Here is a 504,866-nt window from a genome sequence, read left to right as displayed (position 1 = left end):
GGATTTGGGGTGAAATTAGCGGGGGTAGAAAAGATCAAGGTTTTGGATGGGGGAAGATAAGAGATGGTGGTGAACAGCTGTTTTAAAGACCTGGAGGGTGGAGTGGGATTGAAGAGAGTGAGGGAGTTTGTTCCAGAGGCAGGAGAAAAGGGAATGAAGAAGTGAAGGTGAGCAGAAAGTCTTGATTTTGGCAGTTTAACCATAAGAGGGTTGCAGGCAGATCTTGTGTGACCTGTAGGAATATTTGGGGGACAGAGTCCAGAGAGAGCTGGGGGGGGGGGGGGGGGCAAGGCCAGAGAGGAGTCGGTAGAAGACGGAAAGACCACCAACCTGCCTGCGGTGAGTGAGTGAAAGGCCCTTGGAGTTAGCTTCATCGTGGGAGATTCCAATGATTCTGAACGCTTTGGTTTCAACAGCGTGAAGACGAGCAAGGTGTGAGGCAGGAGCACCAGACCAGAGGGGAGAACAGTATTCCATAGAGCTGCGGATGAAAGCCTTGTATGTGGTGAGGAGCTCAGGTGTGCCAAGGGAGGACTTCGCACGACGGAGAATGCCCCGTCGGCGACTGGCTTTGGAGGCCAGCTTGGAAATGTGGTTTTCCCCAGGAAAGATCATGACAGATAGTGAGACCCAAAAGATTGAGTGACAGAACTTATTGGAGAGGATTATTGAGAAAGTAGATTGGAGGGTTGTCCAGACGGTCTTTTTGAAGAGACAAAGTGAGAGTGTGAGATTTGTCAGGATTGAAAGACATGTTCCACTTGTTTGCCCAGTCTGTGATTTTTTCCAGGTCTGCAGAGAGTGAGGAGGCTGCAGACTGCCGATCTGAGGGATGAGGAATGGAGCGACAGAGAGTAGAGTCGTCAGCAAAGAGATAGAGAGGATTTTCAAGAGAGTCAGAGAGATCATTGATGAAGAACAGAAAAAGCACAGGGCCCAGAACACTGCCTTGGGGAACTCCAGCCTGAACAGGAAGAGGAGATGAGAGAAACCCATTCAGGGCCACACGTTGACTACGACTAGAGAGGAAGTCTGCCAGCCATGCGTGGAGATTTCCATGGATACCAAAGGAGGAGAGTTTGGTGAGCAGAACGGGGTGCCAGACCGTATCGAAGGCATGTGAAATGTCAAGGGAGACAGCTCTAATTTCCTGTTTGGCGTTGAGGACCTCCATCCATTGTTGAGAAAGCAGAAGCAGCATGTCCAGAGTAGAGTGTCCAGGTCTGAAACCAAATTGATGGTCAGAGATCAAGCCATTGGAGAAGAGGAAAGATTTAATATCTGAAGCATTGATGGATTCCATGACTTTGCTGATCATTGGGAGAAGGCTGATTGGTCTGTAGTTGCTAGGATCTGTTTTTGCACCTTTTTGTGCAAAGCGGTGATGTTGGCTGATTTCCAAGCAGATGGCAGATGACATTGAGCAAAAGAGAGGGTGAAGAGAACAGAGAGAGGGAGTGAAAGAGCAACCTTATGACCTTTTGACAAAATTATTTATTTGTTTTCTCCATATTATCATAATAAAGCTTTGTTGAAAATTTGATTACAAAATTCAAATGGTAAATTGAAATTTGAGGTCAATTGGATACAAATTGATGATTTTATGTGATGCTGACCTTTAACCTTTTGACAAAATTGTTAATTTGCCTTCTCTGTATTATCATAATAAAGCTTTGGTCCAAAATCTACCCTTCAATCCCAGAACCCCCAATAACATGCCTACACCCTTAGTTGTGTCCGAAGATCATTCGATAAGACAGGGAGATATATAGAGAGAGATCTGAATAATTCCTTAAACTTGCACTACACTTTGAAACACTGGAGACAGACAAACATTGAAATGATCACTTGAACAACAACTCTTAAAACCAAGGCAGACAATCCAAACAACAACTACTCAATCTTAAGGCAAACTAATATGAACACGAATATTCAACAATTACAATGTGAATGGGAATGTTCTCACTGGAGGTGCGAACTCACACCAGTTATGATTCTCTTTCAAGAGATCATAGTTGTTTTGTGTGATTTGATGTGATATAACAAACATTTTCGAGGTAAACTACCTCTTCGCACGCATGTCCCAGAGTATAGAGATTGCAAATTTCTTTAATTCTGTTTATTCTCTTATTATGGGCTGGTAGGATGGACTAGCACACACACCTGTAAGCCTTGTCACCTGGGTTCAAATTCCGACCCAGCTATAAACTGTCATCGCGGTGTTTGCCTTTCTACCACCAACGACGAAGTAAAGCAGTGGCTTTCAACCTTTCACTGATGGCACCCTAAACCTATATTTTATTTTGTGGCACCCCTATTCAATTTCCTATTTGTACAGTTGCCGCAGGAACATTGCAGGTTCCACGAGATAAATTATTGGATAAAATACATAATTTCACGAGTGTTTTTGTGGGCTTTTGTTACCACTAATGGATTACAGAGACAACTGAAGATCGGCAAAGCGTGCAATTGGCCTGTCAAAAAGATGTTACATCACTGTTAAAACTTCCAAGCTACATATTCCGCATCCTTTGATGGTCTGCCCACTGATTTGCTAATACATAGTCCGTCGGTCCATCCGCCTAAATATCCAATCAAAAACCGCAGTTCGGCTGTTTAGTATATAAATATCATGACGATAATCCTGGATGAGCCCATGGGTGGTGGAGGCCACTGGGTACGTGCCCCGGTTGCCCTTGAGTACATCCATCCATGCTCAGCTGTTTCTACTCTTTGTTTAAATCTGCGGTTGATCTGAATGGAGATTGCCTGACCTGTGAAAGTCACTTCTCCCTCTCAAATGGAATATCTTAAGCTCTTTAGACCTGCTTACTCTTTCAATCTGCTTCCTGTCTCTGCTCAGTGTGTGAGTATTGCAATCAACGTGTCTGTCTTTTGTCTGTTTGTCGGCACAATAATTCGACAATTTGAGCAGCTAGAAGCGCCAAATTTGGCACAGAGCTTGTACTTAAAATACTTTCAGCACAGATTACAGTTACACATGATTTATAATCAGAAATCATGATCTTGAAAAGATTAGGAGAATGTCAAAATGTTATATTATACTCGTAGTTGAGTTGCAGGTTTTATTATATAGACCCAATGATTTGGCAAAAATGTATTGAAAGACAATAAGCAGGATTTATGCAAAGAAACAGTAGTGTTTTATTTTATTGCTGAAGTTCACAGTTATGGCAGACATAAGGGAATCAAGACAGCATGCAATGATTATATTTTCATAAAGGGAAATTCGAGTTTTTGGCATGACCTCAAAAGACTGGGATGATGAGAGCAAAAACATATTGTTTCAGTTATAGATGGCATGAAGGATGGAATACATCTAACCCTAACTCTACCACTTGCACTCTTCCCATGCATTCTTCCTTCTATCATCTGTTTGGTTAAATGTAGCAGCAAACTTGCAGATTCGGTCAAGTTGACATATGCAATGAATATTGTCAGACGGTCCGCTAACGCAGGTACTGTGGGCCAGAGGCCTCAGACCTCCGCGAATGACCGAAACAATAATGAATTAGCTCTACTGTGTTTGGAATTACCAATACCATTTACGATCCCCAAGGATCACCAAAATGCAAGCCAAAACGAGCGGTTGTTCACGTGGGGAGGTAACAAAACAAACAGGAAGATGTTCCTCAGCAAATGAATGGTTCATTATAAAGGAAATACGGGGGATAAGGAAGGACAGGATGATAGTAAATAACTGAACAGAACAGGTGGTCGACAGACACAGATGAGGACAGGTTGGGAGTATGCAAATGTATATACAAGAAGAACTATTCTCCGCTATGGTGCCAAAATATTCAACCAGACAATGGGGATATCAGGTGAGGACTTTAGGCAAGCACAAACTTGTCTCTGCTGTATCACGACCCGTGGTCGTGGATGTTGTGCAGGCTGGTAATGGTGACAGCACGGTGAAATGCGGCTCAGGGAGCAATGGTGACGAGGGAGGCCGGGAGACTAGGGAGGTGGACAAGCAGAGATAGGGATGTGGTGTCCTCTATACCAAAAGCTCAACTGCAATCAGCCATGTGCATTCGCAGACATGGCCTTTATCACCTCCAGAAGTGCCCTCATGCACAGCGCATCCCTCTCATTGGCTCCCTGCTGGTGTGGGTGGCACCATCTTTCGGGCCATCCCACCATATGGAGCGGCCCCTCCTAAAAGTGATCTGCCCCTCTCCAGACTCCACATCTCACCTCACCACCGTGGTCTACAGTCCTTTGGCCAAACGGCCCGTGATGTCTCATTAAAAGAGCATAGTGCTTTTCTGTGTGACTTTTTCCCAGATCCTCGACTTGGCCTCAACTGTACACGAGGTTTTTACAGCATACAATGTTATTCTCTTCTGCTCTATTCTTTACAATCACCGCCTCCTCGGTGCACATTTTCTAAGAGACTTACCTTCTGCTGGATCCCAAATACAAGAGTAATTCTAACTCACTTGAACACATGGTCCATAAAATTTTACCACGATCAACAAAATTGTGAAACAAAATGTGAAAAAGTCGAGTGGTGTGAATACTTTTTGAAGGCACTGTGTATATACAGGGTGAGCCAATGGAATGTGATGGTTTTCAGAAACCAGCTGCAGTGAAAGGCACGTTGTGGTCGGGGAAACCTTGTGTGTCATGTGATCTGAAAGTTATGCAGTTTCTCCTGTCAGTGTAGCAAGAGACAGTATGGAGAACTGGTCGGTGCCACAATGCGTGTTCGCAGTAAGGGCAGTTTTATGGCGCAGCACATAGGGCAAAGCCATCTCGAAGTGTTTGTCCATCCATCCGTATGTATGTCCGTATGTACAGTCATGTGAAAAAGTAAGTACACCCCATGTAAAGTTTTGACTTTTTCAACATATTTCAACACACAGCTATTTGATCTTACATTACAATAATATTGTTACAGACGTGGCTTAGATGTTAGTTTACCGAGCGGTTTTGGTATGACCACGTCTGCACAAGTTACCGATTATACTCGACGTTGACGAAGCCGCGCCACGCTGGCTCGATAAGAAAAAGAAGACACCCGGCTGGGTTATAAAATGACGACACCAGGGATACGGTTCTCAAGACCTCCGGAGGAGATTATATTCGTTACGGAAGGTCAAATTACAGGGACGAGAGGTACAACATAGAAAGACAAGCACTTAGACACAATCTTATATTATTCCCCAACAGACGACAGGCAAACGGGACAACGGCTGACTCACACGGGGGTTGATGGAAAGGACAGGCGGGTAGCGATGGCTCCAGGTGCACCTGTGCTCAAAGGTTAGAATCGACCCGGTCCGGTCCAGAGATGCGGGAGGTTTCACAGCGCTCGGAGGGGACGTTCTTTCACAGGCGGGCCTTTCTCTCTCAGCGCTCGCAGGTCCTTCTTTCTCCAGCTCGGGGCGCATCTGTCTCACATCCGGTCCGGCGCGGGGCCGCGTATATCCGGCGGGGAGTGACACGCCCTCGGCTCGTTAGCGCCGCCCCAGATGGAATCGGCACGTTGCTTCTCATTGGGTGCGTGCGGGGGGGTTTACCAGGCTCCGCCCTTGACGAGGAGCTGACAAGGAGCCCCTTCGTGGTAACCCCGTGGAGCGCGTGGTCAATGGCGCTAATCGAGCCGGTGTGAGGACGCATCCTCCCCCGCTCCGCCGCCATCTCCTCTGTTGTTGTTGTAATTGTTGGGGAAGAAGATGGAAGGAGGTATGGGAAAGGTCCTAAACTCACTACTGATGCCATATAATCACATTCTGGTGCAACGAAGAGTCATAATTAATGGAAACGAGGCCTTAACTGACATAGACTAAGAATAACTAGGAAGATGTCCGAAAGTTGTCTACGTGTGGTGCGGTGGACCTGGGCACGACATTTAATGGGGGAATAAGGGGAAGGTCGGCTCTACTGATTGTTATTTACATGCAATGGGACTAGGGAATGGGGGATTGGGGAAAGTTGGGGAGTATTGGAGAAAATAGGGGAATATTTACAAGCGGATATGGAGGCCAAATTCCATATTCGCAACATTGCACCCTTCTCTACCCTCGGGGCGTCCCGACCCGATAAATTTTTACCTACTTTAGTGTGGCACGCAATGTAGTTCCCTCTACTATTAACTCTACCCTGAGTGCGACAGTTTTACAGATATTCACAAATGAGTAAATATGTCCCCCTGCGACGTTGCACCCTTCTCCTCACAGAAACACACCCACAGGATAACCGAATCCGGAAAGAATTCGCAAACTAAACATACAGCCGGTAGGGAGCATTATTTACAAGATTACGCTGATATCTACACTACGATCCAGGACCTGTCTTTGGAGGAACACATGCAGATGTTATGCATAGAGAGAGCGCGCTTGCCAGCATCGATACACCAACCCACGAGTGCTCTGTGGCCGACGGCCTTTAATAACGTGCAGAGCACCCTTCCCGAGCATCAAAAGCACCACCCCACCACCAATCGGTGCAGTCACCATTGTTCATTGGAATAAAAATAAATTCGACAACCCCTAACCCTGCAGGTGTCTCTTGCTCTTCTTGTGGTGCACTTGGTGTTAACTAAAAGTGGTTCACCTGTATGGCATAGGTGCCACGTTGACCCATAGGTCCATCCCCGGGTGGTGCTTGGCCGCAAACGAACTGCGGTCCATTGTGGGTGGCCACAAACATTGCGGTCCATATGGTGTATCGATCCCGGCAGCAAACAGCGAAAGTGCAGGCCCACAACTGCGCAGCCAGCACCTCTCTCTCTCCTCTCTCTCTACCCCAAAGCCAGATCCTCGGAGGTGGGAGACAAAAGAAGCAGACAAGTGAGTAAGGTGGTAAGGGCGCAAAAGTGCACGCAATGTAAGGTGATGCACACTGGGGGCACATGGGAACCAGGTGAGACAGGTACGTTCCTATCGTACGCCCCCCCCCCCCACCAGGTAACCTACATGGCCCCTCCCTTACCCCTTACTGTATCCACAAAACACAACACTACCCATAAACATCTACTTTACAAATCAACAAACATCCCTACTGTCTTCCCCGTTCCTCCCATATACCAAATTCGTCTTCTCTCCCTCCTAACCAATCAAATTTGCCATTTTCAACTCTCATCAAAATTTGCCATCTCCAACTCAACATCATAATTTGCCATTACCAATTCATCATCAGTCCCTCCTAGGGAGGGAGAGATGGAATCACCCCAATGTCTCATCCACGTCGTGATGCGTCTCACAAATCCACACAGCGATTCATCTCCTGCAACAAAACAAAGAAAACACAGGTGTGGAGTCATCATCATCACCACAGGTAAGTGGCTGCGTATGGTGCGACAGGTTCATCAATCCTAACTATCTCCTAAATGACTTTAACAACTTTACACTACCCGGGGTCTTTCTCCGGCCAAACCATTGGCCCTCTTACACTATGGGTTCTAAAAACCAATTCCCATTGGCCAAACTGTGGTGCTCTTCAATTTGGGGTCTCACTCCCCCGATTCATCTCCCGGTGCCCTCGTACAATTTCTGGGCTGCGACGTGTACCTCTCCCAGTGGGTCTACCCACCTGCACACCTCCACCACTGCAGTTGCCTCCGAGCTTACCTGCTCCTTACCCTAACCTAACTAACTGGGGCAGGCCCTCTGGCGCTCTCCCCACTCGGTGCCCTCTCTGGCACTGGGCTACCCGGGTCCGTCCTCCGGATCCTCGGGCCCCATCCACAACTCTACCGGCTCCCAGAGCCCACCTGCGGCCTCACCTGGCCGACATCCTCACAGTGGTGGAGTGCCCAACCAACTACACGCACTAACAGGCTACACGCCCAGCCATTTCCACAACACTAATGCACCTATTCACAACACCATTCTGCAACCGCACCACAAGTGCCAATATCCAACCACAATTTACCTGTACCCTCTACCTAACACTTACACTACCCGCCCCGGGTACTCGTGAAAGGGGGTCCACTCTTCCCCCATCCACACCTTCGCACCATGCACACCACTCCGTACCACTTACTCCAACTCTCTCCACACACCTGTACTTGCACACCTGTGCTCTCACACCTGGTGCCACCTGCACCCTTCTCTCCCCAAGCGCATTCGCGCTGATCCACAACACTCACTACTCATACACTGCTCCACACACCTGTCCAGTTGCACACCTGTGCAATCACACCTGTTCACTTCTCACACACACGGCATCATCTCAGCTAACTACTCCCTTCTGAAACTTGCGCTTCCCAGTCGGCCCTTTAAACTATTGCGCTCCCACGTCATTATCATCCACACTAATCTACCTGCGTCCCCACTACAGGTATCAGTCACTAACTAAACTTAACGTTACCTAAGGTCATCTTCTCTAGATCCCTATCAATATAACCTAACCCACCCGGGCTAGTTTTCACTGCCATACACCCCATAAACTATTGCTCCTTTGCCCCCCTCATGGGAAGGGTGGCAGGGATGCCATCCCACCACATCGGGGGTCTCTCACTACCAATTTTGCACATCAAATTTCAACAAATCAAAAATTTGCCAATCACTACCCATCATCTGCCAATCACTACTGCCAATCCCTTGCCAATCATCAAATTTTGTTTTTCTCTAATTTTGGGTCCAAAACACTAACCTCATCACCCAGTCTACTCACTACTGCCTCTCGGTGCGCCAATTCACTTCTAAAGCTCGGCTTTGTAAAGCCAAGCCATGAATGCGGGTTGTTCTGTGCCAGCGGCTGGATGCGTCCGGCACTCGGTGCAGGGATGGGGGCTTACCCGGGCCGAGATCCCACGCACCATCTCGGCACGGAGCCATCCAATGCCCCGATCTCGACCTGCCGGCACGTCTCACCAAAAAGTGGTCGCCATGACGACCCTTTCTATCGGGCTGCCAGCTCCGCCTAGTGGAGCCTGGACGCGGCCGTTCAAAGCGAGGCCCGGCACGCACCGAGGGCCTGCTTCGGCTAAAAGTCGCTCTAACCTCTAACCGGTGTAACGTCGATGCTTCACCTGGACGCTTACACCCCGCAGCCCGTTCCTTGCTCACACATCCAGCCGTGCCCATGCTCCTCGTACCTTTCCTTACACACCCAGGTACACTCATTCCACTCACAGCCTTGGTCACACACCTGACCACCGAACACTTTGGCACACATTCGTTCGTAGCACACCTCACCAATACACCTCTTCGCACCCCCTCCTCGGTCACCTCCTCTGTGACAATCACAGGTGTGCTCTCATTCGCACACCCAACCACGTGCCTCACGACCAATTCCAGCGTGCATTCCCAACCACGCTCTCCCATTCCAGGTGTGCATCCTTCCATCCCAGGTGTACATCCTCGCTCACCTGTCACAACCAACTCACGCTCCGTGCCACTCAAACTACTCTCACCTCCACTCTTGACAACGCACTCACCCTTACTCTTGACAGCACACTCTTTCCCCATGCACCTGTCCGTCACACACCTTTCTCGCGCACACTCTCCCGTTACACCCTCTGTAACACTCACCACAGGTGGACACTCTTCCTTACTTCTGACAGCGCACTTTTTCCTCACACACCCCAGAGTCGGACTTTCTCGCACACCTCCTTTTTCGCACACCAGACCTGTCGCACACTTCACCAACGGCCTCTCACGAACACCCGGGTCCATCTCGACCCCCAAGCTTCTTAAATCCCCTGGCGCATCATACGCACGACCATATTGGTCACCACTTACACCGGGTCCTCTTCCTCTTCGCTTCTCCTCCATCACCTGCGAATCCCTCATCCGGTTAATGAGCACATCACGATCCAAACACAGACTTTGGACCAATTCTTTTATCTCCTCTTTTATCTCCTTGTTATCCCCTCTCCGTCGCTTCTTAATTTCGCTCACCCCTTCTTCCACTTCTTCTAATTTGTGCCTCACCTCTTTTATTCCCCGGTACGTCTCCTCAAGCTCGTCCTCCAAGGCTACCTTGACCGTTTCCATGTGCGTCCTCACCTGCCGGTCCTTCGTCTCCATTACCTCTATCACCTCGTCCAACCTCGTTGTCAGTCCCTCACGTACCATCTGACATTCCCTCTTCGTCGCTACCAAGTCATCTTTTAGTTCTTTCTGTGTCGCTTTTAACCCTCCTAATACCGCAGTGTTCCTTTGAACCTGCTCCGTTAGTTCTTTTTGTCCCTCCGTCAGCTGTTCCACCTCCTGCGTCAGGACCTCTATGCCCCCTTGTAACTTTACCGTCCCCTTTCTCACCTCCTTCTCCATGTGCTCCTTACAGTGCCTCACCTCCTCGCGCACTCCTGGGACCCTTTCGCCCAACCCGCGGTCTCTGTCCCTCTGCTCCCTTTCCTTCCTATCGGCCCTCATTCCGTTTATTGTTGCTTCGATTTGCTCACTCTGAGCATCCATCCGGTTCCCCAACCGCTCACCCAATCGCTCAATTTGGCTCCCCATACTCATCTGTACAGCTGCCTGTAGCTGCGCAATGAGGGCCTGTATGTCAATCGGCTGCATGTTAAAGCCCGTTGATACAGCGGGCTCGGCTACCGCGCGCTCTTGCGAGGCGCCATTTTGCGTGCCTGCTACCCTCGCTGTTTCGCTCTCCTCATGTCCCTCATGTCCCTCAATTTGGTCCTGGACCGACCCTGCTTCACTCTCCCCTACCGGACCCCAGCCGTCTTGATCCGCCATGGCGCGACTTTCAAAATTCGAGTTTCGTAACACAAATTCGAAATTTCGCCGTTATAATTTCGTCGAGCGCAGTAACCGCGGGACCGCGCTCCGGATCGATTTGGTCGAGCGCCGTACGCGCTCCGGCTCGATTTTCCCTCCCAAAATTTGGGCCTAACTAATTTAGTCCCGGGTCCGAATCTCACTCCTCGACACCAATTGTTACTCTAATAGTACAATTGGTGTTCCAAAATTTGGGCTAAATAAATTTAGTCCCAGGTTCGAATCCAACTCCTGACAACCAATTGTTACAGACGTGGCTTAGATGTTAGTTTACCGAGCGGTTTTGGTATGACCACGTCTGCACAAGTTACCGATTATACTCGACGTTGACGAAGCCGCGCCACGCTGGCTCGATAAGAAAAAGAAGACACCCGGCTGGGTTATAAAATGACGACACCAGGGATACGGTTCTCAAGACCTCCGGAGGAGATTATATTCGTTACGGAAGGTCAGATTACAGGGACGAGAGGTACAACATAGAAAGACAAGCACTTAGACACAATCTTATATTATTCCCCAACAGACGACAGGCAAACGGGACAACGGCTGACTCACACGGGGGTTGATGGAAAGGACAGGCGGGTAGCGATGGCTCCAGGTGCACCTGTGCTCAAAGGTTAGAATCGACCCGGTCCGGTCCAGAGATGCGGGAGGTTTCACAGCGCTCGGAGGGGACGTTCTTTCACAGGCGGGCCTTTCTCTCTCAGCGCTCGCAGGTCCTTCTTTCTCCAGCTCGGGGCGCATCTGTCTCACATCCGGTCCGGCGCGGGGCCGCGTATATCCGGCGGGGAGTGACACGCCCTCGGCTCGTTAGCGCCGCCCCAGATGGAATCGGCACGTTGCTTCTCATTGGGTGCGTGCGGGGGGGTTTACCAGGCTCCGCCCTTGACGAGGAGCTGACAAGGAGCCCCTTCGTGGTAACCCCGTGGAGCGCGTGGTCAATGGCGCTAATCGAGCCGGTGTGAGGACGCATCCTCCCCCGCTCCGCCGCCATCTCCTCTGTTGTTGTTGTAATTGTTGGGGAAGAAGATGGAATGAGGTATGGGAAAGGTCCTAAACTCACTACTGATGCCATATAATCACATTCTGGTGCAACGAAGAGTCATAATTAATGGAAACGAGGCCTTAACTGACATAGACTAAGAATAACTAGGAAGATGTCCGAAAGTTGTCTACGTGTGGTGCGGTGGACCTGGGCACGACATTTAATGGGGGAATAAGGGGAAGGTCGGCTCTACTGATTGTTATTTACATGCAATGGGACTAGGGAATGGGGGATTGGGGAAAGTTGGGGAGTATTGGAGAAAATAGGGGAATATTTACAAGCGGATATGGAGGCCAAATTCCATATTCGCAACAATATTGATAGATAAAGGTGATACAATATAACAAATATCATGAAACATTTACATTTTGTAGTCCATTGTATAATTTAAATAAACATAAATGCAAATTTCGCACGTGGAAAAAGTAAGTACATCCTTGGCTCTAAAAGGTGGTATTGCCCCCTTTGGCAGAAACAACCTCAAGTAGGTGTTTCTTATTACTGTCTACCAGTCTCTGACAGCTACTGGGAGAATTTTTTGCCCACTCCTCCATGCAGAATTCTTTCAGCTGTGCGATGTTTGAGGGGTTTCTTGCATGCACAGCTCGTTTCAAATCCCCCCACAACATCTCGATGGGATTTAGATCCGGGCTTTGACTTGGCCATTCCAGAACCCTCCATTTCTTTCTTTTCAGCCATTCCTTGGTGGATTTACTGGTATGTTTAGGGTCATTGTCATGTTGCAAGGTCCACCTTCGGTTGAGCTTCACTTTCCGACAGATGGCCTCACATTATCCTCAAGCACCCTCTGGTACAATGAAGAATTCATAGTGGATTCTATGATGGTGAGCTGCCCAGGCTGCTGCCCATGCAGCAAAGCTGCCCCAAACCATAATATTTCCACCACCATGCTTTGCAGTTGGTATCAGGTTCTTGTGGTAAAATGCTGTCTTTGGTTTTCGCCAAACATGTCTTCTGGTACTGTGGCCAAATAGCTCTACCTTTGACTCATCTGTCCAGAGCACATTGTTCCAGAAGTTCTGGTCTTTGCCTCGGTGTTCATTGGCAAAATTCAGTCTTGCCCTGATGTTCTTTCTGGACAGCAAAGGTTTCCTCCTGGCACACCTCCCATTTATATCAAATTTGTGCAGCCTCTTTCTAATGGTAGACTCGTGCACTTTGACATCAACAGTGGCAAGAGCTACCTGTCGGTCCCTTGATGACATTCTGGGGTTCTTAGAGACTTCTTTCAGCATCTTGCGGTCTGCTCTCCGGCTGAACTTGCTGGGGTGGCCTGGCCTGAACAAGTTGGCAGTTGTTTGGAATCTTCTCCACTTGTAGATGATCTTCCGGACAGTCGAATGATTGATTTCAAATTGTTTGGAGATCTTTTTAAATCCCTTCCCAGACGCGAGGCATCTATAACCTTCTTTCTGAAGGCCTCAGAGAGCTCTTTTGATCTAGGCATGGTGACACCGCACACTTCAACAACAAAGAGCAAACCAAACTAAATGTCTGAGGTCTAAATAAGACAGGTTCCCCCAAGATCCTCTCTAACGATGTTCTAATCATTTGCACCTGAGCTGGTGCACCTCATTCTAATTTTTGGTATTTCAAGTAGTGATAAATGTAACGGTGTACTTACTTTTTCCACATGCGAAATTTGCATTTATGTTTATTTAAATTATACAATGGACTACAAAATGTAAATGTTTCATGATATTTGTTATATTATATCACCTTTATCTGTCAATATTGTTGAAATGAAGATCAAATAGCTGTATGTTGAAATATGTTGAAAAAGTCAAAACTTTACATGGGGTGCACTTACCTTTTCATGTGACTGTATATATTGTGGGAGACTTCAAGCATAAAGGGATAGGGGGAAGAATGAGGACCAATCGACATCACCAAACTCTTGGTATCTACCATTGAGATGCTTTGCCAATCCTTTATTGCAGCCAATTTCAGTTGTTTGTTTTGGGAGTTTCTGACTTTAGTCCCCTCTTCAGCAAATTAAATGTATGTTCCATTGGATTTAAATCAGGAGATTGATTTGGCCAGTCTCAAACCTTCCACTTTTTTCCCTGATGAACTCCTTGGTTGTGTTGGCAGAGTGTTTTGTGTCATTGACTTTCTGTCGGGTGAAGCACCAGCCAATGGGTTTGGAGGCATTTTCTTGTACCGTGGCAGACAAAATGTTTCTGTACACTTCCAAATTAATTCTGCTGTTGCCATCATTAGTTACATCATCAATAAAGAGGAGTGAGCCAGTTCCAGAGGCAGCTATGCAAGCCCAACCCATGACACTACCTCCATCATGCTTCACAGATGAGGTATTATGCTTTGGATCATATTCAGTTAACTTTCTTCACACTTTCACCTTTCCATTGCTTCGGTAAAGGTTTATCTTGATCGAATCTGTCCATAAAACTTTGTTCCAGAACTCTACTGGCTCATCTCTGTACTTCTTGGCAAATTCTAATCTGGCCTTTCTATTTTTGGTGCTGATGAGAGGTTTTCATTTGGTGGTGTAGCCTTTGAAATTCTGTTGTGAAAGTCTTCTGTGAACAGTAGACTGTGATACTTTCACCCCTCCACATCTGGAGGTTGTTGGTGACGTCACTGACAGTTGTTTTAGGGTTTCTTTTCACAACTCTCACGATTGCAGTTGTTTTCCTTGGCTGACCTGGCCATTGTCTATTGTTAAGTACACTTGTGGTTTCTTTCTTTTTCAAGATATTCCAAATTATATTTGCTATTCCCAATTTTGTGCTATAGTTCTAATTTAATTATTCTGTTCTTTCAGCTTCGAAATTGCTTGCTTTTCTTTCATAGACAGTTCGCTGGTCTTCATGTTGGTTTATGCATCCTGCTGCCAAAGGCAGACTCCCAAGGGAAAAGCATAGGGAAACTAGACATTTGCAGCTCTTTTACAGACTTGGCATTTAATATGGAATATTTTTTTTTTCTTGACTTGGGTTTACTTTCTTAACTCAGTATATCAATCTGGTGAGTTTCTTTTACACTTTGGTGATTTCTTTGTTAAAAGAACCATGTCACTGATTGTCTGTCGCAGCAAGAAGTCAACAACAGGATTATATCACAGGTGGCGTGGCAAAATGTACGGACAGGTGCATTTGATGATTGGCTTCACAGTCGGGTATACAAGTGTTGTTGCGTTCTGTATTAGTGGAAAACAACTGCTGCACATCTCCAAAAGTTATTGCCGCTTCCTCTGGAGATGGTCCGTCAACTCGACAATGCTGTTTGTCATGGAGTGGTGGCTTTACGAAATTACGGCATGAAACAGCGTGCCATTGCTCAGCAGTATGGCATCACTCAAGGTCAGGTGTCAAAGATCCTGAAACGAAATGCTCAGAGGGGTGTCCCTACTCCAATACCGAGGCCAGGACGTCCCCGCAGAACCACAAGGAGGGATGATCGCCAGCTGTACCGGTCAGTCCGCAATGGCCGTACCAAGTCAGCTAATCGGCTTAGGGCTGAGTGGCAGCAACTGACAAATGTGCCTGTATCCAGAAGGCTAGTCAACCAACGACTGGTTCAAGCAGGCTATCGTGCCAGGCGTCCCCTGAGAAAGCCACGCCCGACCAGACAATACCGCCAGCGCCGATTGCAGTGGGCCAGAGAGCACCGTCAATGACAGCCAGGACACTGGAATCACGTGATCTTCAGTGACGAGTCTAGATTTCTGGTCTATCATCAAGATGGCCGCGTCCAAGTGCGCAGACAAGTGCATGAAGCCTACAACAAAGATTGTATAGTGCCAAGAGTCCAAGCTGGAGGTGGTGGGGTGACCGTTTGGGCTGCTTTTCATGCAGGGGGCAAAACTGACCTGGTTGTTCTGAATGGAAACCTGAACCAGTTCAAGTACAGGGCCATTCTGGAAGAAACATTGCTTCCATTTGCTCGTGCAGCCTTTTGTTACGTGGTCCTCCCGGTAACTACCTGGTCTCGGTGACCCCCGGACCGTGGGAGGCACCCCGCCAGAAAGATATATGATTTATACGCTTTCGTAACGCAATCAATATGAATTCCAGTCAATAAGAAACCCCCACACCAAGGATCCGGAGTAATCAATAATATATTCCCCCAAGGAATCAACAACCATCAACAATCAACAATCAATCACTAAGATGTAAACTTATCTACAATAGCTCTAAGATGGCCATCTTATACATTCCTCATGTGAGCCCCACTCCCGACTCGCTCCATGGTCAATGTCTCTCACAATGTCTCCGTACTCCTGTAGTTCGATCTCCGCACGTGGGCGGTTGAACAGACCCTTCCTGACGTGCTTCCACCGTGCACGTCCCGTACCGGGGACAGCTGCTGCAGCGCACACCTCCTTGCCACGCAACGGGGCAAAACCAAGCGCGGCTTGCAACACGCGCGAGGCCCAAGGTGCGACCCGTACGCGTCCTTGTAGACGGGGAGGCGAACTGTGCCGGACGCTGGGTTCCGTGCACGAACCCACGGCGACTTGACGTGTAAAGGGGTAATTACCCCGCCCAGGTAACTCCTCTCGCCAGACGGGCTGTCAAACGCAGCATTCCCCACGCTGCTCAATATCGATCCCGCTCTTCTCGGCGCTGGGCGAGGAAGAGGAAGAAGATCGCCGCTTCTCCCGAACCTCGTGTCTTTTCTTCTTCCGTTTCCGGTCTCCTTTTCCCCAGAAGGGCTCCTGACCCTTTAATCACAACAACCTTTAATCGACTACACATTAATAAGCAAAGACCTGAATAGTAATTCACATAAATTCACATAAATTCACATAAATCCGTAACACTTTCGAGGAAACTTTGTCTTCCAAGATGACAATGCACGGCCTCATCATGCTCGCATGATCCAACATTTTCTTGCTGACCGTGGTGTAGAGCATATGGAGTGGCCTGCCATGTCCCCGGATATGAATCCGATAGAGAACTTGTGGGCAGAATTAACGCGTCAAATCGACCACTTGGACCAGCAGCCGACCTCTGTGCGTGAATTGCAGCAGGCTATTGTCACTGCATGGCAAGCGATTCCTGTCCAAACCTTGGCAAATCTCGTGAACAGCATGCCTCAACGTGTACGTGCTCTCCTGAATGCTCGTGGGGGTTACACGAAGTACTGAACTGTAATTTTACTGTCCGTAATCCCAGTCGTAATTTAACGTTTGTTTTTGTTGAATTTTTTTTTGGCTTATGTGCAAAATAAAGAGATACTTCTGGAAAACGTACAGAAGTTTAACACAGTACTGTCCGTGAATTGAGTTCGATATCAGTTTACATCACTTTCAAGGATCAATTTATTTGTTTCGAAATGTCAAATGTGGTTTTTGTTTCTTTTAAAGGTCACATTAACAAAATCTCGAATAATTTCAACATAATTCAAATGAACTTTTGGTTCTAAGACATCTTGAAAAGTAAGTTCACCCCACAAAAAAAAAAATTCCATATTAAATGCCAAGTCTGTATGTGTAAACAATCAATGCAACAATAAACACCTGAGCACCGAGAAACACCTGTCAGTCATTTGTTCCAATACTTACGCTTACCTAAAATGAGGGCGAGGTGGGGGTGTGGGGGGGGATGGGGGGACTGAACATGAACAGTTATTGTTCTACAACGGTAAAATATATTTGTATACATCGAGATACCATGAAATAAAATCTGACCTTCTGTACTCTTGTGTCATATTCATCTTTTGATCTCAAACCCAAATTTCTTGAGTAAACAGCAATAATAGCAAATTTGACTTCACTGTTCCAATACTTATGGAGGGCATTGTATTTCAGTTCTGGTTCTTATTTATTCAAATCTGGCATTATAAGGAGAACTTGTTGAATGCAGTTTAACTTTGGTGCTCTTAATGTACACTGTCATTTTATTGTTGAATATTTATTTTCTTCTGTCCAAACAGACATTGGTCCAGTTACAGTAACCACGGATCCAGAGAAGTTCCAAGAGAAATTAAAGGAACTCTATGTCCAGGTAGCACACTGAGCATGGATTTACATATTGTAAATTACTGCATATCCGCATGAAACATTCACATTGTGTTTTATTTTCCCTTTACCTCAATTTCATGGAGGAGGTTGTACATAAATGATGTGCAATACAAACACAAAAGGAAACATCAAAGTGTTTACATATTGTTACAGCTATGGGTTTTGGGTCTACTACGAGGGAGATCCTTGGTTCCCCTCAAACTTACTGTGCCAGAGGCCACCAAACACAAACAACCTTGTACCACTGTGGGTTGCTAGGCAACCACGAGCACCATTTGGTCTACCACATGTTCCCAGGGTCCTCCGTCTGAGCACTGTTTACCTGCACCACGTGTCTTTCCATTTGGGGGACGCACCCTCGGCTATGCACCATGAAAGCTTACCGCTGATGATGCATGCTGGACTGAATGAGCTAATTAATTGGGGAATTATAACCTCCTTGTCTAACCTAATATGCGAACAGCGCTGGATCAATTGGGATATGATGACTAAGGACAGATGAAAATGAAGTTCAACAATAAGGGTTTATTATTACAAGTGGGGTCATGCAGGGTAGGAGTAGGGGGGACTCAAGGACTTTAATGTACCCAAGCAATCAAATTAATCTAAAAGGGGGGGAATTCAATCAAAATGTACAGGCAATCACAGCAATTAAGTATGCAGCGATATACATACAGAGCAAAGAAAAATGGACAAAATGCAGAACTTAACCTATGCCTTACCTACCAGCTATTCACAACATGGATACCCAATCAGATCATCGGCGGAGGGAGATAGAACAGAAAGTGGAGAAAAAGAACGAGGGTCACGGCCTCTTTCTTACTGGGACAAAGCAGTCATGCTTCCGTGACTCAAACGTTCAAAGAGAGGGGTCGAGAGGAGAAATACTGGAGGTGTCTAGGATGGGTGACTGTAAAGAGTGCGGTGTGGTGTGTGAAATGCGGGTGGTGCAAGGGAAACTGTGAAGGTGCATTATCAGTGGTTGTCACTCTGGAGGAGACGGGCTGCGGCAACGCCGCCAATCAACATGCTCTGTGAGTCGGCATTCAAGGAAGAACAATAAAATAAAGATAGCTGAAAAAGAATGCATGAGATAAATCACCTACTGTGTGAGAACTAAATGTGTAAGCATGACTTAGTCTGGCCCTAATCGGTGCGCTCACTCTGTCCGTCCCAAGGCTTGCCTCCCAGTTTGACCCGCCAACGTGTGTACAAACCACTTGCCCCGATCGTTCTCTCTTGAAGCACCACGAAGCCCAACAGAGCCAGCACAGGACCAAAGCCAAAACCAACACGCAGGATCAGAACCAAAACCAACGCCTGCTGAGTATCTGCCTTCCATCTCTTTTATAATCACTCAGCGAGGGCGTGGCCTACAAATGGATCAATAATTTTCTTGGCGTAACAACACCTGCTGATTGGAGCATCCCCGCTTAGCCCCGTCCTCGCCAGACCTCTGTGTCGAATTTGGTCCAGTCATTCTCCAAACCGCGGTACGCGACAGAGTTCCTTGATTAAGATGGGCCAGTGTCTCATGACGCTCACAGGAGCAGGGGGAGGGTGAGGGGTAGAAATTGTGGGAGCGCTTAATTAGTTGTAGAGGGAGAGAGCGGAGCGATTATGTATCCACAGGATGCTAATGGCCAATTAGCACCTGCTTTTTCAGAGGAACGTGGTGTACAGAGAATGAAGACTATTAATTGCGCTGCTTTCTGCAACCTTCCCTGCGCTTCTAAGCTTTGGCACGCATCCGTGGTGTACGTAGATGAGGTGATGATGTAGGAGGAAGGAGCACAGTTCGTGTGAGGTTGAGGAAACGTCCTGGGTAGCGGGTTGTGGTGTTTTTGGGTCGTGGACAAATGAACGGTGTGTTTAATGTCTTAATGTCATGTAAACTTAATGTGAAAATGAAAATGAAACCACAATAAAGCTTAACTAAAAATGTGTTTACTAAAAGCTAAGTGTTGTGGCCTTATTGTGTATCTAAAGAGAAGATTTAAAGACGGGGAGGACGATTGGCAGTTTGGATTTGGCGCGTGATTCAAATGCCTTTTGGCGCGCTATGGCGACTACTCGGACATGAACCCCGGAGCTATTAAACTAAACCACGATGAGCATACGTAGCAATTACCCCTAGGAAATGGGGATAAAAACCTCTCTAACCCTCACCAACGCATTGTATCACATTATATCCTGCTACACAAGGGAAAGGGACTATTCTGGTCTTATATTATGGAAATAACTACACTGGGGGACCTGTATGTTGGGTGCCATTGCTTTCGGGGTCGGTTCACAGAACTTCAAAAATACATCATGCAAACATTACATTAGTACAATGGACAAATGAACACAGTATATGGGATATGGGATTTGATTCCCAGCACCATGAATTGCTTTAGTACAAAGACTAAAAAGGCTGACTTGTTGTTTCAATTTGGATCTTTATCATTTTCAACTGCCAAGCTTAGCAAGATCTCATAAACTCTCTGTACTGTACTGTCTTATATCTTTCACTTACCCATAAAAGCTGTCTGATGGAAATTTAATGATATCCTTATATTGTCGATGCAGGTTGTTATTATTCATCCAGTCGAATTAAAACAAAAGTTTATAAATTTAAATAAAATCTTTATGTTATTAGTCTCTCCCTGTGAATTTACTGCACCCACTCGGACTGGCATTATCACTGATGGAAATGGAATTGTTGCATTCATAAGTAATTATTCATCAGATGTGATATGATCAAATAAATCCAACAGATCTTTGGGAATGTGTATAGCTCCATATTTTATTTTTGCGTTAATCTAAATATGCAATGTACAACAATTGTCGTCTCATCGTATCCAAAGTTGGTATTTTATAACAGTGTTGGCTTAACGGTTAAGGAGGTAGGCTTGAGATCTTAGTGGCCCTGAGTTTGAGCCCCTGTTGTGCTGATGAAAAAGCAAAACACAAGTGTTGGAAATTTCACCTCCGACACTGGTGTTTGCTTAACCTTTACAGACAGGCCCCAGCCAAGTAAAAACTGCCAAGAATTTCTTTTTTTTCTTTCTTTTTTTTCCTGCTAAGTTTCCTCAGTGGTTCCGTCATCCTTAGCCTATGCCTTTTCAATCTATCTAAAGACCCACCTGGATTTGGCCTCAAATCCAAAATAGCCGCCAATACGCAATGAAGCTCACATTTTAATGTTTGGAAATCGATTTTCTAACCACAAAATATGACTTTTTCTGGTCGCATTTTAGGGACATGCATCATTAGTTGATTTTGGAATGATTTGCATTTGGCCTCAAATCCAATATGGCGGCTAAAATCCAAAATGGCCACCAAACTCTACTGAATTTCATTCTGTATACATTTTCTGACTGGAAAATTTATTTTTGCTAATGAAATTTTACGTTTTGCTTGTGAAAATCGAGGATTTAAATAGTATATTGGTTGGTCTTGTGCGTTATTGTGTCTGTTTGTCTGTCTGTCTGCTTGTCTCTCTGTCTGTATGTGTTGCCAGCAGTTCACAATTTTCAACCAATCTTCACGAAACGCACCAAATGGTAGAGTTGGCCATAAGCACCGCCAAAACTGCTAAAATCCCACTACGCAAGGGAACCCGTTGATACCGTGAAACCGCCAAAATCAAGACTCTGCTCACCTTCACTCTTTCATTCCTCTTTTCTCCCACCTCTGGAATAAACTCCCTCACTCTCTTCAATCCCACTCCTCCCTCCAGGTCTTCAAAACAGCTGTTCACCACCATCTCCTATCTTCCCCCATCCAAAACCTTAATCTTTTCTACCCCCGTTATAACACCCCAAATCCAAATCCTGACTTGTCTGCAATAGAAGCTAAACCAAGAGTAACAGGCCCAGAAACTCCAGCATGATTTTTTTCTATGCAGTCAATGCTCATGGAAGAGCTGGAACTCAAAACAGATCAGGACGCAACATAACAAAAGGAACAGCACAAAGACGAGGGGGAAATGCCAACAGAAGGGCCGAGGGACAAAATAGATGGAGACGGAAAACAAGGGATGAGGGATAAGGGATGGGGGAGAATGCAGAGGATGAATAAGATCGATACAAAAGCAAACTCTCAGGAAGTGAAGGGGGGCAGCCAGTCCAGAGGGAAGAGCAGTATTCCATTAAGTTGTGGATGAAGGCTTTGTCGATTTCAGGTGTGCCAAGGAAAAGCTTTGCACAATGGAGGATGCTCAGTCAGTGGATGGCTTTGGCGGCCAATTTGGAGATGTGGTTTCGCAGTACACCTCCATCATGGTAAAAGTATAATAAGGCCAAGCAGCTGTCGGAAACCTTGCAATGGCATCATCGGACTCCACGCATGGGAGTGATGTCACTGGATATGGGCAAAGTTCACCGAAAAAGAGGAAGAGGACTACAAAAAGGATGTGAATCTTTCGTGATGGATGGCTGCTTTCCGCCAGTTATGACTGGTTCATGAAAGATACTGACAATCACCATGCAGTTTACTGCATGGTATTCTCAGAGTTCCTCCATTTTGCTTGGCAACTTATCCGATATCAAGCAGCATGTTCCAGGAAGTGTGGACAAGGCTAAACCGATAGCAACCACAAAAAAGCCAAGAGATCAAAGCATTCCTCACAGTAAAAGACTTCTCAGAAGGAGAAAAGCTAAGGATAATAAACATTATAAAGAAGCTTGGTAATTATTTAGTTTTTGACAGAAATGTGGTCTGATTCTCATTTTCTCACCAAGTCTGTAAAATTTATTTCCAGCATTTAAAAAACTTTTAGTGCAAGTTTACTTTTTTTAAACATGCCGTTTCCAAAAAGAAACTCAGGAAAAATGTGAAGTATGGTATTCTGTGTTTCGTCAAAAGCAAAAAACGAACTTCAAGTTGTAATTTCGAGGCTAGTGGAGGAGTTAGGCCATATAACGGATCAGTGAGCAACAGAAGAAAATGAACAGCAGATGGAGAGGGGGGAAACACAACTGGGTTGAGGGATAAAATAGAGAAAGACTTCAAAAATAAGGGCTGGGAGGAAAAATGAGAACCAGGGGAGGACACAGGGGGTGCACAAGACGGATACAGAAGCACACTCAGGAAGGAAAACAGGAAAGTTGGAAAGAGGTGGACTTGAGGAGAGTTAACAGGAGTATAAAAGATAATGGTTTTGGATGAGAGATGATCTGAGATTGTGATGACAAGCTGCCTTGAAAACCTGGAGAGAAGAATGAGATTGAAGAGAATGTGTAAGTTGATTCCACAACCGGGAGAAAAGAGGAACGAATAAGTGAAGGTGAGCAGTGATACTGGATTTTTGGAGTTTCACCAGAAGGGGTTTATGGCAGACATTGTATGTCCTGCAGAATCCAGGGAGGAAGGCAGCCGGGGGTTGGGGGGGTTAAGCGGGGGGGGGGGGGGGGGGAGGGGAGAGGGAGGTTGGGGGTGGTGGTACAAAGCACGGAAAGGAAAGAGCAGATGGTACAAGACTATATAGAGGATGTGGTGGAGAACAGAGAGACCACCAACCTGTCTCCGATGTGAAAGTGATTGGCCCATAGACTCAGCTTCATCACAGGAGATTCCAATGATCCTGAAAGTCTTGGTTTCCACGAGGCAGGGTCTGGGGTAGGGGGCCCAGACCACAAGGCAGAGCAGTGCTCTCATCAAGTTGTGGGTGATGGCCTTGTCGGGGGATGTGAGTTCAGGTAAGCCAAGCAAGTACTTTGCATGATGGAGGATGCCCAGTCGGCAACTCGGCTTTGGAGGCCAACTCTAAGAAAGTGCTTTGTTAACTAATATGGTTTGCCCAAGAAAGATCTTGGCTGATAGTGAGTCCCGAGAGCTTCTTCTTTTTTTGTATGCAGAATCGAGGCTCGTGTAAGAGCAAACACATTGAACATGAAAACATGCACAGACACATAAAACATACAATGAAGGGAGCGGGAGACAAAGGGGGGGGGAGAAACACACAAGCACAACAACAGTACAGAACAGGGACGTCGGTAGATCTGTGGAAGGGGGAGGGCTGGGGAAGAGGGAGGGGTACACGGTATAAAGCAAATCAACACTACTAGGAATTTCAGGAAAGAAGTTGGGGATTGAAAGAGGCGGATTTGGGGTGTTTTAAGGTGTGTAGAAAAGATCAAGGTTTTGGATGGGGGAAGACAAGAGATGGTGGTGAACTGTAATTCAAGAGGATTGTTATTAAAGTAGAAGGGGGGGGGGGGTGGGGGGTTGCCAGATGATTTTTTCAGAGAGAGACAGTGAGTGTGTAGGTTTTCTCAGAATTGAAAGAGATGTTCCAATTATTTGATCACCTCGTGATTATATCAAGGTCTACAGAGACGGAAGAAGCTGCCGCCTGCCTATCTGAAGGATGGGGCATGTTTTTTCGGAGGGTGGAGTCATCAGCAAAGAGATGAAGAGGATTTTCCAGAGAGTTGGACAGATCGTTGATAAAGATTAGTAATAGGACTGGGCCCAGACCACTGCGTTGGGGCAACTCCAGCCTTGACAGGGAGAGGAGATGAAAGGATGTTCCACTTTGTGTTGGACAAAGGGCAAAAAGCAGGGCTGAGGGACAAAATAGCCTGTTCATAGCACTTCATCCCATTTTGTTGAGAGTATTTTTACCCTCGCCAGAGGAGAGGGTATTGTATCTGGGTCCGTTTGTTTGTATGTTTGTATGTTTGTCTGTTTGTCAGCACAGAGCGAGTATGCTTTTCTCTGTAACCATTGGTCTGATTGCCAAAACATTTTCACCATAGGAGCGCCTTCTCCTGCAGAACTTTATTTTATTGCTAATTATGACGTCATAGGTCATGGTCTGGTATGGGCGCCATCTTGGAAAAACCGAAAAACTTTTCACCTAAATATCTCTGAAACCGCTCCACGGGACGGACAAAATGAAATATGGTTCATTGTCAAGTACTCCCCATGGGGAACAACATATATTCTTGATGATGTCATCGGTGTCTTCATTATGACGTCATAATTAGACAAGTAAAACGCTTAATCCGATCAGTTTGAAATTTATTGTGCATGATCTTCACAAAAATTGAATGGGAGAATTAAATTAATGACGTCATCAGTAAAGTGGTTCGGCAGCCATATTTGGTAGCACATAAATCGATATCATCAATAAACCACACAAACACAGCGGCTGACAAACACCACACAAACTACAAACGCATCCTGGCGAGGGTCTGCAATCTCTGATTGCTCTTTCTCGTTTATTACTTGCAAAATCGAAGATTTTTCAAGTTTATTGGTCGGTTGACTTTATTATTCTGTCTGTTTCTTTGTCTGATTGTTTGTCACTCACCTGCAGGTCACATTCTAAACCGATCGTCATGAAACTTTACCAAATTGTAGAGGGTAGTCACAACTGAGAAGCCTATTGATTTAGAGGTCGAAGGTCATATTGAGGTCAAATTTCAAAAAAATCGCATTTTTCATCTGAGTGATTTGAAAGTTTAACTGTATTTGCATATTGAGTCACTGAATTGGGAAAATAACTATTTTTGAGGTCAAACGGTCAAAAGTCAACTCAAGGTCAAACTTCTAAAATAATCAATTTTCATCTGAAAAATCGTCAATTTTCATCCGATTAACCTGAAAATGAAGCAACAATTGCATGCTGCATCACAGAAATAGGAAACCAACTATTTTTGAGGTCAAAAGTTCAAAGGTCAACTCAAGGTCAAACTTCTAAAATCATCATTTTTCATCTGAAAAAATCGTCAATTTTCCTCTTATTATCCTGAGCATTGATTGAGATTGTTTGAAATGGACAAGTTGAAGTATCCATGGCAAATTTTTTTTTGAGGTGTGGGGTGGATTTTGCAAGTATCGTGCTCTACACAATGACTTTCTTGTTTGTTTGTTCATTTGATTGCATTTATTTGTTTGCTTATTTGATTGTATTTATTTATTTGTTTGCTTATTTGATTGTATTTATTTATTTGTTTGCTTATTAGATTGTATTTATTTATTTGTTTGTTCATTTTTATCTGATACTTCACTTGATTTCACTTAGTTTAGTTGTGTTTTGTGTGCAATGCATTCTTCTTTTTTATAGTATGGCGCACACAATTTTATAGTATGGTCCACCTTATGCGCACAATAAAATGAATAAATTTACTGTTTCACACAGGAATCAATCAATCAGACAGAAATCAATCAGACTCACCATAACAAACTGTCATTTGATAAATACTGTTGTCTCTTATCAAGGTTAGCAGTGTAAATCGCCATGTAGACTGCTGTCCTTCTAACAGCCGCACTGCTTGCCTGATCTTAGGGTGGTGGTGATTGTCCTGAGATGAGTGTCGGAGCCATCAAGATAGCACTCAACATCTCTTTGCCTGATCCTTTATTTACGTGTTCACGGATGCTCGCTCTAAGGACTACATGGCAGCACCTGAGGTTCTGCAACTTATTCAGAAAAAACAGTCCCAGGTACGACTCTCAGTTACTAGATGTTTATTCCATGTCCATTCCTTTTCTGAGACATAAAATGCAGGGGGTGAGGTGTCTGTAGTGCAGAATGTTGTTAATGTGTTGCCGTTGTTAACAGATCGTGTTTGTGTTAACGGGGGACTGCGGTGATCGCACACACCTGGGCTACAAGGTATATGAGGAAATCGCTTCCACGAGTTCAGGGCAGATCTTTCATCTTGACAAAACGCAAGTTAACGAGGTGAGTGCCAATTTGTCTTTTACAGGCTTTTGTTGTTTCCTGTACTTGGAACTGGATGGTAAAATTATGGATCATTAACTGTCCATCGAACAAAACAATGCACACATTATTAATTTATCAATGTGATTTGAACCTCATGGGTCACATGATGAAACAGAGCATAATGACATCTGGGATAAATATGCAAATATTATATTAAAGACAGGCTCGTTTGCAAGAAGAAGTTGAAAGAAAGTGTGTGCCCATTCTAATAAAATGAAGATTATCAAGAAAGGTTGAATCAAAGAACAATTTTTAAATTGTTTTAAATTCGGAGGAAGAGCTTGCATTCTATTGAAAAGCAAGTATGTAAGAATAGAATAAAAGATATATGACACTGATTATATTTTTCTTAATAGAACTAGAACGGCACTCGGTAGAGCGCAGACCTCCGCCAGGCTGAACAATTTGTTTTGTATCCCACTGATAGGCAGGATCTGGATTCAAACCTGAACCAAAATCTAATCGGCTACTTCTTGTCACCTAACCAACTCGTCCACCAAGTTTAGTCATAATTCGTACACAACTCTTTGAAATATCATCCTACTTAACGTTTTTGGCCCTATTACTCAATGGTGAAGAATCAATAAGTAAATGAAAGAATTCTCGTATCTGGATCCGGATTCTGAACTGCACCAAAATCCAATTGATTCGTCCTTGTGACACACCCAACCGGTCCACCGAGTTTCGTCCGAATCCGTCCATAACTTTTTGAGATATCATGCTATATATCGGTTTTAGCCCTATTACTCAATGGTGAAGAATCATTTAAAAATCACTTTGATTCGGATTTGAATCTTCACCAAAATCGAATCTGTTCTTCCTTATCACACACCCAACCTCTCCACCAAGTTGCGTTCAAATCCATCCTCAGGTTTTTGAGATATCATGCTATATATAGTTGTTTGTCCAATCTCTCAATGGTGAAGAATGACTTATAACATTCTCGGATCCAAATCCAGATTGGAATATTCACCAAAATCTAATCATTTAGTCCTTGTCACATACACTACCTCTCCACCAAATTTCGTCCGAATCCGTCCAAAACTTTTTGAGAAAAACAAACAACCAGACAAGGGTGAAGACATAACCTCAATCCACCTTCGGTGGCAGAGGTAAATATTATAGTAATATTTCAGTTAGTACCAATTTGTAGAGATTCTGGATCTGCACTGTTTGGGAGGTCGGCGGTTCAGTTCAACCCTGGCTGTCACATGGAAATTTAAAAAACGGGATGTGTTACTTCCTTGCTTGACGTTCAGCATTTAGAGGACTAGGGCATGCCCGTACTATATATATGCCCGTACTATATATCTATCTAAAATTATATCCCCCCCCTCTATTTACATGAAATGGTTTGGTTCATTCGCAACGCCAAAGCGAACGGCGAACGGCTTGCGAGTACAGTGACAATCCCCCCCCTCTATTTACATGAAATGGTTTCGTCCATTCGCAACGACCACAGAACCCCCCCCCTCTATTTACATGGAATGGTTTGGTCCATTCGCAACGCCGGCACACGCGATCGTTCGCTGCTCTCTGATTGGTTGAATCGTTTTTTGGACATAGCTCGGTAAGTAATTGTCCGATTAATATGAAACCTTGAAAAGGCACATCCTCGGGTCCCCAGCAATATACCTGGCAAGTTAAAAGTATATCGGACCCGTGGTTGTCGAGAAACAGCGGTCACAGACAGACAAACGTACAAACGTACAGACAGAGATTACTGGAATTATAGATAGATAAAGCAGAGACAAACCATGTGAGTTGGCACCCATGGGAGTTATGTTGGTGGAGGGGATTTACAAGGGAACGAAGGGAAGAGGTTTGGTTTGTCCTGGGATGTCGGAGGAGTTCACCATGAACATCGGTTTGAGGCAGGAACGCTCCCAGCACACTCATGTTTATCATGGTGATGGAGCTGGTAAGCAGGAAGGTAAACATGAAGGGTAGTATAGGGAGGATATTGTATGCTGATGATCTGGCTGCTGTTGTGGAGAGTAAGTGCGAGATGCAGAAGGTACTGGGGTAGTGGAAGGAAGCATTCTGGAAGCATGGATTGAAGATGAGTATGGAGAAGATAGGGTAATGTGGGTCGGGCAGCAGAAAAAGGAAATTAATATCAGGTGTGAGAGGAAGGAGATAAGGCAGAGAAATCGATTTGAGTGTCTGGGGGGAGCAGTGACCGGGAAATGGTAGTTTGGAGGCAGAGGTGTGGAAGAGGATACAAATCGGTGTGAATGCACGGAGGAGGGTGGAAGGATTGATGGCAGATCAAAACATATCAAGGAAAGTGAAAGAGATGTTTCCGATGTCTTGTGTAATGTCAGCCTACCTTTACAGTCTCAAAACGGCGGCACTGACAGAGTGACAACAGAGTTTGCAGGTCTGAAATAACAATTGGGTTAGGAGAATAGCTGGAGTCAAGAGGGTGGATCGAAGGAGGATGGATGAACTGAGGGAGGAGATTGGTGTGCAGATGAGATGACGGGGAGGTGAAAGCCTGCTGAAGTGGGCTAGACAATTGGTGCAGATGGAGAAAGAGAGCATGGAAAAGAAAGGTGATAGGTTGAGGGAGCAAGGTCCTAGGAAAATAAGTAGGCTGTGGCTAAGATGGGAAGATTGTGTAAGGAGGGATATCAATAAGGTATCATGGTTGGAGAGTGGGGAAAGTTGGCTGAGGACAAAGGTAGTGGAGTAGTATCATGTTCAAGACTGGGCAGAGGCTTGGTACTATTCAGCTTCATCCCTTACAAAGGAAAGAGAGGAAGAAGAATCTTAAGTGTTCACCCCAGACTGATAGATTGCTGGGCAAAAAAAAAAAAAAAAAACCAGGCCATCATCAAACTCATAGGGGCTACAGACAGCACCAACCTCCAAAATGAATAGCACAAGACAACCATTTATGCTCACATGTGCACGCACACACACACACACACACACACACATACACACACACACACACACACACACACACACACACACACACACACACACACGTGCTTGTGCGTGCATGCACGTTCGGTAAGGGTGACTGCTTACGAGTATGAGATATGATTTGGGTTATGATCAGGTATTGTTTCTAATGACAACAAAACCATTCTGTACTGGGCTGATGTATACAATCGGTTGCATTATTGAGAAAAACAAAATCCATATTTAAGGTGCTCTGAAATATTGAAAATGATGGTTGTGTGAAACATCTGACAACAAGGAAATGTACACAAATTGTCCGTCTTTGCATTCTCCAGGTACTTATGTGGGTCGAGGAGGCCGTTCAGTCCTCCAAAGTTCATCTCCTCTCTACAGACCATTCAGAAAGTGGTTGGAGAAGTTGGAAGATCCCGTTTGACTCTAGTTTAAAGGAGGTGATCGTTTCCTTAAGTGGGCCTGCTCCACGTATCGAGATCCAGGACCCAAATGGTGATGTTCCACCTCGGTTTTGGCAGTCATTTTCTGAATAGTTAGTCATCTTTGTGTGTTTACCTTGGTGTGATTGTCCTGCAGGTGAAGTATTGAGTGAAGATTCTGGACTAAGTGAGCTGTTAACCATCCCAAACTCTGCTCAAATACTCAGCATCAAAGAGCCCAAGGCAGGCATTTGGACAATAAAGGTTAGCTATTCAACCCATGTGGTGCCAAGATTATTGAGCTTATTGTCCAGAGTGGAGTGGCATGAAAGTCGCTTCACCTTCCCCAATAAAGCATTTGTTATTAAACTCTTCTAATATACATACATGTTTTATGTGGCAGTACTTACCATATTTAACGAGCTATTGTACCTGTATGCTCTCCATCATTCTCCTGAGACAGTGTTGCTGCATACCACAGTGGGGGAGAGTGAAGGGGAATACATATAAATATATATATATAATTTTTTTTTTAAAGAAAAATGTGCATCCAACCAAAAAGTAACTACTTCTACTCTGCTAATTTAATAAATATGCAAGCGCAGACCCGGTCCGTTTTGAGTCTTTCAGGGTTGGGAGTATACCTTTGCTATACCCATTATTGAGCAAGACCTTTTAAGTGTGCACATGTTTGCAGTGGCAAAGTGAATGGGTACAGCAATAATAGGTATGGCAAAGGGATACTCCCTACCCTGAAAGAACCAAAATGGTGCTGCGCTACTACCCGGGATTTTCTGAAAGATTGGCGAGATAGTACGCAGCACACGGATTGGTGTAGCCGACAAGCCTCTATGCTGGATCTGTAATATCATTTCAAAACTGAAGGACTCAATATAAACTGGTGACAAATCAGGAGTAGTTTACTATTCATCATGCAGAGACTGCGACCAATTATACATTGGTGAAACTGGAAGGAATTTGAAAGAAAGGCAAGATGAACATGATAGAGCAGTTCGGCTGGGAAAGGTGACACAGTCACCATAGCATGTCATTGTCTGCAATCTGGCCACAAATTTTACTTACATGGGACCTGTGTCCTAGACATGACATCCAACAGATGACGGATTGATTCTGGAAGCATGGCATATCAAGAGCCGGGAGGTGGTTTAACCGGGGAGACTGTGGACATACCCACACAATACACACCCATCCACCTCTGATACAAATGGCAAACAGTGGATTATTAACAGACTGTTAATTTTAGTAATAAACAAGCAAGTGCAGACCCGGTCTCAGGTGACATTTCACTCGCTTCTCAGAGATGGAGTAATGGAATAATAAAAAAGAGCAGAGCAGCAGCTAGTTAAGGTGAGAAAAACAACAGCGCTCGGTCCCTAAAACCACACCCACGTATACATAACACCCAATGGAAACTACACCAATCGCGCAACCCACACGCCACCATGTCCAACCCAGAGAAGAACCCAGCCATCTTTGTGCCCCAGAAACACAAAAACAAGAACAAGCACACACACACTCACCCCCATACATACAGTACAATACCAGATGCCTACCATTCCTCTATCATGTGTTACATTTCATATTCATGCTTTCTCTTGGTAATGTCCAGCAAGTTGGGTTTTGGATTGCCTTTCAAGTTTGCTTTCTTCGTTCTCACATCCATATTGTATTTGATGATCTGTTGTGATTTTTACATGGACTGCCAATCCTATAGTTATTGTTTGGCATACTTGATTCAACTCCAACAGGCCACCATCTGGCATGTCAGCTCGTATAATTTTTGTGAATCACTATTTTTTGTTTTTGAGTTGTCCGTCTGTCCATCTGTGCGTGCGTGTTGTTACAGCGATAACTGTTATAACTTTTATATAACTTTGTTATAACTTTGTTACAGCGATAACTTGCGAACCGCTGAAGGGATTTTTGACTAAACTTGACATAACTCTGGCCTTTAATATTGAGATGAATCGATTAATTTTGTGTTCAAAAGGTCAAAGACCTAAGGTAAAATCTACTTTGATTTAAAATCTGTTTTTCCGCAATAACTTATGGGATCTTTAAAAAAAAAAATTGTATACATAGTCGAGGCTCATGGAAGAGCGACTAAAGTGAACAGATCAGAACCTAACATTCAAAAAATAATGTAAAACACACACACATGTGATGGACAAACTTGATACAGAAGGAAACTCCAAGGAGGGTGACTGGAAAATTGGAATGAGGAGGGATTTGGAGGGTTAAAGAGAGTAGAAAAGTTAATGGTTTAGGATTGGGGACGATCTGAGATGGTGGGGAACAGCTGTCTTGAAGACCTGGAGGGAAGAATTACATTGAAGTGGATGCAGAAGTTGATTCCACAGGTGGGAAAAAGAGGAACAAATGATTGGAGGTGGGCAGTGACCCTGGATTTAGGTAGTTTCACCACAATGGGTTGATGGTGGACCGTGTGAGCCTTGCAGAAACCTGGAGGGGATGGGGGAGAGGAGCGGGACAAAGCACAAAAAGAGCAGATGGTACAAGACCAGAAAGGAGGTGGTAGATTACAGAGAGAGCACGAACCTGTCTGTGATGGCAAAGTGGTAGACTCAGCTTCAGCATGGAAGATTCCAATGATCTTTGAAGGCCTTGGTTTCCATGGCATCAAGATAAGAGGAAGGGGAGCCATACCAGAGGAAAGAGCAGTACTCCATCAAGCTGCAGATGGAAGACCTTGTAGGTGGATCGGAGTTCAAGTGTGCCAAGGAAGGACTTTGTACGATGGAGGATGCCCAGTCAGCGGCTGGCTTTGGAGGTCAACTTTGAAATGTGGTTTGCCCAAGAAAGATGATTGCTGATTGTGAGACCCAGGAGTCTGAATGACTGAAGATTTTAAAAAGGATTCCTTCCTTCCTCAATATGATTTTTAAGAAAGTAGATTATCCAGCTTGTTATTTTGTGGATAAGCTGGGAGCTTCCTTCTCTGTTACACAGCCTGTTTTCTGATTGTGTCCAATGCACGATACCACCATTGATTTGACCAGTGGCAATGTGAGCAGGTTCATAGCTTTTATTTTGTTTCATCTGGGTGTACTACATACATCTGCATCTACGTCTCTCTGTACATCTTTGTCTGCCATCAGGTTGAAAGTGCTGGTCGACACTCGATACGCATTACAGGCCTGAGCACAATTGATTTCAAGGCTGGATTTTCACGGAAGCCAACTCTGAATTTCAATTCGACGACTAGTCATCCTATCCTTGGTGAGCCATTCTACTTTGTGCAAAACAAGTTGCACCGAAAAGAAAAAATTCTGCTCAACTTCTTTAACAATATCACTTTTGTCATCTATAATTATCATATTATTAATGTACAGCATATTATTTTGTGATGCTATGAAATATTAGCATCTACCATGTAATACTGTTTATACATTATTGTCCCCCGTCGCACCGCGGAGCGAAAGGGGGACTATGGTTTTCACCTCCGTCCGTGCGTGCGTCCGTGCGGGCGTGCGTGCGTAAGCGAAGGACCGAATTCTAATTTGGTGTGTGGGTGCAACCCACGTCAAAATCCAAGATGGCCGCCGCCATGTATGTCTGACGCCATGTATGTCTGAACCTTGAGCGGAATATCTTGAAAAATAAGCGAAGTACCAAATTCTAATCTGGTGTGTGGATGTATCTAGGCATAAGGAAGAACGCTATTGAAAATTGAGTCGCCACGTCAAAATCCAAGATGGCCGCCGCCATGTATGTCTGAACCTTGAGCGGAATATCTTGAAAAATAAATGAACTACGAACTTCTAATCTGGTGTGTGGGTGTATACGCATAAGGACGAACGCTATTGAAAATTGGGTCGCCACGTCAAAATCCAAGATGGCCGCCTTGCGTCTTCCACTTTGTCAACTCACATCACTTCACCGAAGGGGGACCTAGGCATAACGCTTGTTTAGTTTGAAATCAACTCGTCCGAGTCCCTGCAACCTCACTTTGCTCAAAATCAAAGTCGTCAAACTTTTAGACATTAGCAATAATTATTCACTAAAATAATTATGTTTCAATGGGCCAATATATTGTACACTACTCCTTTCCTATGCCATCTCCAGGCGCTGCATAACGTCATTGCCGGTCACCGAAGGGGGCTCGGCAATGACGCACGCTGAAAGGGAGTACTCAGTTTTTACTCCGGTTTCTTGTTTTCTTTCTTTCTTGTTTTCTTGGTTGTCCCGGGCGATATCTCAGCCATCCTTTAAGCTAGGAAGCTGAAATTTCGGCACAACAGTGAGCAAGTAGTTTGTCAAAAAAATGTATTTTTTGTTTTTTGATTAATCAATTAATTGATGAGTTATTTAATTATTAGCAATTAATTAAGTACTTATACATTTCCTTTCTCTTCTGACCATTATCTCAGGCACCTTTTGTTAGGAAGCTGATATTTGGACATGCCAATGACAAAGTGATTTGGCTGCAAAGGCTATTTTTGATTTATTGATTAATCAATTAATCAATTAATTGATTAATTATTTAATTATTCGATGAATGACTAAATTTTTTTTTTTATAAGTTACAGATTCTGATGAAATGGTGGTGGTTTATGTGTTCTATTAGCGAATTGATTAATTATTTAAATTTTTATGATTATTCTTCATTTATTTTCATTATTAATTATTTATTTATTTTATTTCTCCTCTCTGCAATATCTCAGGCACCTTTTGAGCTAGGAAGCTGATATTTGGACATGACAATGACCAAGTGATTTGGCTGTAAAGGGTAATTTTGATTTATTGATTGATTAATTAATTAATCGATTAATTATTTAATTATGCAATGATTAATTTTTTTAAAGTTATAGTTTTGGATGAAATGTTGGTGGTTTATGAATTATATTAGCCAATTGATGAACTATTAAATTTTTTTATGATTATTATTTATTTATTTTAATTATTAATCATTTATTTATTTTCTTTCTCATCTGGCCAATATCTCAGGCACCTTTTGAGCTAGGAAGCTGATATTTGGACATGACAATGACCAAGTGATTTGTATGTATAGGGTATTGTACACCGCTCCTTTCCTATGCCATCTCCAGGCATTGCAAATCGTCATTGCCGGGCACCAAAGGGGGCTCGGCAGTGACGCACGCTGAAAGAGAGTACTCAGTTTTCACTCTGGTTTCTTTCTTGTTTGTTGTACACCGCTCCTTTCCTATGCCATCTCCAGGCATTGCAAATCGTCATTGCCGGGCACCAAAGGGGGCTCGGCAGTGACGCACGCTGAAAGAGAGTACTCAGTTTTCACTCTGGTTTCTTTCTTGTTTGTTTGTTGTACACCGCTCCTTTCCTATGCCATCTCCAGGCATTGCAAATCGTCATTGCCGGGCACCAAAGGGGGCTCGGCAGTGACGCACGCTGAAAGAGAGTACTCAGTTTTCACTCTGGTTTCTTGTTTGTTTGTTTTCTTGTTTGTTTGTTTTCTTTCTTGGTTGTCCGGACGATATCTCAGCCATCCTTTGAGCTAGGAAGCTGAAATTTCGGCACAGTAGTGAGCAAGTCCTTTGTCAAATACGGTATTTTTTGTTTTTTGAATAATCAATTAATTGAGGAGTTATTTAATTATTAGCGTTTAATTAAGTACTTATTTAATTAATTAAATTTCATTTATCTTCTGACCATTATTAACTCAGGCACCTTTTGAGTTAGGAAGCTGATATTTGGACATGCCAATGACCAGGTGATTTGGCTGCAAAGGATATTTTTGATTTATTAATTAATCAATTAATCGATTAATTATTTAATTATTCGATTAATGACAAAAAAATTTTTTTTTTTAAAGTTACAGATTCTGATGAAATAGTGGTAGTTTATGTGTTCTCTGACCAAATTGATTAATAATTTAATTTTTTTATGATTATTATTTATTTATTTTCATTATTAATCATTTATTTATTTTCTTTCTCATTTGGCCAATATCTCAGGCACCTTTTGAGCTGGGAAGCTAATATTTGGACATGAGTGACCAAGTGATGTGGCTATCAAGGATATTTTTGATTTATTGATTAATCATTTCATCTATTAAGTATTTATTGATTAATCGATTAATTATTTATTGAGTAATCAATTAATTATTTAATTTTTTATAAATGACTTATTTTTGATTTATTGATTAATCATTTCATCTATTAATTATTTATTGATTAATCGATTAATTATTTATTGAGTAATCAATTAATTATTTAATTTTTTATAAATGACTTATTTAATTAAATTTCTAAAAGATACATCTTCGGATGAAGCACTAGTGGTTTAGTTATGCGATTAGCCAATTGATTATGAAAATATTTTGTGATAATCTTTTATTGATTTTAATTATACAATTAATCAATCAATTAGTGTACACCTCTCCCTCCCAATGCAGCCTTAATGAGCTGCACTGCGGTATTGCCGGGCGCCGGAGGCGCCCCGGCAATGCCGCGCTGCAGCATATTTAATTATTTGGCATGGGGCGGTGTACTTTGAATGTATGTGTACTTGTTGTACACCGCTCCTTTCCTATGCCATCTCCAGGCATTGCAAATCGTCATTGCCGGGCACCAAAGGGGGCTCTGCAGTGACGCACGCTGAAAGAGAGTACTCAGTTTTCACTCTGGTTGTTTGTTTTCTTGGTTGTCCGGGCGATATCTCAGCCATCCTTTGAGCTAGGAAGCTGAAATTTCGGCACAGTAGTGAGCAAGTCCTTTGTCAAATACGGTATTTTTTGTTTTTTGAATAATCAATTAATTGAGGAGTTATTTAATTATTAGCGTTTAATTAAGTACTTATTTAATTAATTAAATTTCATTTCTCTTCTGACCATTATTAACTCAGGCACCTTTTCAGTTAGGAAGCTGATATTTGGACATGCCAATGACCAGGTGATTTGGCTGCAAAGGATATTTTTGATTTATTAATTAATCAATTAATCGATTAATTATTTAATTATTCGATTAATGACAAAAAAAATTTTTTTTTTTAAGTTACAGATTCTGATGAAATAGTGGTAGTTTATGTGTTCTCTGACCAAATTGATTAATAATTTAATTTTTTTATGATTATTATTTATTTATTTTCATTATTAATCATTTATTTATTTTCTTTCTCATTTGGCCAATATCTCAGGCACCTTTTGAGCTGGGAAGCTAATATTTGGACATGACAGTGACCAAGTGATGTGGCTATCAAGGATATTTTTGGTTAATTGATTAATCATTTAATCGATTCATTATTTATTGATTAATCGATGAATTACTTATTAATTAATCAATCAATTATTTAATTTTTTATAAATGACTTATTTAATTAAATTTCTAAAAGATACATCTTCGGATGAAGCACTAGTGGTTTAGTTATGCGATTAGCCAATTGATTATGAAAATATTTTGTGATAATCTTTTATTGATTTTAATTATACAATTAATCAATCAATTAGTGTACACCTCTCCCTCCCAATGCAGCCTCAATGAGCTGCACTGCGGTATTGCCGGGCGCCGGAGGCGCCCCGGCAATGCCGCGCTGCAGCATATTTAATTATTTGGCATGGGGCGGTGTACTTTGAATGTATCTGTACTTGTTGTACACCGCTCCTTTCCTATGCCATCTCCAGGCATTGCAAATCGTCATTGCCGGGCACCAAAGGGGGCTCGGCAGTGACGCACGCTGAAAGAGAGTACTCAGTTTTCACTCTGGTTTCTTGTTTGTTTTCTTGTTTGTTTTCTTGCTTGTTTGTTTGTTTTCTTGGTTGTCCGGACGATATCTCAGCCATCCTTTGAGCTAGGAAGCTGAAATTTCGGCACAGTAGTGAGCAAGTCCTTTGTCAAATACGGTATTTTTTGTTTTTTGAATAATCAATTAATTGAGGAGTTATTTAATTATTAGCGTTTAATTAAGTACTTATTTAATTAATTAAATTTCATTTCTCTTCTGACCATTATTAACTCAGGCACCTTTTGAGTTAGGAAGCTGATATTTGGACATGCCAATGACCAGGTGATTTGGCTGCAAAGGATATTTTTGATTTATTAATTAATCAATTAATCGATTAATTATTTAATTATTCGATTAATGACAAAAATTTTTTTTTTTTTTAAGTTACAGATTCTGATGAAATAGTGGTAGTTTATGTGTTCTCTGACCAAATTGATTAATAATTTAATTTTTTTATGATTATTATTTATTTATTTTCATTATTAATCATTTATTTATTTTCTTTCTCATTTGGCCAATATCTCAGGCACCTTTTGAGCTGGGAAGCTAATATTTGGACATGAGTGACCAAGTGATGTGGCTATCAAGGATATTTTTGATTTATTGATTAATCATTTCATCTATTAAGTATTTATTGATTAATCGATTAATTATTTATTGAGTAATCAATTAATTATTTAATTTTTTATAAATGACTTATTTAATTAAATTTCTAAAAGATACATCTTCGGATGAAGCACTACTGGTTTAGTTATGCGATTAGCCAATTGATTATGAAAATATTTTGTGATAATCTTTTATTGATTTTAATTATACAATTAATCAATCAATTAGTGTACACCTCTCCCTCCCAATGCAGCCTCAATGAGCTGCACTGCGGTATTGCCGGGCGCCGGAGGCGCCCCGGCAATGCCGCGCTGCAGCATATTTAATTATTTGGCGTGGGGCGGTGTACTTTGAATGTATGTGTACTTGTTGTACACCGCTCCTTTCCTATGCCATCTCCAGGCATTGCAAATCGTCATTGCTGGGCACCAAATGGGGCTCGGCAGTGACGCACGCTGAAAGAGAGTACTCAGTTTTCACTCTGGTTTCTTTCTTGTTTGTTTGTTTTCTTGTTTGTTTGTCCGGGCGATATCTCAGCCATCCTTTGAGCTAGGAAGCTGAAATTTCGGCACAGTAGTGAGCAAGTCCTTTGTCAAATACGGTATTTTTTGTTTTTTGAATAATCAATTAATTGAGGAGTTATTTAATTATTAGCGTTTAATTAAGTACTTATTTAATTAATTAAATTTCATTTCTCTTCTGACCATTATTAACTCAGGCACCTTTTGAGTTAGGAAGCTGATATTTGGACATGCCAATGACCAGGTGATTTGGCTGCAAAGGATATTTTTGATTTATTAATTAATCAATTAATCGATTAATTATTTAATTATTCGATTAATGACAAAAAAAAATTTTTTTTTAAGTTACAGATTCTGATGAAATAGTGGTAGTTTATGTGTTCTCTGACCAAATTGGTTAATAATTTAATTTTTTTATGATTATTATTTATTTATTTTCATTATTAATCATTTATTTATTTTCTTTCTCATTTGGCCAATATCTCAGGCACCTTTTGAGCTGGGAAGCTAATATTTGGACATGAGTGACCAAGTGATGTGGCTATCAAGGATATTTTTGTACACCGCTCCTTTCCTATGCCATCTCCAGGCATTGCAAATCGTCATTGCCGGGCACCAAAGGGGGCTCGGCAGTGACGCACGCTGAAAGAGAGTACTCAGTTTTCACTCTGGTTTCTTGTTTTCTTGTTTGTTTGTTTTCTTGGTTGTCCGGACGATATCTCAGCCATCCTTTGAGCTAGGAAGCTGAAATTTCGGCACAGTAGTGAGCAAGTCCTTTGTCAAATACGGTATTTTTTGTTTTTTGAATAATCAATTAATTGAGGAGTTATTTAATTATTAGCGTTTAATTAAGTACTTATTTAATTAATTAAATTTCATTTATCTTCTGACCATTATTAACTCAGGCACCTTTTGAGTTAGGAAGCTGATATTTGGACATGCCAATGACCAGGTGATTTGGCTGCAAAGGATATTTTTGATTTATTAATTAATCAATTAATCGATTAATTATTTAATTATTCGATTAATGACAAAAAAATTTTTTTTTTTTAAGTTACAGATTCTGATGAAATAGTGGTAGTTTATGTGTTCTCTGACCAAATTGATTAATAATTTAATTTTTTTATGATTATTATTTATTTATTTTCATTATTAATCATTTATTTATTTTCTTTCTCATTTGGCCAATATCTCAGGCACCTTTTGAGCTGGGAAGCTAATATTTGGACATGAGTGACCAAGTGATGTGGCTATCAAGGATATTTTTGATTTATTGATTAATCATTTCATCTATTAAGTATTTATTGATTAATCGATTAATTATTTATTTGTTTGTTTGTTTTCTTTCTTGGTTGTCCGGACGATATCTCAGCCATCCTTTGAGCTAGGAAGCTGAAATTTCGGCACAGTCGTGAGCAAGTCCTTTGTCAAATACGGTATTTTTTGTTTTTTGAATAATCAATTAATTGAGGAGTTATTTAATTATTAGCGTTTAATTAAGTACTTATTTAATTAATTAAATTTCATTTCTCTTCTGACCATTATTAACTCAGGCACCTTTTGAGTTAGGAAGCTGATATTTGGACATGCCAATGACCAGGTGATTTGGCTGCAAAGGATATTTTTGATTTATTAATTAATCAATTAATCGATTAATTATTTAATTATTCGATTAATGACCCCAAAAAAATTTTTTTTTAAGTTACAGATTCTGATGAAATAGTGGTAGTTTATGTGTTCTCTGACCAAATTGATTACCAATTTAATTTTTTTATGATTATTATTTATTTATTTTCATTATTAATCATTTATTTATTTTCTTTCTCATTTGGCCAATATCTCAGGCACCTTTTGAGCTGGGAAGCTAATATTTGGACATAAGTGACCAAGTGATGTGGCTATCAAGGATATTTTTGATTTATTGATTAATCATTTCATCTATTAATTATTTATTGATTAATCGATTAATTATTTATTGAGTAATCAATTAATTATTTAATTTTTTATAAATGACTTATTTAATTAAATTTCTAAAAGATACATCTTCGGATGAAGCACTAGTGGTTTAGTTATGCGATTAGCCAATTGATTATGAAAATATTTTGTGATAATCTTTTATTGATTTTAATTATACAATTAATCAATCAATTAGTGTACACTTCTCCCTCCCAATGCAGCCTTAATGAGCTGCACTGCGGTATTGCCGGGCGCCGGAGGCGCCCCGGCAATGCCGCGCTGCAGCATATTTAATTATTTGGCATGGGGCGGTGTACTTTGAATGTATGTGTACTTGTTTATTTATTGATTAATCATTTCATCTATTAAGTATTTATTGATTAATCGATTAATTATTTATTGAGTAATCAATTAATTATTTAATTTTTTATAAATGACTTATTTAATTAAATTTCTAAAAGATACATCTTTGGATGAAGCACTACTGGTTTAGTTATGCGATTAGCCAATTGATTATGAAAATATTTTGTGATAATCTTTTATTGATTTTAATTAAACAATTAATCAATCAATTAGTGTACACCTCTCCCTCCCAATGCAGCCTTAATGAGCTGCACTGCGGTATTGCCGGGCGCCGGAGGCGCCCCGGCAATGCCGCGCTGCAGCATATTTAATTATTTGGCATGGGGCGGTGTACTTTGAATGTATGTGTACTTGTTTGTTTTCTTTCTTGGTTGTCCGGGCGATATCTCAGCCATCCTTTGAGCTAGGAAGCTGAAATTTCGGCACAGTAGTGAGCAAGTCCTTTGTCAAATACGGTATTTTTTGTTTTTTGAATAATCAATTAATTGAGGAGTTATTTAATTATTAGCGTTTAATTAAGTACTTATTTAATTAATTAAATTTCATTTATCTTCTGGCCATTATTAACTCAGGCACCTTTTGAGTTAGGAAGCTGATATTTGGACATGCCAATGACCAGGTGATTTGGCTGCAAAGGATATTTTTGATTTATTAATTAATCAATTAATCGATTAATTATTTAATTATTCGATTAATGACAAAAATTTTTTTTTTTTTTAAGTTACAGATTCTGATGAAATAGTGGTAGTTTATGTGTTCTCTGACCAAATTGATTAATAATTTAATTTTTTTATGATTATTATTTATTTATTTTCATTATTAATCATTTATTTATTTTCTTTCTCATTTGGCCAATATCTCAGGCACCTTTTGAGCTGGGAAGCTAATATTTGGACATGAGTGACCAAGTGATGTGGCTATCAAGGATATTTTTGATTTATTGATTAATCATTTCATCTATTAAGTATTTATTGATTAATCGATTAATTATTTATTGAGTAATCAATTAATTATTTAATTTTTTATAAATGACTTATTTAATTAAATTTCTAAAAGATACATCTTCGGATGAAGCACTACTGGTTTAGTTATGCGATTAGCCAATTGATTATGAAAATATTTTGTGATAATCTTTTATTGATTTTAATTATACAATTAATCAATCAATTAGTGTACACCTCTCCCTCCCAATGCAGCCTCAATGAGCTGCACTGCGGTATTGCCGGGCGCCGGAGGCGCCCCGGCAATGCCGCGCTGCAGCATATTTAATTATTTGGCATGGGGCGGTGTACTTTGAATGTATGTGTACTTGTTGTACACCGCTCCTTTCCTATGCCATCTCCAGGCATTGCAAATCGTCATTGCCGGGCACCAAAGGGGGCTCGGCAGTGACGCACGCTGAAAGAGAGTACTCAGTTTTCACTCTGGTTGTTTGTTTTCTTGGTTGTCCGGGCGATATCTCAGCCATCCTTTGAGCTAGGAAGCTGAAATTTCGGCACAGTAGTGAGCAAGTCCTTTGTCAAATACGGTATTTTTTGTTTTTTGAATAATCAATTAATTGAGGAGTTATTTAATTATTAGCGTTTAATTAAGTACTTATTTAATTAATTAAATTTCATTTCTCTTCTGACCATTATTAACTCAGGCACCTTTTGAGTTAGGAAGCTGATATTTGGACATGCCAATGACCAGGTGATTTGGCTGCAAAGGATATTTTTGATTTATTAATTAATCAATTAATCGATTAATTATTTAATTATTCGATTAATGACAAAAAAAATTTTTTTTTTAAAGTTACAGATTCTGATGAAATAGTGGTAGTTTATGTGTTCTCTGACCAAATTGATTAATAATTTAATTTTTTTATGATTATTATTTATTTATTTTCATTATTAATCATTTATTTATTTTCTTTCTCATTTGGCCAATATCTCAGGCACCTTTTGAGCTGGAAAGCTAATATTTGGACATGAGTGACCAAGTGATGTGGCTATCAAGGATATTTTTGATTTATTGATTAATCATTTCATCTATTAATTATTTATTGATTAATCGATTAATTATTTATTGAGTAATCAATTAATTATTTAATTTTTTATAAATGACTTATTTAATTAAATTTCTAAAAGATACATCTTCGGATGAAGCACTAGTGGTTTAGTTATGCGATTAGCCAATTGATTATGAAAATATTTTGTGATAATCTTTTATTGATTTTAATTATACAATTAATCAATCAATTAGTGTACACCCCTCCCTCCCAATGCAGCCTTAATGAGCTGCACTGCGGTATTGCCGGGCGCCAGAGGCGCCCCGGCAATGCCGCGCTGCAGCATATTTAATTATTTGGCATGGGGCGGTGTACTTTGAATGTATGTGTACTTGTTTGTTTTCTTGTTTGTTTGTTTTCTTTCTTGGTTGTCCGGACGATATCTCAGCCATCCTTTGAGCTAGGAAGCTGAAATTTCGGCACAGTAGTGAGCAAGTCCTTTGTCAAATACGGTATTTTTTGTTTTTTGAATAATCAATTAATTGAGGAGTTATTTAATTATTAGCGTTTAATTAAGTACTTATTTAATTAATTAAATTTCATTTCTCTTCTGACCATTATTAACTCAGGCACCTTTTGAGTTAGGAAGCTGATATTTGGACATGCCAATGACCAGGTGATTTGGCTGCAAAGGATATTTTTGATTTATTAATTAATCAATTAATCGATTAATTATTTAATTATTCGATTAATGACAAAAAAATTTTTTTTTTTAAAGTTACAGATTCTGATGAAATAGTGGTAGTTTATGTGTTCTCTGACCAAATTGATTAATAATTTAATTTTTTTATGATTATTATTTATTTATTTTCATTATTAATCATTTATTTATTTTCTTTCTCATTTGGCCAATATCTCAGGCACCTTTTGAGCTGGGAAGCTAATATTTGGACATGAGTGACCAAGTGATGTGGCTATCAAGGATATTTTTGATTTATTGATTAATCATTTCATCTATTAAGTATTTATTGATTAATCGATTAATTATTTATTGAGTAATCAATTAATTATTTAATTTTTTATAAATGACTTATTTTTGATTTATTGATTAATCATTTCATCTATTAATTATTTATTGATTAATCGATTAATTATTTATTGAGTAATCAATTAATTATTTAATTTTTTATAAATGACTTATTTAATTAAATTTCTAAAAGATACATCTTCGGATGAAGCACTAGTGGTTTAGTTATGCGATTAGCCAATTGATTATGAAAATATTTTGTGATAATCTTTTATTGATTTTAATTATACAATTAATCAATCAATTAGTGTACACCTCTCCCTCCCAATGCAGCCTTAATGAGCTGCACTGCGGTATTGCCGGGCGCCGGAGGCGCCCCGGCAATGCCGCGCTGCAGCATATTTAATTATTTGGCATGGGGCGGTGTACTTTGAATGTATGTGTACTTGTCTTTTATTGATTTTAATTATACAATTAATCAATCAATTAGTGTACACCTCTCCCTCCCAATGCAGCCTTAATGAGCTGCACTGCGGTATTGCCGGGCGCCGGAGGCGCCCCGGCAATGCCGCGCTGCAGCATATTTAATTATTTGGCATGGGGCGGTGTACTTTGAATGTATGTGTACTTGTTGTACACCGCTCCTTTCCTATGCCATCTCCAGGCATTGCAAATCGTCATTGCCGGGCACCAAAGGGGGCTCGGCAGTGACGCACGCTGAAAGAGAGTACTCAGTTTTCACTCTGGTTGTTTGTTTTCTTGGTTGTCCGGGCGATATCTCAGCCATCCTTTGAGCTAGGAAGCTGAAATTTCGGCACAGTAGTGAGCAAGTCCTTTGTCAAATACGGTATTTTTTGTTTTTTGAATAATCAATTAATTGAGGAGTTATTTAATTATTAGCGTTTAATTAAGTACTTATTTAATTAATTAAATTTCATTTCTCTTCTGACCATTATTAACTCAGGCACCTTTTGAGTTAGGAAGCTGATATTTGGACATGCCAATGACCAGGTGATTTGGCTGCAAAGGATATTTTTGATTTATTAATTAATCAATTAATCGATTAATTATTTAATTATTCGATTAATGACAAAAAAAATTTTTTTTTTAAAGTTACAGATTCTGATGAAATAGTGGTAGTTTATGTGTTCTCTGACCAAATTGATTAATAATTTAATTTTTTTATGATTATTATTTATTTATTTTCATTATTAATCATTTATTTATTTTCTTTCTCATTTGGCCAATATCTCAGGCACCTTTTGAGCTGGAAAGCTAATATTTGGACATGAGTGACCAAGTGATGTGGCTATCAAGGATATTTTTGATTTATTGATTAATCATTTCATCTATTAATTATTTATTGATTAATCGATTAATTATTTATTGAGTAATCAATTAATTATTTAATTTTTTATAAATGACTTATTTAATTAAATTTCTAAAAGATACATCTTCGGATGAAGCACTAGTGGTTTAGTTATGCGATTAGCCAATTGATTATGAAAATATTTTGTGATAATCTTTTATTGATTTTAATTATACAATTAATCAATCAATTAGTGTACACCCCTCCCTCCCAATGCAGCCTTAATGAGCTGCACTGCGGTATTGCCGGGCGCCAGAGGCGCCCCGGCAATGCCGCGCTGCAGCATATTTAATTATTTGGCATGGGGCGGTGTACTTTGAATGTATGTGTACTTGTTTGTTTTCTTGTTTGTTTGTTTTCTTTCTTGGTTGTCCGGACGATATCTCAGCCATCCTTTGAGCTAGGAAGCTGAAATTTCGGCACAGTAGTGAGCAAGTCCTTTGTCAAATACGGTATTTTTTGTTTTTTGAATAATCAATTAATTGAGGAGTTATTTAATTATTAGCGTTTAATTAAGTACTTATTTAATTAATTAAATTTCATTTCTCTTCTGACCATTATTAACTCAGGCACCTTTTGAGTTAGGAAGCTGATATTTGGACATGCCAATGACCAGGTGATTTGGCTGCAAAGGATATTTTTGATTTATTAATTAATCAATTAATCGATTAATTATTTAATTATTCGATTAATGACAAAAAAATTTTTTTTTTTAAAGTTACAGATTCTGATGAAATAGTGGTAGTTTATGTGTTCTCTGACCAAATTGATTAATAATTTAATTTTTTTATGATTATTATTTATTTATTTTCATTATTAATCATTTATTTATTTTCTTTCTCATTTGGCCAATATCTCAGGCACCTTTTGAGCTGGGAAGCTAATATTTGGACATGAGTGACCAAGTGATGTGGCTATCAAGGATATTTTTGATTTATTGATTAATCATTTCATCTATTAAGTATTTATTGATTAATCGATTAATTATTTATTGAGTAATCAATTAATTATTTAATTTTTTATAAATGACTTATTTTTGATTTATTGATTAATCATTTCATCTATTAATTATTTATTGATTAATCGATTAATTATTTATTGAGTAATCAATTAATTATTTAATTTTTTATAAATGACTTATTTAATTAAATTTCTAAAAGATACATCTTCGGATGAAGCACTAGTGGTTTAGTTATGCGATTAGCCAATTGATTATGAAAATATTTTGTGATAATCTTTTATTGATTTTAATTATACAATTAATCAATCAATTAGTGTACACCTCTCCCTCCCAATGCAGCCTTAATGAGCTGCACTGCGGTATTGCCGGGCGCCGGAGGCGCCCCGGCAATGCCGCGCTGCAGCATATTTAATTATTTGGCATGGGGCGGTGTACTTTGAATGTATGTGTACTTGTCTTTTATTGATTTTAATTATACAATTAATCAATCAATTAGTGTACACCTCTCCCTCCCAATGCAGCCTTAATGAGCTGCACTGCGGTATTGCCGGGCGCCGGAGGCGCCCCGGCAATGCCGCGCTGCAGCATATTTAATTATTTGGCATGGGGCGGTGTACTTTGAATGTATGTGTACTTGTTGTACACCGCTCCTTTCCTATGCCATCTCCAGGCATTGCAAATCGTCATTGCCGGGCACCAAAGGGGGCTCGGCAGTGACGCACGCTGAAAGAGAGTACTCAGTTTTCACTCTGGTTGTTTGTTTTCTTGGTTGTCCGGGCGATATCTCAGCCATCCTTTGAGCTAGGAAGCTGAAATTTCGGCACAGTAGTGAGCAAGTCCTTTGTCAAATACGGTATTTTTTGTTTTTTGAATAATCAATTAATTGAGGAGTTATTTAATTATTAGCGTTTAATTAAGTACTTATTTAATTAATTAAATTTCATTTCTCTTCTGACCATTATTAACTCAGGCACCTTTTGAGTTAGGAAGCTGATATTTGGACATGCCAATGACCAGGTGATTTGGCTGCAAAGGATATTTTTGATTTATTAATTAATCAATTAATCGATTAATTATTTAATTATTCGATTAATGACAAAAAAATTTTTTTTTTTAAAGTTACAGATTCTGATGAAATAGTGGTAGTTTATGTGTTCTCTGACCAAATTGATTAATAATTTAATTTTTTTATGATTATTATTTATTTATTTTCATTATTAATCATTTATTTATTTTCTTTCTCATTTGGCCAATATCTCAGGCACCTTTTGAGCTGGGAAGCTAATATTTGGACATGAGTGACCAAGTGATGTGGCTATCAAGGATATTTTTGATTTATTGATTAATCATTTCATCTATTAATTATTTATTGATTAATCGATTAATTATTTATTGAGTAATCAATTAATTATTTAATTTTTTATAAATGACTTATTTAATTAAATTTCTAAAAGATACATCTTCGGATGAAGCACTAGTGGTTTAGTTATGCGATTAGCCAATTGATTATGAAAATATTTTGTGATAATCTTTTATTGATTTTAATTATACAATTAATCAATCAATTAGTGTACACGTCTCCCTCCCAATGCAGCCTCAATGAGCTGCACTGCGGTATTGCCGGGCGCCTGAGGCGCCCCGGCAATGCCGCGCTGCAGCATATTTAATTATTTGGCATGGGGCGGTGTACTTTGAATGTATGTGTACTTGTTTTCTTGTTTGTTTGTTTTCTTTCTTGGTTGTCCGGACGATATCTCAGCCATCCTTTGAGCTAGGAAGCTGAAATTTCGGCACAGTAGTGAGCAAGTCCTTTGTCAAATACGGTATTTTTTGTTTTTTGAATAATCAATTAATTGAGGAGTTATTTAATTATTAGCGTTTAATTAAGTACTTATTTAATTAATTAAATTTCATTTATCTTCTGACCATTATTAACTCAGGCACCTTTTGAGTTAGGAAGCTGATATTTGGACATGCCAATGACCAGGTGATTTGGCTGCAAAGGATATTTTTGATTTATTAATTAATCAATTAATCGATTAATTATTTAATTATTCGATTAATGACAAAAAAAATTTTTTTTTTTAAGTTACAGATTCTGATGAAATAGTGGTAGTTTATGTGTTCTCTGACCAAATTGATTAATAATTTAATTTTTTTATGATTATTATTTATTTATTTTCATTATTAATCATTTATTTATTTTCTTTCTCATTTGGCCAATATCTCAGGCACCTTTTGAGCTGGGAAGCTAATATTTGGACATGAGTGACCAAGTGATGTGGCTATCAAGGATATTTTTGATTTATTGATTAATCATTTCATCTATTAAGTATTTATTGATTAATCGATTAATTATTTATTGAGTAATCAATTAATTATTTAATTTTTTATAAATGACTTATTTAATTAAATTTCTAAAAGATACATCTTCGGATGAAGCACTACTGGTTTAGTTATGCGATTAGCCAATTGATTATGAAAATATTTTGTGATAATCTTTTATTGATTTTAATTATACAATTAATCAATCAATTAGTGTACACCTCTCCCTCCCAATGCAGCCTCAATGAGCTGCACTGCGGTATTGCCGGGCGCCGGAGGCGCCCCGGCAATGCCGCGCTGCAGCATATTTAATTATTTGGCATGGGGCGGTGTACTTTGAATGTATGTGTACTTGTTTTTGATTTATTGATTAATCAATTAATCGATTAATTATTTATTGATTAATAAATTAATTATTTATATTTTTAATTAATGACTTATTTCATTGAATTTCTAAAAGCTACATCTTCGGATGAAGCACAAGTGGTTTAGTTATGCTATTAGCCAATTGATTAAGAAAATATTTTATGACAATCTTTTATTGATTTTAATTATGCAATTAATCAATCAAATATTGTGCACCTCTCCATCCAAATACAGTCTCTATGAGCTGCACGGCAGTATTGCCGGGTGCCATCGGCGCCCCGGCAATGTCGCGCTGGAAACGATTTTAATTATTTGGCATGGGGGCGGTGTACTTTGAATGTATCTGTACTTGTCTAAATAATAATTATAATAATAACTACAAATGGCAAAAACCCATGAGTTTAAAGTGATCTTTTAAAGATCTCAAATCTTTTAAATTTGAGAATGGCTGTAGTGATCTAATTCAAACTTGGTACAGATATGTATCATGATGTAAAGATTAAGATTCGATTTTGGGGTCAATAGGTCAAAGGGCAAATGTCAAAGTCTGCAATAGGTCTATAACTTGAGAATGGCTAAAGGGATCTAATTGAAACTTGGTACAGATATGTATAATGATGTAAAGATTACACTGATTAAATGTTGGGGTCAAGAGGTCAAAGGTCAGATGTCATGTCAGGTAAAATGTGATAACTTGAGAACAGCTGAATGGATTTAAATCAAACTTTGTACAAGTATTATAAGGATGTAATAATGTGGGCGGAGGCATATCGGTCGACGTCATGACGTCGAAGAGTGCCATTCTCATTAACTTCAATCTACTGTGTCATGAAGATTGGCATGCTATGATCCATCTGTTGCTTTTTTAACTTTAATCTACTGATTAATGAACATTGGCATGGTATGATCCATCTGTTGCTTTTTTAACTTTAATCTCCTGTGTTGCTGAGATTGGCACAGTAAGATGCCTGACGTAGCACTTCTGGTGACTTCACTCGCGCTTACAGATCCTCTCACTCCATCCTCTCATCTTGTTTTTTCGACATGAGCTCCATCACCTCATTTTACTCTTCAACACAACACCGCTCCATCTTCTCATCTTGCTCTTTAACATGACATCACTCCATCCTCATGTCTTGTCCGTCCTTTTTCGACACCGCTCTATCCAATCATCTTCTGCTTCAATATGACACCGCTCCATCTTCTCATTTTGGTCTTAAACATTACACCGCTCCATTCTATCATCTTCCTCTTCAACATGACACTATTCCATCCTCTCATCTTGCCCTTTTATACATACATTTCAGTTATATAGGAAAAAACTTATTTAATCTCTTAATGTTCAATAAAGTGAAATGTTTGCTTTTAATTGAAAACTATCATTTGTTGAATGTTATAAATAGGAAGAGGAAGAGGGAGATGGAAAGCTGAGTAATATCTGTATTATGTTATTTTTCCCAGAAATCATTATAGCTACACAAGAAAAGCCAAGATTTGCTAGTCTCAGCACACAGTTTTTCCATGAGGAAAGAACTGCAATGTATGCCTTTTGAAGGACAAAAAACAGAGTGGATTATTGCAATATGTGATAGGATATGGGGTTGATTGTACAGAACCCAAATTGGCTGTATTACAACATGTGGAAAAAAGTCAAGGGGTGTGAATACTTTCTGAAGGCACTGCATATCTTAGGGCATTGACTTGTTGATCCCCCTCAAGTGTCTAGTTTTTATTACCTACGCCACCAAAGATGGATGGAGGTTATGTTTTCAACCCTGTCTGTCTGTCTGTCTGTCTGTTTGTTTGTTTGTCCGTTTGTGAACAAAATATCTCAAAAAGTTGTGGACGGATTCGGAAGAAATTTGGCAGAGATGTAGCGTATGTGGCAAGGACGAAATGATTAGATTAGGTGAAGGTTTCGGCTACTAGAATTTTTAAAGTGATTCTTCACCACTGAGTGATATGGCCAACCAGGCGGAGGTGTATCTGTTTTAATTATTAGACTCTCTACTGAGTGCCGTTCTAGTTTGCTCAAGTGTTTGTTTAATTATCATTATTGTTTGTTTGATGTGGAAACATTGATACATAATTCTTCCTTCGTAGAGTATTAACATTTCGTAGAATATCAAGGATAATTTTGAAATAATAATTCTTACAAGAAAGCTCTGATGATCGAACCATAAAATGGACTTAGATTTTTCGCTTCTTCAATACCAGTCGAGATTTCCATTTTTATAATGCCTTCCCGTACACAGGAATTCCAACATTTGTTCTTCTAAACAGCTCTGGCCTTTTCCCCCACGGACATTTTGACAAGCTGGAACTCCTCAGCACCACAGGAACCACCCTAAAAACGTTGCCAATCAAGCGATATCCCCATCGCATCCCAGGCAGCATTTGGAATGTCACAGAGTTTGTGCCACCATCTGAAAGGTTCTTCCTGAAGGCGTCGGGATATGACGAGGATGGTTTTCGCTTACAAAGAGTTTCCACCGTTTCATTCTCAAGCATCTTGCCTGGTAAGCAAGTGTAATTATCGGTGCTTTAATGTCCATTCTCATAACATCACCGGCTGTGTTTGTCTGTCTAAATAAGTAATGTCCAGTGTTGTCTAACATCAGTCTGCATGTGCGTGCTTGATTTGTGTAGAGCCTTACACCAGGAAATAAATAAATAAATAAAACGTGTAGAAACTTGGCGAAATTCCCAAGAAGCTTTAAATTGTTAGTGTTAGCTCTGGCCTCATAAGAGCTTTGTCGGCCTGCTTAAAATGCCTTGCCTTGGAACAGACCTGCAATGGTTTCTGCATGAAAAAAAAAATAATAATAATAAAAAAATAACACCTTTATCCTTCTTATCCTTGGTTTATCCTTGGTTTCTGCATGATTAGGCACTCCAAATTTATTTTTTCACTTTCCTCACTCACATCATTGAATTTCTGATCTTCACACCGACGAGATGCTTTATACATCGCTTTTGTCAGTGCTATAGTTTTCAAATATATATATGGATGAGACAATACATCAAATGTTTTTTCCAAGTTGCAAAATGCTTCAACTTTATTTCCATTTGTCATAATTTCATTATTGGGATGGTAAACAAACAGAATACAGAGAAACAGCGTGAAACACAACAAATTGTGCCATTCGATCCTCTTCGTCTTCTTCTTCTTCAAGGCGTTGCGGAGAAACTCAGTTACTAATGAGATTGGCAAAACATCAACATAAACTTTTATTTTATTATTCCCTCCTTTTTTGGCGAAATACACTGCCCAGATCTTCTTCAAACTCAGCGAGAAACTTTTTCTTCTTCAAACTCGGAAAACATCAGAGAAACTCAGCTACTGAGAATTCTTATTCGTCATCAAACCTGGAAAGCATTATGGAGAAACCCAGACACTGATAATATTCTTCTTCTTCAAACTCGGAAAACTTTAGAAACTCAGCTACTGAGAATTCTTATTCGTCATCAAACCTGGAAAGCATTATGGAGAAACCCAGACACTGATAATATTCTTCTTCTTCAAAATCGGAAAACTTTAGAGAGAAACCCAGCCACTGATAATATTCTTCTTCTTCAAACTCGGAAAACTTTAGAAACTCAGCTACTGAGAATTCTTATTCGTCATCAAACCTGGAAAGCATTATGGAGAAACCCAGACACTGATAATATTCTTCTTCTTCAAACTCAGAAAGCATTATCTCCGTCACCGAAGGTGGATGGAGGTTATGTTTTCACCCATGTCTGTCTGTCTGTTTGGCTATGAACAAGATATCTCAAAAAGTTGTGGGTGGATTGAAACGAAATTTGGCAGAGAGATAGTGTATGTGACAAGGACGAAATGATTAGATTTTGGTGAAGATCCGGATTCGGATCCAGCTAGTAGAATTTTTAAGTGATTCTTTCACCATTGGGAGATAGTGCCAAAACCGGCCAAAACCGGCATATCATATAGCAGAATATCTCAAAAAGTTATGGACGGATTTGGACGAAATTTGGTGGAGAGGTTGTGTGTGTGATAAGGACTAATTTATTCGATTTTGGTGAAGATCTGAATTTGGATTCGGATACGAGAATTTATTTAATTTATAAGTGATTCCTCACCATTGAGAGATCGGGCGAAAAGCGATATATAACATTGTGGAGCTGTGCTCCCACGTCGAACTCCAACAATATGGACGCGACAACGAGCTGAGTTTCACAGAGCTGTTTATTCCGAGCTCGGCACGAATGCACTGAAAATGGCTACCCCGAGCGGCAATATATATTTCAAATTCAAACAGTAAGCCACGCCTCTCAACGGGGCGTGGTATGCAATCCGAGTGACCGCCCGCTGATTACGTCACCGGCCGGTACAAGAGAATTGTGTCCGGTAACTGCTGCATGCGCCCCTCCAGAATTCACTTGTACAGGGAGAGTCAGTTTGTGGGGGGCCTTAATGACCCGGCCGAAACGACCCCTGGCGATTCGTGTGGGGGTGGGAGGCGGCTTGGCGGCGGATGGTTGGGCGGGGGGCTTGGTCGACGGGGGACGGCCCCGCCGTGGAGGAAGGGCCAACCATGGAGGTTGGTCGAGGTCCAAATGGGCCGGCTTGAGGCGGTCCACGGAGATATGGTCCGGTTTGCCGCCAATGTAGGTGACGAACGACTTGTCGCCCCTCCTCAAGACCCGAAAAGGCCCATCGTACGGTGGCCGGAGCGGTCCCCGGTGCGCGTCATTGCGCACAAAAACGTACTCCACTGTGCGAAGCACTGGGGGGACATGGGGTTGAGGACAGCCATGATGAGACGTGGGCACCGGGGCAAATCTCCTGGCGGCCTCCTGGAGGACCGAGTGTTGGCGAGCCGCGGACCAGGGGCCAGTAGCGTCGGGGATGAACTCCCCCGGCACGCGCAGTGGTTGGCCATAGACCAGCTCGGCGGTAGAAGCCTGGAGGTCTTCTTTAGGGGCCGTCCGGAGGCCCAATAGCACCCACGGGAGCCTGTCAGCCCAACTGTCGTCCTGGAGGCTGGCCCTGAGAGCGGCCTTCATTGAGCGGTGGAACCTCTCGCACAAGCCGTTGGCCTGGGGGTGGTAGGCCGTGGTGCGGTGAAGTTTGACCCCCAAGGCCTGAGCGACCGCACCCCAAAGCTCAGGTGAACTGTGGGCCTCTGTCAGAGGAGATGTCCGAGGGGGCACCGAAACGGGTGACCCAGGTGCCGATGAAGGCCTGCGCCACGTCGGCGGACGTCGTTGACGTCAGCGGAACGGCCTCCGGCCACCTGGTGGTCCTGTCCACCATCGTGAGGAGATGGGTGAAGCCCCGCGAGGGGAGAAGGAGTCCCACCAGGTCCATATTGACGTGGTCGACACGCCGTGCGGGCACGTCGAATGGTGCCAACGGGGCCTGGGTGTGCCGGTGGACCTTCGCACGCTGGCAGGCGACACAGGCGTTGGTCCAGTCGCGGACGTCCTTCCGGAGCCCATGCCAGACGAATTTCGCTGCCATGAGCTTTTGCGACGCTTTCCGGCCCGGGTGGGAAAGGCCATGGATGGCGTCAAAAACGAGCCATTGCCATCCAGCGGGCACAATGGGACGAGGTTGGCCCAGGGAAACGTCGCACAGGAGAACTGTGCCTGTGTCCTTGAAGGGGACGTCGACGGCAGCCACGCCAAACTGGCATTTCGCCGGGTTGATGATGAGGCCGTGCTGGCTGAGGCGCTCAAAATGCGTGCGCAGGTGAAGGAGGTGCTCCGCCCAGGAAGTGCTGGCGATGAGAATGTCATCCAGGTAGACGAACAGAAAGGTGAGCTCGCGCAGCACACTGTCCATCAGCCGCTGGAAGGCCTGGGCCGCGTTCTTAAGGCCGAACGGCATTCGGAGGAACTCGAAGAGGCCAAAGGGTGTAATTACAGCCGTCTTCGGAACGTCGGCCGGCCGGACAGGTACCTGGTGGTAGCCCCGAATAAGATCGACCTTGGAGAAGATCACCCGCCCCGCCAAACGGGCAGAAAAGTCCTGGATATGCGGTATCGGGTACCGGTTGGGGGTGGTGGCGTCGTTGAGGCGGCGATAATCACCGCACGGTCGCCATCCGCCACCCGGTTTGGGTACGATGTGCAGTGACGAGGCCCACGCGCTGTTCGAGCGCCGCACAATGCCCAACCGCTCCAGCGCGTCGAATTCTGCCTTTGCCACGGCGAGTTTGGCAGGGTCGAGGTGACGAGCCCTGGCGTAGACTGGTGGACCAGTGGTTGGGATGTGGTGTTCGACGCCGTGTTTGAGGGCGACGGCCGAAAACGTCGGCCGCGTGAGGGCGGGGAACTCAGCGAGGAGGCGGGTGAAGTCGTCCGCGGCCGGGAGCGCGCAGGCTGGCTTGGTTGGTGCGGAGCCGCTCAACGAACAAGCGAGAGAGCTGAAGGTCTCTGCGTTGATGAGCCAACGACGTTTTACGTCAACCAAAAGTCCATGGGCGCAAAGAAAATCCGCACCCAACAAAGACATGGGTACGTTCGCCGTGACGAAATCCCACTAGAAACGCTGGCCCCCGAAGCAGAGTGCGACGCTGCGTGAACCGAAGGTGCGGATAGAGGAGCCGTTTGCTGCGACCAAGGCGGGGCCGCAAAGCGCGGCCTGCTTGTCCTGCCCCGAGGCAGGTATAATGCTCACCTGAGCTCCCGTATCACACAGGAAACGTCGCCCGGACGCGGTGTCCGTAATGAACAAAAGGCTGCCAGAATGGCCGACGCTCATGGCAGGAAGCGAGCGCCGGCCTGGTCGTTTCCCGACTCGCCAAAAGTGCACGGTGGGCAACACGTTCTGGCCTTCTGCCCGAACCTGGCGTGGTAGTAGCACATGGTCCGCCCCGGTGGTGGCTGCGGCGCCGGTCGTGGCGAGGGCGTTGCCTCGGCCGGACCAGGGTTCCAGGCGGCCGCTCCGAAGTGCCACCCGGCTGAGAAAAATTTGTCGGCTTCCTTAGCCAGGGCGCGAGGGTCCTTGATTGTAGAGTTAGCCAAAGCTAAGCGTACCTGCCCGGGTAGTTGTCGGAGAAACAGCTCGTGAAAGAGGAAATTTGGGCGGTGTTCGCCGAGCAGGGAGAGCATGTGGTCCATGCGCTCGGATGGTCGAGCCTCCCCGAGCTCAGGCAGATCGAGCAGCTGTCGCGCGCGTTCGGCCTCAGTGAGGTCAAACGTACCGAGGAGTAGTCGTTTGAGTGCGCCGTACTTGTCGGCGGTCGGCGGGCTCCATAGAAGGCTCAAGACCCGGGAGGCGGTGGCGGCGTTCAGCGTGGAGACCACATGGTGGAAGCGAGTCTCGTCCACCGTGATGTGCCGCAGAGCGAACTGGGACTCCGCTTGGGCAAACCAGACGGCCGCGTGCGATTCCCAGAAGCCAGGGAGTTTCAAAGCAACGGTCGACTCCATTGCCGTGTTCGTAAAAGAGGTCACCAATGTGGAGCTGTGTTCCCACGTCAAACTCCAACAATATGGACGCGACAACGAGCTGAGTTTCACAGAGCTGTTTCACAGAGCTCGGCACGAATGCACTGAAAATGGCTACCCGGAGCGGCAATATATATTTCAAATTCAAACAGTAAGCCACGCCTCTCAACGGGGCATGGTATGCAATCCGAGTGACCGCCCGCTGATTACGTCACCGGCCGGTACAAGATAATTGTGTCCGGTAACCGCTACAACATGATATTTTAAAAAATTATGGACGGGTTATGAATAAACATGGTGGACGAGTTGGTTAGGTGACAAGAACAAGCCGATTCGATTTTGGTTCAGATCCGAATCCAGATCCGGCCTATCAGTGGGATACAAAAAATCAACTGCCTGGTGGAGGTATGCGCTCTACCGAGTGCCGTTCTAGTACTAGGGTATATTGCTGTTTATACAGGTGTTTCAAAAAGACTGATACAACTTTGATATCCTGCCATTTCTTTGTTTTGTGTCCTATAGTGTTTTCCTTTTCAGGGTTTGGTGGTGTTATCGTGGTATGTGTTCACTGGGATTTCGAGCTCCGTAGCTCAACTATGCCATTGACAGTGGAGCAGAAGACAAAAGTGGTGGCTCTGTGGTATGGAACTAAATCATACGTAGACACCTGCCGGAGGTTCTGTGAGGAATACGGCCTCAGAACACGTGATGGACCCACAAATTGTGCCAGTCAACGTATTGTGAAACGTTTTGAGCACAAGGGTACAGTGCACAACCAGAGCAAGGGCAACAGTGGCAGGCCAGCATCAGTTACCAAGAGCCAAGCCAACATTGACGCCGTGCGGGATTCTGCAGTGGACAGTCCAAAGAAGTCCCACCGCTGGCACTCCCAAGAGCTGGGCATCAAACCAACATCAGTCTGGCATATCTTCACTAAGGAACTGAAGCTTTCCCAATACATCATCTCTATTAGGCATAAATCGAGTCAAGATGACATGAGAAGGATACTTGATATGTGCAATTGGCTCAGTGACAGGATGGAGCGGTACCCAAACTGGATCAACCTGATGTGGCACAGTGATGAAGCCCATTTCCACTTGAACGGTGCCATCAACAACCACAACATATTTTCTGGTTGGCAGAACCACCTGAGACCTACAGGAAAGTTGGACAGAACTTTGGAGTCAGAATCAATGCCTGTCTGAACAGGGGCACACATCGAGAACGTCAATTTCAAGGATTTTGCGTAAATGCCTATTTCAGACCTTGAGCTCTCACTAACTCTAGCAGTGACATACTGCAATAGCAATCAGTGATAGAAAATACCATATCATAAGCTTTCAAGAAATGTTTGGTTCACATTCCTGAGGTTTCTGTTTCTTTGTAAATATACGTTTGAAGTTGTATCACTCTTTTTGAAACATCCTGTATGTTCTGGTGTTCAAATACCTTCTAAAAGAACAAGTAAAAAATATCTCTGAGGAATTTTCCTGGCCTCCCAACTAATTAATTACGTTTTTTATGTTCTTGTACATATTATGGAGGAGGTATGACAGCCTTTCCTGCATAAAAAAAAAAAAAAAATGCTTTGGTATAATAATCACTGATTTCTTTAAAATTTGCAGATTTCCCTTTATATGTTGACAGTTATTTAGTACACAAGACGCGATCCTCGCAAAATAATATTTTGATTATATACTTTAATTAGTCCATGAGAAGCCATGGTGGAAAATCGCATCATATAATTAAAAGCATAAAATCGCTCCAAGCTCCAAATTTGAAAATTATAGCACCTACAAAAGCGATGTATTCAGCGATTCGTAGGTATGAAGAACAAACATTCGATGATGTGAATGAGGAAAGTGAAAAAATAAATTATGAGCACTAAAATGGTGCAGAAACAGTTGTGGCCTGTTCCAAGGCAAGGCGTTAAATCTTCAGGCCATTCTGAGGGATAGTAGGTTGACCAAGGATAAAGCCTGTTTTTGTTTTAATTTAATAAGGCTGTCAATAATCTTCAAAAGGCGTGGTTTCAATTTATCCAAACACACAGTTTTCATTCCGGCACTTTCGGGCAGCTAGGTTTCATGGTTTTGTAGTTTTTTTTTTTGTATACAAGATCGAGGCTCGTGGAAGAGCTAACATTAATCGCACAAAAAGTCAAAAAGTCAGTTATGGAGGAAACACGCACACCTCCCCCCCACACCTCCCCCTCCCACACACACACACACACACACACACACACACACACACACACACACACACACACACACACACACACACACACACACACACACACACACACACACACACACACAGTCTTTCATTCTTATAGATAAACATGGTACTTCTTGTGAATACGCATGGTACTTATTGTAAGTAAATATTGCCTTTGTAAGCTTGCGAAGCAGTTTCATTAATATACACATGTTATGCAGACTCGTTTGTGATGATTGAAAGTTGAGACCATGAAGCACCTTTTCCACCACAGATGTCCCCAGAGTGTCCATGCCTGAACGAGTAATGGGCTTCTACCTGCGTACATCAATCGTGCCTTGCTCTGTGTACAGTTTGGTTCCTTTCACTGTGCAATATGTCAGAAATGGGAAGAACCTCGGTGTTGAGCAAACATTTGAGTAAGCTTCACATTTTTCCAGATCATGAGTTTCCTCTATGTTTTTTATGACAGGAAAGTTATTGGAAAGATAATCCAAAGAGAGAAAAAAGGGCACCCATGTCGAATTAAGCGGTGCAGTTCGGCACTGTGTGTGCAGTTCATGCAAGTTTCAGGACTTCCTAATGCTGACATCTTTAGAATTACCCTTTATAACCCTTTATAATTACCCTTTAGATCCCATTATAATTACCCTTTAGAACGTTTTAGAATTACCCTTCAGAAGCCATTCAAATTACCCTTTAGAACCATTTAGAACCCTTTAGAATTACCCTTTTGAACTCTTTAGAATTACCCTTTAGAATCCTTTAGAATTACCTTTTAGAACCCTTTAGAATTGCCCTTTAGAACCCTTTAGAATTGCCCTTTAGAATTACCCTTTAGAACCCGTTAGAACCATTTATAATTACCCTTTAGAATTACCCTTTGGAACCCATTAGAATTAGCCTTTAGAACCCTCTAGAATTACACTTAGAACCCTTTACAATTGAACACGGTGGATTAGAAAGGTTCTTCTTCCTTATTTTTGATGGAGGGATGGAAGGAAGGACAAAGCTAAATATTGAAGCGGCTTTACCGCTGAAAAAACACCGAATCAGTACCATGTGGATGGTATGGGGGTGTGAGAAGATTGCATATGTTGATGGAAAGAGATGGGATTTGTGGATGTTTGGAGAGGGGTTATGTGAATGTGAGGAGATGGGTTAGTTGGACTGAGGAGTTGGGTTACATGGACATGAGATGGGGTTTGTGGACATAAGGAGAGAGACAATGCAAATGTTCCTCAATCCATCATTTTCTAAACCATGAGAATGGTTGGAATGCTTACATGTGGAATAATCAGGACTCAGGATGGCTGAGATCAGGAGATCTGGGAAGCTAGTTCACATCTCCAAATCTGGAGAATAGCTTTCCAAAAAATGCTTTCGCAACATTTCCATACGTAGCCCTGCTTCTCGCTTCATGTCTCGTAGGGTTTGACCAGTTCATTTCAGGGAGGAGCTTTTGCTCCATATTGAAAGGGCCTACAAGCCGATATTGGTTGCAGTAGAATTCTATAGCGATACAGGGAGTTGTAGCTCTGCTAAGCTCATGCCTAATAGGTGAAGCTTATACAACTGTTTGGCCAGAAAATAATTTTTTTTAATTTAAATTGTTCCTGGATGCTCCCCAGAACTGTTTTGTGTACCACAGATAGGTTAATGTGTGGCAGGCATTTTCCTGTTGGTCAGGATGCATGCAGCAATACCTGGTGTGGCACTTTCTTCCTGGTACCCACAACAATGATGTGGTCTGATCTCGACTTAATGTCTTCCAGGGTTTGACCAGTAGACTCTGGGGAGGAGCTTCTGCTACACGCCGACAAGGGTCATGGAGACCTATTGCTATTGAGGAGTGGTCCAACTGTTTGTCCATGCATTCTGACCTTTCGAGGTTAGGATGTGGATGTGTGTGTTTGATTGACCATGTACTTCAGCCTTTGGGATGATGTGGATGTGTATGCTCATGGGACAGTCTTGTTTGACTTTGTATACTTTGGCCGTGGGGTCAATGTGCGCGTTCCAAGCTTTTAAAATGTTTTTTTAAAACCTTTTTTTGTATAAAAAAGGCCTCCCTTATAAGGCGACGGGCAACAAGTCCGAACCACATGTCTGTTGATGTTTCCTCTCTGGGATGGACTGCTCTATAAAATTGAGAATGAAATTTTCTTCCCGTATTGGCTGCAATACAATTATACGGAGATGTAGAGGGCTGTACCCCCGTTAAGCTCATGCCTAAAAGCTTAGCCAGAAGATGTGGAACCTATGCAACTGTTTAGCCAAAAGAGCATTCTTTAATTATACATATAAATATATATATATAATATATATGACTTATTCTACTTCTTTAATTGCCTGATTATTCCCTCAATCTCCTGGGGTTGGCCGGGGAAAACCTACGAACCCGCTAATCTGACTTTGACTAAGGTTGGGGCAGAAATTTGGCCATTGTGCCGGCGTTAGCTCAGCTACTCTTAATGAAGGACAACGTAGGATCTTTACTGTCCACCGACTAATGCCAGCAGACAGGATGCCCGTTTCGGGGTTTGGGACTTATAGTCACATTTTACATTACGCAGAGGGTCCCTGCTCGTAAGCTGAATAATAATTATTGTTTTATGACTTAACCGATTTGCACAAACTCCATCTTTATATTTTGCTACTTCAACCACACTCTCTTTTTCAGGCAATCTTCGGAGGCCTACTTGGAAGTTGTGGCTGCATCTGCTGTTGATGAAGGCCTCTATGAATGTTTAGCCACGAGTTCCTCGGGTGTGGGGAAAGCTCAGACATATTTGGACATTTCTGGTCAGTTCCACAATATCAGCATCAGGGATGTTTCTGAATAAACAGGTTCTTTGTTATATTTACTTTTCTCTGGTTCTTGAATAAAATCGTGGTTTCAGTTTTTAAGAGACTGCATTCCATTGAAAATTGCTCAATTCGTTTCTTAGATTTATGTGCAGGATGTCTTAAGATGGAGTGTTTATTGCCTGTTTTCCTGATTTTGGGCCTATTGCACCTGAGTCATTCCTATCATTCAGTCATTCCGGTCACGTGGTTCGGCTGCCATCTTGGAAAAACCGAAAAACTTTGCACCTCTATATCTCCGAAAGCGCTGCACAGAAAAAAATTTAGACATGGCTCATTGTAAAGAAATCTCCATGGGGAATAACACGTTAACTAGAACGCCACCCAGTAGAGCGCATACTCCCGCCGTAGGTGGCTGCTGCTGAGCCCTACCTTCCAATGGTAAAAAAATCCTTCAAAAAATTCCTGGATCCGGAATAATATCCTGAGCTTCACCAAAAACTAATCAATTCTTCCTTATCCCAAGGGCAATCATCCCACCAACTTTCATTCAAATCCGTTCAGAACTTTTCCAGATATCTCACAAACATACGAACACACATAAGCACACACACACACACACACACACACACACACACACACACACACACACACACACACACACACACGGACGGACGGACACGATCGAATGCATTACTCCCTGGCGGGAGTAACTGGATGGTATTCCTAGAATACTTACCCTGCGCAGTCAACTTGTTGCGAGCCAACTCTTCTGTTTTTGCACATTTTATTTCTTTGATCCAATATGGCTGCCAGACCACGTGAGCGATGACATCATAAATTTATATTCTCTAATATAATTGTTGCATAGATCATGCTCAATACATTTCAAACTGATTAGACTAAGCGTTGTCTGTGTCAAATTATGACGCCATAATTATGGCACCAATGACGTCATCATTAACAACACCTATTCCCCATAATATGGAGTTCTTTACAATGAGCTATGTTTCAATTTTTTCCATGCAGTGGTTTTGGAGATATAGAGGTGCAACATTTTTCGGTTTTTCAAGATGGCGCCTGTACCACATGACCTATGACATCATGATTATCATTAAAATATTCTAAAGGAGGAGGCACTACTATGGTGAACATTTCGTGTCCATCAGACCAACAGTTGCTGAAATTTTTAAAATAAAGATCGCATGGATAAGTGTTGTATTTGTCGAATTATGACGTCATAACGAAGGCACCGATGACATCATCATTAACATATCTTATTCCCCATGGGGAGTAGTTGACAATGAGGCAGGTCTCAATTTTTTCCATTGAGTGGTTTCAGAGATATAGAGGTGTAAAATTTTTCAAAGATGGCGCCTGTACCACGTGACCTATGACATTCATAATAATCATTAAAATATTCTACAGGAGGAGGCCCTCCTATGGTGAAAATTTGCTGTCAATCGGACAAACGGTTGCAGAGAAAATGAATATTTAAAATGCAGACACGGCACACATACGCAATGAATGCTTAACCCTGTTTTCGCTTCGCGAGCGCAGGGTAATGATTATTTCATAGGTGCCTCCATTATGACGTCATAATTCGACAAGTACAAAACTTCATCCGATCAAGATGAAATTTATTAAGCGTCACGTGGGGATAAATTGGTGGAGAAAAAAAAAGAAGACCTTTGTAACACAAAAACCTTAAAAACCATTAAAAACATGTCCTGGCAGAGGGTCTGCAATCTCTGATTGCTCTTTCTTGTTTCTATTTGTTTTTGTTCTGTCTCTCTTACTTGGCCTACTTTCTTGCAATCCTCAGAACCACCACCAATCATCTCTCGTCCGAAAAGCATCACAGTGCTGCAGGGTGCGCAGGCCCTCCTTGACTGCACGGTCATCAGTAGCTCTCCGTATAACCTATCGTGGGTCATGGCCGTGGATATCCAAAGAGAACCAACTAGATGGAATTGGCCTACTGAACTCGACCCTCGTGCACAAATTCTCACAAATCAATCTCTGGAGATCACTGGAGTGCAGCTGACAGATGCTGGACAGTATGTATGCATTGCTATGAATGAAGGAGGTGCGTCGAGGGCGTCATTGTGGCTACATGTTATTGGTGAGTGAGTGGCACATCTTGGATTCTTAGATGGTTGTGTATATGTACCATATTGTGTATTGCTTGTAGTTGTATTATATCAGAGAGTGCGGTAGTACTCTCTATGTAGGGATGGCACGGAAAAAAACGTCGGTCCGATCTGCTACATGCAAAACTAAAATTGGATTATCTTCTTTAAAAACTCGCTTAGGCTACATCTGAGAGCCTACCTGGTCTGTTCAGCTGATTGTCGAGGTAGGGATCCCTTTTCAGTTCTCCAGACCAAGGCAAAAGCAAAATAAAGCGAAAAAACGGGATCGCTCAAACCCAGGATTTCATCTTCTTAGTTCTTGTTCATGATAATCTTCTTCAGACGGCATATTTCCGAGCTGCCTCTATCAATGGCAATGATTCTGCTACCATTCGATAGGGTTTTACTTCCTGCAACATCCTCTGGTATTATAATTCTCGTGGCTTTAAAGGATTCCACGAAAAGTCCAGAAAACGACATTCCTATGTAAAAGATAGGACTGGGGTAGGCGTCGCTTATGACTGTTGATCACTTGATGGGGGCGGAGCCACGAGACACATTTGCCTCAGTGTCGGCGTTATGCGCGATAATGTTATGTTGGATCAAATAATATCTGCAGAAATATCATGTCTCGGGAAATGCCTTGTTTTTCATTGTTACATTTATGAAAATAAAATATTAGCGAGGTACCAGTACTATAGTCTATACATACACCGCACACGGGACACGTGATCACGATCCCTCCAGTCGTGGGTCAAGGCAAAAGAAAACCACGTGATCAATAACCATCTCGAGTCACGGTTTCTCGGCGCCAGATTCGTTACAAAGGCGCATCATGGATGGCGTCGTATAAACAGCCTTGTGGCGGGCACATTGATCAATAATTCCGTGCCCCAGTGGGTGGCGCGAGCATCCGGGCGTGGAACTGAGATACATGCCCTGCCTTTCGGCCGATCGGCCACGCCCGGGGGCAAGGCGTGGCCACGGGACATATATGCAGGCTCGAAGGTCGAGCCCGCCGAGTGCTGATGTGCGAGCTTGTAATAAAGTGCTTTCGTTTGTACCATGCGTTGTGGCCTACCTTTTTGGCAAACGAGTTGTGTGTGCACAGCACCACACTGGTGACCCTGACTGGTTCAGCCGTCGCTGACCCCCGAACGCGCCATGGCTACCAACGCCGTCGCCGTCAAACTCCCGGAGTTCTGGGAAGTGCAAGCCGATGTTTGGTTTGTGCAGGCCGAAGCTCAATTCCAACTCCGGGGCATCACGGCGGATGAGACCATTTACTACCATGTGGTCGCCGCCCTCGGGCCCGGCACTGCCGCCCGCGTCGTGTCCATCCTTCGGCGCCCGCCGGGCGACCACAAGTACGCGGTGCTCAAACGTCTCCTCCTCGCCACGTTTGGGCTCACGGATGTCGAACGCGCCGACCGCCTCTTGGACCTTCCCGCCCTCGGCGACACCTGACCGTCCGTTCGGATGGATTTTATGCTGTCCCTTCTCGGAGACCAGTGCCCGGATTTCCTGTTCCGAGCACTTTTCCTCCACCAGCTACCTGTACAGGTGCGCCTCGCGCTGGCCGGTTCAAAAACAACGGAACCCCGCGCCCTGGCCGGAGAGGCGGATAAATTTTTCGCGGCCTGCGACACGCGGTCGGTGTACAGTGCTGCCGTAGTGGATCCCGGTGCGGCGGCTAAAGCGCCCCCTGCTTCCCTCGTGGCCGCTGCTACGCCCCGCCCACTACCGCCGCCGCCACCACCACCGCCGCCGGCACGGCCGACGCGGCCGCCACCGCCGCAAACCTGGTGCTACTATCACGCCAGGTTCGGATGCAAGGCTAGAACGTGCTGCCCACCGTGTTCTTTTGACGGGTCGGGAAACGACCGGGCCGGCGCTCACTTGCGGCCATGAGCGTCGGCCATTCCGGCAGCCTCCTGTTCATCATGGACATCTCGTCTGGTCGTCGTTTTCTGTGCGACACGGGAGCGCAGGTAAGCGTCCTCCCTGCCTCTGCGTCCGACAAGCAAGCCGCGGGCCGGGGCTGCGCTTTGCTTGCCGCCAACGGAACACCCATCCGCACATTCGGGAAGCGTTGCCTCTCACTGCGGTTCGGAGGGCAGCGCTTCCAATGGTCGTTAGTCACCGCCAGCGTGCCAATGGCCCTGCTCGGTGCGGACTTCCTTTGTGCGCATGGGCTGTTGGTGGACGTTAAGCGTCGACGTCTCGTCCAGGCCGAAACCTTCAGCTCACTCACTTGTTCGCTGAGCGGCTCGTTGAGCGGCTTGCTGAGTGGTTCCGTCCCGGCGAGGTTAGTCTGTACGCTTCCGGCAGCGGACGAGTTTACCAGCCTCCTCGCCAGTTTCCCGGCACTCACGCAGCCCACCTTTTCAGCAGTGGCCGTCAAACACGGGGTGGAGCACCATATCCCCACCGTCGGCCCACCGGTCGACGCCCGGGCACGCCGCTTCGACCCCACGAAGCTCGCCGTGGCGAAAGCAGAGTTCGCCACACTGGAATGGCTGGGCATCGTACGACGCTCCAACAGTGCATGGGGCTCTCCTCTGCACATTGTGCCCAAGCCCGGCGGCGGATAGCCGCCGTGCGGTGACTACCGCCGGCTCAACGATGCCACCACCCCCGACCGCTACCCGGTCCCGCATATTCAAGACTTTTCCGCCCGGTTGGCAAACACGACCGTTTTCTCCAAGGTGGACCTCATCCGGGGCTACCACCAGGTCCCCGTACAACCGGACGACGTCCCAAAGACGGCCGTCATCACCCCTTTCGGCCTCTTTGAGTTCCTGCGGATGCCTTTTGGGTTGAAGAATGCGGCCCAGGCGTTCCAGCGGCTCATGGACAGCGTCTTGCACGACTTACCTTTCATCTACGTCTACCTGGACGACATCCTAGTCGCGAGCGTGTCCCGGGAGGAGCACCTGCTCCACCTCCGCACGCTCTTCGAATGCCTGGGCCAGCATGGCCTGATCATCAACCCCGCGAAGTGCCATTTCGGCATCACCGCCATCGACTTCTTGGGGCACCGCATCACCAGGCACGGGGCCATCCCTTTACTGGCCAAGGTGGAGGCCGTCAGGAGTTTCCCGTGCCCCCGCACGATCAAGGGGCTCCAGGAATTCCTGGGCATGGTGAATTTTTACTACCGCTTCGTGCCCCACGTCGCCCAGCTCCTGCGCCCCCTGCACGAGGCCGTCCTGGGGAAGCCGGGCAAAGGTGACATCGCCTGGATGGAGCCGATGGCCGTGGTGTTTGCGGGTGCAAAGCTGGCCTTGGCCAACGCCACCATGCTGGCGCACCTGGCGCCCAATGCACCAATCGCCCTCACCACCGACGCGTCGGACTACGCGGTGGGCGCGGTGCACGAGCAGTGGGTGCGTGGTGCTTGGCAGCCGCTGGCGTTTTTTAGCTGGCAGCTTCGCCCACACGAACGCCGCTACAGCACCTTCGACCGTGAGCTGCTCGGGCTCCACCTGGCGGTCCGACACTTCCGCCATCTGCTCGAGGGCCGCCCGTTCACGGCTTTCGTCGATCACAAGCCCCTTGTGTTCGCGATGGCCAAGGTCGCCGAGCCATGGTCGGCCCGGCAGCAACGTCACCTCTCTGCCATGTCCGAGTACACGACGGACATCCGTCACGTCATGGGTAAAGACAACCCGGTGGCGGATTGCCTTTCCCGGTCCGTCACACACGCGGTCCACCTCGGGATCGACTATGCCTGGATGGCGGAGGACCGGACCGCCGACCCCGACATCCAGGCCTTGCGGACTGCCGTCACGGGCCTCCGCGTCACCGAGGTGCCGTTCGACGTCGCAGGCATGGCCCTCTTATGCGACGTCTCCCTCGGCCGGCCTCGCCCCGTCGTGCCCACTGGCTGGCAGCGCCCGGTTTTCGACGCCATCCACGGCCTGTCCCACCCGGACACGAAGGCCTCCCAAAAGCTCGTCACGGCGAAGTTCGTCTGGCATGGCCTCAGGAAGAACGTCCGTGACTGGGCCAGGATGTGCCTCGCGTGCCAGCGCGCAAAGGTCCACCGCCACACCCAGCCCCCGTTGGCCCCGTTTACGGTGCCCGAGCATCGGTTCGACCACGTCCACGTCGACTTGGTGGGACCTCTGCCCCCCTCGCGGGGGTTCACCCACCTCCTCACCATGGTGGACCGCACCACCCGGTGGCCGTAGGCCGTGCCATTGGCGGCGACGGCTGCGGCTAATGTCACGCAAGCCTTCATCGCCACATGGGTTGCCCGGTTCAGTGCCCCCTCGGACATCTCGTCCGACCGCGGCCCCCAGTTCACCTCGGAGCTTTGGGGAGCGGTGGCGCAAGGGCTCGGCGTCAAACTGCACCGCACCACGGCCTACCACCCACAGGCCAACGGCCTGTGTGAGCGCTTTCATCGCTCAATGAAGGCCGTGCTCCGGGCCAGCCTCCGCGACGGCAGCTGGGCCGACAGGCTCCCCTGGGTCCTGCTGGGCCTCAGGACGGCGCCCAAGGACGACCTGCGCGCGTCCTCAGCGGAGCTGGTCTTCGGACAACCGCTGCGGATGCCGGGCGAATTTATCCCCGTCTCCACGGCTCCTTGGTCCGCGGCGCAACAACGCTCCACCCTGCAGGAGACCGCCAGGAGGTTCGCCCCGGTGCCGACGGCACACCACGGTTGCCCGTCCTCCCACGTCGCCCCGGAGCTTCGCACGGCGGAGTACGTTTTCGTCCGGCACGACGCCCACCGGGCACCGCTGCGGCCCCCGTACGACGGGCCCTTCCGCGTGCTGGAGACCGGGGACAAACATTTCACCGTGGACATTGGCGGTGCCCCGGATCGTATCTCCCTGGATCGCCTCAAGCCGGCCCACCTCGATCTGGACCACCCCCCGCAAGCAGCTCTGCCTCCGCGTCGAGGCCGCCTCCCGGCGGTCAGACCCCCGGCACCCCCCAGCCCCACCGTTCCGCTACCCCCCAGCCCTGCACGCATCGCCAGAGGGCGTTTTGGCCGGGTCATCCGGCTTCCCCACAAGCTCACCCTTCAGGTGCGTGGGCGTGTGTGGCGGGCACATTGATCAATAATAATTCTGCGCACCAGTGGGTGGCGCGAGCGTCCGGGCGTGGAACTGAGATACATGCCCCGCCTTTCGGCCGATCGGCCACGCCCGGGGGCAAGGCGTGGCCTCGGGACATATATGCGGGCTCGAAGGTCGAGCCCGCCGAGTGCTGATGTGCGAGCTTGTAATAAAGTGCTTTCGTTTGTACCACGCGTTGTGGCCTACCTTTTTGGCAAACGAGTTGTGTGTGCACAGCACCACAGCCGGAACAAGGAATCCACGGGAATTGAATCTACTAGAAATGGATGTGTGTGTGTGTGTGTGTGTGTGTGTGTGTGTGTGTGTGTGTGTGTGTGTGTGTGTGTGTGTGTGTGTGTGTGTGTGTGTGTGTGTGTGTGTGTGTGTGTCATACTATTTGACGTCAATTAATTAAGTACTATTCAAATGTACCTTTTAACCCTTTAGACTGCTGAGACCCCTTAGGGCTTAGACCTTGGAAGACCCTTTAACACAGATGACCCAGGTGACATTTAAGATCCTAACTTACTTACTTACTGCGTCGAGCTAGCTCGGCATTCCATGACACGTTTCTTCCATTCATCTCTGTCACTCATGGCATTAGGTAGTTCGTTAACCAGACACCCAGTATCATTTGTAAGCTGATCGATATATGTTTTCGCAGGTCTCCCTGGTGCCTGTTTGCCGTGAGTTGGTAACCAAAGTAAAACATCGCTTGCGAGCTCGTCTTTGTTTCTCCAGCAGTGCCCAGCAAATCTTAATCTACGTTGACGTATGGTTACACTGATTGGTGGGATTTTTGCATACAATTCATATTTTGTGGGGTGCTCTTTCCATGAGATGTTAAGGGCTGCTCTGAGCATGCGAGTGCATGCACCATCCAGGGCCTTTTCTAGTGACGATGTCAAGGTCCATGTAATTGCCCCATATACAAGAACTGATTCAACAGCTGCTCTAAAGAAGTTTCGTTTCAGCTTTATTGGAAGCGCAGATTTCCAAATTTTGCCTAGACTGTTTAAAGCTCCCAAAGCCTTTCCAAGTCTGATGTCGACATCTCTTTTTGTGGAGGCGATGTTGCTTCCCAGGTATGTGAATTCGTCAACCTTTTTGATGTTTTCACCATTGAGTGATTTTATGTCTACAACTTGATCTTGATGAAGACTGATGTACTCTGTCTTCGAGGCATTTATGTAGAGACCAATTTGGCTGGCTACTTCTTCAATCTTGTGTAGTAGTGTCGCTGCATCATTGTTATAGTCTGTTGTAACCGCAAGATCATCTGCATAATCTGCATCTGTAATCTTCTTGGATGGGTATCGCCGACTTTTCCGTTTACTTAGGGTAAATCCAAGTTCATTGTTGGTGTCTATTGCTTTGCGTAGCACATAATCGAGACATATTATGAATAAGTAGGGAGCGAGGGTATCACCCTGTAAAACTCCTGCCATGATGTCAAAACAGTCTGTATCGCCGTCAGGTGATCGGACTATTGCATGCGAGTTCTTATACAGCATCACGATGGCATTAACTGTCTCCTGAGGTATCCCGAATGCTAGCAGTATCTCCTTCATCTTACCTCGATGGATGGAGTCGAAAGCTTTCGAGAAATCAATAAATAGGAAAACAGCAGGAAGATTTTAGCTTTAACGCCTTCAAGAAGACGTCTAATAGTAAGGATTTGCCCGGAGGTCGATCTACTAGTACGAAAGCCATTTTGATTTTCTTCGCAGAACTGGTTCTATACGCGGTCTGATTCTGTTTAATAACATCAGGTTGTATATTTTGGCCGCTATTGATGTTAGAGTGATTCCTCGATAGTTTTTTGTAAGCCCTAGGTCGCCTTTTTTCTGGAAAGGCAATATACATCCTTCTGTCCATCTATCTATTGGATTTTGATGGTATACCGCATTACACAAATTCAGTAAAATCTCATCGAATTCACCTAGTTTCCAAATCTCGGCTGGAATGTCATCGAGACCACAGGCTTTCCCGTTTTGAATGTTTTTAAGAGCTTTATGGAGTTCATCTATGGTGAAGGGACCTTTTTTGATGTCGAGTTCATCTGAAATCACAGGAGTTATTACTTCATCCTTGATTGTAGGTGGCTTCCCTAATAAGCTTTGGAAATGCTCTTGCCAGAGTTTCAATCGTTCTTCTTGGCTGGATGCTTTTAGTTTGGATTTGTTTACGCATTTCCGTCCGCTTATCTCGTTTACAGTTTTCCAGGCCACAGCAGATTGCTTGTTACTCGTAGCATTATTTATCATATCAATTTTTCTCTGGAGATAGTCAATCTGTTCTCTCTCATAAGAATCGGTAAGTGCAGTTCGTGCTTCGTTGTAATTCCTGATGTTTTCCATTGAAGGTGCAGAGTTTTTAATTTCTGACATTTTGTGTAGCTCTTTGCGTTTCTGGCATATTTCCTCTGTTTCCCATGGGATCCGACTTTTCCTCTTTGGTTTCAAAGGAATGGTACCAGAAGCAGACTCTCTGCAGGCTGTCTCAAAATTGGCAAATGTTTTATTCGGCGAGTTTGTTGTATTTTGTTCCTGAAGAGCAGCAAATCTATTTTTCAATATTAAGACCCAAATGACCCAAAAGTCCACAAGGACCAAAAAAGTCCTTGATGACCCAAAAGTTCCCGATGACCCAAATCACACAAAAGACCTTGATGAACCAAAAGTTATTGATGACCCAAAAGACCCAGATGCCCCCAAAAGTCCCTGAGGACCCAAAAGACCCTCGAAGACCCAAAACACCCAGATGATCCAAAAGTCCTTGATGACCCAAAATACCCAGATCATCCAAAAGTCCACGATGACCCAAAAGTCCCCAAGGACCCAAAAGTCATTGATGACCCAAAATACCCTGATGACCCAAAAGTCCCCGAAGAGCCAAAAGTTCCCGAAGATCCAAAAGCCCTCAAAAGACCCAGATAACCAAAAAGTCCCGATGAACCAAAAGTACCCAAAAAACCAGGATGATCCAAAAGTCCAGGAGGACCAAAAAGACCCAGATGACCCTGATGACTGAAAAGTTCCCGAAGATCCAAAAGTCCCCAATTAAAATTTGGTCTAATGGACCAACGGGCCCCCTAGTTTAATAAGTTTTGAACTGACATTTAGTGATCCTTTCATCTTTGTTTTGGCAAACTGCATCGCCTGGAGTGGTCAATGGTTAATTAATTAATGTTTAAATATAAAGATCCTAGTTTCCTTATGTCTATGCCCTCTTACCGATGGCTACTGGGATTGGGGATTTGGGAGAGGAACATGGAAGCAGGGGGTGCGGGAGAGGGGGGAGAGAGGGACGAAGGGGGAAGAGGGAAAACTGTTATTAATTTTTTTTTTTTTTAATGCCAGACACCCTCAATACACCACTGGTGAGCACGTCTATAAAGTTTGTGCTGCAACATTTGTAAATCAGTAGTAGAACATCATCTACTCAAATATTACAATAATTATTCAGACGATGTATTTCTCAGCTGGACCTCTCTCAATGGCAATGACTGAAGTTTTACTTGGTGCAGAATCCTTTGTAATAATTTGTTTCTCCACTTTATTTCTCCGGTTCAATATTTACAGATACTCTCTGAGAGCATGTTCTCTCGTGCTCAACAGAGGCCATCGTAGTTTGGCAAGGCCACGTCCTTCCCCACGCCGACTCGATCAACCCTGAACCTTGCTATGCGCATGCACAGATAAGAAAGCATGTCACATCTACAGTGTGCTTGACTAACGTCTTTCTGATGACTTATAGTGACTGTATTTTTGTCTGGCGAGAATCTACTCAAGTATTACCGAGGTCTTCTGATTTCTCAGAACCAGGATTTGGATACTTCAGAAAAATAGTTATATCTCGTCTTGATGAAGTTCTTCACTGAAGTTAATTTTACAAAACTATTATCAAAGAGTGTGCTGGCACTGTCAACTCTACGTACTAACGTAGGGATGACGTGGATAAAAAATGTCGGCCCCACCCACTGATACGAAACAAAAGTTGGAGTACCTCTTCATACTCTCATAGTAGTTTATCGAGGACACTTGCAGTTCGAGTGCATAATAAGTTTTATTGACACCAAGTAAACAAAACAGTAAAAACCACGAGTGGCTTTCACTTCCGGCCGTGTATAAATAAATTCTTCTCGAGAGGCTCCACCCCTCCTTTCTGCCCCCACCCTATTGGTTAGAAGGAAACCACACCAGTTATTTTGGCATTTCTAAGTGCAGGTCCTTTTGTGGCATGAGGCTGGATTACATTACAATCCAGTGGCTGGATTACAAAGAGACATTACTCTTTGAGAAACGAGCAATCAGACAGAGCTGCAAGATACAGTCAGGGATACGTAAGACAATATAGGAACACATGTGCAGTGTTTGACTTTGCTGACTAGGATATCTTCGTACTTTTTCTCCAAGATTGGGTATCCTCTGAGTACCATATACCATTGTATTATTCCACATTGCAAAAAATTACAGAAACAAGTGAATACAAAAATTTATGCTAAATTAAAAAGGCAATGTAGGGATGACAAAGTCTAAAAAATTTCCTAAACAAGATAGGGATGATGTTGGTTTAGAGAGTAGCTAACAGTACCGACGGGAGTTGTGGGAGATATGTTGAAGGCAGCGGGAAATTGGGGTGTGAAGACAATGACAGAGATGTGCAATCTGGTGGTGAAAGAAGGCTGCATTCCAGTGGATTGGGACCTGAGTACCCTCGTCACTCTATACAAGGGGAAAGGTGACCCTCTGGACTGTGGCTCGTATCGAGCGATAAAGATATTGGAGCATGGAATGAAGGTATTGGAAAGGGTGTTGGAGAGGATAAGGAAGAAAGTGAAGATTGACGAAATGCAGTTTGGATTTATGCCAGGAAGAGGAACGACAGACGCGCTTTTTATTGTGAGGCAGTTGCAGGAGAAGTACATGGAGAAGAGGGAAAAGTTGTTTCTTGGGTTTCTTGATCTGGAGAAAGCATTCAATAGGGTTCCACGTGAAGTAGTGACATGGGCATTGAGGAAGTTAGGAGTGGAGGAATGGTTGGTCAGAGTAGTGATGGCAATGTACAAAAGAGCGCGCACAGCTGTAAGGATGAAGGACGGGATCAGTGGTGCGTTTGAGGTGAAGGTGGGAGTGCATCAGGGGTCGGTACTAGGTCCACTACTATTTGTAGCTGTGATGGAGGTGCTGGCTCGGAACGTAATGGAGGGTTTACCGTGGGAGTTGTTGTATGCAGATGATCTGGTGTTGATTGCAGAAAGTATGGATGGACTGAAGGATAAGATGAACAAGTGGAAGGAATGTATGGAGACAAAAGATCTGAAGGTGAATATCAGAAAAACGATGGTGATGGCAAGTGGTAAAGCATGTGGTGAGGTGGAAAGAACTGGGAAGTGGCCGTGTGCTGTGTGCAGGAAGGGTGTCGGAGTGAACTCCATTCAATGTGCAATGTGTGCTGAGTGGGTTCATCAAAAATGTAGTGATTCGAGAGGGTCATTAACCAGTTTGGCAGCTACATTCAAGTGTAAGGTGTGCGCAGACGGAGCTGCAGATTGAGGAAATGTTGAGTTGGATCTTGTAGACAGCGTGAAGCTGGAAGGTGTCAAAACATTTTGTTACTTAGGAGACATGCTGAATGGAGAAGGTGGATCAGACTCGGCAATGGTTGCTGGAGTGAGATGTGCATGGAAGAAGTTTCGGGAACTGAGTGGCATGCTGACGAGGAGGGGAGTGTCGTTGAAGCTGAAGGGAAAGGTGTATGCTGCATGTGTGAGAAGTGTTATGATTTATGGGAGCGAGACATGGGCAATGAACGTAGAGCAGCAACGAAGGCTGGAAAGGGTGTAAATGCGAAATGGTTCGGTGGATGTGTGGAGTATCTTTGAAAGAGAGGAAGACAAATGATGAATTGCGAAAGATGATGGGAATAGAGCCTGTGATGGATGCTGTGAAGAGAAACAGTTTGAGATGGTTTGGTCATGTGTTGAGGAAGGAAGTAGAGGACGGGGAAGACCGAGAAAGACATGGCTAAAGATGGTTGAAGAAGAAATGCGGGCAAGGGGGTTAACAAGGGGAGATGCAGAAAATAGGGCAAAATGGAGAAGATTGTCATTGGGACCGCAAGGCTAACCCCCGCTCTTGCAGGGAAAATGGCCTTAAAATGCCTGTTGTTGTTGTTGTTTGTTGTTGAAGTGTGCGGCGTCACCATGCCTAGATCAAAAGAGCTCTCTGAGGCCTTCAGAAAGAAGGTTATAGATGCCTATGAGTCTGGGAAGGGATTTAAAAAGATCTCCAAACAATTTGAAATCAATCATTCGACTGTCCGGAAGATCATCTACAAGTGGAGAAGATTCCAAACAACTGCGAACTTGTTCAGGCCAGGCCGCCCCAGCAAGTTCAGCCCAAGAGCAGACCGCAAGATGCTGAAAGAAGTCTCAAAGAACCCCAGAATATCATCCCGGGACCTACAGGTAGCTCTTGCCACTGTTGATGTCAAAGTGCACAAGTCTACCATTCAAAAGAGGCTGCACAAATTTGATCTACATGGGAGGTGTGCCAGGAGGAAACCTTTGCTGTCCAGAAAGAACATCAGGGCAAGACTAAAGTTTGCCAATGAACACCTCAGCAAAGACCAACACTTCTGGAACAATGTGCTCTGGACAGATGAGTCAAAGGTAGAGCTATTTGGCCACAGTACCAGAAGACATGTTTGGCGAAAACCAAAGACAGCATTTGACCACAAGAACCTGATACCAACTGTAAAGCCTGGTGATGGAAATATTATGGTTTGGGGCAGCTTTGCTGCATCAGGGCCTGGGCAGCTCACCATCATAGAGTCCACTATGAATTCTTCATTGTACCAGAGGATGCTTGATGATAATGTGAGGCCATCTGTCGGAAAGTTGAAGCTCAACCGAAGGTGGACTTTGCAACATGACAATGACCCTAAACATACCAGTAAATCCAAAAAGGAATGGCTGAAAAGAAAGAAATGGAGGGTTCTGGAATGGCCAAGTCAAAGCCGGGATCTAAATCCCATCAAGATGTTGTGGGGGGATTTGAAACAAGCTGTGCATTGTTACGTGCTCCTCCCCAAACCCCGGTCACGGTGTACCTCCAAGCCCCGAGAATAGTCATGGCAGAAAGATGTGTTATACTGTATGTCCAAGATCAATGGTGAAACCACACCAATTGTTACCAACAAACAAGTTTTGTATTAAGATCACACAAGAATAACAGTACAACAACAATAGTAATCAATTGTACAACCAATATATTTTTCTTATGATGGTACCATCAGGTTCGTACAATATAACCCACTGTGCTCCAAGTGAGCAAAAAGAATAACACTCCCCAATGTCTCTATTCCAGCATCAAGCCAAAGTCGATCCGCTTCAGTGTTCGTCAGAACGATGTCCAATCGAGACCAGAATCCCGTTCGGATGACAGTCACAGTCCCGCTGCCAAAGCTGCGCAAAGGTGCCCTCAAGCCGACTGGGAAATCACACCCTCGGGTATGGACGTTCCACGGCTCCAAATCGGCGAACCGCAGATTTCCCACTCAAAAGCCACGTTACACACGCACACCAGATTAACGTCTGAATGTGGTGAAAATGGTTGAAGCGAAGTGAAAAACCTTGAGCGATGCGCAAATCCTGCACGAGGTAAAAATGGCCGACGGCCCGTTCTCGTGGCGTAACGGCACTCTGATGATTCTCTCCGGAATCAACTGCAAAACCTGTCACGCAGGTTTATCTGTCACAGCGATAACAACTCTGTTGCAGGAATCCCTTTCCTGGGAAACCCGAAGTTCACTCGTGACCTCCGTTCACCAACGTTCGCTCAGGACCTTGAAGCAGCTCGGCTTCTTGTCCGACTCCCTCGCTACGCCTTCTCTTCCTCCTCTTCCTCTCCGTCGTCGTCCGGTTCCGGTTTCATTTAAAACATTAACTTTTTTACCTTTTGAAAATAGTTATCTCTATTTCCCTCAAACGACAACAATAATAGTACATGGAATCAAAAATGTTTACAGTGGATGAAAACCACAACAACGGAAGTGACGAATCCGTAACAGCATGCAAGAAACCCCTCAAACATCGCACAGCTGAAAGAATTCTGCATGGAAGAGTTGGCAAAAATTTCTCCCAGTCGATGTCAGAGACTGGTAGACAGTTATAAGAAACGCCTATTTGAGGTTGTTTCTGCCAGAGGGGGCAATACCACCTATTAGAGCCAAGGGTGTACTTACTTTTTCCACATGCAAAATTTGCATTTATGTTTATTTAAATTATACAATGGACTACAAAATGTAAATGTTTCATGATATTTGTTATATTATATCACCTTTATCTATCAATATTGTTGAAATGAAGATCAAATAGCTGTATGTTGAAATCTGTTGAAAAAGTCAAAACTTTACATGGGGTGTACTTCCTTTTTCACGTGACTGTATGTTGGTATTACTCAGGGTCAGGTCATGGGCACAAACCGATTTATAAATTTTCACCTGCACATGTGTTACATTGCAAGTCGTTTACTAGCCCCTGCTGCAGACGGTTTAGATTAACTAGACAGCATTCGGTAGAGCGCATCCCTCTACCATGAGGCTGAATGGTTAGCTCACCTGGAACGAAGTTCAGGGTAGCTTATGCGATGGCACGTCGTCAGTCCGTCCGTAAACACTTGAAACTTCTTTTCGGAAACCGCTGATGGGATTGCGACCAAATTTGGCACAAATGATATTTGTTGTGTCGTGACGAAAGCTTGTTCACGGCATTAAAAAAATCGGGGTCTAAGGGGATTTACCGGGGGTCAAGGTGGATCCAGGTTTGACCCCCCCAAATAGGAATTTGATTTTTTTTTTCTCTGAAACTACACACACTATTTCGATGAAACTTGACAACAAACGTTATCGCCCACGATGTACCAACGTTTGTTCGCTGCATTAAAAAAAATCTGCCCCTTTAGGGATGTATGGGGTGCTTGCCCCCCAAAATAGGAATTTTCTTTCTTCTCAGAAACTACACACGCAGTTTTGATGAAACTTCACCACAACCTTAATCACCCGCAATGTACCAATGTTTGTTCGAGGCATTAGAAAAATTGGGGTCTTAGGAGGTATACGGGGTTGGGGGAGGGGGGGTTGACCCCCAAAATAGGTATTTTTTAAATTTCCTTTGTTTGTTTAAAGTCTTTTGATTATGTTAGTATGATTCTACGTGCTGCCCTGTCTTCTAGCAACCATTGAAATTGGTTTAAAATACCCTTAGTCGGTGCAGTATACTGTTTATTCTACCAGGTGAGCGTCAGGGGTATTTTCCCTATGTTTTATGTTTAGCATTCCACTGAGAGGCCGGATCTGGATCCGGACCTGAACCAAAATCGAATCGGCTTGTTCTTGTCACCAATCAACTCATCCACCTAGTTTTGTCATCTGTTCAGAACCTTTTGAGATATCATGCTATGTATCGTTTTTAACCCTATCACTCAATGGTGAAGAATCACTTAAAAAAATTATCTGATCCGTATTCGAATCTGCACCAAAATGGAAGCAATTCCCCCTTGTCACAGACCCAACATGTCCACCAAGTTTCGTCCGAATCCGTCCATAACCTTTTGGGGTATCCTTTTCACAGACAGACAGACAAACAGACAGGGGTGAAAACATAACCTCCAACCAACTGCAGATAACTAGCTGCATTGTCTTTTATACATTTAAGCATTTTTATTGGTCAAATAAGTATTAACAGATGCTTGTATATGAAGGTGTTATTTCCCATACAATCAGTTTAAGGCAATAATGGAAAAGTACATTTTGAGGCCAGAAATGATGCCTGTATGTAGGATGAGGATCTGCTTCTCTGTGGAGTGAAGCCTTGACATGGCATGGCCAGAACTGTGTTTTTAGTTTCCACAACGTTGTGTTTTTTCCATTCTTGCATACTGAACTTCTGAAAGAAGATGTTTTTTTGTTACGCATTATCCACTTGGCATTATGAAGCGATGTTTCCTTTTACATCACCCTTTGTACCCATAACCATTCACTCAAGAATGCATGGTCAGTCACAGTCTGTTTGGTGATATAACACAGCACATTGTAAAGTGTTGGCGTTTTGAAATGTTCTGCCTTTGAATGTCTTTCTTGCATTTTCAGATAAACTTTGAATGATTTGCTTTGCTATGTCTCTGCATGCACAGTGATTCCCAGCGCGATTGTCTTTCCTGAGAACCAGACATTCACTGAGGGAGAGGAGGCTCGCATCGCATGCGTCGCATCTGGCCACCCAAGACCGCAAATCATCTGGACCCACGATGAGATCTTCCTCACTGGCAGTGAAAGGTGCCGAGTGGTTTTAAAACACCGAGACAGATTGAGTATTTCAAGGGTCGTCAACTGTGTTCTCAAGACGGGTGTCTTTCTGTCATTACTTGTTACAGACATGACGTCACTGAAGATGGGACTCTTGTCATTCGCAACATGCAGGCTCAAGATGCAGGGAGGTATAGCTGTTTAGCACGCAACATTGCCGGCATGGCCAAGCAAACAGCAATGCTAACATATACAGGTAAAACTTGTTTGAATGCAAAATTCAAGCAAGATGTCTTACTTGGTTACAAATGGAGCCCTCTCTAGTTTGACACTGTATTTGTAAAATGTCCTCTTTAACATGTGAAACGTTTTCACCAACTATGAGCCAATTTGTTTTATGAAACTAAATACGAAATAAACCAACGGTGTTCTTTACTTCTTTTTGCTTGTACTGCCATCACAGAGAAACCCACCGTGGTTGTACCTGCCAAGGAGATTTTGGTGGCGAGTGGTGAAACCTCAGTATTGCAGTGCCACGCAACAGGGGTACCTCAACCCAAAGTTACTTGGTTCAAAGGTTTGACTTATGGTGTCTTACAGCTTTTAAGGCTGGTTTGATAAGGAAATGGCTGGAGCGGATTCTTTCGAACATTCCCCTCTTGTGGAAGTTGGTCAAAAACACTGAAATTCATATCAGGTACGTGGATTATTATGTGGCTTTCCTCCCTCTCTAGGGGACTTGAGCCTGGAAGGCATTCCTTTTCTATCAATTGATGAGTGGAGTGGCACGCTACAAATCGAGGGTACACAGGAGATGGATGCCGGACAGTACACATGCGTTGCCAGCAATGACGCAGGCTCGAGCAGGGGAACTGCCCTTTTACGTGTTGGATGTAAGTGGAGAATGCACTGTTGGCAAAACAGTTGGACAACATGAATTCCGCAACTTGCTCAGGAAGGAGCTGTGATCATGCTGTCTCATTGCAGAAATTATCCCAATGTCAACAGAATATTGGAAACACTAGACTTGTTTTTCCAATGTTCTGTTCCCACAGCAGCTCATGTAATGTAACCCCCCCTACCCCACCCACCAAGTTTGCAGCCAAACAAGTCAACTTACTCTGTGCTGTGGAGCATCGAGTGAAACAAAAACATTTGGTCACAAACAAGTTCTATGTAAGGTTTCAGTGTCTCAAGCAAGTTCTATGTAAGGTTTTAGTGTCTGATTGAAAGTGCATGCATTGTAGTATGCAGCGCCTGGGTACATGTCCCAGTGGTATATCTGCAAAAGCCTCGATCTCTATTCCCCTGAACTTTCTCTTTCTGCTTTCATCTTCCCACATCTTCCTTACAATGGACCCTTTTATGGTTTGATGTCATTATTTCATTGCTGCTGGTTTTTTTTCCAACTACCGTGTACTCTCCTACTTTATACCCACAGCCGCTCCAGTATTCTTCCAGGCTCCCAGCAACACGCAAGTTCAGATCGGCCTCAATGTGACACTCCCATGTCTCGCATTTGGATCGCCCGATCCCAAGGTGGCATGGAAAAGGATAAATGGAGTGCCTATCTTTCATCGGGCAGGGGCCACGAGTCACTCCTCTCAACTTAGGGATGGCAGTCTTTACATAGCAGGTCTGATTACCTATTTACTCCACATGGTACAACTTGCCATTGTTATTTAATTATTAGCATGCATGACTCATCGTATTGTTATTTTCACATGATGTTATTTTCATAATTTTATTGTTATTAACATCAACACATGGGAAGAAGATGTGAGAGCAGTATTTATTTTTTGCCACGCCCCTTGGGGCCCTAGGGCAGGGTCAAAATATCAAATAGCAAAAATGCAATTAAGCGCACATTTTAAAACGTTTTTTTAAATAAAGCTTGGTATAACATTGACCGATTTTTTTTGGGGGGGGGGAAGGATGTATGAAATATGTAACGATTTTTTGGATTCGACGCCCAGTTCATGCCCCACAGGGTGGGGACTTGGGGTCACAGGGGGTCAATACAACGTTTTTTAACTTGAAATTTTATATTGAGTCATTCCTGGTGGAACTTTTTGCCATCTTTCAACTTTGCTTTAGGTGGGGAGTGTGGGGATTTGTGATGGCATGCCATCGACTTCTCTCTAGTTTATAACTTGCAATTCAAATTTTGTAACTTAATTGACATGTCATTGCCTGACTGTGAACATATGTACAGTTCCTTCAGAAAGTATTCACACCTCTTGATTTTTCACATTTTGTTGTGTTTCAGCCTGAATTTAAAATGTATTAAACAAACATTTTTTGTCACCAATCTACACAAAATACCCCATAATGACAAAGTAAAAACATGTTTTTCGATTTTTTTTTTTTACAAATTTATTGAAAATGAAATACAGACACAGCTAATATACCTACAGTCACGTGAAAAAGTAAGTACACCCCATGTAAAGTTTTGACTTTTTCAACATATTTCAACATACAGCTATTTGATCTTCATTTCAACAATATTGATAGATAAAGGTGATATAATATAACAAATATCATGAAACATTTACATTTTGTAGTCCATTGTATAATTTAAATAAACATAAATGCAAATTTCACATGTGGAAAAAGTAAGTACACCCTTGGCTCTAATAGGTGGTATTGCCCCCTTTGGCAGAAATAACCTCAAGTAGGCGTTTCTTATAACTGTCGACCAGTCTCTGACATCGACTGGGAGAAATTTTTGCCCTCTCCTCCATGCAGAATTCTTTCAGCTGTGCGATGTTTGAGGGGTTTCTTGCATGCACAGCTCGTTTCAAATCCCCCCACATCATCTCGATGGGTTTTCGATCCGGGCTTTGACTTGGCCATTCCAGAACCCTCCATTTCTTTCTTTTCAGCCATTCCTTGGTGGATTTACTGGTATGCTTAGGGTCATTGTCATGTTGCAAGGTCCACCCTTGGTTGAGCTTCAACTTTCCGACAGATGGCCGCACATTATCCTCAAGCACCCTCTGGTACAATGAAGAATTCATAGTGGATTCTATGATGGTGAGCTGCCCAGGCCTTGATGCAGCAAAGCTGCCCCAAACCATAATATTTCCACCACCATGCTTTACAGTTGGTATCAGGTTCTTGTGGCTGTCTTTGGTTTTCGCCAAACATGTCTTCTGGTACTGTGGCCAAATAGCTCTACCTTTGACTCATCTGTCCAGAGCACATTGTTCCAGAAGTGCTGTTCTTTGCCTACGTGTTCATTGGCAAACTTTAGTTTTGTCCTGACGTTCTTTCTGGACAGCAAAGGTTTCCTCCTGGCACACCTCCCATGTAGATCAAATTTGTGCAGCCTCTTTCTGATGGTAGACTCATGCACTTTGACATCAACAGTGGCAAGAGCTACCTGTAGGTCCCGTGATGACATTCTGGGGTTCTTAGAGACTTCTTTCAGCATTTTGCGTTCTGCTCTCGGGTTGAACTTGCTGGGGTGGCCTGGCCTGAACAAGTTGGCAGTTGTTTGGAATCTCCTCCACTTGTAGATGATCTTCTGGACAGTCGAATGATTGATTTCAAATTGTTTGGAGATCTTTTTAAATCCCTTCCCAGACTCGTAGGCATCTATAACCTTCTTTCTGAAGGCCTCAGAGAGCTCTTTTGATCTAGGCATGGTGACGCCGCACACTTCAACAACAAAGAGCAAACCAAACTAAATGTCTGAGGTTTAAATAAGACAGGTTCCTCCTAGATCCTCTCTAACGATGTTCTAATCATTTGCACCTGAGCTGGTGCACCTGATTCTAATTTTAGGTGTTTGAAGTAGTGATAAATGTAGGGTTGTACTTACTTTTTCCACATGCAAAATTTGCTTTTATGTGTATTTAAATTATACAATGGACTACAAAATGTAAATGTTTCATGATATTTGTTATATTATATCACCTTTATCTGTCAATATTGCTGAAATTAAGATCAAATAGCTGTATGTTGAAATATGTTGAAAAAGTCAAAACTTTACATGGGGTGTACTTACTTTTTCACGTGACTTTAAGTATTCAGCCCCCCCCCCCCCCCCCGAGTCAACACTTTTTAGAAGCAAAGCCTTAGGAAGCGATTACAGCTTCGACTCATCTTGGTATGTCTGAATCAGGATTGCACATCTGGATTTGGGGAGTTTCGCCCATTCGTCCTTTCAGATTTGCTCAAGCTCTGTCAAGTTGGATGAGGAGCGTCGGTGAACAGCAATCTTCAAGCCATTCGACATATTCTCAATGGGATTCAAGTCTGGGCTTTGGCTGGGCCACTTAAGGCCTTTTATGTTCTTGCCCTGAAGCCATTTCAATGTTGCTTTGGCTGTATGCTTTGGGTCATTGTCATGGTGGACCATAAATCTAAGGTCTTTTGCACTCTGAAGCAGGTTCTCCTCAAGGATTTGCCTTTATTTGGCTCCATTTATTGTTCCCTCTATCCTTAAAAGTCTCCCCATCGCTACCGCTGAAAAGCATTCCCATAGCATGATGTTGCCACCACTATGCTTCACAGTAGGAATGGTGTTATATGGGTGATGAGCTGTGCTCTGTTTCCGCCAGACGTAGCGCATTGCATTCGGAACAAAGAGTAAGATTTTCGTCTCATCAGACCACATAATCTTTCCTTATATGCTTTCAGAGTCTTTCATGTGCCTTTTTACAAACTCCAGGCATCCTGCCATATGCCATTTTTCTCAGTAGTGGCTTCAATCTGACCACTCTCCCATAAAGCCTAGATTTGTGAAGTGCTGCAGAGAATGTTGTCCTTCCGGTAGGTTCTCACATCTCATCCAAGGAACTCTGTAGTTCTGTCAGAGTGGTCATTGGGTTATTGGTCACCTCCCTGACCAAGGTCCTTTTTGCCCGGTTGCTCAGTATGGTCGGATGGCCAGCTCTAGGAAGGGTCTGGGTAGTTCCATATTATTTCCATTTCCTAATGATGGAGCTCATTGTGCTCTTGGGAACCTTCAACACTCCAGAAATTATTTTATACCCTTCCCCTGATCTATGCTTCCTCACAATTCTATCTCGGAATTCTAGGGATAATTCCTTGGGCATCATGGTGAAGTTTCTGCTCTGACATGCACTGTCAACTGTGGGACCTTATGGTGAAAGATGTGTTTCTTTCCAAATCATGTCCAATCAATTGAATTGGCCATAGGTGGACTCCAATCAAGTTGTAGAGACATCTCAAGGACGATTAAAGGAAAATGGATGCACCTGAGCTCAATTTGTTGTATCATAGCAAAGGGGTTGAATACTTATTAACTCAAGACAGTTCCACTTTTCATTTATAATAATTTGGTAAAAAAATTCTAAAAAACAAAATTACACTTTGACATTATATGTGGTATTTTGTGTAGATTGGTGACAAAATTTGAAAGTGAATCCATTTTAAATTCAGGCTGTAAAACAACGAAATGTAAAAAAGTCAAGGGGTGTGAATACTTTCTGAAGGCACTGTACTCGAGTGTGAGCATATTTGTGTTTCTATGTCTATTTCTATGTCTACTTCTAGATTGTCTGGTCTGTGTACTGCATGTGGCTGTGCTGCATGTCTGAGCATCTCTGTGCAGCATGTCTCTGTGGTGTGTGTGTGTTTTAATGTACAGTCAGACCCCAACATTCGCAGTCCCAACCTTTGCGGGTTCCACATATTCACGGTTGATAAACTGTGACCTGCTTCTACATTTTCGGCCCCCTGTCCCGCATATTTGCAGTTTTTCGCTGGCACAATTTTTTTTTATATGAGCCGCAAGCATAACAGTTCTAAAACATATCTTCCACCAGCCATGCACAAAGCAACTGGACATACACAAAAAACACATCTTACATGAGCCGCGAGCATGACCGACATCTACATTCGCAGCCCTGTGTTTTGCGTTTTTCATGGCTTTTCGCGGCCACATAAAATAGTTTAGCCACACTATAAGCAAGCTTTGCAGGATATCTCACCATTCACACTGTGAACATTGCTTTGAGGGACGTCCCACCATTAGCACTGTGAACATAGCTTCGCGGGATATCCCACCATTCACACTGTGAACATTGCATCGCAGGATATTCCACCATTCACACTGTAAACATTGTGCTGTGGGATATCCCACCATTCACACTGTGAACAGCTTCGCAGGATATCCCACCATTCACACTGTGAACAGCTTCGTGGGATATCCCACCATTCACACTGTGAACATAGCTTCGTGGGATATCCCACCATTCACACAGTAAACATTGCGCTGTGGGATATCCCACCATTCACACAGTGAACAGCTTCGTGGGATATCCCACCATTCACACAGTGAACAGCTTCGTGGGATATCCCACCATTCACACTGTGCACATAGCTTTGTGGGACATCCCACAATTCACACTGTAAACATTGTGCTGTGGGATATCCCACCATTCACACTGTGAACAGCTTCGCAGGATATCCCACCATTCACACTGTGAACAGCTTCATGGGATATCCCACCATTCACAGTGTGAACAGCTTTGCAGGATATCCTACCATTTACACTGTGAACATTGCTTCGTGGGATATCCCACCAATTGCTTGCATAACACTTCATCCCCAATCAGTTACTGTACAGAATGAAAATACTCTACCACATATATTAGTGCAATTAGCTGTCCCACTTTTCCCCATTGAAACAATGTCCCAACATTTGCAGATTTTCCTCAACATTCGTGGAATTTTCCTCAACATTCACACGATTTTCCTCAACTTTCGTGGAATTTTCCTCAACATTCACACGATTTTCCTCTGCATTCGTGGGATTTTCTGCGAATCAGGAACCCCCGAGAACCTATCCCCCATTTACCATTGAAACAATGCCCCCACATTTGCGGTTCCGACATTTGTGGCATTTTCCAGGACCGTATCCCCTGTGAATGTCGGGGTCCGACTGTATTAAAATATAATGGAATGTGTGATGGGAGTTGTAACTATGTGATAATACATTAAAGTAACCATTAATGATGGAAGAAAAGATCATGATTTTTGGGTGAGCGTCTGAGATGGTGGAATTGAGATTGAAGAGAATGTGGAAGTTGGTTCCACAAGTAGAGAAAAAAGGGGAATGGATGAGTGAAGGTGAGCAGAGATTCTGGATTTTGGGAGTGTTACCAGAAGAGGGTTGCATGTGGACCGCATGCATCCTGCAGATACCCGGGGGAAGGGTGGATGCGAGAGCAGAGGAACAAAGCAAGGAGAGGGCAAAGAGTGAGGAGGTGCAAGAAGACAGAGAGACAGAGATAGGTCCATAGACTCAGATTCATTTCAGAGGATTCCAATGATGTTGAAGACCTTGGTTTATATAACGTCAAGCTGAACAAGATATGAGGCAGGGGAACCAGCCCAGAGGGGAGAGAAATATTCCATGAAGCTGCGGATGAAAGCATTGTAGGTGGACAGTTCAGGTGTGCCAAGGAAGGACTGCATGACGGAGGATGTCCAGTCGGTGACTGGCTTTGGAGGCTAACTTTGAAATGTGGTTTGTCCAAGAAAGATCATGGCTGAGAGTGAGACTCATGAGTTTAAGTGATTGTTGAGAACCATCTAAGGTCACAAACAAACGCTCACAGGCTTGAGATATATCCAGAGAGATAGCCCTAACCTCTTGTTTGTGGTTAAGGGCATCCATTCCCTGCTGTGTGAGAGGTAGTACAATATCTTAGGTGGAATAGCCATGCTGACAGAAAAATTAGTTGTCAGAGATGAGGAAGTTAGATAGAAGTCTCAGGTTATTCTGCAATGATGGACTCCATAGATTATGATGGGGAAAAAGCTGATAGGTCTGTAGTTAAGAGGGAATCTGTTTTGGAATCTTTACATGGATATGAGTGATGTTTCCAACTTTCTAAGATGGAGAAAGTTTCCCATCCAAAAAGGACTTGTGAAAGAGAGAAGAGGCATATCCTTGTAAACGAAGAAGCACGTAGCAATGCAGCTCAGCATGTCAGGATACAATAATGTGCAGAACATTGCAAGAGATGTCTTGGCAATTGTGTGGTAGAAATTGCCGAAGCATCACTGCACCAATATAAACCTCGACTTCCTATCCGAAGTATGAAGTCCATAGAATCACCATGAATTCTGCAATGGGAATCCAAGCCACACCTTCCAAGACAGAAGCATCTATCCTGAAGCAGTATTTTAAGACGCATTTCTCTATCTCAATAGCAATTAAGGTAGAGACTTTCACAATTACTAGAAGCGGTACTACATTAAGCGCTCATACATTGCGATTTACTCAATAAAGTCTCACCAAAGACATCCATAGCATCATTAAATAAAGATGATGGGCCATCCTCCTGAAAGTTGATCTCTTTTAAAGATCATTGGAAAGTAAAGTATTTTTTCAGGTTTGAGACACTGTTTCAACTTTACTATGTTTGATTTATATTACTATTGTTCTGTATTTTGATTTGATTACCTGTTGAGCCCTGCACATACCTACACAATATAATCTCTGTGCTAGTCCTAGGGTTATGGATCTGTGTACTAATTTGTGTCATCATCCCCAATATCTCTTGTCATCTCCAATTATGACCCATGATCTATATTTCCCGCCATTAACCGTTATTACCCTGTGCACACCAAGCAAAAAGTGGGGTTAAGGAATTGGTTCAATTTGCCTGTCTGTCTGTCTACAAACATCAGTTTATGATCAAGCAACAACTTATTTAATTTGAATGTTATATTTTGAACACGAATTAAAACATGAATCGGAAAAGGAACCTTTAGTTTAGCAGTACTTTGGTTCTGAATTCGTCCCGATCGTGCATGCGCAGAGAGGAGCGAGATAGCTTTTCCTCTGTCTACCTGTCTGGCAGTAAAACATAATTGTAAATCATTCCAAACAGGAAACTTACTGTTTTTAAGGACGTCATAAAGAACACAAAGAACAGGCGCGAATAACTAATGTAACATCTTAAATAAGGTGGTGTAAAAGATGCTGCAGCAACGGTGGTAAACTTACAAAAACTTTTTTTAAAACTTTTTTTTTTTTACAAACTTTACAATGTTAATTTTATTTCAATTGAATTATATATTTTAACACTAGAACACAAATCGCCTTTTTGGCACTTTCAAAACCCTTCCGTTTAGCAGTACTTGGACAAAATATTACGGCATTTTACGTCATCACAACCAATCAAATTTGTCGGTCACTGCCCCGGCCCATGTCCTTGTTTCTCAAGACTGCGTCAGGTCAGGTGTTCTATAAACTCTCTATTTACTTGATAATATCATTTTTTCCTGCCCTTCTCTATTTCCGTTTTTCATTTACTTGTAAAGGAAAGATTTGAGCTGATTTCCTTCATTTTGTCATACCATTAGCACTGTTTTTTGTAGATAATGTGACCAGGTATAATGGACAGCGTACGTACATGTGTGTGCTTGCACATGCAGGAGTGTCGGTGGATGATGGAGCGACCTATGTCTGTGAAGCGAAAAACCATTTTGGTCGAATACAGGGTCAGGCCAACTTGACCATCGTTGGCTTGGGTATGTGTCATTGTTTTTGAACTTGTTAAAACTCCATTCTGTTTGTACCACAACCATGTACAAAATGTGTAAATCAGGCTCATCAAACCAAACATGAGCTTGTGTTTAAGAGTTTCTCAGCATATGACTTTTATTTGATTGAAAATGACTTGCATGATGTCTAACCGTTGCTTTTTGTAATTCTGTATTATTCTTTCACTCTTTAAATTCGCACTGCAGTGCGTCCGCACATTGCTCCCGGTCCCTTGGCTGTGAACGTGCTGAAGGGGCAAATCCTAACGCTTCCCTGTGTGTTCCTTGTGGGAAATCCTTTACCGGAACGTATGTGGCTCCACAATGGCAGACAGGTATTTCATTCATTTTCATTCCTACAGAGCCTCTGCTTATGGCTACATTGACTGTTATATAGTATCAGATACCATTACCATTGTGTAAATTTTCCCTAGATCTATTTCCTGTGTTTGTGTCAGCACTGTAATCCTAATACAATTGCATTTGTAATTATTGTGTAATCCTAATGTAATCCCAATACCTCCTGTCCTGGCACACCTGACTGTTTCGAACATTTACTTCACAAAATAAGTCTCCCCTATTTCCTGCACTGTACCCCGATGACATTATGCATGCATATCTTATTTATTGCTTATCATCGACAGCTTGATGGAAGCAGTCATGTGCACGTGCGCAGTGATGGCAGTCTGTATGTGCAGCACGCTTCATTGCACCATGCCGGAAACTATACGTGTACCGGTACTAATGCAGCTGGGACCACAAATATGACAGTCACTGTCATTGTAGCAGGTAACTATCTGATCAATGGTACCCATATTTTACATGCGAAGGAGTGTTGATAATTGATGGTCTCTCTCTTTTTTTTCCTTTCCTTCTCTCTATCTCTATCTGTCTCTCTGTCTCTCTCTCTGTCTCTCTCCCTCTGTCTCTCTCCCTCTGTCTCTCTATCTCTCTCTTCTATCTCGCCCTCTCTCTCTCTCCCCCTCTTTCTCTCTCTGTCTCTCTCTCTCTGTATCTATCTCTCTCTCTCTCTCTCTCTGTCTCTGTCTCTCTCTCTCTCTGTCTCTCTCTGTCTCTTCTATCTCTCCCTCTCTCTCTCTCTGTCTCTCTCTCTCTCTCTCTCTCTCTCTCTCTCTCTCTCTCTCTCTCTCTCTCTCTCTCTCTCTCTCCTCTCCTCCCACTTTGCACAGCTGCCGCTCGCTTAGCACGCACGTGCGAGCGCCAGGTCTGTTGCTCAGTCACTGGCGGTACGTGCTGTGGCTCTTGTTGCTTTTTCCTTTCTTCCTACCTTTTGGTCCTTTCTGCTGTCCGAGTGTCGGTGTCCCTTTCTATCGTCTTGTCTACTGAGCGAGAGAGGGAGAGACAGCGCGGTTAAAGTTATCCACTTTAGGTGGTTAACGGGATTTATTTATTTATTTCCCAGTTATTGTTGTTGTTTTTTTTTCCATTTATTTAGGCTTTATAAACCTTTGTACCATTTATTGGTTATTTTTTTTCGTTTAGTTACTTCAAATGGCTAGCAAGAATAGTCGAAGTAATGCCGGTCGTGACGCCGATGAGGGGTTAACAGATGAACACGGCATGTGTTTTGTCCCACCGGAAGATGTCTCGCTGGAGGAGACGCTCCTCGCAATCGGAGGATTGATCGGTTGTGAGAACATCCGGGCAGCGTCCCGAATGCACCACAAGGTGGTTGTTTTCGTTTCACGTGTCCGTTTCGCGCGCATCGTCGTGCAGAACGGACTCACCTTGGGTAATGACCAGTTTGTTCCGGTTTCGCCATGGAACACTCCGGCCTCGAAGGTAATACTATCAAACGTTCTACCGACGCTGTCTAATGAGGAGATTCTTCAGAAGCTCGGTCAGTACGGTACTGTGGTGTCGAGAATTATCCAAGCCTCCATTCGCACCACAGACGGGAAGCTTAAGCATATCGAAACGTTTAGACGGTTTTGTTATGTTGTTTTGAAGGATGGTTTGACGCAATTGAATGTCTCTCTTGCGTTTTTAAGTCGTCAAAACGTGAGCACAGGATTTTTGCGGCAACGGAGAGGTTGATTTGTTGCGGGTGTGGTGTACATGGACACACCAGGCAGTATTGTCCTGATGGGGAGAAAACGTATGCCTCAGCAGCCGGACCAGCCCCACCCGTGACCATTACGGAGGATTCTATAGATGTTTCGCCTTCAGTGCGGGAATCTACATCGGACCATCAAGGTACGGCTAAGAGTGGTGCTGATGAGACCCATACGGATGTGCTTCGTGTAAGCGATGAGTCATCCAGTACAGCTGGCCATCGTGCAACCGATGAGTCAGCAAATGTAAGGGAGAAGCCTCTACCTGTAGAGGGAATGATTTGCGAGGAGCAGCAGATTGTAGATGCGGCGTCTCGGAAAAATTTGAAACGGTCACTTGTAAGTGCGAGGAATGAGGACAAAGGTGTTAAAGTGTTGGTGGTGCAGACAGGAAGCAGTTTAAACGATTCAGACAGTCCTTCACATGAAGATCAGCAAGGTGGTGAAACTATGGCTGACATGATACCACCTGCTCAGGATGAAGGGGAACTTTTTCCTGAAAGTTGTAAATCAACCTGCGAAACCGAACAGCCTACTGATGACCATATCAATTCTAATGGGGAATGCAAAATACCCATTACTACTAATAACGACTCCTCCCCCCCCCCCCCCCCATTGCAATGATGCATGAGGATAAAGAGGATGAAGAACCTAAGGTAGATGTGGATGGAACAGGTGTTTCTGTATAGGTTCAGGAGGAACTCGTTACTAGCGTCACGGAGGGAATTCTAACTACAGAGACACTGATCGGCCATGAGGAACCAGTGGCAATGGTTGACAGGCCCCCCCCCCCCCCCCCCTCAGGAGGAAGAGCAGCCTTTGGAGATCCCAAAAGAAAATATTGTCAGATTTTTGAAGGAAACTTTCAGACAAAGGCATGTACGAATTAAGGATCATTTTCCTAATATCCAGGCCTTCCTTGCAGCCGCAAAACCTTTGCTGCAAAAGAGTGAGCATGTGGAAATCTCCGAACCTGAATTTCAGCGGCTGAGGAAATCCATCACGAAGGCAAACAAGGAATTAATTGAGGAAGAGGACCTCACCCCCCAGAAGAATCAACCATGGAACTAAATGTTGTATCCTTAAATATAAATGGGGGTCGTGCCCTCTTACGGAGGTGCAAACCATTCAAGCGGTTGGAAAAGAAAAGGCTGACATTATTCTCTTACAAGAGACCCATGCTACTAGTGCTCAAGTAGCCGATTGGGGGAAACTTTTTAAAGGGCAATGGTGGCTAAGTGGGTTCCCTACACCTCGGGCCGGTGTTGCCATTTGCCTAAGTCACAAGATTTGTGCTCAACAGGTTTCATTTAAAGAAATCTATAAAGGGCATTTGATCTCCATAGATTTTCTTTATAATACCCAAAAGATTATAGTAGTGAATGTTTATGCACCTTGTGACCCAATGGAGAGGAAAATTTTATTTTCCACTCTGTGGGATTTTGTAAAAACTCTGGACCCAACAGCCTTTATCTGTATCGTGGGAGATTTTAATTGCACAATTTGTCCGTCGATTGATAGGAATGGTCATGAGCCTCATGTTGCCTCTACGAAAGCTCTAGAGGACACCATCAACATCTTTCGGTTTAAGGATGTGTGGAGATCACAACACCCACTCTCACGCTGTTATACATGGTGTAGATGCAATGATGGTATTATGTCAATGGCAAGGCTGGACAGATTCTATGTGAACAAGCCAATGTTGAATGTGGTGTCTGTCTCCAAAATTTTACCAACTGGATTCACAGACCACAGTTTAATCTCAATGTCCTTTAAGTTACCCTTTCCACCCGGTGGTAGTGCTTACTGGTCGTTTAATACTCGTCTCTTACATGACAAGGAATTTAATGAGGCCTTTCACGTCGTGTGGGAGAAAATTCGCTCCTCCAGACCTGAGTATGATAGTCTTCGGCTGTGGTGGGACATTGCAAAATCCCAAATTAAGAATTTCTGTCAACAATATAGTGCATACACCACCAAAATCCAATCAATATCAATCGATCAGTTAAAATCTGAAATTATATCTTTAGAACAGAATGTTGACGAGGTTGGGAGAGGTGCACGTGACCAACTAATATGGGCAAAGAAAGCAGTGCTGGAGGAAGCGGTACGGCAACAGGCGATGGGTGCCTTGGTCCGAATGTAAATGAGCTATTTAACTCTGGACATGCCAAACTTTTGAGTTCTTTTAGTTAGAGTCTTCCCTCAAAAGGTCACAACAAAACTTTTGGACATGCCAAACAAAGAGTTCTTTAAGTTAGAGTCTTCCCTCAAAAGGTCACAACAAATTCATACTTTACTCACTCCCAATGGGTCACTGGTGACCTCCCAGCAGGCGATCAGGTGTACTCTGAAAGGGTTCTATTCTAACTTGTATTCTCCTCAGAACGTGGATAATGAGGTGATACGAGAGTTAACTGCTGGGCTTCCGAGTGTCGAGGAGGATGAGCGATGCATGCTCGATTCCCCAATTTCGGCTGATGAACTTGAAGCAGCTGTGCGGAGCCTGAAAGATGGGAAAGCTTCTGGAATAGATGGCCTGCCCACAGAATTCTACAAGACCTTCTGGGCCCTTGTGGGACCTGACTTACTCGATGTACTCGATGAAAGCATACGTGTCGGAGAACTTCCAATGTCTTGTAGACGAGCAGTCGTTTGTTCGCTACCAAAAGCTGGGAATCTTCAACTGATTGATAACTGGCGACCTGTCTCCTTATTGTGTGTTGATTACAAGATTTTCTCTAAAGTACTTGCTAATCGTATGAAGACTGTGATCAGTTCAGTTATACACCCGGACCAGACCTACTGTGTGCCTGGAAAATCTATTTATGATAATATTTTTTTGGTAAGAGATATTATTTCATGCAATAATTTCCTGCGTGACGATTTTGGATTGCTGTTTCTTGACCAAACTAAGGCCTTCGATCGTGTTGACCACAAGTACCTTTTTTCTGTCCTGAAAGGAATGGGGTTTGGTGAAACTTTCACCTCTTATGTGAAACTCCTGTATACTAATACTCAATGTATGATGAAGATCAACAATAGGTTATGCTCTCCCTTTCCTTTCCAACGGGGTATTCGCCAAGGTTGCCCCCTCTCTGGGCTTTTATATATAGTCGCCCTTGAACCACTCCTTCGGTCTATTAGACAGCAAATACCTCAGGGAATGAGAAGTATAGAAGGAGCAGAATTTGTGCAGACGGCTTATGCTGATGATGTCTGTGTTTTGATTAGAAGCTCCAATGATGTCTCTGCTTTACAACGTTGTATGCGAGATTTCTCTGCAGCCTCTTCCGGTGGGATCAATTGGAATAAAAGTACAGCATTATGGTGTGGCAAAGGCAATCTCTCTTGTGTATCACCACCCTCACTCCCACACAACCTGGTCTGGAGAACGGACGGGGTTAAATATCTTGGAGTGCATATCGGTAATCGTGAAACAGAAATGAAAAATTGGGAAGGAGTGTTGGAACAAATTATGCACAGATTGAAAGCATGGGAAGGACTGCTGAGGTCCATCTCCTATCGAGGCCGTACCCTTGTCATAAACAATCTGGTTGCAACAAAATTATGGCACAGAATTATTGCTTTACAGCCATCAAACCAACTAATTATGGCTACTGAGCGAATGCTAGTAAACTTCTTTTGGAGTGGCTACCATTGGCTGAGGCCTGAGATATTGTACTACCCCCGGAAGGAAGGTGGCCAGGGCATTGTTGATATCTCTGGTCGGGTTGTGGCCTTTCGGCTGCAGTCTCTGCAGAGACTACTGTTCGCTGAACAGCTGCCCTGGCGGCCCTTTGCATTTTTTCTGTTACAACAGGCTGGTAGACTGAGATATGATCGGCAGCTTCTTCTGATAGACCTCGAGCATATAAATTTTGCCTCTCTTCCGAGATTCTATCAGAGTTTATTGGACACTTGGAAAAGGTTTGACGTCCACCGCTTCCATGAGGGCTATAATTGTCGAATGTTCCTTCAAGAACCCCTTTTCTTCAATAACTTTTTTCCTGGTATCCCTCATAGCCATGCCCTGATTAAAAAGTTTATCCAAGGAGGGATTAACAAAGTATGTGATCTGAGAGATTCATCTGGAGTTAAGTGGAAACCTGCTGGTTTGGTGGCAACCTCAGTTGGATCTCGGTCTGTCCGACTTGTAGACCAAGTTGTACGTATAGTCATTAGAAAATTTAGACAGCTAAACATCGGCTGGGAAGGTGTTGGTAACATTGAGGACTTTCGGTTAGGTTTCCCTGAAATCAAAGTGCTCCTTTCGTCTTCTCTTCAGCCGGAGATTGAACATACCCCCCCTTTTCATCTTGTAACTAAGATTGGAATCCGTGATCTCTCTCGACAAAATAAGAATGTACCCCTCTCTGGGAGAACACGAGTAGCTTTGTGGTCAGAGCGGTTAGGGTCGGGGTCTCTGTCTACCCCCCTTTGGCCTCACATGTACACCTTACCAATACATGGTGTGTTAGCGGACATACAATGGAGGTTAGCACACTGGGTGCTTCCCTCCAATATTTTTGTTCACCGTATTAACAGCTCACTGCCGGAAACTTGTCCTTTCTGTGATCAGAAGGAGGATTTGTTTCATGCTTATGTACAGTGTCGTAGACTGACATCGCTTTTCTTGTTCCTTGAATATCTTTTTCACCAACTGTCCTTCCCTTTCAATATGCATATGTTTATATTTGGTGTGTCTTTCAGGCCCACATGTAGAGATGTGGGTGTTCTTCTCAATTTTTTGGTTGCTGTTGCAAAATATGCGATATATAAATCTCGGAAAATTAAAATAGATAACGGCTATGGCTCTGATGCTATTTCTATTTTTAAAGGGTTTGTCTCAACACGACTCAAGCTAGAATTTGATTTCTTTGTCAGTAATGGAAACGTCCAACTTTTTGAGAGAAAGTGGTGTATTGGCAATGTTCTGTGCGCAGTCGATGATTCAAAAGTGGTAATTACTTTATAATTCCTGATTGATTTGACTTTTTTTCTTTGGAACTGATTGCTTGCATATATGTTTCTTCCTGTGTCCTTGAATACATTTCTCTCTCTCTCTCTTAGTTTTTCGCTTAATTTGCTCCTGATGTATTTATAGCTCTTGCATGAGCATTTCCTTTAAAATTGGTTGTGGTTTTGTTTGTGTCTTCCCCTTTGGTTTGTAAAATATATATTTTTGAAAAATTCGCTGGTTTCTTTTAAATACCCTTTGCTCTTTTGTGGTGTCTTCATGATCCTTATGCAATTTCTTTAAACTGGTTGCTTTGTTTTTTTTTACAACTGCTTTGTGAAATGTGTTTTTTTACAACTGCTTGTGAAATGGCTTTACATTGTTTATAATAAAAGGACACAAAAGTCAAGTCTCTCTCTCTCTCTCTCTCTCTCTCTGTCTGTCTCTTCTATCTCTCCCTCTCTCTCTCTGTCTCTTCTATCTCTCCCTCCCTCTCTCTGTCTCTCTCCCTCTCTCTCTCTCTCTCTATCTGTATCTGTCTCTTCTATCTTTCTCTCTCTCTCTCTCTCTCTCTCTCTCTCTCTCTCTCTGTCTGTATCTCTCTCTGTCTCTCTCTGTCTCTTCTATCTCTCCCTCTCTGTCTCTGTCTCTCTGTCTCTCTCTGTCTCTCTCCCTCTCTCTGTCTCTCTCTATCTGTCTCTTCTATCTCTCCCTCTCTCTCTCCCCCTGTCTCGCCCCTTCTCTCTCTATCTCCCACCCTGTTGCCCTCTCTCCCTCTCGCCCTTTATTTTTCTTTCTTACCCTTTATCTTCTCCCCCCCCCCCCCCTCTTTCTCGCTCTCTTTCAATTTCCCCCTGCCTCCTGCCCCTTTTCCTTTTTCAAATTCCCCTTTTTCTCTTTCCTTCCCCAACACCTTTCTTTCTCTGCCCCCTCTCTTTCTCTCTTGTCCACCGTTATTTCTTGCTTTCTGCCCCTCCCCCTTTTAAATTTTCCTTTATCCCTCTCTTCCCCACACCTTCCTTCTCTCTCTCTTTCTCGTTAGTTCTATGGAAATAGGGACTCCATCGAGTATTATGTGTACCAGTTAGACTGTTAGAGGCACATTCCGGTGGCTCAAGGTGCGAAAGGTGAGGTTGATCCTCAAAGCTTCTGGTCTGTCATAGAGGTTCAGAGTTCAGATATAAGCAAGAAAGAGTAACTGAGTCTGGATGGAGTATATGTATATGAAGGGTGGTTGAGGTGCATTTTGGATCGAATGGGTGGAATAGATAGACAGCTGGTGGAAAATTGTGCTGGTCATGTTGGCAGACACAGAGTTATGGGCGAGCTTGCTGCTCTTGCTTGGAGAGAATTTGCTGAGCTCTGAATAGTTCCTCCATTTCTGGGCTGTGTCCAACCTTGTTGGGCCTACACTTCGGGTTCAAATTCACTGCACTCTAAGACTTGCATCTTGCATGCACACCCCTACCCGACCGCTCACAGTGTGTTGTACTGGCACTTTATATGCCAGGTATGTCTCCATGGCTAGTCTTGCCTCCCTCTTTTGCAGTCTTTGCAGGTATATGTTCTGTGTCAAGATGGGAATGTTCCCAAGTTTCTGAGAAACTCGCTTAACCACGATTTTTGTGGAACTTCCACACACAACTCAATGCAAAATCAGACAGAATTTCTGAAATTTCGGAATTCTCGTCTCGTGCGTGCGTGCGTGTGTGCGTGCGTGCGTGCGTAAGCGAAGGACCGCATTCGAATTTGGTGTGTGGGTGCAACCCACGTCAAAATCCAGGATGGCCGCCACCATGTATGTCTGATGCCATGTATGTCTGAACCTTGTGAGCTGAATATCTTGAAAAATAAGCGAAGTACCAACTTCTAATCTGGTGTGTGGGTGTATCTAGGCACAAGGAAGAACGCTGTTGAAAATTGGGTCGCCACGTCAAAATCCAAGATGGCCGCCGCCATGTATGTCTGAACCTTGCGAGATGAATAACTTGAAAAATAAGCGAAGTACCAACTTCTAATTTGGTGTATGGGTGTATCTCGGCATACGGAAGAACGCTGTTGAAAATTGGGTCGCCACGTCAAAATCCAAAATGGCCGCCACCATATATATTTCTGAACCTTGTGAGCGAAATATCTTGAAAAATAAGCGAAGTACCAACTTCTAATCTGGTGTGTGGGTGTATCTAGGCATAAGGAAGAACCCTATTGAAAATTGGGTCGCCACGTCAAAATCCAAGATGGCCGCCGCCATGTATGTCTGAACCTTGTGAGTGGAATATCTTGAAAAATAAGCGAAGTACCAACTTCTAATCTGGTGTGTGGGTGTATCTCGGCATAAGGAAGAACGCGATTGAAAATTGGGTCGCCACGTCAAAATCTAAGATGGCCGCCTTGCGTCTTCCACTTTGTCAACTCGCATCACTTCACCGACGGGGGACCTAGGCGTATCGCTTGTTGTCCCCCGTCGCTCAACGGAGCAAAAGGGGGACTATGGCTTTCCCCTTCGTCCGTGTGTCCGTCCGTGCATGCGTGCGGGCGTGCGTGTGTGCGTGCGTGCTTGCGGCGTGCGTGCGTGTGGGTGTGCGTAAGCGAAGGACCGCATTCGAATTTGGTGTGTGGGTGCAACCCACGTCAAAATCCAAGATGGCCGCCGCCATGTATGTCTGATGCCATGGATGTCTGAACCTTGTAACCTGCATATCTTGAAAAATAAGCGAAGTACCAACTTCTAATCTGGTGTGTGGGAGTATCTAGGCATAAGGAAGAACGCTATTGAAAATTGGGTCGCCACGTCAAAATCCAAGATGGCCACCGCCATGTATGTCTGAACCTTGTGAGATGAATATCTTGAAAAATAAGCGAAGTACCAACTTCTAATTTGGTGTGTGGGTGTATCTCGCCATAAGGAAGAACGCGATTGAAAATTGGGTTGCCACGTCAAAATCCAAGATGGCCGCCACCATATATATGTCTGAACCTTGTGAGCGAAATATCTCGAAAAATAAGCGAAGTACCAACTTCTAATCTGGTGTGTTGGTGTATCTAGGCACACGGAAGAACGCTGTTTTATATTGGGTCGCCACGTCAAAATCCAAGTTGGCCGCCGCCATGTATGTCTGAATCTTATGAGAAGAATATCTTGAAAGATAAGCGAAGTACCAACTTCTAATTTGGTGTGTGGGTGTATCTCGGCATAAGGAAGACCGCTATTGTAAAGTGGGTCGCCACATCAAAATCCAGGACGGCCGCCACGATTAACATGTCTGAACCTTGTGAGCGAAATATCTTGAAAAATAAGCGAAGTACCTTCTGGTGTGTGGGTGTATCTAGGCATAAGGAAGAACGCTATTGAAAATTGGGTCGCCACGTCAAAATCCAAGATGGCCGCCTTCATGTTTGTCTGACCCTTGTGAGCCAAATATCATATCATAGCATGTTTTCTGCGTGTTCCACTTTGTCAACTCACATCACTTCCCGGAACGGGGGACCTAGGCGTAACGCTTGTTACTCTTGTTTTCTTATGTAATCAGAATTTGAATGCGTCATTGCCCAGGCCTAGATTCTTCCCAACTCGCCTAGAATGTGAAGCACCATCGACTAATGCTGATGGAGGTCGTTAAGTAGGGAAATCCGCTTGGCATGACCTGCAACTAGTTTGAAGTGAGCCTCGGTCCATCAGACCTCTCTGAAGTGGAGGACAGCCCCCCTCCAGCCTCCAAACCCCCCGCCCCCACTCCCCAGCTCGTGATGGTAGAATAACCTTGTATCATCTGTCGTTCTGCGCTCTTTGTGGAGCCGAGACCTTGTGTGCAAAAATATCCTAGTTTGTTGTCAAAGCAAGGCCACTGAACAAAAAGCATTTGTTCATGACCAGCTTCACAATTCCCTCATAATTTAAAAAAGATTGCCTGATGACAATTTGTTATTTCTTTACTTGCCCTATTATATGTACTTGCCATGGATGTGTAATCACACCGCTGTATAATCACATGATGCATAATCACATAGATTTGTAATGACAGGATGTATAATCACAGGATGTATAATCACAGGACGTATAATCACAGGATGTATAATCACAGGACGTATAATCACAGGATGTATAATCACAGGGGTGTGTAATAACATGGTGTGTAATCACACAGCTGTATAATCACATGATGCATAATCACATAGATTTGTAATGACAGGATGTATAATCACAGGATGTATAATCCCATGATGTATAATCACAGGATGTATAATCACAGGATGTATAATCACAGAATCTATAATCACATGGGTGTGTAATAACATGGTGTGTAATCACACAGCTGTATAATCACGAGATGTATAATCACATAGGTTTGTAATGACAGGATGTATAATCACAGGATGTATGATCACAGGATGTATAATCACAGGATGTATAATCACAGGATGTATAATCACATGGGTGTGTAATAACATGGTGTGTAATCACACAGCTGTATAATCACGAGATGTATAATCACATAGGTTTGTAATGACAGGATGTATAATCACAGGATGTATAATCACAGGATGTATAATCACAGGATGTATAATCACAGGATGTATAATCACAGGATGTATGATCACAGGATGTATAATCACAGGATGTATAATCACAGGATGTATAATCACATGGGTGTGTAATAACATGGTGTGCAATCACACAGCTGTATAATCACGAGATGTATAATCACATAGGTTTGTAATGACAGGATATATAATCACAGGATGTATGATCACAGGATGTATAATCACTTGGGTGTGTAATAACATGGTGTGTAATCACACAGCTGTATAATCACATGATGCATAATCACATAGATTTGTAATGACAGGATGTATAATCACAGGATGTATAATCACAGGATGTATAATCACATGGGTGTGTAATCACACAGCAGTATAATCACAGGATGTATAATCACATGGGTGTGTAATCACAAGATGTATAATCACACAGCAGTATAATCACTTGGGTGTGTAACCACACAGCAGTATAATCAGAGGATGTATAATCACATGGGTGTGTAATCACACAGCAGTATAATCACATGGGTGTGTAACCATACAGCAGTATAATCACTTGGGTGTGTAACCACACAGCAGTATAATCACTTGGGTGTGTAATCACACAGCAGTATAATCAGAGGATGTATAATCACATGGGTGTGTAACCACACAGCAGTATAATCACTTGGGTGTGTAATCACACAACAGTATAATCACTTGGGTGTGTAACCATACAGCAGTATTATCACTTGGGTGTGTAATCACACAACAGTATAATCAGAGGATGTATAATCACTTGGGTGTGTAATCACACAGCAGTATAATCAGAGGATGTATAATCACTTGGGTGTATAATCACACAGCAGTATAATAACTTGGGTGTGTAACCATACAGCAGTATAATCACTTGGGTCTGTAACCACACAGCAGTATAATCACTTGGGTGTGTAACCACACAGCAGTATAATCACTTGGGTGTGTAATCAGTAATCACACAGCAGTATAATCAGAGGATGTATAATCACTTGGGTGTGTAATCACACAGCAGTATAATCACATGGGTGTGTAATCACACAGCAGTATAATCACTTGTGTGTGTAATCACACAGCAGTATAATCACATGGGTGTGCAATCACACAGCAGTATAATCAGAGGATGTATAATCACTTGGGTGTGTAACCATACAGCAGTATAATCACTTGGGTCTGTAACCACACAGCAGTATAATCACTTGGGTGTGTAACCACACAGCAGTATAATCACTTGGGTGTGTAATCACACAGCAGTATAATCAGAGGATGTATAATCACTTGGGTGTGTAATCACACAGCAGTATAATCACATGGGTGTGTAATCACACAGCAGTATAATCACTTGGGTGTGTAACCACACACAGTATAATCACATGGGTGTGCAATCACACAGCAGTATAATCAGAGGATGTATAATCACTTGGGCGTGTAATCACACAGCAGTATAATCACATGGGTGTGTAATCACACAGCAGTATAATCACATGGGTGTGTAACCACACAGCAGTATAATCACATGGGTGTGTAACCACACAGCAGTATAATCACATGGGTGTGTAACCACACAGCAGTATAATCACATGGGTGTGTAATCACACAGGAGTATAATCAGAGAATGTATAATCACTTGGGTGTGTAATCACAAAGCAGTATAATCAGAGAATGTATAATCACGGGTGTGTAATCACACAGCGTATAATCACATGGGTGTGTAACCACACAGCAGTATAATCACTTGGGTGTGTAATCACACAGCAGTATAATCACTTGGGTGTGTAGCCAGACAGCAGTATAATCACATGGGTGTGTAGCCATACAGCAGTATAATCACATGGGTGTGTTACTGTGTAACCACACAGCAGTATAATCACATGGGTGTGTAACCACGCAGCAGTATAATCACATGGGTGTGTAACCACACAGCAGTATAATCACTTGGGTGTGTAATCACACAGCAGTATAATCACTTGTGTGTGTAATCACACAGCAGTATAATCACATGGGTGTGCAATCACACAGCAGTATAATCAGAGGATGTATAATCACTTGGGTGTGTAATCACACAGCAGTATAATCAGAGGATGTATAATCACTTGGGTGTGTAACCATACAGCAGTATAATCACTTGGGTCTGTAACCACACAGCAGTATAATCACTTGGGTGTGTAACCACACAGCAGTATAATCACTTGGGTGTGTAATCACACAGCAGTATAATCAGAGGATGTATAATCACTTGGGTGTGTAATCACACAGCAGTATAATCACATGGGTGTGTAATCACACAGCAGTATAATCACTTGGGTGTGTAACCACACACAGTATAATCACATGGGTGTGCAAACACACAGCAGTATAATCAGAGGATGTATAATCACTTGGGCGTGTAATCACACAGCAGTATAATCACATGGGTGTGTAATCACACAGCAGTATAATCACATGGGTGTGTAACCACACAGCAGTATAATCACATGGGTGTGTAACCACGCAGCAGTATAATCACATGGGTGTGTAACCACACAGCAGTATAATCACATGGGTGTGTAATCACACAGGAGTATAATCAGAGAATGTATAATCACTTGGGTGTGTAATCACAAAGCAGTATAATCAGAGAATGTATAATCACGGGTGTGTAATCACACAGCGTATAATCACATGGGTGTGTAACCACACAGCAGTATAATCACTTGGGTGTGTAATCACACAGCAGTATAATCACTTGGGTGTGTAGCCAGACAGCAGTATAATCACATGGGTGTGTAACCATACAGCAGTATAATCACATGGGTGTGTTACTGTGTAACCACACAGCAGTATAATCACATGGGTGTGTAACCACGCAGCAGTATAATCACATGGGTGTGAAACCACACAGCAGTATAATCACTTGGGTGTGTAATCACACAGCAGTATAATCACATGGGTGTGTAACCACACAGCAGTATAATCACATGGGTGTGTAACCACGCAGCAGTATAATCACTTGGGTGTGTAATCACTCATCAGTATAATCACATGGGTGTGTAACCACACAGCAGTATAATCACATGGGTGTGTAACCACACAGCAGTATAATCACTTGGGTGTGTAATCACACAGCAGTATAATCACATGGGTGTGTAACCACGCAGCAGTATAATCACTTGGGTGTGTAATCACTCATCAGTATAATCACATGGGTGTGTAACCACACAGCAGTATAATCACTTGGGTGTGTAATCACACAGCAGTATAATCACATGGGTGTGTAACCACGCAGCAGTATAATCACGTGGGTGTGTAATCAGGCAGCAGTATAATCACATGGGTGTGTAACCACGCAGCAGTATAATCACTTGGGTGTGTAATCACTCATCAGTATAATCACATGGGTGTGTAACCACGCAGCAGTATAATCACTTGGGTGTGTAATCACACAGCAGTATAATCACATGGGTGTGCAACCACACAGCAGTATAATCACATGGGTGTGTAACCACGCAGCAGTATAATCACTTGGGTGTGTAATCACTCATTAGTATAATCACATGGGTGTGTAACCACACAGCAGTATAATCACATGGGTGTGTAACCACACAGCAGTATAATCACTTGGGTGTGTAATCACACAGCAGTATAATCACATGGGTGTGTAACCACACAGCAGTATAATCACATGGGTGTGTAACCACGCAGCAGTATAATCACTTGGGTGTGTAATCACTCATCAGTATAATCACATGGGTGTGTAACCACGCAGCAGTATAATCACTTGGGTGTGTAATCACACAGCAGTATAATCACATGGGTGTGTAACCACGCAGCAGTATAATCACTTGGGTGTGTAATCACGCAGCAGTATAATCACATGGGTGTGTAACCACGCAGCAGTATAATCACTTGGGTGTGTAATCACACAGCAGTATTAATCACTTGGGTGTGTAGCCAGACAGCAGTATAATCACATGGGTGTGTAACCATACAGCAGTATAATCACATGGGTGTGTTACCGTGTAACCACACAGCAGTATAATCACATGGGTGTGTAACCACGCAGCAGTATAATCACATGGGTGTGTAACTACACAGCAGTATAATCACTTGGGTGTGTAATCACACAGCAGTATAATCACATGGGTGTGTAACCACACAGCAGTATAATCACATGGGTGTGTAACCACGCAGCAGTATAATCACTTGGGTGTGTAATCACTCATCAGTATAATCACATGGGTGTGTAACCACGCAGCAGTATAATCACTTGGGTGTGTAATCACACAGCAGTATAATCACATGGGTGTGTAACCACACAGCAGTATAATCACTTGGGTGTGTAATCACCGCACATCGGATTTTTGTGTGAAAAAATAAAAAATATTTTTTCACATAAAACGGCTTTTTTGCGCGCAAAAAAATTATTTTGCTATTTTCAGAGAAAAAAAGAATTTCGCACTTTTTCGGGAAAAATAAAATAAAATGCCCTTTTTGGTCGAAAATGTCTGGCAACGCTAAAAAAAATTAGGGAATTTTTCGAAATTTTAAACTGCGATCGAAATTTTAAACTGCGATCGAAATTTTTAACTGCGATCGATCTCAAAAACAAAACGTTGCGTCCACTTGCGTGCGCTGCGTCCCCAGCGTGTACAGCAGTGAGGCGGTGTACTTCAGTGAGAGAGTGTACACAAAGTGTGAACAAGTCTCCTATCAAGATGAGTGCTGCTCTTCGTGACAAGTGGCTGAAGGAATTCAACGCTGGCGGCGGTGGGGCCACCTTCAAGTACGTGTCGAGTGACACGGCTTTCTGTCGAGCTTGTGAAAAGACTTTCCGGGCGAAGCAGAAGTCTGAGTTGGCCCAACATGTCCGAGGAGACCGCCACAAGAGCAACTTGGATTTGAAGAAGAAGAGGACGGTCACGCAAGCCACCATGGAGGACTTTGGTGGCGGAAAGAGGCACAAGTGCGACGTCGTGGCTCAGGAGCTGTGCCAGGCCATGCTGGCCGCTGGCATCCCATGGTCGAAATTGGAAAACCCTGCCCTCCGGTCGTTCCTGGAGAAGCACATCACTCTCCAGATCCCTGATGAAAGCTGGATTCGAAAGCACTACCTCGACAAGTGCTACGACGAGGCCTTGGCGGGGATCCGTGCCGACCTCGGACAGCAGCCCATCTGGCTGTCCATTGACGTGACGACCGATTCGGCAGGTCGATATGTGGCCAACATCATCGCGGGACGCTTGTCCAAGGAGGGGTACTTTCGTCCCCACCTCGTCCAGTGCATGTTTCTGGAGAAAACCAACTCCGGGGAGATCGTGCGTGCAGTCAATGACACGCTGCGCTATCTTTGGCCTGATTTCAAGCCGGAGTGCCTCAAGGTCCTCGTCAGCGACGCCGCGGCCTATATGATCAAGGCCGGCCATGCCCTGAAGGAACTCTTCCCGGACTTGCTGCATGGGACTTGCGTTGCCCACGCGTTCCACCGTGTCTGCGAGACAGTCCGAGAAATGTTCAAGGACGTCAACGACCTGATTGCCATGACGAAGAAGGTGTTCGTCAAAGCCCCGTCGCGTGTTGTCTTTTGGAAGGAGCAGCAGCCCAATCTTTCTCTCCCCCCGGAGCCCATTCCGACTCGGTGGGGGACGTGGATCGACGCCGCGGTGTTTTACGCCGAGCACTTCGAGGCCGTCAAGGACATTGTGGACCAGCTGAACGATGACGACGCGATAGCAATCCTGAGTGCCAAGGACCTGTTCGGAAAGGCGGACATCAAGCTCAGTTTGGTCTTCTTAAAAGCCCACGTGTCGTTCATCCCGAAGATCCTTAAGCAGCTGGAGGAGGCCGGCATGGAGCTGGCCAAGGCCTTCCAGCTCCTTGATCAGGCCAAGGAGGAGCTTGAAAAGATCCGAGGCTGCCGTAAGGAGATCCTGCTCACCAAGTTCAAGGCGGTGCTGCAGCGCAATCCCGACATTGGTGTGCTGAGGACAGTGGCTTTGATCCTGGATGGAGATCAGCACGGATCTGAGGTTGGTGTGCCGGCTGGAGTCAAGCTTGCTGACATCCCCCTCTAGAGGTACTGCCCCATCGTCAGCGTCGACGTGGAAAGGTCCTTCTCCGTCTACAGAAACGTCCTCACCGACCGCCGACACCGCCTCACCAAGGAGAACATTACCAAGATAATGATTTCAAACACCTACTTTAACCGTTCCTAAAAGGGTCTTGTCAATTTCTTCTAGTCCTCTACTTATCAAACAATGCGGTTGCAATAAAGGTACCTGAACGTCATTTTTTAACTGTTTACTAGCCCAGAGTGCTTAATGTTGTGCAGGAAAAAGCTTACCATTTTTTGTTCTTTTTTTGACTGATTTCTGAAAAACTTGGTAATAATAAAAAATGAATAAAACGGGGGAAAAAAATATTTCGGGATTTTTTCACATAAAAAAAAAAAAATCCGCTTTTCAAAACATAAAAGGCCTATTTTCTTAACATAAAAATCCGTAGTCTAGCTAATCACACAGCAGTATAATCACATGGGTGTGTAATCACTCATCAGTATAATCACTTGGGTGTGTAACCACACAGCAGTATAATCACATGGGTGTGTAACCACACAGCAGTATAATCACATGGGTGTGTAATCACTCATCAGTATAATCACATGGGTGTGTAACCATACAGCAGTATAATCACATGGGTGTGTAACCACACATTAGTATAATCACATGGGTGTGTAACCATACAGCAGTATAATCACTTGGGTGTGTAATCACACAGCAGTATAATCACTTTTGTGTGTAATCACACAGCAGTATAATCACTTGGGTGTGTAATCACACAGCAGTATAATCACATGGGTGTGTAATCACACAGCAGTATAATCACATGGGTGTGTAACCATACAGCAGTATAATCACATGGGTGTGTAACCACACATTAGTATAATCACATGGGTGTGTAACCATACAGCAGTATAATCACTTGGGTGTGTAATCACACAGCAGTATAATCACTTTTGTGTGTAATCACACAGCAGTATAATCACTTGGGTGTGTAATCACACAGCAGTATAATCACTTGGGTGTGTAACCACACAGCAGTATAATCACTTGGGTGTGTAATCACACAGCAGTATAATCACTTGGGTGTGTAATCACACAGCAGTATAATCACTTGGGTGTGTAATCACACAGCAGTATAATCACTTGGGTGTGTAATCACACAGCAGTATAATCACTTGGGTGTGTAATCACACAGCAGTATAATCACTTGGGTGTGTAATCACACAGCAGTATAATCACATGGGTGTGTAATCACAAAGCAGTATAATCACATGAGTGTGGAATCACTTGGGTGTGTAAACACATAGCAGTGTAATCACAAGGTAATGTGTAATCACACGGTAGTGTATAATCTGAGGGTAGTGTGTAATCACAGTTAGTGTGTAATCACAGGGCAGTGGTAGTGTGTAATAACACTGCTGTTGGTAGTTTGTGTTTGTAATAAAGTAATTTTGTTTCATTGCTTCTTTCTCATGTACCTACTTTGTCAACCTGTAATAGGTTGATTTGTTGTTGATTGCAAAGCTATTATCTCACATTTTGTTCACCTTAATCAAAACGACTTGTCCTATTTGCCCCCTTTTCCCTTCGCCCCACTCTCAGTACCTCCTACGATCCATTCCCTACCTGGCACACTCAGCACGTTTGAGGGAGTGCCCATCACCCTACCATGCCAGGCTCATGGAATCCCCAAACCGTCCATTGAGTGGCACAAGGTGTGTGGGCACGAGGAGGAGTGCGCTTTCCCCCTTTAACACTGATCACGTGACACCATTCTGACCTTCACCATTTTTTCTTGTGTGTTTATGGTGATGTCTCTAAATGTAATCATGACTCTAGTCGATCAATGAGTATGCTAGGGGATGTTCGATATTTAAAATAAACGTGTTGTTAATTCACTCAAAGGTGACCTTCATGAGCGCAACAGGAAATGAATGTTGATTTTGTTAATCATTATACTCGTGTTTATTTCTGTGGAGTCAAATGAACATTGCATATGGATCTCGAACGGCACTCGGGAGAGCGCAGACCCCCACCAGGCTGAACAGTTTATATTTTGTATCCCAATGATGGGCCGGATCTGGATCTGGACCTGAAACAAAATCTAATCGACTTGTTCTTGTCACGGAACCAACTCATCCACCAAGTTTAGTCATAACTCGTCCATAATTTTTTTTAACATCATGTTATTTATCGCTTTTTGCCCGATCTCTCAATGGTGAAAAATCTATTAAAAATTAAATAATTCTCATATCTGAATCCATATTCAGATCTTCACCAAAATCGAATGAATTAGTCCTCGTCACACGTACAACCTCTCCACAAAGTTTCGTCCAAATACATCCATAACTTTTTGAGATATCCTGCTTTGTATCGTTTTTGGCCCTATCTCCCAATGGTGAAGAATCACTTTAAAAATTCTACTAACCGGATCCAAATCCGGATCTTTATCAAAATCTAATAATTTCGTCCTTGTCACATACACTACCTCTCTGCCAAATCTCGTCTGAATCCGTCCACAACTTTTTGAGATATCTTGTTCACAGACAGACAGACAAACAAACAAACAAGAAGACGTCATGCGGAACACGATACTTGCAAAATCTGCCCCCGCCCCAAAAAGTTTCCAATTGATACAGCAAACTGTCCATTTTATCAAGATTAAAATTTACGATGTTGATCAAAGCTCGGGTCAACAGGATGAAAAGTGACGATTTTTCAGATGATAATGATGATTTTAGCAGTTTGACCTTGAGTTGACCTTTTACCTCAAAAACAGTTGGTTTCCCAATTCAGTGACAGTATGCAAATGCTGTTTCAACCTCAAGTCAATCGGATGAAAATGGATGGGTTTTCAGATGAAAATTTATGATTTTGGAAGTTTGACCTAGAGTTGCCCTCTGACCTTTTGACCTCAAAAATAGTTGGCTTCCTTATTTAGTGACTCAATGTGCAAATGCTGTTCAATTTCCAAGTCAATGGGATGAAAATTGATGGGTTTTCATATGAAAATTTATTATTTTGGAAGTTTGACCTAGAGTTGACCTTTGACCTTTTGACCTCAAAAATAGTTGGTTTCCTTATTTAGTGACTCAATGTGCAAATGCTGTTCAATTGTCAAGTCAATGGGATGAAAATTGATGGGTTTTCAGATGAAAATTTATGATTTTGAGAATTTGACCTTGAGTTGACCTTTGACCTTTTGGCCTCAAAAATAGTTCATTTCCCAATTTAGTGAGTCGATATGCAAATGCTATTCAATTTTCAAGTCAATCGGATTTAAAATGGCGATTTTAGAAATTCGACCTCCTGATGACCTTTGACCTAAAAAAATCTATAGGCTTCTCAATTGGGACGACCTATACAACTTGGTGAAGTTCCGTGACGATCGGTTTAGAATTGTGACCTGTAGGCCGGTGACAAACAAACAAGCAGACAAAGGCAGACAAAGGCAGACAAACAGACAGAACCACAAACGCAACCGACCAATATACTTGAAAAATCTTAGATTTTGCAAGTAACAAACAGACAGACAGGGGTGAAAACATAACCTCCATCCACTTTCGTTGGCGGAGGTAACTAGAACGGTACTCGGAAGAGAGCAAACCTCTGTTAGGCTGAACAGTTTGTTTTGTATTCCACTCATATACCATAGATCCGGATTCGGAACTGAAACAAAATCTTATCAGCTTGTTCTTGTCATTTACCCAACTCATCCACCTAGTTTTGTCATAACTCATCCTTAACTTTTCGAGATATCGTATAGTACTATTGAACATTTTTGGTTTGGATCTGGATTTGAATCTTCACCAATAACAAATCGATTCGTCATTGTCAAACACCCAACATGTCCACCAAATTTCGGCCGAATCTGGCCATAACATTTTGAGATATCCTGTTCACAGACAGACAACCACAGATGGACAAACAGGCAGACAGGGGTGAAAACATAACCTCCCTCAAATTGGGTGGCAGAGGTAATTTAATTTGGAGAAGATAATGGCCATTCATGTACTAAAGACATATTGGCATTACCTGAATTACCAGTAAAAAAGCACAATTTGACTTTCACCTTTTCATATGTTTAACCATTTAGGATGTTTTTTTTAGGTTGGGAAGTAACCCCTTTAAGATGTTTTGGATCAGTAGTTCACCCTTTAGGTTTAGGATAATTGAGGGTCAGTAATTATACCCTTTCGGATATTTTGGGTCCGTAAGTTTTTTGGGTCCATAGGATGTTTTTTGTATATACAGTATAGTCGAGGGTCGTGGAAGAGCTAGTACTAGTACACTGAATGGACCAGGATGCAACAGGGCAAAGGGAATAGTAGAAAGAGGTGGGAGGGGTGGGGGTACACCAAAAGCAGAGTTGAAGGCCAAGGTAGAAGGAGACTTGGACAAACAATGGATGTGGGTAGCTATGGTGGGCAGGAGAGGATGCAGGTGGTGGACAAGATGGATACAGAAGGAAACACTCAGGAGGGAAAACTGGAAATTTGGAAGAAGCGATTGGGGTGCGGTGGGGAGGGTGTGGGGTGGGTGGAGGTGTCAACGAGGGTAGAAAAGATGATGTTTTGTTTTGGAGATTATCTGATATGGTGGTGAACAGATGTGTTGAAGACCTTGTGGGTCGTTAATTAACCCTTTAGGATGTTTTGAGTCGGTAATTAACTCCTTAGGATGTTTGGTGTCAGTAATGACCCCCTTTAAGGTGTTCTGGGGTCAGCAATTGGCCATTTAAAACAACAGATTAAACCTTTTGTTCAGCCTCAAGTGGAAGTCTCATGAAAAAGGGTAATGGAGGAAAGGAAACAAGAATGACTTTTACAATATAGTTTTCATTTTACTTACCCTGCTTATTAGTCCCCTACCGGTGTACACCGGAGGGGGCTATAGGTTTGCACGCCGTCCCTCCGCCTGTCAGTCCGTCAGTCTGTCAGTCTGTCAGTCCGTCAGTCTGTCACGCAAAGAACAGTTTTCCGGACTTTTTTTTCTAAACGCTTAATGCTAATGATTTCAAACTTGGCACATGGTTTCGTCATGATAAGTTACAGATCAAGTTCGAACTTCACGACGTTTCGATCATTTTTGACAAAGTTATGGCACTTTGAACTTTGGGAATTCTGATAATTCTGATGATCCTTAACTCAGTGCCATTTTAAGTTTTAATTTCCTTTTAAAAAGATTTTCTCTGCATTAATTGGACCGATTGAGATCAAATTTTCACCGTAGGGGGGACTCAGTCTGTAGTATATTTTAATGGTAATTATGACGTCACAGGTGACGTGGTTCGGCCGCCATATTGTTTTTCGTGAAAACACGAAAACCCCCTTTTTCTCTGCAACGCCTGAACAGATCGAGGCCAAACTTTGCAGGCAGGATCGCGCACCCATGACGAACAAAAAAGTCATAGAGCATGACGTCATGCGTCACATGGTTTCAGAGTTATGACGTTTTTAAGCATGAACCTTTAAAACCGAGCTCCTCCCTCATTTTTGATCCAATAAAGGGGAAACTTCACAGATCTGTTCAGCGTGTCAGTCTACTAAAATGTCCTTTTGGAATTTGCGATAGGGCACGTGGTTTGGCAGATATCGTTAATTGAACGAAAATATTTTTTAAAAATGGATATCTCTTGTTTATTCTAGAGTTCTCCTCAAGCCGCACCGCGCGGTTTATTCTAGAGCCTCTAAAGGTGGTTTATTCTAGTTTATTCTAGAGTTCTCCTCAAGCCGCACCTCAAGCCGCACCCTCAGCCTCATCTCGCGAACGTCAACAGCGCGACACAGCGCGCGCTTTCGGGAGGGGCGGAGCCAAGCCGAGAAACATATATATATACACATCGATCATTGATCGTGAACCGGAAAATATAAAAAATTACTGATATTTAGCGACTCGAAAGGTTCTTTATCAACAACGTATTTTCTCGTGCTTCTGCTGACCTGTCTGCAAGGTGTATAAATCGAAGTCCCGAGTGCGAATCACAGGTGAGCCTGTCCTGAGGTAATTAGCGATTGGGAACGATTCAGAACCTGTGGGTAAATAACCCTTGGTAATTTCCCCAACGGTTTTCCGGATGACAGACTGCCGGTAGGGGACACGTATTGCAGCGCAATACTCAGAATGCTTGTTCTAACAGCACTTGCTTTTGGATGGCATGCAGATTGAAGAGTCTGAATCGCATCGGATCAAATGGGATTTAATGGCAAATGGAGACCTGTTCCTAAACAAGCCTGAGGAGGAGGATTCGGGCACATACATATGTACAGCGAGCAACTCAGCCGGAACAATTCAGCATGAAGTGCATCTGTTGGTATATGGTACGTCTCTTCTCTGGGATTATTTTTGAGCCAAATGCATGGACACACACACACACACACACACACACACACACACACACACACACACACACACACACACACACACACACACACACACACACCACTGAAATTGATGAATGATTTGTGAAGAAAAAAACTCATTAAAAACTTGCAAAACGTGTAATGGGATGGAATTCCAAAATTCTGACTAAAGCAACCAGATGCTCTCCACAATTACTATGCTCGAGCATTCAATGTACTTATCCAAAAGGAAAAGGTAATGAATGAGTAGCTTACAGAAGGTAACACCTTCCTCATCCCAAAATCTGAAAAATCCCAATTACCTCACAAATATTGACTAATAACATGTCTACCAACAACATCCAAACGTCTGATGGGAATCATCACATAAATGATGTACCACCACCTGACATAACAAAGTAGGCCTCGAGGTAGAACACCAAAGGGATGTAAGAGAGGCAACAGAGCAATAGACTCCTACTAAACAAGGCCACATTCGAAAACTAAAAATAGAAGAATCAAATTGTCCATAGCCTGGATAGACTATAAAAAAGTTTTTGATAGTGTCATGATATTCATGGATGATAAAATGCATGCACTTGTACAAGATAAACCCCCATATAATCAAACTGATTGAGAAAGCAATGGAGCTCTGGAATACCACGTTGATATTACAGCACTTGGAAGAACCACCTTTAGAGGCCATTTTTTCCCCGCAGAGCAGGGGTTGGCCTTTTCGGGCACTATGGTCCCCTTTTTGAAGCAATGTTTTATGGCTGGATGCCCTTCCTGCCGCCAACCCTGTTAGTCGCCTCTTGTGACACACAGCGAATTACCAGTGAACTGGTACTCAATTTGCCGACCTTGGAGGGATGACAGGCTGAGTCAACCCCCCTGGCGTTAATTCAGCGATTGACAGGGATTCGAACCCAGGATCCCAAGCCGACACCCTAACCGCGAAGCCAACACCAGGCTACAGCACTTGGAAGGAAAGATCGAAATACCAGGAGTGAATATACGACGTGGGATCTTCCAGGGAGCCAACCTCAGTTATGACTTATGAGCAAGGATATGGAGACACACTAACATGCAATAGGAGGATGCCCAAAGAAACAGGAAAGGTGACACTTCCACTGTATATGGATGACTTCAAGCTCTTCTCACCAGACGATGGAAAATCGGCAGATCAACTGAAATTAGTGAAATGGTACTTGTGAAATGGTGTGTAATTAGTGAAAAGGTGTGTATTTTCACGATGAAATTAGTGAAATGGTACTCAGCCGACATCCAAATTGAATTTGGTGTATATAAATGTGCCAAGTACAAATTCCGTGGAGTAGAAGAAGGCCACCAAATGTGTCACAAACAAATGTGCAAAACAATTTCCAAAGAATACCGGCATAGAACGAGACTGATCTTGAAAGCATACCTCTCATCATATATCATATCATATTTCTCCAAATCCAGCACAGGGATGTCAGGTCACCCATTCCTTCCTGTCAAATGCAGACAGCCACAACTGTTGTGCCTGTGTATTGTGGTCTACGACAAGCAGATGTACCCAGTTTTGTGGAGGTGGTCTCAGGGCCATTTCCAGTCTGGGCTGGGGTTGATTCCTCTGCGAACGTCGACACTTAATTTGAGGGCAATTTGTGTGGGTGTATTGTCTGGCAATCTCCAAACGTATGCAAAACGGGAGTGGCACCTATGCGAAATGGTATTGCAGATGCCATCGAGACCGGTGCTTTGTGATATTGTCTTGTTCGTGACAAAGTCAAACCATTGGAATCCAAGGATGCGATGCTGACGCCTCATATGGAATCCCTGAAGCTTTCGCCTGTCCTCTATGAGCAACGTCAAGATTTCAGACCCATAATGGAGCACTGGCAATATAAAGGTGGTGTATACTCTTGAGTTTTGTTGATAGATTAAGTTGTTTATTCCACCACACACGATTCAGCTGGTCAAAGGTTGACTAGGTGAGACCCATACGTCGGTGAATGTCAGGTGAGGAGTAGCCCGTGGAGTCAATACCTCTCCCAAGAAACAAAATCAAAGCCATAAACCAACTGACAGTACAAGTATTCCAATACCGTTGCAGAATAACAAACTGGCCACAATCAGAAATCAACAAACTTGATATAAAAACAAGGAAATGCCTCACTATCTCCAAAATGTTCACCAAAAATCAATGCATCCCAGGAATGTACCCAGGAGCTAGATGCACCCCAGAAGCTCGGTAAGAGGTAGTGGCCTAATGATGCTCAACAAAGTGCACAGAGTAACAACTGTAGGATTGGCTGAGTACGTGAAAAGTTCAACAAATTACAAAATCGAATTTGTATGCAAACACTGACACAGCAAGCCAGAAAAGGTATCGCTGACCCGCCATGCAAAAAAAATAATTCCAAAGACAGGTGCGAATAGAAGATATCACACATGGAGCTGAATCAGGAGTGAACCAGCTGCGATAACAAGCTGCGACAACGAGCTGCGATAACATTGCTGATTGCTAAGGGAACACACCCTGTACACGGTAAACAGCTTGAAATTTGATGTGGTGTGCTTTACACAGATGATTAAAGTGTGTATTTTCACGATGATTAATTTATACCTTGTTTATTCTACAGTGCCCCCAAAAATAAAAGGTCCTGGACCAGCCAGAGAGATGGAGGTAACAGTGGTCGTTGGGCAGGTAGTAAACCTACCTTGTGAAGTAGAGAGCTTCCCGCCACCAGTCATTGCTTGGACCAAGGATGCACGAAGTATCTCTGCACTGTCAACGAGGTATTGTGTGTGTGTGTGTGTGTGTGTGTGTGTGTGTGTGTGTGTGTGTGTGTGTGTGTGTGTGTGTGTGTGTGTGTGTGTGTGTGTGTGTGTACACCTATCCGAAAGCACCCGTAAAAGATGAACAGCGCGATTGGGAAAAACACATTTAATGCGCTATTAACAAGACCAAAAGTCTCACAGCGGCGGATCCAGGCTTGTAAAATATTATAAACCACAAACACATATTATGAGCTTTTCAAACAGTCGGTAATGCTGTTTATCATACTAAAATACACCACTTGTGTCTGTCTGATGAATTTTGATGCCAATATATTCTGTCGTTACATATCCAATCTCAACCAAACTTGACAGGATGACGAAGGGTTACATAATGAAGATTGTAGCACATTCGTTTGCCCTCCTCCCCAAGGGGGTTTTCTCCCCCGAGCGGGTTTTCCCCGCCATTGCCGTCAATGGGTTGCGTGTTGAGGTGTATAGCCATATTGAGTTAGCCTTATCGTGGCGTTTTTCCAAGGCCGCTTCGAAAAACAAAATTAACGCTAATAGCATAATATTCATGTTATTACAAAACAATATTAATACCAATAATATCCCACCTCCCCAAGGGGTTTTTCCGGCGAGTCAACGTATATAAATAGCTTATCATGGCGTTTTCGTGGGAGCAACAGCCTCTACCAGAAGTAATGAACATTAATGAACAGTAATGAATATTATGAACCACTAACACGTATGATTAGCTTTTTAAACAATCGCTAATGCTCTTTATAACACTAAATGAAGAAATTTGGAGGAATCCCGACATGCATGAGATGTTTTACTTGCAGAACTGAGCGAAGATCTACTGTACTCTCTGTACCCCATAAGTGTTAGGTTAATAACATGACCCTTCCTGGCGCTAACGTGGTGTTTTTCGTAGTGAACTTTTGAAACTCGCTCCTTCTGTTTAACACGAAACTGAAAGGGAGAAGCTCGTGGTGTGCTCATTTACCAAGCAGCTAGCTAGCACTTGCCAAGCCAGCCGTTCCTAACGGTTTTGAATGGAGTGCTTGCTCGAATGCTTAAACAACTTGGTGCTCTCTCCACACAAAACTTGGTAAATGGACACACACCCAATGTTTTTGAGACCCGACCATAGATCGACTGTAATCTATATACCCCAAAGATGAATGGCCTTTCCTGCCACTCCTGGAGTGAGCGGGTATACTTGTAAATTAAAATGTCGGTCGGTGCAGTCATGTAGAAGATGATATTGTTACGGACCGCGGATAAGATGTTAGTTTGCCGAGCGGATGGCGCCGCAGCCCGAACCGTTTTTACAATGACTAGACCCGATTCTGAACGTTGGCCAAATCGTGCCACAGATATTCAATGAGGAAAAGACAAAGACGACGCGGAGGTGAAGAAGAAGAAGACAAAAAAAGGTTTGAAATACGAATATGATTTATTTCTATTTACAGGACCAAATAAACCAAGGAAGAAGGCAAGATAATAAAATAAAGACAGAAAGAGGGACGGACCAGAAGGACACAGTGAAAATTCTAGCTTACCTATTACAGTCTTAATTAATACCCTGGACAGAACAAACAAAAGACGGACTCACACGAATGGGGAATTTGCAGGCAGGAATGGAAGGACTGGAATGGTTTGGGACGGCAGAGAAGGGGAGGAAGGCACGGAGCTGGCTGGAGCTTGATCCCTCACGGGACGTCGGGCTGGACCTCGATGGCCGCCGATGCCACCGATCCTGTGGTGTGCGCGGGGTAACGGGTCGGAGCTGCCTGGTGGAGCCAACGCTGCTGGTGGGGGGTCTGGCGTGACGGGTTCTCTCTCCCTCTCTCACAAACTCCAGGACTCTCTTTAGGCTTGTCTGTGATCTGATCTCCTCCCTCCTCGACTCTCCCGGGGGCGTCTCCCGCGGGTTATATAAGCCCCCCACTTGACCCTTTTGCGAACCTCCCCCAAACGTTCTCTCTCCGCCCTCTAAAGCCAACCCCTCGTTCTGGGTTGGTCGGCAAGGGCTGGTTCACTCCTCCCCTCTATGACGAGGTGGAGACACGCCTTTCTTCCCCGACCTTACCTCGTGGCTAATGGTGGTTTTGGGGCGATTCGAGCTCGCCCCAGCCAAAGGGCAGCAATGGCGAATGAAGAAAACCGCCCAAATGCAGTTGGCAATTGCAGCAAACCTGGCAAACCTGGCACTTTGAAGATGCCATGTCGGAGGGATCTACCTTATTTAATGCAGTGCAATGAGTGTCAAATTAATGGAAGACAAGGCCTTACCCAACTACACAGAATAAGGAAATAACTGTCAACAAGGAGGAAATCTATTATTGGCTACGTGGGTGCTTGTGAAATAACTACGGGCACGACCTTTGACCTTTATACAACAACAAATGGAGGAAGGAGGGTGATATTTTACCACAACCTTTTACAACAACATTTTACCACAAAAAAAACACCATTCTCATATCCACAACAATATATTTTAACTTCCAGTAACATTGCAGTCACTACAAAGGGATTAATGTTATGATTAGATTTACAATAATATTAACGTTACGTTGTGGCGGACACGATGGCTCGCTGGCGCGGTGACGTAATTCCGCGCACCAGTGGGTGTCGGCCACGCCCCAGGTGAGGCGTGGCCTCCAGATATACACGCGGGCTCGCAGCCCGGAACACGGCGGTGCTGATGAGTGAGCAACCAATAAAGAGCTCGACTTAACCCAAAGCGTTGTGGCCTACCTTTGTTTAACGTGTGTGCCCAGCACCACACTGGTGACCCCCACTGGTTCAGCCGTTGCTGTACCCCGAACGCGCCATGGCCATCAACGCTGTCGCGATCAAGCTCCCGGAGTTCTGGGAAGCGCAGGCCGACACCTGGTTTCTATAGGCCGAGGCCAAATTCCAGCTCCGGGCGTCACGGCGGACGACACGAGGTACCTTTACGTAGTCGCTGCCCTTGGATCCGGCACGGCTGCCCGAGTCGTGTCCTTCCTCAGGCACCCGCCGGATGAGGGCAAGTACGCAGTGCTCAAGCGACTTCTCCTCGACACGTTTGGCCTCACAGAGGCCGACCGCGCTGACCGTCTTTTGGGCCTTCCCGTCCTCGGCGACACACGACCGTCCGCCCGCATGGATTACATGCTGTCCCTGCTCGGCGACGGCCACGTGGATTTCCTTTTCCGTGCTCTCTTCCTCTGCCAGCTGCCTGTACAGGTACGGCTCACGCTGGCCGGTTCGACCATTACGGAACCGCGCGCCCTGGCCAGGGAGGCGGACAAGTTTTTCGTGACGCATGGCCGGCATATAGCACGGCCGTCGTGGATCCCGGCGCCGTGCATGGCGCGAGTGGTTCGGACCGCCACGTGGCATGGCGTTCGGATCCTCCCGAACACGGCGCAGGTTTGGCGGATCCGCGCGTGGCCGCCGCCACGCCCCGCCCACCACCGTCGTCACAACCGGCGCGACAACCACCACCAGGCCGGACCTGGTGCCACTACCATACCAGGTTCGGCCACAAGGCCAGGTCCTGCCACCCGCCTTGTACTTTTGGCAGGTCGGGAAATGGCCAGGCCGGCGCTCGCTTCCTGCCATGAGCGTCGGCCATACTGGCAGCCTTCTGTTCATAACAGACACCTCCTCGGGTCGTCGCTTCCTGTGTGACACGGGAGCGCAGGTGAGCGTCTTCCCTGCCTCCGCGTCCGACAAGCAAACTGGGGGCTGTGGCCCCGCTTTGCTTGCCGCCAACGGCACACCCATCCGCACGTTCGGGAAGCGTTGTCTCTCGCTACGGTTCAGGAGGCAGCGCTTTCAGTGGACGTTCATTACCGCTAGTGTCCCCATGGGCCTACTCGGAGCGGACTTCCTCTGTGCGCATGGGCTGTTGGTGGACGTGAGGCACAGACGCCTTGTCCAAGCCGAAACCTTCAGCTCGCTTGCTTGCGCGCTGAGCAGTTCGTTGAGCAGCTCCCTGGGCGGCTCACCGAGCGGCTCGCCAAGCAGCTTGCTGAGCAGTTCGGTCCCGGCGAGGTTGGTCTGCACGCTTCCGGCAGCGGACGAGTTCACCCACCTCCTCGCCAGTTTCCCGGCCCTCACGCGGCCCACCTTCTTGGCGGTGGCCGTCAAGCATGGGGTGGAGCATCACATCCCCACCGTCGGGCCACCGGTCTACGCCCGGGCGCGCCGCCTCGACCCGGCGAAGCTCGCCCGTGGCGCAGGAGGAGTTCGCCACGCTGGAGCGACTGGGCATCATCCGGCGCTCCAACAGCGCATGGGCATCGCCGCTGCACATTGTGCCCAAGCCCGGCGGCGGGTGGCGGCCGTGCGGAGACTACCGCCGCCTCAACGATGCTACCACCCCCGACCGCTACCCGGTCCCTCACATCCAGGACTTTTCCGCCCGGTTGGCGAAAATGTCCCTCTTCTCCAAGGTGGACCTCAGCCGCGGATACCACCAGGTCCACGTCAGGCCGGAGGACATACCGAAGACGGCCGTCATCACACCATTCGGCCTCTTCGAGTTTTTGCGGATGCCCTTCGGGTTGAAGAATGCGGCCCAGGCGCTCCAGCGGCTGATGGACAGCATCTTTCGTGACTTGGACTTCGTGTACGTCTACCTGGACGACATCCTCGTCGCAAGCGCGTCCCGTGAGGAGCACCTCCGCCATCTCCGCACGCTCTTCGAACGCCTGGGCCGGCATGGCCTGATCATCAACCCCGCCAAGTGCCGGTTCGGCGTCACCGAAATCGACTTTTTGGGGCACCGCGTCACCAGGCACGGGGCCATCCCCTTACCGACCAAGGTGGAGGCGGTCAGGGGTTTTCCGCGCCCCCGCACGATCAAGGGGCTCCAGGAGTTCCTGGGCATGGTGAACTTTTATCACCGTTTCCTGCCCCGCATCGCCCAGCTCCTGCGCCCCCTGCACGAGGCCCTCCGGGGGAAGCCGGGCAAAGGCGACGTTGCCTGGACCGAGCCGATGGACGCGGCGTTCGCGGGCGCGTAGCTCGCCTTGGCTAATGCCACCATGCTCACGCACCCGGCGCCCGATGCACCGATCGCCCTCACCACCGATGCGTCAGACTACGCGGTGGGCGCGGTGCACGAGCAATGGGTGAAGGGAGCTTGGCAGCCGTTGGCGTTTTTTAGCCGGCAGCTCCACCCGCACGAACGGCGGTACAGTACCTTCGACCGCGAGCTGCTCGGGATCCACCTGGCGGTCCGGCACTTCCACCATCTGCTCGAGGGCCGCCCGTTCGCGGCCTTCGTCGACCACAAGCCCCTGGTTTTCACGATGACCAAGGTCGCCGAGCCGTGGTCGGCCCGTCAGCAGCGTCACCTCTCGGCCGTGTCCGAGTATACGACGGACATCCGGCACGTCGCGGGGAAGGACAACCCAGTGGCGGATTGCCTTTCCCGGTCCGTCGTCCACACGGTCCACTTCGGGATCGACTATGCCCGGATTGCGGCGGACCAGTCCGCCGACCCCGCCATCCAGGCTTTTCGGACCGCCGTCACAGGCCTCCGCATCACCGAGGTGCCGTTCGACGGCGCGGGCACGGCCCTCTTGTGTGACGTCTGCCTCGGCCGGCCTCGCCCCATCGTGCCCGCTGGCTGGCAGTGCCGGGTTTTTGACGCCATCCACGGCCTGGCCCACCCGGGCACGAAGGCCGCCCAAAAGCTGATCGCCGACTAGTTCGTCTGGCATGGCCTCCGGAAGGCCGTCCGCGATTGGGCCAGGACGTGCCTCGCGTGCCAGCGTGCGAAAGTCCACCGCCACACCCAGGCCCCGTTGGCCCTGTTTACTGTGCCCGAACGTCGGTTCGACCACGGTCACGTGGACTTGGTGGGACCTCTGCCCCCCTCGCGGGGTTTCACCCACGTCCTCACCATGGTGGACCGCACCACCCGGTGGCTGGAGGCCATGCCTTTGGCAGCAACGACGGCGGCGGACGTCACGCATGCGTTCATCGCCACTTGGGTTGCCCGGTTCGGCGCCCCCTCGGACATCTCGTCCGACCGCGGCCCCCAGTTCACCTCGGAGCTCTGGGGGGCGGTAGCGCGGGGGCTCGGCGTCCAGCTGCACCGCACCACGGCCTACCACCCCCAGGCCAACGGCCTGTGCGAGCGCTTCCATCGCGCCATGAAGGCCGCGCTCCGGGCCAGCCTCCGCGACGGCGGCTGGGTCGACAAGCTCCCCTGGGTCCTGCTGGGCCTCAGGACGGCGCCCAAGGACGACCTACGCGCATCCGCGGCGGAGTTGGTCTTCGGACAACCGCTGCGGGTGCCGGGCGAGTTCCTCCCAAACTCCACGGCACCATGGTCCGCGGCGCAGCAGCGCTCCGCCCTGCAGGAGACCACCTGGAGGTTCGCCCCGGTGCCGACGGCGCACCACGGCTGCCCGCCAACGCACGTCGCCCCGGAGCTTCGCACGGCGGAGTACGTATTCATCCGCCATGACGCCCACCGGACACCGCTGCGGCCCCCGTATGACGGGCCCTTCCGCGTGCTGGAGACCGGGGCGAAGCATTTCACCCTGGACATCGGCGGTACTCCTGACCGCGTCTCCGTGGACCGCTTCAAGCCGGCCCACCTCGACTTGGACCACCCCCCGCAAGTGGCTCTGCCCCCGCGTCGGGGCCGCCCCCCGGCGGGCGGACCCCCGGCGTCGCCCAACCCCGCCATCACGCCACCCCCCTGCCCTGCACCCATCCCAGATGCCGCCAGCGGCATCCCAGATGGCATCCCGGCATCCCAGCCGCCGCCAGCCGCCATAGGGCGCTTCGGCCGGGTCATCCGGTTGCCCCGTAAACTGACCCTTCAAGTGCGCGGGAATTCTGGGGGGGCGCGTGTGGCGGACACGATGGCTCGCTGGCGCGGTGACGTAATTCCGCGCACCAGTGGGTGTCGGCGACGCCCCAGGTGAGGCGTGGCCTCCAGATATACACGCGGGCTCGCAGCCCGGAACACGGCAGTGCTGACGAGTGAACAACCAATAAAGAGCTCGACTTAACCCAAAGCGTTGTGGCCTACCTTTGTTTAACGTGTGTGCCCAGCACCACAACGTTATCATTATTTCGAAAATTATATTACTATAAAAAAAACCGAGGAGAATTCCTTACTTCCTCGGTTATTAATATTAGTGCCGAACACCGCTTAGATTAATTGATCATGAACCATACACCGCTTCAATCAATTAACCTTCCATTCATGACATTGGGATTGAAGTATTATGGTTATATTTACTATATTATTATTTTTACTTTTACGAAAACGATACTACTGAAACGATACACTACTGTATTAAGAAACCTGGGCTTAATTTGTCTGAAGCGGTTCGAAGATGAAGCATAACACCCAAGGAGGTATTGGAGGTCAAGGAGATCTTATGGTAGTTGGAGGGATCAGATGAGTCACTCTTCTTCAGGCAGATGAAGGCATACTTCCAGGAGGTAGTTAAATACTCATGCAGTAGGAGAGGCTGAAAAGTTTGGAGAAAATAGGAGCAACTTCAGGAGTACAGCATTGGAGGACAACAGCAGGAATGTTATTTGGACCATTTATTGGCTTTGTTGGTGACAAGGTAGAGCAGGGTCTGGGGAACTTTGTGAGTGGAAACTTTGATGACAAGCATAAGGGAAGGACATTTTATGACAGGTAGAGGGAGTGTGATTGTACTATTGTGTTATTGTGCCCTATTGTTATTGTAGGATTGTAATATTGTACCATTGTGGTATTATTGAGTCCAATACAAGTTTCAATAAATTGTGCTTTGCAGAACAAGCAAAAACCTTACTACACTACAACCTGCATTTAACCATATTCAGATTGGATTAGAAGACTCAGGCCTACCACGGAAACATTTCCCAGATTGTAAAAGTTTATAATTGCAAAAAGCTGGACTTGCGAGTCAGTGAAGCTGACATTTACAAACAAGTAAGTCCAACCTTTTTGAAATTATAAACTTTTACTGTTTTAATTTGACTCGTTGAATAACAACAACCTGCATCGATTTATTGTCCAGATTGTTACCAAACCTCCCAAAGGAAAAGTCTGCATATAGAATTTTTGGCAAACCTTCAGATCTTTTTAATGTGTACAAATAAATCCGATAATGATTTCCTTTTGCATGACATTTCCATAAGTTCACATTTCAAGGCTCCCACGGGCCTTCACACCATTGAGCATTCTCTTTTTGTTGTGCAATGTGTTTTGGTGCAGATGTTGGGACACAATTGCCACATTTCACACCTTAGTTTTTTTCCCTACTTATTATGTAAATGGAGGTTTCTACTTCAATATCTCTACCTTTCAGCATCCTTTGACATCCCTTTTCGTCCACCGCCATTGCTACAATTTGCCTATCACTGTCCTGTAGTGCTCTCGCTCACTGAAACTTCCTCTATTTCATGAGCTTTTTCTTTACTACAATGTTCACCACTCCTTGTAAACTTAAAACATTCCTTCCCTTAAATTCCTTCTCACATATTCTTTTTGCTATTGGGTCTGGATAAACTTGGCCCCATTACCATGGATATGACGTGAGCCTCAACCTTGTACTCGATCAGGGGACAGTGCCAGTAACACCTGCATGTGGCACACAGACCAATAATAGCAGTTTGGGGTCATTTGGGGAAATGTCACACACAATTGCTTTCCCGACATTCCTGGAATGTTGTCATTTAAAGAATAATTATCGAGGAGAGTGGGCAGTGGTCGTCAGGAGGTGAAACAGTGGTCGTCAGGAGGTGAAGATGTAACATTTCTCTGTTGTTCTGTAAACCCTGAGATTGGAGCATTTTGTTGTTAAAATGACATAATATTGAATCGAATGTAGCACAGATCATCAACAACAACAACAACAACATGCATTTTAAAGGCCATTTTCCCTACTAGAGCGGGGGTTAGCCTTGCGGTCCCCATGACAATCTTCTCCATTTTGCCATATTTTCTGCATCTCTCCTTGTTAACCCCCTTGCCCGCATTTCTTCTTCCACCATCTTTAGCCAAGTCTTTCTCGGTCTTCCCCGTCCTCTACTTCCTTCTACATTCATTTCCATCACTCTTCTCAACCAGTCACTTTCATCCTTCCTCAACACATGACCAAACCATCTCAACCTGTTCCTCTTCACAGCATCAATCACAGGCTCTATTCCCATAATCTTTCGCAATTCATGATTTGTCTTCCTCTCTCTCAACGATACTCCGCACATCCGTCGAACCATTCGCATTTCCACCCTTTCCAACCTTCGTTGCTGCTCTACGTTCATTACCCATGTCTCGCTCCCATAAATCATAACACTTCTCACACATGCAGCATACACCTTTCCCTTCAGCTTCAACGACACTCCCCTCATCATCAGCATGCCACTCAGTTCCCGAAACTTCTTCCATGCACATCTCACTCTCGCAACCGTTGCCGAGTCTGATCCACCTTCTCCATTCAGCATGTCTCCGAGATAGCAAAATATTTTCACACCTTCCAGCTTCACGCCGTCTCCAAGATCCAACTCAACATTTCCTCCATCTGCAGCTCCCTCTGTGCACACCTTACATTTGAATGTAGCTGCCACACTGGTTAATGACCCTCTCAGACCACACCATTTTTGATGAACCCACTCAGCGCACATTGTACATTGAATGGAGTTCACTCCGACACCCTTCCTACACACAGCACAGGGCCACTTCCCAGTTCTTTCCACCTCACCACATGCTTTACCACTTGCCATCACCTTCGTCTTTTCGATATTCACCTTCAGACCTTTTGTCTCCATACATTCCTTCCACTTGTTCATCTTCTCCTTCAGTCCATCCATACTTTCCGCAAACACCACCAGATCATCTGCATACAACAACTCCCACGGTAAACCCTCCTTTACGTTCTGAGCCAGCACCTCCATCACAGCTACAAATAGTAGTGGACTTAGTACCGACCCCTGATGCACTCCCACCTTCACCTCAAACTCACCACTGTTCCCGTCCTTCGTCCTTACAGCTGTGCGTGCTCTTTTGTACATTGCCATCACTACTCTGATCAACCATTCCTCCACTCCTAATTCCTCAATGCCCATGTCAATACTTTGCGTGGAACCCTATCGAATGCTTTCTCCAGATCAACAAACCCAAGAAACAACTTCTTCCTCTTCTCCATGTACTTCTCCTGCAACTGCCTCACAATGAAAAGCGCGTCTGTCGTTCCTCTTCCTGGCATGAATCCAAACTGCATTTCGTCGATCTTCACTTTCTTCCTTATCCTCCTCTCCAACACCCTTTCCAATACCTTCATTCCATGCTCCAATAACTTTATCGCTTTACGCTTTATCGCTTTACGAGCCACACTCCAGAGGGTCACCTTTCCCCTTGTATAGAGGGATGAGGGTACTCAGTTCCCAAGCCACTGGAATGCGGCCTTCTTTCACCACCAGATTACAGATCTCTGTCATTCTCTTCACACCCCAACTTCCTGCTGCCTTCAACATATCTCCCACAACTCCCGTTGGCCCTCCCGCTTTTCTATCCTTCATTGCTTTTATCACTTCCTCAACTTCCATCTCAGTTATCTTCTCTGCCAGTCCTAAAACTGGGTTACTCTCTATGTTGCCATCCCATTCATTCTCTGTATTCAACAGCATTTCCATATATCTTTTCCATCTTCCTTTAATTCCATCTGTGTCGACAACGATTTGTCCCACTTCATCCTTCAAGCAACTCACCCCCATCACATCACACCTCTCTTTCGCTATCTGCTTTGCAATCCTGAATACTGCTTTCTGACCCTCTTCCAAATCCAAGCGTTCTCCGAACATTTTCCTACATGCCTCCTGCGCCTTTGCTACCTCTTTCTTTGCAGCCTTCCTGGCTGCCTTATAACTTTCATGCTCTGCTGTTTCTGCTCCCGTACCCTTCGCCTTCTGCCACTCCTTGAACTTCTTCCTCTTCTCGTCAATCCTCTTTCCAACTTCATCATCCCACCACCATGTTTCCGAGTGCCTCGGTGGTCCTTTTGTCCATCCACATACCTCACCAACGGCTCCCAACAGACTAGCTTTCTTTGACATCCAACCACTTTCAAGCTCAACCACATCATCCTCGACCCTACTCAGCCTCTCTTTTAATGCCTCCCTTACTGTCATCTCTTTCAACCTCCACATTCATTCTCGGTTGGTACTTCACCCGCCGAGCTCTCCTCGCACCTTTCACCCTTATGTCGCAGACAACCAAGTGGTGCTGTGAAACAGCCTCCTCCCCCGGGATCACCTTTGTGTCCCGGAGGTGCCCCCTATCTCGCCTATGCACCATCAAATAGTCAACGGTTGTCGTCGACCCACCTGACGTGTATGTAACAAGCTTATTATCCTCTTTCTGGAACGGAGTATTACAAATCAACAAATCAGCTCCATCAGTAAACTCCAAAATCCTTTCACCTTCTCCATTTCTCACACCATATCCGTAACCCCCTTGAACTCCGTCAAAACCATCCATACTCCTTCCCACATACCACAACAACTTCCTCATCTTTCACGTTTTCCATCAGCTTCTCTATCGCACACCAGAACTTGCCCTTCTCTTCATCGCTTCGACCAACCTGCGGAGCATATCCCGAGATGACGTTCACCAAGAGCTTTCCAATCATCATTTTCACCATCATCAACCTCTCACTCACTCTAGTCACGCTCACCACACTGTCTACAAACTCCTCAGAAAACAGGACACCAACACCATTCACGCCCTCTGGGCACCCTTGCCACACAAACTTGTATTTCTGTCCCTGCCTACCCTTCACCATTCTCACACCACTTCCCTTCCATCTCGTCTCTTGCACACAACATATGTCCACTCTTCTTCTGACCAATACTTCCACCACTTCTCCTGATCTCCCTGTCATTGTCCCTACATTCCATGTCCCAACCCTCAGAAACCGATCTCCACTTCGGGCTGTACCCTGCCCATATGTAGTTGTAATTGTAATTGTCATGGTTCTCGTTTTGAGGCAATGTTTGTATGGCCGGATGCCCTTCCTGACGCCAACCCTCTTAGTCGTCTCTTACGACACGCAGGGATACGGTGTACCTATTCTAATCCAGGGTACACACTGGGATAGCACAGATCATCGATAATCCATATCTCAATACTACTGTACTACTACTGTAATGCTACTACTCCACATGCCCAGCTAAGGGGCATAGCGACCCCCTTGAAGGTTGACCCTTTTGCACTTCGTTCCCTTAGGACAGGGGCAACAAGAGGTTAGGACAGAAATTTTGGATTTTTTGGCGAGGGTGTTGTTAGGATTAGTGTTAGGTTAGGAAATAGCTCGCTTTCTCTATGAGAAAGACGTCATGGGATCTTTAACGTCCACCTACCAATGTTGACAGATGGTGTCCATGAACTTGCCAGTTTAACATCCATCCGAGCAAGGGTGGCACAAACATTGATGGATCACCCTTCCTGTGAAACAATGGGATGACAGTTTAAAGTTGGGATGAGATTCAAACCCAGGTTAGACAGCTGAGAGGTGAGTGTGCGTACCTCTAGGGTCTAGGCCATCAAACCATATTTCAGCCTCCCTCTATAGAATAGGGGGAGGCTTATGGCTGTTGTAGGGTTTGTTTATACATTTAGTGCCCACAATTTTTAATGGTACATCAGTTTCTTAGACTCCTAGAAGTCCGAAACCACAATTTCGGGTTTTTGGTTTGTTTGGTTTTCTTCTCCCTTTTGTTTTCTGCCAATGTCCAAGCTGTATCTCACATTTTTTGATATGCACTTGAAAAAAATATGCATTTTTTGTCATCACTCAATTTTGCCAATGCGGAATCTCGAAGACCACTTGGCCATCCATCCATTATGCCCTTGCATCATAATAGTGGGCCTATACTGGAGTTGGTGCATCTCATACAGAAGTTGATTTGTATCCTTGACCTAATATTTACCTCTGCCGGTGGATGGAGGTTATGTTTTCACCCCTGGATGTTACTTGGCATAAACATTTTTTTGATAAGTACGTTGATCACTCCGGTTTGTGTGTGTGTTTGTGTGTTTGTCTGTCCGTTCACTTATACTTGCCTACAGGTCACAATTTTAAATCGATCTTCACGAAACTTCAGCAAATGGTAGAATTCGTGTTCCGACAAAATCATATATATTTTTGAGGTCAAAAGGTCAACATAGGCCAAAGGTCAACCACTTTTTTTCAAATTGTTAAAATCCTCAAATTTCATCCGATTGACTTGATATTTGAATATAATTTACATATCAGCTAACTGAATTCAACCAGCAACTATTTTTGAGATCAGCGTAGGCTAAAAGGTCAACATAAGCCAAATGTCAACCACTTTTTTCGAATTTCTAAAATTCTAAATTTTCGTCCGATTCACTTAAAATATGAAAAGGATTTACATATCGGCGAACTGAATTCAACAACCAACTATTTTTGAGATCAGCATAGGCCAAAAGTTCAACATAGGCCAAAGGTCAACAACCATAAAAAATTTCTAAAATCCTCAATTTTCATCAGATTGACTTGAAATTTGAATGGGATATACATATCAGTTAACTTAATTCAACCAACAACTATTTTTGAGCTCAACATAGGTCACAAGGTCAACAGGCCAAAGGTCAACCACTTCTTTCAAAAGTCTAAAATCCTCAATTTTCATCCGATTGACTTGAAATTTGAATACGATTTTCATATCAGTTAACTGAATTCAACCACCCACTATTTTTGAGATCAACATAGGTCATAACGTCAACATAAGGCCAAAGGTCAACCACTTTTTTGAGATTTCTAAAATCCTCAATTTTCATCCGATTGAGCTGAAATTTGAAAAGGATTGTCATATCACCGAATTGAATTCAACCACCAACTATTTTTGAGATCAACATAGGTCACAAGTTCAACATAGGCCTAAGGTCAACCACTTTTTTTTCAAGTTCCTAAAATCCTCAATTTTCATCCGATTGACTTGAAATATGAAGCCTGGTGTTGGCTTAGCGGTTAGGGTGCTAGCTTGGGATCCGAGGATCCTGAGTTTGAATCCTGGTCGATCGCTGAATTAACGCCAGGGTGGTTGACTCAGCCTGTCATCCTTCCGAGGTCGGCAAATTGAGTACCAGCTTGCTGGGATGAATGATCCGGTGTGTACCCAGATTTAGCATAGGTACACCGTATCCCTGAGCATCGTAAGAGGCGACTAAGGGTTGGCGTCAGGAAGGTCATCCGGCCATAAAAACATTGCTTCAAACAGGGCCCCATGAGGTCATGGGGCCTGCAAGGCCAACCCCCACTCCAGCGGGGAAAAATGGCCTTAAAACGATCATTCATTCATTATTATTGACTTGAAATATGAATCGGATTTTCAGATCGGCGAGCTGAATTGAACCACCAACTATTTTTGAGATCAGCATAGGCCAAATGGTCAACCACTTTCTTCGAATTTCTAAAATCCTTAATTTTCATCTGATTGACCTGAAATTTGAATGGGATTTTCATATCAGCTAACTGAATTCAACCATCAACTATTTTTGAGATCAACATTGGCCAAAAGGCAGAATTTCTAAAATTGTTAATTTTCATCCAATTAACTTAAAATTTGAAGACAATTTGCATATCAGGTCACTGAATTCAACCACCATTATTTTATTTTTTTTAGGACAAAAGGATGCTCTACTGAGTGCCATTCCACTTTGTTCTCTTTTGCCAAGTGTCGCTTTATGAGTGATTTTTCATTTGTTTGTCTGTCTGTCTCTGAAAAAGATATCTCAAAAAGTTGAGGATGGATTCAGACGAACTTTGGCAGAGAAGTAGTGTATGTGACACGGACGAAATTATTAGATTTTGGTGAAGATCCGGATTCGTATCCGGCTTGTAGAATTTTACAAGTGATTCTTCACCATTGGGAGATAGGGCCAAAAATGATACATAGCATGCTATCTCAAAAAGTTATGGACGGATTTGGACGAAACGTCGTTGAGAGATTGGATGTGTAACAAGGAAGCATTGATTCAATTTTGGTGAAGATCTGAATATGGATTCGGATACGAGAATTATTTAATTGTCAAGTGATTCTTCACCATTGAGTGATCAGGCTAAAACTGATGCATAGCACGATGTCTCAAAAAGTTATGGACAGATTTGGATGAAACTTGGTGGACAGGTTGGGTCTATAAAAAGGACAAAACGATTCGATTTTGGTGAAGATCTGAATATAGATTGGGATATGAGAATTATTTAATTCTTAAGTGATTCTTCACCATTGAGACATCGGGCGAAAAGGATATATATAACATGATATTTTTAAAAAAGTTATAGACGAGTTATGACTAAACATGGTGGATGAGTTGGTTAGGTGACAAGAACAAGTCGATTAGATTTTAGTTCAGGTCTGAATCCAGATCTGGCCTATCAGTGGGATACAAAGCATAAACTGTTCAGCCTGGCGGAGGTATGCGCTCTACCGAGTGCCGTTCTAGTTTCAGGTTGTGACCTAATTAACTAAATACAAACACATTTTTAATCATCACTTCAATAATCTTCCTCTGATGTTCATGACGTTGATTTTTATGTATGGATTTTAAATTGGGACATTCCTTAATTTATACTCTATCCCTAAATGTTGAAGGTCAATGTCATATGGTGGTCCAAAAAATATAGCCATAATTGGATCGCGGGCTTACCTTTGGCGATCGCTTTGTGATCGCACACATCCAGTTCAAATATGATGTTATTCAGTTAATGAGATGGCATGCATGTGATGGATCACGCTTGATGTGAATGAGGGTTTCTTGTTTCAGACACGTCATCCTGGCTTCTGGTACCATGATGATACAGAACACCAGAGTGGAGGATGCTGGCTCGTACCTTTGTGTTGCAACAAACATAGCAGGAAACTTCAGTCAAGTATTTCATCTGTCTGTCCTTGGTACATCCATCCATCATACATGCACTTTACACATACATAAATCACACATATATATATTTTAGACAAACTTAAAGAAAACATGCTTTTAGGTAAATCTTTTCCAAATCTCCATAAAACCCAATGGAAATGTATGTTGCAAAGGACTTGGATTAACTCCATACATATCTTTCCTTCAAGGATAATAATAGAAAAGATTGAAACATATTGTCATGTCCCCGGGGTTAAGACCCCTGGGTGACCGAACTTCGAAACGAGCTTTAACTCTGAGGCGTATGCCCGAACTTGGCGGGATTTCTTCTGGCGCGCGCGGAGCAGGGACGGAAGCCTTACCTGGGACGGACGGCTGACACGGGGTTGTATTCCTCGTCCCACAAACAAAGAAACAAGACACACAAGTAAAATTCAACAAATATAAATTTATTTACAGTAATGTAAAAGACAACGAAAGGTGAGGTAAACTAAAATTCCTAGGTTGAGGATCCTCCACTCCGACTCATATACAGACGAAGGAATGATAAAATAAAATAATATAATGCTGGTCGTGCAGCCATTTAGCTCTGGTCGCAACGCAGGGCTTGGTGGTTGTCGCCTCAAACCACCATGCGGGAAACGCACAAATGGTGTGGAGTCGCTTTTTCGTCGCACCCCGACCATGAGGTAATCGGTGCAGGCTTACCTGGGACCTACTTCGCTAACACAGCTCCGATGATCTCTTCGGTACACACAGACGAGCGCCCATCGTCCTGCCACACAAAACAACCAAGTGACCGCCGCGATCAAGACCAGGACAAGAGCAAAAGGCAAATGCAGCCATTCTCTTGAAAGCCAGCACACCAGAGAGAATGTGACCGCCTCCAACGAACGCCAGGACAAAGGGAGACCAAGATGGTGAGATAGCTTCTTCTTGCTCTCGAATGTTCGACCCTGATGTCACACTCTGTCCAATCACCGAGCGCTACTCCATCATCCATCACTCCGACTATCACAAAGCTCGGGGCGTGGTATCCCCGTCACGAGTCGTTGGGGGGCGGAGTCTAGTCTCTGTTCGGGAATGTTCGGATGACGTCGGGGTTTACTTGTCGATCGGCAAATGTCTGGTTTTACTGTTGCTAGCCCTGACGGTGTTGGTTGTGAATGGAGCGTTTGTGGCATGGCTTTTAATTGTAATGAAGACGGAGGGAAGAACACAGGGGGCAAAGCACACACTGAGGTTTATTAATCTTACGCCCTAGAACTAGATAACACAAGAGCCACGCCCCTTATGGCGACATGCAAACACTCTTAACCTGAACATTTACTCTGCTTATGTACACTAGATGGCTTATTGTTCTTCGCGTCACACGGTCCATACTAAAACCTACACATTCCTGACTTTCCTGAGGTATTCTTGCCTACCCCCACAAACATAACAATATTAATCTATCTCATGTCCCCATCTGAGTACTTCCCTCTTAAACATTTTAATCCTACGTTTAAATCCCATCAACTATGCTGACTAGTCATTGTCTACTTATGTCTTTGTAATTAACTTACAGTTAAACTGTTGTCCTTGTCCCAAATGTAATATATTATAATTGATATGTACAAGCTCCTCCGTCTGTACTGAGCAAGCCAGGAAATAGGGCATGGCCCCAAGGGGGGGGGGGGGGGGGGTTCACCTTTGGTGAAAAATTCCTGTCAATCGGACCAACGGTTGCAGAGAAAATCATATTTATTCTGTGCAAACAAACAAACAAACTGACAGACAGACAGACAGACAAACAAACGGACTCAAATGCAATACCCTCTCCTCAGGTGAGGGTAACCAGCAGCTGCAGGTAGGGCTTCATGGTGTTTTCAGGCTTGCGCCAACTCGTATTGTGAGAGGACTTCTCCATACCACTCTCTCTCCAACAACGTCACAGCCTTGAGGTCCTGAAGTCTCCCGGCTCTCTATCTCTTTTGATTTACCCAAAGTGGTGGAATTTGGTTAACCAGCCAAACAGGGTCATCTTGGGAATGTGATGGTTCGACATCCAAGCCACATGACCGAACCCCTCCAGTTGGTGCTTGGTCACATTGGTTGTTATATTCTCCAGGTCTCCCCAGAGATCCTTGGTCTTCTTAGAAGTGATATGATGTTCCCACTGCTGCTGGCTGATGATACTGAGGATGGTGCAGATACCCCGGTCGTGAAAGGTATTGAGCCTCTTGAGATGTCTGCGTAGAGGTGTCAGCATTCGGCACCGTTCAGTAATACTGAGAGTACACACACTTGGGTGTACCTGTCACTTCGTGTTGATGTTCAAATGCCTGTCCTTTGAAACAGCAGAGCGCAGGCACCCACAAGTCTTGGATGCACTTGCTATGCATCTGTCCACCTCATCATCTATCTTACTGTTGGATGTGATGATGAAGTCAAAGTATGTGCATTGTGCATCCCTCGACATAGAGTGCCTTCAGAAAGTATTCACACCCCTTTACTTTTTCACATTTTGTTGAGTTACAGCCCAAATTAAAAATGTGTTAAATTGGGATTTTTTTTGTCACTGATCGACACATAATACCCCATAATGCAAAGTGGATTTTTTTTTTTGTTAGAAATTTTTACTAAATAATTTAAAATGAAATACAGAAAGATCTCATTTACATAATTATTCAACCCCAAGTCAATACTGCGTAGAAGCGCCTTTGGCAGTGATTACAGCTTGGAGTCTCTTGGGTATGTCAGCTTTGCACATCTTCATTTTGGGAGTTTGTCCCATTCTTTCTTGAAGATTTGCTCTTTCTTGAAGTCTTTTCATAGATTCTAAATAAGATTCAAGTCTGGGGTTTGGCTGGGCCACTGAAGGGTTTTCATGTTCTTGTTCTGAAGCCATTCCAGTGTTGCTATGGCTGTATGCTTGGGGTCATTGTCCTGTTGGAATTTAATGCTTCGCCACGGTCTAAGGTCTTTTGCACTCTGAAGCAGGTTCTTCTCAAAGATTTGCCTGAATTTGGCTGCATTCATTGTTCCTTTTATACTTACAAGTCTCCCAGTCCCTGTCACTGAAAAGCATCCCCATAGCATGATGCGGCTACCACCATGCTTCACGGTAAGGATGGTGTTAGATATGGGTGATAAGCTGTGCTTGGTTTCCGCCAGATGTAGCACAACAAGCACAACAGTAGGGAACAGGGACATCAGGAGATCTGTGGAAGGGTGTGGGCTGGGGGGAGAGGGGGCAGGGGAGGGAAGGAGTACATGGTATAAAACAAATTGACACTACTAGGAATTTCAGGAATGAAGTCGGAGATTGAAAGAGGTGGATTTGGGGTGTATTAACGGGGGTAGAAAAGATCAAGGTTTTGGATGGGGGAAGATAAGAGATTGTGGTGAACAGCTGTTTTGAAGACTTGGAGAGAGGAGTGGGATTGAAGAGAGTGTGGGAGTTTGTTCCAGAGGTGGGGAAAAAGAGGAATAAAAGAGTGAAGGTGAGCAGAGAGTCTTGATTTTGGCAGTTTCACAAGAAGAGGGTTGCTGGCAGTTATTGTGCGACGTGCGTCCTGCAGAAATATTTGGGGGACACAGTACAGACAGAACTGCCGAAGCTAGGCCAGAGAGGAGTGGGTATAAGACAGACCATCAACCTGCCTGCCGTGAGATAATGAAAGGCCCTCAGAATCAGCTTCATCGCGGGAGATACCAATGGTCCTGAAAGCTTTGGTTTGTACAGCGTGAAGCCGAGCTAGGCTCTTTCATTAACCTGCCTTTTTGTAAACTCTAGGCGTGCTGTCATGTGCATTGTTCTCAGAAGGGGCTTCCACCTCGCCACTCTCCCATAAAGCCTAGATTTGTGAAGTGCTGCAGAAACAGTTGTCCCTTCGGCAGGGCCGTCTTAAGAGCATTGTCGGCCCTGGGCAAAGCAATCCACTGGATCCCCTTCCCACCCACCCACGGGAATAAAATGTAAACGGTCAATGAAATTAAACCTATAGATTTGTTGGTACTTTCAACAAAATCAATGTTTAAACATAAAAAAACATGCTGTAAAACGAGGATTAATCAACACAAACTTTTGAACAATATAACATACACTACCGGTCAAAAGTTTTAGAACGCCTCAATTTTTCCAGTTTTTATTGAAATGTACGCAGTTTAATGTCAAGTGAATAACCTGAAATGGTACAAAGGTAAGCAGTAAACTGCTCGAGGTTAAAAAAAAGTTTAGGTTCGCAAAAACGGGAAAATAATGTAAATTGCACAGTTATATTGTAAAAAAAGGCCTTCTTCAGGAAACGAGTAATGGATTAACAACTTACAGCTGTTCTGCAGCAATGTAAGTAAATTAAGCTTTGAAAGTTGATGCAAACAATTCCTACAGGTGTCCCAACCTCTGCTGATTACTTGACCACAAACCCCCTGTTTGTATAAAAGCAGTGTTGGAACAGACTGTTATTACACCCTCTGAAGCATTATTTGGACTATATTGCACTGCAGGAAGTAGTTTATTGGAAACTGGAGGAAACTCTAACAGGAAGAGGTCTGGCAGACCCAAAGCCACAACAGAATCAGAAGACAAGTTTCTGAGAGTCAACAGCTTGCGTGATAGGCGGCTCACAGGACAACAGCTTCAAGCACAGCTTAACACTGGTCGAAGTAAGCAAGTCTCAGTTTCAACTGTGAAGAGAAGACTTCGAGCTGCAGGTTTGACAGGTGGAGTGGCAGTAAGAAAGCCATTGATAAGATGGCAAAATATGAAGAAGAGGCTTGCCTGGGCCATGAAGCACCGCCAGTGGACTACTGAAGACTGGAAGAAGGTCTTATGGACCGATGAATCAAAATTTGAAATCTTTGGTTCATCACGCAGTGTTTTTTAGTCCAGGCCGTGCTCATAACCACGTATACAACTCATCCGCAAGAGATTTTGAAACTTGATTTGAGTTATTGGACCATTTAACTTTAAAAATCACACGGGTGCTTCTTCGGAGCCGGCTGCGAATGGCCGCTCGGGGTGAAAATCCTTTATGGCCGCCAGTAGCCATATTGAAAATATAAATTTTGAACCACTCACCATAGAAGTATGTGTAATACCTTGTTTTATGGGTTTTTGGGTGTGGGGAATCCATTTGTGACATCATTTTCATGAATGAAGGCCAAGGTCACATGCTAAGGTCAAGGTCAAGGTCAGAAATCACAAAGAACGACCAAAATCGCAGTTTCACAGACATCGAGAAACAAACTATCAAAGTTTGATTAGTGATACAATTACTGATGTTTTGCAACTTAACTGACTGTGGGAATTAGTGTAGGCCATGTAGTTTTTTCAAATCTTGTTTATTTTACAACTTCTCATTTTATTTGTCTCACAATATCATAGGCATACACATTGTTCACTTATGAATTGGAACATTTTAATCATTCTTTAGAACACACAATCTGAATATTAAAAAAAAAAATAGCTACATTACAGTGCCATATAATACCTACATATAAGCCATATTCCTTATAATTATGACTAAAAATGAATGGTATATGACTCAGATGCCCAGATGAGAGAGCTGAAGTGGGAACTGGCATTTGTTTATTTATTCACACAGATGGGCTCAACAACCTTCTTATGGCAGTAGATCACACACATAACTTCTGCTGCTTTGCAGGAACAACGCTTTGAGTTACACTTCCCACTACAGCCACACAGGGTCAGAATTTTGGTGGGGATCGGCTTCAGAGACTTAAGGGGCAGGAGCTTCCTGGGGGGAAACGGGGGGGGGGGGGGGGGCAACTTAAGGGGCAACGCAACCACCGAAACTTCCAGTCTTGGTTGATCCAACCAGAATGAATAGGGTCAAGCTGACTGGCATCAGCTAGCAAGGTCAAGGTATTCCGGATCACGTAGAATGCTTAAAATGTTTAAAACATGGGAATTCTTCCGGATTATTTGTAGATAATTAGACTGTTCAACTCAACTTCAACAAGAAGTGCGTGACGTCATTCAACAAATGGCAATCGGGATGCGCTGTGAAACTTGTTTGTATTTCACACGGTGAATAAATGAGTGGAAATCTTAATGAAATAAGGTTAATGCATATTGTTACGCAACTGTGATTAACACCACAGTTACGGATGACCGATTTGCGAGACTTTAACTCCCGAGGCGAACACTCAATGGCGGACTCAAGTTCAACACCAACGCGCGGAATAGCGGGACGCAGCGAAGGCTCCGCAACCTTATCTATTAAAATCAAACACCCAGGAAAACTGCGTTCAGATATTATGTACAAAAAGTAATATAAGGGTTTATTAGGAAAAGTAAAGCCAGTGAAAAAGCCCGCCGGTAAATCTAATAACTCTAATAAACCTAAATCGGGACGTCCCCACACGACTGACAGCAAACACAAACGAGGGAGATTAATCACGAAAATAACACGTCCCGTCGTTCAAAATATACGCGGAGATCGGGCTTATCTGTCTTTGTCGTCTTGTATTGTTGGTGTCCAGCACCGCTCCTTCCGGCCCGATCGCACACCACGAGGCCCCTCGCTCCAAGCACCACGCGTCCGACGCAGGCCAGCGGCTCCACTTGACCAGGGACAGGAAGGACTCCTTTCAACTCCACTCGACTCGACGCGGGAGTGCTGGCAGCCAAGTGCCAACGAACTGCTCAGTGCCAACTGGGTGTGCTCTCGTGTGTCTCCTGCGACTCCCTACAACCCGAACTGCACTCGAACTGCGACTGGAATGGCGTGTCCTCTCCAACTCTCCACCACCGCTCAACTCTCTGGTGCCTGCCTGCGTCTGCAGTGCCTGCCACGAACTCAACTCAACTCCACTCAACTCAACTCAACTCAACTCCTGAAATGGCGTCCGACCGTCGCCTATATTGGTGGCCGATGACGTCACATTGCGCACTCCTCAGCCAATCAAAGCCTCCCGCGACTCCTGACATCTCCCCCGTTACGCGACCCTGCGGTGCCGTCCTGGCATAACACGTGCCGGCCAGGTTTGTAGGCCTTTGGAGGTGTACACGGTGGCGGCCAATCGTGGCGGTGTTTTTGACCTGGTTTCCTGTCAATTTAATACGAAGTCCTTGTCAGGGAAAGGGAATTATTTAATGTTGCGCTAAGGACCTAACTAATGTTTATGTGGTTTGCAGTGCCATAAAGGACAAAGGTTTGATTACTAGGTGATACTCACAGGGGCGTTACCTTTAATCCCTCACTATTTAACACTCGGACCTCCAGGTAGATCCACAATCATACATCTTACCCCGACAAACGCCTAAACATCAAGAACTTATTACATGTAGAGTCCCTGTCACGACAGCCGAATACCTACCTATTCAGATCTACCTAGCTCTAGATGTTGCATTACCAAATTCATAACACAGCCCCCCCCCTGGAACCGTAGCTCCTGCAAGGTTCACCGCAGGGCTACCATTCCAGCCTTAACACTTACTGTCACACACTTAATTAACCTATGAAATAAATCAGGAAGGGCTGTGGGAAGTGAGTCGGACTACCTACCTACACTTCCTTAACATGCTGAACCCCTTAACCATCATGCAAGTATGTACATCTTCTTCGTTGTTCCTGTGGAGGGAGGAAACAACAACACACAACACTAACTTAACCACAAAACTTAACCATCTTTCCAAAACTCAAAACTCTAACCTTTGTACATACCCCGGTCTACAGACCGCGTCCCCCGGTGGATGCCACAAGACTCAACCTTACCTGCGGGGCCATCCCCAATGCATCCCCCCTAAATTTCCACGGGCCCTGTCCAGATGTTACAGGTGAGTGACACGGCTCGGTGGATTTCGCCCACATTCATGCAACACAGACCCCTTAACCACTCATTCTCATTCCATAGGTCATCAAGGCATTTCAAAAATCAACAAAGCACTTATTCCCAATACACCCCCTGCAGGACCATGGCATTGATGTCATTCACGTGTGTGTGCATTCCTCAACTAGGCAGCGGGGAGGTACCGCACAAAAGATGGTGGGGGCGCATCAGGCTGTGGTGCCCGCAGTCCCAAAAACAAGTCAACCGACTTACAAATTCATTGCCCCCCCCCCCCCTTTACCTCTTGGCCCCGTGACAGCCCAACAGCCCCTTTCCGCCGTTACCTCGCCGGTGAGGGTCTCCACACACACCAGGCTCCTTTGCCTCCTGCTTTCACGCAGCAACACGGGTCACCGGGGGACTTCCTCACCCCGCGGCGCCCAACCAGACCCTCCACCGACGAGCTCCAATTTCCAGTTACCACCGGCTGCCAGGGGTAATTGCCGCAGAGGGGGGCCCGCAGGCATCGCTCCTCAGAGCTTGCTCTGTACCGGCGGACACACACACCTTCCCCACCCACAAGACCCCAAAACACACTTCCTCCCCCACTGCCATTCAATTCTCCACACAACTCAGCACAATTCAGTACAATTCCATAGATGGTGTAAAAGGTGTTACAAGGCTTGCCATGGCCTGCTACATGTGAAATTCCCCCAGTTCACATTTAAACCATCACATCTTCCCAAAAGCACATTTCCAAAAGCACAATTATCACCCCTCATTATCTCCAATAATCATCACACACTCTCCAGGTTCCACTCTCACGACCACATCAAAACACGTAACCACAATACAAAAACATACGCCACCCACAAGACACTGTGGCTCCCATTCCATCCCCTCACCGGCCATGTCATCACTCGCACCCGCCTCCCAACTCCAATTTACATGTCCCCAATTTCCAAAGCAAATCCTGAAGCCTGGGACAGTACTCCTCAAAGCACTCACCTCAAGTGCAGGTAGTTGCAGGTTGGTCAGGTTCAAAGTGCAATCCACCCATACAATTCCCAAAATTTCACATTGGGCCTACCAAATCCTTCCAAATTTCTCTTTTGTCCCCACTACACTGGCAGGTATGTGGATCCGCATCCAACGGTGATCATCACTACACAACTACCTGTGGCCACGACAGCTCTGCACCTCTACCGTGCAAGGGTCACCGGGACAAGGTGAGCAGTCAAAACGCCAACATGGCCCATGAGTGTCCATAAGGGTGCGACCCACCATCCATCCTTCAGCCCCCCTGCGAGGAACACAGCTGCAGCAGCCCCAGCTGGCCAATGTGGTGAGCACTTGCTGCCAAAACACACACTACCGCACACACAACCTCGGCCCTGGGGGGCACGGTCGCAGTGCGTGGCATCCCTACAGCCACGTCCCCTGCACCTCCCCATCATCCCCCAGTCCGACTACAGAACTGCAGCCCCCCAGTGCTCACCCACACTTGACCACACCAAGGTCCAGTCAACAGCCATGCTCCACCAGGAGACCCACCCAGAAGACATGGTCCACACTCCTCGGACACGCACAGCACCACGTTGACCCTCAGGCTACACAACTACATCCCCATCATCCCGCGTCCCAAATATCAGCACAGTTGCCCCCGCAACCAGTTGAAAGCTGTGCCTTGCTACCCTATTAATTTCATCACAGCCACCAACACTTTGGTCTACACACCTGGATCAATAATGGCGTCACTGTACAGTGTCCACCATGGCATTTCAAAATCCACCCTTAAATTTGCATCTAACCCACAGATTACCCATGCCAACCATTTGTCACATTTCACTAACCTCACCAAAGAAGGATGCTTTGCCATACACATGCCAGCCGAGCATGGCCCATATGCTCGGCTCGTTACACATCTCCCGATTCACATCCCCATGGCTCTCTTCCCAACCCGAGAGTCCATAAATCACAACGGAGCATCTGTGGAAGGTCACTCACACCATCACGTTCCACAGATGCCCCAATGGTTGTCCGGCAGGCTATCTCCATCCCTGTCCATTCGGTTTGACCCGCGTCCATAGACCAACCACCATGCCAGGTCACCACATGCTGGTTGTCCCAGAGTCCCTGGAGGAGAGTGCCAGGCCGCATGCCCGGGTGGTCACCACATCAGTCCCAAGTTGGCCGTCCACAGTGCCACCACCAAAGCGCGACCCACAACACCTCCCCCTAGTGGTCCTCAATATTTGCCATCCCAGGCTTGAGAAACCACCTCGGACCTCCCTGGAGGTCTTAACCCCCACCAGGGTCCGGTGACCCTGCCGGCCCGAGCCACCAGCTCGGACGGCGCCCCGACGGACAAGGGACGCCACACCCCACCAGACCCCCCGTGGGACCCAGGTCGTACCTCGACACCCAAGGCTGGACCCCACGTCCAAATCTCGCCATCACAGCCCCCCAGCTGGCCGGCATACCCAAATTTTGAAAGGGGCAACTTTTGCCCGAGGCCATCACCCATGACCTCCCCATGTCCAAATCCCGCAGCCCGGGGACCAATCCCAACCATGGCTGCTCCAAATCAAGTTCCCATTGTAATTTTATTTTAAATTTTATTTTACAAATTTTCATTCCCACCGCCAAACCGCAGCTGCAGGGAACAACCTCTACCACCGGTTGTTCTGCCCCTCCCTGCAGTTGATCCAAATTCCCTACAGGGACCAAATCTCCAGAAGCTCTATCTCCCGATCCTCCAAGATCCAAATCCAGCCCGGAGCCAACACACTCCCCCAACTGGTTGTCCAATTTTGGAGCCTCGGTTTCCAAATAGCAGTGTACAGTGAGCGTCCCCTCGGTCATTCCAACCACCTCCTCGGACCAACTCACCTCTTCACCCAGGCTCCTTTGGGCCTGAACAAGCTCTACCTCCATGGGACTGTCACAGGTCTCCAGCCGCTGGATCAAATCATCCTCATCATTACAAATCATTCCTGGCCCCGCCAGGCTTTGATCAATATCCCCAATAAATACCCGGTCCGGCTCTATCGCATGGACCCCCAAAAACTCTACCCCCTCTTGCTCCGCACCACCGCCCTGGTGCTGCACAATTTCAAATTCATCCCCCGGTTGGGGTGTTGTGACATCCACACGGTCCCGATAAACAACCAGGCCAGAATGTGGGAAACATTCCCCATTACAACTCTCACATTCCAAATTTCCTTCCCCGCTCACCTGTGGACTCTCCACGTTTACCTGCAGGCATTCCCCATCTACCTGTACACATTCCCCATCCACCTGTGGACATTCCCCGTCCACCTCTGCACCTGCAGTCTCCCCATTTACTTCAATTGCCATTCCCTGTGCAATTCCCAATTTTGCCATTCCCGGTGCAATTCCCTGCTCGTGAGCAACATGCACATCTGCATGGGCCGTACTCTCTCCTGTTCCCAATCTAGCTTCCCCCCGTTCCGATTCAATTTTTGCCACCTTTGGCTTCTCCTGTGCCCCCATTTTATTTGCCAGCCCATTAATTTTAATACTCAATCGATCACTCATTTCCTTCATTCCTTCCCTCCAGTCCTTACTCATTTTATTTTCCAGCCCGTCAATTTTTCGAAGCAATTGACCCAACATCTGGTCGGTTGTCGGGGCCGTTCCTACTGCTCCCGACTCCCCGGTGGGGGAGGGGGATAAGTTGGTGCTCGGGACGAGGGAGGTTCCAAGGCTCACCTCTGCATCTATTTCCCCTATTTCCGGCTCACTCCCAACGCTGACGGAGGCCTCGCTGCGTACTTCCATCTCGTCGACCTCCGACATCCGCCTTTCGGAAGGTTGTTTCCCGCGCGCGTATTTATTTTAATACCAAAAACACAATTTAAATTTGACGAAGACGCGATATCGCGCTCCGTATGCCCAATTGATTATTAAATTTCTCCGCCTCGCCTATACAAATTTTGCGTTCGAACGTCGGACGCAATGTACGCCCGACCGTGTCGATGTCTCGCCGCGGACAAAAAAAATTTGTCCGACGGGTTCAAATCCTACACTCCTGACACCACTTGTCGCGTAACTGTGATTAACACCACAGTTACGGATGACCGATTTGCGAGACTTTAACTCCCGAGGCGAACACTCAATGGCGGACTCAAGTTCAACACCAACGCGCGGAATGGCGGGGCGCAGCGAAGGCTCCGCAACCTTATCTATTAAAATCAAACACCCAGGAAAACTGCGTTCAGATATTATGTACAAAAAGTAATATAAGGGTTTATTAGGAAAAGTAAAGCCAGTGAAAAAGCCCGCCGGTAAATCTAATAACTCTAATAAACCTAAATCGGGACGTCCCCACACGACTGACAGCAAACACAAACGAGGGAGATTAATCACGAAAATAACACGTCCCGTCGTTCAAAATATACGCGGAGATCGGGCTTATCTGTCTTTGTCGTCTTGTATTGTTGGTGTCCAGCACCGCTCCTTCCGGCCCGATCGCACACCACGAGGCCCCTCGCTCCAAGCACCACGCGTCCGACGCAGGCCAGCGGCTCCACTTGACCAGGGACAGGAAGGACTCCTTTCAACTCCACTCGACTCGACGCGGGAGTGCTGGCAGCCAAGTGCCAACGAACTGCTCAGTGCCAACTGGGTGTGCTCTCGTGTGTCTCCTGCGACTCCCTACAACCCGAACTGCACTCGAACTGCGACTGGAATGGCGTGTCCTCTCCAACTCTCCACCACCGCTCAACTCTCTGGTGCCTGCCTGCGTCTGCAGTGCCTGCCACGAACTCAACTCAACTCCACTCAACTCAACTCAACTCAACTCCTGAAATGGCGTCCGACCGTCGCCTATATTGGTGGCCGATGACGTCACATTGCGCACTCCTCAGCCAATCAAAGCCTCCCGCGACTCCTGACATCTCCCCCGTTACGCGACCCTGCGGTCCTGGCATAACACGTGCCGGCCAGGTTTGTAGGCCTTTGGAGGTGTACACGGTGGCGGCCAATCGTGGCGGTGTTTTTGACCTGGTTTCCTGTCAATTTAATACGAAGTCCTTGTCAGGGAAAGGGAATTATTTAATGTTGCGCTAAGGACCTAACTAATGTTTATGTGGTTTGCAGTGCCATAAAGGACAAAGGTTTGATTACTAGGTGATACTCACAGGGGCGTTACCTTTAATCCCTCACTATTTAACACTCGGACCTCCAGGTAGATCCACAATCATACATCTTACCCCGACAAACGCCTAAACATCAAGAACTTATTACATGTAGAGTCCCTGTCACGACAGCCGAATACCTACCTATTCAGATCTACCTAGCTCTAGATGTTGCATTACCAAATTCATAACAATATTATACCATTTGCATATAAAATGAAATGTATATCTGCTTCAGTCTTATTTCGTAACTTAATCCCAGGCCTTTCCAGCGAGAGGTTGAGTAATTATCCACTCTGCCAAGAGATCTCTCATGAACAATATGGCAGCATGAACAATATGGTGCCCCTAGAATCGTGGGCCCCTGGGCAACTTGGGGCCCCTGGGCAACTGCCCAGTGTGCCCATGCCTTAAGATGGCCCTGCCCTTCGGCCAGGTTCTCCCATGTTAGCCAAGGAAGTCTGTAGTTCTTTCTGTCAGAGTTGGCATTGGGTTCTTGGTCACCTCCCTGACCAAGGTTCTTCTTGCCCAGTTTCTCAGTTAGATTGGATGGCCAGCTCTAGGAACAGTTTGTATAGTTCCATATTTACTTTTCACATACCAGTTTTACATTCTCAGATTTCTTGAGCTACTGCTGATTATTGATTCTCAATTCTTTCTCTGTTGCAGAACCACCCTTGATTGAACCAGGGCCAAGGCAGCTCAAGGTCAAGCTCGGTGACGTTGCCTTGCTGCAGTGTGTGGCTGAAGGTAAACCAGTCCCTGTTTTAACTTGGTTCAGGGGTGGATCGGCTCTGTCATCCTCTAGTGACACCATCAAGAGCAGTAGAAGCAGAAGCATTCTCACCATACCAGTGGCTGATGCTTCTCATGGCGGAAACTACACGTGTGTGGCTCAAAATGCAGCAGGCAGCACAGTGGCAGTGACCTGGCTTCAGGTGATAGGTGAGTTGAGACTCATAGCCTATCACTGGCTATCTATTCATATTAAAGGTAGAACATGCATCCGATTGTTCAAACAATGACAATCGATATGGGCCATTATGAATCTCAAAATATTCACCACTTGAAACCACAAATATACCCAACTCCACTTTCCTCTCTGCATTACATGGAAGCTTCAGCAAAATGTTGCTTCCTCCTTGGTTCAACAGCTCTTTGAAATATCCTTCCCATACCTTCAATACAGGCCCCCTCTCTGGCATTAGCCTCCCGCCCACCATCTTTAATCACTGCCACCCTCCACCCTTCATCCTTACTATAATTCACGGATCTGTGTTTGCTTGCTTGTTTGCTTGTCTGTTTGTCTCGTTACTCCTCCTACAGTTCTGGTGCGATTACATAAAGACTTGCTACATAGGATCAGCATGACCCTAATTTGTGTACAGGGGTACGTGTTTCTATCTTTGTCGGTGGTCTTGGGGGGATAGGGAGGAGGACGTAAATTCTCTATGTAAATGTGTATCACATAGCGCCACCTCCAGGTGGGAGAGGGTATTACAAGTCTCTACCATTTACAGCACAGTATTCCTGTCCCCACATTTTCCAATGCAGTGAGCTGTTTTGGTTATAAGCAGTAAACATGTTTTTGCTTCATGCATGTCACGCAGGTTATTGTTTTTATTTTCGGGAATGATTGAAGGAGTTATCAGTTGCTTATACACTGCCCAAATAAAGTTATGCGTCAGAAAAACGTGTTGCATGCTTAGAACAAGATTGCCTGTAGGTCGTGTACTCTGCTGATGTCCTTAGTATCCTCATCCCTGTCACGAGCCAATTTGTAGACAATCTTATTCCCAACATCCTCTGCAAGTTGTTGTACATGCACATCCTCTTTCCTATCATTCCTCACCTTATCCATAGCCCTCAGTGCAGCTTTCAACTTTTGCTTATACAGGTGCAGCAACCCCACATCCGGTTGTCCCCCTGTATTCTCGATCTTCTCTATCCTCTTCCAAACTTCCTCTTTTTGATCAACTACCTTTGCTACTTCCTCTGTTCACCATACCTGGTTAGATGATTCACCCTTTCCTGATGTCCTTCCACACAAAACTGCAATTCCCCTAAACGCCTCTCTGTACTTCTTCTACTCCTCCAAACTGTCGGTTTCTTTGCTGAGATCCTCATACCTGGCCCTCATCCTCTCCTTGTACTTCATGGTGACGTAGTCTTCTCCTCATACACGGTGAACCTCATCAATTGAAAATGATGTTACCCACGTTTTATTTCAAATTACCTCTTCAACCTTGAGTGACAGGAAGTCTGAGAAGGGGGAATATGATCTATTTGTGATAATTTAAACTGATTTACTCAACAAGGTTCAGGGTGACTTTGCAGTTCATTTCTTAATGTATATGAATATCCTTGTCCTGTGATTTTTTTTTAATAAGCCAAGTTCCTTTGATGTTTTCTTACTTAGAGATTTCACGAAATCTTTTTATTCTCTTCCTGGATCAGATTCCCCCAAACTGATTGAAGCTGAACCGCCCTTTGATAAACCCCTCCAAGAGCGGGTTGTAAATCAGCAAATCACATTCCCTTGTCCTCTCACAGGTAAGCACACCTGTTTGTCATACACCATCTACCAATTATACATATGTAAGGGTCATGTCTATGCATTGACCACCTAAATACATATATGCATACATCGTAAAGGTGTTGACTCTGTTTTCTTTTCACAAATGCTTCTTGAAAAAGTATCGACATAAAATGGCGCATTTGTGACGTATGAACCTGAAGTTGTGTTTCCAGTGGCATAGACACAGAATGTGGTGAAGTCGGTGGTGCAGGAGAACATGGATTGTGGGATTTGTAGAGGAATGTAAAGTCACGAGGGCACATTTAAACCTCAACATACACTAACCTCCTATCAAGTACAATATATTCAGGTTGAAAAATCAATAGAACCTGCAGTGCAACTCCTTCCTGTATTCTCATCTTCACCAGGGACCCCGAAACCAGCGATACGTTGGTTCCGTAATAGGAAGGAGCTGTCGGGAATCGAACCCGGCCTGAAAATCACAGCAGATGGACTGCAGCTTAATATTCCATCCCTGTCTCTCTACGACGCCGCAGAATACTCTTGTGTGGCAAGTAACGAAGCAGGAACAGCAAAGCACAAGTTTATCCTCGAGGTTCACGGTGAGCAAGTTGCGCTGTGAGTTTGGGAATTCTTCCGGCCCCAGACCGGAAGTGTGTAAGCCTGTACGTTAAGCAATCAATCTTGGACAGTGAGACAAACAATAATTGTCATCAGTGAGACAAAATTGGTTTGTAGTGCAGAGCTTTGATGCAACTTTAAACACCTACATATATACGTGGACATGGATGCAAAGACAAACATTGGTTTGTGACTGAGGGACAAAGACGGTTCACAATGTTGGGGGAGATGGATTGGGGTGGTTTGAGGGGTTCACTGGAAAGTTCCTTTTACTTGGTGAGAATTTTTTGGACACTGCAGTACATACAATTTCACATTTACCAATAAAGGTTCAACAACACAGTTGCACAACAAGTCCAGATGAATTTAAATTGGGAAATATCCCGATGAATGTTTGCTGATAACATGTTTATATCCCATAAGCAAACTTTTTAGTGTGACCTGGGATTAGCAGAGGTCAAGAAACAGATGTGAGTACGAATACCTGGGATCGGAGCATGCCAGTAACCAAGTTGTCCAGCTTTGATGAGATGGACACTCTTGCAGACCGAGCTGCCTTTCTTAAAAGTAGAAATGTCTTTACAGACATGTTTATTATATCACTCCTGTTACTCTCACTGACAAACTACCAGGAAGGGTATCGCACCAAATTTGTGTCCATGAGATTAGAATTGTTTCCATGGTAAACTGTCAATACTTAACTTTTATCTCTTCCCATAAATGAAGAACATGCTTCTTACATTGAGAATGGGGTGTCTGTGAATGGGAATTCAGAATGAACAGTCTGTGTTGTGTGTACGCAGGGCCCACGAAGATCGAGGACAGCGATACAGTGCGGAACATCACTGTAGTTGAGGGACACCATGTGGAGCTGGAATGTGAAGTGTCTGGACATCCGGTGCCACTCATTGTCTGGTTCCACAACGGCACTGCAGTGAGGCCTGTGTCTGTAATAGTTTATGGCAAATGTCATCGTAACAACAACAGCAATTGTACTGTCAGGATAAATGATCATGATGCCGATATCAGCGATAAATAGAATATCGTTCACAAAACAAATAAGGTAGCAGCATTATATAGCGTTTGAATGTTCCATGGTATTACGGTGATATAATAGATGATTTGATTAACTAGCAACGGTACCCGCCCTATGGGCGGGGCTTCAATTGGGAGGCCCAAATGAAAAGGCAAAATATCAGAAATTGAAGGCTTTTTTATGTTGAACAATTCATATAAACATCCGTTAAATCATATCACACGCAAATCATCAAAATCTAAACAGTATTTGTAGAATTTCAATAAAAGCCACATCACTGTTCACATCGGTAAATATTATTCCATCGTGTTTGGAAAAACTGGAAATTTGAAAATTGGAAAAATTGGAAAATTGGGGAAAAAAATTGCAAAAACAATGTACCCTATTTTACTCCAGGGGGTCCCAGGATTACCCACCCAAAATTTCGTTGCGATCGGTTCAGCCGTTTTTGCGGTACCTGGGAACAGACAGACAGACATTTGTTGAATTATAGTACGATTGCTCGACGAAGGAATACGAATTGACTTTTGAAGGACTCCATTTCGTCACCAAACAACCGGTCCGTATCTTGATGTGCCACGATTTGAAATGCCATTGAACCTGTTAGTATCGATCGATTTGGTATTGGCATCATCACTGTTCCGTGTGTACTTGTGACAGATAGATCCTGATGATGCAGTACAAATGAGACGTGGAGGAAAGACCCTGAGCTTGTTTGCCGCAAAGAAGGAGCACACCGGCACATACTCGTGCCACGCCACAAACGTGGCCGGCCACAGTCGCAAGGTCTTTGGTCTCTCTGTATTCGGTGAGTTCAGGAAGGCTGAGTGGATGAAATGTATTTATTTAATTTCACAATCGATGCACATACTGCACGTTTTTTCAATAAGAGAGAAAGAGTTCATCTGTTTGTCGAGGTTCAGTCTCTGCTCCTCGCCTCATGATGTTGGAATCCCATGATCCTTTCTACCCCAATTAACCCTCCCCAAGCCCACCTCCTCCAAGTTTACAGTTTTTCCTTCCTGAGAATTTGCTTCCATCTTATCCATCCTGTGTGTCCTTGCCTCGCACTCATCCTACGCCACACCCCTTAATTCCAGTGGTGCCCTGCCAAATTTTGAGGTGCCAGAGCCCTGCATAAATAAATGTCAGCCGTGACGTCATCACCAGATCTACCATCACATCAACTTTTAACATGACACTAACCATTTGGGTTCCCCCAAAATGAGTGATAAATGAAATATGCACATTCTACCATGATAAAAAAAGAATACCACTCACAACCACTGAACCCATAAAGCTCGTCGGGCCACGATCGTGGCCGACACGTGTATGCAAATGAGTTTAAACTGACCTCAACCCAAATAATGCATCGTGACCTTTCTTACAATGTTTAATACCCGCTTATCTTATGAAAGGTCGCTTCTAATTGGTGGAGAAACGCCGATGACAAAAAAGCATGCCTTGCCTCCTAACCAGTAAATCCAGCACTTTATGGGTTAATCTCACAAATTAAGAATCCCCTTACAAAAGCTCAGATCAATGGTGTCTCTCACCACCTTTTTTCGGCAAAAAGATGTATTTGAAGACCTGAAGAGAAAATTCCAGGCCACAATGTTTGTCTGGAAACTAATTGCATTGTGGGTCTATTCAACAAAATAAACGTAAAACCGATTTTCATTTACTGATATCTTTAATTGCTATGAGTGTTCTAAATATTGCTACTAAATAGCAACGGTTGCTCGAGTGAGATGTGCATGGAAGAAGTTTCGGGAACTGAGTGGCATGCTGATGATGAGGGGAGTGTCGTTGAAGCTGAAGGGAAAGGTGTATGCTGCATGTGTGAGAAGTGTTATGATTTATGGGAGCGAGACATGGGTAATGAACGTAGAGCAGCAACGAAGGCTGGAAAGCGTGGAAATGCGAATGGTTCGACGGATGTGCGGAGTATCGTTGAGAGAGAGGAAGACAAATGATGAATTGCGAAAGATGATGGGAATAGAGCCTGTGATTGATGCTGTGAAGAGGAACAGGTTGAGATGGTTTGGTCATGTGTTGAGGAAGGATGAAAGTGACTGGTTGAGAAGAGTGATGGAAATGAATGTAGAAGGAAGTAGAAGACGGGGAAGACCGAGAAAGACTTGGCTAAAGATGGTGGAATAAGAAATGCGGGCAAGGGGGTTAACAAGGAGAGATGCAGAAAATAGGGCAAAATGGAGAAGATTGTCATGGGGACCGCAAGGCTAACCCCCGCTCTAGCAGGGAAAATGGCCTTAAAATGCATGTTGTTGTTGTTGTTGTTTAATTGCTATGAAGCAATAAAGACACTGGTTAACAAATTGGAGATAAAAATCTGTTTGCTTTAACACACTGACACACTGGAGGTGATACCAGAAACTATGTGGGGACGGCTCCATGTGGTGACGTCCATGTGATGTACAGTATATCTGTACATATTTTTCAGTTGTTTAGTTTTCTCTGGTTCTTTGTTCATTTCTAGTATACTTATAATACTTTTTTATTATATATATATATATATGTATATATATTGTCGCGCAACTCCGATTAACAGCAGAGTTGTGGATGCCGATCACGAAGGCTTTAACTTCCGAGGCGAAAACTCAATGGCGGATTCCAAAATCAAAAGCCCCAAGCATGCGGAATGGAGGGGAATGGCGAGAGCCCTGCAGCCTTATCTATTAAAAGCAACCAGGAAACTGCATTCAGGTATCTGCACAAGAAAATAATACAAGGGTTTATTGTGAAAAGCAAGGACAGGAAAAAGCATGCGCCGGTAATAAATATCCTAAATCGGGATCCCGCACACCGACTTCAGAAACAAAACGAGGGATTATGAATTACGAAAGAAACACGTCTTCTGTGCAAAATGTACGCGGAGCTCGGGCTTATCTGTCTCGTCGTCTTCCTTGGCTGCTGTCCAACCCCGCTTTGCTCGGCCCCGACTGCACACCACGAGGTCCTTCGCTCCAAGTCCCACAAGGCCTCGCTCCACGTGCCAATCACCACAAGATCGACAGCAGGACAGCGAGCTCCACTCGGGCTCTCTCTCTGCACTCGGGATCTGCCAACTCTCCTCGTGCGCACCTCAAACGAATTCTCCCATTCCGAACTCGAACTTGTGCGCACCTCGTCTCAGGATCTCCGATCTGAACTGCCTGAACTCGGGATCCAACTCACAACTGACTCGTTCCGACCCTCGTCACCGAACTTGTGACTCGAACTGCTCACTGCCAACTGCACACACGAACTCTCGATCCAACTCTCCACCACGAATCCAGCTGCTCTGGACTGCGCCAGGAATGTCGCTAGTGTCAACTGCGCAATGGCGTTCCGCTCTCTGTATAGCCTCCCAGTCACGTCAGCTCTGGCGCACTGCCAACCAATCGGTCTCCTCCACCGACTCGCCGGCTCGCTCAGGTCACGCCCACTGCGTCACTCTCACTCCCGTCCCCTACTCTGTGGTCGTAGCACGTGCTATGCGAGGTGGATAGGCCTCTTGGAGGTGCAAATGGCAGTGGCCATTATCGGCGGTGTCCTGGCCTGCTTTCCTCCGAGGTCATGTCGGGGGGAGGGCGTTATTAATGTTGTGCTAAGGGATCCTAACCAAGTGTCTATGTGGTCTGCAGTGCCATAAGGGACAAAGGTTTGATTACCAGGTGAGACATACAAGGGCTCTACTCATTATTCCCTACACTACTTAACACACGAATCTCCTGGTAGATTCACAATCAAACACCTGATATTTGTTATATTATATCACCTTTATCTCTCAATATTGTTGAAATGAAGATCAAATAGCTGTATGTTGAAATCTGTTGAAAAGGTCAAAACTTTACATGGGGTGTACTTACTTTTTCACGTCACTGTGTGTATATATATATATACACACACACACACACACACACACACACACACACACACACACACACACACACACACACACACACACACACACACACACACACACACACACACACACACACACACTGACGTGAAAAAGTAAGTACACCCCATGTAAAGTTTTGACTTTTTCAACAGATTTCAACATACAGCTATTTGATCTTCATTTCAACAATATTGAGAGATAAAGGTGATATAATATAACAAATATCAGGTGTATGATTGTGAATCTACCAGGAGATTCGTGTGTTAAGTAGTGTAGGGAATAATATATATATATATATATATATATATATATATATATATATATATATATATATGTGTGTGTGTGTGTGTGTGTGTGTGTGTCACGCTACCAGATTCTTGTACCAGATGCTCAAATTATGGATTTAGAGTTCTACCTGCAGCATTAAAGTACCAACCCTGTACCTCCATAAAATAGCAGGGTTGGTCAAATTGGGCAATTACAAATACATGAAAACAAAAATTTAAATATTCATGTGTTCCCCAAAATGTCAAGTTTTTCAACTTTTCATGCCAGGAAATCTAGAAAATTTCGCAAAAAATACCAAACAGTAATTTACAATCAGAATCAATTTCTATGGTTCTAAAGGTTTTTTTCAAGCATGTTGGACAAGTAAAGTAAATAAAAGTACCATAAGAGTTATTGGCCGAGTGCCAATTTTTTTTGGCACCTTGCCAATATTCTGTATTTTTCACTTTTTCCGAGCAAATAAGTTGTGACCAGCACTGATTTTAATTGGAATTTATGCGAAACAAACATGCTCATGTTTCTTCTACTACTGCTGTATTTATTATGTGCAGCATAATCTGCATTGAATCTTCAAGCATAATCTGCATTGAATCTTCAAGCATAATCTGCATTGCAACTGTGCACAAATACTGTAAATCCTCGCCCCCCCCCCCACCCCCCCCCCCCATCTGTACGCTAGCCCAAGCTGTCATGCCAAAATATCAAGGCAAAATGACGAGTAGGCCTACATGTATAGAATTTTCACACACATGTTTGGTGAAGCACCATTTACAAGAAGTATGTACACAAGGCTTGACTTATCCATGAAGGACAATAAATGCATGTGGCATCATACTACTTACACTTGAAAACCCCACGGGATATTAAGTTGGCCGCCAGAAGTGTGATTCAAAGGTCAAGTCATTGTCTTGTGAGCCTAATTCACAAAGTACATACAAGTACAGCATTGTTCAGTAAACGATATTCTTTGTCTAGTATATGAATAAAATATCATGCACACTGGATGCACAGCACTGAGCAGCATGCACAGGTCTTATCAATTGCACAAACTATAATGACTGTCTCAATCATTTTCAGTCATGAGTCAACAAAATGAATCAGATTGTCATTTAAGTAGTGGACAGGTCACAACACCCCTGTTGCTTCTGCGATGGCTGGCTGGCTTACAGTGAGAGCAGGTTGGCCTGGCACGCTTGCCACCAACAGCAGCAGAGTCACCAGATGGCCAATAAAGATATATTTCCGGCGCTTTATTGCTGATAAACGATCAATCCGGAAGCGAAAACGGTGAAACACGCGGCGCTGCCTTTCAACGGCGTTTATACGCAGTAGATGTTTAGCGCATCTGGTACAAGAATCTGGTAGCGTGTATATACATATATATTGTTACGTGTTACCTCCCCAAACTCCGGTTACGGTGCCCCTCAGAGTCTCGAGAGGGAACACGCGGCAGAAAGATTTGTTATTTTGATTTTGAGTGTTCTAATGAACCATGGTAAAACCACACCAAGGCAATAATTGTGTAGAACAAACAAGTAATTGTATTAAGAACTCCCACATACACAATAATAACATTCTTAAAGAAAGTACTATGAAAATATCACTTACATCAAATGAACAATACATATGATGGTACCATCATTCCCCAATCCTTTCAAAGCAATAAACTCATGTTATGCCAAACGTGAGTGGAATGGAAGGGGGGGAGGGGGAGGGGTAAGGGGGGGAGGGGGAGGGGAGGGGGAGGGGAGAGGGGGGGGAGGGGGAGGGGGGGGGGAGGGGGAGGGGGAGGGAGGAGGGGGTAGGGTGAGGGATGGGAGGGGTGGGAGGGGGAGGGGGGGGTAGGAGGGGAGGGGTAGGGGGGGGAGGGGGGAGGTTACATTGCACTGATTTGCATTGAAAACTGCTGAAATATGTACGCAACTTCAACTTAGCACAGTTTAGTAAATACTCGAGATAAATCCATGCGGTAAAAGATTGCTGAGTTGCTAAGACCTACGACTTAGAAATTCCACCTGGACACACTTCAGGGGGCACTTTCAAAGGGGAGATGTGCTTATTCTTTCTAAAAAATATTTTAGGTGTGGTATAGACACGATATTTGCATGCATCGGTTTCAAAAATCGAGCAAATATGGTAAATATTACTCACGTGAAACCAGGATCCGTCTCGGTGGTAGCCATGAGTGTGTAGATTTCACATGATCAGTCATGAAGAGTGGTTAAGTCCAAAATATGACATACCATGGCATAAAAACGATTTGCCCGCAAAGCATTGCACCGCAACGGCGGTCACAGAGTGCCATGCACAGCGTGACGTAAATAGTGCGCGCAGCGCCCCTGGCAGAATTACCGTTCCCTATCAAAGACATTTAATTCATATCGCACAAAATCGACAAAAATCGACACAAAACACGATCGCTTTTCGCTCTGAATTACGTGCAAACGTGTGACGGAAATCACCATCGCCCAGCATCGAATGCCAACCAAGATGGCGCCCGGTAACTGCATCTCCACCTATGTGGAGTGAATGGCAATGGTCACATCACGTGATCGCTCTGAGCGAATCAGTCTGGCGGTGGGGATGGAACATCACGTGATCGCTCTGAGCGAATCAGCGAGCTGTTCTGACACCGGCTGAGATTAGCGGGTACTTTGCTGAAATGCGCTGAGGTAAATATGAATAAAAAATATGGATCGCCAAATATTTTGAGTTCGGCCATGTTCGTCCCAGGCTCAATGGCCATGTCTATGCCAAATATCAAGCACGTAAGCCTCTCCGTTTAGGAGTCTATCGGTAACATTACACACACACACACACACACACACACACACACACACACACACACACACACACACACACTGTGTTTTATATATATAGATTGCCAAAGTTCAAAGTGCCATAACTTTGTCAAAAATGATCGAAACTTCGTGAAGTTCGAACTTGATCTGTATCTTATCATGAAGAAACCATGTGCCAAGTTTGAAATCATTAGCATTAAGCGTTTAGAAAAAAAGTCCGGAAAGCTGTTCTTTGCGTGACGGACTGACAGACTGATGGACTGATGGACGGACAGACTGACAGACTGACAGACGGAGGGACGGCGTGCAAACCCAAAGTCCCCTCCAGTGTACACCGGTAGGGGACTAACAAGTAAATGTATTAAGAACTTTCACATACACAATAATAACACTCTTAAAGAAAGTACCATGAAAATATTACATACATCAAATGAACAATACATATGATGGTACTGAAGGAGCTGTGCTCCAACGCGAGTCGAAAGAATTGACGCGACCAAAGACGGAATTCGTCCGAGTTGCTTTATTGAAACAAAACAGCTCAGGTATTCTGACCAAAAGCCCGTTTATCGGGCAGCAATATATATACACATTTATGTCGGGAAGTTTGCCCGGCAAAAGCTATACCGGGCATGCCCGGGTGTCAAGGGCGAGCCTTGGAAAGGCGAGTCTGGACCTGCCCGGGCGTGTTTGGCTGCGGCCTGGCAAGTCGAGGCTGGGCGTGCCCGGGCGCTCTGGACAGCACTGGAAAGGCGAGAGCGGGCATGCCCGGACGCTCTGGGCGAGCCCTGGAAAGGCGATAGCGGGCATGCTCGGACGCTCTGGGCGAGCCCTGGAAAGGCGATAGCGGGCATGCCCGGACGCTCTGGGCGAGCCCTGGAAAGGCGATAGCGGGCATGCCCGGACGCTCTGGGCGAGCCCTGGAAAGGCGAGAGCGGGCGTGCCCGGGAGGTTCGGGCGTGCCCGGGAACAGTGAGTCCGGGCATGCCCGGGAGAGGCACGTCTGGCCGTGTTCTGGCCGGTGCAAGGCGATTGTGTGCATCCAGCGGTAACCGCTACAGTACCATCATTCCCCAATGCTCTCAAAGCAATAAACTCACGATATGCCAAACGTGAGTGGAATATGAGCCGCCTCCATGAGGTTTTCATTCCCCAAAGTCCGTGCATGATTCCTCACGCTGGATGAAGGTGGAAGTCATGCAGAACGGCAAGAAAAACAGACAGGTATCGGTGTGGCTGCGAACGAGGAGTTATGAGGTGAGAGGTTGATATGGGAATTGAGCAGATAGGGAAACCAACAGTGATCCACACGATGATGTCGATATGGGAATCCCAACGACAAAACAAGATGCACCAAGCGGACGGCCTCTTCGAGGACAAAATGGCAGATCAGCCTATAATGGAGGCGCTTGCTTTCCCGCCAACAATAGCTCACGCTTGGGAATAAAACCTGAGACGCAGGTTTAATTGCAATCGCAATATCGGACGATGTCACGGGCAATCCCTTTCACGGTGTGGAAGAATTGATACTTTTAATTCTCCATTTTGTCATGGTTTACCTGAAACATTTATTTCCTTCAGAAGAGGGAGAAAACATCTCGGCATGACTTTAATGACATCAGGTATACACGGATATTTAAACACATCAGCGGTTACAGGACGAAGTCATCCAGCTCATTATTTCTCCCCAAATCCTTGTACACAAATCATTTATACAGTCTTCAGTTGTTTATCAGAAGGTTGTGTGAGTCTCAAGTTGCAAGGCAGGAGGTTGGGAGGAGGAAGCAAGGGGGCCTTGTGGAGATATCAACACTGACATCACACAGTACTGAGACAACAACATTCTCCAAGGCTCGCATTTCCCAGATATATTAGTTATAAACATCCAGTTCTCCCTCCATAATCCTCGGCCAAGCCGCCTGACATCAAAGGGAGACAGTCTTAAGTAGCCCAACTTACTGCAGCCTAGCATGAGAGCATAGTTATTTTTGTTTTGTTTTTTTGTTTTTTTATGACTCCCTCATACTTCCTTCAGTAAATTGGCTTATATTAGGCCAAGTAAAAAAAAAAAAAAAGTTTCTCGTCCCCGCCCGCTTCCTTTTTGGTCACCGCCTACTTTTATTTACTATTTAATTTTTTTTTTTTTAAATATATACTTGCTTTAAAAAAAATCGTTTTGCGAAGAAACTCGGTCTAAAACTTGCCGTTTCCGGGCGTTTGCTGATCGTATCTTGTGCATTGATGATCTGAACTATTATGGATCCCGCCCTCTAACGGAACTTCCTGGTTAATACATGCTAGGCTTAACGCACACACTTTGTGCTAAAGACGGTCAATTCTCGCAGCGGTTGTGCACTGGGCAAGTGCAATTTACTTGTAAAAATCTTGCATTTCATACTTTTAATGGTACAAATTTGAGTAGGGAATATGACGATATTCGTGTGTGTAAGCATACGTTCGTCGACAAAAGTTTTGAAGTCTTGGTTCGCGAGATCAGTTGTAGATGAGAAGCGAACGTTGAACGATCTCTTCGCTAAATTTGCCAGTGGAGAATTTGACGATGGAGATGACATTGGTGATGGATACCAAACAACGAAAGTAAGTTGGTTAGAATGTTTAAAATGGTTCTCACTTTATGGATGACATGTACAAGATTGACATAAGTCTCACTGGGATTTCTTACTTTAATATTTATGGAACAGACCATAAGATAGACCAAGTCCTATAGTCATTAGTTTCACTATGTGGGGGGAGGGCAAACTGTTGATTAAACATATATTATTTAGTCCCACTTCTGGTTTTGCAAGAGGGAAGGATCAGCCTTCCAATGAAACTACAGTAGTTGTTTTTTTAGGATTTCATCAATCTTTTGGTCTGTTCTCTGAGTAGTCCCCAATATGAACAATTCTAGTACTATTAGTGTATTATTGTGTATTTATATTAAACAAGGACACATACCAAATTTAAACATTGTCATTGTTTCTTTTTTGTTTTATTCAAATATAGTTTGTCCGGTGTAACACATGTCATGTTCCATTGATTGATTCTATTCATATGCCATTTCAGTTAAAACATGTATTTATTTGCTAATTTGGAAATGAAATTGCAGGCCTTTCGGTAACAATCAACGCTGGCATGTTTCACATTACATTGGACAAACTATAGAGTCTTTAAGTCAGCCACAGTGGTCATTCAATTCATGGCAGCCATCTTGGAAAAAAATAGCAAAAAAAATGAAACTAGTGAATAGTAAGGGCCTCCCTCCTCCTTTTTTCAAAAAAGTCCGGACGAGAAACTTTTTTTTTTTTTTACTTGGCCTTATAACTGGCTGCAAATGATTTGTAAGCTCGTTTTTATTTACAACCGATCTGGACACAAGCTTTGATCAATAGTAAAGATTAAATTTACCCACATCATTACTCAATTTACCCACATCATTACTCAATTTACCCACAAGAAGCCTCAACTCATTTGCGACCAATATCAAAAAATTCCGTTCGCAGCCTCGATGCGATTCACGGCTGTCTCTCTCATGGCCGTCTCCTCTCCCTGCCGATCTTTCTCCTCTTTCCTCTTCCGGTTTCTTTGCCGCGTTTTCCTTTTTCCTTCACAAACATTTATTTTTACCTTTTACAAACGTCATCTCCATTTCACGCAGAAATGTTACCAACAATATTACCTGAAACTAAAAATCCTGCAAGTATATAATAAAAACAAAGGCGGAAGCGACGAATCAATAACAGTTCAATTAACATACGTAACATTTCTCTGGTTCTTTGTTCGTTTCTAGTGTACTTATAATACTTTTTATATATATATATGTATATATGTATATATATATATATATATATATATATATATATATATATATATATATATATATATATAATAAATAAATATATATTATATAAATATATACATACACTACATGACCAAAAGTATGTGGACACCCCTTCTAATTTGTGGGTATGGCTGGATATATATAATCAAGCATACAGCCATGCAATCTCCATAGGCAAACAATGGCAGTGGAATGGGTCATACTGAAGAGCTCAGTGACATGCTCCGTGGCAACTTCATAGGATGCCACCTTTCCAACAAGTCAGTTCGTCAAATTTCTGCCCTGCTAGAGCCTCCCAGGTCAACTGTAGGTGCTGTTATTGTGAAGTGGAAACGTCAAGGACCAACAACAGCTCATCCGTGAAGTGCTAGGCCACACAAGCTCACAGAAGGGGATTGCCGAGTGCTGAAGCGCGTCGCGCGTAAGAGAACGCTACCTGCCCGGATGCATAGTGCCAACTGTAAAGTTTGGTGGAGGAGGAATAATGGTCTAGGGCTGTTTTTCGTGGTTTGGGCTAGGCTCATTAGTTCCAGTGAAGGGACATATTAACGCTACAGCATACAATGACATTCTAGACTATTGTGTGCTTCCAACTTTGTGGCAACAGTTTGGGGAAGGACCTTTCCTGCTTCAGCATGACAATGGCCTCGTACACAAAGCGACGTCCATACAGAAATGGTTTGTCGAGATTGGTGTGGAAGAACTTGACTGGCCTGCACAGAGCCCTGACCTCAACCCCATGGAACACCTTTGGGATTAAATGGAACGCCGACTGCGAGCCAGGCCTAATCGCCCAACATCAGTGCCCGACCTCACTAATGCTCTTGTGGCTGAATGGAAGCAAATCCCCACAGCAATGTTCCAACATCTAGTGGAAAGCCTTCCCAGAAGAGTGGAGGCTGTTATAGCAGAAAAGGGGGGGGGGGGGGGGGGGGGACTAACTCCATATTCTTGCCCATGATTTTGGAATTTGTCACTGATCTACACAAAACACCCCATAATGTACAAATGGAATATTAATTTTTAGAAATCTTTACCCAGCATGGACGGTGTGACGTGTTGTTCATGCCGGCTGAGGGCAGATCATTTTACCAAGACCTGATTGGTCCTGTCATTGCCCACCCACTTGTGCGGGGTAGATCCTTGAAAACGTGTTATGCCCTCAGCCGGGGTTCTACAACTGACATCGCCATCACGGCCTGCGGACTGCTGGCCAAACATTTTTTATGTTTACTTTCAAAGAGCATATTGCACTTTCTGTGTGCCTTTGGTGTTAACAAATCCTCAACCTGGCCTCGCCTGCTCACAGGAGGTTTTACACATTATCTTGCTCTATGCTACCTTAAGGTTTGCACTTACCACCATGTCAGCGCACGTTTTACCAGACGAAAAATATCCAATCGAAGAGTAGACTTGAGCGACTAGAAGACACGGACCAAACTATTCTTAAGATGATCTATCTAAGGAGACACTAGGCTTGTGTATTGTAGTACCCCCACCCCTTCCACGTAAATAATATGTTCTCATGTCTTGACTTAAATATCACATATATTTGAGTATATAAAATACCAGAGGATAAAAAGGAAAATGTAACATGATGACAATTGCAAAAGGCTTGCTTTTCCCCCACAACCTTTGTTACCGAGAAAAAAACGCGATTGTAACAAACAAAGGTAAAATTCGGTCGACCGAAATAAATGAACAACATAGAGAAAGACTAAAGTTAGAAAGTGGAAGTTAAGCAATTTGTAAAAGCAAAAATTGTCTCCATTTTGGATATCCAAGAACTACAAACATGCCGTGATTGAATGTGGATGTGACCATCACAGTCAGATTGTCATTAAAATTGAAGGAGTATTATTAAGGTTTTCAATTCTCGGCATGCTTCAAAGTTTGAGAATTATCACTAAAAAGCATGTAATAGCGAGCGTGTTGCATAGTGGCGGCATTTCCATGAGCCTCGATATGAGATATAAGCACACCTGCCAACAGTGGCATTAGGCCGAGGCTTCAGACTTTGGCTTGCTCACAGGTTGTACCGTCGAAGAAACTGTTCCGACCCATCATTTTTGACAGGCATTTCTACTAGTAAAACTTAAACACACTGTCACACACATTATAGACACACTGAAACTTCGATAATGTGCAGCAGATTAATGAACTGCTTCACAAGCAAGGGCCATAAACATGCTCTCCACTTTACATTATATGGACAGTTTTTCTTTTTTACTTTTGGACTTTCTTCCCTCAAAGAAAGGAAGTGCATCTCATTTGCCACCTGTTGCTGAAGACAAACAGTTTATGGGTTTGATCGCAGGCCTCAAATTCTTGAGCCTGAAAGGGCAAAATAACTGTCGTTGGGTAGTTTATTTGACAAACTGACCCATTTATAACTATTCTCCATCTTTATCTGGCAGCTGAGAGACTCAGGTGCTTCATTAGTGAGAGTAACAGGAAAATTTGTGGCTAAAGTGACTGCGCAGGCTTTTCTCATTGAGGGAAGGCAGTCCATATAATTTAAGGCCATTTTGTCTGCATAATTAAACATTGTAGTTTGTGCATTGTAGCAGCAGCTGCTCTTGTTCACAATGTGGTGATGTAGTGTTCCTCATTTGAAGGGCACAGCAGAGCAGAAATAGAACATCACTCGGACGCCTTTGATGAGAAGTTGTAACAACGTTGCCTTCTGATTGATCTCGGAAACCATTCTCATCGATTTTAAATCTTCAAATGCATTGCCGAAGCAGGTTCCTCATGAGGCTCGTTTGCACCACATCTTGGAGGCCACTTTGGACCGATACCGGCAGATTGCATGAAATTGTGTTCCCAAGTGACTTCGAAGACCATGTGTCCCAAGTGGCCTCGAAGATGTTGTGTAAACGAGCCTAAGATGAGGAAGGTGGGTGGGATTGCAAGCACCAGTGCACCGTTTTACCTCTTCTGCTTCCCGTCCACAAACAGTTCCTCCAATGATTCGAGACTCTCAAAAGGTGGTGAAACTCAATGTGTTGATTAACCATGACATCACTCTGGAGTGTTTTGCGGATGGCACACCGTCTCCCATCATTCAGTGGTACAAGGATGGAAGGTATGGACTCGCACCTAAACTTGCATATTTGGATGACTGGTCAATAAGTGAGTGTATTTTCATTTCCCTGATCAAAGCTGATAATAGGGTTTTCCAATAATTCTATTGATGTAAACACCAGATGATCAAGCTTTCAAATGATAGTGGGAGTAAACCTGGAAGTTCATATTACCTTTCAAAACAAACTCTGCATTCTTCACTTTATCATCGTTTAGAAGCAGCAAGCTCGTAATGATTGTTTAATTTGTCCAGAAAGATTTTAATTCGTCCATAAAGAGAAACAGTTTCAGTTGGTTTGGTCATGTGTTGAGGAAGGATGAAAGTGACTGGTTACCCTGCACTCGCGAAGCGAAAGGCAGGGTTAAGCATTCGGGTCTGTCCGTACGTGCGTGCGTGCGTGTCTGCATTTTAAAAATTCATTTTCTCGGCAACCGTTGGTCCGATTGACATGAAATTTTCACCATAGGATGGACTCCTCCTGTAGAATATTTTAGTGAATATTATGACGTCACAGGTCACGTGGTACCGGCGCCATCTTGGAAAAAAACAAAAAAACTTGCACCTCTATATCTCAAAAACCACTGCACATAAATAATTGAGACAGGTCTCATTGCAAAGAACTCCATGCCGAATGACATATGTGAATGATGACGTCATAGGGGCCGCCGTTATGACGTCATAATTCGACAAGTAAAAAACTTTATCCAATCAGGATGAAATTTCTTGAGCATCTTCTCGGTATAAATTGATGCAGAAATAAAATTATAATAACGTCGTAGGTCACGTGGTTCGGCCACCATATTGCTTGAGTGAAAAGCCTGAAAAACCACTAAAATCCAATTTTCTCCAAAACGACTGAACAGATCGAGGCAAAACTTTGCAAGCAGAATCACATACCCATGACAAACAAAAAAGTCAATGAGCATGACGTCATGTGTCACATGGTTTTGGAGTTATGACGTTTTTAAGCATAAACCTTTAAAACCTAGCTCCTCCCTCATTTTTGATCCTATCGAGGGGAAACTTCAAAGATGTGTTCAGCATATCGGTCTACTAAAATGACCTTTTGGAACATGCGATAAGTGACGTGGTTTGGCAGACATAAATAATTAAACGAAAATATTTTTTAAAAATTATAACTCTTGAACTGCTTCATTGATCGACGTGAAACTTTATATTGTAGTAGAGATAATGAAGTGTAACAAGTCTGAAAAAATTCAAGATGATTGGATGTACGGTCTGGAAGCAAGAAGTTGCTATTTTGTGAAGAAGAAGAGTTTTCTGGAGAAGGACATGGAATTAATTATCACACTGCACATGACGTGCAGGCAAAGTATGGAGCGACCTCACGGGGTCATTTTGACTTCAAATAAAATTATGATTTCAGATTTGTCAATCGCTGAGGTATATTAACACACAACCAAAACAGATTTGGCGAACTTCCGACGATTTTTGACGAAAATATAACATTTGTGTCTGCATTTCAGTAAAGTAAAGTGTGTGCCGTGTCAGCATTTTAAAAATTGAAATGTGGCTCATTGTAGATAACTCCATATGGGAAATAGGTGTTGTTAACGATGACGTCGTTGGTGCCATAATTACGACGTCATAATTCGACAGGAACAAAGCTTAGTCTGATCAGTTTGAAATTTATTGAGCATGATCTATGCAACAATTATTTAGAGAATATAAATTTATGATGTCATCGCTCACGTGGTCTGCCAGCCACATTGGATCAAAAAAAAGAGAAACGTTCAAAAATAGAAGAGTTGGCTCACACCAAGTTGATTGTGCAGGGTAAGTATTCTATGAATACCATCTCGTTGAGAAGAGTGATGGAAATGAATGTAGAAGGTAGTAGAGGACGGAAAACACCAAGAAATACTTGGCTAAAGGTGGTGGAAGAAGAAATGCGGGCAAGGGGGTTAACAAGGGGAGATGCAGAAAATAGGGCAAAATGGAGAAGATTGTCATGGGGACCGCAAGGCTAACCCCCGCTCTAGCAGGGAAAATGGTCTTAAAATGTCTGTTGTTGTTGTTGTATAAAGATTTGAAGTGGGAGCAGGCTAAGTCTCGCCAGCATTAAAGCATCGACAATGAAAAAGAAATGGACTCTATGTTCATGTGATTATATTAGTGTGGCCACACCACCTGGTCACCTATTCTATGTATTACATATTTCGTGCTGTGTACCTTTTAATTGTGGATTGCGCTGTCACTTTGCAGTCCCATAACCTCAACTGATCCTTTGGTTGAAGTTGCAAATGACGGTCAACGTCTTCGACTGCTGGCCGCCCGTGCTGTTGACCGGGGTCACTACCAGTGCCTTGCGGGGAATGCCGCTGGACGCAAAAGCAAAGATTTTAGGCTGAATGTCCACGGTACATGTGATAGTGGTTTCCGACAACGCATTCCTCATCAACATCGTTGCTATTGTTGATACTTTTAAAATCTGTCTTAATTACAGAACCATCCTCAAACGTCTAAAAGCGCCATTTTTCCTTTTGTTACTGCAGAACCTCCATTCATCCAAGGAGCAAATGGAACAACCGTAGTGAGGCCTTTGGAGGGCTCGCGAGTGCTGATGGAGTGCAATGTACGTGGAGTTCCACTACCAAGCGTGGTATGGCAGAAACTCGGGCAGAATGCAACTCTAGGAGTAAACGTGGACAAGCTGGGAAACTCATTGGAGATCCGAGCAGCCAACAAGCACCATGACGGCTTCTACATTTGCAAGGCGAATAGTGCGGCGGGCTCGGCCGAGAGGCGCTTCCGGGTGCTTGTGCGAAGTGAGTCTCACTATGTTTTTATGTGTGAAGTGAGCCTCATAGTGAGTGGTGTGCCCACTCCGCAAAGATTGGTTTCTTGTCAGCACACTTATTGGGATGCGAGAACCAATGTATTTTTCAGAACCGTCCATATTGCCTTGAGCAACAGTAGCAAATGTAGATGCAACCGGAAAGGGTGGGGAATGAGTAACCAGAGTAACCACACCCAACATGATCGTCATCATCATCATCATCATCATCATCATCATCATCATCATCATCATCATCATCATCATGATCAGCATGATCAAGCTCACCCTCTTCTACAACACCAACATTCTAACGTAAATCCTGTTTGAACTAGTTGCAATGGCTACCTATTCAGCAGCAAGCTTATCCGCTTGAACAGAGTCAACATATTCACTTACATCAGCCTCACTCATCCTAGTATATCCAATTTTGAAAGCTACAGTAATTTCAGTCGCACTCTCCTTACGCCGAATGCATTAAACTAACTCGGTGATGCACACCAATAGCATTACTACCACCCTTCTTAAGCAGGTTAGAATCCTCCGGAATCATCTCATTTACAGCTATCTCACATGATTTCGTAATTGTGGGACTTCCAATAATTATACACCGCTCCTTTCCTATGCCATCTCCAGGCGCTGCATCGGTGCCCGGACGTGCGCTGAAAGGGAGTACTCATTTTTCACTCTGGTTTCTTCCTTGTTTTCTTGTTGTACACCACTCCTTTCCTATGCCATCTCCAGGCGCTGCATGACGTCATTGCCGGCACTGAAGGGGGCCGGGCAATGACGCACGCTGAAAGGCAGTACTCAGTTTTCACTCCGGTTGTTTGTTTGTTTGTTTGTCCAACAACAAGCTGAAATTTTGGCCCAATAGTGAACAAGTGCTTTGGCAACAACTGTATCTTTTTGTTTTTTGATTAATCGATTAATTGATTAGTTACTTAATTATTATCGATTAATTAAGTACTTATTTATTTCCTTTCTCTTCTGGGTAATATCTCAGGCACCATTTGAGCTAGGAAGCTGATATTTGGACATGCCAATGACCAAGTGATGTGGCTATGAAGGATCTTTTGGATTTATTGATTAAGCAATTAATCGATTAATTATTTATAGATTAATCAATTAATTATTTGATTTTTTCGATTAATGACCTATTTAATTAATTTTCAAAAAGTTACAGCTTCGAATGAAGCACTGGTGGTTTAGGTATGCCATTGGCCAATTGATTAAAATATATTTTATGATCATTATTTATTCATTTTAATTATGCAATTAATCAATCAATTGTTGTACACCTCTCCCTCCCAATACAGTCTCTATGAGCTGCACGGTGGTATCGCCGGGTGCCGAAGGCGCCCCGGCAATGCCGCGCTGGAGGATATTAATTTATTTGGCATGTGGGCGGTGTACTTTGAATGCATCTGTAGGCTACTTGTTTATGTAACTTTTTCTATTCTGAAAAATATATTGATAATATGAGAATGTTATCAGAAATATCAGAGTACAATATGCCAGAGGCATCACGTCTTTCTTCAGTATTGGCAAATATGTTATCTGTGAGTTTATATCATAGAACATACATACATACATTATATATACAAACACACACACACACACATGATAAAATAAAAATATATAATGCATGCGATTGTACAAGAACAACCCCCAAATAATCAAACTGATTGAGAAAGAAATGGAGCTATGGAACACCACACTGATATTACAGCACTCGGAAGAAAATATTAAAATACCAGAAGTGAAGATATGATGTGGGATCTTCCAGGATGACAGCCTTTCACTCTTCCTGTTTTGCCTGACCCTGGACACACTGGGCAACCTCATTAATGAGTAAGGACATGGATACAACCTAAAGCCCAATAAGAAAACTTCCAAAGAGACAGGAATGGCGATATATCTACTATGCATGAATGATTTTAAATTATTTGCACCAAATGATGAGAAATTGGCAGAACAACTTAAATTAGTGAAATGGTACTCTGACGACATTCAAATGGAATTTGTCCGAGATAGGGGTGCCAAGTGCACATTCTCGTACAAGGTAGACCAAGAAAAACGGACAACATAAAAATCGACCAAGATATAATAATACAGGATCTAGACAATAAAGCATCATAAAAATACCTCGGAGTAGAAGAGGACCACCAAATGTCACAAACGATCCAAATGGAGTCACAAACAATCCAACAAACCAAATATGTCAAAGCAGCATTATTATCACCCTTCTTAAGCAGGTTAGAATCCTCCGGAATCATTTCATTTACAGCTATCTCACATGTTTTGGTAACTAAAGAGGGTAAAGACCCATTCTGTGACAGATAATAAGGTGAGACTCAACAGCAAATATAGGTTTACGGGAACAGTTCAATATGCCAGCCTTGGCAGTTTCTGCTTCGCCAATACACTCAGCATAAGCCACTACTTTTATATTCTTTGTTATTTTAGAAGTGTGTTCACATCCAATATTATGTTCACATAGATGTTCATTAGATTCCTGGCAATGCTGGGTACCTTTGTTAGTAATGAATAATTCTCTTCCACCTGCCAAGTTCCTCCAAGCATCACGGGAGCTGGAGAAACACCTGAGAGGAGACAAGTTGTTGTGAAGAGCTCCGTGAGCTTGGAATGTGATGCTTCGGGACACCCTATCCCTGAGGTTTACTGGCTCCATGAGGGAAGGGCTGCGAGTGGCCGTGTAAGCAAGAATGGTCAGTGGTTGGAGATACTGCAAGTCTCGGAGAGCGATGGTGGCCAGTACACGTGTGTGGCCCGTAATGATGCAGGAGAACAGGAGAAGAAATTCATCGTGGATATACTAGGTAAAAGGATTCTGGTGTCGGTCTTATTACCTCCACCACCGAAGGTAGACGGAGGTTATGCTTTCACCCGCCTGTGTGTTTGGCTGTGTGTGTGTTTGTTACTTGGCAAAAAAAAAAAAAGTTGGGGACAAGTATGTTGATCGCGCTGGTTTGTGTGTGTGTTTGTTTGTCTGTCCGTTCACTTATATTTGCGGACAGACATTGTTACTACAGGTAACAATTTTAAACCGAACTTCACGAAACTTCACCAAATGGTAGAGTTCGTGGTCCGACAAAATCCTATATATTTTTGAGGTCAAAAGGTCAAAAAGTCAACATAGGCCAAAGGTCAACCACTTTCTTCAAATTTCTAAAATCCCCAATTGTCATCTGATTGACTTGATATTTGAATAGGATTTACATATCAGCTAACTGAATTCAACCACCAACTATTTTTGAGATCAGCATAGGCCAAAAGGTCAACAACCTTTTCTAAAATCCTCAATTTTCATCCGATTCACTTGAAATTTGAATAGGATTTACATATCGGCTAACTGAATTCAACCACCAACTATTTTTGAGATCAGCATAGGCCAAAAGGTCAACATAGGCCAAAGGTCAACCACTTTTTTTCAAATTTCTAAAATCCTCAATGTTTATCCAATTGACTTGAAATCTGTAAAATATTTGCATATCAGCGAACTGAAACCAACCACCAACTATTTTGAGGTCAACATAGGCTGAAAGGTCAACATCGGCCAGATTTCTAAAATTGCCAATTTTCATCTGATTTGAGGAAGATTTGCATATCAGGTCACATAAGTCAACCAATTATTTTTGATGTCAAAAGGATGCTCTACTGAGTGCCATTCTACTTTGTTCTCTTTAGCGAAGTGTCGCTCTATGAGTGATTTTTCATCTGTTTGTTTGTTTGTCTGTCTGTGTTTGTTTGTCTGTCTGTCTGTTTGTCTGTCTGTTTGTCTGTCTTTCTGTCTGCTTGGCTGTCTGTCTGTGAACAGCTTATCACAAAACGTTATGGATGGATTTGGACCAAATTTGGTGGACAGATTGAGTGTGTGACAAGAATGAATTGATTCAATTTCGGTGAAGATCAGAATCTGGATCAAATACATTTTTTTAACTTTATAAGTGATTTTAGCCTCACCATTGAAAGCTGTGGCTAAAAACGATATTGCATGATATTTGAAAAGGTGGTGGACGAGGTATGACAAAACTAGGATGAGTTGGGTATGTGATAAGAATGATGACCAATATCACACAATACCATATCACACTTTACTTAAAATCTTTCTTCTTTTTTTCTTAAAAACATCTCTTCTCGCCCTCCTTTATGAATCCCCTCCCCCCACCCATTCCATCCACACTCCTTTGTCATACCCAACCCTCCCCCTTTTTCATATCCACCCACTCCCTCTCCCCTTTGTTATACTCGTCACACCCAACCCCCCATCACCCAGTTCCCCCAGCAGTGAGTGGAGCTAACATCATAGAGAAGACTTCTGTGAAGCTCCATTCACGTCTAGTGCTGCACTGTGAAGCCACTGGACTTCCTGAGCCTCAGCTCACGTGCGTTGGTTGTTTCATTGAATTGTCTATTAGACTGTCAATGAGTGATTTAACATTTGTGACATTTCTGTGTACTTTTAAACATTTAGCCATAACCTAACAAACTGCAACTTTTGCTTGGGTTGATTCAAGAAAAACTCGACTTTGATTTCAGAAAACAAAATTTTCAATAGGAGGCGCTAATTTTTAGGTCATCTCATCTCGATTCTCAAAGACATGAACTTGTAAAATGGGTCGCCATGCCGGATGTCTGTCGTCCGTCCGTTAACTGTTTGCTATTTTTGCTACTCCTCCATTATCACCCAGCTGATTTTTCTGAAATTTGACATGAATCCATGACGGCAGCCCGCATAATCGGTTAGGCTTCGATTTTTCGATTTCGGATCATGGGGGCTCCCAGGGTTGGGGGTGAGGGTAGGGAGTGGGGGGGGGGGGGGTTACCCACGAAAACTTCAGATCCATAATCTTCCATTATTTACCAACCGATTGCTCTGAAACCCAATACAATCCTGCTACTCGATGGTCCGCAGGATCGCTTGGACTTCGATTTTTCGATTTTGATATTTTGATTTCAGATCATGGGGGTTCCCACGGGGAGAGGGATTTACCCCCTAAAACTTTGTATCCCTACTGACGCGATAACTTGAGAACGGCTGAATGGATCCAAGTCAAACTTGGTGCAGGTATATATAGTAACGTAAAGATGAACCGATTATTTACCAACTGATTGGTCTGAAACCCGATGCAGCCATTCTACTCCATAGTCCGCTGGATCACTCGGTCTTAGATTTTTCGATTACAGATTAGGGGGCTCCCAAAGGGGTCCACATCAGCACACAAATCAGCCCAGGTCTGAACTACAACCCTCAGGAGATGACCGTCAGCCACTCGGGGCTATTTATTGGTGTTACGAGTGTGTTCTGGAAAGGTGGTGAGAAAGAGGAGGAAATACAGGGGGTACCTTCATCCCTGGCAACAATCCTAACGAAAGGTTAAATTGTCTGAGATGAAGAAAGCTTGTCAATACTTTTTAATTCTAGTCACCACATTCCATATCAAAATTCTGTATTACAACCTTTCCCTCCCGAGCTACCAAAAAGGTCAATGAGATTATTGATTAGAATTATTATTGCATGATCGATGGAGAAACAACAGCAACTGTGCTCAAATCTCAGTCCTCAAAGCACTTTATTCCACAGCTGAAAATGTCTTCCTTAAACTTGGAGGTAACGCAGCCCTTAATGTAATCACAGTTACAGTGTTGCCTGGTGTTGGCTTAGCGGTTAGGGTGCCGGCTTGGGATCCTAGGATCATGGGTTCGAATCCCGGTCGATCGCTGAATTAACGCCAGGGGGGTTGACTCAGCCTGTCATCCTTCCGAGGTCGGCAAATTGAGTACCAGCTTGCTGGGATGAATGATCACGGTGTGTACCCCGATTTAGAATAGGTACACCGTATCCCTGCGCATCGTAAGAGCATGACCAAGGGTTGGCGTCAGGAAAGGCATCCGGCCATAAAAACATTGCCTCAAACAGGGAACCATGATTGTCATGGGGCCCGCAAGGCTAACCCCTGCTCTATCGGGGAAAATGGCCTTAAAACGATCATTCATTCATTCATTCATTCAGTTACAGTAAAAGCATTGTCAGGAACTATTCCATCACCAATCTTAACTTTGGACCTGAATTAACTGTGGCCTTCCAGGTGGTTTAAAGAAGGGAAACAGTTGACTGGAATGAGCATTTCTACAAATGGACGTCTGGTGATCACTAATGTTCGAGATCAGGATGGTGGACGTTACACGTGCAAAGCAAGAAACAAGGCTGGTGAACATTCACGTCATTATGACGTCATTGTGCTCGGTAAGACTGCCCTTATTGTTGTGAAATGTATGAGGATGAAATACTAAACACTTTGTACTTGATTATTTTGTCACTCTGGGAATAGTTTGGGTTCAAAGAGTAAACTTTCAAAATAAAACTAACTGCTAAACAAAAGTGACTGTTGTTTAAACATTTTTAAATCTACACTATAAGAGAGACGTTTGTCTGTCTGTCTGTGTTTCCGTCTGAGATAGCCAAACAGGTATTTGTCAAACTTTCTGAGGTTCATCAGTGATTGCCATGGAGTGTTTTAAGCAAAAAAAAAAAATTGACTTTTTTATGCCTCTTCCGACGAAGTCGCCGGAGGCATTATGTTTTCAGGTTGTCCGTCCAGCTGTCTGTCCGAGTGTCCGTCCATCCGTGCATCCATCCGTCTGTGATAGGTTTTCGTTATTGTGATAACTTTGGAACGGCTGAAGGGATCCAACTCAAACTTGGTGCAGCTATATATAATGAGGTAAAGATGAACTGATTAGATTTTGATTTTGGGGTCACGAGGTCAAAGGTCAGAGGTCGTGTTGGGTAAAAATCCTGTTACCGCGATAACTTGTGAACCAGTGATGGGATTTTCACCAAAGTTGGTACATAGTGGGGGGGCCAATGTTTTCCCGTTGAATTCAAATGTTAATTTGTGGACACTGGTTGGGTTGTCTTTAGGGATGATAGAAGTTGTAGAAAAAATATGTCTCCATTTTTTTCAAGTTCTTTATAGCGGCCATTTTGGATTATCAAAATGGCGTTTGTTGAAAACCGAAATTGTCATTATCTTGGCTTCTAAATGACCTAGAGTGTTAATTTTGGTGTCCAAATGTACATATTTGCGGATACTTAATCCAATAAACACACATTTATACACCTACATATGATCAAAAGGGTTCTTATGGCAGCCATCTTGGATTTTCACGCACTTATGCCAACACATATATATATTTTTTTCCATCATTTTCACTTCTAAATCACATAAAGGCTGGACTTTAGTGTTCAAATGTACACTTATAATGTCTTTGTGCAATATTTTTAGTTGGCAGTGTTCATTGTTACATTGAAGGATCTCCATCCTCCTCATCATCAGTGTTATCGATTCCCATGGGGCGCTCCTGACCCGTGTTACCACACACCTCTTCATCTGCCCCACACATACACATCTCAGAACAGTTGAGATGCTGAGACCTGCATGAGCAGTGAGACATGCATTGGGTCTTCTTGCAGTTACATTTGATTAGATGTGTGATGGCAGCTGGGGCTGGAGGGTCCTTGGTTGTGATGGGCACCAGCTGATCTCCTTCTGCTCTCCATCCATGTTCTGTTGGTTGTGGAAGCTGGGGGTCCGGTACATCAGCCTGATGCCACACCATGGCCTGGAAATGTGCACGAGCAATGGCTTCATGTAAAGCTCCCCGTGTTGGTGGCAGCTTCTGTGCCTCTAGCTGTTTCTTGGTAAACAGTCTCCACCTCAGCTTGCCCACATCCACAACTGTAGTACGAGGCTCATACAGCTGGCATACAAATGCCTCAATGTCACTTTCTGTGTCAGCTCTCAGCTCCTCAGAGGCCCCAAGGTCATGAAACGCAGATACCACCTCAACAGAGCACCTATTGAGGGCTTGCCAACATGTGAGCTTTCCCTTGCCGGCAAACCGACCAGTCTGGTCTGCTCCCGTGAATGCATGGAATCCTGGTAGGGCTGCAGCCTTCCTGACACCAAGTTCATGTACTATTGGTTCCAGTGAGATTTGCCTCTTCTTGTTCCCCACACCCGTGATGAAGTATGTGTCTTTGCATAGTTCATGGTACCGGTGGAGTGCTAGGATGAATACATCAGTATCAGGTGACTGAATGTACAGCTGTGTTGCACCTCTTCGGACGGCATCTAGACTGTGAAGAAAGATCCTCGTATCAGCCTCCTCCTGGGAGCTACGGAGATGCTGTACATCCATGCAGTTGGAGAAGACATCCTGCCTTGAAGTGACGATGAAGACCTTGGTAGTCCCCTCAAAGTGACACAGAGCTTTCTTTGCCAGATAGACAGTTAGCTCATCTTTGGTGTTGGTGTGCGACAGGAACTGTTTTGCTGTCAGTTTCCCAATCGGGGTGCTGTCTTGAACGTGGTAAGCAGTGGGCGGCTTGCCACCTTGGCGCCTCTCCCGTGTGGCCTCTTTCAGTGAATTTGGCAGATCATATCGGTCAAACACGAGGTGGACTTCATCATACCCGTTGGTCTTGCAGTCCAGTGTTGCATTGAAATGGCCAGCCCACTGGGCACATGTTTTGACCCATTGTGGCTTACCCATTGCTTGCACTAATGCCATGCCGTCTATGACAGTCACCTTCTTGGGAGGGGGTGGAGTATGTTCAGGATTGTCGTCGTCTGGCTGCTGACCAGTGCCAGTTGACTTCTTGGGTAGATCTTCTAGGATGCCCATGAGCTTGCTTTTGTCTGTGCATGGTAGTAGTGTCCCAGCCATTGCAAAGAGGGTTCGTGGAAGCGCGGTGAATTCATATTGACCTATGGCATCCTTCAAGTTGATCTCTGGTCGTGAGCGGGCCACGATCAGCATGCGCGCAAACAGTGACCTGTCGTCTTTCAGCTCTACAACCTTGTCTGCCAGTTTGTGCTTCACAGCTTTCCTGGCACTCTTCCACATCTTCAGTTTGACCTTTCCCATTCTGGCCCAAAGGTTGATTTCATTTGTGTTGATGCGCTCTGCAACAAACGTGTTATACGCTTTCTGACCAATCTCATCTTGGTTGCAGACATCCTTCTGTACTTCAGCTGGCATCACCACCTTGGTGATGATAGTCGTCAGGTCTTCACCCTCATGCGTCATGGGATTCATGGACTCTCTGATCACATTCTTCAGTCGACGAATGCTGTCTTCCTGCCGAGCCCAGACTGTGGTTGATAGGTCGTGGTGCTCCTTGCGTGTAGCTGATTGTGAGCCAGCCATCTGACGGGCTTCTTCAGCAAGCCTACTCAGCTCTGGTGCTGTCAGAAAGAACCTTTCGCGGGCACTGGCATTCTGGGTAATGCCCACAATACCCCCTGTCACCTTCATGATCCTGTTGATGTGCTCCAGTGCATGGTCCACACCTACAGCACAGAAGGGGATTTCATTCTTATGGACACTGAAGTTCCCATCCATGAACTCTTGGTAGATCCCTGGATCTGTCATCTTCAGGGCCTTCATCTCTGCAAGGTACCGGGGAGTCAGCCTGGCATATTTCTGTTTGTCATGTGCAAAGAAGTATATGCACATCTCATCCAGTGAAGACAGGTGAAGCTCAAATTGTCCATCACGGGTGGCACGGATGAATGTGTATATCAGCATTATCATCCGCATGTAGCGTCGCACAAACTTGAACAGTGGACTCTTGGCTTCTTTCCTCTCATCAAACTTTGCCATGGCCTCCAAGACTTCGTTTGACTCGAGGACAGCTAGCATGTTGTTCTGCGCGCTTGTCATCTCCTCTCGGTTGTGTAGATGACAGCTCTGGGCAACCTGTTGTGCTGACTGGGTACATGGGCCCCTCAGATGGGGATGCTCTTGGAAGAATTCGTCCACATAGAGGTCGAAGAGGGCTTGGACAGTGGTGATGTGGGCCTCCAAAGCCCTCTTCATGTGCTTGGCTTCCAGTATTTGTCTGGTCGTTGTTGGGCCATAGATATCAGCCTCAGACCAAGCCTCGTCAAGACCACTGTCCTCTATGGCATTCCCAGCAGCCCTCAGTGCAGCCATCACAGTGTGCATCTCCCCTAGTCGCAGTACCCACTTGCCTTTGCAGTCATCTCTGGTCATCTCCAGCTGTTTGGCTCGCTCATACAGGGCCATGTCTAAGGTGATCACTGTCTTCCTATCGGGACCCATGACCATGCAGTTGATTTGCTGTGTCTGTTTCAAGACTGTTATCAGTGTTTGCCATTCATGGGCTGGTGCTGCTACCAATGGCAGGGCGTTGACCTCTGTCAGAGGCTTCGAAGAGGAGAGCAGTGAGTTGTAGGCTGTCCAAGTTGGGATATCGTGATGCTTGATCCTACTGCCAGGTGGTTGTTTTGGATCGTGGACGAGTGACCCAACAGGGTCAGCATGCTGGGGTTCTGCAGCTTGCAGCTGGTCATCTGGTGGGATGATGTCGTCTTGTACGTCCTCAGCTTCAGCTGTTCGCATGATTGTGCGTGAAAGTAGCCACACTGTGTCCGTCGCATAGTCTCTGGCTCAATGCTCGTGGCTGGTCCTTCCAGTAGCCAGCGGAGGAAAGCATAGAGTACTTTGGGTACATGCTTTTCAGCATCATCAGTGTTCATTTCTCCTTCAAATTGCCATGGGTGCTTGTTCTGACAAGCAATGGCACTGCGGAGAACAGAGGCACTCTCAAACAGTTGTTCGATGTTTTTTTCATTTGTCTTCGTCATTGCATCTTCGACAGCTGCATCACGCACGGCAGTGGAGAATACACAGTCTGACTCGTTTCGACGTTTTGGTTTCATGAAGTGAACGTCATCAATGTGAGAGTTGATTTTCTCCTTCATGCCTTGGGTAGTAGGTGATGGGACATTGTGCACACCATTATTGTCAAGAATCCTGGAGTAAACCGACTTCAGGTCAGACATGTTGAGAATTTCACCAGCTTGGAGTAGAGAGCGAACAAGGCTGACAAACTCAATGTCTGCGGCTATTTTGATAACATTAGTTTCTTGCAGTATGTGTTCTTTGTCATCACTTGATGTCCCACTCTTGGGAGCACGTTGGACATTCTGCACCCAGCATGGGAGATGATACTTGACGTCGATCGCATGAGCATCATGTGCACTGATGGCAGCACTCAGCTGAACTTTCCACTTGTGGTTGCTGCCTTCTTCAACAGCTTTCTTCAGCTGTTTACCTGCGTTGAACGTGCATACAACATGTACACTTTCCTTAGTGACCTCTTGACAGAAGAAACAAAGGTCTCTGTTGAATGGAGTTGATGATGAACGTGTGAAGCGAAGAGTCTCGTCTTGCGTAGAACCTGAGGTACTTGCAGCGGCAGGTGCAGAAGAAGGACGTCCACACCTCTTATGAAGATGCTGGGTGTCGCCATGTTCGCAGGCTTTCTGGTGGCGAACTCTAGCACGCTCCAGGTGAGCAGTGTTGCATGTAGATCCATAACATGCCCGGTACCACTTTGCTTTATTGTTCCTCAAGTCAGTGGCAGTGAAACAGCTTAATCGTTCGCTGATCTGTTTGAAGTCGGCATCACCATATCGTGCCCTCTCCTGGATGAACTGGAGAAACTTTGCATATGAGCCCAGTGCTGGCTCAGTCACTAGTGCACCTTGGGGATCCTGGCACTGAATGCAAAGTGTGAAATCAGTTTCTTTCTTGGTTTTCTTGCTTTTTGGCTCCATCATAGCTCAGGGTCACGAATCTGGAACATACAAATAACAAATAACAATTAAGATAGATGTGCATTAAGTTAGATTTTGGACACTGGTTCGGCTGTGCCATAAAAACCTATTTTTATCCCTTGTAGGTTATTAAAGAAGGTTTCATTCAATTCTCTATCCCCAAAAATGTACAACTGGACACCAGAATCGAAACTCTAGGTCATTTAGAAGCCAAGATAATGGAATTTTACGTTTTCGACATCCGCCATTTTGAAAATCCAAAATGGCCGCCATAAAGAACTTGAAACAATTGGAGACATATTTTTTCTAGAACTTATATCATCCCTAAAGACAGCCCAACCAGTGTCCAAAAATTAACAAGCAATTTCACCGGGCATTTCAATCTGCTACATTGGCCCCCCCACTAACAAGTATGTAATGTGGTGCGAAGATAAACTGGTTTGATTTTGGGGTCGAGAGGTCAAAGGTCAAACGTCAGACATCCCTTAGGTAAAAATTCTGTTTCCGAGATAACTTGTGAACCAGTCATGGGATTTTCGCCAAATTTGGTATAATTATATATTATGATGCAAAGATGAACTGATTAGATTTAGGGGTCAAGAGGTCAAAGGTCAGAGGTCATGTTAAATAAAAATCATTTTGCTACTGCGATAACTTAGAATGGCTGAATGGATCAAGCTTGGTACAAGTATGTATAATGACGTAATAATGTGAGTGGAGGCATATTGGTTGACGTCATGATGTCAAAGAGTGCTGTACGCTCTAGTTAAAGTTGGATTTTTAAAAATTGCTCATTACCATGGACTCATTGTTGCAGGTTGTATGGTATATTCCTCTCTCTAATTCACACTTATTTGATTGGATGCTATATTTTTCTCCCTTGTTCGCAGTCTTGTCATCTTTCGTTCGTCCATCACTTTCATCATGGCTTGTCATGACTATACGTTCTTTAGTCATGGCGGCTCTGTTAGGCTGAGACAAGATCTACTGATTTACAGCACCTTTACTCAAGTGGGAAATACAGTATCCAGGAGCAGTTAGGTAGGAGAAGGTAGGGTAGGTGGAGGGAGTGAGGAGATTGGTACACAATATTTGGAAGCAATCACAGATGTGAGGCATTTGGCCTTCTCATAAGTGGACTCGGCTGTGGTGCCATTTTAAGAGAGGGAAGGGATGGAAGGGAAGCATACTCGAGAGACAGACTTAAAGTGTTGCCAGGTCCAGGTCTTTGAAGGAGGAGACAGGTTTGAGAGTGCAGTCTTGAGGTTAGCCAGATGTTGTTTTCTGGCTTTCCAAAGAGTACACACACACTTGTCCCGGGCATTGCGGATTGATCTGAGGTTGTCTTCAGTCAGATTTGCCTTCCAGGAAGAGAAGGATAGTTGTTTGAAGGCAACTGTCTCACCACAGGATTCTGTGTTTCAATGAGTCAGAGGATAGGTATGATAACTGCAGACAAGATGGTATAAATCTACATAAAGGTAAGCAAGCTTGGGTGGAAGGATTCCCAGGCAGTATTAATATCAGGAGAGGTGGAAATGAAGGACCGTTCTTGCCATGAGAGGGCAGCTCGCAGACCCTGCCAGTCAGCTTGATTGAACTGCCAGACACTACGGCGCTGAGGTATCTCTCTGACAATAGTCAGAGAGATGTTGGCTCTCACAAGCATGTGATCAGATGAACCAATTGGAGCAGAAGAAAACAGAAGACATGTGCAGGAAAAATTTTGAAGTCCAGAAAGGAGGACTTGCCATCTGGATTGTGGGAAATCCGAGTTGGAAAGTTCACTGATTGGGTGAGGCCTATTGAGTCACAGAAGTCCTTTGCTACAATGCCATGGCTGGTTGAAGAGGTACCAACACCCAGCCAATTGGTATGGTGACAGTTGAGATCACCGCATATGAGGAAGAGAGGTTGGGATGGGTAGTTATAAGATAGTCTATGTTGGCAGAGGGAGATGTAAATAGTCATTTCTGTTAGGAGGTCTGCACAGCACACATAAACAGGAGGTAGTTGTGGAGGGGAATTGCAGCTAAAGGTACTCCCAGGAGTTAGGAGGGGGTGTGTAGTACACGGACAGTGGGAAATGGAGTTATTGACATAAACTGCAACTCCGCCACTGGAACGGGTTTCAGGTGTGTCGAACCGGATTATATTCATCCTGGGAATACCAGTTTCTTCAAGGCCACCAGAAGTCACGAGTCTTTCGTGTCAAGGGCATACTACCTCCATCAGAAGTTTATGGTCTTCGTAACTTTGACACACGTTTTTTTTCCACACTCTCAATCTTCGTTATATCCGCAAACTGACACTATCATTTTTTGTGGTACCCATTGCAAGATCTAGCAAAGATTCCAGACTTACATTTGTAAATCGTACCCGATTTCTACACTGTCCAAATTCTTCCATCTTTCAAGTGGATTGAGGAACTCTCTTCAACTGACCTCGGAAAATCATAAAATAGTTCCATTTTTTTCAAGAACCATATACAGGGTAGCCTGAAAGTCTCTTTACTCCTGCAAAATGTCTCCCACCCCCATCCTTCCCTCCTCCTAACATCTCCTCCCCCTTCATGTGGCATGCGGCAACATATGGGGGTGATGGGTTCACAGAGTCAAGAAGAAAGTCGTTAACAGTGGGTATGGTGGAAACAGAGTGAGCTGCATTCTGCCTTAATTGTAACAACAGAGTCTGAGGTTGAGGTTGGTGAGGGGATGCAGATTGTTTAATGGTGCTTTCTTGTGATCCATCAATTGATGAATACTTAAATTGTTTAAGTTTGTTAAATTTATTCAGTCCCTTGTGGCTGTGTCTTCGTGGCGGCCCATCCAGGATTGTAACGTTATCCAAGAAACTGCTTTGGTAGCACCGACACTTATGGTACATGAAAACTCCCTCGCGATGTGACAGCCATTTGCAATTAAACGTAATAGTTTTACTTTTTTAATGTCATAATTTTGACTTGTACTCGGTGAGGAATCCTGTAAAGATTACTGTTAAGAAGATTGTTGTGACATAAAGGAGGCATCATGCATCAATTCCACATTGTTTGCTGATTTAGCATTTTTCTCTAATCTCTGGTATCAGCTCCTCCATGAACCTCATTCATGCAGGTAAAGGTACTCATGGTTGTTTTTCGTTGACAGTTCCTCCAAGTGTAAGTGTGGCTGTTCCACTGGACCGTGCAGTCATGGTCGGTCAAAACGTCACTCTGAAATGCTTTGCAACTGGAGTTCCAAAGCCAAGTGTAACATGGCTGAAGGACGGATGGCAGATACACAGCGTGAACAAAATATTTAAGGTTTGCAATGAAAGAGGCATGCATGGGCATTGGTGGCTTACAATGTACAAAGCAATATTACATGTACCGTGCATCACATTTGACTTCCATAATCTTCTAAAAATTGCCCCGCCCCCCCCACTCTTGTACCTGACACACCTTTTGGGTTAAAGAAAGATTTTCCTTCAGGTTTCCCTCAGCTAAGGATTTCCTTAAGGTTATGAAAATCCTTAGGAGCCGTTATGCCAGGCAACCAATCAGCTTAGAGATAGGACGCCTCATCCGAAAGCAAAGACACCTAAGGAGCAAGTAATTTTAAATAACGCTTGTTATATGTTGCATGGAGAACACGTGCTTCCGGGTGAAGGAAGAATAAAGTAATTCTTGGGTAAAATTAATTCGATTGTCATTGAGCATTTTATTGTCCATGTGATCATGTGTGCAGTAAATATTTGGAAACTTTCCGAGAACGGTGAAAGTGTGAGATTATAAAAGTGAAATACGAGTGCGAAAACAACAACAACAACAACAACAGGCATTTAAGGCCATTTTCCCTGCAAGAGCGGGGGTTAGCCTTGCGGTCCCCATGACAATCTTCTCCATTTTGCCCTATTTTCTGCATCTCCCCATGTTAACCCCCTGGCCCGCATTTCTTCTTCCACCATCTTTAGTAAAGTCTTTCTCGGTCTTCCCCATCCTCTACTTACTTCCACATTCATTTCCATCACTCTTCTCAACCAGTCACTTTCATCCTTCCTCAACACATGACCAAACCATCTCAAACTGTTTCTCTTCACAGCATCCATCACAGGCTCTATTTCCATCATCTTTCGCAATTCATCATTTGTCTTCCTCTCTCTCAACGATACTCCGCACATCCACCGAACCATTCGCATTTCCACCCTTTCCAGCCTCCGTTGCTGCTCTACGTTCATGACCCATGTCTCGCTCCCATAAATCATAACACTTCTCACACATGCAGCATACACCTTTCCCTTCAGCTTCAACGACACTCCCCTCCTCGTCAGCACGCCACTCAGTTCCCGAAACTTCTTCCATGCACATCTCACTCTAGCAACCGTTGCCGAGTCTGATCCACCTTCTCCATTCAGCATGTCTCCGAGGTAGCAAAATGTTTTCACACCTTCCAGCTTCACGCCGTCTCCAAGATCCAACTCAACATTTCCTCCATCTGCAGCTCCCTCTGTGCACACCTTACACTTGAATGTAGCTGCCACACTGGTTAATGACCCTCTCAAACGAGTGCGAAACAACAACCAAAATATTCTGGATGTCATGAAAGAGTGAAAATTGTGGAAGTTTTGTTATTTATGCAACCGGGCCTTAAGGGCGCTTCATTTTGGTAAAAAAAAAATGGTCAATGAGAATCCAATGAATTTTCCACTGGAATCACTTTATTCCTCCTTCATCTGGAAGCACGTGTTCCCCATGCAACATATAACAAGTGTGTGTGTAACATATAACAAGTGTGTGTGTAACATGTAACAAGCGTCATTTAAAATTACTTCTTGCTTTCTTGTGTTTATTTACTTGTGTTCTTGCTTTTGGATGCCTCTTCCTATCACTAATCTGATTGGTTGCCTGGCAGTGGCATAGCAACGGCTCCTAAGGATTTCTTCAACCTCATCCATAGCTCGGATGAGGCTGACGATTTCCATAGCTGACGATTTCCCAAGGGTTATTTATGCAACAGCCCTTAAAGAAATCCTTAGTTAAGGAATCACAGTGTACCTTAAGGTAATTTTTTCTTAAGAATAAGGGAGTTTTATGCAACTGGGCCAAAGGCCTTGTATGTAGATTGAGAATAGCTCTGACTTTTTTTTCTAAGGAAGCACTTGGATCGACTGAGGATGCCCAGTCTGCCGCTGGCTTCGGAGGCCAGCTTTGCTTTTGGGTCGCTCAGGAAAGACCATGGCTGATAGTGAGGCCTCGAAGTTCAAGAGACTGGACCTTTTCCAAGAGATGACTAAGGATATAGAGAGGAGTCTTCGTTTGACGATCCCTCCGGTGCAATAATGTGAGATTGAGATTTTCCAGGATTGAAGGACATGCTTGCATTTATAAAACCAGTGTCTAATCATTTTCAGATCAGCAGAGAGACAAGAAACTGCTATCTGCCTCGCAGAGGGATGGGATACCATACAACATTGTGTGAAGCCATTTGCAAAAAGGAAGAGAGGATTTTGCAGAGCATCGGAGAGTTTATTTACTGTATATAGATGAGGAACAACACGGGGTCCAAAACACTGCCTGAGGAAAGTCTAACCTCTACTGGTAGAGGGAAGGAGAAGGTTCCATTGATGGCAACATGTCGACTGCATGAGAGCAGGAAATCAGAAATCCAGGAATGAAGGCGCTTTCTATGCCACAGGCAGAGATGGCAGAACCAGACTATTGAAAGACTGAGCTAAGTCCAAGGAGATGGTCTTAACCTCTTATTTGAGATTGAGGGCCTCTAACCAATGCGGAGAGAGTAACAGAAGCATGCCCAGAGTTGAGTGACTGGGATATAATCCAAACTGATGGTCAGCGATTAGGCTGCTTGAAACCAGGAAATACTTGACAGGAGAAGCAGTGTGATGGATTCCATGACTTAGCTTGTAATCAGAAGCCAGCTCACTGGCCTGCAGTTGGCTAGGTCTTTTTTTGCACCCTTCTTGTGGATGGGAATGATGTTAGCTGATTTAGGAGCATGTGGGAGGCTACCAAAGGAGGACAAACTGAATATGGCAGACAGAAAAGGAGAAGGAAGAGAAATCAGGATTTGAGAGCATGGTCACTGATGCCATCTGGCGCCATCGCTGAAGCAGCGCCAAGACCAGACAGATCTTTCTCTACATTCTCAGGTGAGAAGGACACAGAGTCCAGTGGATAAGGTGAGTATGTTGGGGATAAGACGGACAGAGCGAGATGGGTTGGCAACAGGAGATTTGAAGGCAAAGACAAAGTTTAGACATTCTGCCTTAACTCCGGCAAAGTCTGCAGTAAAATTGTTCACAGTGAGGGATGGAATGGAGGGGTTTTGGGGTCGCCATCACCAAAAGTGATTTTTGAGTTGAGCATAAGCCTGACCATTCTACCATATCAAAGCCCTCCCGTTCTCTCTACGTTGTACATCTTGATTGTCCCCTTGATGCAATGAAATAATCTTTACTTCTGTGTACATGGTTCATTAACATGTCACAATTTTGAGGTCGAAGAATTACAAGTAACATTCAAGACAATTTCGCAATTGATATTACACAATACATTTGGATAACATAAGCTTCACAGGTAAGTATATATTGTCAGAGCTCACCTTATGTTGCAGGTGGAAGAAAACGGTCATTTACTCGAGTTTGTCAACACGGCTTTGGAGGACGCAGGCCAGTACAGCTGCGTGGCAACGAACATCGCTGGAGAGGGAGTTGAGCGCATGAGGCTGACTGTGTATGGTGAGCTGCAGATTATTTAAATAACTGACCCATGATCAAAACCTGGTCACAAGAGTAATGTTTATGTACCTTGTAATCATTTAACCTGGTCAACTAAAGAAAGTCGAGACCGATTATGGTTTTCTTTATAATGAAACTCCCTCCAATGTAATCTTCGTTCAAATGCTGATATAACAAGATGCACTTTTATTTCTCCACACATCATAACTTTCAAACAAATTATAGTTAAGGCTACTTCCTGTCCTCCTTTCTTTATTTCATCCTTTTCTCAATATCTTCAAACGAAATCATCAATTAATGTAAATGCTTCTTCCTTCTTTATTTAAAGGCATTGTAAAACGTTTCAAAATGCTTCACTTTCCTTATTTCTCTATCATGAGTACCCCATGTGTTCTTCTTCGACACCACAATATATTCCTCTCCTCTTCTTCTTCCTCACATATCATTTTCCAAATCTCTGCCAGTTAAGTGCTTGGTCATCGAACCCTCCTCCCACACCTAGAGCACTACCTTTGTGGCTTCAACAAAAATTCCTACCACCTCACTACCTTTGTACTGAACTTACACCTCCCAACCCCCATGATCTTCATCTCCATTTGTACAATTTGGGAATCTAGAGAAGTCCAGTTACAGAGGTTGTCTGCTCATGATAATCAAATCCCCCTCATGTCCTTGAACGGTGTCAGTACCCTCCCCCAATATATCCTATAAGCCCATGTCTTTCAAACCCCACCCCTTCTATGTGTCCCCCTTTTCAGCATTCCTCCACCTAATGTCCCCTCTTTCCACATCCCCCCTCATGCCACCCCTCAAAGCTTCATGTTTCCTCCTTTCTGCATCCAGACTTACCACATCCTCTCAAAGCTTGCCCTTCACCCCATCTCACCCTCTTTCCCCTCATCCCACCCTCTTTCCCCTCATCCCACCCCTCACAGCCTCCCTCTTCTCCTGCACATTCCCAACACCTCCTCCACTATCCCTTACAGTGTCAAATACTCGAGATTCTACTCCAACCTGACAGATCTCTCGATCCAGGCTGATGCTGATAAACCGGACATCATCTGTTTAACAGAATCCTTCTTCCCACAGGTTGTCCCTGACTCCTTCGTGTCTCTCCCCTGTGATTGGCTTCTCTGATTTGATAGGCTTGAACCCTGTCCTGGCAGCAGAGTTGCACTTTACATCAATAACTCAATTTATCCCTACCATTGTACTGATCTTCCACCTCCCAACCCCCGGAGTACCTTTGGCTATGACTTCCCCAGTGAGAAGGCTGAATGCCTCCCTGCTGTGTTTCCTTCCAAATCTTGTCCCCAACCCCTCACTCTATTCTATGTTCCCACCCTTCCCAGTCATACCCAATTGCTCCTTGGACTCTGTATCTTTTGCACCTGAAAAGGTGGATAACTTTTGCACCTGAAAAGGTGGAGAAGGTCCTGGCAACCCTCGACTCTGATTCTGCAACTGGACTGGACGGAATCAGCTCCCGTGTCTGAAAATCCTGCTCTGCAACTCTTCCGCATCTTTTCTCTGCCCTTTTCACCCTCGTCATTTGCTCTAGGTCATCTTTCATCTGCTTGGAAATCAGCCAACATCACTGCATTACCGAAACAAGGTACAAAAACCGATCCCCTCAACTGCAGACCTATCAGCTTACTGTCAATTGTCAGCAAGGTCATGGAATCCATCATCACAGTTGATATTTAATCCTTCCTTTGCTCCAACAACCTCATCTCAGATCACCAATTCGGATTCAGACCAGGTCACTTGCTCTCCAAACTCTCTGCCTATGGCATTGAAGGACAACTCCACACATGGGTTACTGACTTCCTCTACTCTAACAGCCAACGTGTGGCTCTCAACGGAACCTTTTCTTCTCCTCTCTCTGTCAAAGCTGGAGTGCTCCAAGGCAGTGTTCTCAGCCAAGTCCTATTCCTGATCTTGATCAATAATAATCTCTCTGACTTTCTGGAAAATCCCCTTTATGTATTTGCTGATGACTCCACCCTCTGTGGTGACTGGGGTACCAGCCTAGGATCAGACTGGTACTGGGGCCCTGACTGGGGTGCCAGCCTATTAGTAGTATTTATATTCACTATTATACTTCATAATCATTATTAATAGTATGCTTATTCATGTAACTTTATAATTCCTCTAACTTTATTATTCCTGCAACATTATAATTAAAGGAATTATATAGTATACTATAAATAGTGATTATGAAGTATAATAGTGATTATGAAGTATAATAGTGCTTATAAAGTTTCAGGAATAAGTATGCTATTAAATATAATGTTACAGGAATAACTATTGTATAGTATTGATTAAATTATCTTTGTTTCAATGTCAGTTATTATTTTGTGAATGATAAGCATAAACATAATTTCATGTCGAGAATCAGTTTTCTTTGTTGCATTTCCTGCAGATCGACCGAACATAAAGGACAGCCAAGCCGTGCAGAACCTAACGGCCATGTTGAACCAAGATGTCCGACTCGAGTGCTTCGCTACTGGATTTCCTGTGCCCGGTGATTGATTGTTATTGTAGCAAACGCTGCGATTATAGCAGTCACCATCCACACAAATATTAAAATATAATAACCAGTTATAATAACAACCGCTTTACACAATAATAACTGAACGATTTTGTTTACAAACATAGTACAGTACTGAGAATGAACTAAATCAAGCTATTGGATGTTTATGCAGGAACTTCGTGTATCCAATAAGCATCCCATCATAACATTAAGGACACAATGAGGGTTGCATTGTTGATAAATGGCACGCTGGTGTAGAAGAGAGAATGGGAGGGTGTAGGAATTGGGAAAGCCTAACCCTAACCCTAAATGAATGAGAGGGAAGGGGATGGATGCATTGCCATACAGGGATGAATGGGGAGATGAGAGGACGACAGTGAAAAATTCCACTGTTTTGTGTAAATGATATGTAGATGATATGAAGATGATGTAGCCGGTGTGTGCCCTGTTTTAGAATAGGTACACCGTATCCCTGCATGTCGTAAGAGGTGACTAAAGGGTTGGCATCAGGAAGGGCATCCGGCCATAAAAACATTGCCTCAAAAAGGGAACCATGATGACTGTCATGGGGCCCACAAGGCTAACCCCCGCTCTAGCAGGGAAAATGGCCTTAAAAAGGGATTTAAAAAAAAAAATATGTAGATGACTCATAAGTAAAATTAGTTAACCTGTTTATTGTTATGAATTTGGGTAGAGGAATATCTAGAGCCAGATAGATCTGTATAGGTAGGTATTCGACTGTCGCGATAGGGAATCTACCCTGTAATAAGTTCTGTGTTTTTTAGGCGGTTTGTCAGGGTAAGAGTATACCTGTGAACATACAAGGATGTTCGTGTGCTAAATAGCTGTAGGGACTAAGATAAACCCCTGTGTGTCAGACCTGGTAATCATTCCTTTGTCCCTTATGGCAACGCACTCATACAAACACTTAGATAGGCCCTTTAGTGCAACATTAAATTAGTTCCCTTCCCTTACAATGATCTTGGAAGAAGACCGGCAGGAAGCCAGATCGGGGCACCGCCGGATGGCCGCCGCCAGCCGCACCACCAGCGTGAAACGAGCTGTAACCACGCCACAGGGAACGTGTGATTGGTCGGCGCAGAAGGCGCGAACCTGGAACCAATCATCGCGGAAGGCGCGAGAAGGTTCGGCAGACGGTGGGAAGCTACGAGGCCCTGGTTGGTAGTGCGCCAGAACTGACGTCACAGGCCAGGTTACAAAAGGGCTCGCTGGACGACATTTTGTCTCTTAGCTCTCTTCGCGCTGGACCCCTTCATATTGGAGATCTCTCTCTGTGCTTGAAGCTCTTGGTTTCCTCTGGTCTCTGCGTTTCTCTTCTTCATGCTGGAAGCTTCGCCCTTGGTGTTGAGTCATGTTGGTCCTTCGCTTGTCGTTGTTCGACCTTGGCTCTTGGCTCTTCATCTTGAGAGGTCCTGGTGGTCGTTGGTTCGCCATCTGCGTGGTGCTTGGAGTGGTGCTGGGGCCTCGTGTGTGATCGACCCGGAGCTTGGAGCGGTGCGGGCCGCGTGGGGCCTGGTGAAGCGTGCGAGCGAGCGGACGGAGGGTTTCCTCGCGCCAGAGCTTGGAGTCGGACGGGGCCGCGTTGGACGACGGACAGATAAGCTCGCACCACATTACACAAACCCACGACGAACGTGTTATTTTGTTAATTCATTTTCCCCTGTCTCGTATTTGGAAGTCGGTGTGTGGGACCCCAATTTAGAATCATTATTAGATTTATCATCGCGTTTCCCTGTTCAAACCTTTATTTAAAATAAACCCTTGCATTACTTTCCATTCCTTGTTAAACCTGTGTTCGTTTGAGTTAATCCCCTGCAGGATCAGAGCTGCTTTCGGTTCGCTCTCGGTAAGCGCTTGCCGCCTCTTCTCCTTCATTCTTTCGCCCGTACTTTTATAGCCGAATCCGTATTTGGTCGTCGCCTCAGTTAAAGCCGTTCTGGTCATCCGCGGTCCCTGGTGTTAACCTTGAGGGATTCGCATGACAACTGGTATCAGAAGTGGGATAGAACCCTGTTATAAATTTGGTGTCAAGAGTGTGGAGAATTTGGAAACAAATTTTCTTTAGTCAGAGGCGATAAATTAGCATAGTCGATTGGTGTGCGAGGCGTGAACGGCGCGTCATTAAATTTAATTCGATTCTGAGATAAAATACGTGCGGGAAAGCGACCTCTTCTTAACGGATGGAAGAGGTGAGCGATATGGAAGAAAGGATGGAAGATGCGGGGAGCATTGGAGGTGAGTCGGAGGTAGATGCGGTAGAGAGTAGTAATGGAGCTACCCCCGCCGTAGAAACAGACCCGATGGATTTCCAGGCCGTGTTTGACAAATTTCTGGGGGAAATGAGTGAACGAAGGAGGAGAGAATTTAAAGCCTTCTTGAAAACACCATGGGATGCTGAACAGGCAGCTCAATTCAGAAAATTACGTGACGAGATAAGAGGAACGTGGAGAGACAGAGAAAAATATACTGAACAAAGGGAAGCCAAAACGAACGAATTGAGTGCCCAACATGAACAAACGAATAAAATAATGAAAGAACAAAATAATGATTCACATGGGACCCAGGAGGAGCGAAGGGTGGCAGAAAATGAATCCGAATGGGGGGAGTTAAATAGGACAATGGAGGAGAGTACGGCCCATGCAGATGTGCACGAGGCTCAGGAGCAGGGAATTGCACCGGGAATGGAAAAATTGGAATCACAGTGGGAAGGAAGAAAAAAGAAGAACCACCTTTGAGGCCATTTTCCCTGCAAAGCAGGGAAGGTAGAAATTTAAATGGGGAAAATTTGATTGCGGCATGTGAGGAGGTAAATGGGGAGTGTCTACAGGTGAACTTGGAGTGTCCACAGGTGAACGTGAAGTGTCCACAGGTGAACGTGGAGTGTCCACAGGTGAACGTGGAGTGTCCACAGGTGAACGTGGAGTGTCCACAGGTGAACGTGGAGTGTCCACAGGTGAACGTGGAGTGTCCACAGGTGAACGTGGAGTGTCCACAGGTGAACGTGGAGTGCCCACATGTGAATGGGGAAGGAAATGGGAAATGTTTGTTACATGCTGGCCTGGAGGGCTATCGAGGCCGGGTGGATGCCCCAACACATCAACCGGGGGATGGATTTGAATCCTTGCTGTGCCAGGGCGGTGGTTCAGAGCAACAGGGGGTAGAGGAATTGGGGGTCCGTGTGATGGAGCCGGACCATGTATTTATTGATCAAGACCTGTCGGAGCCGGAATTGATGGGGGATGATGATGGAAATGTTTGATCCAGCGGATGGAGACCTGGGACAGTCCGATGGAGGCGGAGTTTGACCGGACCCAAAGGAGTTTGGGGGAGGGGGTGAGTCGGTCCGAGGAGGAGGTTGAGGTGACCGAAGGGACCCTCACCACGAACACCAATTGGGTACAGGAGGCTCCAAAATTGCAGAACCAGTTGGGGGAGTGTGTTGGCTCTGGGCTGGATTTGGACATTGGAGGATCGGGAGATCGAGCCTCTGAGGATTTGGTCCCCGTAGGGAATTTGGAACAGCTGCAGGGAGGGGCAGAACAACCTGTTGTAGAGGTTGTTACCTGCAGCTGCGGTGATTGGACACCTGGGGCCAAAATTCTTAAAAGGAAATCTAAAATAAAATTAAAATTGGAATTGGATGTGGAGCAGCCATGGAGGGAGTTGGTTCCCGGGCTGTGGGATTTGGACCAGGAGAGGTCATGGGGGATGGCCTCGGGCAAAGTTTGCCCCTTTGTAAATTTGGGAATGCCAGCCAGCTGGGGGGCTGTGCTGGTGAGATTTGGACGTGGGGTCCAGCCATGGGTGTCGTGGTATGACCTGGGCCCCACGGGGAGTGTGGCGTCCCTTGTCCATCGGGGCGCCGCCCGAGCGAGTGGCTCAGGCCAGCAGGGTCATCAGACCCTGGTGGGGGTTAAGACCTCCAGGGGGTCCGAGGTGGTTCCTCACAGGCCTGGGATGGCGTATATTGAGGACCATTAGGGGGAGATGTTGTGGGTCGCGCTTTGGTGGTGGCACTGCAGACGGCCAACTTGGGCCTGATGTGGTGACCACCTGGGCATGCGGCCTGGCACCCTCTCCCTGAGACTCTGGGACAGCCAGCATGTGATGACCTGCCATGCTGTGCTGGGCTATGGACGCGGGTCGAACCGCATGGACAGGAATGAGATAGCCTGCCGGACAACCTTTGGGGCATCTGTGGAACATGATGGTGAGAATGATCTTCCACAGATGTTCTGTTATGATTTATGGACTCTTGGTTTGGGAAGAGAGCCATGGGGTTGATGAATCGGGAGATTGGTAACGTGCCGAGCATATGGGCCATGCTCGGCTGGCATGTGTATGGCAAAGCATCTTTCTTTGGTGAGTTTAGTAAAATGTGAAAAATGTTTGGCATGGGTAATCTGAGGGTTAGATGTAAATTTAAGGGTGAATTTTGTGAAGAGAAATGCTGGACACTGTATAGTGACACGATTATTGATCCAGGTGTGTAGACCAAAGTGTTGGAGGCTGTGATAAAAATTGATAGGGTAGCAGGACAGCTTTCAACTGGTTGCGGGGCCGATTGTGCCGATATTTGGGACGCGGGATCATGGGGATGGAGTTGTGTAGTCTGGGGGTCAACGTGGTGCTCTGGGTGTCCGCAGGTGTGTGGACCATGTCTTTGGGTTGGTCTCCTGGTAGAGCATGGCTGTTGACTGGACCTTGGTGTGGTCAAGTGTGGGTGGGCATTGGGGGCTGCATGTGGTCAGACTGGGGGAAGATGTGGAGGTGCAGGGGACGTGGCTGTTGGGATGCCACGCACTGCGACCGTGCCCCCAGGTCCGAGGCCTTGGGAATGGCGGTATTGGCAGCAGGTGCTCACCACATTGGCCAGCTGGGGCTAATGCAGCTGTGTTCCTCGCAGGTGGGGCTGAAGGATGGATGGTGGGTTGCACCATTGTGGACACTCATGGGCCATGTTGGCGTTTTTACTGCTCACCTTGTCCCGATGGCCCTTGAACGGTAGAGGTGCGGAGCTGTCGTAGCCACAGGTAGTTGTTTAGAACGGTTCACCATTGGATGCGGACCCGCATACCTGCCAGTATAGTGGGGACAAAAGTGAAATTTTGTGAAATTTGATTGGTCCAACGAGAAATTTTGGGATTGTGAAGGGTGGATGGCACTTTTGGACCTGAGCAACCGGTAATTACCTGCACATCAAGGTAGGGGTGAGGCCTCGATTTTTACTGTCCCAGGCTTCAGGACTTGCTTATGTAAATTGGGGACAGGTAATTTGGAGTTGGGGGCGGGTGAGCGTGATGACATGGTCGGTGAGGGGGATGGAATGTGGGCCACACATAGTCTTGTGGGTGGCGTTGTGAAGGGTGGATGTTTTTGTGTTGGGGTTATGTGTTTTCATGTGGTCACGAGTTTGAAAATTGAAATATGAGTGAGTGGCGATTATTGTGTTTTGAGATGTAATGGTAAAATGTGAATGGGGTTTCACATGAAGCAGGCCATGGCAAATCTTTTGTAACATTGAATGTCAGCGGGGGAGGAAATGTGTTTTGGGATCTTGTGGGTGGGGCAAGTGTGTGTGCCCGCAGGTACAGATCAAGCTCTGAGGGGTGATGCCTGCGCCCACCCCCCCCCCCTCTGCGGCAATTACCCCTGGAAGCCGGTGGTATCTAGAAATTGGAGCTTGTCGGTGGAGGTGAAATTCGTCGGTTGGGCGCCGTGGGGTAAGGGAGACTCCTGGCGACCCGTGTAGCTGCGCTGATGCAGGAGGCCACGGGGCCTGGTGTGTGGAGACCCTCACCGGCGGGGTAACAGCAGAAGGGGCTGTTGGACTGTCACAGGGCCAAGAGGTAAAAAGGGGGGGGCAATGAACTTGTAAGTCGGTTGACTTGTTTTTGGGACTGCGGGCACCACAGTCTGAAACGCCCCCACCATCTTACTTGTGCGGTACCTCCCCGCTGCCTAGGAGAAAGAAATGCACACCACGAATGACATCTATGCCATGGTCCTGCAGGGGGGTGAAATACATGCTTGTAATGATTTTGTGTAAGGATTTTTGAAATGTGTATGAGTGGTTAAGGGGTTGTGTTGCATGAATGAGGGCGAAATCCACCGAGTCATGTCACTCACCTGTAACACCAAGACAGGGCCCGCGGAAATTTAGGGGTGCATTGGGATGGCCCCACAGTTAAGTTGCGTCTTGTGGCATCCACCGGGGGACGCGGTCTGTAGACTGGGGTTGTACAAAGGTTTTATTAGAGTTTTTGAATTTTTGGTTAAGGTTAAGGTTTGTGGTAAAGGTAGGTTTTGCCTGTTGTTTTTTCCTCCCTCTGCAGGAACGACCAATTAAGATCATTGTACATATTTGCATGATTGTTAAGGGGATTAGCATGTTAAGGAGAATAGGTAAGTAGATCCGGCTCACTTCCCACAGCCCTCCTGATTTATTTCATAGTTTAATTAGGTGCGAGACAGTAAGTGTTAAGACTGGAATACTGGAATGGTAGCGCCTGCAGTGAACCTAGCAGGAGCTATGGTTCTGGGGGGGGGCGGGGGGGGGGCTGTGTTATGAATTTTGGTGGAGGAATATCTAGAGCCAGATAGGTATAGGTAGATATCCGACTGTCGTGATAGGGAATCTACCTGTAATAAGTTCTATGTTTAGTCCGGTTTGTCGGGATAAGCTGTATTGATGTCTCCGCTACGAGGGAGCAGGGCGTGCTAAATAGTGCAGGGATTATGGATAAGATTCCTTTGTTCGTTGTCCCCCCTGTCGCCAAACCTTTGTCCCTTATGGCAACGCACTCATATAAACACTTAGATAGGCCCTTAGCGAACATTAAATAATTCCCCTTCCCTTACAATGACCTTGGAAGAAGACCGGCAGGAAGCCAGATCGGGGCACCGCCGGACGGCCGCCACCAGCCGCACCACCAGCTGGCCGAGCAACATCGCGTGAGATGAGCTATAACCACGCCACAGGGAACGTGTGATTGGTTGGCGCGGAGGGCGCAAGCCGTGAACCAATCAGCGCGGAAGGCGCGAGGAGGTTCGGGAGACGGCGGGAAGCTACGAGGCTCTGGTTGGTAACGCGCCAGAACTGACGTCACATGCCAAGTTAGAAAAGGACTCGCTGACGTGCTTCGCTCTCTTCTTCGTGCTGGGCTCTTCGCTCTTGGTATTGAGTCGTGCTGGTCCTTCGCTCTTTGTTGTTCGTTCTTGGCTCTTAGCTCTTCATACTGAGAGGTCCTGGTGGTCGTTGGCGTCGTCCCTGAATATTTAGGGGTCCGGAGCTTGGAGCGGTGCTCAGTGCCTTTTGGTGCTGTGAGCGAACGGACCTCGTGAGCGGTCGACGAAGAGCCTGGAGTGGGGCGGGTCGCTCGGGCCTGGTGGAGCTCGTGGGCGAGGCGGACTGAGGCAGCCGGGGTGGACGGTGAGAAGACTGCCAACAGATAAGCTCACACCCACGAACCATTACACGACGGACAGTTATTTTTGTAATTCATTTTCCTTTGTATTGTTTCTGAGGTGAGGTGTGCGGGATCCCGATTTAGGACATTTTATTACCGGCGTGTATTTTCCTGTCCCGCTATCTCTTGTAAAATAAACCCTTGCATTATTTTATCTTTCCATTCAAAATCTCGTGTTCGTTGAGTTAATTCCCCTGCAGGATCAGAGCTGTGGTTGGATCGCTATAGGTAAGCGCCTCCGCCTCTTCCTCTTCACTTTTCCTCCAGCGGTTTATAGCCGAATCCGAGTTGGTCGTCGCCTCAATTAAATCCGTTTGGTCATTCGCGAGCCCTGGTGTTAACCGGAGGGTATTCGCACGACAATATTTTTCATGACGAACAAGGGTATCAGTAAAATTGTGTATGCATTAGATAGACACAAAGCGCAAATCAACAGTTTAATGAATCAAATTTCGGTTTTCTTTTGACTGACTTATAGCCAAACTCCACCTACATTTTCTTCCCTCTGTCCAACCACAGCGCTGGGTCACACACATTCTTCCAGAAACTCTTTCAGAAACCCTCCTGTGAAATCGATTGGCACAACAACGACAACTTAGGACAAGACAGCACAATTTATTTGTAAGACCATCATTTGCCATTTGAATTCCAAGATGGCGGCAGTTTATCCACAGAAACCACTCCATGTATAACATTACATTGGTCTTTTCCTAGATTTTTTGGCCAAACTCGTCAATGATTTTCGAGAAGTCAAGTCCTCTCAGCACTTCACTCTCAATGCTCATGATTGAAAGACTATTAATTCAGATATTGTCCCATTCGGTTCCTGCCCTCATCCTTGATACGTTTTAGTTTAGAGAAGGACCGCTCATCCTCACCACTGCAATTCTACACCATCGGCAGATACATCTGAAGAGCTATTTCAATGTTAGGAAATGTTTGGGTGAGGGTGTGTGTATGGAGGAATTGATATATTTTCAGTTCTACTGACTTAGTTTGTTTATGTGAGGTTTGAAGCTCTGTTGAAGATGCCAGAAGGTAGAAAACGGGATAAATTCACTTTCATTCGTCGGTTGATATCGTTGGGATAGGAGTGGCCAATATTTTTTGTGGCTTGCTTGATCTCAGGAGTCGAGAGAGAGAGACAGGGACAGGGACAGGGACAGGGACAGGGAGAGAGAGAGAAAGAGAGAGAGAGAGAGAGAGAGACTTGACTTTTAAGGTCTTTTATTACAAAAGTATAAAAAAAGCACAACAAACCAAGTAATTCAATAGCAGTCAACAAAATAATTAAATCAAGGAATTGAAAAACATGACATTAATTAAAATTAGAGCAGCAAAAAAAGTTCATCTCCCTCCACCTTACACAGGATTTCAGCTTTGCACCATTTTTGAACAAAGTGATCAAGCCGAGAAGTCTCTCGGTAAAAATTAAATTCAATTTTAAGGCGGGCAGACACAAGGCCTTTAAAGGCTAACAAAATACTGCATTCTGGTGAGCTTGTCCCAGAGACCCGACTCTTCCGTGTAATATATATCGCGAGTTTCGCCTCGGCAAGTAAAAAATTAACGATTTGAGAACCGACATTCTCGTTAGACACAGGCATGCAGTACACAAAAAGATAAGAAGAAAAGTATAAAAAAAGCACAACAAACCAAGTAATTCAATAGCAGTCAGAGAGAGAGAGAGAGAGAGAGAGACTGAGACTGAGACTGAGACTGAGACTGAGACAGACTGAGACACTGACTGACCTTTATTACAAAAGTATAAAATGAAGATTTTTTACAGTCAAAACAAAATAAACAAAACAGTTGCATGCAATTTTACCATCGGGGAAGTCAAAACCAACAAACCGTTAAGCTACCAAAAAAACACAGAAGGATATTTAATAAAGACTAGAGAGAAAGCACCAAATGACCCTCAGATATTTCACAAAAATCCTTTACACACCACATTCTTTCAAAAAGTTCAAGTTGGCTGGAAAGCGAATAACAGTAAAAATCAAGTTTTATCCGGCTCTCGCAAAAAGCTCTGAGCATTGCTACAGTATCTGTACTGTACAAGTCATTCTTTATCTTTGATTTTCTGGTTTTGTAAATTGACAATTTTGCTTGGGAGATAAAGAAGTTTGCAAGAATTGTTGCTTGGATGTTTAAGGGGCCACTTGGCCCTAAAATAAACATTGGAAAATTGAAATCAATGGAAAGACGTGCAAATAGCACTTTCAAGAAAACAAAGAGAGGAGTTAAACGACTGCATTGAATATACGCATGGGCCAAGGTTTCTCTCTGTCCACAAAAGGGACACTGATCACTTGTCGCTTGTGAAAAGCGGTGAATGAGAGAGTTTGTGGGTATTATCCAATGTGCGATTCTCCATTGGAGATCACCAGCACGTTTTGGCACAGGATTTTTATAATACCATCCCCAGTTTGGGGAGAAAGGAGGAGTGTGTGGCAGGACTGCAGACCACTTACAAGGTGCTGGGGAAGATAAGGAGGGGAAAAGAGCTTTTAAACATTGGAAATACTAGGGCATTGCCCGTACTATATCTATATCTAAAATTATATCCCCCCCCCCTCTATTTACATGAAATGGTTTGGTCCAAAGCGAACGGCTTCCGGAGTTTGGTAAAGAAATCGCCATCGCGTGCACAAACGCGCAGGAAAGCGAATGAATCGCAAATTCGTTTTTATTAGTTGTAAAACATCGTTTAACGCCAACATAGTTTGCAAACGTGAAATAAATGAATACGCTCTCAAATGTGCCATCCGAGGCAGAGTGTGCCCGCCACGTTCGGCACACGCGATCGTTCGCTGCTCTCTGATTGGTTGAATCGTTTTTTGGACATAGCTCGGTAAGTAATTGTCCGATTAATATGAAACCTTGAAAAGGCACATCCTCGGGTCCCCAGCAATATACCTGGCAAGTTAAAAGTATATCGGACCCGTGGTTGTCGAGAAACAGCGGTCACAGACAAACGTACAGACAGACAGAGATTACTGGAATTATAGATAGATAAGGTTTTGCGGTTACCACTGGAAGAGGAAAAGGAACGGCCAAAATTTATTGGCTCCAAGTTTTCAGAGGCCGACAAAAGAAGGTTGGGGAAAGGAGAGAGGCTCGGCTCAGAGGGAGGTACAGGACGAACCAACCAAGGTTGGGAGGTACCGTAGGCATGAAGCACCACCCTTAGACATCTGTCTAGTTGGCGAGATGATCTGACGCCAGTCGCCAAGGCAATAGCAGCAACACTTAGCCACTTGTCATTTGCATTGTCTCTAAGGTGGCACACTTTGGTTATTGATGCAGCCACAAACTTTTGAATGAAGGCCCTGCTGCTTCCCAAACCTTCAAAAAGTGAGTTGCAAAACAGTGGCTCGTTGAAGAACATGGATCTCTCGTACGTAATACGATCCCGATGGCTTTTGAGAGCTTGCCATGCATTTAACAAACTTCGGTAGAAAGAGGGGAGTGAAGAGAGATCAAACATTGTCAAGTCCATTAGGAAAAGCTCCTTAGCATGACCGAAATTCTCAAAACGACCCAAAATGCAGCATGCAAGTTGCCTCCAAAGCACAACAGGCTCGTGCAAAATGGACCATATCGTACGTAGACGAAAAGCCATGATTCGGCATTTTACATTGACAAGTCCTTGACCACCCTCAGGTATCGGCAAATTTAATCTTTCCGGTCGTAGCCAATGCATTCCAGACCAGAAGAAATGAGTGACGCTCTTCTGTATTCCGTCGATTAACCCAGCAGGTGGTTGCAGAGCCAAGACCTTGTGCCACAGAATGGAGGTAACCAGGTTGTTTATGACCAATACTCTGCCACGGTAAGACAATTGGCGGAGTAGGCCTTTCCATTTTATTAAAAGCAGTTCAATGCGTTCAGGCAAACCTTCCCAGTTATGCCTGATGAAATCTCCAGGACCTAGAAAAACTCCCAAAAACTTGATCCCATCTCTTCTCCAAGCAATATTTGCGGGGAGAAGCGGGGGTGAAGGGGGGGGGTGGGGAGAATGGGGGGTGGGAAAGGGATTCGAGCCACAGTGCCTCAGTCTTTTTCCAATTGATTTTTGCTGACGAGGCTCTGTTAAAAAGTGCTAAAGCATGCATCATCTTAGCAATATCATCAGAGTTTTTGATACACACACATATATCATCAGCGTAGGCAATAGTCTTTATAGTGTGGTTTTAAAGCGCGGCGAAAGCACCGGTCTCCAGCACGCAGAAAGGCCCGTCGTACGGGGGCCGCAGTGGTGTCCGATGGGCATCGTGGCGGACGAAGACGTACTCCGCCGTGCGAAGCTCCGGGGCGACGTGCGTCGGTGGGTGCCCGTGGCATGCCGTTGGCACCGGGGCGAACCTCTGGGCGGTCTCTTGCAGAGCGGAGCGCTGCTGTGCCACGGACCATGGTGCTGTGGAGTCGGGGAGGAACTCGCCCGGCACCCGCAGCGGTTGCCCGAAGACCAACTCCGCCGCGGATGCGCGCAGGTCCTCCTTGGGCGCCGTCCGGAGGCCCAGCAGGACCCAGGGGAGCCTGTCGAACCAGCCGCCGTCGCGGAGGGTGGCCCGGAGCGCGGCCTTCAATGAGCGGTGAAATCGCTCACACAGGCCGTTAGCCTGGGGGTGGTAGGCCGTGGTTCGGTGCAGCCGGACCCCGAGCCCCTGCGCAACCGCCCCCCAGAGCTCCGAGGTGAACTAGGGGCCGCGGTCGGATGAGATGTCTGAGGGGGTGCCGAACCGGGCGACCAAGGTGGCGATGAAAGCCTGCGCGACATCGGCCGCCGTTGTCGACGCCAAGGGCACGGCCTCCGGCCACCGGGTGGTGCGGTCCACCATGGTGAGGACATGGGTGAAACCCCGCGAGGGGGGCAGAGGTCCCACCAGGTCCACGTGGACGTGGTCAAACCGGCGTTCCGGCACCGTGAACGGGGCCAACGGGGCCTGGGTGTGCCGGTGCACCTTGGCGCGCTGGCACGCGAGGCACGTCCTGGCCCAGCCGCGGACGGCCTTCCGGAGGCCATGCCAGACGAACTTGTCGGCGATCAGCCTTTGGGAGGCCCTCGCGCCCGGGTGGGACAGGCCGTGGATGGCGTCAAACACCTGGCGCTGCCAGCCCGCGGGCACGATGGGGCGAGGACGCCCGAGGGAGACGTCGCACAAGAGGGCCACGCCCGCGCCGTCGAACGGCACCTCGGTGACGCGGAGGCCCGTGACGGCGGTCCGCAAGGCCTGGACGTCGGGGTCAGCGGCCTGGTCCGCTGCCATCCGGGCATAGTCGATGCCGAGGTGGACTGCGTGGGCGACGGCCCGGGGAAGGCAATCCGCCACCGGGTTGTCCTTCCCCGCGACGTGCTGGATGTCCGTCGTGTACTCGGACACGGCCGAGAGGTGACGCTGCTGACGGGCCGACCACGGCTCGGTGACCTTGCCCATCGCGAAGATCAGCGGCTTGTGGTCGACGAAGGCAGTGAACGCCCGGCCCTCGAGCAGATGGCGGAAGTGCCTGACCGCCAAGTGAAGTCCGAGCAACTCGCGGTCAAAGGTACTGTAACGGCGTTCGGGCGGGCGAAGCTGCCGGCTAAAGAACGCCAGCGGTTGCCAAGCTCCACGCACCCATTGCTCGTGCACCGCGCCCACCGCGTAGTCCGAGGCATCGGTGGTGAGGGCGATCGGTGCATCGGGCGCCGGGTGCGCGAGCATGGTGGCGTTAGCCAAGGCGAGCTTCGCGCCCGTGAACGCCGTGTCCATCTGCTCGGTCCAGGTAACGTCGCCTTTGCCCGGCTTACCTCGGAGAGCTTCGTGCAGGGGGCGCAGGAGCTGGGCGATACGGGGCAGGAACCGATGGTAAAAGTTCACCATGCCCAGGAACTCCTGCAGCCCTCTGATCATGCGGGGGCGCGGAAACCCCTTCACCGCCTCCACCTTGGCCGGCAGGGGGACGGCTCCGTGCCTGGTGACACGGTGCCCCAGAAAATCGATTGTGGCGGCGCCGAACCGGCACTTTGCGGGGTTCACAATCAGGCCATGCTGGCCCAGGCGTTCGAAGAGCGTGCGGAGGTGGTGTAGGTGCTCTTCACGGGACGCGCTGGCGACGAGGATATCGTCCAGGTAGACGTAGACAAAATCCAAGTCGCGCAGGACGCTGTCCATCAGTCGCTGGAACGCCTGAGCCGCATTCTTCAGACCGAAGGGCATGCGCAGGAACTCGAAGAGTCCGAATGGCGTGATGACCGCCGTCTTCGGGACGTCCTCCGGCCTGACGGGGACCTGATGGTAGCCGCGTATGAGGTCCACCTTCGAGAAGAAGGACCTGCCCGCCAAACGGGTGGAAAAGTCCTGAATGTGGGGGACGGGGTAGCGGTCGGGAGTCGTGGCGTCATTGAGACGGCGATAGTCCCCGCACGGTCGCCATCCCCCGCCGGGCTTCGGCACGATGTGCAGCGGCGACGCCCAAGCGCTCTCTGAGCGCCGAGCGATGCCGAGTCGCTCCAGGGTAGCGAACGCCGCTTTTGCCACCGCCAGCTTCGTCGGCTCGAGGCGGCGTGCCCGGGCGTAGACCGGTGGCCCGACGGTGGGGATGTGATGGGCCACCCCATGCTTGACGGCCCCCGCCGAGAAGGTGGGCCGCGTGAGGGCCGGGAAGCCGGCGAGGAGGCGGGTGAATGCGTCCGCTGCCGGAAGCGTACAGACCAACGTGGCCGGAACCGATTCGTTCGGCAAGCCGCTTGGCAAGCCGCTCGTTGAGCTGGGCAACGCACAAGCGAGCGAGCTGAACGTCTCGGCCTGGACAAGCCGTCTGCGCTTGACGTCGACCAGGAGCCCATTAGCGCACAGGAAGTCCGCGCCAAGCAGTGCCATGGGCACGTCGGCGGTGACGAACGTCCATCGGAAAACCTGCCCTCCAAACCGCAGAGAGAGGCAGCGTTTTCCGTACGTACGGATGGGCGTCCCGTTCGAGGCAAGCAGCACGGGGCCCCCACCCGCGGCGTGCTTGTCTGACGTGCCGGCGGGAATGACACTCACCTGCGCTCCCGTGTCGCACAGGTAACGGCACCCGGAGAAGGTGTCCGTTATGAACAGCAGGCTGCTCGAACGGCCGGCGCTCATCGCCACTATTGAGCGCCGGCCCGGGCGTTTCCCGACCCGTTGAAGGAGCACGGCGGATGACACCGCCGAGCTTCGTGGCCGAACTTGGCGTGGAACCAGCACCAGGTGGTGGAGCTGGAGGAGCGCGGCTAGCTCCGCCAGGCCGGTGGAGTTGGCGGGTTTCCCCTCGGTGGCGGTTTTCGCCGCGGCGGTGGGCGGGGCGTGGCGGCGTTCACGAGGTGCGTATCAGCATGCTGCTGAACATCAGCGCGCTGTAGAAGCTGATGCTGTGGAACATGCTGCTGAACATCAGCGCGCTGTAGAAGCTGATGCTGTGGAACATGCTGCTGAACATCAGCGTCGAGGGCCGTGACGGCCACGCCGACGCTCGCCCGCGTGTCCGTAGCGGCGAAGTACCTGTCCGCCTTGGCGGCCAATGCTTGGGGTTCCGTTAGCTCGGTCCCGGCCAACGCGAGGCGAACCTGCGCTGGAAGTTGGCGCCAGAAAAGCACCCGGAATAGCGAACCGGGGGCTTCGTCGCCCAACAGTGACAGCATATGGTCCATTCGGACCGACGGGCGCGTCTCACCGAGCTCGGGGAGATCCAGGAGGCGGTCGGCCCGTGCGTCGTCCGTGAGGCCGAACGTGGCTAGGAGTAGCCGCTTGAGTGCCTCGTACTTGTGGCCGTCCGGTGGGTGGCGAAGGACGGACACAACTCGAGCGGCCGTGCCGGGCCCGAGGGAGGCGATGACATGGCAGTAGCGCAGGTCGTCATTGGTGAGGCGCCGAAGCTGAAATTGGGCTTCGGCTTGAACGAACCAGACTTCGGCCTGGGCCTCCCAAAATTCGGGAAGTTTAATCGCCATTGCCTTGTCGTTGGCCATTGCAATGGCGTCGTGTTCGGAAGGATCGCTACGGCAGATCCAACGTCGAGGGTCACCAGTAAAGCGCGGCGTTACGCGCGCTGCTTGTGAGCAAGGAGGAAACGGACAAGCGGTAACATATAAACGTCTTTATTGTAAGACTACACTGTAACACTGAAAATGCTCCGGGCTGGTCGCCCGGTGTATATCATGAGGCCACGCCTACCCCTCGGGCGTGGCCACCGCCCACTTGGTGCATGGAATGATGTCACCACGCCAGTGGGCTTTTGTGTCCGCCACAGTTTAAACCTCTCACAGTGAAACCAGTCAAAGACTTTCGAAGCGTGTTTAAGAGGGGTTCAAGGGAAAGGGTGTACAAAGCACCTGACAGTGGGCAGCCCTGCCTAACACCTCTTTTAATACAAAAGGGGGGCACAAGCTCATTATTTATGTTTAGCAGGGCAGATACGTTTGAATAACACATATGTATACATGATAAAATAAAGGGTCCAAAACCAAATCGATTTAAGACTTCGGACAAGTATTCATGCGAAACGTAATCAAAAGCCTTCTCCTGATCTAGGAAAACAAGGCCAACACTTTCATGATGAATATCACAAACATCAATCAAATCGCAAATAGCAGAAATACTGTCATGGATATTACGACCAGGAACACAATAAGTTTGGTCCATGTCTACAATGTTCTTTAGGAAGGGTGAAAAACGTAAGGCAATAGCTTTGGAAAAGATCTTGTAATCAGTACATAGTAGTGATATTGGCCTCCACTGGGAGATGAGTAAAGGGTCGCCTTTCTTTGGAAGCAAGGTAAGTACTGCTCTTCTGCAGCTCAGCGGGAGTTCCTTCTTTTCGAGGCTTTCCTGGAAGACTGATAGCAGTTCAGGGCCAATTAGGTCCCAGAAAGATTCGAAAAATTCTGACGGTAGACCGTCGATGCCAGGTGATTTCCCTTTGCCAAGGCTCTTTAATGCGATGGAGAGTTCCTCAAGTGTGAGTGGTTTCTCCAGGCTCTGCCTTTGCTCTGGGGTTAAGGTGGAAACACCGTCAAATAAGTGAGAGACACCATTTAGGTCAACTTCTTTTGTTTTGTAAAGGTTGGAGAAAAAGAGTCTAGCTTCCCTCTTGATTCCTTCAGGGTGTGTGATGACAGAATTGTCAGGGCGTTTTAGAGCAGTAATTTGGGGGTGAGGAGCCTTCGATTCAAAATCAAAGAAGTATCGGGTTGGCGTGTCCAAAAGGTTGAGCTGCTGAAACCGTAATCTTTTTAATGCCCCTTGTGTTTGGTTCTCAATTATTGTATTAAGGAAAGCTTTCTTTTCTTTCAGTCTCAGTTCTTGTTGGGGAGAAGAGTGAGTTTTTAAATTTGTTTGAATTTGTAGAATTTCCTTTTCTAAAGTAGCCTTTGTTCTACGTTCCTCTTGTGTTCTTAGGAAACAAAATTGTTGACAAAATCCTCTACATTGGGCCTTTATGTTGTCCCACCACAAACGCTGATCTGTAAACTGGTGTTTTTGATTTAATAGAACAGACCATACGTCTTTGAAAGCAGCCCTAAAGGAGGGGTTTTCTAAGATGGTGACATTAAGCTTCCAGAAAGAATGGCGATTCAAGGACAGATGTGAATGGTAATTCACAGTAATTAAATGGTGATCTGAAAAACCAGAAGGCAAAATTCCAGTAGTAGGGGAGAGATTAAAAAATGGTGAATTTATATAGATCCGGTCGAGCCTAGCTAGGGATACTTGGTTGTTTGTGATCTTGCTCCAGGTAAATTGATGCGTCGTGGGATTTTGTTGCCGCCAAAGATCCTGAAGCTTAAAATCCCTTATTATCTCTGCTAATAATTTAGCTGGTCCGGGATGGGGCTCCGCACCGTTCCTATCTAGGTTTGGTTGTAGAGTGCAGTTAAAGTCACCTGCCATTACAATACACCTGTGCAGGTCTATTTGCCACATATAAGGCCCTAATCTAGCGTAGAAGCGTTGCCGCTCAGTGCTATTTGAAGGGGCATAAACGTTCAACAAAGTAAAATTTGTGTTATTAATAACAAATTCTAGGGAGGCTAGATGCCCCGGGATTATGTTTTTAAAGGAAAGTTTTGATGGATGGAAATGGGGATTCAAAAGAAAAGCCACACCCGCAGTTCGGGAATTGGAATCACTAAAAAAATTGGTCGTTTTCATCATCCGGTTCCATTCTGCATGGGATGCTGGCGTAGTGTGGGTTTCCTGCAAGAAAAGTACGTCTAAAGTTTTCTGTAGTGCAAGGTTCACCACTTGGAGTTTGCGCAGCTGACTCGCGCCACCATTTATATTTAAGCTTCCAAATCTCATTTGTTTTGTTCATCTTTTGCTCTCACAATGTACTTTTTCAGCCTGCTACATTGGGCTTCTGTGAAATGGTGGTCGCTAGGCCGGCGGATGATGTTCCTTGCCGTGTCGATAAACCCGTGCAGGTCAGAGAAGTGATCTTTAATGTCTACGTGTCTCTTTCTAAAAGTGTGGTTGAGGAATTTCAATATTTGGGCTGGTAAGACGTTGGATTCGCTTGTTGTAGGGAACTCCTCAATTTCGTAAGATTCCTCATCTGACATGTCGGAACCACTGTCTGGGAAACTTTCAATTCCTGGTTCTTGGGGCTCTGAGGTAACTTGTGCTGTGCAGGTGTCATCCTGCTCCATATTAATAGGAGCAGGAGGGGGTAGTGGAATTGAAGGAGCTTCGGGTAGTGGGAGGGGTGCGGGGGAAACCGTCGCATGGTTTAGCTTGGACATGAATCCAAACGTATTGTTGATTTCCTTTTATGTTTCAAGGCACTGATTAGCTGATCAATGATGACCAGGATGCCTGAGTTGGATTTCTCCATGGGTGACAGCACAGTGTCTGACGCGATTATAATGACAATCCACCCCAGCATAGGCCCCCTCTTCGCTTGGAATCTGGGTGATTGCTCCCCCTAATCCGTCAGTGTGATTACTTATAAAGCCAATAAGCTGATATATAGTTTGTCCTGCAAGCTAGCCAGATACCTTTTGTCATTCACGCAGGCATTTATTCACCAATACCATAAACAACCTTCAATCATTCACACATATATTTATTTAGACACAAACGTGGCAGAGCTTTGACTGTGATGAGGAGACATTTCTATTGCACAACAGAGACTCCATAATATAGCTAGCGTAGATTACTTTCCCTGGCAATGGTGGAGAAATAAAGCTACAAATAGTTTTGTGTTAAAATTTGCTTGAAATGACAAAATTGATGGTTTTCTGAGATATGCAAGCGTTTGCGTTTTTAACTCAACTGGACTTGGACCAGTTGAGTTCATCACATACTGAACCCTCCGGCGTCCGTCGTCTGTCGTCGTCTTCGTCGTCGTCTGTCGTCAGTTAACTTTTCGACGTTAACACTCCAGCATCCACAAATATCGACCGATTCTGATCAAACTTGACATGCAACATCCTTACCCCAAGGACCAGGTTGGTATTACATTTCAGCTCGATCCGTTGAAAAATGGCGGACATAGGCGACCATTTTGTTTTTGGTCATGAAAACGACGTTAACACTCTAGCGTCCACAAATATTAACAGATTTTGATCAAACTTAGAATGTTTAACCCTTATCATACAAGGTAGGTTGCTATTGCATTCCAACCAGATCCGTCACAAAATGGCCGCCATATTGTTTTCAGCTTCGAAACGACGTTAAGACTTTAACTCTAAGACTTTAACGTCCACAAATATTTATTGATTTTGATCAAACTTAGTGTGTGAGACTCTTACCACACAAGGTACGTTGCTATCGCATGTCAACCCGATCTGTCACAAAATGGCCGCCATAGGCCGGCATTAAAGTTGTCCAGTCAGTTCAGTTGAGTTCTGCTTCCCTGGAAGCTCTAGTTTAAATGACGTCATTATTATTTCTCAAAATGCAAAAGCAAACACAATTGAAACTAGAACGGCACTCGGTAGAGCACATACCTCCACCAGGCTGAACAGTGTACGTTTTGTATCTCACTGATAGGCCAGATCTGGATTCGGTCCTGAACTAAAATCGAATCGGCTTGTTCTCGTCACCTAACCAACTCGTCCACCAAGTTTTGTCATAACTCGTCGACAACTTTTTGAAATATCGAGATATATATCGTTTTTGGCCCTATATCTCAATTGTGAAGAACCGCTTAAACATTTAAGAATTCTTGTATCCGGGTCGGTATTCGGATCCACCAAAATCGAATCGACTCGTCCTTGTCACACACCCAACCTGCCTTGTCTGATGTTGGCTTAATGGTTAGGGTGCTGGCTTGGAATCCCAGGATCCTGAGTTTGAATCCCGGTCGATCGTTGAGTTAACGCCAAGGGGGTTGACTCAGTCTGTCATCCTTCCAAGGTCGGCACATTGAGTACCAGCTCACTGTTAATTGGGGCACTGCATCAGCGGCACAAACGCGCTTCCAGAGAAATGATGCAACCAGACGCCACAGGCTGCATTCTAAACAACAACAACCCAACCTGCCCGCCAAGTTTCGTCCAAATCCGTCCAGAACTTTTTGAGATATCCTGCCATGTATCAGTTTTAGCCCTATCTCCCAATGGTGAAGAATCACTTAAAAACGAAATAATTCTCGTATCCGAATCCTTAGTCAGATCTTCATTAAAATCGAATCGATTCAGCCTTGTCACACACACAACCTGGCCGTCAAGTTTCGTCCAAATCCGTCCGCAACTTTTTGAGATATCCTGCTACGTTTTGTTTTTGTCCCAATCTCCCAATGGTGAAGAATCACTTTAAAAATTCTCGTAGCCGGATCCGAATCCGATTCTTCACCAAAATCTAATCATTTCGTCCGTGTCACATACACTAACTCTCTGCCAAATTTCGTCCGAATCTGTCCACAACCTTTTGAGATACCTTGTTCACAAAGAAACAAACAGACAGGGGTGAAAACATAACCTCCATCCACCTTTGGTGGTTGAGGTAACAAGAAATATGTTGTGCGTAGCATGATACTTGCGAAATCCCTAAAATAAGTTGTTTCCCCTGGCTTATGTGGATCTTTTGGCCGATGTTGACCTCAAAAATAATTGTTAGTTGAATTTAGTGATCTGAGATGCAAATCCTCTTCAAATTTTTGAAGCTTCCCAAGCTTCAAGCTTTTTTGAAGCTTTTGAAGCTTCCTTCCCTTTTTTGAAGGCACTTCCCACGCCTCCTCCCCCCAAGCCCTCTCCCTCCCACACATCTCCCTGCCCTCAAATGTTGTGTTTGTGTGCTTCCCCTTCTCTCCCCATCTTGTCTTCCGCTCCCTCTTTTTATATATTTTGTTTGTCTGGTTGATTTGTTTGTGAAGTAAATGTTAGCTCTTTCACGAGCCTCGATTCAGTATACAAAAAAAAAAAAAAAAAAAAAATTCAAGTCGATTAGATGAAAATTAACGATTTTAGAAATTTAGCCTATGTTGACCTTTTCACCTTTACACCTCAAAAATAATTGGTGGTTGAATTAAGTGACTGAATATGCAAATATTGTTCAACTTTCAAGTCAATCTGATGAAAACTGAGGATTTTAGAAACGTCACCTAAAGTTGTTGACCTTTTGGCCTTTGCTAACCTAAATATAATTGGTGGTTGAATTCAGTGACTGGATATGCAAATCCTGTTCACATTTCAAGTCAATCAGATGAAAACTGAGGATTTTAGAAACGTCACCTAAAGTTGTTGACCTTTGGCCTATGTTGACCTTTTGGCCTTTGCTGACCTAAATATAATTGGTGGTTGAATTAAGTGACTGGATATGCAAATACTGTTCACATTTCAAGTCAATCAGATGAAAACTGAGGATTTTAGAAACGTCACCTAAAGTTGTTGACCTTTGGCCTATGCTGACCTAAATATAATTGGTGGTTGAATTCAGTGATGTAATATGCAAATCCTCTTCAAATTTCAAGTCAATCGGATGAAATTGAGGAATTTTTGAAATTCCACCTTAAGTTGTTGATCTTTCGCCTATGTTTACCTCAAAAATAATTGGTGGTTAAATTCAATGACCTGATATGTAAATTATCTTCAAATATAAAGTCAATCGGATGAAAATTGAGGATTTTATAAATTTGACAATGTATGGCCTATGTATGGCCTATGTTGACCTTTTGATCTCAAAATCAATAGGCTTCTTTCTTATGACCAACTCCACCATTTGCTGAAGTTTCATTAAGATCGGTTTGAAATTGTGACCTGTAGGCATTTGACATACAGACAGGCAGACAGAATAACGCACAAGACCAACCAATATACTTGTACGAGCAAGTACAAACAGACCAACCGACAAACAGACAGGGGTGAAAACATAACCTTCATCCACCTTCGGTGGTGGAGGTAACTAAACGCTTGAACTATTGGAGAAGTACCTTCGAGGTTATCCAAAATGCTTTAACTGAGGGAGAAGAAACTGGGGTTATACAGAACACTTTAGCTAAGGGAGAAGAACCTGAGGTTATACAAGATACTTGAACTATGGGAGAAGAACCTGGGGTGTTATGAGATACTTGGACTATGGGCTAAGAACCTGGGGTTTTACAGGATACTTAAACTATGGGAGCTGAACCGCAGGTTTTATGAGATACATGAACGAGGGAGCTGAACCTGAGGTTTTACAGAAATCTTGAACTATGGGGAAATAACCTGGAGCTTTACAAGGTACTTCAACTATGGGAGAAGTACTTGGATTTTACAGAACTCTTGAACTATGGGAGAAGTACTTGGATTTTACAGAACTCTTGAATTATAGGGAAATAACCTGGAGTTTTACAAGATACATCAACTATGGGAGAGGAACCTGCATGTTACAGAACTCTTAAACTCTGGGAGAAGTACTTGGTGTTTTAAACGACTCTAGAACTATGGGAGAAGTACTTGGGGTTTTAAACAACTCTTGAACTATGGGAGAAGTACTTGGGGTTTTACATCACTGTTCTCTTTTATCACTGTGCCCCTTCTGATATCCTTACAGTGAATACATGGTTTAAAGATGGGCAAAGGGTGCGGAGTCAGGCAGGAGCGACGATACAAGATGAGGGCCAGGTGCTGATGATCACAAGGCTCAAGTTGCTGGATTCTGGCTACTACCGATGCGTAGCCGATAACATCGCTGGAAGGGACGTGCGAGATTTTAACCTGAACATCTATGGTCTGTGAGCCACCTCACTTTGTGCTATCAATTGTTTTTACTCAGTGTTGTCATAACGCACTAACTTTTTACCTGTTTGCTCAATCTTTTACAAATGCAGCACAACCGCATGTGGTTGTTGATGCCGAGGAAGTGGTGGTGATGGTGAGTGAGCCAGTACAGCTGCAATGTGAGGCTAGTGGAGTTCCAACTCCAAACCTATCTTGGCTCAAAGATGGCATCCCAATTTCATCAACTCCTGGAAATAATGCTTTACAGGTTGGCTTTTTACTCCACATGACTCTATCCCTGCATCCCCTCGATGTGATGCAGTATCATATGATGAATACATCACCGTTTTGACATCCTTAGTTTCAATAACCGAGTGATTAATAACCTTACAAGGAACTTTGATGCAGGAGGAGGCCATTAGGCCCATTAAAGAATGAATTGAATGATCGTTTTTAAGGCCATTTTCCCTGCTAGAGCGGGGGTTAGCCTTGCGGGCCCCATGACAATCATGGTTCCCTGTTTGAGGCAATGTTTTTATGGCCGGATGCCCTTCCTGACGCCAACCCTTGGTCACGCTCTTACGATGCGCAGGGATACAGTGTACCTATTCTAAACCGGGGTACACACCGGGATCATTCATCCCAGCAAGCTGGTACTCAATTTGCCGACCTCGGAAGGATGACAGGCTGAGTCAACCCCCCTGGCGTTAATTCAGCAATCCAGCAATCGACCGGGATTCGAACCCAGGATCCTAGGATCCCAAGCCGGCACCCTAACCGCTAAGCCAACACCAGGCATAGGCCCATCAAAGCTTGTGCTATTATTACCAACTTATGGTTTTGTCCATGCTCTATCCTTTTTTAATTCCGAGCATCAAGCAAGGAAGCAGCACGTACCATTTTAAACTTATTTGGTATGACTCGACCACAGTTTGAACCGCTGACCTCCCAGACCCAGAGCAGAAAATTTGATTGGTCGAGACGAGGTAAAATGTCGTAATATATATATATTGTTGCGGAGATGAGGATTGTATTTTTTTGATTGTGTGCTGTACTATTATTATTATTGGTTATTCTGCGCCCCCCTACCTCCGGAGCTGTGTAAAGGTGAAAGGGCATCCCATAATTAGTCCACAAGCATACACGTCAGCCAAGTAATAGAATACCCCTGTTGATAGTTATCTCTTATTCTGTGTTCTAGGGTAAGGCTATGTCTCCCATTAATTGAAGTACTCCATTGCACCAGTGAAAGAGAATAGATCCCCTTTCATTCCCATCCCCAAAACCTCCATTTCCTATCACATCCCCTTTCGTCATTGCTGAGCCCTCGATTCTCAATTACCTCCCCTCCAATAACCGCCATTGACCACGAGGCTCGAGTCGGGGAAGAAAGGCGTGTCTCCACCTCGTCATAGAGGGGAGGAGGGGCGTGCCCGCCCGTCGTCATCCAGGGCGGAGCCCGAGGGTCGCGCGACCAACCAGGGCCGAGGTGAGCACCCCGATGGGCGTGTCCAAAACGCCGGCGGCTTAATCGCTGGAGGCGCTATAAAAGGCGCGCACGGAAGTGAGTCGTGAGTTGGTCTGAGTTGGTTGAGAGTCGGTCGTCAAGTGGAGAGTGGTGAAGAGTCAGTCAGTAGAGTCGGTGGTCAGTTGGTTGCGTTGGTTGCGGTGAGGAGTCGGTGGTGGTGGTCAAGTGGTTGCGTTGGTTGCGGTGAGGAGTCGGTGGTAAAGAGTGAGGGACCAAGAAAGAGTTGAGGGTTTGGACCAACGAGTCAGACAAGTCCTGGGACCGCAGCGGAGGCCGCAGCAGCAAGAACACCCAACAGCCACTTGGGGCCTGAACGGCGGTTTGGAGCAGGGCCGAAAAGGAACGGCGGCTGCTAAACGCGCCGGTTGAGCTGCAGGACCCCCTTGGACCTCCCTCTCCCTCCAGCCATCCACCTCCTGCCTTTCCATCCTTCTTGTGTACGTGAGTTTGTTTTGTTTGTTCTGTCCCTGGGTATTTAATTAAGTCTGTAGGTAAGCTAAAATTTGCACTGTGTCACCTGCGTCTTATGTGTTGTAAATAAACCTTGATTGCTCCTTTTTGCTTGTGTAAATAATAAATCCAATTACTCTTCTGTCCGTCTATTCGTTTTATTCCTTTTCCTCTTTGCATTCGTCGTTTTCGTCTTTTCCCTCATTGAGCAGCTGCGGTGCGATACGGCCAAAGTTCTGGGTGAATCGGGTGAGTCAGGGATCCTGTAACGGTCGCGGCAATACCACCGCTCGGTAAATAACATCTTAATCCGCGATCAGTAACAATATATATATATATATATATATATATATGGTATCTGTAATCTGGTTCTCCAACCTAATGAGCGGACAACATGACGTCATCGCCATGCACGTCCGCCTTGCCTGCAAAGTTCCAGAGGAACCATCTAGCAGTGCGTCATTACGGATTATAAATACAGATACTGTCACAAGTGCATGCAAAACTCACAGTTACCGACCTGGTTTCGCCCTTGTTGGGGCTTCATCAGGGCAACGCAGTGAGGCTTTCCATACACTTGTAACTCTGTGACCCTTTCGGTTTTTATATCAGTCACTATGCGACCTTCATATCATCAGTGGAGAACCGCCAACAAGGTGTCCCATACAGCTGCTGCTGCACCTTGCTGGGAGCGATAAGCACCGCCTGCCACGCGGTGACGTTATCTCTGGTATCCACTCATCATATGGAGTCGACCTGGTTGCGGTTGGGAGTTACTAATAATGGTATCTGTAATCTGGTTCTCCAACCTAATGAGCGGACAACATGACGTCATCGCCATGCACGTCCGCCTTGCCTGCAAAGTTCCAGAGGAACCATCTAGCAGTGCGTCATTACGGATTATAAATACAGATACTGTCACAAGTGCATGCAAAACTCACAGTTACCGACCTGGTTTCGCCCTTGTTGGGGCTCCATCAGGGCAACGCAGTGAGGCTTTCCATACACTTGTAACTCTGTGACCCTTTCGGTTTTTATATCAGTCACTATGCGACCTTCATATCATCAGTGGAGAACCGAAAGGGTCACAGAGTTACAAGTGTATGGAAAGCCTCACTGCGTTGCCCTGATGAAGCCCCAACAAGGGCGAAACCAGGTCGGTAACTGTGAGTTTTGCATGCACTTGTGACAGTATCTGTATTTATAATCCGTAATGACGCACTGCTAGATGGTTCCTCTGGAACTTTGCAGGCAAGGCGGACGTGCATGGCGATGACGTCATGTTGTCCGCTCATTAGGTTGGAGAACCAGATTACAGATACCATTATTAGTAACTCCCAACCGCAACCAGGTCGACTCCATATGATGAGTGGATACCAGAGATAACGTCACCGCGTGGCAGGCGGTGCTTATCGCTCCCAGCAAGGTGCAGCAGCAGCTGTATGGGACACCTTGCTGGCGGTTCTCCACTGATGATATGAAGGTCGCATAGTGACTGATATATATATATATATATAACTGTAAGAAATAGTAGAAACTCCACAGTACGAGCAGGGCGTCTCATTTGCAGTGAATAAATAATCGTTAGATTAAATAAGACGCGGACGTAGCTTCAGGACGTCGATCTTTAATTGTCGACAAGCTTTCGACCAACAAAGGTCTTCTTCTGAGTCGGCCCCAAGTTCAACGGAAGTCCGTTCCAAGTTCCAAGTTCAACGGAAGTCCGAAGTTCCGTTGAACTTGGGGCCGACTCAGAAGAAGACCTTTGTTGGTCGAAAGCTTGTCGACAATTAAAGATCGACGTCCTGAAGCTACGTCCGCGTCTTATTTAATCTAACGATTATATATATATATATATATATATATATATATATATATATATATATATATATATATATATATATATATATGTATGTAGCGGTTCCCGCTGAATGTACACAATCGCCTTGCACCTGCCAGGACGCGGCCAGGGCGCGATCGCCATGCAGGGCTCGTCCGGACGGGCCCAGACACGCCTCTCCTGGGCATGCCCGGACTCGCTGTTCCCAGGCACGCCCGAACCTCCCGGGCACGCCCGGTCTCGTCTTTCCCGGGCATGCCCGCTCTCGCCTTTCCAGGGCTCGCCCAGAGCACCCGGGCACGCCCAGCCTCGACTTGCCAGGCCGCGTTCAGGACGCCCCGGCATGTCCAGACTCGCCTTTCCAGGACTCGCCCTTGACACCCGGGCATGCCCGGTCTCGGTTTTCCCGGGCAAACGCCCCGGCATAAATGTGTATATATATTGCTGCCCGATAAACGGGCTTGTCAGAATACCTGAGCTGTTTTGTTTCATTAAAACAACTCGGACGAATTCCGTCTTTGGTCGCGTCAATTCTTTCGACTCGCGTTGGAGCGCAGCTCCTTCACTGGTGACCTACCGACATGGACACGGCAGTGACTCTTAAACTGCCTACCTTCTGGGAGGCTCACGCGGCTGTTTGGCCTGCGAGGCATCACCGCGGACGACACCCGCTTCCACCACGTCGTGGCAGGGCTCGGTTCTGCCACCGCGGCCCGCGGCCTGAGCCTCCTCGAGCACCCGCCGGCTGCTGACAAGTATGACGTGCTGAAGACGCTCCTCCTCGACGCTTTCGCCCTCTCACCGGCGGCACGCGCACGGCGCCTGCTCGACCTGCCCGAGCTCGGTGACACGCGCCCGTCCGAGCGCATGGACTATATGCTCTCGTTGCTCGGTGAGCACTCTCCGGATTTTCTGTTCCGCGAGCTGTTCCTTCGCCAGCTGCCTCACCCGGTACGCCTCGCCCTGGCTGGCACATCGATCACCGATCCCCACGCCCTCGCCAGGGAAGCCGATAAGATCTCCTCGGCGGGCCAACACATCGGCGCGGCTACCTGGAGCCTGCCGCCGTCTGAGGCGACGCCCACGATGCCCGAGCGCCCTGCGCGGTTGGAGGCCGAACTGCCGGTGCAACTGGCGGCCGCCACGCCGCGCCGACCGCTTCCGACACGACGGCCGGGGCCTCCACCTGACCAGGCGTGGTGTTCTTACCACGCCAGGTTCGGACACAAGGCTCGGACGTGCCGACCCCCGTGCACTTTCGGCAAGTCGGGAAACGGCCGGGCCGGCGTTCATTCCCAGCCATGAGCGCCGGCCACTCGGGCAACTTGCTTTTTATTCGGGACAAAGCGTCCGGGCGGCGTTTCCTTTGTGACACCGGCGCCCAACTGAGCGTCATACCCGCCTCCGAGCAGGATAGGCGGGACGCCGTTTGCGGCCCCTCTTTGGTCGCTGCTAATGGTTCGGCCATACGCACTTTCGGCCCGCGCGATGTCACCCTCTGCTTCGGCAGCCAGCGCTTTCAGTGGACTTTTGTGACCGCCTGCGTCCCCATGGCTTTGCTGGGCGCCGACTTCCTCTGCGCGCACGGGCTGCTGGTCGACGTCAAACGACGTCGCCTTGTCCACGCCGAGACCTTCAGCTCCCTGGCGTGCACGATGAGCAGCTCCGCGCCGACCGAACTGGCGTGCGCCCTCCCGACGGCGAACGAGTTCGCTCGCCTGCTCGCGGAATTCCCGGCCCTCACGCGGCCGACGTTTTCGGCCGTCGCAGTGCTGCATGGGATCGAGCACCACATACCCACTACGGGCCCGCCGGTCTACGCCAGGGCTCGCCGCCTCGACCCGGCCAAGCTCGCCATGGCAAAGGCCGAGTTCGACGCATTGGAGCACCTCGGCATCGTGCGGCGCTCCAATAGCGCGTGGGCCTCACCACTGCACATCGTGCCAAAGCCGGGGGGCGGATGGCGCCCGTGTGGCGACTACCGCTGCCTCAACGACGCTACCACCCCCGACAGGTACCCGATCCCGCACATCCAGGACCTTTCCGCCCGTTTGGCGGGACGGGTCATATTTTCCAAAATTGACCTGATACGGGGATACCACCAGGTACCTGTCCGGGCGGCCGACGTCCCGAAGACGGCCGTCATCACGCCGTTCGGCCTGTTCGAATTTTTGAGGATGCCATTTGGCCTCAAGAACGCGGCCCAGGCGTTCCAGCGCTTAATGGACGGCGTGCTGCGCGACCTGCCATTTCTTTTCGTCTATCTGGACGACATCCTCGTCGCCAGCACGTCCCGCGCCAAGCACCTCCTCCACCTCCGAACACTGTTCGGTCGCCTCAGCGAGCACGGCTTAATTGTCAACCCGGCCAAATGCCACTTCGGCACGACGACCGTTGACTTTTTGGGCCACCGCATCACCATGACCGGGGCCGTGCCGCTGCCGACCAAGGTCGAGGCCATCACCACGTTCCCGCGTCCCCGTTCCATCAAGGCCCTACACGAGTTCCTCGGCATGGTGAGTTTTTATCACCGATTCGTGCCCCGCGCTGCTCAGCTCATGCGGCCCCTTTACGAGGCCCTCCGGGGCAAGCCGGCCAAGCATGACATCGTTTGGTCCGCGGCCATGGACGCGGCCTTCGCGAGCGCAAAACAGGCCCTCACCGACGCAACGCTGCTGGCTCACCCGGTGCTCAACGCGCCCATCGCCCTCACTACGGACGCCTCCAACTACGCGGTGGGTGCCGTCCATGAACAATGGGTGGACGGGGTTTGGCAGCCACTCGCTTTTTTCAGCCGGCAACTCCGGCCGAACGAGTTAAAATACAGCACGTTCGACCGCGAGCTGCTCGGTCTATTCCTGGCCGTTCGCCATTTCCGACACCTCCTGGAGTGCCGCCCGTTCACGGCTTTCGTCGACCACAAGCCGTTGGTCTACGCAATGGCCAAAGTCACGGAGCCGTGGTCGGCCCGCCAGCAGCGCCACCTCTCCGCCATGTCGGAATTCACCACGGACATCCGGCACGTCGCCGGCAAAGACAACGCCGTGGCCGACTGTCTTTCTCGGGCCAGCGCGAACGCGGTCCACCTCGGCGTGGACTTCGCGCTCATGGCGGCCGACCAGACCACCGACACCTTGGTGCAGGCCCTCCGGGCGGCGGACACGGGCCTCCGCCTGGCCGACATCCCCTTCGCGGGCACCGTCCTGCTCTGCGACGTCTCCCAGGGCCAGCCTCGCCCCATCGTGCCCGTTTCCTGGCAGCGCCGCATCTTCGCCTCCATCCACGGCCTTTCTCACCCGGGCCGGAAAGCTTCTCAGAAGCTGGTGTCGGCGCGTTTCGTCTGGCACGGCCTTCGATGGAACGTCCGCGACTGGGCCAATGCCTGCACGGCCTGCCAGCGGGCCAAGGTCCACCGCCACACCCAGGCCCCGCTAGCACCTTTCACCGTGCCTGCATGGCGTTTCGACCACGTCCACGTGGACCTGGTGGGTCCCCTGCCCCCATCGCGGGGGTTCACCCACCTCACCATGGTGGGCAGGACCACCAGGTGGCCGGAGGCCGTGCCCCTCACCTCCACCACCACCGCCGACGTGGCGCAGGCGTTCATCGCCACCTGGGTCGTGTGCTTTGGCGCACCGGCGGACATCTCGTCCGACCGCGGCCCACAGTTCACGTCCAAACTTTGGGGCGCGGTCGCCCGCTCGTTGGGGGTCACGCTGCACCGCACCACGGCCTACCACCCCCAAGCCAACGGATTGTGCGAGCGGTTTCACCGCTCCATGAAGGCCGCACTCATGGCCGGCCTTCAGGACGACGGTTGGACCGACCGGCTGCCGTGGGTCCTTTTGGGCCTCCGCACGGCCCCCAAGGAGGACCTCCGGGCGTCCGCCGCCGAGCTCGTCTACGGCCAGCCGCTCCGCGTCCCGGGCGAGTTCGTGCCCGACGCTACCAGTCCCTGGTCCGCCGCACACCAGCGCTCGGACCTCCAGGAGGCCGCCCGACGATTTGCCCCCGTGCCAACGTCCCGCCACGGCCCCCAGTCCTACGTCCCCCCGGCGCTTCGCACAGCGGAGTACGTCTTTTTGCGTCATGACGCGCACCGGGGGCCACTCCGGCCGCCGTACGACGGGCCCTTCCGGGTCCTGCGACGGGGCGACAAGTCCTTCGTCGTCGACGTTGGCGGCCGGTCGGACCGGATCTCTGTGGACCGCCTCAAACCGGCGCACGTGGACGTCGACCGACCACCACGGTTGGCCCTTCCTCCGCGGCGAGGCCGCCCCCCGTCCACAGTTCCCCCCGCTCGACCACCCACCACCAGATCGGACCCCCCCCCCCCCCACGACCCTCCAGGGGTCGCTTCGGCGGGTCATCAGGACCCCCCTTAAATTGACCCTACCGGTGCAAGTCGATTCTGGGGGACGTGTGTAGCGGCTACCGCTGGGTTTACACAATCGCCTTGCACCTACCAAGGACGCGGAGCGATCACCATGCCGGGCTCGTCCAGCACGCCCGGGCAGGCCCGCTCTCGACTTGCCAGGCCGCGTCCGGGACGCCCGGCCATGCCCCCTCTCGCCTTTCCGGGCAAACGCTCCGGGATAATGTGCATATATATTGCTGCCCGATAAACGGGCTTTTCAGAGTACCCGAGTTGTTTTGTGACAATAAAGAAACTCGGACGAATTCCAGCTTTTTGTCGCGTCCATTCTTCCGATTTACGTGGGAGCACAGCTCCTACATATGTATATATATATAAATATAAATAAATAAATAAATATATACATATATATAAAGATAAAGTGTCAACACAGTGATTTGTGTTCTGCAGTGTTCAAGTATATAATTCAATTGAAATAAAATAAAGGTATTAAAAGCTGTAGAAAAAAGCGTTTTTGGAAATTTACTGCAGTTGATACACCATCTTATACACCACCTTATTTAACACTTTAAATCAGTTATTTGTGCCTGCCATTTTTGTCCTTCATGACGTTGTCCCTAAAAACAGTAAGCTTCCTGTTTTGAATGATTTTCAATTTTGTTTGACTGCCAGACAGGCAGACAACCTAAACAAATCACAGCTGTGTCTGAAGGAAGCGCTCGGTTTGCATTTTAACTATGAGATTGGTTAAGCCTAGAAACAAACAAACCCATTCAAATTACCCTTTAGAACGCTTAAAATCACCCTTTACAACCCATTAGAATTACCCTTTAGAATTAAACAGGGTGGGTTAGAAGGTTCTTCTTCTTTATTTTGATGGAAGGATGGACATAGCAAAATATTGAAGTGGCTTCACCTCTTAAAAACTACCCTCAGGACGATATTCCATACAATTTTCCAAATTCAGAGCCAAAGTACTACGAAACCGCAAGTTTGTGTTCCGATTCATGTTACGATTTATGGTCTACAGTGTTCAAAATATAACACTCAATTTAAATTATGTAGTTCCTCGATCATAGACTGATGTCTATAGACAGACAGACAGACAGACAGACAAAGTGAATCAATTACTTAACCTCGCTTTTCGCTTCACAAGTGGAGTAATGATCTGTAGGATAAGCACATTGCAAGCATTAATGGTTGAGGTAAGAGGGGGCACATGAGATTATACATGTTTTATTATTCACACCTTTCATGTGGAATGGATTGATTTCTATATTAACTGAACATTCCATAAGTCGAGAATCATTAAATCTTTGCCAACAAGGGTCATCACCAAATATCGTTTGTGCTTGAGGCCTTGTTGAGACACTTTGTTATTGAATTTGTCATTGTTATTGAAATGACTTTCTTATTGTTATTGAAATGTGCGGCTTATTTCTGTGCAGATTCGTTCTGATGGAAGAATCCTTTCTCTAAGCCACGTTCAGACATCAGATGCCGGGCTTTATACTTGTGTAGCTGTGAACGTCGCTGGGGAGGGTCGGAATGACGTCACATTGCGTGTCTATGGTAAGACAGTACACTACACAATTGTATCAGCATTGTGGTTGAATATGATGAGAATAATTTGCCCAAAATTTTTTATGCTTCTCTACTGCACCCCTCCACCTTCTCCCTTCCCCAATTCCACTCATTTGCACTGCTGGTGGTTGCAGTTCCACCAAACATCATGGGTGAGGAGCGCAACCTCTCAGTACTCCTAGGACAAGGCCTGTTGTTGGAATGCCACAGTGACGCCATACCGCCACCCACCCTGGCCTGGCTTAAAGATGGGCGCCCACTACCTCGCAGGCTTGACCTTGCATTGTCACTAAATGGAAGCTTATTGAAGGTTGAAATTTTTATTTTAAAAAATCTCGATAGTGTGAAAGTTTTTTGGTTTTTTTAAACGTATTGTTATACTGAAAAGAGTCATGTAACAGCGTTACAAGAAAATACAAACTCTGAAAGTCTGTATGGCATACCTGCCCAGTATAGCTGTCAAATACACAACTTTCTAAATGACGTATGAATGCTAACGAGGCCTTTCACGCATGCACTGCGTGGGCATTTTCAGCGACTTGCTTCTGCTTCTGCTTCTACAAGCACTTTTAACCTGCCGTTGCTGGCACAAAATCTGTAATTCAAATAGTTTAATTTTCAGTATTTTAAAATATATACATTAACAAAGGCTCATAGTGGAGCTGCCACACACATGCATGTACATACAGACGAGCATACATGATACAACACAAGACTTAGATGAGACAAACACAGCCACTGAGATTGGGGAAAGTGCTGTCACTTCCCAGGGTACCCTGGATAGCAGCTCCGTCACAACAATGGCACTGCTTTTCTCATTGCACTCAGCAGGGAATTGCTTAAGGAAGAACTTCCTTCTCTCCATGGATGTGAACCTATGGGGAAGCTGGTGGTAAGCTTAGTCTGTGGTCTAAACCTTTTAAATGCTGAAAGTCAAACAAGGAAGCAGCACGTATGTTTTATGGTGGCAAATCGGATTCGCGAAAATGTAGGAAATACGAGAAATATCTATGGATCAGAGGTGTCAAATTTCTATTAATTCCTGTTAATACAAGCGAATGGTGGCAGTGAATACAGTCACGTGAAAAAGTAAGTACACCCCATGTAAAGTTTTGACTTTTTCCACATATTTCAACATACAGCTATTTGATCTTCATTTCAACAATATTGATAGATAAAGGTGATATATTATAACAAATATCATGAAACATTTACATTTTGTAGTCGATTGTATAATTTAAATAAACAGAAATGCAAATTTCGCATGTGGAAAAAGTAAGTACACCCCATGTAAAGTTTTGACTTTTTCCACATATTTCAACATACAGCTATTTGATCTTCATTTCAACAATATTGATCGATAAAGGTGATATATTATAACAAATATCATGAAACATTTACATTTTGTAGTCGATTGTATAATTTAAATAAACAGAAATGCAAATTTCGCATGTGGAAAAAGTAAGTACACCCCTACATTTATCACTACTTCAAATACCTAAAATTAGAATCAGGTGCACCAGTTCAGGTGCAAATGATTAGAACATCGTTGGAAAGGATCTTGGAGGAACCTGTCTTATTTAAACCTCAGACATTTCGTTTGGTTTGCTCTTTGTTGTTGAAGAGTGCGGCGTCACCATCCCTAGATCAAAAGAGCTCTCTGGGGCCTTCAGAAAGAAGGTTATAGATACCTATGAGTCTGGGAAGGGATTTAAAAAGATCTCCAAACAATTTGAAATCAATCATTCGACTGTCCGGAAGATCATCTACAAGTGGAGAATATTCCAAACAACTGCCAACTTGTTCAGGCCAGGCCGCCCCAGCAAGTTCAGCCCGAGAGCAGACTGCAAGATGCTGAAAGAAGTCTCCAAGAACCCCAGAATGTCATCATGGGACCTACAGGTAGCTCTTGCCACTGTTGATGTCAAAGTGCACGAGTCTACCATTAGAAAGAGGCTGCACAAATTTGATCTACATGGGAGGTGTGCCAGGAGGAAACCTTTGCTGTCCAGAAAGAACATCAGGGCAAGACTAAAGTTTGCCAATGAACACCGTGGCAAAGAACAGCACTTCTGGAACAATGTGCTCTGGACAGATGAGTCAAAGGTAGAGCTTTTTGGCCACAGTACCAGAAGACATGTTTGGCAAAAACCAAAGACAGCATTTGACCACAAGAACCTGATACCAACTTTAAAGCATGGTGGTGGAAATATTATGGTTTGGGGCAGCTTTGCTGCATCAGGGCCTGGGCAGCTCACCATCATAGAATCCACTATGAATTCTTCATTGTACCAGAGGGTGCTTGAGGATAATGTGAGGCCATCTGTCGGAAAGTTGAAGCTCAACCGAAGGTGGACCTTGCAACATGACAATGACCCTAAACATACCAGTAAATCCACCAAGGAATGGCTCAAAAGAAAGAAATGGAGGGTTCTGGAATGGCCAAGTCAAAGCCCGGATCTAAATTCCATCGAGATGTTGTGGGGGGATTTGAAACGAGCTGTGCATGCAAGAAACCCCTCAAACATCGCACAGCTGAAATAATTCTGCATGGAGGTGTGGGCAAAAATTTGTCCCAGTCGATGTCAGAGACTGGTAGACAGTTATAAGAAACGCCGACTTGAGGTTGTTTCTGCCAAAGGGGCAATACCACCTATTAGAGCCAAGGGTGTGCTTACTTTTTCCACATGCGAAATTTGCATTTATGTTTATTTAAATTATACAATGGACTACAAAATGTAAATGTTTCATGATATTTGTTATGTTATATCACCTTTATCTCTCAATATTGTTGAAATGAAGATCAAATAGCTGGATGTTGAAATATGTTGAAAAAGTCAAATATTACATGGGGTGTACTTACTTTTTCATGTGACTGTATATAACACAACACAACACAACACACACTTCTCCTTTTAGCAATACATGCAAAAGTCTAGTACAATTTATCTTGTGGCCCCGGAACCAAACAAGCAATGTATTTATAACAGCCCTCACAGCTCCCATCCCAACCCCGTCACACACTCCCATGACATGATTAAAAGAAAATATCATTTGAAAATTTTATTTCGGACTCACTCTGTGCATTCACAAGCTCCAGATATGATGTTACTATCACAGTTAAGAAGCATCCAAACCAGATACGTTGTCTCCCCTCAGTTAAGTCTAGCTGATACATCCTGCTGCCACGTGAGTAACATCTGGCACAAGATTTGTGTATTTTCACATCGCAAAGATTTCCTTTGTCGAAGAGTTGGTAGCTGTTCTTATGTTGGTAATGATGCTCCAAGCTTGCCATTATCACAGGAGGAACTCTCACAAGATTCAACGTCAATTCACGGTTAGTGATCCGTCAGAGGTTTGGGTATAACGAGCCATCTACGATCCTTCGGGCCTTGCACCAGCCCACATCGTCAGGATTTTGCAGTATGGAAAGCAGCAATATATGTTCTTTGAGCGAACTGAGAAAGTACTCCAACTCTTTCGTTGTGCAGAGCCCCACATCCCTTTTTCTTTGGTACTTTCATATACGGCTTTCATATACTTTCATAAGTATATACGGCTTCTTTTAGCAGCTTTGTGAGACATTTTAGGTAACAATCTTTATTTTGCACACACAACTCGGAAATATGCCATAACATATTTCGTATCAGGAAATATGCCATAACAACATTGATGCTAAGGGGTTATGTGCATGCACGCTGAGCATTCTGGGGTGGATTACGTCATTTCTAAAGTCCCGTATATCTAACTCCCAGGTAGGAGTAGACATTGTTCCTGGGTAGGTAGTATAGAGTGTTGAGTCATCTGCATAAATGCTTAATTGAGAAAGAATACAATCAGGCAGATAAATTTATATATAACAAGAACAATATTGGACCCAACACAGACCCCTGAGGAACAGCAGCATTCGTATTATGGATAGGGGACAACTGTCCCTTGTGTACCAAGGAGATTTGACGATTTGCAAATAGGTCAGAGATTGTATCGAGCAATTTTCCAGAGATTCCATATGATTTTAGCTTATGGATGAGGCCCTTGTGCCACACTTTGTCAAAAGCCTTCGAGATATCAAGAGCAACAACCCTGGCTTCTCCATGATGATCCAAAGCCCGATTCTCATGTTCAGTGATTCGGGATAGAACATCACCAGTTGACCTCGAACATCGAAAGCCATACTGAACAGTGACCATCAGTTAGGAGGTTGTGGGTTTCCAGATGAGTCAGTCAATACTGATGTCAATCTTCGTTTTCCTGCCCCTGGCATTCTCAAACCAAATCCTCAAACCTTTTGTAATGAGTGCGGGATTATGCTGCGAAATGTAATAAGAGGTCCATTCTTCTTGGTGGTTCCTCGGCACCAGGTTACAGTGCTTGTGCTATTTTAGAATGTGGTTGCTGTCTGGGCAGCAGCTTTAACAAACTGAGCAGGTGGTTCATATGTTACATGTGAAAGGCCTTATTCGAACACGAAGGGCAACCTACACACACTTTATGTATGGGCTTGGCATAGGATTGGACACTCTCGGGTAGTAAGAGACCACTCCTGATCTGTAACCACCGATAGTTTTTGGATTATCATCCGCTATAAGCAGCACAAAGCAGGAAAAAACAATATAATTGGTAATTATTCGTGTTATTAGCACTTTTTAATTGTTAATGGTAATATTGCAATTGCTTCTGAAATGGCAACTCTTAAATGTTCACCTTCCATCCACAGATTGAAAGAGCCCAAGTTCTCGACTCTGGTCGGTACACATGCGAGGCGAGCAATGTTGCTGGCAAGACCGGAAAAAATTACAACGTAATTGTCTGGGGTGAGGCAGAGCCCAGATGTTCTTAAACAGTTGTGGTTGAAACACTTTAATGAGCATGGCCACATGCGTGTACACACACTATAATTCACAATACTCCCAAGAAAGATAAAAAAATATTGTATTTCAGTATGATGTCACAGTGGCTTGGGAATGCGTCGAGGCACAACTCCTCCGTGGATGTCCTATAGCTTCACGCTGTTGCAACCAAAGCGTTCAGAATCATTGGAATCTCCCATGATGAACCTAACTCCGAGGGCCTTTCACTCACTCACCGCAGGCAGGTTGGTGGTCTTTCTTTCTTCCACCGACTCCTCTCCGGCCTTGCTCCCCCAGCTCTCTCTGGGCTCTGTCCCCCAAATATTCCTACAGGTCGCACAAGATCTGCCAGCAACCCTCTTATGGTTAAACTGTCAAAATCAAGACTCTCTGCTCACCTTCACTCTTTCATTCCTCTTTTCCCCCACCTATGGAACAAACTCCCACAATCTCTTCAATCCCATTCCTCCCTCCAGGTCTTTAAAACAGCTGTTCACCACCATCTCTTGTCTTCCCCCATCCAAAACCTTGATCTTTTCTACCCCCGTTAATTCACCCCAGATCCACTTTTTTGAAATTCCGACTTCTTTCCTGGATGTCCTAGCGGTGTCCATGTGTTTTATACCTCTCCCACATCCCCCCCCCTTCCCGTGCCTCCTCCCCCCAAGCCCTCTCCCTCCCACAGATCTCCCGATGTCCCTGCTCTGAAATGTTGTACTTGTGTGCTTCCCCTCTCTCCCCATCTTGTCTCCCGCTCCCTTTATCATATGTTTTGTGTGTCAGTTTGTCTTTTTGTGATTAATGCTAGCTCTTACACGAGCCTCGATCTTGTACACAAAAAAAATTAAAAAAAATCTTCTCCATGGCCCATCGTGTGTATCGGGTTGACGTATGACGTACGTGTGACAGTCAGGCAGGTAGGTTTTGTGGCCAAGCTGACATTTCGTAACTATCCTACTTTTTTGAGAACTCTCCCATGATTACCTCATTCCTTGTGACGTTTCAGTCCATCCTTGTTTGTTTATAGATGCCTTCTATAGTGTATATGCAACTGTGATAAAAGTAGTGGAACTTTCTCAAATATTTCCTTCGGTGGATCCTGCTTTGACATCCATGTAGTAGCAAAGAGAGCATACTTGCCTCGTATACCAAACGTTTTCTCATCACTTTCATGTTGCTAGCCATGAATAATGCCTTATACGAGTATATAGGAAGCCTGCATGATTTATTTGTCAATGCCCGAGTCCACGATTTCTGTTGATGGAATCACAGATCCAGAAGTATGGAAATTTGTTTCCCAACTGGAGGTCAAGTCATTCACAGGTATAAGCAATTGGTCCTCTTCCGTTGCTTCCCTTAAGGTTACTGTAAGCTTTGTTTTGGTGTTCCTAACTTGGAGGCCAATGTCTCCATTAACTAACTGGTTACCTTTGTGTGGACATCTCTGTACCAGGCCTGGTTGTGTAATTTTCGAACAGCTTCCTGTCATTTTTATACTTTAGACATTCCCACTCATTATATCTTATCAATTTGCGCATCCTCGTGTTCTATCACAAGGTAAGCATACAGATCGAAAAGTGCTGGTGTCATGCAGTATCCTTCTCTCAGGCCATTGTTGACATGATCACCACCTGGGAAGGTTCCATTCATGTGGATTTTAGCCTCCATATTTTGGTAAAAGAATCACATGATCTTGATTGTTTGATCAGCTAAACCTAGTTTCGCCATAGCAAGTTGTTGGTTGCGTAGCAACTTAACACATGCAGATCCTCCTTTTCTTGAGCGTAACCACTGATCAGTCTTGAGCACCAATCCTTCCATTGTGACTATTCCTTCCTTCTATATCACTGTGCCTCGGCCAGTGGGTACTATGACAGTTCCCACTCTTCTCTGTCTGACTGTCTCTGCTGTTCTGGCTCAGGTGTTGGCTAACTACCTAACAGCATTACATTCTCTCCAACTTGGTAAATCACATTTCCAAATCACGTTGCTTCCTGCTGAGCTGCCACAGTCACTGGGTATCTCTGCAATCCTCTTCTGTTCAGCGGTCTTCAGCTTAACTCACTTCAGTGCCCTGATGGTCGGTCTCAGCAAGGATGATCAACAGAAATGATATATTAACGACCTTCCATTCCATGAACCCATAAACCAGCCAGGAAATCCTCGTTTTATTTTGGCTGCAAGTTGCAGTCAGCAAGCTCTCTGGAGGCCAGCATGCAAAGGGATGAGCCAAGTGATGCGATTATACAGGATGGCCCGAAAGTCGCGTTATCCCTCCACAGTAAGGCATTCATTCTTCAACTTAAAATCATTTGTTCATTCACAAATGATGGATGCCAGGATTTCACCTGAAGATCTTTTTTCATGTGAGTTTTTCATAGTGGTTTGCCAAGTTCACTGGCTGTCTTTCTCGGTGACCGGTCAACTGATGCCAACACAGCAGTGCGTGTTTTTGTTTTTTGTTACCGGTCTTCCACTGCTTTTATTGTCCTTCAAATTTCCTTTTTCAAAATCCCATTTTCCCCACTTTAACAACATCTGCTTCATGATCGTGAATGATTTCCAAGACATTAAGCGAAAGCTGTCCTCACTTGAGCAATTATTTGGCCTATTTGTACCCTTTCATGCACCCAAACACAAGCAACCATCCACTCTTCAACACTGTAACCATTTGTGTCCACCATGGCGTCTAACTCCCTCCTGACTCCCACGTCATTGAGTCAGTATTGCCGCATACCATGGTGTGTGAGGGCAGAGTGGAAGGGAGGGATGGAGGTGCGAGAAATGTAGCAGGGATAAAGGGACTTTCAGGCCATCCTGTACAACGACCTGTGTTTAGACCCATTCTGGTCCTTCCTTGAAATGTCAGAGGCCTGTTAGCCGGTCAGTACAAAGTCTTCTCTATTTCTCTCATCACCATTGTGAGGAAGGATTGGAGTTGTGACCGGGCATACACATAAGTATACATACATACATACATACATACATACATACATACATATATACATACAGTACATACATACAGTACATACATACAGTACATACATACATACAGTACATACATACAGTACATGCATACTGCACATACATACATATTGTACATACATACGGTACATACATACACATACATACATACATATATACACATACATATGGTACATACATACAGTACATACGTGCATACATACACACACCCATACATACACATACATACATACATACATACATACATACATACATACATACATACAGTACGTACATACACACAGAGGTGTGGAATTTTATAGAAATCAAAGAAAAGGCTTCACAAACACACACACACACACACACACACACACACACACACACACACACACACACACACACACACACACACACACACACTCTTATTTATCAGGAAGATCTGTTTATTAATTTAAAAAGTAATCCAACAACATTATCTTTTCAGTACCTCCAAGGATGATCCTTGACTCTGGACAAGGGAGTCGAGTGACTGTGGTGGAGGGCAATGTAATAAGACTCATGTGTGAATCCACAGGCGTCCCTCCACCGTCCCTCACATGGATGAAGTCAGGTGGGTTTAACGTGAACAATGTGCGGAGTTCCAAGCTGCACTTCAGAAAATGCAGGAACGTCATGGAAAATTGTGCACAAGAGAAAAAATATATTTAGAACTTAACATATTGCCATTATCTCACAAATATCGAATAGGTACCTCAGGAACGTACTTCTCCTTCCTTTCTGTTACATTGTGGATGGTGATTTAGCATTGTGTGTAATAAAATGGTGTCCACATATTTGACCCACATGATATTACGAAATCATTCTTGGTTTTTGTGTAAACAGATTTGACTCATTGCTCCTTCCACTATTATCCCAAACCTTCACATGACAATCATTTGCAATAGTCATACATTTAAAGGGTGAATTTTCAACAAAATTATACTTTTAATTACCGGTATGTGGATTTATTATATTTGTGGATTTGTTTTTAAAAATAACTTTATGTTTGTAAAGTAAGCTTCCAAATGTTGCTGATGGGATGATGCAGTTTCAGGTTGTTTTATCCAGGTGAAGTGATTCTCTTATTGCCATTAATTTTATGTGGCGAGTTAAATTGTCACCATGCCAATTAGCCTGGTGTTGATACATCTCACACCAGCCACGGCACATCAGCAAAGGACCTCTGTGACTCGTGGGACTGACTCGATTTGTGAACTTACTGACCTAGATTTATCTCAATGGCAAATCCTCCCTTCTGGACTTGGTAATGACTTCCCCGCAAATGTCTCCTGTTCTTCCTTTGCTCCAATTGGTTCATCTGATCATGTGCTTGTGAGAATCAACATCTCTCTGGCTATTCTCAGAGAGCTGCCTCAACGCCAGCGAGTCTGGCAGTTCACTCAGGCAGATTGGAAGGGACTGCAAGCAGCCTTCTCAATTTAGGACTGGTCTCCTATATCTACCATCCTGGATATCAACTCAGCCTGGGAATTCTTCCATAGTACCTTGCTTTCTCTGATGCAAAGATCCATCCCATCTCGTCTTCAATTATCGTAACCTTCTTCCCAGACATGGTCCAATGAATCGCGGGGTGAAAGACGGCAGTTGCTCTGAAACAACTTGCCTTCTCTTCCTGGAAAGCAAACCCAACCAAAGGCAATCTCATATCATTCCAGAAAACCTACACCAATTCTGTGTCCACTCAGGAGATCAGCCAGAAAACAACATCTGTCCAACCTCAAGGTTGAACTTTCAAACTTGTCTCCTCCTTTAATACATGGTGGTGCCTTGTTTAGTCTGTCTCTGGAGTATGCTCCCCTTCCATCCCTTCAATCTCTTCAAATGGCACCACAGCTGACTCAGCTCATGAGAAGGCCAAATGCCTCAATTCTATGTTTGCTTCCAAGCATTGTGTACCCAAATCTTCGCTTGCTGTACCCACCCTACCCAGTCACACCAAACTGTTCCGGGACTCTGTCTTTTGCACCTAAGATGGAGAAATAAGGCAATATTTACCTTTTACCCGGTTCACTCTTTTTTTTTTTTTCGTTTACCCGGTGTGTTCCCAGGTTTAGAATAGGTACACCATATCCCTGCATGTCGTAAGGGGCGACTAAAAGGGTTGGTGTCAGAAAGGGCATCCGGCCATAAAACATTGCCTCAAGAAGGAAACCATGACAATTACAATTACACATGGGCAGGGTACAGCCCGAAGCACCCCATGGGGGTCCTCACCCCCTCTCGTCAAAACTCAAGGTGGGGAACCCAATCGAAGCAAGGGTGGAAATCACTCCATTTATGACAACGAAATGTCTGATGACCCATGTGGAGATCGGTTTCTGAGGTTTGGGACATGGAATGTAGGGACAATGACAGGGAGATCAGGAGAAGTGGTGGAAGTATTGGTCAGAAGAAGAGTGGACATACAGTATGTTGTGTGCAGGAGACGAGATGGAAGGGAAGTGGCATGAGAATGGTGAAGGGTAGGCAGGGACAGAAATACAAGTTTGTGTGGCAAGGGTGCCCGGAGGGCGTGAATGGTGTTGGTGTCTAGTTTTCTGAGGGGTTTGTAGACAGTGTGGTGAATGTGACTAGAGAGTGAAAGGTTGATGATGGTGAAAATGATGATTGGAAAGCTCGTGGTGAACGTCATCTCAGGATATGCTCCGTGGGTCGATCGGAGCGATGAAGAGAAGGACAGGTTCTGGTGTGCCATAGAGAAGCTGATGGAAAACGTGAAAGATGAGGAAGTTGTTGTGGTAGGTGGAGACCTAAATGGACATGTAGGAAGGAGTATAGATGGTTTTGAGGGAGTTCGTGGGGGTTATGGATATGGTGTGAGGAATGGAGAAAGTGAAAGGATTTTGGAATTTGCTGATGGAGCTGATTTGTTGATTTGTAATACTCAGTTCCAGAAAGCGGATAATAAGCTTGTCACATACACGACAGGTGGGTCGAGGACAATCGTTGACTACTGATGGTGCGTAGGCGAGATAGCGGGCACCTCCGGGACACAAAGGTGATCCTGAGTGAGGAGGCTGTTTCACAGCACCACTTGGTTGTCTGCGACATAAGGGTGAAAGATGTGAGGAGAGCTCGGCGGGTGAAGTACCAACCGAGAATGAAGGTGTGGAGGTTGAAAGAGGTTCCAGTGAGGGAGGCATTAAAAGTGAGGCTGAGTATGGTCGAGGATGATGTGGTTGAGCTTGAAAGTGGTTGGATGACAATGAAAGATAGTCTGTTGTGAGCCGTTCGTGAGGTATGTGGATGGACTAAAGGACCACCGAGGCACACGGAAACATGGTGGTGGGATGATGAAGTTGGAAAGAGGATTGACGAGAAGAGGAAGAAGTTCAAGGAGTGGCAGAAGGGAAGGGTATGGGCGCAGAAACAGCAGAGCATGAAAGTTATAAGCCAGCCAAGAAGGCTGCAAAGAAAGAGGTAGCAAAGGTGCAGGAGGCATGTAGGAAAATGTTCGGAGAACGCTTGGATTTGGAAGAGGGTCAGAGAGCGTTATTCAGGATTGCAAAGCAGATAGCAAAAGAGAGGTGCGATGTGATGGGGGTGAGTTGCTTGAAGGATGAAGTGGGACAAATCGTTGTGGACCCTGATGGAATTAAAAGAAGATGGAAGAGATATATGGAAATGCTGTTGAATGCAGAGAATGAATGGGCCAGCAACATCGAGAGTAACCCAGTTTTAGGACCGGCAGAGAAGATAACTGAGAAGGAAGTTGAGGAAGCGATAAAAGCAATGAAGAGTAGAAAAGTGGGAGGGCCGACGGGATTTGTGGGAGATATGTTGAAGGCAGCAGGAAGTTGGGGTGTGAAGTGAATGACAGAGATCTGTAATCTGGTGGTGAAAGAATGCCGCATTCCAGGGGATTTGGAACTGCGTACCCTTGTCCCTCCATACAAGGGGAAAGGTGCCCCTCTGGACTGTGGCTCATATGGAACGACAAAGTTATTAGAGCATGGAATGAGGGTATTGGAAAGGGTGTTGGAGAGGAGGATAAGGAAGAAAGTGAAGATTGACGAAATACAGTTTGGATTTATGCCAGGAAGAGGAACGACAGACGCGCTTTTTATTGTAAGGCAGTTGCAGGAGAAGTACATGGAGAAGATGAAGAAGTTGTTTCTTGGGTTTGTTGATCTGGAGAAAGCATTCGATAGGGTTCCACGTGAAGTTGTGACATGGGCATTGAGGAAGTTAGGAGTGGAGGAATGGTTGATCAGAGTAGTGATGGCAATGTACGAGAGAGCGCGCACAGCTGTAAGGACGAAGGACGGGAACAGTGGTGAGTTTGAGGTGAAGGTGGGAGTGCATCAGGGGTCGGTACTAGCTCCACTACTATTTGTAGCTGGCTCGGTACTAAGTCCACGATGGAGGTCCTGGCTCGGAACGTAAAGGAGGGTTTACCGTGGGAGTTGTTGTATGCAGATGATCTGGTGTTGATTGTGGAAAGTATGGATGGACTGAAGGAGAAGATGAACAAGTGGAAGGAATGTGTGTTGCAAAAGGTCTGAAGGTGAGTATCGGAAAGACGAAGGTGATGGCAAGTGGTAAAGCATGTGGTGAGGTGGAAAGAACTGGGAACTGGCCGTATGCTGTGTGCAGGAAGGGTGGCGGAGTGAACTCCATTCAATGTACAATGTGCACAGAGTGGGTTCATCAAAAATGTAGTGGTCTGAGAGTGTCATTAACCAGTGTGGCAGCTACATTCAAGTGTAAGGTGTGCACAGAGGGAGCTGCAGATGGAGGAAATGTTGAGTTGGTTCTTGGAGATGGCGTGAAGCTGGAAGGTGTGAAAACATTTTGCTACCTAGGAGACATGCTGAATGGAGAAGGTGGATCAGACTCGGCAACGGTTGCTCAAGTGAGATGTGCATGGAAGAAGTTTCGGGAACTGAGTGGCGTGCTGACGAGGAGGGGAGTGTCGTTGAAGCTGAAGGGAAAGGTGTATGCTGCATGTGTGAGAAGTGTGATGATTTATGGGAGCGAGACATGGGTAATGAACGTAGAGCAGCAACGATGGCTGGAAAGGGTGGAAATGCGAATGGTTCGGTGGATGTGTGTTGTATCATTGAGAGAGAGGAAGATAAATGATGAATTGCGAAAGATGATGGGAATAGAACCTGTGATGGATGCTGTGAAGAGAAATAGATTGAGATGGTTTGGTCATGTGTTGAGGAAGGATGAAAGTGACTGGTTGAGAAGAATTATGGAAATGAATGTAGAAGGCAGTGGAGGATGGGGAAGACAAGCAACCATTGGTTTCTGCAACCGTTGGTCCGAGAAAGACTTGGCTAAAGGTGGTGGAAAAAGAAATGCGGGCAAGGGGGTTAACAAGGGGAGATGTAGTAAATAGGGCAAAATGGAGAAGATTGTCATGGGGCCCGCAAGGCTAACCCCTGCTCTAGCAGGGAAAATAGCCTTAAAATGCCTGTTGTTGTTGTTGTCTACCAGGGTACTCCTGATGGCTCCAATGCTCTATGTGGTATTTCATTTGATTAACAGAGCTTATTCGTACAGAAGATGAGGGGAAACTGCGTTCCTTTTTTCCAGGAATCCCTCTTTCCGAAGGCCAAGATGGTCGTATCCGGATCCTTTCGGGAGGACGCATCCTGCATATCACTACAGCGACGGCAACGGACTCTGCAGACTACTCCTGCCATGCCTCAAATACTGCGGGGAATGCCACAAAGCATTATACACTGCACGTGTACAGTAAGCCAATTGAAAGTACAGTGCACATTGTGGAAAAGCAGGATGTGATTCAAACATTATAGAGTCGATTGAACAACACAACCAGGAATCTCCATCATGGCCATGGGATCTCCATGTTGTTCCTGCCATTGTAATTATAGAAACGTATGACGTAGAACAGACAAGGTGAAAATCCTATAATATCCATTGGTTCAATTACGATAGCAATCTTATAAAACTAAAAGCTTTTCCTTTTTGACTAAAGTTGTTGACATAAATTAATATTTGCAAGTGAATACAATTTTGCTTTCTTGTGTAAATCTTGATTGATATTCTCAAATTATTCTTTCGATTTCACGCCATTTTTCCTAGCGAGACCTACGCTAGGTGTGAACAGCATCGGTGGTGTCACGAGCATGACTGTGTCAATCGGAGAGAACATTACACTCAAGTGTCACGCTGAAGGTGTACCGCTTCCCGCTCTGCGTTGGTTCAAAGATGGAAGATTACTTCCACCAGCCAATGCCAGCCGAGTCGGTTTCCTGGCAGATGGTGTAGAGCTTCGGTTGCTGCAGATCATGGAGACCGACGCAGGCCGCTACACCTGTATGGCCATTAACCTAGCAGGCCAGGCTGAGCGAACGTTTGATGTCATCGTGCACAGTATGTGTAACATCAAGTCACTTTGTGAATACTGCTACATGGAAGGGAGGAGGGGATGCATCCAAAGATAGATTGTGTTAAGAATAGTATGGACTGTGTGCTAGAGTAGGTTAGATTTACTCTTGTATTAGATATCTGTTAGAGGTAAGTCGTATGGTAAAACGTGCATTGAGGAGGTGGTGATTGCAAACCTCAGAGGCGAATGCGGAAAGGTTGTGTTGTGTGAAACCTCGTTTACATGTGAGGCTAGCTGGAGGACTTTTGGCACAAATAGACAACATCACGGGCTGTTTTCGCCAAAAGACAACGGGCCATAGCGGAGGAGTAAGCTGTAGGGCCCAGGAGAGGGGTGGAACACTTTTTGCGAGGGGCCCTGAAGATGGAGCCACCCACAAACTCCAGCAACTAATTATGGGACCAGACCAGATGCTGGAAAAGCGGTCGATGTGGAGCATAAATGACGTGCCATGCATGAGCACAGCAGTTGAGCGTTTGATTTTCAAGGAGCTAACAACCCTCTCTTTGTTCTGTCGCTCCCCACAAAAGGCCCATTTTAGAGTCGCATCGACATTGCTCCTCATAGCCATTCCCTTGTGCCCTGGCCTCCTTGTCGCCATTCGTCTGCCCAGGACTACACTTCGTCTTGTGCCATGCCAATGTGCACAACACCAGCCCAAGAATAACCCGTGGCTGCCTAACGTCCTCTCCTGCTCCCTTCGCTGTGTGAATCTAGTATTGTCAGCACCATAGAGGGTTATTTATTACCCTCGCCAAAGGAGAGGGTATCGCATTTGAGTCCGTTTGTCTGTCTGTTTGTCTGTTTGTCTGTTTGTTTGTCACCGGCCTACAGGTCACAATTTTCAACCGATCTTCACGAAACTTCACCAAATGGTAGAGTTGGTCAAAAGCAGGAAGCCTATTGTTTTGGGGTCAATAGGTCAAAAGGTCAACATGGGCCAAAGGTCACCAACTTTGCTAAATTTCTAAAATCCTCAATTTTCATCCGATTGACTTGAAATTTTAAGAGGACTTGCATATCTGGTCACTGAATTCAACCACCAAGTATTTTTGAGGTCAACTTAGGCCAAAAGGTCAACAAAGGCCAAATTTCGAAAATCCTCAATTTTCATCCGATTGACTTGAAATTTGAAGAGGACTTGCATATATGGTCACTGAATTCAACCACCAAGTATTTTTGAGGTCAACATAGGCCAAAAGGTCAACATAGGCCAAATTTCTAAAATCCTCATTTATCATCCAATTGACTTCAAATTTTAAGAGGACTTGCATATCTGGTCACTGAATTCAACCACCAAGTATTTTTGAGGTCAACATAGGCCAAAAGGTCAACGTAGGCCAAATTGCTAAAATCCTCAATTTTCATCCAATTGACTTGAAAATTGAACAGCATTTGCACATTGTCACTAAATATGAAAACGAACTATTTTTGAGGTCAAAAGGTCAAAGGTCAACTCAAGGTCAACCTTCCAAAATCATTTTTCATCTGAAAAATCATCACTTTTCTTCCTATTGACCCGAGCTTTGATCAAGATTGTCAATTTTAATCTTGATGAAATGGACCATTTGCTGTATCAATGCAATTTTTTTTCTTGGGGAGGGGTTGGGGGGCGGATTTTGCAAGTATCGTGCTCCGCATGATGTCTTCCTGTTTGTTTGTTTGTCTGTCTGTTTGTTTGTTTGTCAGCACAGAATAAATATACTTTTCTCTGCAACCGTTGGTCCAATTGACAGGAAATTTCCACCATAAGTGCAAATCCACCTGTATAATTTTTAATGATAATTATGACGTCATTGGGCACGTGTTATTGGCGCCATCTTGGAAAACAGAAAAATTTTGCACCTCTTATATCTCCGAAAGCGCTGCATAGAAAAAATTGAGACATGGCTAATTGTGAAGAACTCTCCATGTGGAATAACATCTGTTAATTATGATGTCATAGGTGCCTCCATTATGACGTCATAATTCGAAAAGTACAAAACTTCATCCGATCAAGATGAAATTTCTTGAGCATCATATCGGGATAAATTGCTGGAGAAAAAAAAATGATGACGTCATCAGTCAGGTGGTTCGGCCGCCATATTTGTTTTAACTCAAAAGCCTTAAAAACCACTGAAAACACATCCTTGTCTGCAATCTGCAATCTCTGATTGCTCTTTCTTGTTTCCTTTGTAAATAAAATCGTGTTTGCTCCCCCCTATCATTTATTTTCTTGTGTCTTTTGACTACCAGGTCTGTTCTGTATTTATTGATCGTCCTGTCCTTCTTTATCCCCCGTATTTATTTTAAGATAAACATGTATTTAACAGCAAAAAAATATATTCCTGCCTTTTGCCTTTGTGCGTGATCATCTGCCAAATTGGCTTTGGAGACCAGCTTGGAAATGTGGTTTTCCCAGGAAAGATCATGGCAGATAGTGAGACCCAAAAGCTTGAGGTCTTGTTGAAATGAAAACTTGTTGAAAAAGACTTGTTGAATGGTTTTGGAAATTATAAATTACGAATTGTTGGATATACTATTTTTACATTTTTTGTAAGAGTATAAAAGGTTTTGTTGCAGCATTTTAATACAACTTCACAAAGGTTCTGCTGCTCAGCTGATGCAACTCTGACCCACAGGTCCACCCAGCATGGAGGCGAATGATGGTGGTACGAGTAACCTGACGGTGAATGTGGGTAGCTCTGTGTTGCTGGAGTGTCAGGTGACTGGAAGTCCACCACCTGTCATTACGTGGTTAAAAGACAACAAGCCTTTGTCCAGTCACGCTGAGGCTCGGAAACTCCTCGGTGCGTAACAGATACCGGTACTTGCGCATTGGCGCAGCTCAAACACGTTGTTACTCCATGGGCCCAAACCAGAAATTGCACTTATTGGTACCATCTGGATGGGCAAATTCTCGTTAGCCTGTCCCCTGCTAAGGGGAGGAGGGGGAGGGGAGGAGGGGAAGGGGGAGCGGTGGGGGGAGGGGGAGGGGGAAGGGGAGGGGGAGGGGGAAAGGGAGGAGGGGGAGGGGGGAAGGGGGGAGGGGAGGGGAGATGGGGAGGGGGGAGGGGGGGAGGGGAGGGGGAGGGGGGAGTCAAGTCGGAAGTCATTGTCGTCAATTGAATTTCGCATTTATTTTTTATTCCCTGTCAAATGGCATTGGTCCCGCATTCCGAACCCGGAAGTCGGAAGTCATTGTCGGCAAATAAATGTTTCACTCTCTGTCACATGCCGTTGGTCCCATGTCAATCGGATGAAGTTGAAAAATTAACCTTACGAAGTTTCTCTGGGACGTACTGATTTCGAATATGAAGTTTAAAAATTAACGTTCCGAAATACGCTGATGACGTCATAATTTTAAAACGCGAAGTTTTTTTAATTTTAAGGTGTGCTGTAGTTGCTCTGAGACGTACTGATTCCGAATATGCCTTTGGTTTTGCCCTGCGATGAGTAGTACTCGAGTTATAAGAGGACAAACAAACAAACAAACAAACATACTTTTCTGCTTTATATATATATAGATATATATGTAGATACATATACATATGCTATTTTGATATGATAATCATTGCAGAGTGGCAGCTTATTGGTAGTTAATCATCTCTTGAATATACGCACCATCTATAATCTATATGGTGAAAGCAAAAAGACACTATCTGTCGATTTTGTTGAATACGTTTCACAAAAAATATTCTGGTCAAGTATAAGTGCCCTCGTGATACTGACCTTGAGTACACCATGTTTGTGGGTTGCAGGAAAGCAAAATTTATGAAAATCGACAATTTTTTACCGAAGTTATAGGATTTTCCCCTTCTCCTAACCAGAAATTGCAGCCAAAATATGGAATTTATAATGCATGGCTTGAATTTCCCCAGATACAGTGCCTTCAGAAAGTATTCACACCCCGTGACTTTTTTCACATTTTGTTGTGTTACAGCCTGAATGAAAAATGGATTAAATTGAGATTTCTTGTCACTGATCTCCACATAATACCCCATAATGTCAAAGTCGAAATTCTATTTTAGAATTTTTTTCCAAGGAATTAAAAACGAATAGCTGAAATGTCTTAGGTTATTACAAATTCTCAGCAATGAAAGTTTTTTTTGGTGACACCAATTTTGAATCTGGCTCTTCATTATGGATGGATCTCAATGAATGAGATGACACAGTTCATGCATGCCCTCTTCCACGGCAGCCTGCCGCTGTCTTCCTCAAAGACGGGAAAGGGTAACAATCTTGAACTGCAATATACAAGTAGTAGGTCATGATGAGATATAGTAAATGCAGCAAGAAAGCATTTGGAAATGCAAAGCTCCTCATTGTCCGTTTTGGAATTCAGACTTCTTCTTCTTCAGTATGCTAAACTTGACGAAAACAGATTTTTTTAAAATACAAAACAATTGACGATTTTAGGCGACCTTCACCTTTTGATCTCAAAAGCAATGTATCAATTATCCTATATGCGAATTCTTAAAATTTCCAGGCCATTTGGATGAAAATTGACATTTCCTTTGACCTTTTGATGAAATTATTCATTTCTCTTCTCCATATTCTCATAATAAAGCTTTCTTGAAAATTTGATGACAAAAGCTCAAGTGGTTGAAAAAAATACGGCCCGGACAAGCAGACAGACAGACAGACAGACAGACACACAGAAGTGATTGCAAAATCCTGTGTTCCGCTGCTCGGGGAATGGGCTACTTATGACTAAATATGATAAAATATATTCCCAATAAAATACTTTCCTGTATATACATAACATCAGATATTAAAGTAATTAATATGGAGAATTGTTTGCAAAATTCATGTATTTATGGCTGCCTTTATCATTTTTAGGGGATGTGGGAAGGAAAAGGATGTGGGAAGGAAAAGGATGTGGGAAGGAAAAGGATGTGGGAAGGAAAAAGCTTCCGGAAGAGTGTCCTTCCCCCTCTCTCCCCATCTTGTCTACCGCTCCCCTTATAATATGTTTTATGTGTCGGTTTGTCTTTCTGTGTGATTAATGTTAGCTCTTTCACGAGCCTCAATCTTGTATACAAAAAAAAAAAAAATTACTTTTTTTAAATCAAACATATGGTCATACTTTTTGATTCCCTGCAAACCAGATAAATCTGGTTGACTGATCCAATATAGCAATTGGGCACCTAAATATTGCTTATATCATTAATGTGAGACCCTGGTTTATGTCTTGAATACGTTCCTGAAAAGTGTGACAAATATCGAAACGATGAAAATCGAAGTAGTTTTTCTAATAATAATTATTAATGGAATAAGTGTGGGATGCGTTCCTATCGTCACAACTTCAGGTATTATATTTTGCTTTTTACCTATGATATTACCTTTTTAATGAATGACGGTTATATTCAAGTACACACACGTATTTAAAAAAACATAACAATTACCAGACATTTCAATAAAAACAAACCTCTTCCGGAAGAGGTCAAAGTTGGTGGTACGTCTTCTTTTCACCCCTACTTTAATGTTGCCGGGTTATTAACTTTGCCTCCAATCAATAAATATGCCAGCGTTTATTAAGAACACATCCACCAGCATCCATTCAACGAATAACATCTAATTTAAATTATATGTTAACACTTTTACAATGCCTCTTAGCCAATTGACAGTCGAGTACATTTCTTTATGTGTGAAGCAAAGTACCTGTATTTCTTTTGTGGATTTTGCGATCCTTTGTGGAACTTTCGCGATGTATTCTGGCATCTTTATCAGTCTTGTAAGTTCTGCAAATTCTCGGGAATAAAAAGTATGGCTTTTAAAACAACATAAGCGTGAATTGAGACACCGAATATTTAGAATTGGTGTTAATAACATGACGGTGTATTTGCGAAACAACGTAAAAGCGGATGACGTAAATGGGGGTATTACTGCATGTTCATAAATACATTCATAAATCCCCCAAATTTGACCAAATCGAACATGCGAATGAGCCTCAATTTGACAGCCAACTCAAAAATGTGCCTGTGGGTGGGAAGATAGTTGCAATAGTGCAAACAACCTATCTTGGATACTTCTGACCTGCTACTGGCTGATATTAGCTTCATAGGAATGTGCCATGAGCACATTGGGTGATATTCGCAAAATACATAAAAACGTCAACATGTTGAGATAGAAAAATGCAAAATAAATAGACTAATCTGATCTCGAGGAAAGGTTATCAAGTAGTTATTTACTGTTATTGATCCAAACAGTTATACTTATTACCCATAAAGTATTGCCCCCTCAGATGGTACCGATATCGGGTGTTTCAAATGGACTTCTGTGCTCTGGGACAACAATGAATTCCCTCAATGGATTAATACAGAAACATCTCACTAGAACGGTACTCAGTAGAGAGAACACCTCCGCCAGGTGAACAGTTTACGTTTTGTATCCCAGAGTAGACCAGAAAATCACAATACAAAATCGCATTTAATCAAAATCATCCGTCCACAACTTTTTGAGGTATCCTGCTTTGTATTGTTTTAGCCCAATCTCCTAATGGTGAACAATCACTTAAAAAGTTATACTAGCCGGATCCGGATCTTCACCAAAATTGAATGAATTCTTCCTTATCACACACACAACCTGTCCACCAAGTTTCGTCCAAATCCGTCCATAACGTTTTGAAATATCCTGCTATTTCAAAATATTCTTTCGGTGTGAGTGTGTGAGTGCAGAAGTCAACATTCCACAATGAGTACGTGTTGTGTGAGTGTGTGAGTACGGAAGTCTCTATTCCACAATGAGTACGTGTTGTGTGAGTCCAGAAGTGTCTATTCCGCAATGAGTGTGTGAGTACAGAAGTGTCTATTCCGCAATGAGTGTGTGAGTACAGAAGTGTCTATTCCGCAATGAGTGTGTGAGTACAGAAGTGTCTATTCCGCAATGAGTGTGTGAGTACAGAAGTGTCTATTCCGCAATGAGTGTGTGAGTACAGAAGTGTCTATTCCGCAATGAGTGTGTGAGTACAGAAGTGTCTATTTCGCAATGAGTGTATGAGTACAGAAGTGTCTATTTCGCAATGAGTGTGTGAGTACAGAAGTGTCTATTCCGCAATGAGTGTGTGAGTACAGAAGTGTCTATTTCGCAATGAGTGTGTGAGTACAGAAGTGTCTATTCCGCAATGAGTGTATGAGTACAGAAGTGTCTATTCCGCAATGAGTGTGTGAGTACAGAAGTGTCTATTCCGCAATGAGTGTGTGAGTCCAGAAGTGCCTATTCCGCAATGAGTACATGTTGTGTGAGTGCAGAAGTGTCTATTCCGCAATGAGTGTGTGAGTACAGAAGTGTCTATTCCGCAATGAGTGTGTGAGTGCAGAAGTGTCTATTCCACAATGAGTACGTGTTGTGTGAGTCCAGAAGTGTTATTCCGCAATGAGTGTGTGAGTACAGAAGTGTCTATTCCACAATGAGTACGTGTTGTGTGACTACAGAAGTGTCTATTCCACAATGAGTACGTGTTGTGTGAGTCCAGAAGTGTCTATTCCGCAATGAGTGTGTGAGTGCAGAAGTGTCTATTCCACAATGAGTGTGTGAGTACAGAAGTGTCTATTCCGCAATGAGTGTGTGAGTACAGAAGTGTCTATTCCGCAATGAGTGTGTGAGTACAGAAGTGTCTATTCCACAATGAGTACGTGTTGTGTGAGTCCAGAAGTGTCTATTCCGCAATGAGTGTGTGAGTACAGAAGTGTCTATTCCACAATGAGTACGTGTTGTGTGACTACAGAAGTGTCTATTCCACAATGAGTACGTGTTGTGTGAGTCCAGAAGTGTCTATTCCGCAATGAGTGTGTGAGTACAGAAGTGTCTATTCCACAATGAGTGTGTGAGTGCAGAAGTCCATGTGCTGTGTTTGACTTACAGGGGGACGCATTCTGCACTTTTGGCACTCGAAGGCTCACGATGCCGGACGGTATACCTGTGTGGCCTCAAACCAAGCTGGCAGCACTGAGAAACATTTCAACCTGGAGGTTTTGAGTAAGATAAACAACAATAATGAAATCACTTGTAATCCTCATTCATGCAATCCATATTCTGTCTCACCATCATATCAAGTGGCATTGGTAGATAAAGTCATCTTCGGGTCATGATGACGCCTGTGCATTTATGGCCATAAGAATATGATCCACACCTGAAGATAATCAGTTTATTTTTCAAACTCGTATACAATGCACCCAATCGCTGATACCTGAGTATGTATAGGTTTGAATGCCCATTATTCCTTCTACCAAAATGGCTTCTCCAGAGACTGGGCATTGGCAAATCTTTGGGTATGTTTGTGGATTCAGAGGGTCATAATTGGAGAGGTGTGTTCATGGCTTTTGAGACACTTGGTGTGATGATTGTGTAAGTTTACTGGCTATAACTATAATAACCTAATTATAACAGTTGATTATAACTTGTGCTTCATTTGGTAGGCAATGAGATCGAGGTTTATCTAATTGTAATATATTTTTCTTCCTCAGTCCCACCAACAATAAGAGATTCTGAACAAGTGATGACCTTTCGGGTACGAGAGGGTGAACGATTTGACATGACCTGTGATGCTCAAGGTTTGTCCTCAAGATGGGTTCGAGCTAATCTCAGTCAGTACTTTTTGTTAAACACAATTGATTTCCTTATTACCTGCGCCATCGGAGGTGGATGGAGGTTATGTTTTCATCCCTGCTTGTTTGTTTGTTTATTTGTCTGCACAAGATATCTCAAAAAGTTGTGGAAAGATTCGGCCAAAACTTGGTGAGAGGTTGGGTATTTGACAATGATTAAACTATTCGATTTGGTGAAGATCCTGATCTTGATACTAGAATTTTTAAAAATTATTCTTTACCATTGAGAGATGGGACCAAAAACAATATATAGAATGATATTTCAAAAAGTAGTGGACAGATTCGGCCAAAACTTGGTGGGAGGTTGGGTATTTGACAATGATGAAATTATTCGATTTTGGTGAAGATCCTGATCCACATAATATAATTTTTTTTTAATGATTCTTCACCATCGAGTGATAGGACCATAAACAACAAGCATTCTGAGTATTGCGCTGCAATACATGTCCCCTACCGGCAGTCTGTCGTCCGGAAAACTGTTGGGGAAATGACCAAAGTTCAAAGTGCCATAACTTTGTCAAAACTGATCGAAACGTCGTGAAGTTCGAACTTGATCTGTAACTTATCATGAGGAAACCATGTACCAAGTTTGAAATCATTAGCAGTAAGAGTTTAGAAAAAAAAAGTCCGGAAAACTGTTCTTTGCATGACGGACTGACTGACAGACGGAGGGACGGAGTGCAAACCCATAGTCCCCTCCGGTGTACACTGGTAGGGGACTAATAATATGTAGAATGATATCTCAAAAAGTTGTGGACAGATTCGGACGAAACTTGGTGGACAGTTTGGGTATGTGATGAGGACTAACTAATTCATTTTAATTTTGGTGAAGATTCGTATCCGGATGCGAGAATTTTTCAAGTTATTCTTTACCATTGAGTGATCGGTCCAAAAAGGATATATATATAGAACTAGCAGGAGTACCCGTGTTGCGTGGGGGGGGGGGGGGGGTAGGGTGCATCAAACGCCCCATGATTTTCAAAAAGTTGTTGTATTTTAATGTCTATTCCCTCAAATGTTACACTTGTTGGTAGAAGTATGTATGCAAAAAATAGATGAAATCAGAGGTGGTCCTGGGTGGCCACCGGCCACTTTTATATATTTAGGGCCATTTAGGGCCACAGCTAAACTACTTTACAAGATAATGTAAAATTAACTACAAGATAATGTAAAATGAACCATTATACCTATATACAAAAGTAAAGTCCTACTTTTACTAAATGCCTAATATCAAACAGTTAAAACAACCTTACATGTCAATGTAAAATTAACCAAAATCGTTCTTCATATTACAAAGTTGTAGTACAGTGTTGTAGTATTGTACTTTCATTGATTAAAAGTTTGAAAATGTATTAAGCACAACGCCAATGTCACTACTCCAACTTTGCTCGTTTCCGCAAATTTGGCCTCGCTTTGCGGTCACATTCAACCACTTGAAGAAGATTTTGGAAGTGGTCTTCTCTTCTTGCAGTTGAGACAAAATCAGTTGCGAGCTTTACTGCTCTCTCCGCAGGGTCATTCACAACATTAAGCCCATCCACAATGGACTTGGCTGCCTTGAAGTGCTCATTGTTCTGCCAAGTGTCAACATCCTCTGTTAGGAAGGTCATATCTAGGTGAAGAAGGTTTACTGTAAACCACGAGTCCTCGTTCACAAGATCAGCCAGGGTTGTCGCTTCTGTAATTTTTGGAAATGACGGTTTGCCATATCCAGAACCGTAGTGGTGTTTTGGAGTGCTTGGCATTTCATCTGGTTGTATGGCCAGTAACACATCTGCAAGGGCACGACGATCCTTTTGAGGAATTGCATTGCTGAACAGTGCCAAAACAACCAGTTCTGGGGTTAAATACCACAAATGTCTATCAAAGGCTTTCACAGCGCTGACTGAAATGGTTGAGTTGACAGCTTTATAGTTGAGCAGAGTCTTGTAAAAGCACAAATCAAACCATGGGGCATTTGAAGCAGACTGACATATAAGCCACCAATCACAATAAATATAAACAACAAAAACAACAAACTCCTTCAGTTTTTTCTGTTGATGTTGTGTTGTTACAGTTCCTCGAGGTAGTAGAGAAATTTGCTCTTCAAGTAGGCATATTTTGATGGAATAAAGAATCTTTGACATCCACCTTGCTTTATGCATGGCCCCTGGTCTGTGGAGTGTTCCTTGTTTTGTGACATCATCATCGAGGACTACCTGGCAGAGTTGTGCCATTTCCTTGTAGTCTTCCCTACAGTATGAAGCGCTTGTGCGGATTGTGCTTAAAACCTTGTTTTTGCAGGATAAAAGCAGCTGTTGTGCATAGTCATTGTACATGGAAATGTCAATTTTGGTTAAACTTTCATTCTTTGCATGCGATATGCGTTCCCAATTCTTCTGGAATTTTTGGAACAAAGATACTTCTGGAGACTTTGATGCCTCAATTTTGAGAACGTCAAACACATGATCCAGGATTACCTCTCCAACATGATGGCGACATGCACACCACAGAAGAGCACGGTCCAGTTTTGATTGAATGGTAACACAGGCAGCTGTAACGTGTCCAGTGTTTGATGCTGTTGTGTCAAAACATAAGTTGACAACTGATTGTTTGCACTTCCATGAATGTAGATACGTGTAAGTGTGCTCGGCAATGATGTCACCTGATGACCTATCACTTCCAGGAGGATATCTAGCCACCCCCAGTAGCTTTACATCAGTGGCATTCCCAACCAACACTGGCAATCTTTCTTCCTTGACATTCTTGTTTGTGAGCGTTGGTATCTGCTTGCCATCCCAGTGAAGTGTTGCAGCTGTTGGAGCGATCCAATTTTCTTGAATATCTTTGGCGATAGCACTTGTTATTGATCGTCGAGCCTTATCAGCAGTTGAGTACGACTTGGCCACACGACGTGGATCACCTCCTGCTTCTTGAATTACAGCTTTGGTGAGCGCAACCTGTTGAACAGGAGTTATGTTTAGTCGAGTAGCAACAGACACAACTGAATGTCTTTTCAGAATATCATGAGGAATAAAGGCAGATGTACCTGCATATGTTGATCTGTGGTGACTACGCTTCCTTTGAAACTCTGGAATCGCCTCTTCTTCAGTTTCTTCCAAGCTATCTGCAGAGTCACTATCATCAGAGCATACAGAACTAATTGTCATCTCTTGTACACTGGATGATTCATGACGTTCTCGTCTTGAAGCTTCCGCTAAGAGGCGTTTTTCTTTTCTATGATCTTTATCAACTTTCTTCTTGTCAACACCACCAAATGAGGCTACTCTGTCAGATTTCATTGACTCTAAAAATACTCTATCTTCCTCATTCTTAATGTTTGTCATTGCATCTTTTGTCCATACACCAAAGGTCTTATCAAGACGTTCATTCATGGTTTGCAACTTAGCCAAAGTGCTTGGAGATTCTCGGCGAGAAACAGGTATTTGACGCAATTTGTTATTGTCATTAAGAAGGTCAAGTATTAGTTTGCAGCATTGATGGTCTGAAAGCATAGGAATATTTGCTTTAGTGTAGAATTTTTTCAGCTGGATAAGGACGATGCTGGCAGATTTCCATTTCAGTGGCTGAGTTTGTTTGCCTTCACATATTTCTTTCTGGATGTACCACATCACGCATCGAAGAACCTGCCGGCAAGTTGGGAGGCGGACTCCTGTCAATGTACCATCTGCTTCTGTAAAAGCATTGCCAAGACCAAAAATGGCACTTGCTAATCTGGTCTTCTTATCTGCCATCTGAAAGAAAATAAAGGATATTATTAGACTACTAGTATGGGACCCACGATTAGACCTCCGATTTCATTCATGTAAAAATACAAACTAATTATCAAACCATCGTTTTTTGCATAAAATTGTTATATTTGTATTCCTCTCATCAAGACCTTCAATTTGATACCAAACATGACTAGGTTTGGGTGTAAAATAACAAAATCAAACATTTTTACATAGTGCGGCCCCGAAAATGGCCCTAAATATATAAAAGTGGCCGGTGGCCACCCAGGACCACCTCTGATTTCATTTATTTTTTGCATACATACTTCTACCAACAAGTGTAACATTTGAGAGAATAGACATTAAAATCCAAGAACCTAAGGGCGTTTGATGCACCCTAGGGGGGGGGGGGAGGAGAGGGGGGAAGGGGGAAGGGGTGGAAGCAGGAGAGGGAGGGGTGAGGAAGGGAGTGGGCCGAGTGGAAGGGGAGAGCGGAAAGATATACTACACATACATCCTTTGGGGGGGGGGGGGGGGGGGGGGTGGCTTTGGCCAGTCCCTCTGTTTTGGGGGAGGGGGGGGAAGGGAAGGTGGAAAAAATTTCCCCTTGCAAAGAATGCTTTTACCTCAGGGTTGCACAGGTAAAACAGGCAATTGTAATACCTTTTGCCATCATCACCAGGTGGCGCTACACAGTAGCCTACACATTTACATAGAGAATTATGCCCCTCTCCCAGTCCCCCACGCCCCCGAATGAGGCTGCTGCCACATACCCTATGTTATGCCCCAGACAAAGTTGTATTTGTATTTGTACCCTGAAGTTGTACAACGAAAGAGTAAAGTATAAAAGCGTTTATAGCTGGAGTACCCGGTGTTGCTCAAGCGAAAAATAAACATTAACATATTTGAAATGAGGGCAAATATAATGGAAAAGCAATTACATCCAAATCAGAATCCATCACAAATGTCAAGTCATCATTTTACCTTTTTGTTGAATATATGCTGCTGAATTTGCCGTTCATCACGTTTGAGTTCAGTATGATGACATTCAGTAAGAAGAAGAAGCTTTAACACCAACTTTGACCGCTTCCGGAATTGTTTTATTATTTGTGTGCAAATATCTGGTGATTGTTTTGTATTTATTTATGCGAATGTGTACCTGTATATAACTGTCATTAATCAAAAAGTCTTAGGCACTATAGAGCGATTGTTTAAAAAAAAAAGAAAAAAAAAGTATTTTTCTTCAAAAATAACAATATATATTTTGGCCTAAAACACTCACAATCATTCACTGATGAACCTCTGAAAGTTTGACGAAGATCCGTTCAGCCATCTATGAGAAAAATGGCGACACAGACCAACGGCTCTCTTATATAGTAGACTGGCAAAGTCACCCGGCGTTGCCCGGAAAATAAATAGTCAGTCACGCAATTTAGTTTTGATATTCTGCTTATTACACCCTTCTGTTAAGTAACACAATATTCTTTCAGCACTTCACGATAAACTACATTTTTGTTCTTCCGCAAGGTGCATGGACAATTTATGGGTTGAGGAAGCCACGCCCCTTGTTCACGCACTGCTGCCACGCCCTTTGGGCACGCCCCTAGTCTAAATCTGATGCACCCATGTTTTTTGTCGTGAAAAGTTACACCCCATGGATCCCCACTTCCCTCTCTAAGTAACTTCCTCAGGCTGTCCATGAGGAACAACCGAACAAATAGACGTTCACAAATAGGGATAGGGATGATATCTCAAAAGGTTATGAATGGATTCGGACAAAACAAGGTGGATGAGTTGTTTAGGCGACAAGAACAATCCGATTTGATTTTGGTTCAAGTCTGAATCCAGATCTAGCCTATCAGTGAGATACAAAACTTAAACTGTTCAGCCTGGCAGAGGTATGCTCTCTACTGAGTGCCGTTGTAGTTGTGAGGCGATGGCTTTCCTGTCCACTGTCATGCGGATGTTAAAACAAATCGATTTTCTCTATCCCATGTTGTCCATTGGACCAATTTCACAACCACATATGTTTTGCCCATTCCTTAAATTGTATGCACTAAATACCATTGCAAGTAAAATAAATGGAAGGATTAAATAAAGGAGATGCATAAAATGGAAAATGAGTCCTGAAAACAACACAGGCATGATGGGCCTAGTGGCCTCCTTCTGTGACCGAGTGTTTGATGTATTGTTAAACATCAGGTTGTGTTGTTTATGGTGTGCGTATAGGTCATCCATCACCAACTATATATTGGCTTAAAGACGGCAAGTCTTTACCAGCTCATAACCATAGTGTTGGCAGTGACTACACGGTGAAAAATGAAGTTCGAGCATTGATTCTTCCAAGTGCCAATGTTCAGGATACTGGCAGGTACACCTGTATCGCCACCAACACAGCCGGAAACAAAGCCAAGACTTTCAATGTCATCGTTCTTGGTAAGAAACCCATTGTTTTGGATTCAGCATTGGCATGGATGACCTAATGGTGTGATTGATTAAGTATGCTGTACCATTAATAAAAACGTAATCAGCTTATCAATCAGGTGCTCAATAACTGAAATTGTGCTGCTTATGTGTGTGACCTTGGCAATGGATGTCATGTGCTTTGGATTGTTTATATTTCTCCGCTAGTCCCTCCAAGCATCTCTGGTGAAGATGACATGCGTAAGAACTTGACCGTCATTCTCAACAGCACTGAGACCTTGTTGTGCAACGCTGAGGGTTTCCCTTCCCCTGCTATGGTCTGGCTGAAAGATGGAGTTCCATTGCTCCCAAGTCAAAACATTCGCCTTTTCCCAGGTACATGCATGGAGATGTATCTTAATGGATATAATTTTTGAAATGGTCATCCAGGCACTTTGGCTGCCACGATAATCTACAGTGCAACCTATGGCTCAATCGCAACACGCATGCTCCTCTTACAGGTGGTCATGGCATTCAGATCCTGGGAGTTGGTAGAGAGGACAACGGTGAATACATGTGCATTGCAAGCAATGAGGCAGGCAGAGCACGTGTTACCTTCTTACTCACGGTGCATGGTAAGAATACTCGACTCACACCTGTGCTGTACATAAAAACACAGGTGCTGTGTAAATGTGTTTTTTGGATTCTCTGTCAGTTTAGGAAGACAATCTTTCCCGTAACCATTCGGTCACTGGCTGAATTACAGTGCCTCCGACGATCAATGGTGGTGATCAGCATAGCCACGGCTCAGCTCGTCGGATACTGAAGCTGAATGTGAATGGAACCCTAGTGTTGGAGTGTGTTGCTGTGGGTGTGCCTCCTGTCACGGTGAACTGGTACAAGGATGGACAGGTCAGAATGTCAAGGTTTAAACGTCCCTTCTTATCCACTCGTATCATCAGTCATTCTGCCAATGTAGTTGCTTAGATTTGGCGTCCACAAGCTTTCACCAAAACTCTTTTTCATTATACATGACATGGTGTGATCTACAACTATCTTACATAATATAAGTTATCGTTTTATACATGAAACACATTTTGATTATGAGCCGGAACAAGTAAATGGTTATTTTCGATTTTCTGGACTCCCATTGAAGCAAATATCACTCTAGCATGTATGTTCTTCAATAATAACTATTTTTGACATCAGAATTTAATTCCTTGACATCAAAAACCTATATTTAGACACCAATAACACATTTATAGCTGGTATACAAGTGAAGATATGCCATACTTGATATTTGTGGTGGCCATCTTGAATTTGGCCCTCTGGCGGGATTAGCCCACATTTTCGTGATTATCCCCCAGCTTATTTTGTTCAGCTTCCTCAATTCATCTAAAATCAACCTTCAAACCATGATCCTAGAATATTGGTCACGGGTCCTGTGGTAGAGTCGTCCACTAGAAAAGTGGATTTGTGGATCAGGATCAGTCAGGATCAGTCAGGATCAGTCAGGATCAGTCAGGATCAGGATCAGTGGATCAGGGAGATGGTTCCACAAGCGATAGTTAAGACAAACCAAGGAGTAGAGATGAGCAGTAATCCTGTATTTTAGAAATGTAGCCGAGAGGAGATTAGGGAAAGGACGTGTGTATCCTATAAGGAATTGGGAGCTGTGTATGGCTCAAATAATCCCAACCTAGATATAAACTCATGTGATCCCTGTGTTTCACAGCAGGGTGATTCATGTGTGTGTCGTCCCTCGGACGGACATTAAATGGGCGTCCCATCTGCCAGAATTCGTTGGTGGATGTTAAAGATCCGAGTAGGTGGGCTATTGCCGGCACCATGGTGTGATTCCAAATTCCTGCTCTAAGCAACAGATGGCATTGTATCAGCGGCACAGCCACACCCTCATCCAATACTTGATAGCAAATACCTCACCACAATGTTCTTTGTACCAGGGCTGTAGGATGGCTAGGACAGCTGCAGACGAGATGGGATAAATGAGAAAGAAAGAGAGAAAGGGAGAGTAGGGAGGGTGAGACAGAAAGAAGAGAGAGAAGACTTTTGGGAAAGTATGTAATTGGACCTGAAGCCCCTCAAGCCCTCATGTGTCATTCTTTTAAACTGTTTTAGTAAATATGTCATTCATATTTGTAATGTTTGTTTCTCATTTTTTGTATCATGCAGGTGGTTGATGTCACAAGAGTAACAGACCTGGAGAGGAATGACCAGGTGCTGCGCATCTTGAGTGCGCAGTTGTCTGACACAGGCCATTACATGTGTGTCGCCACAAACGTGGCGGGTGAAGCTCAAGCTGATTTTGATGTCACTGTACAGGGTGAGAATCTGTGTTTTCATATTGGACCGAAATGTGGGGCACAAGACACATTTGGTTGATGCAGTAATCAATCTTCGTTTGATTACTCTTATCCGAGTAGGTGGGCTATTGTTCAAAAAAGTTAAAAATGGGGGCTTATGGATTGGGTCTCGTCCACCCGTCCGTCTGTGCATGTGTGTGTCCGCAACCATATCTTGGAGATGCATGGAAACAGATACAAGATGGCCGACTGGCAGCCATTTTGTTACTTAACCATATCCCCAACAATTTCTCGACATGCATGGATCCATTCTGTTCAAACTTGGCACAAAGACAATACATTTTCATTACTTTTCCCCTGTCTGTATTTTGCGTCAGAGTGGAGGGTCCCTCATTTAGGACTTTTAGTTTACCTCACCTTTCATTGTCATTTACATTACTGTAAATAGATTTATATTTGTTGAATTTTACTTTCTGTCCTGTTTCGTTTCTTTGTTTTGTGGGTTTGGAATAACCCCATGTGTTTCCGATCAGATAAGGCCTCGAACCTTGCCGCGCGCACGAAAACATAATTCCGCCAAGTTTGAAGTACGCCTCGGAGTTAAAGCTCGTTTTGGTAATTCATCCTCTTGGGGTCTTTACACCGGGGACACGTCAATACCATGGTATAACACTGTCTCATCTTTACTGTATTCCATGATATTACGATCTCATATCTGCTGCATAACATGGTGTGATAATGCAAACTCGACTTTATAAGGTAGAATCATCATCTCAGCTGCACACTAGAATGTCATAATCCCAACTGTACCACGTAACATGCTAACACTATCTCATCTCTACTGCAAATAGTGATACCACTATCTGAAACATACCACTATCTATTCAGCTTACCTTGGTACCACTATCTATTCTCGACACCATAGCACGATAGCACTATCTTCACTGCATACATGGTGTCATAATCCCAATGCAGTTTGAAAACTTTTAATTAATGACTTCATTAATTTTGTTCTTTATTTCATATTTTTATAATTTATCATATTGTGCCTCAGACATTATGGTAAATCGAACAAGTACTTGTACGTTGGAGTTCATAGTAAATATCACATGCTTTTTTAACATGCAGATTATGGAAAATTACATGTGGTCTCAAAACCTGTAGATTACAGTTAATTCGACATGTCCTTGCACACAGTTCCTCCTATTTTCTCAAGATCTGGCACATTGACCTCAGAAGAGAGTCAAGAAGGAGGTCTTCAAGAGCGAAATGTAATGCTCAACAGTTCCATCTCCTTGTCCTGTGAGAGCAATGCTGTGCCTCCTCCAAAACTCAGCTGGTACAGGAACAGAAAACCTGTGCTCTCCAGTGACAACGTTCTTGTACTTCCAGGTACTTGCTCAGCATTCATATATCGTTATGATTCATTCATGTGCACGCACTCACGTGCGCACACCCAATCCACTAAAATGGCAGATGTTGCATATCACACTCAACATCTTTGACATTTTCAGGAGGGCGAGTGCTGCAGATATCGAGAGCACAATTGGAAGATGGTGGAGAATATTTGTGTGTGGCAAGCAATGAAGCAGGAGAAGCCAAGCTGGTATACAATCTTCATGTGCTGGGTACGCAGTGCAGCAGGAAAGTTTATTGGCTCATTGGTAACACTTATAGGGGCAATCTAATCTAACTCATAGCACACTTGAAGATTAAAGGGCCATTTTTCGTTTATCAGTGTATCGGAGGATTAAAGGGTCATACAAGGATATAGAAGGATGTACAGTACAAGGAACTTTGTCACAGTTTAAATCCGTACAAGGAGGAGGCCGTTTGGGCCACAATGCCTGCACTCAATAAATTAAATAAACTCGACATTAATTTACTCCATCAGTTCGATCAATTCTCGAGTTTTTCTATTTTTGGAGTGAGATTGGGGAAATAATCAAGCTGAGGTATCATAAATGACAACACTTGGGAGAAAAAAAAGTTAAAACGAAGCACGTGGGGTCAAAGCAGGACAGAAGCCGCATGCCGATGAGTCGGGCGCTAGGCGACTAGGCCGGACTTTAACAGGGATGTTAGATTTGGCAATTCAACATAACTTGGTATGGTTTGACAGAAAATTGGCCGAAAACACAACCAGCACCACAGGAATGAAAATCAAACGGTAAAACACAGCAGATCTGGTCTGAGAAACAGCTTTGATGAGCTGGAAGGTGGAAATGCTCAAACCAGAGTCACACGTGATGGTACCCAGAACCGGAAGTCAAGTTTGCTTTACACTTCGGGTTTTAAATACTAGACTTTCCCATTAATGTTTTTCTTCGACTTGGAATCACAAACTCCACCCTTAAGTGTTGTCTAGCAGCGGATTGATATATAAACAACACTTGTTTTTTAACTTTTGATGTATATTTACCTGTAAATTATTAAATAAAGGACTCATTCCTATCATAATGTAACGCAGGCCAAATTCTCTCCTGCGTCCAAATTATTTAGTGTGGCCTTGCGTTAGTCAGATGATCTCACTCGGGTGATTTGGATGTGATATGGCATTAAACATTCCAAACAATGCAGAGAAATTCTCCTGTCCTTCATGATTGTGGTCACAGAGGATATCCTTAGATCAATTAAAGAATAAACTTTTCAGCCTTCACTAATTTTGTCATTGCCACGTCCTTTTCTTGGCTTTCTCCAAGTACCTCCCAGGTTCCGAAACTGGGAGGGTGAACGCCCAGAGGAGGTGACAGTCACGGCAGGAAAGGCCACCCACCTATTTTGCCTCACCGATGGTGAACCCACACCCAGTGTCACCTGGTTCAAAGATGGCCAAACTCTCACTGCTGATGCACGGATAAACTTATTCGAGGGAGGACAAAAATTACAGGTCTGTATTGTTTTTGAAATTTTTTTTTTTTTTTTTTTTTGTATACAGAATCGAGGCTCATGAAAGAGCTAACATTTATTTCACAAACAACTCAAACAGACAAACAAAATATATAAAAAGAGGGAGCGGAAGACAAGATGGGGAGAGAAGGGGAAGCACACAAACACAACATTTGAGAGCAGGGACATCGGGAGATGTGTGGGAGGGAGAGGGCTTGGGGGGAGGAGGCGTGGGAAGGGGGGCGGTGGGGGTGGGAGAAGTATAAAACACAAGGACACCAAGGACTTCCAGGAAAGAAGTTGGTATTTCAAAAAAGTGGATTTGGGGTGAAATTATCGGGGGTAGAAAAGATCAACTCCTGTTTCATCCTCGAACTCTCCATATTCAATGTCGGATTCACTGGTTTTCTCATGCTCCATTTGCTCCATAATTCCTTCTTTTTTTTTCCTTCTGTCCTGAACAGTCCTTCAAATTTTTGTTTAAATGCTTGTCTTTCTTTGGTGCTGTTCATGCATGTCCCCTATGTATGGACTGTTTTCTCCAAATAAAAACCTGAAAACCATTGCAGGAATGATATGATATTTGTCTTGATTACAGATAAAAGTGACCAAGATCACAGATACAGGCCGCTACACATGTATCGTTGAGAACAAAGCTGGACGAGCAGAAAAACCAATAAACTTGAACATTTTCGGTGAGTAAAGCTTAAAATGCTTTGGTATCGGTTGTATCTACTGTATGTGTACTTTCAATCACCATATCGATAATTATAATGTACTACTCTCCTTTCTAAGCTTCCTGTGCATTATTTTGAAACAGTACCGCCATCATTCTTGGGGATTAACTCTACAGAGGTGAGTGTTGTGCTGGGAAATCCAGTATCATTCATCTGTGAAGCCCAGGGTCTTCCGATTCCCAAAATCTCTTGGTTTCATGGATCTTCTCGGATACATCCAGACCTACACACTATCATCATGCCAGGTGTAATTGCCTCACCACCAACTGCCTTCAGTTTTGTTTTCTTTGAACACGTCAGATTCTCATGATGTCTGAATTTGCTGTTCAGGGGGAAGGATTCTCCAGCTCCAACGTGCGGACCTCTCTGATCAGGGAAATTACACCTGCCAGGTGGAGAATGAGGCAGGCATGGCACGGAAGGTGTTTTCACTGACGGTGTACGGTATGTAGTTAGACATACGCATAAAATGTATAGTATGGAACGACATAAACAAACCAGACCTCCACTTTGTGGATTTATGCTTTTTGTGATCACTTATATAAATGTTTCATTGAACATTAATTAATTTTATTGGTTATAATGATAATACGAATGTGGGTTGCTTGGGGATAGTTTTTCATATTTGTACAATTTGTCAATTACAGAACTTCATATTGAAGCATTTTTTTAAATATGGAGAAGTTTGAATTTAGCATATTCAATACACATTCATATCTGCTGTGTTTTGTACATGACGACACACAAACACATTTTATGATACATAACCTACACACAAACACACATTATCGTGCCCCGCCCCTCTGATAAGGTCGGAGACAGGGACATTAAAATGAGTTCTGTCCAACCGACCACCCGACCGACTGCCCGATCATCCTTTCATGTACTTTTGTATATGCAATATTTGAAAAACCGTTGAACATTTAGCTTTCATATTGCAGATATCTATTCCTTATGACATTATCTCAACCTGATTAGATCACGGCAGTGATTGGCTGAATTATGTGGGCATTGCATCCATCTCGGTAACTTCGCTTGTGTACGCGATATTTTAAAAAATATTAAAGATTTAGCTTTCATCTTACTATAATTCACCAAATGTCCGTCCGTTCGAAAGTACCGCAAAAACGGCTCATCCAATCGCAACGATATTTTGGGTGGGTATTCCTGGGACCCCTGGGAGTAAAATAGGCTATATTGTTTTTCCAATTTTTCCATGTTTTCCAATTTTCCAGTTTTTCCAAACACGATGGAATAACATTTACTGATATGAACAGTGATGTGGCTTTTGTTGAAATTCTACAAATACTGTTTATTTTACATACCTGGAGAGAGTAGATCGACTCCTGACGAACTCTTCCTATATAAACATGCGGCTCCGAAGTAACGTGGCAGCATGTGCAAAGCGACTGAGAAACAGGTGCAGCGGCCGTTTCCGTTTTGCAGAATTCAATCTTTTTTCAAAATGGGCGCCATGTACTGTTTAGATTTTGATGATTTGCGTGTGATGTTTATATGAATTTCAAATGATGTTTACAAGTTTATATTCAACGGATGTTTATATGAATCGTTTAAAATAAAAAAAAGCCTTCAATTTCTGATATTTTGCCTTTTCATTTGGGCCTCCCAATTTAACCCCGCCCACAGGGCGGGTACCGTTGCTAGTATTATAAATTTAGCATATTATATAAACAAGGCTAACCCCCGCTCTAGCAGGGAAAATGGCCTTAAAATGCATGTTGTTGTTGTGTTGTATTTAAATAATATTACAGAAATAAATAATATTATATAAACTTTCATATTATATAAATATTACAAATTTAGATTTAGCTTTAATATTTAGCTTTCATAAACATATATTCCTTGTACCATCCAAAATGCATGGGACCCAAGAGTATCAATCTGTTCCTTGTGATTTATGTAGCCTACACCCAAAAATACATTTCATAGTGCATAACCTACACACAAACATGCATTTTACTATACTAGTTGGCCCGTTGAACCATTGGACCAAATTTTAATTTCCTTGTAGCATACCTGCCTTTTGTAGTGCTTGAGCATTAGCTTGCCTTTCAACAAACCCAGATGTTCCTATTAAACTTCTCGATACATCTTAACATGGCATGCGTTTATAAACATGGGAATTTTTCCAGATTATTTTTAGTTAATTATCCTAATCAACTCAGGAAGTCATGACGATCATTTTTGTGTGTCACATTCTGCATCAGAAAGCTCCACAAGAACTCCACAAAAGTATGCCTCACACACACACACACACACACACACACACACACACACACACACACACATGCATGCAACTCATCTATTTCTAGTAGATTTATAGGAGACACAAACATACATTTTATGGTATATAAGTACCATACATTAAAACCAATAGGTTACATTTAGTGCACACTACATCCGGTAATGATGAAATATCCTACCCGGAGGTTATTCCATCATTCCCCTATTTCCAGCCATGGTTCGAGTTTTATTTTATTTTTTCCAAAATATTTGTTTCTACAGTTCCTCCCAGCTTGTTGGACTTTCCTGACGGATGGCCACAGAGGTTGAGTAAGAGACTGGGCAGTTCTTTTGAGCTCAAATGCCCTTCAGATGGCGTGCCACCCCCAGTTGTGTCCTGGTTCAAGGAGAGACGGCCTTTATCAAATATGGGACACGTGCAAGTCAACAATAGCCGGTTGTTGATTGAAAGTGCTGAGGTAGAATTGCAATAGTAATGTGTTTGAATTTTGGATTTCCTTTCCAAGACATTCATTAAAAATCGATGCATTACTTACACTTATATCAACATATTTCTATATAACGTGTATCATTGTGCATTAATTCTATCCATATGGCATAATCATTGCTGTAGATTTTACACATGTTTCTCAAGGTATTCACAGTTATTATATGTAGTACATTAGAGGAATGCAAAAATATTTAGGAAAAATACCACATTGCGTGCCATTCACTTTACATGGTATAAATAGAATGGCACATTGTAGAGAACATACCTCCGCCAGGCTGAATAGTTTACGTTTTGTATCACTCCGATAGGTCAGATCTTTATCCCACATTAATCAAAACCAAATCGGATTGTTCTTGTCATTTACCCAACTCATCCACCAAGTTTTGTCATAAGTCATCCACAACCTTTTGAAATATCATGCTACATATCGCTTTTGGCCCTGTCACTCAATGGTGAAGAATCACTTGATAAATTAAATAATTTTCGTGTTCGGATCTTCACCAAAATTGAATAAATTCTTCCTTGTCACACACATATACACACACAAAACCTGTCCACCAAATTTCGTCCGAATTTGTCCATAACATTTTGAGATATCATGCCATATATCGTTTTTTGCCCTATCTCTCAATGGTGAAAAATCACTTTAAAAACTCTCAGATCCAGATCCAGATCCGGATCTTCACCAAAACCTAATCATTACTCCCGCCAGGGAGTAATGCATTCGATCGTGTCCGTCCGTGTGTGTGTGTGTGTGTGTGTGTGTGTGTGTGTATGTGTGTTTGTATGTTTGTGTGTTTGTGAACAAGATATCTGGAAAAGTTCTGAACGGATTTGGATGAAAGTTGGTGGGATGATTGCCCTTGGGATAAGGAAGAATTGATTAGTTTTTGGTGAAGCTCAGGATATTATTCCGGATCCTGGAATTTTTTGGGGGATTTTTTTTTCTGTTTTACTGCATTAAAGCTTTTATTCTTATTCTTAAATGATGTTTTTCTCCTCTAATTCCGAGATATATCAAAATAAATTCTCTGACAGTTAGGGCCTACTTTCTTTTTCATTTATTGTTTTGGGGAGAGGGGATGTGAAACAAAACGTATTATTCCAACTTGACCCACGGCAGGAGTATGCGCTCTACCGAGTGGCGTTCTAGTTTTATCTGTGTCACACACGCATCCTATCCGACAAATTTCGGACAATTCCGGCCACATCTTTTTGATATATATTTTTCACAAACACACTATTTGCTAACTCTGTGAGGGCACAGCCTGCTACCTGAGGGCACATTGCCATTTTCCTTCACTACCTGAAGGCATAACTCACTACCTGCGGGTATAACTCTCTAATTGAGAAAATCACTCACTACCTGATGACATAATCACTATGTGAGGGCATAGCTCACTACCTGAGGGCACAGCTAGCTATGTGAGGGCACAGCTCGCTACCTGAGGGTAAAGCTCCTCTACGTGAAGCCACAGCTCGCTACCTGAAGGCATAACTCACTACCTGAGGGTATAACTCTCTAATTGAGAAAATCACTCACTAACTGATGACATAATCACTATGTGAGGGCATAGCTCACTACCTGAGGGCACAGCTAGCTATGTGAGGGCACAGCTCGCTACCTGAGGGTAAAGCTCCACTACGTGAAGCCACAACTCGCTACCTGAAGGCATAACTCACTACCTGAGGGTATAACTCTCTAATTGAGAAAATCACTCACTAACTGATGACATAATCGCTATGTGAGGGCATAGCTCACTACCTGAGGGCACAGCTAGCTATGTGAGGGCACAGCTCACTACCTGAGGGCACAGTTCACTACCTGAGGGCATGGCTAGCTATGTGAGGGCACAGCTCGCTACCTGAGAGCACAGTTCACTACTTGAGGGCACAGCTAGCTATGTGAGGGCACAGTTCATTAACTGAAGCCACAGCTCGCTACCTGAGGGCATAGCTCACTACCTGAGGGCACAGCTAGCTATGTGAGGGCACAGCTCGCTACCTGAGGGTAAAGCTCCACTACGTGAAGCCACAACTCGCTACCTGAAGGCATAACTCACTACCTGAGGGTATAACTCTCTAATTGAGAAAATCACTCACTAACTGATGACATAATCGCTATGTGAGGGCATAGCTCACTACCTGAGGGCACAGCTAGCTATGTGAGGGCACAGCTCACTACCTGAGGGCACAGTTCACTACCTGAGGGCATGGCTAGCTATGTGAGGGCACAGCTCGCTACCTGAGAGCACAGTTCACTACTTGAGGGCACAGCTAGCTATGTGAGGGCACAGTTCATTAACTGAAGCCACAGCTCGCTACCTGAGGGTAAAGCTCGCTACCTGAAGGCACAGCTCGCTACCTGAGGGTAAAGCTCGCTACCTGAAGGCACAGCTCGCTACCTGAGACAGACAAACAGACAGGGGTGAAAACATAACCACCATTCCACCTTCAGGGGCGGAGATAAAAATGGTGAATGAAGATCGTTGTTTGTTTTTGGTTAAAAGCATTCAAAACATTAATGTAAATGATGAGAATTAATGTGAGAATTAATGAATGATGAGATGAATGATGATGAATGAATGAAGATCGTTATTTGTTTTTGGTTAAAAGCATTCAAAACATTAATGTAAATGATAATTAGAATTAACCAACAATTTAAAAAGAGCTACAGACAAGCAAGCTCATTGCCATTTCCCTCCCTACCTGAGGGTATAACTCTCTAATTGAGAGAATAACTCACTACCTGATGACATAATCGCTATCTGAGGGCATAGCTCACTACCTGAGGGCACAGCTAGCTATGTGAGGGTACAGCTCGCTACCTTCGGGCAAAGCTTGCTACCTGAAGGCACAGCCTGCTACCTGAGGGTACAGCTCGCTATGTGAGGGCGCAGCTCGCTACATGAGGGCACAGCTTGCTACCTGTAGGCACAGATAGCTATTTGAGGGCACAGCCTGCTACCTGAGAGTGCAGCTCACTACCTTAGGACACAGTTCACTACCTGAGGGCCCAGCTAGCACGTGTGAGGGCACAGTTCATTAACTGAGGACACAGCCCGCTACCTGAGGGCACAGCTTTCTAGCTGAAGGCACCGCTCGCTATCTTATGGTAAAGCTCGCTACCTTATGGTAAAGCTCGCTACCTGAAGGCACAGCCTGCTACCTGAGAGCACAGCTTGCTACCTGAGAGCACAAATCGCTACGTGTGGGCACAGTGTTCTACCTGAGGAGACAGCTTGCTGTATGAGGACACTGGCTCTGGTTTCCCATGGCAACTGGAATCTTGATTAACAGCTATGCCATCCAATGACATCAAGTGGTTTATTACTTGCTGCCTTGTCACAAGAAAATATTTTCATAAAGAAAAGCCAAAATGTAGCTGCTGATCAAATTTTTGGAGAATTAATATGGACTGGTTACTAAGGCATATCTGTGAGAACCCAGCCCAATATCCACAAGGGGTACAGGGTTATATACATGGTACAGGGTATGCTGGGGAGTGACCCACATTGATCTGCAGACATCAACATTGAATCATTTATATTATGAATACGTTATCCAGATTATTTGAATTTCTTAATTTAATACATCATTATCTGATGTCTGTATAAATTTTTTTAATGCATTACATTAAAAAAAATTAAATGCAAACTTTCATCACCTCTATCAATAATATGTCAATGTCGATACTCTTTTTTTTTTTTCAACAAAATGTGGATGTTCTTTTTTATTCACGAGCTTACTGCTCGTGAATTATTCTCTACATTTCACATAAATAGCAATTTCATTTTGTCATTTTGTCATTTTGTCCTCAGATTTCAGATACTGGACAATACAGCTGCAAGGCCGTCAATGCCGCAGGGACAGCAGAGGGTTTCATTGACCTCACAATTCTCGGTGTCTAACAGATAAATCCACTCACAATCTCAAACCTTTTATATTTTTATCATTTCTGCGTTTTTGTCTCTTTGTGTGAATTTATGATACTAGGGCATGCCCGTACTATATATATATCTAAAATTATATCCCCCCCCTCTATTTACATGAAATGGTTTGGTCCAAAGCGAACGGCTTGCAAGTACGGTGACAATCCCCCCCCCTCTATTTACATGAAATGGTTTGGTCCAAAGCGAACGGCTTGCGAGTACGGTGTTTTTTATCGGACCCGTGGAATTATAGATAGTAGTTTTAATTAGTTTTAAAACATAGTTTAACGGAAACATAGTTTTCCAACGTGAAATAAATGAATACGCTCTCAAATGTGCCGTCCGAGGCAGAGTCTGTTCGCCACGTTCGGCACACGTGATAGCTCGCTGCTCTCTGATTGGTTGAATCGTTTTTTGGACATAGCTCGGTAACTACTTGTCCGATTAATATGAAACCTTGAAAAGGCACATCCTCGGGTCCCCAGCAATATACCTGGCAAGTTTAAAGTATATCGGACCCGTGGTTGTCGAGAAACAGCGGTCACAGACATACAAACATACAAACATACACACAGAGATTACTGGAATTATAGATAGATGAGTAAATTTAGGATAATGTTTTATGTACAAGGGAGTGGGTTCTTTAAAACTACTTGTATGTCTACACAAGTATCCTTAATCTGTGTTGGGTGCAAGCACGTACGCACAGGCACAAACAGCCCTTTGCAAACACACGCAAACATACCTGCGTACCCACCCCAAACACCTATTTCTCTATTCTCACCACCTTCAGGAATCTATTTTATTTAAAATCGCCACCACCACACAGTGTCACCGTCACCTAGCCTATTTTGGAAAGTTACTTCCCCAAAGGTCAATGGCGTGTTTGTCTGATGTTCTGTGTTGTCTGCCGTGTGCCTGCATGTGAGTGTGACACAGCTCTTCCATGAGTCTTAGAAATTGTCGGAAATAAAAACAACAGACAGTTCCTCACACTCCACGACTATTTCAGGCAGTTTATGTGAAATCCAGAATATTCTGTAAATAAAAACAAATCGATGTCTCATCTCATTATTAGTCCTCGTTGGACTTAGTTCAAAACGGGGGCTTATGGGTTGGGTCTCGTCCGTCTGTGTGTGCATGCGCGCTTGCGTCCGCAACCATATCTCGGAGATGTATGGGCCAATTTTGTTCATACTTGGCAAAAAAGACAATACATGATGGTATATACATATGCACATCATTTTGTTTTGCGATGATCAAAGATGGCCGACTGGCGGCCATTATAGTTGTAAAAAACCCGAGTGCGAAAACATCCTCAACCAGCTCTCGAATATGCATTTAACGACGTTGTTCAAACTTGGCACACAGATAATGAATAATGGCTTACATGTGCACATTATTTTCTTTTGAGATCGGATCCAATATGGCAGACTGGCAGCCATTTTTTTTTAACTTAAACGTGTTGTCCCTAACCATTTCTTGAACAGGCATGATCCGATTTTGTTCAAACTTAGCGCAAGCACGGCACATTGCGGCACATACGTGCACCTCAGTTTGTTTTGCGATCTGATCAAAGATGGCCGACTGGTATACTGGTGGCAATTTCAGTTGTAAAAACCCTGATATTGACCAGGTCATCAACCATTTCTCAGACATGCATTTACCGATCATGTCCAAACTTGTCACACAGAAAATGAATGTTGGGTTACATATGCACGTCGTTTTTTCGAGATCAGATCCAAGATGGCTGACTGGCGGCCATTTTGTTACGTAAGCGTGTCCCCAACCATTTCTCGACATGCATGGACCGGTTTTGTTCAAATTTGGCACAAAGACAATACATGAGAGTATACATATGCAGAAGATTTCGTTTTGTAATCTGACCAAAGATGGCCAACTGACGGCCTTTAACTCCGTACAGAAGAATTACTAAAACCACAGGAGCTATGACATTTTATATCTTTTTCTTCTTGTTTGTCTTTAATTTGTACTTTATTGTCCTATTGTCTGAAGAATATACCTTCACCTACTCTGTGAGTCCTCTTTTAATATATTGTGAATATTTCATTCATATCCCATGTTATCTCTTCGATGACCTTCACTCCCTTCTGAGGTCGAAACTGGGATGTTCGCTAATGACCTGTTGACCACCATTTGTAGCATGTCGAAGCAAGCAGCAGCTCTGTCATCCATGGCTCGGTGCTTAATTCTGTTTGTCTTGGTGTAGTAACAACCAAAACCATCAAACCACTTTGTTGGAATCTTCTTCTCCTTTCTTCCATTTATAAGGAGTGAGATCCAGTGGTACCAAGCTTCTTCCCTGCCTCGACCACGATACTCCTCCACTCCCCTCTGTCCTCAGCCATCTCTCTCCACTCTCCAACCACACACATCTGTTTGATATTCCTCCTCATACAGTCCTCCCATCTCAACGACGATCTACATCTTTCCTCCTACCTTGTTCCCTTAACCTATTCGCCCTCTTTTCCATTCTCTCTTCCACCATCCGCACCAAATGTCCAGCCCATCTCAGCCGGCATTTCACTAATCTCCCCGTCAAGGTCATCCGCACACCCAATCTCCTCTCTCAGTTCATCCATTCTCCTTCTATCCACCCTCTTCACTCCTGCAATCCTCCTGACCCGGTTGTTCTCCCAAACCTGCATCCTCTCTTGTTGTCTCTCTGTCAGTGTCACCATTTCTAGACCAGTAGGCCTGTGTCACGCAAGTCACCAAAGCTTTCCCTTTCAATTTCCTTGAAATCTTCCTGTCTGCCATTACTCACTCACTCGATTCTCCTCCACACATTCGCACCCACCTGAATCCTCCTCCGCACCTTTGCCTCTGACTCACCATCACTGTTTGACCCAGATACTCAAACCTATTTCCTTGTCTGATCTCCTTCCCCTCTAACCTGATATTCATTTATTTTCTCTGCTGCCAATCCCACATCACCTCCATCTTCTCCATCCTCATCTTCAGCCCATGTTTCCCAAATGCTTCCTTACACTCCCCCAATACTTACTGCATCTCACACCTATTCTCCACCACACCAGCCAGATAATACAATATTCAATGTTAATTTTATTCATCCATAACGTGATGTAGTTCCTCATCGACAGTGCCCGCAACCATCGAAGGGTCAGCTCAGCAAGAAGTCACAGGAGTTGTCGGTGATCCTTTGACGTTGTCTTGTGATCCGTTGGGAATTCCTACACCTGCTATCTCCTGGCTCAAGGATGGCAGGCTTATTGGTACGATGATCACCACATCTCAATGCTCTCCTTTGATGACCTGATATTAGAAAGAAAACTTAACGCGAGTTATGAGTTGTGTGATCCGATTGTTGTGGGTTATTTGAGACAGACAAGCACAACAATTTGCGGATCTTACCTGGAGGACGGACGCTGGAGTTTCTTCACGTGAGAGTCAAGGATGCTGGACTCTTCACGTGCATGGCATCAAACACTGAAGGAAAAGCACAGAAAAACATTAACCTGTCGATCCTTGGTGAGTCTCACAGACAATTTCCATGTACAGATGTGTACTAAGATGGTTCAAGTGAACACATTTCCATGTACAGATGTATACTTGCTGAAGTGTGTGTGCTTGTGCAGTCGCACCAAGCATCAATGGCTCAGAGAGAGCGATTGAGCTGAACGTTGTGGAGGGAGATGACATTATTCTGCAATGCCTTGCGAGTGGAATTCCACAACCTTCTCTGTACTGGCAGCACAATGGACAACCTCTCTCCACCACATCAAACCACCTTCTGTAAGTGATCTCTCTCCACCACATCAAACCAGCTTCTGTAAGGGACCTCTCTCCACCACATCAAACCACCTTCTGTAAGTAACCTCTCTCCACCACATCGAACCACCTTCTGTAAGTGATCTCTCACTACCACATCGAACCACATTCTGTAAGGGACCTCTCCCCACCACCTCAATTCACATTCAGTAAGGGAGCTCACCCCACCAAATCAAACCACCTTCTGTAAGGGACCTCTCTTCACCACATCAAACCACCTTCTGTAAGTGATTTCTCACTACCACATCGAACAACATTCTGTAAGGGACTCCTCCCCACCACCTCAAACCACATTCCGTAAAGGACCTCTCCCCACCAAATCAAACCACCTTCTGTAAGGGACCTTTCTCCACCACATCAAATCACCTTCTGTAAGGGACCTCTCACCACCACATCAAATCATCTTCTGTAAGGGACCTCTCACCACCACATCAAATCACCTTCTGTAAGGGACCTCTCACCACCACATCAAATCACCTTCTGTAAGTGATCTCTCACCACCACATCAAATCACCTTCAATAAGGGATCTCTCTCCACCACATCAAACCACCTTCTGTAAGTGATCTCTCACTACCACATCGAACCACCTTCTGTAAGGGACCTCTCCCCACCCCACCACCTCAATTCACATTCAGTAAGGGAGCTCACCCCACCAAATCAAACCACCTTCTGTAAGGGACCTCTCACCACCACATCAAATCACCTTCTGTAAGTGATCTCTCACCACCACATCAAATCACCTTCTGTAAGGGACCTCTCACCACCACATCAAATCACCTTCTGTAAGTGATCTCTCACCACCACATCAAATCACCTTCTATAAGGGATCTCTCACCACCACATCAAATCACCTTTTGTAAGTGATCTCTCTCCACCACATCAAACCACCTTCTGTAAGTGATCTCTCACCACCACATCAAATCACCTTCTGTAAAGGACCATTCTCCACCACATCAAATCACCTTCTCTCAGGGACCTCTCACCACCACATCAAATCACCTTCTGTAAGGGACCTTTCTCCACCACATCAAATCACCTTCTGTAAGTGATCTCTCACCACCACATCAAATCACCTTCTGTAAGTGTTCTCTCTCCACCACATCAAACCACCTTCTGTAAGTGATCTCTCACCACCACATCAAATCACCTTCTGTAAGGGAACTCTCACCACCACATCAAATCACCTTCTGTAAGTGATCTCTCTCCACCACATCAAACCACCTTCTGTAAGGGACCTTTCTCCACCACTTCAAATCACCTTCTGTAAGGGACCTCTCTTGAACACATCGAACCCCCTTTTGTAAGGGACCTCTCTCCACCACATCAAACCACATTCTGTAAGTGATCTCTCACCACCACATCAAATCACCTTCTGTAAGTGATCTCTCTCCACCACATCAAATCACCTTCTGTAAATTATCTCTCACCACCACATCAAACCACCTTCTGTAAGTGATCTCTCACCACCACATCAAATCACCTTCTGTAAGGGACCTCTCTCCACCACATCAAACCACCTTATGTAAGTGATCTCTCTCCACCACATCGAACCCCCTTTTGTAAGGGACCTCTCTCCACCACATCGAACCACATTCTGTAAGGGACCTCTCTCCACCACATCAAACCACATTCTGTAAGTGATCTCTCACCACCACATCAAATCACCTTCTGTAAGGGACCTCTCTCCACCACATCAAACCACCTTCTGTAAGTGATCTCTCACCACCACATCAAATCACCTTCTGTAAGGGACCTCTCTCCACCACATCAAACCACCTTATGTAAGTGATCTCTCACCACCACATCGAACCACCTTCTGTAAGCGATCTCTCACCACCACATCAAACCACTTTCTGTAAGGGATCTCTCACCACCACATCAAACCACCTTCTGTAAGGGACCTCTCCCCACCATCTCAAACCACATTCAGTAAGGGAGCTCACCCCACCACCTCAAACCACATTCCGTAAAGGATCTCTCACCACCACATCGAACCACCTTCTGTAAGCGATCTCTCACCACCACATCAAACCACTTTCTGTAAGGGATCTCTCACCACCACATCAAACCACCTTCTGTAAGGGACCTCTCCCCACCATCTCAAACCACATTCAGTAAGGGAGCTCACCCCACCACCTCAAACCACATTCAGTAAGGGAGCTCACCCCACCACCTCAAACCACATTCCGTAAGGGACCTCTCACCACCACATCAAACCACCTTTTGTAACAGACCTCCCCCACCACATCAAACCAGCTTCCATAATGTAGCTATCCCCACCACATCAAACGACCTTTTGTGAGGGACGTCTCCCCACCACATCAAACAACATTTTGTAAGGGACCTTTCACCACCACATTAAGCATCAACATTACACTACATTGCTCTACAATTTATGATCTTTTCCCTAAAATGCATTATGCAACATTCCACTACATTTCACTGCACCACTTTACTTTACACTGAAATGTGTGTGTGTGTGTCTGAGTGGTTGGTGAGAAGCACACTTGCTGTTCAGGTTTCCAGGAAATGAGAGTGTTGTCACAATCACAAACGTGAGCACCGCTAATGCTGGGAGGTTTGTGTGCGTCGCAAACAATTCGGCTGGTGAGGAATACAAGGTGTATGACGTGCACGTGTTTGGTGAGTATGCAAGATGGCGGGTGAGCATTGGTGTCTTTCATTATGGCACGAAATAATGTTATCAGTTTTATTTTATTTGATACAGTATTAATAATACAGGCCTACAGTTAAATTCATACTAGATAGACTGTTGTTTATATGTTATTGAGATGATTGTCAATGTATTTTATTCCTTATTATTATTATTATTTTAATCATTTTTCTTTACTTTCACTGTAATGCTTTTTTAAGTTTTCAAAATTCGTATTTTTTTTATTTATAGCTTTTTACCAAAGATTTGGTATACTACTATGGAGGCGGTATGTGTGTGTGCACGTGTGTGTGCGTGTGTTTGTGTGTGTGTGTGTGTGTGTGTGTGTGCACATGTGTGTATGTGTGTGTGTGTGTGTTTGTGTGTGCGTTTGTTTGTGTATGTGTGTGTCTGTGTGTGTGCACATGTGTGTGTGTGTGTGTTTGTGTGTGTGTGTGTGTGTGTGTGTGTGTGTGTGTGTGTGTGTGTGTGCACGTGTTTGTGTGTGTGTGTGTGTGCATGCGTGTGTGTTTGTGTGTGTGTGTGTATGTGTGTGTGTATGTGTGTGTTTGTGTGTGTGTGTGTGTGTGTGTGTGTGTGTGTGTGTACACGTGTGTGTTTGTGTTTGTGTGTGGGTGTGTGTGTGCACCTGTGTGCATGCCTTTCTGAAAACATGTGCATTTAGCTTTGTTGAGTATACAAGTATGCATCAAAAGTATCATACATATGCATCAATGTTGTGTAAAGTAAAAGCTCAGTCCTCTCCCTCCCCAGTACCCCCCATGGTAGCAGGGGGCTCAGACTCACTTGACATCACTGTCGTCGAGGGAAACAGTATAAGCCTCTATTGCAATGTCACGGGTTCGCCAATTCCAAAACTCACCTGGCTCAAGAATGATCTGCCATTGCCTATCTCATCCCACCTGCATCCCACATCAACGAGGCACATCATGCGGTGAGACAGGTGTCATTCTCAATGATGTGTACACTGACCTTCTTTATGCATGAATACCCACAGGCCTCCTCCACTTTGTGCACACAATGAAAAAGTTTTTATCATAATGTCATGTCAAGTCAGGTATGGGAGCATGCGCCGGAGCAGAGCGTCGCCGCATCCACTTTCCGACGGTACTCCAGGGTCCTCCGTCTGGCCATCCCCCAGGCTGATGCCTGGCCCATCCCTATCTCCTTGAGATGCCAATCAATCTGCTGCAACCACGAGGCATGCAGTCGGCCCGTTGGCCTCCTCCACTCATGAGGGTTCCTTGCTGAGAGTATCTGGTGAGCTGGATCAGCGTCCGAAAAACGAGCCACATGTCCATACAGCTGCAGCTGACGCTCACGGACCATACAGGTAACAAATCTCATCTGAGTCTCTCTCAGCAACCGCTCGTTGGACACAAAGTTCGACCAGCGATAGCCAAGGATTCTCCGGAGCGACTTGGGTTCCAACGGCATTAAGTCTCTCTCTTTCTCTCTCGCTCTTGGTAAGGGTCCAAGTCTCGCATCTGTAGAGCAAGACTGGAAGCACCAAGGACTTAAAGACTCTGACTTTCGTCCTCCTGCATAGATACCGACAGCGCCACACCCCATGATACAGCGAATCCATGACTCCCCAGGCCCGACACAGACGTCTATCAACCTCTGGCTCGCAACATGCGGAGACATGAATAACACTGCCAAGGTAGGTGATTCTCTTCGTGACCTCAACATCTTCGCCACAAATAGGCACAGACAAGGCAGCAGTATCCAAGATGTCATCGAAAGCCTGCATCTTGGTTTTGACCCAGGAAATCCGTAGTCCCAGCGGCTCTGCCTCCTCATTCAGTGCCTGGAGAGCCCCCGTAAGAATATCCAGCGTCTCCGCAAAGATGACTGCATCATCTGCGAAATCAAGGTCAGAGATCTTGACACTCCCAAACGATGCACCGCAGCCTGACCTCTCCATTATCCTCCCCAGAATCCAGTCCATACAAGCGCTGAAGAGTGTGGGAGCCAGTACACACCCCTGCCGGATTCCAGTAACGACTGGAAATAAGTCAGAGATGGAGCCACCACACCTCACAGCACTCTCAGTACCAGAGTATAGTTCAGAGATCAGATTGATCAGCGTTGGTGGCACCCCACGAAGACCAATAATCCTCCAGAGGGCTTCCCGGTTCACCAAATCGATTGCTTTGCGGAGATCAACATAGGCTACAAGCAGCCCCTGATGAAACTCTTGCTTGTGTTCGGTGAGGACCCGAAGCGCAAGGATATGGTCATTCGTTGAGCTCTTTTGTATAAAGCCTGACTGCTCTGGTCGCTGGTGCTCGAGCAGATGGCGGCGAACCCTCTCAAGAATGATCCAAGCAAAGACCTTGCCCGACACCGAGAGTAGTGTCACCCCTCGGTAGTTGTTGCAGTCCTGATGATCACCCTTCCCTTTCCAGAGGGGGACAACAAGGCCACTCTGCCAGTCAGTTGGGATGACGCCGGTGCTCCAAACAGAGCACAGAACTGCATGCAGTGATTGAAGTACAACATTTCCACCAGCCCTGAGAAGCTCTGCATGGATTCCACAAATCCCAGGAGCTTTTCCCCCTTTCAACCGGTTCACCACCACCTGGATTTATACAAGTGAATGTGGTTCACAGTTCATTGGCGCGTCAGCATTTGGAATAGCTACTCCCCTGTCATCCAACTCAACAGCCGGTGGGTCAGCCTGGTACAGCTGCTCAAAGTAACTGGCCTAGCGGGCCTTCACTTCAGACTCCTCTGTCAAGAGGTCACCACCCTCTGCTCTAACTGCAGTGCACCTAGGGACAGGCTTAGAGGAACGCAATGCATGGATTCTTCTGTAAGCAGGATGAGAATCGCATGTCCACAAGTGATGCTCTACCCTTTCACAGATTCCTCGCACATAGGCCTCCTTGTCCGCTCTCAGCGAGTGTACAGTTTTATGCCTCAGCTCCCTGAACAGTTCAGTTCTGCCATCGAGCCTGGCCCTGTGACTCTGGTCGATGGTATCAAGTGTCTCCTGAGAGACAAAGTTCCTTTTCGCCTGACGGTGGGTTCCCAGACAGCCATCAGCCACATCAAGGATGGTGGTCTTGAAGGCACTCCACAACTCCTCAAGATCCCCCAAAGCATCCAGACCCCCAAAACCCCACTCAACCTGCTCGCAAACTCCTCAGCTACCCTCTCCTCATTGAGCTTGCCCACATCCAGCCTTGGCTGGGGTGATAGCATTTTCTTGGATTTCAGCTGCAACTTCAGTGTTGCTACAACAAGCCTGTGGTCAGTGTTGAGGAACTGAGCACTCTGGTAGACCCTGCAATTCTGGAGCATTCGCCATCGACCATAAATGAGCACATGGTCAATCTCCTTCGCCACACCACCAGCATTGGAATACCAAGTCCAGCAAAGAGGCTGTGTGCGCTGAAACCATGAGCCAGCCACCCTAAGTTCACGACTTCTTGCAAAGCCGAGGAACTTTCTGATTCTGGTTCACAGTCCCAGATCCATGGGGACCAACACATGCCTCATAACCATCCCTGTCAGTGCCAGTCGATGCATTGAAATCCCCCAAGACTAGAAGAGTATCTCACCTGGGGCACTGATCAACCCACAGACTCAAGCATGGCGTAGAATGCCTCCTTCACAGTGAGATCACTCTCCTTAGCCGGAGCATATACAGAGACCAGGGATATGACACCCAAGGAGTGGTGAATCCTCAGTCTCATAATATGCTCGTTGACCAGTGTTACCTCGACTATCATGGGAGTCAGCTTATTGGACACAGCTATAGCGACTACCTGGGCATGGTAACTGTCAAAGCGACCAGACATGTAGTAAGTGTAACCACCCACCATGACACCATGATTTCACCACTATCCGGCCTCCGAACCTCAGAAAGTGCTGCAACCCAACCCAGGAAAGTTACCCCGTGCTTTTCCTCCTATTATCAAAGAATGGGGGTCCCAAAGGCTTTGCCCCAATCCCATCATCCGGTGAGCTGCCGTGCGAAGTTTTTTTTTAAAGTTGTGTTCTTTGTTCGTGTTGCGGAATGACATGTTTTTATGGTGGCCGGAGTGCAAATCCTGCCACCAACATCCCGGAAAGAGGTAACCCGACTGCAGGAGGACGTCCGCAGACACAGTTGGGCACCGGATATGGATGGCTGTTGGCTCACAAGGAGGTCCTCCGCCCTTTGACAGGTCTTGTTTTAGCCCTGTCAGGTGTCTATATCCAAACACCCCCTGGGGGCGACTCTACCAGGTGGAAAAAAACAACTTTTTCCTACCACCAGGAAAATGTGTGACTACTCTTAGTCTGGCTCCTACCCGTTGACCTACCTGGCTCGGTAAAACCTACCAGGATCAAATCTCCCGCCATATAGCCCAAAGGGTCACAGGAGCACGCAAGCCTCCCCATTACGATCAAAGTGGTAGTCACAATCTGGGAGGTTATTATAAGGAACACATTTTATCGTGAATTACAAAATATAGCAAAGTACTTTTATAGCACATGCAGGGCATACTCATCATGACTCACCTCCCCAATCTCTGCCTATGTCATTTCTGTGCTTCCTTCATAATATGACTTATTGCTTTATATTACTTTTATTTAATAATACTATATGATTTAGTTTATAGTTTATTAATCATATTTACTCTATAACAAGATATAAACTTGATGGTTCACTTGATAATACAGATTTCTGAGCCTTTATGTGACATTCCTTTTGTTATCACTGGGATATAGATATTTGCCAGACACTGTAAAAAAAAGAGGTAAATCGAGCTGCTAAACGTTTCACACAAAAGTAACTGTTGATAAACTGAAGTAGTAATAAAAATCATGACCTGGGATGACTCTACCACTATATGAAGACCTTAAAGTTAAGAGGAATGTTTTATCCGCTACTTCTGCAGCATTGCTCATGCACTGGCAGCTTATGCTGCTACCTACACATGTATCGCTTCGAACCGCGCTGGAATCGTGAAGAAGAAATTCCACCTACGGGTTCAAGGTGAGCAAGAATTTGGGATGTATTTGGCTTGCTTCCTCCTTGGCCGGATTGAGTATAATGGAGATGCACACACACAGTTCAACATGAGTGGTGACCCAGCAAGCGACGTGGCTAGCCAGAGGTTTAGGTTTGAGTAGCATATAAGATCCGTTGCATCGCTGATGGGAATACCAATCTTTACGTAATTACCCTGCAAAAGCAGGGTTAGGCATTCAGGGGCATAAGTATGTGTGGTGTACGTGCGGCGTACGTACGACGTACGTGTCTGCATTTTTAAAATTCATTTTATTGGCAACCACATGATTAGGTCTGATTGACAGGAAATTTTACCATAGGAGTGCCTGCGCCTGTCGAATTTTTTATTCATAATTATGACGTCATAGGTCACATGCTACAGACGCCATCTTGGAAAAACGTTGCACGTCTATATCCCTGAAACCACCCAATGGAAAAAATTGAAACGAGGCTCCTGGTCAAGTACTACCCATGGGGCATAAGATATGTTAATGATGTCATCGATGCCTTAATTATGACGTCATACTTCGACAAGTACAATGCTTGATCTGATCAGGATGAAAAACAAAATTCTCTGCAACTCTTAGTCCGATGGACACGAAATTTTGATCATAGGAGTGCCTCCTCCGGTAGAATTTTTTGAATGGTAATTATGATGTCATAGATCACGTGGCACATGCGCCATCTTGGAAAAATCGAAAAACTTTGCACCTCTATATCTCCAAAACCGCTCCATGGAAAGAATTGAAACATGGCTCATTGTAAAGAACTCCACATGGGGAACAAGTGCTGTTAGCAATGTCATTGGTGCCTTAATTATGATGTCATAATTCGACAAGGACAACACTTACCTGATCAGTTTGAAATTTATTGAGCGTGACCTACGCAACAATTATATTAGAGAATATAAATTTATGATGTCATCGCTCACGTGGTCTGGCAGCCATATTGGATCAAATAAAAAAACCCTTCAAAAACAGAAGAGTTGGCTTGCACCAAGTTGACTGTGCAGACTAAGTATTCTATGAATACCATCTTGTTTCAGAAAATGAACAGTTTTTGTTGTTGTTGTTTGTGTGCTTCTTCCGTATACTTTTATATACAGTCGTGGCCAAAAATATTGGCACCGTTCCACCTTTTTTCAAATAATGCGCCATTTATTCCAGAAAATTGTTGAAATTAAAAAATATTTTGGTGTCCACATATGTATTTCTTTGGTTTGCAGTGGAACAAAACAAAAAAAGCTGAAAAAATTACTAAATCTTAGCTTATTCCACACAGAAATCCTACAATGGCCCGGACAATATTATTGGCACCTTTTAGAAGTTGTAAGAAATAATTAGATTTCAAGCAGGTGATTCTCCTTTACTTCGGAATTGAACTCACCTGTGGTGAGTTGCAAGTGCCTACAATGTAAAAATCCCTCTTTTGCTTACAAGGCAAGTGCCTACAAAAACTGCTTTTGCAGGATAAAAATCACTAAAAAAAATTATTCAACCAGTTTGAATAGAGAAAAGGAGTCAACCTGTTGTTTTGTGTCACTGTGTGTACTGCAATGAGCATGAAGAAAGGAAAGAAAACCAGAGAATTCTCTGAGGAGGTCAGACACAATATTGTAGCCAAGCATGGACAATCTAAAGGCTACAAGTCAATCTCCAGAAACCTTGATGTCCATGTGTCCACCGTACACAATGTTATCAGGAGGTTTAAGGCCATGGGCACTGTAGCCAACCTCCCTGGACGTGGCCGCAAAAGAAAAGTTGATCGAAGATTGCTGCGAAGGATTGTTCAAATAGTGGATAAAGCACCTCGATCAACTGCCAAACAGATTCAAGCTGACCTTCAGACACAAGGTACGACAGTTTCAACTCACACCATCCGTCGCCAACTCAATGAAAGGGGGTTCCATGGTAGGAGACCCAGGAGGACCCGACAGCTCCGAGAGAGACATAAGAAAGCCCGACTGGAGTTTTCCCAAACACACCTGAACAAGCCAAAATCCTTCTGGGAGAATGTCCTGTGGACAGATGAGACCAAATTAGAGCTTTTTGGTAAAGGACATAATCTCTATGTTTACAGAAAACAAAATGAATCCTTCAAAGAAAAGAACACCTTCCCTACAGTCAAACATGGAGGAGGTTCAGTGATGCTTTGGGGGTTGCTGTGCTGTCTCTGGCACTGGGTGCCTTGAATGTGTGCATGGCATCATGAAATCAGGAGATTACCAAGCCATTTTGGAGCACAATGTTCAACCCAGTGTCAGAAAGCTGGGTCTCCGTCGGAGGTCAGGGGTCTTGCAGCTGGGCAATGACCCCAAACACACTTCAAAAAGCACCCAGGAATGGTTCAAGACAAAACGCTGAAACACCCAGGAATGGTTCAAGACAAAACACTGGACTGTTCTGAAGTGGCCAGCAATGAGTCCAGATCTAAATTCCATTGAACACATGTGGGGAGATCTGAAAACAGCAGTTGGGAGAAGGCACCCTTAAAATCTGGGAGAACTGGAGCAGTTTGCACAGGAAGAGTGGGACAAACTGCCAGTAGAGAGAAGTAGGAAGCTCATTCATGGCTATAGGAAGTGCTTGACTGCAGTTATTTTGTTCAAAGTCTGTGCTACCAAATATTAAGTCGAGGGTGTCAATAATTTTGTCAATGCCATTTCTTTTTATTTTCTGATTTAAAAGGATATATTAAGTTCTGAATCAAAAACAAAGGTTCTGTAATATTAACAGTGAAATAAAGAATTGTGGAGATGAAATACTTTTGTCAATTGAAACTTATTTTTAGAGAAAATTGTAAGTTATTTGAAAAAAGTGCAAGGGTGCCAATATTTTTGGCCACGACTATTTATGCCTCCGCCAACGAAGTCCTCATTATCTTTTTGGGTTGTCCATGCTTCCGTCCGTCCTTAATAGTTTTTCGTTGCCACGATAGGTTGAGAACGGCTGTAGGGAACTAAGTTAAACTTGGTACAAGTATATATTGTGATGCAAAGATGAACTGATTACATTTTGAGTCAAAGGTCAGAGGTCATGGCTGGTAAAAATATGATATTTTAAAACAGCTGAATCGATTTAAATCCAACTTGGTACAAGTATGTATTATGATGTAATAATGTGGGCGAAGGCATATTGGTCGACATTGCGACGTAGAGGAGTGCCGGTCGAGTTTCTATTTCTTTGAGAAGTATTACTATGTATGTATGTATGTATGTATATATATATATATATATATATATATATATATATATATATATATATATATATATATATATATATGTATATGAAGATATATAATTTTGTGTACTCCTTTAATGTCCAGCACGCTTTCTTCTAACGGATCCCTGCTGTTGTAGAATATTAAAATAGTACCGTTAGAACCGCTCCATTAAGCTCCAACTTCCAAGTACTGCTAAAAGGCATTTTATGATAAAACTGATATGACCTTTTACAACGTTTAAATATTTGTTCCAAGTAAATCCATTATTAGCTTTCCAACGGTACCATTGGTATTATTCTGCGGCAGCAGGAACTCTTTTGAATAAAGTGTGATGAACACACATGGACTCTACGCTGCCCCTTTTAGTTATCGATGTTTCACGCACGGTGAGCATTACTCACCTGAAGCATGTTCTACTAAAAGGAGTATCATACGTGTGCTATGTGTATCAGACTTGGTCAAAAATATTAAGAGATATTTTTGTCATTCACTCCAACTTACAGACTTGGAACATGTCCTTCAAATTCCTACTCTGTGTTGTTCTTTAAGGGTCCTGTGCAGTCCTTCTGAATGGCTGAATGAGCATAAACATTAGATTTTTGTATAGCTTACCCATGGCGTAAACATCCACATGCAATCACACAAAGCCTACCTATATGGATGTTAATTTCTGCATTTTATCATAAAACTAATCTTCTCCTTGTGTACAGTGCGTCCACAACTAGAAGATGAAGGAAGCACGAAGGAAATGTTGGTGGTGAAGGGTACAGCCATCTCCATTTCCTGTGAGGCATCAGGGACACCCCCTCCATCAGTTTCTTGGGAAAAGGATGGAGAACCTTTTGAACTTGCAGCACACATCAATCTCAGTGCACTGGTAGAGTTGTTGATGTTGGCCGTAGGTGATGATGATGATGATGATGATGATGATGATGATGATGATAACCACAAATGACTCATTCAACAGTCTCTCCACCCACACAATAACTGCACTTCACTGACAATGCTACAGGATTTTATACAGTAATCAGCTATATGATTTTACACAGTCACATATATATATATATATATATATATATATATATATATATATATATATATATATATATATATATATATATATGTATATATGTATATATATATCTATATATATATCTATATATATATATATATATATATATATATATATATATATATATATATATATATTGTTACTGATCGCGGTTTAGATGTTATGATGGGCCGAGCGGATGGTCCAACCGCGACCGTTACAGGATCCCCGATTCACCCAGAACTTTGGCCGTATCGCACCGCAGCTGCCCAATCTGGGAAAAGACTAAAACGACGAAATGCAAAGAGGAAAAGGAATAATGCGAGAAGACGGACAGAAGAGTAATTGGATTTATTGTACACACACAAGCAAAAAGGAGGCAGTCACGTTTATTTACAACACAAGACGCAGGTGAAACAGTGCAAATACTAGCTTATACAGACTTAATTATCCCAGGGACAGAACAAACAAAACAAACTCACGTACACAAGAAGGGTGGAAAGGCAGGAGGTGGATGGCTGGAGGGAGAGGAAGGTCCAAGGGGGTCCTGCAGCACGATCGGCGCGTTTAGCAGCCGCCGTTCCTTTGCGGCCCTGCTCAAAACCGCCGTTCAGGCCCCAAGCTGCTGTTGTGGCTGCTGTGGACGTCGCGTGCTTTCCCAGGACTTGTCCGACTCGTCTGGTCCAAACCCTCAACTCTTTCTTGGTCCACTCACTCTTTACCACCGACTCCTCACCGCAACCAACGCAACCACTGACCACCACCACCGATTCCTCACCGCAACCAACGCAACCAACTGACCACCGACTCCACTGACTCACTCTGACTCACTCACTCACGCCACTTGCGCGCGCGCCTTTATAGCGCCTCCAGCGATCAAGCCGCTGGCCTTCAGGACACGCCCATCGGTGTGCTCACCTCGGCCCTGGTTGGTCATGCGACCCTCTGGCTCCGCCCTTGATGACGATGGGCGGGCACGCCCCTCTTCCCCGACTCGAGCACTTGTTCAATGGTGGTTTTGGAGGGGAGGTAATTGGCAATCGAGGCTCGGCAATGACGAAAGGGGATGTGAAGGAAATGGAGATTTTGGGGATGGGAATGAAAGGGGATCTATTCTCTTTCACTGGTGCAATGGAGTACTTCAATTAATGGGAGACACAGCCTTACCCTAAAACACAGAATAAGAGATAACTATCAAACAGGGGTATTCTATTATTTGGCTGACGTGTATGCTTGTGGACTAATTATGGGATGCCCTTTCACCTTTACACAGCTCCGGAGGCAGGGGGCGCAGAATAAACAATAATAATAATTTACACAATCAAAAAAATATACAGTCCTCATATCCGCAACACTGCACCCTCCTCCTCTTAGGCACGTCCCGGGCCTACAACTTTTATTTAGTGTGACACGTAGGTGTAGTTCCCTCTACTTTTAACCTGACCCTGAGTGCGACAGTTTTAAAACATAAATAAATGTGTCCCGCTGCTCCATTGCACCCTGCCTAACAGACTTACGCCCACAGTTAACCGGATTGCGGAATGGTCTTCAAACTATACACTGACGGTGGGAAGCATTATTTACAATGACGCTATTTTTATTTACAAAACTAACCCAGGACCTGTGATTGTTCTTTCTGGGGGGGAGACAGTCTGCTCTGCATCGACGCACCATTAAAGCACCCAAAAACGCACCAATACAAGCACCCTCAAGCACCAATCGGTGCAGTCACCATAGTTCATCAGTGTTCAATGCATGTTCAATAAAAATAAAATCAACAACCCCTAACCCTGCAGGTGATCTCTTGCTCTTCGGCTCCCTCTGCTGGTTATTATTATTTGTTCTTCCAGATGTTGTCATTCTTTCATTTTCTTACTGGCGGCCTATTTGCAATAAAGTGTGCCCAATGTGTCCTTTTTATTTTCTTTATTTATGGCCCACAGGGCCGACTACGTGTGGTTCACCTGTGGGGCATCGGTGCCCTGTGGCCAAGGTCCGCCAGCAAGATTTCGGGCCCTCATGGCCGGTTCCAGCAGAGGGGCCATGCCCCAACCCATGGGGTCCATAAGTGGTGCTCGGCCACAGACATGTGGTCCATAATGTGGTGCATCGATGCAGACAGCTGGTTCTGAGAGTTCCGGGCGCACAATGGAGGACTCACGCACGCTCCCCTCAGCACCCAATGGCGCACAGGTCATGTGGGAGACAAAAGAGACAATTGAGCGAGGGGTAAGGTCACAAGGGTACACATCAATAAGACAATGCAAGGCGAAATGCGTATGGAGGGCGAAGTGAGAAAGCTCGTCCCTACCGTACGTCACCCCCCTGTCACCTACACATACCCTTGCCCTTACCCCATATTTACAAAATCTACCCATTTACAAATTCGTCACTACTGTCACGTCTTCCCCATATTTCTCATATACCAAATTCGTCTCCACAATCCCTCTACTTCAAAATTTGCCATCACCCAATTCGTCATCAATCCTCATAAGGAGGAAGAGATGGAACATCAAGCACAATGTCACACCCACGTCATGATGCGTCTCACAATCCAAACATTTGCACAGTAAAAAATAATCAAAACATGGCATGGTGTGGAGTACCTGTCACCTCAGGTGAGTGGATGCAGATGGTGCGAGGAGACTTCATCCTAACTACTTTCTAAATGACATTAACACACTTTACACTACCCGGGGTCTTTCCCTGCCAATCCATTGGCCAACTTACACTATGGGTTCTAATAACCAATTCCCATTGCCCAAACTGTGGTGCTTCTCAATTTGGGGTCTCACTCCCCCGATTCATCTCCCGGTGCCCTCGCACAATTTCTGGGCTGCGACGTGTAGCTCTCCCAGCAGGTCTACCCACCTGCACACCTCCACCACTGCAGTTGCCACCCGAGCTTACCTAGCTCCTCACCCTAACCTAACTAACTGGGGAAAGCCCCTCCTGGCTCTGTCACCCCACTCGGTGCCCTCTGGCACTGGGCTACCCGGGTCCGTCCTCCGGATCCTCGGGCCCCATCCACAACAACTACCGGCTCCCAGAGCCCACCTGCGGCTTCACCTGGCCGACATCCTCACAGTGGTGGAGTGCCCAAACCAACTACACACACTAACAGGCTACACGCCCAGCCATTTCCACAACACTAATGCACCCATCCAAAGACCATTCTTTCACCCGCACCACAGATGCCAATATCCAACCACAATTTACCTGTACCCTCTACCTAACACTTACACTACCCACCCCGGGTATCCGTGATGGGGGTCCACTCTTCCCCCATTCACACCTTCGCACCATCCACTCCACTCCACAATTTCCACCATACTCACTCCACGACCATCCATTCCAATACTCCATACCATTTATTCCATACACCTGTCCTCCATTCAACCATTTATTCCATTCACCTGTTGGTGCACACCTGTGCAATCACCTGGTGCCACCTGCACCCTCCTCCTCTTCCTGGACCATTTGGTCAACACAACACGCAATCACCACTACTCCCTCATACACTGCTCCACACACCTGTTCAGTTGCACACCTGTGCAATCACACCTGTTCAATCCTCACTGTTCAATCTTCAAACACACGGCATCATCTCAGCTAACTACTCCCCTCTGAAACTTGCGCTTCCCAGTCGTCCCTTTAAACTATTGCGCTCCCACGTCATTATCATCCATACTAATCTACCTGCGTCCCCACTACAGGTATCATTGTCACTAACTAACCTTAACGTTACCTAATGTCATCTTCGCTAGATCCCTACACACGATATAACCTAACCCACCCGGGCTAGTTTTAACTGCCATACACCCCATAAACTATAGCGCATTTGCCCCCAGTTTGTGAGGGATGACAGAGTTGCCATCCCACCACATCGGGGAGGTCCCACTATCAATTTTGCTCGTCCAAATTCCAACCAATTCAAAAAATTTTCTATTTACTGCCAATTCTACCCACTTTTCTAAATTTCGTATCAAATCACTATCACTATCACTATCACCATCATCACAGTCCACTATATCCTAGCCTCGGTGCGTCGTGACATCATTAAACTCGGTTCGTAAAGCCGAGCAATGAATTCGGGTGGTTTGGTCGCCTGCAGGTTGAATCCGTCCGGCTTTCGGTTCAAGGGAGGTGGTTTGGTTGGGCCGAGATTCCACGCACCATCTCGGCGCGGCACCTTGCGGTCCCGGGCCCGATGGCTCAATCTCCCCCGGTCGGAACCCCGTCCCCATGAGGGGGCACCGTACCGCTTCCTCCCACTCGCCCTTGAACCGGACCGGTCGCCTCGCCCGCCAAGGCCCGGACTCGACCGTGCGGGGCGGGGCCAAGCCCGAATCGGCAACGACGCTTCGAAGAGAAGCGACGCAGCATCGATCCGCGCCGGGCCTCGCACCCAACAAAGCACACCGCACCCCGAGTGCTCGCATCGGCTATCCGTCGCCCTAACCACTAACCCGGTTACCGTCGATGCTTCACTTGCATGCTCACACGCATACACTACCCCTTTCACCCTCACAAAACCTGGCGTTCCAACGCCGTCCGTACATTCCACCAACGCTCTCCCTGTTACACACCACACCTCTCGCGCACACTCTTGCGCACACCTCTCCTTCATTACGTCCTCCGTAACACTCACCATGGGCGTGCACTCTGGCATCCACCCACTAACGCGCTCACACGGGCTCTCCCACACTCGCGCTACCACCAACTCCGGTGTGCTTCCTCGCACACGTTCCACCACCACCTTACTCTCCGTGTCACACTCCGTACACCCCGACGTGCATTCTCGCTCGCACTCGGTTTCACACTCGCGCTTCGTAACACGCTCACCCCTTGACGCACACTTTTTTTCCACACGCGTGCCATTTCCACTCACACGGGACCCTTCACCAACGCCCGGATGCTTCCTCGATCCCAAGCGTGCGAAAATTCTTTTGTCGCCAAACATCCTCTTACAAAATCTCCCCGCACAATACACAACAGCACGTCTCACCTTCGGGGTTCTTCTTCCTCCCTGCACCAAAACCTGCAAACTTCCATTTGGATTAGCGAGTACAGCATCAGGATGTGCATTTAGACTTTGAGCAATTTCCATTCCTTCCTCCGATTGTTGCTCTTTTAACTTTAAGTCCCCGGTCTCTCCAATTTCAACTATACCCATAATTTCTTTGTTCACCTCGACGACCGTTGGCTTTAATAAAACACCCTCTACCTCATCGGTCGCCGGCTTTTCCAAACCCCGTGTCGCGATTTCTACCCCCGTCATTGTACCCGCGCTTTCCTCAACTTCGTCCAACCGGCGCTTATCGACCCGCGTTACCTCGTCGTGCACCCGTGGGACCCTTTCACCCAACTTGCGGTCTCTGTCCCTCTGCTCCCTTTCCTCCCTATCGGCCCTCATTCCGTTTATTCTGTTTTCCATTTCTAGCATGAGGGCCTCCATTTGTAGCAAAAGGTTCGAATCCAACAATACTACGGTCATGGGCGCCGTCGCCGTAGCCATGTGCGAGGCGCCATTTTGCGCGCCTGATACCCCCTCAACCACATTGCCAATGTTCTCCTCCTCTCTTTCATCCACATACATTTCCCCGAGGTCCTGGGTCGATTCTACCCCGTCTATCTCTCCCACCGGCATCCCGTCGCCTTGACCAGCCATGGCGCGATTTCAAAATTCGGGTTTTTGCAAAACAAAACAAATTTCACCGTTAATAATTTCGAGCGCGTGAAGCGCGCTTCGGGTCCAATCCCACTTCCCGACACCAATTGTTACTGAGCGCGGTTTAGATGTTATGATGGGCCGAGCGGATGGTCCAACCGCGACCGTTACAGGATCCCCGACTCACCCGATTCACCCAGAACTTTGGCCGTATCGCACCGCAGCTGCCCAATCTGGGAAAAGACTAAAACGACGAAATGCAAAGAGGAAAAGGAATAATGCGAGAAGACGGACAGAAGAGTAATTGGATTTATTGTACACACACAAGCAAAAAGGAGGCAGTCACGTTTATTTACAACACAAGACGCAGGTGACACAGTGCAAATACTAGCTTATACAGACTTAATTAACCCAGGGACAGAACAAACAAAACAAACTCACGTACACAAGAAGGGTGGAAAGGCAGGAGGTGGATGGCTGGAGGGAGAGGAAGGTCCAAGGGGGTCCTGCAGCACGATCGGCGCGTTTAGCAGCCGCCGTTCCTTTGCGGCCCTGCTCAAAACCGCCGTTCAGGCCCCAAGCTGCTGTTGTGGCCGCTGTGGACGTCGCGTGCTTTCCCAGGACTTGTCCGACTCATCTGGTCCAAACCCTCAACTCTTTCTTGGTCCACTCACTCTTTACCACCGACTCCTCACCGCAACCAACGCAACCACTGACCACCACCACCGATTCCTCACCGCAACCAATGCAACCAACTGACCACCGACTCCACTGACTCACTCTGACTCACTCACTCACGCCACTTGCGCGCGCGCCTTTATAGCGCCTCCAGCGATCAAGCCGCCGGCCTTCAGGACACGCCCATCGGTGTGCTCACCTCGGCCCTGGTTGGTCATGCGACCCTCTGGCTCCGCCCTTGATGACGACGGGCGGGCACGCCCCTCTTCCCCGACTCGAGCACTTGTTCAATGGTGGTTTTGGAGGGGAGGTAATTGCCAATCGAGGCTCGGCAATGACGAAAGGGGATGTGAAGGAAATGGAGATTTTGGGGATGGGAATGAAAGGGGATCTATTCTCTTTCACTGGTGCAATGGAGTACTTCAATTAATGGGAGACACAGCCTTACCCTAAAACACAGAATAAGAGATAACTATCAAACAGGGGTATTCTATTATTTGGCTGACGTGTATGCTTGTGGACTAATTATGGGATGCCCTTTCACCTTTACACAGCTCCGGAGGCAGGGGGCGCAGAATAAACAATAATAATAATTTACACAATCAAAAAAATATACAGTCCTCATATCCGCAACAATATATATATATATATATATATATATATATATATATATATATATACATATATATATATATATATATATATATATGTATATATATTGTTGCGGATCTCGGGTTCGTCGACGTACTAAGGGGGGATTAAGCCCTGCTCCCCCTCGAACTCCGAGTCCACGAGGCCGCCACCCACACTACACTCGTGGTGGACGGATTGCTAAGCAATTCCAGCCGCCGAGCCCACAGCTACGCTTGGAAGGGTTAACGGTCACGACCCGAGTACCTTCAACACACGCAGCTGTGAGAACGGGGACTGAACCTCGGATGAGTCACGCTGGTATTGAACGACCGAGCGCTTGTGCGTCGCGTAACTCGTGCCATTACACTATTGAACCCGATCGAGCGGTTTTAATTCGGGCAATGCTAGGCCAATGTTGAAAGGACGATGACGGCCAGGTTGGAAACAAACCACAGGATTTATTTACAACGTGCAGTATTCACAGGAAAAGGACACAGCGAAGAATCTTAACGGCCTTACCTACGTTCCCAGACAAGGGCCTTCAGATTCGTTCGGGGAAGGGGAGGAAGAGGGGAATGCGCACAAAGCACAGCCGCTTTGTGCAGTTTGCCTGGACGGGCTCGTTGGGCGGATACCCCCAAGGATCGCTCCAACCCGGGACACTACAGCCGGAGATGTTCGCGGCAGGGGCGTTGATCACGGATGTGCACGTAGAAGAAATCCGAGGAGCGTATCTCAGGGTCAGCGAGGCAGAGCGCGCGTGGTGGAGAGAGCGTCTATATGCAGGGAGTCCAGGCAGAGAGAGAGTCGGGGCAGAGAGAGAGAGTCCGGGCAGAGAGAGAGTCGGGGCAGAGAGAGAGAGAGCGGGGGTCCGGGCCGGGTTTTATAGCCCCCCCGACACCCCACTCGAACGTTCCACGGGCCTCCATTGGCCGCCTGGGGTTACGTGTCGTGACAGCCCCTTATTGGTCACCCTTGGCTACTCCCTTCAGCTCCCATTGGCTGTTCGCTGTTCTCTGGCCACGCACTCCAGCTCCTCCCTCGGGCCTGCAAGGCTTGTCCTAGGCCCATGGCAAGACACTTTAGGCTACAATGAGGCCTACCATTATCCTGCCTGCTTCAACGCATACGAACACTGGGAAGGAGACTATACTTCACATTTAATAAGAAATAACTAACTAAGCGAGGCTACATGTTGTGGTGTAACTCACTATGGGGGTGGGGGGGGGGGGGGAGGGGGAGGGGGTTGCCTTTATTTACAAAACCGCAACAATATATACATATATATATTGTAAGTGATAGTACACTGAGCAGTAAAATAATTAAAAAATTCTTTGTTAATAGCCTGACGTTTCAAGAACAAACTAGTTCTCTTCCTCAGAGGCATTGAGTGTGGTGTTAACCGTTAAGTTCCATTGGGGACAGTTCACGTGATGGATTGGTCAAAATCCTTGCCAATCACCGGGCTTCCCTGCATTCAAATGACTCTGCCGTTTTTGACGTTGTAATTGATTGCGTCGTCCTACGTATGTGGGGTGTAAGTCGATGTGTCGGTTGATGGAGTTTTTATCAGAGTACCAGGCCTCGACAATTTGGCAGTTCACTCTCAAACATCCTGTGCCAAGGATCGTGGTCTGATTCCATGAGAATGTGTGTTGGTGTGTGTGTATGTGTGTCGCAACCAATGACAACCTGCCTTGTCGTCTTACAGCACGTTTGTGTTCAGTTAGCCTTGTGGTTAAGCGTTTGGATGTTTGGCCCACATAATTGGCTTCACAATCTTCACATTGTTGTAGATAACATTCTTTCTGTCAAATTTGTTCACCTGGTCTTTTGGCTTTGACGGCTGTGCTCGTAAGGATGTTTGTGGTTTGTGGGTGATGTTGATGTTGTATTCACGTAGAATGTGGCTTGTGGTTTCGGAAGTGTGTTGTATGTATGGAAGTTGCACCGTGTGTGGAGGTGTGGTTGGATTGTTGTTGCCGTAGTTGGATTTCCGGCGACAAGATTTGATAAATGCATTTGGGTAGTGGTTTTCTCGCAGTCGTTGAGTGACGTGCAGCATTTCCATCCGGCGTTGTTCATGGTCACTGCAGTGTGTTTTTGCAGATCTACTAAACTGCGAACTCAACTTCTGTTGTGGCAGGTGGGATGACCACTACGGTAATCCAATACTTTGTCTGTGTTCGTAGGTTTACGGTACACCTGCGTGTGTAGCTTGCCGTTTCCGTCCCTGGAAAGATGTACGTCCAGGAATGGTAGAGACCCAGCCTGTTCTACTTCACATGTGAATTGTATTGCTGGCCATGTTGAATTTTTTTTTGTGTGGAAACGGTCAACATCCGCCTTCCTTATGATCACAAATGTGTCGTCAACGTACCACAGATCTGGCTGGGTTGACTATGTATGTATGTATGTATGTATGCTAAAGACTTAAAGACTCAATAGACCAAAATAAAGCAAAATAACCGGAAGACCCCACTAAAGCCGTGAAGCTGTGATTATGTGTCAATTAATTACGAACTGTTTGAACGCCGGTTGCATCCTGTCTATTAATTTTGTACGTCTATTAATTACGTATTGTTGGAATATACCTTTCGACCCTTTAGACTCCCGGTGTGTACCCCGGTTTAGAATAGGTACACCGTATCCCTGCGCATCGTAAGAGGCGACTAAGGGTTGGCGCCAGGAAGGGCATCCGGCCATAAAAAAAACATTGCCTCAAACAGGAAACCATGATTGTCATGGGGCCCGCAAGGCTAACCCCTGCTCCAGCGGGAAAATGGCCTTAAAACGATCATTCATACCCCTTTAGACTGCTGAGATCCCTTAGACCTTTGAAGACCCTTTAAGTCCCCCCAAGACCCTTAAGACCACAAAGACCCTGAAAGAACACAAAGACCCAAAAGACCCTGAAAATCCTGAAGACCCTTAAAGACTCAAAAGACCCAAAGGACGCAAAATATCCGGAAGACCCCAAAAAGACACAAAATAACCGGAAGACACCGAAGACCCCAGTAAAGCCGTGAAGCTGTGATTATGTGTCTATTAATTCCGTACTGTTTGAACGCCGGTTGCATCCTGCCTATTAATTCTGTGCGTCTATTAATTACGTATTGTTGGAATATACCTTTCGACCCTTTAGACTGCTGAGATCCCTTAGGCTTAGACCTTTGAAGACCCTTTAAGTCCCCACAAGATCCTGGAGACCACTAAGACCCTGAAAGACCACAAAGAACCAAAAGACCCCGAAGACCCTTAAAGACTCAAAAGACCCAAAATAACCAGAAGACCCCCAAAGACTCAAAAGACACAAAATATCTCAAAAACTCTTAAAGACCCAGAAGACCCAAACAACCTCGAAGACCCCAAAGATCCAAAAGACCCTAAAGCCTCAAAAGACCCAAAATACCTAAATTACCCTTAAAGACAATGACGACCCAAAAGTCCACAGACACTTCAAAGACCCAAAAGATCCCGAAGACCCAAAAGGCCCAAAATATGCTGAAGACCCTTAAAGACCCAAAATACCTTGAATACCCAAAATATCCCGAAGACCCATAAAGACCGCGAAGACCCAAAAGTCCCCAAAGATGCAAAATATCCAAAATACCCAAAAGTCCTAAAAGACCCTGAAGACCCAAAATACACTGAAGACCCTTAAAGACCCAGAAGACCTGTAAGACCCATAAGACCCTTTAGACCCATTAAACCCCAAGATCCTGTCGACCCTCAAGATCCTTAAGACCACTTTTACCTTTAAGACCCTTTCAATACTTTAGACACCGTGAGATCCCTCACCCTTCCAACCTTTTATACCCTTTAAGCCTTTACACCCGTTAAGTCCCTTTTGACCCCCTAGACCTCAACACCATTTAGACCCCTTACACCCTTCAGACCAATTAGACAGCTTTGATCCTTGACCATTTAGACGTTAGAGCTTTACACCACATGGACCTTTTTTATCTACTATATAAGAGAGATGTCTGTGTGTGTGTCTGTCTGTCTGTCTGTGTCGCCATTTTTCTCAGAGATGGCTGAACGGATCTTCGTCAAACTTTCAGAGGTTCAGCAGTGAGTGCCTGGGAGTGTTTTAGGCAAAAAAAAAAAAAAAAGATTGAAAACAAAATGTTTTTTTGGAGTTAAAAAAATTAAATTACTCGATAGTGCCTAAGCCTTTTAAAATTAATGACAGTTATATACAAGTACACATTCGCATAAATAAATAAAAAAACAATCACCAGACATTTGAATACAAATAAATCAAACAATTCCGGAAGTGTACGAAGTTGGGTGTACGGCTTCTTCTTCTTCCTGATCAGCATCACCCACCAGCATATAGATGAACCCCTTACCTCTCCTGCTTCCCCCCTCCCCCCTCCCCTCCCCGTCCCCCCTTTCCCCCCCTTCTTCCCTCTCCCCCTCCCCCTCCCCCTTCCGCCCCTCCCTCCCCCTTACCCCCCCACTCCCCACGACCCCTCCCCACCCCTACCCACTCCCCCCCACCTCCCCTATCCCCTCCCCCCGCCACCCCCACTTCCCCCCTTCCACGCCCTACCCCCAATCTTCCCCCCCTCCTCCCCCCCGCCCGGCAACGCCGGGTACTTCTGCTAGGTACAAATAAATTCCAAATAAATCATATCACTAATATTAGAAATACATTTGTACAAAATAAATGTTTGTATTATTAGTGGGGCGGCTTAGCCCAAATATTCAAAAGAATTGTGCATTTTGTGATACAAGCACCAAATTTGGCACAAATGTACATTAATATGTTGCGAACATTTTCAGATATTGGGCCACTTGAAATTCCGTAATTTTATTTTTCAAATTTTTTCAAATTTCGTAATTTCAAATTTTTCGGGTGACACCGTCACAATTTCGGTCTTCGAGGCCGGCCGATAGGCAAAGTGTGACCGGAAGGGACGAGGTTCTCCTGACCACGTGGCCCTCGATCTGGGAAGCGAGAGGCGTTCCATTAGTGGACGCGCCCCTCACGCCCGACTTTTGGGCGGCCCCGGCAGGCCGTTTGTTTTGACGTTCCGTGACAGGCCCCGCACCCCCACCTCCGGGCCGACCGGAAGCTTGTGCTGAGTACATCATACCTGAACAACTCAGTGAGGCAGAACACAGCAGTGCACACCAGGGTGACCCCTTCAGTGCATAAACCAATTAACCTGTCCACTGCAGGGCATATAGAAATGAAGTTATTTTCTGCATATAATAATAATATAAGTTCAGTTCTATATAACAATTTCTGTTATCAGCACTACCACTACAACTACCACTACTACAAGCTTTGTCTGGAATTTTGTGGACTAACAGACATACAGACATACAGACAAGCTGGGATCAAAACATTACCTCCTTCCACCATTGAGTGTAGAGGTAAACATCATGGAAATTATATCATGCCCTAGATTTAATTCATGCTTACCCGTGTATTTGCTTCACTGGTTCACAAGGTCTTTTGCATACATGTAATTCAGACTCTCGTCTTCATTGCTGACCACACAATGTTCGCAACATATTAATGTACATTTGTGCCAAATTTGGTGCTTGTATCACAAAATGCACAATTCTTTTGAATATTTGGGCTAAGCCGCCCCACTATATCGGCCGGCCTCGAAGACCGAAATTGTGACGGTGTCACCCGAAAAATTTGAAATTACGAAATTTGAAAAAATTTGAAAAAAAAAATTACGGAATTTCAAGTGGCCCAATATCTGAAAATGTTCGCAACATATTAATGTACATTTGTGCCAAATTTGGTGCTTGTATCACAAAATGCACAACAGGTTTGCTATGCTGCTACACTATATGATTGGTGGAAATGGAAATACAGCAACTCAGTTCAGTCAGGTCATTGTCCTCAATTTGAACAAGCCCGTGCCTCTGTAACGATGAGACGTGTTGTGAGGTGAGCGTGTTGAGCGGAGCCACGCTGTGTGTGTGTGTGTGTGTGTGTGTGTGTGTGTGTGTGTGTGTGTGTGTGTGTGTGTGTGTGTGTGTGTGTGTGTGTGTGTGTGTGTGTGTATATATATATATATATATATATATATATATATATATATATATATATATATATACATCAGTCACTATGCGATTTCATACCATCAGTGGTGAACCGCCATTAAGGTATCCCATCCAGCTATGCTGTACCTTAATGGGAGCGATAAGTGCCCTCTGGTTACTTGCGCTCATTGAAAGCTGGAGAACTGCACATATATTTGGATTGGTTTGCTCCCGGCTACATCCAGGGGATTCCATATAATGAGTGGATACCAGAGGTAATGTGCCATGTGGCAGATGGCACTTATCGCTCCCATTAAGGTACAGCATAGCTGGATGGGATACCTTAATGGCGGTTCACCACTAATGGTATGAAATCGCATAGTGACTGGTATATAACCGAAAGGTTTTCAGAGTCATAAGTGTATGCAGTACTCACTGCGTTGCCCTGATGAGCCCCAAAAGGGCGAAACCAGGTCGGTAACTGTGAGTTTTACATACACTTATGACAGTATCTGAACTAAGATCAAAATTCTGCTCCGTCAGAGGGTTCTCTTGAGAGTTTGACAGGCAGTGCGTATGTACATGGCAGTGACGTCATTACTTGCGCTCATTGAAAGCTGGAGAACTGCACATATATTTGGATATATATATATATATATATATACATACAAAATGTTTGTTTATTTGTGAACCTACTCCTCTGAGCTCCCAGGGTTAATCGACACAAAACTTTATGGGATAACATTATTTACCACGATGCACTTAAATAGGGGTTCTAAAACAGTTATTTTCTCACAATTCATAACTTATAAGCACCTGAGCTACCACCTGTCGCCATGATCTCTAAGGTTCGATACACATATACAAAGCTTTCTAAAAAGCCCATTTTTTAGCTCACCTGGGCCGAAGTTCAGGGGAGTTTATGCGATGGTGTGTCGTCCGTGCATCAGTCCGTCCATCCGTCCGTCCGTCAGTCGGTAAACACTTAAAACTTCTTCTCCGAAACCGCTGATGGATTGCGACCAAATTTGGCACAAATTATATTTGTTGTGTTGTGACGAAAGTTTGTTCACAGCATTAAAAAATCGGGGTCTATGGGGGTCTACCGGGGGTCAAAGCGGGTCCAGGTTTGACCACCCAAAATAGGAATTTGCTTTCTTCTCTGAAACCACACACACAATTTCGATGAAACTTGACCACAACCTTCATCACCTGTGATGTACCGAAGTTTGTTCACGGCACTAAGAAAATCGAAGTCTACTGGGATCTATGGGGGGTCAAAGTGCATCCACGTTTGAACCGCTAAAATAGACATTTGCTTTCTTCTCTGAAACTACACACACGATTTTAATGAAACTTGTCCACAACCTTCATCACCCGCGTTGTACCAAAGTTTGTTCACGGCATTTTAAAAAATCGGGCCCTGAGGGGCCTACTGGGGGTTTGTCTCCCAAAATCCAAAATAGGTATTTTTCTGTTTGGTTGAGTCTTATGATTATGTTGGCATGATTCTACATGCTGCCCTCCCTGTCTTCTACCAACCATTGAAATTGGTTTTAAATACCTTTAGTCAGTGTAGTATGCTGGTTATTCTACCAGGTGAGGACCAGGGGTCTTGCCCCTATTTTGGGGGATTTCAACTAATACGTTACCATGATGGGTAAGTTCGGCAAAGAAGAAGTCACGTGATCGCTCAAATGCGCGAATTATTCAAAAACCAAAAATAGTACAGACACCCTATGCATGAATTTAAAGGTATTTTACTGCTCATCTAACAACATAACTCTCAAGGTTAAAAAAATAGTTTGTAGAAAAAAGGACCCACGTGACGCCATCTCCAAACCGCCGCATGCCAATGGATGGCTGAACCTCCAACGATCACCTCATCCTCACAACAAGGTGAGTTGTTGTTTTGCTGTTTGTTTGTGACCTTACTGCTTTGAGCTCCCAAAGTTAAATAAAAACGAAACTTTCTACAATCAGACTTTTAACCACAATACACCTGAATAGGGGTTTTCGACTGTGATGAGGTCATGAGGAGGTCATTTGGCCAGTTATTTCCGTGTTGCACTCCCGAGTTAATTTATTTCCAAACCCGAGGTAATTTCTTTACTATACAGCTTCACTCCTTTACACCCCTTCGACCCTTTCCAACGCTTAGACCTCTTTAGACCCTTTACACCCCTTAGACCCCCTTAGACACCTTCGACACCTTAGACCCCTTTAGACCCTTTACACCCCTGAGACCATTTTAGACCCCCCTTCTACACCTTAGACCCCTTTCGACCCTTTACACCCCTTAGACCCCCTTCTCATTCGATGATCCACCTTTCCCATTTGACCTTTAGATCCTTTTGACCATTTACACCCCTTTAGATCCCTTTGACCCTTTAGATACCCTTGACCCTTTAGACCACTTTGACCCTTTACATCCCCTTAGATCCCTTTGACCCTCTACAGTTACACCCTTTAGACCTCTTTAGATTAAGCCTGGTGTTGGCTTAGCGGTTTGGGTGCTGGCTTGGGGTCCTAGGATCCTGGGTTCAAATCCCGGTCAATCGCTGAATTAACGCCAGGGGGGTTGACTCAGCCTGTCATCCATCCGAGGTTGGCCAATGAGTACCAGCTCACTGGTAATTCCCTGTGTGTTGCAAGAGGCGACTAACATGGTTGGTGGCAGGAAGGGCATCGGGCCGTAAAACATTGGTTTCAAAAAGGGGACCACGGTGCCCATAAAAAGGCTCAACCCCTGCTCTGCGGGGAAAAATGGCCTCCAAAGGTGGTTCTTTTTTTTTAGACCTCTTAAGACTCTTTATACACCCCTTCGACCCTTTACACCCCTTAGATCTCTTTCGACCCTTTACACCCCTTAAACCCCTTTGACCATTTACACCCCATAGACCCCTTTAGACCTCTTACACCCTTTACACCTCTTAGACCCTTGACACCCCTTAGACCCCTTTTGGCCCTTTACACCCCTTCAACACCTTTAGACCTCTTTCAACCTTTTACACCTTTTAGACCCCTTTGATCCCTGTAGACCCTTTACACCCCTTAGATACCTTTCGACCCTTTAAACCTCTTACACCCGTTAGACCATTTCATACCCATTTCAACCCTTTTGAGACATATACACCCTCTTCGGCATTTTTCAGACCTATTGACTAATTCAGACCCTTTGGACAATTTAAGACCATTTCGACATTTTTGACGCCTTTTGCTCTTTCATCCTATGATGCCTTTGGACCCCGTAAGGCCTTTTTTAGGATCTTGATTCTTTAAACACTTTAGTCCCCTTTATGACCCTAAAAACACTTTAGACCCCTTAGAAAATTCAAAAGCTTTTACTCCCAAAATCGGTTTTAGATGTTTTTGATGAATCGGTTTTGATTTTTTCACCACATACAAGGCTTTAATCTGCAGCTCAATGGAATGCTGTTCCCCCCTCTGGGCCGGTGCTCCTGCCTCACACCTAGCTCGGCTTCACGCTGTTGAAGCCAAAGCTTTCAGAATCATTGGAATCTCCTGCGATGAAGCTAACTCCGAGGGCCTTTCACTCACTCACCCCAGGCAGGTTGGTGGTCTTTCTGTCTTCAACCGACTCCTCTCCGGCCTTGCTCCCCGAGCTCTCTCTGTAGTCTGTCCCCCTAATATTCCTACAGGTCGCACAAGATCTGCCTGCAACCCTCTTATGGTTAAACTGCCAAAATCTAGGCTGTCTGCCCACCTTCACTCTTTCATTCCCCTTTTCTCCCGCCTCTGGATCAAACTCCCCCACTCCCTTCAATCCCATTCCTCCCTCCAGGTCTTTAAAACAGCTGTTCACCACCATCCCTTATCTTCCCCCATCCAAAACCTTGATCTTTTCTACCCCCGCTAATTCACCCCAGATACACTTTTTTGAAATTCCAACTTCTTTCCTGGAAGTCCTTGCAGTGTTCATATGTTTCTTACCTTTCTCACCTCCTCCCAAGCCCTCTCCCTCCCTCATTTCTCTCGATGTCCCTGCTCTCAAATGTTGTGTTTGTGTCCTTCCCCCTCTCTCCCCATCTTGTCTACCGCTCCCCTTATTTTGTGTTTTATGTGTCGGTTTGACTTTTTGGTATGATTAATGTTAGCTCTTTCACGAGCCTCGATCTTGTATACAAAAAAATTCCCCAAAAAACCTCTTCCGTGCACTATTCGTGTCGCAACACAAGTTGCAACTAGAACGGGCACTCGGTAGAGCGCATACCTTCGCCGCAGCTACTGTTCTGTACTTGGCATGGGAGTGTAGGGAACAGAACAACAAAAATACGATTTTGACCTTTTCGTGACCTTGACCTTGACCTTTGACCCGATTGCTCCCAAAATCTAATCAAATGTGTCCCGTATAATAACCAATCATCCCACCAAATTTCATGCAATTCGGTTGAATACTTTTTGAGTTATGCGATTAACATACACACACACACACAGACATACAAATAAATACACAGCGATCAAAACATAACCTTCCGCTTTTGCGAAGGTAATGACGAATCTAAACTGATATCTCAAAGTAAAACTGATGTTGGAAAGTGAAAGTGAAACTACTGGTCAGTGGATCATCGAATGGGAAACCAGAATGAAATGATGTGGGAAATTGCTGAAAGCAAAGCTACATATGTGGGGTATAGAGAGAGGCGGATGGTCGGGAGCTGAAGAAACAATGTGGGGAGGGATAGGTGCCAGGATGTGGTCGTTTGTTATGGAAAGAACTTTGGTGATGTTCTTTCAAGCAGTAGGCCGAAAACATGCCTAAACCCGTTTCCCAGCTGAGCTTTCATAATATCACCTTAACTCCCGAGTAGTACTTCGCAGGTACAACCAGCATGGATTCAAAATCTTAGCTGGTAGAATGGAACGAAGTTGTCGAGGTTACCAGCACCAATTTTGACATTTGCTCACTGAATATATACACTGAATTCCTGGTTTTACCAATACACACTCCAAAGGAAAGGTGAGACATCTAGGAACCCCTGTCATTGACGGGTACCTTTGCTAGTTATCTTATATGAAGGGGTACTCGGCATTGTCTGATGCTATTCTAATCCTGTTGTCATTTTGAAGAAATATTTTTTTTTGCATATACCAGTACGTATATATATATATATATATTTGTTTTTGTTTTTGTTTTTTGGGGGGGGCCTAAACACTTCCATACACCCATTAAGGAATGCGATCAGGGATCATTTAATATTACGTTTCACTTCGATACTTAGATACCAAAGCCGAGGCACTACAGAGAGATTAAAAAAAGAATTCAAAATTTAAATAAAGAGAATTGGGATCCCCCACCCTCAACCAATGGGATTATGATTTTTATTTTACCCCCGAAGACCTTCCCATGCATACCCTGAGTACAACCACCTGTTTTCATCTCCTTCCGTCCAGCCAAGATGCACCTTCTAAAACTGTCCAATAAATGCACCACCACTCCACCACTTTTCCTTTCACATATTTTTATAAATATAAATGAGCTTCACAATTTTTTATTAGATATCTGTGTCATGTTGTGTACAATTCAAGTGTACTTTTTATGGAAGTTGTTTGTAATTGCTTCATTACATTTTTTTCAGGGCATGAGTCTTTTCTTTGGGAATGTAGAGATGGAAGATGCAGGTCAATACAGCTGCACACTCAGTAATCCTGCCGGACAATCCAGCAAGCACTACCTTTTAAAGATACTCGGTGAGTGCCTGAGCTCCAGTGCCAAAAATGGCTGGTCTTACTGAGAAAATATCTGCAAGCTCTCAAATGAGAAAGATGTATTCTTTTGGGTCCATACCGGTGAATTTTCACATGAGAAAGGAGTATACCTTTGGCTTTACACCAGTAAATTATCAGAGTATTTATATATTTATTTATTTATATATATATATATATATATATATATATATATATATATATATATATATATATATGTATCTTCCTCAACTTAAGGAAGGTGAGCAGCCGTTAATGATATATTTGTCCATTTTGTATGTATTTTATTGATGTATCAATATCATACCAATGTCTTACATGCACGCCTGCTGTTCTTGTAAACTGAGAGGAAGGCCTATTTAGCCGAAAAACCTGTCTGAAAATAAAAGATCGCCTTGAAGCTATGTCTGCAACTTGCTTAATTTCTTACGATTATTTATTTAATGCAAATGAGGCAGCCTGCTCCTATTGTGGAGTTTCTGCTAATGTAATGTAAGTGATGTCTCACAGTCCCCCACTACCACCAGAGATAAGTCACCCCGTTTTGTCCCTATCCCTGTCTGTGCTTGAGTCCTTGAGTCCTTTTGTGTATAGTTATTATTGAATTCATTTTTTTCTGCTTTTATGTTCAGAAATAAACCTTTTTATTTTTATAAATGCTTTAAGGTTCACGTGACCTCAGCCCTGCGCGCGAGCATAAAGTCCGCAATATGTAATTGACACAGTCTGAGGGAGATAAAGCCTGGTCAGTCCACCCGTTCAAAGACAGTGTTAATCACCCTGAACATGACTGTATTTAAAAAAAAAAAAAAAAACACCTTTAGAGGCCATTTTTCCCCGCAAGCGGGGGTTGGCCTTTTTCGGGGACCGTGGTTGTTGTTGTTTTTTTTGGTCCCCTTTTTGAAGCAGTGTTTTGCGGCCGGATGCCCTTCCTGCCGCCAACCCTTTTTGTCGTCTTTTTACGACAAACAGGGAATTACCAGTGAACTGGTACTCAATTTGCCGACCTCGGAAGGATGACAGGCTGAGTCAACCGGGATACGAACCCAGAATCCTAGGATCCTAAGCTGGCACCCTAGCCGCTAGCCCAACACCAGGGCTGTTAATCACCCTGAACATGACAGTATACAGTATGTATATATATATATATATATATATGTATATATATATATATATATATATATATATATATATATATATATATATATATATATATATATATATATATATATATATATATATATATAGATATATATATATATATATATATATTGTTGCGGATATGGGATTTGGCCTCCATCCATATCCGCTTGTAAATATTCCCCTATTTCCCCAATACTCCCCAACTATCCCCAATCCCCCATTCCCTAGTCCCATTGTCTGTAAACAACACTCTGTAGCCCCGACCTTCCCCTTTTTCCCCCATTAAATGTCGTGCCCAGGTTCACCGCATCTCACGTAGACAACTATAGGACGTCTTGCTAGTTATTCTTAGTCTATGTCAGTTAAGGACTCGTTTCCATTAATTCTGACTCTTCGTTGCACCAGAATGTGATTGTATGGCACCGTTAGTAAGTTTAGGACCTCCCAATACCTCCCCGCATCTCTTCCTCATGGAATAACAACACCAACAACAACAACAGCGGGGGCGGCGCGGCGGCGGCGCGGGGAGTGTGCGTCCTCACTCCGGCTTGGTTAGCCGCCATTGACCATGTGCTCCGACGGGGTTACCACACAGGGGCTCACTGTCAGCTCCTCGTCAAGGGCGGAGCCCGGTAACCCCCCGCACCCAATAAGAAGCGGCGGACCGATTCCATCTGGGGCGGAGCTAACGAGCCGAGGGCATGTCACTCCCCGCTGGGCATGCGCAGGAAGACGGAGGTGACGTCAGATGCGCCTCAGCTACGAAGAAGAAAGGACGCCACCTCCTAGCGTTGAAAGATACCTCCCGCCTCTCTGGACCGGACCGGGTCGATTCTGCCCCTGAGCCAAGGTGCACCTTGAGCCATCGACTGCCTGCCCTTCCTTGCCAGCAATCCCTGTGTGAGTCAGTCTTGTCCCGTTTGTCTGTGGTCTGTCGGGGCTAAGATAAGACCGTGTATAAGTGCCCATCTTTCTGTGCTGTACCTCTGTGCCGTGTAATCTAAACGTTCTGCATAACCATATTATATCCTCCTCCGGAGGTCTTGAGAACTGTACCCCTGGTGTCGTGTCATTTAACCCAGCCGTTGTGTCCTTTCCTTCATTGATCTAGCGTAGCGCGATTCGGCCAACGTTCGAGTGTAATCGGGTAACTTGTGCGAACACGGCGGCCATTCCGCTCGGTCAAGCAACATCTAAGTCGTGTCCGTAACAATTGGTGTCGGGAAGTGGGATCGGTCCCGGAGCGCGTTTCACGCGCTCGAAATTATAACGGCGAAATTTAATTGTGTTTTACAAAAAAAAAAAAAAAACCCGAATTTTGAAAGTCGCGCTATGGCAGACCAAGACGGCTGGGTTCCGGTAGAGGAGAGTGAGGCAGGGTCGATCCAGGACCAAATTGAGGGACATGAGGAGAGCGAAGCAGTGAGGGTAGCAGGGTCGCAAAATGGCGTCGTCGCGCACGAGGTTACGGGCGCGCAAAATGGCGCCTCGCACATGGCCACGGCGACCGCGCCCACGACCGTGGTAGCGCCACCGGTGGATTTGAACCTTTTTTTATGCAAATGAAGGCCCTTATGGACAAGAATAATGAAGAAATGAAAAACAGTATGGGGGCAATGAGGGACGAATTGGGGGTAATGGGAAACCAAATGGGGGTAATGAGGGACGAAGCGAGGGGTACCGGTGAGGGGTTAGACAATGGGATAAAAGAGGTAAAGAATGGGTTAATGGGGGTAGAAAACAGAATGGCTGCCCAGGAGAATCAGATAGAGGGAGTGAAAAATGGGTTAGAGGGGTTAGAAAACAGTATGGAAGGCAAATTGAGGGACATGAGGGACCAAGCAGAAAGGGAAGTTAAACAAATGGGGCAGCAGATAGAGGGGGTCAGAATGGGGGTAGAAACCAAACTGGATGCTCACAGGGAGGAAATGGAGCAGATGAGGGTGGCATCTGGGCAGGAGATGCAAGTGATGGGAGAAGAGATCAGAAGAGGTGTGAGTGAGGAGGTCGGAGGAGTGCGCGAGGAGGTGAGGCACTGTAAGAAGCGCATGGAGAAGGAGGTGAGAAAGGGGACTGTAAAGTTACAAGGGGGCATAGAGGACCTGATGCAGGAGGTGGAACAACTGACAGAGGGACAAAAAGAACTAACGGACCAGGTAAAGAAGAACACAGCGGTAATAGGAGGGTTAAAAGCGACACAAAATGACCTAAAAAATGACTTGGTAGCGACGAAGAGGGAATGTCAGATGGTACGTGAGGGACTGACAACGAGGTTGGACGAGGTGATAGAGGTAATGGAGACGAAGGACCGGCAGGTGAGGACGCACATGGAAATGGTCAAGGTAGCCTTAGAGGACGAGCTTGAGGAGACGTACCGGGACATAAAAGAGGTGAAGCAGAAATTAGAAGAAGTGGAAGAAGGGGTGAGCGAAATTAAGAAGCGACGGAGAGAGGATAAGAAAGAGATAAAAGAGGAGATAAAAGAATTGGTCCAAAGTCTGTGTTTGGATCGTGATGATGTGCTCATTAACCGGATGAGGGATTCGCAGGTGATGGAGGAGAAGCGAAGAGGAAGAGGACCCGGTGTAAGTGGTGACCAATATGGTCGTGCATATGATGCGCCAGGTGATTTAAGAAGCTTGGGGGTCGAGATGGACCCGGGTGTTCGTGAGAGGCCGTTGGTGAAGTGTGCGACAGGTCTGGTGTGCGAAAAAGGAGGTGTGCGAGAAAGTCCGACTCTGGGGTGTGTGAGGAAAAAGTGCGTGCCAAGGAGTGAGGGTGCTGGCGAGAGTGAGTCGGTCGTAGCGCGTGTGCGAGGGAGCACATGGAAGCGCGTGGTGAGGAGTGTTACGGAGGGTGTAAAGGGAGAATGCACACCTGTGGTGAGTGTTACAGAGGATGTAACGGGAGAGGGTGTGCGAGAAAGATGTGTGACGGACAGGTGCATGGGGAAAGAGTGCGCTGTCAAAGGCAAGGAAGAATGCACGCCTGTGGTGAGTGTTACAGAGGGTGTGACGGGAGAGTGTGCGCAAGAGTGTGCACGAGACAGGTGTGTAACGGACAGGTGCATGAGGAAAGAGTGCGCTGTCGGGAGTAAGGGTGAGTGCGCTGTCAAGAATGGAGGTGAGAGTAGTGAGAGTGACAAGGAGCGTGAGTTGGTTGTGACAGGTGAGCGAGGATGTACACCTGGAATGGAAGGATGCACACCTGGAATGGTAGAGCATGAGTGGGAATGCACGCTGGAATTGGTAGTGAGGCACGTGGTTGGGTGTGCGAGTGAGAGCACACCTGTGATTGTCACAGAGGAAGTGACCGAGGAGGGGCGCGAAGAGGTGTGTTGGTGAGGTGTGCGAGCGACGAATGTGTGCCAAGGTGTTCGGTGGTCAGGTGTGTGACCAAGTCGGTGAGCGGAATGAGTGTACCTGGGTGTGTAAGAGAAGGTACGACGAGGAGCATGGGAACAGTTGGATGTATGAGCATGAAAGGGGTAGCGTATGCTTGTAAGCATCCAGGTGAGGCATCGACGGTAACCGGGTTAGAGGTTAGGTCGACTTTTAGCCGAAGCGGGCCCTCGGTGCGTGCCGGGCTTCGCGTGCCGCGAGAACCAGCAGGGATCCGAGCCACGGCGGGTTCGAAAGGACCGCCGTGCGCGATCCACGCTGGGCCTCGCGTGGAACGGCCGCGTCCGGGCTCCACTAGGCGGAGCGGGCAGCCCGATAGGAAGGGTCGTCATGGCGACCACTTTTTGTTGAGGCATTCCGGCAGGTCGAGATCGGGACATTGGATGGCTCCACGCCGGGGTGGTGCGTGGGATCTCGGCCCGGGTAAGCCCCCGTCCCTGCACCGAGTGCCGGACGCGTCCAGCCGCTGGCACAACACAACCCGCATTCATGGCTTGGCTTTACGAAGCCGGGCTTTGGACAGGAATTGGCGCACCGAGAGGCATTAGTGAGTAGACTGTGTGATGAGGTTAGTGTTTTGGCCCCGAAATTAGAAAAACAAAATTTGATGATTGGCAAAGGATTGGCAGTAAAGATTGGCAGATGATGGGTAGTGAGTGGCAAATTTTTGATTTGTTGAAATTTGATGTGCAAAATTGGTAATGAGCGATGGGCCCGGTGGGTAAGGGTGGCATCCCTGCCACCCTTCCCAGATGGGGCAAATGCGCTATAGATTATGGGGTGGATGGCAGTGAAAACTAGCCCGGGTGGGTTAGGTTATATTGTAGGGATCTAGCGAAGATGACATTAGGTGACGTTAAGGTTAGTTAGTGACTGATACCTGTAGTGGGGACGCAGGTAGATTAGTGTGGATTATAATGACAAGGGAGCGCAATAGTTTAAAGGGAGGACTGGGAAGCGCAAGTTTCAGAGGGGAGTAGTTAGATGAGATGATGCTGTGTGAGAACTGGACAGGTGTGTGGAGCAGTGTGTGGAGTAGTGAGTGTGTGGATCAGCGCGAATGCGCTTGTGGAGAGAAGGGTGCAGGCGGCACCAAGTATGAGAGCACAGGTGTGCAAGTACAGGTGTGTGGAGTACATGGAGTAAGTGGTACGGAGTGGTGTGCATGGTGCGAAGGTGTGGATGGGGGAAGAGTGGACCCCCTTTCACGAGTACCCGGGGCGGGTAGTGTAAGTGTTAGGTAGAGGGTATAGGTAAATTGTGGTTGGATATTGGCATCTGTGGTGCGGGTGACAGAATGGTATTTGGATGGGTGCATTAGTGTTGTGGAAATGGCTGGGCGTGTAGCCTGTTAGTGTGTGTAGTTGGTTGGGCACTCCACCACTGTGAGGATGTCGGCCAGGTGAGGCCGCAGGTGGGCTCTGGGAGCCGTTAGTGTCAGTGGGGCCCGAGGATCCGGAGGACGGACCCGGGTAGCCCAGTGCCAGAGAGGGCACCGAGTGGTGAGAGCGCCAGAGGGCCTTCCCCAGGTAGTTAGGTTAGGGTAAGGAGCAGGTAAGCTCGGAGGCAACTGCAGTGGTGGAGGTGTGCAGGTGGGTAGACCTGCTGGGAGAGCTACACGTCGCAGCCCAGAAATTGTGCGAAGGCACCGGGAGATGAATCGGGGGAGTGAGACCCCAAATTGAAAAGCACCACAGTTTGGTCAATGGGAATTGGTTTTTAGAACCCATCGTGTAAGTTGGCCAATGGATTGGCAGGGAAAGACCCCGGGTAATGTAAAGTTGTTAAAGTCATTTAGGAAATAGTTAGGATTGATGAACCTGTCGCACCATACGCAGCCACTTACCTGAGGTGATGATGATGACTCCACACCTGTGTTTTCTTTGTTCTGTGTTGCAGGAAATGAGAATTGCTGTTGGATTGGTGAGACGCATCACGACGTGGATGAGACATTGGGGTGATTCCATCTCTCCCTCCTTAGGAGGGACTGATGATGAATTGGTGATGGCAAATTTTGATGTTGAGTTGGAGATGGAAAATTTTGATGAGAGTTGGAAATGGCAAATTTGATTGGTTAGGAGGGAGAGAAGACGAATTTGGTTTATGGGAGGAACGGGGAAGACAGTAGGGACGTTTGTCGATTTGTAAAGTCGATGTTTATGGGTAGTGTTGTGTTTTGTGGATACAGTAAGGGGTAAGGGAGGGGCAATGTAGGTTACCTGGTGGGGGGGGGGGGCGTACGGTAGGAACGTACCTGTCTCACCTGGTTCCCATGTGCCCCCAGTGTGCATCATCTTGTATTGCGTGCACTTTTGCGCCCTTACCACCTTACTCACTTGTCTTCTTCTTTTGTCTCCCACCTCCGAGGATCTGGCTTTGGGGCAGAGAGAGAGGAGAGAGAGGTGCTGGCTCCGCAGTTGTGGGCCTGCACTTTCGCTGCTTGCTGCCGGGATCGATACACCATATGGACCGCAATTTTTGTGGCTGCCCACCATGGACCGCAGTCTTTTGCGGCCAAGCACCACCCGTCGATGGACCTATGGGTCAACGTGGCACCTATGCCATACAGGTGAACCACTTTTAGTTGGCCCCCTGGCGGCCACAATATAGAAATGGACGCGGTTGGCGCCTTTCTTTATTTTTTAAGGAAGCTAGAAGGCCAAGTGCTTCAAGAAGGCAAGACCAGCGGCAGAACATCGGCCGGCTGCGACACCACCGGTGATTGTTGAACACTTTATTGGTGCACCGGATGGTGCTGACTGTGTTATGGGGTGGTGCTGTTGGTGCTTGGATGGGGTGCTCTGCACATTATTAAAGGCCGTAAGGCCACAGAGCACTCGTGGGTTGGTGTATCGATGCTGGCATGCGTGCTCTCTCTATGCATAACATCTGCATGTGTTCCTCCAAAAACAGGTCCTGGATCGTAGTGTAAATATCAGTGTAGTCTTGTGTAAATAATGCTCCCTACCGGCTGTATGTTTAGTTTGAGGATTCTTTCCGCGATTCGGTTATCCTGTCTGTGTGTTTCTGTGAGGAGAAGGGTGCAACGTCGCAGGGGGACATATTTACTCATTTGTGAACATCTGTAAAACTGTCGCACTCAGGGTTGAGTTAATAGTAGAGGGAACTACATCTGAGTGCCACACTAACGTAGGTAAAAATTTATCGGGTCGGGACGCCCCGAGGTAGAGAAGGGTGCAATGTTGCGGATATGGGATTTGGCCTCCATCCATATCCGCTTGTAAATATTCCCCTATTTCCCCAATACTCCCCAACTATCCCCAATCCCCCATTCCCTAGTCCCATTGTCTGTAAACAACACTCTGTAGCCCCGACCTTCCCCTTTTTCCCCCATTAAATGTCGTGCCCAGGTTCACCGCATCTCACGTAGACAACTATAGGACGTCTTGCTAGTTATTCTTAGTCTATGTCAGTTAAGGACTCGTTTCCATTAATTCTGACTCTTCGTTGCACCAGAATGTGATTGTATGGCACCGTTAGTAAGTTTAGGACCTCCCAATACCTCCCCGCATCTCTTCCTCATGGAATAACAACACCAACAACAACAACAGCGGGGGCGGCGCGGCGGCGGCGCGGGGAGTGTGCGTCCTCACTCCGGCTTGGTTAGCCGCCATTGACCATGTGCTCCGACGGGGTTACCACACAGGGGCTCACTGTCAGCTCCTCGTCAAGGGCGGAGCCCGGTAACCCCCCGCACCCAATAAGAAGCGGCGGACCGATTCCATCTGGGGCGGAGCTAACGAGCCGAGGGCGTGTCACTCCCCGCTGGGCATGCGCAGGAAGACGGAGGTGACGTCAGATGCGCCTCAGCTACGAAGAAGAAAGGACGCCACCTCCTAGCGCTGAGAGATACCTCCCGCCTCTCTGGACCGGACCGGGTCGATTCTGCCCCTGAGCCAAGGTGCACCTTGAGCCATCGACTGCCTGCCCTTCCTTGCCAGCAATCCCTGTGTGAGTCAGTCTTGTCCCGTTTGTCTGTGGTCTGTCGGGGCTAAGATAAGACCATGTATAAGTGCCCATCTTTCTGTGCTGTACCTCTGTGCCGTGTAATCTAAACGTTCTGCATAACCATATTATATCCTCCTCCGGAGGTCTTGAGAACTGTACCCCTGGTGTCGTGTCATTTAACCCAGCCGTTGTGTCCTTTCCTTCATTGATCTAGCGTAGCGTGATTCGGCCAACGTTCGAGTGTAATCGGGTAACTTGTGCGAACACGGCGGCCATTCCGCTCGGTCAAGCAACATCTAAGTCGTGTCCGTAACAATATATATATATATATATATATATATATATATGTATATATATATATATATATATATATATATATATATATATACATACACACACACACACACACACACACACACACACACACACACACACACACACACACACACACACACACTGTTGGCCATAAAGATTGAATAAAATATTTTTGACATGATTCCACAGTTTCTTTGGTATTTGACAGTCTACGTGTAAACAAAAGGGTATTTGAGTGATTACATAACGTTTCCCCATTACACAGGTGATATGATAACATTGAAAAAATGTGTATTACGTAATAATTTTTTTTGTTAGGGACTATAAAAGCCCATGCATGTGATATTCTGTCCCTTTCCCCGATTCAACACTGTGTTAAACGAGGCTGGTTTTTTTTCGAGTTCCTTGTACCGTTTGCAAGAAAAATCGGTAGAGACGTTCCCTGGGCTATGCCTGGTCCAACGGAACCAGCAATACGCGAGAGAGTGGTAGCACTGCGGCAGGAGGGCTACAAACAGAGTGATATCGCAGATGTCGTCGGGATATCACAGAGTACAGTCTGTAAGATCCTGAAACGTCAACGTGAGGCGGGGAATGTGCGGCCGCGGAAACCTCCAGGACGTCCAAGATTGACCACGAGACGAGATGATCGCCAACTGTTGAATCTCTGCCGCAGAAACCGGAAAATGCCGACGAGTCGTCTTCGTCGCTTGTGGAGGAGACATCATGGGATCCACGTTTCTCGGTCAACCGTTAATCGGAGATTGCTCCAACATGGTTACCGAGCACGACGGTTAACTAAATGTCCACGCCTGGCTGTTCGCCACAGAGTTGCTCGTCTTCGCTGGGCTAGGGAGCACAGAAGGCTTCATCCTGGACACTGGCGACATTTTGTCTTCACGGACGAGAGCCGCTACATCCTTGACCGTACAGATGGGAGACAACGAGTTCGTCGATTACCCGGGGAGAACCTTCGTGATGACTGCATCCACGAGACGACTCAAGGTGGTGGCGGCTCAGTGATATGGGCCGGCATCCATTATGGAGGGAAATCGCCACTGGTGGTTCCGGACGGAAACGTCAACGCCGTCGTGTACCGGGATATCTTGGAGTACCACTGCCTTCCACATGCAAGACGAGTGTATGGACACAATTTCCGACTGCAGGACGACAACGCTAGACCGCACAGGGCCGCTGCAGTAAGGGAATTCCTTGAGGCAGAGGGTGTGGAGCAGTTGCCATGGCCAGCTTGCTCGCCGGATATGAGCCCCATAGAGCATATATGGGATGCCCTAGGCCGAGCCATCAACGACAGAGATGTTATTCCTCAAACTTTGCAGGCTTTGGCCGACGCTCTGAGGGAAAAATGGGATGCAATGCCTGTTGACGTCGTCAACAAGCTAGTGGACAGCATGCCACGACGTCTGCACGCCCTGATTCGTGCCAGGGGTGGACATACCCGCTATTAGTGACTGAGTAACAACAAGGACTCTACTGTGATGCAAATTGATCCATGAAATCACCCCAAAAAATGTTATCTGGAAAACTGACAGAGATTAAAAAGAAATGTGTCATGATCCTTCATTTACTGTCTATTGTCGTCATTGTCGTTTTACGCTCAAGACACCAACCGATTAGGACTGATAATTTAAAAAATCACTGTCAAATGTGCGTAAGAGACAGAATAATAAAGAAAAGTGGTTATATGCACCATAAATGCCAATGGTAATTTAGATTGAAATAATGATGCTATGAAAATTTGTTGAAAAAAAAAAATTCCATCTTTATGGCCAACAGTTTATATATATATATACTGTAACATATATATATATATACTGTAACATATATAACATATATGTAACATATATATATATACTGTAACATACATTCTACATTTTCATAATGATTATAATAAATGCATACGAATTGAAAAAAGAACTGATGCTTCTTGGATTCATGCGAGTATCTCATTCGTGTAGCTTTTTGAACACGTTTTGTCTCCAATTTTTTTTTGAGAATTGCCTTAAACCTATAAGCTATAACTTTAACAGTCAGTTGTACTTACCCATATTAATCAGGTTATGGGTAATAATTTTTTTAATTTCTCAGTTTACCTCTTTTCGCATCCCCATATTAACATATTTCCCATATTTCGCATCCGCATCCCCATATTTCGCATCCCCATATTAACCCACAGTTCATGATGCTTGTATACCAGGTTCAAATCCCATTAACCGTGTTAATTTTTCCATTATTTAGGAAGTCCTTGTAATTTACGTGAACATGTTATTGGCCTTGCACGTGATTTATGTGCAATCTCCTTGATGTGCCTGAGACTCTAAATATAAAACCACAGTCATATTGATGATTGGGAATTGTTGTCCACATGGACAATCTTGGGAATTGAGTGTTACAGGCATTCTGGTTTATTTATTGAGAGAAGATCCAATGTGGACAGTTATTACATTTGTTCAGGAGATAATTGGGATGAATGAAATCAATTTAAGAGGTTTGAGAAAATATGCTCCTTTTATGTTTTATTCACATTCAACACAATGGGCAAGTTTTGGAGCAGTAGGCCAAGTCGACCATTCATTTGAATTTTCAGCCAAAAAGCTCCAGATTTTGAGGCATATTACATGCTTTGTTTAGTTATACTATTATTTTAAGATTTCATAACCAGGAAAAAAATCTATGCGTAATGATGAATTAATTTACAGTGTATAATCAATCATATGTTGATTAAATAAAATCTCAAATCACAGAGCTTCAATCACAGCCCTCATAATATTTTGAACATGTGCATCATGCAAAAAAAAAAGCTGAAATCAACTCTTCTTCACAACAACCTTTCCATTTTTCCTAGAACCACCACTAATCAACAGAAAGGATGGCTCTGCAGAACTTTCAGTGGTGACAGGAGACCCTATCGAGCTGGAATGCATTGCAAATGGTGTTCCTCCCCCAACACTTACTTGGCTCAAGAACGGACGGCCGTTGCCAAGAGCTAAGAGACTGCAGGTGGTAAAGGAGGGGCAGCAGCTTCACATTGCCACCGCACAGGTGAGGCCCGATTCATTCCTTTCATCTTGCAACACTAAATGTTGAAAGCTTTCAAGACAAATGTGAACCTCATTGATATGGAGCTTCCAACAGACTTCACGGATTGGTCTATCAGGCACAAGTTATACTCGATGAGGTGTGACCTTAAATTTCCTGATTTGCTAAATCTTTTAAACCCAAAATGATGTATCACCCTGGCTCAGCGTTCGTTTCGTTTTGGAAACAATGGATTATTATTCTGGAGCCCCCCGAACACTTGGAGTTTTTTTTCATGATACGGTCTGTTGTCCAGGTTGAAGATAACGGTCGATACACCTGCCTCGCCTCCAGTACAGCTGGTGACGATGATAAAGAGTTCTTGATTCGAGTCCACGGTCAGTCCAACCGAGATTACGATGTGAACCGTAAGGCAAAAGATTAGACTATAAAGTGCAAGGTAACCGTATTTAACAAATCTGCCTTTAAAGAGAAAAAGTTTACATACTAATATGTGATCAGTGTTAATACATGGTGTGCGAAGAAAATAAACCACATAAACATCTACAAAAACATAACATCCATCCACCTTCAGTGGCAGAGGTAATCAGTGCATTCCTTTTTATTCTGAATTACATGAAACTTCAGGAATATGTGCTCCATTTTGTGTGACAAAGGTATACCAAATATCAAAACCGTAACTTGTAAGATTGTAGTTTGACACTCCGTCGATCACATGCTCCAAATATCCACTTCCACGTTGAATACAGATTTGAACACGACGGACGAAGTCGTTGATTACGCGCCGACATTCGCCAAGTGGGATGGACCTAATTTTCTCTGTGATTGTTTGTTTCAGCTCAAAGATGCTTATTGGGGTATCCTCGTACACATTCTCTTTGAGATATCCCCACAGATATAAATCTAGTGGGCTCAGATCAGGGGAATGTGGAGACCATTCGCCGCCGAAGCGTGGGCCATTCACCGTCTCACCGAAGGGCTTGTCACCCACTCACGGGGACTCATTTGTAGGGTGAGGGGTTGCCCTATCCTGCTGAAACAATTCTTCTTCTCTTTGAAAGCTTCTCCTGTGACCAATAGCATCCGACAATTCATTCAGCTCTTTAATGTAGTGCTCAGAGTTGATGGCCATGGTATTTCCATCCTCATCTTTAAACAGTCAGGTTCACTATGTTAACAAATATAATTTCGTTCAAAATTTTGGTAGATTAGCAAAACTATACATTTTTGGAATATTCAGAGCATGAGGAATCCAAAAATTAATGTTTACATTTGCGTAGACACCTTTGCGAAAATGACACTCAGGACAGTGATGAAGATAGTCAGGTTCACTATGTTAACAAATATAATTTCGTTCAAAATTTTGGTAGATTAGCAAAACTATACATTTTTGGAATATTCAGAGCATGAGGAATCCAAAAATTAATGTTTACATTTGCGTAGACACCTTTGCGAAAATGACACTCAGGACAGTGATGAAGATAGTCAGGTTCACTATGTTAACAAATATAATTTCGTTCAAAATTTTGGTAGATTAGCAAAACTATACATTTTTGGAATATTCAGAGCATGAGGAATCCAAAAATTAATGTTTACATTTGCGTAGACACCTTTGCGAAAATGACACTCAGGACAGTGATGAAGACAGTCAGGTTCACTATGTTAACAAATATAATTTCTTTCAAAATTTTGTGAGATTAGCAAACCTGTACATTTTTGGAATCTTCAGAGCATGGAGAATCCGAAAATCAATGTTGGCATTTGCACAGACACCTGCATGGCCGCCATTTTGGATTTTGAAAATGGCCGCCATAAAATACATATTTTGCGCGATCTCGGCTTCTAGTCAACCTAGAGACTTAATTAAATATGCTAATCCTATGTTTTCTGGATCAAGGAATCCAATAAAGGCCTCAAAATAGTGCTCGGGATTATAGAAAAGCAACAAACAAAGGTAATTGAAAACCATTGTCTTTATATTTGTGATATAACTGTATTACATAATACATGATATTGCAAGTCCTTTGAAGTTATAGGTTGTTATAGGAAGTTATAGGTAGTATCAGATTGAACTATAAGTCCTATACACAGGATCTACGAGGTCTATACTTTCAGGAATATGCTTTTACAGATCTTCATCACTGTCCTGAGGGTCATTTACGCAAAGGTGTCTACGCAAATGTAAACATTAATTTTTGGATTCCTCATGCTCTGAATATTCCAAAAATGTATAGTTTTGCTAATCTACCAAAATTTTGAACGAAAAAACATAGTGAACCTGACTATTTGTGCAGATGCCACACAAAGCAGATCTTGTAGTCTTCTGTGGGATATTTTTTACAATGTGACCATAGCCGGAGGTTTATCCTTATTTAAAGCTGAGAATGTCTGTTTATGTACTTTATTTATTGCTTTTCAATATGCATTGACTGTCATATGTGAATCATGTAAGAGTCTCACAATCTATTCCGTGCATGTATGCTACATGGGATACTTTACAGCTTTGTACAGGAGGTCCCCGCTATAAGTCTACCTGCTATCCGTTGTTTCGCATACCATTCCATAAGTTACTGAGGAACATTTTCATTGTACATCCTACACTTCCCTGCACTAACGTCCATTGGACGGAAGACCAGTTACTTGGCATCCTATCCCCACAATGTTTTGCATACCAGTTTCCCACCGTTTCAACCCACAATGCACTGCGTTGTCTCCCTCTCGTATTCTTATCTCATGCTGTGCATTGTTGGACTTAACGCCACTGCATGCTGTACTGTACTGTATTTTTTTTTTAAATATCTTTGTGTGCTTTACCACAGTAATTGTTGAACAATGAGTGGTAAACTAAGTGGTTACGAAAATATTGAACCTGCACATAAGAACGCAATAGTGAAACAAAATAAGAATGGTTGAACGATCAGGTGATATTGCTCGCTATCTTGGTTTGCCACCGACGACTGTTCAAACTATTTAAAAGAACGCCGATGAGGGCCATGCAGATGCCATGGCATGACGTGCGGCTTTGCAAGTCGTGCTGCTCGGGTAACACGGCGGCCCATGATGCAGGAACGGCTGAAGTGGGCTTGACGGCCCTAGTGTGAGTGGCGACCGCCGGAGCTCTTCGTAAAGTTCCTTGTGGACACAGCACGAGTGTTGGGTTTCACGGCACGAGTGCGTGTGCTGGCACAAAGGCTGGAGCCTGGGTCCGTGGGGGAAACCACGTGGCCTAATGGGAAGGATAATTTAGGGGGCGAATGACTAATGCATGCAACTTGCCAGAGACGATTGTAGATTAAAGATTTTCAAGTTGTAAGACCTCAAAATTATCATTAATTAAATAGTTAAAAGATAGGGTAAGTAAGATAAAAAGGTGTTTGGATTTTTTTAATTGTTTAATTTCTTGGATTTCTTCCTGTTTTGTGTGCTTCATATGTATTTTTATTGCTTGGCTTATTCAGTGTTGTTTGTATAAGACGTAAACTAAATGTTGGAATGCATCCCACTTAATTACATTAATCCTTATGGGGAAAAATTCCCCGCTATCCGTCGTTTCATTAAAAGTCTAACTTTTCTGGAACGTATCTGTATAGCGAGGACCCCGTGTTCAGTATTCACTTGAGGCATTTTCTACATAGTCTGCACATTAAAACACGGATTGTTGGATTATTTTAAAATAACTTTTTTTTTAAATAATCGTGATTTTCTTGATACCTGCATTACAAAATGGTGAAAAATGTGAAATGGTATTTATGTAAGTTAGCCCCCATGTATACATAATAAATAGTTGACCCTAAGTATTAAACATAATCTATAACAAACTATTTACTTCAAAAAGTAACTGTTATGGTACCCTTAAATATATTATTACCATTTATATAACTTGATGTTTATAAAGATAGTCACACTGGAGGATTGTGCTGAGTACCTCCCTTTCAAATAGTCCCTCCCAACATCTCTGGAGGCAGCGTCCATCGCGAGTTGACGGTCCTCAGACATGGACAACTTACATTGGAATGCAAATCCGAGGCTGTTCCACCACCCACCTTACTCTGGAAAAAGAATGGGCATCACCTTGAGGTGAGATTCTTCTTTCATATGCAGCGCATGGCTGTGGTAGCATAATTTGCTGGTTGTTCAGATGTGCCACTGATGCAGTGCCTCCTTCAGGTTGGAGCAGGAATTTGGCTGGACTGCCAGCGATAGCTCGCCTACCTTTTGCAAAGGATACCATGGGATCTTTATTGTGCACCGTAACTAATGCTGGCAGACGTGTGCCCAGTTTAACATCCAACCGAGAGATGGCACATAAGTGCTCAAGCAAGGACTCAAACGAAACGGAGCACTCGTCACTGCTTAAAAACATGGCGGTCTCCAAAGAAACAATGCTATTGTTGTACTGTCCTCGAACAAATGCTGTCCTAGCTGCCGTTTTCAGCTTACGCGATCTTCATGTGAGAAAACCTTCCACAAATGAATTAAATGTGTTAGCGGTGACGATAGTCATATTTTTAAATATATACTCGTATTTTTTTACAATCATATATCTAAATATCTATAAAGCTCAATTGACTTTTTGCTCCACCAAATAACAGCGAAACGGAGTTGAGTAAAAGGGTAAAATTCTACAGATGCTGTGATACATAACTACCTCTGTCGGTTTGAATATTTGAAAGAGAATAGACGTCTGGATCAATTTTTGAATTAAATTTAAATCCCGATTTATATATACTAGGGCATGCCCGTACTATATCTATATCTAAAATTATATCCCCCCCCCCTCTATTTACATGAAATGGTTTGGTCCAAAGCGAACGGCTTGCGAGTACGGTGACAATCCCCCCCCTCTATTTACATGAAATGGTTTGGTCCAAAGCGAACGGCTTGCGAGTACGGTGACAATCCCCCCCCTCTATTTACATGAAATGGTTTGGTCCAAAGCGAACGGCTTGCGGAGTTTGGTAAAGAAATCGCCATCGCGTGCACAAACGCGCAGGAAAGCGAATGAATCGCAAATTAGTTTTAATTAGTTTTAAAACATAGTTTAACGGCAACATAGTTTTCCAACGTGAAATAAATGAATACGCTCTCAAATGTGCCATCCGAGGCAGAGTCTGTTCGCCACGTTCGGCACACGTGATAGCTCGCTGCTCTCTGATTGGTTGAATCGTTTTTTGGACATAGCTCGGTAACTACTTCTCCGATTAATATGAAACCTTGAAAAGGCACATCCTCGGGTCCCCAGCAATATACCTGGCAAGTTTAAAGTATATCGGACCCGTGGTTGTCGAGAAACAGCGGTCACAGACATACAGACATACAAACATACAAACATACAAACATACACACAGAGATTACTGGAATTATAGATAGATATATATTATATATATATATATATAAACGCGAGTTGTCTGTGTGTTTGTCCGCGTTATATTCAGAGATGGCTGAACGGATCTTCATCAAACTTTCAGAGGTTCATCAGTGAGTTTCTGGGAGTGTTCTAGGCAAACAAACAAACAAAAAAAGTTCGTTTTTTTGGAGTTAAAAAAAAAATCGCTCGATAGTGCCGAAGTCTTCTTAAATTAATGACAGTTATACACAAGTACACATTCGCATACATAAATACAAAACAATTACCAGACATTTGAATACAAATAAATCAAACAATTCCGGAAGTTTACCAATTTGGTAGTACTTCTTCTTCTTCCTGAATGGCATCACACTTAACCCAGAAACATGAGCCACTCCCCTTCCCCTCCTGCCTCCTCCCTTCCTCCCCTCTCCCTCCCCTCCCGACAACGCCGGGTACTTCTGCTAGTTTATTATATAATTGAGGACGGTGACTATATGAAGAGTAAAATAAATAAATAAATGGGAAGTCAGAAAGGGGAGCGCCCCCTCCCACCTAGCTTATGTATGGACCTTATATTGTGGATTTTAGGAAGGGGGTGAAGGGGTTTTGCATGTTTGTAGATTTTAAAGAATTAAAGTGAAAAGTAGAAGTAACAAGTAGAAGTAAAAGTATGAACTGTATGTTTCAATGACATCTGTGACAGTAGAATTGAAGAAATGGCCACCAATCATTTTGAATCCGACTACGGCAGACATTTTGCTAACATAAGTGGATGCGGTCCTTTAGCAAGCAGCTTGCCTTCCACTTGACAAGCACCTACCTTGATCGCTTGTTCTGCTTGACAAGTGGCTAGCAAAGCAGTTGATACTGAACGGCTGGCTTTGCAAGTAATAGCAAGCTGCTTGCTAACAGAACACACCCCGTACTCCATTACCAATCAGCTTGCTATCGCTTGCCAAGCCAGGTGTTCCTTATCAACAGTTTATTTGGAGTGCTTGTGTGACTACACAGCTGAGTTGTTTTAGTGGTAGAATTTCCTGGAGGATGTGCGTCTCCATAGGTGATGGCTTTGCATGCAATAAATACAAAATGGCAGAATACGAAGTTTTTTGCAGCAATACCTCAACGTTCCCATTTTTCCCATAAAAAAGATCCACTAGGGAGCGACACCGCGGGGGCGCCTTTGGCGTTGCCTTTGGCACCCGGCAATGCTGCAGTGCATCAAAAAATAAAATAATTAATCAATTAATTGATTAATCAGCAATTGATTGATTAATTGTGTAATTAAAATGAAGAAATAATAATCGTAAAGCCGGAATTGGGAGGGAGCGGTGGACAATAATTGATTGATTCGTTGATTAATTGCATAACTAAAATAAATAAATAATAATCGTAAAGTAATTAAATTATTAATCAATTGGCTAGTGGCATATCTAAACCACCACTGTTTCATCCAAATCTGTAACTTTTTGAAAATTAATTAAGTAATTAATCGAAAAATATCATAATTAATCGATTAATTGATTAATCAGTAATTGATTGATTAATTGATCAATTGTGCAATTAAAATAAACAAATATTAATCGTAAAATAACTAATTTTTTTAGCAGTTGGCTAGTGGCATACTTAAAACCACCACTGCCACATCCGAATCTGTAACTTTTTGAAAATTAATTAATTAATCAAAAAAATAAAATAATTAAGCAATTAATTGATTAGTCAGTAATTGATTGATTTATTGTGTAATTAAAATAAAGAACTAATAATCGTAAAATAATTATTTTTTTTAGCCATTGGCTAATGGCATAACTAAAACCACCACTGCTGCTTCATCCGAATCTGTAACTTTTTGAAAATTAATTGATTAATCAAAAAAATTAAGTACGTAATCGATTAATTGACCTGTCAATAAATCAAAAATACCTCATAGCCAATTCCATCGGTCACTATTGTGTCCAAATTTCACCTTCCTAGCTCAAAGGATTGCTGAGATATCACCCGGACAAACAAACGAGAAAACAAGAAATAAATAAACGAAGTGAAAACTGAGTACTTCCTTTTGGCACGCGTCATCGCCCGGCCCCCTTCGGTGCCCGGCGATGATGTCTTGCAGCGCATGGAGATGGAATAGGAAAGGAGCTGTGCACAATAATAAAGCCACCCATTTTATTTATCTTCACAACCACAATCCCGAGGTTGAGGGTCCCTGCCCTATCGGCCTTTGTTTGGTTTTTTTGGTCACGTGATCCTTATAATTAAGTAGGAAATTATTCGCAGCCCCAACTATCTAGCTGACTAATGTCTCAATGCCGCAGGCCACCCCTCGACTGCGGATGCTCTCTGGTGGTCGCTACCTCCAAATTAACAATGCAGAACCAGCTGATACAGCACGCTACACATGTGTCTCAACCAACGTGGCAGGACAGTCTACCCGCGACTTCTTTGTTGTCGTTCATGGTAAGCAGAGGGTGTACATGAAAAAAATCTATGTTAACAGACAAACCATGTTGAGCAAACACAAACTGCAAAATTTCTTTGCTTTTATTCAGGGAAAGTTTTTTCACACTTTTTATTATTTTTGATTTTTAGGGATTTTCAATGTTTATTGTATTTATTTGATGTATCAAATTATTATGATGGCGGGTTTTGTGGTCGCCTGCTTATCTTATGATTATGACTATATGCTTATGATTGCTTATCTATGAGTATTATTCGACATATGATTGTCTTTTCAGTGGTCGAAAGTGTGTGTGGGGGGAGGTGGACGGGTGGGGGGAGGGGGCGGGGGGGGGTAGGAGGATGTTTACCACATTGTCAAGACTCGTGGAAGAACTAGGACAGAACAAATCAGCTCACAACATAAATGGAATGGCAGGAAAAGAACATAAATGCAGAAAATAACATGAAAATAACATGAAATAAAGAACAACATGAAATGGAATAGCAGGAAAAGAAGAAATGCCAATAGCAGTGCATGGAGACATGGTACAATTGGTACATGGAGACAGACAAACAAAAGAGGCAGGTAAGATGATGGTTAGGGAAGAACACGAGGGGTGGACCAGATGGATACATAAGCAAAATCTTGGGGAGGGGTGTGGGATGTTTAACGGGTGTAGAAAAGATCATGGATTTAGATGGGGGATGGTGGTGAACCGCTGTCTTGAAGACCCGGAGGGAAGAATGACATTTTTTCACTAATGGATGGAGAGGTGAAAGGCAAATCACTGGCACCTTAAATCCAGTTGCTTTGGGCAGATGGGTCTCGTTAACCTTGGTAGGCAGCTCATCTAGGCGAAGGAAACTCTGTATCCAAATCCACCACTGCCTTGCAGTGAAGGTTTCAATACCAAATGTAAGGGTTTCATGGGGGTAAAGGCAGCAATCCTTTTTATAGGAGGTTTCCTTTTTTTTTATCCCAAAAAGGTGAAAATGCTCAAAAATCGAAAATGTTATTCAGGTGAGAGCGGCTCGTTCCGGCAAAATACGAGCGTTCGTTCCACTAAAACGAACTATTCGAGACATGTAAAGCAATTTTGCCTTTTATTGTTGTTCATCCTTTGATAAAATATCAAGTCAAACATATTCCACACTTGCTTAAAGTCTTAAAGTGTTCCTGGCCAGATTTCAAGTTACTTTCATGACGCATTCAAAAAGTTGATTACATTGTTTCTCTCGGACCACCATGCTTGTCCCTCTCAGCTTTGAGCATAATGCTTTCTATAATTACGGGCTTTTTTGTTGTTGTTGTTGTTGTTGTTGTTGTATACAACATTGAGGCTCGTGTAAGAGCTGACATTAATCATGAAAAGACAAACTGACACATAAAACATAAGATAAAGCGAGCGGGAGACAAGATGGGGGGGAGAGAGGGAAGCACACAAGTACAACATTTGAGAGCAGGGACATCGGGAGATCTGTGGGAGGGAGAGGGCTTGGGGGGAGGGGGAAGGGGCAGGGGGGGATGGGAGGGGGGGAAATGTCCAATGTATGTATGTCTGTATGAATGTCCAATGGCAATTTTATATTGTACGTGTGTGGCATCAAGGACAGTATGTCGAGGGAAGCATATTAAAAAATCAAAATCTCTGTGAGATTGAATCATTCTCTTGCTGTGTTCTTGTTGCTCTTTCCATCTATTTCCCCAGTGGTCCCAAGTATTGTGACAGGGCCGACTGCTCTCTCTGTCATGGAAGCACAAGACGTAGAGCTGGAATGTGTGGTGAGCGGCCATCCTGTGCCTCGGGTCACCTGGCGTAAGGATGGAGCAGCTTTACCACAGGCTGAAGACAGGTAAAGCTGATTTAACTTTCGAAGAAGTGCATTATTTGAACTGAAGGTTTGAGCTATTGGGTGTGTTACTTACTGCAGACATGTCATTTACTGTGGTGCATGTGCTACTGAAAGAATTTCGATGTGAACCTTGAATCAGATCCATCAAAATGTTTACACGTTAACATACCATGGGAGCATTGCTTGTGAAATTTGTTTTTACCTCCGCCACCGAAGGTGGATGGAGGGGAGGTTATGTTTTCACCCCTGTCTGTTTGTTTGTCTGTTTGTCCGTGAACAAGATATCTCAAAACGTTGTGGACGGATTTGGACAAAATTTTGCGGAGAGGTTGGGTCTGTGACAAGGACGAAATGATTCGATTTTGGTTCAGGTCCGAATCCAGATTCGGCCCATCAGTAGGATAGAAAACATAAACTGTTCGGCCTGGCGAGGCATGCGCTCTACCGAGTGCCGTTCTAGTTTACAAGGTAATGATCGAGGCTCATGGAAGAGCAGAATAACGATGTGACGGTTAAGTTTATATTTGGGAGGGTAACAAAGCAAGAGTTTCTGGTCGAACGCATGTGACCTCAGGAAACAGGGCAATAAGTAATGATTATGAAGCTGTTCCCAGATTGATACAATGTGTAGAGTAGCTGGTTTACATAAGTACACTGCTTGGTATTTTCTGGAATTATCTGATGGTGGTGAATGTTCAAGGACCATTGTGGGCTACTGATGAAAACAATGTTGGAGGGCAGTGCAGTTAGGGTTTTAAACTTTGTACAGAGTTTTTAGCTTGTGGAAAGGTAAAAGAAAAGGTATGCAAAATTTTGACCAGGCACATGTCAGGCCACATGTGCTAATGGCAGGAAGAGCAATTACTGTCTCGTCATGTTCATCTTGGCGTCTCCTCAGGTTCAAATATCTTCCAAATGGCTCCCTCAAGATACAAGAGGCAGGTGTGAGCGACGCTGGACGATACCTCTGCTTGGCCGCGAATGCTGCCGGTTCCGAGCGACGTCACTTTGATCTTCGAGTGCATGGTGAGGAGACTGGCTTTCCTGGATTGAGCAAGTACGTTTGTCTTTCACCAAGCAGCGAAAAATCGAATTGCTATATGTTGTCTCATGAAAATGCCCATGTCATTTCTTATTTGCAGTTCTCATGTTTTGTATTGTTCGAGTTCATGGTTTAGCTTGGATACATCTTGGAATAATAAATAGATTGTGGCGGACACGAGGGACAAGAATTCAGCGCACCAGCAGGTGGCGCGAACGTCCAGGCGGGGAACTGCAAGGCATGCCCCGGCTATCGACCGATCGGCCACGCCCGGGGATTAGGCGTGGCCTCGGGATATATATGCGGGCTCTAAGCTCGAGCCCGCGCGGTGCTGAAGTGCGAGCTTGGAATAAAGACTCTTTGTTATACCAACATGTTGTGGCCTACCTCCTGGCAATCGAGTCGTGTGTGCGCAGCACCACACTGGTGACCCTGATTGGTTCAGCCGTTGCTGACCACCGAACGCGCCATGGCTACCAACGCAGTCGCAGTTAAACTCCCGGAGTTTTGGGAAGCGCAAGCCGACGTTTGGTTCGTGCAGGCCGAAGCTCAGTTTCAGCTCCGAGGCATAACGGCGGACGAGACCCGGTACTACCACGTGGTCGCCGCCCTCGGGCCCGGCACTGCCGCCCGAGTCGTGTACATCCTTCAGCGCCCGCCGGGCGACAACAAGTACGAGGCGCTCAAACGTCTCCTGCTCGCCACGTTCGGGCTCACGGAGATCGAACGGGCCGACCGCCTCCTGGACCTTCCCGAACTCGGCGACACACGACCATCCGTCCGGATGGATTTTATGCTGTCGCTACTTAGTGACCAGCCCCCGGATTTCTTATTCCGGGCACTTTTCCTACGCCAGCTACCTGCACAGGTACGCCTCGTGCTGCCCGGTTCCAAAATAAAGGAACCCCGCGCCCTGGCCGTAGAGGCCGACAAGTTTTTCGCGGCCTGCGACACGCGGTCGGTTTACGGTGCTGCCGTAGTGGATCCCGGGGCAGAGGCGACAGCGCCCCCGGCTTCCCTCGTGGCCGCTGCTGCGCCCCGCCCACTACCGCCGCCGCCAACACCACGGCTGCCGCGGCCGCCGCCGCCGCAAACCTGGTGCTACTACCACGCCAGGTTCGGCCGCAAGGCTACAACGTGTCGCCCGCCGTGCTCTTTTGACAGGTCGGGAAACGACCGGGCCAGCGCTCATTAGCGGCCCTGAGCGTCGGCCATTCCGGCAGCCTCCTGTTCATCATGGACACCTTGTCCGGGCGCCGTTTTCTTTGCGACACAGGAGCGCAGGTAAGCGTTCTCCCCGCCTCCACGTCCGACAAGCAAACCGCGGGCCGGGCCCCGCTTTGCTTGCCGCCAACGGTACACCCATCCGCACATTCGGGAAGCGTTGCCTCTCTGCGGTTCGGAGGGCAGCGCTTTCAATGGTCGTTCGTGACCGCCAGCGTGCCAATGGCACTGCTCGGTGCGGACTTCCTATGTGCGAATGGGCTGTTGGTCGACGTGAAGCGCAGGCGGCTCGTCCAGGCCGAAACCTTCAGCTCGCTCGCTTGTTCGCTGAGCGGCTCGTTGAGCGGCTCATCGAGCGGCTCACCGAGCGGCTTGCCAAGCGGCTTGCTGGAAGGTTCCGTCCCGGCGAGTTTAGTTTGCACGCTTCTGCCAGCGGATGACTTTACCCGCCTCCTCGCTAGTTTCCCGACCCTCACGCGGCCCACCTTCTCAGCGGTGGCCGTTAAACACGGGGTGGAGCACAATATACCCACGGTCGGGCCGCCGGTCTATGCCCGGGCATGCCGACTCGAACCCACGAAGCTCGCGGTGGCGAAAGCGGAGTTCGCCACGCTGGAGCGGCTGGGGATCGTACGGCGCTCCAACAGCGCTTGGGCTTCTCCTCTGCACATTGTGCCGAAGCCCGGCGGAGGATGGCGGCCGTGCGGGGACTACCGCCGGCTCAATGATGCCACCACCCCCGACCGCTACCCGGTCCCGCATATCCAGGACTTTTCCGCCCGGTTGGCAAACACGACTGTGTTTTCCAAGGTGGACCTCATCCGGGGCTACCACCAGGTCCCTGTCCAACCGGACGATGTCCCGAAGACGGCCGTCATCACCCCTTTCGGCCTCTTCGAGTTCCTGAGAATGCCTTTCGGGTTGAAGAATGCGGCTCAGGCGTTCCAACGGCTTATGGACAGCGTCTTGCACGACTTACCTTTCCTCTTTGTCTACCTGGACGACATCCTAGTCGCGAGCGCGTCTCGGGAGGAGCACCTGCTCCACCTCCGCACGCTTTTCGAACGCCTGGGCCAGCATGGCCTAATCATAAACCCCGCCAAGTGCCGTTTCGGCGTCGCCACCATCGACTTCTTGGGGCACCGCATCACCAGGCACGGGGCCGTCCCTTTACCGGCCAAGGTGGAGGCGGTCAGGGATTTCACGTGGCTCCGCACGATCAGGGGGCTCCAGGAGTTCCTGGGCATGGTAAATTTTTACCACCGCTTCGTGCCCCACGTCGCCCAGCTCCTCCGCCCCTTGCACGAGGCCCTCCGGGGCAAGCCGGGCAAAGGTGACATCGCCTGGTCGGAGCCGATGGCCGCGGCGTTTGCGGGCGCAAAGCTGGCCCTGGCCGACGCCACCATGCTGGCGCACCCGGCGCCCGATGCACAGATCGCCCTCACCACCGACGTGTCGGACTACGCGGTGGGCGCGGTGCACGAGCAGTGGGTGCGTGGTGCTTGGCAACCGCTGGCGTTTTTTAGCCGGCAGCTTCGCCCGCACGAACGCCGCTATAGCACCTTCGACCGGGAGCTGCTCGGGCTCCACCTGGCGGTCCGACACTTCCGCCATCTGCTGGAGGGCCTCCCGTTCACGGCTTTCGTCGACCACAAGCCCCTTGTGTTCTCGATGGCCAAGGTCGCCGAGCCATGGTCGGCACGGCAGCAGCGTCACCTCTCTGCCGTGTCCGAGTACATGACGGACATCCGTCACTTGGCGGGTGAAGACAACCCGGTGGCGGATTGCCTTTCCCGGTCCGTCGTGCACGCGGTCCACCTCGGGGTCGACTATACCCGGATGGCAGAGGACCAGACCGCCGACCCCGGCGTCCAGGCCTTGCGGACCGCCGTCACGGGCCTCCGCGTCACCGAGGTGCCGTTCGACGCCGCGGGCGCGGCCCTCCTATGCGACGTCTCCCTCAGCCGGCCTCGCCCCTTCGTGCCCGCTGGCTGGCGGCGCCCAGTTTTCGACGCCATCCATGGCCTGTCCCACCCTGGCACGAAGGCATCCCAGAAGCTCGTCGCGGCGAAGTTCGTCTGGCATGGCCTCCGGAAGGACGTCCGCGACTGGGCCAGGACGCGCCTCGCGTGCCAGCGCGCAAAGGTCCACCGCCACACCCAGGCCCCATTGGCCCCGTTTGCAGTGTCCGAGTGTCGGTTCGACCACGTGCACGTCAACTTGGTGGGACCTCTGCCCCCCTCGTGGGGGTTTCACCCACCTCCTCACCATGGTGGACCGCACCACACGGTGGCCGGAGGCCGTCCTATTGGTGGCGACGTCTGCAGCTGATGTGGCGCAAGCCTTCATTGCCACTTGGGTTGCCCGGTTCGGTGCCCCCTCGGACATCTCGTCCGACCGCGGCCCCCAGTTCACCTCGGAGCTCTGGGCCATGGTGGCGCAAGGACTCGGGGTGAAACTACACCGCACCACGGCCTACCATCCCCAGGCCAATGGCCTGTGCGAGCGCTTTCATCGCTCAATGAAGGCCGCGCTCCGGGCCAGCCTCCACGACGGTGGCTGGGTCGACAGACTCCCCTGGGTCCTGCTGGGCCTCAGGACGGCGCCCAAGGACGACCTGCGCGCGTCCTCGGCGGAGCTGGTCTTCGGGCAACCACTGCGGGTACCGGGTGAATTTATCCCCGACTCCACGGCTCCTTGGTCCGCGGTGCAACAGCGCTCCGCCCTTCAAGAGGCCGCCCCGAGGTTCGCCCCGGTGCCGACGGCACACCACGGTTGCCCGCCTTCCCACGTCGCCCCGGAGCTTCGCACGGCGAAGTACGTCTTCGTCCGGCACGACACCCACCGGGCACCGCTACGGCCCCCGTACGATGGGCCCTTCCACGTGCTGGAGACCGGGGAGAAGTATTTCACCATCGACATCGGCGTTGCCCCGGATCGCATCTCCGTGGACCGCCTCAAGCCGGCCTACCTCGATCCGGACCACCCGCCGCAAGCAGCTCTGCCTCCGTGTCGAGGCCGCCCCCCGGCGGTCGGACCCCCGGCACCCCCCAGCCCCGCCGTCCCGCCACCCCCCAGCCCGGCGCCCATCGCCAGGGGGCGTTTCGGCTGGGTCATCCGGCTTCCCCGCAAACTCACCCTTCAGGTGCGCGGGAATTCTGGGGGGGCGCGTGTGGCGGACACAAGGGACAAGAATTCAGCGCACCAGCAGGTGGCGTGAACGTCCAGGCGGGGAACTGTAAGGCATGCCCCGCCTATCGACGATCGGCCACGCCCGGGGACTAGGCGTGGCCTCGGGATATATGTGCGGGCTCTAAGCTCGAGCCCGCGCGGTGCTGAAGTGCGAGCTTGGAATAAAGACTCTGTTATACCAACGTGTTGTGGCCTACCTCTCTGGCAATCGAGTCGTGTGTGCGCAGCACCACAAGATTACAATTCCACCTGCTGTCTTTGTTTGGGTGCAAGGCCTGAAGAACTGTGTAAGGGGTGTTTGCTACCCAAACCCTCAACCCTCACCAGCTTCGCTGCCAATGAGTGGACTTTGAACCTCGTGGGAGTGCCTCTTGTGAACATGGCAGGCTTTTTTAATCTTTGTTTTTTTTGTATACAAGGTCAAGGCCCATGGAAGAGCTAGAACAGAGAACGGATCAGGCCGCAACAGAACAAGAGGAACGGTCGAGAAAAGGGGGCACCAACAGCAGGGATGAAGGACAAAATAAAAGGAGACTTGGATAAATAGGGGATGTGGGGAGGATTGAGGGGTTTAGGGGAAGACACATGGGGTGAAAAAGATATCTGCAGAAGTAAAGTCTTAGGAGGGAAAAACTAGAAATTTGGAAGGAGGTGGGCTTTGGGGTTTGGAAGGAGGTGGGTTTATGGGGTAGAAAAGAGCATGGTTTTGGATAGAGGATGATCTCAGATGGTGGTGAACTGCTGGTTTTAAGACCTGAAGGGAAGAATGAGATTGAAGAGAATGTGGAAGTTGGGTCCACGGGTGGAGGAAAAAAAAAGAGGAAATAATGAGTGGAGGTGAGAAGTGATTCTGGACTTTGGGGATTCCACCAGAAGAGGGTTGCTGGTGAACCGCATGCGTCCTGAAGAAACCTGGGGAGGGGGCAGATCATGGGAAAAGCAGAGGGTGCAAGACCAGAAAGGAGGCGGTAGAAAATGGGATGACCACCGACTTGTCTGCGATGGGAAAGTGATAGGCAGATATAATTTGCTTCATTGTGGGAGAATCCAGTAATCTTTAATATTTAAGCCTTCAGGCCTTGGTTTCCACGGCATCAAGCTGTGCAAAGTGTGAGGCAGAGGCGCCAGTCAAGGGGGAGAGCAGTACTGTATAAATCTGCATGTGATGGCCTTGTAGGTGGAGAGGAGTTCAGGTGTGCCAAGGAAGGACATCCTCAAGAGGATTGTTAACAATGTAGATGGGAGGGTTTGCCATACAGGCCTTTTGGAGACAGAGTGAGTGAGAGTTATTATTATTTATTTTTTGGGATACAGAATCTAGGCTCGTGTAAGAGCTAACACATTGAACATGAAAACATGCACAGACACATACAACATACAATGAATGGAGCGGGAGACAAGAGGGGGAGAGAGGGAAGCATACAAGCACATCAACAGCAGAGATAGGGACATCTGTAGATCTGTCGAAGGGGGAGGGCTGGGGGAGGAGGGAGGGGTACACGGTATAAAGCAAATGAACACTACTAGGAATTTCAGGAAAGAAGTTGGGGATTGAAAGAGGTGGATTTGGGGTGTTTTAACAGGGGTAGAAAAGATCAAACGTTTGGATGGGGGAAGATAAGAGAGTGTGGTGAACAGCTGTTTTGAAGACCTGGAGGGAGGAGAGGGATTGAAGAGAGTGTGGGACTTTGTTCCAGAGGTGGGAGAAAAAAGGAATGAAGGAGTGAAGGTGAGCAGAGAGTCTTGATTTCGGCAGTTTCACCAGAAGAGGGTTGCTGGCAGATCTTGTGCGTCCTGCAGGAATATTTGGGGGACGAGCACAGACAGAGCAGGGGGAGCAAGGCTGTAGAGGAGGCGGTAGAAGACAGAAATACCACCAACCTGCTTGCGGTGAGAGAGAAAGGCCCTCAGAATCAGCTTCATCGTGGGAGATACCAATGATTCTGAATGCTTTGGTTTCAACCGCTTGAAGCCGAGTTAGGTGTGAGGCAGGAGCACCAGCCCAGAGGGGAGAGCAGTATTCCATTGAGCTGCGGGTAAAAGCCTTATATGTGATGAGGAACTCAGAAGTACCCAGAAAGGACTTCGCACGACGGAGGATGCCCAGTCGGATACTGGCGTTGGAGGCCAGCTTGGAAATGTGGATTTCCCAGGAAAGATCATGGCAGATAGTGAGACCCAAAAGCTTGAGTGACAGAAATTCTTCAAGAGGATTGTTCAGAAAGTAGATGGGAGGGTTGTCCAGATGGTCTTTTCGGAGAGACGTAGTGAGAGTGTGAGATTTGTCAGGATTGAAAGACATGTTCCACTTGTTTGCCCAGTCTGTGATATTGTCCAGATCTGCAGAGAGTGAAGAGGCTGCTGCCTGCCGATCTGAGGGTTGAGATATGGAGCGGCAGAGAGCGGAATCGTCAACAAAGAGATAGAGAGGATTTTCCAGAGAGTCGGAGAGATCATTAATGAAGACCAGAAAAATCACAGGGCCCAGAACACTGCCTTGAGGAACTCCAGCCTGAACAGGAAGGGGAGATGAGAGAATTCCATTCAGGGCCACACGTTGACTGCGACTAGAGAGGAAGTCTGAAAGCCATGCGTGGAGATATCCATGGATACCATAGGAGGATGGGTTTGGTGAGCAGGGTGGGGTGCCAGACCATATCGAAGGCGCGATATATGTCAAGGGACACAGCTCTGATTTCCTGTTTGGCATTTAGGACCTCCATCCTCAATGTGGGTTGTCCTCAATGTGGTATCAGAGTGTGATATTTGTCAGAATTGAAAGACATATTCCAAGAGTTTCACCAGCTTGTGAATTTGTCAAGGACTGCAGAGAAGGAAGAGGCTGCTGCCTGCCCATCTGAAGGATGGCGGATGTCCCAGCAGAGGCTGGCATCATCAGCAAACACATAATGGAGATTTTCCTGAGTCAGATAGATCATTGATGAATATTAGGAATAGGACTGGACCCAAAACACTGTCTTTGGGACGGACCTCCAGCCTTTACAGGCAGAGGAGACGAAAGGATTCTGTTTGTGCCACACTTGGCTATGAAAGTCCAGGAAGTGAATAAGGCATGTGTGGAGTTTGCCTTGGATGCCATCGGCAGAGTTTGGAGAGCAAGGCTTTATGAGTTTGCCAGACTGTATCAAAAGCATGAGATGTGCCCAGAGAGACGGCCCCGATCTCATGTCTGACATTAAGGGCCTTCATGCATTGTTAGGATAGTGGAAGCAGCATGTCCAATGCTTGGTGAATTATTTAATGTGCGTCTTCATTTGGAAAGAATGTATCATTACCATCATTACCAACAATTCAACAAAGTAATGGTCACTAACTCTTCGACCAAGGACATCTTCCTGACACGAAAGTACACAAAGCTTGTGTCGGCTATATTTACATTAGAGCTAGATGTACTAAGCAGCCTTCCCTGACTGTAAAAATGGCAGGAACACGACATCTCTCATCCACAGATATTTGTCGTATTTCCTATATTTTTGTGAGTCTCATTTGCATACAGGAACACAACAATTATGGCTCTGATTAGGTTCGGGGCAGTGAATCCTGAAAACGCACACACAGCGCATGTGCAGAAGGCCTCTTTGCATTCAGATGTCATTTTCAAAGTCCCATATTGTCAAACAAGGAACTGAATATTTATCTTCTTTAATAGCAAGTGTTTCGTTGTAAGATGTTAAGTTATGCTTCATGATTGAAGTATGTATTAACTTGTTGCGATTATTAACATTATTATTACTTAAAATATTTTATTTGTTTTTGCAGTGGCCGTCTCCATCTCCCCAGGAGATACAAATGTCACATCCATGTTGAACACAAAGGCCATTCTACCCTGTGAGGCAACGGGTATTCCCAAACCCTCCGTTACCTGGAAGAAAGTCGACGAGCCTCTCGATACAGGGCCAGAGCAGAATATTTATAGGTCAGATCAGATCAAAAAAGTGTTTGCACTCAACAATTTGTAAAGCCAATGGAGCTCAGGTTGTTTATCGCTCCGATAGAGCTCATAATGCTGGGACGCTCGGTTCAAATCCCATGGAGTTTATAGCATTGCGATCCTGGGTTCAAATATGGAGGAGCTCATAATATTTAGATGCTCAGGTCAAATCCCATATATTGTGATTATTTGTTTTTCATTTATTAATGTCCTTGTAATTCACATAAGAGTAGTTAGATCCTAATGTTGTTGTCTCACATATGACGCATGTTAAAGCTCCTCCATAAGTCTTAGGGAATTGTAATAAAAAGTAAAATCTGAGTGAATCTGTTATTTGCTCGGTTGGTTTCTCTTGGTGGTTGCAGGAAGTTGTCTTCTGGTTCGCTAATGATCATTTCTACTGCAATTGATGATGCCGCCCTGTACAAGTGCACAGCTCGCAATGATGCAGGAGAAGCTCATCGTGAGATCCACTTGGCAGTCCATGGTAGGAAAATGATCAATACAAATTTATCTTATTTATATTGTCGCGTAACCGTGATTAACACCACAGTTACGGATGACCGATTTGCGAGACTTTAACTCCCGAGGCGAACACTCAATGGCGGACTCAAGTTCAACACCAACGCGCGGAATGGCGGGGCGCAGCGAAGGCTCCGCAACCTTATCTATTAAAATCAAACACCCAGGAAAACTGCGTTCAGATATTATGTACAAAAAGTAATATAAGGGTTTATTAGGAAAAGTAAAGCCAGTGAAAAAGCCCGCCGGTAAATCTAATAATTCTAATAAACCTAAATCGGGACGTCCCCACACGACTGACAGCAAACACAAACGAGGGAGATTAATCACGAAAATAACACGTCCCGTCGTTCAAAATATACGCGGAGATCGGGCTTATCTGTCTTTGTCGTCTTGTATTGTTGGTGTCCAGCACCGCTCCTTCCGGCCCGATCGCACACCACGAGGCCCCTCGCTCCAAGCACCACGCGTCCGACGCAGGCCAGCGGCTCCACTTGACCAGGGACAGGAAGGACTCCTTTCAACTCCACTCGACTCGACGACGCGGGAGTGCTGGCAGCCAAGTGCCAACGAACTGCTCAGTGCCAACTGGGTGTGCTCTCGTGTGTCTCCTGCGACTCCCTACAACCCGAACTGCACTCGAACTGCGACTGGAATGGCGTGTCCTCTCCAACTCTCCACCACCGCTCAACTCTCTGGTGCCTGCCTGCGTCTCCCAGTGCCTGCCACGAACTCAACTCAACTGCTGAAATGGCGTCCGACCGTCGCCTATATTGGTGGCCGATGACGTCACATTGCGCACTCCTCAGCCAATCAAAGCCTCCCGCGACTCCTGACATCTCCCCCGTTACGCGACCCTGCGGTCCTGGCATAACACGTGCCGGCCAGGTTTGTAGGCCTTTGGAGGTGTACACGGTGGCGGCCAATTGTGGTGGTGTTTTTGACCTGGTTTCCTGTCAATTTAATACGAAGTCCTTGTCAGGGAAAGGGGATTATTTAATGTTGCGCTAAGGACCTAACTAATGTTTATGTGGTTTGCAGTGCCATAAAGGACAAAGGTTTGATTACTAGGTGATACTCACAGGGGCGTTACCTTTAATCCCTCACTATTTAACACTCGGACCTCCAGGTAGATCCACAATCATACATCTTACCCCGACAAACGCCTAAACATCAAGAACTTATTACATGTAGAGTCCCTGTCACGACAGCCGAATACCTACCTATTCAGATCTACCTAGCTCTAGATGTTGCATTACCAAATTCATAACACAGCCCCCCCCCTGGAACCGTAGCTCCTGCAAGGTTCACCGCAGGGCTACCATTCCAGCCTTAACACTTACTGTCACACACTTAATTAACCTATGAAATAAATCAGGAAGGGCTGTGGGAAGTGAGTCGGACTACCTACCTACACTTCCTTAACATGCTGAACCCCTTAACCATCATGCAAGTATGTACATCTTCTTCGTTGTTCCTGTGGAGGGAGGAAACAACAACACACAACACTAACTTAACCACAAAACTTAACCATCTTTCCAAAACTCAAAACTCTAACCTTTGTACATACCCCGGTCTACAGACCGCGTCCCCCGGTGGATGCCACAAGACTCAACCTTACCTGCGGGGCCATCCCCAATGCATCCCCCCTAAATTTCCACGGGCCCTGTCCAGATGTTACAGGTGAGTGACACGGCTCGGTGGATTTCGCCCACATTCATGCAACACAGACCCCTTAACCACTCATTCTCATTCCATAGGTCATCAAGGCATTTCAAAAATCAACAAAGCACTTATTCCCAATACACCCCCTGCAGGACCATGGCATTGATGTCATTCACGTGTGTGTGCATTCCTCAACTAGGCAGCGGGGAGGTACCGCACAAAAGATGGTGGGGGCGCATCAGGCTGTGGTGCCCGCAGTCCCAAAAACAAGTCAACCGACTTACAAATTCATTGCCCCCCCCCCCCCCCTTTACCTCTTGGCCCCGTGACAGCCCAACAGCCCCTTTCCGCCGTTACCTCGCCGGTGAGGGTCTCCACACACACCAGGCTCCTTTGCCTCCTGCTTTCACGCAGCAACACGGGTCACCGGGGGACTTCCTCACCCCGCGGCGCCCAACCAGACCCTCCACCGACGAGCTCCAATTTCCAGTTACCACCGGCTGCCAGGGGTAATTGCCGCAGAGGGGGGCCCGCAGGCATCGCTCCTCAGAGCTTGCTCTGTACCTGCGGACACACACACCTTCCCCACCCACAAGACCCCAAAACACACTTCCTCCCCCACTGCCATTCAATTCTCCACACAACTCAGCACAATTCAGTACAATTCCATAGATGGTGTAAAAGGTGTTACAAGGCTTGCCATGGCCTGCTACATGTGAAATTCCCCCAGTTCACATTTAAACCATCACATCTTCCCAAAAGCACATTTCCAAAAGCACAATTATCACCCCTCATTATCTCCAATAATCATCACACACTCTCCAGGTTCCACTCTCACGACCACATCAAAACACGTAACCACAATACAAAAACATACGCCACCCACAAGACACTGTGGCTCCCATTCCATCCCCTCACCGGCCATGTCATCACTCGCTCTCACCTCCCAACTCCAAATTACATGTCCCCAATTTCCCAAAGCAAATCCTGAAGCCTGGGACAGTACTCCTCAAAACACTCACCTCAAGTGCAGGTAGTTGCAGGTTGGTCAGGTCCAAGAGCGTCATCCACCCTTCACAATCCCAAAATTTCACATTGGGCCTACCAAATACTTCCAAATTTCTCTTTTGTCCCCACTACACTGGCAGGTATGTGGATCCGCATCCAACGGTGATCATCACTACACAACTACCTGTGGCCACGACAGCTCTGCACCTCTACCGTGCAAGGGTCACCGGGACAAGGTGAGCAGTCAAAACGCCAACATGGCCCATGAGTGTCCATAAGGGTGCGACCCACCATCCATCCTTCGGCCCCCCTGCGAGGAACACAGCTGCAGCAGCCCCAGCTGGCCAATGTGGTGAGCACTTGCTGCCACAACACACACTACCGCACACACAACCTCGGCCCTGGGGGGCACGGTCGCAGTGCGTGGCATCCCTACAGCCACGTCCCCTGCACCTCCCCATCATCCCCCAGTCCGACTACAGAACTGCAGCCCCCCAGTGCTCACCCACACTTGACCACACCAAGGTCCAGTCAACAGCCATGCTCCACCAGGAGACCCACCCAGAAGACATGGTCCACACACCTCGGACACGCACAGCACCACGTTGACCCTCAGGCTACACAACTACATCCCCATCATCCCGCGTCCCAAATATCAGCACAGTTGCCCCCGCAACCAGTTGAAAGCTGTGTCTTGCTACCCTATTAATTTCATCACAGCCTCCAACACTTTGGTCTACACACCTGGATCAATAATGGCGTCACTATACAGTGTCCACCATGGCATTTCAAAATCCACCCTTAAATTTCCATCTAACCCACAGATTACCCATGCCAACCATTTGTCACATTTCACTCACCTCACCAAAGAAGGATGCTTTGCCATACACATGCCAGCCGAGCATGGCCCATATGCTCGGCGCGTTACACATCTCCCGATTCACATCCCCATGGCTCTCTTCCCAACCCGAGAGTCCATAAATCACAACGGAGCATCTGTGGAAGGTCACTCACACCATCACGTTCCACAGATGCCCCAATGGTTGTCCGGCAGGCTATCTCCATCCCTGTCCATTCGGTTTGACCCGCGTCCATCGACCAACACGGCATGGCAGGTCATCACATGCCAGTTGTCCCAAAGTCCCTGGAGGAGAATGCCAGGCCGCATGCCCGGGTGGTCACCACATCAGTCCCAAGTTGGCCATCCACAGTGCCACCACCAAAGCGCGACCCACAACACCTCCCCCTAGTGGTCCTCAATAAATGCCAACCCAGGCTTGAGAAACCACCTCGGACCCCTCTGGAGGTCTTAACCCCCACCAGGGTCCGGTGACCCTGCCGGCCCGAGCCACCAGCTCGGACGGCGCCCCGACGGACAAGGGACGCCACACTCCACCAGACCCCCCGTGGGACCCAGGTCGTACCTCGACACCCAAGGCTGGACCCCACGTCCAAATCTCGCCATCACAGCCCCCCAGCTGGCCGGCATACCCAAATTTTGAAAGGGGCAACTTTTGCCCGAGGCCATCACCCATGACCTCTCCATGTCCAGATCCCGCAGCCCGGGGACCAATCCCAACCATGGCTGCTCCAAATCAATTTCCCATTGTAATTTTATTTTACAAATTTTCATTCCCACTGCCAAACCGCAGCTGCAGGGAACAACCTCTACCACCGGTTGTTCTGCCCCTCCCTGCAGTTGATCCAAATTCCCTACAGGGACCAAATCTCCAGAAGCTCTATCTCCCGATCCTCCAAGATCCAAATCCAGCCCGGAGCCAACACACTCCCCCAACTGGTTGTCCAATTTTGGAGCCTCTGTTTCCAAATAGCAGTGTACAGTGAGCGTCCCCTCGGTCATTCCAACCACCTCCTCGGACCAACTCACCTCTTCCCCCAGACTCCTTTGGGCCTGAACAAGCTCTACCTCCATGGGACTGTCACAGGTCTCCAGCCGCTGGATCAAATCATCCTCATCATTACAAATCATTCCTGGCCCCGCCAGGCTTTGATCAGTATCCCCAATAAATACCTGGTCCGGCTCCATTGCACGGACCCCCAAAAACTCTACCCCCTCTTGCTCCGCACCACCGCCCTGGTGCTGCACAATTCCAAATTCATCCCCCGGTTGGGGTGTTGTGACATCCACACGGTCCCGATAAACAACCAGGCCAGAATGTGGGAAACATTCCCCATTACAACTCTCACATTCCAAATTTCCTTCCCCGCTCACCTGTGGACACTCCACGTTTACCTGCAGGCCTTCCCCATCTACCTGTACACATTCCCCATCCACCTGTGGACATTCCCCGTCCACCTCTGCACCTGCAGTCTCCCCATTTACTTCAATTGCCATTCCCTGTGCAATTCCCAATTTTGCCATTCCCGGTGCAATTCCCTGCTCGTGAGCAACATGCACATCTGCATGGGCCGTACTCTCTCCTGTTCCCAATCTAGCTTCCCCCCGTTCCGATTCAATTTTTGCCACCTTTGGCTTCTCCTGTGCCCCCAATTGAGTTTCTACTTTACCCTCAAATTTCCCCAGTCTGTCCGTAATTTGGTTTTGCACTCTCCCGATTCCCAATTTTTCACTCCGAGCCCTCGCTTCGTCCCTCCTTGCCCCCAATTTTTCACTCCGAGCCCTCGCTTCGTCCCTCATTACCCCCAATTTTTCACTCCGAGCCCTCGCTTCGTCCCTCATTACCCCCATTTGGTTCTCCAATCGCTCACTCTGAGCCCTCATGTCTCCCCGAATTTCTGCAAGGTTTCGCTCACCCTCGGCCCTCTGAGCATTTATTAAATTTACTATGGTCTGGAGATCTATCGGGGCCGTCCCAGCGGCGGGGAAAGTTCCAACGCTATCCTCCTTATCCCCCATTTCCGGCTCACTCCCGACGCTGACGGAGGCCTCGCTGCGTACTTCCATCTCGTCAATTTCCGACATCCGCTTTCCGGAAGATTGTTTCCCGCGCGCGTATTTATTTTAATAATTCCAGTAACACAATTTAAATTTGACGAAGACGCGATATCGCGCTCCGTATGCCCAATTGATTACTAAATTTCTCCGCCTCGCCTATAACAATTTTGCGTTCGAACGTCGGGCGCAATGTACGCCCGACCGTGTCGATGTCGCCCCGCGGACAAAAAAATTTGTCCGACCGTGTCGATGTCTCGCCGCGGACAAAAAAATTTGTCCGACGGGTTCAAATCCCACTCCTGACACCACTTGTCGCGTAACCGTGATTAACACCACAGTTACGGATGACCGATTTGCGAGACTTTAACTCCCGAGGCGAACACTCAATGGCGGACTCAAGTTCAACACCAACGCGCGGAATGGCGGGGCGCAGCGAAGGCTCCGCAACCTTATCTATTAAAATCAAACACCCAGGAAAACTGCGTTCAGATATTATGTACAAAAAGTAATATAAGGGTTTATTAGGAAAAGTAAAGCCAGTGAAAAAGCCCGCCGGTAAATCTAATAATTCTAATAAACCTAAATCGGGACGTCCCCACACGACTGACAGCAAACACAAACGAGGGAGATTAATCACGAAAATAACACGTCCCGTCGTTCAAAATATACGCGGAGATCGGGCTTATCTGTCTTTGTCGTCTTGTATTGTTGGTGTCCAGCACCGCTCCTTCCGGCCCGATCGCACACCACGAGGCCCCTCGCTCCAAGCACCACGCGTCCGACGCAGGCCAGCGGCTCCACTTGACCAGGGACAGGAAGGACTCCTTTCAACTCCACTCGACTCGACGACGCGGGAGTGCTGGCAGCCAAGTGCCAACGAACTGCTCAGTGCCAACTGGGTGTGCTCTCGTGTGTCTCCTGCGACTCCCTACAACCCGAACTGCACTCGAACTGCGACTGGAATGGCGTGTCCTCTCCAACTCTCCACCACCGCTCAACTCTCTGGTGCCTGCCTGCGTCTCCCAGTGCCTGCCACGAACTCAACTCAACTGCTGAAATGGCGTCCGACCGTCGCCTATATTGGTGGCCGATGACGTCACATTGCGCACTCCTCAGCCAATCAAAGCCTCCCGCGACTCCTGACATCTCCCCCGTTACGCGACCCTGCGGTCCTGGCATAACACGTGCCGGCCAGGTTTGTAGGCCTTTGGAGGTGTACACGGTGGCGGCCAATTGTGGTGGTGTTTTTGACCTGGTTTCCTGTCAATTTAATACGAAGTCCTTGTCAGGGAAAGGGGATTATTTAATGTTGCGCTAAGGACCTAACTAATGTTTATGTGGTTTGCAGTGCCATAAAGGACAAAGGTTTGATTACTAGGTGATACTCACAGGGGCGTTACCTTTAATCCCTCACTATTTAACACTCGGACCTCCAGGTAGATCCACAATCATACATCTTACCCCGACAAACGCCTAAACATCAAGAACTTATTACATGTAGAGTCCCTGTCACGACAGCCGAATACCTACCTATTCAGATCTACCTAGCTCTAGATGTTGCATTACCAAATTCATAACAATATCATTGTTGAAGGCTCAACATGTGTTTAAAGAAGAACCAAGTGTGTGACTTCATGGGATTGTCAGTGAAATCGTTTTGGGTTGAAGAGATTTTGGGTATAAGTGATATAAAAAAAAGACTTTTCTTTTTACCTTGCAGTAGCACCAATGATAGAAGATGAGACATCCAACTTTGTGGTCACCAAGATGTCTCGACTACTGCTACCTTGCCAAGTATTCGGCCTGCCATTCCCAGAGCTCACCTGGAGTAAAGATGGCAGCACCCTTCCAATGAAAGGCGACAACTACAAAATTATACCCTCTGGCAAGTTCATATAAGGACATTTTAGTTATCTACTCCCAGCATATCCAGACTTTTCCTCCTCTTTGGATAACACTTTTACTATCAATCATCCTGTTCCTCTCATTGACAAACTGTCATATTGTGCCTATCAAAATCACTGAGATGTAAAGGCCTGAAGAAGTAATTCTTGTTGGTTGTTATTTTGTTAAGTTGACCCATTAGTACAATTTGCCACATCTAGGAGGCATGCCAGATGGTGGTTTCTTATTGAGAGTAATAGGGATATTTGTGATAAACGTGGCCACAGTAGGTTTTTATTTCGGAAAAAATGGCCATATAATTTGAGACAATTTAAATTTGATAACACTAGCAACGGTACCCGCCCTATGGGCGGGGCTTCAATTGGGAGGCTCGAATGAAAAGGCAAAATATCAGAAATTGAAGGTTTTTTTTTATTTTAAATGATTCATATAAACATCCGCTGAATCATACCACACGCAAATCATCAAAATCTAAACAGTATTTGTAGAATTTCAATAAAAGCCACATCACTGTTGATATCGGTAAATATTATTCCATTGTGTTTCAAATCGTGATCGATACACTATGATCGTGATGATCGTGAATCGTGATCGATAATCGTGTTCACGATTGCTATATCGTATGTACTCCCGATACGTGTAACTGTACCAAATCAACAGTTAAAAGGATTTTGAGCCGATAGCTGTTACGGCCTTGACAAGATCGATGGAGACAGCGATCTGTTAGCGATCGATGGAGACATGTTGCTTTCCAGGGTGCCGCACAAACGGCTGCACCGATCGCGCGGCACCCGGGAAAGCAACATCGTCACAATGAGAACAATGAATGTTATGCGAACGTGAATGTTATGCGGGAGTCCAAACCTGAGAATGCTGGAGACTAAAGCTGAAATTGGGAAAACTAAATAGCCTATCTTACTCCTGGAGATCCCAGGATTATCCACCCAAAATATCTTTGCGATCGTTTCAGCAGTTTTTACGGTACCTTCGAACAGACAGAGACACAGACAGACGGACATTTGGTAAATTATTGTAATGCTCATGGGTGTATTTGAAGCGCAGGTGCATTTTCACAAATCCTTGGGTAACCGTCAAGGTGATGCAGCATTTGGACACAGTACCGTGTCACATAAAGTTGATGATTATTCTTCTGGTTTTTAAAAAGTTTTTTTTTTTTAAAGTTAGAGGTTTTTTTCTGTCAAATATTTCCTTTAAATAAAAGTAATCTTTGTGCATTTAATGTTTGTATCAAAATATTTCCTTTGTTTTTCAGGAAGCATTGACATTGAGGCAGTGCAAGCACAGGATGCTGGCAGGTACACTTGCATGGCCAGCAATCTAGTTGGGGTTGCTCAGAGGCACGTGACCTTGGAAGTGCAAGGTATGAATCTCAAGAATAGATCACTTTTATTTATTTATTTATTTATTTATTTATTTGTATACAAGATCGAGGCTCGTGTAAGAACTAACATTAATCACAAAAAGACAACTTTGGCTTCAATGCTCGTGTGTGATCGACATGAGCCTGACCTGTTCCCGTTCAACATCATAATAGCCATGCTAGAACATGTATGTGCATGCCCTGGTGAAAGTAAATCAAGAAAACACTGAAGTAAGTACTTTTTTTTTACCTGGGTAAATAGTTATGGGTATAAAAGAAGATGATTAGATGAAGAATAACTGTAAAAGAGGCAAGCATTTCTTTGGTTCGATACAGTGTGAGGTTGGTGGGTTGGGCAGCTTAGTGAGAACTCAGACATGAGAGAAGAGGAACCTTCACAGCTAGGATAGTACCATGAACCACTACCCAAATGACAGTGAGAAAAGACAGCAACACACCTTCTTTTTTTTTTGCTGAAACCAATCAACGACATTGCATCACCATGCTGGTTTCACTCTTCAAATTTGCATTTAAAAAAAAAAACCACCTTTAGAGGCCATTTTTTCCCCGCAAGCGGGGGTTGGCCTTTTTCGGGGACCGTGGTTGTTGTTTTTCGGTCCCCTTTTTGAAGCAATGTTTTACAGCCGGATGCCCTTCCTGCCGCCAACCCTTTTTGTCACCTTTTACGACAAGCAGGGAATTACCAGTGAACTGGTACTCAATTTGCCGACCTCGGAAGGATGACAGGCTGCGTCAACCCCCCTGGCGTTAATTCAGCGATCGACCGGGATTCGAACCCAGGATCCTAAGCTGGCACCCTAGCCGCTAGCCCAACACCAGGGTTTACTCTTCAAAGACAACTATATACTCTTCAAATTTGCATAATTGGAATAAAAAAGATGAAAGGTGTTATGTTACCTTTCTGCACCCTCGATATTTTGCCAACACATAAAATGATACGTTACATTCATGCATGCCGCACAAATCACGTAAGCATTTATTAACGGTTAATGCACTGTCACACCACCCCAGATTCACCTGTTATCCATCCTTTTCCACATACTGTGGATGTCTTACAAGGTGACACTATCTCCCTTCCCTGCAAGGCCTTTGGTCGACCTGAACCCACATTGAACTGGCAGAGAGAAGGCCACAGGATCCAGGAATCCAGTAAGAATGGTTTTGTGGTGTCCTCTTTATGGACGTGAACTAGTTGTCTGTTGTTACTAAATAGCAGGAAGAGACGGTTATCTCATTAAATAACTACTTTGTAAAGCATTGCATTAGGAGATTGACAGGTTTGGTCTGTTTGGTGTTTGTGTACAAAACCCTCCATCATGATGATTGGATCTCAGGTTCAGATAACATTGTGTGATCATTTGTACATTGTCTCCTAATGTCCGTGCAGATCAAGTTAAAGCACTGTTATATCTGCTAATGTCATTATAATAAATATACAATCTCCTTCATGATCTTCACATATTATGAAAACCATACAATACAAAAAAAGGAATGTAGTTGAATCATGTTATCGTAGTAGATTTACGAAGGAATGATATGCTGTGTTTCTTCTTTCTCTTCATCTATTTCTCTATCTCTCTATCTCTCTATCTCTCTATCTCTCTTCCTCTCCCTCTCTATCTATCTCCCTCTCTCCCTCTCTCCCTCTCTCTCCCTCTCCCTCTCTCTCTATCTCTCTCTATCTCTCTCTATCTCTCTCTATCTCTCTCTATCTCTCTCTATCTCTCTCTGTCTCTCTCTGTCTCTCTCTGTCTCTCTCTGTCTCTCTCTATCTCTCTCTCTATCTCTCTCTATCTCTCTCTCTCTCTCTCTCCACCATCTCTACCCTTCCCCCTTGCTCCCTCCTGCCCCATCTCTTCATTCTTACCACCTCCACCTCATTCATACACTCCTCTGTCCCTTCACCCTCCTCTCTTCACCTCTCCCCCTCCCCCTCCACCTCCTCACTCTCCCTCCCCTTTCACCCTCCTCGCCCTCCCCACAGATGAACTCTTTTCTCTACTTCCCAATGGAGAATTACACATCGATGTAGCATCTGAGGCTCACAGTGGCACGTACATGTGTGTGGCACAGAACAGCGCGGGCACTGCCTTGGCTAAAGTGAAACTGAGAGTGCTCGGTGAGGGTACACAGAGAAGGTTCCATGTATATACATGTGTGTGTATATATATATATATATATCAAATGAATCCATTTTGAGTTCTCCAACCTTTAATGAGCAAATAAACAACTACTCGACGCTTCGATCAGCAACACGGATAAACGTGCATCCACTGACCTTTCTCAAGAGTAAAGCAAAACAACTCTATACCCTCCCTTATATAAGGGAAAAGGGGGGGGGGGGGGTGGGGACCCCGAAACCACCAATCAATGCCATTCTGGAACAACTCGTGCCATTCAAATTTAAACCGTAAATCAAAAACAAAAACCGTTGAACCAACTGAAACCATACATTGGGATGTTACATCAAAACAACCGTTAAATCACATGTTGAATCAAACATAACGTAGCATAATTCAAATAAATCGATGAAAAAAACAAACAACTATGATTAATTGCTTCAAGTGATGGTGGTAACTTAAACGAATTAAGCTAAACGGATATATCGCAAACTTAAAGTAAGAATATATACCCAAGTGACATCAACCAATAGTGTAGCAGCATAGCAAACCTGTTGTGCATTTTGTGATACAAGCACCAAATTTGGCACAAATGTACATTAATATGTTGCGAACATTTTCAGATATTGGGCCACTTGAAATTCCGTAATTTTTTTTTTCAAATTTTTTCAAATTTCGTAATTTCAAATTTTTCGGGTGACACCGTCACAATTTCGGTCTTCGAGGCCGGCCGATATAGTGGGGCGGCTTAGCCCAAATATTCAAAAGAATTGTGCATTTTGTGATACAAGCACCAAATTTGGCACAAATGTACATTAATATGTTGCGAACATTGTGTGGTCAGCAATGAAGACGAGAGTCTGAATTACATGTATGCAAAAGACCTTGTGAACCAGTGAAGCAAATACACGGGTAAGCATGAATTAAATCTAGGGCATGATATAATTTCCATGATGTTTACCTCTACACTCAATGGTGGAAGGAGGTAAAGTTTTGATCCCAGCTTGTCTGTATGTCTGTTTGTCTGTTAGTCCACAAAATTCCAGACAAAGCTTGTAGTAGTGGTAGTTGTAATGGTAGTGGTGATAACAGAAATTGTTATATAGAACTGAACTTATATTATTATTATATGCAGAAAATAACTTCATTTCTATATGCCCTGCAGTAGACAGGTTAATTGGTTTATGCACTGAAGGGGTCACCCTGGTGTGCACTGCTGTGTTCTGCCTCACTGAGTTGTTCAGGTATGATGTACTCAGCACAAGCTTCCGGTCGGCCCGGAGGTGGGGGTGCGGGGCCTGTCACGGAACGTCAAAACAAACGGCCTGCCGGGGCCGCCCAAAAGTCGGGCGTGAGGGGCGTGTCCACTAATGGAACGCCTCTCGCTTCCCAGATCGAGGGCCACGTGGTCAGGAGAACCTCGTCCCTTCCGGTCACACTTTGCCTATCGGCCGGCCTCGAAGACCGATATTGTGACGGTGTCACCCGAAAAATTTGAAATTACGAAATTTGAAAAAATTTGAAAAAGAAAATTACGGAATTTCAAGTGGCCCAATATCTGAAAATGTTCGCAACATATTAATGTACATTTGTGCCAAATTTGGTGCTTGTATCACAAAATGCACAATTCTTTTGAATATTTGGGCTAAGCCGCCCCACTACAAGGTAATAACTTATATGCTTGGTGACGCAGTTTCTCTGGTACGTTTCTGCATGAGAAGGACAAACACGAGTGGTAAGTCAAGCACCTCCTCTGTGAGAGACACAACAGACTCCTCCACATGCCAAGCCTCCAAAATCCTCCTTCTTCGTTTGCTGGGGGTTGCACCCAAAAGTCTGGCATTATCCCATAGGGGAACATGGCCAGCCTTCAGACCATGTTTGGCAATGGCAGATCTCTTTGGATAGTTGCACTCAAAGGCCTTGCGATGCTCATTGACACATTGTCGTAATGTTCTCCCTGTCTTACCAATATATTCAGCCCCACAAACACAGGGAACCCTGTATACCACCCCTGCCCGGTCATTCCTGGGAAGCTTATCCTTGACATGCATAAGTGCCTGTTTCATGGTGAATATAGGTTTGTAACTTACCCTCACACCTGCCAATTTTAAAACTCTGCCAATCCTTTGGGATACCCTTGGCACAAAAGGCAAAACACAATAACCTTTGGGACAAACACGAGTTTGATATCTGCTAATGTTCTGAGGAGGGGGAGGAAGGGGAGGGGAGGGGGAGGAGGAAGGGGGAAAGGGGAGGGGAGGGGGAAGGGAAGGGGAAGGGGGGAGAGGAGGGGATGGGGGAGGGTGGGGGGTGAGGCAGGAGAGGAAGGGTGTTCATTTATATGCTGATGGATGAATGTGGCGTTCATCACGTTTCTGAGTTAACTGGGATGCCGATGAGGCAGAAGAAGAAGCCGTACTACCAACTTCGTACACTTCTGGACTTGTTTGATTTATTTGTATTCAAATGTCTGGTGATTGTTTTGTATTTATTTATGCGAATGTGTACTTGTATATAAGTGTCATTAATTTTAAAAGGCTTCGGCACTATCGAGCGATTTTTTTTTTTTTTTTTTTTTTTAACTCCAAAAAAACCATCTTTTTTTTTTCATAATTTTTTTTCTTCCTAAAACTCCCAGGCACTCACTGATGAACCTCTGAAAGTTTGACGAAGATCCGTTCAGCCAACTCTGAGAAAAATGACGACACTGACAGACAAACAGACATCTCTCTTATATAGTAGATAATATATATATATAAATATATATATACACATATATATTGATATATATATATATTGATATATATATATACGTATATATATATATATTGATATATATTGATGTATATATGTAGATAAAAAAGAAATCATAGAATAATTTTGTTTAACAAAATTTAATTTAAATTTTTGACTCAGCAAAGTCGTCACCTTTTGCAGATATAACCGCCGAACACACTCGTGGCATTCTTTCTACAATGGAAATCAACTATTGTTCGGGAAGTTCTTCCCAACACTGTTGCAGAAGTTCCCACAAATGTGTTGCACTTGTCGGTTGCTTTGCTTTCACCCTTCTGTCCAGTTCATCCCAAACCAGCTCGATGGGGTTTAAGTCTGGAGACTGTGCTGGCAATTCCATGATTTGAAGCCTACCATCTTGTTCTTTTCGTCGAAGGTAGTTTTGACATCGCCTGGAGGTGTGTTTAGGGTCGTTATCTTGCTGTAGGATGAACCCCTGACCAACTAGGCGTATACCAGAGGGTATTGCATGGCGCTGCAAAATGCTGTGGTTGCCCTTTTGGTTCAGGGTGCCAGTCACTCTTTGCAAGTCGCCAACTCTGGATCCAGCAAAAGAGCCCCAGACCATCACGCTTCCTCCTCCATGTTAAACAGTTGGTGTCACACACGGAGGAACTATCCTTTCGCCAACTCGACGGCGTACAAAAACCCTGCGTGATGAACCAAAGATTTCAAATTTTGATTCATCGGTCCATAAGACCTTCTTCCTCCAGTTTCCAAAGCACTACTTCCTGCAGTGCAATATTGTCCAAGTAATGCTTCAGAGGGTGTAATAGTCTGTTCCAATACTGCTTTTATACAGACAGGGGGTTTGTAAACAAGTAATCAGCAGAGGTTGGGACACCTGTAGGAATTGTTTGCATCACCTTTCAAGGCTTAATTTACTTACATTGCTGCAAACATCTGTAAGTTGTTAACCCATTACTTGTTCCCTGAAGAAGGTCTTTTTTTTTTTTACAATATAACTGTGCAATTTACATTATTTTCCCGTTTTACTGACCTAAACATTTTTTTTAACCTCGAGCAGTTTACTGCTTACCTTTGTACCATTTCAGGTTATTCACTGGAGATTGAACTGCATACATTTCAATAAAAACTGGAAAAATTGAGGTGTTCTAAAACTTTTGACCGGTAGTGTATATATATATATATTCATAGAATAATGATGTATGTTCACAAGCAAGTCATAACACTGGCTCGTTTATGCTTGGTTATGAGCTTACATTTTGTGTTATTTAAGCACATGAAAAGGTATTAAGGCAATTCACATTAAACTGCAATCGGTAAACTGGGTATAATTCGTACATTTCTTGCACGCAATCCACTCCGTGGCTTGAATCATCAACTACACTGTTTGCCTGTTTTACATTTGTGTATATTACAGGTGCCAAAACTGTTCCCATTCGGAAATTCCACATCTTAACTTATTTCTGCATGTTCTTCACGATGCCCATGCAGTTCCACCGAAAATAAACGCCCATAAGAGCACTGTTGAAGTCGTGCTCAATCAGGCCGTGTTGCTGCCGTGTGAATCCCATGGACGTCCGCGGCCGACGGTGACCTGGCAGAAAGATGGCAACGCACTGCCGGAGACGTCAAGAATTTGGGTGCTCACATCTGGCGCGCTGCAGGTGGCTCCTTCGGTGAACGGCGATGCGGGTGTTTACACGTGCACTGCCAATAATGATGTTGGCATCGTTCGCAAACACACGGAGCTCGTCCTTTTGGGTGAGGCTGGATCTTTGCCTTCGTGCTCCCTCCTTCAAAGACTAACACTCACTGGGTTTACTCCATCTTATCAAGGTCTCTTGTTACATCTCAGATTGGGTTTTATGCAAAGAATATATACAATTTTTTACAGATATTTCATTTCCTCTCAAATATTGCCAATACTATATCATCTCGACACCAGGTAGTGCGATTGGTAAAACTCCTGAATGGTTAGTTTCAAGTTGCAGGTTTAAATAAAAATATAGGCAGAGTATTAAAGTTGCACTATATTCCACAAAGTCCAAACAAATCGATATTTTTGACATTGGGAGATTGATTGCTCCTTTGATTCGTTATCTGTATGTAATATGAGTATGAAAGCATTTTATCATCTGCTCAGCTGATCATTCCCAAACATTTATTTCTCCCCGCAGTTCCTCCTACTGCACAGGAATCTCCAGTTAAAGTGCTAGTGACAGAGGGTGAATCAGTGGAGTTGAGTTGTGCGACTGATGGCTGGCCACCTGCTTCTGTATCTTGGCATCGACCTGACGGCACCATTCCAGGCACGTCTGGACGTTTCACGACCCTCACGACAGGGGAACTCATCATTGATGAAGCACAGGTAGGGTTTGAGGCCAGCGGCATGACGAACATGGTATTTTAAACTGGTGGTGTGTAGATAATGAGCAGGACACACATTGCTGTAAATGGACTCGGTCCGAAACGGGGACTTATGGATTGGGTCTCGTCCATCTGTGCGTGCGTGCTTCCGCAACCATATCTCGTACATGTATGGACCGATTTTGTACATAGTTGGCACAAAGACAATACATGATCATATACATATGAACATCATTTTGTTTCGTGATGTGATCAAAGATGGCCGACTGGCAGCCATTTTCGTTGTAAAAAAAACCGATGTTGAACACGTCCTCAACCATTTCTCGGACTTGCATTGTCCGATCTTGTTGAAACTGGGTAGACAGATATCGAATGATAGCTTACATGTGCACGTCATTTTCTTTCAGGATCAGATCCAAGATGGCCGACTGGCGGCCATCTTGTTACTTAACCGTGTTCCCAACCATTTCTCAGAAATGCATGGTCCAGTTTTGTTCAAACATGGCACAAAGACAATGCATGAGAGTATACATATGCAGAAGATTTTGTTTTGTAATCCAACCAAAGATGGCCGACTGGCGGCCTTTAACTCTATATAGGAAAATTACTAAAATCCCAGGGGCTATGACATTTTATCTCATTGTTCATTAGAGATTCATTTAAAACATTAAAACTAAGAATCAATTATCGTTTTTTTTTTAACATTGATGTATTGCAATGTTAAACATTTAATGTTGTCCTTGCTATTGACTAAGGTGAGGATACTGGTCTGACGTACATTCAAAGGCTATTGTTGGAGAAACATCTCTTTTCTTCCTCTTCTTTCCCGTTTGTGGAACCTCCTTACTGAGGTGATTCAATATCACTCTTCCCTTCAGGGCTTCAAGCAAGTGGTGCAGTACAATGTCACATCATCCCCAATCCCTACCTTTGAAATTTCCTACCAACATTAACCCTATCTACCCCCTATAATCCTTACTTGCAGGTGAATGTGTTTCTTCCTGTCCTCTTTACTCATACCTTGCTTGTTACCTCCAACGGTGACCCCATTGTCAGTTCCTTGCCCCTTTACCCTTGTTTCCTCACTCTTCCATGAACCTAGATGTTGTATATAAAACAAAACATTATTTATTTGGAAAAATAATTCAAAATTTTCAATCCGACTGTTTATATTTGTCATGTAGTTTTAAAAGGACATTTCAGGTCAGACTTTCTTGTTTCTGTATCCACACCTTTGGAGAGCTCAGCTGACATGGTTTTGTTTTTCAGAAATATCGTTTGATATAGTTTGTTACTTTTCAGAAATGGCGTCTATTTTTATTATTAACAGAAGAATCAAGCACTCAACCATAAATGTGCCAGTACGAAATGCAAATCCCTCAGACGTCCGATGCAGGTACATACACCTGTTTTGCTGCCAATGGAGCAGGCGTCGTGGAGCGCCGGTTCCACCTGGACGTTGTCGTTGCACCTGCATTCATTGAGCAGCCGGGTAATCTATCTGTTACGACTGGGCAGAACCTCGTGCTCACTTGTCTCGCCATTGGTGTGCCGAAGCCCCACTTGTCCTGGAAACACAATCAGAAGCTACTGCCAGGTCGGTCCACCGTCGCTGCATCCTCTTTTGCTTTTCTTTATTCATTGAGCTTGAAAACTTTCTCTTTTACATTTTACCACTTTCCTTTATGTGATATGATAGGCATTAATTACTCAGGTGCAGTGGTGCACTTTTCAGACAGGTGAACTTTTAAAATGCTATAGTTCTGGATTTAACTCGCGATGATGTATTCATTGCAGTGATTGGGGAAGATGGATACAGCAAGCTCATAATTGAGCACACGAGGCTCGGCCATGCGGGAGGTTACACGTGCATAGCTGAGAATGCAGCTGGAAGGGTGGAGGCCCACAGTGTGGTTGATGTAAAAGGTTAGCATTTTTACCTCCACATACTGTTTGCTTATGAATTTTTTTTTTTTTTTTGTATACAAGATCGAGGCTCGTGAAAGAGCTAACATTAATCACACAAAAAGTCAAACCGACACATAAAACATAATAAGGAGAGCGGTAGACAAGATGGGGAGAGGGGGGGAAGGACACAAACACAACATTTGAAAGCAGGGACATCGAGAGATCTGTGGGAGAGAGAGGGCTTGGGGGGGGGGGGGGGGGGGGAGAGGAATAAGACACATGGACACTGCTACTACTTCCAGAAAAGAAGTTGGAATTTCAAAAAAGTGGATCTTGGGTGAATTAGCGGGGGTAGAAAAGATCAAGGTTTTGGATGGGGGAAGATAAGAGATAGTGGTGAACAGCTGTTTTAAAGACCTGGAGGGAGGAGTGGGATTGAAGGGAGTGGGGGAGTTTGAGTGTTACATTGGTAATTTGAGAGTAGGTTACGAATTGAAAGCTTCTACTTCCTTTTATTTGGTACAGTGTGACCCTTTTGCACAGCAGTACACATTCCACCTGTATAACACAAGTTTCAAAATTTTTACCACCAACATCATATTGTTTCCATCATTTTACCTCTCCTCCATATTTTGAGTATCGATCATCTTGTTTCATGCACAGTGAGATTCAGGACTGCTTGACACAGTTCACTTTGTCATGTGAAAAAGGCCACGTGACCAAGTGATAAGGACACTGGATTGACATCCCAGTGATTTATTTCATATCTGGATAAGTGCACCAGATTTTATTCTTTTTATTTATTTATTTACAAGAAAAGATGCTCGTATAAGTTATATGGTGTTAACAATAAAAAGACAAACAATGAAATTAATTACAAAACATGGCTTGTAACAGCTATTTAAAGTAGAACACACAAAATGGCTTCTCCAAACTGCAAGAACTGTGACAACCTAAGGTAACAAGCACGACACTCGGCGGACTCTGCCAGGCTGAACAGTTTCGTTTTGTATCCCACTGATAGGCCAGATCTGGATTTGGACCTGCACCAAAATCGAATCGGCTTGATCTTGTCACCTCATCAACTCATGCACAAAGTTTTGTCATAAGTCATCCACAACCTTCTGGAATATCATGCTGCAGTGCATTCAGAAAGTATTCCGACCCCTTCACTTTTTCACATTTTGTTTTGTTGCAGCCTTATGCTGAAATCGTTTAAATTCATTTTTCCCCCATCAATCTACACTCAATACCCCATAATGACAAAGAGAAAACAGGATTTTAGAAAGTTTTGCAAATTTATTAAAAAGAAAAACTGAAATATCACATTGACATAAGTATTCAGACCCTATGCTCTGACACTTGAAATTTAGCTCAGGTGCCTCCTATTTCTCTTGATCATCTTTGAGATGTTTCTACACCTTGATTGGAGTCCACCTGTGGTAAATTCAATTGATTGGACATGTTTTGGAAAGGCACACACCTGTCTAAGGTCTCACAGCTGACAATGCAGATCAGAGCAAAAACCAAGCCATGAGGTCGAATAAACTGCCTGCAGAGCTCAGAGACAGGATTGTGTCGAGGCACAGATCTGGGGAAGCCGACAAAAAATTTTCTGCTGCATTGAAGGTTCCCAAGAGCACAGTGGCCTCCATAATTCTTAAATGCAAGTTCTCTCGCCACTCTGCCATAAAGCCTAGATCGGTGGAGTGTTGCAGTCACCTCTCTTACCAAGGCCCTTCTCCTCCGATTGCTCAGTTTGGCCGGGCGGCCAGCTCTAGGAAGAGTCCTGGTTGTTCCAAACTTCTTCCATTTAAGAATTATGGAGGCCACTGTGCTCTTGGGAACCTTCAATGCAGCAAAAAAAAATTTTGTGGGCTTCCCCAGATCTGTGCCTCGACACAATCCAGTCTCTGAGCCCTGCAGGCAGTTTCTTTGACTTCATGGCTTGGTTTTTGCTCTGATATGCATTGTCAGCTGTGAGACCTCATATAGACAGGTGTGTGCCTTTTCAAATCATGTCCAATCAATTGAATTTACCACAGGTGGGCTCCAATCAAGGTGTAAAAACATCTCAAAGATGATCAAGAGAAATGGGAGGCACCTGAGCTAAATTTCAAGTGTCATAGAAAAGGGTCTGAATACTTATGTCAATGTGATGTTTCAGTTTTTTCTTTTTAATAAATCTGCAAAACTTTCTAAAATCCTGTTTTCTCTTTGTCATTATGGGATATTGAGTGTAGATTGAGGAAGGAAAAAATGAATTTAAACGATTTCAGCATAAGGCTGCAACATAACAAAATGTGAAAAAAGTGAAGGGGTCTGAATACTTTCTGAATGCACTGTTTTTATCATTTTTTGGCCCATTCACTCAATGGTGAACAATCACTTGGAAATAAAAAAAATTCGAACGTATTCGGATCTTCACCAAAATTGAATCAATCGTCTGTGTCGCACACCCAATCTGTCCAGCAAGTTTCGTCCGGAATTGTCTACAACTTTTTGAGATACCCTTCTCACGGCTGGACAGGGGTGAAAACATTAACTTTGTCCACTTTCGGTGGTGGAGGTAAAAGTGAAAATAATGCAAAATACAAAGGAGTAATCACTTTCCAAACAAAAATCAGGAGAAAAAAGAGGGAAAGAGGGGAAAATAGAGCTCAGTGTAACTCTGTGTGCATGGTAAAAATTACTTGCAAGGCCAGATGAGAGAACAGGAGGGTTCACTGAATATTTAAGAGATAGTGAAGTAACCTCCCTTCTCCCTATTTTCCCTCTTACCTGGACCCATTGCCAAATCCATCAAAGATGTTGAATGGTTGATTATATTATTGGTAAATAGGGCATGTGACATTCCATAGTGGTAAAGCAATGCTGCACAAATGCTGCTACCTAGTCATGAAGGTCACAAGATGCAGAACATTCAACCATGCTCAATGGAGCCCATCAAAGTAGGAAGCATTTGAAGGTTGAGAAACTGAGCTAGTCTCAGAAGAATAGCGATGTCCGTTTGAGATTATCGGGAAAACCCAGCTAGCTCATCAATGATATTCACGGAAGTGATAACCTGCCTGCCTTGCTTGATCTTGTTTTTACGTAATTCTGACCAACCCTTCACAGTTGACCATTAATGCCCTGTGGGCAACTTGTCAATGGTCATATAATGTTATCTCTGAAAAGGTGGCATGGTCCACACTTCCCTAAGCTCATTCTGAATGTTGCACTTCAAGAAATCTAAACCCAGGCTGTTGGGAAAGAAATAACTTTGTAATGTTTCTCTCCAATTCCATTTCTTTACAGAACCTCCTGCTTTTGTCGGAGAAATTTCACCTTACCTGGAGGTTCAAGCTGGAGTTGAGGTGGTTCTGCAATGCCCAATGACAGGAGAGCCTCCCCCACACGTGACCTGGACCAAAAGAGGCCTGCCCGTGGTTCCTGGCCCTCACTTCCAGATTTCGTTCAATGGCTCACTTACCATCCTAAACGTCTCGGTGAGATTTACGATAACACTTTAGCATTACACTGTCCAATGTATGAAAAGGCTTTAGGAGCAGTTTCCTTATAGCAAAAAAAATGAGGTTAAGGCGACGACGACGTACAAATTTGACACAAAGCTTATTGCTCAATATCAATTCCTGTTTCACTGAACTTTTCTTACTGAGAGCTGATTATGAAAGGATTGGGTCATGTTCTACCAATTATCTACTAACTGATCACTCTTGTGCTCCATCTGATTGATAGAATGAAGATGCTGGAGAATACAAATGTGTGGCAACGAACGATGCTGGGGTAGCGCAGCGAATGGTCACACTTTCCTTGCAACGTAAGAACCCTCAGTATGACCTTTTATTGTAATTGTTGTGGTCACTCATCAAATAGTCATTTTAAAGGCCTTTTGTAATGATAGTATGTCTATCTCTCCCATTTAGGTGCTCCAACGCTGCTGGTGGTGCCTGTCGACACAGTTGTAGAGACGTCTGGTTCCGCGTCGTTACACTGCCACACTGTGGGACACCCCACTCCCATCATCATGTGGCTTAGGGGTGGGAAACCCTTGCAGTCTGGACCTCGACTGGCTCTGCTTCCCAATGGAACACTGCACCTCGCTTCTCTTCGTACAGAAGACACAGCAACATATGAGTGCGAAGCACGGAATCTGCTCGGCATGGAACGGAAAGCAGTGATGCTTACGGTGCAAGGTGATCTTTTATTTATTTCAGAATTATTGCCACCCTACTGGTATTTCGTGTTTTATACTTTTCCACCCTACTCACTACCAAATATCGAGCATGTTAATGCCACAGCACATAAGAAATGTTGTGATTTTACTTGGGTAAACAGCAACCTAATGGTTGTTTATAACATTGAGTAATCCTCTTCTCCCTTCCTCAATCCTAGTGCATGGTGGGTATTCACATTGGCTGCCATGGGGGCCATGTAGTGTGGACTGTGGCAAAGGAAGTCAAGAAAGGGTGAGACGCTGTAACAACCCCTGGCCTGCCAACGGTGGCCGGACCTGCCAGGGTCCTTCAGCTGAAAGACAAACCTGCTACGCAAAGCCATGTCCTGGTGAGGATCAGAGATTCAGCGAGTCATCTTCGGCTAACAACGATCAAGCCTCGGCAATCCACACAACATATGTGCATACATGTTTGCTCACACATCTTACTATAATTCACCAAATGTCCGTCTGTCCGTTCTAAGGTACCGCAAAAACGGCTCAACCGATCACAACGATATTTTGGGTGGGTATTTCTGGGACCCCTTGGAGTAAAATAGGCTATTGTGGCGGACACGGAAGCCCACTGGCGTGGTGACATCATTCCGCGCACCAAGTGGGCGGCGGCCACGCCGAGGGGTAGGCGTGGCCTCAGGATATACACCGGGTGCGCAGCCCGGAGCGCGCCAGTGCTACAGTGACCTCTTGTCAATAAAGACTCTTTTGTTTTACCCGCGTTGTCCGCTTCCTTCTTGGTAAGCAAGGAGCGTGCGTAGCACCGCGCTTTAATTGGTGACCCTCCGACGTTATGGTCAGCCGTCACTGACCACCCGACATGGCAACCAACGCGGTAGCAATGAAGCTCCCTGAGTTCTGGGAAGCTCAGGCGGAGATCTGGTTCCTGCAGGCCGAAGCCCAGTTCAGGCTTCGAGGCATCACGGCGGACGAGACACGTTACTGCCACGTGGTCGCCTCCCTCGGGGCCAGCACGGCCGCCCACGTCGTGTCGGTCCTGAGGACCCCACCGGCCGACGACAGGTATGAGGCGATCAAGAGTCTCCTCCTCGCCACGTTCGGCCTTACGGTGGACGCACGGGCCGATCGCCTTTTGGACCTCCCCGACCTCGGGGATACGCGACCGTCGGTCCGTATGGATCATATGCTGGTGCTCATGGGCGACGAAACCCCGAACGCCCTATTCCGGGCGTTATTTCGACGCCAGCTGCCGGATCGGGTCCGCCTCGCGTTGGCCGGTTCCGCCTTAACGGGACCCCGGGCGCTCGCTGCCCAGGCCGACAAGTACTACGCGGCTTTAGACATGCAGGCGAGTCTTGGCGCGGTCGCCGCGGCTCCCGAGGCTTTCCCTGATGCACCGCACCCCGTGTCCGCCGCCACGCCCCACCCACCACCGCCGCCGCCGCGAAGAAAACCGCGGCCTCCGCCGCCGCAGCCGCCCACCTGGTGTTTCTTCCACGCCAAGTTCGGCCAAGAGGCTCGGCAGTGTCGCCCGCCGTGCTCATTCGGCAGGTCGGGAACGGGCGAGCCGACGCTCGGTGGCGGCTTTGAGCATCGGCAATTCAAACAGCCTCCTGTACATAACGGACACCTTGTCCGGGCGCCGTTACCTGTGCGACATGGGAGCGCAGGTGAGTGTCGTTCCTGCCGGTACATCCGACAAGCAAACCGCGGGCCGAGGTCCCGCGCTGCTTGCGGCCAATGGTACGTCTATATGCACGTACGGAAAACGCTGTCTCTCTCTGCGGTTCGGAGGGCAGGTTTTCTGTTGGTCGTTCGTTACGGCCGACGTGCCCATGGCACTGCTTGGCGCGGACTTCTTATGTGCTAATGGATTACTGGTGGATGTAAAGCGCAGAAGGCTTGTCCAGGTTGAGACGTTCAGCTCGCTCGCGTGCGCGCTGCCCGGCTCGTTGAGCAGCTCACAGAGCGGCTCATCGAGCGGCTCGCCGAGCAGCTTGCTGAGCGATTCAGTTCCGGCCTGGTTCATCTGTACGCTTCCGGCAGCGGACGAATTCACCCGCCTCCTCGCGGGTTTCCCGGCCCTCACGCGGCCCACTTTCTCGGCGGGGGCCGTCAAACACGGGGTGGAACACCACATCCCCACCGCCGGGCCACCGGTCTACGCCCGGGCACGCCGCCTCGAGCCGACGAAGTTCGCCGTAGCTAAAGCGGGGTTCGCTACGCTGGAGCGGCTCGGCATCGTGCGGCGCTCCGAGAGCGCGTGGGCGTTCCCGCTCCACATCGTGCCCAAGCCCGGCGGGGGATGGCGACCGTGCGGGGACTACCGGCGCCTCAACGACGCCACCACCCCCGACTGCTACCCCGTCCCCCACATCCAGGACTTCTCTGCCCGGTTGGTGGGGATGTCCTTCTTTTCAAAGGTGGACCTCGTACGCGGCTACCATCAGGTCCCTGTCAGGCCGGAGGACATCCCGAAGACGGCTGTCATCACGCCATTCGGGCTTTTCGAATTTCTTCGGATGCCCTTCGGTTTGAAAAATGTGGCTCAGGCGTTCCAGCGCCTAATGGACAGCGTCTTGCGCGGCTTGGATTTTTGTATGTCTACCTGGACGACATCCTCGTCGCCAGCGCGTCCCGCGAAGAGCACCTTCATCACCTCCGCACGCTCTTCGAACGCCTGGGCCAGCATGGCCTCATCGTGAACCCCGGCAAGTGCCGGTTCGGCGTCACCGGCATCGACTTTTTGGGGCACCGCGTCACCAGGCACGGGGCCGTCCCCCTACCGGCCAAGGTGGAGGCGGTGAAGGGGTTTCTGCGCCCCCGCATGATCAAGGGGCTCCAGGAGTTCCTGGGCATGGTAAACTTTCACCATTGGTTCCTGCCCCGCATCGCCCAGCTCCTGCGCCCCTTACATGAGGCCCTTCGAGGGAAGCCGGGCAAAGGTGACGTTACCTGGACCGAGCAGATGGACGCGGCGTTCTCGGGCGCGAAGCTCGCGTTGGCCAACGCCACCATGCTCGCGCACCCGGCGCCCGATGCACCGATCGCCGTCACCTCCGGCGCCTCGGACTAGGCGGTGGGTGCGGTGTACGAGCAATGGGTGCGTGGTGCCTGGCAACCGCTGGCGTTCTTCAGCCGGCAGCTTCGCCCGCCCGAACGCCGTTACAGTACCTTTGACCGCGAGTTGCTTGGGCTTCACCTGGCGGTCAGGCACTTCTGCCATCTGCTCGAGGGCCGTGCGTTCACGGCCTTCGTCGACCACAAGCCGCTGGTTTTCGCAATGGGCAAGGTCGCCGAGCCATGGTTGGCCCGGCAACAGCGTCACCTCGCGGCCGTGTCCGAGTACACGACGGACATCCGGCATGTCGCGGGAAAGGACAACCCAGTGGCCGATTGCCTTTCCCGGGCCATCGCCCACGCAGTCCACCTTGGCATCGACTATGCCCGGATGGCGGCGGTCCAGGCCGCCGACCCTGGGGTCCAGGCCCTGCGGACCGCCGTCACGGGCCTCCGCGTCACCGAGGTGCCCTTCGTCGGTGCGGGTACGGCCCTCGTTTGCGACGTCTCCCTCGGGCGTCCTCGCCCCATCGTGCCCGCAGGCTGGCAGCGCCAGGTTTTTGACGCCATCCACGGCCTGTCCCACCCGGGCACGAAGGCCTCCCAGAGGTTGGTCGCCGACAAGTTTGTCTGGCATGGCCTCCGGAAGGCCGTCCGCGGCTGGACCAGGACGTGCCTCGCGTGCCAGCGCGCAAGGGTGCACCGACGCACCCAGGGTTGTTTACGGTGCCGGAACCTCGGTTCGACCACGTTCACGTGGACCTGGTGGGACCTCTGCCCCCCTCGCGGGGTTTCACCCATGTCCTCACCATGGTGGACCGCACAACCCGGTGGCTGGAGGCCGTGCCTTTGGCGGCGACGACGGCGGCGGACGTTGCACAGGCGTTCATCGCCACCTGGGTCGCCCGGTTCGGCGCCCCCTCGGACATCTCATCTGACCGCGGCCCCCAGTTCACCTCGGAGCTCTGGGGGGCGGTCGCGCGGGGGCTCGGGGTCCAGCTGCACCGAACCACGGCCTACCACCCCCAGGCCAACGGCCTGTGCGAGCGCTTCCACCGCTCCTTGAAGGCCGCGCTCTGGGCCACCCTCAGCGACGGCGGCTGGGTCGACAGGCTCCCCTGGGTCCTGCTGGGCCTCCGGACGGCGCCCAAGGACGACCTGCGCGCCTCCGCGGCGGAGTTGGTTTTTGGACAACCGCTGCGGGTACCGGGCGAGTTCCTCCCCGACCCCACGGCACCATGGTCCGCGGCGCAGGAGCGTTCCGCGCTGCAGGAGACCGCCCGGAGGTTCGCCCTGGTGCCGACGGCGCACCACGGGCACCCTCCTTCACACGTCGCCCCGGAGCTCCGCACCGCGGAGTACGTCTTCGTCCGGCACGACGCCCACCAGACACCACTGCGGCCCCCGTACGACGGGCCTTTCCGCGTGCTGGAGACCGGGGTGAAACATTTCACCCTGGACATCGGCGGCACTCCTGACCGGGTCTCCATAGACTGCCTCAAGCCGGCCCACCTCGACGTGGACCACCCACCGCCGGTGGCTCGGCCCCCGCGTCGGGGCCGCCCCCCTGCGGGCGGACCCCTGGCACCGCCCAGCACCGCCGGCACGCCGCCCCCCGGTCCGGCACCCATCCCGGGTACAGCTGGGGGCATCCCAGCTGGCATCCCTGCACCCCGGACGCCGCCGGTGGCCAGAGGGCGCTTCGGCCGGGTCATCCGTTTGCCCCGCAAACTGGCCCTCCAGGTGCGCGGGAATTCTGGGGGGGCGCGTGTGGCGGACACGGAAGCCCACTGGCGTGGTGACATCATTCCGCACACCAAGTGGGCGGCGGCCATACCGAGGGGTAGGCGTGGCCTCAGGATATACACCGGGTGCGCAGCCCGGAGCGCACCAGTGCTACAGTGACCTCTTGTCAATAAAGACTCTTTTGTTTTACCCGCGTTGTCCGCTTCCTTCTTGGTAAGCAAGGAGCGCGCGTAGCACCGCGCTTTACTATATTGTTTTTCCAATTTTTTTTCCCAATTTTCCAGTTTTTCCAAACACGATGGAATAATATTTACCGATATGAACAGTGATGTGGCTTTTATTGAAATTCTACAAATACTGTTTAGATTTTGATGAGAATTACGAACCTACCGCGAATGCGGAAGTGGATAGATGACGGCAATGCGCGCGTTTGATAATATCCCAATACAACCGTCATTCAATCGTAATGTTAAATCTTTAAACATTAATCGTGTTAATCGTTTTGTTAAAGTATCCATTGATGATTGGAATTGAGTGAATACAATTACGATTTTGAATTCGTAATTGTGTTCACCCAACAACACGGAACTTCACATCAGGATTTAAATATTTGTTTATGTCACGAATGTTGTTAAAAGTTAATTTTTTTATATTAATGCTATTTAGTTTGTGATTGGAGTTATGCTGTTTGGAATGAAAAAAGAGATATCGAGTTCAAGTGAATGACGGAATGCCGTGATGGGTTATACTTTCTAAACGTGAATTCGCGGATCGCCATATGCAGATTCGCCATTGACTAGGTATGGAACACACGTACCTGTTTGTTTGCGAATGGGTACGTTTTTCATGGAAGTCCTTCACAAACTTGCTGTCCATGTCTGACGTGCGACTGAAGGTGCTACAGGAATGTGGAATTTATTGGTTTCATGCTTTAGCATTTGCCATTTCTGCATTGTCTGTTTGCTTCCGGCCTCCCACCCGTGCGTAGCACGGGTACCTCACTAGTTGGTACAAATTCCATTTCCACAATCTACAACAAGGTGACGGAGGGTATGAACTTTAAGTAGGGCAATGGGGCAAATATTTGGACATAATAAGCAAGGGAATGAACGAAGAGGAAAAGAGTAGAGAGGAAGTGTGGCAACCTGCCAGTAAGAGTGTTTTGTTGGGAAGGGCTGATGTGGGTAGAAACGATCACGGGTTTGGATGGGGATGCTGTTTGATGGAAGTGCACTGCCTGCTTGAAGCCCTGGAGGGAAGAGTGGGATTCCAGAAGAAGTAAGGAACAGCCTCTGGAGGCAGTTCCACACATGGGAGAATTGAGGAACAAAGGAGTGTAAGTACGCAGAAAGCCTGGATTTGGGGAGTTACCCAGGAGAAGTTGCTGATAGAACACGTCCTCATCCTTGTGCTTCGTCCTCATCATGGAAAATTCTGATCATGTTGATCTCTGATCAGCCAACAATGCTCAACTCGATGAATTAGCCTCAATGCAACGGAACTAAATTCAGACCCGTTTTCATCATTGAACAAGGCATGTTATTTGATGTTTTGCTGCACTTCCAGGACACAGCAATATGTTATTAATTATTTCCTCACAGTTGATGGTGAATGGACCTCATGGAATGCTTGGGAAGAATGTTCCCAATCTTGTGGACACGCCGTTCGTAGCCGAACTCGATCCTGCACTCAACCATCTCCACAACATGGTGGAAGCTCGTGCAAAGGATCTCCTGTGGAGACCATTTTGTGTGACCTTGCACAATGCCCAGGTATAAGATCCCTCACAGACTGGTCACTATGGCACCTTGACCTGGTAGTTGACATTTCCACCAAGTACATTTCGCTTTACTTTAATAAGAGGTCATCCCTTCCATTGTAATCTCTCGTGTAGCCTGACCTTCCAAATATCATGCTGACAGTACACGGAGGTTGGTCATCTTGGTTATCCTGGGAGACCTGCAGTCGGAGCTGTGGGGAAGGACTTCAGACACGACAAAGGTCTTGCAATTACCCTCCACCAGCATTTGATGGAAAATCCTGTCGTGGATCATCGATCCAGACTCAGATTTGCAATTCCCAGCATTGCCCTGGTACGAGGCCACAACTTTTAATATTTGCTAAAAAATGGCTGCTCAGTGATATTTGCTAGTGTGACATTGGGTAGTGTGCACAACAGTAGATTAATGATCTGGAGTACAACATCATTGCACACACATATGTACACACACAAGCATTCACACACACTTACAACAGACATATAGATGTACACATAGAGATTTTATTAATAAAGTATACAGTATAGGTGTTCTTAAAAGAGTGGCACACAAATAACTTGCTATAACTTTCATTTCTCCATTATTTTACAAACATTTGTATTATTTATCAAAGGCGGAAGCTTGTGTGGATGAATTGAAAAGAGTGGTTTGAATAACCACGAGATAATGCTTTCTGTTCTGGTTACCAGTGGATGGAGCATGGTCGGCGTGGGGTGCCTGGAGGGCCTGCAGCGCATCGTGTGGAGGTGGTGTACGAAATCGCATCCGAGCCTGCAACAGTCCCGCGCCCGCTCATGGCGGGCGACCTTGTGAAGGAAGCGGATCCCAGATTGAGGCCTGTCTCCCAGAGCTATGCCCAGGTTGTCAGCAGAAACCTCTCTCTTATTGGTGCCCATCTACTTTAAGAACAACCCTGAATTCTGACTGCACAGATACAAACACATTTGTAATCTCGGCAAAGCAACTCAAAATTCTTCTACTCGACTCTCAACTGAACTGAGGTCCATCTCCTGTCACTCAGCCTCTTAAAGGTTGAGGGTAAACAACTCCATGTGAATCCTTTGGGGTGATGCGAAAACCACTGTGAATGATAAGCAATAGTAATAAAGGGGGGAGGAGGGAAGAGGGAGAAATCGGATCTGTGGGACGAAGGCCACTAATTACGAAGGCCACCCCCATGAAATGTCGTCCACGTGTTCTCAAACATAAAATATGTATGCAATTAGGGTGGTCCAAAAATTCAAAACAAATCACTTTTTTATCTGGATTTTGATGCTCTATTGGATTATTGTTAGAAATGGTCTAAATCATTCACCCAAAAAATATTTTGCATCTGAGTCATCTATAAACTCATACACACATCACACATACATCACACTAACTCCAAGATGCTATGCTTTTTATGTCATTATATGCGTACACATCAACATAATAATAATAATAATAATTCATTTATTTTGTATAGCGCTTTTCCAGAAGCCCAAAGGCGCTTTGACAGAGTGGAAAACATAATGCATAACAATACATGAAAACAACAATTGCAAAAAGACAAGAATCAATAGGGAAATATTTAAAGCAAAAGGAGGGAGAAGGAGAAGAGATAGTCAGGGGTTAGATGCTGTGGGTTGAATGTTGAATGCAGTGTTGAACAGGTGGGTCTTTAGTGATGTTTTGAATGTGGTGAGTGAGGAGGAGTCTCTGATGGTGTGAGGTAGTGAGTTCCAGAGGGTGGGAGCAGCGATGGAGAAGGCCCTGTCCCCCCAGGATCTGAATTTGGTCCGGATGGAGGGGGTCAGGAGGTTGGTACCAGCAGAGCGGAGGTTGCGGGTGGGAGTGTGTCTGGAGAGGAGGTCAGCCAGGTAGGATGGGGCCAGGTTATGGAGGGCTTTGTATGTCAAGAGGAGGATTTTGTACTGGATTCTCTGGGGGATGGGGAGCCAGTGAAGCTTGTAAAGGACGGGGGTGATGTGGTCACGGGTCCGGGAATGGGTGAGTCGACGGGCAGCGGAGTTCTGAATGTATTGGAGTTTATTGGTGATTTTTTAGGGTGAACCATAGAGGAGGCTATTGCAGTAGTCCAGACGGGAGGTGATGAAGGCGTGGATGAGGGTTTCTGCAGCCATGGAGGAGAGGGATGAGCGGAGACGGGCAATGTTTTTCAGGTGAAAGAAGGCTGACTTTGTGATCTGTTTAGTGTATTTGTCGAAGGAAAGGGTTTGGTCAAAGATGACGCCAAGATTCCGGATGTGAGGGGAGGTGGATACTGGGATACCGTCGATGTTGAGGGCAAAGTTATGGGTGGATTTTGTGAGCGTTTTTGGGCCAATGATGATTATTTCAGATTTATCACAGTTAAGCTTGAGGAAGTTGATTTGAAGCCAGGATTTATTTCAGTGATGCAGTTTGTCAGGATAGAGTGGGTGTCGGTGGAGACGGACTTGGTGGAGATGAAAAGCTGGATGTCATCGGCGAAGCAGTGGAATTGGAGACCATGACGGCGGATTAAGTGACCGAGGGGGGACAGGTAAAGGATGAAGAGGAGGGGGCCAAGAACTGAACCTTGGGGGACACCTTGGGGGAGGGGAGCAGTGGGCGATTTGCAGTTATTGATGGAGATGAACTGGCGTCTGTCAGAGAGGTATGATTTAATCCAAGAGAGGGCAGTGCCGGTAACGTTAAAGGTGGATTCAAGTCGGGTGAGGAGGATGGTGTGATCGATGGTGTCAAAGGCAGCGCTGAGGTCGAGGAGGACGAGAATGTTGAGGTTGCCAGCGTCAGAGGAGAGGAGAAGGTCGTTGGTGAATTTGAGGAGAGCAGTTTCAGTACTGTGGTTGGAGCGGAATCCGGATTGGAATGTTTCATACAGGTTATTGGCAGAGAGATGATGTTTGAGTTGAGTGGCTACAGCGCGTTCCAAAACTTTTGACAGAAAGGGTAGGTTGGAGATGGGTCTGAAGTTGTTTAGGGTGTCAGGGTTTAGACCAGGTTTTTTTAGAATGGGGGTAACAGCAGCAATTTTGAGGGAAGGTGGGACGATGCCTGTAGACAGGGAGGAGTTTAGTGTTGCAATGATAAGTGGAGAGAGAGCAGGGAGGGAGGCCTTGACAAAGCTGGAGGGGATGGGGTCAAGAGTGCAGGTGGCAGTTTTCATTCCTATGAGGAGTTCAGAGAGGTCAGTAGGGGAGATTGGGGAGAACCGAGACAGGGGATGGCAGGACAAGGGGGGGGCAGGTGGTTGGAGGGGGAGCGGGTGCGGCGGTCGTCAAGCTGTTGTAGATGTTGTCAATTTTGCATTGGAAGAAAGAGAGGAAGGAGATGCAGTTGTCTACTGTGAATGACTGGGTGGTGGTGTTCAGGGGGCGGAGGAGTTTGTTTATTGTCGAGAAGAGTGCTTTTGGGTTTCCGGAGCCAGAGTGGATAATTTGAGAGTAGTAGGCGGAGCGGGCGCGGGAGAGGGCATCTTTGTAGTGTTGTAGGTGGTCCTTGTAGGCTTGGGAGTGAACTGTGAGACCCGTTTTATTGCGGAGTCTTTCAAGTTGGCGAGCACGAGTTTTCATCAGGCGGAGTTCAGGGGTAAACCAGGGAGCAGAATGGGTGAAAGAAACTGTTTAGGTTTTTACAGGCGCAAGCTGGTCAAGGCAGGAGGAGAGAGAGTGGTTGTAGTAGTCAGTGAGGTCGGAAGGGGTGTGGAGGTCAATGAAGGGAGAAGTGGACATTTTTTCAGAGAGGGTGGATGAGAATGAGGTAGGTGAAAGAGCGTTTAGCTTATGGAAGGTGATAGTGCGATAATGCCTTGGTGTTGGGGCGGGGATGTTGATGGTCAGAGTGATGGCTAAGTGGTCAAAGAGGGTGAGGTCGGAGCCAGAGAGATGGTGCAAATTTAATCCAGTGGAGCAGACAAGGTCCAAAATGTGACCACGGATATGGGTAGGAAAGTCGACATGTTGAGTGAGGTTAAAGCAGGTGAGTAAATCAGTGAAGTCAGTGGTTATTGTGGAGTCAGTGGAGTCCATGTGGATATTGAAATCACCAAGGAGGAGGATTGAGGGGGAGAGGGAACATAGCTGGGTCAGAAAGTAGGAGAAGTCAGACAGGAATGATGGGTGTGGTTTGGGAGGGTGGTAGACGACAGCCATGACTGACTGCGTGCGACCAGAGAGTTTAAAAGCCAGGTGTTCAAATGATGGAGCAGACGAGATGGAGATGAGGTTGGTCTTGATGTCTTGACGGTGGATAACAGCAATTCCACCACCTCGGCCCTCCGAGCATGGTTTATTGACGTAGGAATATCCATTGGGTGTGGTGAGGTTGAGTGTGTAGTAGTCCAGAGGTTGTTGCCAGGTTTCGGTGAGACAGAGAAAGTCCAGTTTGTTATCCAGGATGTATTCGTTCAGGATGAGGCATTTGTTGTTGAGGGACCGGGTGTTGAACAGGGTGAGCTTGATGTTGTTTTGAACAGCAGGGATGAATTCCGGTGATTTAGCCAGGGTTCGTAGGCAGGAGGTGCGATCGTGTGCGTTGCTGTGACCAGGTGCGCTGGGACGAAGAGTGAGAGTGCGCTGAGCCGACCAGAGGACGGGGATGGAGTGACCTGATTGCAAATAAACAAACTTACGACCGGAGCCACGGTGAATGTACCTGGGTCGTCGGAGGAGTCCATTTGATTTGATGGCAGAGATGCATGATGGGGTGGAGCGGGTATTGAGCAGAAGGAGCCTTGCGGTGGAGTACTGCAGAGCCATGCCAGGCAGGAGCGGAGAGACGAGACGAGGCCAAGGTTGAGGAGGTGAAACAATGGTCCCAACCCACGAGAGCAGGCCCAAGGAAAAGAAAGGAGCCAGGTAGGTGAAGCCAGGAGCAGAGCCGGGACCAAGCAGAGGGCAGGCAGGAGCAAAGAGACGATCACGAGGCCAAGGTTGATCACGGCGGGAAACCGCCACCAAACCGCTGCGATGGTCACAACCCACGAGAGCGCGCACGAGGAAACAGCGAGCAGGCGAAGGAGCCGGGCAGGCGAAGCAGGGAGCAGAGCCGGGGCTATGCAGAGGGCAGACTCAATGGCCAAAAAATCCGCACGACCACCAAAAAAGAAAGCAACTGACAGTGGCCCGGTCGAAGAAGCGGCGAGCATGTGACGCCTGCGTCCTCTTCATACCGGACCGGAAGCGGAAGGGCAACATAGGTCTAGAACTTGAAATTCCATGTCCTATCCAATTATTGTTCGTATATCTTTCATCAAGATATTTATGGAAATGGTTCAGATGAGATAATTTACTTGATGCCTGTGCCACATTTCAGTAACATTATGTGAAATCTGTAATAAATACATTTGTGTCACATGATTTTAACTTTTGTCCATATTTGCCGAAAATAGCCAAATTTGGTGAAAACGCCATATTTCAATTGAAGTGTGTATGAGTTTCTAGATGGAATTGAGCGAAAATATTCGGTGGGTGAATGTTTTAGACCATTTCTAACAATAATCCAGTAGAGCATCAAAATCGGAGAGATCGATGTTTTTTGGACCACCCTAATGCAGATGTAGTACACAAGGTACTTACACGAAATGCGTACATACAACAACCATGAATACAATGATGAATGAATGAATGAAATTGTGTCCACTCTTTCCCATGCAGTGGCTTTCGGTATATTGATCATGAAGACCAAGAGGAACATACTATACACAGGGGGGATGAGAGTGGTGCATTCTGCCTCAGCGTAGATTTTTAAAATTTGTCCGATTAATGCCATAAAACATTTTGATTTATACGTTTTCTGCCGTATTTGTTTCTTTGCTTATCACAATGTCTTGTCCAGCTTGAATGGGCTTCATATTATCTAGTAAAAGCCAAGGTCTATCTACATCCGGACTGTTAAAGTGATGTCACAATCCTGGTTCCACCAGTACATGGCTATTGGAGCGCGTGGAGTGCCTGGAGCATTTGCAGCCAATCATGCGACGTCGGCCGTGCTGGTAGGAGTCGTATGTGCACCAGTCCTGCTCCAGCACACGGTGGGCGCGCGTGCCCAGGGTCGGACTTACAAGTGCACCTGTGCAACATTGAACCATGTGCAGGTGCGCCATTACTTCCGCCCCAATGGCTTGGATTTTAATTATCACTTATTAATGTCTAATATATATATATATACATACCGCAAATATACTTGGCAAAAAAAGAAACGCGAGTTGATAAGACGCATTTTTTAAATGTGCATTGTTGTGCACAAATTATCAATGACAAATATTTGTAATACCATTTTAAGCACCTGTATTTTCAACCACATTTTTTGGGCGTCATGCCTCACTGAACCACCACAATGGGGGTTTAATGGATTTTCAAACAATCACTTACTGTGGCTTCCAGGGTTAAATTGCATAAGAATGTTGATGTTCCTGTGGTAGTCTATGGTCCATGGAGGCTTGAACCGAATTCACTCAGCAGACGACAATGCCACGAGTTGTTAGGGTAGGGTTAGGGTATGGTAGGGTAGGGTGGGGTAGGGTAGGGTTAGGGTAGGATTAGGGTAGGGTAGGGTTGTTAGGGTAGGGTTGTTAGGGTAGGGTTAGTGTAGGGTTGGGTTAGGGTTAGGGTAAGGGTTGGGTTAGGGTTAGGGTAGTTGTTAGGGTTAGTTGTTAGGGTTAGGGGTAGGGTAGGGTAGAGTTAGGGTAGGGTAGGGTTAGGGTTAGTTGTTAGGGTTAGGGGTAGGGTAGGGTTTGACATAAAAACTTGCGTTTCTTTTTTTTGCCAAGTATATATAGCTTTATGACATTTGGCATTTGTTAACCCCGCCAGGGAGTAATGCATTCACTCGTATCGGTGTGTGTGTGTGTGTGTGTGTGTGTGTGTGTGTGTGTGTGTGTGTGTGTGTGTGTGTGTGTGTGTGTGTTCGTGTGTTTCTGAACAAGATATCTGGAAAAGTTCTGAACGGATTTGGATGAAAGTTGGTGGGATGATTGCCCTTGGGATAAGGAAGAATTGATTAGTTTTTGGTGAAGCTCAGGATATTATTCCCGATCCAGGAATTTTTTGAAGGATGTTTTACCATTGGAAGATAGGGCTCATTTTTTTTAACATTATCTTCTATATATTCTATATTTAACATTGTGATATGAAAATAGTTTTCATATTTGTTGTAAATGTAGTTTAAACTCGTGGTTATGCGTTGGAGCGGTGTATTTTTTAGCAGCGTCGTCTTCAATGTCCATTTTTTTTCTAATAAAGACATATTCTGTCATTTTAAAACCACCAAAGTGTGTATTAGGTTTCGCCGTTTCATAAAATGTACCGTTTGATACGTATAATGCTTTAAAACTGTTTTTTTTTTGTTTTTTTTTTACCTCAGAAGAGATATCAACATTTAGCTCAACGAATGTCTTTCGCGGTGTCAGTATTTGATGAACTTATACAGACTTAGTTCCAGATTTGTCAATGGCTGAGGTATATTAACAAACGAATAAAACAGATTTGGCAAAATTCCAATTGTGAGAGGCTGAAGAAGAAGAAACCTCACATGGGCTTCCCAGACCAAATAAATAATTCTGGTTCTGGCTCTGCGATTTTCAGGTTTATTACTCCCGCCAGGGACTAACGCATTCGATCGTGTCTGTCCGTGTGTGTGTGTTCATATGTTCGTGTGTTTATGAACAAGATATCTGGAAAAGTTCTGAACGGATTTGGATGAAAGTTGGTGGGATGATTGCCCTTGGGATAAGGAAGAATTGATTAGTTTTTGATGAAGCTCAGGATATTATTCCGGATCCAGGAATTTTTTTTGGAAAAAATTTTGGGAAAGATTTTTTCTGTTTTACTGCATTAAAGCTTTTATTCTTATTCTTAAATGATGCTTTTCTCCTCTAATTCCGAGATATATCAAAATAAATTCTCTGACAGTTTGGGCTTACTTTTTTCTTTTTCATTTATTGCTTTGGGGAGAGGGGATGTTAAACAAAACGTATTATTCCAACTTGACCCACGGCGGGAGTATGCGCTCTACTGAGTGGCGTTCTAGTTCCCTCTTTTACCCTCAAAGTTCGTCGATAACAAAATTGAATAACCAAGTAGCCAAGGCTATTTTAGAGTGGGCTTTTACAAATGGCTGATTTAAAGTAATTTTCTCATTTATTTTTCATTTTTATAGAATTGTTATCATTACTATTAGTTGCTTTTTTGCATGTGCACACATGATAATATTTTTCTTGCATTTCCCAATGTTCTGTCCGATTATTATAATCTCAAACACCCTTTTTCCCCTTTCTCCCCAGACTGAAACCTCATATTATGCTCTTCATTTTATACTTAGCAATCAGCTCAGGGTGTTTGACTGGGTCTTCCAAAGTGAAAGTTACTATTTAAATAACATGCTTCATTAACAATATTATAGTATTTATTTTCACCCCTACCCCTACCTCCCCATTCTTTTCTCCATTTTTACTTCCAGAAAACATTTTACCCTACCAAGGTGATGCTACCAAGCATACAACCAGCCCAATAGGTTTCCAATTTATCTTTAACTAGTAGTGACCCACCCTCGAGGTGGGTGGGAGTTTGTGCATTAAAAGTCTGAAGGTCTGAAAAGGGTGTAAAGGTCTAAAGGCTCTAAGTCCAAGGGATCTGTGCATTACTTGCTGAAAAAGTGTAGCCTGTATAATGCAAAAAGACCCTAAAGATGTTTGTGTGGTGCGTGTCAAAATGGGTCTCGACTCTAGAGGATCTAAATGTATGTGGGTCTAAGGGGTCTAAAGGGTATGTTTCAATATTAGTCAGGGCCTAAAGTATTCCAAAGTGTGCTGTAAGGGGCTTAAAGGGGTTTCGACTGTCTTAAAATAACTAAAGGATCTAAAACGTCGAAAGGGTATGTTCCAATAGTAGTTAGGGTCGATTGAGTCGAAACTCTAAAGGGTCAATAATAATAATAAATCTTTATTGTCCCATATTCAGGGAAATTATTCTTTGGTGACACCGTAAGTTAACCATTATAAAAAACATAAAATACAAAGGGAATAAGAAAACGAAATAAAAAGATATAAAATCGAAAATAAAATAAATATAAAATAATATAAAATAAATATAAAATATGGAAAATGGACTAAACAGCAAAATGGCTAGGAATTTGAATTTGGCATTTGAATTGCACATGGTACAAATTATCTTTTGAAAATGTTCTTCATCCTCCTTACACTAAAGTGTCTCCCTGATGGCAGTTTTTCAAAAAGTCCATTCAATAAATGACTTTCATCGGTACACACCAGCACCACCTTCCTTTTCAATGCTCGCAAGTATAGAGACTCCATATTGGTTGAGGGGTACTAAAGTGTCTAAAAAGGATGTTCACCTCACACCGACAGATTTTTGGTTGTGTGTGTGTGTATATATATATATATATATATATATATATATATATATATATATATATATATATATGTATATATATATATATATATATAGTATATATATATATATATATATATATATATATATATATATATATATATATTTTCAGTTCTCTAGGTTTTAATGAGCGCACGTAATGACGTCACTGCCATTTACATACACTCTGCCTGTCAAGCTCTCAGGGGAACCATCCGACAGAGCAGAATTTTGATTTTAGTTCAGATACTGTCATAAGTGCATGAAAAACTCAAAGTTACCGACTTCGTTTCGCCCTGTTGGGGCTCATCAGGGCAACGCTGTGAGTTCATACAGTTATGATAATATCTGAACTAAGATCAAAATTATGCTCTGTCAGCTGGTTCTTCTGAGAGCTTGACAGGCAGAGCGTACGTACATGGCGGTGACGTCATTACATGCGACATTAAAAGCTGGAGAACTGAAATTATATTTAGATTGGTTACTCCCGGCTGCATCCATGCGATTCCATATAATGAGTGGATACCAGAAATCGGAGAGATAATGTGCCGTGTGGCAGACGGTACTTATTGCTCCCATTAAGGTACAGCGATAGCTGGATGGGATACCTTAATGGCGGTTCACCACTGATGGTATGAAATCGCATAATAACTGGTATATATATAACTGGTGCTTCATGTGTAGGTACATAATAAATAGAAGCTTTATGATTATCGGCAAGCATCACCGACCTGCGAGATATCAAATTAGATTTATTTATTTATTTCTTTTACGGACGTGTTTACTGTTTTTACGTAAATTTTCATTGAGATTTTTATTTCACAGTTTACAGTTATATAAATTAGAATTTTCAAATGCTAGATATCGATTTAAGTTTTTTTTTTTTTTTTTTTTTACGTATGTGTTTACGGTTTTTATGTACATTTTCATTTACGGATGCTTTTGAGGAATGTCTTTCGTTGAACTCGAGGAAGACTGTAAAGAAGACCTGTTTGGTCGAAAGTTTGTCGAAAATATAAGATCGACCGTCTTGAAGCTTGAATTTCTTGCGATTATTTATTTTATGCAAATGAGGCACTGTGCTTGTATTGTGGAGTTTATGCTATTTCTCACAGTTTTATATATTCATGTATATATATATAATTTTAATAATACTTCTAAACTCTAGAGGGTAAATCCTCATGGCATCAAGGTGCAATCCTGTTATGGTTGATACAATGTATGTTTGCATGAAAAATATTCCTCTACATGACTATTTATCTACAGAATGACTGTACCAAGTTGCAAGTGTGCAATGCCTTTTCTAATCACTCTGAAACGTTGTGCTTTCAGGTGATAGACATTGGAGCTCATGGCAGCCTTGGTCCATGTGTTCCACGAGCTGCGGGCAGGGCCTGCGGACACGTGATCGTCTCTGTGATGCTCCTGTTCGCGAGCATGGAAGAAAGGTTTGCGTGGGTGACTCCACACAGGTGGACAAGTGCACCATAAAGCCTTGTCTAGGTATGTTAAAACCTGCCTCCATTTTCTTTGTTTTAATTCTATTTAGCACATCGATAAGATATTTGTATATATTTTCTTCTTAATTTGATGCAATTATTTCCTTTACGAAGCAGCAGTCTTTTCTCGTTATCTTCCTTGCTTTTTCGTGAGCATCATTTGCCAATAACATCCATCAGGAGCTCAGAATGCACGAGGGAGTATGACGGGCAAACTGAATGATTTGGAGTTTGGAATCTCTTACTTTAACGTCACTGTCTCCAAAGATGGAGGATCTGATGGCCATCTTGTCCAAGGGATAATCATGGATGTTCCACAGAGCATTGGTACGGCTTACATTCCTTGTTCTGATTATTTTTCCACTTTTCTGCCTGTCAAATTACTCCTTGTTTTGTTGCTTGCTTCATCCTTGATTATATATAAACCAAAATACCGCAGCGTCCATGTAAGGCCCCACAGGTTGTACCTAAGACCCCACAGCCCACAGGTAAGACCCCACAGCCCACAGGTAAGACCCCACAGTCTCTACATAAGGCCCTAAAACCCCCACATAATATCCCAGAGCCCCCAGGTATGAACCCAGAGTCACCAGTGTAATATTCCAGAGCCACCAACGTAAGATACCACAGCCCCTACATAAGGCCCCACAGTCCCCATGTAAAGCATAACAGCCCCATGTACCATGCATGAAACAGGTCCTGCAATGCGTACTCTCGCCTCCATACTGTCATCCGTCTACTGGACCTTTGCTCAGGAGTTGGGAGCAGCACGTAATGGATTCTCACTCACGGGTGGAACATTCAGGAAGGAATCTCAGGTCGAGTTTGCCACAGGTGAGCTGTACTTCATGGTGAGGCAAACACGATGCACCCCAATCTTACCATGTGCTTCACAATTAAGCTTAAATCGTTTTATCTTACAGCAAATACAACTGAATAAGGATGTAATTGATGTTAATGCACAACCTAAGAGCAATTTCAAATAGTAAGGAAAACACAAGGCAGTGGTTTTAATTGGGTAAGATGCTTGGTAAGTCAATTCTTATTATGAGTGTTTATGTTCAGGGTGTTATTCACCAATGTTATCTTCACCAACACTTGCAGGAGAATCCGTGCGCTTAACATCGATAGGACAAGGAGTGGATGAAGAAGGCAGTTTGATGCTGAAAGTTGTGCTGTCTGGCTACGTTCCTTCCATTTCACAACAAACAAACGTCACACTGAAGGTGAGATTTGAGCACCATAGCAAGGGTAGTCTTTCTTTACAAATCCATCCCTCAAGGGAAATAACTTTCCAAGTAAACGTAAATGTTGGAGATCACTTCATCTATGACTAGTCAGATTGTTTCCTTTGACATTTGTAATCCAGTTGTTTTGCTCTGACGATGGGTAAGGCCCGAAACATCAGCTTCTCTTTTATTCACGGCGGATAAATTGCCATTTAAGGCAAATTTTTTTCTTATTTGTTTATTTAAACATCTCATCAAAGTAAAGAATCACAGTCCTTGAAGAAAAAGTAACTTTACAAGAAATGCAGAAAGCAAATTTCAATATGCAGTGTAATGTATGTTAGATATTTGGACACAAGATCAAATCGAACTGGCCAGTGGTGCATCATCATCTCATTGCTGCTGCGTCTCTCGCAGCAATGGTCAGAGGCTCGAAATCTCAGAGAAGAGGTCATGATCTCTCCCTGAACATATATTGGGTATCCAACAGTTGCTTCCTGCTCTGCTTACCAAGTTCACTGCCTGGGGCATACAAGGCCACATTCATACCTGACTGTCTCACTTCCTGTAATCGTGCATTGCCATCAAAATAACCCTCCCCTTACCTTTCCAAGTTGAGGATGGAATGTTGCAAGGCAGTGCCCAGTCTTCTTCTTCATCAAATTAAACGACCTCTCAGATGCTCTGAAAACCACTCTCTTTCATTTGGTAGATGACAATATTTTGTTGGGGACTGGGAGAGGTTCTGTTTCTTGAACTACCAGGCCTCACCACACACATGACCTTTCCTGGGCCAACCACATAGCTAAGCTAGACTCAAAAGCCAGCTGCAGAATGGGAATTATCTGTCAATCCAAGTCTTTTCTTGGATAATCAGAGCTACAGTCACGTGAAAAAGTAAGTACACCCCATGTAAAGTTTTGACTTTTTCAACATATTTCAACATACAGCTATTTGATCTTCATTTCAACAATATTGAGAGATAAAGGTGATATAATATAACAAATATCATGAAACATTTGCATTTTGTAGTCCATTGTATAATTTAAATAAACATAAATGCAAATTTCGCATGTGGAAAAAGTAAGTACCTCCTTGGCTCTAATAGGTGGTATTGCCCCCTTTGGCAGAAACAACCTCAAGTAGGCGTTTCTTATAACTGTCTACCAGTCTCTGACATCAACTGGGAGAAATTTTTGCCCACTCATCCATGCAGAATTCTTTCAGCTGTGCGATGTTTGAGGGGTTTCTTGCATGCACAGCTCGTTTCAAATCCCCCCACAACATCTCGATGGGATTTCGATCCGGGCTTTGACTTGGCCATTCCAGAACCCTCAATTTCTTTCTTTTCAGCCATTCCTTGGTGGATTTACTGGTATCTTTAGGGTCATTGCCATGTTGCAAGGTCCACCTTCGGTTGAGCTTAGACTTTCCGACAGATGGCCTCACATTATCCTCAAGCACCCTCTGGTACAATGAAGAATTCATAGTGGATTCTATGATGGTGAGCTGCCCAGGCCCTGATGCAGCAAAGCTGCCCCAAACCATAATATTTCCACCACCATGCTTTACAGTTGGTATCAGGTTCTTGTGGTCAAATGCTGTCTTTGGTTTTCACCAAACATGTCTTCTGGTACTGTGGCCAAATAGCTCTACCTTTGACTCATCTGTCCAGAGCACATTGTTCCAGAAGTGTTGGTCTTTGCCTAAGTGTTCATTGGCAAACTTCAGTCTTGCCCAGATGTTATTTCTGGACAGCAAAGGTTTCCTCCTGGCACACCACCCATGTAGATCAAATTTGTGCAGCCTCTTTCTAATGGTAGACTCGTGCACTTTGACATCGACAGTGGCAAAAGCTACCTGTAGGTCCCTTGATGACATTATGGGGTTCTTAGAGACTTCTTTCAGCATCTTGCGGTCTGCTCTTGGGCTGAACTTGCTGGGGCGGCCTGGCCTGAACAAGTTGGCAGTTGTTTGGAATCTTCTCCGCTTGTAGATTATCTTCCGGACGGTCGAATGATTGATTTCAAATTGTTTGGAGATCTTTTTAAATCCCTTCCCAGACTCGTAGGCATCTATAACCTTCTTTCTGAAGCCTCAGAGAGCTCTTTTGATCTAGGCATGGTGACGCCGCACACTTCAACAACAAAGAGCAAACCAAACTAAATGTCTGAGGTTTAAATAAGACAGGTTCCTCCAAGATCCTCTCTAACGATGTTCTAATCATTTGCACCTGAGCTGGTGCACCTGATTCTAATTTTAGGTATTTGAAGTAGTGATAAATGTAGGGGTGTACTTACATTTTCCACATGCGAAATTTGCATTTATGTTTATTTAAATTATACAATGGACTACAAAATGTAAATGTTTCATGATATTTGTTATATTATATCACCTTTATCTTTCAATATTGTTGAAATGAAGATCAAATAGCTGTATGTTGAAATATGTTGAAAAGGTCAAAACTTTACATGGGGTGTACTTACTTTTTCACGTGACTGTACTTACTTTTTTGTTTTGTTTTTATGTTGAAGACTCCAGTCACGGACGATATAGTCCTCATCTAGGCCAGGCCTTAATAAAAGAGCTGCAAGTGAAGAAAGAGAGTTTTCAAGCCCTTTGTCAATAGCTCAATGGAGTACTGATCTCCCTTATGGTCTGGCACCCTCACATCACATCTGTCTCTCCTAGATGCGGTGAAATATAACGCTCTCAATATTCTTGGAATTTCCCACGATGCGGCCGAAGTACGAGGTTCTCACATCGTCGGCAGGTCAGTTGTCATTTTTTGTCCAATATTGCTCCCTAAGCCCTCCGACACTCCCCAGCATCTCCAGAGACCAGCATGCACACGCTTTTCCAGCAATGGTCTCTTCTGGTTAAACTCCAAAAATCCAGGATTACTGCACAACTCCACTCTTTTCATCCTCTTTTCTCCCATTTGTGGAACCATTTTCAAGAGTGTGTTCACTCTCACAGTTTGATCCAGATTTCAGGTAGGTAGTGCACCACCATGTCATGTCATCCTCCATTCATACCTACAATTCTTTTCTACCCTCATTAACTGAACTCAACCCAACCTCTTCCTTGCAGGTTACTATTTCCTCCCTTCCTTCCTCTTTTCCTGTTCATTCCTTTCCTTGCAAATATTGTTTGTCCACTGCCCCAGAATCAGTTAATTCCCTTTTTAGTCTCTGTCAGCTCACTCTTCCATGATCCTCGATCTTGGATAGATAAAACACATCATGAACTAACGTACGTGGATAGCTCAGCATGCACACAGATCACCCAATAATTTAAAGCCACTTTAATTTCTATTCTGCATATGTCCTTCTTCCTCCTGTTTCCATTGCTTCAAGGTACCAATGCAATTCCATTTTTGTCCTATCTACTGTCCCTATTACCACCTTCCCATGTGGAAGGAGTGTACTGACGTGGAGGAGATTGGCGTCGTTAAAGGATGTGAAGGGGTTTTGATTGTTGTGAGCAGACAACCTCTGCAAACTGGACTTCTAAAGATTCCCACACTGGGCATACGGAGACAATGACCATGGAATGGGTGAAAATATTTTTTGTTGAAGACACGGAGAAAGATGGTGCTGTAGGTATGGGAGGAGGGTTGATGGACCAAGTGCTTTGGTGAGAGACAAGTTTGGAAAATAATCCTTGTGAAGAAGAGGAGGTGCAATAAATCATGATGAAGAAGAAGAACATGTGGACACAGACAAGAAAATGCTTATTTAGCATGCCGGAGAAATAAGGAAAGCATTTTAAAATGTTTTTTAAAAAAGATTTAAAGGAAGAAGGAAGAAGCATTTCATTCGATAAAGGCTCAGTTTGAACATATTGAGCAAAGGGAGAGATAAAGATCGGCATACAGGAAATACAGGCGGAAGGATGTTCAGGCAGATTTATATTGGTTTGGAGTGAAAAATAAAGATTTTTTAATTTTATGCCTCCGCCCCCGAAGGTGGCCGGAGGCATTATGTTTTTGGGTTGTCCGTCCATACGTACGGGCTAAACCTCGTTTTTCTCAGCAACCACATGTCCGATTGAGACAAAACTTTCAGGGTAGGAGTGACACCCATGTGGAATGTTTTTATGATAATTGTGACGTCATACGTCACGTGGTCTGGCAGACACCTTGGATTAAACTTAAATAATTTAAAAATATTTCTCGGAAACTACTGAATGGAAAAATTTGAAATCGGCACATTGTCAAGCACTCCCAATGGTGAGCAAAAGCATGATAATGATGACGTCATCGGTGAAGTGGTATACCAGCCAAAAATGTTTTAATCGAATGCCTTATCCTAAAAATCTGAAATTGCATGCACATGATCTCTGACCCAAGTAGTGTAATAATGTTGCTTCTGGGACACCTCCGTTTAACATGGGAAATCCCTATCTAATGTCATTTACCCCCTTGTCTTTTTCAAAAATCATAAACACCTCTATTTCTCCCACCCTCATCTTTATGAACCTTTTGTCTGTAGTACCTATCCTTAATGTTGTTCATTAGACCACTCAAACACTACAAATATTTGTTTTCTCTTATAGACCTATCATCCTTCTTCTACATATCATCTGGCAGATTAATCTTTGACCCACTCAAACATTGACCCATTCACTTCCATATTAATTCTTTCCCTCCCTCATTGCCCCTAAACACCTATATTTCTCTCACCCTGTTCTTTACGAACCTTCTAACCTTTTGACATGTTATCCTTATTCATTAGACCACTTAAACACCTGTGATCCTTCTGACCTTATGAACCTTTTAACCTTTTACTCTTAATATCATCTGGTGAATATAACCCACTCAAACAACGACCCTACAAATATTTGTTTATGCGTGGGAAATAATTTAATTCTCCTACAACTCTCTTCACCATCTAATATATTAACAAAAAATATGTTTGAGTTTGGTTCTTTATTAAGATATTTTAACTGAGCTAAGATAAAATGGTAAACCTCCCTCAATGTTCTTGCTTGAGCGCCTCCAGTGCCACATACCATTTTTAAATTAAAGTATATATTTTCCTGACAACCATCAAAGTTTTCCGTCCACTCAAAAATATTTCCATCTTTTTTACCCAATTCACCGGTATTTAAATTAATTCTCTTATTTGTTTTGTGAACTTTTTTACCAGTTGCCTTTTCAATTATACCTATTTGATATTTTTCACATTCATTATGTTTTCCATTTATATACCAAGGTTGATTACACCTCCACTCTTTAGTCTGGTTGATACTTGGTTCTATCATTTATATAATAGTAAAAAAGGCGGCGGTAGCCCGTTAAAATCCCCAACCCCCCCCCTTTTTAACTTATCACTTATATATATCTTATCACTTATATATATCTTATCACTTATGTATATCTTATCACTTATATATATCTTATCACTTATATATATATCTTATCACTTATATACTTATATAACCATAAGGGAGACTATCAATTCCATTTTCTAAAATAAACCTCTTATCATCAAAAGCCCCCAATGCTTTCTTATTTATCTCTTCTGAATATAATTGATGTTTATAACTTCTTATTCCATTAATCTTTCTAAACTCTTCTTTCTTTGTTGTTAAACAGTTATAATAATCCTTAAAGTTTATTGTTTCTTTAATAACATTTTTCTTTACACCTTTTAACTTCTTATCAGTCTTTTCAACGTTATTCACAATGTATTTATAAGCATAAGCCTTTGACCTCAATCCCACAAATTCACTCATAACATTTCCTCCTAATTCATCCTTGAACTTTCCAATCACCTTTTTATTTTTAGAAGAGAACAACTCACTCTCTGGACTGTAATTACTCGTGTCATAGATATTAATGTCTCTTTTCATGTCTGAATAAACATCGTTGGTATTAATTTTCAAAATAAAACTATCTGTATCCATATAAAGTAGATTAACATCATTTTGATATTTCTTCCTCAAGTTATTATAAAAGTAATCATACATTAATGACTTTGATAAATCAAGAATTGTTGTTCCAATATAAATAGGTTTGTTCATTTCAATACTCTCTTTAATCAAATGGATCGCACAAAAGTTCTCAGTAAAGACCTCAGCTCGAGTAAAACTCGGTCTATTAATTAATTTTGATGCTTGTTCCCAAGATGTTGATAGTCTGATATTTTGTCTTTTCCTCACATTCTCCATAGTCTTACCAAAGACCGCATTATTCATCAATTTATAAAAGTCTTTCTCAAAATCTGTTTTTGACTCTGTTCTTCTTTGTGTATTAAAATCAATGTACCCCTTTAACCAATGACTTTGATTGAACTTTAGAACCCTATGGATCTTCTCTACTCTTAGACCTTTTGATAAATATTGTCGCAAATTTCTTTGGTGTAGAACATAATTTTTCTTGTTATATAATGTAGTAAGTAATTTTTCTGTTGATTCACCTATATCAAACGATCGTTGATAATCACTCAACCATTCTTTCTTTGGACTTGCTTTCTCACAAGCAAATGGGAGATCTTTGTGTAGGTTATGGAGTTCCTCTGGATATTTTAAATCAATTTCAAAATAATAACCAACTTTTTCTTCATCCAATTCTTTTTGTGTAGAGATACATACATCTTGTAAAACGTTTTTGTAGTCTTTTTCCTTTACCCATCTAAGTTTTCCATAAGGAAGAGCCTGAGACATTGCCCAGCCATACAGGTTGTTCGCGTCATAGTACATCAAGTAAGAACTCTCTTTCGTTGGATCATAATTTGGAAGATATTTGTTATTTGCTTTTGCGTATCTACTCGAGCAGACTTGTGAAATTCCACCTCTTTTTGCCTTTTCAATCATCAAAAGCATATCAACATCGGTTATCAAATCCAAATCTTGTTTTGTCATTTTCAACATCGCACTCCAGGCCAATCCAGGTGCTGTGTAGTAGTGAGCAGGATCCAATCCATATCCAGTGCGACAAACAGATCTAAAGGCTTCAAATACATCGGCCAATAAAAGCACATCAGTTTTGAGATACAAATCGTGATACTCGCCAAGATTCTTGATGTTATATTTTTCCCAAACATTTTGTGCGTGTACATAATCTTTATCAGATATATGACTATTATTTAATTTGTTATAGAAATTTTCTTTTGAAGGAAGTTGTGTTTCATTGAATCTCTCAAATGAGTCCATATAGTCATAGGGGTAAATTCCCTTTTGTGTTAGAAAATCTTTATCTAAAAAATACTCTGAAAGACATGGAAACTCTTTTAGATTTTGAACCAAGTTAACCAATGGACTTGCCATGAATTTAAATGTATCAAGAAATCTGATATGAGTAATAGGAGATGTGTGAATTGTTTTTGTGAATGAAATGTATTTCTGATCCGTGTTTGGAATTGCTGAGATACTTCCAGAAGTCTTTGAGAGTTCCTTGATAAATAGATGTGTATCATAATGAGCGTTGTTATGAAGAAAGACAGGAATGAAAGAGGGGAGTTGATAATTAATATTACAACTTTGATGAGCCGGACCTCTATATTTACCAGTGAGATGGCAATGGTCTCTAACCTTTAGACCTTTACCAATTTTCTCCTCACAAATATGACAGACATTGTTTTTTATAAATTCCCTTTTTTCTTTACTTGTTAAGGACATTGGTTTATTGGTTTCTCTCATTATCTTGGTTAATCGAACACAGTCTTTTTCTAGTCGTTTCACAAACTCCTCTGGGGTATTTGAGCCTCTATACATCTCTAACTTGTTATATTTATCACCAACGGATGATTTGATATAATAACAAAAACCACAAGGAGTATGTTTTTGATATTTATTTGTGTATGATTCTTTTGGATCTTGAGAAGCAGTATCAATTTTTTCTAAAATACTTTCAAAATCAGCATATATAACAAATGGATGTTTGATCTTTTTATTTTCATCTTTGAATGTGATCTTTGAGCCTTCTTTAGGCATATTGATTACCGTTGATTTATGTTCGCCACAATAATTTGAATGTTTATCTAATCTTTCTTGTGAATTGAAGAAGTTAAGACAACGCAAACAAATATATATTTTATTTGTTCTCTTACAGACTTGTGGTTTTATTAATTTAGCAATATCTTTGATGTATGTATAATGTGAATTTTCGTCTGAATTAAAATATAGAAGATTAATATGAGTTTGTTTACAATTGTCAGAAAGCTTTAAAACCTGAATGTTGTTTGTTTCTGTTAGACCATAAACATTAACTGATAAATTATTCATCTTTTCAAATTTAGGAATATCATTTAAAGTCATCGGAAACTTTAGATCTTTCGTATTTAATGTATTCTCATATTTTTTATAATGAGATACTCTTTCATCATGAAAATGTGGAGGATGTAAGTGTGCTAAAATAGACCAGAGAAAACATTTATTGTCTTTATTTTTGATATTGATAACTGCTTTTCTATTTTTGATAACACTGGGTAAATCAATGTAAGAAGAAGCTTTTAGAGGATCTGATTTAAGAATATGAATGTCTATGTAAATAATTTTTCCTATATTGAATCCACTTCCTACGATTGAATTATCCACATCTTGCTCTTGTTTAATAAGTTCATCATAGACTCCTGATGTTTTAAAATCTTGATATGAAGATATAAAGTGTGGCTCAGTTCTCATGTATGGTGCATCTATAACTCCTTCATCCTTTGTCATTTCTAATTTTACTCCCATATAAAATTTAAGTGGTTTCATTTCCTTTAGTGTTTTTTCAATCAACGTTTGAACAGCAGGTTTAACTATTTCTACAGCATCAACTATAGACTCTGGTTCAGGAGGTTTGAAGTTAAAGACTCTTATTTTAATATGTCCTTTGAATGCTCCATCAGAGTTTTTAGTTGTGATAAAATTTGATAAATGTAGATTTGTTTTAAGATGTATTTTGAAGCCTTTCTTGAGGATATTTTTATTACATGTAGAACAGTGTTTTGTTTCAGGTGGAAGAGGGGAAAGTTTGTTTAAAATGTTGTATGTATGTTTTGCGGTGAGAATATGTTGTTTATAATATTTTACTTCCTTCTCGCAAGTATCACAATAAACCATATTTATAGCGTGAGAAAACGTGGTGTTTTATATATATCACTGTGCTTAAAATAAAACACTTTTGAGCTTTACAGCTCCGTTTTATATATATCACTGTGCTTAAACTAAAACACTTTTTCACTCAGAATCATCTAAGTCATAACTATCACATGAATACTCAGAATCATACTCAGAGTCATCAATAAAGCTACTCTCATAACTATCATTTGAGCACAAACTATTAGTATCATAACTATCATCTGTGTTCAATGAAATACTATCATCACCATCATCCAAGTTCAATGAAATACTATCATCACTATCGTCCGAGTTCAATGAAATAGTAAAATCTTCACTGCTGTATTGACTCATATTTAATTAGCAAGAAAAATATTCCCATCAATATCTATATACTTTCTTTCATTAACAGATTCAATCTCTACAATTTTTATATCAAAAGTTATCTTTAAATAATCTCTAACTATCATAGAACGAAATGACATTTCACCAGAAATATTAACATCATTCATTTTACTTAGATCTACACCCTTTGGATTATTAAAGAAAATACAAATGTCTCCTCTAGAATTATTAATGGTCTTATCATTCTTTTTCAAAGTATCGTGGTCAATCACTTTTTCAAGCTTTGAATAAATTGCCAGGAGTAGAGGAGAAACTTTTGTTAGATTTACTTTAATGGATGTCTTTCCAGGTATAGTTAGAGCTCTTCCTTTAAATGAAATAGAGGGGCTCATGTTATTTTCCATAACTGGTTTTACCCAAAAATTTCCATATTTATCTTTGTTCAATTTAACATCTTTGACATATTTTTCTATATCTTCCACCGAAGTAGAGATTGATTGAAATTTGTCTTTTGTGCTTTGAAACATTGTATTTATTAATGAATAAACTTGCGTTTAGTTTAAGTAAAAATTTACCACATAAATATGATAAGTTCTGAAGGATATTTAGAATTTCCAGACTCTCCATATGATAAATTAGAGAATTGTCCGGCTTGTGATAGAGTGGGGCTTAATGATGAGGATTCATATAAACAATGTTTATTCTGTGATTATATTCTAATTAATGATAATAAGAAATATAAAAAAACATATAACTCTTTTAAATTAGAACCAAAAATGAATTACTTTACAAGATTAATAAGAGAGATGAATGTTAAGCATTATGGTGATAATACACCATTTCTTACAAGGAAAGAGACTCTTTGTATTGAGGAAATGTATAAGGGTTTAATGATATTTATTATTCAAAATAATTTTAATGGAAATGTTAATACAAGATACTACATAAATAAAATAATGAATTATTTTGAAATTAAACCCGAACTCAGGATAAAATATAGAGTTTCTAAAATAGCTCAAAAAAAGTTGGATGACTTGTTTTCCAAATATATAAATGAATGATTTTTTACCCGTTTGGGAAAATAAGATAAAATTTAATAACCATAAAAACATTCCAAATTCATTGAGATGTCTAATAGTTGGTTCAAGCGGATGTGGGAAAACCTGTTTACTTTTAAAGATGCTCCTTGGTCCTAATTTTTTAGATTATGATAATTTAATAATTTTTACAAAGTCAAGTTTTCAACCCGAGTATCAACTACTCTCACAGGGTTTTAATGCAGGTCTTAAAAAGGAAGACATTATCGGTTTATTTAAACTTCAAAACAAACTGAATGATTATAATATTGAAGATATAATACAATTATTTTGTGATACACAGAAATCAAAATCGAAACCCATAACTTGTATTCTCAGTGATAATACGGATGATATACCTTCACCTCAAGATTTAGATAAATCAAAAAAGAACCTCGTCATCTTTGATGATTGTGTTAATGAGAGAAACCAAACAGTAATGGATAGCTACTATACAAGAGGGAGACATTCTTCTTGTAATTGTATATATCTTAGTCAATCATATTTTCAACTCCCTCGACGCTCAATAAGAAACAATGCCAATACTTTTATTTTATTTAAGTTAAATTCAATAGATGTAAATAATTTTTGGAGAGATAATTGCTCTACGTTATGTAGTAAAAAAGAATTTGAAAATTATATGAAACACACGATTGGAAAATATAAATATATTGTTGTGAAACAAGATGAGATACTAAATGATATTTTTCAATAAATAAATACAGAAAATGAATACCGAAGAAAGAGAAAGAAAGTTTAAGGAACATCAACAATTAGTTTCAAAAGTTGTTAAACAACAGGAAGAGATAAAGAAGAAACGGAGACAGAAACTAACTGGTGAAGAAGCCTTTGAAAGAAAACAAGAGAAATTCTTTAAACCACTTTTGAAAACTCAACACTCACCTACAGTTCCCACGGTAGAATTTACTCCGAAAAAACTTCAAATGCTCAAAGATTTTAGTCAGATAACAAAACAAGAACTTGGTGAATTAGAATATGATGACGAGGGATTATTTCGGAAACTTGAGGAGGTAAATCAACCCCCTAATTATGTTGTGGAAGCTCTTCAAAACAATGAATATTCGGCGGGTTCAAAAACCAGAGCAGGTCTCATTCCAACAGAAGAACCAGCAGTGTTTCATCTTGTGGAAGAAAAGGTATTGATATTTAATGATGAATTGATGTTCTTGAGTTCTACTCAACCAAATGTTAAATTAACTCCAAGATTAATGTTTCTTCTAACAAACCCCGGATTCAGCGGTTCAAAATATTTTGAGGAACCACTTGATATGGAAAGAGAGGAAGATAGGGTATATATTGAGTTGCTAAATGCACTTGATTATGGAGTTTCTGTTGCTGGTAAAAGTAAGAAGAATGAGAAGGAGAAACATATTATTGATGCTTTAAGTAAGCTTGGTTCGGGTGTTAGTTTTCTTCCAAATGACCCATCACAATTAGTTAATAGGCTATTATTGTTGTTAGGTAGTAAGAAGGCTGGAAACAACAATTGTTTTAATGAATCCTCAGCCATTTTAGATCAGTTGATGAACATGAAAATAATTAATAAATGTCAATACAAAGATATTTTATTAGATATTAAATAAGATGAGAAGCACAATTCTTAGTTTTAATTTCACAACGAGCGATTACACAGCTTCATTCCCTTACCCACTACAACTTGACCCCCTTACCTCATATGAGGCATCTTTGTTGTCAATGGAAACTTACAATACCCTTTTTAATATCACAGAGAAAAACAACAAGTTTAGTTATAATCCAGGAAGTGGATATAAAACTATAACCGTTTCACCTGGAGCTTACGAGATTTCTCAAATATCTTCAGAAGTCTCTCGCCTTATGAAAGAAAAAGGTGATGAACCAAAAAATATTGTAATAGATATTCAAAAACACACTTCAAAATCAACTATTAAACTTAAAAATAATTATAAAGTTGATTTCACGATTGAAAATTCGTTTAGAGAGCTATTGGGTTTCTCTTCAAAAAAGATTGAAAATAACGGGACGTTTTACAGTGATAATGTTATCCAAATATCCTCCGGTATAAATTCAGTATTAATTCATTGTGATTTGATTGATGGTGCTTATAACGATGGAATAAGAACAAATACAATATTTTCATTCAGTGCATACTCAACCCCGATTGGTTATAAATTTAATATGGAACCAAAAAATCTTGTCTATTTACCTGTGTCAGGAAAAACCATATACAGAGTAAATTTTAGGATAACCGACCAAGATAATCGTATGATATCCTTTAATGATGAAATTATATCCATCAGAATTCACCTACGTGAAGTTTTTCAATAAATAAATAATGGTTATTGTAAGAAAACACGAGTTGGGAAAATATAAAATAATTACAGGGGAGGGCATGTTCCTTTCACCAGACTATACAAGGTATGTGGGTAAAGGGTACTATAAACCTAAGAGACAACGGGGTGTGGGTCATCAATTTCGAAATAAAGGAGATGGGATAATTGATACTCTAATGGGTATTGGTTCAACCATCCTTAAACATAAAGACCTAATTGGTTCAACTGCTTCTGCCGTGGGCTCCGTTGCGGGTGCTATAAAGAGTATAAAAGATGCTCAAAAGGAGTCTCATAAATTACAAGCAATCAAAGAAATAAAAAAAGGTAAAACTCAACTATCTTCACAAGAACGACAAAAAATCATTAAAATACTTGGGTCAGGGTTTCAACAATTTTAATGCTATATAAATACAAGTATGGAAGCGATTGATAGTATCTATGATTTGGATGATACGATTATCATTTCAAACTCCACTAAAAAGGAAGACTATTTTAAGGTAAATGCTATAACAGGAACAGACTGGAATTCAAACGGAACAAAAAGTTTTGAAATAAATAATCAACAAACTTACTTGAATATAGCTGATAGTTTCTTGCTGTGTAAATTTAAATTCACTAAGGCTGCGAATAATACTAATGCTACACTCGTAAATGATTTCTTCTGGAAAATGTTTGACAGTGTCCGCCTGTATATTGGAACACAAGAGGTTGAAGCGGTTGATTATGTCTCTGCTACATCTGAAATGATGAAATTTACACTATATTCGTTTAGTGATAGAATGGGTAAGGGAGCTGTTGAAGGTTTTATTCCTGATATGTCAACGGGTACAAACGCAGACCCTGGTTATAGTCAAAGGAAGTCAATGTATAATGATGACGCAAAAGCTGAGAATAGTTTTACCGTAGCAGTACCTCTGAAAGGTATATTTGGATTTTGTGATTATGATAAAGTTTTGTATGGGCTTAAAATTAGATTTCAACTACAAAGGAATGATAATGTAAATAGATTGCTTTTTGGGGATGAAAATGCTTTTGGAGAAAATAATAAATTTGTTATTAATGATTTGTGTTGGTATATCAGTGAATATACTCCTAATCTTAAAACGGAAGAGATGTTAAATAGAAGACTTAACTCAAAGAAACCGCTAAATGTATCATACCTTAAAAGAAGATGTCAACACGTTAAACTGGAACACACTACCTACACTTGGAATTTAGGTGTTCTTCAAGGAAAGCCACGATACCTCTGGCTCATTTTTAAAAAACCAGATGGAGAGGACGGTACTAATAAGAATAATGCCCTGAGTGATAATGCAAAGGTGAAACAACTTCGGGTTTCTCTTGATGGCACATTTTATCCGCGAGATAGATTGGAAATTGATTGGGAAAAAAATGATTATGCGGAAGCCTACAAGTCCTACCAAAAGGTGTGTGAAAGTAATGGTAATAATGATCCTATTTTGGATATGGTTGCATTTAAAGGTTTATATACAATCTACGCAATTGACCTGAGTTCTCAAAAGGAAACTATAAAGTCTAATCGAGTGGATACTTCTCTATACATTGAAAGAGGGGAGAGTGAAGAAGTTGATGCTTATTGTTTGCTTTTGGAGGAAACAGAATTACAGATTAATACAGATAATGGTGTTATGATTAATATCACATAGGTTTTTTCTCATAAATAAATGGTTGGGGTATATGTTAATCAAATCAATCTTAATAAATTAACATCTTGTATTCAAAATCAAAAGCCTTGTATTATTAATGTTAATACAATTCAAAGAAAAGGAGCTGTAAGAATTGATGTTTTACTCACACACACACAAGTAAAAACACTAAATGATGTTGGATCACTTAAAATTAAAATGACGAAACCTATGTTAAAGAAATATTCAATAGACGAGTCAAGAGGAGGATTTCTCCCGTTTCTAATTCCTTTATTTGCTGGTTTAAGTGCGGCGGGAGCATTGACTGGTGGTATTTCAGCAGCGGTAAAAACTGCTAACGAAAGGAAGGCACAACTAAAAGCTCAAAAAGAATTGGAAAGACATAACAAGGAGTTGGAGAAACAAATTAGTGGAAGTGGTGTAATTGTAGATTTTGCTCAAAAACTTGAAAGTCTACCTGATAAAGCTAGATTGTTGGTTGGAGATATGCTTTCCTCTATCGCTCAAGCGGGTGTTAAACTAACTAAACGGGGTAATGGATTGTATCTTTCTCATAAATAAATGGATAAATGGTTTAAACAATTTGGAAAGAATACAACGTCAAATATAGAACTAGCTAAGTATTGTAAAACACTAAAAATTGATAATGTGGTTATTTGTATGAGAGATGAATTAACACATATAAATAAGAATACAAAGAATATTATTATGAATTTAGACACACAGAATGGTTCTCATTGGGTTTGTATTCATAATAGTCAGGATAAATATTATTTTGATAGTTATGGTATGCCACCACCTGTTGAAGTAATACAATTCTTACAGAATGGTGTTTATCAAACATTCCAAGTTCAAGAAATTAATTCTAAATGTTGTGGCCAATTATGTTTATATGTATTATTTCAACTCAACAATAATGAAAATTTTTATGATATCATTTTTTATCTAATATAAATGACCTATGTTGGAAAAGATGGTTCTATCTTTGGAAAATCCTCTCAGGATATTGATTTATCAAATTATTATACAAAGGCACAGGCTGAACGACAAAAATATAGTGTAAGTAAAAATATTAATATGAAGAATACTTATAAATTAATCAATTATCCAAACCCTACAGATGCGAATGACTTGATTAGATTCAGTGATTTATCACAATATATATCTTTAAAGAAAACAGCACGTTTTGTGAAACAAGTAAAATTTACAACCACAACACCTGGTTATACTGACCATACACCTTTCCTCATTGAATTTAACTACCTGCTTACAATTAAATTTTATAAAGAAGGACATTTAGTTAATATGCGAATTAATAAATGGGGGTATGATATGCCTGATTTAGGGTATAATTGGTCTTTTTCAATAAACATAGAAGACCTACATGATTTAAATCAGTCTCGTAAAGAAGAATATTATCCACTTGGTGAAGATAAGGATTTATGTGGAAGTACAATTAGTAAACAACAAATACGTGATTTTAAGAAAATAAAAATATATGATAGTATAGCGATGGTTCGCATGACAAAGAAGGAAGGTAATGAGATAAGGATAGAAAGCCGAGGAATACAAACCGATTTGGTAGTGGGAAGATGGGGTGGTATTACCTGTCATAATATTAATCTCACATATATTTCTGATACATAAATGGCAGGAAGAAGACTACAAGAGAATTATAATTTTTGTATTCAAGGATACCTACAAGAAAAGGGTGCTCGGTATTACATACCTTATGATTTGGAGCATATACATGGGAATTTTGTCATAAAAAACTGGCCTTATACTGATATTGTTAAACCCACAAATAGAGACTTGTTTAAAATATTAAATAAAAATGAACTTCTCAAAGTTATGAAATATAAAACTCTTTTAGAAATCGTCAACAAATCTTATTGGTATCCTATTATGAGAAAAATAATTATAGATACAAGAATATCTCAAAATCCAGATGAGTATATGTATAATATTCTTTGGGGTTCAAACTCAAGGGTAGCAAGGGATGAGGAAGGAGTTGAAGAAGAGAAGGAGGAAAGAGAGAAAAAGGAGAAGGAGGAAAGGGAGAGGGAGGAGAAGGAGGAGAGGGAGAAAAAGGAGGAGGAGAGGGAGAAAAAGGAGGAGGAGGAAAGGGAGAAAAGGGAGAAGGAGGAAAGGGAGAAAAGGGAGAAGGAGGAAAGGGAGATGGAAATCAGTGAGATTCATAAAAGATTGAGTGTATTAAAGCAAATAAATCAATCTCAACGCACCGAAGAGGAAATTAAAGAATTAACAACTCTTATGAAGATAATGGTTTCAAAAATAAGAACGTCAATGTCTCCAATTTCAGGGAGGAGATTTAAACGAGAAAGTGGTGAAGAAGAAGAAGAAGAAGAAGGAAAAGATTATGTGATTGATGATGTTGGTGTCATTGACTTTAGTTAGTTTTTATTTGTAAATAAATGGAGGAGAGAGTGAAGGCATTCCTTAGGATTCTTTATGTTTTAAAAATCAAGATTGAAATGTATATGTTGAAAACCAAAAAGGTTTTGATACTCTGTCGGAATTTTTCTGATAAATAAATATGAGTTATTGTCTCAAATGTAAAAAGAAAACTAAATCTAAAAATATCTCTTATGTTAAAGCTAAAAATAATAGAGTTTGTCAAAAAGGAATATGTCAAGTGTGTGGCTCTAAAAAGTGCCAATTCATCTCTCCTAAAAGAGGAGGAGACATACAAAAGTTTCTGTCAGGAAGTAAATTTACAACAACTGGAATTCCAGGGGAATTACACCTTCCAGGGTATTCTTTCTGTGGTCCAGGAACAAACTTGGATAAAAGATTAGATGAGGCTAACAATCCTAAACCTTGGTCTAAACCTACAAATAGGGTTGATGAAGTGTGTATGAAGCATGATATTGCTTATGGGGATACCACTACGTTGACTGAAAAACATAAAGCCGACAGCGAAATGTTGTATAATTTGTCTTTGATACAAAATCCAACGTTGAGAGAGAAAGTTGATAGGTTTATTGTGAGAAATTTGATAAATGCTAAATTGAAACTTGGTCTTGGTTATTCCTCAAAAAACTATTAGGCTCTAATGATGTCATCAAGACTGAGGAGCTTTTGGCTGAAGAATTACACAAACCTATAATCACAAAGTTTAAAAGAAGGAAGGTTTATTCTAAATACACCGACCACATATGGTCCGCTGATTTAATTGAATTGAATAATGACAGGGGATACAGGTATGCTTTAACCGTTATTGATTTGAGGAGTAGATTTGCCTGGGTTGTCCCTTTAAAAAATAAAAGGGGTGATACTTTAATGTTAGCCTTTAAGCGAATATTTGATCGGGATAAAAGGAAACCAAAGAAGTTATGGACTGATGAGGGAACAGAGTTCTATAACAAAATATTCATGAAATTTCTTAAGGGGAAGGGTATTAAATTATACAGCACCTTTAATGAAGGAAAGGCAGTTGTTATTGAGCGTTTTAATCGTACTTTAAAAGAGAAATTATATAAAAAATTCACACAACTCGGTTCTCAAAAATGGGTGTATTTAATTCAGGATATTGTAGATAATTACAATAATACAGTTCATTCATCAACACAATCAAAACCATCAGAAACATTTACAAAATTAGAATATGAAAAGGAGATTAATTTGAGAAAGCCCAAATTTAAAGTTGGTGATATTGTAAGAATATACAAATGGAAAAGTCATTTTGAGAAAGGTTATACACAAAAATGGACTCGTGAATTATTTAAAATCATTGATGTAATGGATACAGTCCCTTGGACCTACAAATTATATGATTTAAATGGAGAAGAAATCTTGGGTTCATTTTACTCACAAGAATTACAAAAAACACAAGTAAGCAGATAATACCCTTGAAAATAATAAATAAATAAATAAAATGTAATGGGGATACGTTTTTAAATCTGTGAACCCCAAACACAGAATCCCACAACTTTTTAGTTGGGGCTTAACTTTTGTGTGTGTATAATGGGGATACGTTTTTAAATCTGTGAACCCCAAACACAGAATCCCACAACTTTTTAGTTGGGGCTTAACTTTTGTGTGTGTATAATGGGGATACATTTTTAAATCTGTGAACCCCAAACACAGAATCCCACAACTTTTTAGTTGGGGCTTAACTTTTGTGTGTGTATAATGGGGATACGTTTTTAAATCTGTGAACCCCAAACACAGAATCCCACAACTTTTTAGTTGGGGCTTAACTTTTGTGTGTGTATAATGGGGATACGTTTTTAAATCTGTGAACCCCAAACACAGAATCCCACAACTTTTTAGTTGGGGCTTAACTTTTGTGTGTGTGTATGTGCGAGTGAGTCATAATAATATACCAACCCTAACCCAACCCAAGCCCTAACCCAACCCCATCCCTAACCCAAACCCATCCCTAACCCAACCCATCCCTAACCCAACCCCATCCCTAACCCAACCCCATCCCTAACCCAACCCCATCCCTAACCCAACCCCATCCCTAACCCAACCCCATCCCTAACCCAACCCCAACCCTAACCCAACCCCATCCCTAACCCAACCCCATCCCTAACCCAACCCATCCCTAACCCTCACATTCAAAATCCCAACCCTAACCCAATCCCATCCCTAACCCAACCCCAACCCTAACCCTCACATTCAAAATCCCAACCCTAACCCAACCCATCCCTAACCCAACCCCATCCCTAACCCAACCCCATCCCTAACCCAACCCCAACCCTAACCCTCACATTCAAAATCCCAACCCCAACCCAACCCCATCCCTAACCCTCACATTCAAAATCCCACCCAAACCCTAACATAATCTTTCTTTTCTTCTTTTTTAAATACGTATTTCTTTTTTTTTTTTCCTCTTCCTCCAATTCTGTCTTTCAAGGCTTTTAAGTTTGAAGAAGTAGAAATGGGAAGAAAGAATTTTCCAGCATTTTCTTCCTCGAACTTTCTTGATATTGCTTAAATCAAGCGTCATTAAATAAAGAACATTGTTCATTGCTTTAGAATCCAAAGAGTCTCCAAGAGGAACCCCACAGGTAGAGTCTCCAAAATAAAACCAACTTTCCAAGTTCCCAAGGTATAACCACATTCCTGTTGAGCCTCCAAGATAGGTATCACATTCCGAGTCATCAAAACAAAACCCCCATTCCGAGTCTCCAAAAATATAACCATCTTTCCAAGTCCCCAAGGTAAAACCACAATTTTCAGAAATATTGGGGGTTTCCGTGATAAGTCTCACATAGTATAACTGCGGACCATCAGGGAAAACTTCCCTTTCCCAATTTTTTAGGGTTTCTATGATGTGTCTCACATAGTATAACTGCGGACCATCAGGGAGAATTCCCATTTCACAATTTTTTAGGGTTTCTATGATGTGTCTCACATAGTATAACTGCGGACCATCAGGGAGAACTCTCCTTGCCCAATTTTTTAGGGTTTCTATGATGTGTCTCACATAGTATAACTGCGGACCATCAGGGAGAACTCTCCTTGCCCAATTTTTTAGGGTTTCTATGATGTGTCTCACATAGTATAACTGCGGACCATCAGGGAGAACTCTCCTTTCCCAATTTTCAGAAATTTGTGGGTCTCCAATGTATGACTTGTATTCTGGCTCATCAAGGTAGAACTTGTTCAGTGGGTTTTGTTTTGATAACTCACAACAAGTATCATCATGGTAAAACTCTTTTTCAGGATTTTGTGGATCTCCAAGGTATAACTCTTTGGCTGGGTCATCAAGGTAGAACTCGTTCTGGGGGTCTTGGTTGTTCAAAATGTCTTCAAACAAAAAAATAACTTCATCCCAAGTTGTGTTAAAAGCAGAATTTTCATTTCGTATCTCAGATACAATTTCCTGTGAAAGAAAATAACAATGTATTAATTTAATACAATATTTTTTATTTGTATAAATCAAGCTCTATGAATATTAAAATAAACTTTGTTAACTCTTACACGAGTCTCATCTTAAAAAAAAAAAAAAAAAAAAAAAAAAAAAATTTAAATAAATAAATAAATAAATAAACAAACTTACCTCCATTGATAAGAGGTTCGAGTCCAGTTCATCAATCTGAAGGTTGAGTTCTACACAGGTAGTAGGACTCCATGGAATAGCAAAGTTATCCCATTCCATTTCGGCATAGTAGTCCATTCTCAAGTGAAGCAGAAAGCGTGTTTGAAAAAGCCTGTGTGGTCGGTGCCTTTTATAAGGACTGGGTGTGTCTTCCTGTGGAAATTCCCTGGGCGTGTCTTAACTGGAAATGATGTGATGGAAATTCCCTGAAAATGATGTAATGTATTACCTGGAAATGATACAATGCTGAAGAGTTTATAAAGCGGGTGGGACTTAGCAAAAGTGGGAGGAGCTTAGCAAAAGTGGGCGGGGCTTAGTAAAAAGTGGGCGTGGCTTAACAAAAAGTGGGCTGGGCTTAGTAAAAATGGGCGTGGTTTACCAAAAAGTGGGCGGAGCTTACCAAAAAATGGTATGTGGCACTGGAGGCGCTCAAACAAGAACATTGAGGGAGGTTTACCATTTTATCTTAGCTCAGTTAAAATATCTTAATAAAGAACCAAACTCAAACATATTTTTTGTTAATATATTAGATGGTGAAGAGAGTTGTAGGAGAATTAAATTATTTCCCACGCATAAACAAATATTTGTAGGGTCGTTGTTTGAGTGGGTTATATTCACCAGATGATATTAAGAGTAAAAGGTTAAAAGGTTCATAAGGTCAGAAGGATCACAGGTGTTTAAGTGGTCTAATGAATAAGGATAACATGTCAAAAGGTTAGAAGGTTCGTAAAGAACAGGGTGAGAGAAATATAGGTGTTTAGGGGCAATGAGGGAGGGAAAGAATTAATATGGAAGTGAATGGGTCAATGTTTGAGTGGGTCAAAGATTAATCTGCCAGATGATATGTAGAAGAAGGATGATAGGTCTATAAGAGAAAACAAATATTTGTAGTGTTTGAGTGGTCTAATGAACAACATTAAGGATAGGTACTACAGACAAAAGGTTCATAAAGATGAGGGTGGGAGAAATAGAGGTGTTTATGATTTTTGAAAAAGACAAGGGGGTAAATGACATTAGATAGGGATTTCCCATGTTAAACGGAGGTGTCCCAGAAGCAACATTATTACACTACTGACCCATTTGCATTGAAATATTAAATTTATGACATCATAGGTCACTTGGTTTGACAGCCATATTGGATTGAAGGAAAATATTAAATAATTAAATATCAGAAACCGCTTACCCTATCGATGCAAAATTTTACAAATGTCATCCAACACCATTGTTGCATATAGTTTGAAAATGATGACGGCATAGGTCACATTGGCGATACAGTCGCATTGCTCTAGTTTGTTTCTACTTTTTTTAAACGAAAAGGCGACATGGTGTAAAAAATGAAACGGAATGAGGAACAGGGTATAAAAACAGAATTTGCATGCTAGTTATCCGAGGAGTGGGCCTTGTGCAACACGAAAACAAATTCGACAATACAGCACAACAAGGTATGACTTAACACAGAAAATTGGATGGAAACACAAACAGCAACACAGGAACGCAAATTCTCGTAAAAAAAGAAAAACATGATGAATCCGGTTTGGAAAACGGCTTTTATGAGGTTGAAGTGGCAGCTGCAGATTCCATCGACACATGGAAAACTCCCTGAACTTTGCAATCGATTATTGGGGTTTTTTATCTTCAAGATTGAGGCTCATGTAAGAGCAAGGTGACCAAGGGTATGAACAGATAGTAGGGCCATGGGGCAACTCTTGAATTGATTTGGTGAAAGGAATAGGAGTGCACACATAATGTAAGTGTAAGTGAGCTCTCTTACTCTATGGCCTTTGCATACCCCATCCACATCCTCCTCGACTGTGGACGATTGTTACTTCACTTGAACATTTAGCACCATGTCTCCTCTAAGATGTTTAATAATGAGTCCTTTCAAAATTTCAATCTTCGGGAAAAAAGTGATCTTTCTCAGCATCTTAACATCTTCTCAGAATTTTCTACTGTGTCCATTTCAGCATCTCTGAGGCTTGAGAGGACCTATTGCACGAGGAGAGGAGCTATTAACGAAGACCTTCATTGTTATTCCTGTATCAACTTGCTCCGAGGTGTTCTCTCGACATTTCAAATGATAATCTAGTGTCCTGTTGCCTTGTTTCCAAACTACTACCTCAATCAGGATTACGTGGAGGATTACCTGCAGACCGGTGCTGGACAAATACACGGACGTTCAACTCGCGTGTACACCCTTGATGACACAGCCGCACCCTATTCATGGAACCACTCCCTTACCTACTCTCCGAGCCACCCTGCCATGCCTTTCCTCGTGCAATCGCTACACATAACTCCCTTTGGTGTCTTCTATGACCCATCTGAGCGTAAACTCTTCTTCTCTCTGAGAGCTACTGTGGAGAAAGGTATCGGCACTTCATTTACCATGCAACTTTTATGCAAAATACATGAAGCATTGAGGGGTATAAGACATCTCTTACTCATGCCAATTAAAGCAAACTGACTGTGAGAGAATGAACTCCTATAGTTGACAAGAAGAACCAGGAGATGTACTAATAGGGAAGCGGATAGGTGTGTGTGTGTGTGTGTGTGTGTGTGTGTGTGTGTGTGTGTGTGTGTGTGTGTGTGTGTGTGTGTGTGTGTGTGTGTGTGTGTGTGTGTGTGTGTGTGTGTGTGTGTGTATGTGTGATGTGACACCCAAGGTGTTCTTTCTTTCCCGAATCATATTTTCAGGTGCATCAAGTGATCGGTGTCCAAATGGCTTCCGCCTCGATAGCTCTGGCCTTTACTGCGCAGGTAATAAATGATAACACTTGATGCACACACCTGCCACCATATATTTAAGCAGGGAGTGATTAACTTGTATCATGAAACTATCACTCATACATTGCTGCCCCCACATCACTCATTTAATTGATAAATGTCTCATGTTATTCCATTAACCCCTTTCCATTACAGGATTGGTTGATTTTGTTACCTCTGCTACCAAAGGTGGATGAAGGATATGTTTTCACCCTTGTCTGTTTGTTTGGCTGTTTGTGAACAGGATATCTCAAACAGTTGTGGACAAATTTGGATGAAACTTGGTGGACAGGTCAGGTGTGTAACTCAGACAAAAATAATGGTTAGATTTTGGTGAAGATCCAGATTTGGATCTGGGAATTTCTAAAGTGAATCTTCACCATTGAGAGATGCGGCAAAAACGATACATAGCACAATATCTCAAAAAGTTGTGGACGGATTTGGACGAAACTTTGTGGCCAGGTTGTGTGTGTGACAAGGAAGAGTTTATTCAATTTTGGTGAAGATTCAAATCCGGATCCGGATCAGAGAATTGCTTTGAAGTGATTCTTCACCATTAAGTGAAAGGGTTAAAATCTATATACAGCATGATATCTCAAAAAGTTATGGACAGTTTCAGACGAAACTTGGTGGATAGGTTGTGTGTGTGACGAGGAAGAATTGATTCAATTTTGGTGAAGATTCAAATCCGGATCCGGACCGGAGAATTGATTTGAAGTGATTTTTCACCGTTGAGTGATATCGTTAAAAACATTAAACAGCATGATAATTCAAAAGGTTGTGGGCGGATTTGGACGAAACTTGGTGGCCAGGTTGTGTGTGACAAGGAAGAGTTTATTCAATTTTGGTGAAGATTCAAATCCGGATCTGGATCAGAGAATTGATTTGAAGTGATTATTCACCGTTGAGTGATGGGGTTGAAACCAATATACGTATAGCATGATATCTCAAACGGTTGTGGACGGATTTGGACGAAACTTGGTGGACCGGTTGGGTGTGTGACAAGGGAGAATTGAATCCATTTTGGTAAAGATCTGAATATGGATCTGGATACATGAATTTCTAAAAAATGTTCAAGTGATTCTTCACCATTGAGTGATAGGGCCAAAAACGATATATCATGAGATTTCAAAAAGTTGTGGATGGGTTATGACAAAACTTGGTGGATGAGTTGGGTACGTGGCGAGAATAAGCCGATGAGCTTTTGGTCCAAGTCCGAATCTATATCCGGTCTATCAGTGGGATTAAAAACATAAACTGTTCAACTTGGTGGAAATATGCTCTCTACTGAGTGCCTGTCTAGTTTTTACTCCTGTTTTTTGTATAACAGTACTTTAGGAAGCCATTATCATCTTTTTAAGCAGGTATTTCTGTTTAATTGGTAATCATGTTTTCAACATTGTCTGCCATTTGCAACCTCTTTACTTCTTCCACCTGTGACGTGCTCCTCCCCGACCAGTTCACGGTGTACCTCCGAGCCCCGAGAGGAGTCACGGCAGAAAAATGTGTTACTCCGTGTCAAAAACACGAGTGAAACTACACCAATGGTTATCAACAAACAAATATTGTATTAAAAATCACACCAGAATAACGATACAACAATAATAGCAATCAACAATACAATCAACACATCTTATGATGGTACCATCAGCTAGGGTAAGATAACTCACTGTGCTCCAAGTGAGTGAAAAAGAACACTCCCCAATGTCTCTATAGCTCAAAGGTGATCCCCTCCAGCGAGCGTCAGAGCGATATCGAATCGAAACCCGAAGCCCGTTCAAATGACGGGCTCAGTCACACCGCAAAAACAGCACAAAAGGCATAGGCGGCCGAAGCGGCGCAAAAAGTCACGTGGTCCAAAACCGCGTAAGGCAAACTCACGGAGGAATGGGAAATCCAAAGGCGCCGTCCAGGTATGAACGTTCACGGTTCAGTCGGCGAACCGCAAATTCATCTTCAAACTCCGCGTTGCACACACACACATCCCAGATAGACGTCGGAATGGTGAAAAGGCTGACGGGAAGCAAAGACCTTTTGCGATGAGCAAAGCGCGAGTGTCAAAATGGCTGACGGCTCGTATTTGAGTCGCAACGACCCGGCGATGATTCTTCAGAATCCCAACGCCAAACCTGACCATGCAGGTTTATCAATCCCAGCGATAACACCTATCGCAGGAATTCCTTTCAAGGAAACTCCAAGTTCACTCGCGACTTTCGTTTGACCACGCTCGCTCCGGAGCTTGAAGCGACCAGCTTTTTGTCCGACTTTTTGCCCCGCCTTCTTTTCTCTCTCCTCTGCTTCTTCTTCTTCATCTTCCGGTTCCCGATCCGGTTTCCTGTTTCATTTAACATTAACCTTTTTACCTTTTGACAATAATAATGGCTATTTCCCTCAAACAATAATAATAATAATAATAATAATAATACATAGAACCAGAAATGTTTCAAGTGGATGAAAACCACAACACCGGAAGTGACGAATCCGTAACACACCACCTCTGCTGCTTCGTTTCCTCTTCCATCACCACACATTTCATTTACACTCATTGAGTTTTGTACCGTTATCTTACCTTGTAAGACAATGTCACAAGCTATTACATATCCACCCTATCCTCCCATCACACCCAGCAGTCATGTCCCATACCCCCATGTGTCGCATATGCAGATGAGGATGAGTGCACAATAAGAAGTCCATGCTCACACACCTGTCACAACACCATGGGAGCATACTACTGCGCATGCCCACAAGGCCTCACCATCGCAGCTGATGGACGCATTTGCCAAGGTTGGCACTGGGTGGTTCCACCTGCTCATCTCTCACACCTCTCATCCCACATGATTCTACGTTCTAACAATGCTTTTCGTCAGTGTGTATGGCATCTTATTAGGAGTGACTTAAATGTGTATGATGTAATACGGAATTCTTCTGACATTTAAAAAATAATTTTACTAACATAGATAATTAATTGGCATATGATAGTCATGATATGATATGCCAATTATTTATGATATTTATTTATTGTTAATTGCAATAAAGCATCTGAAGGATCTTGTACAATGTAAATGTATTGTACATACCATATGTATCTACCGTATTTACATGCAGATATAGATGAATGTGCGATGGGTGGACATTTGTGCTCGTCCAGCGAGGATTGTGAAAATTTACACGGCTCGTACCTCTGCCACACTCACTGTGGTCTTGGATTCCAACGTTCATCTGATGGACTCGGATGCCAAGGTCTGACTTCGGTATTTTTCTGGCCAAAAAGAGAGTTTTGATGAACGAATAATTGATAAATACTTTGATTTCACTTGACTATGTATGAAATAATGCGCTATTGGACATTGAGTGAATGTGGGTCTGTGATTGGCTATATCTTTGTTCGTATGCAGCATAAGGCTGTGGGGTAGCATTATTGGCTGAGGGCACAGCTGTGCCACTGATGCAATGCCCTCTGCTAGTTATGGCAGGAAATTGTAATATTTTCCTGGTGTTGGCGGGAGCTCACCTACTCTTCGCGAAGTACACCATGGGATCTTTAACCTCCACCAATGAATGCTGGCAGACGAGACACCCATTTAACATCCATCCAAGGGCCGGCACACACACATTTATTGATGAATCGCCTGCCTGTGAAACACCAGGATGCCGGTTTAGAGCTGGGTTGGGATTCCAACCCAGCTAGATAGCTCAGAGGCGAGTGTGCATACCTCCTGAGTATCCTGTCAGCATTGGCTATATGAAACCTGACGTCATGTGTGCATTTCAGCCAATCATACACAAAACATGGCCACCTCTACAGAAATTCCCTGGAAGTTCTCCAAAGTTGCATTTATTGTTTAACCATGCTCTTTTCACATAACTAATAGCTTTGTGAAGATGCTGCAGTGTTTCGTTCCAGATTGTAATCATGAAACTTTGGCACAAAGTTACCTTTCACCGATGTGTCTAGATTGTCCAGACTTCAAAGGTGGAGCTTCAAGCCAATCTAATTGTGCCATTAGACAGCATGATTGGTTTGGTGAGGGTATGAGCTGCATGCATGTTATAGCCAAAGAGCTGTTCTTGTTCTTCCATTGCTTTTGGCCAATGCATGAACCAAGTGACAATCCACTATTCTCTGTCAGTCACTCTGATTCTTGGTCCACTCAGGGCGGAGCTTGGCTTACTGGCCTGACTCCATCCACGAATGTAACCTGAAAAAAATTAACAATATGCCCTCCATTTTAGTCACTACCTTTTGGCTTCGGGCCTAGGCCTTAGGCTTTAGGTCTCTGGTGTGCATTTGAAGACTAAACAACACATCTTTCTATCATGAAAGAAAGGTATATTTTGATTATAACCCATGCAGAGCAAATGAGGTAATGCATGTTATTTTTGAGGAGCAACCGAAGCAGCGGTCTATTGCCTATACACCACCTCAAGAAAAATTTGTACACTCAAGAGGACTTCTAAGTTTATGTACATTCTGAGTTTATGTACTTTTGAATGTGTTGTCTATCATGAAAGAAAGGTACGTTTTGATTACAACCCATGCAGAGGAAAGAAAATAGTCATGATTAATATTTGAAGTCTTTAATTAAAAAAAACATCAAACCTGTCCTTTTGAGGGCTTCTGATGCCAAACACCGACAAAAAAAATGGAAGGTTGTTTTTTATTTTTATTTTTTGTATTCAAGATCGAGGCTCGTGTAAGAGCTAACATCAATCACAAAAAAAAAAACGGACACACAAAACATACAAAAAAGGGAGTGGAAGACAAGATGGGGAGAGAGAGGGAAGCACACAAGTACAACAGCAGAGAACAGGGACATCGGAAGATCTGTGGGAGGGAGAGAGCTTGGGGTCGAGGAGGCATGGGAATGTGGGGGGAGGGGGAGGTGGGAAAGTATAAAACACATGGACACTGCTGGAACGTCCAGGAAAGAAAAAAGTCGGTATTTCCAAAAAAAAGTGGCTTTGGGATGAATTAATGGGGGTAGAAGGGTTGTTGTACGTAATTTTGATTTTTGCTCGAGTTTTGAAGGCTAAATAATGTGAAAATACAGGATTTATAAAGAAACTATTTCACATGTGCATGGACAGGTAATTCACGTGTTATGTGAAATAATAAATAGTTTCCATTGCATCATTTCTGGATTTACCGAATTGCCTGTTCCCATTTTGGAAAACTCAAATGCAGCATCTAAATGAAGATGTCCAAATGTCATACGTGTCTATGAACTGTATTGTAATATTTATCTTCTGTGTAGTCTAGCTTTTTGAATGCTCGATAATCAAAAAAAAAATAATACAACTTCGAAATCATATTAGATAAACAAGTCATCATATTCGAAAAAATATTTTATAATCATATTGAATCTAAATTATTCTGGCTAAAGAATAACACAAATTTTATCTTTGCTCGTGTTTGTGATGCAATCTCATTCAACACGTATAGTTATGATCTGCTCGAACATGAAAACGCCAGACTAATGAATTTGATGATTCCCACAGACATTGATGAGTGCATGGAGAATCATCCCTTGCCTTGTAGCCAGCACTGTCACAACATCGTTGGAGGCTACCGCTGTAGCTGTGAGCCTGGGTTTAGAGCCCGAGGACCTCGTTGCTACGGTAGTGCCCTATTGAATCACTTATCACTGTTGCACGATCTAATACACCTCTGGTGATACAGCATGTTCTGTTGTTATTATGGTTACCTGAGGGAGGCATCAAATGTTTAGTCTTGGTATCAATGGTGTCCTGCTTTTTGTTTAATTATTTCATTGTTTATTAATTTTTCAATTTTAAATTATTTAATTTTTCCACAATTTTCAATTTTCATTTTTTTCAATTATGTAATGGCGTTTTTTTCAATTATTTAATTTTCCATTTAATTTTTTTTCTTCAATTTTTTCAATTTTCCTTTTCCAATTCTCAATTATTTAATGTTCCATGTATTAATTATTTAAGTTTTCCATTATTTTCATTATGAGACAATTGCAAGTGCTACCAATTGGCTAATATTACAAATTGGCTATACCAGGAACCATCAGCAATCTCTGATCGCAGCTCTCTGGTTTTTCTTTCAGACACAAATTCAGGAAATTAATAGTGAGGTGGGTGTGGGATGATAGATACCCATAAACCCATTTTGAGAAAATCTTACCAAATATCCCATTTATTTATTCTAAAGAACATGCACTTTGACATCACTAAAGACTAATTTTATGATAAAACAACAGTTTGGCTGAAAAACAACATATAAAAATCTTTTATAAGTTCATATATTAAGGTGAAAGTCCACAAAGTGAAATGCACAAAGGTCTCATCGCAATTACTTAAAAGTTACTCTTAAACATGCAGGAACCGCATAACACATTTATGATGATCCTCTAGCTGCAATATATATAATATATATATAATGATGGCCAGGAATGAAAACCCAGTTTAAGGATGGTGGAGAATAATCTTTCATGTCTTTCGTTGAGCTGCGACAGAAGGGGTCTTTAATATGACATGTTTTTCCCCTCAATATAGCAGAACAATATAGATAGACTCAATATAGATTTTCCTTGTGTTTTATACTTCCCCCCCCCCCCCCCCCGCACCCCTTCCCATGCCTCCTCCCCCCAAGCCCTCTACCTCCCACACATCTCGCTGCTCTCAAATGTTGTGTTTGTGTGCTTCCCCTTCTCTCCCCATCTTGTCTTCCGCTCCCTCTTTTTATATATTTTGTTTGTCTGGTTGATTTGTTTGTGAAATAAATGTTAGCTCTTTCACGAGCCTCGATTCAATATACAAAAACAAACAAACAAACAAAAAAAACAACAACTGTCATCCACCAGCTAATGTGGTTACAACAGAAGCTATTTAACCTGGAACATCACTTCCCATTCTCTGCATGCTGAAAATGGTTCAAATGTCGAAGATCTTCAAGGACGCTATAAGGGCACTGTGTTCACAGAAAATGGCAGCTAGTTGGTGATCTTCGAACATGGTTGGGTAATGGCGGGAACCTTTTGTCAAATAATTCCCCGAACAATACAGTTCAATGTTCTTTTCATCACATTGTAATTTCTTGCAATGAAAACGAAATAATTAATTGCAGCCAATTTATAACATTTCCAGCAATGCTGCGCAGCATTTCCGGGAACTCTCATAACAAAATAACTTGGATGCTTTGGCACGGAAAAACATCTTTCACAGGAATTTAAGCTTAACAATTCTTGTTGAATGTTTATTAGAAAAGCCTCTTGGTGGACATCCCCCTGAATATAGCAGAGGAGCCATCTTCCACAGGCCAATGTGGTTACAACAGAAGCTCTGTGAAAGATTATGAGAATTAATATTACAAAATATGTGGAAGAGCCTCAAACCTCAAACCAGAAAGCTAGAAGCAATATCGTTTACATAAGCAGTATTTTGTGTTTGCGCAAGACTATGTAATACTCGTTGGGAATGAAGTACTTATGACAGCAAAAAATAAAAAGTTTGGAAATCTTAATTTGCATTTTGAAAAGAAACTAGAATTGGAAAAGAAAGCCGCAGATATAATAGGTTCTGGTTTTATTTCTGAAATACAGTTTATTTGTATTTGCTATATATTATATTACTTTCATACTATGCTTGGCCTTGTCAGATGCAGTAAATGGAATCAATCACATATTTTTGTCTGTGTTAAATATACTTTATGATTTTTTTTCCCTGTAAAATAGTTTCTTGTTGTGAAGATAATTGATATCAAAAAACACTTTGTAATGACTCATTTCTTTAGAAATACCTGAAGCAAGAGATAATTCGTACCATTTGGCTGAAAAAGCAAAAACTGATCAGAATCACAACGTTCAATAATCAAATGTGCAGTGTATAAAGTATATTCCAATGAGATGTAAATCCAGAGGTTTTAACAATCGAGATGTCAATCCAAAGGTTTTAAATCCAGACCAGGGTTGTTGAACAGGGAGGTAAGGAGTTCTCTTAAGGATAAGCAGAAGGTATGTATTAGGGACAAAATAACTGGACTAGAATTGGACTCGTATAGGAATAAACAGAGGCTAGTTAAGAAAATAGCTCAGCAAGCCAAAAGAGAATATGAAATGTAATAGCAAGGGATTATTTAAGTACACAAGGGGTAAGAACAGGTTAAGACAATTGTGGGCCCGTTGAGGAATAGCACGGGGAGATTGGTTTGTGATAAAAGTGAGATGGCAGACTTATTAATAGTTATTATGCTTCAACATTTATGTAAGAACAATCAGGGGAATTGCCAATAGCTGAGAGAATCTGTCTATGGGATGAGGAAGGGCTTTAGAGGAGTAGGAATGAAGGAAGTAAATAAGCAGCAAGGAAAGCGAAGAGAAGATAAAGCTCCAGGCCAGATAATATACATCCAACTGCAGAGAAAGTTGACCAACGATATTTGACACAGCAGCTCAAATGGCGGAGGTCAGAGGTAAAACTCCACACTTGTTGCACACCAGCTGGAGTGTAATGTCAGATGTGATTGGCAGTTCATCTTTTGCATTCCCTAAGTCTTTTGTACACCGCTCCTTTCCTATGCCATCTCCAGGCATTGCAAATCGTCATTGCCGGGCACCAAAGGGGGCTCGGCAGTGACGCACGCTGAAAGAGAGTACTCAGTTTTCACTCTGGTTTCTTGTTTGTTTGTTTGTTTGTTTGTTTGTTTGTTTTCTTGGTTGTCCGGACGATATCTCAGCCATCCTTTGAGCTAGGAAGCTGAAATTTCGGCACAGTCGTGAGCAAGTCCTTTGTCAAATACGGTATTTTTTGTTTTTTGAATAATCAATTAATTGAGGAGTTATTTAATTATTAGCGTTTAATTAAGTACTTATTTAATTAATTAAATTTCATTTCTCTTCTGACCATTATTAACTCAGGCACCTTTTGAGTTAGGAAGCTGATATTTGGACATGCCAATGACCAGGTGATTTGGCTGCAAAGGATATTTTTGATTTATTAATTAATCAATTAATCGATTAATTATTTAATTATTCGATTAATGACCCAAAAAAATTTTTTTTTTAAGTTACAGATTCTGATGAAATAGTGGTAGTTTATGTGTTCTCTGACCAAATTGATTACCAATTTAATTTTTTTATGATTATTATTTATTTATTTTCATTATTAATCATTTATTTATTTTCTTTCTCATTTGGCCAATATCTCAGGCACCTTTTGAGCTGGGAAGCTAATATTTGGACATAAGTGACCAAGTGATGTGGCTATCAAGGATATTTTTGATTTATTGATTAATCATTTCATCTATTAATTATTTATTGATTAATCGATTAATTATTTATTGAGTAATCAATTAATTATTTAATTTTTTATAAATGACTTATTTAATTAAATTTCTAAAAGATACATCTTCGGATGAAGCACTAGTGGTTTAGTTATGCGATTAGCCAATTGATTATGAAAATATTTTGTGATAATCTTTTATTGATTTTAATTATACAATTAATCAATCAATTAGTGTACACCTCTCCCTCCCAATGCAGCCTTAATGAGCTGCACTGCGGTATTGCCGGGCGCCGGAGGCGCCCCGGCAATGCCGCGCTGCAGCATATTTAATTATTTGGCATGGGGCGGTGTACTTTGAATGTATGTGTACTTGTTTCCTATTTATTTGGTTTAAATGAGACAATTGAAGGCTTTTGAAACCGTAGCATTGATTTCATTCGAACCTTTCCACAAATGAGTTACGCGATCGCAAAAGACGGTTCAAGGATCCAGATTCAAAATAGAAAACAATATAAACCAGGAGAGCTGTCCAGCGGGCAGGGCTCGTGTCCGACATTTTGACCGCTGAGTGTTCTTCATCGGGGATTGCACTTTCCATTCCTCATTAACTGTGGATCTACATGGGATTCCTAAGACTTTCTCTTGAAACAATATAAACTCTGAGTTTAGACCTCCGCAGATTTTGAAATTATCTTTTTAATGTGTTCAATAAATTTTTCTTTACTATTCGGTGCACCAATCCAAAGGTAGGAATCGATTGTTTGTTTGTTTTTAGATCAAAAGGTCAAAGGTCAAAAGTTGAATAAAATCGTCATTTTTCGTCCAATTGACCTGAAATTTTAAGAATTTGCATATTGGGTCATATAATTGGTTCACCAATCAAAAGCTAGAAGCTGATTTTTTTTTTTAGATCTAAAGCTCAAAGGTCAAGGCTGCATGAAATCAGAACTTTTTTTTTTGTGGTTATTTTTAGCATATGGAAGAAAAAGAAGACCTCTGAATATAAACGGACATGGACCGGCTTTGCATTTTCAGATGCTTTCTAATTTATTTATGTATCTGTTCCAAGGAGTAAGACTATGTGGTGGAATTCTAGTTCCACTCCACCCCCCCCCCCCCCCCCCCCCGCACTGCATCACTCTGGAACAGTTTACCTGCATCCTGCTTTTCGCTCAATCCCACCCTACCTCAATTGAATCAACAGATTCCTCCTTTCTGTTTAATATCTATACTTTCCTTTGTGTAGCCCCACTTTGAGTTGTCTTTGGCTTTGTGGTGGGCAAAATCTCAAAAAAGTAATTCTCCACAATTTGATATTATTGTAATTGACTTGTAGTTCGACCTTCCATTCTAAATTTCACCACAAATGTCTTGTTTGCAGGTGTAGAATAGCTGAATGTCCATTGCAGAAGTCGTAAACAACTGTTTTCTCAAGACTGGTAGGCAGACGACTCCATCTTCCACATATTGGGCGACAACTGCTTCCCCTAGCTGGGCCGAGATATCAAGAACTCTGTCATAAGATGGTTGGATCATGGTTCATCGGCCATGTCGATGAGTTGCTTTTTCCTGGTTTAAGCAAATACGTACATGCCCATGTACACAGCAAATGGAGTCTCACAATCCTTAGAGTGCTTGTGAGCCTGTGCTCCTTCTATGTACTTGGTGAAGCTGTAGTACTGCAAGAAATGTGCCATAGCAAGATTATATTTGGACACACCATGTCAAATCTGTGACTTGATGTCCGCACCATGTTGGATTATGAGGATAACTGATTAAAAATTGGATAGGTGATGGTAGAACAGGAATGGAAATGAATGTAGAAGGAAGTAGAGGACGGGGAAGACCGAGAAAGACTTGGCTAAAGATGGTCGAAGAAGAAATGCGGGTAAGGGGGCTAACAAGGGGAGATGCAGAAAATAGGGCAAAATGGAGAAGATTGTCATGGGGACCGCAAGGCTAACCCCCGCTCTAGCAGGGAAAATGGCCTTAAAATGCCTGTTGTGTGTTGTTGTATTCGGTGCACCTGAAAGTAATGTCGGTTTTTAAATCTGTGTATTCCTCTGTGAAAAATGACATTACTTTCCGGTACACCTAATAGTAAACCTCACGGATCACTCTAATCGAAGCCAAAACTGGTGCTGAAACAGGCAGAAGGCAAAAACCAGAACCCTTAAACCAAAAACAAAAACCAATCAGCCATTAAACCAGAGCTCTACGGCTGACTTTTCCACCATGGCTTGAGGTCCGCAGGCCAAATAGTTAATGCAGTTTCCTTTAAAGCATGAAGTGCTTTCCGTGGGCCTTTGTTCTTAAATGCCACAAGTCCTCCACCTGGCCGCGCCTGCTTACAGGAGGTCTTGCACAACAATTTTCCCCTATCTGCTTTATTATGGGCACTCAGTGCCTCCTCAAGTCTGGTGTTGGCTAAACGGTTAGGGTGCTGGCTTGGCAATCCTAGGATCCTGAGTTTGAATCCCGGTCGATCGTTGAATTAATGCCAGGGCAGATGACTCGGCCTGTCATCCTTCCAAGGTCGGCAAATTGAGTACCGGCTCACTAGTAATTGGGGCACTGTATCAACAGCACAAACGCGCTTCCAGAAAAATGATGCAACCAGCAGCCAAAGGCTGCCTACAAAATAACAACAATAGCCTCCTCAGTGCATGTTTTACAAGAAGACTTAACTCTGCCAAATATCGAATACGAGGGTAAATTTACCCTCCTCGAACACACGTACCAAGCTATTCTTAAGACTGTAGCGGTTACCGCTGGATGCACACAATCGCCTTGCACCGGCCAGAACACGGCCAGACGCGCCTCTCCCGGGCATGCCCGGACTCACTGTTCCCGGGCACGCCCGAACCTCCCGGGCACGCCCGGTCTCGTCTTTCCCGGGCATGCCCGCTCTCGCCTTTCCAGGGCTCGCCCAGAGCGTCCGGGCATGCCCTCTCTCGCCTTTCCAGGGCTCGCCCAGAGCGTCCGGGCATGCCCTCTCTCGCCTTTCCAGGGCTCGCCCAGAGCGTCCGGGCATGCCCGCTATCGCCTTTTCAGGGCTCGCCCAGAGCGTCCGGGCATGCCCGCTATCGCCTTTCCAGGGCTCGCCCAGAGCGTCCGGGCATGCCCGCTATCGCCTTTCCAGGGCTCGTCCAGAGCGCCCGGGCACGCCCAACCTCGACTTGCCAGGCCGCAGCCAAACACGCCCGGGCAGGTCCAGACTCGCCTTTCCAAGGCTCGCCCTTGACACCCGGGCATGCCCGGTATAGCTTTTGCCGGGCAAACTTCCCGACATAAATGTGTATATATATTGCTGCCCGATAAACGGGCTTGTCAGAATACCTGAGCTGTTTTGTTTCAATAAAGCAACTCGGACGAATTCCGTCTTTGGTCGCGTCAATTCTTTCGACTCGCGTTGGAGCGCAGTTCCTTCATTGGTGACCTACCGACATGGATACGGCAGTGACGCTTAAACTGCCTACCTTCTGGGAGGCTCACGCGGCTGTTTGGTTTGCTCAGGCGGACTCTCAGTTCGCCCTGCGAGGCATCACCGCGGACGACACCCGCTTCCACCATGTTGTGGTGGCGCTCGGTTCCGCCACCGCGACCCGCGCCTTGAGCCTCCTCGAGCACCCGCCGGCTGCTGACAAATACGACGCGCTGAAGACACTCCTCCTCGAAGCTTTCGCCCTCTCACCGGCAGCACGCACACGGCGCCTGCTCGCTCTGCCCGAGCTCGGCGACACGCGCCCGTCCGAGCGCATGGACTATATGCTCTCGTTGCTCGGTGAGCACTCTCCGGATTTTCTGTTCCGCGAGCTGTTCCTTCGCCAGCTGCCTCACCCGGTACGCCTCGCCCTGGCTGGCACGTTGATCACGGATTCCCGCGCCCTCGCCAGGGAAGCCGATAAGATCTCCTCGGCGGGCCAGCACATCGGCGCGGTTACCTGGAGCCCGCCGCCGTCCGAGGCGACGCCCACGACACCCGAGCGCCCTGCGCGGTTGGAGGCCGAACTGCCGGTGCAACTGGCGGCCGCCACGCCGCACCGCCCGCTTCCGACACGACGGCCGGGGCCTCCACCTGACCGGGCGTGGTGTTATTACCACGCCAGGTTCGGACACAAGGCTCGGACGTGCCGGCCCCCGTGCACTTTCGGCAGGTCGGGAAACGGCCGGGCCGGCGTTCATTCCCAGCCATGAGCGCCGGCCACTCGGGCAACTTGCTGTTTATTCGGGACAAAGCGTCTGGGCGGCGTTTCCTGTGTGACACCGGCGCCCAACTGAGTGTCATACCCGCCTCCGAGCAGGACAGGCGGGACGCCGTTTGCGGCCCCTCTTTGGTCGCTGCTAATGGCTCGGCCATACGCACTTTCGGCCCACGCGTCGTCACCCTCTGCTTCGGCAGCCAGCGTTTTCAATGGACTTTTGTGACCGCCTGCATCCCCATGGCTTTGCTGGGCGCCGACTTCCTCTGCGCGCACGGGCTGCTGGTCGACGTCAAACGTCGTCGCCTTGTCAATGCCGAGACCTTCAGCTCCCTGGCGTGCATGATGAGCAGCTCCGCGCCGACCGAACTGGCGTGCGCCCTCCTGGCAGCGAACGAGTTCGCTCGCCTGCTCGCGGAATTCCCGGCCCTCACGCGGCCGACGTTTTCGGCCGACACGGTGCGGCACGGGATCGAGCACCACATACCCACTACGGGCCCGCCGGTCTACGCCAGGGCCCGCCGCCTCGACCCGGCCAAGCTCGCCGTGGTGAAGGCCGAGTTCGACGCGTTGGAGCACCTCGGCATCGTGCAGCGCTCCGATAGCGCGTGGGCCTCGCCACTGCACATCGTGCCAAAGCCGGGGGGTGGATGGCGCCCGTGTGGCGACTACCGCCGTCTCAACGACGCTACCACCCCCGACAGGTACCCGATCCCGCATATTCAGGCCTTTTCCGCCCATTTGGCGGGACGGGTCATCTTTTCGAAAATTGACCTGATACGGGGCTACCACCAGGTACCTGTCCGGGCGGCCGACGTCCCGAAGACGGCCGTCATCACGCCGTTCGGCCTGTTCGAATTTTTGCGGATGCCGTTTGGCCTCAAGAACGCGGCCCAGGCGTTCCAGCGCTTGATGGACGGCGTGCTGCGCGACCTGCCGTTTCTTTTCGTCTATCTGGACGATATCCTCGTCGCCAGCACGTCCCGCGCCGAGCACCTCCTCCACCTCCGAACACTGTTCGGTCGCCTCAGCGAGCACGGCTTAATTGTCAACCCGGTCAAATGCCACTTCGGCGCGACGACCGTTGACTTTTTGGGCCACCGCATCACCAAGACCGGGGCCGTGCCGCTGCCGACCAAGGTCGAGGCCATCACCACGTTCCCGCGTCCCTGTTCCATCAAGGTCCTCCAAGAGTTCCTCGGCATGGTGAATTTTTATCACCGATTCGTGCCCCGCGCTGCTCAGCTCATGTGGCCCCTTTACGGGGCCCTCCGGGGCAAGCCGGCCAAGCATAACATTGTTTGGTCCGCGGCCATGGACGCAGCCTTCGCCAGCGCCAAATGGGCCCTCGCCGACGCAACGCTGCTGGCTCACCCGGTGCTCAACGCGCCCATCACCCTCACTACGGACGCCTCCAACTACGCGGTGGGCGCCGTCCATGAGCAATGGGTGGACGGGGTTTGGCAGCCACTCGCTTTTTTCAGCCGGCAACTCCGGCCGAACGAGTTAAACTACAGCACGTTCGACCTCGAGCTGCTCGGGCTATTCCTGGCCGTTCGCCATTTCCGACACCTCCTGGAGGGCCGCCCGTTCACGGCTTTTGTCGACCACAAGCCGTTCGTCTACGCAATGGCTAAGGTCACGGAGCCGTGGTCGGCCCGCCAGCAGCGCCACCTCTCCGCCGTGTCGGAGTTCACCACGGACATCCGGCACGTCGCCGGCAAAGACAACGCCGTGGCCGACTGTCTTTCTCGGGCCAGCGCGAACGCGGTCCAGCTCGGCGTGGACTTCGCGCTCATGGCGGCCGACCAGACCACCGACGCCTCGGTGCAGGCACTCCGTGCGGCGGACACGGGCCTCCGCCTGGCCGACATTCCCTTCGCGGGCACCGTCCTGCTCTGCGACGTCTCCCAGGGCCAGCCTCGCCCCATCGTGCCCGTTTCCTGGCAGCGCCGCATCTTCGCCTCCATCCACGGCCTTTCTCACCCGGGCCGGAAAGCTTCTCAGAAGCTGGTGTCGGCGCGTTTCGTCTGGCACGGCCTTCGACGAAACATCCGCGACTGGGCCAACGCCTGCACGGCCTGCCAGCGGGTCAAGGTCCACCGCCACACCCAGGCCCCGCTGGCACCTTTCGCCGTGCCTGAACGGCATTTCGACCACGTCCACGTGGACCTGGTGGGTCCCCTGCCCCCCTCGCGGGGGTTCACCCACCTGCTCACCATGGTGGACAGGACCACCAGGTGGCCGGAGGTCGTGCCCCTCGCCTCCACCACCACCGCCGACGTGGCGCAGGCGTTCATCGCCACCTGGGTCGCGCGCTTCGGCGCACCAGCGGACATCTCGTCCGACCGCGGCCCACAGTTCACGTCTGAGCTTTGGGGCGCGGTCGCCCGTTCGTTGGGGGTCATGCTGCACCGCACCACGGCCTACCACCCCCAAGCCAACGGGTTGTGCGAGCGGTTTCACCGCTCCATGAAGGCCGCACTCATGGCCGGCCTTCAGGACGACGGTTGGGCCGACCGGCTGCCGTGGGTCCTTTTGGGCCTTCGCACGGCCCCCAAGGAAGACCTCCAGGCGTCCGCCGCCGAGCTCGTCTACGGCCAGCCGCTCCGCGTCCCGGGCGAATTCGTGCCCGACGCGACCAGTCCCTGGTCCGCAGCTCGCCAGCGCTCGGACCTCCAGGAGGCCGCCCGACGATTTGCCCCCGTGCCGACGTCCCGCCACGGTGGCCCCCAGTCCTACGTCCCCCCGGCGCTTCGCACAGCGGAGTACGTCTTTGTGCGTCATGACGCGCACCGGGGGCCGCTGCAGCCGCCGTACGACGGGCCCTTCCGGGTCCTGCGACGGGGCGACAAGTCGTTCATCGTCGACTTCGGCGGCCGGCCGGACCGGATTTCTGTGGACCGCCTCAAACCGGCGCACATGGACGTCGACCGACCACCACGGTTGGACCTTCCTCCGCGGCGAGGCCGCCCCCTGTCCACAGTTCCCCCCGCTCGACCACCCACCACCACGTCCGACCCCTCCCCATGACCCTCCAGGGGTCGCTTCGGCCGGGTCATCCGGACCCCCCTTAAATTGACCCTGCCGGTGCCGGTCGATTCTGGAGGGGCGTGTGTAGCGGTTACCGCTGGATGCACACAATCGCCTTGCACCGGCCAGAACACGGCCAGACGCGCCTCTCCCGGGCATGCCCGGACTCACTGTTCCCAGGCACGCCCGAACCTCCCGGGAACGCCCGCTCTCGCCTTTCCAGGGCTCGCCCAGAGCGTCCGGGCATGCCCGCTATCGCCTTTCCAGGGCTCGTCCAGAGCGCCCGGGCACGCCCAGCCTCGACTTGCCAGGCCGCAGCCAAACACGCCCGGGCAGGTCCAGACTCGCCTTTCCAAGGCTCGCCCTTGACACCTGGGCATGCCCGGTATAGCTTTTGCCGGGCAAACTTCCCGACATAAATGTGTATATATATTGCTGCCCGATAAACGGGCTTGTCAGAATACCTGAGCTGTTTTGTTTCAATAAAGCAACTCGGACGAATTCCGTCTTTGGTCGCGTCAATTCTTTCGACTCGCGTTGGAGCGCAGTTCCTTCAAGACAATCTCGGTGTGAATCCTACCTCTGCCCTCTCCCCCTCCCCCTTTCCATGTAACAATATATCTAATGAGTTGTAAATATTTATTCCTGAAACTTTATTGTATTACTTCATTTGCGTTGAACATCATCCTCCAGTATCTTACTATAATTCACCAAATGTCCGTCCGTCTGTTCGAAGGTACCGCAAAAACGGCTCAACCGATCGCAACGATATTTTGGGTGGGTATTCCTGGGACCCCTGGGAGTAAAATAGGCTATATTGTTTTTCCAATTTTCCCAAACATGATGGAATAATATTTACCGATATGAACAGTGATGTGGCTTTTGTTGAAATTCTACAAATACTGTTTATTCTACGTACCAGGAGAGAGTAGATCGACTCCTGACGAACTCTTCCTATATAAACGTGCGGCTCCGAAGTAACATGGCAGCGTGTGCAAAGCAACTGAGAAACAGGTGTAGCGGCCGCTTCCGTGTTACAGATTCGGCGCGCACTCTTCACACATAAACGTGCGACTGAGAAAGACACGTGTAGCGGCCGCTTCCGTTTTGCAGAATTCAATCTTTTTTTTTCGAAATGGGCGCCATGTACTGTTTAGATTTTGATGATTTACCTGTGATATGATTCAACGGATGTTTATATTGTTGCGGATATGAGGACTGTATATTTTTTTTGATTGTGTGCTTTATTATTATTATTGTTTATTCTGCGCCCCCTGCCTCCGGAGCTGTGTAAAGGTGAAAGGGCATCCCATAATTAGTCCACAAGCATACACGTCAGCCAATAATAGAATACCCCTGTTCGATAGTTATCTCTTATTCTGTGTTTTAGAGTAAGGCTGTGTCTCCCATTAATTGAAGTACTCCATTGCACCAGTGAAAGAGAATAGATCCCCTTTCATTCCCATCCCCAAAATCTCCATTTCCTTTCACAATCCCCTTTCGTCATTGCCAAGCCTCGATTGCCAATTACATCCCCTCCAAAACCACCATTGAACATGTGCTCGGGTCGGGGAAGAGGGGCGTGCCCGCCCGTCGTCATCAAGGGCGGAGCCAGAGGGTCGCGTGACCAACCAGGGCCGAGGTGAGCACACCGATGGGCGTGTCCAAAAAGGCCGGCGGCTTGATCGCTGGAGGCGCTATAAAGGCGCGCGCGCAAGAAGCGTGGGTGTGGTCGGTGGTGAGGAGTGAGTGGACCAAGAGAGAGAAAGGGTGGTTGGACCAAGAAAGAGAAAGAGTGGTTGGACCAAGAGAGAAAGAGTGGTTGGACAGGGAGACGTGCAAGAGTGTTGTTGAGTTGAGGGTTTGGACCAGACGAGTCAGACGAGTCCTGGCAAAGCAAGCGGCGGCCACAGCAGCAACAACACCCAACAGCCGCTTGGGGCCTGGACGGCGGTTTTGAGCAGGGCCGCGAAGGAACGGCGGCTGCTAAATGCGCCGATCGTGCTGCAGGACCCCCTTGGACCTTCCTCTCCCTCCAGCCATCCACCTCCTGCCTTTCCACCCTTCTTGTGTACGTGAGTTTGTTCTGTGTGTCTTGTCCCTGGGTATTTAATTAAGTCTGTATAAGCTAGTATTTGCACTGTGTCACCTGCGTCTTATGTGTTGTAAATAAATGTGACTGCTTTCTTTTTGCTTGTGTGTATAATAAATCCAATTACTCTTCTGTCCGTCTTCTCGTCTTATTCCTTTTTGCATTTCGTCGTTTTAGTCTTTTCCAGATTGGGCAGCTGCGGTGCGATACGGCCAAAGTTCTGGGTGAATCGGGTGAGTCGGGGAACAACTGTTCGGTCGCGGAGCCTTCGCTTGGCAAACAACATCCTAAACCGCGATCAGTAACAATATGAATCGTTTAAAATAAAAAAGCCTTCAATTTCTGATATTTTGCCTTTTCATTTGGGCCTCCCAATTGAAGCCCCGCCCGTAGGGCGGGTACCGTTGCTAGTGGTGTAAATTTGTTGTTGGTGCTGTTGTTTATTAATGCAGTCACAGCAACATTAACTTTGTGATATCTATCACTTGATCATTCATCCAACAGGAGTAATTTTAAAGAACTTGTGAATGTTTAAAGAAGTGTCTGATAGTTAAAGTTGCGAGAGGGTATTGCTGGTGGTTTTACTTGACAGAAGTCCATGTTGTGCTCTCTGTGCAGACATTAACGAGTGCCTTCAAGGTGTGTGCCATTCGGCCCAGCGATGTCAGAACACTCGTGGAAGTTACCGCTGCATCGACCTGTGCCTCCCTGGCATGTTGCTTGCTGACAACGGTACTTGTGTGGGTAAGGAAAGCAACAGCTTGAGTTATGATATCATTTGCAATACAATAATGGACTCTTGTTCATTATGCAATGTCTTACAATGTTTCCTCAACCATTAACAAGCATACTAGTGAAAGCCATTTTTTAGCCTCGCATGTCTAGTCTCACTCTACAAGCTTGTGACTTGAGCAGCTTGGAGTTGAATCACCAGAAGTGCATTCCACTAGGTTGAAGGACCAGTTGGTTTCACATATTCCCCAGCTAAAAACTCACCGCCAAAGGCTGGATGTCTTGCTGGCCTTCCAGAAGGATATAGGCCCAATTCTGTTACAGGTGTGCAAATACAGCGAAGCCATTCACTTAGCCAAAGCTGCAGCAATGATACATCAGGAGATGCTCAACCACAAGTCAACATTCGACGAAATATTCCACAATGGAAGCATTGAATAGGCTGTTCCACCATCACTGATCCAATTTTTAATCAGTTATCCTCATAATCCAACATGGTGCGGACATCAAGTCACAGATTTGACATGGTGTGTCCAAATATAATCTTGCTATGGCACATTTCTTGCAGTACAACTGCTTCACCAAGTACATAGAAGGAGCACAGGCTCACAAGCACTCGAAGGATTGTGAGACTCCATTTGCTGTACACGTGGGCATGTATGTATTTGCTTAAACTATGAAAAAGCAACTCATCGACATGGCCCATGAACCATGATCCAACCACCTTATGACAGAGTTCTTGATATCTCTGCCCAGTTGGGGAAGCAGTTGTCGCTCAATATGTGGAAGATGGAGTCGTCTGCCTACCAGTCTTGAGAAAACAGTTGTTTACGACTTCTGCAATGAACATTCAGCTATTCCACAGCTGCAAACAAGACATTTGTGGTGAAATTTAGAATGGAAGGTCGAACTACAAGTCAATTACAAGAATATCAAATTGTGGAGAATTACTTTTTTGAGATTTTGCCCACCACAAAGGCAAGGACCACTCAAAGTGGGGCTACACAAAGGAAAGTATAGATATTAAACAGAAAGGTGGAATCTGTTGACCTTCCTCTTCAATTGAGGGAGGGTGGGATTGAGCGGAAAGCAGGATGCAGGTAAACTGTTCCAGAGTGATGCAGTGCGGGAAAAAAAACAACTAGAATTACACCTCATAGTCTTACACCTTGGAACAGATACATGAATAAACTAGAAAGCATCTGAAAATGCAAAGCCGGTCCACGTCCGTTTATATTCAGAGGTCTTCTTTTTCTTCCATATGCTAAAAATAATGAAAACAATAAAAAAAAAATACAAAACGAAAATTTCTGATTTTATGCAGCCTTGACCTTTGAGCTTTAGATCTAAAAAATAACCCGCTTCTAGCTTTTGATTGGTGAACCAATTCCATGACCCAATATGCAAATTCTTTAAATTTCAGGTCAATTGGACGAAAATTGACGATGTTATGCAACTTTTGACCTTTGACCTTTTTATCGAAAAACAAACAAACAATCGATTCCTACCTTTGGATTGGTGAACCAATTCAGTGACCCGATATGCAAATTCTATATAGTTCAGATCAATCGGGTGAAAATTGGTGATTTTGCACAACCTTGACCTTTGACCTTTTGGTCTTAAAAAAAATCACCTTCTAGCTTTTGATTGGTGAACCAATTCTGTGACCCAACATGCAAATTCTTTAAATTTCAGGTCAATTGGATGAAAATTGATGGTTCTATGTGATGCTGACCTTTGACTTTTTGAGCTTTTGACAAAATTATTAATTTGCCCTCTCCATATTATGATAATAAAGCTTTGGTGAAAGTTTGATGACAAAACTCAAATGGTAAAAAAGGTACTGCCCGGACAGACAGACAGGCGCACACACACACACACACACACACACACACACACACACACACACACACACACACACACACACACACACACACACACACACACACACACACACACACACACACGTAACTACAAAAACAAAACCCGTCTCCTGCTGTTAAGTGGACGGATAATAACAGATTTTTTTGGAATATGAGTTACTGAGTGTTGAAACTAGTAAAATCAGTTTCAGCATGTTGAAAACATAAATCGACACCACGCTCACTTACAGTAAGTTGACCCACTCCATCCATTTATATGTAAATGAGTTTTGGTCGGTGAATTTGGCGGCCATCTTGAAAAATTGTCGCCATCTTGGATTTTCAAATGTCCAATCCAGGTATATTGGAAAAGTGACCTGCATAGAATACCATACCAAATTTAATGCTTGTATCACCATTTGCATGACTCACCTGAAAAAATCCTGTTATCTGGCCCACTAATTCAACATTATTTGAATCTCCTGTGATGAAGCTGATTCAATTGGCCTATCACTTTCCCATTGCAGACAGGTCTGTGGTCTCTCTGTCTTCTACAGCCTCCTTCTGGTCTTGCACTCTCTACTCTTTCCGTACATGATATCGATACTTGTACTGTTGATGCCTCTCACTGCAGCTTGCTCAGACCGACATGGGTTGCAAAGTTCAAATCTTATAAACTTTGTTGATTTGTTCGTTTTCTGCATTGGCCAAATCACGATGTGGAATTAAAACCTGAAATCCCACCTCAGTAGGCCCAAGCAGGCCGCATCGTGAGCTTTAGCCATCACACAGGAGTTTCCGCAATGATCACATTGACCGATTGGGTGGTGACATGATGTTCTTGGCTTGGGCAGCTGCGGTCACTTGAAATTGGAATGGGAAAATGCTGTGGTGCTGTCTTTGATGCCTCAGCATGATAAGATAGCAGTGTTTTAGTGGTCGCTAAACGACTTGTTGTGACCATTTGGAGCCAAGTCCACAGCAGACATTTCCATGGCGTGATCTGTTTTGATAACGAGTATTATATGAGGGTTACTTTATTTGAAACTGCAAGCATGCCCATTCATTTTCCATCCTTTTTTAAATAGCGTTCGATGTCATCACGTATGGAATACATTTAGTTGGGTGATGTTTGATACTATTATAAAGCTTTGTGTTCTGTTTTGCATTCTGCGGAGATGGTAAATCCATCTCCACGGCCTTTGTACAATGTACACCATGCTGTGGCTCCTGTGGATCACAGCACGTACCATTGGTCCTGTCACAGATATTGATGAGTGTTCTATGGGCACACACGAATGCAAGTACAACCAGGTGTGCGAGAACATGTCAGGCGGTTACCGCTGTGCTTGCCCGCAGGGCCTTCGCTCCCAAGACACCGACGGACCCTGTTTGGGTGAGATTATTCATCCGTCATCTCTCTCTCTCTCTCTTCTCTCTCTTCTCTCTCTCTTCTTTCTCTTCTCTCTCTCCCCTCCACCCCACTTGATAAACTCCCTCTGTTTCTATTCCTCTCTCAGAGAAAGGCTCAGAGATGAGTAAAGAACAAGAGGCCTGCAAATGGTTGCAATGAGAAAGCAAAAGGACAGCAAACAATGTCCATTTAATTTACTAACACTGTTGTGTTTGCTCAACATCAGTTATCAGTCGCTGTTTATTGGTTATCAGTCGCTTTACGCACAAATTGAGCACAGTGCTCCTTGTCTAGCAATATGTAAGGAGAGGAACATTGTGAGAAGCAATAATTTGGTGTTGGATAAGTGAATGGCTAAAATATTGTCGTGTCCCTGGGGTTACGACCCCAAGAGGACGAATGGCCAAAACGAGCTTTAACTCTGAGGTGTATACCCAACTTGGCGGTAGTGACACACGCGGGAAGGTTTGAGGTCTTACCTGATCGGGAACACACGCAGGGGTTATCCGATCCCCACAGAGACGGGACAGCAAAATCCACAATACAAACTCCCTCCCATAAAGGTAAGGGTAAAAGTGTCCAACTATAGACGGTAGGGCCAATAGTTCTTTGCAGGTAACGCAATAATTTCGTTCGGGCCTCGAAAGTGCCCGACTGTAATACGCAATAACCCTCTCCACTCTCTGTGGCATTTGTGACAGCACAGCTCCAATTCCTTCCTGGCTTACATCAGTATCAAAGATGTAATTGTCAGCATCCGTCGGGTATGCCAAAACCGGGGCCTCTACCAGACGTTGTCCTAGATGATTGAATGCCTCGATGCAGCTCTTTGACCATACAAATTTGGCTCCTTTCTCCATCAATTTGTGCAAGGGTCTCACAATTTCTGCGAAGTTTGCCACAAATCTGTAGTAAGAGCATAGGCCCAAAAATCCTCTGACTTTTTTTTTTTTTTTTTTTTTTTTTTTTTGTATACAAGATCGAGGCTCGTGAAAGAGCGAACATTAATCACACAGAAAGACAAACCGACACATAAAACATATAACATCGGGAGCGGTAGACAAGATGGGGAGAGAGGGGGAAGGACACAAACACAACATTTGAGAGCAGGGACCGAGAGACATGGAGACATCGAGAGATCTCAGAGAGGGCGAGGGCTTTGGGGGGGGGGGGGGGGGCATGGGAAGGGGGCGGTGGGAGAGGTATAAAACATATGGACACTGCCAGTACTTCCAGGAAAGAAGTTGGAATTTCAAACAAGGTGGATCTGGGGTGAATTAGCGGGGGTAGAAAAGATCAAGGTTTTGGATGGGGGAAGATAAGAGATGGTGGTGAACAGCTGTTTTAAAGACCTGGAGGGAGGAGTGGGATTGAAGGGAGTGAGGGAGTTTGTTCCAGAGGCGGGAGAAAAGAGGAATGAAAGAGTGAAGGTGAGCAGAGAGCCGAGATTTCGGCAGTTTAACCATCAGAGGGTTGCTGGCAGATCTTGTGCGACCTGTAGGAATATTTGGGGGACAGAGCACAGAGAGAGCTGGGGGTGCAAGGCCGGAGAGGAGTCGGTAGAAGACAGAAAGACCACCTACCTGCCTGCGGTGAGTGAGTGAAAGGCCCTCAGAGATAGCTTCATCGCGGGAGATTCCAATAATTCTGAAAGCTTTGGTTTCAACAGCGTGAAGCCGAGCTAGGTGTGAGGCAGGAGCACCGGCCCATAGGGGAGAACAGTATTCCATTGAGCTGCGGATGAAAGCCTTGTATGTGGTGAGGAGCTCAGGTGTGCCGAGGAAGGACTTCGCACGACGGAGGATGCCCAGTCGGCGACTGGCTTTGGAGGCCAGCTTGGAAATGTGGTTTTCCCAAGAAAGATCATGGCAGATAGTGAGACCCAAAATCTTGAGCGACAGAACTTCTTGGAGAGGATTGTTGAGAAAGTAGATGGGAGGGTTGTCCAGTCGATCTTTTCGGAGAGACATAGTAAGAGTGTGAGATTTGTCAGGATTGAAAGACATGTTCCACTTGTTTGACCAGTCTGTGATTTTGTCCAGGTCTTCAGAGAGTGAGGAGGCAGCAGACTGCCGATCTGAGGGAAGAGGAATGGAGCGGCAGAGAGTGGAGTCATCAGCAAAGAGATAGAGAGGATTTTCGAGAGAGTCAGAGAGATCATTGATGAAGACCAGAAAAAGCACGGGGCCCAGAACACTGCCTTGGGGAACTCCAGCCTGAACAGGAAGAGGAGATGAGAGAAACCCATTCAGGGCCACACGTTGACGACGACTAGAGAGGAAGTCCACCAGCCATGCGTGGAGATTTCCATGGATACCAAAGGAGGAGAGTTTGGTGAGCAGAGCGGGGTGCCAGACCGTGTCGAAGGCACGTGATATGTCGAGGGAGACAGCTCTAATTTCCTGTTTGGCATTGAGGACCTCCATCCATTGTTGAGACAGCAGAAGCAGCATGTCCAGAGTAGAGTGACCTGGTCTGAAACCAAATTGATGATCAGAGATCAAGCCATTGGAGAAGAGGAAAGATTTCATATCCGAAGCAATGATGGATTCCATGACTTTGCTGATAATTGGGAGAAGGCTGATTGGTCTGTAGTTGCTAGGATCTGTTTTTGCACCTTTTTTGTGCAAAGCGGTGATGTTGGCTGATTTCCAAGCAGATGGCAGTTGACCTTGAGCAAAAGAGAGGGTGAAGAGAACAGAGAGAGGGTGAGATAGAGCAGCAGAGCAGGATTTTAGGACCCGTGGGCTGATGCCGTCGGGTCCAGTTGCAGAATCAGAGTCGAGGGTTGACAGAAACTTTTCCACCTTGTCAGGAGGAAAGGACACGGAGTCCAGGAGCAGCAGGGTACGACTGGGTATGGTGGGTACAGAGAGGGATGGGTTTGGGACACAAGATTTAGAGGCAAACACAGAGTTGAGGCATTCAGCTTTTTCATGTGCGGAGTCAGCTGTGTAGCCGTTTGAGGTAAGGGAGGGGATGGAGGGGGAACAAACACCAGAAACGGATTTGACCAGACGCCACCAGGATTTGGAAGAGGGAGACAGATAAGAGAGTTCGGTCTTGAGAACGGAGAGATATTGTTTCCTGGCTCTCCTGAGGGTGGACACACACTTGTTTCGGGCTTTGTGAAAGGAAATGAGATTTCCTTCCGTTGGATTTGCTTTCCAGGAGACGAAGGCAAGTTGTTTCTGGGCAACAGCCTCACCACAAGATTCCGTGTACCATGGACGGGAGGAAGGGTATGACAACTGAAGACGAGATGGGATAAATCTGTGCATGAGAGAGAGCAATTTACTTTGGAAGAATTCCCAGGATGAGTTGATGTCAGAGGTGGTAGAGATGGGAGACCAGTCCAGATGATTGATGGCTGCTTGAAGACCGTGCCAGTTGGCCTGAGTGAAATGCCAGACTCGTCGACGCTGAGCAGGCTCCCTGAGGATGGTCAGAGAGATGTCCACTTTAACAAGGACATGATCAGATGATCCGATCGGAGCAGAAGAAGAGCAGCAGACATTTTCAGGGAAGTTAGTCATAACCAAGTCCAGAAGAGAAGATGTTCCGTTGACTGAGATCCGGGTCGGGAAATTGACAGATTGTGTCAGTCCCAGTGAGTCGCAGAAGTCCTTTGCTGAGGAGCCATGGCTGGTGAGAGAGGTACCCACACCCAGCCAACTGGCATGATGACAGTTGAAATCACCACATATGAGAAAGAGAGAGTTGGGATGAGTAGATAGAAGTTGGTCCATATCATCAGACAGCGAGATGTAGATGGAGTCATCACTGTTTGGTGGACGGTACAACACACATATGAACAAGAGGTGGGAGCGAAGGGGAAGCCGTAGCCAGAGGTATTCCTGGGGGTGAGGTGGAGAGAGTGCAGTGCAGGGCGAGTGAGGAAGAGAGTTTTTGATAAAGATAGCAACCCCGCCTCCAGGACGAGGCTCAGGTCTATCATACCGGAGGAGGGAGTAGCCCGGGAGAGATACTATGGAATCAGAGACATCATAAAGGAGGAAAGTTTCTGTTAAGCAGATCACGTCTGGTTTGACAGAAGCAACCTGTATGGAGAGATCAGTTAAGTTTGAACGAAGGCCCCGGATGTTTGAGGTCCATACCGTTAATGAAGAGGAAGGGGGAGCATCAGATACAGAACAGGGGGGAGGAGGGGTAGGGTAAGATGTGGAAGAGGTGGAAGAGGTAGGGAGAGCTGTTGAAGGTGTGTCAGAGATTTCAGAATAGCTCGGAGAAAGGGAAGGATGGGGCGGACAAAAGGTTTGATGGTGATTGGGTGAGCCACAATGAGGTGTTATTTGAGGAAGGGGAAGAGCGAGGCAGAAGGTTGGGGGAGATGGAGGTGAGAGTTTGAAGGGGGAAGAAGCGGGGAGGATGCTTTGAGGAGGGGGGGTGAGAGGGGGGAAATTGAGAAGCAATGAGGGTGGGGAGATTTGAAGGGGAGGGGTGAGGGGGGAGTTTGGGAGGGAAGGGACAAGGGGAGGGATTTGAAAGGGATGGGATATGGGGGAGATTTGGAGGGGAGGGGTGAGGCAGGAGTCTAGGAGGGGAGGGGCGAGGGGGCGTCTTGGCGGGGAGGGGTGAGGGGGTAGTTTAGGAGGGAGGGGGCAAGGGGGGAGATTTGAAAGGGATGGGTGATGGGGAAGATTTGGAGGGGAGGGGTGATGGGGAAGATTTGGAGGGGAGGGGTTATGGGGAAGATTTGGAGGGGAGGGGTGAGATTGGATTTTTGAAAGTGTACGATTTATGGGAAACGAACATTTATTGCAAAATGAGTTTCTTGTGACCTTCGAGTTAAAAATACGTTTAAGGACGCTGGATGGAGGATGGAGTGCAGGAGAGTTTAGGGAATGTAGAAAAAAGGCACTATAGGAGATGGATATTTTTTTTGGGATGAATTGATTTGGTGAGCAAGTCGAAAGCAGCCTTTTAAAGAAGAAGAAGAAAAAGGTGTTATAAAATATGACGGAATACATAACTTGAGGGGAAAGTGTAAACATTGAAGGTTAATGAGTGAAAACTATCTGGGGAAATGGGGGAGAAACACGTGGTCGAAGAACGAACGAACGAATAAGAATGAATAAACGAATGAGAACAGACAAGGAAATGTTTTTTTTGTTTTTGTTTTTGTTTTTTTTTGAGTTGAGATTTACACAAGGAAGTAGGCTATGGGTGAAAAGACTGGGAATACAGAGAACGAAAGTTATTGGATCACAAACGACGGACCGCTGAGAGAAAAACAAAGCCTCAAGGTTGTACAGTGCACACTGTACAAGGCCTCAAGACACGACACGAATTAACACGATTTTCAATACAGGTATGAAAGATTTGCACCGAAAAATCTTCGTCGGGACACAATATACGTACAACACCATAAATAAATACAGTTTTAACGAAAATACAAATGGGAACAATCACTTAACTTCGATTTCAAATCGTTTGCGACGCGGCAAAGGCCTTGCTCGCGACACGGCAAACAGACGATCAATTTATGAAAGATAAACACCGAGAAACAACCAAAGTTGCACACAATAGCTTCACACACCGAAAGATAAATACAGTTTCGACAAAATACAATTGTGAACAGACTTAACTTCGAAAAACGTGGAGACCGTGTGGAGCTTCGAAAATCCCTCCCACCGTCCAAGTGGCCAGCAATGAGTCAACATGATTGAGCTGGCGATAATCCACACAGAACCGAGTGGTCCTGTCCTGCTTTTTCACCAGCACAATGGGTGACACCCAAGGACTCACGCTTTTTCCATTTTTCTCACCTGTTCTTCTGCCTCCTCTTTCTTAGTGAAAGGGAGCCGCCATGGCGGTTGGCGAACAGGCCGAGTCTCACTTGTATTAATTTGGTGCCTGATGAGACTCGTGCATCCACCATCCTTGGGGGGGAGAGAGAAAACATCCAAGTTCTTACCACCCAAATTGTGCAATCTCTCTACCTGATCTGATGTTAGGCCCTCTTCGGAGCGTGTCATCATGCCCCGCACTCCCTCGGGCCAATCCATTTCCCCTGAATTTTCCCCTTTTTTCGGCTGTACTGGCAAGCATGTGGATCCGCCTCCTCCAGTGACCTCAACTACCCTAATACACTTACTACGACAGCTCCGCCCCTTACCGTGCGAGGGCTATCGGACAAGTTGAGCAGCCGAACTGCCAACATAGGCCCACGAGTGTCCACAAGGGTGCGACCCACCATCAATCCTTCAGCCCCCTGTGAGAACCACGGCTCCATTAGCCCCAGCTGGCCAATGTGGTGAGCACCTGCTGCTAACTCCACCATTACCACGGCCTCGGACCTGGGAGGTACAGTCACAGTGTGTGGCACCTCCAGCCACGTCCCCTGCACCTCCTCATCATCCCCCAGTCCAACCAATTGCAGCCTCTCAGTGCCCAACCACATATGACCTCGCCCAAGGTCTAGTTGACAGTCGTGTTAGGAAGCTCAATCCCAGAAGACATTGGTCGTACACCTTGGCCACCCATACCACCACATTGACCTCCAGACTGCCCAACTCTATCCCTACAACCCCGCGGCCCAATATTGGCACCCGTAGCCAGTTGAAGGCTGTGTCCTACCAACCTATCAATTTAATCCCAGCCTCCAACACTTTGGTCTAACACACTCGGATTAATGATGGTGTCACTGGCCCCATTGTCTACCACAGCTTCACAAAATTCCCCCTCAATTTTGCATCTAACCCTCAGATTACCCGTGCCAATGTTTCCGCAATTTACTACTTGCACCAAAGGAGGGCACTTCTACACACACTTGCCATCCCAGCCGAGCATGACCCCGTATGCTTGGCTCATTCTAGTTTCCCAAACACCCTACTGCGGCAGGACCAGTCCGAGGCAATGACCCTCTCCCCAGAACCTGCGGTCCTTCGGGAGGTCCTCTCCTCTCTAGCCTGTGAAACCTGTTGGGAGGTTGCGACCTAGGTGGTTCCTGACAACACCGCTGCACGTGTCCTCTTCTCCCACACCTAAAGCAAGTCCCCAGGAACCGACCCCTCTGGTACCCAGAGGGAGCACCCCTTTCTCCTGGGTCAACCCCATGAGGATTGGATCGCCCCGATGGCGAACCCGTACCATACCGCTGTGACTCACCCGCTGCCAATTTTCCCCTGGTCAAACTTGACAGCTGGCAGCTGATTCCCCTCAGCATTCGGGCAATGGCCGATTCTTCCGGCTTCTCTTCCCGATCCCGTACCTCTACCTGTCGTACTGTAACAGGTGCCCTCTCTGATGCCTGGTTCCACCTCCTCAAAAAGGTCAGTCTCGCCACGCACTCCTCTGCTCGGTACACCCTGGCCGGGTCTTGAAACTCCACCAGAGTCCAGACCTCGGGGTCAGGAAGAGCTGTCATAAATTTTTCTATCGCCAGATTGTCCCATGCCTGTGCTCGTAGTTCCCTATGTGCATTCCTCACAGATTGATAAATACCCTGGGCCAGTTCCTGCAACGTTTCGCCAGGTCTTAATTTACGATGCAGCAGCTGCGCCCTGACCTGGTTGCATCTTGCACCCGTCCCAAACCTATTGATCAAGGCGTCGCAAATGCCCCGACTGGTGAATATTCCCTCTGGGACAATGTTTAGCACGTCTGCGGCTGGCCGCCGCAGTGTCGCCACCAGATTCCCCATGCGTTCCCGCTCTTCCCAACCATTGAGTTGGGACACGCACTCAAATTGCATCAGGAAAGCCTCTAAACTCCCTGGCCCGTCAAAATGCACAAGGGGAATTGCTTTTCCAGAGGCTCTTTTCCCCTACTCCTCCATGTCCAAATCCGGCCCATGGCCAAAACACCCCCCCCCCCCCAACTGGGTATGCAATTTCAGAGCCTCTGGTGCCCAAATGTGGCTCGTAGTGAGAGTCCCCTGGGTCCCCTTAATCTAATCCAGTAGATGCTGAACGGACCAACTCACCTCGTCCTGCAGCCCCTGTTGGAACCGAGCAACCTCTCCATTGATGGTATTGTCCCAGGTCTCCAGCCGCTCCTGTAATATCTCATTAATCTTTTCCCCCGTCAATTGCGGCCCCCACAGGCCTTTATTAATAACCACCCGCTCTTGTTGAGTTACACAGTCCTCCAATTCCTTTACCTCTTCAGCCAATTCAACCCCCTGTCGTTTAACGAATCCCCATTCCTCTACCTGTTGCCGCATTCTGGCATCCACGCAGGTCCGATAGTCATCCAGGTCCTCAGTTACTTTATTGATTCGTTTATTAGTTGCTCCAATTTTTTCGTCCAAGTTTTCCCCCATTTGGACAGCCTGGGTATTGCCCTCTTCGATTTTTAATACCATTTCCTCCCGTTTTGACTCAAATTCTATCCCCATTGCCTTCTCCATTTCCCTGAATTTAGTCTCCATTTTTATCTCAAATTCACCCAGTCTGTCCATAATTTGATTATTCATTCTTCCCTCTATGTCAGTTGTTCCCAACCTTTTTGTATTCGCGACCCCTTTCTCAAAACCCCGAAAGACACGCGGCCCCCCTGCCATCAGCCGTTTCAGTTTTTAAAAAAATTCTGAGAAGGAAAAGGGAAGAAAGAGAAAACAATCATTAATTCATCAATTTTTACAAATTTTACGACAATATTCCTTGCACATTATAAAATTCGGGTAATTTTTGTTAGTTAGTCAAACCAAGCTCATCATTTTTTCTCACTGCCATCCATCGTCACACAATCCATGATCGTCATCACTAACATATCATCATCTCTCCAACCTAGCTAGTGGGATGGTTGGGGTTGCATCTGAGCAGCGAGTCTTGGAATTCGTGGCGGGGTGTTTGTAAGAGCCAATCTCATGTCATCCTCGACATCCAATCTGTTCACAAAGGAGAACAACGGAGAATCTTTGATTTCATCCAAAACCTGCTCTTTCACATCCATAGACATATGAGAAATACGCCTCTGAAGAGTATTATTCGGGAGGGAGGAGGGGGAGAGGGGGAGGGGGGAGGGGGGGGGAGGGGGGGAGGGGAGGGGAGAAGGGGAGGGGGTAGGGTGGAGGGGGAAGTGAGGGGAGGGGAGGACGGAGGGGGGAGGGGGAAGGGGAGGGCCAGTCAACAATGACGTTGCAGTTCTCATGGTCGGAGAGCAGCACAACAATCGCGACATCGTCCTGCATCTTCGCAACAGCACGAAGCGGATTTTGGAGACTCACTGATCCTGTGACGCTCTCCAGTACCGGCGTTGCCGGGCGGGGGAAGGGAGACCCGTACATTCCCAACCCGTACATTCACCCTCTCGACTCCAGCTCACTCGGACAAAAGCCTCGCACAAATTACACCGTGAAGGCCCAATGGCCATGTCTATGCCACAAATCAAGTACGTGAGCGAGTCGGGCGCACTGAATTGAAAATATATAGAACACTCATACTCCGTGAAAAGTGAAGCCGCCGTGTCGCCATCTTGGTTAGCACGACTCGACCAACTCGCTTCGTGGATCTCATTTGTTTTGAACATGTGAATTACATGCGAACGCGTAACTGTGAGTTTATGGCGGCAAGGAACATCACGTGATCGCTCTGAGCGAATCAGCGCGCTGCTCTGCCACCTGCTCAGATTCCGTGTATAATATTCCTCGCTGAAATGCGCTGAGGTAAATATGAATAAAAAATATGGATCTCGTAAAGATGAAAGAAAAAAAAACCTATGTGGTGTGAATGGCAATGTTCCTCGCTGAAATGTGAAAAAACGCAATCGCTTTTCGGTCTGAAATACGTGCGAATGCGTAACTGAGTTTATGGCGGCAAGTAACATCACATGATCGCTCTGAGCGAATCAGCGCGCTGCTCTGCCACCGCCTCAGATTCCGTGCATAACATTCCTCGCTGAAATGCGCTGAGGTAAAAATATGGTAAAAACATATTATGAAATAATTTTTTTTAGGTCGGCCATGTTCTTCCCAGGCTCAATGGCCATGTCTATGCCAAATATCAAGCACGTGAGCCTCTCCGTTTAGGAGTCTATCGATAACATTACACACACACACACAAACTGTGTTATATATATATATATATATATATATATATATATATATATATATATATATATATATATATATATATATATATATATATATATATATATATATTGTTACGGTCCGCGGATTAGATGTTATTTTACCGAGCGGAGGTATAACCACGGCCGAACAGTTGTTCCCCACTAAACCCGATTCACCCAACGTTGGCCGTATCGCGCCACAGCTACTCAATCTGGAAAACTCTAAAGCGACCGAATGCAAAGAGGAAGACGACGTACAGAAGAGTAACGGGATTTATTACTATTTACACACATAAGCAAAAAGAGCAGTCACGATTATGTACAGGGACATGAGACGCAGGTGACACAGTGAATTCCTTATACAAGCTTAATTACCTACCCAGGACAGAACAAACAAAGACGACTCACACGGGGAATTGCAGAGTGGATTGGCTGGAAGGAGGTGTGTGGCTGGAGGGGGAGGATGGCACGGAGCTGGCTGGAGCTTGATCCCGCACGGGACGTCGGGCTGGACCTCGACGGCCACTGATGCCACCGATCCTGTCGTGTGCGCGGGATCACGGGTCGGATCACGGGTCGGATCACGGTCGGAGCCGACGTGCTGGTGGGGGGTCTGGCGTGACGGATTATCTCCTCTCTCTTTCTTTTGTCCAACCACTCTTTCTCCACCGACAACTCAACGCAACCACTCAACACAACCACTGACCTCCCCTGACGACCAACTCAGCTCTTGTCATGGACCTCTCTTTTCAGACTCATCTCCTTGTCTCAGTAAAAGTGCATCTTCTTGGGGGCGTCTCTCATGGGTTATATATAGCCCCACCCTTGAACCTTTGCGAACCTCCCCGATCGCTCTTCCTCCGCCCTCTCAAACCAAACCCCTCGTGCTCGGTTGGTTGTTCGGGGCTGGCTCACTCCTCCCCTCTATGACGAGGTGGAGACACGCCTTTCTTCCCCAACCCTGCCTCGTGGCCAATGGTGGTTGAAGAAAACCGCCCAAAATGCAGTTGGCCATTGAAATGAAATGAAAGGGGATCTACTCTTATTTCACTTGGTGCAATGGAGTATTTAAATTAATGGGAGACACAGCCTTACCCTAAGACACATAATAAGATATAAGCTACTGAACAAGGGTTTTATCGGGTCCTGCAATGTGGTGTTTATGGAATAACTACCGAGACACCCTTTGACCTTCACACTACGGAGGTATTTACAAGGAATCATTACATTTTACAGAGGGTGATATTTACAACAATTTACTATACAATACAACACAATAAAAAAAACACAATCCTCATATCCGCAACACTGCACCCTCCTCCTCTTAGGCACGTCCCGGGCCTACTACTTTAATTTAGTGTGACACGTAGGTGTAGTTCCCTCTACTTTTAACCTGACCCTGAGTGCGACAGTTTTAAAACATAAATAAATGTGTCCCACTGCTCCATTGCACCCTGCCTCACAGACTTACGCCCACAGTTAACCGAATTGCGGAATGGTTTTCAAACTACACATTGACGGTGGGGAGCATTATTTACAATTGACACTACTTTTATTTACAAGACTAAACCAGGACCTGTGATTGTTCTTTCTGGGGGGGAGACAGTCTGCTCTGCATCGACGCACCATGAAAGCACCCAAAAACGCACCAATACACCCCCAAGCACCAATCGGTGCAGTCAACATTGTTCAATGAAAATAAAAACAACAACCCCTAACTCTGCAGGTGATCTCTTGCTCTTCGGCTCCCTCTGCTGGCTATTATTATTTCTTCCAGTTGTTGTCATTTTCTTTGCTGGCGGCCTATTTGCAATAAAACTTGCCCAAATGTGTCCATTTAATTCATTTTATTTATGGCCCACAGGGCTGACAAGTGTGGTTCACCTGTGGGGCATCGGTGCCCTGTGGCCAAGGTCCGCCAGCAAGATTTCGGGCCCTCATGGCCGGTTCCAGCAGAGGGGCCAGGCCCCAACCAATGGGGTCCACCAGTGGTGCTCGGCCACAGACATGTGGTCCATAATGTGGTGCATCGATGCAGACAGCTGGTTCTGGGAGTTTCGGGCGCACAATGGAGGACTCACGCACGCTCCCCTCGGCGCCCAATGGCGCACACGTCATGTGGGAGACAAAAGGGGGAAGACAAATGAGCGAGGGGTAAGGTCACAAGGGTACACATCAAACAAGGCAATGCAAGGCGAAATGCGTATGGAGAGCGAAGTGAGAAAGCTCGTCCCTACTGTACGTCACCCCCCCTGTCACCTACACTACCCTTTCCCTTACCCCATATTTACAAAATCTACACATTTACAAATTCGTCACTACCGTCACGTCTTCCCATATTTCCCTTATACCAAATTCGTCTTCACAATCCCACTATCCAAAATTTGCCATCACCAATTCATCATCAATCCTCATAAGGAGGAAGAGATGGAACATCAACCACAATGTCACACCCACGTCATGATGCGTCTCACAAACCAGACCATTTGCACAAAAAAAAATAATCAAAACAACCTGGCATGGTATGGAGTACCTGTCACCTCAGGTGAGTGGATGCAGATGGTGCGAGGAGACTCCAATCCTAACTATCCTCTAAATGACTTTAACACACGTTACACTACCCGGGGTCTTTCCCTGCCAATCCATTGGCCAACTTACACTATGGGTTCTAAAAACCAATTCCCATTGACCAAACTGTGTGCTGCTCAATTTGGGGTCTCACTCCCCCGATTCATCTCCCGGTGCCCTTGCACAATTTCTGGGCTGTGACATGTAGCTCTCCCAGCAGGTCTACCCACCTGCACACCTCCACCACTGCAGTTGCCACCCGAGCTTACCTAGCTCCTCACCCTAACCTAACTAACTGGGGAAGGCCCCTCCTGGCTCTGTCACCCCACTCGGTGCCCTCTGGCACTGGGCTACCCGGGTCCGTCCTCCGGATCCTCGGGCCCCATCCACAACAACTACTACCGGCTCCCAGAGCCCACTTGCGGCCTCACCTGGCCGACATCCTCACAGTGGTGGAGTGCCCAAACCAACTACACACACTAACAGGCTACACGCCCAGCCATTTCCACAACACTAATGCACCCATCCAAATACCATTCTTTCACCTCGCACCACAGATGCCAATATCCAACCACAATTTACCTATACCCTCTACCGAACACTTACACTACCCGCCCCGGGTATTCGTGATGGGGGTCCACTCTTCCCCCATTCACACCTTCGCACCATCCACTCCACTCCACAGTTTCCATCCTACTCACTCCACGACCATCCATTCCAATACTCCATTTATTCCACACTCCATGTATTCCACACACCTGTTGGTGCACACCTGTGCACTCACACCTGGTGCCACCTGCACCCTCCTTCCTTCCTGGACCATTTGGTCAGCACAATAATAATAATAATAATAATGCATTTATTTTATATAGCGCTTTTCAGGAAGCCCAAAGACGCTTTGACAGAGTGCAAAACATAATGCATAGCAAAACATAAAGACAATTGCAAAAAAAGAAGAATCAATAGGGAAATATTCAAAGCACAAAGGAGGGAGAAGGAGAGGAGATAGTCAGGGGTTAGATGCTGTGGGTTAAATGTTGAATGCAGTGTTGAACAGGTGGGTCTTGAGTGATGTTTTGAATGTGGTGAGTGAGGAGGAGTCTCTGATGGTGTGAGGTAGCGAGTTCCAGAGGGTGGGAGCAGCGATGGAGAAGGCCCTGTCCCCCCAGGATCTAAATTTGGTCCGGATGGGGGGGGGGTCAGGAGGTTGGTACCAGCAGAGCGGAGGTTGCGGGTGGGAGTGTGTCTGGAGAGGAGGTCAGCCAGGTAGGATGGGGCCAGGTTATGGAGGGCTTTGTAGGTCAAGAGGAGGATTTTGTACTGGATTCTCTGGGAGATGGGGAGCCAGTGAAGCTTGTAAAGGACGGGGGTGATGTGGTCACGGGTCCGGGAATGGGTGAGTAGACGGGCAGCGGAGTTCTGAATGTATTGGAGTTTATTGGTGATTGTTGAGGGTGAACCATAAAGGAGGCTATTGCAGTAGTCCAGACGGGAAGTGATGAAGGCGTGGATGAGTGTTTCTGCAGCCACGGAGGAGAGGGATGGACGGAGACGGGCGATGTTTTTCAGGTGAAAGAAGGCTGTCTTTGTGATCTGTTTAGTGTATTTGTCGAAGGAGAGGGTTTGGTCAAAGATGATGCCAAGATTCCGGATGTGAGGGGAGGTGGATACTGGGAAACCGTCGATGTTGAGGGCAAAGTTATGGGTGGACTTGGTGAGCGTTTTTGGGCCAATGATGATTATTTCAGATTTATCACAGTTAAGTTTGAGGAAGTTGATTTGAAGCCAGGATTTTATTTCAGTGATGCAGTTTGTCAGGATAGAGTGGGTGGCGGTGGACTTGGTGGAGATGAAAAGCTGGATGTCATCGGCGAAGCAGTGGAATTGGAGACCATGACGGCGGATTAAGTGACCGAGGGGGGACAGGTAAAGGATGAAGAGGAGGGGGCCAAGAACTGAACCTTGGGGGACACCTTGGGGGAGGGGAGCAGTGGGGGATTTGCAGTTATTGATGGAGATGAACTGACGTCTGTCAGAGAGGTATGATTTAATCCAAGAGAGGGCAGTGCCGGTAATGTTAAAGGTGGTTTCAAGTCGGGTGAGGAGGATGGTGTGATCGATGGTGTCAAAGGCGGCGCTGAGGTCGAGGAGGATGAGAATGTTGAGGTTGCCAGCGTCAGAGGAGAGGAGAAGGTCGTTGGTGATTTTGAGGAGAGCAGTTTCAGTACTGTGGTTGGAGCGGAATCCGGATTGGAATGTTTCATACAGGTTATTGGCAGAGAGGTGATGTTTGAGTTGAGTGGCTACAGCGCGTTCCAAAACCTTTGACAGAAAGGGTAGGTTGGAGATGGGTCTGAAGTTATTTAGGGTGTCAGGGTTTAGTCCAGGTTTTTTCAGAATGGGGGTAACAGCAGCAATTTTGAGGGATGGTGGGACGATGCCTGTAGACAGGGAGGAGTTTATTGTTGCAATGATAAGTGGAGAGAGAGCAGGAAGGGAGGCCTTGACAAAGCTGGAGGGGATGGGGTCAAGAGTGCAGGTGGCAGTTTTCATTCCGATGAGGAGTTCAGAGAGGTCAGTAGGGGAGACTGGGGAGAATTGAGACAGGGGATGGCAGGATAAGGGGGGGCAGGTGGTTTGAGGGGGAGCGGGTGCGGCGGTGGTCAAGCTGTTGTAGATGTTTTCAATTTTGCGTTGGAAGAATGAAAGGAAGGAGATGCAGTTGTCTATTGTGAATGACTGGGTGGTGGTGTTCAGGGGGCTGAGGAGTTTGTTTATTGTAGAGAAGAGTGCTTTTGGGTTTCCGGAGCCAGAGTGGATAATTTGAGAGTAGTAGGCGGAGCGGGCGCGGGAGAGGGCATCTTTATAGTGTTGTATGTGGTCCTTGTAGGCCTGGGATACTCATCACTATCACTCTCACTCATACACTGCTCCATACACCTGTCCAGTTGCACACCTGTGCAATCACACCTGTTCAATCACACCTGTTCACCCTACACTTCCAATCCTCAACCACACGGCATCATCTCATCTAACTACTCCCCTCTGAAACTTGCGCTTCCCAGTCGCCCCTTTAAACTATTGCGCTCCCACATCATTATCATCCAAACTACCCTCTCTATGTCCCCAGCTACCTGTCCAATGTAGCTACCTGACCTTACCGTTACCTAATGTCAATCTTCTAGGGCCCTACACACGATATATCCTAACCCTCCCGGGCTAGTTTTCACTGCCATACACCCCATAAACCTAGTGCTCCTTTGCCCCCGTGTGAGGGATGACGGATTGGCCATCCCATCACATGGGGCATCTCTTACTATAAATTTTGCTCGTCCAATTTCAACAAATCAAAAATTTGCCAATCACTGTACCATTACCAATCATCACTCTGCCAATCCTTTGCCAATCATCAAATTTTGCCTTTTTCTAATTTTGGGTCCAAAATACTATCTTCGTCATCACAGTCTACTTACTAGTGCCTCTCGGTGCGCCAATTCACGTCTACAGCCCGGCTTCGTACAGCCGAGCAATGAATGCGGGTTGTTTGGTGCCAGCGGCTGGATACGTCCCGCATTCGGTGCAGGGAAGGACGCTTACCCGGGCCGAGATCCCACGCACCACCTCGGCACGGAGCCATCCTATGGCCCGATCTCGACCTGCCGGCACGTCTCAACAAAAAGGGGTCGCCATGACGACCCTTCCTATTGGGCTGCCCGCTCCGCCTAGTGGAGCACGGACGCGGCCGTTCAAAGCGAGGCCCAGCGTGGATCGCGTACGGCGGTCCTTTCGAACCCACCGTGGTTCGGATCCCCGCTGGTCCTCGCGGCACGCGAAGCTGCCCGACGCGCACCGAGGGCCCGATTCGGCTAAATGTCGTTCTAACCGCTAACCCGGTTACCGTCGATGCCTCACCTGCATGCTTACACGCATACGCTACCCCTTCCTTGCTCATAGACCCAGCTGTTCCCATGCTCCTCGTCATTGCACCTTCTCTAACACACCCAGGTACACTCATTCCGCTCACAGACTTGGTCACATACCTGACCACCGAACACCTTTGCACACACTCGTCGCTCGCACCCCTCACCAACACACCTCTTCGCGCCCCCTTCTCGGTCACCTCCTCTGTGACAATCACAGGTGTGCTCTCACTCGCACACCCAACCACGTGCCTCACTACTAATTCCAGCGTGCATTCCCATACATGCTCTACCATTCCAGGTGTGCTTCCTTCCATTCCAGGTGTACATCCTCTCTCACCTGTCACAACCAACTCACGCTCCGTGTCACTCTCACTACTTTCACCACCACTCTTGACAGCGCACTCACCCTTACTCTCGACAGCGCACTCTTTCCTCATGCACCCGTCCGTTACACACCTTTCTCGCGCACACTCTTGCGCACACTCTCCCGTTACACCCTCTGTAACACTCACCACAGGCATGCATTCTCCCTCACTCTTGACAGCGCACTCTTTCCCCATGCACCCGTCCGTTACACACCTTTCTCGCACATCCTCTTGTGCACACTCTCTCGTTACTTCCTCCGTAACACTCACCACACCGCGCTTCCATGTGCTCCCTCGCACACGCGCTACGACCGACTCACTCTTGACAACACACTCACTCCTTGGCGCGCACTTTTTCCTCACACACCCCAGAGTCGGACATTCTCGCACACCTCCTCCTTCGCACACCGTACCTGTCGCACACTTCACCAACGGCCTCTCACGAACACCCGGATCCAAATCAACCCCCAAGCCGACTGAAGCTTTCCTCACATCATATACATTGCCGAATATATCGCCACTCACCTTGGCACCTCGTCTCCGCACCTCCTTCACCACCTGCAAACTCTTTATTTGGTTAGTGAGCACAACATTATGAGTTGAGCACCGACCTTGTACATATTCCATCACCTCCTCCTGTATTTCTCTCTTAGTTTCTGTCCGTCTCTTCTTAATTTCACTCACCTCTTCTTCCACTTTCTCTAATTTTTGCTTCACCTCCTTCATCTCCTGGTGCGTCTCCTCAAGTTCGTCCTCTAAGGCTACCTTGACCGTTTCTATGTGCGTCCTCACCTCTCGGTCCTTCGTCTCCATTACTTCTGTCACCTCTTCCAACCTCGTTGTCAGTCCCTCACGTACCATCTGACATTGCCTCTGTGTCGCTATTAAGTCATTTTTAATGTCGTTTTGTGTCGCTTTTAACCCTCCTAGTACCGCAGTGTTCCTTTGAACCTGCTCCGTTAGTTCTTTTTGTCCCTCCGTCAGCTGTTCCACCTCCTCCGTCAGATCTTCTATTCCCCCTTGTAACCTAGCCGTTCCATTTCTCACCTCTTTCTCTATACGCTTTTCGCCTCGCTTTACCTCCTCGCGTACCCCCGAGACCTCCTCACCTACACCTTGTCGTATCTCCTCCTTCATCTCCTCCCTCTCCTTTGTAGATGCCACCCTCATCTGTCCCAATTCATCCCTCTGAGCATCCAATTTGGTTTCTACCCCGATTTTCACCTCCTCTATCTGCTCTCCCATTCGTTTAATTTCTCGGGCGGATTGCTCCCCTATTTCCCGCAATTTGTTTTCCATCTTGTTTTCTAACCCCTCCAACCTATTTTTCACCCCCTCTATCTGATTCTCCTGGGCAGCCATTCTATTTTCCACCCCCGTTAACCCATGTTTCACCCCTTCTATCCCATTGTCTAACCCCTCAAATTTCTTGTCTAACTCCTCAACGGTACCCCTCATTGCCCCCATTTGGCCCTCTAATCGCTCACTATCAGCCCTCGCTTCGTCCCTCATTGCCCCCATTTGGCCTCCCAACCCCCTGTTCTCTTCCATAAGGGCCTGCATTTGCAGCATGAATAGGCCCCAATCCATCGGCGGCGCTGCTACGGTCGCGGGCGCGGTCGCCGTAGCCATGTGCGAGGCGCCATTTTGCGCGCCCGTAACCTCGTGCGCGAGAGCGCCATTTTGTGCGCCTGATACCCCCTCAACCACATTGCCTATGTTCTCCTCCTCCCTTTCCTCCACATACATTTCCCCGAGGTCCTGGGTCGGTTCCACCCCGCTTATCTCTCCCACTGGCATCCCGTCGCCTTGACCAGCCATGGCGCGATTTCAAAATTCGGGTTTTGCTTTAAAACACGAATTTTCAGCAGCTCGTAATTTTGAGCGCGTTAAGCGCGCTTCGGGCCTCGTATCTCACTCCCCGACACCAATTTGTTACGGTCCGCGGATTAGATGTTATTTTACCGAGCGGAGGTATAACCACGGCCGAACAGTTGTTCCCCACTAAACCCGATTCACCCAACGTTGGCCGTATCGCGCCACAGCTACTCAATCTGGAAAACTCTAAAGCGACCGAATGCAAAGAGGAAGAAGACGTACAGAAGAGTAACGGGATTTATTACTATTTACACACATAAGCAAAAAGAGCAGTCACGATTATGTACAGGGACATGAGACGCAGGTGACACAGTGAATTCCTTATACAAGCTTAATTACCTACCCAGGACAGAACAAACAAAGACGACTCACACGGGGAATTGCAGAGTGGATTGGCTGGAAGGAGGTGTGTGGCTGGAGGGGGAGGACGGCATGGAGCTGGCTGGAGCTTGATCCCGCACGGGACGTCGGGCTGGACCTCGACGGCCGCTGATGCCACCGATCCTGTCGTGTGCGCGGGATCACGGGTCGGATCACGGGTCGGATCACAGTCGGAGCCGACGCGCTGGTGGGGGGTCTGGCGTGACGGGTTCTCTCCTCTCTCTTTCTTTTGTCCAACCACTCTTTCTCCACCGACAACTCAACGCAACCACTCAATGCAACCACTGACCACCCCTGACGACCAACTCAGCTCTTGTCATGGACCTCTCTTTTCAGACTCATCTCCTTGTCTCAGTAAAAGCGCATCTTCTTGGGGGCGTCTCTCATGGGTTATATATAGCCCCACCCTTGAACCTTTGCGAACCTCCCCGATCGCTCTTCCTCCGCCCTCTCAAACCAAACCCCTCGTGCTCGGTTGGTTGTTCCCGGCTGGCTCACTCCTCCCCTCTATGACGAGGTGGAGACACGCCTTTCTTCCCCAACCCTGCCTCATGGCCAATGGTGGTTGAAGAAAACCGCCCAAAATGCAGTTGGCCATTGAAATGAAATGAAAGGGGATCTACTCTTATTTCACTTGGTGCAATGGAGTATTTAAATTAATGGGAGACACAGCCTTACCCTAAGACACATAATAAGATATAAGCTACTGAACAAGGGTTTTATCGGGTCCTGCAATGTGGTGTTTATGGAATAACTACCGAGACGCCCTTTGACCTTCACAATACGGAGGTATTTACAAGGAATCATTACATTTTACAGAGGGTGATATTTACAACAATTTACTGTACAATACAACACAATAAAAAAAACACAATCCTCATATCCGCAACAATATATATTGTTACGGGGTCCTCCCCTATCCCCTGGTCTCGGTAAACCTCCGAACCCCGAGAGGGTCCCCGGCAGAAAGATATGTTATCCTTGGTTGAAATCAATCAATAATGAAACCCTCAATGAAACAATCAAATCAATAATGAAACCACACCAAGGGTTATGAACAAACAATTATATATTATAAATCACACCGGAATCACGACACAAATAATAATAGCAATTCACCCTACAATCACTATCTTAAGATGGTACCACCTTATCTAGTCCTTTAACCCAAACTCACGGCACTCCCCCAATGTCTCTGTACCCCTCCAAGGCGAAGTCGATTCGCTCCAGTGATCGTTGGATCAATGTCTGATCAAAATCAATTGAGGCGTGGACGATCGAAGCAACCCAGAGGTCACAGGGTCCAACACCCAGCAAAATAGCGGTGGAATGGAAAACCTCCCAAAGACGCGCTCCGACGTACACGTTTGCGGTTCAATGAGCGAGTCTCCTTATAATCTTCCAAAAGCCACTTTCGGGCACAGCCGTCCCCGGCAACCCACCGGGGAATAATGCCCGGCCGATGCGACAAAAACCTCCTTCACTGAAGGCAGTGCGCGTGGCGAAATGGCGGATGGCTTTCACTCGAGCCGGGGCTTCGAGGCAAGGATACTCCGGAACCTCAATGCAGATACCTCACTTCGCAGGCTCCACAGCACTCCGGCGATATCACCTATCGCACGAACTTCCTTTCAAGGACTCAAAGTTCACTCGCACTGTACGCTCGACCACTCGGTACGGAGCTTCAACCAAGATCGTCTTTTTACTTCTCTCCATGCCTCTTCCTCTTCGCTCCCTCCGTCTTCCAGCTCACGATCCGATTTCCGGCCACATTTTTACCAGGAGCGCTTTTTAACCTTTTCACCACAATAACCATTTCCTTTAAACAATAATAACTGCAGTTTCCTTTCCAACCCCGATAAGAATAATACTACATCACCAGCAAGGTTATAAGTGGATGACAACCACACCCACGGAAGGGCCGAATCCATAACACTTCCCCCACTCAAGAAAGAAAGTTTGAACACCGCGAAAACTTTCTTTGTAGACAAATTCTTGAAACCCACACATGTAAATTCACAACCCAAATCCTCAATTCCCATGAGCAACAATAATCAATGTTTCCCCAAAAATAAAGCAACAAAATTTTACAACCCACAGAGATTTCCACGGTTAATTGACTCTGGACAAAGTGCCGCTTGTCCCTGCCCTTTACATGTTCAATTTCCCCGTTGGACTCCTGCAAAGCCAAACTCCATCTCATCACCCTCTGATTTTACTTTTCATTTCTTTTGAATGAAGGTTAAGGGGTAGTACTCAAAAACCCAAAGTCAAACAAATCTACAGCACTTTTCCCGGGAGGCCGAGCTGAAAGCCAGGTTCCATGGTGGTTGGGTGGTGAGGCCTGGAAGTATTCACTACATGGACGCCTTTAGGAACGTGGCGTTCACGGTTAGTCCATGCAGGAAAGTTCACTACATGGGCGCCTTTAGGAACGTGGAGTTAACGCTTAATCCGTGTAGGGAAGTTCACTACATGGACGCCTTTAGGAACGTGGCGTTCATGGTTAATCCGTGTAGGAATCTTGGCTCGGCTGCACCGCAGCATTCAGTGCTTCAACTCTTTCTAACTTTCCTAATAATCACGGTTGGACCACTTGTCACTGTAGTCACATGAATGGCGGTCTCCTTCTCGGCCACTGCTCTGATAATCCTTCCTTCGGGAGCTGCCATAACTCTGGAAGCCTCCATAATAATATCGATTGCGGCCACCCCACTACTACTCCGTGGTCCTCCTCTGTAGCCCCCTCGACCCCTAGGAAATGCCTTCCCTACTGTGATGGTCCGACCATCCAACTCCTTGCTATTCAGATCCTTTTCTGCAACTCTGGCGTCCTTTGAGTTTTCAAACGTGACAAAGCCAAACCCTCTTGACCTTTGTGTCTCCCTGTCTTTTATCAGCAGCACTTCCAAAAGCAGTCCATAGTTGCTGAAGGCAGACTCCAGAACATCTGCCTTTGTTTTGAAGTTCAGTCCCCCTACAAATAACTTGCTACATTTGTCGCCATCCCTAACTGGGGTGGTGTTATTTTCCCTAATGGGCTTTTTAACAACCATCGGGTTACCATAAACTTGACCACCGGCCAAATCATTCCCGATAACAACAGATACGCCCTCTACAGGAAGAGTGGCTTGTAAACCTACGGTGACCGGTCCTGACACCAAATCGGACTCCAAATGGATGGCATGAAGTGGAGCTCTATCACAGCCACCAATCCCCTGTAAACGAAGACTATCACCAGTTGCCGTCGCCTCTGACAATGGCAAGATGCCTTCAAGCATTAAAGATTGATGTGCTCCTGTGTCCCTCAACACCCTAACAGGTCTCCGGTTAGTCGAGGCTCCATCCAGTGACACAAACCCCTCTGAAATAAATGGTTGGTAACCCTTTTGAGGGCGATTTCTCACAATGGCCATTGCATTTGGAGTCGTACTAGTCGAACTCCGCTCCTGATTTTCCTTTCCCAGAGCATAACAGTGGGACATCAAGTGTCCAGGTTTATGGCAAAAAGCGCAAGTAGGTCCGGAGGAGAACCTCGTGGTCTGCGAAGGCATGGGGGCGGCGGTCTGCGTCGAGCCCCCCGGACGATAGGTCTGTCTTGGAACCGCAGTCTTCTGATTTCTAGAAGTCGTGGTAACAGAGTGGTCCTCATTTTCATCTCAAGGCCGCCCCCATGAATTTTCGTTCTCTGCCCCTGATGTACCATAGCTCCCCTGGCTAGGTCTGGGCGAGAAGTTCGGTTTGTGGAACCCCATCTTGTGTGTTAAGGCATAGTCATCTGCCATGGTTGCTGCCTCATACAGCTTTGGTACTTTCCTTTACTCCAGATGAACTTTAATGTCCTCGTGGACACACTGTTGGAATTCCTCCACCAGGATCAATTGTCGCAATAGTTCGAAGTCTTGCCCAACTCCTTTTTAATCACACCACCTATCAAACATGGTTTCTTTCAATCTGGCAAAATCCACATGGGTCTCACTCTCCCTCCTTCTGGCATTCCGGAATTTTTGCCGGTAAGCTTCCGGGACCAATTCATAGGCTTTGAGAATGTGTTTCCTCAATACCTCATAATCTGCACATTGGTCAATCGGTAAAGCCGAATAAATATCTTGAGCTTTACCCACCAGAACACTTTGCACTAGTATGGACCAGTACTCCTCAGGCCAGTTTAACAGTCGAGCCACTTTCTCAAAGTGTGGAAAAAACTTGGCTACCTCCTTTTCATTGAAGGGTGGAACCAGCCTCACATGTCTGCCAACATCCCAGGTGTTCTGGCTAGGTGTCGAACCAGTCAGCAGGGATGGTACCTCTCCCCGTTCTCTCCTTAACTCCAGCTCCTTGACTTTAATTTCCTGCTGACGTGCCAATTCACGGTCTTTTAACTTCCTGTCGGCTTTTCTCTCCTCTGCTTCGAGTTCCCTTGCAGCTCTCCTTTCCTCTGCTTGTTCCTTTTCTCTTCTTTCCTGGAGTTCTCTTTCCACTCTCCTTTCCTCTGCTTGTTTCTCTTCTCTTCTCTCTCCTGCTTTCCTTTCCTCTGCTTTTAATCTTTCCTGGAGTTCTCATTCCTGGTCTGCTCTTTCCTTTTCTGCTTTCCTTTCCTCTGCTTTTAACCTTTACTGGAGTTCTCGTTCCACTCTCCTTTCCTCTGCTTGTTTCTCCTCTCTTCTCTCTTCTGCTTTCCTTTCCTCTGCTTTTAATCTTTCCTGGAGTTCTCGTTCCTGTGCGGCTCTTCTTTCCTCGCTCTGCAATTGCAACTCCAGTTTCCGGAGCTCCACCTCTTCTGGTTCCTCGGGTAACCAATCCCGGGCTACCTCTTCCCATGTTCCTAATCCCACCATAGATTGTATCACCACTGTCTGCATCTCTGCCTTCCTCATATTAGTTCGGACCTCCAAGCTAAAATGTTTGGCCAATTTCAAGAGGTCCGATTTTACTAACGCTCTGAACTGTGCTTCACTAGGGGTCACTGTAAACTTCTCTGCATCAAACTCCATGGTGACTACTGTTAACACCTGTTAACCTTCACACAAGAAATAAATAAAAAAAATTCTGGAAAAATTTGGGAATGTTGGAAAAAGTTCCAAATTTGGGAATTCTGGGAATGTTAGGGAATTCTTTCCCGGACTAAATTTAGGAAATTTTATATCCCGGATGCAGACCCAATTTCGAGCCCACGAATATCAATTGGACGAGCCCCCAATTTCTGTTACGGGGTCCTCCCCTATCCCCTGGTCTCGGTAAACCTCCGAACCCCGAGAGGGTCCCCGGCAGAAAGATATGTTATCCTTGGTTGAAATCAATCAATAATGAAACCCTCAATGAAATCATCAAATCAAACAATCAAATCAATAATGAAACCACACCAAGGGTTATGAACAAACAATAATATATTATAAATCACACCGGAATCACGACACAAATAATAATAGCAATTCACCCTACAATCACTATCTTAAGATGGCACCACCTTATCTAGTCCTTTAACCCAAACTCACGGCACTCCCCCAATGTCTCTGTACCCCTCCAAGGCGAAGTCGATTCGCTCCAGCGATCGTTGGATCAATGTCCGATCAAAATCAATTGAGGTGTGGACGATCGAAGCAACCCAGAGGTCACGTGGTCCAACACCCAGCAAAATAGTGGTGGAATGGAAAACCTCCCAAAGACGCGCTCCGACGTACACGTTTGCGGTTCAATCAGCGAGTCTCCTTATAATCCTACAAAAGCCACTTTTGGGCACAGCCGTCCCCGGCAGCCCACCGGGGAATAATGCCCGGCCGACGCGACAAAAACCTCCTTCACTGAAGGCAGTGCGCGTGGCGAAATGGCGGATGGCTTTCACTCGAGCCGGGGCTTCGAGGCAAGGATACTCCGGAACCTCAATGCAGATACCCGACTACGCAGGCTCCACAGCACTCCGGCGATATCACCTATCGGACGAACTTCCTTTCAAGGACTCAAAGTTCACTCGCACTGTACGCTCGACCGCTCGGTACGGAGCTTCAACCAAGATCGTCTTTTTACTTCTCTCCACGCCTCTTCCTCTTCACTACCTCCGTCTTCCGGCTCACGATCCGATTTCCGGCCACATTTTTACCAGGAGCGCTTTTTAACCTTTTCACCACAATAACCATTTCCTTTAAACAATAATAACCGCCGTTTCCTTTCCAACCCCGATAAGAATAATACTACATCACCAGCAAGGTTATAAATGGATGACAACCACACCCACGGAAGGGCCGAATCCGTAACAATATATATATATATATATATATATATATACATACATATATATACACATACATACTTACATACATACATACATACATACATACATACATACATACATACATACAGTCACGTGAAAAAGTAAGTACACCCCATGTAAAGTTTTGACTTTTTCAACATATTTCAATATTATTTGATCTTCATTTCAACAACATTGACAGATAAAGGTGATATAATATAACAAATATTATGAAACATTTACATTTTGTAGTCCATTGTATATTTTAAATAAACATAAATGCAAATTTCGCATGTAGAAAAAGTAAGTACACCCCTACAGCCTACATTTATCACTACTTCAAATACCTAAAATTAGAAACAGGTGCACCAGCTCAGGTGCAAATGATTAGAACATCGTTAGAGAGGATCTTGGAGGAACCTGTCTTATTTAATCCTCAGACATTTAGTTTGGTTTGCTCTTTGTTGTTGAAGTGTGCAGCGTCACCATGCCTAGATCAAAAGAGCTCTCTGAGGCCTTCAGAAAGAAGGTTATAGATGCCTACAAGTTTGGGAAGGGATTTAAAAAGATCTCTAATCAATTTGAAATCAATCATTCAACTGTCCAGAGGATCATCTACAAGTGGAGAAGATTCCAAACAACTGCCAACTTGTTCAGGCCAGGCTGCCCCAGCAAGTTCAGCCCGAGAGCAGACCGCAATATGCTGAAAGAAGTCTCTAAGAACCCCAGAATGTCATCACGGGACCTACAGGTAGCTCTTACCACTGTTGATGTCAAAGTGCACGAGTCTACCATAAGAAAGAGGCTGCACAAATTTTATCTGCATGGGAGGTATGCCAGGAGGAAACCTTTACTTTGCTGTCCAGAAAGAACATCAGGGCAAGACTAAAGTTTGCCAATGAATACCGAGGCAAAGACCAGCACTTCTGGAACAATGTGCTCTGGACAGATGAGTCAAAGGTAGAGCTATTTGGCCACAGTACCAGAAGACATGTTTGGCGAAACCCAAAGACAGCATTTGACCACAAGAACCTGATACCAACTGTAAAGCATGGTGGTGGAAATATTATGGTTTGGGGCAGCTTTGCTGCATCAGGGCCTGGGCAGCTCACCATCATAGAATCCACTATGAATTCTTCATTGTACCAGAGGGTGCTTGAGGATAATGTGAGGCCATCTGTCGGAAAGTTGAAGCTCAACCGAAGGTGGACCTTGCATCATGACAATGACCCTAAACATACCAGTAAATCCACCAAGGAATGGCTGAAAAGAAAGAAATGGGGGGTTCTGGAATGGCCAAGTCAAAGACCGGATCTAAATCCCATCGAGATGTTGTGGGGGGATTTGAAACAAGCTGTGCATGCAAGAAACCCCTCAAACATCGCACAGCTGAAAGAATTCTGCATGGAGGAGTGGGCAAAAATTTCTCCCAGTCGATGTCAGAGACTGGTCGACAGTTATAAGAAACGCCTCCTTGAGGTTGTTTCTGCTAAAGGGGGCAATACCACCTATTAGAGCCAAGTGTGTACTTTTTTTCTTTTTCTTTTTTGTATACAGAATCGAGGCTCGTGAAAGAGCTAACATTTATTTCACAAACAAATCAAACAGACAAACAAAATATATAAAAGGAGGGAGCAGTAGACAAGATGGGGAGAGAAGGGGAAGCACACAAACACAACATTTGAGGGCAGGGACATCGGGAGACGTGTGGAAGGGAGAGGGCTTGGGGGGAGGAGGTGTGGGAAGGGGAGGGGGGGGGTGGGAGAAGTATAAAACACAAGGACACCAAGGACTTCCAGGACAGAAGTTGGTATTTCAAAAATGTGGATTTGGGGTGAAATTAGTGGGGGTAGAAAAGATCAAGGTTTTGGATGGGGGAAGATAAGAGATGGTGGTGAACAGCTGTTTCAAAGACCTGGAGGGAGGAGTGGGATTGCACAGAGTGAGGGAGTTTGTTCCAGAGGTGGGAGAAAAGAGGAATGAAGGAGTGAAGGTGAGCAGAGAGTCTTGATTTTGGCAGTTTAACCATAAGAGGGTTGCAGGCAGATCTTGTGCGACCTGTCGGAATATTTGGGGGACAGAGCCCAGAGAGAGCTGGGGGGGGGGGGGGCAAGGCCGGAGAGGAGTCGGTGGAAGACGGAAAGTCCACCAACCTGCCTGCGGTGAGTGAGTGAAAGGCCCTTGGAGTTAGCTTCATCGTGGGAGATTCCAATGATTCTGAACGCTTTGGTTTCAACAGCGTGAAGACGAGCTAGGTGTGAGGCAGGAGCACCAGCCCAGAGGGGAGAGCAGTATTCCATTGAGCTGCGGATGAAAGCCTTGTATGTGGTGAGGAGCTCAGGTGTGCCAAGGAAGGACTTCGCACGACGGACGATGCCCAGTCGGTGACTGGCTTTGGAGGCCAGATTTGAAATGTGGTTTCCCAGGAAAGATCATGGCAGATAGTGAGACCCAAAAGCATGAGTGACAGAACTTCTTGGAGAGGATTATTCAGAAAGTGGATGGGAGGGTTGTCCAGTCGGTCTTTTCGGAGAGAAATCGTAAGAGTGTGAGATTTGTCAGGATTGAAAGACATGTTCCACTTGTTTGCCCAGTCTGTGATTTTGTCCAGGTCTGCAGAGAGTGAGGAGGCCGCAGACTGCCGATCTGAGGGATGAGGAATGGAGCAACAGAGAGTGGAGTCATCAGCAAAGAGATAGAGAGGATTTTCAAAAGAGTCAGAGAGATCATTGATGAAGACCAGAAAAAGCCCAGGGCCCAGAACACTGCCTTGGGGAAGTCCAGCCTGAACAGGAGGAGGAGATGAGAGAACCCCATTCAGGGCCACACGTTGACTACGACTAGAGAGGAAGTCTGCCAGCCATGCGTGGAGATTTCCATGGATACCAAAGGAGGAGAGTTTGGTGAGCAGAGCGGGGTGCCAGACCGTATCGAAGGCATGTGATATGTCAAGGGAGACAGCTCTAAATTCCTGTTTGGCATTGAGGACCTCCATCCATTGTTGGGAAAGCAGAAGCAGCATGTCCAGAGTAGAGTGACCAGGTCTGAAACCAAATTGATGATCAGAGATCAAGCCATTGGAGAAGAGGAAAGATTTCATGTCCGAAGCAATGATGGATTCCATGACTTTGCTGATAATTGGGAGAAGGCCGATTGGTCTGTAGTTGCTAGGATCTGTTTTTGCACATTTTTTGTGCAAAGCGGTGATGTTGGCTGATTTCCAAGCAGATGGCTGATGACCTTGAGCAAAAGAGAGGGTGAAGAGAACAGAGAGAGTGAGTGAAAGAGCGGAAGAACAGGATTTTAGGACCCGTGGCCTGATACCGTCAGGTCCAGTTGCAGAATCAGAGTCGAGGGTTGACAGAAACTTTTCCACCTTGTCAGGAGGAAAGGACACAGAGTCCAGGAGCAGCTGGGTACGACTGGGTACGGTGGGTACAGAGAGGGATGGGTTTGGGACACAAGATTTAGAGGCAAACACAGAGTTGAGGCATTCAGCTTTTTCACGTGCGGAGTCAGCCGTGTAGCCGTTTGAGGTGAGGGAGTGGAGATACTTACTTACTTTTACTTTTGCTTTTGATACTTATTTTTTCCACATGCGAAATTTGCATGAATGTTTATTTTAATTATACAATGGACTACAAAATGTAAATGTTTCATGATATTTGTTATATTATATCACCTTTATCTGTCAATATTGTTGAAATGAAGATCAAATGGCTGTATGTTGAAATATGTTGAAAAAGTCAAAACTTTACATGGGGTGTACTTAGTTTTTCACGTGACTGTATATATATATATATATATATACTAGCAGAAGTACCCGGCATTGCCGGGCGGGGGAGGGGGGAGGGGAACGGGGGGGAGGGGAACGGGGGGGAGGGGAGAAGAGAGGGGGAGGGGGAGGGGAGAAGAGGGAGAGGGGAGAAGAGGGGGGAGGGGGAGAGGGGAAAAGAGGGGGGAGGGGGGAGGGGAGAAGAGGGGGGAGGGGGAGGGATGGGAGGGGGAAGGGGGTGGGAGGGGGGAAGGGGGGGTGGGAGGGGGAGGATGGTGGGAGGGGAGCGGAGGGTAACGGGGGGGAGGGGAGGAGAGGGGGGAGGGGAGAAGAGGGGGGAGGGTAGGGGAGGGGGACGGGAGGAGAGAGGGGGAGGAGAGGGGGGAGGGGAGAAGAGGGGGGAGGGGAGAAGAGGGGTAGGGGAGGGGAGAAGAGGGGGGAGGGGTAGGGGAGGGGAGGTGGGGAGGGGGAGGGGAGGAGAGGGGGGAGGGGAGGGGGGAGGGGAGGGGGGAGGGGTAGGGGAGGAGGGGGGAAGGGGAGAGGAGTGGGGGGGAGGGGGGAGGGGGATGGGGGGAGGGGTGGGGAAGGGGTAGAGCAGAAAGGAAGGGGTAGGGTGAAAGGGAGGAGCATGGGGGAAAGGGAGGGGGATGGGGAAGGGGTGGGGCGGAAAGGAAGGGGTAGGGGGAAAAGGGAGGGGCATGGGGGAAAGGGGGGAGGGGGGTGGGGGATGGGGAACGGGTAGGGCGGAAAGGAAGGGGTAGGGGGAAAGCGAGGGGCATGGGGGAAAGGGAGGGGAAAGGGGAGGGGGGAAGGGGAGAGGGTAGGGTGGAGGGAGAAGGGTAGGGGGGAAAGGGAGGGGGAGCGGGAGGGAGGGGGAGGAGGGAAGGGGAGGGGAGGGATATAGATGGTTACTGGCAATTGATCACATCCACAAATGATGTAATCCACACAATTTATGTACTTTACATAACGTTAATAGGAATACATGGCCGTGTAGATGGGAAATACAGTTTGTTTGAAATAAATCACAAATATCAGATGAAAGTGAAAAAAAACCTATGTGGTGTGAATGGCAATGTTCCTCGCTGAAATGTGAAAAAACTGAATTACGTGCGAATGCATAACTGTGAGATTATGGCGGCAAAGTTGGAACATCACGTGATCGCTCTGAGCGAATCAGCGCGCTGCTCTGCGACATGCTGAGATTCCGTGTATAATGTTCCTCGCTGAAATGCGCTGAGGTAAATATGAATAAAAAATTCGATATATTTTCACTTTTACGTTTTGGCTAACTCGCTCGCGAACCTGACGAAGATCCTGAGCAAGGATCGCTACGTTATGCTAACGCTACATTAGCTACGCTACGTTACGCTACGTTCGCTACATTATGGCTAAAAATATGGATCTAGAGATGAAAGAAAAAAAAACCTATGTGGTGTGAATGGCAATGTTCCTCGCTGAAATGTGAAAAAACTGAATTACGTGCGAACGCATAACTGTAAGATTATGGCGGCAAAGTTGGAACATCACGTGATCGCTCTGAGCGAATCAGCGCGCTGCTCTGCCATTCCAGTCATAATATTCCTCGCTGAAATGCGCTGAGGTAAAAATATGGTTTAAAAATATTATGAAATAAATTTTTCGGTCGACCATGTTCGTACCAGGCTCAATGGCCATGTTTGTGCCAAATATCAAGTTCGTGAGCCTCTCCGTTTAGGAGTCTATCGGTAACATTACACACACACACACAAACTGTGTTTTATATATATATATATATATATATATATATATATATATATATATATATATATATATATATATATATATATATATATATATATCAGTCACTATGCGACCTTCATATCATCAGTGGAGAACCGCCAGCAAGGTGTCCCATACAGCTGCTGCTGCACCTTGCAGCAAGGTGTCCCTGCAAGTCATGTTGTCCGCTCATTAGGTTGGAGAACCAGATTACAGATACCATTATATATATATATATATATATATATATATATATATATATATATATATATATATATATATATATATATTGTTGCAGATATGAGGATTGCATTTTTTTTTGATTGTGTTGTATTATATTGGAAATGGTGATGAACATTGTTTGAATATGGCCCCTCCTGCCTCCAGAGTTGTGTAAAGGTAAAAAGGGCGTCTCGGTAGTTAATTCCATGAAACACCACATTGAAGGACACAATAAAACCCTTGTTCAGTAGCTTATATCTTATTATGTGTTTTAGGGTAAGGCCTTGTCTTCCATTAAAATAATACTCCATTGCACCGAATCAATTAAGAATAGCTCCCCTTCAATACTTCCATTTCCCAGCCAAACTCTCCATCTGCGGGTAAAGCAGTTCACAAGCGTGGGGTGCACGCCCTCTCATTTCGCTGCGATAGTGAATATGTGCTCCGTGCTCTGTTTGAACAGGAGGGGCGGGGTCGCCAGGGAGAGGCAAGCCCAGGGCGTGCCACGAAGGGCGGGGCTGTTCAGCCCCATGCCCAAATAAGGAAACAAGCCCGTAGCTCGCCACGAGGGGCGTGCCGTCGGCGCCATGCCCAAATAAGGAGACAAGCCCGTGGGATTACCATACAAGGTCACGAAACAGAGCACGGGGGGGAGGGCGTGTCAGACCCGCGCTGAAGGTTTGGACAGAAGGGTGCGACGATCGCTGGGACAAGCTACACGAGAGATACGGCAGATGAGTCCAGGTGCGTAAGAGGGTTGGCAGTCCACCAGGAGAGAGTTCAGAGTTGCACCGGAGTTGCGTGAGAGATACGAAAAGCCTTTGACAAAGAGCCGCTTCAACCAGCCCCGTTTCAACCCGCCGAGTGACCCTGCCGGCGTGCGCTGTAAAGCCGAATACAAGGAGCTGCCGGCTCCTCGCTTCCCGCCTGGAGTGGACCTGCTCGCTGTGCCCTGTGATCCCACCTGCTCATCCCTCCAAACGATTCCTACCCTTCCATCCATTTGCGTACGTGAGTTTGTTTTGTTCGTGCTGTCCTGGGTAGTAAACTAAGTCAGTATAAGCTAGTAATTTGCACTGTGTTACCTGCTTTTTCATGTCCGCTGTAAATACCCGTGACTGCTCTTTTTGCTTATGTGTGTGTAAATAATAAACCCCGTTACTCTTCTGTACGTCTTCTTCTTCCTCCTCTTTGCATTCGTCGTCTTAGTCTTTTCCACATTGAATATCTGTGGCGCGATACGGCCAACGTTTGGGTGAATCGGGTTTAGTCGGGGAACAACTGTTCGGTCGCGGAGCCTCCGCTCAGCAAACATACCATCCTTAACCGCGTACCGTAACAATTGGTGTCAGGAATGTCGGATTCGGACCTGGGACTAAATTTATTTAGCCCAAATTTTGGAACACCAATTGTACTATTGGCGTAACAATTGGTGTCGGGGGGTGAGATACGAGGCCCGAACCAAATTTTTAAAACAGCTAGAAAAAAATTTGGTCAAAATTTGGAGCTGCTGGAAATTTGTATTGTTTTTAAAAAAAAAACCCGAATTTTGAAATCGCGCCATGGCTGGTCAAGGCGATCGGATGCCGGTGGGTGAACTAGGAGAGGGGTTAGGAGTAAACGAGGATCAAATGGAGGGGAACATTGGCAATGTGGTTGAGGAGGTTTCAGGCGCGCAAAATGGCGCTCTCGCGCACGTGGTTACAGCGGCACCAAATAGAGCCGCGCCCTTTGTACCAACGGTGGAAGACATGCAATTAATTATGGCTGAAATGGAGGCCCTTATGGAAGAAATGGGAAACAGAATAATAAACGGAATGAGGGCCGATAGGGAGAGAATGGAGCAGAGGGACAGAGACCGCAGGTTGAGCGAGCAGGTCCCACGGGTGCACGAGGAGGTAACGCGGGTCGAGAAGCGCTGGTTGAGCGAAGCGGAGGAAAGCGCGGGTACAATGACGGGGGTAGAAATCGCGACACGGGGTTAGGAAAAGCCGGCGACCGATGAGGTAGAGGGAATTTTATTAAAGCCAACGGTCGTCGAGGTGAGTAAAGAAAAAGTGGAAGTGGGCATTGAAATTGAAGAGACCGGGGACTTAGAAAACCACTCGCGGCGGGAGGAAAAGATGGAATATGTACAAAGTCCCTGCTCAAATCATGAGGATGTGCTCACCAACCAAATAAAGAGTTTGCAGGTGCGCGTGGAGAAGGGAATCCCCCAGGTGAGTCGTGCTGTATATTGTGCGGGTAGATTTTGTAGAAGGATGTTTGGCGACAAAAGAATTGTCGCGCGATTGGGGTCAATATGGCACCCGGGCGTTGATGAAGGGTCCCGTGTGAGTAAAAATGGCACGCGTGTGAGGAAAAAGTGTGCATCGGGGAATGAGCGTGTTACGGAGCGCGAGTGTGAAACCGAGTGCGAGCGGGAATGCACGTCGGAGGGTCTGTGTGAAACAGAGTGTGCGGAGTGTGACACGGAGAGTGAGTTGGTGATGGCGCAGGTGCGAGAGGGCACATCGGAGCGCGAGTGTGAAACCGAGTGCGAGCGAGAATGCACGTCGGGGTGTACTGAGAATGACACGGAGAGTAAGTTGGTGATGGCACAGGTGCGAGAGGGCACATCGGAGCGCGAGTGTGAAACCGAGTGCGAGCGAGAATGCACGTCGGGGTGTACGGAGTGTGACACGGAGAGTGAGTTGGTGATGGCGCAGGTGCGAGAGGGCACATCGGAGCGCGAGTGTGAAACCGAGTGCGAGCGAGAATGCACGTCGGGGTGTACGGAGAGTGACCCGGAGAGTGAGTTGGTGGTGGAGCGGGTGCGAGAATGCACGCTTGGAATGGTCGAGGGTGTGCGAGGAAGCACACCTGAGTTGGTCATGGCGCGGGTGTGGGAGAGCCCATGTGAGCGCGTTAGTGGGTAGATGCAAGAGTGCACGCCCATGGTGAGTGTTACGGAGGAGAGGTGTGGACCGAGGTGTGCGAACGGCGAGTGTGCGCGAGAGGTGTGGTGTGTAACAGGGAGAGCGTTGGTGGAATGTACGGACGGCGTTGGAACGCCGGGTTTTGGGAGTGTGAAAGGGGTAGCATATGCGTGTGAGCATGCCGGTGAAGCATCGACGGTAACCGGGTTAGCGGTTAGAGTGACGGATAGCCGATGCAAGCACTCGGTGCGAGGAGCCCTTTGTTGGATGCAGGGCCCGGCGCGGATCGATGCGGCGTCGCTTCTCTTCGAAGCGTCGTTGCCGATTCGGGCTTGGCCCTGCCCCGCACGGTCGAGTCCGGGCCTTGTCGGGCGAGGCGACCGGTCCGGTTCAAGGGCGAGTGGGAGGAAGCGGAATTGGTGCCCCCTCGTGGGGATGGGGTTCCGACCGGGGGAGATTGAGCCATCGGGCCCGGGACCGCAAGTTGCCGCGCCGAGATGGTGCGTGGAATCTCGGCCCGACCAAACCACCTCCCTTGAACCGAAAGCCGGACGGATTCAACCTGCAGGCGACCAAACCACCCGAATTCATTGCTCGGCTTTGCGAAGCCGAGTTTAATGATGTCATGACGCACCGAGGCTAGGATATAGCGGACTGTGATGATGATAATAGTGATAGTGTTTTGATCCGAAATTTAGAAAAGTGAGTAGAATTGGCAGTAATTGGAAAATTTTTGATTTGTGGAAATTGGACGAGCAAAATTAATAGTAAGAGATGCCCCATGTGATGGGATGGCCAATCCACCATCCCTCACAGGGGGGGCAAAGGAGCACTAGTCTTATGGGGTTGATGGCAGTGAAAACTAGCCCGGGAGGGTTAGGATATATCGTGTGTAGGGATCTAGAGAGATGACCTTAGGTAACGTTAAGATTAGTTAGTGACAAGGATACCTGTAGTGGGGACGCAGGTAGATTAGTGTGGATGATAATGACGAGGGAGCGCAATAATGTACGGGGCGACTGGGAAGCGCAAGTTTCAGATGGGAGTAGTTAGATGAGATGATGCCGTGTGTTTGAGGATTGGAAGTGTATTGAGCAGGGTATGAGTAACTGATTGTGATTGTGAGTTGTAGTGTGATTGCACAGGTGTGCAACTGAACAGGTGTATGGAGCAGTGTTTGAGTGATGGTGATGTGTGTTGTGTTGACCAACTGGTCCAGGAAGAGGAGGAGGGTGCAGGTGGCACCAGGTGTGAGTGCACAGGTGTGCACCAACACGTGTATGGAATAAATGGTAGTGTGGAATATATGGAGTATTGGAATGGATGGTCGTGGAGTGAGTAGGATGGAAACTATGGAGTGGAGTGGATGGTGCGGAGGTGTGAATGGGGGAAGGATGGACCCCCATCACGAGTACCCGGGGCGGGTAGTGTAAGTGTTAGGTAGAGGGTATAGGTAAATTGTGGTTGGATATTGGCATCTGTGGTGCGGGGGAAAGAATGGTATTTGGATGGGTGCATTAGTGTTGTGGAAATGGCTGGGCGTGTAACCTGTTAGTGTGTGTAGTTGGTTTGGGCACTCCACCACTGTGAGGATGTCGGCCAGGTGAGGCCGCAGGTGGGCTCTGGGAGCCGGTAGAGTTGTTGTGGATGGGGCCCGAGGATCCGGAGGACGGACCCAGGTAGCCCAGTGCCAGAGGGCACCAAGGGGTGACAGAGCCAGGAGGGGCCTTCCCCAGTTAGTTAGGTTAGGGTGAGGAGCTAGGTAAGCTCGGGTGGCAACTGCAGTGGTGGAGGTGTGCAGGTGGGTAGACCTGCTGGGAGAGCTACACGCCCCAGCCCAGAAATTGTGCAAGGGCACCGGGAGATGAATCGGGGGAGTGAGACCCCAAATTGAGAAGCACCACAGTTTGGTCAATGGGAATTGGTTTTTAGAACCCATAGTGTAAGTTGGCCAATGGATTGGCAGGGAAAGACCCTGGGTAGTGTAAAGAGTGTTAAAGTCATTTAGAGGATAGTTAGGATGAAGAGTCTCCTCGCACCATCTGCATCCACTCACCTGAGGTGATGTAACTCCACACCATGCCATGTTTTATTATTTTTATTGATGCAAATGTTTGGAATGTGAGACGCATCATGTCGTGGGTGTGACATTGTGCTTGATGTTCCATCTCTTCCTCCTTATGAGGATTGATGACGAATTGGGTGATGGCAAATTTTGGCTAGAGGGATTGTGGTGACGAATTTGGTATAGAAGAAATATGGGAAGACGTGACAGTAGTGACGAATTTGTAATGTGTAGATTTTGTACATATGGGGTAAGGGCAAGGGTAGTGTAGGTGACAGGGGGGTGACGTACGGTAGGGACGAGCTTTCTCACTTCGCCCTCCGTACGCATTTCACCTTGCATTGCCTTATTGATGTGTACCCTTGTGACCTTACCCCTCGCTCATCTGTCTTCCCCCTTTTCTCTCCCACATGACCTGTGTGCCATGGGGCGCCGAGGGGAGCATGCGTGAGTCCGCCATTGTGCACCCGGAACTCCCAGAACCAGCTGTCTGCATCGATGCACCACATTATGGACCACATGTCTGTGGCCGAGCACCACAGATGGACCCCATGGGTTGGGGCATGGCCCCTCTGCTGGAACCGGCCATGAGGGCCCGAAATCTTGCTGGCGGACCTTGGCCACAGGGCACCGATGCCCCACAGGTGAACCACAGTAGTCAGCCCTGTGGGCCATAAATAAAATAAATAAAAATGGACACGTTGGGTGCATTTCATTTTCAGTTCAAATAGGCCGCCAGTAAGAAAATGAAAGAAAAAGACAACATCTGGAAGAAATAATAATAGCCAGCAGAGGGAGCCGAAGAGCAAGAGACCACCTGCAGGGTTAGGGGTTGTTTGGTTATTTTTATTCATGAACACTGATTGAACTATGGTGACTGCACCGATTGGTGCTTGAGGGTGCTTTGGTGCGTTTTTGGGTGCTTTCATGGTGCATTGATGCAGAGCAGACTGTCTCCCCCCCCCCCCCCCCCCCAGAAAAAACAATTACAGGTCCTGGGTTAGTTTTGTAAATAAAAGTAGCGTCAATTGTAAATAATGCTCCCCACCGTCAGTGTATAGTTTGAAGACCATTCCGCAATTCGGTTAACTGTGGGCGTGAGTCTGTTAGGCAGGGTGCAATGGAGCAGCGGGACACATTTATTTATGTTTTAAAACTGTCGCACTCAGGGTCAGGTTAAAAGTAGAGGGAACTACACCTACGTGTCACACTAAATAAAAGTTGTAGGCCCGGGACGTGCCTAAGAGGAGGAGGGTGCAGTGTTGCGGATATGAGGATTGCATTTTTTTTGATTGTGTTGTATTATATTGGAAATGGTGATGAACATTGTTTGAATATGGCCCCTCCTGCCTCCAGAGTTGTGTAAAGGTAAAAAGGGCGTCTCGGTAGTTAAATCCATGAAACACCACATTGAAGGACACGATAAAACCCTTGTTCAGTAGCTTATATCTTATTATGTGTTTTAGGGTACGGCCTTGTCTTCCATTAAAATAATACTCCATTGCACCGAATCAATTAAGAATAGCTCCCCTTCAATACTTCCATTTCCCAGCCAAACTCTCCATCTGCGGGTAAAGCAGTTCACAAGCGTGGGGTGCACGCTCTCTCATTTCGCTGCGATAGTGAATATGTGCTCCGTGCTCTGTTTGAACAGGAGGGGCGGGGTCGCCAGGGAGAGGCAAGCCCAGGGCGCACCACGAAGGGCGGGGCTATTCAGCCCCATGCCCAAATAAGGAAACAAGCCCATGGCTTGCCACGAGGGGCGTGCCGTCGGCGCCATGCCCAAATAAGGAGACAAGCCCGTGGGATTACCATACAAGGTCACGAAACAGAGCACGGGGGGGGAGGGCGTGTCAGACCCACGCTGAAGGTTTGGACAGAAGGGTGCGACGATCACTGGGACAAGCTACACGCGAGATACGGCAGATGAGTCCAGGTGCGTAAGAGGGTTGGCAGTCCACCGGGAGAGAGTTCAGAGTTGCACCGGAGTTGCGTGAGAGATACGAAAAGCCTTTGACAAAGAGCCGCTTCAACCAGCCCCGTTTCACCCCGCCGAGTGACCCTGCCGGCGTGCGCTGTAAAGCCGAATACAAGGAGCTGCCGGCTCCTCGCTCCCGCCCGGAGTGGACCTGCTCGCTGTGCCCTGTGATCCCACCTGCTCATCCCTCCAAATGATTCCTACCCTTCCATCCATTTGCGTACGTGAGTTTATTTTGTTCGTGCTGTCCTGGGTAGTAAACTAAGTCAGTATAAGCTAGTAATTTGCACTGTGTTACCTGCTTTTTCATGTCCGCTGTAAATACCCATGACTGCTCTTTTTGCTTATGTGTGTGTAAATAATAAACCCCGTTACTCTTCTGTACGTCTTCTTCTTCTTCCTCTTTGCATTCGTCGTCATAGTCTTTTCCACATTGAATATCTGTGGCGCGATACTGCCAACGTTTGGGTGAATCAGGTTTAGTCGGGGAACAACTGTTCGGTCGCGGAGCCTCCGCTCGGCAAACATACCATCCTTAACCACGTACCGTAACAATATATATATATATATATATATATATATATATATATATATATATATATATATATATATATATATATATGTATATATATATATATAGGCAATTACAATAACTATCAAGTTCCCACATGAGATTTTTAATGGTGTCAGGATGGAGATGGCAAATGACATCTTCTATCATCGAGCAGGAGCAACAATTCATATTTATTGCCACATTATATTTATTATTGTGGTATACATTATCTTCCTATAATTCAGCAAATGTCTGTCTGTCTGTCTGTCCGTCTGTTCCCAGGTACTGCAAAAACGGCTGAACCGATCGCAACAAAATTTTGGGTGGGTAATCCTGGGACCGCCTGGAGTAAAATAGGCTATTGTAGCGGTTACCGGAAGCATGACACAATTACTGTGCACCGGCCGATGACGCAACCGGCGAGCGGTCACGTGTCCGGACTCACCAGGGCGTGTCCAGACTTGCCCTTCTCGGGCGAACACGTGACTTACCTATTTTGCATACCACGCCCCGCCTGAGAGGCGTGGCTTTTGTGTGTTCAGTTTGCGTTATAAATTGCCACCCGTTCGAGGGGCGGATTGAGTGTGCTTTTGAGTTCTTTGGTTTTGAGCTAAATAAATAGCTCGGTGAAACTTCGTTCCTGTGTCGTCCATTTTGTGTGGCTTTATCGTGCGAGCACAGCTCCCACACTATATTGTTTTTCCGATTTTTTTCTAATTTTTCCAATTTTCCAATTTTTCCAAACATGATGGAATAATATTTACCGATATGAACAGTGATGTGACTTTTATTGAAATTCTACAAATATTGTTTCGATTTTGATGATTTGCATGTGATGTGATTTAGCGGATGTTTATATAAATCGTTTAAATTTAAATAGCCTTCAATATCTGATATTTTGCCTTTTCATTTGGGCCTCCCAATTGAAGCCCCACCCTTAGGGTGGGTACCGTTGCTAGTATGTATTAATACATTATATTTATTTGACCACATTATTGCCACATTAATTCATATTTGTTACTCTTATGGTGGCGAGGTGCTCCTTTTGAAATTGTTTATTCGATATATGATGTATCGAACAAAGTGCAAATGAAGCACCATATTATGTAGCTTTTTGATGCTTGGGGTCTGAAATAAAAAATTGTATTGGTGCCAAAGCTAGTTACAAATTGCAAATGAATCATGGGATTGTACACAATGTAACTTTACCGTGGTGCCAGGAATTTTGAGATGCGACTTCTACCAGGAATGCATTGGGTCGTTGCATTATCTTAGCAAAATGAGGAGCAGTTGCGTTGCTCAGCTTTATGAGGGTTTCTTCCTAGCAATGGTTGAGATTTAATTGAATGTGTTTGCGACATGTGTTTACAGATGTCGATGAGTGTTCTCTTAAAGTCACCTGTCAGCACGAATGCCGTAACACGTTTGGCAGTTTTCATTGCACCTGTCCCGTTGGGTATCAACTGCTGGATAATGGTAAAACTTGCGAAGGTAAGCACTTCAGCCCACAGTTCACGACTGGTTAATGTGCTAATTATTTGAAGCATTAGGATAATCCACATGCACTTCAATGATTGTACATGGATTATTAATCAGAAGAACTGCAATCTCAGACTGCTTGAACCCCATTCAAATATATTTGCTTCCACCTTATGGATAGGAGAACGCTTCTCTTACTATACACAATCACACGTGAGCTTATTTCTCACATTAATACCTCTCAACTGCTGCATAATATCTCTCACCTGTTGTATCATATTTTTCCACATTTGCATGTTTCTCACCTCTTTTTATATATAATTGTATACGAAGACAATGCTCATGGAAGAGCTAGAACATTCAACGCATCAGGATACAACATAAAAGGAACAGTAGAAAGAGGGGGGACACCAACAGCAGGGTTGAAGGACAAAATATAGGGAGATTTGGACAAATAGAGGTTGTAGGGAGGAATTGAGTGGTAGGGCAGAAAGCATGTGGTGGACAAGAAGGATATAGAAGCAAACTCTCAGGAATGAAAAACTGGAAATATGGAAGGAGGGGATCTTGGGGGTTAGCGATTATCAAAAATGTCATGGTTTTGGGGGTATGATCTCAGATGTCGGTGAACAGCTGTTTTGAAGACCTGGTGGGTAAGATGCGATTGAAGAGGTGGGGAAGGGACAGGGTGGGCGGGGAGAGATTGGGGATTGTGAGGCCATGGCCATTTAATATTGAAGTGATTAGGGAAGTGGGGAATAACTATTTGACTATTTGACAATATCCATTAAAATGGAGTAAAACTTCATCAGTAGAAGCAATTGCTTATTCTCATTAACAAATCATCGATGTTTTGGCACTTGTATCCATAAGGCAAAGTATTAATATTGTCACGTTTGTGGGGGTAAATGAAGAAATACTAAAAGAAAGTTCAGAATGTGTAGATTAGCAAGCTCCGATTGTCGCGAAGAAGAAAAACCCATCTTTATGTACATAAGTAGAGCCGAATGTCCGGTTAAGTGTTTGGGTGTTTCTAGACGGAGGAGTGGAGTTGTGCTATCTAGGTAGGGTCTGTAAGGTTAAATTCCCCTGTATGTGTTTGCCTCCTGTGATCTTACTTCTGTCTTTATTACAATTAAAACGCCTGCCAAACCACAACTATAACAAATGACTCCATTCACTTTACAACGCCACCAGGGCTAACCAACACCCAGCACATTTGCCGATTGTGCCAATCAAGCCCCGCCTCATGGCCTTCGACATCACGCGAACATTCAGAGAGAGATTAAACTCCACCCCCTCCCACCCCCCACGACTCGTGACGGAGAGGCCACGCCACGGCCTTCGTGATTGGTGAAGGTGCGATGGGATGATTGAGTAGAACTCGGTGATTGGACAGAGTGTGACGTCATCGTGGAACATTCGAGATCTGAGGAAAGGTAATGAGGTCTTGCCATTTTGACTCTCTTGGTCCTGACATTTTGTTGAAGACGGTCACATTTTTATCTTGCTCTCTTGATCTGGGTCATGCGTGGTGATGGTCGCTTCGCTATCTCTCCGTTGTCTTGGATTCGGTTGGCTCGGCGGCGTGTGATATTTGGTTTGTGTGTGCTCTTGGAAAATGGCTGGTGAGAAACAGCGGTTCTGGACAGTCTGAACTATAAGGTACAGGATCGATGTCGGTGGTGGACTGGGTCCGTGTCGTGTTTCCTCTGGATGTCGAGGAGTGCGACTCCGTGCCATTTGTGTGTTTCCCGTGCGGTGGTTTGGAGGCGACGAACGACTTGCAAGCCTTACCAGCCATTTGGGGACGCAAAGCTGAGTGTCGGCCGATTACCACAGCATAATTTATTTTCTTTTACTTTCGTTTTCCCCTCGTTTGTATACGAGTCTGATTGGAGACATCTCAATTTAGGAAATAGTTTTTTTACCTCACATACATTGTATTGTCTTTGCATTTATTTTCATTAAATCTTTATTTGATCCACCACACGGTAACCCGGGTTGCCCCATGATCTTAATTATTTTACATAATTAATTAATCTATTTTAGGGGGAGTGTAACCCGGGTTCGCGTGATAGGAAAATCCTTTGTGACACAGTCAAAATGGACACGACAATCTTAGCAATGTTTTCTTATTTACTTGCTCTGAATACACAGTGTCTGATGTTTATAACTTACAATACTATTCATCTTTCTGTACTCTTCTTTGTTAAAATTGCTCAATTTTTGTAATAAAGTTCAAAATTTATGATAACTTCATTACATTCTTCTTAATCCCCTTCAACGTATCACATTTGGAATCGCCATGGTTATAAAACTTTTCTTTTAATCCAACAAATTCACTCATTATCTGTCTAGCCAACTCCTATTTAAATTTTCCAACAACTTTTTTTTTTGCAGAGAAAAAACGATCGCTATTTTTTTTGTAGTTTCTTGTCTCATACATGCTTATGTCATGTGCCATAATCTTAATAACATCTTCCATCTTGATTTCCAATAAAAACAAGACCGAAAGTCTAGCAGCGGCGTAGCCAGGCTGGTTTGATACTTTAGTTGAGGAGGATAGTATGACCTGGGTGGAGATAGCAGTTAGCAAATAATGTAAGTATTAAATTATTTTGAAGTATTCTAAGTCTCTAAGCTGTCTGTCACCATGGAAGTGAAGAGATTGCATTTAGACACTGGTTTATTCTATATGTTGGTCAGTTAGTCAACACTATCAAAGTGACCTCAGCACCATCCCGACACACACCACTGTGTGTGTGTGTTACGGAATGAGGTGTTTTATGGCAGCCGGAGAGCAAATCCTACCACCAACCTCCTTGAGAGAGGGCCCAGTGAGTTGGTACTCATTTTGCCCACCTCGGAAGGATGACAGGCTGAGTCAACCCCACCTGGTATTAATTCAACAGCTGACCAGGATTCCAACTCAGGACCCGAGGATCCCAGCTCTCCACCCTAACCATCAAGCCAACACCAGGCATAGGGTGGTTGGAGGCAGTCATAGGAAATGCTTCAATGCTTGACGAGCCCTTAATCAAAGTTAGTCTTGATTATATATGATTTGGGGGGCATGCACCCCCCCTGTCATATATCATCACCCTGTTGTCATAACTTCAGTCCCCCCCCCCCACCCCCCCAATCATCAAGTGTGAAAATAACTGGCAAAGCCAAATGGCATGACATTCTACCTTTCAGAGGCATAATTGTCGGCTATAAAACTCACCCAATATGTAGGATAAATATGTGAGGCACGTACATGATACATACATACATACGGAGAGGCAAACGCTGTAAACACAGGAACCAAACATCTACGCCGTAAAAAAAAATCGTCTGTTTAATCACGAATTTGCCAGTTCTTGAAGCCTCTTTGTCAGTTTGAAGAAGAGGAAGAAGCGCTAATGTATGGTTTATTCACACAGAATTTTGAACGGAAACATTTATTATTCCACGACAGTAAAAACCCTTTAGAAGGACACAGAATGAGCATACAAAATTATATATACAGTCGTGATATTTTGCAAAGCAATAGAAAAATATATAAAACTACACAGAACCAACCCACAAACAACAACAACCACAGCCACGATAACAATCGAGTATTATAAAAGATCGTTATTTTCACGTGTTTTACTTCATGTGTTTCACGGGTTTGTGTTTCACATGGAATGAAAAACATAAAGGTTCAACTTCGATGATAGGTTCAACAATATGTCCGGCCTGAGCGGCAAAGGAATCAAAATGGCGGTGTGTGGAGTCAGCAGTTGTACCGCCGTAACGACATCACATCACCCCTGTCTTGTGACCAGGTCCTCAGCTCTGACTGGTGTACGTTTGAGGGGACATACTGTGCATACATACATACATACAAAAACACTGTTCTAGATGGCTTTGCCCTATAGCAGCGGTCGGGAATCTATGGCTCGCGAGCCATATATGGCTCTTCCGGTGACGGCATATGGCCCCCAGACAATTTTGAGTTGAAAAAAAAAAAAAAAAAATCAGTTTGGAACTGATTTTAAAATACTTGTGATATTTCTTAATAATACTGTGTCATTTTAAAGTAAACAGAAATTAGTTTTGAAGATAAATTTCACGGGTCACGGGTCACCCGTGGGTCGGGTCGGGAACCAATGGCTCGCGAGCATGTCCGCGTCATTGTAAAGGTGAAGAAATCAATTTTATCAGATAGCCAACTAGTTTATCCGCTTCAACCCTTGTAACGGAAAAGATGGCGAAAAGAAAAAAAGACGATGATTACCGTACATTCCAGGCTGCGTGGACAGAGGAATTTGCATTTGGTGAGAGAGCAGGATCTGCGGTATGTCTAATATGCAATGATAAAATTGCATCGATGAAACGGTCACATATAAAGCGGCACTTCGATACGCACCATGCTTCATTTGCATCAAAATATCCAGCGGGGGACAGCAGGAAAAGGGCATGCGAGGAGCTACAGCGGAGAGTGCAGACGAGTCAGCAGCAACTACGTGTGTGGACCAAGCAAGATGACGGGAATTCCGCTAGCTTTGCGGGTGCTTTGGCAATAGTAAGGAATGGAAAGCCATTCACAGATGGCGAGTATGCCAAAACATTCATGCTTGATGTGGCCAATGAACTGTTTGATGACTTCCCAAATAAAGACAAGATAATCAAACGAATAAAAGACATGCCCCTGTCAGCAAGAACTGTGCACGATCGTAGCATCATGATGACAAATCAAGTCGAGGAAACACAAATTAAGGACATAAACGCCGGGACATACTTTTCTCTCGCGTTAGATGAGTCAACAGACGTTAGCCATCTATCTCAGTGCAGTATAATTGCCAGGTATGCTGCAGGTGACACACTGCGTGAGGAAAGCTTGGCTGTTTTGCCAATGAAAGGGACAACAAGAGGAGAGGATTTATTCACGTCTTTCATGGAGTTTGCTAAAGAAAAAAAACTACCGATGGATAAACTTATTACCTTCGCAAAAGCGGAAGGTTATGTTTTGATCGCTGTGTATTTATTTGTATGTCTGTGTGTGTGTGTGTGTGTATGTTATTCGCATAACTCAAAAAGTATTCAACCGATTCGCATGAAATTTGGTGGGATGATAGGTTATTATCCGGGAACCATTTGATTAGATTTTGGAATCGATCGGGTCAAAGGTCAAGGTCAAGGTCATGAAAAGGTCAAAATCGTCTTTTTACCATAGCGCGGTCAATTTGTGTCCAATTTGTATGAAACTAATGCCAAAATGCTTTGCTACACAGATCTTGTAGTCTTTTATTTTGGCAACAAAAGTAGCTGCGGCGAAGGTATGCGCTCTACCGAGTGCCCGTTCTAGTTTCTGTCTGTACTGATGGTGCACCCTGTATGTTGGGGAAGAACAAAGGATTTGTAGCGCTTTTCCGTGAACATGAAAAGAGAGCCATCCTAAGTTTTCATTGCATCCTGCACCAGGAGGCGCTTTGCGCTCAGACGTGTGGCCAGGAGCTTGGTGAGGTGATGTCGCTGGTCATTCGAGTGGTCAACTTTATTGTTGCCCGAGCTTTAAATGATCGCCAGTTTAAAGCTCTGTTAGAAGAAGTTGGGAATCATTATCCCGGTCTGCTTTTACACAGCAACGTGCGTTGGTTGTCAAGGGGGAAGGTGCTCAGCCGTTTTGCAGCTTGCCTGAGTGAAATCCGGACTTTTCTTGAAATGAAAGGCGTCAAGCATCCTGAGCTAGACAACACTGACTGGCTCCTGCAGTTTCACTATCTCGTGGACATAACTGGCCATCTGAACCAGCTCAATGTGAAAATGCAAGGTATTGGAAATACAATCTCATCCCTTCAACAAGCAGTGTTTGCATTTGAAAGCAAGCTGGAAGTCTTTCTCAGGGACATTGAAACAGGTCGTCTTCTGCACTTTGAAAGACTGCAACAATTTAGAGATGCATGCTTAGCAAGTGACTCCACTCAACATCTGGATCTCCAGCAGCTAGCTGGCTTTACGTCCAATCTCCTGCAGTCATTCAAAGCACGTTTTGGAGAATTTCGTGCGCGCACTGGTCTTTTCAAGTTCATCACTCATCCACATGAGTGTGCAGTGGACAAAATCGACCTGACATGCATCCCCGGGGTCTCTATCGGAGACTTTGAGCTGGAAGTTGCTGACCTGAAGGCATCAGACATGTGGATGAGTAAGTTCAAGTCACTTAATGGAGAGTTGGAAAGTCTTGCGCGACAGCGAGCAGAGCTGGCGAGGGAACACAAGTGGACAGAAATGCAAAATCTTCAACCTGAAGACCAGCTGATTCTTAAAACTTGGAACGAGCTTCCTGTGACATACCACACAATGCAGCGTGTGAGTATTGCCGTATTGACCATGCTTGGCTCTACATATGCATGTGAGCAGTCATTCTCGCATATGAGGAACATTAAGACCAACCTACGCTCACGTTTAACTGATGGAAGCCTCAACGCCTGCATGAAGCTCAACCTCACCACGTATGAACCAGACTACAAGGCCATCAGCAAAACCATGCAGCACCAGAAGTCGCATTAAAAGTAAGACATATTTAATTTATTATACGTTAAAAATACTATATGGCTCTCAATGAAATATACTTAGAAATATTTGGCTTTTATGGCTCTCCCAGTCAAAAAGGTTCCTGACCCCTGCCCTATAGGCTACACCGTAAAAACTCTCTGTGTCCATATATGACAAGAAAACATTTGCATCGTATTTCTTCTTGAAGCTTTTGTAGAAATAGTCATACATTAAAAACGAGGATAAGTCAAGAACTGATGTTCCTACACAAATGTGGTTATCCATCACAATGCTTTTCTTTATGAATAGCACAAAAGTTCTCAGAGAACGCCGCCACTCGTTTAAAGCTGGGTTTATTAATCAATTTAGATGATTGTTCCCAAGATGGAGCAAGTCATGTTTTGTGTGTTTTATTACATTTTCCATTGTCTTACCAAATACAATATTATTTATTAACTTATAAAAGACTTTCTCGAAGTCAGTTTTAGTGACTGTCCACATCTGGGTATTGAAATCAATACAGTTTTTCAACCAATGGCTTTTATTAAAGTTTAATATTCTGTGAATTTTCTTCATTCTCAATCCATCTGATAGATATTGCCTCAGGTTTCTTTGGTGTAAAACGTAATTGCCTTTATCGTATAATGTGGCGGACACAAGCAAGAGGACACGAATTCAACGCACCAGCAGGTGGAGCGAACGTCCAGGCGGGGAACTGGAAGGCATGCCCCGCCTATCGACCGATCGGCCACGCCCGGGGACTAGGCGTGGCCCCAGCACATATATGCGGGCTCCAAGCTCGAGCCCGCCCAGTGCTACAGTTTGAGCTTTCTTAATAAAGACTCTTTTGGTTATCAAACGCGTTGTGGCCTACCTCTTTGGCAAGCAAGTTGTGTGCGTAGCACCACACTTCACTGGTGACCCCGATTGGTTCAGCCGTTGCTGTCCACCGAACGCGCCATGGCCAACAACGCCGTCACGGTAAAACTCCCAGAGTTTTGGGAAGCACAGGCCGATGTGTGGTTCGTGCAGGCCGAAGCACAATTTCAGCTTCGAGGCATAGCGGCGGACGAGACCCGTTACTACCACGTGGTCGCCTCCCTCGGGCCCGGCACTGCCGCCCGAGTCGTGTCCATCCTGCGGCACCCGCCGGCCGACCACAAGTACAGGGCGCTCAAACGTCTCCTCATCGCCACGTTCGGCCTCACGGAGATCGAACGGGCCGACCGCCTCCTGGACCTTCCCGAACTCGGCGACACACGACCATCCGTGCGGATGGATCATATGCTGTCGTTGCTGGGTGACCAAGCCCCGGATTTCTTATTTCGGGCGCTTTTCCTACGCCAGCTACCTGCACAGGTATGCCTCGCGCTGGCCGGTTCCAAAATAAAAGAACCCCGCGCCCTGGCTGTAGAGGCCGACAAGTTCTTCGCGGCTTGCGACACGCGGTCGGGTTAAGGTGCGGCCGTCGTGGATCCCGAGGCTGATGCTGCTGCATCCCTCGTGGCCGCTGCCGCGCCCCGCCCACCACCACCACCGCTGCCGAGAAAACCGCGGCCGCCGAAGCCCCCGCCGCCGCAGGCCTGGTGCTCTTACCACGCCAGGTTCGGCCACAAGGCTAGGAAGTGTTGCCCTCCAGCCTCCATGCTCGTTTGACAAGTCGGAAAACTACCGGGTTTTGGACACAGTCGGCACGGCTCGGTAGCAGCCCTGAGCGTCGGCCATTCCGGCAGCCTCCTCTTTATCACGGACACCTTGTCCAGGCGCCGTTTCCTCTGCGATACAGGAGCGCAGGTAAGCGTCATCCCAGTCGACAGGTCCGACAAGCGAACCGCGGGCCGGGGCCCCGCGTTGCTTGCCGCCAACGGTACACCCATCCGCACGTTCGGGAAGCGCTGCCTCTCCCTGCGGTTCGGCGGGCAATGCTTTCAATGGTCGTTCGTGACCGCCAGCGTGCCGATGGCATTGCTCGGTGCGGACTTCCTATGTGCGAATGGGTTGTTGGTCGACGTAAAGCACAAACGGCTCGTCCAGGCCGAAACCTTTAGCTCACTCGCTTGTCCGCGTTGCTTGCCGCCAACGGTACACCCATCCGCACGTTCGGGAAGCGCTGCCTCTCCCTGCGGTTCGGCGGGCAACGCTTTCAATGGTCGTTCGTGACCGCCAGCGTGCCGATGGCATTGCTCGGTGCGGACTTCCTATGTGCGAATGGGTTGTTGGTCGACGTAAAGCACAAACGGCTCGTCCAGGCCGAAACCTTTAGCTCACTCGCTTGTTCGCTGAGCAGCTCGTTGAGCGGCTCACTGAGCGGCTCACCGAGCGGCTTGCCAAGCGGCTTGCTGGAGGGTTCCGTCCCGGCGAGTTTAGTTTGCACGCTTCCGGCAGCGGACGACTTTACCCGCCTCCTCGCTAGTTTCCCGGCCCTCACGCCGCCCATCTTTTCAGCGGTGGCCATTAAACACGGGGTGGAGCATCACATCCCCATGGTCGGGCCGCCGGTCTATGCCCGGGCACGCCGACTCGAGCCCACGAAGTTCGCCGTGGCGAAAGCGGAGTTCGCCACGCTGGAGCGGCTGGGGATCGTACGGCGCTCCAACAGCGCTTGGGCTTCCCCGCTGCACATTGTGCCAAAGCCCGGCGGGGGGTGGCGGCCGTGCGGGGACTACCGCCGGCTCAACGATGCCACCACCCCCGACCGCTACCCGGTCCCGCACATTCAGGACTTTTCCACCCGGTTGGCCAACACGACCGTGTTTTCGAAGGTGGACCTCATCCGGGGCTACCATCGGGTCCCCGTCCAACCAGTCGACGTCCCGAAGACGGCCGGCATCACTCCTTTCGGCCTCTTCGAATTTCTGAGGATGCCCTTCGGGTTGAAGAATGCGGCTCAGGCGTTCCAGCGGCTTATGGATAGCGTCTTGCATGACTTACCTTTCCTGTTCGTCTACCTGGACGACATCCTAGTCGCGAGCGTGTCCCGGGAAGACCACCTGCTCCACCTCCGCACGCTATTCGAACGCCTGGGCCAGCATGGCCTAATCATCAACCCTGCCAAGTGCCGTTTCGGTGTCACCATCATCGACTTCTTGGGGCACCGCATCACCGAGCACGGGGCCGTCCCGTTACCGGCCAAGGTGGAGGCGGTCAGGGATTTCCCACGCCCCCGCACGGTCAAGGGGCTCCAGGAGTTCCTGGGCAAGGTGAACTTTTACCACCGCTTTGTGCCCCACGTCGCCCAGCTCCTCCGCCCCTTGCACGAGGCCCTCCGGGGCAAGCCGGGCAAAGGTGACATCGCATGGTCGGAGCCGATGGCCGCGGCGTTCGCGGGCGCAAAGCTGGCTCTGGCCGACGCCACCATGCTGGCGCACCCGATGCACCGATCGCCCTCACCACCGACGCGTCGGATTACGTGGTGGGCGCGGTGCACGAGCAATGGGTGCGTGGTGCTTGGCAACCTCTGGCGTTTTTCAGCCGGCAGCTTCGCCCGCACGAACGCCGGTACAGCACCTTCGACCGTGAGTTGTTCGGACTCCACCTGGCGGTCCGACACTTACGCCATCTGCTGGAAGGCCGCCCGTTCATGGCCTTCGTTGACCACAAGCCCCTTGTGTTCGCGATGGCCAAGGTCGCCGAGCCATGGTCGGCACGGCAGCAGCGCCACCTCTCTGCCGTGTCTGAGTACACGACGGACATCCGTCACGTGGCGGGTAAGGACAACCCGGTGGCGGATTCCCTTTCCCGGTCTGTCGTGCATGCGGTCCACCTCGGGGTCGACTATGCCCGGATGGCGGAGGCCCAGACCGCCGACCCCGGCGTCCAGGCCTTGCGGACCACCATCACGGGCCTCCGCGTCACCGAGGTGCCGTTCGACGTCGTGGGCACGGCCCTCCTATGCGACGTCTCCCTCGGCCGGCCTCGCCCAATCATGCCCGCTGGCTGGCAGCGCCCGGTGTTCGACGCCATCCACGGCCTGTCCCACCCTGGCGCGAGGGCATCCCAGAAACTCGTCGGGGCAAAGTTCATCTGGCATGGCCTCCGGAAGGACGTCCGCGACTGGGCCAGGATGTGCCTCGCGTGCCAGCGCACAAAGGTCCACCGCCACACTCAGGCACCATTGGCCCCGTTCACGGTGCCCGAGCGGCGGTTCGACCACGTGCACGTCGACTTGGTGGGACCTCTGCCCCCCTCGCGACGGTTCACCCACCTCCTCACCATGGTCGACCACACCTCACAGTGGCCGGAGGCCATCACATTGGCGGCGACGTCTGCGGCTGTGGTGGCGCAAGCCTTTATCGCCACTTGGGTTGCCCGGTGCGGTGCCCCCTCGGACATCTCGTCCGACCGTGGCCCCCAGTTCACCTCGGAGCTCTGGGCCGCGGTGGCGCAAGGGCTCGGGGTGAAACTACACCGCACCACGGCCTACCACCCCCAGGCCAATGGCCTGTGCGAGCGCTTTCATCGCTCCATGAAGGCCGCGCTCCGGGCCAGCCTCTGCGACGGCGGCTGGGTCGACAGACTCCCCTGGGTCCTGCTGGGCCTCAGGACGGCGCCCAAGGATGACCTGCGCGCATCCTCAGCGGAGTTGGTCTTCGGGCAACCACTGCGGGTACCGGGTGAATTTATCCCCGACTCCACGGCTCCTTGGTCCGCGGCACAACAGCGCTCCGCCCTTCAGGAGACCGCCCGGAGGTTCGCCCCGGTGCCAACGGCACACCACGGTTGCCCGCCTTCCCACATCGCCCCGGAGCTTCGCACGGCAAAGTACGTGTTCATCCGGCACGACGCCCACCGGGCACCGCTACGGCTCCCGTATGACGGGCCCTTCCGCGTGTTGGAGACCGGGGACAAATTTTTCACGGTCGACATCGGCGGTGCCCTGGATTGCATTTCCGTGGACCGCCTCAAGCCGGCCCACCTCGATCCGGACCACCCCCCGCCAGCGGCTCTGCCTCCGCGTTGAAGCCGCCCCCCGGCGGTCGGACCCCCGGCACCCCCGCCAGCAGCTCTTCCTCCGCGTCGAGGCCGCCCCCCGGCGGTCGGACCCCCGGCACCCCCCAGCCCCGCCGTCCCGCCACCCCCCAGACCGACACCCATCGCCAGGGGGCGTTTCGGCCGGGTCATCCGGCTTCCCCGCAAACTCACCCTTCAGGTGCGCGGGAATTCTGGGGGGGCGCATGTGGCGGACACAAGCAAGAGGACACGAATTCAATGCACCAGCAGGTGGCGCGAACGTCCAGGCGGGGAACTGGAAGGCATGCCCCGCCTATCGACCGATCGGCCACGCCCGGGGACTAGGCGTGGCCCCAGCACATATATGCGGGCTCCAAGCTCGAGCCCGCCCAGTGCTACAGTTTGAGCTTTCTTAATAAAGACTATTTTGGTTATCAAACGCGTTGGGGCCTACCTCTTTGGCAAGCAAGTTGTGTGCGTAGCACCACACTTCAATAATGTAGTTAAAGTTTTTTTTTGTTGGTCTGTGTGTACTCATAATAAATGATTGTTGATAATCGCTGAGCCATTCTTTTTGTTTTTTTCTTTTTCAGGAGCAAATGGTAATTTTTTATGAGCATTATGGAGTTCATCAGGATATTTAAAATCCACTTAAAACTAATATCCAACTTATTGTTTTGTTTAATTATTTGTCTATAGATATAAGAAAATTTTCAGAAACGAGGAATTTTCATAATTCTTCTCTCTTCTCCATTTGATGCCTCCATATATTATCGACCGAGACATTGTCCATCAGTATAAATTATTAGCATCAAAATACATGAAACAAGAATTATCTATCAAAGCATCGTAATCTGGGAGGTGTTTATTGTTTGATTTAACATATCTCTGAACAGACTTGTGATATTCCACGCCTTTTCGATTCCTCTATCATCAATAGCATATCCACATCTGAAATTAATTTGAGAGATTGTTTCATCATCTTTAGCATGGAGCTCTAAGCTAGAGTATGAGCTGTATAATAATAATAAACAGGGTCTAATCCATACAAGTTCATATTTTGACAGACATCTCTGAAGGGATGGGCGGGAGGCTTGAAGGATGAGGGATGAGGGGATGCTGGGAGTGTGAGGGATTGGGGGCAGCTGAGAGGGAGCAGGACGAGGGGATGGTGTCATTGTTGCATAAGGAGTAAATATATCTTTTTATTTGCAATCTAAAATGGAAATTGTATTATCGTTTTTATGCCCCCGCCGACAAAGTCGCCGGAGGCATTATGTTTTTGGGTTGTCCTTCCATCCGTCCGGGCTAAATCTAGTTTTTCTCAGCAACCATATGTCCGATTGAGACTAAACTTTCAGGATAGGATTGACACCTATGCAGAATGTTTTTATGATAATTGTGACGTCATAGGTCACGTGGTATGGCAGCCATCTTGGATTAAAAGCAAATAATTAAAAACAAATTCTCGGAAACCGCTGAATGGAAAAATTTTAAACTTCGCACATTGTCAAGTACTCCCAATGGGGAACAAAAGCATGATAATGATGATATCATAGGTGAAGTGTAGTTATAGTGTAGTGTAGTTACCAGCCAAAAATCACATGATGCACAATCACACGCACATGATCTATGACCCATTTGTATTGAAATATTAAATTTATGACATCATAGTTCACATGGTTTGGCATGCATATTGGATTGAAGGAAAATATTAAATAATTATATCTCTGAAACCGCTCACCCTATCGATGTGAAATTTTACAAATATAATCTCACAGCACTGTTGCATATAGTTTGTAAATGATCATGTCATAGGTCACGTGGTTTGGCAGCCATCTAGGATAGAAAAACGAACCTTATCTGATCAACATGAAACTTCACAAACATGATCCCCTACTCATACATACGAAAAGTGATGGCATCTACCCGTTGTGGGACTATGCGGAGGCATATTGGCGACACAGTCGCATTGTTCTAGTTAAGATATATTTCTGTACTTCGTCATTTTTTTATACACTGCACAACAGCTCTTTGTTGCTCAATGGTTTCTCTACCCTTCCCTTAATACAGATATAAACGAGTGCACAGAGCAAAGCATCCAGTGTGGGACAAACCGTATGTGCTTCAACATGAGAGGCACATACAAGTGTATCGACACTCCATGTCCAGCCGGCTACCAACGTGATGTGCGGTCAGGGTGAGTTGGTACCTTAATCAGCATACTCACCACTCCATCAGCACCTCAGCACTTTAACCTCCACGGTAGAGGAATGTTCAACTTCCTCAATTCTCAAAATCAGCAATTATCATTCATAAAATCGTGCAATAAGACATTAAACATAAATACTGTTCTCTGGGATGATTTCATGGCAGCTCATCTGCTAATGCATGTGTCCATCCATTGCTCACGCTGCTTCTCTGTCAGGTTTTGCTTGAAAACTTGTCTTTCAAATGAAGTGGAATGTTCGTTACGCCCATTTGCTCTGGAATACAAACTGGTGGCTCTGCCATCAGGTGTCTCAGCAAACCAGGACCTCGTGCGCCTTGTTGCGTACACCCAGGTGAGCCAAGGTGGCCTAGTTGGAAACACACCACATATTCACCTCCAGATAAAAACTATGGATGGAAATATTTCACTTGCAGGTAGTATTTCTCCAAAAGTGTTACACTTTTGAACAACAGCATTCTTAACAAACAATATTTTGGTCTTATTCTACTTTTGCGAGGACTGTACAATGAAGCCAAAATGCCACTTGTTAAAGTCTCTCTGGAGAACATTGAATATCCTTGTTACATATGCTGGAAAATCTACTTGGGAAAAATGCAGGACATCATGCAAGGATGAAAGTTCATTACAATTAAGCAAGTCCAGCTACAAAAGAATGCCATATATCACAAAGCAATTAACACACAGGAAGAGGTCATGTAGTCCATCTTGACTGTGTCACACCCACACCGTAACACTTGCAGCTTCTGCAGGTAATGCTCCCTGCTCTTTTAACTACAAGCAGCATACAATGCCTTAGCACAAGATCTTTAGAATCCACAATCAAAATGCAAATTGGAAAGGCGACTTCACATCCACAACCAAAAAATGACAGTTTTTAGTTACGTCTGAACGCTTTGGGAATCGAAGTATCGAACCCAGATTTTACATTTCAATGGAAAGTTATGTTGCCACAGTTGAAGAAAGGCAGCAAAGACTTCCTGCAGCCGTTATGTACAAGGATGGTGACTGTACTACTTCCAGCAGGTGGAATTTAATATTCAAAAGCTCGAAATCCCTGTGCTGCACAAAGAGGCTTCTCTACTAATGCCCTGACAAAGCCCAATCACTTAGACTTTTTTGGATAATTGGCCAATGTGGCAGGTACATCTCCAAATCCTCAATGTCTACTGATAGTCCCCCACCGACAAAAACCTCACCATATTGGCCACCCTCAGCATTCGATGAGAAAAAGTAGGAAACGGAATTCCCCATATCTTACTATAATTCACCAAATGTCTGTCTGTCTGTCTGTTCCCAGATACCACAAAAACGGCTGAACCGATCGCAACGAAATTTTGGGTGGGTAATCCTGGGACCCCCTGGAGTAAAATAGGCTATATTGTTTTTCCAATTTTTTTTCCAATTTTTCCAATTTTCCCAAACATGAACGAACCACCTTTAGAGGCCATTTTTCCCCGCAGAGCAGGGGTTGGCCTTTTTCGGGCACCGTGGTCCCCTTTTTGAAGCAATGTTTTATGGCCGGATGCCCTTCCTGCCGTCAACCCTGTTGGTCGCCTCTTGCGACACACAGGGAATTACCAGTGAGCTGGTACTCAATTTGCCGACCTCAGAAGGATGACAGGCTGAGTCAACCCACCTGGTGTTAATTCAGTGATTGACCCGGATTCAAACCCAGGATCCTAGGATCCCAAGCCGGCACCCTAACCGCTAAGCCACCACCAGGGTAGTTTTTTTTTCTTCCAAACACGATGGAATAATATTTACCGATATGAACAGTGATGTGACTTTTATTGAAATTCTACAAATACTGTTTAGATTTTGATGATTTGTGTGTGATATGATTTAACGGATGTTTAAATAAATCGTTAAAAAAAAAAAAGCCTTCAATTTATGATATTTTGCCTTTTCATTTGGGCCTCCCAATTGAAGCCCCGCCCGTAGGGCGGGTACCATTGCTAGTAATGACATAATTTCAGGAAAGTGCCCTGGGAGGTCTGAATTGCATCAAGCACCAAATCCTTCCTGGAAATTTATTGTCCCATCATAGAGCTGGTGAAACCAACAGGAGGCAACCGCAGAAACAATAGCTGTTTGTTTGTTTTAAACACAATAAATCTAATGATGCAATGTTCACAATTAATTGATTTGACTTGATTCACATAAACACTGTTCAAAAGAATATGATTAATGCACAATTAATAACTTTTGTTAATGTGTGAACATTAAATAAAAGAATCCCCATCACGAAGCAAAGTATCAAGGACTGATCAATGTCATTACAAAACCATGATACACCAATGAGGTATGCCCAATACACTGCCTATGCAAACTTATATATCCAAACTTGGTTGTTGTGAAGATTTCCGATCCCTTTTTCTAGGATGATGTGATGCATCCACGAACGAGCTTCTTCACTGTACAGAACGACGCGGGGATGCCATTCGGCCTACGGGACGACACTGGGAAAGGGGTCATTTTCACTACCAGGCAACTCCTGGAGCCACGGATATATGCACTCCGGGTACGAGCTCAGTCATACGCCAACGATAGTTCAGTGGAGTATCAGACTACATTTGTGGTTTACATTTCCATCTCCGCATACCCATATTGATAAAGGACGCTTGTTCAGGGGTTTGCTGTCGTGTTTGACGTAACCCAACACATCGTGTCTACTTGGTCAAAAATCAATGCCAGCATTGCAAAAAGGGCTTTTAGAAGGTATTCAAGCATATCGTTACAGAAGTTCAATGGCATCCTTGTGAATGAGTAAAGTCACATAGATGTACCACCGCGGTGACTGCTACCATCGGTGGTAGCATCTTTAACATGTATCGGAATTTAATATGTACGGATGTTTTTATCATCTTCAGCTGGGAAGAAACAATCTCTACTTCCTTATGAGCTTTCATCATTTGTTTTACATTGTTGTGACGTTGTTCTGGGAAAATTAAACAATTTGATTATGCTCCTTCAATTCCCATCATTGTCTCCACACTTTGAATCTACTAAATGTTTTTTTTATATGGTGTCGTTAGTGAGAGCATTATTGGAATCTCCCGTGATGAAGCTAACTCCGAGGGCCTTTCACTCACTTGCCGCAGGCAGGTTGGTGGTCTTTCCGTCTTCTACCGACTCCTCTCCGGCCTTGCTCTCCCAGCTCTGTCTGTGCTCTGTGCCCCAAATATTCCGACAGCTCGCACAACATCTGCCAGCAACCCTCTTCTGGTGAAACTGCTAAAATCAAGACTCTTCTCACCTTCACTCCTTCATTCCTCTTTTCTCCCGCCTCTGGAACAAACTCCCTCACTCACTTCAATCCCACTCCTCCCTCCAGGTCTTTAAAACAGCTGTTCACCACCATCTCTTATCTTCCCCCATCCAAAGCCAAACCTTGATCTCTTCTACCCCTGTTAATTCATCCCAGATCCTTTTTTTTTTTTAAATACCGACTTCTTTCCTGGATGTTCTAGCAGTGTCCATGTGTTTTATACCTCTCCCTTGTGGGAAAGATGGGAAAAGATACAAAGAGGCTTCTCGACTGGGAAAAGGCACAAACTCCCCTCCTCCCCCCACCTTCCCATTCCCCCTCACCCCAAGCCCTCTCCTTCCCATTGATCTTCCGATGTCCCTGTTCTCTGCTGTTGTACGTGTGTGCTTCCCTCTCTCTCTCTCCATCTTGTCTCCCGCTCCGTTTATTATATGTTTTATGTGTCAGTTTATGTTTGTGTGTTTAATGTGTTAGCTCTTACCAAAATTCTGCCTCGATCTTGTATGCAAAAAAAAGAAGAAAAAAAAGGTTCACTTGGGTAGATTTCTTTGATTTATCTGAGGAAGTGCTTTATAACTAATCAAATGCTCATATAACTATTCATAATCATAAATTTATAACGAATGATAAAGCATTAATTGTTAATACTAGGGCGTGCCCGTACGTGGGTGCAAAAAAACATGCGTGCAAACAACAACAACAAAAAAAAACTTTGAAACCACGTGGCAGTAACGACCACAGAACCCCCCCCCCTCTATTTACATGAAATGGTTTGGTCCATTCGCAAAGCCAAAGCGAACGGCTTGCGAGTACGGTAGAACCCCCCCCTCTATTTACATGAAATGGTTTGGTCCATTCGCAAAGCCAAAGCGAACGGCTTGCGAGTACGGTGACCATACCTTGGGAACCACTTGTCCGATTAATTTCAAACCTTGAAAAGGCACATCCTCGGGTCCCCAGCAATATACCTGGCAAGTTTCAAGTATATCGGACCCGTGGTTGTCGAGAAACAGCGGTCACAGACAAACACACACACAGACACACACACATACACACAGAGATTACTGGAATTATAGATAGACTAGGGCATGCCCGTACTATATATATGCCCGTACTATATATATATCTAAAATTATATCCCCCCCCCCTCTATTTACATGAAATGGTTTGGTCCATTCGCAACGCCAAAGCGAACGGCGAACGGCTTGCGAGTACGGTGACAATCCCCCCCCCTCTATTTACATGAAATGGTTTGGTCCATTCGCAACGACCACAGAACCCCCCCCCCCCCCTCTATTTACATGAAATGGTTTGGCCCATTCGCAACGCCAAGGCGAACGGCGAAATCGCCATAGCTCGGTAACTACTTCTGCGATTAATTTAAAACCTTGAAAAGGCACATCCTCGGGTCCCCAGCAATATACCTGGCAAGTTTAAAGTATATCGGACCCGTGGTTGTCGAGAAACAGCGGTCACAGACAAACACACACACAGACACACACACACACACACACACACACACACACACACACACACACACAGAGATTGCTGGAATTATAGATAGATTATTCCATTTTTTAAATTTCATATCGACTCAGTATAAATATAGTACACTCCGTGTAAAACCCATCAACATCAGCACATAAAACATCTGCTAAGCTATTTTAAAGTGAGTGACTCTTTTCCTTCATCTTCACCTCCCTCAACATCATATTTTTTCATTTGTCTTGTCAAACCATTTAATTTCCAAGCATCGGCACTTCCACCCTCCGCCGTGCGGGTGTGTGCCCATCATGGCCCATCTTTGGTGGGCTATTTAAAATGGTGATATTTCCACAAAGTGATACTTTCTTCTGGAACACAATGTAAACTTGAAAAAACAAGAATGACCTCACTGTAGTCACAACCTGCGACAAAATCCGGTAACGGGTCAATTGGGGAACTTGCATTTAAAGCGCTCTCAAACGATTAACTCAATACCTCTCATCCATGACAGCCTCCTCCACGGTTATATCAGAAAGATCTTATTCGTCACACCATCACGGATTATTTAACCCCAATATGTGGCTGTTCAAAAATGACTTTACGATATTTTTTAATTAGACATTGATTCAATTTTTCAGGGGCCTTCATCGTGAGTAACACTTGACCCAAACAAAACCAATGGAAATCTGATGCAACAAACCCAGGCAGTGTATAACCAGCAAGGCCTACAGGCCTGATGACTTAGGCCCACCAAGATGGCGGCCATATTTCGTCTTTGTGCCATGATGGGTGGGGTCCGGCAGTCCAAGGTATACTGCAACCGATGGTGGATGGAGATTCTGTTTTCACTCCTGTATGTCTGTCTGTGAGCATAATATCTCAAAAAGTTATGGACGAATTCAGACAAAACTTAGTGGACAGGTTGTGTGTGACATAAGGCCTTGTTGATTCGATTTTGGTGAAGATGCAGACATAGATACGAGAATTTTGGGCCGTCATTTTGGTGAGGCTTTTTGGGGTTTTTGATTATGAGCATTTTTTTTTGAGGTTTCAACGCCCAAACACCCAGTTTTCATCACTTTGCAAAACAGCCCAACTATAGGAGGTTTTTTTTGTTTTGTTTTTTCAGTTTCAACGCCCAAACACCCAGTTTTCATCACTTTGCAAAACAGCCCAACTATAGGAGGTTTTTTTGTTTTTTGTTTTTGAGGTTTCAATGCCCAAACACCCAGTTTTCATCACTTTGCAAAACAGCCCAACTATAGGAGGTTTTTTTTGTTTTGTTTTTTCAGTTTCAACGCCCAAACACCCAGTTTTCATCACTTTGCAAAACAGCCCAACGATAGGAGGTTTTTTTGTTTTTTGTTTTTGAGGTTTCAATGCCAAAACACCCAGTTTTCATCACTTTGCAAAACAGCCCAACTATAGGAGGTTATTTTGTTTTTTGTTTTTGAGGTTTCAATGCCCAAACACCCAGTTTTCATCACTTTGCAAAACAGCCCAACTATAGGAGGTTTTTTTTTTTTGAGGTTTCAATGCCCAAACACCCAGTTTTTATCATTTTGCAAAACAGCCCAACTATAGGAGTTTTTTTTTTTTTGAGGTTTCAATGCCCAAAACACCCAGTTTTCATCACTTTGCAAAACAGCCCAACTATAGGAGTTTTTTTTTTTTTGAGGTTTCAATGCCCAAACACCCAGTTTTTATCATTTTGCAAAACAGCCCAACTATAGGAGTTTTTTTTTTGTTTGTTTTTTCGGTTTCAACGCCCAAACACCCAGTTTTCATCACTTTGCAAAACAGCCCAACTATAGGAGGTTTTTTTTGTTTTTTGTTTTTGAGGTTTCAATGCCCAAACACCCAGTTTTTATCACTTTGAAAAACAGCCCAAATATAGGAGTTTTTTTGTTTGTTTTGTTTTTGAGGTTTCAATGCCCAAACACCCAGTTTTCATCACTTTGCAAAACAGCCCAACTATAGGAGGTTATTTTGTTTTTTGTTTTTGAGGTTTCAATGCCCAAACACCCAGTTTTCATCACTTTGCAAAACAGCCCAACTATAGGAGGTTTTTTTTTGTTTTGTTTGTTCAGTTTCAACGCCCAAACACCCAGTTTTCATCACTTTGCAAAACAGCCCAACGATAGGAGGTTTTTTTGTTTTTTGTTTTTGAGGTTTCAATGCCAAAACACCCAGTTTTCATCACTTTGCAAAACAGCCCAACTATAGGAGGTTATTTTGTTTTTTGTTTTTGAGGTTTCAATGCCCAAACACCCAGTTTTCATCACTTTGCAAAACAGCCCAACTATAGGAGGTTTTTTTTGTTTTGTTTTTTCAGTTTCAACGCCCAAACACCCAGTTTTCATCACTTTGCAAAACAGCCCAACTATAGGAGGTTTTTTTGTTTTTTGTTTTTGAGGTTTCAATGCCCAAACACCCAGTTTTCATCACTTTGCAAAACAGCCCAACTATAGGAGGTTTTTTTTGTTTTGTTTTTTCAGTTTCAACGCCCAAACACCCAGTTTTCATCACTTTGCAAAACAGCCCAACGATAGGAGGTTTTTTTGTTTTTTGTTTTTGAGGTTTCAATGCCAAAACACCCAGTTTTCATCACTTTGCAAAACAGCCCAACTATAGGAGGTTATTTTGTTTTTTGTTTTTGAGGTTTCAATGCCCAAACACCCAGTTTTCATCACTTTGCAAAACAGCCCAACTATAGGAGTTTTTTTTTTTTGTTTTTTTTGAGGTTTCAATGCCCAAACACCCAGTTTTTATCACTTTGCAAAACAGCCCAACTATAGGAGTTTTTTTTTGTTTGTTTTTTTTGAGGTTTCAATGCCCAAACACCCAGTTTTTATCACTTTGCAAAACAGCCCAACTATAGGAGGTTTTTTTGTTTTTTGTTTTTGAGGTTTCAATGCCCAAACACCCAGTTTTCATCACTTTGCAAAACAGCCCAACTATAGGAGGTTTTTTTTGTTTTGTTTTTTCAGTTTCAACGCCCAAACACCCAGTTTTCATCACTTTGCAAAACAGCCCAACGATAGGAGGTTTTTTTGTTTTTTGTTTTTGAGGTTTCAATGCCAAAACACCCAGTTTTCATCACTTTGCAAAACAGCCCAACTATAGGAGGTTATTTTGTTTTTTGTTTTTGAGGTTTCAATGCCCAAACACCCAGTTTTCATCACTTTGCAAAACAGCCCAACTATAGGAGGTTTTTTTTTTTTGAGGTTTCAATGCCCAAACACCCAGTTTTTATCATTTTGCAAAACAGCCCAACTATAGGAGTTTTTTTTTTTTTGAGGTTTCAATGCCCAAAACACCCAGTTTTCATCACTTTGCAAAACAGCCCAACTATAGGAGTTTTTTTTTTTTTGAGGTTTCAATGCCCAAACACCCAGTTTTTATCATTTTGCAAAACAGCCCAACTATAGGAGTTTTTTTTTTGTTTGTTTTTTTCGGTTTCAACGCCCAAACACCCAGTTTTCATCACTTTGCAAAACAGCCCAACTATAGGAGGTTTTTTTTGTTTTTTGTTTTTGAGGTTTCAATGCCCAAACACCCAGTTTTTATCACTTTGAAAAACAGCCCAAATATAGGAGTTTTTTTGTTTGTTTTGTTTTTGAGGTTTCAATGCCCAAACACCCAGTTTTCATCACTTTGCAAAACAGCCCAACTATAGGAGGTTATTTTGTTTTTTGTTTTTGAGGTTTCAATGCCCAAACACCCAGTTTTCATCACTTTGCAAAACAGCCCAACTATAGGAGGTTTTTTTTTGTTTTGTTTGTTCAGTTTCAACGCCCAAACACCCAGTTTTCATCACTTTGCAAAACAGCCCAACGATAGGAGGTTTTTTTGTTTTTCGTTTTTGAGGTTTCAATGCCAAAACACCCAGTTTTCATCACTTTGCAAAACAGCCCAACTATAGGAGGTTATTTTGTTTTTTGTTTTTGAGGTTTCAATGCCCAAACACCCAGTTTTCATCACTTTGCAAAACAGCCCAACTATAGGAGGTTTTTTTTGTTTTGTTTTTTCAGTTTCAACGCCCAAACACCCAGTTTTCATCACTTTGCAAAACAGCCCAACGATAGGAGGTTTTTTTGTTTTTTGTTTTTGAGGTTTCAATGCCAAAACACCCAGTTTTCATCACTTTGCAAAACAGCCCAACTATAGGAGGTTTTTTTGTTTTTTGTTTTTGAGGTTTCAATGCCCAAACACCCAGTTTTTATCACTTTGCAAAACAGCCCAACTAAAGGAGTTTTTTTGTTTTTTCGGTTTCAACGCCCAAACACCCAGTTTTCATCACTTTGCAAAACAGCCCAACTATAGGAGTTTTTTTTTTGTTTTTTTTTTGAGGTTTCAACGCCCAAACACCCAGTTTTCATCACTTTGCAAAACAGCCCAACTATAGGAGATTTTTTTTTTTTTTTTTTTGAGGTTTCAATGCCCAAACACCCAGTTTTTATCATTTTGCAAAACAGCCCAACTATAGGAGTTTTTTTTTTGTTTTTTTTTAGGTTTCAATGCCCAAACACCCAGTTTTTATCATTTTGCAAAACAGCCCAACTATAGGAGTTTTTTTTTTGTTTGTTTTTTCGGTTTCAACGCCCAAACACCCAGTTTTCATCACTTTGCAAAACAGCCCAACTCTAGGAGGTTTTTTTTGTTTTTTGTTTTTGAGGTTTCAATGCCCAAACACCCAGTTTTTATCACTTTGAAAAACAGCCCAAATATAGGAGTTTTTTTGTTTGCTTTGTTTTTGAGGTTTCAACACCCAAACACCCAGTTTTCATCACTTTGCAAAACAGCCCAACTATAGGAGGTTATTTTGTTTTTTGTTTTTGAGGTTTCAATGCCCAAACACCCAGTTTTCATCACTTTGCAAAACAGCCCAACTATAGGAGTTTTTTTTTGTTTGTTTTTGAGGTTTCAATGCCTAAACACCCAGTTTTCATCACTTTGCAAAACAGCCCAACGAGAGGAGTTTTTTTTTGTTTTGTTTTTTCGGTTTCAACGCCCAAACGCCCAGTTTTCATCACTTTTCAAAACAGCCCAACTATAGGAGTTTTTTTTTTGACGGCAGATCAAGTTTATGGCAGTAGATATCCCCTTTGCTTGTTTGGAGAATGGCGTGTTTTTCTCCATTGCTTTTGTAATTGCATTCTGATTTTATTTTATGTTTAAAATATGAATGTTGTTGAAAAACATCGTTTCCACCACCTGTAAACGTCACACATGCCATTCATTCCCTCCATTATTTGTGGTGTCACCAGAGGGCGCTCATCAATCGCACCTGTCCGACGCACTGTGACGTCACGATTGAACTGGAATGGGACGTGATTGTTCAGACTCGTAAGTTTAAGTGCATTTCCCACCGCACACATCGTGGGTCCTTGGGCATCCCCTGTACGTGGAGAGGTCGCAGCTCGGTCTATGTGGACCGTGTGGATCCAACAGTGTGCTCGATGACTTTAAAACTGAACACGGAGTCTGAGTACCTTCACACTGCATACCCGACCACCGACAAATTGGATGCAATCAGGTTGAACTTTAGTAAACGTTGATAGAAACGGAATCATTTCACATCCTACATCTGACATGTTTGTGCTTCATGAGAACGATATGGACCGATGCAGTTAAAACAGACAGGACTTGGACGAAACCTGGTTATCATTTGCGAAACGAGACCTGTTGGCTTCATCATTTTTCGCGTTTTTTACACCTTCGCCTTCATTGTGTGATTGAACGAACCAGTCGCACAGAATTACTATATCTTGCTATTTAAAATTCCTAGATCCGGATCCGTATCGTCACCAAAATCAAATCATTTTGTCCTTGTCACAAACCCAACATGTCCACCAAATTTCGTCCGAATCCGTTCATAACCTTTTGGGATATCCCACTCAGACATGCAAACAAGGGTGAAAACAACTTCCGTCCCCCTTAGGGGGTGCAGGTAATAAATCTTATCCTTCAATGTGTACATCATTATCATAATCATCATCCGTGATGCGAGTTCGACAAATCATTATTTGGCTGCACCTCCTTCACCCCAACTCCTCTCATTCAAAATCATTCACGCAAATAACTTGCAGATGAGAATTGTGCCTATTGTGTACGTACTATGTAGACTGTACATAATGAATGAATAAACGCCTACCTTCCTGTTAGCAATCACGTCCATCCTCTCAGCCGCCCTTCCCACGGAGCCGGAGCCAGGAACCGAGCCAGCGACTGGCAGTCCGCCATGCCGGTATGTGTACCACACATTGTCTGTGGCCACGATGGGCGAGGGGGTGCAACTGCCGGCCCATGGCTTAACAGAAAGCAAATGTCAGACAGTCCGGCGGGTCATGTGTCCGCGTTACCAGTCGTCCCCTCTCACCACCTCCAGTTTGCTCTTCGAACGCTTTTTTCTCACCGTCCATCAGCAAGCATGCCGGAGCTTGTCGTGCGGTCGTGCCAACTACCAACCACGCTCTGCCCGAACAACCTGAACACGTGCCATGGTTCACCATGTTCGCAAAGGTTCAGCTCATTTAACAAGCACGTCAAGAACGACTTAGATTTTGCAAACACAAGGTGGATGGTATATAGGGCCATGAAATGAATGTATACTCGATATGTCAATCAATTAGTTTTGACATATCGAATGAATCAATTTATTGGGTTCAACGTACCGAATGAATCAACATTATTGGGTTTAACGTACCGAATGAATCAACATTATTGGGTTCAACGTACCTAATGAATCGACGTTATTGGGTTCAACATGCCGAATGAATCAACATTATTGTGTTCAACGTACCGAATGAATCAACGTTATTATGTTCAACATACCGAATGAATCAACGTTATTGGGTTCAACGTACCGAATGAATCAACGTTATTGGGTTCAAGGTACCAAATGAATCAACGTTTTTGGGGTCAAGGTGCCTAATGAATCAACGTTATTGGGTTCAAGGTGCCGAATGAATCAACGTTATTGGGTTAAACGTGCCGAATGAATCAACGTTATTGGGTTCAAGGTGCCTAATGAATCAACGTTATTGGGTTCAACGTACCGAATGAATCAGTTATTGGGTTCAAGGTAACGAATGAATCAACGTTATTGGGTTCAACATGACGAATGAATCAACGTTATTGGGGTCAACATACCAAATCAATCAACGTTATTGGGGTCAAGGTAATGAATGAATCAACGTTATTGGGTTCAAGGTACCAAATGAATCAACGTTATTGGGTTCAACGTACCGAATGAATCAACGTTATTGGGTTCAAGGTGCCTAATGAATCAACGTTATTGGGTTCAACGTACTGAATGAATCAACGTTATTGGGTTCAAGGTGCCTAATGAATCAACGTTATTGGGTTCAACGTACCGAATGAATCAACGTTATTGGGTTCAACGTAGTTGATAAATCAACATTATTGGGTTCAACGTACCAAATGAATCAACATTATTGGGTTCAAGGTACCAAATGAATCAACGTTATTGGGTTCAACGTAGTTGATAAATCAACATTATTGGGTTCAACGTACCGAATGAATCAACATTATTGGGTTCAACGTAGTTGATAAATCAACATTATTGGGTTCAACGTACCGAATGAATCAACATTATTGGGTTCAACGTACCGAATGAATCAACGTTATTGGGTTCAACGTAGTTGATAAATCAACATTATTGGGTTCAACGTACCAAATGAATCAACATTATTGTGTTCAACATACCGAATGAATCAACATTATTGGGTTCAACGTACCGAATGAATCAACGTTATTGGGTTCAACGTAGTTGATAAATCAACATTATTGGGTTCAACGTACCGAATGAATCAACATTATTGTGTTCAACATACCGAATGAATCAACATTATTGGGTTCAAGGTACTGAATGAATCAACGTTATTGGGTGCAATGTTCTAACGTACCTTCCTTGGTTAAATGTACCAACATAACTAATGTACCTTATCAATCAACTTTATTGGGTTAAATGCACCGAATCAAGCCACTTTTTCGGGTCCAATGTAAATTATATATATATATATATATATATATATATATATATATATATATATATATATATATATATATATACACACAGTCGTGGCCAAAAATATTGGCACCCTTACACTTTTTTCAAAAAACACAATTTTCTCGAAAGAGAAGTTGAAATTGACAAAAGTATTTCATCTCCACAATTCTTTATTTCACTGTTAGTATTACAGAACCATTGATTTTGATTCAGAACTTAATATATCCTTTTAAATCAGAAAATAAAAAGAAATGGCATTGACAAAATTATTGACACCCTCAACTTAATATTTGGTAGCACGGCCTTTGGACAAAATAACTGCAGTGAGGCGCTTCCTATAGCCATGAATGAGCTTCCTCCACCTCTCTACTGGCAGTTTGTCCCACTCTTCCTGTGCAAACTGCTCCAGTTCTCCCAGATTTGAACGGTGCCTTCTCCCAACTGCTGTTTTCAGATTTCCCCACATGTGTTCAATGGAATCTGGACTCATTGCTGGCCACTTAAGAACAGTCCAGCGTTTCGGCTTGAACCATTCCTGGGTGTTTCAGCGTTTTGTCTTGAACCATTCCTGGGTGCTTTTTAAAGTGTGTTTGGGATCATTGTTCTGCTGCAAGACCCATTACCTTCGATGGAGACCCACATTTCTGACACTAGGTTGAGCATTGAGCTCCAAAATGCCTTGGTATTCTCCTGATTTCATTATTCCATGTACACATTCAAGGCACCCAGTGCGAGAGGCAGCACAGCAACCCCAAAACATCAATGAACCTCCTCCATGTTTGACTTTAGGGAAGGTGTTCTTTTCTTTGAAGGCTTCATTTTGTTTTTTGGAAACATAGAAATGATTTAATTCACCAAAAAGCTCTAATTTGGTCTCATCTGTCCACAGGACATTCTCCCAGAAGGATTTTGGCTTGTTCAGGTGGGTTTGGGCAAACTCCAGTCGGGATTTATTTTGTCTGTCCCAGCAGTGGGGTCCTCCTGGGTCTACCACTATAGAATCCCCTTTAATTGAGTTGGCGACGGATGGTGTGAGTTGAAACTGCGGTACCTTGTGTCTGAAGGTCAGCTTGAATTTGTTTTGCAGTTGATCGAGGTCCTTTCTCCACCATTTAAACAATCCTTCGCTGCAATCTTCGATCAAGTTTTCGTTTCCGGTCATGTCCAGGGAGGTTGTCAACAGTGCCATGGGCCTTAAACTTCCTGATACCATTGCGTACGGTGGACACAGGAACATCAAGGTCTCTGGAGATGGACTTGTAGCCTTGACATTGTCCATGCTTGGCAACAATCTTGTGTCTGACCTCCTCAGACAATTCTCTGGTGTTCTTTCTTTTCTCCATGCTCATTGCGGTACACACAGTGACACAAAACTGTGCGTGTGTGTGTGTGTGTGTGTGTGTGTGTGTGTGTGTGTGTGTGTGTGTGTGTCCATCTGCTCCATAACTCAAAAACCATGAAACCTAGCGAGCGATTCCAAACTTTGTGTTCATACTTATCGACATCTAATATTGACTGCATGAATGTAAACTGGGTGTTTGTGTGTTGAAACCAAAAAAATACAAATGCTTATAAACTAAAACAGAAAAAAGCCTTACCACAATGGAGGTTCGCCATCTTGGTCAGCCCACTGTCACATTGCTGAGTTCTTAAGCCGCCATTTTATTTTGGTTATTCAAACGTGCCTTGCCTTGGAAACACGATCTACTCGTTAAGTAATTAAACCATGCAATCAAAATCTGGATTTGGATTTGAGGATCGGATCCTGTTCACGAAATAATTATCAAAATCGAGAGTGAAATCTGACAAAATTTAACAGATTAACGATTCTTCTTCGTGTATATATTTTACTCAGCTTTTAGCAAGGATGTCCTTCCTCCTTCTCCACATTTCCAAAGAATTAAACTTAATTTTTTTCTACTGTTCCAACAATTATATTGAGTGAAGAAAATATGAAGGAATGTGCCCAAAGTGTAACTTTATTGAGTAAAACGAAAATAATTAACCAGCAGGATCGACGGTAAGCCTTCCACAGCCGTTGCCTGTTCACTTCATGGGCAAATCTCCGAGTAAAGATGGCAAGATAAATCAAATTAAAGATAGAATTAAAAGCATGCTTCTCTCCTGCTGCTATGCCTATAATCTATTTAATTTATTTCCTTCTTTTAAAAAGTAGAAAGTACATCGATGGACAAACAAAGGCTTCTTTAAAGGTAAACTTTCGGTCCTTTGGGGTTGTTGTATTGATGAACTTTAGATGCGTGCTTATGCTTTACCACAACGTTACTTCGAACAGTCCACGGTGCCTCGGTCCACTCGCAAGCGCTCATATGGAAGAGATTGTGTGTGTGTGTGTGTGTGTGTGTGTGTGTGTGTTTTTCTCTTTTTACAAACAAAAATATCTGCCTGGACATGGGTCCAATCTTGGTAATTACAAAAAGAGCGTGATATGAGAGAGCGATGAAGGAAGACTGTACTGTAGAGTGAATTGTGCGAGTGAGTGGTGCGATGTTTCATGTGCGTCGTAATAGTACAGAGAAGGCTGTGAATTGTTCCAAGTGAGTGAACGGTGTAAAAAAGGCCGTGAGATGTTCCCTGTGAGTGAACAGTGGAAGTGAACTGTGTAAGGATGGCCATGAGTTATGTGTGACTGAACGGTGTAAGGAGGGCCATGAATGGCTCCGAGTGAGTGAGCAGTTTAAGGAGGGCCGTGATTTGTTTTGAGTGCATGAATGGCGTAAGGAGGGCCTGAGTTACATCTGAGTGAACATTGTAAGGAGGGCCGTGAGATATTCTGTATGAGTGAACGGTGTAAGGGTGCCATGATTTGTTTCAAGTGAATAAATGGCGTAAGGAGGGCCCTGCCTCCTCCTCCTCTCCTCCTCCCATCCCCTTCTCCCCCCACCCCTTCCTTGCTCCCCTCCTCTCCCCTTCCCTTTTCTCCCCCCACCCCTTCCTTGCTCCCCTCCTCTCCCCTACCCTTCTCTCCCCCCTTCCCTTCTCTCCCCTTCCCTCCCCTGTCTCCTTCCCCCCCCTCCCTTTCCCTCCCTTCTCCCCTACCTACCCTGTCTCTTCCCCTCCCTTCCCTTTTCCTCTCTCTACCTTTCCCCACCCCTTCCCTTCCCTCTCTTCCCCTTCCCCTTTCCTCCCTTCCTGCCACCCCTACCTTTCCCTCCCATCCTCCCCCCCTCTTCATATTAATGGACAAAGCAACTCTGCATTGCCCGGCAATGTGGACACTTTTGCTCGTATTTAATAAATCAAAGAAGCAATGGTCATGGTGGATGGAATATACAAGAAGCAATGTGAGACAAATAAATGATTCAACAAACCCCTAACCCATTACTGAATCCACACCCATGATACCAACGACAAACGGAGATCCTTAATTGGCTCACTTCGGGCCCAACAAGTACACCAAGGTAGATATGCAGGGGGAATCACAAGACGCAAGGAATACTCCGCAGGATAATTGCATTTCTGGCCACTCTCGTGGCAGGTAACATGTTGCTGCATTCCGAGACAGTGCCCCGCATGCTGGGGTGAAGTTGAGGAGAGGCCGTGGCTCTTGCTCTGGCAGGGCGGGGCTTGCCTAGAATCAAAGTGGAACAGACCGTAGTTTCACCTTGTCCATTCGGGTTATTTCACAATTGCTCCACCATTTTATCCCCTCGGGCTCATGCGTCATCACAGATGCGTTATGCCCATCCCCTCTCACTCACCATTGGCCACTCGCTCAGTCTGGTGGGCGGAGCGACTCCCCCGTGACCCTTCACCCTCACCTTGATGGTGCCCAAGGCCTGGACCGGTGCTACAAACAACGTTATCGTTTTCCTGCCCAAGATAGTACCGATGATCTGACGAAACGTTAAAAAGGAGCATTCAGTCAGATTTAAGGAGGTAAAGGCCAAAAAAAAAAAATACATCGGCAAACACTAGAGTCCCTATATATAGAGAGAGAGAGAGAGAATACATGGAGTCCGACACCGACTTCGTCGTCCAGAAATTTCTGATCACGTGGGGCGTGTACGCCATGTTGTTTCCATTCAACGCGTGTACGCCATGTTGTTTCCATTCAACGCGTGTACGCCATGTTGTTTCCATTCAACGCGTGTACGCCATGTTGTTTCCATTCACCGCGAGACGGCCGTTCGATTCTTACAAAATGACAGGATGCTGCGCCTTTGATTGCACCAATCGGTCAGAAAAGGGATTCAAAATGCACAGATTCCCCACAAATGCCGAAATAAGGAAACTGTGGGAGAACCGAGTGAGACGACTGGGACATTTCTGTGCCGGGTAAGTCATAGTCCCTTGTAGGCCTAGGCATGTACGTGCGGTGTTTTGTTTTGTGTTTCGAACTTGATCGCAAAGGTTTTTGACTAAAAATATATTAGGCGAGGACATATAGACATAGATGGTCACCGTGTCATGCTGGTGCTCCATGAGTGTTTGTGTGTCGTCCCTCAGATGGACGTTAAGCCGGGTGTCCCGTGTGCTGTCATTAGTTTGGTGGAGGTTATACTTATAGATCCAGCGGTGTCCTGAACAAGTTACCTATCCACCGACGCAGACCAACCCTCGTCTCCATGAGCAAGAGATGTTCTTCAGTCACTATCAAGTATCAAGTAACCACAAGATGCACTACGGTAGTTAAATAGTCACGGCACCATTAAAGTACGGGACGGTACTGTCTCGCCAAAGCACGCCTTCGATGTACGGTAAAGGGGGTGAAAAGATGAGTCGTTTTGACAGCGCACGTCATGGCGCACGGGACCCCATAATGCGGTTAAGGGGATCCCATGGCACGGTGTCCGCCATGCCGGCTCCACGTTTCGGTCTCCAGGACAGCCGGTCGGTATTCGAGCGATCGCGCCGGACCGTGGGGTGCCGTGTCTCCCCCGTGTCTGCGCCCTTCCATGCCGCGGCCCGGTGGCACTGAGAGCCGTCCCGCCTCGTTTGTCTGAGCAATAAGTCACGCCGAGCTTGTCCCTGCTGAAAGGGCCATGAGTGTAATGTTTAATCGGCCAGGGTGTAATGGCTAATGGATTTGCTTTGGAATCGCCAGCTTGCATGTCAAGTCCATTTATTGTTTTTGTGACGAAACAGTGGAATTTGATCAACAGGGATGTTAAACTTACTCAGAGCGTAAACAAGGTACACCTTTACTACTGGGGCGTAAACGCGGTACACCTTTACTACTAGGGCGTAAACAAGGTACACCTTTACTACTGGGGCGTAAACAAGGTACACCTTTACTAGTGGGGCGTAAACTCAGTACACTTTTACTACTGGGGTGTAAATTCGGTACACTTTTACGACTGGGTCGTAAACGCGGTACACTTTTACTACTGGGGTGTAAATTCGGTACACCTTTACTACTGGGGCGTAAACGTGGTACATCTTTACGACTGGGGCGTAAAAGCGGTACACTTTTACTACTGGGGTGTAAATTCGGTACACATTTACTACTGGGGCATAAACGCGGTACACTTTTACTGCTGGGGCATAAATTCGGTACACTTTTACACTGGGGAGTAAACTCGGTACACTTTTAATATTGGGGTGTAAATTCGTTACACTTTTACTACTGGGGCGTAAACTCGGTACACTTTTACTACTGGGGCGTAAACTCAGTACACTTTTACTAATGGGGCGTAAAGTCGGTACACTTTTACTATTCGGGTGTAAATTCTATACACTTTTACAACAGGGGCGTAAATTTGGTACACTTTTACTACTGGGGTGTAAACTCGGTACACATTTACTACTGGGGTGTAAATTCTGTACACTTTTACGACTGGAGTGTAAACGTGGTACACTTTTACTACTGGGGCATAAATTCGGTACACTTTTACTACTGGGGTGTAAACGCCGTACGCTTTTACTACTGGGGAGTAAACGTGGTATACTTTTGCTATTGGGGCATAAAATCGGTACACTTTTACGACTGCGGTGTAAACTCGGTACATTTTTATTCTTGATATTAAACTAAGTACATTTTTATTAGTGAGAATAAAATCGATAAATTTATTCATTATATTAAATTAGGTACATTTCTATTCATGATATTAAACTAGGTGTATTTTATTAGTGAGTAAACTCGGTATATTTTTATCTCTGATTTTAAATTAGGTACATTTTTATTTGTGCTATTAAACTAGGTACATTTTTATTTGTACTATTGGACTAGGCACATTTTTATTTGTGATATTAAACTAGGTACATTTTTATTCGTGCTATTAAACTAGGTACATTTTTATTCGTGATATTAAACTAGGTACATTTTTATTCGTGATATTAAACTAGGTACATTTTTATTCGTGATATTAAACTAGGTACATTTTTATTCATGATATTAAACTAGGTACATTTTTATTCGTGATATTAAACTAGGTACATTTTTATTCGTGATATTAAAGTAAGTACATTTTTATTTGTGATATTAAATTAGGTACATTTTTATTCGTGATATTAAACTAGGTACATTTTTATTCGTGATATTAAACTAGGTACATTTTTATTCGTGATATTAAAGTAAGTACATTTTTATTTGTGATATTAAATTAGGTACATTTTTATTTGTGCTATTAAACTAGGTACATTTTTATTTGTGCAATTGGACTAGGCACATTTTTATTTGTGATATTAAACTAGGTACATTTTTATTCGTGATATTAAACTAGGTACATTTTTATTCGTGATATTAAACTAGGTACATTTTTATTCGTGATATTAAAGTAAGTACATTTTTATTTGTGATATTAAATTAGGTACATTTTTATTCGTGATATTAAATTCGGTACATTTTTATTCGTGATATTAAACTAGGTACATTTTTATTCGTGATATTAAACTAGGTACATTTTTATTCGTGATATTAAATTAGGTACATTTTTATTCGTGATATTAAATTCGGTACAATTTTATTTGTGATATTAAATTAGGTACATTTTTATTCATGATATTAAACTAGGTACATTTTTATTTGTGATATTAAATTAGGTACATTTTTATTCGTGATATTAAATTCGGTACATTTTTACTCATGATATTGTTACAGACGCGGTTGTGGATGTTGGTTTACCGAGCGGTTTGGTATGACCGCGCCTGCACGTTTACCCGATTATACTCGAACCTTGGCCGAGTCGCGCTACGCTAGATCAATGAAGGAAAAGGACACAACGGCTGGGATTAAAATGACACGACACCAGGGATACGGTTCTCAAGACCTCCGGAGGAGGTTATATTATGGCGGAAGGTTAGATTACAGGAATGAGAGGGACAGCATAGGAAGATAGGCACTTAAACACGGTCTTATACTAGCCCCGACAGACGACAGATAAACAGGACAAAACTGACTCACACGGGGATTGATGGCAAGGAAAGGCGGGTAGTCGATGGCTCAAGGTGCACTCTTGGCTCAGGGACAGAATCGACCCGGTCCGGTCCAGAGATGCGGGAGGTCTCTCTCTCAGCGCTGGAAGGTGACGTTCTTTCTCCAAGCTGGGGGCGCATCTGACGTCACGTCCGGTAAGTGGCTGCGTATATCCGGCGGGGAGTGACACGCCCTCGGCTCGTTAGCTCCGCCCCAGATGGAATCGGCCCGTTGCTTCTCATTGGGTGCGGGGGTTACCGGCTCCGCCCTTGACGAGGGGCTGACAGCCAGCCCCTTCGTGGTAACCCCGTCGGAGCGCATGGTCAATGGCGGCTAACCGAGCCGGTGTGAGGACGCACACTCCCCCGCGCCGCCCCGCCCCCATTCTCCTCTGTTGTTGTAGTTGTAGTTGTTGTTGTTGTTGTTGTTGTTTCATGGGGAAGATGGGAGGAGGTAAGGGGAGGTCCTAAACTCACTACTGGTGCCATACAATCACATTCTGGTGCAACGAAGAGTCAGAATTAATGGAAACGAGTGCTTAACTGACATAGACTAAGAATAACTAGCAAGATGTCCGAAAGTTGTCTACGTGAGATGCGGTGGACCTGGGCACGACATTTAATGGGGGAAAAAGGGGAAGGTCGGTTCTACAGAGTGTTATTTACAGGCAATGGGACTAGGGAATGGGGGATTGGGGATAGTTGGGGAGTATTGGGGAAATAGGGGAATATTTACGAGCGGATATGGAGGCCAAATGCCATATCCGCAACATTGCACCCTTCTCTACCCTCGGGGCGTCCCGACCCGATAAATTTTTACCTATTTTAGTGTGGCACTCAGATGTAGTTCCCTCTACTATTAACTCTACCCTGAGTGCGACAGTTTTACAGATATTCACAAATGAGTAAATATGTCCCCCTGCGACGTTGCACCCTTCTCCTCACCGAAACACACCCACAGGATAACCGAATTGCGGAAAGAATTCGCAAACTAAACATACAGCCGGTAGGGAGCATTATTTACAAGACTACGCTGCTATTTACACTACGATCCAGGACCTATTTTTGGAGGAACACATGCAGATGTTATGCATAGAGAGAGCACGCATGCCAGCATCGATACACCAACCCACGAGTGCTCTGTGGCCCTACGGCCTTTAATAATGTGCAGAGCACCCCTTCCAAGCACCAAAAGCACCACCCCAGCACCAATCGGTGCAGTCACCATTGTTCAATGAATAAAAATAAATTCAACAACCCCTAACCCTGCAGGTGTCTCTTGCTCTTCGTGTGGTGCACTTGGCCTTCTGGCTTCTTTCAAAAATAAAGAAAGGCGCCAACCGCGTCCATTTCTGTATTGTGGCCGTCAGGGGCCAACTATTAGTGGTTCACCTGTTTGGCATAGGTGCCACGTTGACCCAGAGGTCCATCCACGGGTGGTGCTTGGCCGCAAAAGAACTGCGGTCCATTGTGGGTGGCCACCAAAATTGCGGTCCATATGGTGTATCGATCCAGGCAGCAAGCAGCGAAAGTGCAGGCCCACAACTGCGTAGCCAGCACCTCTCTCTCTCCTCTCTCTCTGCCCCAAAGCCAGATCCTCGGAGGTGGGAGACAAAAGAAGCAGACAAGTGAGTAAGGTGGTAAGGGCGCAAAAGTGCACGCAATGCAAGGTAATGCACACTGGGGGCACATGGGAACCAGGTGAGACAGGTACGTTCCTACCGTACGCCCCCCCCCCCACCAGGTAACCTACATGGCCCCTCCCTTACCCCTTACTGTATCCACAAAACACAACACTACCCATAAACATCTACTTTACAAATCAACAAACATCCCTACTGTCTTCCCCGTTCCTCCCATAAACCAAATTCGTCTTCTCTCCCTCCTAACCAATCAAATTTGCCATTTTCAACTTTCATCAAAATTTGCCATCTCCAACTCAACATCATAATTTGGCATCACCAATTCATCATCAGTCCCTCCTAAGGAGGGAGAGATGGAATCACCCCAATGTCTCATCCACGTCGTGATGCGTCTCACAAATCCTCACAGCAATTCTCATTTCCTGCAACACAAAACAAAGAAAACACAGGTGTGGAGTCATCATCACCACAGGTAAGTGGCTGCGTATGGTGCGACAGGTTCATCAATCCTAACTATTTCCTAAATGACTTTAACAACTCTACACTACCCGGGGTCTTTCTCCGGCCAAACCATTGGCCCTCTTACACTATGGGTTCTACAAACCAATTCCCATTGGCCAAACTGTGGTGCTTTTCAATTTGGGGTCTCACTCCCCCGATTCATCTCCCGGTGCCCTCGCACAATTTCTGGGCTGTGGCGTGTACCTCTCCCAGCGGGTCTACCCACCTGCACACCTCCACCACTGCAGTTGCCTCCGAGCTTACCTGCTCCTTACCCTAACCTAACTACCTGGGGAAGGCCCTCTGGCGCTCTCCCCACTCGGTGCCCTCTCTGGCACTGGGCTACCCGATCCTCACCCGGGATCCTCAGGCACCCACTCACAACTACCGGCTCCCAGAGCCCACCTGCGGCCTCACCTGGCCGACATCCTCACAGTGGTGGAGTGCCCAACCAACTACACACACTAACAGGCTACACGCCCAGCCATTTCCACAACACTAATGCACCCATCCACAATACCATTCTGCAACCGCACCACAGATGCCAATATCCAACCACAATTTACCTGTACCCTCTACCTAACACTTACACTACCCGCCCCGGGTACTCGTGAAAGGGGTCCACTCTTCCCCCATCCACACCTTCGCACCATGCACACCACTCCGTACCACTTACTCCAACTCTCTCCACACACCTTTACTTGCACACCTGTGCTCTCACACCTGGTGCCACCTGCACCCTTCTCTCCCCAAGCGCATTCGCGCTGATCCACAACACTCATTACTCACACACTGCTCCACACACCTGTCCAGTTGCACACCTGTGCAATCACACCTGTTCAACTCTCAACCACACGGCATCATCTCAGCTAACTACTCCCTTCTGAAACTTGCGCTTCCCAGTCGTCCCTTTAACCTATTGCGCTCCCTCGTCATTATCATCCATACTAATCTACCTGCGTCCCCACTACAGGTATCAGTCACTAACTAAACTTAACGTCACCTAATGTCATCTTCGCTAGATCCCTACAATATAACCTAACCCACCCGGGCTAGTTTCCACTGCCATACACCCCATAAGCTATTGCGCATTTGCCCCACTATGGGAAGGGCGGCAGGGATGCCAGCCTTACCCACCGGGCCCATCGCTCACTACCAATTTTGCACATCAAATTTCAACAAATCAAAAATTTGCCAATCACTGCCCATCATCTGCCAATCACTACTGCCAATCCCTTGCCAATCATCAAATTTGCTTTTTTTCTAATTTCGGGGCCAAAACACTATCCTCATCACCCAGTCTACTCACTAATGCCTCTCGGTGCGCCAATTCCTGTCCAAAGCCCGGCTTCGTAAAGCCAAGCCATGAATGCGGGTTGTTCTGTGCCAGCGGCTGGATGCGTCCGGCACTCGGTGCAGGGACGGGGGCTTACCCGGGCCGAGATCCCACGCACCATCTCGGCGTGGAGCCATCCAATGTCCCGATCTCGACCTGCCGGACTGCCTCAACAAAAAGTGGTCGCCATGACGACCCTTTCTATCGGGCTGCCCGCTCCGCCTAGTGGAGCACCGACGCGGCCGTTCAAAGCGAGGCCCAGCACGCACCGAGGGCCCGATTCGGCTAAAAGTCGCTCTAACCTCTAAACCGGTTACCGTCGATGCTTCACCTGGACGCTTACACCCCGCAGCCCGTTCCTTGCTCACACATCCAGCCGTTTCCATGCTCCTCGTACCTTTCCTTACACACCCAGGTACACCCATTCCACTCACAGCCTTGGTCACACACCTGACCACCGAACACTTTGGCACACATTCGTTGGTCGCACACCTCACCAACACACCTCTTCGCGCCCCCTCCTCGGTCACCTCCTCTGTGACAATCACAGGTGTGCTCTCATTCGCACACCCAACCACGTGCCTCACCACCAACTCCAGCGTGCATTCCCACTCACGCTCTACCATTCCAGGTGTGCATCCTTCCATCCCAGGTGTACATCCTCGCTCACCTGTCACAACCAACTCACTCTCCTTGTCACTCTCACTACTCTCACCTCCATTCTTGACAGCGCACTCACCCTTACTCTTGACAGCGCACTCTTTCCTCATGCACCTGTCCGTCACACACCTTTCTCGCACACCCTCTCCCGTTACATCCTCTGTAACACTCACCACAGGCGTGCATTCTCCCTTTACACCCTCCGTAACACTCCTCACTACTCGCTCCCATGTGCTCCCTCGCACATGTGCTACGACCGACTCACTCTCGCCAGCACCCTCACTCCTTGGCACGCACTTTTTCCTCACACACCCCAGAGTCGGACTTTCTCGCACACCTCCTTTTTCGCACACCAGACCTTTCGCACACTTCACCCACGGCCTCTCACGAACACCCGGGTCCATCTCGACCCCCAAGCTTCTTAAATCCCCTGGCGCATCATACGCACGACCATATTGGTCACCACTTACACCGGGTCCTCTTCCTCTTCGCTTCTCCTCCATCACCTGCGAATCCCTCATCCGGTTAATGAGCACATCATCACGATCCAAACACAGACTTTGGACCAATTCTTTTATCTCCTCTTTTATCTCTTTCTTATCCCCTCTTCGTCGCTTCTTAATTTCGCTCACCCCTTCTTCCACTTTTTCTAATTTCTGCTTCACCTCCTTTATTCCCCGGTACGTCTCCTCAAGCTCGTCCTCTAAGGCTACCTTGACCGTTTCCAGGTGCGTCCTCACCTGCCGGTCCTTCGTCTCCATTACCTCTACCACCTCGTCCAACCTCGCTGTCAGTCCCTCACGTACCATCTGACATTCCCTCTTTGTCGCTATTAAGTCGTTTTTTATGTCGTTTTGTGTCGCTTTTAACCCTCCTAATACCGCAGTGTTCCTTTGAACCTGCTCCGTTAGTCCTTTTTGTCCCTCCGTCAGCTGTTCCACCTCCTGCGTCAGGTCCTCTATACCCCCTTGCAATTTTACAGTCCCCTCTCTCACCTCCTTCTCCATGTGCTCCTTACAGTGCCTCACCTCCTCGCGCACTCCTCCGACCTCCTCACTCACACCTCTTCTGATCTCCTCTCCCATTTCTTGCATCTCCTGCCCAGATGCCACCCTCATCTGCTCCATTTCCTCCCTGTGAGCATCCAGTTTAGTTTCTACCCCCATTCTGACCCCCTCTATCTGCTGCCCCATTTGGTTAACTTCCCTTTCCGCTTGGTCCCTCATGTCCCTCAATTTGCCTTCCATCCGGTTTTCTAACCCCTCTAACCCATTTCTCACCTCTTTTATCCCATTGTCTAACCCCTCAAAATTTTTGTCTACCTTCTCACCAGTACCCCTCGCTTCGTCCCTCATTACCCCCATTTGGCCCTCTAATCGCTCACTATCAACCCTCATTTGCTCATTCTGAGCCTCCATCCGGTTCCCCATTTGTCCCATACTGCTTTTCAGACCTCTAATTTGGTCTCCCAATTGCTCACCCATTTGTTCCATAAGGGCCCTCATTTGCAGGAGGAAAAGGTTCGAATCCACCAGGGGCGCTGCCACGGTCGCGGGCGCGGTGACCAGCGAGGCGCCATTTTGCGCACCCGCAACGTCGGGCGCAACGACGCTATTTTGTGCGTCTGCTACCCTCGCTGCTTCGCTCTCCTCGCGTCCCTCAATTTGGTCCTGGACCGACCCTGCCTCACTCTCCCCTACCGGAACCCAGCTGTCTTGATCCGCCATAGCGCGACTTTCAAAATTCGGGTTTTTATTTCCGTAAAACAAAATCAAATTTCGCCGTTATAATTTCGAGCGCGGGAAACGCGCTCCGGATCGAATTCTACCTCCCAACACCAATTGTTACCCTAGCGGTACAATTGGTGTTCCAAAATTTGGGCCTAATAAATTTAATCCCAGGTCCGAATCCGACACTCCTGACACCAATTGTTACAGACGCGGTTGTGGATGTTGGTTTACCGAGCGGTTTGGTATGACCGCGCCTGCACGTTTACCCGATTATACTCGAACCTTGGCCGAGTCGCGCTACGCTAGATCAATGAAGGAAAAGGACACAACGGCTGGGATTAAAATGACATGACACCAGGGATACGGTTCTCAAGACCTCCGGAGGAGGTTATATTATGGCGGAAGGTTAGATTACAGGAATGAGAGGGACAGCATAGGAAGATAGGCACTTAAACACGGTCTTATACTAGCCCCGACAGACGACAGATAAACAGGACAAAACTGACTCACACGGGGATTGATGGCAAGGAAAGGCGGGTAGTCGATGGCTCAAGGTGCACTCTTGGCTCAGGGACAGAATCGACCCGGTCCGGTCCAGAGATGCGGGAGGTCTCTCTCTCAGCGCTGGAAGGTGACGTTCTTTCTCCAAGCTGGGGGCGCATCTGACGTCACGTCCGGTAAGTGGCTGCGTATATCCGGCGGGGAGTGACACGCCCTCGGCTCGTTAGCTCCGCCCCAGATGGAATCGGCCCGTTGCTTCTCATTGGGTGCGGGGGTTACCGGCTCCGCCCTTGACGAGGGGCTGACAGCCAGCCCCTTCGTGGTAACCCCGTCGGAGCGCATGGTCAATGGCGGCTAACCGAGCCGGTGTGAGGACGCACACTCCCCCGCGCCGCGCCGCCCCCATTCTCCTCTGTTGTTGTAGTTGTAGTTGTTGTTGTTGTTGTTGTTGTTGTTTCATGGGGAAGATGGGAGGAGGTAAGGGGAGGTCCTAAACTCACTACTGGTGCCATACAATCACATTCTGGTGCAACGAAGAGTCAGAATTAATGGAAACGAGTCCTTAACTGACATAGACTAAGAATAACTAGCAAGATGTCCGAAAGTTGTCTACGTGAGATGCGGTGGACCTGGGCACGACATTTAATGGGGGAAAAAGGGGAAGGTCGGTTCTACAGAGTGTTATTTACAGGCAATGGGACTAGGGAATGGGGGATTGGGGATAGTTGGGGAGTATTGGGGAAATAGGGGAATATTTACGAGCGGATATGGAGGCCAAATGCCATATCCGCAACAATATTAAACTAGGTACATTTTTATTCGTGATATTAAAGTAAGTACATTTTTATTTGTGATATTAAATTAGGTACATTTTTATTCGTGATATTAAATTCGGTACATTTTTATTCGTGATATTAAACAAGGTACATTTTTATTCGTGATATTAAACTAGGTACATTTTTATTTGTGATATTAAATTCGGTACATTTTTATTCGTGATATTAAGTTCGGTACATTTTTATTCGTGATATTAAACTTGGTACATTTTTATTCGTGATATTAAACTTGGTACATTTTTATTCGTGATATTAAACAAGGTACATTTTTATTTGTGATATTAAATTAGGCACATTTTTATTCATGATATTAAACGAGGTACATTTTTATTCGTGATATTAAACGAGGTACATTTTTATTTGTGCTATTAAACTAGGTACATTTTTATTTGTGATATTATACTAGGTACATTTTTATTCGTGATATTAAACTTGGTACATTTTTATTCGTGATATTAAACAAGGTACATTTTTATTTGTGATATTAAATTATGTACATTTTTATTCGTGATATTAAACTCGGTAAATTTTAATTATGATATTAAATTAGGTACATTTTTATTTGTGATATTAAACGGTACATTTTTATTCGTGATATTAAATTAGGTACATTTATATTCATGATATTAAACTCGGTACATGTTTATCCATGAGATTAAATTAGGTACATTTTTATTTGTGATATTAAACTAGGTACATTTTTATTTGTGATATTAAATTAGGTACATTTTTATTCATGATATTAAACTAGGTACATTTTTATTTGTGATATTAAACTAGGTACATTTTTATTTGTGATATTAAATTAGGTACATTTTTATTCATGATATTAAACTAGGTACATTTTTATTCGTGATATTAAAGTAGGTACATTTTTATTTGTGATATTAAACGGTACATTTTTATTTGTGATATTAAATTAGGTACATTTTTATTCGTGATATTAAATGGTACATTTTTATTTGTGATATTAAATTAGGTACATTTTTATTCGTGATATTAAACTAGGTACATTTTTATTTGTGCTATTAAACTAGGTACATTTTTATTCATGATATTAAACTAGGTACATTTTTATTCATGATATTAAACTAGGTACATTTTTATTCGTGATATTAAACTAGGCACATTTTTATTCGTGATATTAAATTCGGTACATTTTTATTCGTGATATTAAACTAGGTACATTTTTGTTCGTGATATTAAACTAGGTACATTTTTATTCATGATATTAAATTAGGTACATTTTTATTCGTGATATTACATTCGGTACATTTTTATTCGTGATATTAAACTAGGTACATTTTTATTCGTGATATTAAACTAGGTACATTTTTATTCATGATATTAAATTAGGTACATTTTTATTCGTGATATTAAATTAGGTACATTTTTATTTGTGATATTAAATTCGGTACATTTTTATTCGTGATATTAAATTCGGTACATTTTTATTCGTGATATTAAACTTGCTACATTTTTATTCATGATATTAAACTAAGTACATTTTTTATTAGTGAGAGTAAACTCGGTATATTTTTATTCGTGATATTAAATTAGGCACATTTTTATTCGTGATATTAAACGAGGTACATTTTTATTCGTGATATTAAACGAGGTACATTTTTATTTGTGCTATTAAACTAGGTACATTTTTATTCGTGATATTATACAAGGTACATTTTTATTCGTGATATTAAACTTGGTACATTTTTATTCGTGATATTAAACTAGGTACATTTTTATTTGTGCTATTAAAATAGGTACATTTTTATTTGTGCTATTAAACTAGGTACATGTTTATTCATGATATTAAACTAGGTACATTTTTATTTGTGATATTAAATTAGGTACATTTTTATTCGTGATATTAAACTCAGTAAATTTTAATTATGATATTAAATTAGGTACATTTTTATTTGTGATATTAAACTAGGTACATTTTTATTCGTGATATTAAATTAGGTACATTTATATTCGTGATATTAAACGAGGTACATTTTTATTCCTGATATTAAATTAGGTACATTTTTATTTGTGATATTAAACAAGGTACATTTTTCTTTGTGATATTAAACTAGGTACATTTTTATTCGTGATATTAAACTAGGTACATGTTTATCCATGATATTAAATTAGGTACATTTTTATTTGTGATATTAAACTCGGTACATTTTTATTTGTGCTATTAAATTAGGTACATTTTTATTCATGATATTAAACTAGGTACATTTTTATTCGTGATATTAAAGTAGGTACATTTTTATTTGTGATATTAAACGGTACATTTTTATTTGTGATATTAAATTAGGTACATTTTTATTCGTGATATTAAACGGTACATTTTTATTTGTGATATTAAATTAGGTACATTTTTATTCGTTATATTAAACTATGTACATTTTTATTTGTGATATTAAATTAGGTACATTTTTATTCATGATATTAAACTCGGTACATTTTTATTTGTGCTATTAAACAAGGTACATTTTTATTCGTGATATTAAACTAGGTACATTTTTATTCGTGATATTAAACTAGGCACATTTTTATTCGTGATATTAAATTCAGTACATTTTTATTCATGATATTAAACGGTACATTTTTATTTGAGATATTAAATTCGGTACATTTTTATTCATGATATTAAACGTTACATTTTTATTCATGATATTAAATTAGGTACATTTTTATTTGTGATATTGAATTCGGTACATTTTTATTCGTGATATTAAATTCAGTACATTTTTATTCATGATGTTAGATTTGGTACATTTTTATTCGTGATATTAAACTAGGTACATTTTTATTTGTGATATTAAATTCGGTACATTTTTTATTCATGATATTAAACTCGGTACATTTTTATTTGTGCTATTAAACAAGGTACATTTTTATTCGTGATATTAAACTCGGTACATTTTTATTCGTGATATTAAACTAGGCACATTTTTATTCGTGATATTAAATTCAGTACATTTTTATTCATGATATTAAATGGTACATTTTTATTTGAGATATTAAATTAGGTACATTTTTATTCATGATATTAAACGGTACATTTTTATTCATGATATTAAACTAGGTACATTTTTATTCGTGATATTAAATTAGGTACATTTTTATTTGTGATATTAAATTAGGTACATTTTTATTCATGATATTAAACTCGGTACATTTTTATTTGTGCTATTAAACAAGGTACATTTTTATTCGTGATATTAAACTAGGTACATTTTTATTCGTGATATTAAACTAGGCACATTTTTATTCGTGATATTAAATTCGGTACATTTTTATTCGTGATATCAAACTAGGTACATTTTTGTTCGTGATATTAAACTAGGTACATTTTTATTCATGATATTAAATTAGGTACATTTTTATTTGTGATATTGAATTCGGTACATTTTTATTCATGATATTAAATTCAGTACATTTTTATTCATGATGTTAGACTTGGTACATTTTTATTCGTGATATTAAACTTGGTACATTTTTATTCGTGATATTAAGCTAGGTACATTTTTATTCGTGATATTAAACTTGGTACATTTTTATTCGAGATATTAAATTAGGTACATTTTTATTTGTGATATTAAATTCGGTACATTTTTATTCGTGATATTAAATTAGGTACATTTTTATTTGTGATATTAAATTAGGTACATTTTTATTTGTGATATTAAATTAGGTACATTTTTATTTGTGATATTAAATTCGGTACATTTTTATTCGTGATATTAAATTCTGTACATTTTTATTCATGATATTAAAATAAGTACATTTTTATTAGTGAGAGTAAACTCGGTATATTTTTATTCGTGATATTAAATTAGGCACATTTTTATTTGTGATATTAAACTTGGTACATTTTTATTCATGATATTAAACTACGTACATTTTTATTAGTGAGAGTAAACTCGGCATATTTTTATTCGAAATATTAAATTAGGTACATTTTTATTTGTGATATTAAATTAGGTATATTTTTATTCGTGATATTAAGCTGGGTACATTTTTTACTCGTGATAGGAAACTAGGTACATTTTTATTAGTGAGAATAAACTAGGTACATTTTTACTAGTGAGAGTGAACTTGGTACATTTTTACTAGTGAGAGTAAACGAGGTACATTTTTACTAGTGAGAGTGAACTTGGTACATTTTTACTAGTGAGAGTAAACGAGGTACATTTTTATTAGTGAGAGTAAACTCGGCATATTTTTATTCTAAATATTAAATTAGGTACATTTTTATTTGTGATATTAAATTAGGTATATTTTTATTCGTGATATTAAGCTGGGTACATTTTTTACTCGTGATAGGAAACTAGGTACATTTTTATTAGTGAGAATAAACTAGGTACATTTTTACTAGTGAGAGTGAACTTGGTACATTTTTACTAGTGAGAGTAAACGACGTACATTTTTACTAGTGAGAGTGAACTTGGTATATTTTTACTAGTGAGAGTGAACTTGGTACATTTTTACTAGTGAGAGTGAACTTGGTACATTTTTATTTGTGAGAGTAAACTCGGTACATTTTACGAGTAAGTGTATACTCTGTGCACTTTTACTAACAAGTGTAAACTCGATACATTTTTACTAGTAAGTGTATACTCTGTGCACTTTTACTAACAAGTGTAAACTCGGTACATTTTTACTAGTAAGTGTATACTCTGTGCACTTTTATTAACAAGTGTAAACTCGATACATTTTTACTAGTAAGTGTATACTCTGTGCACTTTTACTAACAAGTGTAAACTCGGTACATTTTTACTTGTGAGAGTTTGCTCTGTGCACTTTTACTAACAAGTGTAAACTCGGTTGAGGTTCGTTGTTTTTGGCGAGAGAAAGGCATCGCAGGTGCCTGAAGGTGTGGGATAACCACCAACGTGGCTCAGACACAATCGTGCAGCAATGCTGTGAAAGACAAAGTGCAAATACTGTTCCTTTCACCTGAACCTGTGTCCCAATATCTCATGACATGATTAGTGGATAATGGCGGAGAGATTGCCATCTTCTCACAAAATTGATCCAATCGTTCGGTTGATCGATGAAGCACTGCTGGAACGCGTTTGATTCCACCAGAGTAGTCGGAGCACGAGGGGTCCTTGACAACGACAAGGTATCTGGGTTTGTGTGAATGCCAAGCCGGCTATCCTCACAAAACGATGTGTTCGAGAACCTTCTCTGAAGTTCACTTTGACTGACATTGCAGATTCGAGACTGTTATTACTCACTCCATAATAACCGCCATTATCTGCACCCTCTTAGTCAGAGCTTGTGCTTCTCTAGTGCTCTAATAACCACCTCATGACAGACGCGTCCATTGTCCCTTCAAATCTCCAAGGGCCAACCATTCCTCGCGAGTGACGTCACTCAATCTTTGGTCTTATCACGATTGGAATCGGTCCCGTTTGAACGTGGACCAGGACCGCTACCTGGTTCCGATGAGATGTAAGGACCAACCAACCATGTGGCTCGTAGAATCGTGAAGACTGTTAGAAGTCCTTCAAGAGGAAACGTAACAAACAAACAAACAACAGCAGATCCTGTGACGCCATAAATGTGGAGGAATGCTACCGATGTGTGGCTCGCGTCCTTTCACTCTTCTCTTCAGTCACAACCTCATGGCACGTCTGTCATCTGTCCACAAATTACACAGGTGCCGCCGTCGCTCTGTGCACAAAGACCCGTTCAGTATCACGAACTCGCAGGTGAGTCGGGAGGAAGGTAAACGGGGTTGGGCGCGGGGGAGAAAGCAGGTGGTCTTATGAGTTTAACCTTTTATCTTCCTACTCCCCCGGACACATATCCACATGTCGCTCATGTATGACCTCGTACGATAACCGGTGCTGAACAGTGAATTTATTTTGTGCGGTTTTATTAAAATAAATTCCATGCAAAGTCGAAGTTCATGGAAAGGCGAATATCCGTCTTTCTCCTCATCTGTTTCCTTTATCCGTCCATTTTCCAAATGTTCCTCATATGCCCGTTATTCCCTACCAATTGCACACACCATATACATATGTATTTATATACATATATAAAATATATATACAGTGCATTCAGAAAGTATTCAGACCCCTTCACTTTTTTCACATTTTGTTATGTTGCAGCCTTATGCTGAAATCGTTTAAATTCATTTTTTCCCTCATCAATCTACACTCAATACCCCATAATGACAAAGAGAAAACAGGATTTTAGAAAGTTTTTCGAATTTATAAAAAAAAAACTCTGCAGACTGAAATATCACATTGACATAAGTATTCAGACCCTTTGCTATGACACTTGAAATTTAGCTCAGGTGCCTCCCATTTCTCTTGATCATCTTTGAGCCTGCTTGGAGCTTGCAAAAAAGCACCTAAAGGACTCTCAGACTGTGAGAAACAAGATTCTGTGGTCTTTCATATGTCTTTCACTGAGGAGAGGCTTCCGTCTGGCCACTCTGCCATAAAGCCCAGATCGGTTGAGTGTTGCAGTGATGGTTGTCCTTCTGGAAGTTTCTCGCATCTCCACACAGGATCTCTGGAGCTCAGCCACAGTGACCATCGGGTTCTTGGTCACCTCTATTACCAAGGCCCTCCTCCCCTGCTTGCTCAGTTTGGCCTGGCGGCCAGCTCTAAGAGCCCTTGTTGTTCCAAACTTCTTCCATTTAAGAATTATGGAGGCCACTGTGCTCTTGGGAACCTTCAATGCAGCAGAATTTTTTTTTTGACTTCCCCAGATCTGTGCCTCGACACAATCCTGTCTCTGAGCTCTGCAGGCAGTTCCTTCGACATCATGGCTTGGTTTTAGCTCTGATCTGCATTGTCAGCTGTGAGACCTTATATAGACAGGTGTGTGCCTTTCCAAATCATGTCCAATCAATTGAATTTACCACAGGTGGACTCCAATCAAGGTGTAGAAACATCTCAAAGATGATCAAGAGAAATGGGAGGCACCTGAGCTAAATTTCAAGTGTCAGAGCAAAGGGTATGAATACTTATGTCAATGTGATATTTCCGTTTTTTATTTTAAATAAATTTGCAAAAACTTTCTAAAATCTTGTTTTCTCTTTGTCATTATGGGGTATCGAGTGTAGATTGATGAGGGAAAAAATGAATTTAAACGATTTCAACATAAGGCTGCAAGATAACAAAATGTGAAAAAAGTGAAGAGGTTTGAATACTTTCTGAATGCACTGTATACATATTTTATTTTTATTTATATATATATATGTTTATATATATTTATATATGTTTATATATATATATGTATATATATATATATATATGAATGAATGATCGTTTTAAGGCCATTTTCCCCGCTAGAGCGGGGGTTGGCCTTGCGGGCCCCATGACAAACATGGTTCCCTGCTTGAGGCAATGTTTTTATGGCCGGATGCCGTTCCTGACGCCAACCCTGGGTCGCCTCTTACGATGCGCAGGGACACGGTGTACCTATTCTAAACCGGGGTACACACCGGGATATATATATATATATGTATGTATGTATATATATATATATATATTGTTACGTATCGCGGTTTACATGTTATGATGGGCCGAGCGGATGGTCCAACCACGACCGTTACAGGATCCCCAATTGGCCCGACTCCCGCAACGTTGACCAGATCGCACCACAGATATTCAATCGGGAAACCTCTAAAGCGACCGAAAGAGAAGGAAAAGAGAAGAAGACAGAGTACGGAGGAAGAACAGATTTATTATACACACACAAGCAAAAAGAAGGAGCGACCAAAATTATTTACAAGCAATGGATGGAAGAAGCAGTCACACAGTGAATCGTTAACTTATACTATTCAATTTACTTAACCCCAGGACAACGATTAGGACAGACGACGTTCACACTTACACGGGGGAAATTGCAGGCAGGATTGGCGGAGGTGGGTTGCTGGAGAGGGAGGCAGGGTCAGAGGTAGCAGCTCTCAATTCTTCGCGTTTTTGGCGGGAAAACCCTCGGTCGCGTATCCGCTGCCGATGCTGTAGACGTCACGCGCTGGCTCGGTCACCCCTGCTCCTCTCCTTCTGGTGGAGCCGTCTCCCTCCTCCCAGCGCGTCTCTTCAAAGCTTGTTTCCTCTCCAAGTATCTCTCCTTTTTGGTTTGGAGCGTCTCTCATCTCACAGCTCACAGCTCACAGCTCATGTCCTCTCTCATGTCATCTCCCGTGTCATCTCCCAAAGCAGTCCCTTCCAGTCGCTTTTATTACTCGGGGCGGAATCAAGCCGCCGGCTGCGAGGGCACGCCTACCGGGTCGCTCACCGCGGTGCTGATTGGCTGTTAGGGCTGTCCGATTTCCCCCTTTGATCATGACGACGTGCCATGCCTGTGAGTTGGCGGCTCCTACCCCCCTCTTCTCCGAGATTAGCACATGGGCAATGGCGGCTTGCGAGATTGAACACCACTCGCACCGCTTTTGAAAGGAACTTTGGAGAGCGGAGATGATTGGGGAAATTGAAAGGGGCCTACGCTTATTTCGTTTGATACAATGCAGAGTCAATCTAGTGGGAAACACATATTTAGCCGACATGGAATAAGGAAATAAACTATTTAAAAAGATATATCGTGGCCTGTGTGTAAGTTTCATGGAATTAACTAGGAGGACGGCTGCGACCATTATTTACATTACGAGGGTGTTACACACAACAAAACCATACTTTTCACATTCGTTACACTTTCTCCAAAATTGTTACACTTCTTAAAAACCGTTACACTTCTCAAATTCGTTACACTTCTCAAAACCATTACAATATATATATATATATATATATATATATATATATATATATATATATATATATATATATATATATATATATATAAATATATATATAATTATTTATATATATATATATATATATATATATATATACAGTCACGTGAAAAAGTAAGTACACCCCATGTAAAGTTTTGACTTTTTCAACATATAGCTATTTGATCTTCATTTCAACAATATTGAAAGATAAAGGTGATATAATATAACAAATATCATGAACATTTACATTTTGTAGTCCATTGTATAATTTAAATAAACATAAATGCAAATTTCGCATGTGGAAAAAGTAAGTACACCCATGGCTCTAATAGGTGGTATTGCCCCCTTTGGCAGAAACAACCTCAAGTAGGCTTCTCTTATAACTGTCTACCAGTCTCTGCCATTGACTGGGAGAAATTTTTGCCCACTCCTCGATGCAGAATTCTTTCAGCTGTGCGATGTTTGAGGGGTTTCTTGCATGCACAGCTCGTTTCAATTCCCCCCACAACATCTCGATGGGATTTAGATCCGGGCTTTGACTTGGCCATTCCAGAACCCTCCATTTCTTTCTTTTCAGCCATTCCTTGGTGGATTTACTGGTATGTTTAGGGTCACATTATCTCTCCGACTCTCTGGAAAATCCTCTCTATCTCTTTGCTGATGACTCCACTCTCTGCCGCTCCATTCCTCTTCCCTCAGATCGGCAGTCTGCAGCCTCCTCTCTCTCTGAAGACCTGGACAAAATCACAGACTGGTCAAACAAGTGGAACATGTCTTTCAATCCTGACAAATCTCACTCTCTTACTATGTCTCTCCGAAAAGATCGACTGGACAACCCTCCCATCTACTTTCTCAACAATCCTCTCCAAGAAGTTCTGTCGCTCAAGCTTTTGGGTCTCACTATCTGCCATGATCTTTCTTGGGAAAACCACATTTCCAAGCTGGCCTCCAAAGCCAGTCGCCGACTGGGCATCCTCCGTCGTGCGAAGTCCTTCCTCGGCACACCTGAGCTCCTCACCACATACAAGGCTTTCATCCGCAGCTCAATGGAATACTGTTCTCCCCTATGGGCTGGTGCTCCTGCCTCACACCTGGCTCGGCTTCACGCTGTTGAATCCAAAGCTTTCAAAATCATTGGAATCTCCCGCGATGAAGCTATCTCTGAGGGCCTTTCACTCACTCACCGCAGGCACGTAGGTGGTCTTTCTGTCTTCTACCGACTCCTCTCCAGCCTTGCTCCCCCAGCTCTCTCTGTGCTCTGTCCCCCAAATATTCCTACAGGTCACACAAGATCTGCCAGCAACCCTCTGATGGTTAAACTGCCGAAATCTCGGCTCTCTGCTCACCTTCACTCTTTCATTCCTCTTTTCTCCCGCCTCTGGAACAAACTCCCACACTCCCTTCAATCCCACTCCTCCCTCCAGGTCTTTAAAACAGCTGTTCACCACCATCTCTTATCTTCCCCCATCCAAAACCTTGATCTTTTCTACCCCCACTAATTCACCCCTGATCCACCTTGTTTGAAATTCCAACTTCCTTCCTGAAAGTCCTGGCAGTGTACATATGTTTATACCTCTCCCACCCCCTCCCCTCCCCCCTTCACATGCCACCCCCCCAAAGCCCTCTCCCTCCCACAGATCTCTCGATGTCTCCATGTCTCTCGGTCCCTGCTCTCAAATGTTTTGTTTGTGTCCTCTCCCTCTCTCCCCATCTTGTCTACTGCTCCCGATGTTATTTGTTGTATGTGTCTGTTTGTCTTTCTGTGTGATTAATGTTCGCTGTTTCACGAGCCTCGATCTTGTATGCAAAAAAAAAAAAAAAAAAAAAAAAATTGTCATGTTGCAAGGCACACCTTTGGTTGAGCTTCAACTTTCCAACAGATGGCCTCACATTATCCTCAAGCACCCTCTGGTACAATGAAGAATTCATAGTGGATTCTATGATGGTGAGCTGCCCAGGCCCTGATGCAGCCAAGCTGCCCCAAACCATAATATTTCCACCACCATGCTTTGCAGTTGGTATCAGGTTCTTGTGGTCAAATGCTGTCTTTGGTTTTTGCCAAAC

The 504,866-nt window shown here is 45.0% G+C and overlaps 1 protein-coding gene across 4 annotated transcripts; it reads left to right on the top strand.

Annotated features, from left to right (window-relative positions):
* The first annotated feature begins 17,690 nt into the window (after positions 1-17,690).
* On the top strand, positions 17,691-469,637 carry HMCN1 (hemicentin 1). Of its 4 annotated transcripts, XM_068124884.2 has the most exons (107): positions 17,691-17,762; positions 26,061-26,218; positions 26,337-26,459; positions 29,750-29,921; positions 30,006-30,112; positions 32,989-33,109; positions 51,328-51,591; positions 58,986-59,130; positions 61,395-61,516; positions 63,345-63,644; positions 78,926-79,067; positions 79,166-79,293; positions 79,501-79,614; positions 79,772-79,930; positions 80,479-80,673; positions 88,461-88,556; positions 88,776-88,903; positions 89,213-89,357; positions 107,798-107,910; positions 112,359-112,515; positions 115,167-115,323; positions 131,120-131,247; positions 144,829-145,104; positions 146,617-146,712; positions 147,106-147,300; positions 148,123-148,253; positions 149,016-149,163; positions 162,154-162,280; positions 164,507-164,661; positions 164,797-165,069; positions 167,651-167,920; positions 169,378-169,486; positions 171,191-171,348; positions 179,902-180,056; positions 183,367-183,490; positions 185,916-186,017; positions 208,504-208,680; positions 208,781-208,938; positions 218,312-218,435; positions 218,582-218,757; positions 223,168-223,264; positions 226,749-226,874; positions 231,869-232,030; positions 232,382-232,672; positions 235,310-235,477; positions 240,534-240,647; positions 241,136-241,222; positions 247,216-247,422; positions 247,618-247,785; positions 247,911-248,024; positions 248,156-248,301; positions 249,583-249,733; positions 250,911-251,105; positions 251,228-251,341; positions 252,416-252,603; positions 253,201-253,297; positions 253,423-253,584; positions 253,670-253,783; positions 255,866-256,062; positions 259,916-259,997; positions 263,152-263,283; positions 263,396-263,539; positions 263,647-263,803; positions 266,359-266,483; positions 267,268-267,448; positions 271,410-271,507; positions 275,455-275,621; positions 294,393-294,504; positions 306,214-306,410; positions 306,703-306,784; positions 310,348-310,484; positions 314,073-314,214; positions 315,906-316,050; positions 316,949-317,076; positions 325,289-325,445; positions 325,826-325,947; positions 333,293-333,457; positions 334,751-334,858; positions 335,891-336,028; positions 336,864-336,998; positions 341,257-341,526; positions 341,943-342,133; positions 343,516-343,729; positions 343,930-344,058; positions 347,341-347,531; positions 347,782-347,863; positions 347,970-348,239; positions 348,439-348,609; positions 354,643-354,813; positions 354,964-355,134; positions 355,509-355,679; positions 360,728-360,898; positions 365,523-365,693; positions 365,870-366,016; positions 366,386-366,523; positions 366,794-366,915; positions 389,589-389,826; positions 390,155-390,217; positions 392,888-393,007; positions 393,329-393,463; positions 395,723-395,842; positions 409,421-409,546; positions 412,664-412,792; positions 452,851-452,970; positions 466,510-466,636; positions 466,865-467,000; positions 469,050-469,637. In XM_068124884.2, the coding sequence occupies exons 2-107, from the start codon at positions 26,171-26,173 to the stop codon at positions 469,278-469,280; spliced, it is 16,095 nt and encodes a 5,364-aa protein (XP_067980985.2). In that variant the 5' UTR covers positions 17,691-17,762; positions 26,061-26,170; the 3' UTR covers positions 469,281-469,637. The 4 variants fall into 4 exon arrangements, 3 of the variants coding, with proteins under 3 accessions (XP_067980985.2, XP_078639680.1, XP_078639679.1); XM_078783554.1 differs by lacking the exon at positions 253,423-253,584; XM_078783553.1 differs by lacking the exon at positions 412,664-412,792.
* The last annotated feature ends 35,229 nt before the right edge of the window (positions 469,638-504,866 follow it).

The sequence above is a fragment of the Myxine glutinosa genome, chromosome 8 (genome assembly GCF_964187855.1).
Source record: "Myxine glutinosa chromosome 8, kmMyxGlut1.1, whole genome shotgun sequence".
NCBI lineage: Eukaryota > Metazoa > Chordata > Myxini > Myxiniformes > Myxinidae > Myxine > Myxine glutinosa.
Note: the sequence above shows the minus strand (reverse complement) of the source record. Positions and strands in the feature narration are given on the sequence as shown.

What these genes read in the sequence shown, in the direction of transcription:
- HMCN1 (XM_068124884.2), top strand. Translation starts at nt 26,171, where the DNA reads ATGGCAGCACCTGAGGTTCTGCAACTTATTCAGAAAAAACAGTCCCAG. An exon ending in GACCTGGCTTCAGGTGATAG is followed by an intron (nt 145,105 to 146,616) that starts GTGAGTTGAGAC and finishes TTCCTGGATCAG; the next exon opens with ATTCCCCCAAACTGATTGAA. An exon ending in ACCACATCAAACCACCTTCT is followed by an intron (nt 263,804 to 266,358) that starts GTAAGTGATCTC and finishes CTTGCTGTTCAG; the next exon opens with GTTTCCAGGAAATGAGAGTG.